This window comes from Lissotriton helveticus, chromosome 3_1 (assembly GCF_964261635.1).
Source record: "Lissotriton helveticus chromosome 3_1, aLisHel1.1, whole genome shotgun sequence".
Classification (NCBI taxonomy): domain Eukaryota; kingdom Metazoa; phylum Chordata; class Amphibia; order Caudata; family Salamandridae; genus Lissotriton; species Lissotriton helveticus.
The window spans coordinates 800,373,038-800,907,710 of NC_136061.1; the positions used below are offsets into that span (position 1 = coordinate 800,373,038).

The window sequence follows — 534,673 nt, forward strand, 5'->3', positions numbered from 1 at the left end:
ATATGCCTTCCAGTCAAGGGTATTCTGTAATTTGGGTGGTAGTGGATCAATACACAAAAATGAGTCATTTTGTTCCTTTAAAGAATCTTCCCGCCGCTTCTCAATTGGCCACTTTGTTCATTCAGCATGTGGTTAAATTGCATGGTATTCCACGGGTGGTGATTTCAGACCGAGGCCCTCAATTTGTGTCTCGTTTTTGGAGATCCTTTTTGGAAGGTCTAGGTATAGATTCTCGTTTGTCCTCAAGTTTTCATCCTGAAACTGACGGTCAAACTGAGAGGGTCAATCAGGATTTGGAACAATATCTGCGGTTGTACTTAATGGATCAGGAGGGAGAATGGCCCTCTTTGCTCAGTACTGCAGAGTTTGCGTATAATAATTCCATTCACTCAGCTACAGGCTTCACTCCCTTCTATTTGAATAATGGTAGACATCCAAATATGATCTTTGGGAAGGTAGATGTAGAGGCTCCTGCAGCAGAGGGTCTAGTAAAAGACTTGCAAAAGGCCTATCAGTTAGCCAATGAAAATCTCGTTAAGGCCAGGAATCAGTATAAAAGTCAGGCAGACAAGAAACGGAGAGAAAGTCCCATCTTTGAACCTGGGGATCAAGTTTGGATTTCAACTCGTCACATGAGATTGAGAGGAAATCGTAAATTTCAGCCGAGATTTGTAGGACCTTATTCAGTCTTAAAAATGGTGAATCCAGTAGCGGTTAAGGTTGATCTTCCTAAAAGAATGAGAATCCATTCCACTTTTCATGTGTCTTTAGTGAAGTGCAGTCCCCCAGATTTAAGACTTAGTTCACCTACAAAACCAGTTCAAGTACAGTCAGAGGAGGAATTTGAAATCAAAAGAATTTTGGATTCCAAGGTCAAACAAGAAATTTTGTTCTACTTGATTGATTGGAAGGGTTTTGGTCCGGACGAAAGATCCTGGGAGCCTAGTTCCAATGTTCATGCTCCCAGATTAGTTAAAGAATTTCACAAGACATTCCCACAGAAACCTAGAGAGGGGGCTTTGGTGGGGGTACTGTCAGGACTGAGCGAGTTTCCCCACACTTCACACACCGGTTTCCCATCTTTAGAGTCAAAAAGGGCTATTCGGTTTTACATTCTCCATGGAGATGGACACAGAGGGTTGCCAGGTCCTTCTGTTGATTCTCACCATCGGATTTGAACACTCTACCCTTCTTCTCTGTTGCCACGCTTTGACTTCAGTTAGCGCTCTAGTCTTTTTTAGCTCTCCAGCTGTCAGCGGTTAGGTGGTGCGCGAGCTAATTGAAGATTTCGCACTTCAACCGTCGCGCTGACTGAGAAGCAGCCTTTTCTTCAGTCTGCGTATTTCCAGTATTTTGAACCCTAGAACTTCATAGTTTGCAGTCTATTTCATTATTCCTTCGCTCGCTGCCTATTCCGCGAGGAAGGTTCTGTTCAGTTTTCCTGTATCCAAGTTACGACTTCCAGTCCGAAGTTCCGACTTTCCTTCATCAGTCCTTGTCCTTGGTGAGGAAGCCGTCGACACTGTAAGGTAGCTGTTTCCCTTTACTCTCTCTTCCCAGCCAGTGAGAGAGTCAGGGTAAGCTCAGAATTTTGTTATCTTTTATCATTCAAAGACAATTCATCCAAGAGTGAGATCCATAGTCTTCACGTTCACCTTTTTTCTTGGAGTTCTGGTTACGTACTTCATTGCTACAGACTTCTTGACGAACTTAAGCAAACACCAGAACCTGTACTTTCTATTTGAATATTGAACTAACTGAGAGCAGAACATTTCTCCTGAAGCCTACTGGGAATTAGAACTATTCATCTGTCATCTAGTAAATATAAATATATATATATATTTGTGCTTACCACCTTTAGCTCAGTCATTCTTCAGTAGGCTATTACCAGGAGTAAGAAGATTCCAGAACCAATATTCTCTCAGCAAACTGCCTACACTTAGAGAGTGGCTAACCCCCGCACACATTCAGGTAGGAGTAAGCCTAGGGGAATTTTGGGTAGAAACAGTTGTAGAAACAGTTGTAGGATAGTCTGTTTATTGTTCCCTTGCTTTTACAGGAATCCTACTACCAGAAGTATTCCGAAGACTTCAGTGTGTGTTGGGCAGTCTCTCTTGTTTGTCGTCCCATTCCCCTTTCCCCCGTATCTCAGTGCCCAGTCTTGACTGGGCCCTGGGGTGTAGGGGAATTGGGAGCAAGCATCTTTTCTCCTTCGCCTTGAACGTTCCTGCGGAGCAACAATTCAGGTACTGCTTCTGACAGTACACTTTCCAAATATGATCTGAACACAGTTGGGGATTTGTACACTGGAGGGCACATATGTTCTGTCTCGGAAGGGGATAGGTTTAATGACACTTCCTTCATGGACAAATTTGTTCTTAAGCGCCTGCGGTCAGCAGTGAGGGTAACTGTTCCTGGGTTCCCTTTAGAACGTGAGCCATTCACTTCCCTCTCCGCTGTTTTAGATAACACTGGGGGGGAACACTTAGTTTCCAAGATGTCCAAGGCATGTGCAGACATAATTCCAATAAACACCGCTAAAATAAGGGCTGCTTGGGAGGCTGATCTGGGGCACCCCATCACGGATGATCAATGGGCGGCATGTTGCAGTCAAACCAAGGAAGTATCTCTGAACAGTCGTCACAAACTGATTCATTTCAAATTCCTACTTAAAGCAAATATTACCCCCGAGATGACACACAGATTTGACCCTGACAGATCCCATTGCTGTTTAAAGTGTAAGGCCCCACACGCGGATTTTGCTAATCTCTCCTGGAATTGTGGCAAAACCAAAACTTTCTGGGCCGCAATTTTCCATACACTTGGGGAAATGATAGACCTAGCCATTGAGCCCACCCCTGAGGTTGCATAGCTGGGATATGTGACAAATATTCCAAAGTCTGTCCGGAAATTTACCGCCTTAGGGTTACTTCTGGCCAAGAGAGAAATTGCAATTAAATGGGCGCGAAAAACTGCTGCAACACAAAAAGACTGGCTAAATAGTCTTGCATATTGCAACGTCCCACCCTAGGGATATTAGGGGCCCGTTTAAACATTATACGGCAGCAGCGCAGTCACAATCTGCTACACAGCTTGAACGCGGACTTGTACCTACTGGTGTGGGCTGATCAGATAGCAAATTGTATACATGGCACAGAAATGTTATCATTAATCATTTCGAAAACTACTTTATTTTGTGAAAACTCACACAGGTTGTTCGAAATATGGACAGAGGGAGTGTCCCTCACAGAATTGCTGATTTGAAAGATCATTTTGAGTTGATTATTGTAGTAATTAGAACTTATGTGGAGCCGGCGAGTTAACTATTTTCTGCTATATACTATATTTATCACATTGCTGTATTAGAGATTGAAGATGCATTGTTATACTTTTGAAACTGGTAAATAAAGTTTAAAAAACCCCACAGCAAACCAGAACCCAGTTTGTTGGCATGCTATGGAAACATAAGCATTCTCTCAGATGGCGCCCGACAGGGAGCTAAATTGACCCCAGTGCCAGAAAGGCATTTGATGTCAGAAATGCAAAGGGTGCACTGCCAAATGTGGACGCACCGGTATGTTGCGCGCTGTGTGGAGGTGGTGCAACTGGGTGAGTGGAAAACCCGTGGAACCACTCAACAGTTAGTAGAAAGAACTACCAACCTAGGGAAATTGCGGGAGTACCCTTTGCACTCACAGAAAATCAATCAAACGTTATGTACTCAATTAGTTAGACACCAAAATGCCGAAAATCTGGCGAGTGCGAGTGCAGAGAAGCCGCGTACTCCCGGGTCGCCGTGTTCCTGTATGGTCCATACAGGAACACGGCGACCCGGGAGTACGCGGCTTCTCTGCACTCGCACTCGCCAGATTTTCGGCATTTTGGTGTCTAACTAATTGAGTTCGTACCCGACTCCTGGCTTTTGATTCTGCCTGACGTCATCTTTAGAACTGAACTAATTTGCCTAAGAATGCGCAACTCGTCACCTACATTCTGAGGATTGCTCCACTCGTCACCTACAATTTTTACCTTCCGCTACAGAATATAGGGTGTGGAAATCACTTCCCTGTTAAGTTTCTACCAAGGTTACGGGCCCGGCTGGGTCGGAAGTATCACCAGCTGAGCGACCTCCTGGTTCTGATACAGCCACATATAGCCCTGAGGATTCGCATAGGCGATGAAACACGTGTCGGCTGGCTGTCTAACACAATAAAGGATTCCATCGGACTACTCTCCCACTGGAGATCCCCACAATTTTCTGTTGCTTTGTTTCTATGTACTTTGTGTCATGATTGTTACATAATGTTTAATTGATTTTCTGTGAGTGCATAGGGTACTCCCGCAATTGATCCCAGTACCAGTTCCCCCTTTGGTGTCCGAAGGTGCATGTAAGGCATAGTATTGTGACCCATGAGATTGACCATCGAGCCTCTTAGGATAGAGATATATCCCCACCCCTTGATTTAGGACTCCTTCCGTCTGTGTTTTAGCCTCCCCTATGGTTCAGTGTGTCTCCAGGCCACCTGTTTGATAGCTGTCCCCACCTGTGGTAAGAATAGCTGTAGGCCCCGATAATAGGAAAGAGAAAGGAGAGAAAAAGATAAGATATAAGGAGAGCAGATACACTGACAAAAACATAGAAGGCGCTGTCAATTGGGCGTGAATCACACTATCTTGCATGGGTCCATGTGTCCGGTGGTCGCACATCCTGTCAATGGGAGTGTGCCCCCTCCAACAAGACCGAATTTCTTCTTCCCAGGATACCTTCATCAGTTGCTACGGCCCTTGGGTAGAGAAAAACTGCAGCATGTGCGATCATGCATTCAGAGTTTCTTCGATCTGTCTCGGTTCTGTATTTGTCGGAGAAGCGCCTCCCTCTCTTTCTGGTTCTCTGTCGCGGAAGGTTTGGAAGGTTTCTCGTCTGGTCCCTCGTCATCGGCCCGGCTTTGACAACCCACAGGTTGATGTATCGTCTGTTGGCGACCCGGAAGGACCCCCGCATCTAAATCAAGACCTAACACCTCCTGCACTTCCTTTAGGGGCCAAACTGTCTGTAGCTCCTTATTCCAAACCAAGGAAAGCTGAAATTGTTGCCCCCAGCGATATCAGATTCCTTTATCGCGTAGGTAAGCTGTGGCTGGCTTCAGGGCCTTGCATCTTTGGAGGGTGAGCGGCAACAAGTCCTGATAGATTCCAACCTGGATACCCTCAAAGGCAATTGTTGCTTTATCCCTGGTTGCAAACATGATGATCTCTTTCTGCTGGTATGAATAGAGGCAAGTAAGGATATCTTGTTGCTGACCAGGGTCTTTGGCCGGTCGTCCGGCGCGATTTATGCAGCCCAAAATGATATCTTTGTCTCCAAGCTCCGGTGCAGCATGGCGGAAGAAGCAAATCACCCAGTCCTCCAGTTTCCCCCATCTGCCAGCAGAGGAATACCGTTGATGCGGATGTTGGACCTCCTGGAACGGTTTCTGAGGTCCTAAAGGCGGAAGTAAAGCTCCTCGTTTCAGTCTCTAAGCTCCAGCAACTCCTGGGCCTGTTCAGTGATCTCTTATTCTCTGCTGTCACCATTCCTTTCTAGAGAGTCGACTCAGTCTCCAGTTTCCTGGATCTCCTCTCTGATTTGCTTGAGATCGGAGGTGACAGTCTGTCTCAGGCCTGCAAAGACTTCCCTGAGTGTTTGAAACAACTGCTCCAGGAATCCGCGAGTAATTGGTTTCTCTGAATGTTCTCAGGTGGGTTCCAGGTCTCTCTCTTGGGATTGGGCCAACTGTTGCTCAGGGCCGCGTACCTCAGCCTTTTTGGTGCCTGGTTTCTGAAGGAGATCTTTAATTGTCGGCTCTTTCCTTGCCCGGTGTGTGTGGTCATCTCCAATGGCGCCTCCACTAGATTCCAAGGAGCGCACGTGCTCCGTCCGGCCTAGTCTAGGCTCTTCGGCAGCAGGGGAGTCCGCAGGTTTCTCTGTTACTTCTCTCTGTGCTAGAACATCACTGAGGTTGATCTTCATGTCTGGGTCAAGCAGGCGTATATCAGGGGGTGTATCGTCTCCATAGCCGCAGATCAGTACCCTCTCTGTGTCGGAATCCTTCCTGCAGCTCACTTATAGGCCTAGCATATGGTTTTCCGCCTCAGCCACTGATAGCTTTCCATTTGGCCACAACTTCTGTTAGGCCTGTCTCAGCCCCCCAGCACTGCTCTGGGTTTCCGCATGTCGAGCAGTGCAGTTTATTGCACTTTGAGGCAGACAGGACTATTTCTGAGCCCCTTGCAGAACAGCTCACCACCAGCAGCCGAGGAGTATCATGGGGGGGCTGGGGAGAATTCACTGCCCACTCTTTTTGGATGGGCTGAACAGTTCACCTGCATGTAGACCAATCTCTACCAATGGGGCCCGATCAGGTCCTGGGCAAATCCGGTCGTCTCTGTTGTAGCCGATCACCAGGGGGGCGCCTCAGTTTGTCTCTGGCCCTACCTTCACTTTCCCTCAGTGCTTGGGCTGCGGCCTTCCCGTACACGCCCAGTCCGCGTTTGGTAGCCCAACAGTCCCGGCAGCTCTCACCTTGGCAGAGCTGCTCATGGGCCAATTCTTTGTCTGCGGCGTCGGCTCCCAGCCGGGGCGTCTTCGCTAATCTCTTCTCGGGTCTTCAACCACTCAAGCGGGACAGAGTGCACCACAGCAATGCAGTGCTGCGTCACAGCCCGTGACCTAGGCCGCACGCCTCGCCCCCTTCCTGGCCCGGCCTCGGCAACACAAGCTGTTCGCTCCGCAACTTGGCCTGGGAGACGCTGAGCTCCTCTGCCAGCCACAGGCAGCATCCCTGTCCCTCTGTGCGATGCTTCGCCTTACCTACAGCAGCCTCATCCACTGCCGTGGACAGAGATCCAAAGCGCGGCCTCCACCTTCTCACCGGCTCTTCTAACGGGCTGGCACCGTCCGCAGGGCGTCACAGTCGCGGATCATGCCCCGCCGATATCTGCAGTTCCTTGTCCACAGTTCGTCCTCCAGGACACGGGACTCTTTCCACTGGGTTTGGGGTCCCAGGTTAGCTGTTGGATTTTATTTGTTTGCCTTGGCGAGCGGAGCACCGGAGAAACGCTCCCACTATATGTACTCTTTATATGGTCTGGCTTGACAGCGCAGTTGGCGTCAGACAATTATGTGATCATCACTCCAGGGGTTTTGGCTCTGCCCATATTTTGGGGGCCATGAGTACATATTTTGATTAGGTGGAAGTGGTGTACATCCATAAAAAAGTGCTGTGATAATTTTGTTTAATTAACGAGCTGCCTTAGTTTCAGGGGTACACGCATGGCTTTGTAATACTATTAAAAAGTCTTGGGTAACTAGATAATTAATTTTTTTCTCAGCCAGCAGCAGAACTGGGCCGAGGGCATTTATTAACTTACATAGATGTTTAGGTGTGGCTTTACTGTGCAACTGTGACTTGACCTTTTAATCTACACCAATATTATTCTACAGTTTGTTGCTTTTACACAAATATCTATCCATTCCCATGGTATTTACGTATAGTGCTTCACATTACCATACAACATTTCTTTAAACTCAGACCTATGGGCATTGAAAATGCTTGTCAAATAGGTTGTCGGTGTGGCAGTGTAGTCCTTCTTCTGTCTTAGTGGGTGAAGTATTGTGCACCTTCATAGTCACATCAGGGCCACAGGAACCCCCCGCCCCAACATATCCAACATCCCGCAAATAACACACAGACACAAGTGTTAAGATTGGGAAAAGTTGCTGCAGGTTTATTATTACATCCAACATTATGTAATCACGGTGGGTTATCTTACGGGCAATCCAAGGGCAGGCCACATTCTCGCCACCTGCCCGCCTGATGAGCCAATCAGCACAGTGGCGAACCACCCAACTGCTGCACCATTATGGTAATCACACTACTCACGCCCCTTGCGGGGCGTATCTAGGCAAACCCCCGGTTGCACAGGCCCACAACCGCCCGAAGGACTACTGGGGCGCCGACACGGGTTCCTGGACCTCCCATGAGGTTCTAGGTTAGGCTCTGGCACCCTTATGTGCCCGCTGAAGTACAGTGTTGCACCTCTCTGCTTCCGGATTGCCCTGTAACTCCGCCTGCAACGAAAAAAGAACACATTAAAGCTCCCTCAGGAGCCCCCCCACCCCTAGCTGACACTCTGGGTTAGAGGTAGGGAGGGAAAAGAGTGTCCCGAAGTAGCACGCGCGACGTCCGGAGCGCAAAGAGGCCACAATAATGGCGAGGGGGTAGATATACCCTCTCCCTGCCTGCCGCCCCGGACGCGCGTCACCGATCCGCCCACCTCCACCGGGCAACGCCTGCCCTGGGGAGGGGAGCTGACCACACAAGGGGCGGGGGCAGCCCTCTGTGACTAAAGGCCCGCCCTCCTGATGGCCACCGGAATAATCACATCTGCATTACTGTCTAACAACGCATCATGCCTGCTGGGAGGCATAGCCCTATACCCCAGTCGATGCAGCAGGGTAGAAAGACCCCGTGAACGCTGCCCGTTCACAGGCAGAGAAGCGACGCTGGACAATTTAGAGGACAAAATGAAAAGAAGCCTAAAACGGCCTCTATGTCCAACGGCAGCCAACAGCAGGGTGTAGGAAGCCCCGATGACCTCGCTCCTGTCTTGACTTGTATTGCACCCGTTGTAGTATAAATACTGACCCGCACTAACTATCGGGGGACGCCCTATTGTAAATGACCGAAGCTACCGGGAAACAGTAGGGCAAATGGGCATGCTAACACTACGCTTTTGAAACCTGTACACGTCTCAAAGATACCTTCTGTAATGTACGTTTACAGTCGGCGCATACAAATAGCATGGAACTCCAAGGTAGGACAGCCTGTATTGCAGCGTGGGCGGTGGCCTCTCGATGGGATAACACGGGAAACGTGTGGCCTAAAACCGAGCCGACAAGGGGGGGGTCCACGGGCAATGTCTCGCTTCCCGCACCCACCCCAACAACTGCAATTAGTTGAACCAACGCCAGGCAACGCCTGTACAAGAAGGCCTTGTGTCCCGCCTGTAAGGAGGAGCAGCCGCCAAGGACCCACATCGCCCACGAAGTGCCACGTTGTGAAAATGCCAGAGGATATGGAACGCCACAACTGCGAAGTACTCGTGTCAAAGAACCTGAAAATGCGCGGTGGAACCTCGCCTACAGACACCTGTCCATGCGACATGTGACTGCGCAGAAGAACCCTGCATTACGGTAACCGAGGCAACCTCAAATATGAAGAGCAAAGACTCATTCTACAAAAACTTCACCCTTGTGAAACCGGACAAGTGATACCTTTTCACAAATGTCAACATCTGTTAGTCCTTACAGATCACCGTAAGCAATCCTCCCCTAACAATACACCCCTCCCTACACGCAAACACATCATCCTAGTTGTTGCTACAAGGTTTGCTCATGTCTCGCTGCCTAGTGCATCACCTACAGCAGACCTGCTGGGATAGCCAGGATCAGTCTTCGACGCAGAACGCACCTCAAAGCAGATCTGCCCGAGGACCTGCACGTGATTGCGTGGTTGCCCAAAGAAACCACGCCACGGGCCTCGAGATACTATGGCATAATGATACTCTTCACCATATCTAATTAAGGACACTGGTCACCAAATTATGCGCGTGATCGTCTTACGTCTCGCGCTGAAATATGCAGAGCCACGTGTATATGAATAGATCATTCGATTGGGCCTTGAGATACTATGGCCCCATGATACCATACACCATTTGAAAATACGGACACCATAAACAAGTTTGCGCACGTGATAGGCTTAACCATCGCGCTGAAATATGCGGTGCCACGTGTTGGAAGAAATAGTCACTCGATTGGGCCTCGAGATACTGTGGCCCAAAGATACTATACACCATTCGTAAATATGGACACCATCAACAAGATTGCGCACGGAATAGGCTTACCCATCACGCAGAAAATGCAATGCCACATGTAAACCTGAATAAGTCACCCGATTGTGCCTCGAGGTACTATGGCCCAATGATATTATACACCATTTGTGAATACAGACACCGTCGACACATATGCGCACGTAATAAGATTACCCATCATGCTGAAATAAGCGATGCCACTTGTTAAAATGAACAAGACACTCGATTGGGCCTAGAGATACTATGGCCCACTGATACTATACACCCTTTGTAAATATGGGCACCATCAACCAAATTGCGCACAAATATGCAAAGCCACGTGTTAAAATTAATAAGTGTCACAAATGGGCTGAGGTACTAAGGCCCAATGATACTATACACCATTTGTAAAACGGACACCCTCCACAATTTTGCGCACAGAATAGGCTTATGCATCCTGCAGCAATGCAATGCCGCATGTTGAAATTAAAAAAGACACCCATTTTATGGCAAATGAGCATTTGCTTCGATGCACTCCTAATCCCATGCACAATTATTCACATTCAAAGCCTGTGACAAGAGGCACACGTGCTAAGTCCACACACCGTGCTCGATATTGGGACACAAGCATAAATAAAAACACTTGCGGTAATGTGGAAAAGTGCCAATGCTTCCCACCTATCATTATAAATGCGGGGATCTGTTTCGCGGCACTGGCTGAAGCGCCCGGAAGTTCACTGCTCTAGGACATGAAACGGCCTCTACCGGTACCCTAAAACCCATGCTCCGGCACTCTAGCGCGGCCCGAGGTCGAACCACCGGAAGCCCGCCGAACATATTGCGAAACCAAAACGGATCCCTGAGCTGCGCCGAGACCCGGGAAGAGCCCCTCGAGGCCCCCATTCTGACACTGTGCCACGTACCTCAGTAAGTCCTAACCTACGCACTTCCGACGACTCACAAAACCATTGTTTGCACATAAAAACCCCCGTGAGCGCCGCAGGCAGTCTGAACCTTATTCTAGTGCAGGCCGCATCACAACATTGTACAAGTAATCGAAAATATGCGCCGCTGGTCAGCCTGAACTTAATCTAGTACATGGCAGCCTCACAACATTGTAACTGTAAGCAAACACAAAAGGCAGGGCGACAGCGGAGCACAATCATATTGCCGGATAAAAACTCTAGCCCCTACAACATCATGTGCTCGGCGACACACCGCAGCGTAAAGGATATCCTGACTAATAGCAAGGCATTGCGACTTTCGTTTGAAGGAATTTTAGTAGCGGCGGTACAGGGAGGGCAGGGCCGCAGGCCCGGGGAGAAAAGCGGACACTAAAATTACATGCATCGGAAATCCGCTCATGTCCCGCGATCGTGAAATGGGGCATGGTGACATACAGCCCGTATGGAACAACCTTAAGGACCCACCCGCCTCGGCTATCCACCCACGGGAGCAACCCCCGGGGAAGGGGGGGGCGAAGAACCATGCGACACATCCAGTCAGTCCCCGCCTGGCCTGAGTAGACGGAGAGCGCATACACACGTCTAACTCAGGGCCCAGACCGAGACATCCCGAGGCGCCCCGGCAGTCTTAGGTACATGTTCATTGTAACATCCCACGCGCTCGCACTAGGACCTAGTGCTACTTCGAGCAACCTGGCATCCGCCTATCTAGGGAACAAGAGCGAGCCGCAGCCGCCTAATAGAGCCGCTCGAAACCGCCCAGACATCGGTGTTAGAAACCGTGAATGGGAGGGGGGTCCGGGGGCTGATAACACCCTCCTCCAAAGCATCCCAGCTTAAAGTGGGCCGCCTAGCCTTGCCCGCACCCCAAGGGAAGGGAGTAGGCGGAGGGGGCTGGGGAGGTACCGCCTGTAGGCCTCGGCCCGCAGCTGGGAAAACTCCCGATATCGAACCCGTAAACCCCCGCCTCCACAGCGGCCCGTCGCTAAGCAGGCCGCCTAGCCATAGCTCAGACCTCCGCAGGGAGGGAGTAGGCGGAGGGGGGGTATAGCCCGTAGGCCTCAGCCCGTAGGCCACACTCTCAGAAAAAAGAGTGTCCCGAAGTAGCACGCGCGACGTCCGGAGCGGCAAAAAGGCCACAACAATGGCGAGGGGGGGAGATATACCCTCTCCCTGCCTGCCGCCCCGGACGTGCGTCATCGATCCGCCCACCTCTACCGGGCAACGCCTGCCCTGCGGAGGGGAGCTGACCACACAAGGGGCGGGGGCAGCCCTCTGTGACTAAAGGCCCGCCCTCCTGATGGCCACCGGGTGGCCTCGGGCAGTCACATTGTCCGTGGTGGGTGTAATCTATCCCGGTTTTTGGTTCAGAACATATTGTCTCTTTATCGATGAGCCATTTGCAACGGACATTGTTTTTACCCTAAATAGGGGTAACCATGCATGCCTAATTTCAACTGACGGCCCATAAATTAACTCTAATAACCCTTTTCCGTGATGGAGGTTTCAAAAGACGTAAGTGTAGCCTTTGTTCTAAAAGACAAATGTTAATTCCGACAGTTGATATGGCTCAGCTAAAGAAGAAAGGAGGAGACTCCTGTGCTGTTATCCCAAGCTAGGTTTAGACAGCTCAACAAGAAACAAGCCGCCCTGCCACTGTGCCTGCTACCTTCAAAGAAATGTAAATTTGGTTAACCTGCAAATGTAAAGGGAGCTTTGAAGGTTGTATAGGCCTTAATGAATGGAGTCACTTTAAGCTTCTTGAAGACAAAAGTTTATTCTTTTTGACAGGCATTGTAAGAGTGTTCCAAACTGAGCTGTGGAGTGCGGGATTTTAATGGACAGTTATAAATCTGTTTGCACTAGGTACAATCTGCATACTACTAAAATCTATACCTTGAAAACACTTTTTTATCTTTAACCTAAATTCTTTTCCACATTTTGTGATAGCCTGGTCTTATACTCTGTTTAATGCACATTTTTAAATAATAACTTACTCATTCACAGTGCTTTTTGTGATGAGCAGGGACTTCCTAGCACTAAAATATACAAGTCACTATTCTCTGCTGCACCAACCAGCAATTAATTGTATGTGACTCTGCTTGCACACACATACATCTGCAGTGATCAAATTAACCAACATAGGTTTATATACAGTTACTTGATGTTGAAAGATCAAAAAAATAGTCAAAGAATATTTTGTTATTTTTAACCATGCCTTTGATTCTGCCTCCACATTCACTAACCCCATCCCCATTGCACTCCAGATCACATTAGCCATACTTTTGTAATGCCCTTTCACCGCTGCATTGAATAGCTATGTCAAGTCTGAGAAAGCCAGTGATGTTAGGATATGGTGCCACCTTCACAATGAATCTTTTTTTTTATAGATATTGTGTCAAATTAACCTGGGATCTGTATCTACAGATCACAGTGTTATATTCATCTGACAGAATTGTACAAAAATATTGTCCTCTCATTTTAAAAACGATTGAGAAAACAAAGCTAGTTCCGTCAGTGGCTTAATTGCACTATGTGTTACCAGGAAACCTGAGTTCAAATCCGGACTTACCCGCATGACAAAATTGTGTGGTCTAAGTTAAATCAAGTTGCTTCATGTATCTAATTTACTTGATAGTGATATTTGAGAACACTAACATTAAGTAATTTGAAAAGCTCTAAGCGATTGAGCATTACACTGCTCTCCATAAAACCGAATACCTCCTATGAAATCCCAAAATTGAGAAGCACTAAGACTCCTCACAAAAAACTGAGCACAACAAGGATCTTCATAGCAATGAGCACTACAGCGTCTCTCTGTACAACTGAACATCTTTATCAATTAACCTGAAAGTATGTAGCGCCTCAAAAATGAGCACTGATGTGGCTCCGCCACAATGAACACCTCAAAAACAATTTGAGCACAAATGTGGTTCAATACAATAAGAGAAAATGCATGACTCCTCACAGTAAGAATGTGAACCCCTCCAATGGAATAGAGCACCAAGTAACGTGGTTCATCAATAGTACACTTCAATAAAATTGAACACTCAATAGAAATTGAGCACCTAAGTGGTGGTTCAGCACAAGAAAGCACCACGGCTCATCATCAGTAAGTATAAATAGAACTGAGCAATACACTATAGTAAGTATAACCCAAACTGAGCACCTCAACCAAGTTGAGCAAATAATTGGCTCAGTATTTACAAGCATAAATAGGATAGAGTACTTCTACAATTCATCACAAGCAAGATAAACAGGATTGAGCACCTCAATCGATATTGAGCATGTGAATGGCTCGCCAATAATAAATTAGGATGCCTAGCAATGAGCGATCCCTTTAAAGAAATTCTGAAAACTGACTTATATGCAATAACCTGTATAGAGCATTACATTGAAGATAATTAAAGATGGAAGAAATGTGTCATCATGTAAATAATAAGCATGTATAACAAAGCAAAGAAAATAATAAAACAGGAAAACAGTAAATGTTTTTCCACCACACATACATCTGGAGAGAAATTTCGCCAGTACTCGAACATAGTACTCGAGAAATCCGTAGCACACATTGGAGATTTTATAATGTAAGGACAAAATCCCACGTGTTCTGGATGAGAACACTAATCTAATCTTCCTTCGGAGATAATCAGGTCCACATTATCCAGGTTTGTCCCACGATGTAGCTTTTGAGCTCTTTAGCCGTGCAGAGTCCTTCAGGAAATATGACAACATGAGGAATTTATGTATTCCGCAAAAATGGTGGCACGTTGATGACGCAGGGCCGGATGGCTCACGGAGTGTCAGTGCAGCTGAGTGTAATACAACAATGCAGATCATAAATCCAACACGTCACACAAGACGGAGAAGCGCGAGAGGAGGTAAGGTGCACAAGCTCAATGTGTGATTTAAATGTAGTTCAACGGCTTCATAATTGTACTGTAAATTCGTAGGCAAGCCAAATAACAAAGTAAAATAGCGCTTGCATTGCGTAAACACCTCAGAGTACACAGAAATCAACTGAACCGGGCTGAAGTTCTCAAATCCAAAAGGTTTGAAATAGTGCACTGTAGTGGTTGCATGTTTCTTTAATGAGCAATGGAATTGTACTATGTAATAGAACTTTGTTGAAAGGTGTTCTGGGATTGTAGAATGTCATGATTCATTTTTACTGTTACCTGTATGATCTGCTGCATGCACTTTTATCTCCTGAACTACGAATCAAATAAATACTTTATACCAATTCCTGGATGTCGTATTATTGATGAAGAGGTCACAACAGATTTGGCAACGAGATGGGCACAACGTGTAATGTCAAATACCACGACGATTTCTCCTTCTGTTTCGAAATTCAACTTTAAACCTTCGTTTTAGCCTCAACTCTAATCGTGAGTAACTCAGGGGAATTGTATCTTGAAAGCACCCCTTTCTTCATAGTCGTTTGTGGATAATTACAACGTTGTGGCTCCAACGTTCATCGTGTATGAACTTTGCAACCTCAAGACTGCATTTAAAACGGTTACCTTCGCGTGTACATTCACCATGGACTATTTTCAAAAAAAAGAAAAGTCCGACCATATGTTAATGAAAGTCTGACTGCGTTGAGTAAATATTTGCTGACTCTAACATCTTCACCCTGCGATTCAGTTTATTAGCGTTGTGTATCTTTTACATAAGAATTAACGCTTACCGAATGCACGAGTGTCTCGCTCTCAGCAGTTTTGAATCACGCAGCAGCGACGCTTTGGAGAACTGAATTCTACGCGCGCTTACGTGATTACATCTACAATTCATCGACGTTTGTAAGCGTCATCACGCTCTCCATCGCCATCTTGTGGTTGCTAGGACAACGCAATCACGGAAACGAAGAGCGTTTTCTCCGGTCTACATGTGGGTATTTATGACTTTCTTTATATGAAATTGCGAACGCTTTCAGCGGAAATAAAATCGGATAGCGCATCTTACATAAGGTCAACAATTTTTTCTTCTCTTTTCGAGCGCTTTTGACAAAAAGCATATTTTGTGGCGCATTTTACATGAGGTGTGACATTTTCAAGTGCATGCAGCGTGAGATCTATTCCAGAAGCTCATTCTTTTATTTTCTTTTTGTGTTCTTGAGGACAGTTATGGTTATTTTCAGCTTTTCAGCATATAATTCTTGACATTCTTTATACACTTTTATTAATATTGATCTATTGACAATCTTCAAGTTACTCAACAACCTGTTTAATGAACACAACGCTAACACCTATTTACAAAGATATTCATACAGATTTATTTGTGTTATTTTGTGCACGCTGATGCACACAGCGTTTACTTCATAAGTTGACATTTCTCATAGTTATTCCAGTTGGCTACTTATTTCAATTGGTGGTAGAATCGAGTTCACCGTTCACTGTGGTGCCACAAGAGATGTGGAAAAGTCACTTTGTGGACAAAATAGGAGGGTGGTTAGAAACCGATGATGTTATTGCCGAAAGTTTTACAGGGGGAAGAGTTGATATTCTAGGGTTTAGAACCCTTGTGTTTCGTTTTAAGGGAAAGCATGCTATGGGAAAATTGTATGTTGCAAGAAATGGTCCACCGGTATTAGGGTGGAAGGACCTAAAGTTATTGAACATCAGCCGTTGAAAGTTCTCAGAGGTTAGGGTCAATCCTTTGTGGCCACCTTTCTCTTTATCTTCAAATATTCTGGTTATGGGTATTCTGGTTATGGGTATGGATACATTCAGCAATATATCCCTTTATGGGAAGTTTTGTCCATTTCTCGTTGTTTTGATTGCTGGAAGCACATCACCTAATTATAATACTAAATAAGGGAAATTTATCCTGATCTTCAACTAGAATAAACAAGATGTCTACAAGTCTACAAGATTTCGTTTATAATATACAGTGTGTTCCTGGCTTAATAGTAGGCATTCTTTGCCGCTTTAGGGAATTATCCAGGACCCAAAGCATATTTAGTGTATTGATGCAGTATTTTAAGATCCTATGCTTGTCTAAACTTATATGCAGATGTTATATGTTGTGTACAGTTTCTAGCAAATTTCTGGGGTAGTATTAAAAGAAGATGAAGAAGAGATATATTTTCTGGGGTTAAAAATGTTGAACTTAGTCCCAAAATTAAAGTGTTCCAGGAATCTTTTGGACCGATAGAGGTATTAAAACATATTGATATGAGCATAGTTTGACAAGTAAGTGTGTTTAAAAAAAAAAAAAAAAAAATGGAATCCACTATCACTTTCGTATTAGGTTGCCATAACAATGGTGTCCCAATTTGAAGCAGATTTGTTGTAGAATTTTGTAACTAGTTCAGGTAGTGAACTAGAATTCATTGCTTTGCACTAACCCTGGAGGAATTCTTAAAAGACTACACTACTACACTACTACTACAATATTTGTATTTAGAAAGAAATTAGGTTTCTACACATAATTCCATTTCTTGGGGTCACACGGTGAGCAGGGTTGTGAAGTTTTTTTTTTTTTCAGCGAAGTTAGGCGGAGAATAAGGAGTTTTAAAAAAAAATGTATTTATATATATACATAGCAAACATGGTACTAAAGCCTAAGCATCGCAAAGGTTATGAAGAACACTCTTCTTAGCTTAGTTGTATAACCAGAGGCTAATTTTGATTCAGAAGACGTGGTAGATAGTGGTAGAGAGTTATAATAATTAATTGTTTTTGTTTTCAAATTTTAAGGGAGGGGATGTGCAGGGCGTAGCAATTAGTCTGGTCCATCTATCTCTTCTTTTAGTTCCACGCATGTTTTAGAAATTCCTGCAGATCAAATTACCCAGGTTCCTTCTGCAGATGAGATACGCTATGCTGGAGTGACAAACTCAAGCAGTTCAGCGTTTGTAAATATTTATTTATTTGTTTATGTTTAGTTTTATAAAGAAGGGGGATGTGTAGTGGTTGCATGTTTCTTTAATGAGCAATGGAATTGTACTATGTAATAGAACTTTGTTGAAAGGTGTTCTGGGATTGTAGAATGTCATGATTCATTTTTACTGTTACCTGTATGATCTGCTGCATGCACTTTTATCTCCTGAACTACGAGTCAAATAAATACTTTATACCAATTCCTGGATGTCGTACTATTGATGAAGAGGTCACAACATGCACCTTCATAAATGTGAAAGCTGTCTCATCACTCAAACTGCCAGTGCACAACCTCCAAGGTACCGAAACACGGAGTCCACGCAGATTGATGCAGGCACACTTTAATTTTAATTGCAGGTTGTAAAGGTCCAAGTAGCGCTTTTGTAAAAAGGAGACCTTTAAACAGCAGGTTGGCACAAGCAGCGCAGGCACACCAAGAATAGTCAGCAGTAGAAAAATAACTCATGTGTAAGCTGACTCACCGGCAAAAGGCAAGGTTGTCCTTAAGATATGTTCCAGAGGTTATTGCAGATAATTAGAATTAAAGGCTTAGTAAAGTTTACATAATGCTCTGGGCTGAGGCTGTCAGTTGGATGCAGACACCGGTGGGGTACCCAGAGGCAAGCTGGAATATTTAAACGTGTTTCTTCTTCTCTCAAGTTGCAATGATAATTCTTTGAATGGGTCCTTTTCGGAATCGTCGCCAGTGTAGTGTAGTAATAACAGTAGTGAACTCAGTTGGTGCTGTATCCAAGTTGTAGTTTTATTTCCATTCCAATTTCATAGGATAAGCAGTAAGCTAATCCAAAGGTTACAAGTTACAAAGTATGAAGCCCGACCGGGAGCAGCAGACCTGCTGCTCAGCCTCCAGAGATGAACTGACAACAGAATCAAACATACACGAAAGGAACTCTAGGTGACATCACAGATACAGGCTGAGCAGCTTAGAACAAACACTAAAGAAGGACAGAGAGGGAGGAAAAGCAGGATTTAACAACTTTCAAATAATAGAGTTCAAGATGGATCCTGTACTAAAACCTCACTTGGATACACTTAATGGCCTGTAATTTTACACCATCCATAAACAAATTATTGCCCATGATGTAAGGGACGCCAGACAGTTGATTCACTTTGTTTACTCATGGCTTTGTCAGGAGAGAGTGTTAATAAAGATTTTTAAAGTTCATGTTTGGAAACTTTCACTTCAAATACATGTCATTGCAATGTTGTGATCAAATGTACTAAATTGAAATACACATGTTAACGAAACACTTTCTAAATGTTAAAGTCTTTATTATGTTCTTATATTTTGTTTGTTCTGTTATTTGCATCCTAAATATTCCGAAGGTTCTGCGCGTTCTTTGCTACTTAGGGAGGAACCTGACCACTGGTTCAAATGTGACTCGACTGCAGAACCATTTCAAGACCTTGATAGAGTGGGCAATTGTCGAGGGCCAAATCTTCCAAGGGGCCTGGCCCCCGCACCCTCCACAAGCACTATCATTGAACCATTACACCGGTAGAGTTTGCCAATGATGACTATTCAACCACTTGACAGTGCCTCTTCTGTTTCTGTCTTCTCTGCTAAAACTACTCTCATGGAAAACATTACTTTCCATCATTCATGGAGGGTCAGGTCTAAGAAATTGTCCTGTGTAATTCTTTTCATCATTATTTGTCTGGTTCTTAACAATGACCCTTTCAGTCAGCTGTTGTGGATCTCCCATCTGATCTCTACTTCATCCTGCTCATTGATTCTCTCTCTGGTGCCCAGGCACTCAGTTCTGAGATAAATGTAGAGTCTGTGATGCATATTCTAATGCATCAGTCGGGCCTTCTTGGTGCTGTGAGACTACAGACAAGTTGTGGGTACCTCATATCTTGACATGGGTGTGAGACTGTCGCCCACATTATCTGCTCTGCCTCTTCAATTTTTTTAGGTTTGACGTCTAGTGGAGGGTGAGGTGAGGCAGATATTTTTTTCAACTTATCTAAGCTAGTAGAAGGTGAAAAAAATCACTTACCTTAATGTATCCCAAATTGTTAGCCAAGGGTTTTAAAATATTTATAACCATAATAAAAATGCTTCTGTTACATTCTCACAAGAAAGATTGGGTAGGGGTTATGCCCTTGACACCGTGCACAAGGCCTTAAATTTACTATTGAACAAGGACATAATGCCACGTGGTCACCCTACTCTAAATTATGAGGTGTTCACTCTAGTGCCTGTCCAATAATATGGTTTGCTGGTGTGTCTCTATTAATGTTATGATTACTTAGGGTAATCCTCATTACTCTCAGTCCTACTCATCCTCAACCCAGTCATAACATATGAGGTATATTCCAAGGACAAGAAACAAAACAGGAAACGCTTTTAGGCATCACCCACCCTCCTTCCAGAGGTTATAACACAATAGCCGGGAGAAAGCGCTTGCTGACATACCAAGCACAACAAAGGCCTGACCCAATAAACATGAATGGGTTGAGGATGAGTAGGACTAAGAGTAATGAGGAATACCTGTAAGTAATCATTACATTACCTCTACGTCCCTCGTCCTCGACCCAGTCATAATATCTGAGGTATACCAAAGCAACCAAACACTCAAAGGCCTTTTGAACACTGCCAGAAACAAACCAGACAACAAACAGGAATGAAGCGCACCACAGTGAAATGTTTCATTGCATAACAGAATCAAGGGGAAGCAATAGGTTCCACACCAGAACCAAAATTCAAACAGTCAACCAGAGCACAATTCAACCTGTAATACTTAATAAATGTTAATTCAGAAGCCCAAGCCCCAGCACGACAATTCTCATCCAAAGACACCCCATGAAAGACATCCCAGGTAGCCGAGACACCCCTTGTGGAACGGGCCTGTACTACCAAAGGACAAGGCAAACCAGAGCCCTGATAAGCCAAAGAAATAACGGACTTGATCCAACGACCCAGGGTAAGTCGAGTAGCAGCCGTCCCACGACCAGCCTGCCAAACATCACAAACAGACTGTCTGAGGATCGAAAAGCTGCAGACCGGACCACATTCACGGTCAAAGCATGGTTCACATCAAGAGTGTGTAAACATTGATCAGCAGGAGAAGAAGGAGAAGGGCAGAAAGAAGGCAAAACCAGCTCCTGAGAAGTATGAAACCTAGAACGCACTTTAGGCAGAAATCCAGGATCTAAAAGTACGATCACATCATCGTCCACAAACCTCAAAGGGGGGGGACATCGTAAAGCAGTAAGCTCATCCAACCTCTGAGCCAAGGTAATGGCCACCAGAAAAGCCACCTTAAAAGACAAGAACTTGAGATCAACAGACAACAAAGGCTCAAATGGAGAGGACTGAAGAGCAGGTAGGACCAGAGAAAGATCCCACGGAGGCATCAAAGGGCGAACAACAGGAGGGGAGAGGGAGGAACTCCTGAACAATTGAGACACCAATAGCCTGTCCGAAGAGGCAAAGGAATCCAGATCTCCGAAAGCCCAAATAGTAGCCCATTGGCCCTTCGTTGTAGACAAAACATAACCCTTGCTGAGCACGTCCCAAACAAAACTGCAGAATATCAGAGACAGTACGAGAAGTAGAAGACAGACCAAAATCAGAACACCAGGAGTCGAAAGAAGACCAATGTTTAGAATAAGAAGACAACATAGACCTCCTACTGGAGGCCTGCAGCACAGAAATATTGTGGTCAGACAAATCCCGGCCTCCTAGACACTGACTTTCAACCTGCAGACCGCTAAGGTGGGCCAGTGAGGTAACACAGCCACCAGCTGAGCCCCCATCAACTGAACCTTCAACAGAAACACAAGGATGAGAGGAAAAGGAGGGAAGGCATACAGCAATCAATGAGGCCACATGAGTGACAAGGCCTCCATCCCCCCCCACGCTCCCAGTTCCGGAATCCGGGAACAAAAGAGGGGAAAAAGAGAATTGGTCCTGGAAACAAACAAATCCATCATGGGAGTCCCGAACCTCCAGCAATTCAACTGGGACAACCTGGGAGAGAGGTACAAAGCCAGAGAGGACAGGAACCAGTGGCTTAGCACATCCGCTACCACATTGTCCAAGCCCCTTGGATATGCTGAGCCGAAATGGCCTGGAGATGAAGCTCTGCCCAACCTGCAATCACACAGGCTACCAGATATATGGACTGACTGCGAGTACTGCCCTGATGATTTACGTAAGCCATAGTCATGGTGTTGTCGGACCGCACCAGAACATTGCAACCTTGCAGACGATCCTGGAAGAACCAAAGGGCCCGCTCCACAGCAGACAGCTCCTTCCAGCTGGAGGACCGGCAGGACTCTGAGCCCCGCCAACAAGCCTGCACGGTCTACTGACCCTGAGTCACACCCCAACACGAAGCACTGGCATCCTTTGTCAACACCACAGGCGGAGTGGGATGTAACCACATACCCAGTGAGAGATTGGAAGAGACCATCCACCACTGGAGAGTGGGCACCACCTCTGGACACACCTGAACTGCCACAGAGAAATCCTGAACAAGGAAAAGAACAAAGCGTTGAAGATGACACAGCAAAGGGTGAAGATGCAACCTAGCCCATGAACCTGCCATGTGACCCTGCGCCTCCAACCACTGAAGCTGAGACGCCAAAGTCTGAGACAACAGCCTCCACAACAACGACTGCAGACGCAGCATGCTGGAAGCAGGCGGGAACACCTTGCCCAGACCAGAATCAAAGTCTGCCGCTATAAAGGACCTCTGGGTGGCAGGGTGAACATGGCACTTTGGAAAATTCAGGAGAAAGCCGTGGCTCTCTAGCGTATGAATGGTCCAATCCAGATGCTGAGACATGACCCTGGCAGAAGGGGCTTGCAGAAGACAGTCGTCCAGGTAGGAAAACACAGACGCCTCCAGGAGGTGAAGATGAGCCACTTTGGTGAAGACCCTGGGAGATGAATGCAGGCCGAAAGGGAGGACACAAAACTGCCAATGACAACCCCTCAGGTAGAACCTCAGAGACCGCTGGAACCCCAAGGCTACAGGAACATGTAGTTACGCATCCTGAAGATCCAAGGTAGACATCACCCAGCCAGCATGGTTCAATAGTATCACATGCTACAGGGTCTCCATTTTGAAGGGAACCTTCCCAACAAACATGTTCAGAGGCCTGAGATTTATCACGATCCAAAAGCCCACCGTGACCTTAGGCGCCAGGAAGATGACAGAATAAGTCCCCTGACCCCACTCCGACCGGGGTACAAGCCCAATCGCCTTCTTCCGAAACAGGAGTTGAACCCTGTCCAACAGAGCTTGACGACGCAACACTTCCTTTGGAAGCGGGTGCCCACCCAACCCGATACAGGGGGAGGGTATATGAACTTTATCCGGTAACCCTGCTCCAGGACCCACTGGTTCATCAACAAGAGACACCAAGCTGCCAGGAAATGGTGCAACCTCCCACCAAACTCTGGCAGCACCCCAGCAAGAATGATACAGGCGGCATACTCAGGAACACTGATTACCAGGACCCGCATTGGGAGAAGACTCTTTTTGAAACCTTTACTGGAAACAAAGCCTACCCAGGGCCCTTCTGGTTCCTGATTGAACTCCTCTGCAGATGAGAATGATTCCTAACGATGCTGCTGATGCCAGAAGGACAAGGAATGTTTCCGTTCTTTGAACACCCTGTGCAACATCTCTTCAAGGTCTTTTCCAAAAAGACAAGGCTAGATTAATCCCAGATCAGTTGACTGGGGGTGAGTGCTTTCAATATTCAACACTCCGTCCATCATCCCCTTTGGTTTTGCTTTGTTTGCCCTAAGTTGGCAGGGTATGCCCAGATGTGGGTCCCTTGCTCACTTTGCCATTGTATTCAAGATAGCCTGGCTGGTGAGTGTTATGAACCAGAAATCGGTCCCAGGATGCTTGTTTGCGTCCAGGGAAGACATGTCTTGACAGATCGGGCTGGACTGTTCCCATGAGGCACAGGGTCAGACTGATTTGCATATGGCCATGTCTGAACTGGGGTGGCGGAGTGAGCTAAAGCATAATGATGGATTAAACCCAGATCAGTTGACTGGGGGTGAGTGCTTGCAATGTTCAACACTCAGTCCATCATCCCCTTTGGGTTTGCTTAGTAAATGTGAAAGCCATGAAGCGTTGATCTGTTGAGTGTTCCAACCTTTCAGTTACAAATTCAGTCTGGCAGCAATGGACGCACCACATGCGCGGGCCCAAGCATGAACAGAGTCAATGGAAATATCAGAGAGGAACTCAGCCTGACGCTCCATGGACTCCAACAAATCAGGGCACTGACCACCTTCCTGCATGGTGGCAAACAAGGTCTTAAAGTTAGACAATAAGGATTGTGCGACATAAGCACCATACACGCCAGAATTGATGATGAGATGCGACCCGCATAGGCCTTCTTCAAAAAAGAATCAATCTTCTTATCTGCACCATCCTTCAGGACATTATCCTCAGCCATGGACGGACGCCCCACCAAATTGGCTATAATAGAGTCAACATGAACCGACTCAGGAATAGTATCCTCCATGTCCCACAAAGGGTACAGCTTACACATGAAGCGCAGCATCATATTGTGGTCAGGATCTTTCCATTCCTTCAAAAGCACGTCCATCACAAAAGGAGGAATGTGCAATGCATACATGGCCTGCTTCCAAAACTGTGGCAACACAATAATCCTGGATGTGCTGGCAACCTCCTCATCTGGGAAACCCATGTTATCACTGACATGGGAAAAAATGTCTAGCAACATATACATAAGATATATTTCCCCTTAAGGCCCACAGCACCCAAGGAGGAACCATCAGAAGACTCAGAGCTGGAAATATCGGAGTTGAGGTCAGGGCCCCCACCAGAGCGCACACCAGAAGTCTTTCTGGAGGATTTCATATAAGACAAAGTTTCCAAAATCAGTTTCTTAATACGAGCATCATCTTCCACTCTGCTTTAAACGAGGGGTGACATCTACACTGCTCCCTGATGAAGATGGAGAAGAAACAGGAGAAACATGCCTGCGCTTCCGACAATGTTTCCCCATATTGAAAAAAAACGTAAATGACCTAGGAAAACAACCAGCAGTCACTTTAAGTAAGAATCCCTCTTCAGAACAACCTGCCCTAAACCAGCCCCAGTGCATGCAATGACAGTCAGCCCAAAACCAGCTGACAGCCAACGCTCGGAACGAAAGGAAGTAGGCAGGCGTGGTTCATGACCTCACACCGTAGCAGAAAAGAAGCGGCCGACGAAGGCCACACTGCAAGAGAAGGAGGTGCTCCCGCTTCACTTTACGGAAGCGGGCCCAAACCTGATTACAGAACAGCCTCCTTAACCACATGGAGGCCAAACATGTTAGTCAGAGACCTACCAACAAAGCCCCACCCACCCCCATCTCCGAAATCAGAGCAGAGAAGGCGGATGAATGCTCAAAGAGCAACTATCGCTAGAAACTTCGGGATTAGCCAAGGAGGACACCGGTACCCCACTGAGCCAGTGACCATTGTGGGAGGTGTGGGCCGACACAACTGCAACAGCCGGATCCACAGGAGGGCGTCCAGCAGAAATTTGGCTCCAACCCAGCCTGCTATCACCCAGGGACATTAACAAAAAGATGGTGGAAATGTCCAGCCTATCTGTGAGGCAAGAAGGAGAAGGCAACCGAGTCATGACCAAGCCCAGCAACCCAGGCACACGGAGCCACTCACCGAGTCCAGGAAGCCACACATCCTGACTCCAGCAGCTCCCACAAAGGTCCAAAGGCACCCCTTGAGCTCAGCAAAGGAGGTAACCAGAGATCATTCAAAACAAGGTAAGAGCCCAGCAATTACCCCAGCGTCCCCCATCATGTCCACCGACAGGAAACAAAACAGGAAGTGCTTTCTACTGGCTATGGTGTTATAGCCCCTGGCAGGAACGTTGGTGGAGCCTAAAAGCGTTTCCTTATTTGTTTCCTGTCAGTGGAATGTACCTCATATGTTATGACTTGGTTGAGGTCGAGGGGCGTAGAGGTAATACATCTCTTTACGCTGAAGGCTAGACACCTGAAGCATGTGGAGAGATCAGAGACTGTGGAGCGAGAGTCTCAACATATACTACACAGCAAGCTGAGCAAGTCATGGCAAAAACAGGAGGCATTGCGGAGCAAAGCAGCTTTAACAAAGCGTATCTCACACAGCCACCCAAGGATATATGACGTATAATATAAGTATCGTTGGCCAAAGCCAAAATGTTTGGCCCGTTTCAAGCACACTCCAATCCCCAGTAGTAAACAAGCAGAAATGTAGTGCACATGGCAAAGCTTTAACTCGATTTACATTTCTGTGATACTTTTGAATTTTTTTGCTTCGGTCGTCTGCCTAGAGTGGACGCTTGTGAAAAATCTTTACAGTCACCGTCCACAATACTTACTCAAGTCCCATCTCTCTTCAACCTCCCCTTCCTCATCCTTTGATTCACAACCCTTTTTTTTCTTCTCTGTTTTTAATATATGAAAAGTTTTAAATGCATCTTTTATGAAACCTTGTTTTGAAATAAAGATTACGAATCGATTCACAATCATGTCCCCCCTCAGTAATTCCTTCCTCTTCCCTCCCTCTAACCTCACAGTCCCTTACCCCTCCCTTAATTACCATCTAGCCCAATCCCCCCACTCCGCCTGTTGCCTGTCTCCCTACATTCACCTTTCATAGCCTACAGTACCTATCCAGCACCTTCTTCTCTCTTCTCCCCTTTCCTCTGGCGTTCCTTTGACCCATCTCCCCCCTTCCCTTTACAGCCCCCTCTCCTCTCTTCTCCCCATAACTTTAACCTTCATTTGACCCCCCTCCCTCCGTTCCCTGTACAGCCCCTCCTCTCTTCTCCCAGTACCTTTGGCCTTCATTTGACTCCCCTCCATTCCCCCCCACCTCCCGCCCTCCCTCTCTACTCCTCAACTGTCTCTTCCTATTTATGATCTCTACTCTTCCCCTCTGTTCAACACCAGTAAAAATTTCTCTTGTCACCACTGTATCACCATCCACTCCTAACAACCACCCTCTTTCCCCACCTTCTACCCTTGCTCCCCAAAACCCCCGTTCCCCATCCTTTCCCTGTCCTCCCTCACCCTCTGCACTATCTCCCTTATCCATCGAGCCACCCAACACTCCATGCTCAGCCCTCTTCTCCCTAGAAAATAAAATTGATTCTCTCATCTCTTCCATTTCCCAGCATGTATCCTCTATCTCACTTTCAAGCGCCAAGATATCCGCCTTCCCTAACAACCTCCCGAGGAATTCCTTGCTCCCACGACCCAATAAAGCCAACCACAGTCTGTCCTCTGCAGACATCACCAACTTACTGGCCAGCTACAAGACTACCACTGTCACTCCCCCTCCACCTTCTTCTCCTAATAATTCTACTCCGTTCACTATCCAGACCATTTCTTCTGTCAGAACTAACTAGCCTTCTTCTTCCCGGGCACCCTCATTCAAGAATCTTATCTCTATCTCCCTTAACAGCCCAAACACCCCATCACCAAAACAGTTGTGTCAGAGCTGCACTGTTTGCTCCACAACTGCAGATCTGAAATCTAACAAAAACTGGAAATTTCTGACACTATCATCCACCACCATCTTGACATGTTCTTCCTCACTGAGACCTGGTTTAACAACTCCTCTCATACTTTGTATAATCTTCTAGTACCCACTGACTACTCTATCCTCAGAAAGGACAGAACAGCCAAATTTGGGGGCGGTGCCGCTATCATCTTCAGAAACTCCCTTCAAATTAAAGCCTTTCCTACCACATTCTTCCGTACATTGGAATGCCTCACATCACAACTCACCCTTCAGATCAGGGTTTTAGAACTGATTGGGTGCTTGGACTAGGGTTAAGATTGGCTGCAAGGTCCTGGTCTCCTATTGGTTCTAGATGTTAGGGCTAGTGTTGTGATTGGATAGTGTTAGGGCTAGGGTTCCCATTGGCTGAAGGGGTCACCTGATTACTAGGGCTACAAAAAAGGCCAGGCTTAGGGCGTCTCAGCCCGGGCATTGAGGCTAAGGTGGAGAGGACAAGGGTAGTTGCCTGTTTGGGCCTGTTAAGGGTGGAGAGGACAAGGGTAGTTGCCTGTTTGGGCCTGTTAAGGGTGGAGAGGACAAGGGTAGTTGCCTGTTTTGGCCTGTTCGAGACTGGTCGGGACTAGGGTCAGAAATGCTGCCCTTTTTCTCATTTACAAAATACCCAGCCCACACCATCCACAACCACAAACAGAGCAATACACTCACACCAAATATACACCACGCACAACACTATGCACAGATTAATGTTCCAGCATGCACCACCAACCCAACCAAACCACATCTACACACCCTACTATCCCAACTACCACACATATCCACCATCACCCGCAAACAGTACACAACTCTATCCTATACCACTAACCAATACACTCATTACTAACACAACGCCAATCAACACCATAAATAACTACATCCCACTCAGACACACTCTGCCTGCTGTAATTACACCTAACAGTCCACCTTTTATCACTAACAAATATATAACGATCCTTCCATCAGTTGACTTAAAAAAAATCCTTCACTCTTTTATCCCTCCACTATCCTTTTTCTATCAAAATTAACAGACTAACATGTTCACTTCTCAAATTCCATATTCCATTTTCACCTATACTAATATACTGCCCAAATAACTGAATAACATATCTACTACTCAAATTACTTCATATTTATACTATACTCATTTTCAACACTAATCCTTTATGGGTTCCGGAATGGCGTGCTACTCGACAAAAAAGCGCTTCAACACCCATCAGGGGTAACAAGTGCTATATGAATGCAAATCTTTCTTCCCCTTTTATCCATCCACTATCCTTCTCACTCCAAGTAACAGACTAATATCCACCACTGAAATTACCTCATATTTCACCACATTAATTCACCATTAATCCTTTATAGGCTCCCTGAATAGCATGCGTCAACAAGCAAGCGATAAATAAATACAAACCTTTGTCCCCCTCTATCCTTCTGCTATCATTCCAAATCCAAATAACTGACTAACCTATCCACCACTTAAAATGTACTTGCATGTTTCACTATACTAATTCAACACTAATTCTCTGTGGGTCCCGGAGTAGCGTGCTACCCGCCGAAAAAGCGCTTCGACGCCTCGTCAGGGGTAGTAAGCGCTATATAAATGCAATTACAATACAATACAATACAATACAATACAATACCCTTCAGATTCATTGCCATCTACCACCCGCCAGGTAACTGCTCTTCCTTTTCGAAGGAACTCACTGACTTCATCAGTGACCAATATTCTCAAGGTGACAGACAGATCTGCCTGGGTGACTGCAATCTCCACTGGGGCTCTTTGGAAGACTCGGCTGCCAAAAAGCTTGTCCCCTTTCTCTCAGTCAATGATCTTTTCCAACATTGCTCGGAAATTACACACTCTAAGGACTCAATTCTGGACCCTGTCATATCCAAAGCAGAAAAAACAAAAAGGGGGAGTGAAGAGGTACTGCTCACATGAGCAGTGGATGTGGATACATCCTCCTCAAGTCAATAGATACAAAACATAAAGATCCACCCTCAGATAGATGTAAAAGGAATGTATGACGGTACGACGCATACCGTCACAACGCGTGCTGTTACAACGCGTCTTTTACAACGCAAGTCGTGACAACGACTTGCGTTGGAGGCGCGGATCGTGAATAGTATAATTTACTATTCTAACACCAGTCCCCGTGGACACTAGGGAAGGTGTTGGAATAGTAAATATACTATTCTTAATCCTGTAGCGCCCTCCAGCGCAAGTCGTGGTTACGACTTGCGTTGTAAAGGACGCGTCGTATCAGCACTGCGTTGAAACATCCGCGGTGTAAAGGATGTTAACCTGTAAAAGCCTTGTCCTCCAAGATTACTTGTGTTTCCTACAATGGTGGAGAAACACACAGTTTATTTAAATACTCCTCACACACCATAAGGGCCCTTGGTGTTGTGCTTCATCATAGGGATCTTCCCGCCCTCTGCAGGACGGGCGTGCTGCGACCGACGACTGCGTGGGAGCACTGTTATTGTCGAATGACTATGTGTCTTGTAGGAGTGTGAGTGGAAGGGTCCGGAGTAAATGAGAGAGTACAATTTAAAAATACCTGGCTCGTTTGGATTAAAAGACTCTAATATTCCTTTGAGCTGGTATTGTTAAAAGTGGGGAAGGAGGTCTGTTGCCTCAATGAGCTGTGTCTCCTATGTCTGTCAACATGTTTCGAAGCCCTCCTCTGGCTTCTTCGTCAGGACCAAAAGAATCCCTTCTACACTCACTTTCTAATGTGGAGTGCTATTCATAAGGTATCTAAGATTAGCGTATGTACATGTAGTAACTATGTGAAGTGCATGCCAAATAACCATGCACAGTATACAACACCTAAATAGGTATATTACTTTGTGATCTGGAAGAAAAAAGACATAGTATTAAAATGCAAGATTTATTTATTTATTTATTTTGTGGTGACCTGCAAAGAAAGTGATACGTGATAATGTATTCCTTATCCATAATTAGTGTGACAAAATGATGTTGATGTGTCCTGCTGTTAAAATGAAAATGAAATTTACAGAGACAAACACACATTGAACACAAGCACATACTCTATATCAAGGGACTTGTTCAAGTGAGTCCAAAACACGGTAAGTGCATCCTTAAAACTGGTGAACACCCCCACCCACTACGCCGGCCACACGCTTGACCCAGTCTTCTCCTCCAGCAAGTACATCTCCTTCAGCCACTCCACCGGACTCCACTGGACAGACCACAGCTGCGTCCACTTCAGCTTCAGAAGGACCACGACTCACCACCACCCGCAACAGGTTCCCCGCAGGAACTGGAACAAGATCACCACCGACCAGCTCACCACATCACTGAACCAGAACCCTCCCGCCAGCTCAACGGACCTCAACCAAGCAGCCAACAACCTCACACAGTGGATCACCAATTGCGCTGACGACCTCGCACCGCTGAAAAACCATCCCAGCAGGCCTGGCAGCAAGAAAGCCTCCTGGTTCAACGATGACCTCAAGAAATCCAAGAAGAACTGCCGTAACCTCGAGAAAGCCTGGCGTAAAAACCCGACTACAGACAACATGACCGCCCTCAAGCACACCACCCGCAAACACCACCAGCTGATCCACCCCACCAAGAAGACAGCATTCAAGGAACGACTAGACAACAACGCACACAACAGCAAAGAACTCTTCAGCATCGTCAAAGAGCTCTCCAACCCCAGAGCCGGAAACAACGACATCACTCCCTCCCAAGACCTCTGCGACTCACTCGCCTCCTTCTTCCACAGCAAGATCGCAGACATACACAACAGCTTGGGCACACAGACCACGCACCCAACCACCGAACTGATGCCCCCCACCACCACCCTCCGCGTCTGGACCCTGGTCAGCACCGAATACACCATCCACACGATGAACACCATCAACTCCGGATCACCAACCGACCCATGCACCCACCACGTCTTCAACAAGGCTGACTCCGTCATCGCACCCAAACTCCGGGACATCATCAACTGCTCCTTCAACACCGCCACCTTCCCAGAGAGCTGGAAGCATGCCGAACTCAGCGCCCTCCTGAAGAAACCTTCAGCGGACCCCACCGACCTCAAGAACTACCGCCCCATCTCACTCCTCCCGTTTCCTGCCAAAGTCATCGAGAAGACCGTCAACAGACAGCTTACCGCCTTCCTCGAGACGAACGGATCCCTCGACAACTCGCAGTCCGGCTTCCGAGCCAACCACAGCACCGAGACCGCCCTCATCGCAGCCACTGACGACATCCGAGCCCTGCTCGACAACGGGGAAACAGCGGCCCTCATCCTCCTGGACCTCTCCGCAGCGTTCGATACTGTCTGCCACCGCACCCTAGTGCAGCGCCTTAGCAACATCGGAATCCAAGAGAAGGCACTAGAGTGGATCATCTCATTCCTCGCCGGAAGAACCCAGAGAGTCCGCCTCCCCCCGTTCAGATCCGAGGCCACAAGTCATCTGCGGCATACCACAAGGATCATCTCTCAGCCCAACCTCTTCAACGTCTACATGAGCCCCCTCGCAGCCATTGCACGCCAACACAACCTCAACATCATCTCCTACGCCGATGACACCCAGCTGATCCTATCCCTCACCAACGACCCAGCCACCGCCAGAACTAACCTACACGAAGGGATGAAAGACGTAGCCGAGTGGATGATGAACAGCCGCCTGAAACTGAACTCAGACAAGATGGAAGTCCTCATCCTGGGATCATCGCCCTCTGCCTGGGACGACTCCTGGTGGCCCCCTGCCCTGGGCACCGCCCCCAAGCCAACGGACCACGCACGCAACCTGGGCATCATCCTGGACTCCTCCCTCTCGATGACCAGACAAGTCAACGCCGTCTCATCATCATGTTTCAACATCCTATTCATGCTCCGAAAGATCTTCCGATGGATCACCGCCGAAACCAGGAAGACGGTCACCCAGGCTCTCGTCACCAGCCGACTGGACTACGGGAACACCCTCTACACCGGAACCACAGCCAAACTGCAGAAAAGACTCCAACGCATCCAAAACGCCTCCGCACGACTCATCCTGGACATCCCCCGACACAGCCACATCTCCGGATACCTGAGAGACCTGCACTGGCTCCCCATCAGTAAGAGAATCATGTTCCGACTCCTCACCCACGCACACAAGGCCCTCCACGACCTGGGCCCCAGGCACCTCAACAACCGCCTGACCTTCTACACTCCCACCCGCCAGCTACAATCGACCAGCCACACCCTTGCCACCGTTCCACGCATTCGAAGAGCCACCATGGGAGGAAGATCCTTCTCCTACCTGGCGGCCAAGACTTGGAACTCCCTCCCCATCCACCTCCGTCTGACCCAAGACCACCTCTCCTTCAGGAAGCAACTCAAGAACTGGCTGTTCGAGCAGTAGCGGACCCCTCTCCCCCAAGCGCTTTGAGACCCACCGGATGAGTAGCGCGCTATACAAATTGATTGATTGATTGATTGATTAAAAACACTAGGTATCGTAATATATCAAGTTTTTTTAATTGGTGCCAAGAGAGAGGTATGCTTGGCATCAGGGTTGGCAACCTACGGGTGGGAGGGGTGCCTACAGTCGCACTCTGGAAATACAAGCAACAGTTTGCTTAGCGTAATCCTGTCGACCAGAGATCAAGTCATTATGTACCCTGCTGGTGTTTGTGGGCTATGCCGTACTTACTACTCCTTGGACACTGCCCCCCCATATCCAGCCACCCCACGGCTCCGCTGATCAATGGAACTGCATGGGGTAGTGTAGGGTCTGGTGCGCCAACCTCAGGAGCGTTTATGAAAGAAAAAGCCTCCCTTCCTCACAGTGACATCCACCACAAAGGTATCATAGCGTCTCTACCCTTAAGTGGTTACAATGCAGAGTTGTACTAGCGTATGGTTTGCGCGATGTCTCACAAAGCTAGACCGCCAACCTTTGTTTTGCATCGAGAGTAGCGGCCGTTCTCAATTAAGGTCACGTTAGTTCTCTCTGGGAACCAAAGCTCATAACTCAATCTCCCAAAACCTATGTTCGCACATAAGAGAGGAAGAAATTTGAAGGACATGCTCGTCCACACCAGACCACGAACAGGCCTACCATTAAGACCGGAGAGTCTACTGCTACCACCAGTGCATGGTCACCACCCCTGTGGAAATTGTAGTACGTGCCACTTAACCTGCAGAAGTTGGCACATAAAATTCAGAAATGGTAGCGAGTGGGAACAAAGGGGTTTTAGAAATTGCAACAGCAAGAATGTTGTGTATATGATCACCAGCCCATGCGGCCTGGAGTACATAGGCATGACGACTAGACCTGTCAAGGTTCGCATTGGAGAACACAGGAGCAACATTCGCTGCAAAAAAAGCACAACTAAGATGTCAACTCACTACTTGACCACTCAACACAGTGTGCATGATTTGAAGTGGACCTCAATTGAACAACTGAATGGAGAGAATGGCCTATTCGAAAAGGAACTGCGGTGGGTGTTCCGTTTAGGGACACAGACTGAGGGCCTCAATGAAGTACCCTGGAATTAGTTTTCCTAATAACCTCCTCGAATGACCTGCAGATCGACTGGTACTGTCATATTAGCTGGATAACACCCAGATGTTCACTGGGACGATTCATGGACTTACATGTCACCTATTTTTTCTTCCCTAGGGGAGACCTACCGTAATCATGCCCTAAACAAATAGACCCCGAGGTCCAGCAATCACTGTGTCTCATGTACACCCAAGAAAAATTTAACTTTTTCCTCCCCCTCCCTACCGCGACAGATTTCGATGATAGTATCGTTCACTGTATATTTTTCTTACAGGGCATGGGAACCAAGCAGGGATCTTAATCTAATTTATTTTTTGTTCCAGAGAGTGCTCAGAACCCTTTAAAACAACGGCCCAAGAGAGCACCCTCTGGTCTATTTCCCATCATGTATGAGGAGTATCGGCTCAAAAAGGAGGAAATACTCGTTCACACATATGATATGTATTTCTCCATTCAAATACCTAGGTCCTCTAAATAATTTGGGAACATCTCTATATTTGGCCACCTGGAGCACATTCAGACCGTCTTTAGCCCATTTGTGAAGTAATGATTGGTACCTTTCGTGTTGATCATCACAAACAACACTCATTTACTTGTCTTTGAAACATCAATTGACAATGTGATAACACTTCTACTCAGGATTGAGGGAGCTTTGGTTCCCGGTGAGAACTAACATGACCTTAACTGAGAACGGCCGCTACTCACCGATGCAAAACAAAGGTTGGCGGTCTAGCTTTGTGAGACATCGCGCAAACCATATGTCAGTAAAACTCTGCCTTGTAACCACTAACAGGTAGAGATGCTATGATACCATTGTGACGGATGTCACTGTAGGGAAGGGAGGCTTTTTCTTTCTTAAACGTGCCTGAGGTTGGCGCACCAGCCCCTACACTCTGCCACCGGCAGGGGGTTTCTCGATCCACTTCCGGGGCGTCTTGCAAACAGGTGTAACAAATTGAGCCTGCATTTGACGGTGGCAACACCAATTAGAACGACTACTTAAGGGCACACCCCATGCAGTTCCATTGTTCAGCGGAGCCGCTGGGAGGCTGGATAGGGCGGGACAGTGTCCCAGGAGTTGTAAGTATGGCATAGCTGACCAACACCAGCAGGTTACATAATGACTAGATCTCTGGTCGACATAATTATGCTTACCAAACTGTTTCTTCGTGTTTCTTGTATTTCCAGAGTGTGACTGTAGGCACCCCACCCACCCGTTATAAGGCCCTTGGGGCATTTTCTCATTCGCAATCAAGTAGGTTGAGAACCCTGATACCGATGCCTCTCTCTTGGCACCATTTAAAAAAAACTTGATTTATGGCGATACCTAGTGTTTCTAAAGATGCACTTACCGTTTTTTAGACTCACTTGAACTAGTCCCTTGATATAGAGTGTGTGCTTTTTGTTCAATGTGTGTTTGTCTCTGTAAATGTCATTTTCTTTTTAACAACAGGACACATCACCATCATTTTGTCACACTGATTACGGATAAGGAATACATTATCAGGTATCACTTTCTTTACAGGTCACCACCTATCACTATGGATGTTGATAATGTCTTAAATTTAAATACTATGTCATTTTGCTTCCAGATCACAAAGTAATATACCTATTTAGGTATTATATGATGTGCATGGTTATTTGGCATGCACTTCACATAGTTACTACATGTACATACACAAATCTTAGATACCTTATGAATAGTGCTCCATATTAGAAAGTGAGTGTAGAAGGGATCCTTTTGGTCCTGAAGAAGAAGCCAGGGGAGGGCTTTGAAACATGTTGACAGACATAGGAGGCACTGCTCATTAAGGCAACAGACCTTCTTCCCCACTTTTAACAATACCAGCTCAAAGGATTATTAAAGTCTTTTAGTCAAAACGAGCCAGTTATTTTTTTTTTTACTCATTCACTCCTGACCCTTCCAATCACACTCATACACGACACATAGTCTTTCTACAATAACAGTGCTCCCATGCAGCTGTCCGTTGCAGCAGGCCCCGTCCCGCAGCGGGCGGGAAGACCCCTACGATGAAGCATGACACCAAGGGTCCTTTTGGTGTGTGCGGGGTATTTACACAAACTGTGTGTTTCTCCACCATTGTAGGAAACACAAGTAGTCTGGGAGGACATGGCTTTTACATCTATCCGAGGGTGGATCTTTAGGTTTTGTATATATTTCCGAAGCAGACCTGCTTACTATTGCTCGCCCCGTCCATGTAGACGGGTCAGACCACTTCTCATTCCCTTTTGTTTTCACCTATCGCACGTTTTAACTCTTGGCCTACCTAAAAGATCTTCTACCTGGTTCTGCAACACTAAAAACATTGATCTTTACACTCTGTCATTCTGCTATGTGTTCACTTCCTAGACTAGACCCTAACGTGGATGTAAACAATCTCACTTCCCATTGCCTCTCAGTCCTTGCAGTCGAAATCGATAATGTCACTCCACTCCAAAGCAAATGGAAAAGACCAACTCCTTCAGCACCTTGGTTCAATAAAGCTCTCTCTGATGAAAGGAAGAACCTTAGAATCTTGGAGAAAAATTGGAGACAATCTCCATCGACCTCCAATCTCTCTCTTTTACGTTCAGCAAGATCCAAATACCACAATCACATCTTCCATGAAAAAGCATCACATTTCAGATCTCTCCTTGACTCAGCCAAAAACAGACCCCAAAAACTTTTTTACCTCATCAAAAACCCAAACTGCTCTCTCCTAACCATCAAGCCTGAGGATTCTACAAAGAAAGCAGCCAAATGTGCTATATTCTGTGATGAAAAGGTCAAATCACTGGTGGATCCGGTCACCCACCCCACCTGCATTGAGAAGCGAAAATCCTTAGTGACTAGGCAGAAATGTGACGTCATCTCGGAAGATAACCTCCTCAAATGCATCCTCAAAACCAAACCCTCCAACCATTCTTCTGACCCCATCCCTAGTGACATCGCAATTGATTTCTACACCCATACTCTCTCTTACTGGACTAGGCTAGTTAATCTCTTCCTCAGTCAAGGCTCCCTCCCTGTTGCCCTTAAAACAGGACAGGTTACCCCTCTTCTAAAAAAAACCTCTGCTAACGTGAACGACCTCAACAACTTCTGCCCCATCACCAACCTCGCTTTTCTTTCAAAAATCACAGAAAAATGTGTTGCGAAACAACTTTCCCTATATATTATGGACAATAATCTCCTCTACGTTTTCCAATCTGGCTTCATTCAAAATTGCAGCATTGAAACAGCCCTGCTGCAAGTGATTGATGATGCGCCGCATATACTCGACTATGGGGAATCATGTCTTCTGATTCTTCTAGACCTCTCTGCAGCCTTTGACACTGTAAATCATAACACCCTCCTTAACACTCTTCAACAGAGAATAGGCCTGGAAGGCACAGTGCTTAAATGGTTTGCCTCATTTCTCACGGACAGGTCCCAAATGATCAAGATAGCGAACAGTCTTTTGTCTCCATTGGCTGTAGGTCAAGGCGTCCCTCAAGGCTCTATCCTTGCACCCACTTTGTTTAATCTCTAAATAGAACCATTAGGGAACATCCGAAGTAAATCTGGGATCCACTACCATCTCTATACGGATGACACTCAAATCTACCTCAAGGTGTCTTCCGCACACGATCTCTCACTACTCAACTCTACTCTCAACTCTATTCACAACTGGATGTTAGCTCACCAACTCATTCTAAATCCCTCCAAAACTGAATTCCTCCTCATAATCTACCTCTCACTCCCCTCCTCCTGTTCAATCTTGGATGGATCAGCTGAATTTCCTCAACAATAAACCCATCATTGGGAATGTCCTCAACAATAAACCCATCATTGTCGAGAGCGCTAAATCCCTTGGTGTCATACTTGACAAAAGACTCAACCTAATCTCCCACATCAACTCTATTGCGCCTTCAGTGGGGGATTCGTCGGTTCTTCTTGAAGAAAGACCGTAAAACCTTAGTACAATCACTGGTTCTCTCTAGACTCGATTATTGCAATTCTCTTCTACCCAAATCCCACCTTTCCCTCTCAAGTCCATCCTCCATTCAGCAGCTCGCTTTATTTCAGGGTCTAAACGAAGTGACCACATCGCTCCTATCCTGTCTTCTCTTCGATGGCTTCCCATCGAGGCAAGATCTATTTTCAAAACTGCCTGCATCACCCAAAAATCCTTGCACACTTCCTCCCCTCGTTACCTGCCGAATACATTGAAATTGTCTGGAGGCTCTAGACCTTCTCGCAATGTGGAAAAGTTTCTGCTTGAGTCCCCCTCCTTCAAAAGGGAAAGATCGATGGCGCAATCCTTCTCAGGTAATGTGGTGAGAATCTGGAACTCGCTCCCTCCATTGCTCCGTGCCACCTCCTCTACCTGGATCTTCAAAGCTGACCTCAAATCTCCTCTCTTCCAAAGACATTTTCAGAACTAATACTTTCATTCTCAGGCCCTTCTTAGGATGTTCGCTCATCATTGTAAATTTTTAATTTTTTCCTGTACATTCCTCACCCTTGCTTGCTCTGTTGGATATTGTGTTTGCCCTACTTATTTTAGTCTCCTGTTTATTTTTGTAAAGTTCTCTTGTGTAACACTTTTCTCATGTAACGTAACGAGTCCTATTGTACAGCCCTCTGACACGTTTGGGTAATGTCAGCGCTATATAAAAATGCACTAAATAAAGTGAAGTCACATATATCTTCTGCTCCCTCCCCCCCCCCCCACCCCCCCCCCCCGCCCCTCGGGCCTGAAAGGGGTATCCGAACCAGCTGTTTTAAAAGCCAGTGATATTTGTTGTTGCCAACAGTAAACACATATTTCAATGTAAAATCAGTACTTTGGCAAGTTAAATATAAAACGAATCCACCTATTGTCACTGGCACCTCTTACTGGTTGCATTCTAGTCTATCATGTAGACGTCTGGGCCGAGAACACTCGAAATTCGACTAATAAGTGATGTCTAAATTTTATTTAATGTACGCGCGCCCCTTGCTGGCTATTCTCTGTAATGCAAAAATCCGGATATCCCATTTTCAAGCGAAAGATAAAGAAAGCGAAAGTAGAAGTCTGGAAGTACCTTGAGAAGGGAGTTCTCGCCAGTGGCTGAAAAGCCTTATTTATTTTGTATATATTCCTCACCTCGACTACAAGCTGCTTTCGATGGGACGCCTGATTTGTCTCGCCCTTCTTTTCCACAATGCAGGTAACGCGCAGGGTACTACTTGATGTCTTTGCCGTAGCTCGTGACCACATTTGTGCACCCGGATATGGTGTGTGAAAAGAATGCGCATTTTAGGAAGGGCTCGCTCCGTCAGACGCCTTCCAGCTTCTGCTCAGTGCCGGCTTTTGGCATGGGCGAGCGGGGCGCAGACCTAGGGCGCCAACCTTCACAGGGCGAAAAGAACTGTTTGCATAATGTTCCTGCAAACAGCAATGCCCGGCTTCCTGGGTTCCAGTGATTTCCATTAAAGAGCTTCCAGTAGTCTTTAACATGCTGCGGTCTAGCACCCTATTAGACTCCTACCTTGCCGTTCCACCATGTATCCCTAGCCTCTTGTGGACACATCAACGCCCCCAGTCCGCTCCAAACATCTTTGCACCAGCCGGACAGAGGTGAGGTGATTTAACTGAGCTCGGGGCAGGGTAGACATGTGGTTTCAGAGGCAAGTCGCTGCTTTGATGAAGTCAACTAGGAAATGGCCTGTGAAAAGGGGCTTGTTACATCCTGTTTCTTTAAGTATATGTATGTATCCCAGTTTACCTATCTCCCTGCTGCTCAGCCAGTGTGAGTGTTAAGAGTGGAATGTTGGTGTGACTGTGATGCTTGGAATGTTTGGGTGCCTGGGTGGATGATTGGTGACAGTTTGAAGATGTGCTGAGCAGCAGGCAGGCTACTCCTGGTGGGGCTGTAGTATAAGGATTACTAGGCTAAAGGGTAGGTGTACATGGAAACCAACTTATTGTACTTAATGCCATCCTGCAACTTGATCTTCATAAAGAAACACTTAAAATACAACTCAGCTATGTCTGGTAAGATACAACAGGGCTACTGCCTCTTATTTATTTTAGGTCTAGCGTACCAGACAGCACACTCAGCGAAAAACGTATTGTGACTTTACAGTGGGTAATAGCCTGCCTATTGCTTGCAATTAATTTGGCTTTATTGACACACTCATTTGCTTGCTTCTTATTCAATAGCTTACCTTCCTCTGCTTGTGTTTGCCCCTCCCCTGGAGCATAGTTGCTTTACCATCATCTTGATTTGACTAATTTGTGTCCTTCAACTGGTCCCTTTTAGGGAACTAAGGTTATCTTTTTGTTTAAGCCCTCTACGAGAGTGCATGTTTTATGCTCTCTCCTTTGTGGGCAGCTTCCCCTCTTTAGGTCTACCCCAACTTGTTTGTTGCCTCCCCAATAAATCCCTGTCATCTTTTTTATTATTGCTTATATCTTCTTGATTTTCAACCCCTATTCATCCCCGCCACTCCCTCCCACACTTCTTCAGCCCACATGACCCTGTTTTGTTTGGGCCCGGAGGAAAAAAAACTGATTCAATGTCCGATTCTCGCTGCTACTGTTGCAAATATTTAAATTGTCAGCAAGCTTTATCATCTTTGTTGACAACCCTATTTTTCTTTTTTGATGTGAAGCAACTCACCCATTTAGCTCCCCTTGTAACATTACGTGTAGCCATGCACACATACTTGTTAAGCCATGTCAATGTCCTCACCTCCAGCACATGCTCCTTTACAGCTGCTTGACTGTTTTGTTTATTGTCTCGTTTACAGCAGAGACAATTGGGTTTGCGCGAATTATAATGGAGACCCCTCTTGTTGTACCAGACTGCCTGGAGCAGATTATTTCCTGAACCCACCTATATTTCTTAAAACGAGAACTACAGATATCTGCCTCCAGATGAGTCTCTTGGAGCATTATAAGAGGCGCATCTGAGTTTTTTAAGAATTCACAAATCCTATTCTGTTCCCTTTTTTCGCCCAAGCCATTGATATTCCATGAAAGGGCTTTAAGCTTATATGTGTTACTCATAACCCAGCTGTCATCTCATTCCCATCCATAGCTATATACAAGAAATTATTTCCTATACATGAGGATTTTTTATTTTTTATCTTTTCTCCCTCTGCTCCCTCCACCCAGTGAACACCCTCCCCTCTGAGGAACCCCCCCCAACATACCAGACAATGACTTCGCCTTTGGAGCACCTAGAAGGATCCCCTGACTGAATCAAATATGTTATAGCGAGTGAAAGGTGTAATGCTAATAAGTCATGTTCCCTATACCGTGATTTAGCGTTTCAGTGCATTATTTTTATTATATATTTATTCCCTTGTTCCCTTGTCCCTTTACCCCTTACCCTATTTCCTCGCTTCTCAAGTCTCTTTTTTTTTTTTTGTGCATTTATGTAGAGACCAATCTTTAACAGTTATCTCAATTGTCTACTCATCATTACTTTTCCTGATCATCTCTCATACGGCCTAAAAGATTGTCTACCTCTTCAGGCTGTGAGAAACTATAGGTCTTATTTTTCCACATAATTCTGAGCAAGGCAGGGAACCTCATCTGCACGTGGGCTCCCAATGCTCTCAAATCTGGCATTCTGGTGCCAAGCTCCCATTGTCTCTGTGCAGTTCTGGCTCCTAAGTCAGACCTGATAAGGTATGGACTGGACCGGTAACGGAGATCTATTTTCGACAGGCATCTTCCCAAGATAAGCTCCTTAACACTGAAAGTTTGAAAGTTAACCAATATTTTCCTTGGGGCTTTCCTGTCTGTATGTCTCTTATAAGGGTCTCTATGTACTCTTTGGATTTCCGCTTCCAAGTCTATGTCTGGGCGGTCTTTTAATACTCCTTCTCTCAGAAGCCTGCAAACAAATCCCTTTATGTCTTCCAGTTCTTCCCCCTCTGGTATCTTCAGAATTCTTAAGTAATTTCTGCGTGCCTGAGTTTCCAATCTCTCAACATCCGCGGCCAATGATCTGTTTTGCGCTTTCAGGGTATCTATATCTTTTGAATTTCCATGTACAGTTTTGCTCAATGTTGTTAATTCCGTTTCCAATTTCCCCGTGCGAAGAATAACGTCATCTAACTTGGTTTCCAAAAGGTCAAATCTATCGTGTATTGTTTTTTGATTACTCTCAGATATCTCAAATTTTGACATCATATCGCCCCTTAAAGAACGGAAGAGATCACCCAGGCGATCATTCTCTTGCTCGCATAGTTCTTCTACTTCTCTTCTTGATCTAGGAGGGGCTGGGTCTGAGTCTAAGTTTTGTCTTTATTGAGATCCTGATTCATATTTCCTTCTTGGTCCCCCGTAGAGCGATTTTGTACAGTTTTAGCTGTTACCAGCAGACTCTTAGGTCTGGTGTCCTGCATTCCTTGCGTTTTATCGCCAGATAGCGCCGCGGTTAAATTTACAGGGGGGGGGGGGAAGGTTGGAAAGAAGGAATAGGTGGTGTGGGGGATATATCAGGAATTTTAGACTCAGGAGGATTCGACTGAACCTGTTGATGCTCTAAACCAGCAAATACCAGGGTCTCTGTGTCCCCAACTTCTTCTCTTATCGCTCCCCCGTTCAAGGGATCCAAGAGCCCAGCGTCTTCCATATTGCCCAAGTTCTCCAGAGGCCCGTAACGATTTTTTAAAAGTACAGAGTGGGTACTTCCCTCTATTTGCGTAGTGGAACTCATAGCCTGATCTCGGACTTTAAAGAAAGATTTAAGCGAGGGAGTACTTTTCACCACCTGTTTATCAGAGATAACTCCTTTAGATTTTTTTACTGAAGTTGCCTTTTTATTTTTCCTTTTACAGGGAGTTAATGGCATAGGTCTCTCCCTCTCCTCAAATTCCAACGCACCCCCCTCCTTCAGTTCTGCCCTTGATCTCAGCTGATACCTATTCCTTCTTGGGGGGGGGGTGTTCCTTTTTCTCACTGCACTCAGGTTTATGTTCACGGCATCAGGCGTGGCTACTGCAGTTACAATTGCTACTGTTGGCCCCTTGGCTAAATCTACAGGTTTTGCTACCACCTGTGCCTGCACTGGTGACACGTTTAAATCTACAGAATTTTCTGGGCTCTCAGAAGTTACTTTCAGGAGACTGTTATTGTTGTTAGCTAGAGCCTTTATCAGTATCTGCTCCATAAAACCCTGCCCCCTTGACACAATCAGGGGATTTACTACTGACTCCCCCTTTTCCCCCCACCTTACCGCGACTTGGTAGAATAGCTCTCCTGTAACTCCATTACAGGGTTCTTTGCGTGCTTTATACGCTGGTCCTCTCAAACGGAGCTGGAGTATGGCAAAGCGCGATCTGCTCCACAAACACCACAAGCACCGCCGGCGTTCTTCCAGTGTGAACGGTGTCTCCCACGTCATGTAGGTCCGGGTAGGTGCGGGTAGGCGCGGGTAGGCGCGGGTCCTACCGCCGACTGCTTCCTCGCGTACCCGAGCTGGCCGTAACCCTCGTAAAAGAAAACGGAGCCAACTTAGCCAAATTGATAGTATCTTTTCAGGACGTAGGTCATCTACATCTCACCTTAACGTAGGGAACTTAAAGCCTCCAATCCTCTCGCAAAAGCCCAGTCTCACTCCCAGTCATCGGGAACTCCTAGGTGCTGCCGCGACCGGCTCTCAGCACGCCGCCATGTTCCTCGTAGGCGTGGCCCTTCGCGCAAATTGTGGGATACGTCTGAAAAAATATGAGACAAACCAGTCAGGAAGATGGTTGGTAGCAGCAATACATATTCAAAATATCCCATATACACTTGCTGTATATTATGGTCCAAACGATGATAACCCCGGACCACTTTCCAAGCTAGCGACAGTATTAATAGGGTCAACTGGCCCGGTAATCCTGGGAGGTGATTTCAACTTGGTCTTTGACCAGAAGCTAGATAGAACTTCTAAAGCTAAGTATCACACCCCCACAAAATCACTCGCTACCTTACACGGTATAATGAAAGACTTTAGCCTTTTAGACGTATGGAGGAAAAAATACAGATCTTCACGGGGATTTACTTTCTACAGCAAGAAATATAAGAATTACTCCAGGATTGACCATTTTATAGTTGATCAGCATCTCCTCACAGACGTTAAATACCTTTCCTTCATACCTGTAGGGATGTCAGATCATGCGGTATTGGAAATGGTAATTGTATTGAACTTAAGTACCTTAAAAACAAGATGGACCTTGGAAAGGTCACTTCTATTAGATGACCAGGTAAAAAGAGATGTTAAGGAAAAACCCGCAGAATTTCTTATAATAAATTCAGGTACTTCTACCCCCCAGGTAGTGTGGGAAGCCTATAAGGCTTTTTTGAGAGGGGTCTTAAGTTCCTTAATGGTTTATAAAAGAAAGACTATAAAAGTCAAGAGAAGGGAAGACCTGGCGGCAATAACCAGAAAAGATCTTGAGCTACAAAATGCAATCTTAGCCAATTCCGAAAGGGTTCATCTGTTAGAGAAGGAACTTATTGAGCTACAACTTCAGCTTAAAGTCTGTGACGAGAAGATCCTTAAAGAAAAATGGGATACAAGCAGATTAAAGAACTTCGAATATGGCGAAAAATGCGGAGCCCTCCTAGCCTGGAAATCTAGAGAAGAAAGAATTAGGAACTGCATTAAAGCCTTACTACAAAGAGAGACAGGAGACCTGATAGAAGCAGACGCCGAGATCAGGGATGAAGCAAGGAGCTTCATGAGAAGCCTCTATACGGAAGACAAAGACCCTAAGCTGGATGAGATAGAAACCTGGTTGCTCTTGAAAAATCTACCTCAAATTTCAGAACTGGATAAAACATATCTGGAAAGTGAGATAACAGAAGGTGAAATATTAAACCAACTAAAGAAAATGAAGCGGGGGAAAGCTGCAGGCTCAGATGGGTTGCCGGTCGAGATTTATATGGACTACATAGATCAGCTATTACCCACACTTAGCATACTCTTTAATCTCTTACTAACTCACGGCCACTCTATCCACCCTTCATGGGCTGAAGCCACAATAACGCTCATAGTAAAACCTAATAAAGACCCCAAGAAAATAGAGTCGTACAGACCAATTTCCCTTTTAAATACGGATATGAAACTATATTCCGGGATCCTAGCAACTAGACTTGCGAAGACAATAAAATCTATAATTCATACTGATCAAAGAGGTTTTTATCCCAGGGAGACAGCTAAACGAATTAACGTTCCAAGTGATAGGGGCCATAGATTATGCTAACGATAAAAATCTCCCGCTTGCCTTGGTTGCGATAGACGCGGCCAAGGCCTTCGATCAGGTCAACTGGAAGTATCTATGGGCTACAATGACGGCATTCGGGTTCCCCCTAACAGTCATTAAGGGTGTCAAATCTTTGTATCATAATCCAATGGCAAAAGTCTCGGTAAATGGAGTATTATCCGATTGGTTCGACATATCTCGGGGTACCAGACAGGGTTGTCCCTTATCCCCTCTTTTGTTTGATGTTTATATGGAGCCTTTTGTTTGTGGTATTAGAGATGACAATATAATTCAACCTTTTAAGCTGGGTAATATGATGTTAAAAACTGCCCTGTATGCGGATGACCTCCTCCTATATACTTCTAACCATTCTGTAGCTATACCCAGGCTATTTTACTTATCAGAAGAATTTGGAAAATTATCAGGCTATCAGATTAATAAGAAGAAAACAGAGATAATGGGGTGGAATAATAACATCCCTATACAGGGTGCGAAACAAAAAATGCGATACTTGGGAATTTACTTAACTCAAGAATTAAAGAACATACCACTAATTAGTTGTCAGACAGTAGTTAAAGACATTAATAAAACCTTAACAAGATGGGGGAATCTGCCACTAAACATCTATGGTCGGGTTAATCTCATCAAAATGACTATTCTTCCCAAATTGACTTTTTTTATATAACTCCATCCCTTTATCATTTTCTTTGAAAGACATTAATAATCTCCAGGGTAAGATTGGATCATTTATATGGGCCTGTAAATCTTCTAGGATAGCCTGGAAAAAACTGAGGAGGGGTCTAAAAATCGGAGGTTTAGCCCTCCCAGATCTATTATCATATTGTCATGCCTTTCATTTTAAAAACTTTAGGCTACTTGCAAACGCGTTAGATGCATCTTCACAGGGCCGTTTGTTCCAGGCTTTACTTTATGATTTACCCTATGGAAAAAAATTCGCCTTAAGATACTTCAGACCGCACTTAAAAACTGGGTTTTTTTTCGGAAGGTTTTTAATATTCCTTATTATCAAACGCACACTCCAATATGGGATTCCCCGGGAACACCTCTATGTCTCCAAGATCAGCTTTCACAACCTTTGAGAATAGCTGGAATACAGAAGTGGGGAGACTTATGGGTAGACTCGGGCCTAATGGACTGGAACTCCTTAACACAACTTACAAATGGACAGCTGACCAGGTTTACATTTTATCAATTATCTGCCTGGTGGTCAAGTCAGAATTTACAGCGGGAAAAAGATCCAGGACTCCTGGACGCAATTCGCAGGGGAGGGAGATGGATTAGAGAAGTATCTTTTTGGTACAAGCTGTTAATTAAGGATGAAGAGAATAAACTACATTTGGAATTGACAAACTTATGGGAAAATAGAATAGCGGAACTCCCCGAAGAATGTAGTAAAATATGGTCAGACTCTTTCACTCTATCTCAGAGGCTAATCAAGCCAGCTAATTTAAGGCGTAATCACTTATTTACAGCTTATAGAGTCTACTGGACCCCGGCCAAATTACATAAGATAACGCAAAATAATTATTATTGCCCCCGCTGTAATCATGACGCAGCAGATGATGTTCATATTTTTTTGGAGTGCCCGGTAATTCAGGATTACTGGAGAGCGATAGTTGGTTTCCTAGGCGAGGTGTTAATAACAACTATTTTATGCTCACCTAGAATTGTATTCTTTGGTTTACCTAAAGATTATAATATTAACAACTTGGATACACAGTTTATCTTTTATGTAATAGTTATCGCTAGGAGACAAATCTGCAAAGAGTGGAAATCGTCTGCTCCTCCCAGATTTGCAGAATGATTAAAACATATAATGGAAGTATGTAAGATGGACATGGTTGGTCGTAATGGGAATACTGAGAATGTCTGGTCTAAACTGGAGGTCTGGTCCAATAAGTAAATGTTCTGATGATTATGCCAGAGGTTGTGTCGGTCCTGTCCTCCCCTGGCTTAAAGTACTCTATCATAGGCTAAGGGGAGTTGGATAAGGAAAACAACCTACCTCTGGGACATCGCTGTCTGCCATGATACTGTCTCCAGGGCGGACTCGGAAATGTCAGTATAACAGGCGACAGCGAGACCCATCTAGAGCATATAAAATCTGGTGGCATATATGAGGAAATAAAAAAAAAAAAAAAAGAGACAATTGGGTTGCTGAGAGCGCCAAATGTTTCAGGATTTTCCTGGTGTTGCTGCTAAATGCTTTTCCTTCCCTATACTTACCTTCCTGAAGCGATGACTGCAAGGCTTTTACTGCCTAGAGTGAAGTTTAATAGCATAGTGCTTTGTTGTATAGATTCATATATATTGTTGTCAGGCTTCTTACATTGTGAAACGCAAAAGTACCTTCAAGAGATTCTTTTACTTCCTTTGCACATACACGTTGTGGTCCCTTTTGTATTCAGGCTTGCCTGCATGCTTTTGTGTTATTGTTCAATTGCTCTGACCAGAAACCGATTCTCATGTTTACAAGTTATTTCGTGTTATTGTTGAGTCCTATCAAATGAAATTGGCAACTAATCCTCCAACTTAGAGCTGGTAAAACATTAGTACCATTATAAAAGCTTAACCTCTACGGCCCACGTCCTCGACCTAGTCATTATACATGAGGTACTATTCACTGACGGGAAACAAAACAGGAAACGCTTGCTAACTCCTCCCACTCTCCTGCCAGGAGCTATAATACAATAGCCACCACAGCGAATGCCAGTACTGATAATCATTCATTCATCCTTTCGTACCAAGATCAAAAGACCTAATCAGTCTGATGTGAAAAAACTTTTTTTTTTGGATCACTTTTAGTTAATTTTGTTTTTTTAAATTGTTTTTTTGGAAAAAATATTTTTTTACATTTTCTGACATCAATCTTTTTACAAATTAGACATACACTGAACACACACATAAATCATTAAATAACACAAAATTGTCAATGTACACACATTTAACATTACATTACAAACACTTTTTAAGCTCTGGTTCTGTATAACTTTTTTCTATCCACAGTTTCATAAACCACCAATACCTCTGTTTTTCCAGTTTATTTCAGAGGAAATGGCCAAATGGTGACCCTAGTCTGCTCACTTCATTTGTATAGGAATTAAAAAGCAAAGATGTTTGGTGAGCACGAGTGGTAATTCATCCAAATGAACACCTATTTGGTCAACACAAAAACAGTTGACCCGTTTCAAACCCACTTAGATTTCTTGATGGGTTCTCACAGGACACTGAACAAATAAAGAGCTATGTCTCTTCAAACCAGGCTTCCATCTCCTTGTGTTTATTCACTGTTCACCATCCAGTGATAATTTCTACTGAGGGCACCATTGTGTACTGAAAAATGCAACCCTTGACTCGCCTTTTATTTTTTCGATTTATGTTGCCACTTTCTCTTTGTATCCACTATTTCCGTGCTCAGTGGTCTTAGTCCGAGGTGATCCAGATCGCATTTTTCATTACACAATGGTGCACTCGGTGTCAATTGTCACTGGATGATTTAAAGAGACAGAGCTCTTTATTTGTTCTGTGTCCTGAGGAGAACCTGTCAAGAAATCTAAGTGGGTTTGAAACGCGTCAACTGTTTCTGTGTTGACCAAATATGTGTTCATTTGGATGAAAGACCACTCGTGCTCACCAAACATCTTTGCTTTTTTGGCATTCTATGTGGTGTTTTCTAGTTTATCTGCCCGGCCTTACTGATTAAAGGCCAAACCCTTTTGTGAGGTACAAAGCACTTTCTGAATGGTTAATGTTTCCTGTCAGTGAACATGACGCGGGATGCTGAGGTAACTGCCGGGCTTTTACCTCCACCATGTTGTCTCCTGGATTCTCTTTTTGCTTGGCTATGGGAGGCCCTTGGTAGGACCTTGGTCACCTTCTTTATTATCATGACCGACCACAGAGACTTGACTGTGGCTGCTTCCCGGGAGTCCTGCTTTACAGAAGTCCAGCACTGCAGAGGTAAATTTCTGTTGTAGTGTTTCCTGCCGGCCCACCTCCAGCAGTTCAATACCTTTGAGGGACTTGAAGCTAGCTGCGATGATTAGTAAGCACGCGAGGGGCTGTGTAGCTTCAAATGATATTGGCCCTGCTAAGCATTGGCTTGAAGGCTACTTTTACACATCACGGCCTCCCGTTTGGCGAGGGGGCTCCATTGCTGGGTTGAGATGGGGACATGGTCCGTCACAGTATTTTGAGCAGCTGGAGCCCCTCCGCGCCTTCCCGTGATGCGTGGCCTATGGTGGCCTGCTGGGTCGGCACTTCATGCCGGCGGGCTCCTTTGGGCTGGAGCATGACGTGTATTGCCTTGCCTCTGCGTTCTTTCCATGCTGTGTGACATTTGACAGCGGGCTTTGTGTCTTCCCTGTCCAAATGCACGCTGGGGCTGGTTGGATGTGTATTTTTCTGCCTTTTGGTATGCTGTATTTGAGAGTGCACTGCATTGTTCATGTTGTGTCATTTTTGCTGTGGGTTAGTATGGGGAATCAGAGTCATAATCGCAGGCATTGCTCTCCTCTTTCTTCACCCTCCTCTTCCAGGGGCAGTGGGGATTCCCTTGAAGAAATGTAAAGGGGGTGATGACTCCAGGCTGAAGAAGTTAATTTTGGATACATTTTCTGCTATGAAGCCCATAAGAAGGCAGCTGGTGTTTGCTCTGGAGGGGGGCATAACCTCTACTCGGATATTTCCAGTTTGGATTCTTCTGATGAGTCCTCCTTGGGTTCTGTGACCCTTAAGGGGAAATATGTCTCTAAGGATATGTTTCTGGATATTCTTTCCCATGTGAGTGACAATATGGGTTTCCCTGATGAGGAGGTCGCCCGCACATCCAGGGACTTGGTTTTACCCCAGTTTCGGAAGCAGTCTGCCAAGGCCTTGCCCATTCATCCTTTCATGATGGACGTTCTTTTGAAGGAGCGGAAGGAACCTGACTGTATCATGATGCCTTACTTCATGCATAGCTGTACCCCTTGAGGGACATGGAGGATACTATTCCGGAGTCGGTTCATGTTGACTCTATTGTGGCCAGTCCGGTAGGGCGTCCGTCCATGGCTGAGGATAATGTCCTGTAGGATTGTGCTGATAAGAAGATTGACTCCTCTTTAAAGAAGGCTTATGCTGCGTCCCATCTTGCCACACATTCAGGGGTGTATTGGCAGTTTGTGCCCTCCCTTTCGGCCTTAGGGTCTTTGCCAAGGCGGTGACTCCCCTGTTCGCTCACCTTCACCTCCAAGGGATGTTTGTGCTTCTGCAGGCCCCCTCAGCCCTGGTGATGTCTCAACATCTGGCTTTGACCATTCGTACGCTAGAGAGCTGCAGCTTTCTCCTGAATTTTCCAAAATGCCATCTTCAACCTGCCACCAGGCGGTCTTTTATAGGGGAGGACTTGGACTCTGTTCTGGGCAAAGTGTTTCTGCCTCCCTCCCAGATCCTACGTCGGCAGTCGTTGTTGGGGGCTCTGTTGTCTCGGACCTTAGCTTCCCTGCTTCATTGGATGGAGGTGTAGGGGCACATGGCGGCCTCAGTGTTCACTGTTCCGCGGCCAGGTTGCATCTTCGCCCCTTGCTTTGGCATCTTCACCACTTTGTTCATTTCCCGGTTCAGGATTTATATTTGGTGGTTCCAGTGTCTCCGGATGTGGTGCGCAGCCTGCAGTGGTGAATGGACGCTTCCAATCTCTCCCAGGGCATGTGGTTGCATCCCATGCCGCCGGTGGTTCTGGCGACGCATGGGTTGGGGTGCAAATCTGGGTCAGTGGACCGTGCTGGCTTGTTGGCAGGGGTCAGAGACCTGGCACTCTTTCATCTGGAAGGAGCTGTTAGCTGTGGAGAGGGCCCTTCAGTATTTCCAGGGTCCACTGTTGGGTTGCAGTGTTCTGGTGCGGTCCAACAACACTGTAACTGTGGCTTAAGTGAATCATCAGGGTAGTACTCACAGTCAGTCGTTGAATCGTGTGGCCTGTGCTACAGCGGGTGGTCGGAGCTACATCTCCAGGCCATTTCGGCTCAGCAAATCTGGGGCTCGAAAAATGTGTTAGCGGATGCCCTGAGTCGCAGGTTTCCTTCCTCTCTAATGTTATGTCTGTCTTCCAGGGCGTTACGCTTGATTTTCCTGAGGTTTGGGACTCCTAAGATGGACTTGCTTGCTTCCAGGACCAGTGCTCTCCTGACCCTCTTTTTACCTGGTTTCCAGAGAGGGTGGAATGGGGTGTGGAAGCCTTGTCCCTCATGTGGCCTGTTTGGGTGCTGTATGCCTTCCCTCCCTTCCCTGCGTTCTTGTTGAAAGCCCAGAGGTTGGGGGCCCCGGGCAGTGGCTGTGTTACCTCACTGGCCCCGGAGGTCTTGGTTCCAGTTGGTGTTGAGTCTGACGGTGGTTCCTCCTTAGATCTTGCTGCGGTGTCCATCTCCTCTGAGGTCTTCCACTCCTGGTCCCTTTCACCTTAGGGGTCTGGAGGTTGAGTGGCAGTCGCTAGGTGGGCGGGGTTTGCCTGACCACATTATTTCTGTGGTCCAGGGTTCTAGTAGGTTGTTCACTTATTCCAAGCATTGGTCTGCTTTGTAATGACTAGATCAGGGACGAGGGATGTAGAGGTAATGTCCTGGTTAGTTACCGGTAATCCTCATTACTCTTAGTCTACCTCGTCCTCGACGGAGTCATGTTTCTCACTCACCCTCCCCGTGTCAGTCCTTTGTTGTGCTTGGAAAGTCAGGAAGTGCTTTGTGCTGGCTATTGTATTATAGCCCCTGGCAGGAGGGTGGAATGAGTTAGCAAGCGTTTCTTGTCTTGTTTCCTGTCAGTGAATATTACCTCATGTGTAATGACTGGGTTGAGGATGAGTAGGACTAAGAGTAATGAGGATTACTGGTAAGTAATCAGGACATTTTCGAGCAACTTAATTTTGTGTCCAAATGGAGTACAAATGGAGTACATAAATATATTCGTACTATCCTTTGCTTATGTTTTCTATGGTTCCTTAGTTAGATGCATTCTTTGAAGTGAAAAACTGAGTCCATTGATTACATTAATCTCCTTGTCTGATTTCATGTGTTGGTACTTCCATGTTGCCATTGTTGTGAAGTAGTCCCTGCCTTAAAGTGCGGGCGATTGCTGTACTCTCTTATAATTTTCGTTTGGCTAAAACAATCTTTGGATCTCTTTAAAGAAATCCACTCACTTCTGCTTCACACATTATTTCTTTATCACGATTTGGTGACTTATCTGTGTATATTGTGAGGAAAATGGGAACTTTATTTTCACTTAAATCTTTATATACACATGGTGTAGGTTTTTATGCCTCTGTAGAGTTATTTTGCTACTTTGTATGGAGATTGTTACATTGGCTTTTTGCTACATATTCTAGCCCTGAGGAAGTCTGTGGCGTACTTCACTTAAAGACGAAACACGTGTTGGCTAGTATCCAATTGAAAGCTGTTTGAGAAATAAAAGAGGAAAACGAACACTAGTAGACTCATTTATTTTGTATTATACCTAATACTCTAGACTTTTATTACTCGGGATACAACAAATTTGTCTTCATATTTATTTAATTTTCCCTTTTGGTCGTCTCTCTAAATCCCCCCCCCAGCCAGCCCCACCGCCTCACCGCTCTTACCTGCAGCGGCTGTACTTGAGGTACCTCTTACTAGGGACCTACAGGGATTCAAAAAGGGTGTCCATTGGGCAATAATTGAACAGTTTAAGAAAAGGACTCTGGTACTGGGGACCTGGTTAGCAGAAACCCAGTACACTGTCAGTCATAGTTGCCCCAGATACTATGCAAAAAATAGGGGGTCACCATATCAAAAGGGGACTTTCCTACACAAACCATAAGTCAACACTCTTCCCCCCTCAGTGGAGAAATGAATTTAGCAGCTAGATTAGCTGCTAAATTACAAACCTTTTGTTTTTGAGCAGCGTCTGTTCTGAGGGGAAGTAATGTCCACAGTGATTTTATGTCTAGGTTACCTCAAAGAGATTCTAAGGAGGCAGGAAATGTAGAACCTGAGTGGAAAGTGGCTTTTACCATAGAGAATGTGAGATAATAGTATTACGTCCACTGTGGCTGTATCTGTACAAGAGTGGGAGGGCAGCATGGAAGTGGACCTTGCATTAAAAAAGTTATCGAGCAGATGAGTCTGTGGTGGCCAGAAAAAATTGATTTGAAGGACAAGTAGTGTCCTTTTTTCAAACTCATTGGTAAGTTGAGTTCTGGCGATTGTATTGTGATACATGGAGATAAGATTGTATCCATTTTTGGTGTAAGGACGATCATCTTTGTCACGTAAGTCATTTAGGCATGGCAGCCAACGAGAGACATGTTAAAGAACCATTTTTATGGCCAGGTATGAATGGTCATATTGATAGATTCGTCCAAAATTGTGAAATCTTTATGAACAGTGATGAATCAGCAGAACTTTGTAGTTTTTACTTGAAAACAGTGGATATTCCAAAACACGAAACAGACATTATAGGACTATTTTCTGTGCTTTCGCAAAAGTAAGCATTCTGGACAGTGTTAATAGATTACATTTTTAAATGGCCAACAGTCAGAATGGTTGAGAAGGTGGACATGAAGGCAATATTTGACTTTCTTGATTTTTTTGTTTGAATATGTTTATTTGCATTTTGTTTTAGTACATCAGTACCCATATACATACAGAAGTAATAAATGTCACTGTAACATGAGGCATTGTGCACCGGCCGTTGCGGGCATCCACTCTCTTGCGAAAACATGGCAACAAGGGATAAGAGTGAAAAAGGGGAGTGCACAGTTAAACAGCATGGCAAGTTCTTGTTACACCATTCAGTAATGTTAGTGCTCCGCTACGGGAAAACGAAAAAACAACATCTGCAGTGGGACTGCATATCTTAGATTTGTTCAGTTCGGTGCAAAGGCTATGCCATGGCTGCAAAACCAAAGGAGTTAGACTCAATAACAGTATATTACATATCCAAAGCTGTTTTTTTGAAAACAATCAAATTGAAAGAACAATCCAAAACAGACAGTAAACAAGGGATTCGGTGATGGTTGACAGTAATCGTGTGTGTGTGTGAAGACATCAATGTGGACAAAGAGCGGGTCCATAGTGTTCCATGACCGTGGTATTGTGCGCGCCGTGGGGTCCATCTCGCATGCGGCAGAGCGTGGGGGGGTGTGGGGGGGGGTGAAGGGGGTCCCAAGAAGAAGAAAGGAAAAATGGGGGGGGCCACACAGAGAGGGAGGAAAAAGAGGGAGTGGGGGAGAGAGCGGCAGCAGAGGTGGGGTGGACAGAGAAGCGAGAATAATCATACGATGTTATGCTGCAGGCGGTGTGTATCACTTACAACGCAACTTTTACGTCGTAATGCTGTTACAACGCAGCTATTACAACGCAGGATCCATTACAACGCATGGCATTACAACGCATGGCATTACATCGCAGATGCTATTACAACGCATACCATTACATCGTAAGTATTGGTAAGTATATAATTTATTTTAATTTTATTTAATATTATATAAATGATTTAATTAATATTAATTATAAATAAAAATAAATAAAAATATTTATTTATGTTTTTAAATATTATAAATTAAATTTATTAATTTAAGTAATTTTGTACAGGGGTGTTTTTAGGTTTCAGGGTAGGGTTTAGGTTTTGGGGTACAGGGGTGTTTTTAGGTTTCAGGGTAGGGTTTGGGTTTTGGGGTACAGGGGTGTTTTTAGGTTTCAGGGTAGGGTTTGGGTTTTGGGATACAGGGGTGTTTTTAGGTTTCAGGGCAGGGTTTGGGTTTTGGGGTACAGGGGTGTTTTTAGGTTTCAGGGCAGGGTTTGGGTTTTGGGGTACAGGGGTGTTTTTAGGTTTCAGGGCAGGGTTTGGGTTTTGGGGTACAGGGGTGTTTTTAGGTTTCAGGGTAGGGTTTGGGTTTTGGGGTACAGGGGTGTTTTTAGGTTTCAGGGCAGGGTTTGGGTTTTGGGGTACAGGGGTGTTTTTAGGTTTCAGGGCAGGGTTTGGGTTTTGGGGTACAGGGGTGTTTTTAGGTTTCAGGGCAAGGTTTGGGTTTTGGGGTACAGGGGTGTTTTTAGGTTTCAGGGCAGGGTTTGGGTTTTGGGGTACAGGGGTGTTTTTAAGTTAAATAAAATTAATTATATTATATTAATTACATTTCTTAATTAAAATAATTAAATTAAATACATTATTTTAAATAATTTATTTTAATTACAATCAAAAAAATATTTAAATTAAACTAATTTAATTATATTAATTAAATAAAATTAATTACATTTTTTATTAAAATTAATTTAAATAAATAATTACTATTATTTTGATTAAAATAATTTAATTAAATTAAAATAATTACATTTTTTTTAAAAAGGTATACTTACATATACTTACGATGTAATGCCATGCGTTGTAATAGCATCTGCGATGTAATGCCATGCGTTGTAATGCCATGCGTTGTAATGGATCCTGCGTTGTAAAAATTGCGATGTAACGGTCTGCGTTGTAAAATAACGCGTTGTAACATCATAGATCCGCTGCAGGCACACTTGATGATAGGTCGTCAGGGTGGTATCCCAATCCAGCGCTATGGGGTACTTCCTGAGCCCCGCCGTCTCCTCCCTATGCAGCGCCACACTCTCCGCTCTTGCCCAATTATCCAGCTAATTGCGCCACTGCAGCGCCCGGGGGGGACACTATGTTTCCAGCGCTTCGTAATGAGCCGTTTCGCTGTGATAAGTCCCAGGTCCCAGAATCTCTCCTGGACCTTCGTCTGCTTAGTTCTTTTAAATAATCCTAACAGGCAGGCTTCCCAAGTGTTCGGTAAGGTGCCCCCTGTCGTGTTCGCCAAAACAGTTGATACAGCAGTCCAGTAGGGCTGCAGCGAGGAGCATGCCCAAAGGGCATGTAGGAACTGCGCGTCTACTAGTCCGCATCTGGGACACGCCGTGGTAGTGAGCCCAAAATATTGGTTGATTTTGTCTGGAGACAGATACGCGCGATGTGTAATATAATACTGTATTATCCTAAAGCGTGCATTGCGCGGCACATTCAGAGCCCCAGCCAGTATCAGTGTCCACTCTCTGTTCGTCCAGTCCGACCTCTGTCAGCCGTCCATTTGTCTCGCAGGCGCTGAGGGGAGAACTGTGTATGTATGTGTAGCGCTTGAGCAAGCCAATGTATTAGGTGACTACCATCCCCCATCACATGTAGATATTGAATGAGTAGGTGTGTGGGCGGTTCCTCTGTCAACGGACCCCAGGCCCTCGTCAGTGTATGCAAAAGCTGTGCGTGAGTCAGGAACTGTCCGGGCGGTAGTCCCGAAGTATCCGCTAGTGTTGGAAAAGGAAGCAATGTACCCTCCGCAAATAAGTCGCCTAGACTGTCCAAGTCGGCTGCCCCCCAGCAGTCTAGTACAGGTGTTGTGAGCGTTCCGGTGCCCCAGGGCGTGCCCAGTAGTGGGAGATTAGGCACATACGGTTTAGTCGCTACGGTGAGTTTCAAGCTTCTCAGGTAGCACTTCTTCGCTACCGCGAGGTGTAACTGGCTCGGGATACGGGTCTTAGCTAAAGGGTGAAACAATGCATGTATCTGGGGAACCGACATGACCATCTCCGCTGTGGCGGTATCTCCCAAGTGTCTCCCACTCAGCCAGTAGGCGACCCATTGCAACTGGGCAAATATTTGACTTTCTTCTTTTTTTTTTTTTTTTTTTAAAGAACCTTTATTGTCTCAGAACAGAGATACACACATGGGCCTACAACCAGTCCGGCCGGCCGCTATTCAAGTCGATGAAAAATACTGAGTACGAAGGTTACAGCGGTCTGGAGGTCAAAGGCAGAGGAGCATCCAGGATACGATACATTAGTAGGATACCATGCGACAAGAAAGACCTGAAACGGTTCATTTTGCAATAACAATTTTTTTTTTTAGAAATCAATGTTGCACAATCGCGCATGCCCCCAACGCATTAGCTAATAACAAAGTTTACGCCCGCGATATACATCATCCGAAAGGGACAGGAGAAGGGGCACACGAGTCAGGATAGATGCAATAAACACGTAACAATCATGGCGAACCAGCCCCCCCCTCAAAGGGAAAACACACTATGGGAGACATGAAAGACGACGACATCGAAAAAGGAAAAGGGCAAAGGGCCACAGAAACAAAGAGAGAACAAAATAACAAACCCATCCCCCAACCCCCAACCCTGCACCCCTGCAGAAGGCTATGGCCTACCTCCCCAGCAGCGTGCCTGTCGCCCTAAATGAGAGACCCGAAATACAGAGAAGAAAGAGAAAGGGAAGAAAAAAATATAGGAGAAGGGCCGTCTGTGTAATTATCCGGTCCCTCCCACCTCCGCATACCAAGATTCATCTAAACATGAACAGTAATAGAAGCACAAATATCAGCAATCACATAGAGCGCAACCAAGTACAACTCCACTAAACACCCCTTAAATCGCCATTAACCAACTATAGGGCCCACCAAGTCCCAAGCAAGCTCACCCCTGGCCTCTCCTGTCAATAGTAGCGACTGCGAACCTTCCTGCAGACGGGGTACAGATTGGCACATAGAATCCGAACGTCCCGGGTGGATCAGTCAGCGTCTTCGCCCCACAGGGTCCCAGCCACAAAGAGATCTCCGATGGTGCATGGGGGAAGTCCGAGTGCGACAATATCCACATCGCCAATAGTCTCAAGTTCGAATACAGGCCCGCCAAGCACGGAAAAGGAATCACATAGAGTGGGAAGCGCCGAAACCCAGCCTGGGCCCCCGGTTCCATAAATCGATACCGTTCCTCCACACGCCGATCCGAAAAAGGCCCCGATGAGACAAGCATTTGTGTAACAGGTGTAGCAACAATAAGTTCAGGAACCAAATCTATGCGCGTCTCCAAGAATAGAAACTCTCCCGGGGAACACCTCGATGTAGCAGAGGGAGACACTTCGGCGCCTCCTGGAGAGCAATCCGTACCGTTACAAGATGGCTGGACAGCAATGGCGGCCATCCGTTCTCCCAGTTCCTGGGTCTCCTGGAGCAAGGCAGTCCGCAAGGATGTCAGGGCAGCTAGTATATGTCCATTCGTGGGCACTTCCCCACATAGCCAAACCCCGGGATTCTCATGTGCATCGGTTTCTCTACCCAGGAGAGAAGTGCGCACTAAGGCATCATCCGCCATTTCAGCCATTTAGTTCTCTTTCTCCTCCCCCTCACGTCGGTGACTTGTCCGACCTCGGGAATCAGCAGGATTCACAGCAGGGATCTCGATAGTCGGTGCAGGCAGCAAAAAGGAGAATCACCAAAAGGCTAAACAAGCTCCCCACCGCTCACCGGGAGCCCCCCACCGGTTCCCGGACGGGACTGTTAAAATGGCCGGGCAGCTCGCCAAAGGGGAACTGGGCAGCATGGACTCTCTCCGGCCCAGCTATATCACCGCTCTCACAGGGCAACCCACTATTGGGAGTGGGTTGGTACCATCACTTTCGGCTCGCAAACCTCGGGTTCTCACTGACCGGCTTCTCATCTCACCCAGCGGCCGCCGGCACTGCAATCACGGCCGGGGACCCCTCGTACTCGAGGCCCCGGTCTCAGCTCCACGAAGGCCGACAAGCAGACGGGGACATATCTTCGGGTCCACTGCATGGTGGAGCCTCAGAGACAGACGGTAAGTGAATGGTTCCCTTCATCTACGTAGATCAGCAAAGACTGCTCAGGATTATCGCCAGGATATACGTGCGGGCGGGAGGGCTCGCGGAGCAAAGCGTTCAAGCAACCATCCCGATCGCCGTCTTGGCTCCTCCAGATATTTGACTTTCTTGATAATTCATTTTGTAGAAAAGTATTACCAGAAACTTTGGTTTCAGATAATGGCCCCCTGAATGCAAGTAGTAATATGGATGAGTAGATTAGTTATTTTGGCATTATCCCCAAAAAGATGTCTTGTTTTCCCGCTGAAAAGATTTAATAAAGTGATTAAAGAAACCATACAGTTGGCGAAGAGTAATGGGTTGAGTTGAAGGAAGGGACGTCAGACCTTGTTATTGTCATTTTGTAGAACTCTTCACCCTGCAACTGGTTTCATGCCCTTTCAGGAGCTGTGTCCCTGGTTACAAACATTGTCCTTGGTGGTTGAGACAGTGTGTGGAATTGGAACTTATGTATTGCCCAATGATGTTCGTCTTAACATTAACATTAAGAATACAATAACACAGGCAAGGAGGAATGCTAGGAGAAGTGAATTAAAGAAAATCTATGTTGCCCAATTAAGAGACCGATGAACAAAGGGAAAGGGGCTCCAACTTCTTCTCATCCCAGATGGTCACCCTAATCTTTTAAAATGACAGCGAGAGTTCATTCTTTCACCTGATACCCTCACGTGTGACAAGCAGCACAGTACACATCCACCTTGCATTACATTATATTTTAGATTACATTACATTACAGAGTGAAAGGTGGCAAGCTTTGAAATTTCGGAAGGGTTTCCATTTTGAAGTTAATGCTGATAGTGTAAGGTCATATGATAAAGAAGGAAGGGAGGAGAGCAATGTGTTATTAGGATTTTTAGGAAGCCAAGCCCATTAACTCACAAAAACTCTTAACAGATCCTCCTGGTTTTCTCCTACGCTGGTTGCACACAAACAAAACCTGTAAAAGACTAAAATGAGACTGGAGGAAGTCTTATCACCCGATTCAAAAATAATTTATAAAATAGCTATACAGCTTTATCATAATAGCATTAGGAAAGCGCGAGGGGGGCGTGGCCAGCTAGCAGTCATGGCGGACGCAAACTGCTAGCGCTCCTACATAAGACCCCTAATTCTCCTATAGTTTATCCTCTCAAGGTGTCTCCCGTGATTACACCGAGCGGGAACGGTGAGAGGACGCAGCAGGGAGCCTGTGAGGCCCTGTGGTTCCCGATTGGAAGGCGCAGGAGAGGAAGCTGAGGACTGGCTGCAGCGGAGCGACTCCGGTGGCATAGGCGCAAAAAGTGCTTCGGGACCCAACGGTCACTGGTGGGGCCTGTGGTGGCGCTAAGGCACTACTGAGGACGCTAGGAGCTGCCCTGGTACCGTCCCGGTGGTGCCTGGCATCACTCTGAGGTTGACCGGGCGGTGTGTCTCAAGGGAATGGCAGACCCCGCTGTCCTGTGCTGCTCACGGCCGCTATCGGGCACTGTGAGGAGGAGAGTGGCCCGGGGTAGGAGGCGGGCGCGCGAAGACAGCGAGACGTCAACGGAGAGGCCCTGATCTGCGGCCTGTGCAGACTGCCACGAAAGCTGCAACGGGATCCGGGAATCAGCGAGCGACAGAACGTCTGCTCGTGGTGCAGCGGGGCCTGAACAGAGAAAGTGTGCTGAAGTGGGGGAAGGTGCTGGTGGAGGAACCGGCTGCCCCCCGGGATTCACGACGAGGCACTGAGGACTGGGCCCTGTGTCACTCGAGCGCCGAGGCCTGCTAAGAACCGCAGGCCCACCTTACCTGCCACAGCGTCTGCAACCCAAGGTGAGGAGTGAGGCCCCGGGGCAGAAGGAGGGCTCGTAAAGATACCGAGGGGCTGAGGGAGGCGTCCCAGCCTGCGGCCTGCGAAGCCTGTCACAGAAGTTGCGAATTGAGGCGGCCATCCGCAACCCGGGGAGCCGGCTGTCGCCTGCATGCTGACGAGGTGTTGTGACCTGGGGCAGCGAGAGACACAGGCCGAGGAAGTGAGCCTGGGGCCCAAGAGGTAGCTGCTAATCCTGCGGTCTGAGGCCACAGCGCCAGCAAGCTCAGAGAAGGCCCGGGTCCAGGCCCTGAACTGGCCTGATGTGGAGGTGCGGCCCCAGAGAGACTGTGTGAGGGGGTGATTCCCCAAAGTTGGTACTACTCCGGAGTCTGTGAGAGCTGCCATGGCTCGTGGACGGTGCGGCGACGACCGCGGTGAGAGGCCAGGCTGGTGATCGGGGACGATTGCGGCGGACATTCCCGCAGGGTGAAATCGATGGGGCCCCCTCCGGCTGGCAAGTAAGTGAGGCACCGCACTGTGGAGCGGATCGGTACCACCCTGGAGCAAACGAAAGAGTCATTAGAGACACGGATCAACAAAGTCACGTCGGATTTCACCCTTCTCCATGCCGATCATCGTAAGTTAGCGGAGTCGGTTGCTTTGCAAAGCCAGACACTTCAAGAGATTCAACCTGTAGTGCAAAACCACACTATAGCGCTCCATGATGTGATCGACCGAGTCCATGCGCTCGAAGACCGCATAGAGGATGCAGAAGGGCGCTCTCCGCGCAACAATGTCCACGTGGTAGGCCTTCCGGAGGGCGAGGAGGGCAAAAACCCAGAACAGTACGTTGAGAACTGGTTGCGTGATCTCATGCCCTGGGGGGTGCTATCGCCACAGTTTATGATGGAGAGGGCACACAGAGTGCCAGCGCAGAAGCCCAAGCCGGGAGCTAGACCTCGTCCGTTCCTCTTCAAACTCTTAATTATCGGGACAGTGACGTGGTGCTCTGCAAAACGAGGAAACTGGGCAACATCATTGTGGGAAATGGTCGGGTGATGTTCTTCCCAGACCATACAGCAGCGGTTCAGAGACGAAGGAGCACCTACATGCGGGAGCTGGAGTTGCCTTACTCTCTGTTATTCCCATCTCGCCTCAGAGTGGTCTCGAAGGATGGTACCCGCTTTTTTGATGCCCCATTGGACGTTTGGGACTGGCTGGAGGAGACGGGGCAGTGGAAAGGAACAAGACCCCCAGGCCTGGAGGACGGTGGCTGGCAGGCGAGGAGATCGAGGCGGCGCAGACTACGGAGGTCTCGCAGAGACATGGGGCTGGGCCCAGTTGCGCCCAGTCCAGAGAAGATAAGAATGGAACGACAGGAAGCTATTGAGGCGGTGGCGACCCTTGGGACAGTGAACAACAATAGCCGCATAGAGAACAATGCACGTAGTGACCCGGGAACCAGTGGTTCGTCATTCCCATCCACCATGTTCTCTGAAGACTTGAACATGCCAGTAGTGACTCCTCAGACGGCTGACCAGATCATGTGATCGAGTGGTGCTATGCTGCATCCCTTCACGGCCCACACATGTGTGCACTGTACAATGTATCTCTTTAGTATGTCCGCGCACATGCTGCTGAAATGTGATATAAACTAGAAACGCTCTGTCACTTAATGTAATGCATGTGGATGTCCGTGAGATGCCTTACTAGTCAGAGGGTGGGATGCGCTCCGCAGATGTTACATTCTCAGGCTCCGACTGTTGTGGTCCACACCGAACCTGCAAGATTGACTAGTCTATGACTCACTGCACACCTCTTGCGAGCACGGGAGGCTTGAGACAGGGGCGTAGTGCAGACTAGATGCTGACATTACACACCCCTCACTAGCTACTACACTCGACTAGCACTTCACCAAAAGTGGTTTAACTTGAGGTTTGGACGCATGCCCTTTTGGGGCTTCGCCCCATTAGTTGCATTATTTGCGGTTGTTGTTATGTTTAAGTTGCGGCACATCGATATGCTCCCCTTGGATTGCACCTCCGCCCCCCCCCCCGAAGAAACCCCTTTGCCCCGCGCTGTGTTGACTTAGCCAGACACATGACACACACTAACATCGTGACTTGGAACATACGTGGTATGCACACACCGTCGAAACGCTACTCTGTCTTTTCCTACCTACAGCAGCATGCGGTAGGGATCACCCTCCTGCAGGAGACCCACATCACCCAGACAGAACTTGACAAACTCCGCAGGCGTTGGAGGGGGCAAATCTATGGTACAGTTTTCTTGGCGCATGCGCGCGGCACCCTGATATGGATAAGAGCGGGCATTCCCTTTATATGTGAAGATGGCAAGATGGCCGCCTGGTAGGAGCTCCCGTTAAGAGCTCCCAGTGCTCGGGATCCCACTTAGGGCTTTATCCCTGTCAGCACCCATCAGCCCTCACGAAAAGTAACTGGAAAAAACAATAAAAGTAACTGGAATAATACAAAAGTAACTGGATTGCCCCGGACTGCCTGTTTACCTGATCGATGGAGGCTTGAACCTGCAAAGCCCAGAGATCGGCTGCTGAACACTCGCCTTCAGGTACCCACATCGCGCTGCTGGACTGTGCGGCTGAAAATCCGGGAGCCTGTTGAGCCTACACTTCCCCACGGATCATCGCTGCAGCAGAGGAACATCTGTGGAATCGGAGGGTTTAGAGAGACACCCCCTCCTGGCCGTTCCCATGGCAGAAGACGCCGGTAGAAGACGCCGGTAGCTAAGCCGGGACTGCAAAAAGGACGAGACCACGAGAACGGACCCGCCCGCCCGTCCATTCCACGAAACCGGAGCACAAGCGGTCTGATACTGGACTGAGCCTGCCTGCACTGGCTCCTACCCTGTGGATCACCACTGCGACTGGACACGACAGACCCCCAACGCGCTGCCGGGACTGAGCGGCTGAGGCTCCGGGAGCCTGCATGCACTGGTGCGCGGAGCCTCGCAGGAGAAGAGCAGACGAGCCATCTCCACCTGCCTAGTCGGTGGCCACGCTGATATCCATAGTGGAGCTGGATCCGGACTGGGACCATCGCTGGCGCCGAACATATAGCGGGAATACCACTGCGGAATGCTCCTGCCTACAAGCACAGCCGAGACCCCTGGTGTCCCGTACACGGCGGGAGCCTGCTGCCCTGCGGGCTGGTCGCCTGACTTCTGCTCCTGCCTGCCTGCAGCTACCGCTTGTTCAATCACGCTCACCGCCGCAAGCAGCGCTGGTGCCCCGTTCAAGCAGGGTGCCGGGCTGTCCTGTGCGGCGCCTGAATCTTGCCCCGGGCTGAATCTGCACAACGCGGCGACATTTGGAGGAAGGTGAGCTGTGTATTTTATAGAGGGGAGGCAAAGCGAGGGGAGGCAAAGCGAGGAGAAGGGAGAGCGACCCAATTCCCGTGGGTACTCTAGGGGTCAGCGCGGAATTTAGTTCGCGAACCCCTCAGCCGGATGCACCCCGTCACCCCCTCCCCCCCTCCAATGTAGGCAGTGAGAAATGAGAGAGACCTGCGACAAGGGCGTCCTCGGCGAGGCACTTGCTGTGTGCAAAAGTGGTGTAGCCTATGTACATGACGAACTCGAGACTCGTGAAGGTTTTTGCACGCAAACAATTATATTGAATGTGCAAAACCGACTACTACAGGGGTCCTTTACATGCAAGTTTTTATGCCTGCAAGATCTTATCTCTCCGGACAAAGCGTTCCTGCTCTCTTCACCAACTAAAATGGCGGGGGCCATAAAGAAGAGCTATTAATCGCCTCCTCTGCCCACCAGACGTCCATGAGGCTACATTCCAAAGGGGCAAGGGTTACCAAAAAAAGAGATAAGACGCTCTCCTCTCCTCCCTGCAACACTGGAGATGTTCTCTCTCCTCCCCACCAACGAACATAGATGAGGGTCTAACCAGATCGGCCCCAGAGAAGAAAGGGAAACAAAACTCTCAAAAAGACATCCACAACAGACAAAGGACTACTACAAAGGACGCTTGTCTCCATATAGGATACTCGGGCGGCCATCTTTGACTAGTCATCCATTGAGGTGGCCTGCTTAGTCTAATGGCTATTTGTAGCTAATGCACCGATTGGTACTTCCTATTTTCCTGGCCGCTCTCTAGTCACAATTTTTTGACTCATTTGGCTCTGTGTCTATTTTGTTATTCGAATATATTGCTCCGATATTTCACTAATACTATATTTCTACGTGTATACTTTACACTCCTATAAGACTGCTATCGCTTAGGCTAGTGGCCTTCCAACCGACTCTCACTAGCGAATGTCTGCCTTTTACAGCAGTATTATTTTTCTATTTGTATGACCTAAAGACCTAAGACACAGTTTGGTGTTTTTCACATCAGTCTTTGATAGTCTGCCTTTTTACAGTGGTACTTATTAATATATTCCTAATTGTATCCAGCACATTCCTCTTTTTCTGCACCTATTGCTACCCATATATTATTGTCTTATACAGTGGTATTATATTTTATACTCCTAATTGTATCTTGCACGTCCCACTTTATACTCACCAGTAATACACCGTATGCTACCTCATATATATTTCTTCTTGATGCTCACCAATGCCACCTGCTGTTTCATATAATTTTTGTATGCAACTGTATCCTACTACTGACTCCTGTTCCTTACGTATTTTTGACTACGCACTATTGTCACCTTCGATTGAGGTATTTTTATGGTCTGCATAGTTATTTGATGCCAGTATTATACTTCTACTTTATTCTGCACCTGTTTATAACCTACATCGAACTCACTTCTATTCCCTTAATGTACTTGTGATTATTGTATTTAGATTTTGATTCTGACCATGGTTACAACGACTGCTGAATCCGATAGTGATTATTGTATTTAGACACAGTGATTTAGATTTACATACTACCTCATATCTTTTCTTGGACGCTACCTCATATCCCTTTTGGATGCTCACTAGTGTCACTTATAGCTCCTACACCCAACATTACAGCCTCTAAAATGGAGCGCAGCGGCAAGCACACTTTTAGAATTAACTACCCCACCACCCTCGCCAAAAAAGCCACTAAACGTTTTAAACATAACTTCATGAGGTCGCACCCTGAAACACCCTTTGCCGACACCTACTTCTCACCGGGCAATGGTGCCCTGAATACCGATATCATCTTCCACACCTCACGCAGAGCCCAATGGAGAAAGGCGTTCCTAACCCTACTCACCGTCTCCTCCACCAGGAAAACAACACATGGCCTAACTCTCTCTATCACACCTTCCCACCTCTTCCCGGGCAGGACTACCATTACTATCTATAACAATGGGATTGTACTAATTCAATCCACGGACACGAACCTGGAACTACTAGACAGCCTGTTCCCCAAGTTCAAAGAGCACCTCTCCAATCTGCAGACCCCCACCCTGATCTCCACCAGCACCAGCACCCCTGACTTCGCAGCCCCCACCTACAATACCTCTACCCCCAGCACCTCAGTAAATAGCCCACCTGCTGTGACAGACACAAATGTCGCCACCTATTATACTAACCGCCCCTCTAACGTGATCCCTTTTATCCCCAATCACATCCCCCCTATCCCTCTCCTCCCTGACATAACAACCCCCACCCGCAACACGCCACCTGAACACACCACCACTCGGAGTTTTTCCACCCCCCCTCCCATCTCCCCCACGACAGACGCCTCCCCCTCCCCAGCTCCCTCCCCACTCTCACCCGCGACACTCTCACACCTGACAGAACTACTCCCACCCACAACACGCCACCATCTGATAACTTCACCACTCGAAGCCTATCCACCCCCCCTCCCATACGCCCCACGGCGGACACCTTTCCCCCCCCAGCCCCCTCCCCACTCCCACCCACGACACTCACACCCTCCCAACAAAACACACAGAACATACCACCTCACCTACCTTAGCATCCCCCTCTCTCCCACCTCCTATTCTTAGCCCTCACTACCCTCCGGTCTCCCCCAATGTCTTCAGCCCTCACTCACTCTTCCACTCACCGGCACCCTCTCCCACTGGCGGCACTACCTATGCCTCCCACTCACCGCCATCACCGCCTACTTCACTCACACCCCCCGCCCACAAAGACGCCCACTCTTTGAATGCCATCCCACCCATTCGCACCGCAGAACACTCCAACAACGCCAGTATATCCCCCCCTGCGATTCCCTGCCCGCTTTCCAGCTCACTACACAACCACTCACCAATGGCTCCCACCACCTACGCCATCCCCTATGCTCCCCCTGACCAGACTCTACCCACCCTCCAACAAGTCAAAGAGGATATTCTACAAATCAAAAAAGATGTCCGCGCAATCAAAGACATGCTCTCATCACAGCCCAGTCCACCTCCCATCATCCCTCTACCCTACAAAGGACGCACCCGCCCTACATACCCTCGCCTCCAACGACATCCGCGCTGGCCGACTATACCCGTTCGCAACAACTCCCACCGCCCCTGTCGTGTCCTCAACCCACTGTCGGACCGCGACCTACGCTCACTCCTACGCTCTTATGGCTCAGGTCCGGTAAAACACACTCCCAGCACACGCATCCCCATACCCACAATTCATACAAACCCTCTGAGGCTCCCAACACTCAACAACAGAGGTTCCATCCCCAACAACCTCAGAAAAGTTCCCCTCACTCTAGAAAGCTCGACCACCCCTCTCTCTCCCAAACTCAAATGCATCCTACTCAACTGCAGATCAGCCCAGAGACACTCCTCCGACATCGCAGATCTCGTCTCAGCTAGGGATCTGGACCTAGCCTTTCTAACAGAAACTTGGCTCACTGAAGCCTCTACCCCGATTTTGGACATACTAGTCCCCCCCAACTATCACATCATTAGGTTAGACAGGTCTTCAGACAAGACGGGCGGGGGAATTGCATGCATTTTTAAAAACAACCTCTCCGTTACCAAAGTCACCTACCCCACCCTCTCCTCCTGTGAACTCCTCGGCCTCGACATCACCAGCGAGGGCAAACAAGTTTGTGCTCTACATCTCATCTATCACCCGCCTGGTGACAATCTCATATTCACCCAACAACTCATGGACATGATCACTTCTAATGCCGGTCGGCAGACCACCCAAGTCTACCTGGTTGACTTCAATCTCCACTGGAATGATCAGAAAGACACAGTGGTGAATAGTCTCAAAACTTTCCTTAATGCACTTGACCTCACCCAAATATGCGATAGACCAACACACGACAAAGGCGCGATACTTGATCTCATCATTGCCAAAGAGAATTCTACACAACTGGAGACGATTCTACCCTGCGACTGGTCAGATCACCACATTATCACCTTCTTTATCAATGAAAAAGTTAAACCTAACCCGGCTCAACCAATCAAATCCAAAACATGGAAAAGGGACATGAAGAATCTCAACCCCTCTACTCTGCCTCCCCACATCGGCAATCTCCTCCTTCCCCCTTCAGGTGCCTCGGATGTTCAATCTCTGACTGACCACTACCTTGAATCTATGAATACATTAGTCAATGAAGTCGCCCCACTACAACTGAAGAGAGTCTCCACCAAAACTTCTAACCCCTGGTATAACGACAGACTCAATAACGACAGGCGTTCGATGCGAATGGCAGAGCGCACCTGGAGAGCGGACCCCTCAGCACTGCACCTCAAAAGGCTTAAAAACAAGAGAAATGCCTACTTCAGGAAAATAAAGCGGACAAAGTTGGACTTCTTCAGCCGCCAACTGGACCAAGCAAAAAACAGGCCAAGAAAACTCTTCGAACTAATCAAAACCCAAACAAAGGCACAACCCCTACAATCAAATAGCACAACAAGCGACACCCCACACTGTGAAGACTTCTCTGCTTTCTTTAAGCTAAAGACTGACAACATAAGAAATGACCTCATCATGGATGTAAGCCGATTCCCCAACCACACAAGAATGGCTAACACTCAACCTAAAAACATGGCTTCCTGGCAGTACTTCGATACCTACTCGGAAGAAACAATACACAAATTGCTCTGCACCTTGAAGCCACCTAACCACCTCACAGACCCTCTACCTGCTAGTGCTGTAAAAGACTTCATCCCCTTGCTCCTCCCTCTCTGGACCAAAATCATCAACTGCTCCCTGCAACAAGGCCTCATTCCAGACTCCCTCAAGGTGGGGCAAGTCACGCCTATACTCAAGAAACCTACAGCTGATCCGTCTGACCTAAACAACTACCGGCCCATCACCAATATCCCCACCCTGGCCAAACTGCTGGAGAAATGTGTCCAACTCCAACTAACAAGACACATTGACCAATTTGACCTCCTCAACTCTCATCAATCAGGCTTCCGAGCGAAACACAGCACGGAAACAGCTATGACACACATAATTGATGACGCCCTCCAAATTCTTGATCGCAATGATTCCTGTCTCCTCATCCTTCTTGACCTCTCGTCAGCATTTGACACGGTCAAACATGAGAACCTGCTGGAGCTGCTAAGCACTAGAATGGGTCTATCGGGAACGGTTCTCAAATGGTTTTCGTCCTTCCTACACAACCGGTCTCAGAAGTTCAAGATCGATAATGTACTATCGTCACCTGTGCCTGCAGATCTAGGTGTTCCACAAGGATCCTCCCTCTCCCCCACGCTGTTCAACCTCGTCATGGAACCGCTCGCCACCTTGCTCCAAGCTTCTAATGTCCAATTCCATATGTACGCCGACGACACACAACTGTACCTAAAGCTTCAATCTCCAGAAGATATCAAACATCTGAATTCCACGCTTATTAAAACTCAATCCTGGCTAGCCGATAATCACCTCAAACTAGATGCTCTGAAAACTGAGTTCCTTCTCATCTCACCCCCGGCGAAAATTTCCACCACTCAAACATGGCTCAACAACCTAACAGCACTCAATGTCCAACCCATCATCGTGGACTCAGCGTAATCCCTAGGCATCACACTGGACGCCAAGCTCAACATGCAGCAGCACGTCAGCAAAGCCACAAAAGCAGCTAATTTCCAAATCAACACACTGAGGAAAATCAAACCCTTCCTCCCTAATGAAGACTTCCAAACTGCTGTACAAGCGTTAGTCATCCCTCGAATCGATTACGGAATTGTGACCCTCAGCGGACTCCCGCTAACCACAACAGCACCCTTAAGAGCCTCCCTGAACGCTGCCGCAAGACTTATTACTGGCTCAAGAAAACATTCGCATATTTCCCCAGATTTTCCTAAAATGGCTGCCTTTTGAAGCCAGAATACAACTAAAAATTGCAGTTATGACACACGCGGCCGTGCACCACAATGCACCCAACTACCTCGCTCAAAAGTTGTCCATATCAGGAGGTTCGAGATCCAATAGAAGCTCAAAAAATCTACTCCTGAAACCCCGTAGATTCAGGAAAGAGAAAACTTACAAGCGCTCCTTCTCAGGAATGGCACCTAGGATCTGGAATGCGCTCCCGCCTGAAACTAGGCGTATCTCCTCCGCTGCACTCTTCAAGAAAGAGGTGAAAACCATCCGTCTGGCCAAGATCTCCTGAACCTTATAGGTGCTGGATCAGAGACTCTGCATCGCCTTGTATCAATGCTCACCTTGTCACTACAGTCACACTGTCACTCTGGCACTATACCTCTACTTGATGGTGACACTACTACGCTACCCTCTCCTACCGACCAATATATGAGACACATTGGGTCACTGATTCACCCTCCCGATGCCCCCATTCAGTGCGCTCTCTATACTAAACACTGGTGTAAGCCTTCCACACACTCAAGGTGTACCTGAACACCTCTGTTATGGGATCATTGATTTGTTCCGTTATACTACCTGTTTACCTGACTGTATATTGATATATGTTATGTATTTTATTATTATCCGTGCATGTTAGTGATTACTACATTGCTCCCATTACCTCTGTTCATTCCTACTGCCCCTACCCTGTCATTGTGAAGCGCTCTGATATCCGTAAGGATCTTGTTCGCGCTATATAAAACTTTGAATAAATAAATAAATAAATAAATAAACATAGGTAGACCAAGAGGGCAGGTATTCCCTAGTGCGGGGGAAGCTGAAGGGTCAGGAGGTATTATTAGGATCACTTTATGCTCCGAACGTAGACAAGCCCTCCTTCCTAGCACAGCTGACCCAGGCCCTCCACCCTTATACTGGGCTCCGTTGGCTACTTGGCGGGGACTTCAACATGGTGCTGGATGTACATCTGGACAGGTCCTTCCCCCCCTCCGAGCTGCAGAGGTAGCGTCCAATGCGCAGGTGTTCCAGCACTGGCTTACACACTGGGCGATACAGGCCCTGTGGCGCGCACAGCATCCAGTAGAAAGAATCTATTCTTACTACTCAGCAGTCCACAACTTGCATGTCCGGTTGGACAGGATAGTGGGTTCCCAGTCCCTGCTCCCACTTATTACACAGAGTACCTCGGTAGAACGCACTCCGATCATAACCCCCTATTGTTTCAGATTAGTTGGGAGGCGGACCGCCCGCCTATCTCTACTTGGAGGCTACAGCCTACTGCACTGGAGGATTCAGAGTTTCGCTCATCGCTGGGCACGGCCATCCTCGAGTATTTTGATGCCAACGAAGGGACAGCGAGCAACGCCATGATAGAATGGGATGCACACAAAGTGGCCGTCCGAAGGGCACTGTATGGGGGTCACATGGAACATACGCAGAGTGCTCTCTGCCTCCCTGGCGCGCCTTGAGGCTGAGCTCCTACAATATGAGCGGAAGGGGAAGGAGGGGGCGGGCACTCACGCAGACTGGGGGTCCTTCGCACTAGGCACGCGGAGCTTTCGGAGAGGTTAAGGTGTCACAACTATGCAGCACACACGGCCAGAGAGCATGCCAAGGCAGACAGAGCAGGCCTACTGCTGGCCTGGTTTATAAAGCAAGAGGGGCGCGGTGCCCCAATAGGGGCTCTCCGCACAGCAGGGGGAGGGATGGTGTATACGCAACATGGAATCCACCGTGCCCTGACGGATCACTATGCGCAGCTGTATAGAGCCCAGGCCGTCGGCCCCGGGCACATCTTGGAGGGATTCTTGGACTCTGTCCAATTGCCCACGGCCTCCGAGGAACAGAAGGAGACACTCTCATTGGAGGAAGTTGGGGAGGCGATCCAGTCCATGGCATCCGGAAGAACCCCGGGGCCAGACAGCTTGCCCGCCGAATACTATAAAGCGTATCGGGAAACCCTGACACCATTACTCCACAAGTTATACACTACAGCGGTGAAGGAGAGATCACTTCCCCCCTCTATGCGGGAGGCGTTTCTGGTTTCTCTGCCTAAACCGGACAGAGACCCCGCGGCCCTGGGCTCATATAGGCCTCTGGCGATGCTCAACGTGTACTATAAGGTCTTTGCTAAGGTGCTAGCGGAACGGCTGGCGCTGGTGGTCCCCCACTTAATACACACTGACCAGAACGTGTTTGTCCCAGCGAGATCTACGTCATTGAACCTCAGGAGATACTTCAGGGTGGCAGCAGAGGCCACGCAGGAGTGGCCTAGGGCAGGGTGCCTGATATTAGATCAGGAGAAGGTGTTTGACTGCCTAGAATGGGGCTATCTTTCGGCGGTGCTGCTGCACTACGAGTTGGATGTGGAATTCCTCCAAATGGTTGACCTATTATACAGGAACCCCGTAGTCCGAGTGCGATTGGGCCCTTACATCTCAGAGGCGGTGGTGGTGGGCCGAGGCACCCGGCAGGGGTGCCCTCTGTCCCCACTACTGTTCGCGCTAGCAATCGAGCCCCTAGCCGTAGCTATACGACAGACTCTTGGTGATGGTATCCGATGGGAGACGCAGTTCATCAGGTATCGCTTCATGCTGACGACCTGCTGGTGTTTGTTAGAGATGTGGGACGCATACCGGAACAGCTGCCCCAGCTGCTGCACATGTTTGCTGACATCTCGGGGCTACGAGTGAATGCAGGTAAATCTTGCCTTTACGCTTTCAGTGAAGGTACCGGAGACCCGGGATACCACCTCGAGGGCACACAAATCCAATTGAAAGAAGACACCTTTAGGTACCTGGGGATACAGATATACCGTCGCCCAGCTGACTTGTTTGATGGGAATCTTGGGAGGGCGGTTGCAGCGCTTAGGTCTCAGATACGCTTTTGGAACACGCTCCCGCTGACAACTACGGGCAGAGTGGCACTTGCTAAAATGGTCATGCTTCCCCGCCTTCTGTACTACTTTGCCAACTTACCGCTATTTATCCCAGCTTCCTTTTTCACTATGCTCAATAAGATACTGCAGGACTTTATCTGGGGCACCTCTAGGCATAGGCTGGCGCTGGCGAAGCTATTCCTGCCAACAGATCTGGGGAGCCTGGCTGCTCCTTTCTTTGAACACTACTACCTAGCCGCGCAGCTACAATGGGTTGCTCGCTGGTTGACGGACAGAGGTAGAGATGATACAGCCACGGTAATGCCGCCATACTCCCTAGAGCGTATAACTGCACTTTTCCACCCCATAGCAACGACCGAGCGCCCAACTTCGCTCCTCCTTGCGGTGGCATACAAGTGCTACGGGAGAGCCTTATACCTTACCCGAAATACGGTACCTAATGTGCCTGCTATACCATTGGAGGGCTCGCCTAGTGGTGAAGGGTTGCTCACATCCTCCATGCTCGCGGAGTGGCGGGAGGCCAACATACACACACTCGGTGATCTGTATAGGGATGGGGAGCTCACAGCATACGAGACGTTGGTAGCAGAGGAGGGGCTTCCCCCCGGGGGGTTCTTAATGCACCGCTCACTGATAGCGAAGCTGACTGACAGATGGGGAGACGTAGCAACAGAGCCCGGGCAGCATTTAACCATGCAGTATCTCCACGTCATGGGGAGGGGCAGATACTTGGTCCGCTGGTTTGCGGCATCATTAATGGAACACGTGGCGATTAGTTTGGATCCCCTTAGAGGCAAATGGGAGCTAGACCTGGGGCGGCCACTAACAGTCAAGGAGTGGGAAAGGGTCCTTAAAAGCCCGGTGCGCATCCCCAGAAACATGCGATTTCCCCAGATACAGTTTTTTATTGTTCATAGGGCCTACCTCACGCCCGAGTTGATTAACAAATACTTCTGCCGCGACGATGCGCTCTGCCCCAGATGTAATGAGCACCACTTTAGGAGACCCCCCAAAGATAAGGTGACATCCCGCTTTCTGGACCTGGGGCTAGTGGTGGCAAAGCGCCTCCTCACAAGGAGGTGGATAGCCCATGACCCGCCATGTGCACGAGCATGGACTTCCTCATTCCAGGCATGGGCCAGGGCAGAGTGAACCGCCATACACAGGGAGGAAACGACAGGGAGTAAATGCTTGATGCATTACAGCAGATGGACACGGAGGGAGGTACACACGAGGGTAGGTGCATACCACAGCCGTTCGCCTGCCGGGATAGTTTGATATACAATCACGCCAATGCAGCCGTAGATGAGGGGCGCATGCCCAGGGGAGGAGGGGGCGGAGGGTCGGGGCCGGGGAGGAGGAGGGGGGAGAGACAGAATGAGAGTCGGAGTATGAGTGTGTTTTTGCTGCCGCAGTTAATATTTTTTGTTTCATATATGCACCATCTGTTTGCAAGCTCAAGATGGAGGGTCAGCCCTGAACTACACAGACCATTGAGAGGTCAGCGCACCGGTTCTCATGGACAGCCCCGGAGTCCGCATCAGGGCAGGCGTACTACAGTTCCGAAAACTCTGGGCCAGCAGCGCATGTCTTATTCATTACAAAACTTGAATACTTGTAACATATTATGACAACAATGTGCTAATGCATCTATGACTGACGTGCCTTTGCCACTGAGCTTTTATAAGTGTAAGGATCCAAGCGTCGTTTCCACAGGAGTGCCAGGAACCGCTGACAAGACCAGCCCTTCCCCCCTGCACCTATTGCGTCTATCAAGCACTAGAACGCAATGGTGGTATGAAGGAAAGGAGGGAACAAAACAAGGAAAGGCAGGGAAGAAAACAGGACTCTTCGGGCTGGTATCCCTCAGGGTGAAGGCAGACACTAAAAGGAATGGTTTAGGTCAATGCAAATCAACAACAGACAGATAACAATCATGAAACCCTATACTTCTATCTTACCTAAAAGACAGTGAGAACGTTCGTCAGTAACTGGTTGAATTGACATATGTCGCAATACTGAACCAGCAAATGTTTGCAGACGTGATGCCTATCTACAACAGCAAAGGACGCTATACCTTTTGGTTGCTTTAAAGAGTATGCAAGAACTGTAAACAATAATCTCTTACCATGCTGTACCAAAATTAGGGGCTCTGACTGTCAAGATTGAGGCTATGTGAATGATCTATGTCTCATCTGTAAATGCAATAAATCTCATGTAAGAAGTCACAATCTTGCTGCTGGGTAATAGTAATAAATGTGGCGCTAATAGCGCTTTACCCGTTCTTCATGCCCACGCACTGTGATGATTGCCAGCCTCCAATAAGACACCAGTGAGTCCAAAATAAAGAAACAAAAAAGGATAAAAGTCCTGGCGGACCACAACTCCCACAATCCCTCAGTGCGATCCCAGGCCCACACTCGGCAAGTCCGGCCGGCCGGCGGAACAAAGAGTGTCCGGCCAACGGGCGGAACTGCAAAACCCAGGCCTAGGACCCCCTCAGGACCGGAGAGAAGACAGCCGGCTCAGGAGGGAGATTGCTTCAAATATCGGTTCCGTCCAAATTGCAGGAAAGTGAAGGACGAACCGCTATGGGACTCAGTATGACGAGGGGGAAGGGCGGTTACGATACGCAAAAACGTGTATCTGACAAACAGCCTGGTACCGCTCAGAAGGCAGCCGGCTACAAAACAGAATCAGGAAAGAGCTTCAGTGAGCAGAGGATGCCGTAGCACGGACGGCTCAGAAACCACATAAACGGCTTCCATGGAAGTGACGTGTTCGAACGGAAATACTGAGGCACTAGAACACCAAGCCCAGAGATGCGGGGAAGTCAGGCTTTTGGCTTTAGCCCGTTCCCCTCGCGCATGCGCGTTACATGGACAGCGCAATCCGATCGGAGGACTGGCAGGAGTGACAATAAGTGATGCTTGTAATGTAAAGTGTAACTCTAAAATACTAATAAAAACAGATTTGACAAAAAAGGAGCTTTTTTAAATTGTTAAATCACTCAATCAAATAGCCTCCAATACTCCAAAGAAAGGTGCAATAGGTTGGCCACCTTCTTTAAAAGCAAAGTGGAAAATATCTACAATTCTCTCCACCCTAACCCTACGAAGCCCATTTAACAAGTCACAGAGTGAGCACAAGGAACCAGCCCACTTGACCATACCTGCTCTTATGTCAATCCCGCCGGTAAATACAGATCACATATCTTCCCTACTACAGAAAATCAAGTCAGGATCCCCACTGGACCCAGCCCCACCGCACATCCTTGCCCTGGGTGGAAAACCCGTTTTCACCCAATTATGCAATCCAATCAATCTCTCTTTTGAAAAAAGTAAGGCACCCAGAGAGTGGAAACATGCAATCATTAAACCCCTGCTGAAAAGAACACATTTGGACCCTGCTGACCTATTAAATACCACCCAATATCACTTCTGCCTATAGTGGGCAAGATTGCAGAAAAACATGTGAACACCGCCATCTCTACCTTTCTCGAAAACAATAACGTCATTCATCAGATACAGATGGGGTTCAGACCCAAACACAGTCCTGAGTCAGCCCTGTTGGTGGTCACCGAAAAACTCAAATCTGTCCTCGACCAAGGAAGAACTGCGGCTGTGGTACTCTTAGATTTGAGTGCTGCCTCAGAGGTTGGAAAATGTTGGAATTGGTGGAACAGTGAAGCAATGGGTTGCGTCATTCCTGAATGACAGGACCTTTCAATGTATGGAGGCCGGCTTCAAGCCAGACTCTCTTTTAGCACCATGGGGAGTACCTCAGGGATCCTCCCTGAGTCCGACTCTTTTCAATATCTACCTAAGTCTTTTGGCCCATATAACCCAGGAATTTGGTATCTCCATTGTGTCCTATGCGGATGACACGCAACTAGTGTTCTCAATTTCAGACTCACTCAACACAGACCACCGGCATCGTGTCCCTTGCCTTGAACAAATTGGATCATGGATGTCGGACTGTAGACTCAAGTTGAATGGGGATAAGACAGAACTGATGATTCTGGGAAACAACTTTAATCCTCGATTTGAGATTCTCTGGCCAGCAAGTTGGGGGCCATCTCTCCCCCCCACCAAACCAGCCATAAAAAATCTAGGCATGTGGCTGGACCAGAATTTAACAATGGAGGTACAGGCCAAAAAACTGTCTGGTACTTGTTGCGGGATGCTATGCATGATTAGAAAAATTATATCCCTACTCCCAGAGGACGCAAGGAGGATCGTAGTCCAGGCCTTAGTGATATCGAGGCTGGATTACGGCAACTCTCTCTTTCTTGGTTCTCCCAAATATGTAACAAACAGACTACAAATTGTTCAGAATGCAGCCGCCCGACTGCTACTTAACATACCCAGACTACAGTCAGTCAAACCAGGATTGAGGGAACTACATTGGCTCCTAATCCAAGCCAGAATCAAATTCAAGTCCCTAAGTCTGGCTCATCGAAACCATGTACGGGAAGTGCCCTGCCATTATCCAAAAGTTGGTCGCCCACTATTCGCCCCACCGACATGTTAGATCAAGTTCAAAATTCTTGATGAAAGCGACCACAATCAAAAGAGCCAGATGGGGTGGAAGATCCTTCACCCATCTGCTACCAATGCTCTGGAACAGCCTAGATCCTGAGCTTCACCTCATTGAAAATGAAGCATCGTTTAGGAAATGACTTAAGACATGGCTCTTCCCATAAGACTAGGTGCTTACCGCTTTTACCTCTGAATCACTTCAGCGCTGAGGTGCCCAAGGGTAGTCACGTGCTCTACAAATCCCATAAACATAACCATAAACAGGATCAAAGTTCCCAGTTTTGAGTTGCTCGATTATGAGTGGGAGAAATTTTACACAAACCAATAGTCAAGAATTTTGATACATTATATGACCAGGATAATGTAGAAGCTAATAGTGTCAGAAGGCACACAAGTAGTAAATATATGTCAAAACTGGATGGTTTTGTGTTATGGTGTGGGGTCTTATTTGTAGTGATGTCATACATAAATTAGATAATGGATTTGTGTTGAGAAGGAGAAGCTTTTGTGTTTAGGTTGTAATAGTGTTTCTATGGTTTCATATAACGAGAGTTGTGTGGTGATGAGGTGAGAGTTGTGGAATGATGTGTTGATGTGTAGCATGGTTGATGTGATCTGTGAAATTGTGAGGATGTCATTGAGAATGTGTGTGGGAGTTTGAAGGCAGCAGTTGAAGCGGATGGTTGTGAAGCTGCAACAGCATTTTTACTCTGGTTGTACTTCTTGAAAACTGGCAAGATTAAAATTTTAATCATACCAACTGGATGAGAAGCGTGGCCCTTTCAACAAAGTGCTATGGGGGCAAAGCATGCCTATATGCAGAGTACATAGTGGTACCTGTGCAGACTTCAGACTAGATTAGGGGTAGGCTAATAGGTAAAGAGCTGCAGTTTCACTATAGGTTGGCTAAGAAAGAACAGTCATTGGCAAAGTCAATATGACTGGATTTAAAGTGCCAGGGTGTGTAAACAGGTATTCACAAATGCTGTTTGCAGATGTTTGGAACATAAATGCTGTTTATTACAAAAATTACTACCCTAATGGCTCTCAGTGATGGCTGCCACTGATCCCATCTCGTGATGGTGGAAGCCTCGTGTATTAATCAATCGTCCTCACAAAAGCCTGGGCCACCGATCCTCTGGTAAAGGAGCTAAAACATGTGACTAAGAGGTCTCTGTAATACTCTGGATGCTCTTTTAATGATGTAGATGTAGCAGGCTTTCACTTATAGATTAGGTTTATTTGCTCCCATACTGATACCGGTAACTTGCTCTACGGCACGTATAAAGAATTGAGAACAAGGCTGTGACATTCCTGCCTCATGAACGGCATTCCACCGCAGTGTTTTTCCCACCCGTACATAGATTCCGCAACCGGAATTCAGGAGCCTTACCTCGAGCAAAAGAGCATTGGCGCCGCAGAGCGCAAGAAGCACCATGCCATGAGTGGGCCCCTTTCCAAAGCACTCCTTCTCCCCTTGTTGGGGAGGGGTCCAGCATTTATGCCCTGGAGTCTCAGAGACCCCTCTGAGAGAGTCCACAGCGACAAGGAAGTCTCACACAGTGGAGGCCTGACTATGCCCCCCCACAGGCGGAAACTATAACCTCTCTGTATGTACTGCGGTGCACGAGCAACCTTTGGCCGATGACCAGTGGAGTTGTCCCGTGCAACTATAGAGGAATTTGGCTCTGGGTCACCCCTCAGCCGTCACTTTCCCAGCCGGACGTCAGACACTGTTTTTCCTGGTCTCCCCGTTGTGCCTCCTACACCTTCCCCCTCCTCTTCCCTCCATTATTCTCCGTCTACTTCCACTATCCCTCCCCTTCCTCCCATAATTCTTCTCTCCTCTTGCCTATTTTTTTTCCTCATGTCTAAGCTATGCTTTTGTATACATGTAATTCCTGTAATTATGCTCCCGTAACTGATGTCTTGTAACCATGTTCTTAAACAATGTTTCTTCCTCATGTAAAGCGCTCTGATACCTCCGGGTCTAGCCAGCGCTATATAAAACAAATAAATAAATAAAATAAAATAGAGTGCTCATTGGAGGAAAGGATTGTATGTAACACACAGTATGATGTTTGGGTGTACTTCTTAGATGTGAAATAGTCCTGCGTGCATTCCAGTGGATACACTTAATGGTAGCATGTTAAACCAAATATCCAGCTTCAGGTGAAAGTATATTGCACCTCACCTCATCTTGGAGCCAAAGCTAGTTTATGTACATTTTAAAGAATTGTTAACCATACTTCCTTCGGCGCTGTCTAGCCAGTCCTAAAAATTTACATATTGTAGCTGAACTATTTACAAACTCCACCGCTAAAACCAGCCATTTTGCTGGGGTATTTCCAGCTCTTTGCAAATCTCCCGCCCCCTGGCACTAGGCTATTCTTTTCAGACTGATAAACAGACTTCGAATCAGTTCCCAGATATCTTACAACAGCAGAAAATGTCTAATGGGCCATAACGCTCCTTTCTGAGCACCGAGCCAGATTCCATATTTATATGCGTGATATTTCAATTAACGGTGAAAAAATACAATAGATTCATTTGTCAAAGCCTAGCACATACATTTTTATAGCACTTAGGGCCAGATGTCGGTAGCCAAATACCAGTCGGTAACGGCCGAAAATACAGAATTTCGGCCGTTACAGACCGGTATTGGGCAATTGAGATGTAGGACATAAAAAAGACCGATTCGGTAAATACGAATCGGTAATTTACCGAATCGGAATTTACTGAATCTGAATTTCCTGATTCGGAATTTACCGATTCAGAATTTACTGAATCGGTAAATAAGAAATGCTAAAAAATGACAATCGAGATGTAGTTAACTTCTAAAGTACCGAATTTCATGAAATTCGGTATTTAGGAGTCGTAATTCCCATGGATTGAAAGCAGGTGGTAGCCAGGTGCAGGCTATAAAAAAGGCCCCAAAATGCAACAGTGTGACCAGAATGGCGGCATTCTACGTGATAGAAAGGCGGCTACGGCTACAGGCAGCAGGAGAGAGGGTCTGGAGACGGGAGGAGCAAGTCTACAGACAGGAGATAACGCTCTTCCAACTCACTGAGTCAGAGATATTGCAAAGGTACAGGCTACACCCCCAAACCATCCTGGACTTGATCAGGGACCTGCACCCACTCCTGGAGCACCCAACACCAAGGGCGCACGCCATCCCACCCCATGTGCAGGTGCTCTGTAGCCTACACCTGCTTGCATCTGGGAGTTACCAGGAGGTGATAGCTGCGGTAGGTGGGGTGTCCCAGAGCTGCCTGTCCCGTTTCTTCAGGAAGTTACTAGAGGCCATGATTCAGAGAATGCATATTTACATCAGCTTCCCTGACACACATGCGGAACTGCTCAAGACCAAGACTGACTTCTATCAAATGGCACCCTTCCCACACGTCATCGGCTGTTTTGATGGCACCCACATCCCAATCTGCCCACCTTCTGCCACAGAGTACATTTACAGAAACAGAAAGTCCACCCACTCAAATGTGCAGGTGATCTGCGACGCTGGCAACATAATTACTGACATTGTGGCCAAATTTCCAGGGAGCACCCACGACTCCTACATATTCCAGAATAGTGGGATCTACACATGCCTGGCTGCTGGAGAATTTGGGGAAGGATACCTGCTAGGTAAATCACTGTGACACACCCTGATATTTACTGCAGCTGAATGTTTCAAATGGTATGTAACTAATGGCACTCTCTTTCCCACCTAGGCGATAGCGCTTATGCTCTGCGGTCCTTTGTTCTCACTCCCTACATGAACCCATCAACCCAGAGTGAGAGATGTTACAATTTGGCACACAGAGCAACACGCAATGTTGTGAAGCGCACATTTGGACTCCTAAAAAGCAGGTTCCGCTGCCTCCACAAGAGCGGAGGTGCACGTCAGTACACACCTATCATCTGCTGTAAAATCATTGCAACCTGTGCCATGCTGCACAACCTTGCCACCAAGAAAGGTACAGAAGTTGATATGACTTATCATGAGGACATTGATGATGGAACTGAACAGCCAGAGCCTTATGCAGCAGAGTAGCGCCAGCAACAGATAGGAGACTGAGACGGGCAGAGATCACATGCAGCTATTTTTAAGTAAGTAAGGAGACAGGCGTTGAATGTGAATGACGTAGTTTAATGGGCACTACGGCAAATGACAAATGGCACACCATGGTAGTCCAATTTGTGACAACCTAACTAGGCGATCACGGGTTACTTCACCCTAACATGTTCTCTGGAGTGTGGGCAGCATTAATGTCTGCGCCCACGCACAACAGTGCGGGATACCCCAGGCTGGGTTCCAACACTGGCTGTTGAGCCAGGGCCTGCCGATTGGCACCTGCTGCTCCTCCGTATGTCCTGTATGGGTGTGCTACAGCTGCTCCTGCTGGTGGTGTCTTCAGTGTCCCCCACACCTAGATCTCCAGCGTTGGCTGACTGGTTGGTCAGCAGCAGTTCCTTGCAGATGTCACCCTCCTCATCCCCCTGGAGACATCTGTGCAGCAGTGAACAAGCCCCTCTTGCGTCGCCACAGAGCGCCTATATAGCAGGGAAGTGGCAGTTGCCAGACGGTTCACGGCCTTAGTGTGATGCTGCATACACTGCCCCTCCTGCTCCTTTGTGTGCGGTCCTCATCAAGTTTAGCACAGAGTGCCATCATGGACTGGAACATGTCCCGCATTCCCTCTGCCATTTCCCTTGTGCTCTCTGCCATGGAGCTGATGCCCGGTTCATATTGCCCATGTTGTTGTTTAAGTGGCGCATCTGATATTATGGCTTTTACCTGCAGGCGCTGCACTTTTACCATTGTGGCCTCCAGCCCGCAGAAGACCCCGTCACCATGCCCAGTTGTGCTGCTCTCCCGGACCCTATGGCGTCTTGCACCTGTGTGCACACCTTCGGAGGCGGACTGCAGCCCAGCATTGTTTGCCTCTGATGGAGCGCGCAGGTCACCCGACTATCATTTTACCATATGCACTTTTGGGCCCATACATTTTAATTTACCATATTTATTCTAATCGGGTAACCTACACTCTACTACCAGTAACCCAGTTCATTCCTATATATTTCCAATGTACCCGACTTACCAATCCTCGTCACGGGTACCTATGATCACAATGGATCAGGGAGCTAGCTGAAAAAGATAAGCAGTCACCAAAATACAATAATATTTATTATATTTGCACTCTTTATAATAACCACAGACTCATGAAGTTTTGAAACCCTTTATCTAGTTCTCGTCAAAGTCAGAAAGCATAAAATTCACAGCAAGTAAACTATCAATAACCAAAATCATGAAAATCGTGTAACCATGCAGAAAGTAGATTATGCCAACCATTTAGAATTTTAAAGGGAAGGTAAGAACAGGGAACATGCTAGTATGAAATTTTCAGAAATTAGGCTTGGTATGGTGTGTCTACAGGACGGGGGAAAAAAGGAACATACTAGAATGTCACAGTTTGAGTAACCCTAGAAGGTGGGTAAGAAAAAAAGAATTTTAATCTGTACTAAGGAATTTGAAGTTACCATGTAGCTATAGGGAAGGTAAAAAATTGAATCACGCTAATAAAACTGTATGTCACCATTTACATAAAGGATGGGGAAAAATGGAACATGCTAGAATAACAGCCAAAATGTAGAACTTTATTATTGGTCAGCACTGGGAGGGAAAGAAAAGGAACAATATGCAACATAAGACTTGTAGCAGTTTCAAAGAAAGCAGAAAAGGACGTAAGTGTATTTCCCTAACAGATATATATTTACCTAGAACAGTGTGGAGACCAACCCTGGCCACGGGTCAGTTAAGGACAGGTGAAACCCCAAGGAAAAGATTGCCAGTAGGCTAGCAGGTGCAGAATGCAACCCAGGACAGGAAAACCAGATTAGGATCAGGACAGGACCACCAAAGTTGAGACCAGCACCCGCAGTTCAGTTGCAACGCCTGCGCTACACCCTCTCTGCAGCTAACAGTCAGAACCCCGATTAGGTTATCGAATTCCCCAGCAAAGTGCTTCGCCAGCACTTAAGGTTCTCAAAAACCCCGAATGGGTCTGTGAGTCTGTCTGACAGAGTGCTCCGCAGCACCTCTGTTTCTCGATCAGCTATTGAGTGCGTTGGGTCAGTGACAGGTCAGCTATTCGGACAAGTCGGACAAATTCTCTATCTAAACTAGGCTAGTTATACTGTTTTCAGGTCAGTGTACCACCCTCCAAATGTTGCAAGTGTAATAATCCCCAATTTCGATTGGACAAAAGAAAGGACAGGTCATCACATCACCTAGGATTTGACTTTCTCTAGCCCATAATTTACATTTTCTGGGCACGCCTGTCGAACTTCAGGTTCACATGATGTCTTCGATGCGTGAAACAATGGACAGTCTATTGATTTATACATTGTAGTATTTTGCCATCTTCTTAGTGGGGTCAGACGAATGGTTCCCAGGCACATCATGGCTGGTGTTTCCATTTGGCTTGGTTTCAAGAACACTGAGTTCATCCCTTTGCTGAAGACTGTCATGCGCAGAAGGGATTTTCAAAATGGAGTATTCCCGTCCCTCATGCCCAAGTATTTACGATACATGTAAAGTAAATAGAAACAGTTTTAGAACACAGAATAAATGAATGCACTGTATACCATGAATCCCTACATTACTCCCATTATTTCATAATAACTATAGCCTTAATGGTTAATGCGAAACAAACAGCATAGCGGAAGCAGCGATGCAAGCTTCAGGCATGTGAGGACACAAAACAGCCATCGTAGTTCTACTGCGCAAGTGCAAAGGTTTTCCCACCAGAACTGCGAGTACGTCACGTCACATGGGTATGACCGACGCATGCCCAGAAGAAATTCCCGCGTAGCAGCAGCCATCTTAGTAGCAAGCGTATTACTATTAGAAAACACATAGGCAAGCTTCACTGGGACACCCCAATGTCAGAATAAAGGGGAAATTAGTAAGACAAACAGGTTGATTTAGTTCATTAAGGTTATTCGAGGTTCATGATTACAAGCAAGTCGCTTAACGTGCGAATTCTTGCTCCATCAATCCCCTCTTTGATGATATTTTATATCATCACAAATTAAGTGAACCAGATGCCAACTTTTCACATTTTACCCAGTTCAATCTCTTCAAACATTCTATTCAGCTTTTTCTCAGTCTGTTTATTAGGGTGAGAATTTTTCACCCTTTTATAAATCTGACTATTCAATTCTTCTAATTCAAGCTCATCAACATTTCTTTTCACTCCTCTTTTGTTCACAGTATACTTTTTTTTGTGTTTTCGACATTTGCAGCAGATTATTATTATAAACACTACTAACCCTATTCCCGCTATTGGCATCAGTATTTTGCTCACAAGACTTTTACCTAGGTTACAAAACAAACTACCTACAGCGGAGAGACCATCAGTAAGTCTCTTCCAGGCACTGTCAACCTCCAGTGGTTTAAGCTCTCTTTCCAAATTCGTAATGTTTCTCACATACCCTTTAATTTCCACACTTTTGTCAGGTATTTAAGTGCAACAGTGTTGCGCTTTCAACATTCTGCAGACTCCGCCCTCTTTGCCAATAAGGTATCAAGAGCAAGACGATTTTGTAAAACCATTGATCTGATCGCAACCATTTCGGTATTGACCATCAGGAAACCTCCAGCAGTGTCAGTAGATAACCGATCCACTACTGTTGACAATTTGCAAATTCTGTGTGTGTTCAGAGCCACTCCCACTGTAGGTATCAATGCACTAAAAATATCACCTACTATTTCACCAACACTTTCTCTTTTAGTACGTACTAATTCATTAGTCTTTTCAGTGCTTCCAGCGATTTTCCCCACATGGTATATCTTTGGGAAGACAATACCAAAATAACAGCTTCCGTACCAATGGTCGGGCAATTTGAAATAAGCCTTGTTCCCACATATATAATAAATTCCAGGAAACACAGGCTCTGACCCATCTTTGAAACCCCAACCCCCGATTACCTTTTAATTATGTTCGCATTCACTGGAACCAATGAATATATTATTATAATAACTGGTTCTTTGTCTTTGAAGACAAAGTTTCCCTTTCTTTTCGAAATCCAGTAACATAGCAGCATTAGCCCCACCATTTGAGGTGCTCTCTATGCTTTCAGCCCATTTAGGAATTTTCTGATTCTTGTCTTTGGCTTTCTTTTGGAAACTTTTTTTCTTTTCTCTACCATATTCAGAAATATTTTCTCTTTTTCGTGTAATGAACAGGTCAAGTTATCTTTGTGTGCGTCATCTATATTTATTTTACCTACAGTTAAAATGTAGTCACTCATATATTTAGCTACATCTCTAGTTGTGTGTACAGGGTTTAGGTTTCTTCGCACAGGAAGTTCAGAAAATATCACATCAAAATTTGAATAATAATACTGTAAAGGTCCTCTTCTATAAAATAAACTAGTTAGAATACTACAGGAGATTCCATAGGTTAGTGGCAAATGGTTATACGTCACACCTTCAGCTACTGAAGTGGGCAGCTTTATACAGACATAACAGTCGTCTATTTCCATAGCTTCTACATAATGTACTAACAGGTTTGCGAAAACATTTAAATGGGTTTTGTTCTTGATTTTATTGTAATGTAATCCTTCCTCATCTGGTGCTTCTAAATCTAATTTTGTTTGCTTAAGGCTAAGTGTCTTCTCTGGTGCATCTACTCTTTGTGGTGTATTTCTAGTGTGTGATTCTACAGTGTCTTCTGGTAAATGATTATTTGGGTATAGCTTCGGACCTTTACTCATCATAGAAGGGATAGCTATGGTTAGTCCTATCCAAAGTATCAGTACTATTGCTACACTACATAAACATACTTGGCAGCATGTTTTTAAACAACTTCGTCTCGGTCTCCCATTCACAGAAGAATCCGACATTTTGACTCAAAAGAAGCTTCAACCCCTCTTTGTAACTCTGCACAGTTTTGCTTACTCGAGCAACTTTCAGGTTGGTTTCGCTTCTTCTTCAGCCTGGTCAATAATCAATTTTTCATCACTTTCGTCACTTATTTCCAAATTTTCAAATTCTTCCAATACAAAGTAAGTCCACTCAGGACTCTGGTACTTGTTATTCATTTTCTTTATACGGGCACTTCTTTGTTTCTGTTTTATTACAGCTGGGTCAGTTTGACTTGATACTTCATTTATCTGCTCAGGTTCTTCGTTTATTGTCTTTAGTCGTAATATCAGTCTTTTTACAAATCTAGGTACTGAGTCACCCTTTCGGAGTCTTTTAACTGGCACTGTGTCTTGACTTTCCTCAAACACTCTTTTATTTTCGTTCAGTTGTGGCACATTTGTCTCAAGTTCGTCTTCTGTATTTCTCCCTAACTGACTAGGTCCAGGTCTTTCATCAGTTTCTTCTGCCTGGTCCCTAAACTGGCCTTGTTCAGGTGTATGCTGATTTTGGCTTTGGCTTGTACTGTTTTCTTCTTCCTGAACACAATTGTCTAATTCTATCTGGTCCTGTTCAAGCTCTTTGAACTCTTGATTTTCTTCCGCTTGAACTTCCTCCCTAATTTCTATCTGTCCCTCTTCTGGCTCAGGTGTTCTTGGTGGAGTGGCAACTACCTGTTCTTTCCCTATCTGGTCCTCCTCAGAATCAGATTTGATTCGGATTTCGATGATCTGAGTACCTTCTTCTATACCTGTCTCGTCCTCACTTTTTTTTGTAAAAACATTTTTTATTGGCAGTCCAATTCGAAAGCAGTGCAATACAAAGGAGAAAACAATGCGGCAATAGCCGACAATTCAGGATCACAATGCAGTTCCGACAATTCGCCTTTTATATAGAACATTCCCCTAAACCATTCCCTCCCTGTGTCCCTCCCCCCTAGTCAGTGTGCCATTGACTTCTCTCTCAGACAGCAGTGTGCTAACAAAGTCACCTCCCTGATAGGAACAGTGGTAAAAGGTAAGTAGTGCATATCAATGGAAGATCCGATCTCACAGATCCTCTACCGTTACTTGTTGTTAGTGTGTGCCTTGCTGAATGTGGGGCACCCCTCCAATCTATATCCCTACAGTGTCGCCACTCCCTCGTCCTCGCTCAATTCACTCTCAGGCAGCTGGAGCGCCGTCACCAGGGCCTCCCACGCCCTAGCCACCTCCAAAGCCTTGTCATTATCTAGGCGCCTGGCCTGTTGCAGCCGCAACGTGCTCTCCGCCTTCGCCCACTGCACCAAAGCTGTCCTCCAACGCAAGTAGCTGGGTCCCTGGCTAGATTTCCAATGCATGGTGATCTCCCGTTTGGCTAGTATCAGGCCCAAATCGTAAAACTTACTGGTAACACGAGTACGGGGGGTGTGGGGGAACCATAACAATAAGCAAGCGCCCATATCCGCGTCAATCTGCCGGTCCGTGACAGCATTCAAGCAGGTCATCACCGCCTCCCAGTAACCAGCTAGTTCACCACAGGACCAAAACATGTGCGCGAAGTCCGCTTCCGCCGTCCTACATCTAGGGCAGAGCGAAGACGCACTGTTGAAATATTGCGAGATCTTGACTGGCGTTAGGTATGCTCGGTGTAGGGTGAAAAACTGGATCAACTGGAACCTGGCGTTCCTAGTGCCCTTCCACGCCTGCCGCAATAGCTGCGGCCATGTCGACTCAGGGATCGGTCGCCCGATATCCCCTTCCCACTTGGCTCACCTGTCTCGTCCTCACTATCCCACTGTCTATCTAAATAGATTTGTCTTCTTATTCTCACAGGATCTATTGTCAGGTCGACTATTCGGATCCAATCATCTTGACTGGAGCTTGGTTGTTCCTCTTCAGCTACTTCAGGACCCGATATCTTGGGACCCCTCAGCTGCACAACCTTCAGCCTCAGTTTCTTCAGGTTCAGTCACTTTCTTCGTATGGCTGGCATGGATCCAGCGAGGTACTCCTGCACACTTCACAGCTGTGGTGGTTACTAGTATCACCTGTCGTGGCTTTCCCCACCTCGGTGCAAGGCAACTTTTCCGAGTATGTTTCTTTATTACAACCCAGTCACCTGGATTCAGGTCATGTGCTGGAGTCGTTGGCCTGGCGACAGCGTCTCCCCCAACCTGGTGAGAGATAGAACGCACTTGGTCAGCCAGTTCTTTACAGTATTCTAGTACCAAATCATCAGATATGCTTATCAGTTTGTATCCTGGCACCCATGCTTGCCGCATTGCTCTTCCCATCAGTATCTCGTGGGGACTCAAGCCCGTGTTCCGGTCTGGAATACTTCTGAGTCCCATCAACACGGGTGGCAAAGCATCAGGCCACTCCAATTGAGTGTATTCACACATCTTTCCCAATCTTGCTTTAAATGTGCCATTCAGTTGTTCTACCACTCCAGAAGCCTCTGGGCGATATGCACAGTGCAGTTTTTGCGTGATTTTGAATGCTTCACAAATCTGTTTAATTATTTCATTTTGGAAATGACTTCCTCTGTCAGATTCAATCGTGACTGGAAAACCGTAACGAGGTATAAGCTCCCTAAGTAATAATTTGGCTACTATAATGCTGTCATTTCTACATGCAGGGTAAGCTTCCACCCACTTTGAAAATAGACAGACAATGACAAGTAAGTATTTCATTCCTCGACAAGGGGGTAACTGAATAAAGTCTAGTTGTAGTCGAATAAAGGGGCCCTCTGCCTTTCCAATTTTTCCTGGTAACACCACAGTTTTCTTTCCGGGGTTAAATTGCTGACAAACCAGACATCTCTGGCAGAGTGCCTCTGCTATGTTTCTAAATTTCGAATTAAACCATGTCTGGCAGAACATGCGAATCATCGCATCTCTTCCCAAATGTGTGTCTCCATGTATCAACCTAGCCATAGGAGCAAGCAGACAGTCTGGCAACACAGGCATACCATCCAAGTAAACAATGACACCATCTTCCACCCTCCTCTGGCAACCAAAGTTTCTCCACCTTTGTTTTTCCTATGGCTCTGCTGTGTCCTGTAAGTCTCTCACTTCCTCCCATGAATTCACTCCCTCTAGCATCAAAAGTTGGCAGCTGTTTCCGTTTCCCCCAACCTTTATACTGATTGCTATTCGGTATCTTGCACAATGTTGGGCTAACTGGTCAGCATATCGATTACCTGCTGTCACTTTTTTATCGCCCGATTTGTGAGCAGCACACTTGACCACAGCCAATTCTTTTGGTAACTGGATTGCTTCCAGTAAATCCTGCACATAATTTCCATTTCTGATAGGGGTGCCTGAAGAAGTCAGGAACTCCCTTTGCATCCATAATTGGCCAAAGTTATGCACAACCCCATAACCATACTGGCTATCAGTATATATGGTTATCTTCGAGTTCCTCCCAAATTTACAAGCTTTTGTTAATGCAACCAATTCAGCTACTTCTGCAGACTTGACTCCATGTAAATAGGATGCTTCCACTGGACCTCCTAGAGCACATACTGAGTAGGCGGCGCTTAGTCCTCCTTCCTCATGTCTCATGCATGAGCCATCTACAAACCGCTCATAATCTTCATTAATCAAAGGGTCTTCTTTTATGTCTGGGCGTGGTTTTGTACTAAACTCGGTCAAATCAATGCAGTCATGTTCAGTTTCCTCCCTTACTTCTGCTGTGAATGAATTTGGCAGTAAGGTAGCTGGATTAAAAATATTACATCTAGCAATGGTTACGTTTCCTGCACCTACAAGGATTCTCTCATATTTAGTCAGCCGACTAGGTGTGAGATACTGGGTGTTAGTTCTTGTCAGCAAAATTACAACAGAATGTGGAACATACACAGTTACTGGATGTCCCATCACAATGGACTCACTCTGCATCCAGGTAATCCAGCTGCTACTGGATCCAATGTGGAAGAAAAATATGCCACTGGACGTCTGGTCAAACCATGAATTTGGGTAAGGACTGAAAGTGCACAATTGTCTCGTGTATCACAGAAAAGTGCAAAATCTTTTGAATAGTCAGGCATTCCTAATGCAGGAGCTGTACACAGACATTCTCTCAATTTTACAAAAGCAGTCATGCTTTCGTCATCTCATTCCACAGGATCTTTTGCTTCTTTCTTTGTCATTTTTATCAATGGTCTTGCTAGGACTGCAAATCCCACAATCCACTATCTACAGTATCCTACAACTCCTAGAAACATTCTGATTTCTTTCTGGGTATTGGGCAATTCCATGTTTCGAATTATTCTAATTCTTTCTGTGGTAACTTTCCTGATACCTCTCTCTATCTGGTGCCCCAGATATTTTACTGATGAGGTACAGAATTGCAGCTTTTCTGGCGACACTTTATGTCCACCTTCACCTAAATGGTTCAGTAAAACAATGGTGTCGACAACACAGTCTTTCCTGCTCTTAGACGCCACCAAGAGGTCGTCTATATATTGCACCAGGACTGATTTTCCGGGCAATACTAGGGTTTCAAGGCACTTTTTCAAAATTTGATTAAAAATATAAGGGCTTTCTGTGTACCCCGAGGAACACGATTTCAGACGTAGACATGGCTGTCAAATTCAAATGAGAAAAGAAATTTGCTGTCTGGATGTAATGGAATTGAAAAGAATGCATGACATAAGTCAATGACGGTAAACCATCCAGCATTCCACGGTATTTGGTATAGAATCACTGCAGGGTTTGGCACGACAGGACAGCGAGGAACCACGATTTTATTAACCTTGCGCAGGTCCTGTACCACCCTGTACTTACCACTAGGTTTCTTTATGCCAATTATCGGTGAGTTACAAGGACTGCTCAACACTTCTTGCAAAATTCCTGCTTCTAGCAATCGTTTGATTTCAATAGCAACCCCTGCTTTTACTTTTGCACTCATTTTGTACTGTTTGGTATTTGGGTAGACTGCATCTTCTTTTATGGCTATTTTAATCGGGTCAACATTTGCCATTAATCCTAGATCTTTTCCAGTAAAATCCCATACCTCTGGTTTTACTGACTCTTGGAGTTCTTCAGGTAAGTCTTGTATTGTCAGTCTTTTAATTTCTGAGTCAGGTCTTGCAAACATTAATTTGTATATTCCGTCTTCATCTGGGGTCTGGATTTCAACGCCATTTGGAGTGCAAAAGATAGTGCAGTTCATTTTGCACAACAAATCTCGTCCTAGTAAGTTCACAGGACTTGAATCACAAACAACAAATCTATGCATTTCCTTAAAATTCCCAATTTTAATCTCCATAGGTTCTGTAACTGGGATACTAATTAGCTGATTAGAAATGCCCACTACTTGGATCGCTTCTCCCGAGAGGGGTAGGTTTGGAACATCTGCTGTTCTCACAGTAGAACAGGTAGCACCAGTGTCCAACAGAAAGGTGACGTCATTTCCTTCAACCTTTCCTTCAATGTATGGCCCTGACTGGTCCACCGGCAAGGAGGCGCCAAGCACGCACTCCTCGTCCTCCCCCCTCAGGCACCGTCAGTAGGTGTCGTCACAGAGGAATGTGTCATTTAACAGAAATTGTGAAGTTGCTGGATTTCTATCCTCCCTTCCTTCCCAGACTTCAGTGTCTTCACTCTGTTGTGCTTTGCTCCTGTAATTTGGCCTAGGTGCACGAGGCAACTGATTCTGTTTTACCTGCTGCTGGGTCATCCGTGGAGTCTCATTCTGCGTCTGTGGATAGTAAGTTCACGGGACTTGAATCACAAACAACAAATCTATGCATTTCCTTAAAATTCCCAATTTTAATCTCCATAGGTTCTGTAACTGGGATACTAATTAGCTGATTAGAAATGCCCACTACTTGGATCGCTTCTCCCGAGAGGGGTAGGTTTGGAACATCTGCTGTTCTCACAGTAGAACAGGTAGCACCAGTGTCCAACAGAAAGGTGACGTCATTTCCTTCAACCTTTCCTTCAATGTATGGCCCTGACTGGTCCACCGGCAAGGAGGCGCCAAGCACGCACTCCTCGTCCTCCCCCCTCAGGCACCGTCAGTAGGTGTCGTCACAGAGGAATGTGTCATTTAACGGAAATTGTGAAGTTGCTGCATTTCTATCCTCCCTTCCTTCCCAGACTTCAGTGTCTTCACTCTGTTGTGCTTTGCTCCTGTAATTGGGCCTAGGTGTACGAGGCAACTGATTCTGTTTTACCTGCTGCTGGGTCTTCCGTGGAGTCTCATTCTGCGTCTGTGGATTCAAATCATTCATTTGCACATTACCATTCTGTACAGCCTTACACTCGTCTCCAGTGTCCTATCTTTCCGCACTCGTGACAGGGGAATTTCTTCCTTGCCTCTTCTCGGCTCATTTTTACTCTGGGCTTTCCCTCACCCCCGGGGCCTTTACTCTCATTACTAGTCATTTTACTCAACTGCTGCTCCTGGTGCTCTGCTAATTTTACCTGTGCCCACATGACTTTTTCTTTCAATTCTTTTCGTTTGTCTTCTAGCTCATCTTCGCAATATTTAGCATACTTCAGGACTTCATCAATTAGCTTAGCTTGCCAGCAGATTTTATTGTCTTTGATCCACTGAGAGATTTCAGGCCTTATCCCTAACACAAATCGATAAATGAAGTGGGTCATGTCCTTCATCTCAATGTTATTCAGACCGCTGTATGTCTTGAACACCTGTAACAGTTGTTCATAGTATGAATGCACAGTTTCATCTCGATTCTGGGTAGTTCTATCTATTCGGGTCCAATCAGTTTCTTTTGCAGGCACCTTTCCTTTCAGATACAACATTACCCGGTTGTACTTCCTCATCACATCCAAAGAAGGAGCCCCTGTCTTTGGGTCTCTCGGGAATTCCTCACTAGGCCAATCAACAGCAATTTTACATTCTGTCCACAAATCTACTGGAACTACAATGTCAAAGAAACCATCTAGATCTTTCAGGAGGCATTTTTGAACTTTCACAAATTTCTCGACCTGTCTGTACCATTCTACAGGTTTTTCTCGTAATTTTGGGAAGTCATTCGTAAAGGACACAATATCCTGTCGGGACCATGGAGCATGTACATATCCTCCACCTGGCACTACTCGCATAGGATATAATTTTTCCACCTTTTCTGCTTCTTTTAGAACATATTCAGATGTAATTTGCTTTGATCTACTAGCTTCCTTTTTCTTGGCCCCCCTGGCTTTCCATTTTTCAAAATCTCCCCATTTTTTTAACATGTTTAAAAATTCTCTGATCTGTACCTTTTTTCCTGACACATTCATGTTTTCCAAATCTTTGTCTGAGAATTCTGCTCTGTAGGGTTTTTGCAACACTTTAGATCGGCTAATGTCTATTCCCATACTTGCTGCGTTGTCTACTAATTTCTCATGGAACACTCTGGTGTTACAAGTGATACTCTTGCAAATGAATAACAATTCCTCTTCGCTAAGGGTGTTTAGCCTATCCTTTCCCACATTCCCAACCATTAGTTCCTCCAATTCTATTCTCAGTTTGTATATATCTAATGGTTTTGGCTGAGAATTTGGTTTCTCTAATTCTCGAGTCCATCTGTCTATTTCTTCAGGAGTCACCACCGTAGCACTTCTAGTACCGAAAGATGACTCAATTTGAACCTCTCTTGAAGAAAAAGGAGTGTTCTTTCTCTGTGAACTCCCTTCTGGTTCCCTTATTGGTAAATCCATCAAGGAAATTACAGATTCACATTCACTTGCCTGATAATCTACTATCAAGGGCTCTTTTCTCGGCTGTACTACAGATGGGGTTATGATTGGAGTTTTCGGACTACTTTGTTTATCCCCGTACAAAGGAACAACTGGTCCAATAGTTACTGGAATTGTCAGAGCTTCAGGACTTGTATTCAATTGGGAGATTTTCTGAATTAGTTCTGTTCTTTGTTTAATTAAAGCCTCTCGTTCTCTATCCTGGAGTACCTTATCCATGGATGTTTCATGTACTATCTGCGGAATTAAGGTAGGATTATAATTCGGGGCACTTGGATTTGTCATACTCGGTCCCTCACCATAATTAGGTTTCAGGAATGGATTTCTCGTACTTAGGGATCTGGGTTCCTCATTATAAGGTGGTGGATTTTTCATTAATAAATCTTCCAGATAATCATCATCTGAATCACCACTGTCATTAAATGCTTTGTCTTCTCTGTCCTTTTCCCTCCCATGGGCTCCTCTACTGTTATTACAGGGTATAGTCCTTCTACCATCATGTTCTGTCTCCATTCTTTCATTCTTTTTTCTCGGGTCTCTTTCTGTACCTTCTGATAAAATTTGGCTAACCCTTTCTCGCTCAAAAGCCTCTATTTCCCATTCTTCTAAGGCCTCATATTGCGTTAGTCTGGGTCTGGGATGCAAATCATTCATTCGGGTTCTCAGATTGAGCAGAATCCTGCCATTAAATGTACCTTCTAAAGGAAATGCTAAAATTCCATCATCTGTAGTATATTCCACCCAATTTTCCAGCCATACACAAGCATGGTAACCTCTGTCAAACAACATAAATGATGCGGGAGTATTAGGTGGTGGAATAATAACTCCTTCTCTAGTTTTGATAGGCTTGTCTTTCTTGAAATAATTCTTTACCTTATCTACAAATGTCATTTTTCTCTTGCTTCCATACATAATGTTATTTCTAGCTGTTCTCCACTGATCCCTCGCAAAACCTTTATATCTAGGGTCAGGTTGAATTGCTGGATGAGTTGGATACCACATATACCTTTTCCTCAAATTACTTTGTTTACAAAATCACTTTTCTACTACCAAGCAAATGCGCGGTTTCAAACAATTTCAACCAATGGGTGCGCGGCGTTTCTCGTGAAACGAGTTTTCACGCTCCTGTGCTCACCCCTCCTTTACAATTCTATCTCAGCTACACGCCCGCTGTCTTGACCAATACCAGCGCGGCACTGAGTAACGTCAGCGCAGCTCCGCAACTGACTCCCTCCTTCACAAGGTAAGGAAAACTTCGATTTCTACCCTTTAAAGTGCAAGTGCTCTGTTTATTTTACAACCCAAAAACATTTGCCACTGTACTCGAGTGTCTAAAAGTAGAAAAGATTTGCTTCACTGCAAGTAAAACCCTTCCGTTTACTTTTCATATACTGCGAGTAGATCCCTTCTGCCTACTGTTCACACAAGCATTAGAGAACCTGCTACTCCTTCGACTAATCCACTTTGGGATATATACTAAGCCAAAAGTTTCACCAGTGAACCCCTTTGCTATCAATCAAGCTCAGACGAACCTGCTACTCCTTCCGTGTGACCCTTACTAGGTGATATCACAATAGAAGTTTTGCCAGCGAACTCTTTGCTATCATTTTTTCATACATTCATACAGAAAAACCCTAATTAGTGCTTCCAGTTCTGCCCAACCTGCACCAATTTTCCTCGAGCAACTGACCTCACTGCGATGTGGCTTCTATTCTACCACTCGCTATTCTGCCCCCGGGGATTCCAGACAAACATATAACAATCACTAACGAATTTGGTTAGAACATTAAATCAGTATAGCAGCATTTCAAAGGGAAAAATTTAAAACATTTCATAACATTTCAAAACAATAACAATTTTACATTTTCGATCAATACTTTTAGCAGCAATAAAATTTTCACAGTTAGCAGCATTTACCTATTTACCTATCTTAACTAGTCCTACCTACCTTTAACTAGTCCCTAACCATAGCTCTGCTACCAGAAAATTACTGATGGAGCGCGCAGGTCACCCGACTATAATTTTACCATATGCACTTTTGGGCCCATAAATTTCAATTTACCATATTTATTCTAATCGGGTAACCTACACTCTACTACCAGTAACCCAGTTCATTCCTATATATTTCCAATGTACCCGACTCACCAATCCTCGTCACGGGTACCTATGATCACAATGGATCAGGGTGCTAGCTGAAAAAGATAAGCAGTCACCAAAATACAATAACATTTATTATCTTTGCACTCTTTATAATAACCACAGACTCATGAAGTTTTGAAAACCTTTATCTAGTTCTCGTCAAAGTCAGAAAGCATAAAATTCACAGCAAGTAAACTATCAATAACCAAAATCATGAAAATCGTGTAACCATGCAGAAAGTAGATTATGCCAACCATTTAGAATTTTAAAGGGAAGGTAAGAACAGGGAACATGCTAGTATGAAATTTTCAGAAATTAGGCTTGGTATGGTGTGTCTAAAGGACGGGGAAAATAAGGAACATACTAGAATGTCACAGCTTGAGTACCCCTAGAAAGTGGGTAAGAAAAAAAGAATTGTAATCTGTACTAAGGAATTTGAAGTTACCATGTAGCTATAGGGAAGGTAAAAAATTTCATCACGCTAATAAAACTGTATGTCACCATTTACATAAAGGATGGGGAAAAATGGAACATGCTAGGATAACAGCTAAAATGTAGAACTTTATTATTGGTCAGCACAGGGAGGGAAAGAAAAGGAACAATATGCAACATAAGACTTGTAGCAGTTGCAAAGAAAGCAGAAAAGGACGTAAGTGTGTTTCCCTAACAGATATATATTTACCTAGAACGGTGTGGATACCAACCCTGGCCACGGGTCAGTTAAGGATAGGTGAAACCCCAAGGAAAAGATTGCCAGTAGGCCAGCAGGTGCAGATTAGGATCAGGACAGGACCACCAAAGTTGAGACCAGCACCCGCAGTTCAGTTGCAACGCCTGCGCTACACCCTCTCTGCAGCTAACAGTCAGAACCCCGATTGGGTTATCGAATTCCCCAGCAAAGTGCTTCACCAGCATTTAAGGTTCTCAAAAACCCCGAATGGGTCTGTGAGTCTGTCTGACAGAGTGCTCCGCAGCACCTCTGTTTCTCGATCAGCTATTGAGTGCGTTGGGTCAGTGACAGGTCAGCTATTCGGACAAGTCGGACAAATTCTCTATCTAAACTAGGCTAGTTATACTGTTTTCGGGTCAGTGTACCACCCCCAAATGTTGCAAGTGTAAGAATCCCCAATTTCGATTGGACAAAAGAAAGGACAGGTCATCACATCACATAGGATTTGACTTTCTCTAGCCCATAATTTACATTTTCTGGGCGTGCCTATCGAACTTCAGGTTCACATAATATCTTCGATGCGCGAAACAATGGACAGTCTATTGATTTATACATTGTAGTCATTTGCCATCTTCTTAGTGGGGTCAGACGAATGGTTCCGAGGCACATCTTGGCTGGTGTTTCCATCTGGCTTGGTTTCAAGAACACCGAGTTCATCCCTTTGCTGAAGACTGTCATGCGCAGAAGGGATTTTCAAAATGGAGTATTCCCATCCCTCATGCCCAAGGATTTACGATACATGTAAAGTAAATAGAAACAGTTTTAGAACACAGAATAAATGAATGCACTGTATACCATGAAATCCCTACATTACTCCCATTATTTCATAATAACTATAGCCTTGATGGTTAATGCGCAACAAACAGCATAGCGGAAGCAACGATGCAAGCTTCAGGCATGTGAGGACACAAAACAGCTATCGTAGTTCTACTGCGCAAGTGCAAAGGTTTTCCCACCAGAACTGCGAGTACGTCACGTCACATGGGTATGACCGACGCATTCCCGCGTAGCAGCAGCCATCTTAGTAGCAAGCGTATTACTATTAGAAAACACATAGGCAAGCTTCACTCGGACACCCCAATGTCAGAATAAAGCGGAAATCAGTAAGACAAACAGGTTGATTTAGTTCATTAAGGTTATTCGAGGTTCATGATTACAAGCAAGTCGCTTTACGTGCGAATTCTTGCTCCATCACCTCCAGTGGAGCAGTTTGGGTGTCACCTTCCCTTTCTTCCTCAGAGGACGTTGCCATGAGTTGGAGAGGGGGTACATCATGCCTCATGGGCCTTACCACTTCCAATGACTCTGAAGCTGGTGAGGGAGACTGTGCTGGTGGGTCCTGCTGTGGTGAGTCAGACAGCAGAAGCGATGATGGCTGTGCTGTTGTGGCTGCCTCTGGTGTGGAAGCTGCATGTGCTGTGGGTGCCGGTGGTGTTTCAGTGCTTTGCCCTGCACTCCTGCTTGCATCCTCACTCCTTTCCATTTGGGGTACCCTTTTCTCCCTCTCCTGCGCTGCCCTGTGCGATGACTCTCCTGTGGACAGATATGGACATTGGTCAGTGGTGCTGCAACCCTGTATTTCAATATTAAATTACAAGCCTGTCACACAATATCAATGTCCTCAACTGCTTCTGAATGTAGTGTGTGACATGCCTTGCTGTTTTGTGTGATGACTGTACTGATGTATGTTTCAATGACTACCTCTCCCATGATGCATTGCTGGTGTATCCCAAAACCTGTACTGGAGTGTGAAACACACAGCCACATTGGGGAAGGGGGACAGGGAAGAGGGGGGAGGATTGCTGATCATGCTCCTTACCTTGTTTTGTTGCAGTTCGGGCTGAGCTGTCAGCATCCCTGATCCCAAAAACACTCTCGGGCTCCAGGGTGGACTCCACCAGCTGCTCCAGGTCAGTAAGGGCAGGTGCCCTGCTCCTTCCTCCCCCTGTGACACTGGCCTCTTTCTTCTGTGCTGCCAGCTTCTTCTTTGTTATGATCCTGAGATCATACCAGCGTTTGTTTGAGGTCATCTACTTCTCGTGTGGGCAACCCTATGGCGTTCACCTTCGCCTGGATTCCCAGCCAGGTGTTCCTTTTCACAGCCTCTGTTACCTGCAGAGACTGTTTCCCAAAAAGCTGGGTGTGGTGTTTAACCACCTCCTCCACCAGCAGCTGCAGTTCGCCTGTGCTGAACTTTAATTTTATTTGGCGGTCTGCTACTTCCCTCTGTGAGTCCTGGGATTCCATCCTGCACTTCTGCTCAGCTCAGTACAGCCAGCAGCGCAGTGTCTCACAGCTCTCCAGAATGTTCAGTTAGTCTGCACCTGCATGGGTGTGGCCACTTCCTGGTTGTGGGGTAGGTTGGATGCACAGAATTGGTTGGTTCCTCTGTTGCTTGGTTGTGGGGTGGGGTGGATGCACATGATTGGTTGAATCCTCAATTGCTTGTATTTTGTATCTCCGATTCGGTATTTACCGAATCGATAAATACCGATTTGGTAATTCCTATGGGCCTGGGGGCCCATAGGAAAGAATGGGAATTACCAAATCGGTATTTATCGATTTGGTGAATACCGAATCGGTAAATACCGAATCGGAGATTCCGATTTTTACCGATTCAGTAAATTTTACCGAATTATTTGCTACATCCCATTTACCGATTCTAAAATACCGAATCGGTAAAATTCGGTATTTTAGAATCTGTAAAATAGGATTACCTACATCTGGCCCTAAATATCTCACAATTACTAATGGAGGTACATGAAACCGAAAAGATTATGCCTAGTAAAGTTCTAATTTCAACTGAAGTTTGATGTTGTATTACATAGCAGTTTTCACTGTAATATATATCAGAAATGTGTCTAATATAAAATTGTACACGCTTCTTTGCCCCTCTTCGACTTATATGCGTGAAATTTAAAATAAAGAATCGTATCTGAATGGCCCGAGTTGCTGCCAGATGTCGCGTACATTGTACAAATGTAACAAACAAAATAAGTATTTCAAAACATCAGTTTCAATCCTCTCAACTATCCCTTAACTACAGTTACGGATATGCTGTCCCAGCCGCTATAATACAGCGTTTTACAATAAGTAGTGGTTTCAAAGCCCATGTTTCACAGAAGTGATGAAGACTTGGAAAATATTGCCCCTAATTTGTGGAAGTGATATAGTTCCTGAGTATTATGAATGTCATCAAGTGGGTGGGCAGACAGCCTGATTTCATTTCATCATCAGTTTAGTGTCTAAGCAGACCATGTAGACAACGAAACACAGCTCTGCCCAGCTTCAGCCTTTCCTGCTTTATCATCATTCTTTCAGTGAAATAAGCAAAACCTAAACATTCTGTGTGCTATCAGGGCGGCTTTTAGCTGAACACTGAGCATTGTAGAAGGCAGCCTCAGACTCTCAATGTTATGTTAAAGCTGGCTTCCTCAATAACGTAACTGAATATTTTACTAGTTTTCAATAAACATAATCGTATAATCCATTATTTAAATTACGGTTTTCAATAAGCGATAGCCTCTTACAAAATAGTGTTCATGAGGAGTGTAACAAAACAAAGATGTGATAGAAAAGGTACCTGGTGGATTATTTGCGTGCCGCGGTACCTCGAAGCCATTTTGGATTCTAGTGACATTTAACATCTATTGGAAGATGTAGGAAGCCGACATTTAAATGCAGACTAAATAGGAGATTGATTTGAATCTTTGGGTTTAACCGAGCCATACACATAATTGCTTTTAAAAATTGAGTGCTTTAATTAACCTTGTGCTCATGTTTCCTTTTCAGTAACAGAAAAGCTTCAGGTGACTGTGACTGATGTGTCAGCCCAGCTCCACGAAGATGTGCTCATGCCGTGCGGTGTAACGGGCTACAACACTCCAGAATTAGACCTTCCCAACGTGGGCGTCAAATGGGCCTTCAGATCTCAGAATGGAACGGAGGAAGAGGTTTATTCATTCGATGGAGCAGAGCACAAGACCTCTCGGGAGGGAGCCCAAGTCGCAGAAAAGGAGCTGAGAAAAGGAAACGCTTCACTGTTCATACCCCGAATCAAACTTTCAGACGCGGGAAGGTACAAGTGCACAGTCTTTGTATCGTCAAACATGGCGCAAGGAAGTTCATCACTCTCCGTTTTAGGTCAGAATCGAATTCATATCCTTCTCATCTCTTCTCTTCTGTTTCGTCAGTTGTACTACATCAGAAAAAGTATTTATAATTGGATGCAAGTTACATTTTTTTATTTGTTCAAGTGATGAGTTTTATTGCCAGAATTCATGGACAGTATGGCTTACCATTCCTCTGCTGTATTCATATTCTTCCAGGAGCCTCATCATGTAGGCTTCCAAGATAAGCAGCTTCATGCAAATGCTTCGTTAGAAGGGGAAAATGCATTCTTACCATCCAGCTCATTTAGAATCAATTGGGGACTGGGGGTGTGACCGCGCAAAAACGGCCCTGTAACAGAAACGGCCCCCCAGGGGCCCAAAACCGGCCCCCACCCATGCGGCGCACCGGGGGATTGCCCACTGCCCACAACGGCCAGTCCGGGCCTGGGCACTTTAACTCTAAATTCGCCTGCACCCCTTTCTTTAGAAGAGCTGTGTCTAAAGAAAGGGGCGTGGCCACCATTAAAGTGAAAGCGCGGTATGGGACGCTTTTACAAAAAATGCATTTGTTTGTCAAGCTGACAAACAATGCTTTTTTTGTAAAAGCACCCATACCGCACTTTCACCTTATTGGTGGCCACACCCCTTTCTTTAGGCACAGTTCGTCTAACGAAAGGGGCACAGCTGACATTAAAGTGTATTTCCGGCATGGGGCAATTAAAACAAAAGAATTAAATAAATAGTAAAAAAAAACATGCAGACACATTTTGGCGTAGTAAGTAAAGGAAAGGCACGGCCACCACTATCAGCGTGGCATGCTGTGCTATGCAGTGGTAGAAGTGGGCGGGGACGGAAGGGCACGGCGTGCCCCTACTTCTAAAAAATTGTTCAGTCCGTTCCCCTACTTCTTGCTTTCAAAAAAGCGTCCCGGGACGGCAAGAATAGTCCAACTTTAATATGATAACTTCTTTCATTCCGCTTCCAGGGGCTGCTCGCACTTCTCTGTTGAACTCCGTAGGCTGCAGCAGCCCCTCCCTGAGCTCACACAGACCGAGGGCAGGCCCATTGTCATTCCGATTGAGGGTGATTATCCCCTTTCGAATGACAATTCGCCGCCCTCCGTCTTTAGCATATCAAGTGCCCATGAGATCAGAGTTGGTGATTAGAGAGGAGCTTTCCCCAAGTACTGTGGGGAAGTTGACACCTTTGTCAATGTTGTAGTTTGAGTTTGAGTTTAAGGAATTTGTAGAGTGCGCATACACCATGCGGTTTCTTGGCGCTGTGTGAATACTGCTACTCAGGGGGCAGAAAGATTGAAGGATACGGCAAATTTAAGAGGGGAAGGCTTGGGTAAAAAGGAAGGTTTTGAGGCCTTTACGGAACAGGGGGTACTGGGAACAGGATCTCAAATGGGGTGGGAGAGAATTCCAAAAAGCGGGAGCCGTGGTAGAAAATTTGGAACCTCCCCACTTTTTCCTTTTGAAGCGAGGGACCACAAGGAGATGATGGGTAGCAGAGCGCAGTTCTCTAGGAGGAATGTAGTCTTGAATGGCTGTATTAATGAAAGACGGGGCAGAGCCAGTCCGGGCTTTAAAGATGGTACAGCCAAGCTTGAATAAGGCACGCTGCCGGACAGGGAGCCAGTGAAGGGATACGAGAAGGGGTGTGACATGTTGTGATTTAGGTAGATTAAAAACCAGTCGAGCGGCCTGGTTTTGAACCAGTTGGAGGCGCCTCACGAGGTACGCAGGCATGCCATGATAAAGGGCATTGCCATAGTCAAGGCGAGACGTCACCATGGCCAGTAGTATTAATTTGAGGGCGACTGGGGAAAAAAATCGTGAAACTTTACGTATTGTCCTGAGGGAGAGGAAGGCTGAGGATACGACAGCACTGACTTGAGAGTGGAGGGAAAGTTGATTATTGATTTTGAAACCAAGAGTCTTGACGGAGGAAACTGGAGTGGGTGGGGAACCTAAAGAGGGGGGCCAAAAGGAAGAGGACCAGGGACTGGAGCAACCACCCGTCAACACCAATTCCGTTTTGTCGGGATTGAGTTTCAGGTGGTTGAAGTTCATCCAGTCCTGGATAAAAGTCATGATGAACTGAAAATTAGATATTGATCCGGGGGAGGAAGAGAGAGAAAAGATAAGCTGGAGATCATCTGCATAGTTGTACACAGAGGCCTCCAGCTGCTGTAAAGCAAAAATAAGGGGGGCAATGTAAAGGTTGAATAACAGAGGGGACAGAGAGGATCCTTGGGGGACCCCGCACTGGACAGGACGAAAGTCAGCTGAGTACTCACCCAGGCGGACCGCCTGAGTGCGACCACTCAAGAAGGAGGATAGCCATAGCAGAGCAGTCCCTCCGATTCCCGCCGCCTCGACACGTGAAAGTAAGATGGCATGGTCCACCGTGTCGAATGCGGCGGAGAGATCAAGGAGGACCAGGGCCTGGGGCTGACTAGTATCCATACCCTCTCGGAGGTTGTCCAGCACCAATATAATTACTGACTCTGTTGAATGTGTAGGGCGGAATCCAGCCTGCCTGGGAGCCAAGACACTGTTTCTTTCCACAAATTCGCTCAAGGTTCTGACAACATGACGTTCCAATACCTTTGCCAGGAAAGGCAAGAGAGAGATGGGGCGGTAGTTGGCTGGGTCCGAAGGATCCGCCCCAGGTTTTTTTAAAATAGGAACGATCACTGCCGATTTGAGTGATGGAGTGACAATACCCTGGGATAATGAGCTGTTAAGAAACGTGAGGGGCGGTGAGGGGCAATAGGAGTAGATCTGTTTCAAGATGTAGGCAGGGCAGGGATCCAGGGGGGAGCCGGATTTAACCAGCGGAAGGATGGAGGAAAGAGAATCAGTCGTGAGGGGGGGATGGAATTAAGGCATGCTGCAGCTGGGGGACAGCAAGGGTCAGTGAAGGAGGGGGATGGGGGAGGGATCTTAGCTTTGATCGTGCTAATTTTGTCGAGGAAAAATGAATTAAGGGAATCGCAAAGCGGTTGTGATGGAGAAGGTTTAAGTGAGGCTCTATCAGAATAGGCGAGGTCTTGAACGATGGAAAATATTTCTCTGGGCCGGTTCTCCGCGAGCTGAATTTTAGATGAAAATTAAGTCTTTTTAGTTTCCAGAATGGATTTCTTGTATTGTGATAGGAGAGTGGTATAGCGAATTCTAGAAGTAGGGCAGTAATCCCGCCTCCAAAGGTGTTCCGCTTGGTGGAGATTAAGTTTTTGAGTCTTCAGGTCGTTGGAGAACCATCGGTTAGCATCTTTGGGGCGTTTGGACGAGATGCGCTTCAGAGGGGCGATGGAGTCGCAGCCAGCCCGCAGCCAGCTGTTGATAGATTCAGCTTGACCAAAAGATGGCAGCCCTGAAAGGTCAGGGCTGGATAAGGAGAGTGTGGCAGATAGGGCCACTACGTCAACGCGGTTCCATGATCGTGCCCAGACGTTTTTGGCGGGGGTGAGCTTGGGGAATGAGAGGAGGGTTAGAGAAAAGGTGATCAGAGAGTGATCTGACCAAACGCAGGGAGAAATAGAGAGTGAGGTGACCGGACAGTTTCGGTGCCAGATTTGGTCAAGGATATGTCCCAACCTGTGCGTAGGGGCATGGACAGCGGGAGTGAAATTGAGCGACTGGAGGGAGTCTGAAAACTCTTTGGAAGTTACACATTCCGCAGGGTCAGAGGGCCAAAAGTTGAAGTCTCCCAGGACAACGATGGAGGAGTGGTTGACTACCAAGGTAGCCATCAGGTCTTGGAAGCTTGGGAGAAACGCTTGAGGGGAAGACGGGGGTCGGTAGATAAGGACACACGTAAGTGGGGGGGTCAGGGAAAGTGAACGGGCAACTAAACAGTCTGAAGAGCCCAGGGAAGAGAAGGCTGATTTCTTTACGGGCAATCAGGGCAACCCCTCCACCTGACTTTCCGGAAGAACGATCAGCTCGGATAGCGTAATAAGATGGGGGGAGTATTGCCAATAGGGAGGGGAGAGAGCTATCCGAGAACCAAGTCTCGGTAAGGAATAACAGGTCGGGTTTTTGAGATTCCAGTAGCATGAAAAGATCGAGCTGATGTTTGACTGCCGATCTAGTATTGAGATACATTGCAGATACTACTGTAGGGGAAGGGCCAATGGGAGTCGAGATGGAAGGACGACTAGTCCGAGGCAAGGACGAGGAACTGGTGTGGAGTGGGGTTTGAGAAGTCAGGAGGCCAAGACTGGTGATTCGGGTTAAAGTAGTAGCAGGTAATAGCCACTTGCCTTGAAGATCAGTCAATTGCGAGCGGGAATATTGAGTGAGAGAGGCAGAGTGACTAGCCTCTAGCCTCGGTCGGCCGCGGACGGGCGCAGACGGGCTTTCCTTAGGCGCGCCTTCGGCGCGCAAACGGCACGCCCTCTGCGCTTGTCCGCTGCGCTTCCTGGGGAAGCACATTTTTATGGGAGAGTAAGTGGATGGGCGGTGGGCGTGGCCTCCGAAGGGGGCGTGGCCTGTGCTTCGAGCGGGGCGCTGGAAACAGCGTTCCACGCCTTCTACTAACAGCGATAAGCCCGCTTGTCAAGCGAGGTGACTGGGGGTGAGTGAATTTAAAAGAAAAAGCACTGCAACAAACAATTTTAAAATTACAGTCTCCCGGCTTTCCGCCTCAGGAGTAGAGCATTAACAAATGGTGACGCTCGTATTCAGCGTCCCTTTTGAACAGTGGGCGGTGGGCGTGGCCTCCGAAGGGGGCGTGGCCTGTGCTTCGAGCGGGGCGCTGGAAACAGCGTTCCACGCCTTCTACTAACAGCGATAAGCCCGCTTGTCAAGCGAGGTGACTGGGGGTGAGTGAATTTAAAAGAAAAAGCACCGCAACAAACAATTTTAAAATTACAGTCTCCCGGCTTTCCGCCTCAGGAGTAGAGCATTAACAAATGGTGACGCTCGTATTCAGCGTCCCTTTTGAACAGTGGGCGGTGGGCGTGGCCTCCGAAGGGGGCGTGGCCTGTGCTTCGAGCAGGGCGCTGGAAACAGCGTTCCACGCCTTCTACTAACAGCGATAAGCCCGCTTATCAAGCGAGGTGACTGGGGGTGAGTGAATTTAAAAGGAAAAGCACCGCAACAAACAATTTTAAAATTACAGTCTCCCGGCTTTCCGCCTCAGGAGTAGAGCATTAACAAAATGCTACATGGAGTGAAGTGAACTAGGCAGGAGCAGTGACCGCAGTGACCGGACAGAAGAGGCAACAGGAAAGGAGAGGTACTAGGGCAGGAGAGGTGACGGGGCAGGAGAAGTGACGGGGCAGGGGAGGTGACAGGGGAGGTGACGGGGCAGGAGAGGTGACGGGGCAGGGGAGGTGACAGGGCAGGGGAGGTGACGGGGCAGCAGAGGTGACAGGGCAGGAGAGGTGACGGGGCAGGAGAGGTGACGGGGCAGGGGAGGTGACATGGCAGGAGAGGTGACGGGGCAGGAGAGGTGTCGGGGCAGGGGAGGTGACGGGGCAGGGGAGGTGACGGGGCAGGAGAGGTGACGGGGCAGGGGAGGTGACGGGGCAGGGGAGGTGACGGGGCAGGAGAGGTGACGGGGCAGGAGAAGTGACGGGGCAGGAGAAGTGACGGGGCAGGAGAGGTGACGGGGCAGGGGAGGTGACGGGGCAGGGGAGGTGACGGGGCAGGGGAGGTGACGGGCAGGAGAGGTGACGGGGCAGGAGAGGTGACGGGGCAGGGGAGGTGACGGGGCAGGTGAGGTGACGGGGCAGGAGAGGTGACGGGGCAGGAGAGGTGACGGGGCAGGGGAGGTGACATGGCAGGAGAGGTGACGGGGCAGGAGAGGTGACGGGGCAGGGGAGGTGACGGGGCAGGGGAGGTGACGGGGCAGCGGAGGTGACGGGGCAGCGGAGGTGACGGGGCAGGGAAGGTGACGTGCAGGAGAGGTGACGGACAGGAGAGGTGACGGGGCATGAACTAGAGCAGGAGTTTTAAAAACACTGCAAAGTTCTTTGTATATTCAGCAGGTTTTGGGCAACAATACAAGTGCCAAGATAACTTTGGTGATCAATGTACCTGCTGGAGAGAGATAGGAGCATGTTTTGTCTAGTGGCTGTTTTACTCATCTAAGGTAGTGCAGAGGGGTAATATGCCTGCTGCAAAGAACATGTACCATGCATATCAAAGAGCAATATGTTATGTGCATAGTTCAGTGGGTACTGCTTTGTGTTCACTTCCTGAATGAAAGGACACTTGAATACATATGGCCTTGCAGTTCGGGCTGGACTGTTCACATTGGGCACAGGATCAAGACTGATTTGCATATGGCTGGATCCAAACTGGAATGGCATGGTGAGCAAAAAACGATGGATTTAAGCCCAGATCTCTGAACTTTGGTGAATGTATGACATTGTTCTGCATTCTGTCCATCAATTGTTCTTTTTGCATTTGTCACCCCGAGTGGGACAGGTATACTCAGACATGAGTCCCGTGCTCTCCATGCCACTGGAATCAAGCTATCCTGGCTGATGTGGGCTGAAAGCCCGAAACCGGTCCTAGGATGCTTGTTTCCAGTCCAGGGAGGACCTGAGCTGTGCAGCTGCCGAGTTCTGCCGCGCTCTGACCGCCCGCAGGGCAGGAGCTCCCTCAGTGCCTCCAGCAATTATCTACCGGGCTTGCGCAGCTGGCGGTTGATCTTGTCAGCGGCTCCCGGTATTAATGCCCTCTTCGCTTCCGCCATGGCCGGAGGCTCGATGCAGGACCCCCAGCCCTCCCAGACATCGGAGATCAGGTCCGGAGGCCCGATGCAGGACCCCCCAGCTCTCTCAGACATCGGCAGAGGAGGCTCTCAGCTCCGGCTACGAACCGGGCAAACCGGGACAGCAGTGGATGCAAGAGACAACTTCTCTCCTCCACCACCAACAGCTCAGCGCCCGGGTGGGCGCCATTTTCTGCAGAGAAGCTCCAGGGCTCACCGGGTCGGTTCGCGGGCAGACTGCGGGTCTGTCGGAACACCGAGAGACTGCTTTTGGCTGCCGGTGAGCCCCCCACGCACAACGCCACCACCCACAGCGTGTTTAACTGGGCTCTGGTGAGAGGCCCCCTCCTCCTTCCCTCTAAACTTTGTTTTAGACTTTGCTGCCTCCCGCTCTGCGATCAGCTGACTTGGTGCCTGTGGTCTTTCTTCCCTGACCCCGGGTCTCCAGATTGAACTCCTCTGCCCCAGCTCCTCATGGAAGATGAGGCTGTGACTTTGCTGCAGACTGCCTTTCTCGCCCTGGACGTGCTGGCTATGGCAGCCCTCTTCCTGGACTTTCGGACTTGAACCTTTATGCTCTCCGCCATTTTCTTTTTATGACTCGCTTCTTCTTCTACCTTTCTCCTCCGCCATTTTAGCGATCTCTGACCTCCCCCTCTGTCCCAGCGACCTTTCCTTTGTCTCTCCTGTTGCCTCTGAGACACTCCTCACTGTCTTACTCATTACTATCTGCTTCCCTCTCTCGTTTGTCTCACTTTCCTGCCCTTCTCTGTCCCTCCCTTGGTGCTGTGACTGCATCCCCCCTCCGACCCCACTTAATGGAACTCTGCTTTTCTGTATATAGAGATAACTCTAAACACTAGTATATGCAGTAGACCATTGTACTCTCTACCATTCCTATGTGACTCTTGGAGTATATCCATTCATATCCCTTCCCTATGTATATAGAGCTAATTATAATCACCAGTCTCTTCTTTGTGTGACTTTACATCTTGTACATTTGCAATTTTTTTCTGTATGTATCTTTCATGTAACACATGTAATCCTAAGTCCTTATGTTTTGCAACTGGTTCTTATGTACAGCGCTCTGACACCTTCGGGTAAAGTTCGCGCTATATAAAATTGCATTAAATAAATAAATAAATAAATAAGGATCAAGACTGATTTGCATATGGCTGGGTCCAAACTGGACTGGCATGGTGAGCAAAGAAACAATGGATTTAGGCCCAGATCTCTGCACTGGGGTGAATGTATGATATTGTTCTGCATTCTGCCCACCAGTTGTTCTTTTTGCTATATTATGATTGAGCAGCTAGCTGGCTGACATGAATATACAGGAGCCTTTGTGGGTTTCCGTGAGTCTAGATTCTCCTGAAGAGTCCCTGTCTCTTCTGAGCCCTGCTTAGCACATGTGTATAGGAGGAGCCCTGCATTCATGACCTCAATGTTTGAGACAAAAAATAATCATGGATTTCTGAACAATGAGAGTAAAAGCATTAATGTAACATGTTGTTCCTGCTTATATTTCACATGCTTTACATAAACCTGTATTCCCTATGAGTGTTTGCTTTTTCCTGAATTAAACCTCAAATAAACATATCCATTCTTTTAATTAAATAACGTTATAAGCTGTAACTGGTCAGTGAAATGCTAAACGTACTAAAAATTGGTATGTTTTGCTATTTCTAGCCACACCCCTGACTCCGCCCACTGATTCAATCTTCGGTTATTCCCTCCCCCTGATTCTCCACCCACAGTTCCCCTACTTTTATTTTCCCACTTCGACCACTGGTGCTATGTAAAAAAAATAATAAAGGTTGGGAGACAGCGTGTCCTGCCTGCAACCGAATTAGTGCTCGGAGACTGTAATTAAATTGTACCGAGCAACAACACCAAAAGGGGGTGTCCATATGGGAAAACCAAAACACACTGTTCCTGATGCACTAGGAGTGTTCTCTTCACATGCACAGGACTCTGTTTTATTTCTGCCCAGTAGTTCTGTCCAGTACTGCCATGATGGAAGCATACAGCAATAAAAATATACTGACCTAGCGTCTGTTGCAGCACCGGATTTCTCTCTCATCCAACCCTGTGCTACAGGCAGATGGATCTTTGATGTCAACAAAGATGTAAGGAATTGCAGCAGAGAGAAGAAAGCCGTCTTGAACAATGGTTGTTTAATGTGAAAAAGAAGCCTCGGTATGAATATATCTTCTTATTTATTCTTGGCATCATCAATACTGTCAAGTTAAGAACCATACCTCTTTTCTATGTTGCAGGCCTATAGTTTTTTAAGTTTAGTTGCTTCCTGCAAATTTTGCATTTAACACATTTCATTTTTTAACATAAACTCTGCACATTATTTTTAATAAAGCATTTGCAAATTACTAAATGTGTGGCAGCAGTTTCCCTCTACAGATGGTTGAAAAACAATCAGAATTTCTTCACAAATGAATCTTCAGAGCACATTCTCGCTCTCTGTTCAGTTTTCTTTCTCAATTTTATGAGTTCTTTCAATTTCACGTGTTCTCTATTCTATTCCTCTTCCATTTCTATCCCTCTCCTAATTTCTCTGCTTCTTTCTCTATTCCTTCTTCCATTTAGACAGCATCTACATATTTTGTATAAAGCATATCATTATATCAAACAAACACCTTTGATTAGCACAGGATTCAGAATGACTCTAAAAAGCCCTCCTTCTACTGTTAAAAACAAGTTACCAATAGCAGAAGCTCCTTCACCTACATTCCCTATTACACTAATAGTCTCCAATTGTTCTAGTTCAGGTTTCAGTTCAGAAATGTTCTATGCAAATTCTTTTATCTTTCTGCTCTTGTCTGGTATATACGAGCAGCAATGTTGAGCCTTCAGCATCTAGCAGACTGTGCCCTTCCCTGCCAGCAAAATGCCTAAAGCTAATCAATCTTGTAAAACCATTGCTCTATTAGCCACTAATTCTGTGTAAACAGCCAGCAAAGCACCAGATCTATGAGTTGCTATTGTATCTACTACTGTTAACTGCTTTCTAATATTCTCATCATTCAAAAATACTCCTACTGGTGGTATGATTGTTCCAAAAATGTCTCCCACTAATTGTGTTCCATTATAAACACTACGTGTATGTATCTGAGATGGTTTCATGGTCAAGGCACCTATGCTATTTACATGGTATATGCAAAGACTTCTATTCACAAAATCACTGCATTTGTGACCCCAGAATACATTTCTGCTACTTACAAAACCCTTTTTGTGAGTCAGAAAAACGTTTTGGACTCGTAAAATGGTCTCTGCGGCAGTATACGTGTCACAGCTAGAAGGTGGTGTGAAAGAGGAGTCAACTGCCTATAGGTGCTTTTAGACGAATGGGTTACTGTTTTGTGACAAACCGTTGATCCATGAGACTGGAAACTGTTTTACGAAGGGGAAGCTATCCTCTGGAATATGTTTACCTTCGGGAATCTTGGCATAGGCTTCGAGAAACCTAAGCAGTGGTCCAGAGAAAACTATCCAGTCTCCCCTAAGTCTTCTGAAATGGAATAAAAGAAATTTAAAACAACAGCACGTTTCTTTACAGGATGAGGGCTGCTTTAAAAAAATCTTTCCTGTATGGGAATGCAAATACAAGGACAGAAGTCGGTCATCCCTTGCAGGCCTCAATCCTGCATCTGCAGCCAGTCATAGGGCACAAACTACAACCTGCCTAGTTAATATTCATTAGGCGAGTTTTATGCGACTGCCTGCAAATGTACAATTTGCAATTCAACCTATTAGTACATAGGTCACATTGCAAAATGCATTGGCCTTTGCACACCTGTTGATGTGCCAATTGCATCTCTGTTTTGAGAATGGGAATATTACTTTGTTCAGAACTACAACAATGAATCCTTGGGTCTAAAATTACAACATAGCCATGTAGAGTGACAAACAAAATATTACGCAACAAGCTCTGAGAAAATCCCTTTCAGGACGAAAATCCTCACCCACCAAAGGTGGCATGCTTCATCATCTGGGATTCTCCTCCTGGTGGGAATACCTAGTCCCACCAAGGACTACAACTCCCTCTCTGAGGGAAAGGAGCACAGGGTTGTTTTTTGTATTCCTACTCTACTTGGGAGTAGGACTAACAAGAACATAAAATATACTTTAATGACTTGTTCCTGCTGACAGGATTAAAAGACATTGCACCTGCAGTATGGATTTAAACTGCATGTGTCGGAGGAAGGGGTCTACATGTTTCAGCCAAGTCAACCCGAGTGGTGTCAAGGCTTTCATCCAGACCTAGAAGGATGCTGCTGCCAACAAACAGTGAAATAATACGTGCTCAAATATCAAACCAGTAATCCTGCTATTTTCATTTTACAGATTTATTGGTTGTACCTAATTGAGAAGAACAACAAAAAGACAGTATAAAAACAATGAGTCCGTCACTCTAAACATGCTCACAATTTAGTAAATAAAGAGAATGTGGGATGTTATTATCTCCCCATCTCTGCAATGCATTTTGCATATGTTCATGTTGGTTAATTCACTTACCCATAGTGTATGGATAAGTAGCCTCACCTCAACCTGGCAACAGCTCAGGGAAGGGGGTCCGCTCTGTAAAAAAGGGGATGTAACAGTGTCAAACATGACCATCATTATGTTGACATTACTCCTTGACAAGTTAAAACCGATGACTACGAAACCAAGTTAATGAAAGCATTCACTCATTCATAAGTTGAAGGTACTGTCAATTAGTTAGACAGTGTTCATAGAACCCCTTAAGACCCAGAGTAGTAGTGCAAGAAGGTCATGGGGTGTATTAGCCAGCCATGATGTAAAAAATACACTAAGTGTGCAAGTATAAACAGTTATAGGGGGTGTATCCCTTGGAACTGGTTTTCTCGTGTCCCAAGGACTAAACATTTAATTCAACTCAGGTATGCTAAGGTCTTGGTTTAATATCCTGTACACATCAGTATATACTTTAAAATAAAAGAACCTCTTAACTCAGTGACACGTATTATTAAGTCAAAAAACCACTTTCTAAGGAGCCTCGGTTGAGGTCCATTGACATCTTGCTCTTAAAGAGTCCGGTCAATACGAGTTTTACTTCAACACAGTTCCTTCAATCGTAACCGAAAACAGGCTCGCAATGGAGGACACAGCAGGTGGGGAGAGGAAGAGAGGAAATGCATACCCCAAACCCTTGAGTGCCCAGTTCACTATAATCTACCTTAGGAAGAGATGATATGCGTGCCCTAAATTTTAAGTGAAAGTTCTGACCAATTTCACTATAATCTACCTTAGGCAAGTAATCATGAGTGCCCCATGTCCCCGTGTGACAATGGCTGAGTCATCGGGCGTAGGCACACATAAGACACACAGAACAGACTGCTGTGCTGCCATTCACTCACCTATCCGTCGGTACCCCATGGCAGTATGTAATCTTTGACCAAAGGTGCCGGCTGGGGCTCACCAGGTCAGCTTATATATACCAGGAAGCACGCGTGAAGTAGAGTTATCACCGCTGTGAATGCGTGCATCTAGGGCGGATGTTCAAGAAGTTCATCCAGCAGATGTCTGTCTGGTTAGGTAGTTCAAAAAGCATTTATATTCACTGCGGTTGCCAGCTGCACGGAGACTAACTCCTCTTCAAAATTTGATTATGCAGAGCTTTATCGTGCATGTTTTGGTGAACATTCGTGTACTGAAAGGGAATACCAGATAAAAATATACTGAATCGGGTAATATCCCCTGTTTAAGTGATAGTTGAATGAATGCGCATAAGAACACTGCTAATAGACACGTATTTCCAACAAACGTGATGTTCATATGCTGAAAGAAAATGCCAGGTCAAACTCAGTAGAGTAATGTCCGTCATGTTGCTAATGGTTGAGTGAATGGGCATCAATCGTTGTAATAATGATAGGCGACCACCGTGCACTTGCTAATCTCCCTATCATTTAAATATAGAGGAAAGATAGTCTTAGCTCCAATGCCCTGTACAAAAGCCATCAGTAATGGTACTGTCAGGAAACACATAACAATTTCTAAGAGAATTGTGTTCATAGAGTCAATTTTCACTCTGTAATTCTTCAATTCTCAACGTAGTGTGGACAATGACCAGGTATAGTGGAAACACCAGGGATAGTCATCTCTTAATGCTGTCCATGGAATGTCGTAAGCCAAGCCAGTGCTGTCACTTTTTAGTCTGTAAACCCATCGTTGTTCACGTCTGAACAAAAACTTTGATTTGTCCAATACAAGTGTTGGAATCCATGGTTGTTCCAGGACTGTCCAATTCAAGTTCTCTTGCGAATGATTGTTCTCCACGTAGTGATTTGTAAGGTTTGTTGATTGTTTCTTGTACTGGATCGTGTTTTTGTGCTCCATGTTTCTAATTTTTATCTTGCGTATGGTCATGCCCACGTAGCGCAACCCACATGAGCAGATAATCAGTTAGATTAGCTTTTCAGTGTTGTAGTTGGTATGCCAGGACAGAGTCCATGGTTTGCCAGTGCCAATGTCAATCGAGACAGTGTGTTTGGTTTGTGGGCACACAGCACATGAACCACAAGGCTAGTGACCCTTAATGGTAGGTAAACCCCATAGTGTCTCTTGATTAGAGGACTTCTTTGGTCTAGGATGGGTATGTACAAGCTGGTCTTTGATATTAGCACTTTTTTTGAATGAAGATAGTGGTTGGGGGATCGATGTATTCCCAATATTCAGGATCTTCAAATGTTTAAGAATGCTCTTTTTGATTTGGTAGAATAGCTACAGAATGTGTTCACTCATGTAAGTCTGGGCGAGCCTTCTTTGGGTGTTGCAGTTTCAATTAATGCCTCTCTGTTATTGTTGGCCGCCCTTTTCCTGGATCTATGGATCATGCTTGGTGGATAGTTTCATTCTTTGAGTTGAAAGGACTGGCTCTTTGCATGTTCGTTGTATTTCTCTTTCGGGGAGCAATTCCTCCTTATCTGTAGAAATTGCCCGTATGGCAAGTTTTCGTGGAGGGATTTCGGATGATAACTTTGGTATTGGTTTCTCCAATCCACCCTTACAGCCACCCATGCTCCCACACCATCCTCATACTCAGATGTTTCACAAGATGCCTTTTTTAGGGTATGGCCGGGGGAGATCGAGAGGACGAAGAAGAAATGAACAAGCTCACGTGCTTTGGAGCCCGCCACCATCCCCAGGACAGAGCGGAGTATGACGAAGCCCCCCCACACAGTCAGGGAGCAGCCATGAGGCAATCTAGTGATGAATTTGAGTGACCGGCAGCTGACGGAAGCTGAATTGGCAGTCCTAAATAAAGGGTTGGGCTTTGTTCTGTCGAACAAAGGCGATACCTTCCAGGTTAATCAGGGACTTGCTGGATTCTTTCGTAAGATTCGCCTACAATTTTTCTTCCAGGACAAACCAAGTGCTTAACCTGAAGATGGGCCAGTTAATACCGGGCAGAAAGTGCGATCCACCTTCAACCCCCCAACACACTTAATCCCCTCTCAGGTGTCTACCTTTGAGAAAGCGGATTGAGGATTGGAAGATGTGACCAACCCGTTTGATATCAATACTAGTATATTTCGGAACCTCTCCAAATGAGAACAAGCAGCAATACGGACATTGACCAATGACGAGTCAATCGTAATAAAGCCATCGGACAAGGGGGGCGCTACTGTCATTATGATTGATACCACCTACAGAGGCGAGTGCTTGCAACAACTTGAGAACAAACGTTTCTACAGACCTTTGATAATGGACCCCGCTAGGAGACTGTCCTTAGAGATCAAGAAGATGGTTGATGAGGCGAAGGAGGAAGGTTGGATCACTAATCAAGAGGCATCGTTTCTGATTACTTCTCATCCCATCACTCCGTATTTCTATGTATTGCCAAAAATACATAAAGAGCAACGACCGCCACTAGCCAGGACAATTATCTCCGGAATTGGCTCCTTATTGGAGCCCCTATCCACATTTGTGGACTTTTTTCTTTGACCGTTGGTTTTGGAGATGCCAACATACATTCAAGACACCAAAGATCTTCTGAGACTTCGCTCCAAGACTCCATTTGACATAAACTAAGACTATCTTGTCTCTTTTGATGTTGAGTCTCTGTATATGTGTATTCCCCAGGATGAAACGCTGACTGCAATAGAAACTTTGCTCAATGACAGAGTCATGGACAACATCTCCCCAGTACATTTTATAATCGCATGTGCTTGCCTTACCATGAAAGATATTCGCATTTTCCCAGAAGGCGAGGGCTTAGGGACCGAGCTTTACTGTGGAAAAGTCAGCCCATAATACACCTGATGCCCAGGCTGCTGGCGCAGGACGCCTCTTAGTTCCCATCTTGAACGATTACCAAATAAAGAGACGGGCGCTGGAAGCAGGAATACAAGAATAGAGTTTTATTTCTCACGAGGAGAGCCTGTCATTTCGGACACTCGCATAGTGTCTTCAGGAGGTGCTCTAACAAGTTTCTCTGAGGCTTCGTCTTTTATACACAGGTTTACGATTCACAAACATTCCTCATTATAATAAAGACGCTTTATAGTAGGAAAAACATGCTTGGAATCCCCGCTTCAGGCCTATTCCCATACCAATTGCTCAGATGTCATCCTCCCCTCCTGAATGTAACAAGAGATTGTGATCTCTCAGCTGGACATTCCTACAGGACACGAGGGCAGGAGGGGATGATCAGGTCAAAGGTTGGTCAGGTGGTAAGGTCGGACACTTCGGTTGGTGTATCACGGGTTTTGTTATGCTGGGCAGGGAAAAGAGGGATGTATATCCACGAGGCTTGGTCTTAGGACTTGGGACCGGGTCGATAGGTCAAGTGCAGCCGGGGGGGGGGGGGTTTGTCAGCTGAGGGGAAGGGTGTTCTTTGGGAGGAAATGGGGGGTGTGGGTCAAGCAGGAGTGCTACTTTTAGAGAAGGGTCACGCAGAGGGAGAGGGTCTTGTGGTCGATGCATGAGCAGTGCGCGCGGGGAGGGGTGTCGGGGGTTTAGCAAACGGTCAGAGAGGCCACGGTGCCTAAAATAGCTGTCGTGTACATGTGTGCATGGGTCTTATGCTGGCGGGATAACACAGTCAGTGTTTCGTAATTATTTGTTCTGCTTACAACAAGGGGTACAGTGAACACAAATGAACGCCGCTTATGTACACATACATTGCCATTTTCAACAGTCGCCGCTTTTTTTTACATAAGCAAGTTCATTTTCTATATAATCGATGCGATAGGCAGAATGGAATACATGTTAATTTACATTGGTTGGGTTCTTCATACAAGTCTAGAGATCGGCATAATACTTTAGTCGGAGTCAATCAAGAAAAGAGGTTTCGAAACATTATAGAATCAAGTTCAGACTTTCTCTTCGGTGACATCAACATACAGTAAGAGTAATCGGATACCTTCGGGTCTTATCAGTGCTTTGGAAAACTAGATACATGGGTGACCGATGAAACATTTTAGAAAGCAATACAAAATGGCTGAGGGAGGAGTTCAAGTTGATACAAGCAATTTGGTCAAGGGGGTGAGTAGAAAGTTCAGGAAGGGGGGTTTTCGTCACAATGTCTTTTTAACGGAGTCCGTCTTCTTTTGTTGGCGCTGTTGAGCACCGGCGGTGGAGCTATAGGTCCAGCTCGGATTCATCCTTACACGCTGCAGGGTGCGATCAGTCCTCTGCTGTTAGATCACAGTCCTGTTTCTTAACTCATTGTCTTAGGGGTGCCTCATGCTGGGCACCTGCGTGTCTTTCTTTTTCCGTGGCAAAACCTTATTCCATAGTCAAAAGTTTATGCGAAAGGGTGATGTTGTTGAATAATCAAGGGAAGAGAGGGCGGAGTGGGATCAGATCTTTGAGCACATCAAGGGACCAAAAGGAGCAAAGGATAACGAGCAGGCAGGCCCATCGGTCGGGCTAAAAGAGGACGGGGACTTCAGGCACGAGTGGGGCAGCAAATCGAGGGCTTCAAGGCGGCCCTTTATTCCTTAATCTGCCGAGTTTAAGAGTGGTGCCTCGTCCCACGTCTCGTTGCTCGGTGGCTCCACCTTTGGTCGCGGTCACACGTGCTTCATGATCTGTGGCCAGTCTGTGCGTCACGTCCAGCTCCTCTCCTCCGGTGATTGTATCTTTGAATGGGTAAAAAATAAGTTTTAGAAAAACTGGCTGGAGAAGACATTTATACATCTCAATTCCGTCCCCAATCCTATGTAGGTGGGGGATAAGTTCATCGGTCACAGTCAGAAGTCATCACTTATGGAGTATGTAGGAGGGCATTACCATTGAATTCATAAAACCTGTTTGGCGGTCATTCGTGACGTATGTGGAGAGAAATTGGACCTTTATACACAGTGTATTATATCAAAACTCAAAATCAAGTCCTTATGTAGAGACTCGCCCTTCCCTTTAACCCAAGTATCAACAATCTTACATTTCCCTTCGGGGTCGGCTAACTCTTGTAAGCAGGGGCGTTATCGTCATGAAGAAGGGGGAGGGGGCAGATGTTAAACATGCTTTTCTTGGGGAGCGACCGTTAATCAAGGTCATCAATTACGCTTCGAGGGTAGCTGACATGAAGCTGGGGTTGATAGGGGGAAACGGGGACGCTTTGGACAGGGAGCTGGGGTCGATCGGGAGAAGTGGGGTACTCTGGACATCCGCACTTAAGTGCAGAGGAGCGAAGTAATCTGTGCATTGGGAATTGCATTTTTAGCGAACCGAAAAACAGAAGGCCATTGACGTTATAGTCCCCCTATAAAAAGGCCAGATTAGGGGACATCCGTCGTCTTACCTGTCCTTTCCTTCATTACCAACTCGGGTTCTATCGTTTTGCAGAAAGGAGAGGTAGTAATATGGCAAGTCACAATCGTTTTAGTTCCTGTCAATTTTGCCGAACACTTTTGTGTTCGAGGAGACCCAATTAAGTTTTGTGCCGGGGGGGCACAATGTCACCATACAAGGAAAGAGGGAACAGGGGCTTTTGGAGAGAGAGAGAGAGAGAGAAAAAGAGAGTGAGAGAGAGAGAGAAAGAGAGAGAGAGAGAGAGAGAGAGAGAGAGAGAGAGAGAGAGAGAGAGAGAGAGAGAGAGAGAGCGCACTCTTAATGGTCCATTCGGTACACGTATGACATGGAGAGAGAAAGAGAGAGAGAGAGAGACGTGTACAATAATGGGTCATTCAGTGCGCGCACAACACAGAACAACAGGGGTTAAGTAATACGGAAACACAGGCAGAGGGATGACGTAGCTCCATACATTACGTACACACATACTCAGGTCAGGGAGACAGTACATGTATTATATACAAAAATCCAAGACAAGACATATAACCGTTATTGGCCATAATGATCTCTTCCTGTATACTGCGTATCTTAGCATCCTAAGCTCTTTTTACCCTTTTCTTTCCTTTTATTGTCGGCTGTCTTTACTGGTCTTTGTTGTTTTACACACTTACGCCTTTGGCAACCGGTCAAGAACTAACCTGGTCGGGCTAAATGCGTTTCCAGGCGGAGGCAACAGTGGGTGTCAGTTGGGAGAACAATAGGGCAGCTCTGAGTTTCCGGTTCATGAGGGTGTGGAAAGGATGTAGTAATTTCTAAACACTGACAACATTCCTAGTCCTCCAAACGGAGGGTACTAGAGTTTAAACCTCACCTCAGAATATTTTTTAAACCTTTCCCTATTTAGTTAAGTGTAGAGTGCTTAATCATGAGTGCACATTATTTTTGGTTGTATTATTCGGGGTGCGTAGGCACCATAATCAAACGCCTTTTTCCCGTCTCTTCGTCCGTTAGATCACCTTTTTCTTTTTCGTATTTTTAATCGATGTTCCAAAGTGACCTGCAGAAAGAGGGGGAAAAAGAAGGGGGGCGGGGGCAGCATTTTAAAAATACATCAGCGCGCATAAACCCGAAAAGGCTTTTACTTACTACATACTCGGTCTATCTCCACGGAACGCAGTTCTTGCCAACTCGGCATTTAAGCCCAGATGAACCTTTTAGTGTGGGAGAGATGATTATCGGAAGCCGGTGGATAGCATAGGTCACCCAAGTGTGGTATTACGGACCGTATGTAGGGAGGCCAGGTGGCACTCCTTCGGGGCGACTTAGGGGCATTTTTAGCACACTTTTCCTGATATAGGTAGCATATACAGTATAGACTGGATTCCAGGGTCTTTTAGCGATTGCTTTAGGCCGTACAAAAATGTGCAAAGTACATACAACAAAAACCTGGACCATTCATATTTGCAATATTTCTGCGTATTATACTTTTTAACCCTTAACTAATCGAGCTGAGCCATTTCACCTGTAATTCGGTTATATCGGAAACAGTGGTCATTTATTCGAAACGTACCAATTTACACGTGACAACTACGTACTTTTTTTCCAAAAATCTTTAATAAGAATGTCGGTGCACAAATACGGGTCTATAACCCCGTGGGCCGGCCACGGAGCAGGCTGGAACTGTAGATGTGGGGATACTTTATTAGCGAAAAACCTAATGGAGTCGGGGGTTGTTTATTTTATAATAAAAAGTACGACTAGTGCAATAAAAACATGTCGAGAATTCAGTGTGGGCGAGTATCATAAGTGTTAAAATTCGAACTTGCAATAATCATGAGGCGCCAAAACTTAACAACAATTCATTGTCCGAATGTTCAATCGGTACCCATCTCATGCCAATTCATTGTTCTTCATTGTTCGAACACATAATCAGTACCCATCCTATATCAATTCATTGTCCAAACTGACAGTATACATCCTATATCAATCCATTGTCCGAACATATAATCAGTACACATCCTATATCAATCCATAGGTTTAAAAACTACATACATATCCCATGACACCAAGGCTGAGCAATCGGAGTACAACAAGGAGTTGAAAGTTTCATTTGTACCGGCGCCATTTTGGGTGCGACCAGGCAGATCCAGGCATAGTCTAAATTTCCACGGCCCAGAGCCTCTTTCGGCAGTCCAAAAGGTTCCGTTAAAGGGCAACAGAAAGGATCGGCAGTATGAACCATCAGTCAAAAGGGGGAGGGAAGCAACATTTTTCTACCGGGTCATACTGCGTTTTCACCGGAACTGATCCGAACTGTATTCTGCAGGATTTTAGTCATTCAAATTGAGGCTGGCGTCAGCATGGGAGCGCCGACGTCCCGCGGCTACATTTTCATCGTTTCGCGGGCAGTTATGGCAGTCATTCCCCATCGGGGGTATCTGCGGGAGTCGGGGACTCCCGCGGCTCCTATAGAATCTTCAAGGTCGAGGAGAACTTTTATGATGGTGGAATCAACAAGCAACCGGGCCATTCCTTCATGCTGGGCCCGCTCTTACAAGGTCGACCGCCATTTTGAGAGTTCGGCAGCTACCGGCAATCGCGGGGTCAAATGAGCAGACGGGCTCCAACCTGCCGGGCGAGGTGTCGCAGCATCGCCACAGTGGACGAACCCTTTGCCGGGTGCGAGGAGCGTTGGGGGTGCAGCTGGGGAGCCTTCACCTGGGGAGGTGGGAGAGGCTCGTTCGCGCCGCCTCTCCCTCCCGGTGCACCCCACGGCATCTCGCTTGACATTTGTTATGGCCAGACCAGGTGATGAGGACGAGGGGGGGGGTCGGAGGCATGTGCAAGACATCCCCCCCCCCAGTGTTGTCGCAGCCATTATTGAAGAAGTGGCGCCTAGTACGTTTCGGGCCGGGCCTCCGGTTGATGGCGGCCGGACGCTCTTCGCCACGGCCCCAGGAACGGGTCCCTTGGTTCATCCGGGGGACAGGCCTTGGCATGTGGCGCCGCCTTCGGGCTATTCGCGTAGTGGTCCTTCCACCCCACCGCCCTCAACGGTTTTTGTAGACTTTAAAACGCCCAAAAACTACTAGAAAGTAGCCCAAAGTAGCCCAACATTGCTACTTTGGGGAAGGAAGGGCTGGAACGGCGTCAGGCAGACGGCGAAATGCATTGTGGGTTTCGTTTGTCGTTGCAGCAGTTCGTCATGTAAATAGTTGCTTAAATGTTTTTTTTTTTGTTTGTTAAAAAAAATAAAACGTGTTCACCTGTTACTTCGCTAGAGTGTTATATATTTTTCTATTATTCGCCTAAGTTTTGTCGTTAATTGGGCGGGGTGGGTGGTGGAGCCAAGCTGTCTCGAAGTCATAGCGTAAAGTTCGGCTTTCCTCACCAGTTTCATATTTCCTGAGGGGTTGTTCCCTATGTTTCCATTTCAGCGAGGTTGAAAAGAGATCTCATCAGCGGCCTACTGATTTCACTCTATTCCTTTTCTTTTCCCTAACAATTTTTATATATATATTTTTCTCTTTTATTTGCTAGCATGATACAGCGGCTAATCCGCATTTTTATATTTGTCCTTTTGTATTAGGGGTACCCTCCTGGCCGAGCCAGATGACCTACCTCCAATAAATGGTCCGGGTGGAACTGGTTTACCAATCAGTGGGGAGTAGATAGGCATGACAGATTACAACGGGGGACAAAGGTCCGCATTACCTACCCTTCCTTACTTGCAAAGACTAGACAGAACATTTCTATTCCACGTTATTTGCAAACAGAGAATGCCTCAAAAGAACTATTCCTTGAACAATAAATGTTCAGACAATCAATCAATCAGTGGGGAGAAAAAAACAGGCATGACGGATTACAACGGGGACAAAAGTCTGCATTACCTATCCTTCACTATCTGCAAAGGGAGGCAGAATATTCCTATTCTTCCCTGTTTGTAGACAGGGAATATCTCAAAGAGCAATAATCGATAAAAACCGATAACAAACAATCAATGGGGAGAAAGATAGGCATGACGGATTACAACGGGGACAAAAGTCTGCATTACCTACCCTTCACTATCTGCAAAGGGAGACAGAATATTCCTATTCTTCCCCGTTTGCAGACAGCGAATGTCTCAAAGAGCAACAGAGCAACCAATCAATCAGTAGGGAGAAAAATAGGCATGACGGATTACAACGGGGGACAAAAGTCCGCATTACCTATCCTTCACTATTTGCAAAGAGAGAGGAACGTTCCTATTCGTCGCTGTTTGCAAACAGAGAATGTCTCCAAGAGAACCAATACTTCAAGTAGCAACCGAGGCTAAATGAACCAATCAATGAACAATACCAGTATTTTAAATACTGATTTCAAAACAATCAATCAATCAATCAGATGGATAAGCCATCCTACCAATCAGACGTTAAGACGTCCTACTTAACCTTACCCGGACCGGACCATGTGGGCAATTCTTCGCCTTCCTTCCTCCAGCGCCTCATTTCTCCATGTTTTTATCGCAGCATTCCTGTGGGGTTCCAGTCAGGACAGTAGGTCACTTGAGAGAGGTCCATTCAGAATCAGTGAAGTTCGTTCAATCGGCAGCCGGACGAGGGCCCTCTCAAGGCAGGTATACTCCAATCGTTTAGATGTTCACCCCATCGTCTGGACCTCTCTTACCGGACCTTATGTCGCTGATGGACCCCGCGTTGGGACGCCAATTGTGGAAAAGTCAGCCCATAATACAACTGATGCCCAGGCTGCTGGCGCAGGACGCCTCTTAGTTCCCATCTTGAACGATTACCAAATAAAGAGACGGGCGCTGGAAGCAGGTATACAAGAATAGAGTTTTATTTCTCATGAGGAGAGCCTGTCATTTCGGACACTCGCATAGTGTCTCCAGGAGGTGCTCTAACAAGTTTCTCTGAGGCTTCGTCTTTTATACACAGGTTTACGATTCACAAACATTCCTTATTATAATAAAGACACTTTGAAGTAGGAAAAACATGCTTGGAATCCCCGCTTCAGGCCTATTCCCATACCAATCGCTCAGATGTCATCCTCCCCTCCTGAATGTAACAAGAGATTGAGATCTCTCAGCTGGACATTCCTACAGGACACGAGGGCAGGAGGGGATGATCAGGTCAAAGGTTGGTCAGGTGGTAAGGTCGGACACTTCGGTTGGTGTATCACGGGTTTTGTTATGCTGGGCAGGGAAAAGAGGGATGTATATCCACGAGGCTTGGTCTTAGGACTTGGGACCTGGTCGATAGGTCAAGTGCAGCCGGGGGGGGGGGGGTTTGTCAGCTGAGGGGAAGGGTGTTCTTTGGGAGGAAATGGGGGGTGTGGGTCAAGCAGGAGTGCTACTTTTAGAGAAGGGTCACGCAGAGGGAGAGGGTCTTGTGGTCGATGCATGAGCAGTGCGCGCGGGGAGGGGTGTCGGGGGTTTAGCAAACGGTCAGAGAGGCCACGGTGCCTAAAATAGCTGTCGTGTACATGTGTGCATGGGTCTTATGCTGGCGGGATAACACAGTCAGTGTTTCGTAATTATTTGTTCTGCTTACAACAAGGGGTACAGTGAACACAAATGAACGCCGCTTATGTACACATACATTGCCATTTTCAACATTACAGGAAACCCATGACCAGGAATTCCCTGCTATTATACCAAACTTATCATCCAAAATCCCTCTGTGAAATCTTGCCATTCCGGCAATTTCTACGGATAAGGAGGAATTGCTCCACAAAAGAGAAATACAACAAACATGCAAAGAGCCTGTCCTCTCAACTCAAAGAAAGAAACTATCCACCAAGCGTGATCCGTAGATCCAGGAAAAGGGCAGCCAACAATACCAGAGAGGCATTAATTGAAATTGCAACACCGAAAGAGGACTCGCCCAGACTTACCAGTGTGAACACATTCTATAGTTATTCTAACCAAATCAAAAAGAGCATTCTTAAACATTGGAATCCAATGGACAGCATTATGAGATGACTATCCCTGGTGTTTGCACTGCACCTAGTCATTGTCCACACTACTTTGGGCATTGAAGAATTACAGAGTGAGAATGAATCAATGAACATTAAGCTCTTAGAAATTGTTATGTGTTTCCTGACAGTACCATTACTGATGGCTTTTGTACAGGGCACTGAAGCTAAGACTATCTTTCCTGTATATCTAAATTATAGGGAGATTAGCAAGTGCACAGTGGTCTCCTATCATTATTACAACAATTGATGCCCATTAACTCAGCCATTAGCAACATGATGGACATTACTCTACTGAGTTTTGACCTGGCATTTTCTTTCAGCATATGAACATCAAGTTTGTTTGAAATACGTGTCAATTAGCAGTGTTCCCCTTCATTACATGATTGTTCACAAAACATGCACAATAAAGCTCGGCATGATCATTTTAAAAAACGTTTTATTGTTTTCCAACAAACAACTTGGTATCAGCACATGACATATAGAGATCGCATTGAGTAGTACCCCACCCCATTCAACAGTTCCACTTGACATCCACATTGAAAATCTACCAATAGCTTTTACGCATCCCAGGAAAAATGTCAAGCCCCAATAAGCATTAAACATGGCATAATAATGCGAGATAGAATGCCTGATACAGAAAAACTTAGGGGCCGGGGGCCATTACAATAATGATCACATTTTTAAGAAGAGTTAGTGTCCGTGCAGCGGGCATGCACAGTGAATATAAACGCTCTTTGAACTACCTAACCCGTCAGCCATCTGCTGGATGAACTTCTTGAACATCCGCCCTAGATGCACGCGTGCGCAGTGATGATAACTCAACTTCAAACGTGTTTCCTGGTGATATATAAGCAGACCTGGTGAGCCCCAGCTGACACCTTCGGTCACAGCTTACGTACCGCCACGGGGTACCGACGAATAGGTGAGTGAATCGCAGTGCGGCGCTGTGTTCTGTGTGTCTTATGTGTGCCTATGCCTGACGACTCAGCCATTGTCACACGGGGACATGGGCAGGGCCGGACTGGGAACGAATACCGGCCCTGGCAAAGTGCTTGGCCAACCCCCCCCCCCGCCTAACCCCCCCCCCCTCCGTGGGTGTGGGGGGGGGGTGGGAGGGGGTGTTGCGGGGTGACCGAGCTCTGTGCCAGGGTCGCTTCTCGGCCGATTTTGTTAGAGGGCCGATTTTGCAGCTATGCTGCAAAAACGGCCCTGTAACAAAATCGGCCCCCAGGGGCCCCAAACTGGCCCCCACCCTTGCGGCGCACTGGGGGATTGCCCGGTGCCCGCAACATGGGGCACTCATGATTATTTGCCTTAGGTAGATTATAGTGAAATGGTTCAGAACTGGCACTTATAAGTTTGGGGCACGCTTTTCCTCTCGGGAAACAACCTTTACAACGCAACTTTTACAACGCACTACCATTACAACGAAACGTTTACAACGCAAAAACCATTACAACGCATGTATTTACAACGCATGTTTTTACAACGTAGGTACCTTTACAACGCATACCATTACAACGTAAGTATTGGTAAGTATATAATTATATTTAAAATGTTATATGTTTGGGTTTTTTTAAGGGGTATTTTTAGGGTTCAGGGTCAGTTTTGGGTTTTTGGGTAAAGGGGTATTTTTAGGGTTCAGGGTCAGTTTTGGGTTTTTGGGTAAAGGGGTATTTTTAGGGTTCAGGGTCAGTTTTGGGTTTTTGGGTAAAGGGGTATTTTTAGGGTTCAGGGTCAGTTTGGGGTTTTTGGGTAAAGGGGTATTTTTAGGGTTCAGGGTCAGTTTTGGCTTTTTGGGTAAAAGGGTATTTTTAGGGTTCAGGGTCAGTTTTGGGTATTTGGGTAAAGGGGTATTTTAAGGGTTCAGGGTCAGTTTTGGTTTTTTGGGTAAAGGGGTATTTTTAGGGTTCAGGGTCAGTTTTGGGTTTTTGGGTAAAAGGGTATTTTTAGGATTCAGGGTCAGTTTTGGGTTTTTGGGGTACAGGGGTACAGGGTAAAAATAAAGTAAAATTAAATTTAAATTAAATTAATGAAATGAAATAAAATGAAATGAAATTAAATTAAATTATATTAATTTCAATTCATTTACATTAAAAAAATTAATATATACTTACCAATACTTACGTTGTAATGGTATGCGTTGTAAAGGTACCTGCGTTGTAAAAACATGCGTTGTAAATACATGCGTTGTAATGGTTTTTGCGTTGTAAATTTTTTGTTGTAAAGGTATGCGTTGTAAAAGTATGCGTTGTAACGTCATACATCCTTTCCTCTCTTCCTAAGGTGGATTATAGTGAACTGGGTACTTAAGGGTTTGGGGTATGCATTTCCTCTCACCTCTATCCATCTGCTGCGTCCTCCATTGCGAGCCTGTTTTCAGTTACGAGTGAAGACACGGTGTTTAAGTAAAAATCGTGTTGACTAGACTCATTAGGAGCAAGATGTCAATATACCTCACCCGAGGCTTATTAGGTGTTTTTTTTACTTAATAATACGTGTCACTGAGTACAGAGGTGCTTTTATTTTATTGTATGTACTGATGTGTACACAATATTATTTTTTGGAAAACCTTTTTATTATTAGCAGGATAGGTAAGTACAATTGCAGGTATCACATCATAGTCATATGTTCTACAGTCTGATATGTACACATATCCTCAGTATCAAGTTCGACAATTAGACATTTTCATTTTTTATCCAAATAATTCCATGTTAAACCCCCCCCACCCCTTCCCACCCATTCCCGGATGTATGTGTACATGATATTAAACCAAGACCTTAGCATACCCGAGTTGGGTGATATATTTATTCCTTGGGACACTAGAGAACCAATTCCATAGGATACACCTTATATAAATGTTTATACTTGCACACAGTGTATTTTTTACATCATGGTTGGCTAATACACCCCATGACCTTCTTGCACTATTACTCTGGGTCTTGGGTGGTTTCTATGATCACTGTCTAACTAATTGATGCTAACAAATGTATTTTTTAGACAGTACCTTCAACTTATGAATGAGTGAATGCTTTCATTAACTCAGTTTCGTAGTGATCTGTTTTTACCTTGTCAAAATTTTATGTAAGGAGTAATGTTCTGTTTGACACCGTTACATCTCCTTTTTTTACTGAGCGGGCCCCCTTCCCTGAGCTGTTGCCAGGTTGAGGTGAGGCTACTTAGCCCTACACTATGGGTAAGTGAATTAATCAACATTAATATATGCACAATGCAGTGCAGAGATGGGGTGATAAGAATATCCCACATTCTCTCTATTTAGTAAATTGTGAGCATGTTTAGAGTGACGGACTCATTGTTTCTCCACTCTATTTTTGTTTTTCTTCTCTACTAGGTACAACCAGTAAATCTGGAAAATGAATATAGCAGGATGACTGGTTTGATATTTGAGCACTTAGTATTTCACTGTTTGTTGGCAGCAGCATCCTTTTAGGTCCTGACGAAAGCCTTGACACCACTCGGGTCGACTTGGCTGAAACATGTAGACCCCTTTGTCCGACACATGTAGCTTAAATCCATATTGCAGGTGCACTGTCTTTTAATCCTGTCAGCAGGAACAAGTCATTTTTAAAGTATATATTTTTGTTCTTGTTTGACATTTCTGTTGCGCTGCACCCTCACCACTACTTTTAAGTACCTCTCATCTGGTGGATTTAGTATACCCTGAGTAGATTTGGAATACAAAAAACATCCCTGAGCTCCGTCCTCTCAGAAAGGGAGTTGTAGCCCTTGGTGGGACTAGGTATTCCCACCAGGAGGAGAATCCCAGATGATGAAGCATGCCACCTTTGGTGGGTGAGGGATTTCATCCTGAAAGGGATTTCCCTACAGCTTGTTGTGTTATATTTGGTTTGTCAATCTACATGCCTACGTTGTAATTTTAAACCCAAGAATTTTTTGTGGTAGTTCTAAATTATTGGGCATATTATCCTTGCAGGTCTTTAAAAATTTCCCTTGGACCCCCCTTCAAATGTATTTGTGTTAAATATTACATTGTTCCCAGAATGCCTTGCAGATGGCACAGAATGTCCTATTTTGCCTAGGTAGAGTAATAGAGAAACAGTCTATGAAATTTCAGCATCATTAAAGTAATGTTAGGCTGTACTTCGGTTTGTGACCCTTTATTCTTGGCTTCGTTGGTAAATAATTCTCAGCTGTGAATCAGTTATTCGTTACAAGTCTTAGCAAGGGTATCACAGTGACCACAATCTTTCTTTTTTAACTGATTGAAGTACACATTTGCCACGATTGTTCAGGGAGTACATGTTGCTTTGCAGTTTGTTAGCAGGGAGCTATAAAAGTAGAGCATTCCACACCATAGAGGAAGACCCATTGTTAATCTTCATTGTTGCATTACAGCCACCATTGCTGGTACTGCCCTGTAGCTTCAATTGAATTAGAAATGCCTGTGTCTGGCACAATGGCACCGTGGTACCGTCGCACCAAATATAGCAGTGTACAGAATGCTGCTTGGATTTGCTAGTATATTTTAGTAAACACCCCTGAGACCCAGAACACCTGCCAAATTTTTATCCACAATGCACAGTCATCATTGCAACTCTTACTCTTATGCTTTTAGGAATGGCATTTTACTAAGTTCACCACTGAGCGATCCCTTCAGACTGCAAGAACACTGCCGCTATTCTGATACATTTACATCTTCCAAATAGAAAAATAGAGACTGCGCACACTGCTCAAGGGCAAACTTCATAAATTTGAGAAAATTATGAAATGCGTTGACCATGTATGTTTTTGCCAAAGACAAATTTTCCACAAAGTATGAAATCTAAAAGGTGGCTATTTATTTGCTTGGGTTTCACAGCTACTCCCAAAGTGACATTGTCATCATCAGCAATTTCAGTTGAGGTTGGAGATGAGAGGTCCATATCGTGTGCGATCAGCCAATTTTATCCTGAACACATAGAGGTGCAATGGTTTGAGCTCTCAAATGACAAAGTAAGCAGTTTTGCTGGAGACATCTGTACTGGGTCCCTTATTGACAATCCCGATGGAACATTTAATGTTACCAGTCGATTACGCCTTCGGCCAACTCTGGAAGATAATGAGAAAAGGTATCAGTGCACCGTGGAATACAAGACTCTTCCTCGGAATTTCTCACTCACTGCTGCCCTCAGTGTTACAGGTAAAAATTACTAACACATAAACATTAAGTAATTAATCCGTTTTTAGATAAATATGTTTGTATCAACTTAAAATTGCCATTTGCATTTTTTCTGTCGGATTTAGAGGTCATCAGAATACCAAAAATAGGTGCAGTTATTGTTTCATTCTCGAGCGCTAAAAACAGCTCATTTAATGTTGTGCTCTGTATTAATATCATTATTAGGACCTGATTTAGATATCGGCAGACATGTTACTCTGTCACAACGGAGACAGTTATCCTGTCTGATGAAATAGAAATCCCGTAAGGATTTAGATTTTGACGGACAAGATATCCTTCACTGTTGCGACGAAGGAACCCGCCCACCAATGTCTAGATCAGGCCCTTAGTTTGCTCTTACCACTGAGCATAAAACATTTGTGTGTTATGCAGTATTTTCCCCTTAAAAGTGAACATTTGGGCGCAAAGCCTGGCAGAATCTCCACATAAATGTAATTTGCGCTAACAGGTTTTGCTCCCACAGTTTAACACCTGGAGCTGAATTAGCCCCTTTTTTAGGTGAAGGGTTGAGGCAAGTGCCAAAAACAGCTCAGTGTGTTTTGTTGATCTCAGTGGAACATACATTGAAGAAATGAAGTTCGCTTCCACAGTGTGGTGCATCCACTCGCACTACTCAGTAATGTGCATGAAAGATGATCATGATACAACCTATCGGGCTATTAGCAAACATAGCTTACCCTAGTGAGTAAGCTCCGTGTGAAAGGACTCACCCGACACGTCTTAGCCCCTCACACAGGCACTTTTTGGACCCTGTTTTTACCTCATGTGACAGCATCACAATATGGGCTACCGAACACCATGTATGGGGGAATCACCAGGTAACTCACAAAAATACTTCAGACTCTCCAGAATGCAGCAGCCAGTCTGATCCTCAACCTCCATGCCGGTCTTGAGTAACACCCCACCTAAGGGAACTAAATTGTCTCCCTTTACAAAAGTGCACTCACCAATACATACAAAGCACTGCACGACACAAGTCCTAACTGAATAGCTGCAGTCTGTTCCACCAACCCACCAGGCACGTCCACTCAGCCGGACTCACCCTAGCACACATGTCAACCATACGCAAAGGCAGATCAGGGGGTTGTGCCTTCCAATACATCACTAGAGCCTCCTCATTGATATACAAAGTCAGAGCTGGAGAATGGCAGATAATGAGCTAGACTCATTCACGTAGCTACGAGTTGAGTCTGCATTCTGCAAGAACACATAGGTCTACGTCTGTGTGGGATGGAACCCCATACATGCTGTGTCTGCAAATTACTAAGTTCAGTGTTCTACAGGGATGAGAAGATAATTGGCGGATTACTTTCCAGGAGCCTTCATTACGCAGAGATGAGCTCCTCCTCATTACAGTTATTCTTTTCTCTCCTTCTCAGAACTTTGCATTGTTTTCAACCTGGAATGGTAATACTTAGGTACCTAACAGTCTATAGTTGAGTAAGATTAAAGTATGTTAGCTGAGTTGATGGGAACATGGAAGAGGAGTCATGATGTGCTGGAAAGTCTCTCATTACAACTAAGAAAGTAAGTAAGCAAACATATATACTATGTTCCCTGGGTGCTGAGTGTAACAAAGAAGAGCGGGGCCAGATTTAGGGGAGATTACTGGTGCTTAATCCGCCCTGTAAAGAGCATGAAGAGCTGACCTGCATTTTCCGGAATGCAGTGCATGTTTCTTTTGCAGATTTCATGTGGTGCTGTGCCACGACCAGAACTGAATCTGCACTTAATGCACTAGATCGTGTATCACTATCACCCCAGAATTATTGTCATTGTGTGTCATTAATAACGGAATGCCCCAGCTTGCCAGACGTGACAGTTTCAGCACGTGTGGCCCTTCTTTTAAAAAAGCAAGCATTGTATCAGCGGGTTCTACAAGGCTTGAACCAGTTAAATGTATGACGCAGCAGTGCTTTAAAAACCAGAAGAGTTTAAAACAAGCGGTTTATCCTACTCAGTATTACTCTCATGTCATACTTTAGTTTAGCAGCGCTTCAGTTTGTAATATTTACCATGTCTGTTCTCTGTCATGTAGTTTAAAGCTTTCTTTTACAGAACCACAATCACAGATGGGAGTTATAGCTGGATGTATAGTTGGCATTGCAGCAACAGGTGTATTGCTGATTGGTTTTGCGATATACACAAAGTGTTTTAAAACAGGTAAGCAATGTTATTTTTTGTTTTTAAATGTGTTTTTAAGAATTATTTCTGAATTATTCAAATGCTTCAGTTAGCGGGATTGTTTATGGACATACCTCTAAATGATGCAGAACGAGAGCCTTTGCATAATGTTCTAAGTGGGTTTGTGGTCAAGAGTTTTAAGACACCCATATTATGTCACAGGCATCCCAACTACTAGGCGAAGGGGTTCATTTATAACTTCGCGAGCGAGCGAATGACTTGGCAGTGAGCGTTTCTCAGAACTTGACGTGTTTAATTCCAGAGTTACATGATGCTTTTTTACAGCCACAGGGTGGTGTTCCCTGTTTCAGTGGTTGCCTCCCTTCTGCTTTTTGTTCTGGTGCAAATCTCTCTCTGGACCTCTCCCCACAGAGCCCGCCTGGGCAACAGAGACCTTACCGCCACTCACAATGTTACAACCTGCCTGCCATATTTTGAGTTAACCGCCATATTGGCAATCTCATGGCAACTGAGCATTCCTTTCTGTTTTTCAGAAAGAAAGCATTTTTTTTTACTGTTCATGGGGTCTATGTGTTATTTTCTCTGCCCAGTGAAGATCTGTGTCCTCCTGATGCAGCAGTCCTGTGGTGCCTTGGCCATTGTCACCTTACACAGTATGGTGGGATCACAGGTCTGGTGGCATGGTAGCTTCTACTGTGCCAAGCTCTAAATGAAGGCCAATGTATGTAGATATGTTTTATTTCCCATCAAATCATCCACTAGAACCAGGTTACTTTTTTATTTGTAAAAGGCGATCATTGCTAAAAGTAAAATGTTGTGCCGCCTTTAAATGTTTTCTAAAGCTGCTTAGTATAGCTTGTTCCCAAATTAATAAAGTCATGGAGGAGGTGTGGGCTGCAGCTGACCAAGATGGCTGCCTGAAACAGAAGCCACATCATCTGTATACATCCATCCTCTTATTGGCCTGATTGTCGGATTGCTCTATGTGCAGCCCCTGAGGGATCAGTTGGCAGCCTCACGCTGCCCCACTTGTGGATGTGTGGCCGCTGCAGCCCCTGAGGCAGACATAGCTGGGTCTGGAGTCGGGCCTTCATGGGCTGCAGCCTACTTGACTGCCACCTATCCTGTGTTGAGGGGCTGTGGCCAGGTGGCCTGTGTGTTGGGGGGCACTGCGGGCTTTATGTGGCCTTGCCCTCCTGACTACCCCCTTACTCCTAAAGGAGACAATCCTGTGGTGGCTGGCGATGCCAGTGGCCGCAAAATGGAGCTGGGAAAACAAAAAGGGGGGTTGCTGTACTGTTCCTATGGAGAGCTAGGGAAGATTTAACTGGCGTGACCAAAGGTGTTAGAGTAACACCCTGGGGCATCCATTTTGTTGGATGTAGTTGCCTCACACACCCAGAAGGGTGTCATGCTTCATCATAGGCGGTTGCTCCTCGTCGGGTAGGCGGTGCAATCCCCGACGGGCTCCCCTCAACGAGGGGCTCTTTGGCATGAAATGTGAGGCCGCGCAACTGGGCCAACCCCAGCAGGAGATATATGAGTGAGCAGTCCGGCTGGGGATGCCCCCGGGGTCTCTCCCTGCGCTGTGCTGAGGGACTCCTCTCCTTGCCTGGGACCTCGAGGAAGTGTGGTGGACATCCAGTGGTGTGGTGACCAGATTGGTCTGGGGCCTGATGCAGCCCAGGCTGATGCTTGGGGGAGAGGGGGGCTGGGGCCTTTCAGCCAGTCTACACTGCATTGGGCGGGCCGCTGCTGCCCCCTGATTACTTACAGGAACTGATGTGCAACCTTGGCTTGTGTCTTCATGTCCCGGGACATGCAGCCCCTGGGTGTGCGCTGTAATTGAAGAGCCTCTCCTTATCGGCACTAGGACTGTGAGCCTGCGTGGCGATTGGAGCAGAGGCCCTGGACCTTGCCATGCGGCCACTTCTGGATGGTCTTCCCTCAGCTGCCCCCCTTCTGGCATTTTACCAACCTTGCTTCGTGATTGCGGGGCCCAGCTCCGATTGTCCCCTGTATGGTTAATGAATCGTGAACTGCAGTGAGCGGCCCTCGCAAATCCAATACTCAATTATTCTGGTATTTCCTCATCTGTGGAACCTGGGCATCACTTAGCTGCACGCTACGTTGTCTGGCAGTCCTGGTCCCAGTGCAGAACATGTCTTTCTACTTCCTGGACTCTTGGTGTGAGGACTTATCGTACCTTGGGTCTCCTTTAGCTGGAGGAGCCTGAGGAGTGTGGGCAACCCGGTGGTAACCCTCGCCTACTGTCCCACCGCCTACAGCACCCTACTGGGATTCTGCTGCTGTGATGTTCTCTGCCCTGCTTTTCCTTGGCGAATATACTCGTCCCGGCGACAGTATGTACCTTTGTACCTATTGAATGAATGGCATTAGGGACTACGGTTGAGGGCGGTCCTTGACATGGCACAACTCTTTGCCCCTCTGCCCTGCGGTATGAACGCTTCTACTGCCCTTTTGTGACTCCTGATTCCTAAATAGTCTGGCTCTGCCTTGCTTGAGTAGGGGGACTCTGCCTCAGCAGATGAGGGCGAGATGAGATGAGAAGCAACCCAAGTTGGGTTTCGAACCTCACCAAGGTGCAGCCCGCAAAAATGAGGCTGGCACTGTAACTCCTCATGTAGGAAATCTCTCTACTGACTCAGACACTCATGCCCTATTGCTCCAGATGAGCACTAGCCTCCAATGCATAGATTCTAAAAGTGATCAGCTGACTGGCCATCTCGATAGGCTGGAGGCTCACCTTACAGGGCAGGAGATGTGAACAACCGATGCAGAGCAGCGCCTTTCCTCATTGGAGGTGGGTAAGGCAACTTTAACATCTGACTCTCAAAACATTGTGCTGAGTTACTAAGTGTATCTGTAGAGTGCGAGGACTTGGAGGCCCGCTCTGGAAGTAACAACTCGTGCCCAAATTCACCAATACCAGGAAGATGGAACTGTTCATTGAAAATTTGCTATGTGTCCTGTTTGATGCTGACTCCTTCAAATGCTTCATTGTGGAGCTAGCTCACTGCTCTCTGAGCCCACTTCCTACACCTGGTGCACCTCTGTGCCTTATCATTGCCAGACTATTAAACTACCTTGACCAGTACACTGTGCTTTAGCTGGCTCGAAAGAAGAGTGCACTCTTATACCAGGGCCCCAAGCTCTCTATCTTCCTGGACTTTACCTTTGGGGTGCAGGAGGCTTGGTGGGCTTTCCGGGAAGCGAAGGCTCTTCTCCATGACCACAATGAACCTTATGTCATGTTATATTCAGCTTGCCTCTGATGTAAACTGAATGGGAAAATGACTGTGTTCATGTCGCTAGCTGAGGCCCTCCGAAATGGGATGAAATGCGTTGGCAAACAATTGTGTGTGGCTTTTTAAAGAATAAAGTGTTTTTCAATAAAAGAAATTGACTACAATCAAGTAACACAACCATCTGTCTCACTTTCATCTGGGAAGCTAATTATTTAATATATTGTTTTATTTCTCCTAATATGATGTATTAGGACATTTATACTAGAGAATACATGTTTTTCTGGGGTGCAGGGTCACCTTTGTTTGCCTTGGACTGCTCTGTTTTGCCTAAATATGATGTATTAGACATTTATACTAGAGAGTACCGGCCTATCTCGGGTGCAGGGTCATTTTTGTTTGTTTTGGATAGTGGTGGTGTGTAACCACTCTTTAGGATGTAATTATAAAAGTTGGACAGCACCCTTCAAAAGTTACACATTTGTTGCAAAAACAGTTTTTAAGAACATACAGATGAACAGAATTATTAGTTTTCCCAAATATTCAGAAAGACACACAAAAGTAGTGACTTGAATTTTCTTTCTTTTATTCAATTTTTATTCTTTATTTTCTTTTTTTGATAGTTGCGGATAGCCGACGCGTTTCGTCCGATGCCGGACTTCTTCAGGGCTTATAAAAAATTCTCAGGAATCATGTTTCACATCCGTCTTAGTAAGATTTTCATGAATTTTCTTTCATTATTGATTTATAAGTAAGGTCACAGATTCACGTCACAGTCGCTGTCGACAAGGAAGAAAAAGGTTGGCCCACAGAGCAATCAAGGGGCTAGTGCATACAGGAACGTCAGGTTGTGGTCTTCTGGCTCTTTAGGATGTATGTGGGTCACATCCTAGACTAGATGCACCGAGACATAGTGTAGATTCAACAGGCTCCCACAAGTAGTGACGTTTGGTGCTGGACTGCTAAAATCTCTGACCCCTTTCTAGGTTTTAACTACTCCTCAACAACATAATTTTTTTTTAAACATAGTTGTAAAGAAGCATTTATAATATTCATACCTACAGCTTTATCAACACGATTGCCTCAATGACTACTGTTTCATAGCTCCCAAGAATTCAGATTGCTATATGTGACATTTTCATAATTTTAGTGCAATTAAGAGTGACATTTCAACGACTATGAGTGACACTTTCCCGCGGTCAAAATCAAGCAATGAAGACAAGGGAAACATATAAATATCAGAATTTACACCCATTTGAGCAACAAGAAACTCTAAGAAGATATTAAAACTGCTGTAGAGCACCAGAAATGGAAAGGCACTTAGGTGTGAATGTGCGAGGCCCTCTGCTTCTAAACACACTAGTGCCTCTGAGGACCTCCAACCCTCCCTGGATTTGAGCTGCACCCTCCGTCCTATTATGACTCTCTCAAACTCCCGGAGGACACCCATGCTGCAGACACATTTATAGAACAAATGTAGGGCCATGCTACATGTGTGAATGTGCGAGGCCCTCTGCTTCTAAACACACAAGTGCCTCAGAGGACCTTTTGCCCTCCCTGTGTTCTGAGGTGCTCCCTCCACCCTACCATGCCTCTCACACTCCTAAGAGGAGACCGAGGCTGCAGGCACAGAGAGCACGTACAGCCTCATATTACAGGTGTGAATTTACGAGGCGCACTCCTTCTAAGCACCCCCTAAGACCTCCAGCCACCCACCACCGAGTTGTGGGGCACTCCGTCCGCCCTACCATGCCTGTTACACTCCTAAGGGGACACCCAGGCTGCAGGCACAGAGAGTATGTGCAGCCTCGTGATACAGGCCATCCAGCTGACGTAACGGTATATTGCTTTTGAAAATCTGCCATAGTAAGAAGAAGTTACAGATGAAAACATAGACACAAATGTGTGTTTTTTTCAACTTCATTTCAATAGTTTTTGTTATATCAACTGTTGCTTTTTATAGGAAAACTTTGAAGGATCTACATAAATGACCCCTTGCTGCATTCAGAATGTTGTGTAGTCGTTAGAAATGTTTCCGGGCTCTACCATGGGTTTCACACCAGTTTCCACCACAAACTTGAAGGAGGTTGAATGCACAAAAAAAATTAACAATTGAATACCTCCCAGTAACATGCCAAACTGTGTTAAAAAAAAATGTATTAAATTTTTCCTGTTTCTGAAAGCTAGGAAGATAGTGATTTTACCACCTCAAAACCTTCATTGATGCCATTTGTAGGAAGAAAACTAGACGCTTTTCATCTGCAGCACTTTTTTCCCCTATTTCCCCTAAACCCCCTTCAAAATGTAGCTAGATTTTGCTAATTTCTTGGTCCCCTCGAGGGATTACACAAACCATGGGTACCTTTAGACTCCCAAGGATGTTGGGGAAAAAAGGACGCACATTTGGCATGGATAAATTATATGTTCAAAAGGTTATGTAGGCTTAAACGCAACCTACCCCGAATAGCCAAAAAAAGGCTTCGCACAGGGTGGGGTGGGGGAGGGTCTAGCAGTAAATGGGTTAAGTAAAGAGTGTAACACACTTAAGAAAAGAAAGTATCTTTATGCTCTTTGCTTAAGTAGCCACAGAATTCCTATTTTTGTTTGCTCTTTGCTACTCAGTTTATTAATTGTGGCGCAGCCCTTCCGCCCATTATTAATTAGCCGGCACTGAGCATGCCTAAACTAGGAACTGCTACTCTGGGCTTTTGAAGATATTTTTGCTCATGGACTGATTGCAATAGGCAGTTGATACTATGCCTGCAGGAGGATGTGATAGGCACTTAAGGCTATGCCTAACCAGGGTATAACTTTGAGGAAAACAGCCAAGAGTCATACATTTTTTTTTTTAGTAAATTCACAAGGATGTCATGCAGTGTAACGTGTTGAAGTGTTATCCTTGAATTAAAGGGTGGATGATATCACTTCCACTATCCCCAGCCATTAGAGCGAATTGCCATCAGTCTAATAATATAGTGTCCCGTTAACTCAGATTTTGGGTAGTTATTTTATAAACTAACCTAAAGGCACTACAGGTGCACTATAGATATCACAGCCCATGAAATAATGTCAACAGCTATATGAGTAAATGAATTGAAACTTCTGAGGAAGTCAAACCTGTCCCTGTTGTACCTTTAATGATACAGATAGAGGGATCGGTTTTGTTCCCTGTCCCCTACTTACACCATTCCATTACAAGCTTTGTGGTTGATTTTACACAAACGAATGGGATCCTCGGGCATCGACTATGCAACAAAGTAGATAAGAATGCGCCATGATTAAGAAAGATACAAAGGGTTTTCCTGGTTCATGAAAGAAAGAGAGATATCACGTTTGAGCAAATAATACGGGTTCCCTTATTCTGGTGGTCCAGGCATTTCACTGTTGTTCGTGCTTAAGAGTTGTAAAGTATCTATTTGGGCAACCAGTGTGAATAATTTAGTTGGCGGAGGCTGCACATTTACAGTACTCTATTAGACTCTACCCATCCTCTAAGCTGTTGCAGATTTGTGCAAGATACTTGGATGGATACATCACATGTGGCTTCCCGAAGAAGGCGCTGTGCCGAAACATGCATAGAGAGAAACTGTCATAATTAATAGCCACTGTAAGAGTAACGCTAGAGTAACAAACTACGACAACGTATTTTTCAAGAAAAGCAGCTTAAAGATTTCTCGTCCGTACATATAATACATCATATCTACTAATTTTGGTTGATTGAAAATGCATTGAAATTCATCGTGTCATCATTGCTGTACAGATGTACCTTGTGGATGGATGTGAGGGTATGATAGATCGTGTGAATGACAAAACTAAGATATGTAGTATTGTGATGTATTTTAGATGCTAAATGAGTTATTTATATATTCTTAAGATATATATATATATATATATATATATATTGAATATTGATTTATGCATTTATTGACATGCCCTCGTTGTTAATGCATTGTATGCCCACAAGGGTGTAGTGATATGTATGTGTTTAATGATTAATTGCCTAAGATTCTTTTACATTTACAAGTGTAATCTTTATACAGACTTGATTTGTCTTATATTCGTATTGTTTTGCAGAACCACCAAAGCTCACAGATATCTCTTTGCCAGAGAAGCTTGTACACATGGAAAAGGCAAGCATATCTTTCCAGGTCACTGGATTTAGGCCACGAATCCTTGGAATACATGCCTATTTGACATGTGAAGGCTGTACCCGTAAAAGAATTTTCCACTGGACCCACAGAAAAACTCGTGCTAATGGCCTTCTAAAAACCCCAAATGGAATAGATGAATGCAAGCTTCTAATCAACGGAGAGGAGGAATCATCTTTTAATTTTAATTTCTCAGAATTTGAGAAGCACAAAGACAACACGTTCAGTATCTCCTGTAACATTACTGCTTTCCCGGATCTATACCAACATAATGGCGCCTTCTTCTCAATTCAGGTGTTTCATCAATCTCCCACAAGCCCTGCTGCTGAAAAAGAAGTTAAACTGGTCGTGGTTGGAGGTAAGGTCTTTCTGATGTAAAAATATTGCTACACTGGAAAGATATGAGTCATTTCAGTTGGTTGAATAATAGTCTAAAATAAATTAATCTACTGCCTATATATAGGGTACGGTCATCTGAACGGTTTGATGACCTGTCCCGCCACGAAGCTATGTAACTTCCAGATCACCTTTATCAAATCAAGCACAGGAGCAGATCTGAGTGCTTTATACAGGCACAAAACAAGATATGTATTGCACAAACACTCTACATTTGAAGCACTCACTAGTATGCTAGATAGGCATTTCCACTGTAGATTAGTGAATTCGTCTTTTTAAGGTAAAGTTATTATGTCACAACTTTCATTAATGTCCTCCTAACATATCACCCATGCCAGTACAATAAATATTTTAACTCCTGCCATCGCACATTCAACTTGGCTGGGTGGGAACTGTATGTGAGGCGATGTGCATCTGGGCTTCTGTGCCTCAAAGAGAAAATTTGACTTTTTTTTCAAGTCCGTCATACTTGTGCCTCTAAATGGTCACTAAACTCCAAGGTGGCTCTAAATATCATTTTGAAGCACACTTTCTGGTGTATGTAACAACCAAATTGCTAGTGCTCCAAATATAATGAAATGTAATTGAGTTGTGATATTACTGGCATGGAACAAGGTCACAGATCAACCGGCTTCATAAGGTTGTGAACTGCAGGGTCAATTAGATATCATTTTAACACACTTCTGGGAGTATTTTGTTCCTCAAAAAAACACGAGGCCTGGTCCATGCCTCACGTGACGTGTAACCTATTCTTATTTATTTCATGGCACACACTGTGAAATGAATTCCATAAAATGCTCCCAGTATTATTGTCAGGTAAAGGTACAAAGCCAAAGGAAGACAAAGTGATTGCCTGTGATCCCACTGCTTGGTTAAGATGAAAAGGAGGGGTTCTCATGTGGGTTGTTTCGGTTCTAAGTGTTTAGCTTAGCAAATATAGCATATCTGATATTCAAACCTGATTTCGTAGCCTGCTGTTCGTAGGCTCCATACGGAGCTCCTCTGGGTTAAAGGATAGTATTATCCATTAGGGTCTTCAATCCCTTTTTACTTTTGACGTAAATTAGTGTGTTTAACTAGTTGTTAATCTTTTTCTACTACTTTAACCAATTCTTTTTTGACATTTATTTTAAAAGCAGCTGTCCGCTTTGGTACGGGGTAGGGCATTTTTGCTAAAAATTCTTTCACATTGAGACGTGTGCAGCCGCCTTCTGGGAGAGGTCAGCAGAAAGGGATCATGTGAACTTGATGTCTTACATGTCCTTTTTAGGTCGAGCCTAGAGCAGCGCATGCGCTGCTTGCTCGACTTTTAGTAAGGAGGTTTTGAAAGTGCTACCCACAAGCTTTTCCTGGCCTCAAGCTTGCGTGCACCCTCACGTGGATGCACGCTAATGCTTTTCGCGCGCGCTTGTTAATTGTTTATTTTCATTTGGTGCATTTTTTGTGTGTATTATTTCTTTAATTGTCTCTGTGTTTTCTTTCCTCTTATTTATTTATTTAAATATGTTTTTCCAGTGATATCCTTTGTTCAATTCAATATTTTACTTGTCTATGCTTTTTTTTCACTTTTAAATGTAACTTTTACTTATTGTTGTCCTTTCTGTCGTTCATTCATGTTGGATGTTGATTTGCATTTCAGTCCATGAACAAAGCATTTGTTGCAGGTTTCTGTAAGGCAAAGGAACAGGTCAGGACCAATTGAAAGCTCTCCCTTTCCCCCAGAGCATTGCAGATCACTTTCTGCAAAGTAACTCTTCCACTCGTTTGTTTTCTGCATCTTGATGCCCGTGTTTATATTACAACAGCTGGCATTCTGTGTGATCTTGACAGGTAGCCTTTATTGTCGTACATTTTCAGCGATCTCAGGTTGTCGCATATTGATCTTAAAAAATTGCCTGCTTTTACAGCATGCTTTACAAACTGCCTGATTATAGGTGTACATTAATACCCGACTCTTAAAGTTTGCATTTTGTCATCCTCTGAAAAAAGAGCGGCTGAGTCTAGGACTATAAGCATATCTCCAGAGCGGGCGGATTCACCCACTCTGCACTCTTTTGTACCTATTTAGTCATTTAGCCATTCTTGTTTTTGCTTTGCGTTCTGGGGCTTGTAGTTCGAATCGAGCCAAAAGACAGAAAATCCAAGACGTTCCAGATACAAAGAACATCATCACGTCAGCTTTCTGCACTAGAGTTCTTTTCCCTTTGTGTTTTAGGGGAGTTCTGAGACAGCATGTTTTCCTGTGCGACGTTTCGGCCTCTCATCGGTTTCTCTCTGAAACTAAACCGAACCCCCCTCCCTTCTGGAACTTTGTATATATAGCTTTAACAGTTTTCTTTTTGGTAGGATTTCTGGCTGAAACTCACATACTTTCTAATGCGGTCATGAAAAAAGTAAAAAAAAAAAAATAAAGACTGGAAAATTCCTTTGCAGATGTTTTTAGAATTGGCGCACCTATTCTTGGCAAAATCTGACTCCGTAGTGTAGGCGATCAGCAGCGGCGCTGTGATTTTGCTCTGTTTAAATTTGTTTCTTTTTCGCGTTTTAAAACCTCGCTAGCTTTGATTCCTTCTTGCTGATTGGTCAACAATCACCCTCGTGCGGCCTTTGGCTTTGGCACTTCCTGAAATGGACATGGTGGCATCCGAACGCCATGAGCAGTCAGTATCGAAACCTGTATTCGGACAGGAGAGATCCCTTCAAAGCAACCCAAGATAGGAAGGCCCTGGACACCAACTACCCTTGGCCCATCTTGTGCCAGCTTCTTAGGAGGGCTCCAGCTCTACCCTGACAGGTTTGCAAAAAATAAATAAGCGGCTTGCACCACCCACTGCTCCTGCCAGAGCCGCCTATGATAGTACCAACACAACTACAAACCATCACACTCCTACAAGTGTGACAATGCAGACTTTTCAAGGCCCCCAAAACTATAAGAATGGCTTGGGCGGCAAGTAATAGTCATTTTTAAAGTATATTGAATTAATAATTGACTTTTGCTGTGGTCATCTTTAAAATATTGGCATAGCCAATAGGTCTCGCTTTTGGGGCTTTATAAGTGTTTAGCAATGCAACAGTGGGTGTTGTTGCACCAAGGATATTCTGCTGCATAACTAAATACTTACAAGGTCCCAAAAGTGAGACCTATTGGCTATGCCAATGCTTGTTGCTCACTGGCATTGAGAGCTTAAGTTGTTAAAAGTTAGGCTGAAAACCGTCAACATTATCGGCGCCCTCTTGCTCTCCTTAAACCTTTTGTGCGCGTAAAACAGCCGCCATTTTGGACACCATGGCTTCCCTGCTCTCGCCGAGAGCCAGCGCGTCTCTCTCTCTCTCTCCTAACTTCGCTGGCAACCCCCCCTGCTTGCACCTGCCTTGAGTCATAAACCCCTCTTCGGCGCTGCTCTGCCCCAGGCCCTCATCCTGTTCCCAGCGCGACACCTCCCTGCTTCCCCGTCATGACCTCCGGCCCTTTTGATGCAAACCCCTTTTCCCCGTGTGCCCGTTTGTCTTCCCCGTTCCCAGGCCGACACCTAGCTCTGCCGATACCAATCTCTTGCCCCTCCCCATACAATAGGAAGCTTCCCTCCTCAAAGGACCCCCGAGATGATCAAAGCCCCCCCCCCCATCCCACGAGATCCGATCGAAACCCGCACACTCCGTGAATCGGCGGAATACCCAGCTGCGCGATGATCATCACCTGTTGTGAACGGGGCGGGGACTTCCACTGTAGCCTTGCATGGGAACGGGCTGGGAAGGGGGGATTCTGAGGATGTCTTTCCGTACATCAAAGTATCAACGAGAATGTGTTACATGTAATAAAGAGATAAACTTGTGTATAAGAGGCCAGGCCTCAGGGATGCAGTTAGAGCACCTCAGAACGATACCTTCTGTCCGTTTTCGTTGTGTTCTCCTCCGGAGCGAATAAAAACCTTGTTTCCTGCCTTCCAGTCTCCAGCGCCTGCCTCTTCAATAGTTTAACTTCTTTGTGGGTTCAAGAGGCGACATCGCCGGGCAATAATTAAGGATCTTATATTCTGGTTGGTAGTGCCCCCCAGTTTGTATTTTTCCACAATTCGCGTCCCAAGCGTGGGGCCCATCAGCGACCCATGGATCCGGTGGGAGAGGTCCTGACGACAAAGTGAACGACTGCAACGATCGGGAACGCGTCTGTCCGATAGACCCTCGTCTGACAGCCGATCATCCGAACTTCACTGGTTCCGAACAGACCTCTCTCGAGTGATCTACGGTCCTGACTGGGAACCATCAGGAGTGCCGCGAGGATAACGAAGAAGAGAGGACGATCGGGCGCTGGACTCGGAAGTCAGGAAACTGTCCATGCGGTCCGGGTAAGGTCGTGTTACCACGACAAATTGCGAAAAAATTGCTTGATTGCTTGTTTGTTAAATACTAGTATTGCTCTTTTTGTTTATTTGGAGATTCACTGTCTGCAAACGGAGAAACAACAGGCTCTCTCTTTGCAAGCAGTGGAGGATAGGTAGGGCAGACAACCGTGCTTATTTTTCTCCCCCACTCAATAATCACCTGAAACTGAGCTGTTGTTCACAAACTATTGTTTCCTGGAGATTCCCTGTCTGCAAACAGGGAAGAGACCACCCTTTTTGCAGATAGTGAAAAGGGTAGGTAACGCAGATCTTTGCGGACCTACTCATTCTCCCCATTGTTATTTATCGGTCTTTTGTTATCTTGATCTATGAGGGATTCACTGTCTGCAAACGGAGAAACAAAGGTCTCTCTCTTTGCAAGCAGTGGAGGATAGGTAGGGTAGCAGCCGTGCTTATTTTTTCTCCCCCACCCTATAATTGCTTGAAACTGAACTATTGTTCGCAAAATTATTGTTTCCTGGAGATTCCCTGTCTGCAAACAGGGAAGAGACCACCCTTTTTGCAGATAGTGAAAAAGGTAGGTAACGCAGATCTTTGCGGACCTACTCATTCTCCCCATTGTTATTTATTGGTCTTTGGTTATTGTGATCCATGAGGTATTCACTGCCTGCAAACAACGTAGAATAGAAATATTCTGTCTAGTCTTTGCACCTAGTGATAAGATAGGCAGTGCTGACTTTTTAGTCCCTCGTTACGAGCCGTCATGTCTGTCTTCTCCCCACTGATTAGTAGCCTGTTTAGCCCGGACCGCTTATTAGAGATGGACCATCCAGCCCCACTGGAAGGCACCCCTAATAAGGACATGTTCATGAAGCATGGATTGACCGCTATTGCCTATAGTAAACTATGGCATAAATATACAAAACAGGGTCAAGAAAGTCAATGGCCCCTGATAGGATCCTTCGATGATGATAAAATAAAAATGCTAGAAACTGCCCTAGGTAAAAACAAGACAACACCTACTATGCTTGATAGCTTCGGCATGTGGCGAAAAGAAACTGAACAGCGTAAAAAGAAAACTGAGAGTAGGTTGGAAAAAGAGCTGCAAAAAGCAGCCCACCTAGCTGCTCAGAAACTAAAAAAGGAGATAGAGGAAAGAGAGAAAGCTAAACAGAAACTAGAAAGGGAAACGCCAAGCCAGTGTCCGGTTAGAACCCCCTCCATGCTCTACCCTGATTTACCCTCGAAACGACAAGCCAATGAGGACCTGCTGTTAGGTCCTCCTATCATCTACATGCCCCCTCCATACGCCCCTTCTCGACCCTTGGCGCAGCACGCGCCACCCCCAGGTACAAACGAAGGTACCGCCGCAGCGTCGGCCCCAATGGCCTCTGTGCCAGCCGAACCCCTTGTATTAAAACCCGCATCAACGACAACGTTAGACGAGCATGAGACTCGAGGGGCTGGCCTTGCAAGAACAAACAGGCTAGACAAAGATGAGCGAGCGGGGATCGACAAAATAGCAAGGACACTGGTAGAAAGGAAGGATGATGAAGAGTACATCACAGATATGTTCAGCTCGTATACAGGGAGTCACAGACGACATTTTACCGTACGACTGTGTTATCATGTCTTGAATGCATACGAGGACCGATATCGAGACAAAGGTCCCGAGAGCCTAAGGACTCTGTACCGGAAGGTCGATATCGGGGATGAGGGCGAGTGTGATGTGTCGGACCTCCTTACGCGTACGCTTGAGGTTTTCCGCCACCTCACTGAACGAAAGCCGGGAGCTAAATCCGCGGCCCCCGTAGTGACCGAACCACCAACCGAGCAATCTAACACCATGATGCCGATACGTGAGGCTGCCCCTTACTGGGTTCCTCCTCGGGGTACAGGGACTCACGATGATGCAAACAACCAAGATGCGAAGGGAAGGGTAGTATACAACTGGGTCTACCAGCCATGGGACCGGCAAGAGATACTGACATTCCGGAAATCTCTACCCGACCTACGTAAAAACCCCACTGCCTTCTATACTGAATTGGGTACAGCCCTGGGTTCAACTATCATGACCCTGGCTGACATCGACTTGTTCTTCGGGTTATGTCTACCAGCTGATGTGTGGAAGCAAATCCGGAAAGTCGACCACCTTGAGCTGTTCGGACATACCTGGTCACAACTCGATGACTTGGACAAACAACGGGGACCAGGACAAAAGCCGTTGAAATCCATTCTAGACCTCCCAGATCAAATTGTAGAGAAATTAAAAACCCTAATCCCAGAAAAGAAAGTGGACTGGTCGATAGTAACAGCCTGTCGCCAAAAACCCCAGGAGGATGTATCGGAATACTTCTCCCGGTTTGAAACGGTGTTCTCCGATTACAGCGGCCAGGACATGACCACTGCAACCGGACACCATCTGTTTGTCCAGAATTATGTTAAGGGCCTATCTTTGGACATCTCCCAGAAACTACAGGCCAGCGAGAGTAGTTGGGCAGCCTCCAAACCTACAGCGATTCTCCAAATGGCCCAATATTATGAGCATCAGAAAAATGAAAACGATAGGGCGACAGAGAAAAAGAAGAAAGACTTAAAAGAGAGGGTGATGATTGCCAAACTGCAAGGGGTGACTATAGGACGAGACCAATACCGGGGAAACTACCAGACAAACGTCCCTAAGACTGCATTTCCCCAGGACCGCACTCTGACTCCCTACAGTGGACGCACAGACCTTAGAGATGACCAGTGCGCTTTCTGCAAAGGGACTGGCCATTGGAAATCCCAGTGCCCAGTTCTCCTGGAAATGATCAGGAACAGAGACCCCAGGGATGTAGCAAACGGACCGAGACCTAAGGGACCACAACGAGGGCCCCCAAATGACGCGACTAATGACAGATCAAGCAGACCGAATACGTTCGATCGACCCAGACAGAACCAATATCAACAATCTGACTATGACGACACTCACACCTTTGCATAGGACAGCCAAGGGCGAGGGAGGGATCCAGTCGAGCTCTATGTTGACCAGCAGGGCCCTTATGTCACTGCTAAGGTCCTGGGTACCAAGTCTCCATTTCTGGTAGACACTGGCGCAACACGTAGTGCGTTATCTAAACGACTGATTCCAAGGGCACCCTTGTCTGGCTCACTCATAACATCGACAGGTTTCGATGGAACGCCCTCCACCAACCCTTTGTCTGCCCCGATTCTCTTTGACGTAGAAAACAACACCACCGACACCACGTTCTTGCTTTCCTCCAATAGCCCTGACGCCATTATGGGACTTGACTTACTGAAACACTTCCGAGCGACGATTAGGTGTTCTCAAGATGGAGTTCGAGTGTTTCTTTACGACAACCCCGTTCTGCTTAAACATTGTTCCCCCCGACACATGTTTTCCATCACCGACGTCGACGCGTCCCTGCTTGACACCCTACCTCCGTATCTGTGGGCCAAAGCGGATTCGGACGTAGGGCGTATGTTAATTGACCCAGTGCACATTACTGTCCGACCAGACGCAACACTCCCAAAACTCCCACAATATCGGATATCGCCAGAGGGCGAGAAGGCATTGGTAATGATTATCCAGTCACTGATAGACGCAGGAGTGGTAGAGGAAGTGGTTAGCAACGTTTGCAACAGCCCTATCTTGCCCATTATCAAGAAGCAGGGAGAGGGAGATGAGAAAGCATACCGTTTCATCATCGACCTCCGAGAGATCAACAAAGTGGTGGTACCCCAGTACCCTGTGGTCTCAGACATCACCACCATCCTGACCTTGATTCCATCCACTGCCACCACCTTTTCCGTCATCGACCTCAAGAACGCATTCTTCTCCATCCCCATCCACCCAGACAGCCGATATCTCTTCGGCTTTACCCTAAAATCCCGCTCATATAGGTTTTGCCGAGCCCCTCAAGGCTACACGGAGAGCCCTAGCATCTACAGCCAGGCCCTCAAAAGGCAACTAGACCAAGTCCGGTTACCCGACGGGGTGGTGTTGGTACAATATGTCGATGACATCCTTTTGGCAGCCGACACCACCCCTCTAGCGGTTACCGCCACCATTCAACTCTTGCACTTCCTTGCGGAAAATGGCCACAAGGTCTCCAAGAAGAAGTTGCAATTCTGCCTACCCCAGGTCACTTACCTAGGTCACCTTCTGTCCAAAGATGGACGGAAACTCACCCCTGATCGAATCCAGACCATTCTAGACACCCCTGTCCCTAAAACCCAGAAGCAGGTTCGCTCCCTATTAGGCCTCACCTCCTTCTGCCGACAATGGTTGCCAAACTTCAGCCTCGTTGTAAAACCACTGCTCTCTCTCCTAAACAAAGACGTCCCTTTCCCACTCCCTTGGACTCCTGAGTGTCAAACCTCCTTCACAGAACTACGAGATGCCCTTTGCTCAGCCCCTGTCCTGGGTACCCCCGATTACAGAAAGCCCTTCTCCCTTTACACTCACGAAAGGGAGGGGTGCGCTTTATCTGCCCTAACCCAGGCCCTCGGCCCTAAGCAACAACCGTGCGCTTACTTCTCTGCCACTCTTGACCCTGTCGCCAGAGCCTTGCCTGCCTGCCTTCGAGCTGTAGCTGCTGCTGCAGTCTCTATCCGACAGAGTGAGGGGATTGTACTCTCGAATTCCCTCACGGTACTGGTACCCCATGCAGTCGACACCCTCCTGAACCAAACCAAGACGCAACATCTGACGAGTGCACGACTGACTGGATACGAACTAACCTTGCTTGCCCCCCATATCACTCTGAAAAGATGCACCACACTGAACCCAGCAACTCTGTTACCCTTGCCAGAGAACGATCCCAATGTGCACCCCGTACATGACTGCGTGACTCTTACGGACGAACAGACCAGGAGTAGGGTCGATCTCAGAGACACAGCTTTCCCTGACCCCGACGGGGAGTTGTGGGTGGACGGTTCTTGCATCAAACTCTCCGATGGTACCACTTCCGCTGCCTATGCAGTCACCACGGCTCGAACTGTAGTAGAAACAGCCCGCATCACCCAGCGATCTGCCCAGGCAGCGGAACTGATTGCTTTGACGAGAGCCTGCATCCTGGCAACAGGAACCACGACGAACATTTACACCGACAGCCAGTATGCCTTCGGGGTGGTTCACCATTTTGGGCTCCTCTGGAGGGAGAGAGGATACTTGACCTCACACGGCACACCCATTTTGCACGGGGATTTAGTCTCCGCCTTAATCGAAGCTGTCCTCCTCCCCAACAAACTTGCCGTTATCAAATGCCAGGCACACAAGAAGGTGACAGACATTATTGGACAGGGAAATGCACTAGCCGACATCACCGCCCGAACGACAGCTGAAAATAGAACGACAACACGTATGTACGTGACCAGGTCACAAGCAGAAAACTGGACTGACGCCAAGGACACAATTAGAGACATACAAACGGCTAGCACACAACACGAATTGACTGAATGGGCACGGGTGGGATTGAAAGACGATGAAGGCTGCTGGCGGACAAAAGACACGAACAGATGGTTGCTACCTGATTCATACTTGATTCCCATATTAACCATGGCACACTCCCCTGCCCACATAGGATCAGCCCCCATGATCGAACTTGTCTCCAGGGTTTGGCACAATGACAAGATCCCAGATTCCGCCAAACGCCTGGTCCAACAATGCTTAATATGCCTGCAACACAACCCCGGGAAGGGAACTGTAGTACCCCGGGGGGGGATTTGGGGTCCCAAACCACCCATTTGAAGTCCTGCAGATGGACTACATCCAGCTAGACAGATGCCAAGGCCTGAAATATGTACTTGTCGTGGTGTGCGCATTTAGCAAATGGGTGGAAGCATATCCAACCCGTGACAACACCGCTATGGCCACTGCAAAGGTCCTGTTAAAGGAGTTTTTCCCCCGTTATGGCCTCTGTCGTGTTTTATGGAGTGATAATGGCCCCCACTTTGTAGCCAACGTTATCCAGCTCATCCTAAATGGGCTGGGTATCAAACAGAAATTCCACGCAGTCTTCCACCCTCAATCTGCTGGGCTTGTCGAACGACACAACGCCACACTAAAGCTTAAACTGGCCAAAATAGTGGCTACGACGGGCCTGAAATGGCCAGACGCCCTCCCATTGGCATTGCTATCGATGCGCTCTACCCCCACCCGACATCACTTAACCCCTTATGAAGTTGTCTTCGGTCGACCCATGAGCGTCTGGTCTGCCCCGAAACCAACGTCCATTCATGACGTTCCGGATGTCCTAATGTCTGATTATCTGTACAAATTGACTGAAACTTTGTCTGTCCTTCATCAGCAGGTGCAGCAGGCCATCCCCGATGCTTCCAGGGGTCCGGGTCACGCCATCCAGCCGGGGGACTTCGTGCTGATCCGAAACTTTCAGCGATCAAAGAGTTTGGAACCCCGGTGGACGGGCCCCTGGCAAGTGCTGATCACCACTCGGACCGCACTTCGAGTGGAGGGGAAGAAACACTGGCTGCACGCTCATCACTGCAAAAAGGTCTCTCCAGCCCTGGCCACGACAGACACCGTCAACACCCAAGAAGAGCTCCTGAACCAGGACCGACCATCGTTGAACTGCTACCCTGATACAGAGACACTTGAACTTTCAAAACATCCTGACCCCACTGTGCCATCTCGAGAAGGGTATTTCCTGCGTCGAAAGGAGGGAGCTTCGGCTAAGTAGGCCACGGACTAGGTTAAAGGATCTCAGAACGGTGACCCAAACTACCAAGGGTTACCTGGAGAGAGGCTGAAACTAAGTCTGTGGTCCTGCCCACTACCGAGCACCTTGAAGACGAAGATGATGGAAGCGCCAGACAAGAAGATGATGGAAGCGCCAAACAAGAAGCCGACTGAGACAACAGGAAATACCCACTACAGAAATCCGAGAACAGACAGACTCCATAGCTCAAAGACAATTGCACTCTTCATCGTAATCCTCCTCTGTTTTCTCCTCATGACTACGCTCTGGATTATGGAAGAACACGCACCTGCTCACGAAACATTCCTAACCACTGCTCAGCCTACCACCATGAAGGAACATTATCTAATTTCGCTCTCTCCTCAACTAAGAGAGAGGCGAAAGGAGTTTTGGAACAACTCTTTCGTGCAGCTACTTCACCAGCACAATCTTGCCACCAACGCCACCAACTGCTGGATCTGTGGGTTGCTACCCCATGCCACTGGACATTCAATACCATTCATCCCTTCACCCTTCTCCGTCCACGGCTCCTGCCTTGCCTGGCTGATCCTCCTGCAAGAGAGCTATACGGGAAATGCCACCTCCAGCAGAGCTGCAGCACATTCTTCTCATGGGGCCGGGCGAAACAAGACAAAGACACACTTCTGCCCGCTGACCCCCAGCGACTCAATCCAAATGGACATTCCGGCCAAAGAACGAATCGAAATGCAGGTGTTCAACAATCCAACCAGACCCACCTTCTCCTATCTGCGGAAACGAACGGCTGCCACTCTGACTGTGGCCCTGACGGTCATCAACGTCACAGGCCACATGTGTGTAGAAGGACTTGGGACACAGCTGGTGGGTCACAGCGCTTGCCGCTTTACCAGAACTTTGGACTCCACGGATCCACCTTCCTTTGTGTCATCCCCAAACATGTATTTCATCTGTGGCACGAAGGCCTACACCTGGCTCCCCAAAGGCTGGGGGGGCACTTGCTACATCTCCTTCGTCCTTCCTCCAACTTATGTGGCCCCAGCGAATCACCACAGACAAAAACGAGCCAAAGACGTTGAGCAAGCCGACTCAACAGGGGCACAGTTCCTCGATGCTATGAAAGGACTCGTCCCCCTCTGGGGCCCGATGGCAAACAGCCGTGCCATCCGACATTTGACTCAGGCAGTCGAGACAACCATGAACATCACAGCGGGCATCTTTGCCAACAACACTGCCGAGCTCCAAGCGGTCCGTTTGGTGGCTCTTCAGAACCGCCTCGTTCTAGATGTGGTTCTGGCGGACCGTGGAGGAGCATGCCGCATTATTGGGGCCAGCTGTTGTACATACATACCGGACAACTCACCCTCAGTGTACAAAGCCATCGAGCATCTTCACAGACTCTCTTCGGAAGTTCACCAAGAGCAAGAAGAATGGTCGCTTGGTGGTTGGTTCTGGGACACCGTCAAAAGCTGGGGCTGGAGACTGCTCACCATTATCCTGATTCCCGTAGTTGTAATATGTGGCCTATGCTTAGGAATTCAATGTTTGCCACCTATGTGTTCTTTATGTGCGAGTCGTATTTTTCCCAAAACTGTGGACATTGGAAGCGAACATATGAGGGCATTATATGATACCGAAGTTAGGAATTTGATGAAAATTGACATTGAGTAAGCAAGTTGGCTAGATATGTTGAAAAGGGAGGACTGTTAAAAGTTAGGCTGAAAACCGTCAACATTATCGGCGCCCTCTTGCTCTCCTTAAACCTTTTGTGCGCGTAAAACAGCCGCCATTTTGGACACCATGGCTTCCCTGCTCTCGCCGAGAGCCAGCGCGTCTCTCTCTCTCTCTCCTAACTTCGCTGGCAACCCCCCCTGCTTGCACCTGCCTTGAGTCATAAACCCCTCTTCGGCGCTGCTCTGCCCCAGGCCCTCATCCTGTTCCCAGCGCGACACCTCCCTGCTTCCCAGTCATGACCTCCGGCCCTTTTGATGCAAACCCCTTTTCCCCGTGTGCCCGTTTGTCTTCCCCGTTCCCAGGCCGACACCTAGCTCTGCCGATACCAATCTCTTGCCCCTCCCCATACAATAGGAAGCTTCCCTCCTCAAAGGACCCCCGAGATGATCAAAGCCCCCCCCCCCATCCCACGAGATCCGATCGAAACCCGCACACTCCGTGAATCGGCGGAATACCCAGCTGCGCGATGATCATCACCTGTTGTGAACGGGGCGGGGACTTCCACTGTAGCCTTGCATGGGAACGGGCTGGGAAGGGGGGATTCTGAGGATGTCTTTCCGTACATCAAAGTATCAACGAGAATGTGTTACATGTAATAAAGAGATAAACTTGTGTATAAGAGGCCAGGCCTCAGGGATGCAGTTAGAGCACCTCAGAACGATACCTTCTGTCCGTTTTCGTTGTGTTCTCCTCCGGAGCGAATAAAAACCTTGTTTCCTGCCTTCCAGTCTCCAGCGCCTGCCTCTTCAATAGTTTAACTTCTTTGTGGGTTCAAGAGGCGACATCGCCGGGCAATAATTAAGGATCTTATATTCTGGTTGGTAGTGCCCCCCAGTTTGTATTTTTCCACAAAGTCCTCTAGCAATGAAAGCCAGAATCCAAATAGAGTGATCTCGCAGGGAAGACCAGCAGCACACAATCTAACACACACTCGTTTCAGAGATATCTGACCCTGAGCATACAGCTTTATGGCAGCTGCGCTCAGAATAGTCAAGATGGACTCTGTCCTCAAAATAAAGTACACATCTCAATTCACCCCTCCTCGTGGACTGGGTCCAGACCATTTTATGATCTAGCTCTTTCTAAAAGGAGCACCAGACTGGCCAATATATGGTTTGGGTTTTTGTGACGTCTCTTCTTATCTGTAATGGGTGACAGGTAATGTAATTTCTTTTTTAATATATAAAAAAGTGCCGATATCAGGAGTTGTTATGATAAGAAAACGTGGAGGAGTTTAAAAGGAGATTACTGACTACATGTAGAATAATGATATTGATATGATATTGGTTCCAAGTCATTATAATGTTATTTTGTTTATATTACTATTTTAAAAGTATATTTTAAGCATTCCTCCTATAGCACTGGCTCTTCCATAGATCGCAATGCGTGATTTCAGTGGGAGAAACTTTTTTATTTAGGATCTTTGTATTCTCTCAACAGAATTTAAAGACAGGCTGTTGAAAGCCAGACTCCATAGCTTTCTCACATTTTAGGTCCACTTTTCTGTCATAACAGAAGGATTTCTTGACGCTTGTGTTTGTCATAGGCGAGCAGATCCTTTTAACCCCTTCACAGCGGGGGTAAATCTATGAGAGCACTTCAAACACCTACCAATAGAGGCTCCTTTTGTCGCTCCTCCTATAGAGGAGGTCCCAAAACCACTTCCACAGATGCCTCTACATCTTCATACAGGCCACAAAATCAATCCTCTCCATCAGAGGTTATATCAGGGGCAATTACAGGGGTAACAACTCCAAAGGATGGGGTAGAGGTACACCAGCTCGTACGTCCCCATCCACCAACAAGCAGTGACTCGCTCATTATTGCCCCCGATCATCCTACACCTGTCAGGGTGAAATACAGCTGTTTCTTCCCACCTGGCAGTCAATAACATCAGACAGGTGGGCTTTGGACATTATCCAACATGATTATTGCCTGGAGCTCATCAGCAATCCTTCCAATATTACACTTCTCACACACAGAATCTCCCTGGAACATCAACAGCTGCTCAAACAGGAAGTGGAAGCTCTATTACGCAAAGGAGCTATAGAGCCAGTCCCAATACATCATCAAGGATCAGGGGTTTTACGCCATGTACTTTCTAATTCTCAAAAAGGACATCCCTCTATGGCCTTTTTTTTTTAGATATCAGGCCTTTAAACCACTACATACTATCAGAACATTTCCATATGGTCACATTTCAACAAGTTCTTCCACTTCTACTTTCACTTTCACATCCCTATTCACCCAGCACATCGCAAATATCTCAGATTTGTCATAGCAAGAAAATATTATCAATTCAAAGTTCTTCCATTCTGAGTCACCACTGCACCCAGGGTGCTCACTAAATGCTTAGCGGTGAGCTGTAGTAGCAGTGCATTTAAGAAGACAAAACATTCATGTCTATCCATATCTGGACGATTGGCTTATCAAAGCCAATAAACACCTACTGTGTCATTCACAAATTACCATAAATATTCTACAACACCTGGAATTTACTATCAATGCTCAAATACCCCATCTTCAACCTTCAGTGCTCAACTATCGCATAGGTCTAGCCTATCCAAATCCAGCCAGGATTCGAAATTTCCAAATACTGCTACCACAATTCCAAGACAGTCACTTTTTTAATAATTTCTTTTTATTGATAATTTGCTCAGTACGTCTTCTTTCACATACGATACAGTAAACATAAGGACACCTCTTTGGCATGGTAAATACAAACATATTAACTGCTTTGACACAGCCCTTCATTGACTGTTGCTGTATGCACCCTAAAGATAATCACTTTTTAACAGCCAAAACTTTCATGCATCTTCTAGGGAAGATGGCGTCATGCATTGCCATAGTGCCCATGCAAGAGTAAACATGCATTCTCTACAGAAATGTTTAGCACAACAGTGAACTCCATCACAGGGTCAACTCATTAATCTAGTGTTGGTATACAGGCACACTCATCGCTTTCTGTAGTGGTGGAACCCCCAAATTCTGATTAAAGGGCATCTGTTCATCGTCCCCTGTGCCACAGATCGTGATGACAGCAGATGCATCCCTCACAGGGTGGGGTGCCCATTTACTAGATCTGACAGTTCAGGGTCTCTAGGATGTGACACACCAGAATCTCCATATCAGCTACTTAGAGCTTCAAGCTGTTCACCTGGCGTTGAAAGCATTTCTACCTCACCTTACTTGGCACTACATGGCAAGAACAGATGCTTACAAGGTAAGTAACATAAGCCATCTTCTACAGCAAGTAAAAACATTTTAAATGTTTTTATGTGTGTGAATGTGAGTTTTTGTTAGTGTGTATGCATGTCAATATGCATGCGTGAGTGTTTGCACAAGTGTGGGCATCTGCCTTCGTAAACGTGTTGTTGCATGAGTGTGTGTGCACGATTGTGCATTTGTGCTTGTGCATGTTGGCCTGTGTATGCACATGAGCGTTTGGGTGCATATATGAGTATGCACACATGAATATTGTGTGTGTGCTGGTGAGAGTGCAGAGTCAGACTGGCCTATAGGGCAGTCAAGCAGTGCAAGATGGGCTTGTCTGACTGGTCAGTATGTGGGTCAGTTTCTTGGCTGTTTACGGACAGTTTGTATGGTCTGCTGGTGCATTTTTTACTGTTGTTTTTCCTGATATTATAAGAAACATTGCCTGCAGCAAGCTCAAATTCACACAATGTTCTATACCATCCAGAATGCTTAAATAGGGAGTTTTTATAAGTTCAAAACTGCCTCAATTTGCAAACATGGTTCCCTTTCTAGCTATTTATTTCACTAATGAGGGCCTCTTTTATTTTGGAGACCAGACTATTTTCTATCCTAGTTCGACAATGAGTGTGTACTTGAGTTTGTGTGCATTACAGCGAGCTCATGAGTGTGTATGCACAAGTGTGTATGGACATGATATTGTGTATGTGTGGACATGACTGTGTGCATAGAAATATGTGTTTGAATCTCAGAAGATTCACTAAGCCTTTCGAGGTCGATAAAATGAGTATCACTGGGCTGGGGTAAATGTGTGCCGTTGCAGATACATGTTATATGTGTTCATATGAATGTCGGTGCAGAAGTGTGTGCTCATGTGCATGTGTGAACATGATTGTGTTTATACAAGTGTGAGTATGTGCACCTGTGTGTGAGTAGAAATCTGTGTTCGAATCTCAGCAGCTTCAATCAGCCTCTCATCCTTCTGAGGTCGATAAAATGGGTTCTGTTAAGTTGGGTAACAATCTTTTTTTCAGTGCCAAGATACCCCTAGTGATCAAGGTGTGATTTTGCAAATACATATTATGTGTGTATGCTCAGAGCGTCTGCATGTGAGTGCCGGTGCACATGAGTGTGTGTGTGCGCACGTGTGTGCTAGTGATTAGATCATTCACTGTGGCTGGTGCAGCACCCAGAAGTTCAAAATGTAGTGTATTAGCAAAACTGTTATTTTGTGTCATGAAGGGCTAAATGAATGGCTTATCTAAGTAGGCATCTACGTGCATTAGCATCTGTATGTCTGTGTTTATGTCATTCATAATATGAAGCAATAGTATGTGGCAGTGCATAACAAAATATGTTTTTGCAAGGCTCCTTGTGAGCTACTGAGGCATGGAATGGAATGTTTCCCAAGAGGGCTACTTGTCTGACTGCAGTGATTGCAGCATCTGCATTTTGAGGCACCAAGTGAAGATTCCAGGGACACCTGCTCATTGTATCTTACACCGTGGGGACTGCAGATGCTGCCTGAGTAAAGAAAGAACTGGTCGTGGAGCTGATACAGTGGACAAACTGATGAACTCCAGAGTAGTTACTCTGGTTGGAGAGTTTCCCCTCCTGTATCAAAACAAGAAACTTTGATTATTATTTCAAGTTTAGCAGATGAAAAATGTTCACCAAAAATTGTGGGATGCCCCATCTGCCCTATTTAGGTGTATGCAAATGTACATTTATAGTGTTTACATTTGCATATACCGTAAATTGGGAGGATGGTACATCAGCCACATCTTGGTGGTTGTCCCTCATCCCCAAACTACAAATAGTCCCCTTTGTTCTTCCCATTTTCCCAAATAGATTCCTATACTGCTAAACCACAGTCTCCCTACCTACCTCCAGCGTGACGGACATCATGCCTAGTTAATGAGATCTTCCCCATGATGGGCTTTGAAGTTGTGCGATTACACAAAGGTTTTTTCTAAAGACTTTGGAAGTGTGGAGTATCCAACACTGATGACTGTGACTTTCCCTGCAAGTCCTGAACACAAGATGTATGATTCCTTTGTAGTCCGCCCATGTTCTCCTTCTTTGACAGCCAGTAAACCTATTTAGCAAGGTGCCACAAACTCTTACTTTTTATTATCTTATTTTATAGTTTTATATAGCGCTAGCGAGACCCGAAGGTATCAGAGCGCTTTACATTTTATGCACAGAAGTTTACTCGAGATACATTTGAGAATTCGTGTGGGTTGTAACTGTCCACCAAAGAGGGTAAAACAAGACAGCATTAAGGTAGTTAACAGTGTGAAAACATAAATAGTAATACAGCATTGAGGTAATGGCATTACTGACAGATTATGAGCAGTTACATTCATGTCTACTTTGTGCTGAATAATGGCTTAAACTTGAAAATGCTCTGGAGATATTATCAGAAGGTGGGTCTTTATGAAATGATGAGTTGTAGCACTGTGCATGCAAATGTTTACATGACTCTATTGTGCACAATTTAGCAATAAAAACAAGATTTTGATTAATTTCTTTACAATCGGGACAATTACTGACCTAGACCATGAGTGGGGTATTCTACTTATAAGAGCTGCCCTATTAAATGTATTTAAAATAGGTGCCCACAAAATAATGTTGATTTGTAAATATCCATAGGGACTTAATCCAGTCCATCGGCTTTTCCATTGGGGCATCCAATACCTCATTCACCTTGATAGGCATGCTAAAATGACGGGGCCACCTCTTGATGAAATCTCCTCTCCCCCTCCCCCAAATGGGTGAGTCAGACTGACGATAGGAATGCACTTTTGGAAAGTGGTTCTCCCATGTGTTGGCTTATTGCGTTTTCATGTGAAGCGGATGGAGCATCATTAAAGTAAGGCAGATTAACAATTCTCCAGAAGGCCACACTATCTTGAGGCTTGCTTGCTGCAACTAACTAGTCTGAGGTAGTGTCCATTATATTCTTCTAGGACATATTTATATTCTTTCCTTCATGACTGTACATCTTTCTGTATTCAAGGGATTTTTTTCAGTGCGGTCAAGAGTTTTTTATGTGCTGCTGTGTCAAACCACCAGTGGCAGCCGCCACATACAAAAGGTAGTGGGATGGGGGATGTAAGTGTGCGCTGGAGGGGGAACGAGGGTGGGGAGTATAATAAAAAAGAAAAAACATACCTTTGTTGCCGGCTATGTCGCGCCGGGTGTTTCCTCTTTCGTAGCCCAGCAGGCATTGGGGCTGCATCAGACTCCCTGTCCAATCCATTTGGTCTGAGTGGGCCGAAAAGACACTCAGCTCCGCTCAGGTCAGGAAGTCTGTGGGGTTTCTCCAGCCAGGCTGCATTGAGCAAACCTAAGTGCTCGTTTGTTTTGGTCGGTCTGAGAAGGCCAGGCAAACACATATTTGACATATCACTACTCCTACCCGCTCTCTTGGCCCGGCCCGTCCCCTCCCTGCACACGCTGGCTGAGCCAGCTGCTTAAAAATAAAAACAATAACCGAATATCGTTTTATTTTTTCGCTGCTGAGGAGCCGCCCTTGCAAACCACCCATAGGGTCTTGCCTTCTTCAGAATCAGTGTACATAACAGACCTCAGGATGACATAAGGGGAATGAAAAGAGCTCAAGATATCTAGTGGACAGAGTTTTCATTACCATGTTTTAATCAGATTCTCACTGGAGTGAGCGGTAAAGGGTAAAAAGAGTCTACTTTTTTTAATAAGACTACAAAAGCTTTGTACGCAATGAAATATGTGAAATCCAATCTACCTCCAACACTGCAAGAGGCTTAATTGCATGTATTACATGTTCTACATTTTACATTGGGCATGGCCTTCCGCTCCACATTAACTATCTGGCAAATCCAGTGGGCTACTGGTCGGTTAGGTCAGAGTTTGCACTCAGTGACTGGTCTGGTGAACTAATAGTCCTTGAAGGTTCGAGTCAGAGAAGAACGCGGCTTAAAAAATGTTAAAGAAAGATACCTCTATGCCTGCTTGTTACCTACCACATTCCTTCACTCGGAAAGGTTTCTCAGCGGGAGTAAAAAATCCACCCTCAATTTTAATTTATTTCAAACGCAGAATGTCTCCGAAGGTCAGTAAGAAAAGTACAGCTCAAGGTCCAGGCACCTGGGGCGATAAGATAAGTATATTTACAGGAATGCAAAACTACCAAAACAAAGTAAGCGTCAATTACCCATTAGAAACGTATGCTATATAAAGGATAACTAGCTGGGTTTTTTTTTTGACTGGCTCAAAATAGAGTTATTATAGGCCATCCTTTTTCTAACCCCAAAACATATTTTCAGCAGTTTGCAAATGCTTACAATATCTTAATTTAAATCCTGCACTAAATAATTGTTCAGTATAAATGATGAGTATTATGATATGCATGCTTCTTAGAGCAGCTACCATGTCCATAGTGGCTCACAGATTCAGGATTTGGATAAATCACAATCAACATATCAACTTAAAAAAAATAAAAAAATCCCCATCATGTTTTTTAGGATGTAAAACAGTTCGGCAAAAAAAAAAAACAATGATATGAACAAACTAAAGATACGCCATTAAAAACATCTCTATAATAATACACAGCATGTGAATCTAGACTAGGTTCACTGTGAAAAACGTTTCTTAAAAAATTGTAAGCATACTGAGATAGGGGGATTTCTGACACTTAAAAGAAAACGTTTTAGGAAAAAAGAGGAAACGGTTCTCTTTATAATCCAATAAATGACCCTGTAAAATACTGATTAAAAATACTCTTAAGGTATTACAAACTAAATACATACACAATCAATAGACTGCATTTTTTCACTGCTAGCACTACAGCAATTTCAGAGAAACTGTCTAACTTGGACCTTCAAATGATTTATGGTCTCGGCCTAACGTTACACCGCACAGTGTGTGTGTGGCTCTGTGTGTGTGGCTCTGTGTGTGTGGCTCTGGGTGTGTGGCTCTGTCTGTCTGTATGTGTGTGGCTCTGTCTGTGTGTGTGTGGCTCGGTCTGTCTGTGTGTGTGTGGCTCTCTGTGTGTGGGTGGCTCTATGTGTGGGTGGCTCTGTGTGTGTGTAGGTGGCTCTGTGTGGGGCTCTGTCTGTGTGTGTGTGGGGCTCTGTGTGTGTGGGGCTCTGTGTGTGTGTGTGGGGGGCTCTGTGTGTGTGGGGCTCTCTGTGTGTGTGTGGGGCTCAGTGTGTGTGTGGGGCTCCCTCTGTGTGTGTGTGGGGGGCTCTCTGTGTGTGTGAATCTCTGTGGGGCTCTCTGTGTGTGTGTGTGGCTCTGTGTGTGTGTGTGGGGCTCTCTGTCTGTGTGTGTGTGGCTCTCTGTGTGTGTGTGGGGCTCTCTGTGTGTGTGTGGGGCTCTCTGTGTGTGTGGCTCTCTGTGTGTGTGGCTCTCTGTGGGTGAATGCAAATGCAATAGGTCTCGCGTTTGCGAGAGATTAAGCTATTGACATTGTAAATGACAATGCCATTTATTTATCTGTTTTCAAAACCAACACATAAATAAAAATGTTGTCATTTACAATGCCAATAGCTCTAACTTTGGCAAAGGCGAGACCGTTGCATTGTAAATGCTTGTTAATAAATTCGCTAGTGCAGCCCACGTCTCCATAAAAAACAAGCATTGGCAACAGACCTGGCTTTAATGTGTCAATAGATGTAAACATAGACGTTCACAAATGGTGTTTAGATGCTTTGCATCACTGTCCCAAAACAAAATAATTGTTTATCTATGGTCATTGGTTCCCAAAATATCAGACTCTGAAGCTTGACGGGCACGCCCACCAGCAGCAACTGGCTAATTGGGACTGCTAGTCTCCACGGGAAAAAAAATATTTTGACCTACACCAGACAGTTTCAAAATATGAATTGGCGAATATCCCAGTGATGCTACTATCCACTTTCAAGCAACTGACCTTGATTTCCAACTGGTATAAAATGCAGGATGAAAGTCAAGATACCTTGCATACAGCTTACCAAAGAAAATGGGTCTCGTTAACTGCAAAAGTTACCCTGTTTTGTTTTCAACAACCGTGAACCTCTGTAAGTGTAGCTTAGTCAATAATACTAGGGGGGTATGAGACTGAGACTTCCCAACAGGTGATATATTGAGTATATACAACATGTATCTGCAAAAGCGCACATTTACCCAACTCAGTGGTACTCATTTTATTGAACTCGGAAGCTTGCAAGGCTGAGTGAGGCTTCTCAGATCCAAACACATATTTCTAAGCATGCAGTCATTTCCACATACACTCACAAGCACATACACACTCATGTACACACGTCCACCATATCATGTCCATACACACTTGTGCATACACGCTCATGAGCACACTGTAATGCACACAAACTCAAGTGCACACTCCGTGTCGAATTGGGACAGCCTGGGCTCCAAAATAAATGAGGACCCCATTAATGAATTGGATAGCTTGAAAGGGGACCATGTTTGCAAATTGGGGCAGTTTTGAACTTGAAAAAACAAACTGTTTACGTGTTATTTATGGTATAGAAGACTGAGTAAATTTGAGCTTGCTGCAAGCAGTTTTTGTTTTAATGTCAGGGAAAACAACAGAAACAACTGCCCCAGCATACCATGAAATCAGCCCGCAAACACCAAATACCTGGACCATATACTGACCTCCCAGACCAGCCCTTCGGGCACTGCCTGATAGCGCTATAAGGCAGTCCGAACATGCACACTCATCTGCACACACACGATTTTATGTGTGCACTCATATAAACTCACGCGCTCATTTGCATGCATCTCTTTCTTCGGTCTGTGTGAAAATATGGATCAAGCAATTGAGGAAAACTAGCTTCAGAAATTGGGGCAGTGTTCTTTATGTGAATTTGAAAGACTCTGAATGACCCACCTTCCAAAATGAGTAATTAAAGTACTTAGAATATCTGAATGTGCCTCTTGTTACCTCTGGTAACACTATCAATGGGACATTCTCACACATCTCTACTTTATCTCTGATCATCTCTTTAATGGTAGATCAGGGGTCTTCTCCTTGCTATAGACATGAGACTGTAGCCATTTTGTAACTCCCCTTTGCTGTCCTTTCGATTTGACATTCTTTGTAGCGATGTGAAGCGCCAACAACTTGACTTCTCACTTTGTTTGAAAATCTTGAAACAATGCGGTGTCATGATTGGGACACAGTTTTATCTTGGGCGACAATTTCAGTTTCCCATTCTTTGACAGTTCCTTAGCTTCATGCATCCTCCTCCTTTTCATATGCAATAGCCTGGGGTGGAGAGCTACCATTCTATACCTAAAGATTCATGCCAGACCTGTCAAACATGTTTTCCCTTTCCCATTCCCCTGCCACCTACCTGGAATGAGTTAGCAAGTGTGCTTTGTAGGGTCCATATTCCCTCAGAAAAAGATGTAATGTAATCAGCTTGACCTGAAGGTATTGGGTTTTGAGAGGGTGCAGTACAAGTGCCCACCAATGGGGCATTTTTCTTCTGTATTATAGGACTATGGGAACATAGGGCCTGATTTAGATTTTGGCAGATAGGCTACTCCGTCGCAAACGTGATAGCTATCCCTTGCTGTGTATTACAAGTATGCCTTTCAGGGCATTAAAGCGAGTGCTGGCGAGTTTGAGTCCTTCCGGTGAAGGAAGGAGGTAAATGGCTCCCAGATATATTTGGGACGGTAGCGGAACAGCATAAGAACCCGGGAGTTGGTCAACTGCTATTTTCAATATGTTACATCACAAAGCCATGCTTTGACGGTGGGAGTGAGTTTCCTATCCCAGTGTATGGCCACCCTCCGCTTAGCCAACAGGAGAAGCATGGCAGTGAGATGACTGTGCTTGTTGGGTGTATCCTTAAAATAATTCAGCAGACCCACCAGGGGGTAATAAGAGAGCAGGTGTCTGGTGATTCTTTTGTATATGCTCGTACATCTCCCTCTAGCAGGACCCCTCCGTTGGGCACTGCCATGCGAGATGGATAAAGGAAGCTTGGGGTGAGCTTCAGCATAGACAGTGAGGGTCTGGAACTAGCCCCCTATTGAATAGTTGTAAAGGGGTGTGATAGAGATGATGCAGAAATTTAAAGTCAACGACACATTCTCTGTATTGGTGGAGAACAGCTTCAATTACCCGCAACAAGAAGACCACTGCGCATAAGTTATGGCTGGGTCAGTGTCCTCCTCCCATGTAACTTGTGCTTTCGGGAGCGCAACCAGTGAGAAATTCTGCATAGTGCTGTAGAGACATGTTATCAGTTTACGTGGGGATGGGGAGGTGAGGATATGTTCCAGCGCTGGGAGGTCTGGCGGCAAGGATGGAAATGTGGCAGGTAGTGTGCGGCATGTAGCCCTCAATTGATAGTATACTAGGGTATTCAGTAGCGTGGGGGACGGATATGCTGTGGCCTCAAATGGGGATGGCAGAAGGAACTGACCATCAGGGTACAGGTCTGATAACAGTCTGCGATTGTGCTTATATGCTGGTTTGATGGCACCCTTAAGTAGTAGCAGTGGTTGTTGGATGGTGGGATGGAGGGGGCATATAGGAGTGACAGCCCTGCCCTTTTCCCCAACCCTCCCATGTCCAGCATATGCACTCAACCGTGTCGATTTCATCCTTTGGTGCTCTACGAGGTAGATATAACACTGTTGATATCAGACAAGGGGCAGCGTCTGTCTGTTTCAATGGCAGTATGTAGTTGGAATGGAGCTGGGTATAGCAATAAGGTGAAGGAATTGAGCCTGGGTTCAATAAGTATCTAATGTCATGTCTGGTGCGCCCTACCCTCCCTATGCGAGTGGTAGAGCGGGGAGCTTCCAGGAGACCCATGGCTGTTTACCCGCCCATATAAGCATCACTATGTTATATTTGAAACGTTTGAGGAAGTGTGCCATAAGTGGTAGGGGGATGTTAAGGAAGAGGAATTTGGAAGGATGATCATCTGTGCTATCGCAATACGGGCAGCAAGGAATAGGGGCAATTTGGACAAAGTAGGGACTCTGTCCTCTAATCAGGCCATGGCCCGGCTGCAATTTGTTCGACTTAGTTCTTACGTATCATGCCTGAGCCATATGCCCAGGTATCTGACCAGGTCCGTTGCCCATTTCAAAGGGTACTCAGTTGTGAATGGCTGTGAACTATTGGTAAGAGGGAATAATATAGATTTAGGTCAATAAACCTATATACCTGCATAGCCGCCGAACCGCACAACCTCCTGCCTCAGAGGAGCCAGGGTCGCCCGTGGGTGGCATGCGTATAAAGTGATGTCATCCGGGTACTTCGATACCATCAATCCCCTGGTGGTAAAACCAATGACTCTGTTCGTGTGATGCTGCCAGAGCCTTGCTGACAGCGGCTCTATCTTGATGGCGAAAAGTAGCAGTGTTACAGTGATAGGGGGCACCCCTGCTTTGTGGCCTGGGTGACTGGGAAGGGATAAGAGATTAGCCCATTTAAGCACACTTGAGCCGTGGGAAGAGTGTAAAGGAGTTGTACTTGCTTGGTGAAACGTGGACTAAAGCCAAGCCGTGCCAGGAGGTGAAAGAGGTGTGCCCACTCTAGGAGACAAACGCCTTAGTGGCATCGAGTAAGGCAGCGGATGCAGAGACTTGATGGTCGCAGTGGTGCTTCACTGCGAAAGTTGTCTGAAGATTGTGCGAAGTAGAACGTCCAGGGATGAAGCCTGACTGATCGGGTCTTACAATCAGGTGCATGAGTGCTGCAAACGATTTGCGAGGAACTTAGCGTGCAATTTATTGTCAGCATTTATTAGTGAAAAGGTTTGGTAGGCGTCACAGCAGTTGGCCGGTTTATCCAGTTTAAGGAGTGCAGTAATAACTGCCTCCCTCAGCAAGGGCGGCAGGATGCCTGCTTTTAGGGAGTCCTAGTACATAGCTAGAAGGTGTGGGACCAGCAGTCAGGCATACTCTTTATAAAAAGCAGTGGTGAGCCCATCAAGTCTAGATGCTTTTTCCCTGAGCAGGTCCTAATGACTTGCTCAATTTCTTCAAGGGTGATGGTCAAGTCTAAATAAGCGCCCTGAGCACGATCTAACCCGAGCAGTTGCATAGTGTCAAAGTAATCACGAACCGAGTTTCAGGGTAGCTGATTATAACTGAGCATAAAAAGAAGATGTAACTTTTAGTAGCCCCGGCGTGGAGTACACAAGGTCGGACTGGGAGACAAGAAGCTCAGCAACATAGCTGGAGGCACGCGGAATGCGCAGTACACCTAATACCACTTGAATGGCAGCAGCTTGCCTCACACATGCGGCACTCTGCACAGAAGAAGAAACACACTTGGAGAAGGTACATGTGAATTAGGACTTTACTAGACCACATTCTCTGCACTCATAATACACAGTTTACGTATTTTTATACACTTGTATGTGCAAATAACACAAATCGCCACGAATTACGTTAAAGCATATATTATGTTTGTGGTCACGTGTTCTTTATTCTGCATTTCTTTCAGCTGCCCCGAGAATGTCCAAAATCTTTATGCCACGCCCCCTTGTACAACATGAGGAGTGCGCTTTGACCTGCCTGATAAGTTGCTTCAAGCCAAAGGATATATCCATCACCTGGTGCAGGAGTCACGATGGGGGCCTACAAGAGATAGCTGAGGCCAGATTTCAAAACGAAGCCATCAATCCGGAGCAATTAAGAGAAAAGCCCGGATACACGCATAGCATTAGCCACGTTCCATTTCCGGACAGGACGCACTGCGTCACAAGTATGCTGAAGTTCACGCCAACTGTTTCAGATCATCACGGCTCAGACTTCATATGTAAAACTGTGCACAAGTCAACGAGACATGAAGCGGAAAGCAAGGCGACCCTGGAGGTTACAGGTACAATAAATAATTCTCAGTTTAGAATGTGTGCACAATGAGATATGTACATTGGGAGGGAGGGGTGGGGGGTGAGCAGACCAACAGACAGATGTTGTGTGAAAAAGGCCGCATTATTGAAACAGGTGCACATTTACACATTAACCTCGGCCAACGCCTTACAAAACTATAAACAAACTTAGTTCCCGAGCAATATAGGGACAATATTTGATAAGAAGTATCAGTCCAAAGAAAGTTCTCCAGATCGTATCTTTCAAAGAGAAGTTTTATTTCCAAGACACAGATTTCAATCGGTGATCCAGCGTAGTTGGGATCATCCAAAGTAGCCAGACAAAAAACAGCCAACACGTGTTTCGTCTTGGGAAGATACCCAAACACTTCCTCAGGGCCGGAGCAAATTTTATCAAGGTCCAATCAAGATTGTTTCACCATATTATAGTCTCATCTAATGGTATTCTCAAATAGACGGTGTAGTTCCAACATGTGTAATATATTCCATATAGCTTCCAGTTGAGGTTCAAAATAGAAGGATTTCATTTGATGGACTGGAAGGGTAGATCCGAAATAAGTAGTAGTTAAGAGTCATAAATCAGGTCCCAGAGAGTACTCCCGCCATATTTGCGCACCTAATCCATGGTGCGCAAATATGGCGGGAGTACTCTCCGGATATATCCGGGTTGAGAGAGGCAGAGACAGCACAAGCTGCCCTGTAGGAGAAGAGTCCCAGTGAGGCATTCCCTTCATTGCCGCCAACCCGACGAAGTGTCACCAGTCACTTCAAGAGGTACAATGCGCCTCCCACCAACTGAAGAAACAGGTCAAAAACCTATTCTTTTTTCACTTTATTCACTACCCCGCACTGGTCCTGAAGAAAGCCCACTGACCTACATAGGCGAACAGGGCTGAAACATGTCGACCGCATTTTAATCTCACTATATTAGTGCGCTTGAATTCCAAATCATTCCATAGCTGCACACTAGTAACTTTTTCATTGAGTTTACTCAAACCCAGACCAATTAAAGTTTCAGTCTGATTGTTTGTGTATTTTAAAGAACCTTTCCTGAGCACCTATCACTCACCATTCACGATCACTACTGTTTTAACCAAGGGTAAATACCTCCTGTCGGAGGGTGCATAAAATACTGACCCAAGGATTATGCACCCACGTGTCAATGAGAGCGGGGAGACAACATATACCGCTACGAGAACCTAAATTACACGTGCATGAGGGTCTTTTACTTGGGAGACACCCCACACCAACCTGCATACCCTGGTTATGCAGGACAAGTGATCCTTCCTATAATCCATATAGTCATAGCCGCTGAACGGGGGCCAGCCACGGAACCTGAAAAAGAAAAGCAGTATCAGATTTAAGATAAAGAGGATGACGCAAGCGCCTCCCCCGCTTCATCTCTCACATAGCGTTGAAAACAATTGGACGACCAACGCCCTAAGCGCATAATGTCCTGCCCCGACCAGCCCATGTTATGAGCTTCTGTCGCTGCCCCAATCCTAAAAGAATGAGTACCATATTTTTTATCATCCAGACAATACTCCGCAAAGCTTTTCGCAGCACCATACTCAATTGATATTCTGTGACCGTAGTTCCATCTGCATGTTGAAATACACAAGCTTCCAGGTCCCCCCCCCAGAAACCACCCACCAACGCCGAGCCCACTGTAAAGGACATGTCCCCGAAGGAGAAGACGCTTCCAACCAAATACCTTTCCCTTTGCATCTTTGGTCAGTTTTTGAGCGAGATATTCATAAATGCACACCTCTTTCGGACAAATGAACATCCCCCCACCCCACCCCCCATACATCTTGGAACCCAACAATTCCGAAACTCTAAAGGCACCAAAAAACATCCAAACCATGAGTGTTGCAAAAAGACACGCTTCAAAATCATCCCTACAAATAAATGGCAATGCCTCTAACACCCGGGCCAAAGTCTGCCATGACAAGGGGCTCCTAACCAACCGCTCCTGAGACCACCCTTCCAACATCCTCCTCCCTACTTCCCCAGCAGAGGGAGAGTAACCTCAAATCAGCTTGCCCATGAACGAAATGCCAGCTAACTTTCCTGCTATGGTGACTCTGGATAAGCCTTTATCCATTAAATCAAGGATAAACTGAACCACATCCTCCGACCGACTCCAGCCAGGATCCCGTTTGCAGACCCCAGACGACAAGAATTCTTTCCAAGCCAGTTCATATGCTGCCCGAGTAGACGCAGCCAGCGAACCTACCACCAACTGTATGACCCTGTGTCGCCTACATTCCACAGGTGCTCCGGCATGGGGGTCGGCGTCCTGTCTGCCTCCGAAGCAAGCTCATGGAATCTCTCCCACTGCGAACGAGACAAAGCATCAGCAATGTCATTGTCCTCACCAGGAATGTGTAAGGCCCTAAGGCTGATGTCATACCTAAGGCAGCCCAACACAAAGACTCGTAACAGTTTCAAGATCTGCATATCCCTGGCTGACTGTCTATTGATGATTTCTACGACAGCCAAGTTGTCAATCCGAAAAAGCACTTTCTTGTGAGCCAACTCGTGCCCCCACAACGTCAATGCTACCATCACTGGAAACAATTCTAAAAAGGCAATGCTCCTGCCCCTATTTTTTCAATGATCAGTCCACTTCTGCGCACACCACTTGCCTTGCCAATACAAACCAAAACCATCACTTCCTGCTGCATCAGAAAAAAATTGTACGTCCCACACCCAGTCCTCCTCCCTGTACAAAGGAACGCCATTGAAAGAATGCAGAAAAGCTACCCACATACGCAGATCTTCCTTTACCCTTGCTGATAGACGTACATGGTGGTGAGGCAAGTGCGGACCGGATAGAGCCCTACCCAGGCGCCTGCAGAAAGTTCTGCCAGCTCTGACCACCCTACATGCAAAAGTAAGATGGCCCAACAGAACCTGCACTTCTTTGACTGTGACCTTTGTTTTTGCCAACATTGACTCCAAGAGCTCCAGCATGTGTTCCTTTTTCTCCACTGGCAAACGAGCTTGCATTGCCCGTGAATCAATCTCAATACCCAAAAAGGACATGGTCGTGCAAGGACCCATTGTCTTTTCTGGTGCCAATGGTACTCCCAAAAAATCCATAAGCTTCTGGAATGTAACCAAAGCCGTCTGACATTCAGAGGAATCTGGGGACCCAACGAAAAAGAAATCGTCTAAATAGTGTGTCACTAACTGATGACCAGAGTGGTGTGTGAAGAACCATTGTAGGAAAGTACTAAAGGTTTCAAAAAGGGCGCAGGACATCGAACAACCCATTGACAATGCCTTGTCCACGTACCACTTCCCATGGAAATGGATCCCCAGAAGATTCCAATCTTCAGGATGGACTGGAAGCAATCGAAATGCAGATTTGATATTGCATTTTGCCATTTCTGTAAAAGGGCCCGCAGCCACCACCAGTGACATAGCCACATCCACTGAAGAATAAGACACAGAAGCTGCCTCCTCATCGATGAAATCATTAACTGAGGACCCCTCCGGCCATGACAAATGTTGTATTAATCTGTGTTGCCCAGCTTCTTTCTTGGGAACCACACCAATGGGTGAAATGATTAAATCATCCAAAGGCCAATCGTCAAAAGGACCTGCCATTCTTCCCTCCCCCACTTCCTTATTCAACTTGTCCTGTACCACTGCCCTATGTTCATCAGCCGATTTCAAATTCTTGGACCAGCGCCGCAGCCGCGGCCCAGAATAACCAAGACGGAATCCTTCTTGAAAACCTGTCAACAACAACTGTCGTGCAGTAGCATCCCTGTACCCCTTCAAACCCTCCGCCAGCTGTTCCAATCTAACCGGAGTACGAGCCTTTGGGCCCAACCCTTGTATTAGTTTTCCCTCCCTTATTAGACTGAGGTTGTTGGAAGGTACCTGAAGTGCTAGTACTCTGTTATGACCACTGCTGGCTGCCTGACGTCCGAGGCCCCCAACACTTAACCAAGGGATGCCTTCTGCCACACTGAGAACATTCATGGCGAAATCTGCAGTATTCTCTGGTACACAAACCTTTGTTGAAGTCCCAACGCGCTCCCATCCCAGACTGTGTCGTTGCTGAACTTCCCACCCCGCCCCGGGTGGGTTTTCCCGGAAAGGGCCGGTAAACTAATGGTAAGCCACTAGCAGTAAAAAATTGTCTTACCCCCGGCCGATGCTGCCATAGTATGCTTCCATAAATCCGTATCCAATTCCCCCCACTTTGCCTCAGGATCCCAGGCCATTCTTGCTCTAAACTACTCGTCGTATTGGGCCCAGGCAAAACCACTACCTGTTATCTGTGCTTTCCTGATAACATCCATATATTTAAATATAGCTACGCAGCGCTCAGGAAACTTTTCACAATACACGCTAGCGTAAATCAGAAATGCAGCCGTCCAGTTTTCAATTGTTAGGGGAACTTTTGGGCGCTTGGCCAACTCATATTCCTCCTCTTTTGAACCCTCTTTAGAATGAACTTCTCTATGTAGTAATTTCAATATTTCAACATACTCACCCTTCCTCTCCTTTGTAGCTAACATCAAATGAGCCCCAAGAGGCTTGGTGACACCCATATAGGGTAACTTTTTGATTTTGAGCTCCTTACTATGTAGAGTGTCTTTAACTATCAACAGCCTCAATGTTCATGCCACTCCCAACCTTGGCACCCAGAACTCCTTCCCCGTCACCTGTACCTACCCCTTGATCCTTAACGTAACGCCCTTTATACAATTTCCCGTCAACACCTTCAGCCACTGCCCCCCCTCCTGTCCCCACAGACACCATTTTTGGTTTGGCCCGTGGTTCAGAAAACTCACCTGGGTGTAACAAAGTGGCTTGACCCGGCCCCGATCTCCATTCCATCTGTTCCACATTGTCCACCATCCGAGGAACCCTCACCGAGGGGCCGGGCTCTCGACCTGGTTCAGACACTGCTTGCTTTGGTCGCACCACCACCGGTGCCTGTAAAAGACTATGAGAAGCATGAATTTGCCCCCCCTGTCACATCATCACGTAATTCTCCTTCCTCCGGGCTTTGATCATCATAAGCCAAAACCAAAGACTCCTCCATCTGGGGAGGGCCGGACATCATCAATTCCTTATGCATCACAGAACTTTGCGGACCAGCATGGGCTTTACCAACCCTTTTCTGTACACCAGGCGGGGGAGCCGACTGTACCCGCCGGTACTCCTTCAAACTTTGACCACTCTTAGGTAGAGTAACAGCCGTGAAGTCCAACCGTTGTTGCTGAAGTGACGTTGGGGCCAGCGAGGTCGCGCCAGACCTCCATTTGTTGACCGCGCCGGGATCCCCCGATGGTACGGAATGTGCCGCGCTAGGCTCCACCCTCCCTTCTCCTCGGCGCCATTGGGCCGCCTTTCGCCCTAATGAGTCCGCCGGTCCATGTCGCTCCCTAACCTGTAAAGAAAAAGGCTGGACTGATGTGCCGGGTCCCTTACTCCTAGCCACTCCAAAATCCTCGATGCCACATGCCACACCTCCAATAAACTGTTGACCCTTAGCCTGTCCGCCACGCTGAGAAACTGAACCCCTCGCTTGAACAGAAACACTACGAGGAGGGGGGAGATGCTCCCACCTCCTCCCCACTGCTCCAATCCAACATGGCCAGCACCATTGTAGACGCTGGACCCAATACCTGACCACTCCTCTCTCCGGACTCCAGCCGGGCAAATGCAACATCCCCCTTTTTCCTGCCCTGACCCCCTGTCTGCTAACCTGGAAAATCCAACTTACCGCCAAAACTGCCCACTACACCAAAACCCATGCCACTCTCGCCAACACCAGCCTCTCGAACCCCTTCCGCCAATGAGGGAAAAACGCCAAGCCCCTCCCATGACCGAGCCATCACACCATGCTTCCTAGCCCCTACCTGAGAAGGTAAACCAGTAACAACCTGTAAAGAATTCCTCGAAATGGGCCTGCCAGATGAAGAAATGACAGGGGGGGTGGGCAAAAAGCCAACATTCCGACCTTGAGACTCTAAGGAGTGACCCCCCCACCTGTGCCCACTCCCCTTCACCCACTGAGCCACTAAGTACAGAAACAACCTCACCTCTATTAGAAACTGGAGGGGAAAACAAAAATGGGCTGACAGGAACAAAATCAACACCAACTACACCTTCCCCCATATCCTGTATAATGTCATCCCCAATGCCTGCCTCTTGCTCCAAACTAGAACTGCGAACCGGCGTCTGAAAGACAGCCCCCTCCTCTTCACCCACGAACACACTACCAGACTGCGCCTCGCGAAGGGAAGGGCAATGTGCACATCCTGACCTTTCCCAGTAAGTAATGCTGCCCATGATGGCAGATTCTCATTTGCCCTCGCGCTGTGCGCCGACACCGCCCCCCCCTCCCAAATCCGGCTCTTAAATAACGGGCGCGAAGGCAGAAGCAGAGCGATTCTTACCTCCGCGCTTCACCCTTTGCCTCCCTCTTCGCGCGGGGGTTGACACGGCTCTGACAGGAGCCGCCAGCTGAAGAGAAGACGCCGGCGGCAACTCCCCCTCCATAGCAGCGTGAGAAGAATGCTGCACTGACTCCTCCTCTCGGCCCATACCACCCCGCTGCGCGCAAACAACAGCACACTGTATTTTACCCCCCAGGACCACCTTCCTAGTACGGGAGCGGCCCCGGTCACTTACCGCCTCATGCCTCGGACGTTTAGGCGTCACGCAGGCCGCTACCACCACCACCGCCACACCAGTTGAGGCCTGTCGCTGAGGACGCGACGGCCCAGCTACATCGCCCAGCACCAAATCAAGACGCCCTGCCTCACTCAGAAGCCTGATGGCTTCAAGCACTCTGTAGTCCTCAGACGCCATTAGAAACTGCGCAGATACGATTCAGAAATTTTTTCTACACAAAGACCTCCCAGCCACCAGGTCACCAAGCCTAAAATGGTGGCCGGGAGGCAGAGCCGCAAGCCTTTATGCTTGGGCTTCATTTAGTAGGTTAAAAGAAGCCCAAAATATAAAAAAACCCGCAGGTAGGGCTGCTAATCAACCCCACCAGCCCCTCCCAAACCGCCCGGGGGGGGACCTCCCTACGGTCGGCTGCCCCCCCAAACCCCCCTTCTTTGATGGAGGCCCTCATTTCGAAGAGTCTCTTAATGTATCACATCTATATTTATTACAGCTTCGTCGCAAATACTAGATCTATGTGAAGGTAGTGGACCTCTTTACTTTCACACAGAAATTGTGGCTCCTGAAAGCAGCCGAAATGTCAGTGAGAACGTGTTGGGGGAAAAGGAAATAATTACTTGGGGAATTCCCAGTAATTCCTCATTTATTAGAGGACTCTTAAGGTCCAAGTCATAAAGATATGTATTTTTTCCACCCGCTGGAGTTACTGGTAACCTCAGTATAAAGAACTCCAGGGTGGGGGGATACCAGCCGATGTTAGAGGCCGCTTGAAATGAAGCCCTCAGCCTTTTATTTCTTTAATCCTAATCCTTCTGTGATGTACTTTTTAAATCTGTTAATGTAATAAACTGGTACGCAACCCTGTTTACTAAGATAGGGAATAAATCGAAGTTTATTCTTGGTAATCGTACATTAATCAAGCGTGATCTTTTGCCAAACACAGTACAGAGTTTACATGTTAAATTAATTGGTATTGTATACAGGTCCAGCGTGGTCATTAACACATGTATTACATTAGAAGTATTTGCAACTATTCCCATATTATATTTAGCATTTGATGTATAATCGTATTTAGTAAGGAATATGTTGATCTAGGTTTCTGTTTGTTTTGTATTGGTACTCAAACTGCACCTCTGTAACTGATCCCACAGAGGTAGATCTGCATTTGTTGTTCTCTGCGGAGGGGATGTGGTCTCGATGTAATCACTTCCACTCCAGCAATCAGTGTGACTAGGGTCATGTGACCTAAAGTGGTCCTTCCATTGAGGTTGGTGCCAGAGCTTGCTGATAGAGCAGCACAGATGATAAAAGTCAGCCCAGACTCAACAGCACCAGTCATGCCCAGTAAACATTGGAGACATGGGGGGAGGAGCCTAGCTCGCGACCGAGATGGCCGCGCTTTAGCTCGGCTCCGTTCGCCCGCCTGGGTTTTCACATTTATCCTGCTGTAATCCTGCCCCGGGAAGCCCTGTTTGCTGAGTGGTGGTGCTACGACGCCTTGCAGGCACTTACCTCTTGTTCCGGTTATCCTGGCTGCTGTGGATCCGGTGCAGTGCCCCCGATTGTGTTGGGGTATCGGAGGCGGACTGGCCTGGATCTTCTTGCCGGCTCCCGGGCCAGACGGAGCCTGCGGATCTGCCCTCCGGGGCGCGGAGGAGGTGGTCGGAGGGCCGTTGTTCGTGTGGGCCGGAGGTCCTTCCTGGCCGATTCCTGTGGGGAGGAGGCCTATGGTGGAGGCGCTGCCTTCCGTGGTCGAAGCTCCTCGTGTGTCCGGCTTGCTCTCCCTTTGTTCTCCGGTCCGGCCATTTTGATTTTGCCGCCCGGACTCGGAGAGCGGGACCGGCGGCGTTGGGTGGCCGGCGAATCCCTTTCTTCTGGTGGCCTCCCTTCCTGCCCGGGGTGCTCTGTTGCCGGTCAGCGGGACTTTGTTTGCCTTACTGCCGCCCCGGCGGAGATTTACAGCCGCGCTGCCTGGTCGGACTCTCAAAATGGCGACCGACCCCGAGTGTCTTGACCGGGCCTGGGCGAGCGCTGGGGGCCCGCCGCGTGGCCCGGGTGCCGGATACTGTGAAGGTTTTCCTACTCTTAAGGAGTTACTGGACACCCTGCTCTCCTGGCGGCTCTGTGTGACCGCGCCTATCCTAGCTTCGGAGATGGTTCCTCGCGGCGGGCCTCCTGGGCCCCCACGGCCAGATGTGATTGTGCTGCCGCGGGGTGCGGCTGGAATTATCCTGGCGGAATTGGCCCCGGCTCCGACCGCGTCTGCTGCTGTACGGAACTTGATGGCGCCTCCTCCTCCTGCGCTACCTTCTTTTTCTCGGGCCCGGGAGCTGGATTTTACTTGGCCTGGCCTTCATGACTCTCCCGCTTCCTTTCGGTCGCTGCTGCCCGGCGATGTCTCCTGTGCTGGCCCAGATGGGTCGGTTCTTCTGGACATATCCTTGGACTTGTGCCTGCATCGTTTGCTACACTTCGTGACTTTCCTGGATCGTCCGTGTTCCACTTTACGTGCCTTTTCCGGACTGCCGTTGGATCTTCCTGCTGTCTGTCTCCTGTTCTTCGTAACCTGGTCCTCGCTGGATCGGACCGTTTCCACTTTGGACAAACAAGGACAGGGCTGATGTATATTGGCATCTGTGTGCGGTAGTCTTGCACTGGTTTGGATGGTCAACCTGTCCCGGTATGGTTCTGTGTTATTGACTGGTGCCCCTGGACTTCAACCCGATGTTCTTTGGCTTCCCGGGGACTTGGCTCCTCGACTCAGGCGGGTGGCTGGGTGCGTTTACTCCTGTCTCCCGGCCCTCCCCCGTGTATGTCTGTGTGTGTTTCCCATCCCTCGTTTCCTTCTCTTCCCTTCCCAATTTTTTGTCTTTGATTCCGACTTAACTTTGCTCCGCTATATTTCGGGTTCTAATTAGGGCGACAGGCACGCTGCGGGGGGGTAGGCCGTAGCCTTCTGCAGGGGTGCAGGGTGGGCTTTAGGGGTGGGTTGGGGGGGTCTGTCCGTATTGGGGGGTCTTTTTCCTCCCTTATTTCCTCTTTTTCTGTTCTATGGCTCTTGTGTGTTCACTTTTTCCGGGACTCCGTCTCCTCCTGTATCCCCCTGGGGTGTTTCTGTGACTTTCGTATTCCGGTATGTATCTGATTGTAGCTCGCTGGGTAATTTGGTATCGATTTTTGCTATGTCGCTTGCCGGACTCTATTATCCTGCTTTCACTCCTGGGGGTGCGTGGTTTGGTGGGAGTCCCTTCTTTCGTTCCCTTTTTCCCTCTCCCCTTTTTCCTCCTTTATGGGGGTCCTTTTATTTTGTTGGGATGCGTATCGTATTGTCTTTTATTATGTGGGCCTTTTTGATCATGTCTCCTCAATTTGGGTGGGGGCGGCGACGGGTAGGTGCGGTTTGATTGATGCCATTGTCGTTTCTTTATATTCCGATTACGTTTATACTCTTTGATAGCTATGTTGGTATGGCCTCTTTTGTCATTCTGTGATCGTAAGATGGCGGCTTGCCGCGGCTCCTCCCTGATTGTTTTTTGCACGGCCCATGATTCTTCTGTTTCCCCACCCCGCATTAGAAAATTAACCTTTTCTTGTCCTGTTCTTGCTGATTGCTCGATGCTCTTATTGTTTCTCCTGTGCTCCTGGTGATATATCCTGTTGAAAATTTGTTTTTCATTTATTACGTTATCTACCATGTGGTGGCCGGCCCTCGTGGGTTGTAGGCCCGTATTTGTGAGCTTTCTTTGTACAATAAAGGTTTTCAAAAAAAATAAAAAAAAATAAAAAAAAAAAAACATTGGAGACATGGTCACATTGATAGAGATCGCAGGTCACCCGACCAATAAATTTCGCCACTCTGGCTTCGGGCCCATATACTCCAATTCACCATATATACATTGATCAGATGACCTTACAATCTACTACCAATAATCATTGGGTCCCTTTCGATTATTTCCAGTGTACCCGACTTACCATCCACCGTTACGGGTACCTATGACCACGATGGGTCAGGGAGCTAGCTGTAAAAGGAAAGGCAGCAAAATACAAAACCCAACTTATTGTACTTTATTTTCATGAAATGACCACGGACAACTGAAAATTTTAAAAGTTGTATCTAAAGTTCATTCTCAGAAATCAGTAGATTTACAAGAAGAAGACAATCAATAATCAAGATAACGAAAAGTACATAGCTATAGAGAAATAATGTCAGGATAACCATTGAAATTCTGATATGAGATGCAACGGGGATATGCTATGCAGATTCAGAAGAAAGTTTAAGAATGGACATTCATTAAGGAACAATCTTATGCACGTACTAGAGATTCCCTATTGGAAAAGTTTTATACTATGGTAATTTCAAAGATCCTATATATCTATAGGAGAGTCAAAACACGCTATGCATTAAGGGAATTTCTTTAGTCAGTTTTATACGAGAAAATTATAGACCACATAAGCCAATGGCAAACTGCAATGGAGAAAATGATTTCTAAAAAGGTAAGGTAACATAGGAACACGCTATGAAATTAAATGCAAAATGACTTTAGGATATGCAATGGTTGCGGAAAGCATGGAAAATTATCATATGCAAAGGTATGTCTTTATTGAAGCAAAGACAGAAAATAGAAAGGTGCAGTTTAGAGTTTTCAACAAGATATTTACCTAGACTGGCGTGAAAACCAACCCTGGCCACGGGTCAGTTAAGGGCAGGAAATACCCCCAGGAAGGACAGACATCAACGGGACAGCAGGTGCAGAATGGACACCCCAGGACAGGACAGGAAACCCAGATTAGGATCAGGACAGGACCACCAGGACACGACCAGCACCCGCAGTTTGGAAGCAACGCCTGCGCTCCACCCTCTCTGCAGCTATCAGTCAGGACCCCGATTGGGTCAGCGAACTCCCAGCAAAAGTGCTCCGCCAGCACTTAAGGTTTAGTAAAACCTTAGTCTATGGTCAATTTCGGACAGAGTGCTCCGCAGCGCTCTGTATCTTCAGTCACCTATTGAGTGCGTTGGGTCAGTGACAGGTCAGCTATTCAGACAAGTCGGACAAATTCCCTAGGTGAACCTAGGGTAGATATACTGTTTTGGGACAGTGTACCACCCCCCAAATGTTGCAAAGTGTCAGAATCCCCATTTTCGATTGGTCCTAAGGTAGGAGTTGGTTAACACACCAATCAGAACAGACTTCTGCAAGTCCTAATTTGCATTCTAAGGTACCGCCTAGCAAGATTGGGGTTCCCATGAGAGAATATGCAGAATACAATAGAAATAATGTCATTGTATCAAATCAGGAACATGATTTCTCTATCCTCCTGGGTCAGAGGTGGCGTTCTCAGGAGCATTTTGTCTGTGACTGCCAGCTGGCTGAGTTCCACCGCTCAAGGCTACGGCTGCCTGGGCTGCGCGGTCATGCGCAGAAAGGACCCTCAAGATGGCTCTCGACCCAGTTGGACCCCCCGTTTACCATGGTACATGAAAAGTAAGCGAAAACAAATTAAAACATAGAAATAAATGAATGAACTACATAACATGATTGTGTACTTATGAATCATCACTATAAAAATATACTATGCAATTATTTATTAGTGCAACAGACAAAATCACAAAGCAGTGGTGTAAGCTTCACCTCGTTACAAGAAATCGCGGCCATTTTATGGCTATTACGCATGCGCACCCTTTCCCTCCAAATGTGACTGCGTCGTGTCACGTGATTATACCTAACGCATGCGCAGAATCAAATTTCAAGCAGCGTCCATTTTTAAAGACAAGGGTTATTCGTATTAGTGAAACACATAGGCAAGCATCTCTATGATACCCACGCACATTCAAAATACATAAAATTAGTAAAACGAACAATTGGAGTTACGAGATTATAATAGATTTTCGAGGTTCTTGACTCGAGCAAGTCGCGATGCGAAGTCTTGCTCTATCAATCCCCTCTTTGATGATATTTACTATCATCACAAAATAACGGAACCAGATGCCAACTTTCTTTCACACCTTGTACATTTCTATCTCTTCTAACAGGCGATTCAGTTTCTCTTTCTCATTTTTGGTAGGGTGAGAATTTTTCACCCTTTTGTAAATCTGATTATTCATTTCTTCCAATTCAAGCTCATCCGCACTCCTTTTCACTCCTCTCGCATTCACTTGGTACTTCTTTGTGTGTTTGCGACATTTGCAACAGACGAATATGAGAAATAGGATAAGACCTATCACTCCAATTGGCATCAGTACCTTAAACAATAAGCTTCTACCTAAGCTAGCAAACCAATGACCTACATTGGAGAGACCATCAACTAGTCTCTTCCAGGCACTGTCAACCTCGAGTGGTTTGAGTTCCCTTTCCAAATTAGTAATGTTTTTCACATATCTTTTGAGCTGCACACTTTTGTCCGGAATATAAGTGCAACAATGTTGCGCCTTCAACATCCGGCAGACTCCGCCCTCCTTTGCTAATAAAGTGTCAAGAGCAAGTCTGTTCTGCAAAACCATTGATCTGATCGCAACCATTTCGGTATTGACCAGCAGAAATCCATGAGCCGTGTCAGTAGACAACACATCCACTATTGTGGATAATTTGCAAATTCTGTGAGTGTTCAGAACCACTCCCACTCCAGGTATCAGTGCACTAAAAATACTACCCATTATTTCGCCTACGCTTTCTCTTTTGCTACGCACTAAGCCATTAGTGTTTTCACTGCTTCCAGCAATTTCATTCACATGGTATATTTTCGGGAAAACAATGCCAAAGTAGCAGCTTCCATACCAGTGATCCGGCAATTTGAAATAAGCCTTGTTTCCACATATATAATAAATTCCTGGAAACACAGGTTCTGACCCATTTTTGAAACCCCAACCTCCAATAACCTTGTAATTGTGCTCACATTGACTGGAACCAATGAAAATGTTATTATAATAACTAGTCTTCTCGCGGTGAAGACAGAGTTTCCATTTCTTCTCGAAATCCAGCAACAAAGCAGGCCCTGCTCCGCCATTTGAGGTGCTTTCCATGTTTTCAGCCCATTTAGGAGTTTTCTGTCTTTTGTCATTTGCCTTTCTTTGGAAACTCTCCCTTCTTTTCTCTGCCATGTTTAAAAATATTTTCTCTTGTTCATGTAATGAACAGGTCAAGTTGTCCCTGTGTGCGTCATTTAGGTCTATGGTACCTATAGTCAGAAAGTATTCTCCCATATAACGTGTAACGTCACTTTTAGTATGTACAGGGTTCAGGTTTCCACGTATTGGAAGTTCAGAAAAGATCACGTCAGTGTTAGAGTAATAGTACTGTAACGGTCCTCTTTTGTAAAACAAACTTGCTAAAATACTACAGGAAATTCCATATGTCAGGGGCAAGTGATGGTAAGTCATGCCTTCAGCTACAGAAGTAGGTAGCTTCATGCAGACATAGCAATCCTCTATCTCCATAGTCTCTACATAGTGTACTAACAGGTTTGCGAAAACATTTAAATGAGTCTGATTTTTAACTCCATGGTAATGTAGTCCTTCCTCATCTGATGCTTCTAAGTCTCGTTTTGTTTGTCTGAGTGCCTTCTCATGTCTTTCTACACTTCGTGTTGTCAGTTCGTCAGTGTCAGTAGTCTGTGTAGGGTCGATATTAGTATTTTTGCTTACCATAAAGGGAATGAAAACTGTTAGTCCTATCCAAACTAATATAACTATAACTATACTACATATACATACTTTGCAGCATGTTTTGCAACAACTACGACTAGGCCTTCCATTCATTCTTGAATCAGACATTTTGGCTCAGAAGAAGTTTTCCAACCCCTCTTTGTAACTTTACACAGGTAGCTTACTCTGTGCAATTTCAGGTGAGCTCTTCTTCTTCGGCAGACAATCCTGATCTTCGTCGCTTTCGTCAGATATATCAAGGTCCTCAAAATTTTCCAAAATTAAATATGTCCATTCAGGATCCTGATATTTCTCATTCAGTCTTTTTATTCGATCACTTCTTCTTTTGGAGCTATCCCCAGGCTGTTCTGCAATCCGTGGACTTCTCCTTTTGTCTGCAAGTTTCTCTTGTACTGTTTTTATTCTCAGTCTCAGTCTCTTAATATATCTTGGCTCAATGTGTTTCTTTTTCTTTAGTCTTTTAGCTGGCACTGTGATCTGGCTTTCTTCTAATGCTCTTTTGTTTTCACTTGTTTGTGGCACTTCGGTTTCTGCTTCTTCCCTTCCTGCCGGACTAGTCCCAGGTCTTGTATCTATTTCTTCTGCCTGGTTACTAAGCTGGCCTTGTTCAGGTAACTTTTTGTTTTGGCTTTCAAATGTCTCTGTTTCTGTTTCCTGAACACGTTCTTCTAACCCTATCTGATCCTGTTCAAGCACTTCGTTCCCTTGATTTTCTTCTGCTCGAACTTTTACACTAGTTCTAGTCTGTCCCTTTTCAACTTCAGGAGTCAGTGGGGGAGTGTCGATCACTTGTTCTGTCCCTATCTGACCTTCCTCTTCGTCCTCAGATTTGATGTGTATCTCAATGATCTGAGGGTCTTCGCCTGTGCCTGACTCAACCTCTCTATTCCACTCTCTATCTTCGTAGATTCGCTCTCTTGTTCTGATTGGGTCTTCAATGAGATCAATTAGGGGTATCCAATCATCTTGGCTGGTGCTCGGCTGCTTGTCATCAGCTACTTCCGGACCAACGTCTACAGGACCCTCAACTGGACTGGTGCTCGGCTGTTCGTCATCAGCTATTTCAGGGCCAACGTCTGCAGACCCCTCAGCTGGACAACCTTCAGCTCCAGGCTCCTCGTCTGTTATCACCTTCTGGGTATGGCTGGCATGGATCCACTTGGGAACGCCTGCACACTTCACCGCTGTCGTGGTTACCAGGATTACTTGGCGCTTTTTTCCCCACCTTGGTTCAAGGCAACTCGAACGAGTGTGTTTCTTTATTTTAACCCAGTCACCCGGAACCAATTTGTGAACTGGGGTTGTCGGGTTGGCGACGGCGTCTGCCCAAATCTGGCGAGAGATAGAACGCACTTGGTCACCAAGTTGCTTGCAGTATTCAAGTACCAAATCATCAGAAATGCTTAGCAGTTTGTATCCTGGTACCCATGCTTGTCTCATCACTCTTCCCATCAATATCTCATGGGGGCTCAGGCCTGTTTTCCGATCTGGAATGCTCCTGAGTCCCATCAGAACAAGAGGTAAGGCATTTACCCAGTTTATGCCAGTAGAGTCACACATCTTTGCCAATCTATTCTTTATGGTGCCATTGATTTGCTCTACCACTCCAGAAGCCTCTGGTCGATGTGCACAGTGCAGCTTTTGTGTGATCCCAAATGCTTTGCAGATTTGAGCCAATATTTCATTCTGAAAATGTCCGCCTCTATCTGATTCAATAAAGACTGGAACCCCGAACCTAGGTATCAACTCTTTTAGTAACAATTTGGCTACTGTTATGGCATCATTCTGTGTGGCAGGGTAAGCTTCCACCCATTTTGAAAATAGGCAGACAACTACAAGGACATATCTTTTTCCCTCACAACGAGGCATGGTGATGAAGTCAATCTGTATTCTCACGAAGGGACCCCCTGACTTCCCAATTTTCCCTAGTTCGACTACTGTCTTCTTGCCAGCGTTGAACTGCTGACATGTCAAGCACCTCTGACAAAGGGACTCTGCTACCTTCCTGAATTTCTTGTTGTACCAAGTCTGTTGAAACACCAGAACCATGGCATCCCTACCAATGTGTGATCCTTCATGTATCAATCGGGCCATAGGGGCAAGCAGGTGTCTGGGTAACACAGGCATACCATTTGGGCCCACAATGACACCATCCTCACGTCTCGGTCGACAACCTTGCTCCTTCCATTTCTCCTTCTCTTCCCATGGTGCAGCATGCTGCCATTCTCTCACTTCATCCCATGTAGGCACTTCTTCAAACATCATAAGTTGGCAGCTGTTTCCAGTCCCACCCAGTCTGCTATTCATTGACATGCGATCCATAGCACATTGTTTTGCTACCCGATCAGCAAAATCATTTCCCAACGACACAGGGTCAAGGCCCTTTTTATGAGCAACACATTTGACCACTGCCAATTCCTTTGGTAATTGAATTGCCTCTAGAAGGTCTTGGATAATTTTTCCATTTCGAATGGGAGTACCTGATGAAGTCAGGAATTCTCTTTGTAGCCACAATTGGCCAAAGTCATGAACCACCCCATAACAGTACTGGCTGTCAGTATACACTGTTATTCTTTTGTCTTTTCCCAATTTACAGGCTCTTATCAGGGCAATCAATTTGGCTACTTGTGCAGACTTTACTCCGAATAAACAGGATGCTTCTTTAATTCTGTCTAAAGCAACCACAGCGTAGGCAGCACTTAGACCCACCAGTTCGTGTCTCATACATGAACCATCCACAAACCATTCCTCATCATGTACAGGCAAGGGTGTTTCTTTAATGTCTGGACGGGGCTTGGTACTGAACTCTGTCAAGTCAATGCAGTCATGCTCGTGGTCTCCCCCATCTTCCAGAATCATTGAATCAGGGAGTAGAGTGGCTGGGTTCAAGACATTACACCGAGTAATGGCTATATTTGCAGCACCCACGAGAATTCTCTCATATTTAGTCAGCCGACTAGGGGTTAGATACTGAGTCTTAGTTCGGGTCAGTAGGATCACAACTGCATGGGGAACATACACAGTTACAGGATGTCCCATGACAATGGATTCACTCTGCTCTAAACTTGTGCAAGTTGCAGCTACTGCCTTCAAGCACCCAGGCAATCCAGCAGCCACTGGATCCAAAGTGGCAGAGAAATATGCCACGGGTCGTCTGGTTAAGCCATGCTCCTGAGTTAGGACTGACAATGCACAATTGTCACGAGTGTCACAGAATAGGGCAAACTCCTTAGAATAGTCAGGCATCCCTAGAGCAGGTGCTGTACACAGGCAGTCTCGTAATTTGGTAAATGCTGTTAAGCTTTCATCATCCCATTCCACTGGGTCCTGAGCCTCTTTCTTTGTCATTTTTATCAAAGGCTTTGCCAGGACTGCGAATCCCACAATCCATTGCCTGCAGTATCCTACAACTCCAAGGAACATTCTGATTTCTTTCTGAGTACGGGGTAACTGCATATTTTGAATTATTCTGACTCTCTCTGAGGTGACTTTTCTGACGCCTTTTTCTATCTGGTGTCCCAGATATTTCACTGATTTTGAACAGAACTGCAATTTCTCAGGGGCCACTTTATGTCCCTTTTCACTCAGGTGATTCAGTAGGGCAATGGTGTCAATCACACAGTCCCTATGACTTTTGGACGCCACCAATAGGTCGTCAATGTACTGCACCAAAACAGATTTTCCAGGTAAGACTAAAGATTCAAGGCATTTTTTCAAGATCTGATTAAAGATAGAGGGGCTTTCTGTGTACCCCTGGGGGACCCTATTCCAGACATACACGTGACTGTTGAAAGAAAATGAGAAAAGAAATTTGCTGTATGTATGCAATGGAATCGAAAAGAATGCGTGACATAGGTCTATCACTGTGAACCACTCAGCATCCCAGGGAATCTGATACAGAATCACTGCTGGGTTCGAAACAATAGGGCAACAAGGAACCACTATCTTGTTCACTTTTCTCAGGTCCTGCACTACTCTGTACTTGCCATTAGACTTTTTGATGCCCATAATGGGTGAGTTACAGGGGCTGCTCATTCCTTCCTGTATGATGTTTGCTTCTAGTAATTTCTGTATTTCGACGGCAACTCCTGCTCTTACTTCGGCACTCATTCTGTAGGGCTTGGTATTGGGGTACACTGCGTTTTCTTTCATTGCTATTTGTATGGGGTCTACGTTTTTCATTAGTCCTACATCCTTTCCTGTAAAGTCCCATACTTCTGGTTTCACTGTCTTTTGGAGTTCTTCAGGTAAGTCCTGTATAGTCATTCGTTTGATTTCTGAGTCAGGTCTGATTAACATTAACTTGTAAATACCATCCTCGTCTGGGGTTTGAATTTCGGCGCCTTTTGGTGTGCAAAAGATGGTACAGTTCATTTTGCACAGCAAATCACGTCCCAGTAAGTTCACTGGGCTGGTGTCACAGACGACAAATCTGCATTTCTTTAAAGTTCCCTATTGAAATCTCCATGGGTTCTGTAACGGGGGTACTAATCAATTGATTAGATACCCCTACTACTTGGATTACTTCTCCCGAGAGGGGTAGGTTTGGAACGTCCACTGTTCTCACAGTAGAACGGGTAGCACCAGTGTCCAATAGAAAGGTGACATCATTTCCGTCGACCTTTCCTTCAATGTATGGCCCTGACTGGTCTACCGGCAAGTAGGCGCCAAGTACACACTCCTCGTCCTCCCCTCTCAGGCCCCGTCAGTACTGGTCGTCACAGAAGAAAGTGTCATTCAGTAGATACTGCGAAGTTGCTGTATTTCTATTCTCATTGCCTCCCCAGATCTCTATGTCGTCACCTTGCGGTGATTTACCCTTAAAAGTTGGCTTTGGCGCTCGGGGTACTTGAATTGTTTTTACCTGCTGCTGGGTCTTTCTTGGCTTTTCATTCTGCGTCTGTGGAGTTAAATCAGGGGTTTCGGCATTATCAGACTGTAAATATGGACACTCGTCTCTCCAGTGTCCAATTTCTCCGCACTGGTGGCAGGGAAATTTCTTTTTCGCTTCCTCTCTGCTCATTTTAGGACGATGCTTTCCTCCACCCCCACCTCCAAGGCCTTGGTTCTGAGTAGTTTTATTTAGCTTACTTAATTGCTTTTCTTGTTGTTATGCGAGCTTTACTTGTGCCCACATCACTTTCTCCTTTAAAGCCTTTTTCTTTTCTGCCATCTCGTCCTCACAGTATTTTGCATACCGTAGGACCTCATCCATCTTTTTGGTATGCCAACAGATTTTATTATCTTTTATCCACTGACAAATTTCGGGTCTTAAACCGTTTACAAACCTGTAAATGAAGTGGGTCATGTCCTTCATCTCGATGTTATCTATACCACTGTAGGTCTTAAATACCTGCAACAACCTTTCATAAAAGGAGTGCACAGTCTCGTCCCTTTCCTGCGTTGTTCTATCTATCTTGGTCCAATCAGTTTCCTTTGCGGGCACTTTTAGCTTCAGATGCTGAATTACCTGATCATATTTTCTCATCACTTCTTTAGAGGGTTCTCCTGTTTTAGAATCTCTCGGGTATTCCTCACTAGGCCAAGCTATGGCGATTTTACACTCGGTCCACAGATCTACAGGGACCACTATGTCGAAGAACCCATCCAGGTCCTTCCACAGGCATTTCTGTACCTTTACAAACCTTTCTACCTGTCTGTACCAATCCACGGGCTTTTCTCGTAATTTTGGGAAATCATTAGTAAAGGACACAATATCCTGTCTGGACCATGGAACGTGTACATATTTTCCGCCTGGCACTTCGCGCATAGGGCATAACTGTTCTGGTTTGTCGGCTTCCTTTAGAACGAATTCGGGAGTTGCCTGCTTAGACCTGGCCTCATCTTTTTTCCTAGCCCATCTGGCTTTCCATCTCTCTACATCTCCCCATTTCTGCAATACTGTCAATAGTTCTTTGACCTGTACTTTCTTACCTGACACATTCAGGTTTTCTAAATCTTTGTCTGAAAAGTCTGCTCGGTAGGGTTTCTGTAAAGGTTTCGATTTTGAAATATCTATTCCCATGCTAGCAGCCGTGTCTGTCAATTTTTCATGGAGTACTCTGGCATTTCGGGTAAGACTTTTGCAAATAAACAGCAGCTCTTCTTCAGAGTAGGTATTTAATCTGTCTAATCCTACATTTCCTGCCATTAGCTCTTCTATTTCTACTCTCAATTTGTAGAGATCTAAAGGTTTCGTCTGTGGAGTTTGTTTCTCTAATTCTTGACTCCATCTTTCGATTTCCTCAGGAGTCACCAACGTGACACTTTTAGTACCCGAAGTTGATTCCATTTGTATCTCCCTCGTGTTGAAAGGATTATGTCTTTTCTGCATCCTTCTCCCTGTATTTCTAATGGGCAGATCCAATAGTGAGACTTCAGATTCGCCCTCACTTGTCTGTTCATCTACAATTAAGGGCTCTGGTCTTGGCTGTGCTATGACGGGAGTAATGACTGGAGTTTTCGGACTCCCTTGACGGTCCCCATACAACGGAACCACCGGTCCGATAGTTACTGGGATTGTCAAGGCTTCAGGACTGGTATTTAACTGAGAGATTTTCTGAATGATCTCAGCTCTCTGTTTTGCTAGAACCTCCCGCTCCTTTTCTTCCAATATTCTCTCTAAGGTTTTGTCATGTAACACCTGCGGGGTCAGAGTGGGAGCATAACTCGGGCTGTGGGATGTGTTTCGCTTGGTCCTTCGCCATAATTAGGTCTTGGGAACAAACTTCCTGTGCCTAGGGATCTTGGTTCCTCCTCATAATGAGGGTGTAGGAACGGCATCCCTGAACCTGACGGTCTTGCTTCACCTCCGTAGGGAGGTCGACAGCAAAAATCTTTTTCACGGGAGTATCTTGCCTCCCCACTAACGGGTATCTTTGGATAAATATCCCTCTTCTCTACAGGACGTAGACTTTCGGGGTAGGGAGGTATGAAGCATCCCCCTCCTGCACTGGCAGATCTGGCCTCCTCCGGGGGAGGAGGTCTTCGGAAAATTTCCCCTTCACTAGAAGGTCTACGTTCTTCATTATAAGGAGGTGGGCTTCTTGTAAATATGGCATCTAACAATTCATCATCCGATTCCCCAATGGGCACCCAATGTTTACATTTTTCTGTTTTCTTCTCCCCTGTAGGAGGGCCACATGCTGGCATCATTGGAAACAGCCCTTCTACAATCATATTCTGTCTCCACTGTTTCATCTTTTTGGCTCGGGCTTCCTGCTTCAACTTTGGATAAAATTTAGTTAACCCTTTATCCATCCGTTGCTTATCCCTTTCAAAAGCCTCGATTTCCCATTCCTCTAATGCTTCGTACTGCGTTAATCTAGGTCTGGGATGTAAATCATTCATTCGGGTTCTCAGATTATATAGAATCCTGCTGTTAAATGTTCCGTCTAACGGAAAAGCCAATACTCCGTCATCTTTTGTGTATTCCGCCCAATTTTCCAACCATACACATGTGTTGTACCCTTTATCGAACATCATGAAAGATGCGGGAGTATTTGGTGGCGGAATTACAACACCTTCTCTAGTTTTAATCGGCTTGTCTTTTTTGAAAAAATTCTTTACTTTGTTTACAAGGGACAATTTTCTCTTATTTCCGTACATAATGTCGGTTTTAACACCTTTCCACTGATCGTTTTCAAATCTCATATGCCGTGGATCGGGTCGAGTATGCGGTCTATACGAATGCCACATACGATTCCTACGAGTGACTTTGTTTACAAAATCACTTCCAGTCAAAATGCGTCTTTTATTTTCGTGCGGCCAATGAAATGCACGAGTTCAAATATTTTCGACCAATGGGTGCGCGGCCCTTTTCGCGAGACAGTTCTCACGCTTCGGCGCTCACCCCTCCTTTACAATTCCAGCCCCGCTACCCGCCCGCTGCGTCTACCAATCCCAGCGCGGCACAGAGTGACGTCAGAGAAGCTTCGCGACTGACTCCCTCCTTTACAAGGTAACGGAAACTTTCTTACTTTCTAAAGTGCTTAGTGCTTGATTATTTCACAACGAATACACATTCGCCACTGTGCTCAAGTGTCTAGACAGGAAAGAATTTTTTCACTGCAAGTAAACTACTTCCATTTACTTTTCACACACTACGGGTAGATCTCCTCTGCCTACCCTTCACTCAAGCATTAGAGAACCTGTTACTTCCCTAGACTCATCCACCTTTCCGGGATATATCCGAGCCTAAAGTTTCCCCAGCGAACCCCTTTGCCTTCACCCAAGCTTCGATGAACTTGCTACTCTTCCGGTGTGACCCTCACTAGGTTATGCCACAATAGGAATTTTACCAATGAACCTTGTTGCTAACATTTATTCAAACGTACATTCAGAAAAAACCCTAGTTAGTGCTTCCAGTTCTGCCTAACCTGCACCAACTTTCCTTGTAACAAGTGACCTCACAGCAAGTGGATTCTATTCACCACTCGCTATTCAATTCCCCGGGGATTCCTAACAACATAAAAAACGTTTTACGTACGAATGGATTAATACATATAACAGTATAATAACAAGAATAACGATTTTAAAACATTTCATAATTTTTCAAGGTAAACACTTCAAGTGAGTGATCAGTCCACCTGAACGGCCTACTTTTGCTAGCAGCATCCGACTTAGCTAGACTAACTAGTCCTACCTAACCTTTAACTATTCCCTAACCATCCTTGATGCTACCAGAAAATTACTGATAGAGATCGCAGGTCACCCGACCAATAAATTTTGCCACTCTGGCTTCGGGCCCATATACTCCAATTCACCATATATACATTGATCAGATGACCTTACAATCTACTACCAATAATCATTGAGTCCCTTTCGATTATTTCCAGTGTACCCGACTTACTATCCACCGTTACGGGTACCTATGACCACGATGGGTCAGGGAGCTAGCTGTAAAAGGAAAGGCAGCAAAATACAAAAGCCAACTTATTGTACTTTATTTTCATGAAATGACCACGGACAACTGAAAATTTTAAAAGTTTTATCTAAAGTTCATTCTCAGAAATCAGTAGATTTACAAGAAGAAGACAATCAATAATCAAGATAACGAAAAGTACATAGCTATAGAGAAATAATGTCAGGATAACCATTGAAATTCTGATATGAGATGCAACGGGGATATGCTATGCAGATTCAGAAGAAAGTTTAAGAATGGACATTCATTAAGGAACAATCTTATGCACGTACTAGAGATTCCCTATTGGAAAAGTTTTATACTATGGTAATTTCAAAGATCCTATATATCTATAGGAGAGTCCAAACACGCTATGCATTAAGGGAATTTCTTTAGTCAGTTTTATACGAGAAAATTATAGACCACATAAGCCAATGGCAAACTGCAATGGAGAAAATGATTTCTAAAAAGGTAAGGTAACATAGGAACACGCTATGAAATTAAATGCAAAATGACTTTAGGATATGCAATGGGTGCGGAAAGCATGGAAAATTATCATATGCAAAGGTATGTCTTTATTGAAGCAAAGACAGAAAATAGAAAGGTGCAGTTTAGAGTTTTCAACAAGATATTTACCTAGACTGGTGTGAAAACCAACCCTGGCCACGGGTCAGTTAAGGGCAGGAAATACCCCCAGGAAGGACAGACATCAACGGGACAGCAGGTGCAGAATGGACACCCCAGGACAGGACAGGAAACCCAGATTAGGATCAGGACAGGACCACCAGGACACGACCAGCACCCGCAGTTTGGAAGTAACGCCTGCGCTCCACCCTCTCTGCAGCTATCAGTCAGGACCCCGATTGGGTCAGCGAACTCCCAGCAAAAGTGCTCCGCCAGCACTTAAGGTTTAGTAAAACCTTAGTCTATGGTCAATTTCGGACAGAGTGCTCCGCAGCGCTCTGTATCTTCAGTCACCTATTGAGTGCGTTGGGTCAGTGACAGGTCAGCTATTCAGACAAGTCGGACAAATTCCCTAGGTGAACCTAGGGTAGATATACTGTTTTGGGACAGTGTACCACCCCCCAAATGTTGCAAAGTGTCAGAATCCCCATTTTCGATTGGTCCTAAGGTAGGAGTTGGTTAACACACCAATCAGAACAGACTTCTGCAAGTCCTAATTTGCATTCTAAGGTACCGCCTAGCAAGATTGGGGTTCCCATGAGAGAATATGCAGAATACAATAGAAATAATGTCATTGTATCAAATCAGGAACATGATTTCTCTATCCTCCTGGGTCAGAGGTGGCGTTCTCAGGAGCATTTTGTCTGTGACTGCCAGCTGGCTGAGTTCCACCGCTCAAGGCTACGGCTGCCTGGGCTGCGCGGTCATGCGCAGAAAGGACCCTCAAGATGGCTCTCGACCCAGTTGGACCCCCCGTTTACCATGGTACATGAAAAGTAAGCGAAAACAAATTAAAACATAGAAATAAATGAATGAACTACATAACATGATTGTGTACTTATGAATCATCACTATAAAAATATACTATGCAATTATTTATTAGTGCAACAGACAAAATCACAAAGCAGTGGTGTAAGCTTCACCTCGTTACAAGAAATCGCGGCCATTTTATGGCTATTACGCATGCGCACCCTTTCCCTCCAAATGTGACTGCGTCGTGTCACGTGATTATACCTAACGCATGCGCAGAATCAAATTTCAAGCAGCGTCCATTTTTAAAGACAAGGGTTATTCGTATTAGTGAAACACATAGGCAAGCATCTCTATGATACCCACGCACATTCAAAATACATAAAATTAGTAAAAACGAACAATTGGAGTTACGAGATTATAATAGATTTTCAAGGTTCTTGACTCGAGCAAGTCGCAATGCGAAGTCTTGCTCTATCAACATAACCTCCCATGGGGCATCCACCAATCAGGTTCTTGCACTGTTGACTATGCTACTGACACCGTAAATATTAGAAACCTGCAGCATTCACACGTCATTGTAAAAGTCAAAATACAATTTAATCGGAATCATTTAAATAAACACAATCGAGAATGTGAATCTAGTCTCGGGGCATGCACCCTCATTCACCTAGCACCTAATAGCATATTACAGGTGTTATAGCAGCTAGTGCATTATTTGACAGATGAGCACTGCCCTCTGTTTAAGGTAGCTGTTCAATGTCATATTTTTAGGGATTCTCCAGCTGTTTCCACTGGTTGGAAACCTCCATCTAGGAGGGACCTTAATCTGATACTGCCACATTTAACAAAATCGTCTGTCAGCCCATGGACTCAACCATGCAAAACCTGCTTTCTGGGAAACGTGCATCACTTGTAGGCATTTCCTCTGCCAGAAAGATAAGCAAACTTTAATCTCTCAGCTTGTTGGAGCTTTAGATTATTTTTCTCAGGTAGATGCTCAAAATTCATCTATCGCTCTCATACTATGAGCATACTTGCCTCTACGTTTCATTCCAAGGAAACCTGCATCCTTGAAGAGGCCCTGCACTCTCTAAGACTCTATCTCATACCGTAAAAAAATAGACTGGATAGCACCAGCGGGAGGACCTCTGTTGGGTGAACCTCCATTTTAGTGAATTCCTAACATGGGGAAAACACTTTTTATCAAAGAATGTGAGGACATTCAACAAAAACACAAGAAAAAGGGACTGCATTGTGCAGTTACTCTTGCCTCTTTTTCTCCTGCCATGTATTTGTGCAGAGATGCTAGGATAGCGATAGTGTTAGACATATTAGGGTATAGATAGCGTTACTGGAAAATAATTCGCCTTAGAGGTTCTAGAGTTTAGGTAGGTGTGTAGGTACTAAGAGATAGGTGGATGTAGTGATGCTAGCATATAGGTCGAGGAACTAGGATAACTGTTGGTGAGGTACTAAATGTAGATGTACTAGTACATTGATGTGGCACTATGTTATAGGCAACAGCAGTGGTACTAGAGTATATATGGGGTGGAGGTACTACTGAGAAGGTAGGGATGAGGTACTAAGCTATGAGCAAAGGTGGAGATACTAAGGTATAAGCAGGTATATAGTTTCCATGGCATAGACATATGTAGACATACTACAGTATAATCAACGGTACACATATTTAGGTATCGGTAGGAGTAAAGGTACATGGCTTTATGTAGGGTTAAAGGTACAGTAGTGTATGTAGGAAGATAGGTGATAGAATATAGATGAGGTAGAAAAACTGGTGTAGAAACCGAGGTAAAAATATAACACATTGTTGAGGAGGGAGATGAGGAAGAATATTGAGTATAGGAAGAGGCATGAAGAGATGAGATGACAAACAAATAATACAGTGTGGGCATTTCCCTCCCATCAACCAAGATAAAAAAAGAGGTAGACAGAGACGATAAAGAAAGTGGCCATAGTGGAGTACTTGACATAAATGAAAATCAATGGATCTATTTAAGCTTGCATAAACATGGCAGACACCTTAAAGATGTTTACTATAAGGAATGGGCCATCCTAGGAATGGTATCTGCAGGAAATGGGTCTCTTTAGAGTGCTTTCCCTTGCCTTTTTGCTTTTCTCCTTTCCAATTTTCCGCTAATCTGGATGCAAGCCGTAGGACTTTTTGTGCGTTTGATACTGTTGTGCAGTGCCAAAGCAGTGTGTCATCATATACATACTGGCGATTGGTGTACGTATTATTGGCTGGTTCAAGTTAGCTGTAAGTCCCTTGTCAAGGAGTAAGACATATAGCTGGGGCATGTATCTCGAGTGCTCCTCCATGGGTCTGCCACACTGGTTGTGCCATCCACTGAGGAAGCTCATTGATTGTGCCACAGGTTTGCCCTTGTGGGGTCTGTGCACACAGGTTACTGTTACTCTACTTGGCATTTAAAAAGCTGAGTGCCAAGGTTCTGCATGTCTCTTGCTGTATTGGAGTTCTCCCTGGTGACTGGGTGTGGTGTTGGGAAGAGGTTGGGTATGTGCATGTATGGTAATGAATGGCATTGGTGGTGTGTTCAGAACAGCGGGGCTTGCTTCTCACATTGGGTTAGCATGAGGGGGTGAAGGGAAAGGCTATCGAGCTGTATTTCTTGAGGGAAGAATAGTAGCAGTATAGTGTTTGGTATTGATGAGTCGTAATGGTGAATCCTCTCTGGTAGTGCGAATGGTTTGACATTATGATGATGGAAATCTCAATTTGGGAAAGTGGGTATTTCGATGTTCGTGGCTCTGCATGCTTGTTGGCCTGTTTCCTATTTCACATGTGGGTGCTCGGGGGACAGCTACATCTGTGCGCTCCCGATAGAAGACCATAAACTTTGGGCTCAAGGGAAACTTTGGATCTCTGACTCTGAGGGACCTTTATGGGACGGTTACTTGGGGTGGAATTGGCACCTGCTTTCCAAGGAGCATGATGTTGGCCCCATTAAAGATAGTGATCAAACCTCCTGGGGTAGTATGGCAGACAGGACAACATTTAGAGAGGGCCTGTGCATTTTAAAAGAGGCCTTTTGAACTGATCGTATCTTGAAAGGCCAATGTGGGTATAACTACTGGGCCTCTGGCCTCCGTAAGTAGAGACGCTGTTGGATTTGGAACCATACTATGTTGGTTCGGTACTGGGACATCAACATGAGGAATCTTTAGGGCAGGAGGGACGCACCTGGACCATCCGCAGACTTGTGGTTGTTTTGAGCTTCTTGTGCTCCAGGAAGAGGACTATCACTTGGTTGGATTGGTCTGGATGTTGCTGGCCTGCAGCAAAGTGCCAACTGTCGTGGCCTGGGTCCTGAGATACTCTCCAAGGGCAGGTGAGCTGGCCTCCTGTCCACAAGATCCCAGGGACACAAGGATCTCACTGTCTCCACAAGATCATAAAGACCGCACTGGGTGCAGCGGAGACAGGTGGAATTGATCATTGGTTGGGACAACAACCGTCCTGACGTAACCATCATTACACTATGGCAGAGGAGTGTGCTCGGAAAGATCAGCAGCCATTTGAGGTGCTGGGACGGGAGGAGTTTGAGGAGTGCGGGGAAAGCTTGCAGAGTCTGAGGCACCCAACACAAGCGAGCAAAATAACAGCTCTTGATGGTAACCGATTAAACTGTCCGTCCATTGAAGTCTTAAGAAATGAAAATAGGAAACTGCCTTTCCAGGTTTTACTGGACTTGTGTATCCCCACATTTGTGCCAGATTTATGGGAGAAAATTGCTTTGGTACTTAATCCCACAAAACAAGAGCCAATGCACACTCATCATAAGATGACTGCTAGAAGTCCAATAAATTCGTATTGACTACTACAGGTTTATACTTTGTACCTATCGTTGTGGAAATCCCATGAGATAGTCTAAACAAAATCACCTGAGTACAGCAGCAGGATGAGACTCACAAGAGGGTTGTCATCAAGCCAGTACCTAAACACCTCCTATTTAAACTGTTTATTTAAAGTGATAAACAATCAAGAAAAGCAACGAAAACAGCTAGTAAGACACTAAAAGCTCCTGTTTTATCATTCTTCTCAGTGACATTATTTTAGTCTTGGACCCAAAGTACTCTGCATTTGCTATAACCTCTGAACCCTCACTTTTTTAAGCAGCTTTTGAGCTCCACATTTATGCGCTTGCAGGTGGCAGCAGTATTACCACATTGAGACAGATGGAAATCCTACATGTGACAATTTTACGGGGAAAAAGTGTTTTATGGCTGTAAAATTAGGGAGGTCACTTTAATGGATTTTTGACGGAAGCTTCTCTCATGCCACGTTTTTTGGAACTATATGCAACTTTATGGTAATTATGTGCCATCAGTTTCCTTTGTTGCCAGCAATTTGTGGCATGCATTTTTTACACCGCCATAACTATATTTTATAAAAACCTCCACTAGTGCAGAGGACCAATGCAACGTTTGCCCACATTCAAAACGACCAAATGGAATCTTCCCTCCTTAAACCATTGTTTTATTCATTTGAAGTCTTAATTGCAATCATTACTATGACTCACACTCCGCTGCGATAAATGACTCCAAAGTTATGGCATATTCTTAATCTATCACTTTTCACAACCACACAGTGACAGTTGTTCGGACGAAAATATAGTAACTTTGAAATTTCCACTTTCTGAATATTGACCTCGAATGTTCAGCGTCCGAAAATCACAGTTGATCTCAATTTTTTTTTTTATTTTTTTTTATTTTTTATTTTATTTATCATTTTGCAAAATCAACATACATAAAAACTCTTAGGTGCAGCAATGGTGCTTCTGTTACAATCCTTTCACAATCAATACAAAAATCAGAGAATGCATCACAGTTACGAAGAATTAATTAGGCAAATCATCAGCAAACCAATGTCTCCTGCCACGCAGAGGCAGTACCGCAGCGGCTATGCAGGGTTAGGGTTCACCAGTATCAAGTACCGAATATATCATCGTACATAAGGCGTTGGGGTCGCACAAAATCAAATATCACAATGATTCTAAGCAGAGTCATTAAGGTTCCTCCCTAGATAGCATATACACCGTATAGGGACCCCAAATGTCCCGTGGCCGCGATGCCGCTGGCAATCCCTCTTGATAACAAATTAATTGGTCCCGGCAGTAGGCCATATCCTGCAACCAGACTTTAACCTCCGGTACCCGTCTCCCCCCCCCAGCACTTGGCCACCCTACGCTTTGACAGCTGCAGGGATAACACCACCAATTTACGTGCACTCACCGGTATCTTGGATACTATTCCCAGCAAACATACTTTGATATAACAGTCGATCTGAACCTCTGTTATGGCAGACAAGGACTCACTCACACCTCTCCAGAATGTAAAGATACGGTGATAGGCCCACGCCAGATGCAAAAAGTCAGCACCTTCCGCCCCACATCGCATGCAGCAATCCGTATCTCTCAATCCATACTTATGTAGTTGTACAGGGGTATAGTACCACTGGTAGAGATACTTATAATGTATTAATTTGAAATTACCGTTGACCACAAATCCACCTGTCATGGCACAACTTTCAGCCCATTCTTCATCTGTTAATGGTTGTGGAAGACAAGCATCCCATCGGCCCCTAGAACGTGTATCCACCTCACCTTCATCCAACTGCGAGGTATGATAGAGGCGGGACACCAGCTTCGCGCGAGTGTTAGTCGTGTACAGCAGTTGCAAGGCACCTAGAGTCTCCTGCTCTTCAGGAAATTTCGGATAGTGTGTGCGCACAGTAGCCCGGAGTCTCGCATATATAAAAGTAGCCATAGTCACATTCCCTCCTCGTGCCAGAAAGATGTGCAGTGTAATAAAGGTACCCGATCTGAAAACATCACCCACTACCTGAACCCCAGCCGCTTGTAAAGTCTGAAGAGCCCCTTTTTCACACTACACAGATATACCAGCATGATGCAATAAGGGCATTGCCGCGGCATACAATGGCAATCTACCCGCACTTTTTCCCAGCTCGAACCATGCTCGTGCAGTCCATTGTACCGTATCCACCTCGTATTTCTCGTACACAGAGTGTGGGTTCACTATCATGGACTGTAGGGGAAGTGGATGGACCGCACCAGCCTCAACCGCCACATGCTGCGTGTACGGTGGAGCCGTAAGCCAATAAAAAACAAAGTGGGCCTGAGCGCACAAATAGTATAAGCGCATGTCCGGGACAGAGAACCCTCCTAGTTCATAAGGCTTTGTTAATATGTCCCACCCTATTCGCGGCTTTTTACTTCCCCAAGCAAGTGTGATCAGTAGGGAGCGAAGCGTCTTAAAAATGTGAGATTTCAGGGTAATCGGCACATTAACAAATAAATATAAAAACTTAGGCAGCACCACCATTTTTATCAGGGCAACCCTTTCAGCAAATGACAATGGCAGCTTAGTCCATCTGGCCACCTGGTCTTCAAGTTTGGATATGGCCACCCCGTAGTTAGCCCAAACAATTTCTTGTGGGTCCCCATGCACCCAGACACCCAGGTAGCGCACGGGGTCTGCTGCCCACTTCAACGGGAAATCCAGTTCAAACAAGGTGGTGCTGTTCGTCAGCAGTAGTATAATGGATTTATCCCAATTTATAGCTAAGCCTGAAAACCACTCAAAACAAATGTACTCTCTTATCACCCCTTCCAAATAACGTTCCGGCTCCCGAACATACAGGACCATATCGTCCGCGTACATTGAGACCGCCAGTGGCCGTTGATGAAACCGAAGCGCCGACACAGCGTGCCTCTGTTTCAAAATGCATGCCAACGGTTCCAATATAAGAGCAAATAAAGGCGAGAGCGGGCACCCCTGCCGAGTGCCCCTTTGGATCGGAAAGGCCCCTGACACCCACCCGTTAACCCGCACACGGGCCATGGGGTCCGTATATAGCAATTTAATCCAAGCAGTAAACAGATAGGGGACACCCATCCGATGCAACACTGACAACATGTAACGCCATGCAATTGAATCAAATGCTTTGGCAGCATCCAATAGGACTGCCGCCGCCGCCAGTTCAGGCTTGAGTAGATGCAGTACCGCAAACAGCGCCCTCAGATTGTGTGTCGTGGAACGCGCGGGGACAAACCCCGATTGATCTGGTTGAACCATTACAGGAAGCAGGAAGCTCAATCGCGTCGCCAAAACCTTTGCCAATATTTTAACGTCAGTATTCATCAGCGATAACGGTCTGTAGGACTCACATTTATCTAGCGATTTGCCCGGTTTCGGCAAGGCAACAATCAGCGCCTCACGCAACGTATCCGGCAGTCGTCCCGCCTCCAACGCCTCTGCAAACATTGCCGTTAAGTGTGGTAAAACCAAATCAATATATTCTTTATAATATTCAGGGGGAAGGCCATCTGTTCCTGCTGCCTTCCCGTTCGGTAGCGCCGCAAATCGCATCTTTAAGCTCTCCCTCCGTTAAATGATGCATTAAAAAATCCTGCTGCCCCTTCGATAACCAGACCAAAGCCACGTCGTCTAAATACTGTGCTATTTCTTCCTCAAGAGCTGACTCCCGATGCTCATACATATTCTGATAAAAACCTGCAAACTGCTCCAGTATGCCATCGTTATCCATCACGGACATGTCACCTACCCTGATTTCCTGCACCCCACAATATTTAGCCCATGGTTCTTTAATTCTATCAGCCAGTGCGCGACCTGATCGTCCACCCTCCCCATAATATCGTGCACTACTCCGTTTAGACATATGTTTCACCTCTTGCTCAGCCAGCTCATTATATTCATTTACTTTCGACCTTATACTAGCCAGCAGAATTGAATGTGGCGTTTCTTCATATTTCCGCTCCAATTCCACTAGTTCGCCCTCTAGCCGGCCCATAGCACCCCTCAACGAGTGAAGTACCCCCGACCGTAGACCTATGCATGCCCCGCGTATTGTAACCTTAAACGCCTCCCAGATGGTACCCGCTCCCTCCACAGAGCCTAGATTTGTTGCAAAGTAACTCTCTATAGCTTCGCGCACAGCTTCATGGTACACAGGGTCTAATAGCGCTGTGGGTTGTAGTTTCCACGTAAACGGCGGAGGCGCATACGTAGGTAGAGCCATTTCAAGTAGCACTGGCGCGTGATCTGATAACGTGCGAGGCAGATGGACAGCCCTCGTCACCCAACCACTGACATCCCTGGTTGATAACCAGTAGTCCAGACGAGACCAGGTATCATGCACATAGGTATAACAAGTTCCCTCTTTCACACCCTGGTGCCGCAAGCGCCATACATCAACCAAACCCAATACAGTCATGCCATCTTTCACCGCCTGCACTGCCTTCTTATCAGAAGTCGGTCGACCCATCTTCCTGTCCACTTCACGATCCAGTACCACATTCAGATCTCCCCCACATATGATAGCAGACGCTGGCAATGTATAAACCGTATTCCACAGAATTGTGTCAAATTCCGGGTCATCCACATTTGGGCCGTACACGTTGACCATTGTAATCAAAGTACCACACAGCACCCCATGCAATATGATGTATCTACCCTCCTTATCAATTTCCTCGTAGTTACTAACAAATGGTACATTCTTCTTAATCAAAATCATGACCCCACGAGCATAAGATGAATAATTGGAGGCCACCCTAACCCCTGCCCACTGCCTAGCCACAGAGTTGGCATTATGCCCTGTAAGATGTGTTTCCTGCAGGAATGCCACTTGAACATTGTGTCTATTTAAATATCCTACTACCTGTCTTGTTTTTTGCCGCCTGTTCAGCCCCCGCACATTCCACGTTAGCCAATTGATTTTGCCTACTTTATCCATTTAGGACAGATAGAAATCGTAACTTGTGCTAGAAGTCGAGTACCTCTCCGTCAGTAACCAGTAGTAGCATTCGTAAGCATACGCTGCACCTTATGCACACACACGGACACCCCCCCAACCAACATGCAATAAACTAACCCCATATCCAGATCCCATCCCCACCAACCCTCCGCCCACTTCAGAACACCCAATCTGGCAAATCCTTCCCCTGCCCCCTTCACCCACAACTCAACAACATTGAATCTTTGGGGTACACCCATGCGGGGGCGTAGATGCGCTATCCTCCCAGTGTACATGAGGTGACCAAGCATCAATATTAAACACCCAACACTTTATCACACTACATGCTCTTTGTAGCACAAAGATCAGTCCTTGCCTGCACATATAAAACCAAAGCACCGACCCTCCTACCCGTTCCAGAAAATCAGAGGAGCTTACAAACTAAATTGAGATCATCCCAACCATCATGGTTGCCCCTAGCATTCAAAAACTGAGGTTCTTTTAGATTAACCATATTGTAGCACTAGCTGCCTAGAGCAGCATATGTTCTACTCACATTCCTAAGCGATATAGTGCAACAAATGTACAGTGCATACCCAGACATAGTGACATCAAAACACTCCATAATGCCCACATCAGCACAGATGCAAGTCTCTATGTTATTCCTCCCCCGAGTGATCCTCTGCCTGTGCACTGGCCGAATCGCGCTTTCACCGCTTCAGCTTTTTTGGAAATTTCATTGCAGCCTTCCGGGAGGTGAAAATCTTATTGTCTGCAGCTGCACCTATACGTAGCCGGGCCGGATATTGCATAGCCTACTGGACTTCTTCTTTTCGCAAGAATTGCTTCACATTGTTGAATTCCCTCCGTGCTGCCTGAACCGCAACTGTACAGTACGGGAAAAAGGGCAGTTTATTCCCGTTATATTCAATGGATCCTTTCTCTTGTGCCAACCTCAATATTACATCCTTATCTCTGTAATTCAGAATGCGCGCTATGACAGGGCGCGGTGGGGCCCCTGGCACTGGTCTCGCAGTCAGCGAACGATGAGCGCGCTCAACAATGAACATGCGCGATAATTGGTCAGCGCCAAAAATGTCCACTATCAAACGCTCCATAAACTCCTCCATTTTGCCCACATTTGCGGACTCCGGCAGCCCCGTGACGCGGATATTATTGCGCTGGGACCGCGCTTCTAAATCTTCGTTTTTCGCTTGAATAAGCGAGAGGACCTTCTCCATGTTAAGCGCCTTGTCTGAAACCGTCGTGAGACCATCCTCCACCTCCCCCATTCGCGCATTCTGTCTCTCCAATTGCGTGGACATATGGTCGAGCCTATGATTAACTGCTGCCATACTGCCCTCAATGGCTTGCAGCGTCTTCTGCATTGCAATCAATGTGGCCTCCATATTCTGGGAACACTCCGCCATGTCCGCAGTAGCAGAGTCCGTTTCAGACTGTTGTGTGGACACCGTCTGCCGCCTCCCTTCAAACGTTCGCTTAGGCTGATTGCAGTCCGTCCGGCCCATAATGAAAGATACAGCCCAGTTCTGAAAACCGATGCGTCACTAGAGCGAGAATTACCTGCCCTGCACTCGGCCCTTTACAGTCTACACGCACTTCATCAAAATGGAGGCCAGAGCAGCACACTCAACGTGGCAGGTTGATACCTTTCCGTCCAAGTGGCCCGCACTCACAGCAAATTTATAACGTCTGAGACCCACTTGTACTGTCTTGTACCTTCTGCCTATTATGTCCCAGGAGCTGTCACACTGTGCCTCTAAGGTATCCAACAAGGACCAAAGCTCTCTGTCCCATGCCTTATACCCCTGAAGCTGTTGCCAGGCAGCCGACCAGTATCCCGTCCTTCATCCGCCCGCCTCCAATGGAGGTCGGTGATTTGCGGCCCACCTCACAGAGCCTCCGTCGGCGCTCTCCCAGTCAGCACACCACTTGCAGCCACCCAGGCCTCGTAGCTGCTCCGCACCTCTCTCACGTCCTTCCCCAGTGGTGCCGTCTCAACCCACGCCCCCCCGGCCGCCCACAGCTCGCAGAGGCGGAACCCAGAACCCGGCCTCGCGCCGCCTCCGCAGCCCCAGCCACAGCCAGGCCCCGACCCCACTCACCGCAGGCAACCCAGGGAGAGCGCGGGTCCCGCAGCCGTCCGGCAAGACAACACCGCTTCCGCAGCAGCAGCCCCTGGCAGGCGCACACCAGGCAGCGTCACGCCAACTCGATCGCGGTCGTCCGGCCACTTCTTCCGCCGCTTTTCGTTGACAGGTAGGCAGACTATGTTATCCTTCAACGCCGCTCCTTCACAGCCGCTCCAGCGTTATTACCAGAGGTCAGCACTCCAGGGACCGTCTCCACAGTACGCTAGCAGGGTCGATGTAAGCAGTCTCCGGCCCGAATCAGTCCGCCATGTTGTAAGGGCCTCACCGCTCGCAAAGCAGGACCACAGCTTTCGTCCCACAAGGTTCTCAGCCCTCGCAGTAGCTCGACTCCGCTCACCGATCTTCAGGACAAAGTCTGCCCGCAATTAATAAGGCAAAAGCGCTTGGATGTGGCGGATTAATGACGGATGTTGGCTCGGTCTGGCAGAGCCTCACAGAAGTGCGGCCATCTTGCCGTGCGCCCTCTAGCGCCCCCCCCCCCCGATCTCAATTTAGTTTATTCTTGATAATTGCTCCTAAGAGGGTAATACAGTGTGGCTGAAGAGGTTGTTGCCCTCATTAAAATGTTAGGAAGACCATACGAGGATAAGCAGATATCTTTCAGCAGAATTGTCAATTTCTTCATAAAGTCCTTATAAATTAGCCATGATCAACATACATCCATGTTCATGTTGAGGGGCGGTGGTGGAGGACTGTCCATACACAGGAACTTTAGTTTATCCATAGCTTATGTGACATGACATGTACTCATAGGGCGACCGTACCTTGCTGTAATTTGAAAAAAAAACCTCAACAAGAGATTATGCAGATATACCGCTGAAGATTTACTGGGGTTTTAGCCTCACAATTCAACAGACCTGGGGTCAGAGCAGGAATACCCTGCACACTTTGAGAAATTCATGGTGATTCTGAGTTTAGGTAACATAGGGCTTTGCTTTTACCCAAACTGAAGGGATTACACCTTCTGCTGTGGGAGATACAAGATCTTTGGATTTTCTTCTTGCCCCAGAAACAAACCTTGACAAAGCTTTAGGAGCCCAATTATTGCCTGAGGACTCTCAGACCATTTGCAAATAAAAGTCATACTGGGCGCCACACAGGGAAGGATCAGAACTAAGTATTTGGCACCTTGGCACCTGGTGGATGCTAGATGGAGAATTCAAAACATGCATAACGAAGGAAGCAGAGGTAAACTGGGCATTGAACCAAGGTTCTGCATGTTCACATGTAATGCTTTGGGGGCACATTATAGGCAGGCTAATTAGTTACACTGTTGCCCAGAACAAAAACCAAGGAGAAGAAATGACTGTTAGATTTGGCATCAACCTGTTCACTATCCCTAGATCCCCAACTCCTCCAGAACATTGAACCACTAGTACACTAAGCTAATACAGACACTGATGGGGAAACAAGGCCAGGTTCACCAGCATCATAATGCAGGGTATACCTGTGTCGCAATAAAGCCAGTACGTTTTGCCAGTGCAGAGATGCCATCCAAAACATTTACAAAAAGAACTAATGATGGACAGAATGCAGAACAATGTCATACATTCACCCCAGTACAGAGATCTGGGCCTAAATCCGTAGTTTTTTTGCTTACCATGCCAATCCAGTTAGGACCCAGCCATATGCAAATCAGTCTTGACTCTCTTCAGCCAGGATAGCTTGATTCCAGTGGCATGGAGAGCACGGGACTCACGTCTGAGCATACCTGTCCCATGAGGGGTGACAAATGCAAAAAGCATTATTGATGGACAGAATGCAGAACAATGTCGTACATTCACCCCAATACAGAGATCTGGGCCTAAATCCATTGTTGTTTTGCTCCCCATGCCATTCCAGGTTGGACATAGCTATATGTAAATCAGTCTTGACCTTGCACCCAATGGGAACAGTCCAGCCCGAACTGCCAGGCCAGGTCCTCCCTGGACTGGAAACAAGCATCCTAGGACCGGTTTCGGGGTTTCACCCCTCTTCAGCCAGGATAGCTTGATTCAAGTGGCATGGAGAGCACAGGACTCCCGTCTGAGCATAACCGTCCCACTCGGGGTGACAAATGCAAAAAGAACTATTGATGGACAGAATGCAGAACAATGTCATACATTCACCACAATACAGAGAACTGGGCCTAAATCCATTGTTTTTTTGCTCACCATGCCAGTCCAGTTTGGACCCAGCCATATGCAAATCAGTCTTGATTCTGCGCCCAATGGGAACAGTCCACCCAGTTCAAAACATTTACAGCATTTGGCAAATGGACAGAGGTCACAGAGGTCTTTGAAGCTCAATTTCAGCAGCTAACTGTTAAGGCCTGTACCAGATGACTTACTGGAATTTGTCCGGAACCATCCAATGACACGGTTCACAAACAGCTCACAAGAATTACTAGAAGAATAAATCATTGCAGTAGGATTGTTAGAAGCTTTCAAACAGATCCATGGTGGAAAAAATGCCGGGATCCAATGGCTTTTGACAGAATTCTTTAAACAAGTAGCAAGATTTGCTAATGCTATGCTGACGATGATGATTGAAGCTCTGATGTGGGGTCATCTCCCTGTAGATTTAGGAACCACCAATGTTGGTAATGACCCTTAAACCAAACACACCACCGGACATTTGCACTTCCCAACAAGGATATTCAGTCTGTACTGGAGTGGGCGGATTGTTTTGGATTGGCGTGGGGCAGATTGGAATGGGGCAGATTGGAGTAGGCAGATTGTTTTGGATTGGAGTGCGGTGGTTTGGACTGGAGCAGATGGATTGGGGCAAACTAATTTAGGGCAGATTGGAGTGGGGCAGATTATTTTGGATCGGACTGGGGCAGATTGAAACTGGGATGGATTGGAGTGTGACAGATGGTTTGACATTGGAGTGGGGCATATTACTTTGGATTGGAGTGGGGCAGATTGTTTTGGATTGGATTGGAGTGGGGCAGATTGAAGTAGGGCAAATTGTTTTGGATTGGAGTGAAGCAGATTGGAGTGGGGCAGACTTTTAGATTAGAGTGTGGCAGACTTTTGGATTGTAGTGGGGCAGACTTTTGGATTGGACTGGGGCAGCCTTGTTTGGATTGAAGTGGGGCAAATATATTTGGATTGGAGGGGGGTAAATATTTTTGGATAGGAGTGGGGCAAACTGTTTTAGATTGGAGAGGGGCAGATGTGTTTGAATTGGAGTAGAGTAGATTGTTTTGGATTGGAGTGGGGCAGATTGTTTTGAATTGGAGTGGGCAGATTGGAGTGGGGTAAATTGGAGTGTGGTGGGTTGGGAGTATTTGAGTGTGCTATATGGGAATGGGTTGGGTTGGGCTGAGTGGTTTGGATTGTAGTGGGGTGGATTGAATTGGTATGAGTGGATTGGATTGAGTGGGAAGGATTGGTGTGGGGTGATGTGAGGTTGGGTGGATTGGGGTGTCCGGCAAGATTATGTGCTAAAGCATAATTTTAGAAATTATACATAGGAAAGAAACAATGTCGCTTTGCAATAAAATAAGCCTCATCTTTTAAGACCAGCGCCCACGTGCAAGAACAAAAGAAAACATGAGAGCAAAGTCAGAAAAGAAAATTTGGCAAAATAAAAGCAAGTTAACTATAGAAAATAAATCTTTGTAATTTTGTTTGTCCTGCTGGGCATGTTTTTGCCAGTCATTCGCCTTCTATTTGCATGGCACTAACGGTAAAGTAAAAAAAAAAAGTTCCTCAGTCACGTTGAGCGCAGCGGACAGGCACTGATTAAGTTGAATCAATCAGTGCTTGGTCCTGCTCCACAGAGAGGGACCGAAATGATGTAAGGTCTGCAGTGACAAATTACGAGTCTGTAAAGAAGAGTGCCACGCAAGGCAAGAAACGGAAAGCAATGGGCGGACTCCTCGCCTTTTTTGGTCTTAACAGTGTCCCTCAAGCGAGACGCATGCACTAGCCCACACTCTTACAGGCTCAACCCTAAAAATGACAAAAGAATGAACTAATACTATAACAAAATGTGCTGCATCATGCATCATAATTTGCCATTTCTTGCCTCATAATTTACTCAATCCTGCTACACAATCTGGCCCTCCACTACCACATAGTGGCCCTGATAAATACATATTTTTTAAATGTCATTATTAATATGTTATGTACAATGCATTGTAATGACTCACTGTACAGCCATGCATGAAAAAGCTGTGTGTGGTAGTTCATGATATTTCCTACCAACTCACAGCTAGGTGTCTTGCAACACAGTTGGTGAAAGTTATAGGGCAACTGGTGCTCCCCGATCAGAATGGCTTAACCACTTCCGTGCTCATGACGGCTTCACGCCGTCATGAGTCACAGGCGGCGTGTGCTCATGACGGCGTGGAGCCGTTATGCAACTGCCGCTCTGCCCACGCAGTACTAATTCCCCGCCTGTGCGGGTAAATTAGTGAGTGGGCGGGGTCATGACGGATCCACGCCGTCATGAGCACACGCCGCACGTGACTCTTGATGGCGTGGTGCCGTCATAAGTAATGGAGCGCTCGCCCACCCCCTAGCCCTGCCCGTGCGGTGGCGGAATTCACGCGGCGGCGAAAAGGTTAATGCTTTGATGCTCAAGCAAAAACAACAATTGATGGACAGAAGGCAGAACAATGTCATACATTCACCCCAATAAAGAGATCGGGGCCTAAATCCATCGCTTTTTTGCTCACCATGCCATTCCAGTTTGGACCCAGCCATATGCAAATCAGTCTTGACCCTGCGCCCAATGGGAGCATTCCAGTCGGACCTGCTAGGCTTGGTCCACCTTGGACTGGAAACAAGCATCCTAGGACCAGTTTCGGGCTTTCAGCCCTTATCAGCCATGATAGCTTGACTCCAGTGACATGGAGAGCACAGGAATCACGTCTGGCCATACCCATCCCACTCGGGTGACAAATGCAAAAACAACAATTGATGGACAGAATGCAGAACAATGTCATACATTCACCCCAGTACAGAGATCTGGGCCTAAATCCATCGTTTTTTTGCTCACCATGCCATTCCACTTTAAAAGACTGCTAAATCTTTTTGGCACTCTCGGGCTGGTTACGGGGTCCACTGTCCTTGATACTAATAGGCTTTTAGAGGGGTTTCAATTTTGTGGAATGGGGCCACTTTCCTACATAAAATCAATCTAGGGCACACATTCTGCCAGTATACACGCCTGTTATATTCTAACCATGCTGGCAGGAGTAAAAGTTCATGGGCACCACACAGACATTTCCATATGTAAAGGCACACATCAAGGTTGTCCACTCTTGCCTCTAGTATTTGCAGTAGCAATTGAACTGCTGCAAAGGGGATCAGGAGAGACACCCTGATGGGATCCATCGAGGGGGCTACAGGGGTGATGGGCTGTGTAGAGACAACTTCCTAAATTATCTCCACCACCCACAGGACGGAATGTGGTACCACAGCCCTCTAGATTGTTTGTGGGTTTGGTGCATTCTCTGGATTGATGGCAAACCCCTCCAAGTCAGTGGTCTACCCTGTACGCCCCTATAGTAACAGACCATGGAGACCCGAAGTGGGCTGTGGGTATGTAGATGGCAACAGAAGTCTTTAGATATCTGTTGGTGTACATTTTAAGAATGTATGGAAGCACAATCTTCTTTATCAGTTGGATAATCCATAAAGCGACTTGACCTTCTGGGCCATGCTACCTTTGTCCCTGCACGGTTGAGCGGCACATTTAAAATGGCCTCATTGCTGCATACGCTTTATCAATTACAAAATTACGCATATCTCATCAATAAGGAATGCTTCACCATTATGAATTCCGCGATTCGTAACTTTCTGTGGGGACGATGCTCCCACTGGATAGCTATGGCCAAATGTCAAAAATCTGAATATAATGGCCGAATTGGGGCCGCAAACATCCAGTCATCCTACAGGGCAGTCTGCCTGATAATCGGTAATGAATAGCTCAAAGCACATCAAAACAAGCTAGCATATGCGTTACAAGGCTGGGCAATGGGAAGCATAAGCCCCCATCTCTATGAGGGTAAGGTAAACCCCCAATTACCTCCTGCATCGAGATGCACTAAACCTCTGGCAGAAGATTGTGTTGCATAGGCTGACCCGATAAACTAACCAAAGAATCCCCACTTTGCTATGGCAATGGACTTCAAGGGGCCAGTGCTTTACAGGGCTTTTGGGCCTGGGACAATATACGTATTTCTAGGCTGGGAGATATCATGACAGGGAAACATATATGCTCATTTGCAGAACTCTGGAAACATATGACCTAGTAGTCACAGATATTTTTCCAGACCTATATATTTAGTGAAAGGGATTGGTGCAATTTTCGATGTGCAGCAAATCGATGAGAATTTACGTGGCTGATGGTGACTGGTGCTGTGTAACTAAAGTAATGTTGTGCTCTATAACAAAACTAATACTGTTCTATTTTATGCTTTTTCCTTTTAGCTACACCTGTACTGAATCCCATACAGTATTTTAAAAGCCCAGAGGGGCATATAACATTAGAATGCAAGATACACTCTTTTTTCCCCAGGGATATTGAAATACATTGGTTGAAGGATGGAGTGAGAAGGGAACAAGAAAATATTGATATCAAAACCGATCGGGGCCTTTTTTGCTGTGTTGGCAAATTCACATTTCTTCCGAGTCAGAATGACCAAGGCAAGACCGTTACGTGCAGCATTAAACATGCCAGTTTAATGGAGCCCAAAGAAGTCGCCTGGAGCATTATTCCTATCGGTAAGCTGGCACACAAATGTAGATTTTTCATGTTTTTCTACTGTCACATCAGCTTTTTCAGTAAAAGGAGATATATGTGTTGTAATGTATTTTAAATGTGATTTGGAACGTGTAGCATGTATCACACTCCCCGGGCCAGTATGTAATAGTAATTTGATGATAAAGTATGCATATGTGCAAAAGTTTCATTGGTAATATCGTAAGCGAACATTGGCGGTTGCCCTGCTTTCCCTCCCCGGGTCTTAATTGGTTGTTTACTGTTCAAAAGTTATATGTATGCTCGTTTGATCGAACACTCGGTTGAAACGATATGGTCGAGAGGAGCCAGTTGTGATGTATATATGGATTTAATATGTACAGGTACAGTTCGGTTGTACTGAGTATCAATAAAAAAAGTGTAACATATTTGGCTATATTTCCTTGCTAGACCAATGGTAGGGTAATTTATGTTATGGATAGAGATCGATATTTTTATACGTTCAAATTATCGCTATAATGTTTTGAATAATTTGTTTTGGAGATTGCCTACTGGTTCTATTGACAATGAATATATCTGCTGAATGGATTACATATGGGGAGAGCAACAAATGCAAAACATGGTGAACAGTTCACAAGAGACAGTTTGACTGAATAAATGCAAGTACTGAGGAACATTTTTTTTACCTGTTCATATTCTTTTATTGTTGGCACTATTTAGTATTCTGGTGTTAATGACAGACACTCGATTATGCACCAGTAAGATTTTGTCCTATCCATAAACTTCAAAATGCAGTAAAGGGTGTGCATGTGATGAAAAAATACTGAAGGGGAACATTACGTTGATCGCATATGCAGCAGTATGGCGGTTCAGGCTGAATAAGATTAGGGGCAGGTTAAAGGTTTAGATTTCCAGAGTGTATGTGGAAAATTAGGCTTTATTATTTTTTTTTTTACATTGGAAGGTAAAGTAGATCTTGCACTTGTAAACACAAGGCGTATTTTCCCAATACTAGATGGGCTAGTTGGAAGTGACCGTTTTTTTAAGGAAAATGATGTGTTTAGGTGTCAAATATGCTATTCGAGTATTGTTCCGTACACATATGCTGCCTGTGAAGAGCAAGGTAGGTTTGATCGGGAAACATGTCGCCTGAAGTGAGGGGTGAAGTAAAAGAGAACACTCTTTATAATGACCTGTTAAAGGCATGTGTGCTGTAGATACACGTTTTGCATAAGTCAGCCATCTAGTGTTGGGCTCAGATGATCACAAGTTGTTTTTGATCCAAGAAGTGTTCTTCGAGTCACAAGGCTGTGTGACTCCTTCTCTTGGTAATACTCTGGATGGTCATTGACACCGCCGATGGGTTTAAATGTAGTATCTTGCGCTCTAGTTCGAGATTCCTTTGGGCTCCCTTCGGTCCTTTTATATCTTTCAACGGTATTGCCTTGATTGGTATACTGTTGCGTCCCATGCACCCTTTCCGTAGGCGGTCTTCGGTTTGCTTCCTCGTCCCACGTTCCGTGCCTGGACGGGCAGAACTTCTTCATTTACAATGCTCTCAGGAAATGACGTGCTAAAGGAAGACACTTTGTTTCGTTTCTGTCCGAAGTTTCACTCCAAATACCCTCACACCGACCAACATCCCATTTGTAAATTATGCCTCTAGCCCGAGCATAGGGAACGGCACCTGTGAGGCCTGCAAATCCTTTCGGATCGAAAAGACTCTTCAGGACCGATGTGCAAGAAGACAGGAAATGCAACGCAAACAAGTGAACGATGTCCCGGACATCTTCGGTCGACAAGAGGAGGAGGAAGAAGCTTCAGCGGCACTGGAGGAATATCTTTCCATCCACGATTCCGAGTCTTAATCCGAGGAGGACTCAACCATTCTTCAGCCAGCGCAGAAGCAATGGACAGTGAGTACTTATACCCCTGATCTTAAACCCAAACTATCGGCTTTCACAGAAAAACCTCCTCACGGGCCGCCACTGCAGACGTCATGGTATGTACCTCCAGCTCGGCTCCGAAATTCAGCCTATAGCAGGGGCCTCCACCTCAATTGCATCCGATTCTACGACACCTCGATCTTCAGTCTCAGCACTGAAACAGAGACTCTGTATTTCGGAAGCAATTATTCCTTCTTTGAAAACACATCTTCCACCACCGAAATGCTTAGTTTTCAGTCCGAAATCTCATCCAGAGCCAATTCTTGAGCAATTTCATCAAAAGCTCGATCAAAAAGAAAAAAAGACTGCAAATTCAGCCTGGAACTAAGGAAATAATGATACAACCACCAAAGTAACAGACTTCTAAAAAAGCAGTTGAGTTTTGAGGAGGCATTGGACATCACTGTTCAACTTGTAAAGAAGAAAATAAAGGATGCTGCTATTTGTCCGTTGCACATTCCCATTCCTATTTCACCTATACCGCAAACATCTCCTCCACCACCTCACCCACCACATTTGTCTGAGGCAGGTAACATATCCCCTCAATCAATAGTAGAGGAAGATCAGGATATCCCAGATGATACACAACCAGGAGATCCCTGGGATGATTACGATATTGAACCTCAAGCTAACACTGACCCTGACTTATATCCCACTCTCCCATCACCGCCTGATGATGCCTCAGATTATCAGGACCTAATAGCTCGTGCAGCCACATTCCATCAGGTTCCTCTATAAAATGTCTCAATAAAGGAGTATATTCTATTTGAGACTTTGTCTAATGCACAGAGAGGCGCACAGTACTTATCATTACTCAAAGGTATGACACATCATTCGGACAACATTTTTAAACTTCCAGTCAAAGCAAGGGTAATTACTCTATATATTGCCAAAAAGTTCAAAGCTGCACCATCAGGCCTCACTTTTATTAAAGGTCAACTAACCCCAGACTCTCTGGTACTGTCAAACGCGAGGAAAATAGCTAACTCTCAAACAACTGGAGATGCATCCCCTCCAGAAAAAGAGTCCAAGCTCATAGATGCCCCTGGTAAAGGAGTTGCGACACAAGCAGCTAATCATTCGTGTATAGCCAATAGCCAGACTTTGTTAGCAAGTTATGACTGGGCCCACTGGGACAAAATGGAGGGGCTCTTCCAACACCTCTCAGAAGAGCATAGGAAAAGGGTTCAAGAAATAGCAAGTGAAGGTAAACGTATTACCAACAAAACACCAGTTTCCTATGATGTGGGCATGCATGGTTGACGGTGTCAGGATTTAAGCCTGAAGTACAGCAGGCCATACTAAATCTCCTGTTCGATAAAGAACATCTTTTTGGACCTCAAGTGGGCACAACCCTTGTAAAAATGAAGACGGACACTGATGTAGCAATGGGAGCTCTACAGTCTAACACAGACAGTGGTTCTTTTTGTAGACCCAATTACAAACAAGGTGTAAAAACAGCTACCACAGATACCTCCGGGTCACAACACAAAAATCAGGGACAAACCTCTAAATCTAGAACCTTCTACAGAGGCTGTAATAGAGGAAGACATTTTAGAGGCAGAGGCAGAGGAAAAAATACCCGTTCCTCAAATGCAATAACAAGCAATGACTTCCTTATCATTCCCCCATAACACTTAACACCTGTTGGGGGTCGTCTTCAACAGTTTCTCAACAATTGGAAACCAATCACAAAAAAGCCAATGGGTCTTGGACATTATCCAACATGGGTATTGTCTGGAGCTCATAACAACTCCTCCAAATATCCCACCTCGCAAACACAAACTATCTACTGAACATCATATCGTTCTGCAACAAGAGATAACGGCTCTGTTACAAAAGGGAGCAATAGAACCAGTTTCACGGAACAGGAGTATATTAATTATATTTCCTTATCCCCAAAAAAGATGGATCCCTATGGCCCATTGTGGATCTCAGACCATTAAATCATTATATCATATCAGAACAACTCCATGTGGTCACTCTCCAAGAGATCATTCCATTGTTACTTAAAGGGACTTCATGGCGGCTTTAGATCTAAAAGACGTCTATTTCCATGTAGCAATTGATACTACACACAGGAAATACCTTGAATTTCTATTTCAAGGGAAACATGAACAGTTCAATGTTCTACACTTTGGGATTAACACTGCACTATGAGTATTCAAAAACTGTCTAGCAGTGGTAGAAGCACATCTGCTCAGACAAAATGTTCATGTCTTCCCATATCTAGATGACTGTCTAAACAAAGCAAACAACTTCAATCTTTGCAAAATAAGCACTCAAAAACCTTTACGTTTGCTTCATCAACTAGTGTTCCCCATCATCCTACAAAAGTCTCATTAACAACCAGCCTCTACTCAGTTGTACCTAGAGGCCATGATCAACACACACTTAGGGCCCGTTTCCGATGCAATTGGGAACGGCTCTGACAATCGGTCGGAGTCGTTCTGACAGCATCGGATTTGCCCGTTCAGATTCCTTTCCAACCGACCCATTTTAAATGGGAATTCAAATCGGTTTTCCGAATGGCCTCAGATGGGCTCAGAGACCCTGTTCGCCATTGGAAAAGCCTGCGGTAATCCCTCGGCCACTCTTTCCGGTCGAGGGATTACGATGGCAGCTTCCCACTGCCTTTCTTTGATGAGGGGAGAACGGAATACCTCTAGGGTGTGGTCACAAGTCACAAACCACCCTGCTGTGGTTTTGAGTCGTGGTCACAGGTCATCGACGCAACACTTCACTGAGGAACAAGGAACAATGATATGAGATGACAAAGATCACATTTGAAGTGGCATTTTATTCGTTAAGTCTTAAGTACATCAGAAAATGCTTTTATTACCCATGCAAGTTTAACATTCCAAAGAGATCCAAGGTGCAAAAGGACTGGGATCTTTTAAAAAGGCACAATTGAAATTAGTTAGGGAAAGCAGAACACTCTATAAAGTCTAGTGCCTAGAAGCACCTTAGCTATGGAGACTATCCCAGCATAGCCTAATAGTTTAAGGGAACCTAAAATGCAAGGAATTGGGTGTGAATGGAAAATACAGAGCTTGGACAGACATTTAAAAAGACAAAAGTATTATCTGGCTTAGGAAGTCCACCACCTGAGAGAGAGGAATTGACGTCCCAAGTCAGACAATCGGCTAGCCGGAAAGCCTGCATGCAAAAGTCGCATCAGCAGAACTCTGGCTTCAGATTTGATGGTTGGGTCTGATATACCTGAAAATGCGGAACCAGGTTCTATGGTGACACACTGGCCTACGCCCATTCAGTGCAGGCGGTCTAACCACATGTGTTCTAGGACACCGGAAGGACATCTTTAAAGAACATTTTGTTACGTACATTTTAAAAGAGAACATTTTGTACATTTCTGACAAAAGAACATTTTGTTACGTACATTTCTAAAAATATATGTGAGAGCGGAACTTGCGACAGGTGCTGAGGTGCTGTGACATTTATTTCATGCAAGCTATCTTTCAAAACAATATTTCTGCAAGAGTCCAAGATGTGCCAACTTTGTACTGGCTGGGTCTGTGTACGTGTGTGTGTGGGGTGTCTTGCAATGGGGCTTGTGAAAGGCTACTGTACTTTCCAGGTTTGCTCAATTGCCTCGCTGTGTTCAGCACATCAGAAATGCACGTTTAAAACTATTTAGGCCCAGTGGATTTTGTTAACATAAGGGGGTGGCCTTTGGCCTTTGGCTTGGGCCTACAAACCCGGGATTCAGGGGATCCGTAGGATTTCATTTGCTGATTTTATATAGTGAAAATGGGTCATTTTAGCCTATTTTCAGATTTTGTCAAGTAGGGCTCACATCAGACCTTCATCCTACCAAGGTCGATAAAAAAGGCCCCTCTATCATCTTTGACGGCCTTTCCAACACAGAAAGGCATTGGGAATCTGTCTTTGGGGGCCCCCAGCAAGGCCCCATGGGTACAAGGCCACTGAATGGCAGCCTAGGGGCCACCTAAGGACCCCCCTGTTGACCCCTGCACCCGGTGGCAGGCACCCCAAGGTGTCTGCCACCGGGTGCAGGGATGAACTGCACCTTGGCTCTTTGCAATGAGAGCCTGCATTCCGTTCAGAATGCATGCTCCCATTGTAAAGAATAGGATGTTCGGTTGCATCCTACTTCCTGGACTGGAACCGATGACAGGAGGTCGTTCGGTTCCAGTTCGACATCGGAATCAGGCCCTTAGTGTTAGCATACCCAAACACAGACAGAATACACAACATAGTAACCTTATTTCATTAGTTTCAAACAGAAATTTCATTCCTGCAAAAACTTTTCCAAGACGTCTAGGCATTATGGCGTCTTGTATTTACATAGTCCTACATGCCAGACTAAATATGAAACCTCTAAAACAATGTTTCTTTCAACAATGGACTCAATCACTGGGTCAGCTTCCCAATATTCTAACAACAAATGCATCCCTAGCAGGTTGGGGAGCACATCTGAACAGCCTCACTTATTCAGGGAGTATGGGATTCCGAACACAAGAATCTCCAGAACAGTCACCTAGAGCTGCAAGCTGTTCATCTAGCGATCAAAGCATTCCTACCTCACCTTCAACCCAAGGTTGTCTTAATTCGAACAGACTTATGACAACTATGTTTTATTTACAAAGAGGGGGGACACACACTCTCCAATTATCTCACTTGGCACAGAAAAATATGGAGGTTAGCAATACATCACCACATTCACTTGTTAGCAGAACATGTCCCAGGGACAAGCAATCAAATTGTGGACTTTCTTAGCAGAACGCAACAACAAGTTCACGAATGGGAAATTCACCCCAACACTCTTCAAGCATACTTTCACAAGTGGGGGTTTCCAGAAGTAGACCTATTTGCAACAAAAGAAAAAGTTAAATGCCCACACATAGCAGGCAGGTATCCACACCATCAATCCAGGGGCAATGCTCTATGAATGAACTGGTCAGGGATATTTGTATATGCTTTTCCACCTCTCCCATTAGTTCCATTAGTAGTCAGGAAAGTCAGACAAACCTCTCTATTTATGATACTAATAGCTCCAGCATGGGCTTGACAACCATGGTCCTCAACACTCCTAAAACTGTCTCTAGTCCCACACAAGAAGCTTCCCCTCAACCTGGACCTTCTCACTCAGAACCACGGAACACTAAGACATCCCAATCCCAAGGAAATTAATCTTGCAGTTTGGTTCCTGAAGTCTTAAAATTTGGATGCCTCAATTTACCTCAAGAATGTATGAACATTAGAGGGGCTTGTAAACCTACCAATTTTATGTAGCAAAATGGAAGCGTTTTGTTATGTTCTGCCACAAACAATATGTCAATACTGTTCATGCAAAAGTGCAAACAATTCTTTTTTACCTATTGCATTTACAAAGTTCAGGATTGGCATACACCTCTATACGAATACATCTTGCAGCTATTGCAGCAGATCTACAAAATAGACAACATATGGAGGGACTTAAAAGGATAATTCCTCCTAGACTTCCACCAAATCCAGCATGGAACTTAAACATTGTCCTAACAAGACTAATGGGTCCACCTTTCAACCACTAAACTCTTGTCATTTGCAGTACCTTTCATAGAAACTTTCCTTTTTAATTGCTATGACATCTCTTGGAAGGGTCCGGGAAATACAGACATTAACTCTTGAGGGGCCTTTCATTCAAATACATTGTGACAGATTAGTGCTTCAAACTAACCCAAAATTGCTACCAAAGATAATTTCAAATTTTCATATCAATCAATCCATTGACTTGCCTGTTTTTTCCGGCAACCAGACAAGGTTGTAGAAAGGGCATTACACATGTTAGATGTCAAAAGGGCACTAATGTACTACATTGACAGAACAAAATCATTCAGAAAGAGAAAACAATTGTTTGTTGCCTTTGCTCCTCCCCGTATGGGAAAGGCAATATCTAAATCTGCCATTTCAAGATAGATAGTTAAATGCATCCAAACGTGTTATATAAAAGCTAAATGACTTCTACCTCTTCCTTCAAAAGCTCACTGCCCTAGAACGATTGGAGCTTCAATGGTTTTATTGGGGAACATTCCTATTGCTGATATTTGTAAAGCAGCAACATGGTCTACTCCACACAATTTCACAAAACATTATTGTGTGGACGTATTTGCATGCCAACACGTTAATTTTGGTCAAGTAGTACTTCAAACTCTTTTTCAAACAACTGCAACCCCCACAAGTTAAGCACTACCTAGGTAGGAGGTCTGCTTTACAGTCTATGCAAAGCATGCGTATCTACAGCACACAGGCCTTGAACGGGTTATGTTACTTACCCTGTAAACATCGGTTCTTGGCATGTAGTGCTGTGGATTCACATGCGCCAACCCTCGCCCCAATAATACTTGTAAAGGTTGCAGTTCATTTACTTTTATTCATATTTACGCATGGCCATCTTTAGATTACATATACAGTATTCTTATATTCTCACCTACCCTCAGCATAACAATCTGAAGATGGCGTAGATGACAATTCGCAGCATTACCAAGAGGAGGAGTCACACAGCCTCGTGACTCGAAGAAAACGTCTTGAAACAAAGACCACTTGTAATCATTCGAGCCCAACACTAGAAGGGGGACTTATGCAAAACATGTGAATCTACAGCACTACAAGCCAAGAACAGATGCTTACAGGGTAAGTAACATTTCTTCTTCAAGAAAGACATAACTAAATGGAAATATTAATGTTGTGTACCTCTTCCACACTGCAATCCTAAACAAGCATTGACAAAGCCAGGAGATCTGGCCTGGGCCAGTTGGTGCAAGGGCTATTTTTGTATTTTATATTGCAAGTATAAGCCATACAAATATAAATGTAAAAAGAAAACATGCTGCCTAAACTTGTGGGCTTTATTCTTTCAATAGCAATTTAACATGTGCTGGTGCCTCCTTGCAGGCATTCGTACTTAAAACTAATAAATGTGTATACACCTGTTTTAATACACTTAACTAGAAAATATGGGGTTGAAGGGTGTGTGGCTGCAGAAACACATACTCTGCATACTCCTGCCATCTGGTGTTAGAACAAAAAGAAGTTGCCAACGTCCGTGTCCAAGTTGTTTTCAAGTCACAAGACCTGTTGGGACTCGACCTTGAATTGTTTTGTTCTGCCATCTGGATCAGGTATTTGAGTGCCAGCTCTGGTATTAACAACACTTCTTCGTTTGGGACTGTGGTGCTAGCTGTCAGGACTTCAACCGTAGGGAGAAGAAAACTATAGTGAAACTCTTCAGTGTCAGTCAGAGAGTTCCTTTTCAAGAAGCTTTGACGCAACACAACCGAAGACTGCTTGCTGGGCTACAACTGGGAACCCTCACCAGTGATAGTCATCAACAATACCATTGAGAATTCAGGCTGTACTTAGAAGTAACTGGTGGGATGTTATGGAGAGAATACCCTTCTACTACTGCTTTTGAGTAGCACGAAATTCCCATGGATTTATCAACACGTGGCCTGGCACTTGTGCTTGTCTCCAAAGCTCTTCAGAAAACTCTTCAGTTGCACGAGGGATCATCTGAGACTCCCAACATCTTAGGTCAAGAAGATATCTTTGGCACTGATGGAGAGACATGGGAGACCTGGTGGGTCTTTCAGCGACACAAGGGCAGGAGAGTCTAGTGGTGTTGTTCTAGGAGTCAGATTATGAGGAGAAGCGCCATGCCTCAAGGCCCACTGGTACAAAGACTGGGACCTCAATCAGGTCACCGGTTGCTCCACAAACCCTGAAGGGTCAACCCCAGATGGTTCAACCTCAAAAGTCTTCACAGACCGTGGCAGAGCACCGCTTCTGAGGACGCTGGGCATCAAGCCCCAAGCTAAACCTCAAGAGACACCGACCTCGAGGTCAAAGAGCTGAAATGCTCCATCCTGAGAGCCGTCTATGATACCAAGAAAGCCATGTGTGAATAGCGCCAAACCATGCCAATCACCCCCTCCACCTCGAGGCTCCAGCATCTGAACTGAAGCCATGTGAAGCCCAGCAATCAAATATGCACACGTCAGCACTGAAGGAAATTTCTACTCTGAGGTGGGACTCAAGTGAGTGTTATGCTCAAGATCCCAGAATTCTTGGATGCAAGACCAAGTTAAATATTTATACACCTTTCAACAGGATACATCCTTACCAGGCCCTCTTCCTTGCAACCCCCAGACATACCATTCAAGATCCTGAAAGATAGTAGGCTTCATTTTAAGAACTCCTGTTTGAGACTCCACCTCCTCCTATTCCAAAGAGGGTTAGGCAAAGGGACAGAAGTTCACCACTACGACCCCGTACACTTAGGGTTCCCACACCTCTCCCTCCACAACATGTCCTCACACTCTTCCACATCCACAGTCTTCACAATCCCCTCCTGGTAGCCCTGGAATGCTTGGTGTGATTTACCCCTAACTTTTTGCCTTCAACCCTCCTGTTTGTTGACTTAATTTATGCTGATTTGAGTACTATGACCACTTTACCACTGCTAAAACCTGGTACTGTTGGCACTTTTAATTTAATTGTAATTACCTATTAAATAGGCTCTGCCTGTGCCCATGGCCTGTAAACTAAATGATATTGTGGGCCTGGAGCACTGATTATGCCACCCACCTAAGTAGCACATTAAACATATCTCAGGCCTGCCATTGCAGCCTCTGTGTACAGTTTTAAACTGCCATTTCAACCTGACAAAATAAACCTTTTGCCAGGACCCAAACGTTCCTTTTAGGTAGGCCCTGGACTGCCCTGAGGGCAGGGTACAATGTATTTTAAAAGTAGGACATGTACTTGTAAGTTTTACATGTCCTGGTATGTGAATATCTTTCAAATTCGTTTTTCTCTACTGTAGGGCCTACCTCTCCCATATAATATAATTGGAATAACTATACTACATTTAATAAGCAGTAATTTCCAAATGGGAAAAGGTAATTATTCATGTTTGGTGTCTTTGGAATTGTAATGAAAAATCCTAGTTTGTGTCAGATTTTTTAAATAACAATATTAAAAATGCCACTTTTAGAAAGTTGTAATTTTCCTTCTTTGGTCATTTGGGACCTGCAGCCTGTCTTAAGGTCACATGACTTGGCGTAGTTGACAGTTGGGCTTTGTGTATTCCTCCTAGAGTGCCACATCTAATAGGGAGTTTAAGTGTGACTGGAAGGGCTATCCCTGGAAGGATGGGAAGGAGGAGCTGGAAACAGCCCCCACTTGGACTTGAATACGCTGTGCCCTGTCTTCACTCAAAGGGCTGCATACCCCATGTAGTTAGTCTGTAGCCAGAACCAGGAATGCAAGGCACCTGTGCATTTCAAAGGCATGCCTCTAGAAGCTTCTGCCTACTTTAGAGGAACAACTGGGTATACATATTGGACCTCAGACACCAATACTTCCGTACACTTCTGGACCTGTGGATACTCTGCCAGAAAGAGAGACAGCAGTGCTGCTAAAAGGACTGCCACTCTGCTGGACTGTTGCTCTGAAGCACTGCTGCTCAGCTGTGATGACCTGTTGCCTGCTGCTCTCTTGCCTGATTGAGGAAGACTGTACCTTCATCACTTGAACCCAGAACCCATAGTGACTCCAAGGGCTAGTTGGTTGGCCTCCTGATCTGTAGCTTCAGGGACTCAACAGGCTCCTGGCACCCCTGGACGTTGCCATCTGTGAGTCTACCACCTCAGCCCTGGACCCTTGGAAATGGGCTTAAGGTGCTCTGCCAGCCACTGTAATGCAGTAGAATGGACGCATCTCCTCTGCTGCCCTGCACAAACCTAAGCAGAACTGACACATTGTTGCTGCTTTGGAGATTGGACCTGTGGCAAAATCACCGTTGCAACACAGCCCATCGAAACGGCCGATGCATGATGCATCCTCTGTGCAGGCCCTCACATCCCTTGTCGACTGCAGCCGTGATGACGACACCAGATTCCACATTGAAGCCTTGCCGCTCCTCGAAACAGACGCATCGATTTGACTGGGTGACGCATCCCCGATGCTGGACATAGCATCGCAAGCTCTCGTCGACTGGATCCTCAACGACGTTGCAGGACCTCCCACCGTAGTCTTGCTGCTTCTCAGAACCAATGCATCACTTTGACTGCCTGATGCATCTACGACGCTGATCATTGCAACGCTCCGCAAACCAGGATTTAAAATACTTTGTTCAGTGGGACTGGCTGGGTCCCTGTAGCCAGCCCACGCTCCACCGTAGTCGGCCTGAACTTGTGACTTTATCCCAGCCTGGCATGAGCAGATATCAAGAGCTGGCAGTTTGTGCTTTTTGGTGCAATTTTCACTAAAATCCTTAAGATTGCATATCTCCTGTTCTACTGATTGGATTTTTGTCATTTTAGCCCTGTATATTTACTAAAGAAAGTTCTATTTTTATAACTTGGTGTGGGATCCTTTTTGTGTTTTTGTTTTTACTTTATTACTGTTAGAAGTGTTGCACAAATACCTTAAACATTACCTCTAAGTTAAGCCTAACTGCTGTTTGTCAAGCTACCAGAGAGTTGAACACAGATTCATTTAGGGATGGCTTGTGCCTCACCCTGACCAGGATTTTGGTTGATGCATGACCAGGGATCACATACCAGTCAGTCAACAACCCAGTTTCTTACACCTCCACAGCCAGTCTACAAAGCTTCGGATAAGGAAGGCTGATATCACCTTGGACACCCATATTATGAGGCCTTGGCACCTAGAGAGGGAGACAACTTCTGGGAAGACTTCAACACCGATCCATCAGGTGACCCAGACCTGTACCTATACTCCATTAAGGCTTCCCTAACAAATAATACTATTGCATACCACGTGGTAATACAGAGCGCTGCACACCAACCTAATGTAAAAATGCTGAAGAATGAGAGGTCCATGCAGTACGTCCCATTGCTTCGTGGCATGCTCAAAGCGTTCTCAGAGCACTTGAAGGACCGGGTAAAGGGCAGGGTTGTCAACCCCCAACCTCCTAGAAAAAAAACCCTATTTATATAAGGTGGCCTTTATAGCCTGGCTTGGTGATGGTCAACAAAGCAAGAATGCAAGCTTCAGCACATGCAACTGGAGTCACATTTCCTCTGGAGATCAAGATATATGCAGCAGGGCACCGTACATCAGTGGGGGTTACCACACAATGGAGAATCTCAAACTCTTTCAGATTCCTCTCACTACAAATAATACCATTGGGAGGAAATAGGAGTTGATCAAGCACCTCCCTGAGGTCCTTTGGAAAAGGGGCCAAGAACTGGTGGTTGGAGGAAATGTAATCTCCTAGCAAACATAACGCCTTTTTAGTGCCCATTACTTCTCTCAAATGGATCATTGAGTTTCAACCCTTAACTATAGAAGAACTTTTCATTCCTTTCATGACCATAAATTCCTACCAAAGTTGATTTCCCCCTTCCATATCAACCAAATTGTTACATTATCCACTTCTTCGCCCATCCAGACTCAACAGCAGAAATGGCATTACGTAATCAAATTAACTCTTAAATTAAAGCAACTGTTTATAACTTCTGCTCAGCCTCACATATGCAGGTATTGCCAGATGGCCTGCAAAGTATATCCAAACCTGCTATGTGAAGGCCAAGCATACACTGCTTGTACCCCACCTAAAGCATATTTCACAAGTAAGAAAGGAGCCACTATGGCTTTCTTCGAAAATATTCCTTTAGCAGACATCTGTAAAACCGCTACATGGTCAATTCTGCACATGTTCACTAAACACTATTTTGTGGACACCCATGCCCACCAGAAGGCTTTGGTTGACTAGACTATAATTACATGCTTTGTTTCAAGCATCACCTGCTTGCTAGGGACTGCTTAAGCTGAGTTTGGTATCAACAGCCGAACGGAAAATGTTACCTACCCTGTAATCATCTCTTCATAGTGTGTAGTGATGTAGATTCACTTGCACCCATCCACCTCCTCAGAAGCCAACAGTGATCACAGATACTCGCAACACTTTCTCTCTTCACTTACATGACTCACCTCCAAAGCAGCGGTCTTTACCCTGTAGTACATTGAGGATTAACGGTGGAGTCACAACAGGTGTTGTGACTCAAAAACCACTATAAATAGGCTTTCCTGTTTTCAGTTTCTATTCTTGGTAAATTCTGGTGGTGTTTTTTCAGTGTTTTCCAGTGATTTCAATACCTCAAAAAAACAGTGCTTTTCAGTGGTTACTCATTTTCGCGCCATAAAAAACAACTGAAACAGTGTTTTACCGGTGTTTATGGAACTCTTTGCTTTTATTATTGCTTGCTTTCTTCATTGATGCATGGTATATAGACAGTCTATGTACAGTGTATATGAGGTCCAAGTACATTTTGACAAGTCGAAGGTTAAGTCAGCACTTTCAGAAATTTGCCTGAAAAGGGAGGCTTTGTGCAAGGCACACCTCTTGAACTGCGGAGTACAGAGAGAACTTTTTGGAAATGAGAGATTTCTGGGGGTGTTGGGCGTTGTAGGCAAGGCAGGCAGTTCTCATAGTTAGTTTAGAATCAATGTGTTGTCATTTGAAGAAAGTGAGAGCTTGACATGTGTTTGGTTTTGGGCACTCCTCACAAATCATGTAGCATGATGGCACAGCTCTGAGTAAAGCTAGGCTGGATTTCACTGCTATTTTTTCCCCCTCAGATTTATATAGTGCTAACTTGACCTGAAGGTATTGAAGCGCTTCACATGAGCACCTGTTGCGTTACACAAGGGCACATTCATTCTTGTTAGGGATGGGTAGATTACGTGATTTGCCCAGAATCACAGGATGTTGACCGTCATTGCCGAGACTCTAACCCTGTTCGCCAGATTTGAGGTCCACGGCCCTAACCATTAGACTACATCCTCTCCTGCAGTTATTTTCAAGGTTTATGGAAGAGTCTATGCTTTAAGTGTTTGAGTTTGTGAAGTAGAAATCTTGCCATTGCAGCATCACCCTGATTACAAAAACATGTTTTGTAAAAGAATGATAACTGGTTTGATATTTCAGCCGGAGGTGCCTATCAACATGATCAGTTAAATACAACCGAAGAGTACCAGCAAAGTGCGAGCAGAAAGAAGCACTACTATAAATCAAACTCCTGCTCCCCTCATCTACCCCAACCCCCTCCTGCTGGACATCAGCACCACTCTCGGCGTGAAGGATGGCCGGGTGGTCTGCAATAAGCCCAGAGAAAGACAATTTCATCTTTATTAGTGTGCGATTTCTCCTTAGTAATAAGCACACTTCAAATAATTAGCGTGCTGTACGTAATAAGGAAATTATGGAAATGCCAGACACTTATTCAAACAAGTCACCATTACCGAATTTTAAACTAGATAGACCTGTGGTTTTGGAGCCGTGAGAGAATGCCTTCCTGAACTAACAACATACTTTGAATGGTTACAAGTGAATTAGCTCAAGTAGTAAATAAAGATGGAAGCGTACCCCTGTACTTGTTATGTAGACACAAGGCTAAAAAAAAAGATGCTCTCAAAGAGAGAGTAGGCGGTCAGCTATTTGAAGGGGAGGGTGTCTTGACGAATTCTACCAAGTAACAAGACCTGGTTTACAGTTTTATTGAATCTAGATGTCCTGCGTCTGTCGATTTTTTGTATTTGTATTTTTCTTATAAAGCGCTAACAATCATCCTGAGTAGGATATCGCAGCGCTGCAATAACTATGATGAGCGATGGGTTGACCTGAGTCCTACAAATTTAGTCTGGTTTGGGAAAAAGGAAGGTTTTCAATTGCTGCCTAAATGACAGGTGGCAGTCCGTAAGTCTGAGAGCCACGGGCAACTCATTCCATTTGGTTGCGGCTATGTGGGAGAAGGCTCGCTCTCCCATCCTGGCTCTCTTCACTCGAGTTGTTCTAGCTCTTGCTGTGAATTGAGAGCGGAGATTTCTAGTTGGTGCATAAAACTTAATCCTATTTCTTAGGATAAGTGGGCCTGAGTTATGCAGTGCTCTGTGTGTTATACACAGCATTTTGAAGGTTGCTCTCTGCCTCATTGGCAGCCAATGGAGCTCTCTTAAGCAGCTCTTGGCTGGGTCAAATTTTCTTTTCTTACAGATTGCCTTAGCCGCAGCGTTTTGCACTATTTGTAGTTTGTTGAAGAGGTACTCTGCCATGCCTACAAACAGTGAGTTTCCATAGTCCAGCCGGCTCATCAATAGTGACTGAACCAGGATCCTTCTACACTCGATAGGAATCCAGGGGAAGACTCTTCTGAGCATCTTCAACAAAGCGAAGCCTTTGCCGCAGATTGTTGACACATGGGATTTCATAGACAGAGTGTTGTCGATCATCAGTCCCAAGTTCCTTGCTGTCAGTGTCGGAATTGGGGGGGTGAGTGTGTCCACCGAACAGCAATATCTCTGATTTATCTGCATTCAGTTTTAAACAGTGGCTATACATCCAGTCGGACAGTTCGGTGAGACAGTTTAGTAGCCTATTCTTGGGGTCATCATCCTCATCCAGGATTACAGTTAGTTGGGTGTCGTCTGCGTACGAACAGATTTCGACACCCCACTTTCTTCCTATCGCTGCCAGGGAAGACACGAACACGTTAAACAACGTTGGGCTCAATGAGGCCCCCTGTGGGACCCCATATTTGATGTTCCGGTGAGGGGATGAGAAGTTACCCATGCGCACTGATTGCGTTCTGTCCGACAGAAATGATTGCAACCACCCCAGTGCTCTGTCCCAGATACCTTTTGCTGCAAGGATTCTTAGTAGCAGATTGTGTGGTACGGTATCAAACGCCGCCGAGAGATCTAATAATATTAGGGCAACTGTTTTCCCCCGGTCTACCTGTGTTCTGATGTTATCCAGCACGGACAAGAGTGTTGTCTCTGTGCTGTTGTTGACCCTGAAACCCGTTTGTGAGACATCTAATAGATTGTTTGTTTCCAGAAAAGTGGATAATTGCCTGTTAACCAGTTTTTCTAAAACGTTCGATAGATAGGGCAGTTGAGATATGGGTCGATAGTTAGCAGGATTATTGATGTCTGAGCCTGCTTTTTTTAGTAGTGGGGTAGCTATAGCGTTCTTCCAGTTAGTTGGGAATTCAGCAGGTTCTAGCGAATGGTTCTGTACTTGTGTTACTGCTGGGCATATTATTGGGGCTAGTTGCGAAAAAATATGATGTGGACATGGGTCCAGCGGGGAGCCTGATTTTATCTCTAGCATGACTTTACCCACTTCTTCTTCCGAAAACGGACCAAAGCTGGAGCAACTAATCTGAGGAGTAGATGACTCGTGGGCCTCTAAGCATTCCGGTTTGATGTTGGAAAATGAGGAGTAAATTTTATCTATTTTCTCACAGAAATAGTCATTAATTTTATCGCAGCCTACTTGGGAGGGAGTCAGATTCGATGAGAGACTTGTAGGACTGCATAGTTCTTTGACTATTTTAAATAGTTCTTTGGATGAGTTTTTATTTTCTGTTATTCTGCAAGAGAAATATTCCTTTTTCACTTTCCTAATGGCTTTGTTATATAGTATAAGTTCTTTCTTATATGACAATCTGGCGTCTTGAGTTTTTGTAAGTCTCCATTTATGTTCAAGTGATGTACATTTCCTTTTTAGTGACTTTAGTTCTGGCCCATACCAATTTTCTGACCTGGTACGTCTGGGTTTGTTATTGGAGCGTAGCGCTGCACCAGTTACAGACACCGAACTGGTCTTGGGCGGTCAAAATATTGTCTTTTTTGTTTGCTTTTAGCAAAACAATCATTTTCATAATAAAGTTGGTGATGAATATACTGTAGCTTTTGGATTTGACTGAGTGTGTTATTGACAGTTACGCGGACGTTTTTGTGTAGGGACTTTTAATTGACTAATATTGGCTCTGTGTTCTTTACATGGAGAGGCGCCTATGGGCAAAAGAAAATGACGGGAGAGGGAGAAAATATGTCGTCTTATTTCTTAATTAAATGTCAGTCATTTTAGTTTAGTATGTGTATCGCAGACAGTCTTGTCGTTTCAAAGAGGAATTATTTTCTTTTTATGGGCCTGTGTATTAAATGCAACTCTTTTCAACTAGGTGAAGTTTTAAGGGTTTCATTTTTTTGTGTGCATTTTCCACCATTTACTCTTATTATCAAAAATAGTAGATTATTTTTGCAAAAACGGACAGAGGGTGTGGGTAAAGTACAGACTCAACATATACATCACATTGTTATATTTCCTATGGCTTTAACCCTCCCTCCCACCAGAAACCAAATAAAACTACCAGAACACATTCACAGAAATGACACCAGGGTATACTACAAAACAGAAGTTGGTGCCATCCCATCTGTATCCTAATATTTCACCTGCAGTTTATAGAGGACACTAGTAACCATCCATGTACATGCTTTGTGCTAAATCAAAACACTGTTAAGTTTTCAGTGTTCCTGAGCACAGGGAAACAAGTCATTTTCAAAGAGAAAGGGTGGTGGTGCACAGACTCACAAATTTTGGGTTCTTAGGTCTGGCGCACTAGAGATCCCAAAAAGACTGTCAACTGCACTTCGAATGATTGAGGCATAGGAACTTACCTTTGGGCATTTGAGAAACTGACTGCTTCCAAATGCATGCATCAAGCATTGAAACTACTGCTGCATGGGGCGTCGCTGCCGGGGCTGCCCTCAGGGCCCGGTGCTCTCCGCCTGACTGCATTTCTTCTGCCCCTGGATCCCCTCGGTGCAGCAGCGTCTGCAATGAACCCGGTTAATGCCACTGCTCTCTACATTTCCGCAAGCCAGCTGGTGCTTCATTATCAGCCCCGGGACCCGAGGCACTTTTCTGACATCAACAAACTACTGCCCTTCTTCCGACTGTCTTTAGCCTGCTGTTTATAGTAGTGCTGGAGATGATATCAAAACCGAAGAGCTTTTTGGCATGCAAAGTGTCTGTAATGCAGTCTCAGCCAGTGACCTTTGCACAGGGGATATGGACATTTGTGCTTTTAATGATGCTTTAAAGTCTGGCGACTCTTTGTTGATTAGTGTGGAGGAAGTGCTCCGCAGTTTGGAAAACGTTTAAAGGGTTTCTTTTAACATTCTAAAGAAACAAAGTTTGCTTCTCTTTGGGGTTTACTGGCAGCCAGGTCACGGGGTTTCTGTTGCCCTGCCACTTATTTTGGCACACACGCTGAGTTTTCTGCCTCCAGCCACCTCTTGTGGAAAGTCACTGCAGGCAGGCAGAGCGTTCCCCGTATCAAAACGGTTATGAAAAAACAAATACATTAGGTAAGCACCCAGCCGTCCATTGCTAATCACCGAGCAGCTGTGTGGAATATTCAAGGAGGGATGATGTGATTCCGGGCACAGGCTATTTAACCCCACCTGCCCGCTGTGTCTCATAATGGGAATACTACACGCGCCTTCGAAGTATATTTATTTTAATGTCAAACCACGTGATTGATTACGCAATGGCTGTATCAACATGAGAGCATGCCTCTCTCCTGTGATATGATTGTGCGTGTTCGACATTTAAATAAAGTGTGGACTTTTGCTAATTTTGCATCCAATCTAGTGGCACACATTGAAAAATAGATCCCCTACCATCTGGTTTTTGCTCGAGATTGTTGTTGCACACCCCTATCCTTTTTATTTTTTCCTAAATCGTTCAACAACACTGGTTAAATAAAAGTAACGCATCAGGAAAGCTAAACGGGTCAAGGGTTTCTTTCTGTCTGAAGATTCGCGCCGTGTTTTCAAAATGCAATCTTGCTCACTTTGAATGTATTACAGCACATAAAACTACACACAAAATAAAGTGCTTAATCAAAAAGAAGGAATTCAAGTAAAAAGTAACTATTAGACATTGGCTTTGGCATGCCTCCAGCCACCTCTTGTGGAAAGTCAATGGAGGCTGCGGACAAAGCCTCATTAACAAGTAAATGGTCTTAAAGAGCTGTGAAGTACTCGGGTGAGGCTGGCAGATCAAAAACATGTCTTTGTGTGTGCCCTGGAGGCTGCTCAGCCCGGGCTGACACACTACGGAGGGGAGGAGGTGGGAGGGGGGACGGGACTGAAGCCTGTTTGAGCCCAATAGGTGTCTGCTTCCCAGCTCCCTGGTGCAGGGCCGGCTACCAGACATGTGACAACACCGCAAGCAATGAAGATGTTTCTGCGCTCAGCCCCGCCCCCAGGGACTCTGAGAAGGGGGCACAGAACAACAAAGCCTCATTAAATGAATGGTCTTTTTAAAGACCTGATAAGTACTCGGGTGCGGCCGCAGTAAAACAGACGGCAGAGCACAACAGCTGATCTCCGCCCACGCCAGCGATGAAAATCAGTGACACTCAGTTTAAACCGGGTCACCTGAACTTTATCCGGAGGTGTACTGTCGGGGAGACTCGGTTTTAACAGAATTCCGGACAGGCTAACTATAAACCAAGACAACTTGCAAAATGTCCACGCCAAACCCTAAATGGCAGGAGTATGCAGAGCCATACAAGCTACAGACAGATAGTTTCAGGGGGCCGATTCACAGAACTAATCTGAAACAAAATCCTAAATTTACTACTTTTGGTATTCACAGAAGACATTTAGTAGTAGTAAAGTTAGGATTTTGCCGTAAGTTAGGATTTTGTCTTAAGTTCAACTTAAGTTAAACCTAAGCTAGTTTTAAGTTTTGGTTTTAAGACAAAATCCTAATTTAGACAGAATCCTAACTTTACCACTACTAAATGCCTTCTGTGAATACCAAAAGTAGTAAGTTTAGGATTTTGTCTCAGATTAGTTCTATGAATCAGGCACCAGGGTAAGTAAAACAGTCCTTTACTTTAACCTGAAGACATAGCTTAAGCACACAATGTTGTATGACACAAAGGCTAAATAATGGAAAGAAGAAAGAAATGCCAAATTAAATTACTACCCCACCAGCCCTGACTTTGAAGTGACCTTTTTAGCCTGATGCACATGTGAACAGGCGAAATACTGACACTCACAGTACAGGGGAGCTAGCCATTGTGTAACGTGGGCTGACCCAGTTACCCCATGTTGTATGCTGTGGTGAGCAGAAGCCAATTGGAATGACAGTTGAACAGACCAATGGATGAAGAGGGGTGACTCAAAGACTCTCTTTAAATGTATGTTTGGATGGATTTAGCCGTGCTATTGGCCTTGGGCTTGCTAGCTCCAACCCACCAGTTCCACCAACAATACTGTAAGTTAAAGGGTTACTTTCATATCAGGCTTATTGCCAGAGGCAGCTGTCTCATTCCATGCAGCAGCCTGCCCACCCTTTTGGAGACTCCAGTGAGTGCATAGATGTGTCACAGAAGACGGGCACAACAACAGCATGGTCAGGCTGGTCTTCATCTTCCCTTGCTTTCATCGCCAAACTGGTCTGATTACCTCTTGTGGAGTCACTTGTAGACAGTAAGGGACAGAATACACATTTATCTGTCCAGGTGGCAGGCAATTACCTCTGGCCAGTTGTTCCTGCAGGTTGTCCATCAAGGTTTTTCCCTTCTCTTTTTGTTAGCTTTCTATATGGTGTTCTAACCGGCATCCTGCAAGTCTTATTCATCATGGGAAGGAAAACGTTTGGTTCACAGTTTTACCCTTTGGCTCACTTCGACCCCTTCTCCCCCCAATATCTCCACGAAGGTGTTGCTGGTTGTCGCCCATTTTCTCATTTCGGGAGTGCAAGTCTTCCCACACCTTGACGACTGGCTGCTGGAGGCAGACTCATCACATTTTGTAACGTAACAGCTGCACACGACCATCACACTACTTTCCTCCTTGGGGTTTTCTATCAACGAGCTGAAATCCCACCACTGACTGGTGCAGAGAATTCCCTTCATTGGGGCAATTCTCGACATGGTGATGTTTAAAGACTTTGGGCACCTAGAGTGAGTCCTAGACCATCAGGATGTGGTCCTGATGTTTCTGGCCCAGTCCTGGGTTCCAGCCCTGAGGCTTTTTAGAATCCTTGGCTCATGCAGACTTTTCAGTAGAATATCCTCTTTCAGTAGGCCTAATACTGGGTGTGACACACAGACAACATTTGTGAAAAGGCAGCGCAGGACCTTCAATGCTCAATGAAGCACGCCAGTCTGACAAGTGACGGGCCATTCTAGCTACCCCCCCAGAGCTTATGGTGGTGGCGGATGCATTGGCTCAGGGCTAGGGAAGTCATCTGGGTGTCTGGGTGATGTGTGGTTCAGAGGCCTCCAGTTTCTGTTGGAATAGAGGCACCACATCAACTTTCTGCAACTTTGTGTGCCATCCAGCTGGTCTTCAAGACCTTTCTGTCTTCCATCAAGGGCAACACTGTGCAAGGTCTGACATTTAGCATGACTGCCATGGGGAACTGTAACAAGCAGGGTGATGTGGGGTTTGCAGGTGCTGTGTCAGGAACTGCTGAAACTATGGCACAGGTGGACCTTCAGTTATTCTAATTGAATGTCAATCATCTGGCAAGATCCCTGATTCCAAAGTAGACAAGCTCAGCAGATGCCCTCTAGCTGTCTGCAAGTTGCATGTATGTGCACCAAGAGGTAGATGAAGGTATCCTCACTCAGTGGGCCATGCCTTGGGTAGATCTTTAGTCTGGGAATTCTCACTGTCAAGTGTTTTGTGCTCCAGAGTTTCCACCACAAGACTTCCTGGGAGACGTGGTCCATTGTGGAAGTCTCTTCCCAAATCGTTTGGGGACAGTACCTCCCTACTTGTGTTCTGCAAAGATTTGAGGACATGGCTATGCTAAGTAGATAGTTCTCTTGTTTCATTATGCAAAGCTCTGGGAAATTCTTGGGGGTAGCTGTGCGCTTTTCAAAACTGTGAGATAAAATAATAATCTTCTGTGGGACTCCTGTGTCCTCTAAGGATTCCCATCTCTGCTGTTTCTTCCCCAAGTTCTGAAGGAGGTCAGGCAAAACTGAGCTCCGATTGTATTGATAGTCTGCCAAGCAACTACATCTGTGTCCGTCCACACCTTTCGCCAGTCTTCCTGTGCAGGTTTGCAGAGAAATCTAGTTTGCCTGCCCTGTTCTACAGGATTTTCACACAGTGGTTCCTATTAATACATTATATGGTTACCGCACTGCTCCATCAACATGGCTGAGCCGTACAGCAAACTTACAATGCTTTTTTTTATTTTCAAAAAGTAAAACCCAAAGATTTTCTTTTTCAAAATAAAAATAAATAAAGCCTCCTTCACCATGGAGGATACTCCCATGGCGACGGGGGCATTAAGCACTTTTAAATGCCCTTTACTGCTAAGTTTTTCCTGGTGGTGATGGGCATTGAAAATGGCTGTATGTCCCTCCATCTAAATTAGGTGGGTGGGCATCCTGCCAAACCTCCGATGGCCCTAACTTCTTCAGGTCGTCGGAGGGGTTTGACCACAGGAAAGACCGAGTAGCCTCAACTGTTGTCATACTTAGGTGCGCTTGAATCTAAATTGAACCGACGGACCATAATGCTCTCGAGGTGGAAACTTTGTCACTGTTGCGATAGAGTTCTATCACTGCCAACATATAAATCCGGCCTTAGTCTTCTCAGCAGAGTCTTAGTGGGGAACTCCTCTCGATCACCTCTTAGTGCAGGAATTAATGTTCTTTCCTGTTGAACGTTATGATCACACATCTGACTACAGTAGCATTTGAGTGAAAACAGGCTCTGGAAAGCTTGTTGTCAAAACAGGTGTTGCAGTAGTGCTCAGCAACAATAGGTCATTTATCTTAGAGGCTTTTGTAGATCCTCCACTTCACTGTGGGATAAAGATGTATAGATGGCTCTCGGGCCAGAGAATCTCTATCACATCTCATAGAAACTAGATGCAACTAAGTAAAAAAATACCAAGAGTCTTAAGTACACCCCACTGGGAAACGAATGGCAAGTTAATTATTGTCAGAAACTACCTATCAAATATTCAAGTGGCATAAAACATTGTAGTACAGTGGGCTGCTTAATAGAATAGTAGGGCTGGCCCATATGGACAGAATTGATATGTCTAACTAGGAAAAATACTTTGCAGGTCCATTATTGGAGCAGTGTTTCATAAGAACCCCATAGTATTACACTCTTTGTGCGTAAATGTGGGTCACGGATACTTTTTACATTGTGTCGAGGTCATCATTGTTTGAGTTGGCAAAAATCAAAGAACATGAGTGTGAGCTTTAGCTTAAGTGCCTCAGCCTGATCCTTTTTTTGCGTGATTTAGTTGTTAGTTGCCCGTGGGATGAACTTAGCAAACACAAGGAGATGATGGACGGAGTGCTGAAAGTTCTCAGACACTCACCCCCAGTCACAGATCTGGGTTGACTCCTTCATCATTCTTTAACCCACTTCGCCACCTCAGTTCATACCCGGCTATATGCTAATGAGTCTTGACCCTGTGTCTCATGCAAAGAGTCCAGCCTGAACTGCCACTCCATATCTTCCCTGAACCAGAAACAAGCATCCTGGGACTGGTTTCTGGGTAACACCCTATATCAGCCAGACTAGCTTGAATCCAGTGGCATAGTGAGCAAGGGAACCACATCTCGGCATACCCTGCCAACTTAGGGCTAACAAAGCAAACACAAGGAGATGATGGACAGAACTCTGAAACTTCTCAGACACTCACTCCCAGTCACAGACCTGGGTTGAATCCATCATCATTCTTTAGCCCACTTTGCCACCTCAGTTCAGACCCAGCAATATGCAAATCAGTCTTGGTCTTGTGCCTCATCGGAACAGTCCAGCCTGAACTGCCAATAGAGGTCTTCCCTGAACCGGAAACAAACATTCTGAGAACGGTTTCTGAGTAACACCCTTCATCAGCCAGGCTAGCTTGAATCCAGTGGCAAAGTGAGCAAGTGACCCATGTCTGGGCAGACCCTACCAACTTAGGGCTAACAAAGCAGACACAAAGAGATGATGGACGGAACTCTGAAACTTCTCAGACACTCACTCAATATGGATTTAGGCCCAGATCTCTGTACTGGGTTGAATTTATGACATTCTTCTGCATTCTGTCCATCAATTGTTATTGTTCAATGAACTTGACATTAGAACTTCTATGCTTTATACTGACCTGGCCTTAGAGAGCACAGGGCTACGCAGAGCAAAAACTCGATTCCTGAGGAAGGGCGTTGCAGGAAACGGGTGTCATGTGGAGCAAGGTGCGACACTACAGGGTCCCTAAGTTTTTGGCGGCCGGTCCCTCCCACCCAGAAAGCTGCTTCGGAAGTGTTGATGCGAGCCGTGCAGAACAAGGCCCTGGCATATTGCAGTTCCCCGCAACAAGAAAACAACAGCAGCGAGTTGTGAGAGGCTGAGGCAGAAGCGAGAGATGGGACAGAAAGCCACAAGTTGAGTCAGTTTGCCTCCGCTGCACAACGTGAGCACAGTGATTGGTATTGTCTACCTTTCCCATTCCAGCTACTCCTTGCCAGTCCTCCGCCCGGGCTATGAAAGAAGAAAAGGAACAAGACAGCAAAACATCCTGCGATTTAAAGTCCTGTAGGGCAGAGTGGGCTCCCTGATAAGCGATGTTGATATTGATCCACATGTAGGGTGAGAGGAGAGCTGCGTTTAGTCCCGTCGCATTAGGTAGAGCCCCGTGTACTGCGGAAGCACCCCGACTAAGTTTGGGTGCAGCTTGTGGCATCAAGAGTGCTCCCGCCCCCTCTTCCATCACTCCACCTTCACCGCCTCCTCCCCTTCACCGGTTGGTGGTTTCTAGGTGTCAGCTAGGTGTTGGTAGTTGCAGTGACAGTTGGCACTCACCCTTCCCCGTCTTCCTGTGTACACACCCAGAAAATATCATCGTTCCAATAGGCACACAAGGAAGGGAACATAAAGACATTCTTCATAAACTAGGAGGCCAGGGAGCAATTCCTCCATCTTTAACCCTCTCATACTTAAAACCCCTGTTCCACCAAAAGCCTTTGTGTAGCGTGCAGTTGTCTCACCCCTGTAAAACTGCTGGACCCTACAACATGGGGCAGTGAGGAGGCACTGAAACTACAAAAAATTAATAGGGAATCTGAGAAGCAGTGAAGCTAAGAGCCTGCATCATCGAACTAGTGCCATAGTTACTCCCGGGAAGCCACAGAGTGAGAGGATAGATACTCCCAGCGAAACGGCAGAGTGAGAGGGGATTGTTGATGGCTGACGTGTAGGTTTATACACAAGGAGGGGGAGACCCGCAGGCTGTACATCAGCAACCAGTGCTGCAACTAGTGCTGCAAATGCGTTGTAGTGTCACTATTCTTTAGTGCCCAGATTAAGTCCAAGATGCCTCTGTATTATAAGACATCAACACAGTGAAGCAATAAACTGGCAGGAGGAGGAGAGCATTACCAATGGCCTTGAAGCATAGGAAGAACAAGACTGCCTGCCAGGCGGACTTAGATTCGACAAGGGAGCCTCTGTCACTCGAGTTTGAATCCGGTCTCCAGGCTTTGGCCCCATCCTCCACATTTAACCACACCACAGCAAGCCCCAGGAAAAGGTCAGGTTTACACACCCCCGCCCTTTTGACGTTTTCAAGAAACCTTTGACTATCATTCATATACATACCCCGCAAGAGGGGCAGCCCCACGCTCATGAATGCCTGACACTGGCTGAGACGTAGCCATTAAGTTCCATTGTTCAAGCCATAGTCCACGCAGCCCCACTGAGACCAAATGAGAGCGGCATCGGCAGTAATGACGCTGATGGCGTGATGCTAGCTCTCATTGACCCATCTCCCCCATCGGCTTCACCTGTTTCTAGCCCTTCACTGTGCTTATCGGCTCCCTCTCTAGTTATTAATTCCACAAGGCGGCCACTCCAGGTTTTCTCCACTGGCCACCTTTCTCATGAGACAGTTTCTGCTATTAGCACTCAGGTATGGTAAAACATATACCTCATTCATCTCGCACACTGAGATAACTTGCTCAGCCACCAAAGGTCTTCAAACAGGTATCCATGCACATTCAGGAGTGCAATCTCAACTGGAATCAATCTTAGAACTATGCAATGAATGCCCCTTTAGTCCACTAATCAGCAGGATATATTGCCTTAGTTTCTCTGATTAAATTACTGAGACCCAATGCTTCGGGTGACTCACAGCCTAGGGCTGTCTGTATGGAGCTGAACGATCAGTCTCTCTTGGAGAACCCTCACAGTTCTAGCTCATCTGGTAATGCCAGCTTAGGCCCCCCCCCTAAGCCACCTCATATTCTATCTGGCCACAACTCTTGCAGACTCTTCAGTCTACTGTTTCTGCTCTTAATTACCATTCCAATATCCTGGATCTCCAAGTCGATCTCTTGAACTCACTTGCTGTCTTCATGGCAGGGATTGATAACAAGCTCTACAACCTAAAAAACTTATTCACAGGGCACAGTCTTCTACCAATCTTGCCCAGGCTGTTTGCAATTGTTCCCCCATCATCCACAACTTGTCATCACTCCAAGCCTTCCATAACACCATCTTAACTAAGATAAAAAGGGTTTAAAGCCGACTCTGCGCAATGGCCAATCCCGGCTGAGACTATACACCCCCAAGCCTCTGAAGCCCCTAAAAATCAATGTTCAGAAGCCCTCTTTCTGACAACTAGCCCCGAGCATGTAGGAACACCATCTTCGAACAACTTGGTTGCTTTTTCAACAACGCCGCCTCAGTCTTACCCTAGAACCTCAGTTTCAGACTCAACTCTGCTTCTTCTCCTCGTAGGCAAGAGAGAAAGGAAATGTTGCTAGAATCAAGGGACTACTAAACACAGAACTTCTTCAGCTGTTACCTTTGTTTATTAAAAAGAGCACAAGGAGCTTAGTTTCCACTAAGAAATGAAGTGGCACTAATCAATCTATAAATGCACAACCAAAATGTCGGCCTAGAGAATACCAGTGCAAATTATCCCCTAAACCCCAGTGCCAGAGAGTCAAGACTAACTGAAAGCTCTGTGAGCCAAGCTACCTTGAGCACTGAGGAGGGCAACCCAAGGGAGAGCCAACTGGAAAGGACGGCAGTACAGGACTTGTGGGAACCAGGATCTGTGCTGAACCCAGGTTGCCCTGTTGACCCCTCCGGGCTCTGTACTTAGGTTAACAGAGAAAATATCCGGGTGACAGTCATAAGAGAACAATAGTACTTGAACTGGCCTAAACATGGAATACTCGCTGTGTAACCGCCTGGTGAAAGAAAATCAGGGAGGCCATAAGGTTCTAAACCTCACTCTGGACTCTCCTGCTCCTACCAGAATCCAAAGACTCACCAAGCATGCAGCCCTGTACAAGCCAGGCGTCAAATTGTTGTTAATCCTGGAATTCCACACACAGGTACTCCATGATATCCTGAACAGGGGAAACATCCTAAGGCTAACAAAGGTTATCCCGGAGCTTAACTTTCTGGACTCTCAAGACATAATCTCCATTAAGTTACTGACGCTAGGGACACCCACATTTCTGAACCTACACTGGTGACCTTTGCCTGTGCAGCACACATGCAGTGGATCTTATCTAGAGAAGAGTCCTACAACTCCTTAGGCTTAGTACCTTTAAGGAAACTGGCTATCCTGCGTTCCTCACAAAACATCAAACAGCCCCAGGCACTCTGTCTAAAAAACACTTTGGCTGTACCATTATTGCCTTCAGAGAACGAGATAGCATGACACAATATTTACCTGGTTATCCGTGGACCTGGCTGTCTTCAACACTAACCACGGGTGCTGTGAATGAATCAAGAAAATCGCACTCCTAAGCACCATCAAGTCTTCATCTCTGTGCTTATGCTGCTGGAATACCAGTGTTCTTGCCCAGAAGCAGCAGTTCAGAGACCTTCCAGCTTTTTGGAGCAATTTTAAGATACATGGTCTATGACCCGTTATCCCATTACCAACTTCATTGAGTATAGTAAACCAGCTTTCAAAGAATATAAAAATTGGAGACCAAAAGGTGGCCTGTCGTATATTTCCATAAAGCTTTGGGCAAAAATTAAACCTCTAACCACACAGGAAATTGGTTATAAGTAATCAAACTCCACAATTGGAGACCACATCACTCGCTTCTGCTAGTCAACATTTATATTAACCCAAGTTCAAGGGAACAATGGTCCAAACTAATCCAGCTTCTATCAGCCCTATATGACCTGGCCAGGGACCGTCCTTCATCTGACTGTATATTAACGGGGACTTTAATGTGAACCTCTTTCAAGATCACAACGAGAAAACACCAGAGACCTTGGCTGGGGGCACTTGGAACATCACAGATCAAATTAGAGCCAAAAGATGTCCACAAAGTTTGTTGGGTGAACATGTGGTCTTGCAGCATAGTAATCTGGATTTTAAAGTTCTAAATGGAATGCTTCCAGGACGTTTCACCTAACTGGACAAGATCAGATGGAAAATCACAGTCTTACATCGATTATTCCATATTCAATTTGGAAATGTTTGCTGTAGTGGAAAGCTAATGTATCGCCCCTCGCCTAGAGAGTGACCATCGTCCACAGTTCTTGAGAATTAACACCAACTTGGCCCAACATACCCTGTCCTGTCCCACCAGTAACGGAATTTACATTGACAACCTCAGGCGACTCAAATGGAGAGATGATACCTGTGACAAAATCAAGACCGAATGCATAACAAGTACCAAAGGGGCCACTATCGGAAACATCTTCCCGATAGTTGAGTGGTCTAACCTCCTCACCTTGTTCCTCTCGAAATTCTGACAGACAACTGCTGCTGTAGCTGCACATCGTAGCTACACCAAGTCTTTCCCCCCCTACAGCTACAATTCTAAGCTAAAAAAGAAAGCCCGGAACTTCGCCTTGAGAGCAGCTTGTAAAAACGTTGGCAATAACGAGTTAGAAGTGGCATTCAAGCAGGTGCAAAACAGATATAAGCAAGCTGTCTGGGCAGAGAAGACCAGACGAGCAGACCACGTCGGACTGATACTTATATATGAAAGTAAAAAGACTTATTTGAGAAAATACTTGGCCCTGGTAAATAGACAAGTGAACGGGTCGGGCAGATCTTGTTGTACAAACATCTCTGAATTAGAATGGTCATCTTTCTTCTCTAGGCATTTCATGTCTAGTCATTCCGACTCCCAGAACTTCTATGTCTCCCAGCAAATGGGTGAGTCTTGCCACACTAGCCCAAATGAGGTTACTATCTCCTCCACTTTTCGAGATCACAAATGCTCAGTCTCCTTTATTGCAGACTTAACATATCTGACTAGCTTGCTGCAGTGGGTTCAGGTTAAGACCTGATCAGACGGGCCCCTTGACCTAATGGACTCCCCCCAGCCCTTTGTAAGCAGGATATTCCTTTTTGGGCTGGTAAGCTCTCACTGTTCGTCAATTACAACCTGGTATGGGGCTATTATTCAACTTACTTACAAAGGAGGGTCCAAATCCAATCACAGCAATTCTATATTGACAGCACTTCTGGATATTGAAGCGATATTCTTGGCCAGTATTTCGCTGAAAGATCTGCAGCAGTGGGTGGAGTCATTGGGTTTCATTCCGAAGAACCAAATTGGGTTTATTGAAACACCCGGCACCCTGAAAAAATTGTTATCCATGCTATCTGGGCAGCCCTCCAAAGCTCCTGGAGGCTATCATTCAGTTGAACACATGGGTCCACATCAAACTGGGTGACGGATCTTGTGTATCCATAAAAATTGCAACCTATTGCACGGGGGTAGGGTGGTAAAGCAGGGGTGTGTGTTAGCCCTCCTTAACTTGTTCATCTCCAACTTGTCCAGTGCCCTCGATATTATAAACAGTCATAACTCTAAGATAGGAGGCCAACACGTTAGCAATGTGCTTTATGCAGATGACCTAGCTCTGTTTACCTGTGTAAGAGCTGGGCTGCAGCTTTTGCTAATCACAATGCACTGCTATACAGTTGCCAACTCCCTGGAGGTCAATTTAAGAAAAACTAAAGATAGGGCAGGAATTCTAGCAAGGGTAGGGGGTGCTGCTAGTACGTTAATGACAACAAGACCACAATTGAACAGTCACACAAATACTTGGGATCATCAAAGAAGGACTTTGCTTTGGCCCTCCAGATGTCCCTTTCAAAACCATCAAGTTTACTGTGGCGGCAAGTCTTTTCCCTCTCCTGAACAAAATGAGGGCAAAAATGATTCCATCTTTTGACCTACGGTAGTGAAATTTTACTAGGTAGGGTGGGGCAAACTCCTGAATAAACTGGTCACTGAGATATAAAAGTTTGCCCTACCCCTGCCGAGATCTTCCTCAGCTGCTCTGATCCAGCTGGAATTAGGCCTCCTAGATCAGCGGGTGCTTAGAGCAGGAACTTTCTTAAATCAGTGCCACAAACTCAGAATCGCCAATAGAGGATGTCTAGAAGGCCAATTGTTGCATGTGATTCAAAGCAGTGGCTCTAGACAATCCCACAATCTGTCCTTATAGGATTGTCTTAGTACCTTGAATGTTAAGCTTTGGGCCTCCCACATAAGCCAATGCCTTTAAGAAATGTATCTGAAAGTGCTTGCACTTCCTTTCACGTCAGGCTGACATGTATGCCTTAGCAAAGCATAAGCATGTGTGGGCAGTCATCAGTTCCCGCCATCTGGTGCTTCCCTCACCCTATCTGCATTCAGAACATAAAAAAGTAAGATTTATGGCCCTCAGATTTGGGAAATGGCTGTTCCTAACACATTTAGCTGGGTGGTGCAGGCCTTCTGAATCAACAACGTTCAGGGGGTGTGGTCTGTATGATGAATCTTTTGAACACTTTGCCTGCAGCTGCCCAGCTTAACTTGAGGAACGAAGACCTCCCCTGAAGCGGCTATGGAACAAACTGGGCATTCGCTCATGCCAGTGGGCCATTATTGATGCCCTCAACCCTAATAACATTGTTCTGATAATATTGTTGATTAAGTTTGTTGATTTAGCAACTAAGAAACTCTGCTACCGGGGAACCCCACTTAGTGGTATCAGCTTGAGCCCCTTATTTGATTGCACGCCGGAACCACCCTACAAAGGTGCTTATACTCCTTGAATCATGGGTGGATTAAGAAACCGCTGTGAATGCCCTGGATCGCAGTGATGTTTGTTTTTGGTATCTATGAAATTTTAGTCACTGACTGGTGTGATGTGTAACTTTTTACTGGTTCACTTCCGTGCCCATTTATAAATTAATAAGGTAATTCTTTTGTTATTTTAATTGTTGCACTTCTCCCGCACCAGCTGCTGGTACACACCTTTTGTGGTGTAAATTTGTTTTTGTTTTAATGTCGCCCCTGTGCTGCATTATACGTGCCACTGATTAGCACTTTGCAGGCTCCGCCACTGCTACCTTTTACCTGGAATGTTGCACTTTATTGCAGATTTCCTTCCCTCTGACTTATTGTAGCTTAAGTGCTAGCGTTGGGTGAGAATAACAGGTTGTTCTTTGACGGCACAGCGGCGGCAGTCCCGACCTATGAAATCACGCGGATACCATCTTGATATTGCAAGCTGCACCTTGTTTGAATTACCAAGGGGCCGGTTTTAACCTGCCCGCAACCCCTAGCAATGCTTTTGTTTTAGGTGTGCACAATATTCTCTTTGCGCACCTTACTGGTCAGAAAAATCTGATACCTTCACTGCATGTTGCACTTTGTATTTATTAGATAGAGGCGGATCTTCAGCTTTGTCTAGAGCCACAAGTTCGAAAGTTAAAAAGTCTTAGGGGGAGGAGGAGCCACGCGGGCGTCCTAGATGGTTGTGTGAGCAGAGGGCTCCCAAGACCCGCGCCGCCCTCTCGCAAATATCCTTATAATATCCTGTTTTATTGATGGGCTATTGAAGATCTACTCTCCCTGATCCTGATATCCTTTCAGAAATTCAAATTGGACGTCGGGAGCCGATTCTATGTCGACTTCAACTACTTGGACCCATCCCGAGCGAGACCGGGGACTTGGCTGCTCCATTGGGCCGGGGAGTAATTCAACAACAGCGGCCGGAGGGACCTCTCCCTAGTCGGCCTGATAGTCACTTTCGGTTTCGGTTTCTCCCCGGACCCTCGAGTGCTTGTGCTACGAGCTGATTGTCACCCACGGCGGTGCAACTTCGCCCACTGTGGTGTCCGGCCACATCCCTACTTCCTCGGCCTGTTGCTCGAGCTGCATTTTTCCTGTTTTGGCCCTACAATTTGGACTTTGTATCCCACAGGCGTCGGCCATTTTCACCAGGTCCAGAAGGCCCCTTTGGGGCAGTGATCCCAATATGGCCACCAAGCCTGAGTCCGAGAAGCGCAAGACCAAGACGCCGGTCCGCGGGGGACTCACTCAGACTAATGTCATGTATCGGTATACGCAACCGAAGGGTTCCCCCGGCCGCATTCTGACTGATCCCAAGACGGACTCTGCTGAGCCTCCTGAGGTTACTCTCCAGGACCTGATGAGTGCCATTACGGGGATGAAAGCGGATACGGACAACAGTATGAGGCCCTGGCCTCCAAGATTGATACTGTAGCGGTCGACGTTACTCTCATTAGAGCGGACCTTGCCAAAACTAACGAGAGGGTCAAGGCCTTGGATTTGAAGACCGCTAGTCTTATCACGGATGTGGCTGACGCGCAGTCGGAGATCGGCAACCTGAGAGCGTCGCACGACTCGATGGCTCGTAGACTGGCCGAGCATGAAAATAGGGTCCGGCGTAACAACATACGCTTGGTGGGAGTACCGGAAAAAAACGATAGCACCACAGTCGACCTACTTGTCGAAGATCTGATCCTCAACCATCTGGCCCCCGCTGGACTCAGCAAATTCTTCGCGGTTGAACGTGCTTACCGCTTCCCGGGTGGGAAGATTCAGCAGGGGGCCCCCCCGAGGCCCATCATCGCTCGGCTCTTTCACTTTCGTGTTAGAGACGCTATCCTGCAAGCCTCCCGAGGTCGGGGCCCCTTGAATATTGACAATAGCACGGTCAACATCTACCCAGACTTTACCCCGCAGGTCCAGCGACAAAGGATGGGGTTTCAGGGAGTGAAGAGGCGCCTACGAGATCTTGGACTTAAGTATGCTATGTTATTTCCGGCTCGACTACGTATCGAGCGCGAGGAGCGGACCTTTTTCTTTGATCGACCAGACTGCGCCAGTGACTGGCTTGATTCATTGCCTAAACGAGACGATCTGAATGTGCGCCCCGGTGGAGCAGAGGGGGGCACTTCGGATCAGGAGTGACATTGTGGTTCCTGACGACCGGTTTCTTTACTTGCTTATCAGCTGAGTTTTGCCATTTGTCACACTATTGTTTGTGTTGAGCCCGAGGGTGGTTCGGGTGTAAGGGTACTCTTCTTCCTCCTCATGGGTTCTTTGTGTAGTGTAGTTACGAAGGGGCGACAGGCACACTGCATGTTGGGGTGGCTTTCGAGGGTGGGGGGTGTTGAAACCGGGGGTGGTTGGAGGGTGGGGGGGGGGAACTGTTATTGTTTTCGTTCTTGTGTTTGTAAGTTTCACATGGCACTGTGCACGTTGCTTTTATCCTGTTGTTGCTGGGTGTCGAGGGGGGAGGGCAATGGTCCATTTCCGGGAAGGGGGGTGGTGAGTTGAGGTTACTGTCCTGGAACGTCAACGGGTTGGGGGATAAGATAAAACGTGGTGTTGTCTCTCAGTTCCTCAGACGCCATTCCCTGATGTTGTATTGTTGCAAGAGACCCATTTGATAGGAAATGCTTGCCAGGCAATGAATAGGCGTGGCTACAAACTGGTGGCTCATGCGGATTTCACTTCGGGCTCTAGAGGGGTGGGCATCCTGATCCTGTCCTCCCTGGCCCTTGAGATTGACGATGTGGCGCTCGATGACAGGGGTCGCTATGTTGCAGTTTCTGGGAGTTGGGAGGGCAGAAGGCTCTCTATAGTTAACTTATATGTCCCCCCGGGTTTACAAGCCACCACCTATGCTGACCTCGGGCGGCTTTTGCTCGAGCTTCCTGATGGTCTCCTTCTTCGGATGTACGACATTACAACGCATGCTTTTACATCGCATGCTTTTACAACGCGGTTTTTACATCGCATACCATTACAACGCATAGCGCTTTTGGGTGTTGGATAGTGAATAGTTTAATTTACTATTCCAACTCCAGTCCCCGTGGATAGTAGGGAAGGTTATTGGATAGTAAATTAACCTATTCCCTATCCTAGAGCGCCCCCCAGCGCAATGCGTTGTAATGGTTTGCGTTGTAATGGTTGCGATGTAAAGGCACTGCGTGGTAAAAGTTGCGTTGTAAGTGATGTTTCCCCCTTCTTCTTGGGGGGGATTTTAATTCCGTGGTCTCGGGCGATTCTGATCGCTACCCGCCAAGGGTTTTGCCGAACTCCCAGAGGTGGCTCTCAAAGCTCCTTGACACTTTTGGGTTGGTGGACAGTTGGAGGATGCTCCATCCTGTGCAATTACAATACACTTTCCACTCTGGGGCCCATGGTAGTCTTTCCAGAATCGACTACTTCTTATTGCCGTCGGCCCAATCTTCGTCAGTACGAGAAGTTCGTCACCTCCCGAGGGGTATTTCTGATCACTCACCATTGTGGCTAAGTGTTGCTGTTGGGGTGGGTAGTGCAGGGAGAGTTGCTCCTATTAATCCCTGGCATTTGAGGAATCCCAAGACACGTTCCGAGCTGGTCAAGGCTATTGATTGCTACTTCGATGAGAATGTGGGGTCTGTCTCCTCTTCTGTCTCCTTGTGGGAAGCTTTCAAGACTGTAATTCGGGGCTGTTCACTGTTATTGATTGTCGCTGCTAAAAAGGCTAGGAATGTAGAGCTGACGCGCCTTGAGGAGAAGATAGCGGCTCTCGAAGGCGCCCTGGGTGGGAGAGACACCCCTGCTACTCTTCACTCCCTTGCTTTGAAACAGGCCGATTATCGGGCCCTGGTTACCGATGCTGCTAAAGTTATGTGCAGGGAGCAGCAGGGTAGACTCTATGATGTGGGTGATAAGGCGGGTAAACTCATTGCGTGGCTGGACAAGACAGAGAGAGCGAGTCGAGTGGTGCCGGTGATTGAGAAGTCGTCTGGGGATTGTGTGTCTGATCCTATTGGAATTGTTGATTGTTTCATGGACCACTTCCAAACGGTCTATGCCTCAGTGAGCGACAGGGACGAGTGTGATTCCCGCCTGCTGTTACGTGATATTGTGTTGCCCTGCCTCTCTGACGAGGATCGATCCTTGATGGACGCTCCCATTTCAGTGGATGAGATCGCCGATGCCATCCGCGCGCTCCGGTCGGGCAAGGCCATGGGGCCCAATGGATTACCCATTGAGCTGTACAAACTACGGCCTGACAAAATGGTGCCTTATTTGAGGGATATGTATCTCGAGGCCCTCGATAATGGTGTCCTTCCTACTGATCAGCGTTTGGCCACCATCGTTGTCATTCACAAGGAAGGTAAGCCGCGCGATCGGTGTGCTTCGTACCGGCTCATTTCCCTGCTAAACGCTGAACCCAAGATTCTGGCGAAATTACTTGCTAACCGACTGGTTAAGGTGGTTGGAGACCTGATCCATCCGGATCAATCCGGTTTCATCCCGCACCGGAACACCGCACTTAATCTTCGGAGACTCCACGGAGTTCTCGCGAGAGCCGGGACTCTTTCAGAGTCTGCCATTTTGGCTTCCCTTGATGCCACTATGGCCTTCGATACGATAGAATGGCCGTATCTCTGGGCGGCTCTCGCTAAGTTTGGGTTTGGTTCTCACTTCATCGCCTGGGTGCAGCTCCTTTATGAACGACCACTAGCCCAGGTGTTAGTGAATGGGAGGGTTTCTGGTACTTTCGCGCTCGGACGTGGCACCCGCCAGGGCTGTCCACTGTCGCCGTTGCTATTTGCCCTCGCTTTGGAACCATTGGCTGCCTGGCTCCGCTGGGAGCCCTCCATAAAGGGCATCCGGTGGTCCCCTGATTTTGAAGATCGTGTTTCGTTGTACGCTGACGATATTCTTCTTTACCTCACCTCCCCCCGTAAGTCTCTGAATGTGCTTTTCAATGTTTTCACCTCTTTTGGTAAGAACTCGGGACTCGTCATTAACTGGTCCAAGTCATGCGTCTACGTTTTGGCTGGGGAACTCCCCCCGCTGCCCTGTAGATTTCCAATTCTTGTGGCTGAGTCCGGTTTTCGATACTTGGGGATTTATGTCTCGCTAGACTCCGATGCCCGTTATGAACGTAACCTGCAGGCCCCTCTCCAGAGGCTTAAACTTGATGTTTTACGGTGGCGACGGCTTCCCCTTTCCCCGTTGGGACGTGCGGCTCTGTTTAAGATGATGTCGCTTCCCAGATTCCTTTATGCACTTCAGAATTTTTTTGACCCAATACCTTCGTCGTATTTCCGTGAAGTTGAAGGCCTTCAGAGGCGGCTGATTTGGGATGGGCGTGCTCGTATCTCCTTGCCCAAACTTACCTTGCCGTGGTATGACGGTGGCATCGCCCTCCCTGATATTAGACGCTATTACTGGGCCTCGCAGCTTAGCGCTGTCAACCATGTGACTTACGCCCCTGGCCATACTCCTGCCTTCGCAATGGATAAGCATCTCTTGCCGGGTGGGAATTTTAGTAGGGCGCTGTATTCCCAGAAGCCACTAGGTACCCTGACTGGCCCTACGAAAATCGCTGTGCGAGTGTGGCGTGCTGCTGATGCGGCGACGGGATGGAGTGGTAGGTTGACTCGTGTGACCCCGCTGTATGATTCTGATCGATTGGGCGATTTGTGGAGAACTAAAGGATTCGATAAATGGGATACGATCGGTATCAGTAGAGTGGGGGATCTCTGGTCCAAAGGAAACGTTAAGACTTTTGAGGCGCTCAAGCTGGAATATGAGCTTGATGATAGGGAATACTTCAGATATATCCAAGTACAACACGCATTGCTCTCAGTTTTCCCCCTGGGGACTGACATTCCCGACTCCTTTCCTCTTGAGGACCGTATCCTTGATGGCTATGTGCCTGACAGTACCATCTCGCTGCTCTATAAGAAGCTCATTAATAACAGGACTGACTTGCTTGGGCGCCTCAGAGCCTCGTGGACCGCAGATGGCCTTGAACTGGATGACGAGGACTGGCAAATGGCCGTCTCCTCCCCTAAGGAGGTGGCCATACCCGCTCGTCTCCGATTTGTTCAGCTGAAGATCCTCCACCGTGTATATGTAACGGGTCCGGGTCTGGTACGAATGGGTTACTCTCTTGATGGGCTATGTAAGCGCGGCTGTGGAATGAGTTGAACTTTTTTGCATATTATTTGGGAGTGTCCGGCTGTGGCTGTTTTCTGGTCCAGAGTGCATGCGATTATGGAAAGAGTCACCGGGGTCTCCCTCCTGCCCGAGGTCAGAAGATGTCTCCTTAATGTTTGGGAACCCACGGACTATAACACAGCCCAGACTCTCTGGGCAACGCTTGGTAACATGGTGGCCAAGAGGGACATTGCACAACTCTGGGGCTCCAATACACCACCTACCGTAGCGGCTTGGAGGGAGAACATGGACTGGTGTATGATCAGAGAGAAGACGGTCTATGTGTCTAGGGGCCGGCCTAAGAAATGGGGTAGAATATGGTCCCAATGGAATTTGTATTGTGGCAACCTGCGCACCCCCCCACAGGACTACACTATCGACAACCTACTGTCCCCTTAGTTGGCGTTTTGGGTTAAGGCTAGCAATTGTGTGTAATACTGCTCTCCTCGCTACCCCCCCCCCCCTCTTGAATCGTTTGCTCATCATTTTTGCGCTACCCAGAACCTGCCACCCTTCCCTTGCCTCTCGGTACTCGACTATTGCCATGTGATGATGTTTTATGTTGTTCGTTTTGTTTCATCAAAATTTAAAAACTAAACCTTCAATGCTAATCTTCTTTATCCTCAACCACGTACAAGCCATAATGTTTATGTTTATAACGGAAAGACTACCGTGAGGACTACTATGGTGTGATACATGTACCGTTGGATGTCATAGTGGCCGGCCCTCAGGGTTGTAGGCTGACAGCTGTGTATCGTACGTTCATTGAATAAAGGTTTTAAAAAAAAAAGTCTTAGGGGCTGATTACGATGCAGTTTGAACGCCTCCTAACGGTATTTGCTCTGTCCGAATCGGATCGGATTGGGAACCTGTCTGAACCTGAACCTGCCTGTAGCACTGAAACCCCTGAAGAAGTTGCTTCCGGCCCTAACTCTTGACCCTTTTCTAAAAGTCCTCCGAGCCAAACTGAAACCTACAATCACGTACGGAAGTGATTCTATGACCAGTAGAGATGCTGCAACTCTTGACAGCATAATGGTATCCTCCTACAGATCAATTTTCCACCTTTCCAAATATGTTTCACCAGCTCAAATTAGGCTGGAATTTGGCCTTCAAAAACAGGCAGTAGAAAGGAAGGGAGCCTTTATAAAAAAAGCTGGCACAAAATTAGAGCTGCTCAAACAGGGTCCTTAAATAATCATCTTTGGGTAGAGCTGCACCGCAAAATTGCCAGCCTACATGTACCTCCAAGAATCCATTAAAACCCTAGGCTTGATGCCTGGAACATCTCAATCAGCCACTTGGAGTTTAAAAAACTAGTAACAAAGACAACAAGATTAATATCATCAATAGAGGACAAGAATACATTGTCCAAACATGCTCACGGTTGGGCCGTGCTCAATAAATATGATGTCCTTAAACTCCAGCCCTACCTTACGGCACATACAAAGATTGCCACCAAGGAAAAGTTCTTAAGACTTCGGCTGGGAGCTGGCCTGATTAATCCATTTCTACCGCCTTGGGAAAGAAAAGGAGGCGATCAGTCTTGCCGTCTGTGCACCAGTGGCACGGAGAGTCTTATTCACATTATATGTATCTGTAAGAACTTAAACGGATCTCGTTGCTGAAACCATTCTTTAATCTGCATGGCGTTAGGTCTTGTAGACAGGCGGTGATGCTGTTCTTTAATCCAACTTTAGTACAGCTTAATTGCATCTTGCAAAATTCTTCGAACTAACAGGAAAAAGGCTGAAAAATCTATCCTCAGTTTTCATGGACTAGATCCGCTTAACGGCCCTGGCTCTTCAAGATCTTGCCCAGTAAAGCTACCTTATGGCTTCCCAAATTGGTATTGCGAAACTACAAGCAGGGACACCAGGCAGTTGTCTCATGTTGCGCTGGAGTATCCCATCAGTTTAAAGTGATAAACTTTATTAAACTGACTTTTTACAGACTGAGTATTAATTGCACCATTGATTTTAGCATGTATGATTCAATAGGAAGCAATTTTTTCCCTTTTTTATGGATAACACAATGTAGTTATTTTAGCCTTGTAAACTCCTCATTTATCGTAATTTCGATTTTATTGTTCATGTGCTATATGCATGGTTTTAATTAATCAAGCATAATAAAATGTACTTACTTACTGTCTTTCCGACCGAATCGGAAAGGTTTCCGACCGTCCAATTATGATGCGAGTTAGGCATTAGGAATATCCTAATCTGAACCCGACGGCATTCGGAATGACCGAGCTGTATGGAGCAGACTTGTACGTTTCTTCAGTCTGTGTTCCCGAACCACCGATTACGATGCTGTATTCGGACAGCCTTTCTGAATCGTGCTGTCAGACTCGAATCGGCAGTCGGAATCAGACTTTGGGGGCCTGTGGCAGGCCCCTTGCACCCAGAGCTTTCCCAATCGCGCCCCTTGGGGTTACCCATGGGTCCTCGCTTACCAGCCATGCACAGTGTGGCAGGCACCAGGGGGTGCTTGCCACAGGGTGCCTGATTTTACCCAGCCACTCCTTTCTTCACTGGAAGCCTATGCATTCGGTCAGAACATAGGCTCCCATTGAAGTCAATCGGAGTCCGACCGAATCGTATCTGTAAGCATCCGGATGCATCGCAATCGGTCGGTCGGACTTTCCCGATCCGAGTTGGTCGGCAACCATTCCCAAACCGATTCGGACGGAACCACATCTTAATCGGGCCCTTAATGTTTTGGCCAACTTGTGTGTCTACCATATGCACTGGCATTTTATAAATTGTAAAAAATGTGTATACCTTCTTTTAAACTACAGCATAAAATAAATTATTACAGTTGAGAATATCTTCTCACAAAAATATCATGTCCTAAATATTGTTTACAAAAGTGGGCTCCTTTCGGTTGTAGACTTTTGATTATTAACTACAATGGGGCGATATGTATGTGGACGGTATTTAGGACAATATTTTTGTCAGACGATCTTCAGTGCTCGGCCACAGATGAACGAAGATACGCGATGGAAGTCGACTTTTAACCACAAATGCATAACTACAGGCATAATTTATTATCAAACCTTGAAAATGTGTTTTGTTGTATTTGCATATGCTACTGTTTTACAATCCAACCCTTTGGTTTAATGAACATGTCATAATTAGATTTGTTTTATTTATTATTTTTTAGATTTTTACGTGACTTTAGTCCTCAATGTGAAGTTCGCAGTAGCATTTTCCATATTCATTGCAGTGGCAACTCAAGCCTAGCGTAATAATGTCTTAAACAAAATGTTGTACGCAAAGGACAATGTAAGTAGTTTGTTTGTATTTTGTGCAGTGGAACCTCCCAGAATTTCAGAAATCAGCAGTGATCCACTGTACCCTGAGCTTGGAAAACCAGTGACTTTATCCTGTGTAATAGAAGAGTTCTTTCCGGAGAAATACACGGTTATGTGGCAAATCGGAGACGCCGTCCGTCATTCAAAATATGAAATAAATGAAGGAAATCCTGTAATAAACTCCGCAACTGGCCTCTTCAATAGTAAGACATCAGTCACTTTCATGACCAGAAAAGAAGACCACGACAAGCAAATATCTGTCAGTGTGCTTCATTATGCAACCATGGGCATACCATCAAGAAAGCAGCTTCACTTCTTTCTGAAAGGTAAAGTCATAAAGCTTTGCCGTGTATGTCATGTGTTTTCGTGCATTTTTGCTTTGACTGCAGAGTATAAACCGACTTGCCTGCAGCCTGACATTAGGTGTGGCCCACCTGATGCTTATTTTAAAATGTCAATTTGTTGTCTTCGTTTCATGGCTTTGGTTCCCTTCCGGTTTTATTGGTATAGTAATATACTTTATTGACATTAATACATGTATATAGACTAAAACAACAATTATAGTGAAATAAGCATGCAACAGTATTGTTGCCTGTAACTCAACAATAAGAGAATGCATAATAATAGCAGGCTGTGAAACAACCATATTTGGAATCGTAAACAAGGAAAATAAGATTACATGGGCGGCGGGTGTTAATGGGCATGACGGGCATTGCCCTACCACCCTGGCGGAGAAAAAAAGAACCATCGAGCAGCTAGCAATAAATTGTGCTCTCTGCTGCATGACAAAGCTGTGTGGAGGAGGGTGATGGCCCCTTGCCCCTGCTCATGTGTTGGTTGGACAAGGAAAACATCGCCCTGAAGGCATAAGCCAGGGCAGTGACGACACACGGGGGAGCGTGGTGTGTTTTACTGCGAGGAACAGATTTTCATTTTGGGGATTATTTACATGATCCGGGCGCATTAATCACAGTGGCCAGGAGCGGGGCAGCTTAGAACAATGTACGAATGGGTTTGTCAGTGACCTCTGCTTCCTTCACTTCCACCCAGCAACTCCGGTTGATTATCTTTGATGGGTGGGCTGGGGCCTGTGGGAATAGTCCAGCAGCTTTCTTTGATGTTGACTTACATGTGGGTTCGTAATGTGTGCCAGTGCAATCCTGTCACCAGGCTCCAGGGAGAATAATTTTCTGAGTCTAATGTTTGCAGTTTTCCTCCATCCCATCATTTGGAAAACGAGTGTGTTTCTTTTATGTATGTTTGATGTTTCTTAGTTTACTTTGTACTTATATATAGCCTGTTGGAAGTGGGGGTCCTTATCCCTTACCGCCGCCACCAAATGCTGGAGGCAGGAGTCCCTGTCTTGTACCGCTGTCGCCAGGTGCGCGACCTGGACCCCTTGTTTCAACATTAGGCTAAGTAAGGACACCATCTGAGATAACCTTGCTCACCCCCTTAGTAGTTGGCATGAGCAGCCAGGCTTATCTCCAAGGCACGAGTGTACAGTATGTGCAACCACACTCACAGCAACCCTATGATGTCACCACAAATAGACGCCACACAAGTTTTTATAAAACGAATATAATCTTTACATAAGCAGATATACAATATGGCCACACCATACAAAACCAACATATAAAAAATGGGTAGTATTTCTTCCAGTGGATTGATAGGTTCTAATCCCAACCACCGCTTCTAACCAACAGTTAAGCTTACGTCTGACTATTTCCCAAAAGGTTAGGCAAGTCATATTGCTAGAATCACACACGTTGCAAATGAAAAGAATTACTGCAATGCGTAACGATATACCCCTGTACTGTGCAATAGAGAAACAATGTCATACGTAGCTCCCCAGTCATGTACGTTGCAATACAAGGAATGATGCAATGCGTATCACTACCCGCATGCCTTGTGCAAGGAAGTGTAGTGAAGACACGATTCTCCTTGCACACATTGCTATGTTAGCATAAGTGAAATAGATGCTTAAACGCCATTTTGCCGCTTTTGCACACAACACCAAATGCCTCTGTTCTTGTAAGTCAAACTGCATGCTTTTCTTCGCATGAGAACGGTCTGTTTTTCACATCTCTAGACTTACACCGCAACCATAGTCTGTACACAGTGTTTAAGGTCAAATAACAATGTATGCTGTTGATTCAGGTTGATCGGCCCACCTCTAGACACAACATGCACACAGCTTCAAATAACTGAAACTCGGGTGCCTTTAATATTGCATTTCATGCATGACAGGGACACTTGGAGAAAACCTTTCCATCTACAGAGAACTGTGCTGATCTTGGTATGGGATTTACTTCATCTGATCTTGCAGGAATGGGGTTCCCCGTTTTAACCTAGAGATCTTCTATTATTATAAAAGCTAGCTCCTAGCAAGGGGAGGGTGGTATGTGGAAAAGTAAATTTTGCCATGTTCTGTGTCCCTACGTGTCATCCATCATATGTTATGTGTGCATGATTAAATATGCATATGCATTCCCTATGTTCGATTAATGACGCAATTACAGTTGTGTCCACCTCTAGTATGCCAGTTTCCAGTTCTCGTGAATACTACGAATATCAGGCTTATGTAAAGCTACGTTGCCACGTTTCTCAGTGTGCACGTTATTCCATTATAAAGTCCCCGTTTCTAGGCCTCAATAGGGCCTGGACTCCAGATTCAGCTCCTGTCTCCTGAAGCCTCGCTGAGGAGCGATACAGCCCCCACCTGTATCCTCGACCCTTCACTTACTTCCTGCCTCGCAGTGCCCGGCTCACCCTGGCTCTGCCTCTGAGTCTGCCAAGAATATGTTATGATTCCAGTTATCAGTTCAGTCCTCCTTCTCTGCATTCCTAAAGCTACTGAATCGCATTAATAGTTTCCGTCATTGTCTAGCCTTCACGTCTCCACGTTAGAGAAATACTGCATTTAATGGTCATTTAATATTCTTCATCACGCACTACATGTAGAATAATGCATGGTCCAGTCTTAGAATCAAGTTAGCCTTTCCCCTCCTGACTTCTAGTTTATATCAACATGTTCTCTAAACATCAGATACTAGATACTGTTTAGGTACATGTCGCCCTGACTCCCCAGACTTCAGTCTCTGCTCCTAACACAGAGTTCATAGCCCCCAGCTTCTCCTAGTAATACGTCATTGCTAGTTTGCGCGCACCATCAGGTTAGAGGTCCCGGCTCCTCAGGTAGCCCCCTCCATGGTTTCCGCCCCATTCATGACATATTCTGTTACGTTTGCATCACATGTCTATGTATACGCCCTGTTACACCTCTTTTTACCCTTATCTTTCGCGACTGCTCCGCATCACGCCTATTGCTCCACCCACTGCTACGCCTATTGCAATGTAATGCTATGTGTTTGCGTTATGTATATATGCTCATGCACTGTTATTAAAAGTTTTTACTTCCCTTGTCCCGATCCTGACACCAGCAGCGCTGCTGGGCCTTGCCATCCTATTCCCTGTATTTGCTGTATTAAACCTGCGAAACTCCTACTACCTCGAATCTTGACTCTTATTTATTGAGCTATCTGTTATTCATTTATTCATTCAAAAATAGGGTATTATTTATTTATTTACCACAGGTACACAAGGCGCTATAGACCTTCTACATTATAATTTGATTCCTCCCTTTGTATTTTATGGAAATGTAACCATGCAGATTGTTTTTTTTCTATGCATTTGTTTGCTAATGTTGGCGAAAATACTGCATCTTAGAGCAAGCAGTTAAAATAAACATTTTAAACTATACTGTGTCTCTGATTACTCATGTTGTGGACTTGTATGAGAATAAAAATGAAAGAGTGTTCTTGATTCCCACTATTCCTGAGAGTTCACTAAGTCGCTTGTTCTGGGTTGTCTAATGATTGGTAGCTTCGCTGTAGCATGGATAACGAATGAGACATCTGACGGTAGTCGGATTGTGGTTCTGGGCACCGAGGTGGATTTTTGGTACACCACAATACGCCAAGGTCATGGTTTCCTGCGCATTGTTCTGTGCATGAGCAGAATCCCTGCAACATGGCGCACCCAACGTTTGGTCTTATAATCGAGACACTTTAGTAGTGCTTATACTTGTCCACTGTACCCTCACTCCTGTTTCCGGTTAACAGTGGTGACGGATAACCTACCTATATAGATGTGTTATAGGTTCATTCAAGCTTGAGTTTTAAAAAGGTACACATATTGAATTACTACCCTTTTTGTGCTACAGTTTATATAAATTGTTTTTCTCTTCTCTGTCCTTATGGGTTAGATTGACATTGCTCCGCATAGTCGTGCAGCGCTCCGGCGTCAGTTGACGCAGTTTAGAGTGCCTGACGATGGCATGTCAGTAATCTTTGTTGTGAGTGCAGATGCAGCGTTCCCCTTTGAACTTTTCTACTCTTGGGTTACGTCTTTGCTCTGCGCCTTGTCGCCGACGCTGAGAAACCCTGAGCGTTACCGAAAATTATTGCGGAGGCTTATAAGACAATTGGCCGCAATAGTTTGGGTGTTAAGCCTTTTGCTAAAACAGCAGCTCAAACGCAAACTCAGACGGCGCAGTCTAATAAAGATGACCGTCCAGTTTTTCCTAAACAGAGTTGGAAGAATAAAAAACAGGGGAAGCAGCAACAGAAACAAGGGTTGCATCCTGCGTCACCGATACCATTGTCTACTGAGCGCACATATGATTCGCGAAACAGCGCGGGAATTAGGTCTATTGATAGATTTGAGGTTCCTGACCAACATTCTCCTCGTTCTTCACAGGAAACATCAAGCACACAAGCCGGTGGAGGAGAACATGGCAGAGGTTGAGGTGCCCCGCAAGGACGCGAGCAGCCTCGTCCGACTGATGGTAAAGGCAAGCAGGTCAACTTTGCACGTCAACGCCCTCAGTTTCAGAAAAAGAAAGTTGCTGCGTTAACCGCAAGGTATGCCACAGATAATGAGAACGCAACTTCGGAACCTGACATGGGCATTAACGCTGCTAGACAGCGCAGCGGACGTTACAATAGTGCTGCAAGCACTGCATCCATATCTGAAGGCGACAGCAACTGACACTTACATCACGGTGGAAACTGCTGACACTAGAGTGGCTCCCCCCCCCCCCCGACAGTCTATATGATATAGTACTTTTAATAGAAGATGACATACAACGTGTAATAAAAAAGATTTTTGGGGAAAATCTGACCACTACATATGATATTTTGTTAGTGGAGGCAGATTGGCCACCACCTTTCGTTTTGGCCGCTCCGAGCGGGGTGGAGGTAATCCTTTCTTGTTTTTCACACACTGTGCCCAAGGAGCAGGCACAGAAATTTGCAGTAGAGTTGGCGCTGGAGCTTGCACCGGCTCTGTACCATACTTAGGTCGGATGGGATAAACTTTTGACCAGGCATGACATAACATTACGGTCTATGCCACAGCCACAAACCCAATAACCCATGCGGCGGGAAGCGAAGGCTCCCATTGCGGAAATCCTTGAACAATTGGAATATCAAGGTGTGATTGAGACATGTGTGTCACCCATGAATAATCCTCTTTTCACTGTAACCAAACCTGATGGGTCGTACTGCCTAGTTTTGGCGCAGTCCGTCCTTAGTGTTCACAGCAAGGATACACTCCTCGCTCCGTGACGCCTAGAATTATCGACATGGCATGAGTTGCCAAGAGTGAGAAAGGGATCTCGTGCGAACAAGAATTAATTTAGAGACCCACTCTGCCGGAGTCCGTTTCAGTGTCCCCCGGCCCGGTGTGCCTGATTCACCAAACTATTCGGGGACTTGTTGTATCCCCCAGCTCTGTGATACCAGCCTAATTGAGACCTGATTTCACTAGACGAATTCTGAGACATATTTGTTTGGCAAGGTTTCCTTTGGCCTACAGTCCTGATGAGGCCCAAATTAACTGGGCTGAAACGCGTCGACCATATATGAAAAAGAAGCCCTTTGTTATTTGAATTTATTGCACAAAAAGAAATTGTGGCAACACCATTGTATAGTTGAATAGGGTAGAATGGTATATGCCCTAAAGGTGTCCACGTAAGGGTTATCTTTAATGTGAACTGCGAATTGTATATTGTTTTGTTTTCTAAAAATGTATTTCGCAGCACCATTAGTATTTTGGCTTCAAGGATTCTGTGTTGCCTTTTGACATATAATCGTACAGTTGTGTAATGTGTATATGTGTTTATAGATTTGTGTATGTTATTGTATATAAATGTGTAGTGTGTATACGTTGAAAAAATAAGAGAAAAAATCTATATAAAGAATTAGATGTACAATGATTTACATCGGATCCACAATTCAGTGTGAGTGTGTTCTTTAAATAGGATAATTGGTCGCTTCGAGAATGATTTCTCACCAGTGGATTAACTAAAGTTTCCACTGAGTTTATTGAAAAAGCTTGCTTTATCTATTCCACTGCATTACCTTTGTTTGTACTAGTTTTGGATTATCGACATTTGAACTCTCATTGTCGTACATGCACGGTACAGAATACCGACAGTTCTACCCTCGTAGACAGTCTTGTGAGAAAAAGGTTTAAAATGTGAGAAAAAGGTTTAAAACTACACTCAACATTTTCAATGGCTTTTTTAGTCATAACCTGTCTGCTCTTAGTAGTCAATGGACAGCTTTTACTTCTGGCGGCAAACAGAAACAATTCAAAAGATTAGCCATGGGCTACAGAAACAGCCCAGGCGTTTTTGCCGCAAGTGTCGTCTCTTTGTTAGACGGCATAGATGCGGATGCGTACTCGTACGTTGATGATATTTGTCTCACGGACGATAAATTATAGCCGCATCATAGTCATGTTTGTGGACTACGGATACAAATTTAACTCAGCAAAATCACACATTGCAGAGTACACAGTGTTGTTTCTGGGCTATGAGCTCAATAATGAAGGTCGAGGTCTGGCACCTCACTTTCTGGAGAAATGTGCATGTTTGCGATCTCCTACAACTCTGAAAAAACTACAATCTTTGCTAGGTTTTTTGAATTTCGGGTTAACATACATACCTGATTATGTCCAGTTTATCAAGCCGCTGTATGCCTTGATACAACCTACTTTTACCAAATCATGCTGGCTCCCAGAACATTCTGCTATTTTGCAATCTTTGCAGTCTGATCTTCTTGAATCTAAATACTTACTGACTCGTGACAACCACACAAACCTGGTAATAAGAATTGTGCCAGGCGCAGTGGGTTTCACGTACTTAACATTTAATGATGGAGACACAGTACCTATTGCTTACAATTCACACTTGTACACTTCGGCTGAAATTCGTTTTTCTTCTGTTGAAAAGGTTTTTACAGCTGTACAGATGGCAATTCTAAAAGAGAGCACTGTCATAGGGAACACGCTTGTTGGTTGTTACATGGTATCCTGCCCTTGAAAATGTAACGAAAGCCAGTGTACCGAATTCTAAAGCTTTACATCCATGTTGGATACAATGGCCACTTAACTAACGTCTCCTGATGTCACATTTATCTTTGATTCCTCATTGCAAATACAGGGTTTTTTACAGTATGAATTTGTTCATCCTGCTCCTTTGTCAATGCGCCTGCTTGAGGATTACGATTGAATCATTTACACAGACGATTCGGCGCAACCGGCAACGGATTCTTAACATTCTTATTCATAAGGAGGACATTATAACTTTAAAAAGCATACATAGTAAACTAGAACAATTGCGCTTAAGTTTCGGGCTAAAAAGGCAAGGTGGGGAGGAAAGGAGGAGTGTATGGTGGTAGGTAAATAACCTTAAGGAAAGAGGTATAGAACCAGACTGTCCCCAATTTCTCACAATTATTCAGACCTGGTAAACAGCTAAAAAGTCAGGTAATTTGCAAAGAATGTTTATGAAGATTGCAGAAAAGACTGGAATATGTTTTGTTAGTATCTCAAAAGCATAAAATCACTCAGGTATACTACCCAGGTTGGATAGATATCCAGCTTGCTTCCTTTAGCCGTAGTGTGTCAGAGACAGGTTCCTTTCCTTGACAAGGAATGAATGGTCCACAAACTAGTTCAAAAACCAAAAGCTTGTCCTGCAACATGTACATTTCTTTTTCCTAGTGTGCCATGAGCATTATTATTTCAGGAATCCTCATTTTCAGGGATTCTACTATTTTACATCACCTAAGGATGAAGATCATCACCATGGCCAAGGAAGTGGCTTTCCATTGTTTGCAGTATTTTGTCTCATTGCTGATGTTGGTTGGACTCATCATGACGAAAATCTGGTGAGACCAAGAGTTGGAGATTCTAGCCTTTAGTTTCACTCATGGTGGTTCTCATTGCAGAGCAGCAGCATGTGTCTGGTTTGCATTCTGAAAGGTGATATCCTGACTCAGTGTTCTCAGTATACTGCCTTTCGGAATATAAGCTAGATGCATGATGATTTGCAATCTGGACCACAGTGAGTGAAACTATAGGCCAACTCTTTGTCTCACCGACTTTTGTACATGTGGGCAAAATGTTAAAGTTGCTGGAAGAAGGTAGACTATGATTTTGTGATCTTCATGGGTGCATCTGACACTGTGCATAGTAGATATCTGGGTTCACAAACATAGCCTACATTTTGCGTAATATGGCAGCACTGTCTTCTGACTATTTCGCTGTGCTCATTGTGTCTCCATAGACGTCTTTGTAGAACATATTCAGCTTGAGATGTAATTAATGCATGAAGTTAAACGTTTGCTGCCCCTGTTTTACAGTACGTTACTAGATGGTGGTTTATAGTATTGTCTGGTCAAGTTCAGGATGGAACTTTCCAGGAGTTATTGTTTTTTCTTGTCTATTTTCCAGGATTGGGCTCAGTAACTCGTTATCACACTTGTCACTCAGGTCTTTGCCTCAACCTATAGTGTTTGATTTCAGGACACAAAACCTTCATTTCTATCCAGATATGCTTTACTGCTCACATACAGTTTATTTTCTAATGTGTCTTCACTGGGGGTGAGACATGACCCACTGCAGCACTGGTGAGTGATCTGATATTGAAGCCTAAAGAGAACTGGGGTTTTTTGGAGTACAGGGAAATACTGGGCGCACAGCACACGTTAGTACAGGGTATCAATGGGTAAGGGTGCAAGTAGGTGAGGGGGCAAAGGCCCTAAACCCCTCTAAGAGTGTGCAGAGGCACACAACATACAAAGAGAAACGAAAACCAATTGCACACCAAAAAACAGTATAAAGAGAGATGTCCCAATGGACATTAAAATGTACAAATAACAGCAGTGGAAGTAAAGGGAAAACGACGGTAGCACGATTCCTCTTTTATTGCATGGATGGCCAGCCGACACGTGTTTCGTCGTCAAGCAGTAACAGTGCTTGTACGACTCATCAGGGCTGTAGCGCGAAGGCAATGAACCACAGGTCGCTTAGCCGGTGATAATTCCGACCCGGCCTCAGCTCGAGACCAGGTTACTAGTTGTGTGTAGGCTCCTGGTATGGTTCCTGATTCAATAAGGGTTCAAGCACTAGAATGCTTGTTGTTACGTGAAAAGTGCTCCAAACGCCTGAGGTTCATAGATGTCACCAAATGGTCAAAAACATCCACTTTCGAAACACTTGGGTGAATGAGACTACGAGTCATATAGTCGGTTCTTTGAGAGTGATCGGTTGTAGTTGCGGAGACGGCAGGACGGATAATCCCACACAGTGATTCCGGGTTCCGTAAAAGATGGCCCTTTTTCTTTCTCCCTGGATCACCATGATGAGTTATAACTCCATAAATAGTGGGATCATTCCGGCCTTTTGTAAAATGTCACTAGTTACACCACTATTGAAAAAGGGAACACTTAATCAAAATGTTCCTTCAAGTTATCTGATTATTTCTTTACTTTCACGTTTCGCCAAAATCTTGTAAAGTTGGGTCAATATGCAGCTAGCCTTTTATTGTGAGGAAAACGGGATGTACAATAAATATCAAACAGGCTTCCGTTCTTGTTTTAGACTGGAAACCGTGCTTAAGGCGGTCACTAATGATATACAGATGATTTTGAATGCTGGAAATTCTGCAGCACTTATACTCTTGACCTGTTTGCTGTGGTCGGCAGAGTCTCTCATTCTATTTTACTGGAAAGGCTTACCACTATCAGTCTTGAGAGATCAGCCACTCGCATGGGTCATATCCTTCTCGATGAATAGAAAGCAGACGGTACAGATGGCAACTTTCTTTCAGTCTTTAAAGATATATTTAGTTCTGGGATTTGGGTAATGACCTCCAACACAATCATATACAGGTTTAAGATTTTTCACATTTGTAGAGTATAGCAGGCAAAACTTGTTACTAAGGTGAATGGCAAGAAGAAAAATACTACAGCTGACTCAGAATGCTTTGAATGAGCAGATGATTGCTTTAACAGAGGCATAGCACATTCACAATCTTTTGAGTATCTGTTGCCTCTTGCACAGTTTTCTTTAACATCCACAGACCTCTGTAGAAAAACTACCAATATATATACCATGGCTTTATAGACAAATCGGGCAAGTTCTGTGATATGCAGCATGAGAAAATGTACCACAATAGCATACTGCCTCTTACGCACATCAGTCTTTCTTTTGTTCTAACAGAATATATCTATCTATCTATCTATCTATCTATATATATATATATATCTATTTATATATATATCTATATAGATATATATATATATAGATATATATATATATATATATATATATATATATATATATATATATATATATATATATATATATATACAGACTTTACAGATCCTTCTTAATTCCTCTTAAAGGTAGAACTAGTGTGGCAAGTTAAACAAGAGCAACAATCTCACATACAGTGTTACTGGAAAACTGGAAGATGCAATTTTGATTTAGTTAATTACACGTCTGTCTTGTCCAAAGCACTGTACAAATTTAGCTGGTGTTACAGAAATAACAGAATGCAAAAAGTAGTTGAAAGTGTATAGTGTACTTTGAAGAAGAAGAAAAATGCTAAGGCTAGGCAACAAGTGGAAGAAATAGTTTTCATGTCTAAGAACTTGTATTGATAGGGGGCAGGGAAAAGGTTTTCAACCACTGTATTCTAAAAGGTAGGGCCAAAGAATTGAGAAATGTGTGCAAAGGGTAATCAGAGACGTGATATGAAGAGGAATGCATTTTTTATTAATGCACAATACCATATCCAGCAACAGACCAGGAATAAGCAGCATTTATTCGACTATGCAAGTTAAGGAGGAGTTTTGGTTGCTTTACACTAATCGAAACGGGTTGGATATCCGGGATGAGAAAAGTTTGTTGGTCTAACGTTGAATCCATCTGTTCATTACAATCAGGTTTGAATACGTCATTTTGTAGATAAAAATATACGAGTGAGTGCATTTTGTAATCGTGAAGACAATTTTAAGTTGTTTGTGATCTGGAAGTAACTCGAAATAGAAATAGAAAGAGTTTGGACAGACTAGGTACGATGATTGCACTTAAAGTAAAAAGGAAAAATAATAGGTGGTGATGAGAGTGGAAATGTTATAAAAGAATTGATCGTGTTAAGTCTGCCTGGAAGAATAACTGGATAGAAAAATGTGACTTCTACAAGCAATAGCATAATGAGTTGTTACATGAAGCCAGAGAAGCAGTTTATGTAGGAAAGGGTAGGAGTTCAATTACAGAACATAGAGAAAAAATATAGTTCAAAGTGTAGTAGATAGGATTTTCAATGTAACAATGTCGAACTAGTTATTCAAATAGATGTGAATTCATTTGATCACAATACTTGAATAAGGAACGGTAAAACATTTTTTTTTAAATTGTGCCAAAACAATAAAAAGCTCAAGAAAATGAAATCATAATAGATGGAAAAGCATAGAATGATGCATAGTAATAACATTGTTAATGGCTCTGAATTAGGAGGAAAAGATGTCGAAATGAAAGGAAAAGATAAATAAATTCAGGATAGGCAGAACATAAGGAGAACATTATTTAACCGTGAGGCAGGAACTCAAGCGGTGCTGGGCCTCTTTTTTAAAGATAAGGAGATCAACTCAATGCTTTGCTTTTTTTGCACTGAGATCATCCGTGCAAAACTATAGTAAATAACTCCCAATTACCTTCCATCAGGACATTGAAATAATTTAAATAAAAAGGGTGAAATACTGTCAGTGCTCTGGCACAGAAAAGATGCTAGCCCACCACAGCAAGCTTGTGGAACGCCTCCCATTATACCTAAAGAAGCTGGCTCAGTGATCTCTTCCCAAAATAGCTGAGCCCTAGATTCTTGGAGAGGCCTTAGTGAAAGAAAGAAAAACAGCTGTGACTGTCTGCACTGTTAGGACTTTATAAAACATTACACAAATTAGAGGTTACTCTCAAATGACACAATTGTCTGTGTTCCTAGTCCTGGCGTAAAGTAAGATACCTGAAAGCTCTCAAAATAAATGTTTTTAAAGTTTTGTTTGTCCATCCACAAAGTGGTATTGAGAAGTAAAATAATGTCCTCTATGTTAGGGAGAGAGATGGAAGCATAAGAATAGATGGCTTCCTGAGGAATAACATCATATACCTCACAACTATCTCAGAGGAACAGCATCTCTGTTTCCATGTATGCCCAAATATCTGATTTCAACCGTTTGGCCCCGGTATTCTGTTTTTTCGCCCTGATATTCTGTTTCTTTCTTCTTAAGTGCACAAACGTTTCCCTACCAACATAAATTTGATACAAGTTGTGCAGGTGCATCTTGGGGATGCCAGAATAGTGGCCATAAAGCGACGCTCCTCTGATGAGATGATTGTCATAGCTTGAACACAAGGAAACATCAAAAAAACTGCTGTGACACCGTTTGGATAGCACTCGCCAGCTAGAAGCTCTCCTGGTTTTGGAACTCATATCTTCTCAGACGCCCCTCTGAAAACATAAATGAATACAGTTGAAACAAATAGTTCGAGGCATGTGGGCTGCTGAATTCATATCTTAGCATAGATCGCAGCCTGGTGCAGCCGCGGTGCGTCCATTGGGGCGTAGGGGCGTAGCCCCACCAGCCACATGGACCCACCGTCGGCGTCGTGTCGTCACTGTGCATCGCAAGCAAAGCAATACGCGCAACGCAATCCTAATTAAATTACAATCCGCTGCCGGGAATCCGGGACACACCCGGCGATTTCGGAGTGCGCAGGGGGGGGTGGCCTGCTGCAGCTTGAGTGACAGACAGTCCACACACTCAGGCTGCAGCGGACCGTATTGCGCAAGTGCAATTTGGGTTGAAACTAGCCCGAGCATGCGCACTGTAGAGAGAGAGACCAGGGGGTGCTGGTTTAGCCGGCCACAGCCCCCGGGGTTTACAAAGGGCGACTGGGCGAGCAGCAAATGTGCACCCCTAGCCAATCCTGGCGCTGCATGCAGCGCCAGGATTGGCTGGTCCACCGCGCAGCATCCATCATTGGATGCCGCGCGTGGGATGACACACTGCCTCAGCCTTCCTGTTAATGGCCAATCACTGTGTGACTTCATGTGAAGCCATGCAGTGATTGCCCATTTCGCCAGGATGCGTGCGCCGCTGTGACGTCGGTTCTTGTAGCGTGGTTGGTCCCTGGAGCTCTCCACACCTCGTGCGCAGGCAGCAGAGACCGTGTCCGTGACAGTGACTGACCGAGGCGCCTCACCGACGTCACGACTTTCTGTGCAAAGATTATCGGAATATCACTAAGTAATGGTGGGCTCATTACCAAGGATGTTTTTCCCCATTTAAAGCACTGGTAAAAATACATCTCTGATGTTAGACTTGGCATCATTGGCATGAGTCTCTCCTCCATTTTTTCTGTTTGCCTCCTCTGTTTACGATGTTTTTGCTGGTAAATGCTTTGGGCACTGTGCCACTGCTGATCAGTGCCGCAGTGCAAGTGCTCCCTATGTGAAATTGCTGTATTGATTGAATTCCATGTTTGGCTTATTTGGTTTACTGTCAGTACCTAGTAGAGTGCACCAGGAGTGCCAGGGCTTGTAAATACAAATGCTGCTAGTGGGCCTGCAGCACGTGTTGTGCCACCCACAGAAGCGGCCTAGTAAAAGTATGTCTACAGGTCTGCCATTGCTAGACCTACGTGCAGTCTGGTACTGTCACGCAGACTGCGCAAGTACACCTACTTGCCAGTCCCTAAACCTTCCCTTAACTTCATGTTAGGCCCAAGGGCAGGGTGCATTGTAAGCATAAGGTAGGACAAGCCTGACAAGGTTGGCATGTCCTAATAGTGAATTACAGCCATATTCGTTTTTCACTATTGTAAGGTTACCTGCTCTCCATCAGTTAGAATGGGCTGCCAGGATTATTAATGCTATAATCCTAGCGGGCTCGGGGAGCATGGTGCAATGTCGAGTTTGGTATCCCTGAACTCAGGGTTTAATAACGCATCCGTTTGTGTGGATGGTTTTTGGACTCTGTGTTTGAAAATAGCACTTTTAGAAAGTAGCTATTTTCTTGTCTAATTGTCTACCGGTCTCTGCTGGTTCTGGTGTGCGTGTGACAGGAGCTGGGTGGCTCCAGAGGTCTGAATGAGTCAGTGTGGGGTGAGTGGGGCATTTGCTTTGAGAGTAGGGGAAGAGTAGCTCCTGATAGCCTGCCCTGCCTGATACAATGCTGGCTCCGCCCCCCTGCCAGGCGACTGATGACTCTGTGCCTGCCTGGGACTTTCCTGGCCCACCTCCTGCCGGGCAACTGATGGCCCTGCCCCTGCCAGTGACAATGCTGGCTCCGCTCCTGCTGGGCGGCTGAAGACTCTGCCCTGCACAGTGAATAGGCCAGGTGCTTCGGCCTGGCAACACCCACAACAAACCCAAGATGGGGGGAAATTCCCCTGCATGGACAAAGGGATCAAAGCCAAAAAGGGGTATAAGAGAAGGACCCCTGAACCAAGAATTTAGATCACTTCTGACAAGGAAACCTGAACCAAGGACAAGAAGCCTGCTGATCTAAGGACTGCCTACCCCTTCTGCCAGAGTGCTGTTTGTTGGGGGAATCCTGCATTGCTTCTTTATTTTTGCCAAGGAACCAGGAGAGAGGAACTGTGTGTGTACTCTCAATCTTTGCTAAGAAAATCTCCAAGGGCTGGAAGAGTGCCAGTCTCCTGTTGAAGTCACAGGGCTAAAGGACTTCACCTGCTTAAAGTGCTATTTGCTGGAACTTGTGAATCCAGCACCTCTGAAAGAATCCAGCAATCTCGACGCCGACGGACGCCGCCGAATCCAGCTCGACATCGTGAGTAACGGCTCCAGTGTTCCGCTTCCTCGACGCCGGCCGCCGGGCCCGATCGACGCCAGCAACAACGCCAGTGAGTAGTGAGTTCGGCTCCAGCTCCAAGTGACCTCGTGTCGGCACCGCTGCTGATCGCATCGACTTCGAGCCCTCTCGACGCCGTGAGCGCTGCTCACTCTTGCAACATCGACATCGACGATGCCGTATCCTGCTTCATCTCGTGAGCGCTGCTCCTGCCTGACTTCGGTCGACGCCGCTGCAGATCGCCCCGACTCCGAGGCCCGATCGACGCCGAAGACGCGACGCCGGACATCTCGACGCCGCTGATCATCGAGTGCTTCACTTTTCCAAGGTACTGTGTTGTGGGGGTCTGTGCGACTCCGGGCTCGACGTAGCGCTCCTCGCGGTCGACGCCGAACCTTTGGATTATCTTTGCCTCGACGTCGTGTGACTCCCGTGTGGGTTACATTGTTGCCAAGAACTGTGTTTTAAAGAGGAAGAGTTGCTTTTGATACTAAAGACTTTGTGCTAAGAAGAAACCGTGCTTGAATTATTATTTTTTCCTTCCAAGAGTATTTATTAAGACTGTGGTATATTTTTGTCGTTATTTGGTCTTGTGCTAAGCCTTATATAAAAATCCTTATTTTTATAATACTACTGTGTCGTGTCCATTTGTAGTGTATTCACTTTTTTACTGTATGTGGTCATAAATGCTTAACGCACTGCCTCTGAGATAAGCCTGTCTGCTTTGCCAAGCTACCAAGGGGGTGAGCAGGGGTTATCTGAGTGTGTGATCCCCTTACCCTGACTAGAAAAGGTGTGTCCCTATTTGTCAGAAGTGTATACCTCTGCCAACTAGAGACAGCCGCTTCTAACATCTGAAATATCTATATCTATATGAAGGCAGATGCCGAAATGCGATTGCTGTTGTTGAAAATAAAATAAAAACTTTACGCAAACTGCCCCGTGAGTGCTGGCTGTGTTCCGAGGGAAGGAACGAGGAACTATGAGCTTTGGTGAACTGGGAGCAACTTGAAATTCACGTTAGTATTTTGTTGTGGTCAACATAGACTTTCGTTGATCTAAGGCAAATAATACAAACACCACTGGGCCCTTATTACAAGTGGGCTCCAATCCTGAGTAAGAACGTTACACTTCCTAAATGCAGATACTGTGCAACATGGAATGAGCCGAGTAAGAAATTCGGACATCATTTTGAGTTTCGGACGTCACGGTACAGGATACTAGTTGCATGTGTTTCTTCCAAGGGTCTTTCTCCTGAAGAAAGAGAAGAAAGGGAGAAAGAGCGAGCTTACAACATGGAAATGGCAAAACTTAAGATAAATGGGCAGTTGGAAATAGAGAATGCAAGAGGCAGGAGAGAAGCTGATATGGAGATCAAAAGGTTAGAGTTTGAAAGAGAGAAGTTAGCTTTGGAGCGTGATACCAGGTTGAGGGAGTTGGAGCTCAAAGCTAAAGAGTTAGAATTGAATCCCTCTGGTGGCAGCATCCCATCTGTGCCTGCAGAAAGTAGGTTTTATTTTCCTAAAGATGTGATCAAAGATTTTCAGAAGAATGAAGATATTGGTCAATGGTTTAAAGCATATGAGTTAGCATTGTTGGCCCACCGGGTCCCTGAGAAGGATTGGGGAGCGGGGTTGTGGGGTCGCTTTGTGAACGAGGGAAGAGATACCCTGTTAGACATGCCTGTTGAGGATAGGATGTCTTATGCTCATATGAAAGATGCTTTAATGTTAAGGTATGGCCTAACCCCAGAAAAGTACAGACAGGCCTTTAGAGAATGTAAGAAGTTGCCTGCTACGACGTGGGTGGAATATGTGTCATATTTTTGCAGAGCCATGGATGGTTGGGTAAAGGGCAGCAAAGTGGAAAGTTATGATGCTCTTTATGATTTGTTTGCTTGGGAGCACTTGTCTAATAACTGTTTTCCAGAGCTGCGCCAGCACCTTATTGATTGCAAGATATCTAACCCTAGAAAACTTGCTGAAGAGGCGGACCGCTGGGTCAGTACCAGGGTCCACAAGGGTCCAGTGGAAGACTCAGCCAAAGGTGGGCAGGGTCCCCAGCAGAAGAGTGGGGGGGACAAGGGTAAACAGAGGGAGTTCCAGAAAGGGCCCCAAAGTAATCCCCAAGGGAACCAAGGGAAGGGTTCCCAGCCTCCCCCCGATAAGAAATCAGAGGCCCCGACATGTAAACCTGTTCGTAGGGGCCCAATGACCTGCTTCGCTTGTAAGCAGGTGGGACACCGTTTTTATGATCCTCAGTGTCCCTTGAAGAACTCTACTGCACCACCACGTGCAGCTCCCCGTCAGTTGGCGAGTGTAGCCCTGGGAGGGGAGGAGATGGTTGCCCATGGTGGGGAGGGTCCCGCAGAGGTGTCCCTGGTCTCTCTAGGAGACATGGAATTGGTCCCTCCACCCCCTCTGCCTAGTAACACTAAGAAATATAGGCAGTGGGTGACCATTAATGGCCATAGAGTGGAAGCTCTCAGAGACACCGGAGCGAGTGTGACAGCTTTTAAGTGTCACTTGGTGTCCAGAGAGCAGGTTGTTCCCCACGCATTCTACCCTGTAATAGCTGCTGACAACTCCCAGAGAGAGTGTGAGGTAGCTCAAGTTTCCTTTGAATGGGGGGGAGTTTCAGGTACTCTTCAAGTTGCTGTAAGGCCCGCCATGCCTGTTGATTGTCTCCTGGGCAATGATTTGGAAGACTCCCCTTGGGCTAAGGTGGAGAGGGAGACACATTTGAAAATGTTGGGTGTGCCAGAGTGGGTGTGTGCAACCACTCGATCCATGACAGCAAGTAAGGGTGTTGATGGGGTTCTGGAGCCTGAAAGTATGGCCCAGGACCCAGCTGTGAAGAGAAGAGGCAGGGGGCGCGGGAAACCGTCCCCCGTAGTTCCCGTGGTCCAGGAGGAGGCAGACCTTGAGGGGTATGCCCTGGAACCCACAGGTGAACAAGTTGCTGAACTGGGAGACCTGCCCGAGCTGACCCATTGGCAGCAGGATGGTGGTCCCTCCAGGGAGGAATTCTGTGCAGAACAGAAAGTGTGCCCTTCTCTTGTGGGTATGAGGCAGCAGGCCTCAGCCCAAACCTCAGGTGATCAGTCAGGGTCACATTTTGTTTACTGGGAGAACGACCTCCTGTATAGCGAGCCTAAGGCTGCTGAGCCTGGGTCAGCCCATGTGCTGGTGGTACCCCAGCGCTTCAGAGCCTTCCTACTGGGTTTGGCTCATGACGTTCCTTTAGCTGGACATCTGGGGCAGGACAAGACCTATGACAGGCTTGTCACCCATTTTTATTGCCTCAGATGAGAAGGGATACAGATATCCATTGCAAGACCTGTCAAACTTGCCAGGCAAGTGGGAAAAGCAGGCGGAAGCAGAAGGCTCCCCTCCAACCTTTTCCCGTGGTCAGTACCCCCTTTGACCGGGTGGGGATTGACATTGTTGGGCCCCTGGACCCCAAGACAGCCCTGGGCAACAGGTTCATCCTGGTCTTGGTGGACCATGCCACACGGTACCCGGAAGCCATCCCTCTCAGAACGGTGACGGCCCCCGTGGTGGGACGGGCACTGATGGGTGTTTTCTCCAGAATGGGGTTCCCCAGAGAGGTGGTGTCAGACCGGGGCACCAACTTCATTTCCAACTATATGAAGTCTTTGTGGAAGGAGTGTGGGGTAACTTACAAGTTCACCACTCCTTACCACCCTCAAGGTAATGGGTTGGTTGAAAGATTCAACCGTACCCTTAAAGGCATGATTATGGGTCTTGAAGAACCAATGAGGCGTAAATGGGACGTCCTCTTGCCATGCCTGTTGTTTGCTTACCGTGAGGTGCCACAGAAGTCTCTAGGGTTCAGCCCCTTTGAGCTTTTGTATGGTCACCCGGTAAGAGGACCTTTGAGTCTGGTCAAAGAAGGCTGGGAGCAATCTCCCAGGAAACCTCCCCAGGATGTATACAGTTACATGCTGGCCTTTAGGAACCAGACTAGGCGCTTCAGAGATCTTGCTCAGGCAAATCTGGAGGCCAGCCAGGAGGAGATGAAGCGGTGGTACGACCAGAAGGCCACTCTGGTAGAGCTTCAGCCTGGACAAAAAGTTTGGGTCATGTCCCCTGTGGAACCTTGTGCGCTCAAGGACAGATGGACTCGACCATTTAAGGTTGTGGAGAAAAAGAGCGATGTCACCTACATGGTGGACTTGGAATCTCCCAGGAACCCCTTGCGGGTCCTGCATGTCAACCGTTTAAAGCCCCACTTAGAAAGGTCCGAAGTGGGCATGCTCCTAGCTACAGATGCTGGAATGGAGGAGGAGAGTGAGCCTCTTCCTGACCTCCTGTCTGCAAAAGAGCAAGATGGGCCAGTGGATGGTGTTGTCCTCTCTGACACACTGACCCCTGAACAGCAGCAGGATTGTCGCCAATTGTTGGGACAATTCCCTGATCTGTTTTCCTTGATTCCTGGTGTCACTCAGTGGTGTGTCCATGATGTGGACACCGGGGACAGCACTCCTGTGAAGCACAAGGCTTACAGAGTGACTGACAAGGTCAGAGCATACATCAAGGAGGAGGTCTCCAAAATGTTTGCCTTAGGGGTGGTTGAGTCCTCTAGCAGTCCTTGGGCCAGCCCAGTGGTCTTGGTCCCAAAGGCTGCAGCGCCTGGTGCTTCACCGGAACTTCGGTTCTGTGTAGATTACCGAGGACTCAATTCAGTCACCAAGACTGATGCGCACCCCATCCCCAGAGCTGATGAGCTCATAGATCGGTTGGGGGCTGCCCGGTACCTTAGTACGTTTGATCTAACGTCTGGGTACTGGCAGATCGCCTTGACTGATGGGGCAAAAGAGAGGTCAGCATTCTCCACACCAGATGGGCACTACCAGTTCCGGGTTATGCCCTTTGGGATGAAGAATGCCCCTGCCACCTTCCAGAGGTTGGTCAACCAGGTCTTGGCTGGACTGGAGGATTTCAGTGCCGCCTACCTGGACGACATCGCAGTGTTCAGCGCCAGCTGGGAGGAACACTTGCGCCACCTCCAGGAAGTGTTGTTGGCCCTGCGCAGAGCAGGCCTCACAATCAAAGCCAGTAAGTGCCAGATTGGGCAGGGTTCAGTGGTGTACTTGGGGCACCAAGTAGGGAGCGGCAAGGTGGCCCCCCTGCAACCCAAGATTGATACCATCCTGGCATGGGCACCGCCCAAAACCCAGACTCAGGTGAGAGCCTTCTTGGGTCTCACGGGTTATTACAGGAGGTTCGTCAAGGATTATGGTAACATTGTGCACCCCTTGACTTCGCTGACTTCCAGGAAGCAGCCACGACTTGTGATCTGGACTGACGCCTGTCAGACGGCCTTTGACACCCTGAAAACTGCAATGTGCACAGCACCCATACTCCAGGCACCCGACTTTTCTAAAGAATTTGTTGTCCAGACGGACGCTTCAGAGCATGGCGTGGGGGCTGTTCTAGCTCAGGTGAATGAAGAGGGCCGAGACTTACCTGTAGCCTTCATCAGTAGGAGGTTACTTCCCAGGGAACAGAGGTGGAGTGCGATAGAGAGAGAAGCATTTGCTGTGGTCTGGGCGCTGAAGAAGCTAAGACCCTACCTGTTTGGGACTCACTTCCGGGTTCAGACAGACCACAGGCCCCTCAGATGGTTGATGCAGATGAGGGGTGAGAATCCAAAGCTGTTGAGGTGGTCCATTTCCCTACAGGGGATGGACTTCACGGTGGAACACCGCCCTGGCACAGATCACGCCAATGCTGATGGTCTGTCCAGATTTTTCCGCCTTAGTGATGAGGACTCCCTAGGGTAAGGGTAGTTCTCCCCACATTTCAGCTGGAGGGGACACGTGTTAGACCTGGCATCATTGGCATGAGTCTCTCCTCCATTTTTTCTGTTTGCCTCCTCTGTTTACGATGTTTTTGCTGGTAAATGCTTTGGGCACTGTGCCACTGCTGATCAGTGCCGCAGTGCAAGTGCTCCCTATGTGAAATTGCTGTATTGATTGAATTCCATGTTTGGCTTATTTGGTTTACTGTCAGTCCCTAGTAGAGTGCACCAGGAGTGCCAGGGCTTGTAAATACAAATGCTGCTAGTGGGCCTGCAGCACGTGTTGTGCCACCCACAGAAGCGGCCTAGTAAAAGTATGTCTACAGGTCTGCCATTGCTAGACCTACGTGCAGTCTGGTACTGTCACGCAGACTGCGCAAGTACACCTACTTGCCAGTCCCTAAACCTTCCCTTAACTTCATGTTAGTCACCCCTATGGTAGGCCCAAGGGCAGGGTGCATTGTAAGCATAAGGTAGGACAAGCCTGACAAGGTTGGCATGTCCTAACAGTGAATTACAGCCATATTCGTTTTTCACTATTGTAAGGTTACCTGCTCTCCATCAGTTAGAATGGGCTGCCAGGATTATTAATGCTATAATCCTAGCGGGCTCGGGGAGCATGGTGCAATGTCGAGTTTGGTATCCCTGAACTCAGGGTTTAATAACGCATCCGTTTGTGTGGATGGTTTTTGGACTCTGTGTTTGAAAATAGCACTTTTAGAAAGTAGCTATTTTCTTGTCTAATTGTCTACCGGTCTCTGCTGGTTCTGGTGTGCGTGTGACAGGAGCTGGGTGGCTCCAGAGGTCTGAATGAGTCAGTGTGGGGTGAGTGGGGCATTTGCTTTGAGAGTAGGGGAAGAGTAGCTCCTGATAGCCTGCCCTGCCTGATACAATGCTGGCTCCGCCCCCCTGCCAGGCGACTGATGACTCTGTGCCTGCCTGGGACTTTCCTGGCCCACCTCCTGCCGGGCAACTGATGGCCCTGCCCCTGCCAGTGACAATGCTGGCTCCGCTCCTGCTGGGCGGCTGAAGACTCTGCCCTGCACAGTGAATAGGCCAGGTGCTTCGGCCTGGCAACACCCACAACAAACCCAAGATGGGGGGAAATTCCCCTGCATGGACAAAGGGATCAAAGCCAAAAAGGGGTATAAGAGAAGGACCCCTGAACCAAGAATTTAGATCACTTCTGACAAGGAAACCTGAACCAAGGACAAGAAGCCTGCTGATCTAAGGACTGCCTACCCCTTCTGCCAGAGTGCTGTTTGTTGGGGGAATCCTGCATTGCTTCTTTATTTTTGCCAAGGAACCAGGAGAGAGGAGAACTGTGTGTGTACTCTCAATCTTTGCTAAGAAAATCTCCAAGGGCTGGAAGAGTGCCAGTCTCCTGTTGAAGTCACAGGGCTAAAGGACTTCACCTGCTTAAAGTGCTATTTGCTGGAACTTGTGAATCCAGCACCTCTGAAAGAATCCAGCAATCTCGACGCCGACGGACGCCGCCGAATCCAGCTCGACATCGTGAGTAAGGCTCCAGTGTTCCGCTTCCTCGACGCCGGACGCCGGGCCCGATCGACGCCAGCAACAACGCCAGTGAGTAGTGAGTTCGGCTCCAGCTCCAAGTGACCTCGTGTCGGCACCGCTGCTGATCGCATCGACTTCGAGCCCTCTCGACGCCGTGAGCGCTGCTCACTCTTGCAACATCGACATCGACGACGCCGTATCCTGCTTCATCTCGTGAGCGCTGCTCCTGCCTGACTTCGGTCGACGCCGCTGCAGATCGCCCCGACTCCGAGGCCCGATCGACGCCGAAGACGCGACGCCGGACATCTCGACGCCGCTGATCATCGAGTGCTTTACTTTTCCAAGGTACTGTGTTGTGGGGGTCTGTGCGACTCCGGGCTCGACGTAGCGCTCCTCGCGGTCGACGCCGAACCTTTGGATTATCTTTGCCTCGACGTCGTGTGACTCCCGTGTGGGTTACATTGTTGCCAAGAACTGTGTTTTAAAGAAGAAGAGTTGCTTTTGATACTAAAGACTTTGTGCTAAGAAGAAACCGTGCTTGAATTATTATTTTTTCCTTCCAAGAGTATTTATTAAGACTGTGGTATATTTTTGTCGTTATTTGGTCTTGTGCTAAGCCTTATATAAAAATCCTTATTTTTATAATACTACTGTGTCGTGTCCATTTGTAGTGTATTCACTATTTTACTGTATGTGGTCATAAATGCTTAACGCACTGCCTCTGAGATAAGCCTGTCTGCTTTGCCAAGCTACCAAGGGGGTGAGCAGGGGTTATCTGAGTGTGTGATCCCCTTACCCTGACTAGAAAAGGTGTGTCCCTATTTGTCAGAAGTGTATACCTCTGCCAACTAGAGACAGCCGCTTCTAACATCTGAAATATCTATATCTATATGAAGGCAGATGCCGAAATGCGATTGCTGTTGTTGAAAATAAAATAAAAACTTTACGCAAACTGCCCCGTGAGTGCTGGCTGTGTTCCGAGGGAAGGAACGAGGAACTATGAGCTTTGCTGAACTGGGAGCAACTTGAAATTCACGTTAGTATTTTGTTGTGGTCAACATAGACTTTCGTTGATCTAAGGCAAATAATACAAACACCACTGGGCCCTTATTACAAGTGGGCTCCAATCCTGAGTAAGAACGTTACACTTCCTAAATGCAGATACTGTGCAACATGGAATGAGCCGAGTAAGAAATTCGGACATCATTTTGAGTTTCGGACGTCACGGTACAGGATACTAGTTGCATGTGTTTCTTCCAAGGGTCTTTCTCCTGAAGAAAGGGAGAAAGAGCGAGCTTACAACATGGAAATGGCAAAACTTAAGATAAATGGGCAGTTGGAAATAGAGAATGCAAGAGGCAGGAGAGAAGCTGATATGGAGATCAAAAGGTTAGAGTTTGAAAGAGAGAAGTTAGCTTTGGAGCGTGATACCAGGTTGAGGGAGTTGGAGCTCAAAGCTAAAGAGTTAGAATTGAATCCCTCTGGTGGCAGCATCCCATCTGTGCCTGCAGAAAGTAGGTTTTATTTTCCTAAAGATGTGATCAAAGATTTTCAGAAGAATGAAGATATTGGTCAATGGTTTAAAGCATATGAGTTAGCATTGTTGGCCCACCGGGTCCCTGAGAAGGATTGGGGAGCGGGGTTGTGGGGTCGCTTTGTGAATGAGGGAAGAGATACCCTGTTAGACATGCCTGTTGAGGATAGGATGTCTTATGCTCATATGAAAGATGCTTTAATGTTAAGGTATGGCCTAGCCCCAGAAAAGTGCAGACAGGCCTTTAGAGAATGTAAGAAGATGCCTGGTACGACGTGGGTGGAATATGTGTCATATTTTTGCAGAGCCATGGATGGTTGGGTAAAGGGCAGCAAAGTGGAAAGTTATGATGCTCTTTATGATTTGTTTGCTTGGGAGCACTTGTCTAATAACTGTTTTCCAGAGCTGCGCCAGCACCTTATTGATAGCAAGATATCTAACCCTAGAAAACTTGCTGAAGAGGCAGACCGCTGGGTCAGTACAAGGGTCCAGTGGGAGACTCAGCCAAAGGTGGGCAGGGTCCCCAGCAGAAGAGTGGGGGGGACAAGGGTAAACAGAGGGAGTTCCAGAAAGGGCCCCAAAGTAATCCCCAAGGGAACCAAGGGAAGGGTTCCCAGCCTCCCCCCGATAAGAAATCAGAGGCCCCGACAGGTAAACCTGTTCGTAGGGGCCCAATGACCTGCTTCGCTTGTAAGCAGGTGGGACACCGTTTTTATGATCCTCAGTGTCCCTTGAAGAACTCTACTGCACCACCACGTGCAGCTCCCCGTCAGTTGGCGAGTGTAGCCCTGGGAGGGGAGGAGATGGTTGCCCATGGTGGGAAGGGTCCCGCAGAGGTGTCCCTGGTCTCTCTAGGAGACATGGAATTGGTCCCTCCACCCCCTCTGCCTAGTACCACTAAGAAATATAGGCAGTGGGTGACCATTAATGGCCATAGAGTGGAAGCTCTCAGAGACACCGGAGCGAGTGTGACAGCTTTTAAGTGTCACTTGGTGTCCAGAGATCAGGTTGTTCCCCACGCATTCTACCCTGTGATAGCTGCTGACAACTCCCAGAGAGAGTGTGAGGTAGCTCAAGTTTCCTTTGAATGGGGGGGAGTTTCAGGTACTCCTCAAGTTGCTGTAAGGCCCGCCATGCCTGTTGATTGTCTCCTGGGCAATGATTTGGAAGACTCCCCTTGGGCTAAGGTGGAGAGGGAGACACATTTGAAAATATTGGGTGTGCCAGAGTGGGTGTGTGCAACCACTCGATCCATGACAGCAAGTAAGGGTGTTGATGGGGTTCTGGAGCCTGAAAGTATGGCCCAGGACCCAGCTGTGAAGAGAAGAGGCAGGGGGCGCGGGAAACCGTCCCCCGTAGTTCCCGTGGTCCAGGAGGAGGCAGACCTTGAGGGGTATGCCCTGGAACCCACAGGTGAACAAGTTGCTGAACTGGGAGACCTGCCCGAGCTGACCCATTGGCAGCAGGATGGTGGTCCCTCCAGGGAGGAATTCTGTGCAGAACAGAAAGTGTGCCCTTCTCTTGTGGGTATGAGGCAGCAGGCCTCAGCCCAAACCTCAGGTGATCAGTCAGGGTCACATTTTGTTTACTGGGAGAACGACCTCCTGTATAGCGAGCCTAAGGCTGCTGAGCCTGGGTCAGCCCGTGTGCTGGTAGTACCCCAGCGCTTCAGAGCCTTCCTACTGGGTTTGGCTCATGACGTTCCTTTAGCTGGACATCTGGGGCAGGACAAGACCTATGACAGGCTTGTCACCCATTTTTATTGGCCTCAGATGAGAAGGGATACAGATATCCATTGCAAGACCTGTCAAACTTGCCAGGCAAGTGGGAAAAGCGGGCGGAAGCAGAAGGCTCCCCTCCAACCTTTTCCCGTGGTCAGTACCCCCTTTGACCGGGTGGGGATTGACATTGTTGGGCCCCTGGACCCCAAGACAGCCCTGGGCAACAGGTTCATCCTGGTCTTGGTGGACCATGCCACACGGTACCCGGAAGCCATCCCTCTCAGAACGGTGACGGCCCCCGTGGTGGGACGGGCACTGATGGGTGTTTTCTCCAGAATGGGGTTCCCCAGAGAGGTGGTGTCAGACCGGGGCACCAACTTCATTTCCAACTATATGAAGTCTTTGTGGAAGGAGTGTGGGGTAACTTACAAGTTCACCACTCCTTACCACCCTCAAGGTAATGGGTTGGTTGAAAGATTCAACCGTACCCTTAAAGGCATGATTATGGGTCTTGAAGAACCAATGAGGCGTAAATGGGACGTCCTCTTGCCATGCCTGTTGTTTGCTTACCGTGAGGTGCCACAGAAGTCTCTAGGGTTCAGCCCCTTTGAGCTTTTGTATGGTCACCCGGTAAGAGGACCTTTGAGTCTGGTCAAAGAAGGCTGGGAGCAATCTCCCAGGAAACCTCCCCAGGATGTATACAGTTACATGCTGGCCTTTAGGAACCAGACTAGGCGCTTCAGAGATCTTGCTCAGGCAAATCTGGAGGCCAGCCAGGAGGAGATGAAGCGGTGGTACGACCAGAAGGCCACTCTGGTAGAGCTTCAGCCTGGACAAAAAGTTTGGGTCATGTCCCCTGTGGAACCTTGTGCGCTCAAGGACAGATGGACTGGACCATTTAAGGTTGTGGAGAAAAAGAGCGATGTCACCTACATGGTGGACTTGGAATCTCCCAGGAACCCCTTGCGGGTCCTGCATGTCAACCGTTTAAAGCCCCACTTAGAAAGGTCCGAAGTGGGCATGCTCCTAGCTACAGATGCTGGAATGGAGGAGGAGAGTGAGCCTCTTCCTGACCTCCTGTCTGCAAAAGAGCAAGATGGGCCAGTGGATGGTGTTGTCCTCTCTGACACACTGACCCCTGAACAGCAGCAGGATTGTCGCCAATTGTTGGGACAATTCCCTGATCTGTTTTCCTTGATTCCTGGTGTCACTCAGTGGTGTGTCCATGATGTGGACACCGGGGACAGCACTCCTGTGAAGCACAAGGCTTACAGAGTGACTGACAAGGTCAGAGCATACATCAAGGAGGAGGTCTCCAAAATGTTTGCCTTAGGGGTGGTTGAGTCCTCTAGCAGTCCTTGGGCCAGCCCAGTGGTCTTGGTCCCAAAGGCTGCAGCGCCTGGTGCTTCACCGGAACTTCGGTTCTGTGTAGATTACCGAGGACTCAATTCAGTCACCAAGACTGACGCGCACCCCATCCCCAGAGCTGATGAGCTCATAGATCGGTTGGGGGCTGCCCGGTACCTTAGTACGTTTGATCTAACGTCTGGGTACTGGCAGATCGCCTTGACTGATGGGGCAAAAGAGAGGTCAGCATTCTCCACACCAGATGGGCACTACCAGTTCCGGGTTATGCCCTTTGGGATGAAGAATGCCCCTGCCACCTTCCAGAGGTTGGTCAACCAGGTCTTGGCTGGACTGGAGGATTTCAGTGCCGCCTACCTGGACGACATCGCAGTGTTCAGCGCCAGCTGGGAGGAACACTTGCGCCACCTCCAGGAAGTGTTGTTGGCCCTGCGCAGAGCAGGCCTCACAATCAAAGCCAGTAAGTGCCAGATTGGGCAGGGTTCAGTGGTGTACTTGGGGCACCAAGTAGGGAGCGGCAAGGTGGCCCCCCTGCAACCCAAGATTGATACCATCCTGGCATGGGCACCGCCCAAAACCCAGACTCAGGTGAGAGCCTTCTTGGGTCTCACGGGTTATTACAGGAGGTTCGTCAAGGATTATGGTAACATTGTGCACCCCTTGACTTCGCTGACTTCCAGGAAGCAGCCACGACTTGTGATCTGGACTGACGCCTGTCAGACGGCCTTTGACACCCTGAAAACTGCAATGTGCACAGCACCCATACTCCAGGCACCCGACTTTTCTAAAGAATTTGTTATCCAGACGGACGCTTCAGAGCATGGCGTGGGGGCTGTTCTAGCTCAGGTGAATGAAGAGGGCCGAGACTTACCTGTAGCCTTCATCAGTAGGAGGTTACTTCCCAGGGAACAGAGGTGGAGTGCGATAGAGAGAGAAGCATTTGCTGTGGTCTGGGCACTGAAGAAGCTAAGACCCTACCTGTTTGGGACTCACTTCCGGGTTCAGACAGACCACAGGCCCCTCAGATGGTTGATGCAGATGAGGGGTGAGAATCCAAAGCTGTTGAGGTGGTCCATTTCCCTACAGGGGATGGACTTCACGGTGGAACACCGCCCTGGCACAGATCACGCCAATGCTGATGGTCTGTCCAGATTTTTCCGCCTTAGTGAAGAGGACTCCCTAGGGTAAGGGTAGTTCTCCCCACATTTCAGCTGGAGGGGACACGTGTTAGACCTGGCATCATTTGCATGAGTCTCTCCTCCATTTATTCTGTTTGCCTCCTCTGTTTACGATGTTTTTGCTGGTAAATGCTTTGGGCACTGTGCCACTGCTGATCAGTGCCGCAGTGCAAGTGCTCCCTATGTGAAATTGCTGTATTGATTGAATTCCATGTTTGGCTTATTTGGTTTACTGTCAGTCCCTAGTAGAGTACACCAGGAGTGCCAGGGCTTGTAAATACAAATGCTGCTAGTGGGCCTGCAGCACGTGTTGTGCCACCCACAGAAGCGGCCTAGTAAAAGTATGTCTACAGGTCTGCCATTGCTAGACCTACGTGCAGTCTGGTACTGTCACGCAGACTGCGCAAGTACACCTACTTGCCAGTCCCTAAACCTTCCCTTAACTTCATGTTAGTCACCCCTATGGTAGGCCCAAGGGCAGGGTGCATTGTAAGCATAAGGTAGGACAAGCCTGACAAGGTTGGCATGTCCTAACAGTGAATTACAGCCATATTCGTTTTTCACTATTGTAAGGTTACCTGCTCTCCATCAGTTAGAATGGGCTGCCAGGATTATTAATGCTATAATCCTAGCGGGCTCGGGGAGCATGGTGCAATGTCGAGTTTGGTATCCCTGAACTCAGGGTTTAATAACGCATCCGTTTGTGTGGATGGTTTTTGGACTCTGTGTTTGAAAATAGCACTTTTAGAAAGTAGCTATTTTCTTGTCTAATTGTCTACCGGTCTCTGCTGGTTCTGGTGTGCGTGTGACAGGAGCTGGGTGGCTCCAGAGGTCTGAATGAGTCAGTGTGGGGTGAGTGGGGCATTTGCTTTGAGAGTAGGGGAAGAGTAGCTCCTGATAGCCTGCCCTGCCTGATACAATGCTGGCTCCGCCCCCCTGCCAGGCGACTGATGACTCTGTGCCTGCCTGGGACTTTCCTGGCCCACCTCCTGCCGGGCAACTGATGGCCCTGCCCCTGCCAGTGACAATGCTGGCTCCGCTCCTGCTGGGCGGCTGAAGACTCTGCCCTGCACAGTGAATAGGCCAGGTGCTTCGGCCTGGCAACACCCACAACAAACCCAAGATGGGGGGAAATTCCCCTGCATGGACAAAGGGATCAAAGCCAAAAAGGGGTATAAGAGAAGGACCCCTGAACCAAGAATTTAGATCACTTCTGACAAGGAAACCTGAACCAAGGACAAGAAGCCTGCTGATCTAAGGACTGCCTACCCCTTCTGCCAGAGTGCTGTTTGTTGGGGGAATCCTGCATTGCTTCTTTATTTTTGCCAAGGAACCAGGAGAGAGGAACTGTGTGTGTACTCTCAATCTTTGCTAAGAAAATCTCCAAGGGCTGGAAGAGTGCCAGTCTCCTGTTGAAGTCACAGAGCTAAAGGACTTCACCTGCTTAAAGTGCTATTTGCTGGAACTTGTGAATCCAGCACCTCTGAAAGAATCCAGCAATCTCGACGCCGACGGACGCCGCCGAATCCAGCTCGACATCGTGAGTAACGGCTCCAGTGTTCCGCTTCTTCGACGCCGGCCGCCGGGCCCGATCGACGCCAGCAACAACGCCAGTGAGTAGTGAGTTCGGCTCCAGCTCCAAGTGACCTCGTGTCGGCACCGCTGCTGATCGCATCGACTTTAGCCCTCTCGACGCCGTGAGCGCTGCTCACTCTTGCAACATCGACATCGACGACGCCGTATCCTGCTTCATCTCGTGAGCGCTGCTCCTGCCTGACTTCGGTTGGCGCCGCTGCAGATCGCCCCGACTCCGAGGCCCGATCGACACCGAAGACGCGACGCCGGACATCTCGACGCCGCTGATCATCGAGTGCTTCACTTTTCCAAGGTACTGTGTTGTGGGGGTCTGTGCGACTCCGGGCTCGACGTAGCGCTCCTCGCGGTCGACGCCGAACCTTTGGATTATCTTTGCCTCGACGTCGTGTGACTCCCGTGTGGGTTACATTGTTGCCAAGAACTGTGTTTTAAAGAAGAAGAGTTGCTTTTGATACTAAAGACTTTGTGCTAAGAAGAAACCGTGCTTGAATTATTATTTTTTCCTTCCAAGAGTATTTATTAAGACTGTGGTATATTTTTGTCGTTATTTGGTCTTGTGCTAAGCCTTATATAAAAATCCTTATTTTTATAATACTACTGTGTCGTGTCCATTTGTAGTGTATTCACTTTTTTACTGTATGTGGTCATAAATGCTTAACGCACTGCCTCTGAGATAAGCCTGTCTGCTTTGCCAAGCTACCAAGGGGGTGAGCAGGGGTTATCTGAGTGTGTGATCCCCTTACCCTGACTAGAAAAGGTGTGTCCCTATTTGTCAGAAGTGTATACCTCTGCCAACTAGAGACAGCCGCTTCTAACATCTGAAATATCTATATCTATATGAAGGCAGATGCCGAAATGCGATTGCTGTTGTTGAAAATAAAATAAAAACTTTACGCAAACTGCCCCGTGAGTGCTGGCTGTGTTCCGAGGGAAGGAACGAGGAACTATGAGCTTTGGTGAACTGGGAGCAACTTGAAATTCACGTTAGTATTTTGTTGTGGTCAACATAGACTTTCGTTGATCTAAGGCAAATAATACAAACACCACTGGGCCCTTATTACAAGTGGGCTCCAATCCTGAGTAAGAACGTTACACTTCCTAAATGCAGATACTGTGCAACATGGAATGAGCCGAGTAAGAAATTCGGACATCATTTTGAGTTTCGGACGTCACGGTACAGGATACTAGTTGCATGTGTTTCTTCCAAGGGTCTTTCTCCTGAAGAAAGAGAAGAAAGGGAGAAAGAGCGAGCTTACAACATGGAAATGGCAAAACTTAAGATAAATGGGCAGTTGGAAATAGAGAATGCAAGAGGCAGGAGAGAAGCTGATATGGAGATCAAAAGGTTAGAGTTTGAAAGAGAGAAGTTAGCTTTGGAGCGTGATACCAGGTTGAGGGAGTTGGAGCTCAAAGCTAAAGAGTTAGAATTGAATCCCTCTGGTGGCAGCATCCCATCTGTGCCTGCAGAAAGTAGGTTTTATTTTCCTAAAGATGTGATCAAAGATTTTCAGAAGAATGAAGATATTGGTAATGGTTTAAAGCATATGAGTTAGCATTGTTGGCCCACCGGGTCCCTGAGAAGGATTGGGGAGCGGGGTTGTGGGGTCGCTTTGTGAATGAGGGAAGAGATACCCTGTTAGACATGCCTGTTGAGGATAGGATGTCTTATGCTCATATGAAAGATGCTTTAATGTTAAGGTATGGCCTAGCCCCAGAAAAGTACAGACAGGCCTTTAGAGAATGTAAGAAGTTGCCTGGTACGACGTGGGTGGAATATGTGTCATATTTTTGCAGAGCCATGGATGGTTGGGTAAAGGGCAGCAAAGTGGAAAGTTATGATGCTCTTTATGATTTGTTTGCTTGGGAGCACTTGTCTAATAACTGTTTTCCAGAGCTGCGCCAGCACCTTATTGATAGCAAGATATCTAACCCTAGAAAACTTGCTGAAGAGGCAGACCGCTGGGTCAGTACCAGGGTCCACAAGGGTCCAGTGGGAGACTCAGCCAAAGGTGGGCAGGGTCCCCAGCAGAAGAGTGGGGGGGACAAGGGTAAACAGAGAGAGTTCCAGAAAGGGCCCCAAAGTAATCCCCAAGGGAACCAAGGGAAGGGTTCCCAGCCTCCCCCGATAAGAAATCAGAGGCCCCGACAGGTAAACCTGTTCGTAGGGGCCCAATGACCTGCTTCGCTTGTAAGCAGGTGGGACACCGTTTTTATGATCCTCAGTGTCCCTTGAAGAACTCTACTGCACCACCACGTGCAGCTCCCCGTCAGTTGGCGAGTGTAGCCCTGGGAGGGGAGGAGATGGTTGCCCATGGTGGGGAGGGTCCCGCAGAGGTGTCCCTGGTCTCTCTAGGAGACATGGAATTGGTCCCTCCACCCCCTCTGCCTAGTAACACTAAGAAATATAGGCAGTGGGTGACCATTAATGGCCATAGAGTGGAAGCTCTCAGAGACACCGGAGCGAGTGTGACAGCTTTTAAGTGTCACTTGGTGTCCAGAGATCAGGTTGTTCCCCACGCATTCTACCCTGTGATAGCTGCTGACAACTCCCAGAGAGAGTGTGAGGTAGCTCAAGTTTCCTTTGAATGGGGGGGAGTTTCAGGTACTCTTCAAGTTGCTGTAAGGCCCGCCATGCCTGTTGATTGTCTCCTGGGCAATGATTTGGAAGACTCCCCTTGGGCTAAGGTGGAGAGGGAGACACATTTGAAAATGTTGGGTGTGCCAGAGTGGGTGTGTGCAACCATTCGATCCATGACAGCAAGTAAGGGTGTTGATGGGGTTCTGGAGCCTGAAAGTATGGCCCAGGACCCAGCTGTGAAGAGAAGAGGCAGGGGGCGCGGGAAACCGTCCCCCGTAGTTCCCGTGGTCCAGGAGGAGGCAGACCTTGAGGGGTATGCCCTGGAACCCACAGGTGAACAAGTTGCTGAACTGGGAGACCTGCCCGAGCTGACCCATTGGCAGCAGGATGGTGGTCCCTCCAGGGAGGAATTCTGTGCAGAACAGAAAGTGTGCCCTTCTCTTGTGGGTATGAGGCAGCAGGCCTCAGCCCAAACCTCAGGTGATCAGTCAGGGTCACATTTTGTTTACTGGGAGAACGACCTCCTGTATAGCGAGCCTAAGGCTGCTGAGCCTGGGTCAGCCCGTGTGCTGGTGGTACCCCAGCGCTTCAGAGCCTTCCTACTGGGTTTGGCTCATGACGTTCCTTTAGCTGGACATCTGGGGCAGGACAAGACCTATGACAGGCTTGTCACCCATTTTTATTGGCCTCAGATGAGAAGGGATACAGATATCCATTGCAAGACCTGTCAAACTTGCCAGGCAAGTGGGAAAAGCGGGCGGAAGCAGAAGGCTCCCCTCCAACCTTTTCCCGTGGTCAGTACCCCCTTTGACCGGTTAGGGATTGACATTGTTGGGCCCCTGGACCCCAAGACAGCCCTGGGCAACAGGTTCATCCTGGTCTTGGTGGACCATGCCACACGGTACCCGGAAGCCATCCCTCTCAGAACGGTGACGGCCCCCGTGGTGGGACGGGCACTGATGGGTGTTTTCTCCAGAATGGGGTTCCCCAGAGAGGTGGTGTCAGACCGGGGCACCAACTTCATTTCCAACTATATGAAGTCTTTGTGGAAGGAGTGTGGGGTAACTTACAAGTTCACCACTCCTTACCACCCTCAAGGTAATGGGTTGGTTGAAAGATTCAACCGTACCCTTAAAGGCATGATTATGGGTCTTGAAGAACCAATGAGGCGTAAATGGGACGTCCTCTTGCCATGCCTGTTGTTTGCTTACCGTGAGGTGCCACAGAAGTCTCTAGGGTTCAGCCCCTTTGAGCTTTTGTATGGTCACCCGGTAAGAGGACCTTTGAGTCTGGTCAAAGAAGGCTGGGAGCAATCTCCCAGGAAACCTCCCCAGGATGTATAAAGTTACATGCTGGCCTTTAGGAACCAGACTAGGCGCTTCAGAGATCTTGCTCAGGCAAATCTGGAGGCCAGCCAGGAGGAGATGAAGCGGTGGTACGACCAGAAGGCCACTCTGGTAGAGCTTCAGCCTGGACAAAAAGTTTGGGTCATGTCCCCTGTGGAACCTTGTGCGCTCAAGGACAGATGGACTGGACCATTTAAGGTTGTGGAGAAAAAGAGCGATGTCACCTACATGGTGGAATTGGAATCTCCCAGGAACCCCTTGCGGGTCCTGCATGTCAACCGTTTAAAGCCCCACTTAGAAAGGTCCGAAGTGGGCATGCTCCTAGCTACAGATGCTGGAATGGAGGAGGAGAGTGAGCCTCTTCCTGACCTCCTGTCTGCAAAAGAGCAAGATGGGCCAGTGGATGGTGTTGTCCTCTCTGACACACTGACCCCTGAACAGCAGCAGGATTGTCGCCAATTGTTGGGACAATTCCCTGATCTGTTTTCCTTGATTCCTGGTGTCACTCAGTGGTGTGTCCATGATGTGGACACCGGGGACAGCACTCCTGTGAAGCACAAGGCTTACAGAGTGACTGACAAGGTCAGAGCATACATCAAGGAGGAGGTCTCCAAAATGTTTGCCTTAGGGGTGGTTGAGTCCTCTAGCAGTCCTTGGGCCAGCCCAGTGGTCTTGGTCCCAAAGGCTGCAGCGCCTGGTGCTTCACCGGAACTTCGGTTCTGTGTAGATTACCGAGGACTCAATTCAGTCACCAAGACTGACGCGCACCCCATCCCCAGAGCTGATGAGCTCATAGATCGGTTGGGGGCTGCCCGGTACCTTAGTACGTTTGATCTAACGTCTGGGTACTGGCAGATCGCCTTGACTGATGGGGCAAAAGAGAGGTCAGCATTCTCCACACCAGATGGGCACTACCAGTTCCGGGTTATGCCCTTTGGGATGAAGAATGCCCCTGCCACCTTCCAGAGGTTGGTCAACCAGGTCTTGGCTGGACTGGAGGATTTCAGTGCCGCCTACCTGGACGACATCGCAGAGTTCAGCGCCAGCTGGGAGGAACACTTGCGCCACCTCCAGGAAGTGTTGTTGGCCCTGCGCAGAGCAGGCCTCACAATCAAAGCCAGTAAGTGCCAGATTGGGCAGGGTTCAGTGGTGTACTTGGGGCACCAAGTAGGGAGCGGCAAGGTGGCCCCCCTGCAACCCAAGATTGATACCATCCTGGCATGGGCACCGCCCAAAACCCAGACTCAGGTGAGAGCCTTCTTGGGTCTCACGGGTTATTATAGGAGGTTCGTCAAGGATTATGGTAACATTGTGCACCCCTTGACTTCGCTGACTTCCAGGAAGCAGCCACGACTTGTGATCTGGACTGACGCCTGTCAGACGGCCTTTGACACCCTGAAAACTGCAATGTGCACAGCACCCATACTCCAGGCACCCGACTTTTCTAAAGAATTTTTTGTCCAGACGGACGCTTCAGAGCATGGCGTGGGGGCTGTTCTAGCTCAGGTGAATGAAGAGGGCCGAGACTTACCTGTAGCCTTCATCAGTAGGAGGTTACTTCCCAGGGAACAGAGGTGGAGTGCGATAGAGAGAGAAGCATTTGCTGTGGTCTGGGCGCTGAAGAAGCTAAGACCCTACCTGTTTGGGACTCACTTCCGGGTTCAGACAGACCACAGGCCCCTCAGATGGTTGATGCAGATGAGGGGTGAGAATCCAAAGCTGTTGAGGTGGTCCATTTCCCTACAGGGGATGGACTTCACGGTGGAACACCGCCCTGGCACAGATCACGCCAATGCTGATGGTCTGTCCAGATTTTTCCGCCTTAGTGATGAGGACTCCCTAGGGTAAGGGTAGTTCTCCCCACATTTCAGCTGGAGGGGACATGTGTTAGACCTGGCATCATTGGCATGAGTCTCTCCTCCATTTTTTCTGTTTGACGCCTCTGTTTACGATGTTTTTGCTGGTAAATGCTTTGGGCACTGTGCCACTGCTGATCAGTGCCGCAGTGCAAGTGCTCCCTATGTGAAATTGCTGTATTGATTGAATTCCATGTTTGGCTTATTTGGTTTACTGTCAGTCCCTAGTAGAGTGCACCAGGAGTGCCAGGGCTTGTAAATACAAATGCTGCTAGTGGGCCTGCAGCACGTGTTGTGCCACCCACAGAAGCGGCCTAGTAAAAGTATGTCTACAGGTCTGCCATTGCTAGACCTACGTGCAGTCTGGTACTGTCACGCAGACTGCGCAAGTACACCTACTTGCCAGTCCCTAAACCTTCCCTTAACTTCATGTTAGTCACCCCTATGGTAGGCCCAAGGGCAGGGTGCATTGTAAGCATAAGGTAGGACAAGCCTGACAAGGTTGGCATGTCCTAAAAGTGAATTACAGCCATATTCGATTTTCACTATTGTAAGGTTACCTGCTCTCCATCAGTTAGAATGGGCTGCCAGGATTATTAATGCTATAATCCTAGCGGGCTCGGGGAGCATGGTGCAATGTCGAGTTTGGTATCCCTGAACTCAGGGTTTAATAACGCATCCGTTTGTGTGGATGGTTTTTGGACTCTGTGTTTGAAAATAGCACTTTTAGAAAGTAGCTATTTTCTTGTCTAATTGTCTACCGGTCTCTGCTGGTTCTGGTGTGCGTGTGACAGGAGCTGGGTGGCTCCAGAGGTCTGAATGAGTCAGTGTGGGGTGAGTGGGGCATTTGCTTTGAGAGTAGGGGAAGAGTAGCTCCTGATAGCCTGCCCTGCCTGATACAATGCTGGCTCCGCCCCCCTGCCAGGCGACTGATGACTCTGTGCCTGCCTGGGACTTTCCTGGCCCACCTCCTGCCGGGCAACTGATGGCCCTGCCCCTGCCAGTGACAATGCTGGCTCCGCTCCTGCTGGGCGGCTGAAGACTCTGCCCTGCACAGTGAATAGGCCAGGTGCTTCGGCCTGGCAACACCCACAACAAACCCAAGATGGGGGGAAATTCCCCTGCATGGACAAAGGGATCAAAGCCAAAAAGGGGTATAAGAGAAGGACCCCTGAACCAAGAATTTAGATCACTTCTGACAAGGAAACCTGAACCAAGGACAAGAAGCCTGCTGATCTAAGGACTGCCTACCCCTTCTGCCAGAGTGCTGTTTGTTGGGGGAATCCTGCATTGCTTCTTTATTTTTGCCAAGGAACCAGGAGAGAGGAGAACTGTGTGTGTACTCTCAATCTTTGCTAAGAAAATCTCCAAGGGCTGGAAGAGTGCCAGTCTCCTGTTGAAGTCACAGGGCTAAAGGACTTCACCTGCTTAAAGTGCTATTTGCTGGAACTTGTGAGTCCAGCACCTCTGAAAGAATCCAGCAATCTCGACGCCGACGGACGCCCCCGAATCCAGCTCGACATCGTGAGTAACGGCTCCAGTGTTCCGCTTCCTCGACGCCGGCAGCCGGGCCCGATCGACGCCAGCAACAACGCCAGTGAGTAGTGAGTTCGGCTCCAGCTCCAAGTGACCTCGTGTCGGCACCGCTGCTGATCGCATCGACTTCGAGCCCTCTCGACGCCGTGAGCGCTGCTCACTCTTGCAACATCGACATCGACGACGCCGTATCCTGCTTCATCTCGTGAGCGCTGCTCCTGCCTGACTTCGGTCGACGCCGCTGCAGATCGCCCCGACTCCGAGGCCCGATCGACGCCGAAGACGCGACGCCGGACATCTCGACGCCGCTGATCATCGAGTGCTTCACTTTTCCAAGGTACTGTGTTGTGGGGGTCTGTGCGACTCCGGGCTCGACGTAGCGCTCCTCGCGGTCGATGCCGAACCTTTGGATTATCTTTGCCTCGACGTCGTGTGACTCCCGTGTGGGTTACATTGTTGCCAAGAACTGTGTTTTAAAGAAGAAGAGTTGCTTTTGATACTAAAGACTTTGTGCTAAGAAGAAACCGTGCTTGAATTATTATTTTTTCCTTCCAAGAGTATTTATTAAGACTGTGGTATATTTTTGTCGTTATTTGGTCTTGTGCTAAGCCTTATATAAAAATCCTTATTTTTATAATACTACTGTGTCGTGTCCATTTGTAGTGTATTCACTTTTTTACTGTATGTGGTCATAAATGCTTAACGCACTGCCTCTGAGATAAGCCTGTCTGCTTTGCCAAGCTACCAAGGGGGTGAGCAAGGGTTATCTGAGTGTGTGATCCCCTTACCCTGACTAGAAAAGGTGTGTCCCTATTTGTCAGAAGTGTATACCTCTGCCAACTAGAGACAGCCACTTCTAACATCTGAAATATCTATATCTATATGAAGGCAGATGCCGAAATGCGATTGTTGTTGTTGAAAATAAAATAAAAACTTTACGCAAACTGCCCCGTGAGTGCTGGCTGTGTTCCGAGGGAAGGAACGAGGAACTATGAGCTTTGGTGAACTGGGAGCAACTTGAAATTCACGTTAGTATTTTGTTGTGGTCAACATGGACTTTCGTTGATCTAAGGCAAATAATACAAACACCACTGGGCCCTTATTACAAGTGGGCTCCAATCCTGAGTAAGAACGTTACACTTCCTAAATGCAGATACTGTGCAACATGGAATGAGCCGAGTAAGAAATTCGGACATCATTTTGAGTTTCGGACGTCACGGTACAGGATACTAGTTGCATGTGTTTCTTCCAAGGGTCTTTCTCCTGAAGAAAGAGAAGAAAGGGAGAAAGAGCGAGCTTACAACATGGAAATGGCAAAACTTAAGATAAATGGGCAGTTGGAAATAGAGAATGCAAGAGGCAGGAGAGAAGCTGATATGGAGATCAAAAGGTTAGAGTTTGAAAGAGAGAAGTTAGCTTTGGAGCGTGATACCAGGTTGAGGGAGTTGGAGCTCAAAGCTAAAGAGTTAGAATTGAATCCCTCTGGTGGCAGCATCCCATCTGTGCCTGCAGAAAGTAGGTTTTATTTTCCTAAAGATGTGATCAAAGATTTTCAGAAGAATGAAGATATTGGTCAATGGTTTAAAGCATATGAGTTAGCATTGTTGGCCCACCGGGTCCCTGAGAAGGATTGGGGAGCGGGGTTGTGGGGTCGCTTTGTGAATGAGGGAAGAGATACCCTGTTAGACATGCCTGTTGAGGATAGGATGTCTTATGCTCATATGAAAGATGCTTTAATGTTAAGGTATGGCCTAACCCCAGAAAAGTACAGACAGGCCTTTAGAGAATGTAAGAAGTTGCCTGGTACGACGTGGGTGGAATATGTGTCATATTTTTGCAGAGCCATGGATGGTTGGGTAAAGGGCAGCAAAGTGGAAAGTTATGATGCTCTTTATGATTTGTTTGCTTGGGAGCACTTGTTTAATAACTGTTTTCCAGAGCTGCGCCAGCACCTTATTGATAGCAAGATATCTAACCCTAGAAAACTTGCTGAAGAGGCGGACCGCTGGGTCAGTACCAGGGTCCACAAGGGTCCAGTGGGAGACTCAGCCAAAGGTGGGCAGGGTCCCCAGCAGAAGAGTGGGGGGGACAAGGGTAAACAGAGGGAGTTCCAGAAAGGGCCCCAAAGTAATCCCCAAGGGAACCAAGGGAAGGGTTCCCAGCCTCCCCCCGATAAGAAATCAGAGGCCCCGACAGGTAAACCTGTTCGTAGGGGCCCAATGACCTGCTTCGCTTGTAAGCAGGTGGGACACCGTTTTTATGATCCTCAGTGTCCCTTGAAGAACTCTACTGCACCACCACGTGCAGCTCCCCGTCAGTTGGCGAGTGTAGCCCTGGGAGGGGAGGAGATGGTTGCCCATGGTGGGGAGGGTCCCGCAGAGATGTCCCTGGTCTCTCTAGGAGACATTGAATTGGTCCCTCCACCCCCTCTGCCTAGTAACACTAAGAAATATAGGCAGTGGGTGACCATTAATGGCCATAGAGTGGAAGCTCTCAGAGACACCGGAGCGAGTGTGACAGCTTTTAAGTGTCACTTGGTGTCCAGAGAGCAGGTTGTTCCCCACGCATTCTACCCTGTGATAGCTGCTGACAACTCCCAGAGAGAGTGTGAGGTAGCTCAAGTTTCCTTTGAATGGGGGGGAGTTTCAGGTACTCTTCAAGTTGCTGTAAGGCCCGCCATGCCTGTTGATTGTCTCCTGGGCAATGATTTGGAAGACTCCCCTTGGGCTAAGGTGGAGAGGGAGACACATTTGAAAATGTTGGGTGTGCCAGAGTGGGTGTGTGCAACCACTCGATCCATGACAGCAAGTAAGGGTGTTGATGGGGTTCTGGAGCCTGAAAGTATGGCCCAGGACCCAGCTGTGAAGAGAAGAGGCAGGGGGCGCGGGAAACCGTCCCCCGTAGTTCCCGTGGTCCAGGAGGAGGCAGACCTTGAGGGGTATGCCCTGGAACCCACAGGTGAACAAGTTGCTGAACTGGGAGACCTGCCCGAGCTGACCCATTGGCAGCAGGATGATGGTCCCTCCAGGGAGGAATTCTGTGCAGAACAGAAAGTGTGCCCTTCTCTTGTGGGTATGAGGCAGCAGGCCTCAGCCCAAACCTCAGGTGATCAGTCAGGGTCACATTTTGTTTACTGGGAGAACGACCTCCTGTATAGCGAGCCTAAGGCTGCTGAGCCTGGGTCAGCCCGTGTGCTGGTGGTACCCCAGCGCTTCAGAGCCTTCCTACTGGGTTTGGCTCATGACGTTCCTTTAGCTGGACATCTGGGGCAGGACAAGACCTATGACAGGCTTGTCACCCATTTTTATTGGCCTCAGATGAGAAGGGATACAGATATCCATTGCAAGACCTGTCAAACTTGCCAGGCAAGTGGGAAAAGCGGGCGGAAGCAGAAGGCTCCCCTCCAACCTTTTCCCGTGGTCGTACCCCCTTTCACCGGGTGGGGATTGACATTGTTGGGCCCCTGGACCCCAAGACAGCCCTGGGCAACAGGTTCATCCTGGTCTTGGTGGACCATGCCACACGGTACCCGGAAGCCATCCCTCTCAGAACGGTGACGGCCCCCGTGGTGGGACGGGCACTGATGGGGGTTTTCTCCAGAATGGGGTTCCCCAGAGAGGTGGTGTCAGACCGGGGCACCAACTTCATTTCCAACTATATGAAGTCTTTGTGGAAGGAGTGTGGGGTAACTTACAAGTTCACCACTCCTTACCACCCTCAAGGTAATGGGTTGGTTGAAAGATTCAACCGTACCCTTAAAGGCATGATTATGGGTCTTGAAGAACCAATGAGGCGTAAATGGGACGTCCTCTTGCCATGCCTGTTGTTTGCTTACCGTGAGGTGCCACAGAAGTCTCTAGGGTTCAGCCCCTTTGAGCTTTTGTATGGTCACCCGGTAAGAGGACCTTTGAGTCTGGTCAAAGAAGGCTGGGAGCAATCTCCCAGGAAACCTCCCCAGGATGTATACAGTTACATGCTGGCCTTTAGGAACCAGACTAGGCGCTTCAGAGATCTTGCTCAGGCAAATCTGGAGGCCAGCCAGGAGGAGATGAAGCGGTGGTACGACCAGAAGGCCACTCTGGTAGAGCTTCAGCCTGGACAAAAAGTTTGGGTCATGTCCCCTGTGGAACCTTGTGCGCTCAAGGACAGATGGACTGGACCATTTAAGGTTGTGGAGAAAAAGAGCGATGTCACCTACATGGTGGACTTGGAATCTCCCAGGAACCCCTTGCGGGTCCTGCATGTCAACCGTTTAAAGCCCCACTTAGAAAGGTCAGAAGTGGGCATGCTCCTAGCTACAGATGCTGGAATGGAGGAGGAGAGTGAGCCTCTTCCTGACCTCCTGTCTGCAAAAGAGCAAGATGGGTCAGTGGATGGTGTTGTCCTCTCTGACACACTGACCCCTGAACAGCAGCAGGATTGTCGCCAATTGTTGGGACAATTCCCTGATCTGTTTTCCATGATTCCTGGTGTCACTCAGTGGTGTGTCCATGATGTGGACACCGGGGACAGCACTCCTGTGAAGCACAAGGCTTACAGAGTGACTGACAAGGTCAGAGCATACATCAAGGAGGAGGTCTCCAAAATGTTTGCCTTAGGGGTGGTTGAGTCCTCTAGCAGTCCTTGGGCCAGCCGAGTGGTCTTGGTCCCAAAGGCTGCAGCGCCTGGTGCTTCACCGGAACTTCGGTTCTGTGTAGATTACCGAGGAGTCAATTCAGTCACCAAGACTGACGCGCACCCCATCCCCAGAGCTGATGAGCTCATAGATCGGTTGGGGGCTGCCCGGTACCTTAGTACGTTTGATCTAACGTCTGGGTACTGGCAGATCGCCTTGACTGATGGGGCAAAAGAGAGGTCAGCATTCTCCACACCAGCTGGGCACTACCAGTTCCTGGTTATGCCCTTTGGGATGAAGAATGCCCCTGCCACCTTCCAGAGGTTGGTCAACCAGGTCTTGGCTGGACTGGAGGATTTCAGTGCCGCCTACCTGGACGACATCGCAGTGTTCAGCGCCAGCTGGGAGGAACACTTGCGCCACCTCCAGGAAGTGTTGTTGGCCCTGCGCAGAGCAGGCCTCACAATCAAAGCCAGTAAGTTCCAGATTGGGCAGGGTTCAGTGGTGTACTTGGGGCACCAAGTAGGGAGCGGCAAGGTGGCCCCCCTGCAACCCAAGATTGATACCATCCTGGCATGGGCACCGCCCAAAACCCAGCCTCAGGTGAGAGCCTTCTTGGGTCTCACGGGTTATTACAGGAGGTTCGTCAAGGATTATGGTAACATTGTGCACCCCTTGACTTCGCTGACTTCCAGGAAGCAGCCACGACTTGTGATCTGGACTGACGCCTGTCATACGGCCTTTGACACCCTGAAAACTGCAATGTGCACAGCACCCATACTCCAGGCACCCGACTTTTCTAAAGAATTTGTTGTCCAGACGGACGCTTCAGAGCATGGCGTGGGGGCTGTTCTAGCTCAGGTGAATAAATAGGGCCGAGACTTACCTGTAGCCTTCATCAGTAGGAGGTTACTTCCCAGGGAACAGAGGTGGAGTGCGATAGAGAGAGAAGCATTTGCTGTGGTCTGGGCGCTGAAGAAGCTAAGACCCTACCTGTTTGGGACTCACTTCCGGGTTCAGACAGACCACAGGCCGCTCAGATGGTTGATGCAGATGAGGGGTGAGAATCCAAAGCTGTTGAGGTGGTCCATTTCCCTACAGGGGATGGACTTCACGGTGGAACACCGCCCTGGCACAGATCACGCCAATGCTGATGGTCTGTCCAGATTTTTCCGCCTTAGTGATGAGGACTCCCTAGGGTAAGGGTAGTTCTCCCCACATTTCAGCTGGAGGGGACACGTGTTAGACCTGGCATCATTGGCATGAGTCTCTCCTCCATTTTTTCTGTTTGCCTCCTCTGTTTACGATGTTTTTGCTGGTAAATGCTTTGGGCACTGTGCCACTGCTGATCAGTGCCGCAGTGCAAGTGCTCCCTATGTGAAATTGCTGTATTGATTGAATTCCATGTTTGGCTTATTTGGTTTACTGTCAGTCCCTAGTAGAGTGCACCAGGAGTGCCAGGGCTTGTAAATACAAATGCTGCTAGTGGGCCTGCAGCACGTGTTGTGCCACCCACAGAAGCGGCCTAGTAAAAGTATGTCTACAGGTCTGCCATTGCTAGACCTACGTGCAGTCTGGTACTGTCACGCAGACTGCGCAAGTACACCTACTTGCCAGTCCCTAAACCTTCCCTTAACTTCATGTTAGTCACCCCTATGGTAGGCCCAAGGGCAGGGTGCATTGTAAGCATAAGGTAGGACAAGCCTGACAAGGTTGGCATGTCCTAATAGTGAATTACAGCCATATTCGTTTTTCACTATTGTAAGGTTACCTGCTCTCCATCAGTTAGAATGGGCTGCCAGGATTATTAATGCTATAATCCTAGCGGGCTCGGGGAGCATGGTGCAATGTCGAGTTTGGTATCCCTGAACTCAGGGTTTAATAACGCATCCGTTTGTGTGGATGGTTTTTGGACTCTGTGTTTGAAAATAGCACTTTTAGAAAGTAGCTATTTTCTTGTCTAATTGTCTACCGGTCTCTGCTGGTTCTGGTGTGCGTGTGACAGGAGCTGGGTGGCTCCAGAGGTCTGAATGAGTCAGTGTGGGGTGAGTGGGGCATTTGCTTTGAGAGTAGGGGAAGAGTAGCTCCTGATAGCCTGCCCTGCCTGATACAATGCTGGCTCCGCCCCCCTGCCAGGCGACTGATGACTCTGTGCCTGCCTGGGACTTTCCTGGCCCACCTCCTGCCGGGCAACTGATGGCCCTGCCCCTGCCAGTGACAATGCTGGCTCCGCTCCTGCTGGGCGGCTGAAGACTCTGCCCTGCACAGTGAATAGGCCAGGTGCTTCGGCCTGGCAACGCCCACAACAAACCCAAGATGGGGGGAAATTCCCCTGCATGGACAAAGGGATCAAAGCCAAAAAGGGGTATAAGAGAAGGACCCCTGGACCAAGAATTTAGATCACTTCTGACAAGGAAACCTGAACCAAGGACAAGAAGCTGCTGATCTAAGGACTGCCTACCCCTTCTGCCAGAGTGCTGTTTGTTGGGGGAATCCTGCATTGCTTCTTTATTTTTGCCAAGGAACCAGGAGAGAGGAACTGTGTGTGTACTCTCAATCTTTGCTAAGAAAATCTCCAAGGGCTGGAAGAGTGCCAGTCTCCTGTTGAAGTCACAGGGCTAAAGGACTTCACCTGCTTAAAGTGCTATTTGCTGGAACTTGTGAATCCAGCACCTCTGAAAGAATCCAGCAATCTCGACGCCGACGGACGCCGCCGAATCCAGCTCGACATCGTGAGTAACGGCTCCAGTGTTCCGCTTCCTCGACGCCGGCCGCCGGGCCCGATCGACGCCAGCAACAACGCCAGTGAGTAGTGAGTTCGGCTCCAGCTCCAAGTGACCTCGTGTCGGCACCGCTGCTGATCGCATCGACTTCGAGCCCTCTCGATGCCGTGAGCGCTGCTCACTCTTGCAACATCGACATCGACGACGCCGTATCCTGCTTCATCTCGTGAGCGCTGCTCCTGCCTGACTTCGGTCGACGCCGCTGCAGATCGCCCCGACTCCGAGGCCCGATCGACGCCGAAGACGCGACGCCGGACATCTCGACGCCGCTGATCATCGAGTGCTTCACTTTTCCAAGGTACTGTGTTGTGGGGGTCTGTGCGACTCCGGGCTCGACGTAGCGCTCCTCGCGGTCGACGCCGAACCTTTGGATTATCTTTGCCTCGACGTCGTGTGACTCCCGTGTGGGTTACATTGTTGCCAAGAACTGTGTTTTAAAGAAGAAGAGTTGCTTTTGATACTAAAGACTTTGTGCTAAGAAGAAACCATGCTTGAATTATTATTTTTTCCTTCCAAGAGTATTTATTAAGACTGTGGTATATTTTTGTCGTTATTTGGTCTTGTGCTAAGCCTTATATAAAAATCCTTATTTTTATAATACTACTGTGTCGTGTCCATTTGTAGTGTATTCACTTTTTTACTGTATGTGGTCATAAATGCTTAACGCACTGCCTCTGAGATAAGCCTGTCTGCTTTGCCAAGCTACCAAGGGGGTGAGCAGGGGTTATCTGAGTGTGTGATCCCCTTACCCTGACTAGAAAAGGTGTGTCCCTATTTGTCAGAAGTGTATACCTCTGCCAACTAGAGACAGCCGCTTCTAACATCTGAAATATCTATATCTATATGAAGGCAGATGCCGAAATGCGATTGTTGTTGTTGAAAATAAAATAAAAACTTTTACGCAAACTGCCCCGTGAGTGCTGGCTGTGTTCCGAGGGAAGGAACGAGGAACTATGAGCTTTGGTGAACTGGGAGCAACTTGAAATTCACGTTAGTATTTTGTTGTGGTCAACATAGACTTTCGTTGATCTAAGGCAAATAATACAAACACCACTGGGCCCTTATTACAAGTGGGCTCCAATCCTGAGTAAGAACGTTACACTTCCTAAATGCAGATACTGTGCAACATGGAATGAGCCGAGTAAGAAATTCGGACATCATTTTGAGTTTCGGACGTCACGGTACAGGATACTAGTTGCATGTTTTCACCTGTTCGAAGGAGGGCAAACTGAAAATGTGCACTCTTTGCTCACACGATTTGCAGCAGGTTTTACCATGCAGAAATCATGCAGGTAGCAGAACCTCGGGATCCGCAGTTAGGCCCTTAATTGGAATCCCAATACAGCTGCAATCGGTATTTGCACCCAAACCAGTGGCGACCCACTTGAAATCAGGCGTGCAACTCCCATTGGGCTGCAAGGGCTGTAACAGCTACCCCCCCCCACCCCTCCTCTCCCGGCGTGCTGCGTGCTGGGCTCAGAACGATTCAAAAAGGGGGTGGTGATGGACAGAGTATCTGAGTTAATCAGAACACTCCTGCCCAGTCAACAGATCAGGGCTTGATCCATCACCGTTTTTTAGCTCACTGCACCATCCCAGTTTAGAACCTGGCTACATGCAAATTAGTCTGTCCCTGGCCCAGTGCATCATGGGAACAGGGCAGACCAAACTACCAAGCCAATTCTTTACTGGAAAGGAAACAAGCTTCCGGGCACCGGTTTCTGGCATTACAGCCGTTCTCGGCCCGGCTTGCTTGAATCCTGATGGTGCAGTGAGCAAGGGACTCACATCTGAGCATACCCTTCCACACTTGTGGTGGCCAAAACGATTCAAAAAGGGGGTGGTGATGGACAGAGTATCTGAGTTAATCAGAACACTCCTACCCAGTCAACAGATCAGGGCTTGATCCATCACCGTTTTTTAGCTCACTGCACCATCCCAGTTCAGAACCTTGCTACATGCAAATTAGTCTGTCCCTGGCCCAGTGCATCATGGGAACAGGGCAGACCAAACTACCAAGCCAATTCTTTACTGGAAAGGAAACAAGCTTCGGGGACCGGTTTCTGGCATTACAGCCGTCTTCGGCCCGGTTTGCTTGAATCCTGATGGTGCAGTGAGCAAGGGACTCACATCTGAGCATACCCTTCCACACTTGTGGTGGCCAAAACGATTCAAAAAGGGGGTGGTGATAGACCGAGTATCTGAGTTAATCAGAACACTCCTACCCAGTCAACAGATCAGGGCTTGATCCATCACCGTTTTTTAGCTCACTGCACCATCCCAGTTCAGAACCTGGCTACATGCAAATTAGTCTGTCCCTGGCCCAGTGCATCATGGGAACAGGGCAGACCAAACTACCAAGCCAATTCTTTACTGGAAAGGAAGCAAGCTTCCGGGGACCGGTTTCTGGCATTACAGCCGTCTTCGGCCCGGCTTGCTTGAATCCTGATGGTGCAGTGAGCAAGGGACTCACATCTGAGCATACCCTTCCACACTTGTGGTGGCCAAAACGATTCAAAAAGGGGGTGGTGATGGACAGAGTATCTGAGTTAATCAGAACACTCCTACCCAGTCAACAGATCAGGGCTTGATCCATCACCGTTTTTTAGCTCACTTCACCATCCCAGTTCAGAACCTGGCTACATGCAAATTAGTCTGTCCCTGGCCCAGTGCATCATGGGAACAGGGCAGACCAAACTACCAAGCCAATTCTTTACTGGAAAGGAAACAAGCTTTCGGGGACCGGTTTCTGGCATTACAGCCGTCTTCGGCCCGGCTTGCTTGAATCCTGATGGTGCAGTGAGCAAGGGACTCACATCTGAGCATACCCTTCCACACTTGTGGTGGCCAAAACGATTCAAAAAGGGGGTGGTGATGGACAGAGTATCTGAGTTAATCCGAACACTCCTACCCAGTCAACAGATCAGGGCTTGATCCATCCCCGTTTTTTAGCTCACTGCACCATCCCAGTTCAGAACCTGGCTACATGCAAATTAGTCTGTCCCTGGCCCAGTGCATCATGGGAACAGGGCAGACCAAACTACTAAGCCAATTCTTTACTGGAAAGGAAACAAGCTTCCGGGGACCGGTTTCTGGCATTACAGCCGTCTTCGGCCCGGCTTGCTTGAATCCTGATGGTGCAGTGAGCAAGGGACTCACATCTGAGCATACCCTTCCACACTTGTGGTGGCCAAAACGATTCAAAAAGGGGGTGGTGATGGACAGAGTATCTGAGTTAATCAGAACACTCCTACCCAGTCAACAGATCAGGGCTTGATCCATCACCGTTTTTTAGCTCACTACACAATCCCAGTTCAGAACCTGGCTACATGCAAATTAGTCTGTCCCTGGCCCAGTGCATCATGGGAACAGGGCAGACCAAACTACCAAGCCAATTCTTTACTGGAAAGGAAACAAGCGTCCGGGGACCAGTTTCTGGCATTACAGCCGTCTTCGGCCCGGCTTGCTTGAATCCTGATGGTGCAGTGAGCAAGGGACTCACATCTGAGCATACCCTTCCACACTTGTGGTGGCCAAAACGATTCAAAAAGGGGGTGGTGATGGACAGAGTATCTGAGTTAATCAGAACACTCCTACCCAGTCAACAGATCAGGGCTTGATCCATCACCGTTTTTTAGCTCACTGCACCATCCCAGTTCAGAACCTGGCTACATGCAAATTAGTCTGTCCCTGGCCCAGTGCATCATGGGAACAGGGCAGACCAAACTACCAAGCCAATTCTTTACTGGAAAGGAAACAAGCTTCCGGGGACCGGTTTCTGGCATTACAGCCGTCTTCGGCCCGGCTTGCTTGAATCCTGATGGTGCAGTGAGCAAGGGACTCACATCTGAGCATACCCTTCCACACTTGTGGTGGCCAAAACGATTCAAAAAGGGGGTGGTGATGGACAGAGTATCTGAGTTAATCAGAACACTCCTACCCAGTCAACAGATCAGGGCTTGATCCATCACCGTTTTTTAGCTCACTGCACCATCCCAGTTCAGAGCCTGGCTACATGCAAATTAGTCTGTCCCTGGCCCAGTGCATTATGGGAACAGGGCAGACCAAACTACCAAGCCAATTCTTTACTGGAAAGGAAACAAGCTTCCGGGGACCGGTTTCTGGCATTACAGCCGTCTTTGGCCCGGCTTGCTTGAATCCTGATGGTGCAGTGAGCAAGGGACTCACATCTGAGCATACCCTTCCACACTTGTGGTGGCCAAAATGATTAAAAAAGTGGGTGGTGATGGACAGAGTATCTGAGTTAATCAGAACACTCCTACCCAGTCAACAGATCAGGGCTTGATCCATCACCGTTTTTTAGCTCACTGCACCATCCCAGTTCAGAACCTGGCTACATGCAAATTAGTCTGTCCCTGGCCCAGTGCATCATGGGAACAGGGCAGACCAAACTACCAAGCCAATTCTTTACTGGAAAGGAAGCAAGCTTCCGGGGACCGGTTTCTGGCATTACAGCCGTCTTCGGCCCGGCTTGCTTGAATCCTGATGGTGCAGTGAGCAAGGGACTCACATCTGAGCATACCCTTCCACACTTGTGGTGGCCAAAACGATTCAAAAAGGGGGTGGTGATGGACAGAGTATCTGAGTTAATCAGAACACTCCTACCCAGTCAACAGATCAGGGCTTGATCCATCACCGTTTTTTAGCTCACTGCACCATCCCAGTTCAGAACCTGGCTACATGCAAATTAGTCTGTCCCTGGCCCAGTGCATCATGGGAACAGGGCAGACCAAACTACCAAGCCAATTCTTTACTGGAAAGGAAACAAGCTTCCGGGGACCGGTTTCTGGCATTACAGCCGTCTTCGGCCCGGCTTGCTTGAATCCTGATGGTGCAGTGAGCAAGGGACTCACATCTGAGCATACCCTTCCACACTTGTGGTGGCCAAAACGATTCAAAAAGGGGGTGGTGATGGACAGAGTATCTGAGTTAATCAGAACACTCCTACCCAGTCAACAGATCAGGGCTTGATCCATCACCGTTTTTTAGCTCACTGCACCATCCCAGTTCAGAACTTGGCTACATGCAAATTAGTCTGTCCCTGGCCCAGTGCATCATGGGAACAGGGCAGACCAAACTACCAAGCCAATTCTTTACTGGAAAGGAAACAAGCTTCCGGCGACCGGTTTCTGGCATTACAGCCGTCTTCGGCCCGGCTTGCTTGAATCCTGATGCTGGGCTCAGGGCTGATGCTGCTGGCCAGACTGGTGAATAAAGCACCTTGCTGGGTCTTTGTTATTATTATGGCTGTATACAGTCATACCTGCCCTCATTCAGAGAGCACTGTTTACTTTTCTTTTAAATGCCGCAGCTTTGTTTCCTTTCAAATCGTTCCCCCTTTGCCAAAGTTGAGTGTCTGGGGTGAGGTGTGAAAGCTAATGATTTCACAGCCCATCACAGTCACACACCCCCAAAAAAACTGCAGGAGAATCACAGACACACCATCATGAAAAAATATTAAATGCTCTCTTCACATATGTAAGCAAGAGACCCTATTTCTATTCAGAGTTTCACACTCCACTTATGCTGCTATTAAGCGCGGAAACCTTCATGTTTTACTACTGCACAGTGTAGTAGTTCTCCATTTACTCGAGCCAGACTGAGGGAAGGCTGCTTTGCCAGGATTCAAACTTCTGACCTATGGCTCCCAGCAATGTTCAGCAGCAAGCATTTAATTACCAGTTACATTGATCATTGCACATATTGAACAGGATAGGCATGTGCTCTATATGTGAGTATATGTACTCATGCACCAATTCTGCACCTTTTGCAGGGACCTATGCGCAAACTGCAGGGCACAGTTTAAATCCCTGCAGGGCATTTCAGTATTTCATCCTTCTGGCATGGAAAAGATGAGTACCACTGGGATGACAATAGTGTAACTGGTAAATAATAGTGTTAAGTAAATGTCTTAATTTATCCTGAACAATGCATATATGGTGTGTTTCTGGTCGTGCAGAATTAGTTAACAGTTTAACCATAATGCATTTTATTGAAACACACCTTGTCTGATATGCAGCTGCATCCATACATCATCAGCAATAGGTACGAAAGATCCCAATAATGCACACGGGAGTGACACATTTGGCCCTGTCTGGGTAGCGGGGTAAAGGACGAAGCATCACAGACAAAAATGCATGTTTTGTGTGTTGCGTTGATAATCTTTGTACCATTTCTTTGTGTACCCGTTGTACCATTAGGTCCCAATGGAAACTTCAAATGATGTCAGTAATGGTGTCCGAGTTGAGTTATGTGGTACACTACAAGATGTTATCCTGTTTCAACGTGTGTCCTTTCTAAGTTTTTAGCAGAGTGAATATGCATGCAATATTGCATTTTTTTCCTGTATGAATGTGGCTTTTTATGATATGGTCACTTTGAGCATGTTTAGTTGACTCCTGCAGATTTAATGTAGTGTAGGCACAATACGAATATACATTTAGGTGTCTGAATGTACATTATTTGGTCAAAATCACATTCATTGCTGCTGTTGTACATTTATGGCTTGAAATGTGCGTTGCTGGGACAAAAGTACATTGGTTGGACTGAATCTCAATAGTATGTCAGGGTGGTGGGGCTAGCTCCGAAGCCAGATTGCTGTGTTCCAGAGTCACCTTTGATACTCCCACTTTGGAACCAAATCGGGCAGAAGCTGGCCTTCGATTACTCGCCAGAGGCTAAATCTGAGTGCAGGAGCAAAGGATAAGATGCACAAATAATTTTTTTCGAAAGGATTCCATCAACCAGTGCCTGAACTAGGGAGGAGCTGGGCTCCGGTCCACCGAAGAGCAATCAATATGGTGCAGAGGAAGTGCACACAGTAATCAGCAGCACCTTAGTAGGATGCCCAACTGCAGCACCAATCCAGAGGAGGCTGGGCTGCTTCTCGACCCAAATACAGACCTGAGCTGGTGTAGCTGGTGCCAGGTCCGTGCACCTGAGTCCCTTCAGTGTACCAGCCTGACTAGGATCCTGCATTCCATCGTACGGGATGGCAACAGAATTAGCTACATGCAGCACCCAGGAGGAGACTATAGCGATACCGTGGTTTGAGACAAGCTAAGAGGTGGAGAGCCCAAGACTTTTTGACAGCTTAAATAAATTGAGAAGGGGGCCGTTTGAGCCCCATGTAGCAAACTAGGTGTCTGCTTGGCTCAGAGCTGTCATTTGGGGCCACTTCTAAAATCCCCCCCCCGCCTCCCCAGCCCTCATGGACGGCACCTGATGCTTCCCACATAGGTCACACTATAAAACAAAGTGCCCGCTCCCTCCCAAACTCACCATAGGAAGACTTTTCACTGATTACCACAGGTTAAAGAGCATATCCTGTTAAACATTACGTGGACAATTTGTACGTGTTTTCGGATGCCGAAAGCTTAAGCAAATTTCTTGTTCCTTCCATGTCAATAAGCTCGATGCCTTCCCCTCTCAGAAAATAGCAAATAGGAATTTGATATTTGTGACTTCCGACCAAATGTAGGTAGCATTTCCTAATTACAAAATGGGCAATTAGGAAATGATATCACCATCGATTTGTAACTGATGGTAACCAGGTGGAAAAATCAAAAAGGCACCCAAAATGCACCAGGATCATTCCCAATGGTGGTTATGTACATCCTGGCAAGGAGGATAACGATAAGTACTTCACAGGTGACTGCAAGATATATATGTATTTATGTTGGTTGCCAGTAGGTATAGTTAGGATGTAGTTTCCATAGGAAAAGCGTTTTTTTAACTTGCCTATAACTTTGGTGTCGTTTGACGAATCTTCCCGAATTTTCCTAAAAAAGTTGCCCATTGATTCTCTGGTCTAGTGCGCGCTATATAGTACAAAAAATAGAAAAATCAGTTGTTGGCCTATATATGGATGTGCGTTGGAAGTCTGGCAGAGCTAGCCTATATTTGTGGTCCCAGTAGTGAAATAGCAGCAGGCGGCAGCGCAGAAGGTTTATGTGCCTGCTGCAAAGAACATGTACCTGATGCAGATCACAAAATGCATATGATGTAAATAGGTCACTGCTTTTGTCAGAGAGATCCTTTTGTTACTTGCAGTTTGTAAGTTAAAATCCTAACATACAACAGCGAGCTATTAACTGTCATCTAAGATCTGCATGCAAACTGCAAGGAAAGAATTGGAGCGTTATATATAGTTTATATAGTCTGAATTCAGCAGCGTAATAGGTCAGAATGTATGAATCTCTGTGGTTATACTGAATAAGCAGCTACCTATGTTATGACATCTTTTAATGTAATAACTGCACTTTCACAATTGCTTTATTAACTTTCCTGCTTTCTCAAATTTGCTTTAAAATGCACCATTTGTCAACGCTTTTTTCAATATTTTCTCGGGGGGAAATCCCCCCGAACCCTCCTTAGGGTGTTCGGGCTAGCTCGCTGCGCTCGCTCCCTTCGGTGCAGTATGATTATCATTTTACGCCCACCACTTTCAAATGTCACCAGCCGCCCCTGGCCTAGTGATGGGTCCGGATGTTTGCACCTTGTTGTCCTGGAAGAGTCTTCGAAGTATCACGAGATAGGTGACTCCTCCCCTGGACTACAGTGCGCATGGGCATCCTCTCCATCTTCAGTTTTTTTTTTTCCGCCATTGGGTTCGGATGCTATTCCTCAACTCCAACTTCGGAACCAAAACTTTTCAACTTTCTAAGGCCAAAAGGCCTTCCACCTCGACGGTATTGTTCTCGTTCGGTACCCCTTGACTCGATAATACTTTCCATCTCGATCCTGTCGGCGACGCGGGCCATTGGGCCTTTTCGACGCCACGTGGGCCTGCTGCCGATGGAACGGACCCCGTTTAAAAAGTGCCCACAATGTCACTCCAAATTCCCACATACTGATAAACATACAGTATGCAACAAGTGCCTATCACCCGAGCACAACGAGGAAAACTGCCCAGCTTGTGCTCAGTTCCGGTCGAAGAAAACTATCCGGAACCGAAGAGCCGCTAGACAAGAGATGCAGCGGCAGGCACCGGAACCGGAGAACATTTTCGATGACAAACATGACCTCCCAGAACGGCGGACTCCGATCTAGAAATTGTCACCGTAGAGGACCAGTCGTACTCCGATGACCAGATCACACCGGGGCAAACCGCGAGTACCAAGCCCCGACCCCGCTTCCATCTCAAGATAAGGTTCCGGTCGAAGCATCGCCTAAAGGCCTTAGCCGAGATCGACAGACTCCTTCAGAGGCCCCGCCTTCAGGCTCGGCTCCGAAGATCAAGCCCAAGCCTTCTGAGACCCCAGGAACGAGCAACACTCTTCCCAAAAAGGCCGTCAAACTAAAAAGGGTTGTCGAGCCGAAGAAGCTAGTCCATACAAAAAAGGGTGTCGATCCCAAAAAGACAGTCGACCCGAAAAAGGCAGTCAAGCCGAAAAAGAGTGTCGATCCACAAAAACCAGATCACACTAAAAAAGCCTGTCGATCCGAAGAAGGCTGTCGAGCCTACAAAAAACCTCAAGCCAAAAGGGGTCATCGAGCCCAGAAAACACGGTGAACTGAAAAAAGTTATCAAACCGAAAAAACCCTTCGATCCGAAGAAGGTCGGCGTACCAAAGAAGGTCGCAGAACCAAGAAAGGCAGTACAGCCAACAAAAGACGTTGAACAAAAAAGAGTTGTCGAACCAAAAAAGGTCACTGACCCGAAAACAGCAGTCGAGCCGAAAAAAGCTCCACAGCCAAAGGCCCTCGAGCCAAAGACTCACCACAAACAAGTGACTAAGCCAAAAACATCGGCGCCAAAACCACAGACAGTTGAGGAAGAACTTTTCCATCCTGATCCAGTGAGCGCAGACCAACCTTAACTGTATATAGACCCTGAAACAGGACACGAACAGTTTACCAGAGGAAGAAAAGACCATTGGACACTGACACTTCTTCCCCTGTTCCTCCAAAGAAAAAAGACTTTGGAAAATCTCCTTCAAGGCCTTTTACTCCTCCTCCTTTTTTTCCTGACATGCCTTTTGTGCCTTACTCTCCTACACCTTCAGGTTATGATGACACAGAAAACATGGGGGAAGATCCTCAGGATGATTTTGTAGAACCCGAGGATCAGGATGTACAGGATAACACATGGAATGACCAGAATGATCCTTATGATACATACGAGCCACAACCCATCCCTGACACCTCTACATTGCTACAAAGCCGTCGCCTACTGACGACACCATTGTCTTTAACCAACTAGTGGATAGGGCAGCTAAATATCATGGTGTAGACATGCACACTGACCCAATAGAAGAGGATTTCCTATTTGACACTTTCCAACATCAGAAAAAAGTGTGCGTACACTTCCTATGTTAAAAAGGGTACTAAAACGTATAAATCAGCCCCTACAGCCCCTACTTATATTAAGTCACAGTTGCCATTAGACTAACTAGTTGTATCAAACGCTCGAAAGCGAGCTAATTCACAAACGACAGGGGATGCTCCCCCTCCTGACAAGGAGTCAAAGATATTAGAAGCCTCAGGCAAAAGAGTGGCCTCCCAGGCAGCAAATACATGGAGAATTGCAAACACACAAGCTCTATTAGCACGCTACGATAGAGCACATTATGACCAACTTGAGGGTTTATTACAACACCTGCCAGAACCTTTTAAAGCTAAAGCTAATGACCTAATACAGGAAGGCAAATTTATCACAAATGCTTCCATTAAATGTGCACTTGACGCAGCTGACACAGCAGCCAGGTCCATCAACACTAGCGTATTACTACGCCGGCATGCTTGGCTACGCATTTCCGGCTTCAAGAATGAAGTGCAATCAACCATCCTCAACCAGCCACTTAACCAAAATTTCTTGTTTGGCCCTGCAGTAGATACCATCTTAGAAAAGATGAAAAGAAATACTGATACTGCTAAGTCTATGGGTGCACTTCAGTTTCAACAACCCAGAAGTTCCTTTCGTCGCTCCTCCTTCAGAGGCTCAGGGAGAGGCAACATATCCCAAACTTCCTCTACATTCAAAAGTAATACCCAGAGCACTTTTAATAAAGGTACCAACAGAGGAGGTTATAGAGGCAATAATAACAAGGGCAGAGGATGGGGCGGTAACAACACCAGAGCCTGCACCGCCACCAAACAGTAACTTGTTCACACTCCCTCCAGACCATTTAACACCAGTCGGAGGCAGACTAACACAATTCCTACCAGTCTGGAACACCATTACCACAGACAGGTGGGTGAGACAAATTATCCAGTATGGTTACTGCCTGGAACTCACTTCTACTCCACCCAACATGCCACCCAAACACTGTCCAATGTCCAAAGAACACATCACGCTGTTACAACAAGAGGTCACATCCATGCTAGAAAAGGGAGCCATAGAGCCAGTCCCTTTTCAACACCAGGGAACAGGAGTATACTCTCTATACTTCTTAATTCCCAAAAAAGACGGATCCCTCAGACCGATACTGGACCTCAGACCTCTGAACCAATACATACTCTCAGAGCATTTCCTTATGATCACTCTACAACAAGTACTCCCGTTACTCCAGCACTGCGACTTCCTTGCTACATTAGACCTCAAAGATGCATATTTTCACATACCTATACATCCAGCTCACAAGAAATATCTCAGGTTCACAATAGAAGGTCACCATTACCAATTCAAAGTTCTCCCCTTCGGGGTAACTACAGCACCAAGGGTTTTTACAAAGTGCCTAGCAGTATTAGCAGCACACCTCAGAAGGCAACACATCCACGTGTTTCCATACCTGGACGATTGCCTCATAAAAGCCAAATCATACGCACAGTGTGCAAACCATACGTCTGAGACAATCCAGCTGCTGCACAGTCTGGGATTTTCCATAAATTACCAAAAATCACATCTGCAACCATCCCACATACAACAATATCTGGGAGCAACAATAAATACCTTAGTGGCAAAGGCATATCCAAATCCAGCCAGGATAGCCAACATACAGACTCTCATTCAAAGATTTCAGCCACACCACTCCTTGCCAACTCGAGTGTTCATGCAGCTTATAGGCATGATGGCCTCCTGCATATTCATTGACCCTCATACCCGACTTCAAATGCGTCCATTGCAAGAATGCCTAGCACGGCAGTGGAACCAAGCTCAAGGACAACTAAAAGACCTAGTGTTGGTAGACAGTCGCACTTACAATTCTCTGCAGTGGTGGAACCCACAAAACCTTTCCAAGGGGCGACTGTTCCAAGAGCCAGTTCCACAAGTAGTATTAACAGCGGACGCATCATTGACAGGTTGGGGAGCCCACCTACTTCAATACACAGTCCAAGGGATCTGGACAGTCAAGCAAAAGACACTGCATATAAACCACCTAGACTTGCTAGCAGTATTTCTAGCAATGAAAGCCTTCCAGAAATACTTGTACAACAAGGCTGTGTTAATCCGGACGGACAACATGACAGCCATGTACTACATCCAGAAACAAGGGGGACACACTCTCCGCAGCTGTGTCACCTAGCACAGAGCATATGGAGGTGGACAATTCCAAAAAACATCTTTATCCTCGCAGAACACCTACCAGGGAAAGACAATCAAATAGCAGATCTACTAAGCAGACACAGCCAACAGATACATGAATGGGAGATTCATCCTCAAGTTCTCCAACCATTCTTCCAAAAATGGGTACATCCAGACATAGATCTGTTTGCCACAAAAGAACACTCAAAATGCCAGTCCTTTGCCGCCAGGTTCCCACACCCGTTGTCACAAGGCAATGCGTTATGGATGAACTGGTCAGGCAGATTTGCGTACGCTTTTCCACCAACTCCACTGATTCCATTAGTGGCACGCAAACTAAGGCAACAGTCACTCACAATGATCCTGGTTGCTTCCACATGGGCAAGACAGCCATGGTACAAGACGCTCCTAGAACTCTCAGTAGTTCCCCATCAAAGACTGCGCCTGTCGCCACAGCTAATAACACAGAACCATGGAGAAATCAGGCACCCAGATCCCAATCAGATGAACCTAGCGATCTGGCTCCTGAGGTCTTAGAGTTTGGATATCTTAACTTGCCTCCAGACTGTATGAACATTATCAAGGAAGCAAGGCGCCCAACTACTAGAGCATGCTACGCAGCTAAATGGAAAAGATGTGTAATTTATTGCAATAATAACCAAATCAATCCATTAGATGCCTCCATCCAAAACATAATCTGTTACTTATTACCTCTTCAAAGATTCAATCTGGCATACTCTTCCATAAGGCTACACCTTGCTGCTATAGCAGCATATCTCCAAAACAGACAACACGTGTCCCTGTTCAGAATACCACCTATCAAAGCTTTTATGGAAGGACTTAAAAGAATTATCCCTCCAAAGCATCCACCTTCGCCAGTCTGGAACTTAAACTTAGTACTTACCAGACTTATGGGGCCAACTTTCGAACCACTCCATTCATGTGAATTACAATTCTTAACATGGAAGGTGGCATTTTTGATTGCCATTACCTCCCTCAGGCGAGTAAGTGAGCTACAGGCACTACCCATTCAGGAACCTTTCTTGCAAATACACAACAATAAGGTAGTGCTTCGTACTAATCCTAAGTGTATAGCAAGGTGGTGGGACCCCTCAGAAATTAATAACGGCCAGGGAACAGAGGGGAAATAAAGACAACACTAGAAAGACGGTGTTCCCACAATGGCCACAATATTTCAATACTGGTATAAATCCTATTCTTAATATAATATAGGTGACAGATACACAACAGTCATTTTAATTTTCTTCGAAAGTATGTAAAGCTTTTTATTTTCAATTTCTCAGTGCTTTAATATTTTTGTATTTTTTTCATTATACTTCATAAAAAACATGTTACCACATATACATTTCATAAATATTTCCATGGTTCATACAATAGAAAATATATAATATAACAATAGCTATGTACATAAAAAACAATTTATCCAAACAATTATACCCCTAGTAACATACAATCAATCACAACATACACCACACAATCATGCTCTCACTTCATTCAAAACCACAATCTCTGAAAAAAGAGAGAACTGAATTATAATCGGCAGGAACAACCCGCCAATTAAGGTCTCAAAGCTCAGTATGAGACCCCGCACTTGGTCGACTCGCGTTTCGGTAGCTCAAGGCCACCTTCCTCAGGACCTCTTTCAGACAATCAAGCTCAAATATCCAGGGGACCTAGAATATACACAAAAAATATATACTGTCACCATATATACTCTCAAGGGAAGAGAGAGAACAACACAATATACATCATTAAGTGACAATGCCCAAAGTAACACAGTAACTCATCACATGATCAAGCACGAACGAGTCCTCAGTAAGTGTACATTAACCTCAACTGTGCTGAAGACCGCAAGAAATTACCAAAATACTAAAAGAATGATTGATGCTATATGACTCTGGTAAACATCAATAATTATCTATAGAGTTTTATCAAAATCACAGTACATTTCCACAGGATTCTTACAGGAAAACGCATTAGAGGGCAATGTTAAATGCACATCTACTTACGATTAAAACAGTTTTCTACTCTCTGTCAATAGAGGACGATATCACAAGGATGAACCATGTAAGATGGAAGACCAAGGAGAGAATACTGCAAATGCCTAAAGAATAAGAGAGGGGGCTCAACTATAGATGATCAGATAATCACATTTTTTGTTGCAATGAGGGTGCGCTCCTGATTCATAAGACCATCTTACCACAATATTAAAAGTGAAGACGAAGTTTCTTTGGCGTCAAATTGATTTATGAAGGACCATGCCGGGTTTACAGCGATTCAGTATGCAGTATAGTTGTCAACTGAAACGAAAATATATCACCGTTTAATATGATGAAAGCTATACATATTTGTTGGGGTCTCTCACGTCTATGTTATACCATCCTAAAATAAGAGACTCACCTATTTATTAACGCTGTATAACCCGCTCTTCCATGTATGCTTCTTACTGTTTTTCTTTTTAACGTTTTTATTCCGAAAATAACAACATACCATGCTCGTGGATTACCTAAGATGTGAGAAAAACCAGCATCTCAATTTCTGTATATTCCGAATACAATCATGTCACTCGAGTGCCCAAGAAATGTGTACCTATCTAATGGAGATCATACGGACTCCCGATAGTACCGCAATCTAAATATGTATTCAAGGAGGTGATGTACTCCATTCCGTCCGAGGTTATAACATTCATATTAATCCATGTACGTTAGGTAAAAAAATATATATACATATAATGAGAAGTCCCAAGCTAAGTTATAATCCTTTAAACGGAAGGTGTATATATATATATATATATATATATATATATATATACACAGTCAGGGGACATCACTAACGGCTGAATTATATACCTTAATACAAGAAAGAACGATTACATACATATCTATCCGATGGTACGTTGCTCTGAACGAGCTCTACTTACTCCAATGTTGCACAATTTGTGGGCCGACACGCTCTCCGACTCAAAGCTGCAATTACAAACGGTTGGCAAGGCTCCCGGCTATGTTTTTAAATCCTCCGTGGATGATGTAATTCTCGCGATGTTTGGTAGGATGCCGGAAATAACTCACAAGCGGCGGAGAAAAGCTAAAAATAAAGAGCGGACTAAGATTGTTTTTACGAGAGTGGCAATATAAGTATAATGCAACTCCCAACGACAGAAATATCATTTCCCAGTAAGATACATCCTTTGAAGACGACCAAAAAAGATTTTTGTGGGATGTCCACCTATTGGGTTCTACCACATATTAAAAACCCGAACGATGAAGTTACGGGCTATGTAGGTAGAACACGATGTAACCAGGATTACATGAATATAGTGAGGTAGAGGTACTTGTGGAAGCGCCTATTATCGGACACCAAAGTCACAATATAATAGAAGAACAAATATATTAATGTTCTTCGATAAATCCTCATAAGCTCATATGGTGCGCACAGACATTCATATCAACAGTAAAATCTAAAGGATAACAATGGTTTACTTGTGGGATGCGTTGAAGAATAAACTATCTCAAATATAGCTGGTCGGTGCTAGAAAAAACAAAGGTCACCAGAGAAACTAAATTGTATAACCATCATTAAACACATAGCTCAGAAGCTCGAATAACAGATAACAGCTACGTGTAATAAGATGGCATCTATTTCGTGACATACCAAGCTATCTCTTCATTCAGACCACGTTTTACACAATCAAGGTGATAAATCCGCAGCCACAGAACAGAATATAGATGATGTTACTACTACGACAGTTTGTTAAGTGACGTAGTCTAATCTCTTTGTCATTATACTCAATAACCTCAGATATGATCGCTGAGTCACAGGCATGGCATGAGCCACATCTGTGGTTACCCAGGATGGCAGGTAAACCTGTGATAGAACGTTGGCCATCAAAAGGAGATCTCTTCACCTGACGAGTATGCACCAGCATATCATTAAGGTTCTTATTTCTTCTGTAGGCTAGCAGGGGTAATGGCATAGAAGGAACATTATCATCTGAATTCAAGATTCTCCAGTTTTTATTTATGATGTTCCTAATTTTGAAATTCAAAGTTGAATGGTTTATCACACATGTAATCCGATTTTGAGTTGGACGCTTTGACCCTTGTAGTAGTGCAGCTCTGTCATAATATTTCGCTCTTTTATTGTGGGAAAAAACGTGAAACTTTTTGGATTTATCACCTTGATTGTGTAAAACATGGTCTGAATGAAGAGATAGCTTGGTATGTCACGAAATAGATGCCATCTTATTACACGTAGCTGTTATCTGTTATTCGAGCTTCTGAGCTATGTGTTTAATGATGGTTATACAATTTAGTTTCTCTGGTGACCTTTGTTTTTTCTGGACACGACCAGCTATGTTTGAGATAGTTTATTCTTCAACGCATCCCACAAGTAAACCATTGTTATTCTTTAGATTTTACTGTTGATATGAATGTCTGTGCGCACCATATGAGCTTATGAGGATTTATCGAAGAACATTAATATATTTGTTCTTCTATTATATTGTGACTTTGGTGTCAGATAATCGGCGCTTCCACAAGAACCTCTACCTCACTATATTCATGTAATCCTGGTTACATCGTGTTCTACCTACATAGCCCGTAACTTCATCGTTTGGGTTTTTAATATGTGGTAGAACCCAATAGGTGGACATCCCACAAAAATCTTTTTTGATCGTCTTCAAAGGATGTATCTTACTGGGAAATTATATTTCTGTCGTTGGGAGTTGCATTATACTTATATTGCCACTCTCGTAAATACAATCTTAGTCCGCTCTTTATTTTTAGCTTTTCTACGCCGCTTGTGAGTTATTTCCGGCATCCTACCAAACATCGCGAGAATTACGTCATCCACGTAGGATTTAAAAACATAGCCGGGAGCCTTGCCAACCGTTTGTAATTGCAGCTTTGAGTCGGAGAGCGTGTCGGCCTACAAATTGTGCAACATTGGAGTAAGTAGAGCTCGTTAAGAGCGACGTACCATCGGATAGATATGTATGAAATCGTTCTTTCTTGTATTAAGGTATATAATTCAGCCGTTAGTGATGTCCCCTGACTGTGTATATATTTATATATACACCTTCCGTTTAAAGGATTATAACTTAGCTTGGGACTTCTCATTATATGTATATATATTTTTTTACCTAACGCACATGGATTAGTATGAATGTAATAACCTCGGACGGAATGGAGTACATCACCTCCTTGAATACATATTCAGATTGCGGTACTATCGGGAGTCAGTATGATCTCCATTAGATAGGTACAAATTTCTTGGGCACTCGAGTGACTCGATTGTATTCGGAATATACAGAAATTGAGATGCTGGTTTTTCTCACATCTTAGGTAATCCACGAGCAGGGTATGTTGTTATTTTCGGAATAAAAACGTTAAAAGAAAAACAGTAAGAAGCATACATGGAAGAGTGGGTTATACAGCGTTAATAAATAGGTGAGTCTCTTATTTTAGGATGGTATAACATAGACGTGAGAGACCCCAACAAATATGTATAGTTTCCATCATATTAAACGGTGATATATTTTCGTTTCAGTTGACAACTATACTGCATACTGAATCGCTGTAAACTCGGCATGCTCCTTCATAAATCAATTTGGCGCCAAAGAAACTTCGTCTTCACTTTTAATATTGTGGTAAGATGGTCTTATGAATCAGGAGCGCACCCTCATTGCAACAAAAAATTTGATTATCTGATCATCTATAGTTGAGCCCCCTCTCTTATTCTTTAGGCATTTGCAGTATTCTCTCCTTGGTCTTCCATCTTACATGGTTCATCCTTGTGATATCGTCCTCTATTGACAGAGAGTAGAAAACTGTTTTAATCGTAAGTAGATGTGCATTTAACATTGCCCTCTAATGCGTTTTCCTGTAAGAATCCTGTGGAAATGTACTGTGATTTTGATAAAACTCTATAGATAATTATTGATGTTTACCAGAGTCATATAGCATCAATCATTCTTTTAGTATTTTGGTAATTTCTTTCGGTCTTCAGCACAGTTGAGGTTAATGTACACTTACTGAGGACTCGTTCGTGCTTGATCATGTGATGAGTTACTGTGTTACTTTGGGCATTGTCACTTAATGATGTATATTGTGTTGTTCTCTCTCTTCCCTTGAGAGTATATATGGTGACAGTATATATTTTTTTGTGTATATTCTAGGTCCCCTGGATATTTGACCTTGATTGTCTGAAAGAGGTCCTGAGGAAGGTGGCCTTGAGCTACCGAAACGCGCGTCGACCAAGTGAGGGGTCTCCTACTGAGCTTTGAGACCTATTAATTGGCGGGTTGTTCCTGCCGATTATAATTCAGTTCTCTCTTTTTTCAGAGATTGTGGTTTTGAATGAAGTGAGAGTATGACTGTGTGGTGTATGTTGTGATTGATTGTATGTTACTAGGGGTATAATTGTTTGGATACATTGTTTTTTATGTACATAGCTATTGTTATATTATATATTTTCTATTGTATGAACCATGGAAATATTTATGAAATGTATATGTGGTAACATGTTTTTTATGAAGTATAATGAAAAAAATACAAAAATATTAAAGCACTGAGAAATTGAAAATAAAAAGCTTTACATAGTTTCGAAGAAAATTAAAATGACTGTTGTGTATCTGTCACCTATATTATATTAAGAATAGGATTTATACCAGTATTGAAATATTGTGGCCATTGTGGGAACACCGTCTTTCTAGTGCTAACCCTAAGTTTATGCCAAAAGTTATATCCACTTTCCTTATCAATCAGTCAATAGAATTGCCAGTTTTCTTCCAAAACTCCCAGTCAGTGGTTGAAAGAGCCCTACACACACTAGATGTAAGAAGAGCTCTGCTATATTACGTTGACAGAACTAAATCATTCAGGAAGACAAAGCAACTATTTGTTGCTTTTTCTCCACAACATAAGGGTAATCCCATTTCAAAAACAGGAATAGCCAGATGGATAGTTAAATGCATTCAAATATGCTATCAAAAGGCTAAGCGCACTCTAACAGTCCCCCCAAAAGCCCACTCAACGAGCAAAATGGGGGCATCTATGGCTTTCCTAGGAAATATTCCCCTAGAAGACATATGTAGGGCGGCTACATGGTCTACCATACACACTTTCACTAAACACTACTGTGTGGACGTGCAAGCAAAGCAGCAAGCTGCTGTAGGCCAGGCTGTCCTTAGAACTCTTTTACAAACTGCTGCAGCTGGTACAGGTGACCACCTCTAGAGGAGATACTGCTATACAGTCTATGCTAAGATATGAATTCAGCAGCCCACATGCCTTTAACGGAAAATGCTACTTACCAGTATGCATCTGTTCTTGGCATGTAGGGCTGCTGACATTCATATCGCCCACCCTCCTCCCCGGTGCCTGTCATAGCTGCAGTAATCTGTTATACATACATTTACATGGCCATCTCTTACTTTTCTATACTCCATCTTTGCCACAATGGCGAAAAACAATCTGAAGATGGAGAGGATGCCCATGCGCACTGTGGTCCAGGGGAGGAGTCCCCTATCTCGTGATACTTCGAAGACTCTTCCAGGACAACAAGGTGCCAACATCCGGACCCAACACTAGGCGGTGGTCTATGCTAAGATATCAATGTCAGCAGCCCTACATGCCAAGAACAGATGCATACTGATAAGTAGCATTTTCCTTCTCGGAGAAGTCCAGAGACTTGGCGTGTCAGTAGGTGGGTGTTCAGCAAGCGTGTTGATAAATCGGTCTGGTTGGATATAGCTTGTGGATCAACAGCAACGAGCCCTGCTGATTTTAGTGAGCCAGCTGGCTAAACAGTAAGGAGCAGTGTACCTGACAAGGAGGAGGCTGCTGAGAATATTTAGGGGCATCATTGTGTGTAAACACCTTCTAGGTGATTGACAGAGAAAATGTGTGGTGGCTCATGAAAGTAATTAAGGAGACTGGTAAACCAAATGCTTCTGGCATTACTGGGACTCTGTGGCCTGTGGAAATGAGGTGTTCCAATCCGAGTTGTGGCCACCTTCCTAACAACATACCCTTTTATGTTGCAAAATACCTGCTTACTGTGCTTAAGGAATGACCAGTAAGTACATGTGGTATTCATTCATTGTGCATGCACTCGAATTTTGTCATGGACACTAGAATGTAACAAGGACCTCGGGCACATAAAAAGCTTCCTATGTGTTGTAAAATGTTGGTGCTGTGATACGGTATACTCTAGTGATAGTTTGATATAGTGTTTATCTAGTCTGTGTTTCAAGAAAACTTCATTAACATACCAGTGTAGGTATAGTTGAAATGTTGTAATTTTCCATTTTATGTTTTTCTCTAGGTGTACCCAAGGTTTCAGACATCATTTTTGAGCCTAAGATTTTTGGGTACGGCCAACCCATATCTCTGACTTGTGACGTTACTGGCTTCCACCCTAATGATATTACTGCGGAGTGGTATAACAATGGGATGAAATTGGAGGACGTTACTAATATAGGAAATGGTGAGGACGAAAATGGCTTGTTCAACCTAAGATCAAGCTTTCACTTCAGGCCCACAGCTTTGGATTACAACAAAGATATTTCATTTCTTGTCAGCCATCCTAGTTTGCGGGAGCCTATCAAAAAGCAAGCAAAGATATTGCTTCCAGGTAAGCAGCTAGTGTCAAAAATTACTACAGAACTTTGATTATATTTATTTATTTTTAGTATATTGTAACCCACCAGCGTGCAACTGGGAGGTAACTTTGGGGTGTAGCAATTGTGAACAATATACATGTATGTAGAAGCATATGAACACAAACAGATTCATGCTACAGAAACATTAACATTGATCAAGTATAACACACAGAAAATAATCTTTCCCTGTGAGTATGTTGACAAGTTTGAAACAGAGGAAGATATACACCTAAGCACATAAAGATTTCAACATCTCAAGCGGGCTACAACAGCCCTGGATGCTTTACTAAGGGCAGAGCAGGGAGCACATAAATCATTGAGTGGACGATGAATGTTTGAAGCTCCTTCCTAAAAGTTGGGCAAGAACCTTCTGGAATTAACTCCTAAATAATTCTTGACTGAGCACTGAAAATATTGTTGTACATCTGCACTAAAACATATGATGTCACAGTGGAGTGATCAGGTACGATCGATAAATAGACTTAATATGATACCAAACATGTACTTTAGTTCTTGTTGTTGTAATTGTGGTTCCGTTAAAGTGACTCAAACCAGTGGAGTGCAAGCTGCAGGTCAATGGATCATCCCAAGATTGACAAGTAAAAGAGACATACACTCTTTCTTAACACCATGCAAGTCTTCATGAAGATTTACACCTTTTCAGTGCAGCTGAGGTGGTGATCATTGTGTGTGAATTGACTTTTAGTGTTTGTTACAAGGTATTTATGATTATGATGCCTTCAGTCATCTGTCTACTTTGATTTGCTGCCTCTGACAGTGGGGAGTGTTGTGCTGAGTAAACTGAAAAATGACAACTTGTCACCTAGATATTGGAAAGGGAAAGGTAATATTGGCTATGTAAATCAATGTGATAGGGAATCTTGTTACTTTCTTACAAAGGCTCATTACTTTGAATTCAGTTTTGGTAGCTCATAAAAATTCACCCATTCATCCATATGCAAACCAGAATGAACTAGTCTTTCAGGATTGAAGAATATTTATTACATATGTGCACTTTTCCCTCTCACTCTGACAATGAGTGTTAATAACGCCAGGGAAATCTCAGTCCACTCTCACAACCGGAACTGTACGCATCGAGCTGTTTGCCCTGCACAAGTACCTCTCCCCAAAGTGTGCATCTCTCTCTAATCCACAGAAGCATTGAACCAGCATTTTTAGCATGTAGGACTGTTAATGACATTTATTTTCTTTCTCAACACAGCAGTAACCTGTTATCAAAGTTAGAAATGTTTTTCACAGGAGAGGGGATATAGAGGCCCCTTCTCTGGGGCCAAGAACAGCTTCAAAGCTAATACTTATACAAAGCGGGACTCACTATAATATACACATGGTGAATTGCCAGTAGCAGCTCGTCAAACATTGTCTGGTATACCTGAGAAAGTAAACTATCTTTCTCATGGCAAGGGTCTTATCAGAAAGTTACTTGTAGTGCTAGAGGCACTCTTGTGGTCTCGCACCCTGTGATGACCTTTGACTACCATTATTTTAATTGACTTTGGTGTGTTATTTCATTATTCTATTTTTTCCATTTCAATGATACAAATAAAAACAAAGTTATAAAAATAGGACAAAACTACATACTAAGAAAAAGGGGATGACAAAAGGAACAAAATCATCCTGAATATTCATTCTGAAAAATATAACCCACATAGGAAATGATTAGCAATAATCAAACTAATATTACATAAATTGACATCACATTACAATAATCCTTTAAGACAACAGTGTGCTTGTTAATCCAATGACAATAAAAGTGTCAAGATAATGCCAGTGATTAATGTAGCTGCTGGAGCATGAGGAGAGTTTTGTTCAGTGGCAGCTTTGACTTAACTAACGTAGCACAGAGGGTTAATGTGCCTACTGCAAAGAACGTGTAACATGCATTTTAAAAAGCAGTATTTTATGTGCATTGGTTCATGGTTACTGCTGTCACAGAAATTATTTTCTTACTGTGCACTTCATAAGTGACAATCGTAATGTAGCAGAGGGACCTATAAACTGTCATCAAAGAGCTGCTTGCAAGCTGCATGGTACCAGTTAGTAACTTATGTCTTTTCCCAGTTATTCATTATCCTGATGCTGCTAAAAAGATTTATTTGGGTGGAAATACATTTTTAGTGTTAAAGTCAGTGCTAGCCACTGTGTTATGTTCTGAATCCTGAGTTTGCGCTTTTCCAGACCAAGCACTCTTTAAACATTTTATATACACACTGATTTACATGTATGATTCATTGTCTCTATATGTGTATGATGTAAAGTGCTCTAACATACTACAATGGTATGAGAGATGCTATAAAACAAATGAAATACATGTGACAGAGGTGCTATTTCTTCAATATAAAATACTAAGGGCCAGATGTACGATCCCTTTTTATATGCACGAACGGGTTTGTGAACCCGTTTGCGCATGCAAAAACCTATTGGGCCATGTACATTGCCTAATTTGCGAGTCGCAATTTGTTGGTGACTCGCTAAATAGGTTTTGCAACTTGCTATTTGGAAGGGGCATTCCCTTCCAAATAGTGAAACCCATGTACAAATGTTTTGCAGTCGCAAAACACTCGCAATTACCACCTACTTCAAGTAGATGGTAATGCATTCGCAAATGCATGCAAAAATATTTTTTAAGGGCAGGCCCTTAAAAAATGAAACAAAAATGTTTCATTTTCTTTTTTTTCAAATGCATGGTAAACGGGCTGCATTTTTTAAAAACTGATTTATTTAAAAGCAGTCCCAGACATGGTGGCCCGCAGAGCCCAGCAGGCCATCATATCTGGGGGGGCTGGCATTCGGAATGGGCACGTAAATTGCGAGAGGCTCATTAATATTAACCCCTCCCATGCTCATGACGAGCTCAGCTCGTCATGAGCCACGGTTCTCGTGTGCTCATGACGAGCTCAGCTCGTCATGACCTTTAGAACGCTCGCACGCTGGGCAAATTCCCCTGCTGTGCGAACGTTCTAAAGAAACGGGTGTGGTCATGACGAGCTCAGCTCGTCATGAGCACACGAGCACTGTGCTGCATGACGAGCTGAGCTCGTCATGAGCACGGGGGCGCTGTGCGCGCCCCCCCCCATCCCCCGAACACAGCGGGGGAATGTGCCCAGCAGGGAAGGGGTTAATGAACCTCGCACTTGGCGACCCCATTGGGAATCCCAAACAGTGTTAAACACACTGTTGTACATTTCATTTAGCGACTCACAATTTGCCACTCGCAATGTGTCGCCAATTGCGAGGCGCTAAATGAAATGGTCGTACATCTGGCCCCATCCTTAGTACTTTGAGTATTTATTTTGTGTGCACACGTGTATTTTCTTCGAATTACTGTTTTAATATTTTAAATTTAACTCATACAAATTGCTTGGGGGTTCCCGGCTTCCAGTGGTAACTCAATGGGGGTCCTCAGGAGTCAAAAGTTTGGGAACCACTGTCCTAGACCATTGAGACAGTGTGGGAGGAGAGCCTCGAGACCAGTGTAGTGCCAATACTCGTTTAGCAACCAACAAGGCCATGTCCACTAATCATATGATAGGTTTCTGCAATCTTTTAGGGTATCCAAAGAGGGCTAGCAGCGGATCAGGGCTAAGGTCTACCTGAGTGACTGATTGGAGTTCTGCAAATACTTGTATCCAAAAGTTCGCTATAGGTGGGCAAAGCCATGCTAAATGTAAAGAATCGGCCTTGCCGGCGCCACATCGCTCGCAGTCGGGTGTGTCATGTAGTCCAAATGTGTGGAGTCGCACAGGCGTATGGTAGATGCGGTTTATAATATTAAACTGTATAAGGCGATGTCTGCCGTTAAGTGAGATACATTTGGTTGCCTCACAGCAATACCTCCACATATTGTTATCTATATCCAGTCCCAAATCAGTCTGCCATTCCAGTCTGGCCTTGACATACCGGTCCTGGCTCAGTTCCTGCGTCTGAGAGTATATACGTGAAACTAGTCGCTTTGGGGATGCAGCACGAATCAGTGTGGAGACGGAAAGTACTTCCGGAGGTTCAAGCAGCTCATCCCCTAGTAGCTTTCGTAACGCGCTTCTAGACCTAAAATAATGGAATGTGGCTAGGGGAGGTGGTAGTGGGTCTGTCTCTAGCAGGTCAGTCCAGTCCAGTCCCTACCTGTTCCGTCTCTAAAAATATCACCAATCGGGTCGATTCCCAAGGTGTGTAGTGCTGGTTCCATTTCTGGGGATGTGAGAGTCTGTAACCACTCGCACCAGGCTATTGGGGTGATAGGGGAGTATATGAGCGCTTGCCTTTTGAGGAGATTAGCCAGGCATGAGTTGTAGCATTAATCGAGTCGAGGATAGTAGTATTTCTGCTTGGCGCGTGAAATAAGGCAGTCGCCAAGTGAGCTGGAGCTCGCGTAAGACACTATATGTAGGTCGGGGTGGGTGTCTGCAGATGCAACCAGAAGTTGGCATGTGAGGCCTGGGCGGCCCGGTAGTACAGATCGAGGTCCGGGGCACCCAATCCTCCCATAGAGTATGGCAGGACAAAGAGGTTCCAGCTCGCCCAAGGCTGTTTGTTGGCCCAGGCCAGCTTAATTTGTAGCGACCTAAGGTGTTTGAAGAACTGTGCCAGCAGGAACATCGGAATGTTAAGGAACAGGAAAAGAAATCGGGGAAGGGCTACCATTTTCATTTGTGATGTTCAGCCACCAGAGCATACAGGAGAGGAGATAGAGGGCAGCTGTGCCTGGTGCCTCTAGATATTGTCAGGGGGCAGTGATCACGCCTCCCACCCTCACCAGAGCAGTGGGATTCGTATATAGCGTACTAATCAGACTTGGAAAGACACTCCCTAGCCCCATGCGCTCCAAGGTCAGCAGCATACATTTCCATTTCACCAAATCAAATGCTTTTTCAGCATCGAAAAAAATAGCCGCGGCTTTGGTGTCTGGTGCAGTGTGCTGTATCGCTCCAAAAACTGTACGCAAGTTGTATGTGAGTGTGCGTTCCGGTATAAAGCCCGCTTGTTCCAGTCCTACAACAGTTGGCTTTAAAGGGGGCTAGTTTATTTGCTAGTACTTTGGTAAATATCTTCGTGTCCTCATTTAATAATGAAAGTGGGCAATATGAGGAGCAGCTGTATGAGGGTTTCCAGGGTTTCAAAATGACGACCAGGAGCGCTTCTCTCACTGTGGGGGGCATAGTGCCTTCTTCAGCCATTTCCTCGAAGAGCGTTAGTGGATACGAAACAAGTTGCTCTTAGAACTCTTTGTAGAACCCTACCATAAGCCCATCTTGACCCAGCTCACTATCAGAGCGCACCGTGAACCGGGCCATCTGTACCTCCCACGCCTCCAGTGGGCGCATCAGGTACTCCCCGTGGGTGTCTAGTAACCAAGGAATTTAATATGCTCCAGGTATTCCAATATGTCTGATTGTGCAGTATGGGTTTTAGCTTGGTAGAGATCAGCATAATAGGATCGAAAGCACTTAGCCACTTTGTCTGCATTGGCGACAGTATTGCCGTCTTCGGTAGTCAATTCTATGGGGTGGGATGTTGCTCGGCGTCCCTTCATGAGATTTTCTAGCGCGGGGCCAGTGCCATCTCCCTCTTCATACACCCTTGCCACTGCTTATTTACCCAGTAGCTTGACCTCTCTATCAGCCTCAGAATGGTATTCATCTAGTGTAGTCTTAAGTGCAGTTAATAATGTGGGATCATTTTTGTCCAGCGAGTCCCTTTCCAGTCCTGCCAGGGTTTGTTCTAGTAGAGTCAGCCTTCCCCTAATTGATTTCAGCACCCAAGTGTTTGGAGATTGCAATGCCCCGCACATACACCTTAAAGGTCTCCCAAATCATAATAAAGTGAGGGACAGAACCCAAATTTGTTGTAAAGAAGGTTTCCATTGCCTCCAACATTTCTGCTTTAAAAACCTCATCTAATAGTGCATAGGGGGGAAATTGCCAGGTGAATGGGGGGGGGAGGCGTTTATCAGGAGTGATCCAGGTTAAAACCCCTCAGGCATGGGTAGTGAAGCCCGCAGCATGGAATGTGCCACGAATCTTGCCCCTAATCTGCAGGAGACTTGTCACAGGTACATGTGTTTCCTGCAGTAGTGCTATGTCAATATTGTACCTAGGGAGGTATGGTATGACCTTCCTGGTCTTACGTTGGTCATTAAGGCCTTCAGGTCAGGAACCTCAGTCTAGTCCCCATGTCCTATAGTAATGTGATCAGTGAGATGTAGCAAGTGCGTCCCCGGCAGCCACTCAGGAACAAGATCACTATGTAATGGTGTCTTCGTAAATCCTCTGGTGTCTGTGTCTCATACCAGTGCGTCAAATTAAACCAAAAAGACAAAAGGAAAATAAGAGTACATATACACACATGATTCCCTTCCACCCACGCAAATCTGTCCCCAACTGAGCATAGTCAAAATTCCCCTCCCATTCCCCAGTTAGATATGACAACCAACCATGCAGTGAGTAACACACAGGGGCGGATGTTACCTAAGCACTGTGAGTAACCATCAATGGTAATCCACATGTTTATCAAAATAGTGTGGCAATCAACTTTCTAGAAACATTTAACTGGTTTTCATACTTGGCATAGCATAGCACAACTACCTGCAACCATAGAGTCATAAACTTCATCCCAGGGCTGTCACCATAATGTTATAATAATTATAACAACAAGGAAGAAGGTATAACTGTCCCGCCAGGAGCATCTGAGACACTATTACTTGCGGTTAGTACGGGCGATTGCTCCCTGTTGCAATCCATCCGCTGGCCGTTGGGTGTTACTCTGAAGGGTCGGCACGGCAGTGCCCGGAACGCCGGGCCCCACCCTTGTTTGGAAGGCAGCTGTTCAAGTAGTATGCAAAAAATTAGGAGCATAACAATGTCAGTGTTCTAGTCATTGTCTTCAAGGAAGCTCCCCTGCACTTCAGCCACTGCCGCGGTCTCCCCCTCCTGTATCGATTCCTGTTTCGTCTTCCTGAGCTGGTATTTCATAGCTTTTTGCAGCGTCTTCGGGTCTGTAAAAAAGCGGGAGGAACCATTCAGATTTACCCTCAATGTGGCCTTATACAGCATGGCATATGTGATGTTATGCTCCCGGAGTTGCCGTTTGAGTGGATTGAATTGGCGTTTCGCTTCTAGTACCCGTGCTGTAAAGTCTGGGTAAAGTGATATTGCAGAGCCCTCATATCGGAATTCTCCCAACACTCTGGCGTGCCTTAAAGCGGAGTCACGATCTCGATAATTTAACAGTTTAGCTATTACAGGTCGTGGTTGGGCAACCAGGATGGGTCTCGGCCCCAATGTACGGTTGGGCTCTTTTGATCACAAACATATCTGAGAATGTTTCGCGGCCCAGTAAAGTGATAAGCAGCTTTTCTGTGAATTGTTCCACATTGCCTATTGGGGTGGTTACCGGAAGACCCGTTGTACGTAGATTGCTGCGGCGAGAGCGAGCTTCTAAGTCTTCTGTTTTATCTTGTAGATCCGTGATAGTTTTGGCCATTTGTCTCTATACCATATCTGTTTCGGTATGGGCCTCCTCAACTTTCGCGACCCTTCGCTCCTCCATATCAACACATTCCGCTTGTTTGTCGATGCTCCGACATCCTGTCAATGCAATATACCAGTGAGTCGATCTTTCCATCCATCATCGTCAGGCTTTTCTGTCTTGTGGCGAAGATTTGCATCACCTCACTGGTCTCCTTCTCCGAGGTGTCCGCTCTGGTGTCCGCGGAGTGTGACCTGTCTGTGTCTTTATTTCTGGTCGTTTTAGCGTTGAACAGGAGTTTGGTCTGGGTTTTGCCTATGTAATGGTATATTTATATAGCGCGACTGTCAATCCGAGGAGATTCTTGGCGCTGAGACGGATACCAAAGATGGAAACCAAAGCTGGTTTACTGCTAACGGTAAAAATAGGAGATCTGATCAGAGTTTTGCAAAAAGTATCCAGTGCACCAAATATCCAGGTTTTTAGTGCATTACTAAACAGGGACTCTGATGTAATCTGGTGAAGTTGTGGGGGAAGTTTATTCCATGCCTTTGAACCTATAACTGTGATCGATTTTCCTCCCTTCGACACCAATCTGAGGCTGGTATTTTCAACAGATTTGCATTTGCTGATCTTAAACTTGAGGAGGGAACATAGCGCTTAAAAGCAGTTCGAAGATATTGAGGGCCCGAGGAGTGCAAGGCCCTAAAAGTGATGATAAGGACCTTAAACAGGACGCGTTTGTGAATTGGCAGCTCATGTAGTATATCTAGCACCGCTGATGCGGACGACCTCCTGGGCCACTTCAGTACCAGCTGTGCAGCCGCATGCTGGACCATCTGAAGTTTGTGCAGGACTGATCTATTAGTTCCTGCATAGAGGCTGTTACAATAATATAGCCTGGAAGTAATAAGGGCAACAGCAACAGTTTGCCTTGCTGAGATGAGAATCAGATCGAAGAATTTCTTTAGGCTTTTTATGATGTGGAAGCAGGTACCGGCAACTGCCAGAGATTGCGGTTTAAACAATAGAGTGGTATCAATTTTTGTTCCTAGATTCCTAACCATGTTTACTGTGTTTAGGGGAGGGCTTGTATTCGCTGGCCACCAGAGTTTAGGCGAGAAAAAGGTTAGTTGGCCTAAAGGTAGAATTACGTTTTTTATCAGAATTACACCTCAGGTGGTTATTATTCATCCAACTGAAAGTGGCTATGAGACTTTTGCGGAGATTTTCTTCTGCCTGGGTAGTGTCATTGTCCAAGACCAAAATTAGCTGCGTATCGCCCGCATATGAGATGGTGTTTATGTTAAAGGACGATATTAGCTTAATCAATGGAGCCAAATAGGCATTAAAGAGGGTCGTGCTAAGACTCGAACCTTGGGGTACCCCTGAAAGAAGTGCCTTTTCTTGAGAGTTATATTGGCCCAGCGTGATCACTTGACAGCGATCTTGCAGGAAGTTCTTTATCCACTCTAGGACACTGCCAGATATACCAGATGATGCGAGACGGTCTAAAAGAATGACGTGTGAGACCGTATCATAAGCAGCCGACAGGTCTAATAACACCAAGACTACTCTCTTTCCCTGATCCAGGGCTGCTCTCAGGGTTTCAGTCGTATACAATAGGGCAGATTCTGTAGAGTGTTGAGCTCTCAAACCGGATTGATTAGACTGCAGCGAATTGGTTTTCTCCAAAAATGTTGTAAGTTGACTATTAACAAATTTTTCAGTCAACTTACACAGACTAGGTAGGAGCGAGATGGGTCGTAGGTTGGAAAGAGTAGTAGGATCCGCCAGTTGTTTCTTTTGAAGTGGTTTTACCGCAGCAAGTTTCCACTCCACTGGAATCTTGGCTGTTAAGACCGAGGAGTTTATTATGTTATTTATATTAAGGTTCACAATGTCGATGAGAGCGTGTAATAGAGTAGGGGGGCAGGGATCAAAGGGAGAGCCCGATTTAATGGACATGATCACCTGTTGCAATTCTTCCATCGTAACTGGCTTAAAAGTTTGCATACATGCTCTGTCTATGTCTACAGAAACTTCCTTGTTTGTAAAAGAGAGAGTAGGAGGGTAGGGGAAGTCTTTTAATATTATCCGAATTTTCTCTGCTATATTATTTCAGAGACTCTGAGAGCGGGGAATCTCTTGTTGTAGACTTTTAGGATTCGTAAATAGATTAATTATTTTTGTAAATAAAGATCTCTTTCTGATTGTTATTAGTGGTTTTAATAGCCTCCGTATAATATACTTTTTTAGTGGTTTTGATCAGGACATGATATTTTCTGACGACTGTTTTGAAATTATTTAGCACTTTTTCATCGTAGTTTCGACGCATTCTGCGTTCTACTGACCTGACGTAACCTTGCAGTTCTTTCAGGGATTGTGAATATCATGGGGCAGAGGGCTTCTTTTTTGATGGGCTGTAAAGTGAGATCGGGGGTACGAACCCATTATGTTGTCTTTGGGATAGGCAAGCCTGTGTGCGTCAGCTCAGTTCGTAAAGGGCGAACAAGGCTATGTGGCGTAGTCATGGCTATGCTCCAACAAGTATGTGGTGTGGACCTGGGCAATAGGCCTCCCGCAGACCAATAGAAGGGGGAGTCTGTTTTCGTCAGTCTCACTGGCCCTCAGATTAACGACTCCGTAAATACCCAGTAACAATACTGTCCCTACCAGGTACTTTTTATAACGATATGTACCCATTTTGTATGTTTTATCATTATCTTGCTAACACTCTGGGTAATGGATCGTTCTTGACTCCCCAGATCTACAACTGGCTGGTGGTGTCGTTTGACTTTGTCTGTGAAAACCACGCGCCCCATCCGTGAGTTTCCCCTTTTCTACGTGGCCTCTCCTTTACATCTAACAAAAAATTTTCCTATCACATCTCATGGGGTTGCGTTTGTTATACCTCTCCTATACAGGATTGATCAGCTTCCGTCATACAGACGCCTCATACCCCGGTCATCTATTGGTTTTATAAATGTGAGTTATTTTCCTTTATTGAATGCACTAATTCAATGGATACCCAGGCTATTCTGGATAACTGTCAGACTTGGCCTCTCTTTTCCCTCCACTGCAGTTACCTTCCCTTCCTCCGATGTCCCACGCCTTCTGAGCAACTCTGTCTTTACCACAGTCGGACCTCACACGACCTACTGTTAACTACCCTTTCGACATATCACGAAATAAAAAAATCTTTTACAAGATACATATGGATCGTTATGACCATAATTGATTAATTTATTATTTTTTGTCCAGATTGTTTGCCCCACTTGGTCCTCTGCCGTCCTGATGAAGACCCTCTAGCAAGGTCGTAGTTAGCACCTGCAACGATTTTGGGTCAAAACGTCGACATACCTCCCCTTTCCTCAGCTTCTGCCATTATTTGCCATTTTTTGCTTTGTCCATTGAAGCATGAGATTGCCTTGATTTGTCTGTGAACCGTTGGTCATATGCCATTTTTATGTATTAAGGCCAAATTGACTATTAATTTGTCACTTGTCCAGTTCTCCCACACTTTTCCATCACCACCCTGACCCTTCCCTTCCTTTAGGGGCACTAATTGTGTTTACATATTTATGTATTTTATGAATTACGTACAATTAATTGCCTCTGCTTGTTGTGATTAAAAACAATGCTGCTAATTTCTATTGAATTTTGTTGATAATCAATTGTTATTGTTCTATATTGTTCTTCTCTGTTCTGGGACCACTTTGTTTGTATCATTGATTCACCCAGGTCCCAGTGACTTATTTGGGTCAACCCCCGTGTTCATAACACCCTCAGATTAACAGGCAGCAGTTGAGGGCGCGTAGTCGGTGCACTCCCAAGTTGTTCCACGGGATCCTCCGATTTGGTTCTCCACCTCAAAGCCTTCTACGGTCAGTAAGTACTGACCTCGCAGGAGTCGGGAGGCGCTTCGCCGCCAGGGAGCGCGCAATGCGTACAGGGCACAAGGTGTTGCGGTGTCCCTTGGTACAAGGCAAGCAGTGCGTGTGCGCAGACAGGGTGTCCCTACCTTTGCAAATCGCCCGCAGTTTTCTGAGAGGAATAGCAAGCATGCTCACTGGGCGTGGAAATGTCGCACTCTGCCCGAGGGTCCAATAGCTCAAGTAATTAGGTCGCAGCGTCGCAGTTCACTCAGCGGTCCTCCACACCAGCACCAAGCCGGTTCCCCGTGGCAGGCCTCTGCCAAGATGAGTGCCACTCGATGCACAGCGGGCCAAGAGCGCCATGCGGTGGGCCCGCTCCAGCAGTCAGCACCCAGGGGATTCTCCTACTGTCTGCGATTTCTGGCTATTCAAGGCCTGCCACTCCGGCAGCGGAAGGTAGAGTCTGTGCATTGCTCCAGAGACAGGAACAGCGCGTCATGCGGGGTGCATTTCTCTGCAGCTCCACCGCCCTGGTGAACAAAGATCTGGATCAAGAGGCATCCCAGCTGCGCAGGCCTCCGGGCGGCGAGGCTCCACCGCAGAGGGGTAGCAGCGTCTGGCGGAGGTGAGCACCTTCCGGCATGTATCGGCTCAAACATGGGTCCAGTAACTTTGGGAGGTGGGAGCGTGCGGTCCGGTCTCTGGGACGCCGACAAAGCTGTCAGTGAAAGGCCGTCTCGGGCAGCGGTCCTCCACACCAGCACCAAGCCGGTTCCCCGTGGCAGGCCTCTGCCAAGATGAGTGCCACTCGATGCACAGCGGGCCAAGAGCGCCATGCGGTGGGCCCGCTCCAGCAGTCAGCACCCAGGGGATCCTCCTACTGTCTGCGATTTCTGGCTATTCAAGGGCTGCCACTCCGGCAGCGGAAGGTAGAGTCTGTGCATTGCTCCAGAGACAGGAATAGCGCGTCATGCGGCGTGCATTTCTCTGCAGCGCCACCGCCCTGGTGAACAAAGATCTGGATCAAGAGGCGAGGCTCCACCGCAGATGGGTAGCAGCGTCTGGCGGAGGTGAGCACCTTCCGGCATGTTTCGGCTCAAACAGGGGTCCAGTAACTTTGGGAGGTGGGAGCGTGCGGTCCGGTCTCTGGGACGCCGACAAAGCTGTCCGTGAAAGGCCGTCTCGGGCAGCGGTCGTTGCAGGTCGTTCTGCCAGGTCCGGAGGACATCGATCGATAGCTCTGCCTTTGGTGAGTCAGCTTCCGTCATTAGTTTACAGTTATATGTGACGATTGCCAGGATATTTTTAGTGTGGCGTCGACGGCTCGTGGAGCTCTTTCTCTACGCGGCCATCTTGCTTCGGGCAAGCTACGCCTCCGACTTTGGTGTGTTATTTTATCCCAGCCTGAATGTAGGACGTCCTAGATATGCCTTGTTTCTCATAAAGGTTTCTTTCTTGTAATCTTGCAGTCTTTAAGTGGCAGCTGTCATGGAGTTGAGTGAACGATCTGGTGAGGTGATTTATTTCTGACTAGTACCATTCTCGTGCGTGGTACCAGTGGCTGTGGTCATTTGAGGTGTTTAAGTTTTGATTATTGCCATTGTGATGTTTGGCCTGTAGCTTTGATCATTTGAGGTGTTTTCTTTGTGATGTGCAAATGAGTCAACGTTCACATCCAAAGTAATCATTTGAAGAATTCAGTGTATATATCTTTCTTATCTTTTGCGGGACGTACAGTATATTTCCTTGATTCGTATCTCCTATTATTTGCTGCTTGTTTATTCATTAGTATTATTCATGCATTTAACAGTGCCATTTATTAAGTGTGTTATTATTACATCACATTCTCACAAAATATATGTTTGCCAGGAATAAAACTGTCCTCTGTCTGGGTACTGCAGTCATAGAGGGGAATGGAAAGTGTATTTGCCCTGTAGGAGATCCTATTTTATATACTAATAAGTGGCCCTTGAAAAATGCCTTATTAGCATCCGGGATAGACTTGCTGTATCAAGTTTTGTATCATGTTTTTGTATATTATTGTCATGGTGCTCACCTGTCATTCTGTTGAGTGTTGTTGTATCTGTGTGTCTTTTTGCTCGATGCTCTGTACCGCTCATTTTTTTGTTTGAATATGTTTATTGCATTTTTGTTTTGTCAGATCATACATCCCATCACAGTGTTACAAGACAAAGCAATGATAAATAATTAGTAATGCTCGATTATAAACCACAAAGCTGTAGCCACCATAGTCAATCACGTACAGTATTCAGTAGGGCCGTGCAGGCCTGCATATACTCAAGGTAGCAAAGCAGCATTTCAATTCCACAAATTATCGGCATAGTAACAGTAGGCATGAAGTAACATGGGCGGTAGTGGAGCAAGCGTCACTTCTCGGCATCCTCTCAGATCGTTATTCAGTCCGGATCAGAGGATGTACAGTGAAAATAGCCCAAGGTGGGACAAGACCGCCTGGTATGCAATAGACATTCAAATCTTTAGTACTAAACAGGTAAACATAAGGAACAACCTGAAAAGGGGGGAGGTTGAACCAGAAATCGGGTGGTTTCATGTCATTGCGTGTGTGCTTCGATGTGAAGTGTGTGGGTTAGGCGAACGGGTGCGGGCACCCTCCCCGCACCAATGGCAGTGGGGTGTGGAATATAATGTTCGGCATATGTACAGCTGGGCGGTAGGTGGGAAGGGGGGGAGGAGGGGGGAGAAGGGGGGGAGGCAAGGAGGGCAGGGGGCCATCGAGTCGGGCGGGAGAGGGGGAGAGGGGAGAAGGTAGCAACAGGGACTCGCAGCGACAGGTAATCGGATTCGGGACTAAACAATGCCGCTACGCTAGCACTCTCGGTGAAAGGCCACTAATAGGTCATCCCAGTCTTGCGCTATGGGGTACTTGCGGAGCCCCGCCGTTTCTTCGCTGTGTAGCGCTGTACTTTCCGCTCGTGCCCAGTTGTCAAAGGACGTACGCTAGTGCAGCGCCCGCGGGGGGGTGTCACTTTTCCATCATCTGGTAATGAGGCGCTTCGCTGTTATCAGTCCCAGATCCCAAAAACGTTCTCTGACCTTCGTCTGTTTCGTCCGCCTGAACAAACCCAATAAGCCCGCCTCCCATGTATATGGCAATCGTCCTCCCGTCGCCCATGACAGGGTATCTATCACCACCCGCCAGTAGGCGTGCAGGGAGGGGCACGTCCAGAGGGCGTGCAGGAATGGGGCATCGACTAATTTGAATCTGGGGCATGCTGACGTGGTCAGCCCAAAGTATCTATTTATTTTGTCAGGCGATAAATAGGCGCAATGGATAATATAGTATTGTATAATTCTAAAATGGGCATTGCGAGGCACGTGTAACATCCCAGCCAGTATCCTTGTCCATTCCCTATCCGTCCAGTCCCGGCCTCGATCAGCCGTCCACTAGTCACGCAGCCGTTGCGACGGGAACTGTGTATGGAAGTGTAGTGCTTGAGCAAGCCAGTGTACCACGTGGGAGCCGTTCCCCATCACATGCAGATATTGAATCAACAGATGGGTCGGGGGCTCCTCCGCCAGCGGTCCCCAAGCCTGCGTCATGAAGTGCTTAATTTGTAAAATATGAAGTGCAGGTGCTCAAATGTTTGTCGGAGGCCACATCTACTTTTCTCCAGCTCCACCTACTTCCTCCACTGGCTCCACCCACTAACTATATTAACTCCACCCACATCTTCAACTGGCACTGCTTAAAGTCAGATGTAATACCTGATCTGAATTTCAGCAAGGGAGCCTTCCTCATAGTAAGATTTTGATAGGAGGTTCCCCTGCCCTGTGAACATTTTGTAAAAGATTAGATCAAAAGCGCTTTAAAGCACAATTTTGTAAATAAATTAGCTAAAATCAATAATGTATTGAATGTCAGTGCTCTATGTGCTGATTTGAGGAAAAGACAATACTGGGGTATGCCATTTGTAACAGTCTATGAGTTCAAAGACACAGCTTTTAAATAGATTGTGTGACAGAATAAACCAAAATGTTGTGAAAACACTCAACAGATAAATGGAATAAAATCATGCAATACACTTAAATGAGTCAGTAACTGTCACTTCCAGTGGCCTAAGGGGTATTGTTGGGTTAATAAATAGTCATGACTGTAGGAACCAAATCTTTCCACAATCCTAAACTCACCAACCCAAAGTGCCTCAGCTTCCTGCTCTATCCAGTGCTATGGTAGAGTTCCTGCATATCGGCTGATGTGCTTTGGATAGTTGAGTAGCTATCAGACATCTCTAGTTGTTATTTGTTAATAATATGTATGTAGGCATAGGCTAGCTCTACGAAACAGTGGTAACTATTTAAGATGGCTTGCCACGGGACTCTGAACACAGCTATCCTTCCTGCTGTACCCCTCCTAAGCATCCCAGCATTGCCCTAGCTCTCCCTTCAACCTCCTCATAATTTTAGTTAGTTGAAGTCTTCAAAAGGTCTCCCACCTCAGAGCCCTCCATCCTGGAGTGCTGAACCATCATCTCTTTCACAAAATCACAAGAGTCACTGAAGTGACATCATATGCAATTTAACATTATAAGAAGTGACATCACACAACCTTTGGCCTTGAGTAGATAATATGAGGTGACACTGTACAGACAGTGATCCTGCACTAAGATTAAAGCCAGTAGTCTTAAAATGGATAAAGTGCAGCATGGAAGTTGAATGCGGAAGTGTTGTGCTCGCAGATGACTTGTCACCCCTAAATAACCCTTCCTATCAATTTGGTGATGGCTCATGTGAGTCTTAGAAGCACTTGTATGGCTGAAAGAACTGGTCAAAATGGAAAACTTGTCCACGCTCGGGGATGCCACTTATGAACAGTCATGCTTCAAAGAGCAGAGGACTGAGAACCAGTTTCTGCTTCACTCCACGTTACCCTTTTTCTCTCTTACACTGTCTCTCCTGTAATGGAGCATATGACACAATCAAGAGGTTTGAGAAGTACTCGGATGTGCCCCGTTTCCCTTCCGTAGGACCAGTTGTAATTAGTGGCTACCCACATCAACTTCCACCTTGACTGCGCTAACATTAGCCCTGGAAACATTGACTCTCCTATCACACCACTGAGTTGTAGAAAGATAGCAGGTGCAGCAAAGGTGCTAAGGGCCCCAATGCAAGCAAAGAAAATGGACCTGAATCCCCAGGTTTGGTGGTTAAAACCAGTTATTTTGGGGATGCAGCGAGTCCCTCGCACCTGGCGCCGCTGCTTCTGCCGCATCAATGATAGCTACATTGACCATTCTCGACAGAGTCCTTCTGCAGGGCACAGACTGGAGCTGGATTCTAGATTCAGGCTTACCTTCCAACCTGCCCCTTTTCTGAAAATTCAAACATTCCCCACCTCAAAGTGGTCCAAGTGCTACAGTGAGATCCAGCAATTCTCATTGAGCCAACCAACGTTGCTTAAACATAGGGATCAATTCTGATTGGCCAAGAAGAGTTCCAACAGATATTCTAATTTGCTGTCATTTGGCAAATCAGAATTGATCTTTGTGTTTAAAGGAAGTCTGTTTAGTCAGCGGGAATGACTGAAACACCCCACAGTGCCAGACACCATCTTTGTGGTCAATGAACACAGGGGTTAGCTAGGGGTATAGTGGAAACGCACATTAATGGCAAAAGGAGAATTCCAGCAGTATGCATTAAGGTACAGAAAGCAATAACGCCTTGTGCTACTGGAAGAAAGCTGATTAATGGCGGTCTGCTCTTTCTGCATTCAAAAGAAAAACGTCGGGGGCGTAGCCAAGATGGTGACTGGGACGGAGGCATAACTGCGGAGCTCCTCGCCCTCGGTCCCCGAATCCCCCACGATCGCCCCTAGTTGAGCTTCTGCTGGCTCCCCCTGCTCGACCCACAGCGTGGAGAGATCCATAGCCCCGCAGGGTGACCTGAACACAGTGCGGCTGTCCGCTTTCACCGCAACGGACGCAGCCCCGGCCGCGGCGGGAGTCGGCCCGCGCCTGGACTGCGCGGGGGACGAAGGCGCCTTACCTTCCGACCCTGCCTCCCCTACCGCCGGGGTGCCCCACAGTGACTGCGGGCCCCCCCCCCGGGACGTGGGCGGCCTGCCGGGTGGCGGCGGAGTCCGGGCCCCAACCACAACTCCCGGGCCGGGCGACCCTCTACTCGAGCCCCCGGCTCCGGCCTATTCAGCTACCGGGACTTCCCGCGGCGACGCGGCGCTCACTGACGGCGCTGCCGTCCGACACAGGACTTCTACAGACCGGAGTGCCCCCAAGTGGCTGCAGGCCTCTCCTGGGCCGTGAGCTGCCTGCCGGGTGGAGGCGGAGCCCGGGACCCAACCGCAACTCTCGGACCGAGCGACCCTCCCCTTGAGTCCCCGGCTCCGGCCTACTCAGCTGCCGGGACCTCCTGCGGTGGCGCGGCTCTCACCGGCGGCGCTGCCGTCCAACACAGACATCTGCTGGTGCACGTGAGTGGCTGCCCACCCCCTCCATGTCGTAACACTGCTGCGGGGGCACGAGGGCGGAATGGGCGGGCTGACTGCGCTGCTCTCCGATTGGGGCCGGGGCTGGGTGGCGACCTGGACCGGACTCTCCGGCGGCCTGCATCTGACACTGCAATAGGACCCTCATGCGGCCAATCTACCTCCACGGGACCATGCTATAGTGTGATGCCAAGGCCTGGGACCCCCTGGACGACGTTTGCGGCGCCACGTGTGCCACGAGGGTGACGCTGCGGCCTACAACGCGGCGCTTCGTCCCAGGTGAGCGCTTGAGGCTCACTCTCTTCTAGGGTGTCGGACCCTCCCCCGGCTGTGAGCGGACTCTCTGGCGACATCTGAGCAGCGCCCGGCGGCCCAAACCTACAGGCTCCCGAGGTGAGGAGGGGGAACTACTCGGGGGGCCTAGTGGTCGTGCCCCCGGCGGAGGGATCGCTGGTGCATACCGATTCACCCACCTTTATCCTCCCCTGGGCTCACACTGCAGACTGAGGCGGACGTAACCTGCGCTCCACCAGCACCTTACATTGAGACCGTGCCCTAGTGTCCGATTCCAGCTACGGCGTCTAACCCTCACCTCTCCGCGCCAAGAATCATCGCGCCGGTGCGGGCCGCGCCTGGTGGCGGTCCCTGGGGGCCCCGAACTTACCTTTGCTTCAAATCACGATGTCTTCCACCAGCCGCAGAGGGGGTCGACCGATCAACGAACTGCTCATGAAAGCGTCTTCTAAACCCGAGAAACCTCGTGCACCTACGTCGCCTTCGAAGTCGGCGGTCACCCCGACCAAGGAAGATGAAGACGCCCCTATAACGAAATCGTTCCTTGAAAGCCTCTTCAACACCCTGCGCACCGACTTCCAGACCTTGAAACAAGAACTGGTCAGTGAACAAAGAGAACTGCGCAGGGATCTGGATGGGCTGGGGGAGAGAGTGGTGGCAATAGAAGAATCCAGTCAGACCCGTGGCGAAGACCTGGTGCTCCTCCAGCAAGAAATTCTCCGCCTTCAAGAACAACAGGTGGGCCTCCAGGCACATGCGGAGGACCTCGAAAATCGTTCCAGACGGAACAAAATACGGGTCAGAGGTGTGCCATCGAAAGCGGAAGGGAATAATGTAACGGCATATCTCCAGGACCTTTTTCGAGAGATCCTCAACGAACCCGCCGATTTCCCCATCCGTATTGATAGGGCGCACCGAGTGGGATTGCCCCGCCGTGCCCCTGCACCCCCTCCAGACATCCTGGCATTCCTCCCGGACTTTCCCTTGAAGGAGAGAATACTGAAAGAAGCGCGCCAGGCGCAGCCTATCCGCTTCCGGGACAACTCCATTCAGCTCTTCCAAGACCTCTCCGCCATCACTCTCCAGAAGCGCAAGGACTTCAAGTCAGTCACCGTGTTCCTAAGGGACAAGGGCGTGCCTTACTCCTGGGGACATCCGTTCCGCCTGATCTTTAAATGGGAAGGAAAACTGCACCAGCTGCGCTCACTGCAGGACACGTGCGCCCTGCTGGGCCTGGAGATGCCAGCTGATGCCTCTGACAGTGACTCTACTATGGGATCCTCCCCAGCTACCCGCCCGCGTCCTTCGAGCAGCGACTGGCAACAGGTACGGAGGCGCCGCGCGCCCAAGCATCGCCTCCGCCCGGACCCGGGGACCATTGCCAAAGACAAAGCTGCAGCCATAGAGGAAGTCGTCAAAGACACGGCCTCTCCCCCCTGAGCAAGCCTACACGGGGGAGCCATAACCATCTGATTTCTGTTAAGTGGGGGGTGGGGGAGGGTGCGGGGGACCACATGGGTCGCCACAGCCACAGCCTCTTCTACTTTTTCAACCTACGGGCCTGAACTGACTCTGGATAGGCCCGGGACTATGACTACTGATTGGGAGTTGGAAGTTGGGGTTAGGGTGGGCCTACGGGTTTCGGGGATGTTGGGAGCGGGACTGGGTGTGGGGGAGTTTTGTTACAGGGCCACAGCCCACTATTCTTCTTATCCATGTGTACTGCCTTGCACGCTTCGGTGGCTGTGGGTTGTTTTGGGGGGGGATGTTGGGTTAGGGAGGGAACCAGGGAGGGGACCAGTGTGCCAGTCTTGCTCTGTCCTTACACCGAGAGGCTTTCTATGGAAGTGCCAATGCCAACATGGGGCATGCGCCCACACACAATGCTCACGACCAGCTACGCTGAGAGGCTGCGCCTTACATTACTTGCCATATACCACCACATGCTCCCTTAGCGCGACTACAGTCCACTCTGTGCTGCGTCACACACCCCCTGCGCGATGACAGACTGTACACTTAAGGTTATAACGCTCAATGTGAAAGGGCTAAACAACCCGATCAAGAGACGCGCTGTCCTCTCCTATTTGGAAAATTCTGGAGCGGATGTTTGCCTATTACAAGAGACGCATCTCCTACAGAAGGACTGGCATAGGATGCGCTCGCGCGCCTTCCCACAGCAATTCTTTTCTTCCCTCCCGACGAAAAACGCTGGGGTTGCAATTTTCATTTCCAAGACCTTCCGCGGGAGGGTGGGTACCAAGATGGGGGAGATCAAGGGCCGCCTCCTGGTATACACTTTTCACATAGGCGACACAACACTCACCATTGGCTCCCTCTACACCCCCAACACAGGTCAGGAGACTTTCCTGAAAAGCGCCATTTCCGAGGATCTTCAAACCCCACATGCATCCCTACTACTGGGTGGGGACCTCAATATCGTTATGGACACCCATACTGATCGATCTGGGCAACGCTACGGGAATACTGGGGCCTTGTCATCTACCGGTCGTGATTGGATGTCAGATAGGGACTTAATCGACCTCTGGAGAGCCCGACACCCGACCGCCTCACAATTCACATTCTACTCCCACGTACACCGCACCTATGCCAGGCTTGACTATTTCCTGGGCACCTCGGACCTCCTTCCGATCCTTGAGGAGGTTGCTATAGTGCCTGCAGCCATCTCTGACCATGACGCAGTGGAAATCTCCCTCACTCTCAAGACACCCCGCCGTCCCCGGGGCCCATGGCGCCTCCGCGAAACCTTGCTACAGCGACCTGACGTCACTAAACGTGTTGGCGAATGCATCGCTGCTTACCTGTCCACCAACGACACACCAGATGTCTCGGTGACAGGTCTTTGGGGGGCCTTGAAATCAGTGGTACAGGGCGAACTTATAGCGATCGCTGCAGCGGAGGCCAGGGACCGCAAGAACAAAAGGGAGGAACTTGCGGCACAAGTAGCGGAATTGGAGCGGATACACAGCCGCACGTGTGCCCCTCGCGTGTGGAAACAGCTAAAAGCAGCTCGGGCCCAACTAGCCAGCCTCGATATAGATAGGACGGAATTCGCGGCTCTCCGCCTGCGACATACCTATTATGTCGGAGGAAATAAAACGGGTCGCTTATTGGCTAGTGCCCTGAAAGCCAAGACCCAACGGGCCCGCATCAGTACCTTGGTAGGCACCGACGGTGCGGTGCTCACTGATGATACCCAGGTGGCCGACGCCTTTCGTTCCTACTATGCTTCCCTATATGGGGAGGAAAAGACCTCGCCCAGGGATATCGAAAATTACCTAGCCACGACGGCAGTGCTCACTGATGATACCCAGGTGGCCGACGCCTTTCGTTCCTACTATGCTTCCCTATATGGGGAGGAAAAGACCTCGCCCAGGGATATCGAAAATTACCTAGCCACGACGGCAGTTACCGCAATCTCCGAGTCCACTGCAGAGGCTCTGGACGCCCCTATCCGCCAGGACGAAGTTCTGGCCGCTATATCTAGACTGCGCCCACTCAAGTCTCCAGGGCCGGATGGCTTTTCAGCTAGCTTTTACAAGCTTTTTAACCATCAACTGGCTCCGGTGCTTACCCGCCTTTTCAACTCCTTCGAGGGGGTGGGAGCTATTCCTCCGGACATGTTGGCCGCTGATGTGGTGGTTTTGCCGAAACCCGGGAAGCAACCCACACACTGCTCAGCATTTCGCCCTATCTCACTATTAAACCTAGACCTGAAACTCTTTACAGGTATCCTTGCCGCACGCCTTGGCCCGTGCCTCCCCGGTGTCTTGGAACCAGATCAGTCTGGCTTTGTCCCTGGCCGCCAATGTAGCGACAACACTAAACGGGTGCTCCACCTTATCGATAAATCCCACTTTCAAAACTCGGACTCTGCACTGCTCGCTATCGATGCAGAAAAGGCGTTTGACCGCGTGGACTGGACCTATCTACAATGTGTACTTCGCCGGTTTGGCCTTGGCGACAAGTTCTGCTCCCGCATAGCGAGTTGCTATCATCGCCCTCAAGCCAAGGTCCGCTTAGGTACCTTGCACTCACTCCCGTTCGACATCCAGCGTGGCACCAGGCAGGGGTGCCCCCTCTCCCCCCTCCTATTCGCGATGTATATTGAACCGCTAGCCCAGAAAATCCGGGATAATCCGAGGATCGAGGGCATAGATTTCGGATGCGAACCCCATCCTATCAGCTTATACGCAGACGACGTCAGAGCCACCCTGAATCGTCCTGATTCCTCCATACCCGCCTCTATGGAGGAACTTGCCTCTTTTGGGGCGGTCTCTGGCTTCCGCATCAACGTCGACAAATCCCTAATCCTACCGCTGGGCAAGCATGCACGTCCACGGGCCCCGGCAATAGGACATGGTAGCGGTCTCCAGCTGACCACCCAAATACCGTATTTGGGAATTACCTTAACCCCCTCAACAGATCTCACAGTTTCCACCAATTACGCCACCCTCACTAGTCAGATCCGATCGGACCTGGCAAGGTGGTCTAAACAACCTCTTTCTCTACTGGGAAGAGTGGCAGCGGTAAAAATGTCCATCTTGCCGCGGATCTTGTACCTGTTCCAAACGATCCCAATTACACCACCAACAGGCACTTTGGCAACCCTACAGGACTAGCTCTCTGGCTTTATTTGGGGAGGGAAGAGGGCACGACTTCATAAATTATTGACATATAAGAGCATGGATGAAGGCGGTCTCGGCGTCCCGAACCTTTTGCGATATTTTCAGGCATCCCAGCTTCGGTACCTAGTGGAATGGTATCGGCCCGAATCGGAGAAGAGATGGCTCTTCCAGGACAGGGCCATGGCACGGACGTCGCTGTGGAAGATCCCATTCTTAGCTAAACGCCACAGACCGAGATACATGTCCCGATCCCCTGTCACCCGCACGACTCTACAGGTGTGGGACCGGGTAGCGACTAGACTTGAATTGACTACTTTTCCCTCCCCTTTCACGCCCATACTGGACAACCCTGACTTCCCCCAGGCGAAGGCGCGGGCGCGTTCCCTCAATGGCGAGGCACGGCCTGTCGGGCCGCGGGCAACCTCTTTGACTTACAGGGCTTTCTCACCCTCGCGGACATCAAACAAGGGTACGGCATAGAACATCCTCACCTTTTTCAATACCTTCAACTCCGACACTGGCTCACTAACCCTGACATCCTTCCCTTAGTGAGCCGCCCCATGACGACCTTCGAGAAATGGCTGCTTACCAAAACTACTGACAAACACCGGATCTCCGACCTCTATCAAATGCTTACACCTCCACCCGCCCTAGCTAAATTGCCAAGCCAAAGGCACTGGGAGGCAGAACTGGGGAGGGCCTTGTCCCCCAAAGAATGGGGGTACATATACTACAGGGCTTCCCACACCACGCGCAACACTCAGGCAAGAGAGACAGCAGTAAAGCTGGCCATATACTGGCACCTTACCCCAGTCCGACTACATAAAGGGAATCCTACGCGCAGCGACTTGTGCTGGAGGGGGTGCGGGGGAAAGGGTACCCTGACTCATATCCTCTGGGAATGTCCGGGACTGGGGGATTTCTGGAAACTAGTCCTGGATGAGATCGACTCCACCTTCGAGACTGAGATCCCACGGTTCCCTGCATACACTGTGCTAGGCCTGCCCAACGCACTAACATTCCCCTTAAAATCAATGCGTGGTCGACAAATGGGCATTGCTATGCAAGCAGCCACGCAACACATATTATCGCTTTGGGGGTCCACGACTATGCCTACGCACACAGGATGGCTCCACAAACTTTAGTTCACCCTTGGCATGGAGCGCATCCACGCCACTCTCACTAATTCGAGCGACACCTTCCGTAAAGCGTGGCTCCCTCTGCTGACTCTCCTGTCCAAGGAGTTCAATGAAATAACCTGTCCTAAATACCTTAGAGTCTTACGTCTCACCAGCGCCACCGATGACTCTCGGTGACCATACACTTGGTCTCGCCGCACCTCTGTGGCGCGCTGCTGGTCACACTGACACTCAAGAGCACACTGGTCGGGGTGGGGGGTGGGGGGTTCGAGGGGGGAGGGGGAGGGTGTTCTTAGTTATTGTTATTTTCTTTGTACCGCTCTTTTGCCTCTACACGCATGACGTCACACAGCTTCTCGGGCATCTGTATTTTGCTTCTTCTAGAATATTAGGGAAGACATGCTTGCCTGTCCCGCTCGCTGTATGCACCTTAAGCTTGCCTTTCTCTGCTGAGATGTCTTATTATACGCCTGTTGTACTTTTCAATAAAAACACTTTTGAAACTAAAAGAAAAACGTCACCCATAACTAAGAACCTCTGACTGAGACACAAATTCTCCCATCCATCAAAATACCACAGCAACAAAGTACAATGTTACGCCTCAGGAAGATCCTTGCCCTTACCTGATAAAATCCTACTCCAGATACTGGACTGTGGGCAGACCCTTCACAGTCCAAGCATCTCATTTATGGAATGACTGCTTTCTAGCCATTCTCACTGAGTTTATCGTCTAGCATTCAGAAACAATTCTAAATTCAACTTTTATGTCTCTATGCAGCCAAAGGCAGCTGCATTCAATGAGGGTCAGGTTGAGACCACTCTGAGAGGACCACTCTGAATGGTGCAAGTCAGCTTGCACCATTTCTTGGGAGGGCAAACCCACCCCTAGGAGGAAAGGTGCCTGGCCTGCTCCTGTCCAAGAAGCACCCGTGTAAACCACTTTTCATAACCCTAGAGCTACAGGGAACAGAGATGTGGTCTATAAACAATATTGAATTCATTATTTCATTCATTCGTTCATTCCTGCGGACCCCAATGAGCCATACAAGTAAGTGGTTGGTAACCATGGACCAGAAAAGCAAATCTCAAAGTATGGCTTACTGGGGAAGGGAATTAAACTTCCCTCATAATTCCAAATTGGTTTGTCCGAAAACACATGCCTGAACTCAAAACATTTCAGAGACAGCCAATAGGCTCTATAATGCAAACAGCAGCTGGACAAACCATCAGAAACCACCCCATATCTGATGCTCGGTGCCTGCCTTATAGACTAGCTTGCATGAATCAAGGGGTGACAGAAAGACAACTGGAGTGGTGCTCAGTCCAAGGTATTTAGGGTATAATTTAAAGTTTAGCAATTGAAAACCTTGGGATGTGTGAATACGATATTCCATGGGATTGTAGCCAGAGGTAGAATCAGAGAAGCCTCCCATTCTACCAAAGGATGAGGGTTGAAAGAGAAAGGCTGGCAGCACGTTTACTCACACAGACACGCACGCACACACACACACACACTCTCACATGTGTGCAATACCTGGTACAGTCTGCCTCGTAATGCAAAATAAATTGCATTTGTGTTTTAGTCTGTCTCTCAGACTGCGCCCCCAAGCCATGAGATCTAGTGCATAGCTGGAGGCCGCAACCAGCCCCTGCAGCCCTGGGATAACCGGCCAGAAGGCAGGGAGGACAGTAATCCACTAGAACTCCTTTCAGCTTCTGTGACTGACAAACAAGGCCGCTTTTTCACGGGCTGAGCCGTCACCGCTGGGTTTTAATATGTTTTTCTCCTCCGGCTCCAGTTATGACCGAGGACCAGCCCCCTCACTTCCAGACTTGGTACAGGCCTGTGTGCGAGGCTCTGACCTCTCGCTGCCACTGCTTCGCGCAGATATGGGCTATGATTCCACTTGTCACTGTACACCTGTAGGCATGTGCTCATCGCAACTTGTTCACATTACTAAATGTTCGGTGCGCTATAAAACACGGACGGACCTAAACTGATTAGGCCTGCCTGCCTCACCTGGTGCTGCAGCTGTTGCCTGCTGCCAGTACCGCCTGCACTGCTGCTTGCCAGTCCTCAACGTCGTCGCCGGGTGAAGGATTGCGCTGGCACTCACTGAGTTGAACCCAGTGCTTGAACAGTGAGTGACTCGGTGGTGGGGAGCAGCCGTGTGCATGGCTATGCAGGGGCGTGGCGATGCTGTCTGGACAAATCTGCGCCTGCTGCCTGCTGCCCCAGCCCCCACAAAACCAAAATCCAGCCCAAATCAGTGTCCCGCTCACCGGCCCGGCAACACTGAACACTGGGCCGGAACTTCAAAATATCAGATTGAGAATGTTGAGATTCATATAGAATCTCCATTCTTCTCTTGGCTCAGCCAGGGTCAGGCTCACTCGTACAGCTGCAACGGCGCTGCCCAGGCCGCAACACACTTTGCTGGAACAGACTCACTCTGACTGGGGAGACAGACGTGCATTACTGCGGACGACAAGTCGAGTAGTGGGGTAAATACCATAAATTAAACATGTCAAAAATCAATGACTTGTAGACCCGGCCCTGATTATTAAGTGCCGGTGCTAAGCACCGGAAAGCACCGGCACAAATTAAGCACTGTGTAGGAGTGTCGCGTGTGTCAAGAACTGACCAGCCGGTAGGCTCGCGTCTCTCACTAAATTCGCGAAAGGAAGGAGGGCACCATCTTCAAACAGATCGCCTAGGCTCTCCAGATTAGATGTCGTCCAAGTAGTCAACGCAGCTCCCGTGAGAGTCCCTCCGTTCCAAGGCGTCCCCAGTAATGGCAGATTAGGCGCATAAGGCCTGGTGGGAGTTTCAGGGACCTAACGTAGCATTTTCTGGCCACCGCGAGGTGGAGCTGTGCAGGACAGCGGGACTTAGACAGGGGGTGAAATAGAGCGTGGATTTGTGGGGCCGTCATGATCTCATCCAGTGTGGCAGTGTCTCCCAAATTCTTGCCGGCCAGCCAATACGTGACCCACTGGAGCTGCGCCGCGAGGTAATAGAGCTTGTGATTAGGAACCGACAACCCCCCACTCTCCGTTGCAGCATACATGGTTTTCAAGGCCACTCTAGGGCGTCCCTTGTTCCAGATCAGACGCCTGATCAGAACTTCCAGGTCTCGGAATATACGAGTAGGGACGTATATAGGTAAGTTCGCATAGAAATACAGCAGCCTGGGCAGGGCAATCATCTTTGCTAGTGTAATGCGGCTAGGGACGCTCAGTGGCAGGGAGTTCCAAAAGGACACCTGGGCCGAGAGTGACGAGATCGTCCTTGTGATGTTTCCGTCCAATAGATCTGCGGGATCGCGATAGACCCGAATGCGCAAATATCTGAAGACAGTCGGGTACCAGAGCAGTCGCTCCCCTGCCACAGTGATGTCACACTCCGGCATGCCCGCAGCGAAAGAATACACCCCCGATTTCGCCCAGTTGACTCGCAGCCCCGAGACGTCGCAGAATGTGTTAAAGATGGTAGTGAGTGCCCGAGGAAAACAGGACAGGTCTCTGACATAAATCAGCAGATCGTCTGCATATAAGGACACGGAGTGTAACCCGTCAGCCAGGGGGATGCCCCAATCCACTCCAGAGGCGCGTAACTGCGCAGCTAAGGGTTCCATGAGGAGCGTAAAAATCAGAGGGGAGAGGGGGCATCCCGGTCTGGTACCTCTACGTACTCGGATCGAATCCGAAAAGAGCCTACCAGTGCGCACTCGCGCCACTGGGCAAGAGTAGAGAAGCTCTACCATCCGGGTGTACTCGGCTCCGAGGTCATATTTTTCCAGGACCTGCATAAGGAAGGGCCACTCCACCGAATCGAAAGCTTTTTCAAGATCCAGCACGACACAACCTGAACGCGGCCAGCGGGACACAGCCAGACTCTGTACACGGAACAGTCGCCTGATATTATAGGACGTGCTGCGAGTAGGCACAAAGCCGTTTTGGTCCGCGTGTACCAGTGTGGGGACCAGAGGGGCCAATCTCTGTGCTAGGGCGGACGCCAAGATCTTATAATCCGTGTTGAGGAGGGCCAGTGGCCTGTAGGAGCCCAAATTAAGCCCGTCTCTACCTGGTTTTAGAAGGGAGATCACATTCGCCTCATTAAGGGTGGGTGGGAGTATGGCATCAGTCACCGCCGCTCGGTACATCCGTAGGAGCTCGGGAATGAGGATCGCTGAGTTGGCCTTGTAAAACTCCGCAGGCAAACCGTCTGGGCCTGGGGTCTTACCGTTCGATAGGGAGAATATAACTGTTCGGATCTCTTCCTCCGAGAGAGGCGCGCCCAGCTCGTCGCGTTGGCCGCAGTGGCCGTCGGCAATGGTAGGTCTGAGAGGTACTCCGCAATGTCTTCCCCCGTGGCCCGGATGCGGGAACGATACAGGTCTGAATAATGAGTAGTAAAAGCGTCATGTATGGCCCCCTGTGTGTACACCACTGTCCCCTGCGGATCGCGGATCGCGGATCGACATTATCGGCAGTGATTGGGTGTCTTGTCTAATTAGCCAGGTCAAGAGTTTGCCTGGTTTGTCGCCAGCATGGTGAGTGCGCGCCGAGTGTGCAGCATAATTCAGATGTTTGAGCCTCTCCATGAGCTGGGTGTGATGTGCGCGCGCGGTTATAAGTCTTGTGTCGTCGCCCTGCGCAGCTTCCTGTTCGCATTCCAACAGGGTAGTCTCCACCCTCGTTAGTTCCCCGTCTACCTGACGCCTCTGCCCCGCCTGCGTGCCCAAACAACAATCCCGTGCAACTAGTTTGAATGCGTCCCACTCGACCTGCGGGGAGGACGCTGTGCCTGTATTATCATCAAAATATTGAAGCATGCGAGACGAAAGTGTTTCACGGAATGGGGCATCCAGCAATACGTCTGGCTGCAGTCTCCAAGTGGGAATCGGTGGGTGTGGGCGTTCCCAGGCAAAGTCAAGCGTGTGAGGATTGTGGTCAGAGTGAATGCGGCCTAAATAGCTGGTGTCAGTGACATGGGGCAACAGATCTCTGGTCAGCATATATCTGTCTAGCCTGACGTGTAGCATGTGTGCACCTGAATAATAGGAGTACATTCGTACGGTAATGCTCTGTACCACTCATGGGAGTTGTTTGCTCAAAATCTATTAAAAAAAAAAAAAAAAAAAAAACATGCCTGTTTAGCCCACAATGCTGGGTGCGTAATGTATTAAAAAACAAATAGCACACTGCATATATGGATTTATGTGCCCTCAGAGTGACAAGATGTCAAAAACCTTTTTTCACTGTGTAGGTTTATATACATTATCCGTGAATAGGCCAAGTTAAATTTGAAACCCTTCATTTCTATCTCTTTTGGGAAAATGCCTGCAAAACTATAAATGCACTTTGTTTTGCCTGCGCTACAATTGTTTTAGAACAGTTTTTGTACTCCTCTCCCTTCCAGAGGCCAGTATTCATTCCTGACAAGATTTAACTACTCTGCTCTTTAAAGGACAGTAGCATTGGCTCTCTGCCTAGGAAGGCGTTTGTTGTCAACAGCTAGCTACTCTATAATGATTAGCCATCTGGGAGAAATGCAGTAACGGATGGCAGAACAAAGGACAGCCTTTACACTGCCTCTTTTTATTTCGAGATGCCATTCAGGGGGTGACTAGATAAGCTCCAATTTATTCCCAGGGTCCCTCTAGACTTGCTGTATCCGGGCCCAGGAGGGGTAATACTACTTCTTGGCCCCCTGATAGAAGGAGACAACTTGATCTAAATTGGGGAATGGATTAGGGGATCCAGATACCCTAATTATGAAAGAATGGGTTAGCCATCTTGGATTTATTTTATTTTCTGAGTTTTATACAGTGCTGGTTATACTCAAGGGTACCCTAACGCTTTACATGTGCTGAGAATAAGTTTACAAAAAGTACATGACGAAAGTCAAGTGAGAGTAACAAACAGTCCTATAGAAAATATAGGACAACAGAGCAGTAAAATAGACCACAGTAATGATACAGTAATATATATCAATCAAGCAATTGGGTATGGGGCAGGGAGGTAGAATTCGAGTCTGTGTACTCAGATTGTCAGGTGACTTCCCCGACGGGAATTATCGAAGAGGGTTTAGTCTTTGGGAGAGTTAAGTCATCAAGTGGTCTTGTTGAAGTAGTTGTTGAGTGATGGAGATTTGAGGTCCAGTTTGAAGTAAGAAAGAGAGGGGTCATTTTTACAGTAAAGTAAAGAAGAATTTCTGCAAAAGGAGGTGAGCATAAGGGGAGAAATTAGACAGGATTTGGTGTGTAATGTTCTCCAGTCACTGGATAGATCTCACAGTAGGGCCCTGGATTGGTGAAAGGCTACCCATAGACTTTAGCAGGGTGGCAGGACAACTAAAAGCAGTAGAGACGGAGGCTTCATCAGATACTGAGATGAAGCCTCCAAGGTGGCCTTCGCAGTTGGATTTTATGGGGTATTTAATAGGAGGAAGCTGGTGGAGCAATCTCCCATGGTCGCCTGAGGCCACTGTAACAGTCAGGAAATCCAAGATTCACATGAGGGCAGAGAATAGAAAGCCTGTAAAAAAGGGGAGCATCTTGGTGAAAGATTCGCTAGCAAGGGTAATATTTATTCTCTTGGTGCTGAAATTCAATAAATCTACTATTAAAAATGCTTTTTCTGAATATTATAAGACCCTCCTTTCTGCTGCCAACAATGAGGCAGCCAAAGTTTTCAAATTGTACACAGCTTTTCCAAACCAAACTGTTCTTTTGTTCCTGCACTCAGTCCACTGGAGTTAATATTCTACTTATATCTTTGAGATGACTGAAACTCTCCGGTAGACGTTTTCCCTGGCCCAGCTTGTCCTTTCTGTGCTTCCCCTTTTTTGACTACCTCTTCTACGCTGGAGGCATTCTCTCCTGTTTAAGAAACAATTGTTGACTTTAAAGTACTTTCTGTTTCGTATGATCTCCTTGCAACACTTGCACTGTCAAGTTCTTAAAATGAACTTTTCCTATTGTTATATCAGAATTTATTCAAATTATTATGCAGCTGTCCCTTTACTCAGTGTGTAGTTTCTGTTCAATGGAAACAAGCCATTCACTCCACTCGACTTGACTCCACTCCATTCCACTTCTTAACCAAATGCAGATCTGACCACCTTACCTAGATAACATCCACTTTCTCCACCTTCTAATATTCTGACAAGCATTATCAGTTCTGTAGATTACTCCTGTCTTTAATCTCATGCTCTTCTTGATCTGTCATAGTTGGCTTTTCAATCCATCCATGGCACCAAATCTGTCCTAGTTACCTTGGTGGACAATCTTTGGAATGCACTAGATAGTGGTGGAATGACACCCTTATCCTGATAGATGTCTCTCTGTGGCTTTCGACACTGTCTCCACCACGTTTTCCCCATCGGCCTCCTGATAGTTGGGGTGGGAGTAACTACCTTTGTTGACTGACCCCTTTCTTTGTTAGACTGTTCTCAAGCAATATCGACCCCTCCCATTTGTTTTACTTTTAAAGCTCTTCGATATGAAGTCCCTCAAGGCAGTGAGCCTTACTTTCTGACAAATCTAGGCTTTTCCTGTAGCCTCCTTCATATGCCTTATCAATATTCAGTTTTACTGTGACGTTGATGACACACAGTTCTTCATTAGGCTCAACGATTACATCGCTATTATGCAGGATCCCCTCAAATGTAGTTTGAGGGGGTCCAAACAGCAATAAACAGCAATAAAACTGAGGCTTTGGTCTGTCTGATAATGTTTTTTTCCCTACAGTCCCCTGTGACTCTTGCTCCTCAAGCCACCGAGGTTTGTTAGCTTTTGAGGAATGTTTAGAAATGTGTGCATTATAGAAATTCTGTTACCCAGGAAATATTATTGTAATTATTGTTATACTCACTTGCAGACAATATTATTGTAAATATGGTAATTACCTTTATGAAGTGCTCCCAAAATACTAGGTAGCCCGGGTCCAGGATATACAATATCAGGCAGCTAGGCTAATTTTGCATCTTTCTCATGTGTTTTTGTTTATGGACATGTCTCCACCATTCACAAAAATATTTTTTTAAGTTTTTCTGTCACAGGGCTAATCATGGGAAAAATCTGTTTCCCCAGTCTTGCTTTTCCAGACACCAACCAATTCTGGAGCTTAGATCTTTCTCTTTGTCCCAGCTATCACTTTCACGTTTATGGTGTATGAGGCAAGGTGGCTGTGCAAACTTTGGAACAGGATTCCCGTTCATCTTTAAATTCAGTCTGATCATCTTAAATTCAGAAAGGATCTTGAAACCTCACTTTTTCCACCTGTTACACTCTGACAACATTTGCATGACTCCTCTGTTGCTCCACAGCCTGAAGAACCCTATGGGTTTACTGTTGCATTGTATAAATTCACATTACATCAAATAACCTCTGCGAATGTAACAAAAAGAGGATAAGTCAAGTTGTAAAAATGTTGGATGTCCATCAGGAAAAAAAATAACGTCATGCTGTATCAGTGAGCATTGTAGTGACTTTTCCTTCACTATCATCTTTCACTTTCTTTTGATGTTGGGATTAATGCTTGTAGGTACTTTATCAACAAACCTGTAATGGGGCATAGCAGGTTGAATAATCAGCTCAGTGATTGGGTCATTGTTTGACAGCTGATGGGGGGCCATTAGCTGCTGATAAAGCTTGGCAAGATTGGCTGCTCTTAAGCTAGTGGGCGGCGGTGGACAAAGGGTTTGATTCTTACCCATTTGTAATGAAGACCGTAGATGTGTGCAATGGCACAATCATTATTTTTACAACTTAAAATTGGGTATAACACATTTTTTCCATTCAGTGAAGCTCAGAGGACAGGCCCTTTAGAGTGACATGCCATGAGCTTGACATTTCTAGCCTGTGGAAAGATTCTATCATCATAGTCTGGGTACCAATGAATTTGGAGCAATTGGAGCAGACCAGAAGTGCTTATGTGCTTCGATCATCCAAATATTTGAAAATGTGCAAATTTCCTTTGTGAAAAGGGGTTCCCACATATATTGGACCATTAGGGCCCTATTCTGATGTAGTTCGGAAGTGCTCCGAATCGGGTCAGGGTTTTGCAAATCCGAATCAGATTCCTTGTTTCTGACCGAATCGGTCACAGTTCCGAACTACCAAGTATGATGCCTGGAAACCGTTAGCGCTGACCGAATCGGTTTCAGAAGGCATTCAGGCAGGACGAACCTTTTGGAATGAGCGAGTACGATGAACGATTCGGACAGCCTTTTCGATTCGGTTTGACTGGAACGAATCAGATGCCCGAGGCGGTCCTTGGGGACCTGTAGCAGGCCCCCCTTCACCCGGGGCCCTCGGAATCGGGACCTTGGGATACCCGTGGGTCCTCTCTTCCCACCCATACACAGTGTGGCAGGCACCATGGGGTGCCCCCAACAGGGTACACGCTTTTCCCCAACTACCGCTTTTTTCAATGGGAGCCTGTGTTTGCGTTCGGAACACAGGCTCCCATTGAAGTAAATGGGGAGCCCGACTGAATTGTATCTGGAACATCCGATGCATCATGCTTGCTCGGTCAGATTCCTCCGATTCGAGTCGTCTGGAAAGAATTTTGGAACCGATTCGGTCACAGTGATTTCCAAACGAGATCAAATTGGGCCCTGAGTGTATAAAGTAGGTTGTTGCCTGAAAGGAACCAGTGTGTAATCCTCCTCACAACAGCATGTCTGAGCAGCCTCCATTTTGATCGCTTACCAGTAGACTAGAAAGTCACTAGAGAAGCCTTTTCAGAAATAGTGTTTGAAAATATTCAGACCTCAAGTTATTTGCCAAGTTATACATTGAATATCAAATGTAAAGTGCTGGTAACCCCTTGATCTCTTTCTCATCTTATTCCTAATTCCTAGATGACTTGTAGTCTTGTGTAACGCCCCTTGTCACTGTTTTCCAAGCATTGTTTCCTTTCCATTCTACCCAGGTATACAACCCTCCACTAAACAACACTCCACCTTACTCCCTTCCTGTTTTGTGCCCATTTTCTGTTTGCCCTTTTCCGGCACTTCTGTTTTCTTCCTCTTTTCCTAAGGATAATTTATTTTTAAAAATATCTTGTTTTTAGAGTGCTGGGTTTCTGTAAACATGGAAATGCTTGATGCAGGGGCTTGCTTTTTACTAAAGCACAAGTCTGATATCCGCATTTTCAGCATACAGAGCAGTGCAGTGGGGACCATGCTAAAGATTTAGGGCCAGATGTAGGTGGCCGTTTCAGGCCATTTACCGACCGGTAACGGCCGATTTCGGCCGTTACCTGTTACGGTTGTAACTTCACCCCCCTTATTGTCCCTTCCTTGTTCCCGTCCCTTTCACTCGTCCCTCATTTGCATACATTACGTCTGATGGCATTGTACCTCGCCATCTGACAGTTGGTTAACAGTTGACATGGCCAGTTGCAGCTGTCCATAATTGAGCTGGTGACCGGAGCGCTCTACCCGGTGTGTCGTATTGCTTAAAATAAAGAGACACTTTCAAAAGTACCTTGTGTCTACTTTACAAATTTGGCGACGAGGACGGCACGCCGGGGAACCCATCGCTGAAGAATTTTTAAGGTTGACATCGTGAAGCGTATTTTCACACACGAAGAATATATGAGTTGAGGAAAAGAGGAGCCTCCGTGAATTCCGGCAAATTTTTATATTTGAGTGAGTTAAAAAAAACAAATTCCCTTGAACTTTAAGCTGATTAAATGTGACCAGTAAAATTCAGAATAAACCTTGGGCGTTCTCGTGATTAGAAGTATTGAAGAAAAGTAAGACCCAAGTGGAAGAAGACTGGTATCTACGTGAGTTCAAGAGGTGAGCGCTTTAAGTTAATTTGAGGAGAAGTGAGCGAGGCAAAGGACAAAGCGTTCTCTGTAACCGCAATTATGAAATTAATGTGAATCGGCGCGCAAACAGTTTTCGAAGAGTGATTCTCCTCAGATCTCCGTTGTTCAGCCGAATAAAACATCAACCACAGCACATACTTATAAGCTAGCGTTATAACGCACTGCCACCTTGTGGCCCCATTTACCACTAACCCTCACGAAAATACTCTGGAAAGGTGGGGTTACGACTCTTTAACAATTTAAAAGCAAGCGGTAGAACAAAACGTGACAGCTAACAAATAATTATATACATTTTAAGCTTAGAGGGAAATTAAGCAAAAGTAACCGATAAGATTTGAGCCGCATACAGGAATTGGCGTGATTGTATGTGGCGATATCAACTGTAATTGGAAGCAACTTTCTCTCAGTTGTGTTAATTTGGGACATTAGCAAGCATTGTGAACTCTCCACAGCGTCGAAGCTTGAATTTAAATAACTCCTAGTACAGAGCAGCGCACGACAAATTATATGTATTAAAGTGAAAGTGTGGCGCATTTTAGAGGCGGTATTCCTCGGATGTGTGGGCTGCCTGTATGATAGAAGCACGACTCTCCTCAGCGTTAGCGAAGAAACTTGACTACTCCTCACTAGTAAATCAGCATCAGCGAATTTTTATTGTCCGTGTAACAATTCCTATTAACGTTTCTAAAGGAACATTCTTACCTTAAATTAAAGCAGCTTTTTCAGTAACGTGAGGTAGACAAGCTAACAATTCCTGGCGGCGCACAACGAGCGCATCACTTTCCTCAGCTTTTGGCGCGCAAGGGAGATCTACGTCCGTCACGTGTGGCACCACCTTTCTGCTGAATGCTGAAATTGCATCCTCACACGAGAATTCCTGGCTACAATTAAAACGTGCATCCAAGGAGCAATTTACAGCACGAAAGAAGCTGGAGTAACTCAAAGACTGTATCCTTAGAATTTGAACACGAAAGAAGTTCACATTTTTTTTTATGTATAAGAACACTCATAACAAGAAGAAGCAAATATACAGTGGAATATAGGGTTCAATTTATAGCGTAAGTAATATGGAGTTAGGCCAAAGGTATAATTTACCGCTGCCTGAGCTGTTTATGGAAGAGGATGGTACAAATATTGCAGAATGGGGAGAGTGGAAAGAATATTTCGAGAATTATATATCAATTTTTGATGAAGAGGAAGAACCATTAAAACCTGAGGAAAAGGCTGAAATATTATTTCACAGTTTAGGAACCGGTGGACGGAAAGTGTACTATAAAATGGAAAAGGTAATCAATAAAGGAACTGACAGGAATATGTTTGAGAACGTCATGAATGTGTTGGATGAACATTATAAGCAGGTGACGGTTGTTAAAGCACAAAGGTTTGAAGTTTTCAAGGAAATAAAGGATAACAAAGAGGAGGTTTATACAAGTAAAATAAATCAGTCTGGCCCTGTGCCTCATGGGAACTGTCCAGCCCGAACTGCCAAGCCCTGTCTTCCTTGAACCGGAAACAAGCATTTGGAGACAAACACAAACATGGGATTCCCACCTGCGTCACATAGGATTATCACTCAAGAGTACTCCCCCACTGACGCGACTGCAGACTAACACTGACACCCAGATCCCCACTGCTCCTCTGCCACAGAACCCCGCTGCCACTGAGTCTTAGAGGTGTTTGAGGTCCTCAGGCAAATCTGGCTATGGCGGCAGGTCTTGCTCGACTCTAACCGACCCTTCCTTCACTTTCGTGGTCCTCATTTTGTTGTACCCTGTGTCCTAGGTTACGTTTGAACTGCACTGCTTTCACATTTCTCGCATACTATTTGATGCATGATTTGTCAGCATCACTCTGTCTTTCTTGGGATATTGCCAAAGCTTTGATGTAATTCATGCACTCTGAATTGTCATTGCCATGTTGTTATTAGTCCAAGAGTGCCTTGTCGCTGACAATCGATTTTCTCTCCTTCTCCATCTTTCTTGGGATATTGTCACTAGCCTTGATGTAACTAATGCAATCTGAATTTTGATTGCCATGTTATTACTAGTCAAAATGTACCTTGCTACTGGCAATTACTCTTCTCCCCCTCCTGTTTCCATCTATTACATGAGTGATGAGTGAGATGACTGTATGTTTTATTGATAAATGTGCAAAAACAAATAAAAAAGGTTCATAAAAACGATTTAAACAAAAAAAAGGATGGTGACATTATAATGAGCCCAAATTTACCAATTCTTTTTGATGTGGAAATAGCCACTATGAAATACCCTTTGAAGGTCAGGTATTTCTTTGACACTTCTTCTAAAGGTACAAGTAGGGACTCCTGAAAAATATAATAAAATTACAGGCAGGTTACACTGAATGCTGTTTTCCTTCAATATGAATCGCTCCCACAAAAGGAAGATTCTCTTCTGTCAAGAAAAAATAAGGTAAGTTAAATGATTTAGAGCCAGCTCCTCAGTTAGCCCCGCGCAGTCACTTTGTCAGAAGGAGCACATCGCTGAGGAGTAAGTTCCGGATGCGACGGTTGGTGAATCACCGGATCCTGTTTCCCCCCAGGCCACCGCTGGCAAAGTGTCTCACCGCAGGAGCACGCCACATCAAGAGGCCAAGTCCCGGAAGGGGCCACCACCGACCCAGCAGACAACAACCGCCTCAGAGGGGAGGGTGACACTGTGCGCCAACTTTTAATACCAGGGGCAGCAGGGTACAAGTGCGATCACCTCTCAAAGGCCACAGCAGGCGTTGCTACTCAGATTTACCCCCGTGGACGCCCTACTCACACGGGCTTCACAGTTCCAGGAAAACTGCAGGGGCCACCGTATGCACCCAGGCAATGGGATCCCCCCCGCACAAGTCACCACCTCTGGAGCCGTAGGCCTGAACCGCCCCTGTGACTCGCACCGTCCGTCAAAAACACAGGAGCAATGGCGCTGGTATCAGGCAGGGGGCCGCTAGGCCCAATCAACCCCTGTGGTCCCCCACTGCCACCAGCAGGCACCCCAAGTGTCCCCTGCAGGCCTTCCACTGTGGCGAAGGCCTCACCAGGCAGCTTCAGCGTTGCGCTGGCAACCCCCGCAGGTGCAGCCCGCATCGACAGGTCCGGGTACCTCCCACGAGCCGCCGCTGGTCCGCAGAGAGCACAGGCCGCCCTCTGTCGCTCACGGCACCACCAGCAGGCGGCATCCAGCGGCCTCAGGATTGCCGCAGGGCCTCCACTCTCGCTCAGACAGCAAAGTCTACCAGGGGCGGCTGGTGACATTTGAAAGTGGTGGGGCGTAAACTAATTTGCATATTGCACCGCAGCGAGCGAGCGAGCCCGAACCACCTTGCATCCATCCATACATCATTCATGCATCCACCCATCCATCCATCCACCCACCCACCCATCCATCCACCAATTCTGCATCCATCCTGCATCCATCATTCATTCATGCATCCACCCATCCATCCAGCATCCATCATTCATTCATGCATTCACCCATCCATCCTGCATCCATCATTCATTCATGCATCCACCCATCCATCCTGCATCCATCCATCATTCATTCATGCATCCACCCATCCATCCACCCATCCATCCTGCATCCATCCATCATTCATGCATCCATCCATCCACCCACCCATCCACCCACCCATCCATCATCCATCCTGCATCCATTCCTGCATCCATTCATGTGTCCACACATCCATCCACCCATCCTGCATTCATCATTCATTCATGCACCCATCCATCCTGCATCCATCATTCATTCATCCACCCATCCACCCATCCATCCATCATTCATTCATGCATGCATCCATCCATCCACCCACCCATCCATCCATCCACCCATCCATCATCCATTCCTGCATCCATTCATCCACCCATCCATCCATCCTGCATCCATCATTCATTCATGCACCCATCCATCCACCCTGCATCCATCCTGCATCCATCATTCATTCATCCACCCATCCTGCATCCATCATTCATTCATGCATCCACCCATCCATTCATCCACCCATCATTCATCCTGCATCCATTCATGTGTCCACCCATCCACCCATCCATCCACCCATCCTGCATCCATCATTCATTCATGCACCCATCATTCATTCATGCACCCATCCATCCAGCATCCATCATTCATTCATGCACCCATCCATCCATCCATCCACCCATCCATCCTGCATCCATCATTCATTCATCCATCCACCCATCCATCCAGCATCCATCATTCATTCATGCATGCATCCATCCATCCACCCACCCATCCATCATCCATCCTGCATCCATTCCTGCATCCACCCATCCATCCATCATTCATTCATGCACCCATCCATCCACCCTGCATCCATCATTCATCCACCCATCCTGCATCCATCCTGCATCCATCATTCATTCATGCATCCACCCATCCATTCATCCACCCATCATTCATCCATCATCCATCCATCCACCCATCCTGCATCCATCATTCATTCATGCACCCATCCATCCACCCTGCATCCATCCTGCATCCATCATTCATTCATCTACCCATCCACCCATCCTGCATCCATCCTGCATCCATCATTCATTCATGCATCCACCCATCCATTCATCCACCCATCATTCATCCTGCATCCATTCATGCATCCACCCGTCCTGCATCCATCATTCATGTATTTTTATGACCATATAACTTGCACACAGCTTGTCAGTGTTTAATACCAGTCTCGAACCTTGTACTCCAGCACCAATGATACATGATTAATATTAATTGTTTTTAAAAACATGTATTTATTCGACACCAATTTCACACCTTAGTCGGAACATCATTTTTATTTGTTTTTTAAAATATCTATTTATTTAACACCAAAGTAAGTCATGTATACATTTTTATGGTTCGATAAGAGGCTCGAACCTGGTTTCCCAGCACCAAAGTCGGCCGTGCTATCCGTCAGGGGTTATGTAACCGGGCTATGTAGTGACCAGCCAATCCTGCACCAGGATTGGCTGGGGGGGCACCATGACTCCTCGCCCAGTCGCCCTGTGTAACCCCGGGGGCTGCGGCCCGCCCCCTGGTCCTCTCTCTAAGGGGGAATTCACAAGAAAACGATCTGCGCATGCGCGGGCATGTTTGTGCCCAAAAATACACTTGCGCAGCTGCAGCAGCCCGATCCTTCTCCCCCCCCCCCCCACGCGCACTCCGGGAAGGTCGGGTGTCTCCCGGTTTCCCGGCCGGCAGATAGCGCGATTTTTAAAAATAATTGTGTTTGGCTTCTAGTGAGGACGTGGTGGGTTCATGGGGCTTAGTGGGGCTTCGCCCCTACGCCCCAATGGACGCACCGCGCCTGAGTTAGTCTACGTGCATGGGCAGCCATGCGGCCACGTGACCAGCCTCCGGTCTCTCCAGCACAGCAGGCCGCAACGTTCAGGGCCGCCGCAGTGCGGTTTCAGGGCCCGGAGAATTCTCTGCCAGCAGCACAGTCCCAGCTAGACATAGAAGACCAGCACTGGGGCCAAGTAGAGCCCTGTAGAAGCAGGATGCCCAGGATAATCAGGGGATGAGGCACGGAGCGTTAGCAAGATGCGTCCGTCATCTTCAGCGCCTGGTCACGCCCCCCACAATGTCACCATCCTTATTTCAAGATTTTTGAGGATTGTATTGTATTTACTTTGGGTCCAAACTTACTCCACAAGGTGAATTCATCCTTTCATGTGGTTCAGAAAATAATACGTCCATCTTTATCTGCCAACTTTTCTGCAGCTGAGTCTGTTCTGCTCCTAGATGCAGAAAGAGCACTGAGCTTTATTTGCTGAGGACAGCTGAGTGTAGACAATCAGACATCTTATTTGTCAGTTTTGGTACAAAAAATGGTTTCAAGTCCAATAAAGCTGTTACCTTTACTGAGTGTCTAGTTCGAAGCTAGAGAGAGAGCATTGTGGGGTCTGCAGTGAAGAAAAGAGAAAAAGAGTTTGTGTAAGTGTGTATATCTTAAATTCAAATCGAATTGATTTAGAAAGTGGAATTAATACTGATTGTGAGATAAGTATCTATTAATGTTAACTTTAGAAAATAAACACTATTTGCAAGGAAGAAAATAAGTTGAATTGTCGCATACCTACAAAGTGATGACTTTTTTTATGCTCTTTCCCCAGTTGTACCACCCATTGTTTCTGAGTTTTCAATGATACCATCTGAGCCTGAGGTCAATAAAGCTTTAACTTTAAGAGTTTTTATGGATGACTATGCACCAGGATACATCCAATTGAGATGGTTTAAATCAAGCCGCTGCTTTGAGGAAGAAGTATCCAGTACAGAACCACAAATTGCAAATAATGGCCTGTGTTTCTCTGAAAGCCAAGTTCAGTTCATACCACGGATGAATGATCACAATTGTCAACTCAGGTGTGAGGTTGTACATCCTTCGAGTGGTAAAGTCACAGAGAAGACCTGTACGCTCATGCTCAAAGGTAAGAATGGTTTTTACTATTCTTTATTAGTTATCCAGTTATGGTTGCAAATAGCCACCACATAACACAGCAGAAGAAAAACCCAATTCTCCTCCCTTCCGATGTCCTTCCCGTTCCCTGGTGCCACCTGTTACCTGGCACACAGATACAAGTCCCTGGATACGTCCTATTAACCAAAGCAAGAGGAATAAGATAAAAAGCCAAAAGAGTTGGTGGAACGAAAGTAATGGGAGAAGCCAACGATAACCAGAGTAATGAAGAAAATTGCTAAGTACCTCCTCAACCATTATCTTGTCCCTCCACTTACTATTTTGAGTATTCGTGAAAGCAGAACTGGTGACCTGATTCCCATACCAGTGGCAGAACTCCCAACAGGTTTAACACTTTGGTAAGTCTAATACTTTAAGCATGCAAAACAGTGATGGATGGAATGCTTGAATTAATCTCCGCCACTGTTAATCACAATGGCCACATCCCAATCGATGGTTATTTTACACACCATTCTACCTCAGTTTGGATCCAGCTATATGTAAATCAGTCTTGACCCTTCTCCAATAGGAACAGTCCAGCCCAAACTACGAAGCCAGGTCCTTACTGAAACGGCACACCAGCACCCCAGGACCAGTTCTCCCTAGCTATGGGCTGATCAGCCGGGTACAGCTTGGATCCAGTGATAGTGTGCATGAGACCCACTTCTGGGCGTACCCTTCCGAGGTTATGAGACAGAATATCGAGGCCCAAAAAATTGTTCTACATGAATATCGAGTTGGAAATATCGTGGGGTGGAAATATCAATTGAAAGAATCGATTTAAAGGAAAGTAATATTTAATAAAAATATTTAGAAGTCATAAATATCGTTTGCAAACATATCGTTGTTTGAAATATAGATTTTTTTAGTTAGTGGTATGTATTTTAGTATATATTTTAAATGTACGTGATGTATTTGTTATGTATGAGAATTGTTTTTGTTTTTTAATATGTTACAAGTAATTTAAGTATAACAAATGAATTATTATTTTTTATTTATTCATATTTATTTAATTGAGATTTTAAAGCGTTAATGTGGGAAGTAATTTATTATTAATTAATTATTACTTGGTTGTTAATTAATATCAATTAAATAATTGGTAATTCTTTATGGTAATTGTGTAATTCTTTTAGGTGCAGATTGTAGGGTGATAGGTTTAAAGATTGGGAAGTAATTTATTTTTAATTAATTAAAAATAAGTTGTTCATTTATATTAATTAATTGAAAATTAAATATTGGAACTGTCATTAATTTTAGGTGCAGGTTGTGAGGTTTATAGGGGTAACGGGTGGGAAGTAATTTATTTTTGATTATTATTTTTTTTTTTTTAAAACATCTTTTTATTATAGCGAAGTCACAGAAAGTAGGACACAGAGCATAACGGTATTGTCACCAGCAATAGACGATCAATAATAGTATGCAATACTAACAGCACTACACGGCCATAGATGGCCCACATCCCGGAGGCTGGGCGGCGTCAGATCAAAACGTGGTCTTAAGCAGAGGATATTGCGGTCACGCTCCTATGATATGAAACCCAGCAGTGGCTTCGCAATTATTACCATTACACTCAATTACAATACCAAACAATTCAAGAACAACTAGCAACCCCCGAATGGCATCGACAGTACTGACTCAATAGTGTAGGACATTTGAGTAAGGGCCAGGGTTGGTCCATGCAATTGACGACAGCATCTACCCATGGGAATCAGATCGACAAATATACATACATATCAAGGGTACGTAGCATGGCAACGTAGGACATCTACACCGTCACATAGCCCTCCCCGCCAGCCCCCTCCTCTCCACACTTAGACTCCGAGGCATCAGAGGGAAACAACTCAGCACTGGTAGCATCCGAGTCATCCTCCGCCAACCCCACCATGCACAGTGTTCTCCAGGCAAGTAAATCCTCTTGCAATTTGTCGTCCTTGCGGGTGCGCTGCATGTGAGTCTCCTCCGCCAAGGCCCACTCCCTTGCATCCCTCAACCACATAAGAACATCAGGGGCCCTTTGACCCATCCAAGTAATAGCCACTCGTCTCCTCGCCAAGACCAATAGGAGTTGCAGTAACTTATACGATAGTTTCTTTTTTTTAGGTCTGGCCACCAGTGCCAGGAGGCATTGGAGTGGGTCCAGCAGAAGCCTGAGGTGCGTGGCCCGAACGACGTATCGCACCACCTGTCGCCAAAAGTCCTGAACAAGAGGACACTCCCATGCCAAATGCAGGAAGCCCGCCCTCCCCATTCCACATCTAGGGCAGTTGTGACTTCTATCCGCCGAGATGCGGTGGAGGGAGACTGGTGTCATGTATGTGCGATGAACGAAATTAAAGTGAATAAGTTTAAATCGAGCATTACAGGAGACCTTATGGGTCAAGAGACCAATCCTCGTCCTTTGTGCGGGCTCTAACTCCACCCCCAGGTCTGCCTCCCACGCCCCCCACGCTGGGGTTAACGGGGGAACCGAGTCCCGACGCATAGCAGAGTAAAGGAGGGAAATCAGGCGTTTACCTCTCCCACAGGACATGATGACGTCAAGGGTATCGGTGAGCGGAGGCGCCTCCGGGAATTGGGGCCACGTGATCCTGGCCACGTCCTGTAGGCTACCGTAATGAAGATATTGTCCCTCAGTTAGTCCAAACGACTCCCTGGCACCCTCAAAGGTTACGAAAGAGTCGTTCGGGTAGAGGTCTGCAAGAGTCATACAACCACCAGACCGCCACTCCCGAAAGGACATGGTTTCCTCCAAACGGCGTATCGGGGCCAGGGACCAAACTGAGAGCTCTCTGTGGAATGGCGCTCGCAGCAGCACCCTTTCAACAAAGCGCTGCCAAATATTAGCCGTGTGACGCACCACAAAAGGTAAAGTGGTGTCGGCTCCGCGCCCCTGCATCAGTGCCACCTGCAGGGTCGTATCAGTCGCGGCACCGGCCAGCAATGCCAGCTCCCAGTTCTCACCCGCAGCAAACCATCTGGCGGCAGGGAGAAGCTGCGCCGCGTAATAGTATAGGTCAAAGCGTGGGGCTTCGAGACCACCCTCTTCCCAACATCTTGTCACTGTGCGCAGGGTGACCCTACTGCGTCCACCTGCCCAAAGGAGCGAGGTGAGGAGAGAATTCAACGTGCGGAACACTCGGGGAGGTAGCGGACATAGAGAGTTCTGCAGGACATATAAGACCCTAGGAAGCATCACCATTTTGGCAATTGCCAATCGCCCCATGAGAGAAAGGGGGAGCGTGTTCCAAAACACAATGGATTTGCGGAGGGCCGTGAGTATCCTGTCGATGTTGCAAGCCAGCAAGGCTTCCGTAGATGTGGCCACTTGGATGCCCAAGTATTGGAACGCCGTGCTCTCGTACCGGAGACCCAAGTGCTGAAGCTCCACACCCAAATCTGGGACAGAATCTGTCAGCGGGAAGACTAGGGATTTGGTAATGTTTATACGCAACCCAGAGGCCGCGCCAAATCGATCCAAGAGTCGCAGTAGTTCGGGGAGGGCCTCAACAGGGGAGGACAAATAAAAAAGCGCATCATCCGCATAGAGGGAGACTACATTGGTAGTATCATGCACCACTATACCCCAAGCCCGCAGGTCAGCGCGAGCAGAAACGGCAAGTGGCTCAATTGCAAGCGCAAATAGGAGGGGGGAGAGAGGGCAACCCTGCCGGGTGCCTCTCCCCAGTGACCACTCCGCTGAGCGGGCCGATCCCAGCCGCACTCTGGCGCGCGGCGCCTGGTAGAGCACCCGGATCCAGTCCCGAAAGCGAGGTCCGAACCCCATTTTCTGGAGAACCTGTAACAGAAATCCCCAGTGCACCGTATCAAATGCCTTAGCCAAGTCAATGGCGACCAACACGTGAGGACCCTCCCGTCCCTGCACCTCATGCAGTATATAATTGAGACAACGCAGATTCATCGCCGTGTTACGACCCGGGATGAATCCACACTGGTCAGGGTGGACTAGGCTCCTCATGAGTGGAGCAAGGCGCGTGGCAAGTAACTTGGTGAGGATTTTCGCATCCGTATTTAGCAACGTGATAGGGCGATACGCCGCGGGATCAGTGTTGTCCCCGCCAGGCTTCAGGATCATGCACACTTCTCCTTGATTCATGGTAGGTGGAAGGGTGCCAACGTGCAGAGCCTCATTATAAACCTGCAAGAGGAGGGGGGCCAGGACGTTCCCAAAGGACTGATAGAACTCAGCCGGGTAGCCATCACTCCCAGGGGTCTTGGCGCAGGGGAGGGCCGCGATCGCCGCCGTAATTTCTCCGAGCGTCAGATTCGCGTTGAGTTCCTTCGCCGCAGCCTCCGGCAAGGTCTGGAGATGAAGGCCCTCAAGATACGACTGACCGGCCGCCTTAGATATCAATGGGTCAGCCTCATAAACCGTCCGTAAATGGTCACGGAGAACTTCAAGAATCTCCGCCTCCGAGTGGACCACAGCACCCGCGGAGTTCCGTAAGGCCACGATCCTCTCAGGTGCAAACTCTTGCCGCAGAATCCAAGCCAACAAGCGGCCTGACTTATCGCCCTCCCGATGGAGGCGTTGCCTGTACTGGCCCAACGTAAATTTATCGAGCCGTGTAAGTATGTCATGGATCGATACCAAGGCCTCCCCTTCCACCTGGCGCCCCAGGTCATCAGGATTAGCACCGGACTAGGCGTGTTGAAGCGCCAGTTCCGCGTCTCGCAAATCGGACAACAATTGTTTCCGGACCCCATACGTGAGGCCCATACATGCGCCACGTACCACCGCCTTTAACGCTTCCCATTTGGTGGAGTAGGATAAACCATCCCCCCCCCCCCAATTGAGGTCCAAGTAACCCGACAGCGAATCCGCCACATGTTCCTTAGCCACTGGGTCCAGTAACAAGTCAACTGGTAACCTCCACGTACGCGGACGCACAGCACGATCAGGCCACTCCGCCACACACGTCACCGGAGCGTGATCCGACAAGTATCGAGCCTGATGAGTAACCGACAGGGTAAGGGAGGCGGTTAAGTTCGCTGCGAGTATGCGGTCCAGTCTACTATGCGTACCGTGAGTCGGTGTGTAGCACGTATAGAGCTTCTGGGTGGGGTGGCAAGTCCGCCACACGTCACTCGCCCCCAGATTGTGCATCACGTCCCGCAGACTCGCCGTCATACGGGGCTTAGTGCCCGCCCTAGGCGGATGACGGTCTAGCTCGTGGTTCAGGATGCAATTGAAATCCCCAAACCAGAGGAGGGGCGCATCTAAACTTGGAACCAAAAGATCCTGAATCTGAGAGAAAAAGGTCGGGTCATCGGTATTCGGGGCATATGTGTTAAGTAGCAGGAATTCCTTATCATCCAGTCTAAGCCTCACCAATAAATACCTGCCTTCGATATCCGCCTCTATGTATTGTACGGCGCACGGATTCCCGGGGCCACCCAAATAAGGACCCCCCTAGCATACATAGAGTAAGAGGAATTAAAGAACTGGCCTCTCCATTTCCTAGACAACCGCTGTGCGCCTTCATCATCTAGATGGGTCTCCTGCAAGCATGCCACTGATACCCCATGGCGTTTAAGAAAGGTGAGGAAACTGTGTTTTTTACTGCAGGTGCCCAGGCCACGCACATTCCACGTCAAAAACTTGAAACCCATGGCAGAGGAGTACGCCCAACCGGGCTATATCGTGGATGCAACGCAAACCTGACCCCCCCCGACCCCCACTACGTGTACATCCGGGGGTGTAGCCCAGAAAGCAAGCCCCCATAAGTTTGAATCAGTGTGTACATGATGCCATTACAACTTCTGCCACAAACCCCACCCCACCCCCCAACATCCCCAAAACACAAAACTTTTGCACCTACCCCACATCCACCCCCACCCACGAGCAAAAGGATAGCAACACAGAACAACGCCACCCCGCCCTTCCCCCGCCAGTGCCAGGACGTGCACAGCCACCCCATACAACCCAATCAACCCACACTCACACACACCAATTCAACCCCCCCCACCACCCTCCCACCCAGCTCCCCGAAAGACCCAACAAACCCAAGAAAGAAATACCCGGGCATGTCTACTCAATTCTGCCAGCAGCGGGGGCACAGTAATCCACAGACCAATAGTGCGGTCCCCACACCCCATCCCCCCTCCCCACAACAGCAGGGCTTCAGGTACATGACATGATCCAGCGACCAGGAAAGTTCCAGGAGCCAGCACGGTGAGCGGGAACCCCGTACAGATGGCACCCAGCCCGAGGACAGTCTTACCCCCAGTCACTTTAAGGGCAAAACGAATGAACATAGGAGACCAAACCAAGAGAAGGGAAAAGTTATTCCAACCTCGATGCAGTTAGGGCCGTCTCCGGGACCACCGGAGCCTCAGGGTCCGCTTCCAGGGACCGTTCCTGCAATGTGTCCGGTACCAAAACATCACCAGGAGTGGGAGCCTCGGGCAACCCCGATTCCGCTCCTCCCTGCGAAGATTCCATGTGTATAGCTCCATCCGCTCCCACCGTGGGTCGAGATTCAGGAGAACCCCGGGACCTAGAACGGCGCCCTCTCCTACCACGACGTCTCCTCTGTGGCCTGGTCCCCCAAGTCTCACCGGGGCCCCCTCGTTCACCTGGGGGCAAATCGTATCCTCTGATCTCTAACCACTCCCAGACCTCCGCTGGCGTCTCTAAGAAGTGCGCACGGCCTTGAGAGAGCACTTTAAGCTTGGCAGGGTATAATAGCATATACTGAAGCTGCATGTCACGTAGCTTTTGTTTCACCCCCAAGTAGGATTTTCTCTGTTCCTGCACTTGTTGGGTATAGTCAGGATAGATCGATATTCGACTGTTCTCAATCATGAGGGACTCCGATTCTCTAGCAGCCTTCAGGATGCAGTCGCGGTCTTTATAATTGAGGATCTTGGCAATAAGGGCCCTGGGAGACTCACCCGGTCGTGGAGGGGGGACCAAGGCCCGATGCGCTCGCTCCACCACGAAAACACTGGACAGGCCATGCGGACACAGATGTTCACGGATCCACGTTTCCAAGAAGCGCTCAGGGTTCCCAGCCTCGAGTCGCTCCGGGACCCCAAGGACTCTGATATTACTCCGGCGCGCCCTCCCTTCCGCGTCTTCAGCTCGTCGTTCCAACGCGCGGGTAGTAGAGGTAAGTTGAGCAAGCGACTTCTGTAAAGATGCAACCTCTCCTTGCAACTGAGTGATGTTGCCCTCCGCATCCGACACCTTATCCGCCACTTTGTGGAGGTCCGTCCGTAGCAAATTGACATCGATAGAGACTGTCTCTATCTGGCGCTCCAGAGCAGAGTGGGATCCCTGAATGGCCTTGAGGATTTCAGCCCTGGAGGGCTCCGCGGCCCCCTCTCCGCCATCCTCTGCCCCCGACTGCCGTGTGATTCTCTGTGGCGGGAGGCGCGGGGTGGTATACTGGACGATCGTGTTGGGCTGGGAGGCCTTTGAAGAACGGCCTGAACGGGCCGCCATGCCGGAGGCTGGAGCACCTAGCAGTAACTTCCAATGCAGCTAAGCCTGCCCCAGGGGCACAGGAGGAACCGCCGAAGCAAATCCGGGACAAACTCCCGAGGAGGTATGAAGCCCCCGCCGGCAACACAGCGCGGGCGGCACCTACGAGGAGGGAGCCAACCCCTCACGACCCCAGCAGTGCAGAAGAGTCCAGGGCCCCGGCACACCCAAGGCAGCAAGGAGCAAGATCGGCAGCAGGGCGGTCCCGCTCACTCCCACGTACTACAATCACACTCAGCTCCAGGTAGCAGCCGGGTGGAAGAAGCCTCAGGGCTCGCCCTCCCCCCGAAGGGGTCCACAAACGCAGGCCAGGCCGGGGGACAGGCGCAACCCAGCACCCCACCGCACCTCTTCCCCGAGGAACAGTCAAGATGGCGGCCGCGTGGGGGAGGGGAAGGGGCGAGAGGCCACCGTAGAAAGAGGAACACCAGCGTCCGTTTTCCCCCGGGGATAGTGTGTTAGCGAGAGTTGGACCTAAAGCGGGGGGGGGCCGACAGAAGCCGGTACTCAGTTGTCGCAGGGTGCCGTGGGAAGGTCAGGCACTAGACATTCAGGATCCCCTCTCCAACCGGGGGCACTGGCAAAACTGGGGGCAGCAGTACTCACGCCCTCCGCCACTGACATCCGGCTCCCCAGCGATGCACCGGGCAACCCTGGTCCACAGCAGCCTCAGGGGTAAAAGCCCCGCCTCGGGATCCCACCCAAAAATGGACGGCGGCTCCACTACGTCGTCCCCTGCACTCCGGCCCGAAGGTGCAGAGTCGCCACTCCCCTCCAGTCCAGGGCACCTCCGGAGAACCCAGACAGGGCGGCGGGACCCTCCAGGGGCACGGCCGGCCCGGCAGGATCAAGCGGGGCGCCCGCAGTCTGGCACCGCCGCACAGGCCCAGTCCTCGGCGTCACGTAGGACAGGACGCCGGCGCCTCCCCCGGCAGAGTTCTCGTCCCCAATTACGAGGGGCTCCGGGGCCTCTTCTCCGTCTCAACGGCCTCAGTCGGGTCAGGGCGGATTCCGACACAGCTCGCAGAGAGCAGGACAGCCCGGGCAGGATTTAAAAGAGGATTTCGTCGGTCTTCGGGACGGAGCTGGAGGAGCTCACGTCCTGTCGGCCATGCTGCTTGGCCACCTATTTTTTGATTATTTAATAATTATTTGTTAGTTGACATTAATTTATTGAAAATTAATTATGGGAATTGTATAATTAATTTTAGGTGCGGGTTGTGGGGTTTATAGGGGTAAAGGGTGGGAAGTAATTTTTGTTTAATTAATAATTGGTTGTTCATTAATATTAATTAATTGATTCATATTTAATTACGGTAATTGTTTATTTTTTGTGTGTGAGTTTTACTTTTATAGGGGTAAAGGATGGGGAGTAAATTAATTTTACCTACTTTATAATTAGTTGTTAAATACTATCAGTTTTTTAATTGAAAATAAGTTTCATTTGTGTAATTATTTTTTTCACAGTTTAATTTCAGCTGTGGGCTGTGGGGATTATAGGGGTAACGTGTTAACAATAATTAATTCTTATGAGTTTTAATTAGTTTTTTAATTAATAATATTTTTTTAACTGGTAATTAATTATGTTAATCTTGGGGCGTGGCTTGGAGCGTCAATATGGTGGGAGCACTCTAAGAGTTCTCCGGACCACTCCATCATACGCTCTAATCTACATAGCCCATCGGCAGATTATCGTCACTCCCGGTGCCAGATGCTCACTCACCTCACCACCATAGCGGCGAGCCCCTCCGTTGAGCAGATCTTCCAAGGCGACCGCCCGTGGCCGTCTCAACTCTGCAGTCTGCTGGGCAGTCTCCTGCAAAATGCCTGACCGGATTTGGCGTCCGGTGAGCAAAAGGGATGTCGACGGGACTTCCATTCGCTGCCTCCGGGGCTGAACCACATGCAGGCCTTGCACCCCGGCGGAGGACCCCCGAGGTGATCTACATTGCGAGGTGGGGCTGCGGAGGGACTGGACCGGAGGTAAGGCCTCTGGGCTTGACGAGGCGGACCCCGTACCGCGCCGTACTGTCTGAGCAGCAGCCGGCATTCTCATCTCCCATTCACCACAGCTGGGACGGCATTGAAGTGGCCCCCTCACTTACCGGATCAGCGGAGATCCTGAGCCTCAGTGGGCTGCTGGCAGCGGCTGAGTTTGTTTAGGGTGCAACAAAGGTTCGAGGAGTGCGGCAGCTGTTCACAGGAAGTGCTCCTTCACTAAACTCCCATAAACTGGCATGGCGGGCAACAGCCCCCCGCACCGCAACCAACAAACCAAAGCTAAAGCACAGATCACACATGCTCCAACTTACCTCGACCATAGAGGGAAAGAAGCCTCCTGCACAGCCCGACACCCCCACCTAAAAAGTACAAGAATATCTCGCTTGGCAGGAACTCTGGATATTTCCCCCACTGCACCACTTGGACGACAAGACAGGGCCTATCTTCCAGCCCCGGGTGGTGACTGCCCTAGAGAACAAGAGACAATGCAAGTAAAAGCTTCCCTCCTCCCTAAACATCATGGGGAAGGACCTTAAGCCAAAGGCAAGAGCAACGGTCAATTCACCACAAACGAATCCAGACCCCCAGAGGCCTCAATGGCTAAGCCGGCTCTCCTCAGAAAAGACCTCGCCGCTATCCTGCAAGCTATCAGTACATCACAGGCTTCAGTGGAGAACAAAATAGGAGAGGTCCGAGTAGACATGGCCCTAATCCGACAAGACCTCTGCAACACTACAGCCCGAATTTCTAAGGCAGAATCCCATATCTCCATGGTCAAAGACGACATTTGCCAATTGAAAGAGCAGGTAACCCACCTACTTACCCACACCAAAGAGTGCCACAGAAGGGGCGAAGACGCAGAGAACTGTACAAGGCGCAATATTCTCCACCTGATGGGATTTCCTGAGGGGACGGAACAAGGTCAAATGCAACCTTCATAGAAAAATGGCTGGAGTTATGGATGCCCAAAGACGCCTTGTCAGCATGGTTTGCAGTGGAACGGGCTCACCGATCCCTTGCACTGAGGTCGCCGCCCGGTGATCCGCACCGGCCTATCATTGCCAGGATCCTTAACTATAAAGATAGAGATACCAAAACCACATCATAATGTTTTTTTCCTGATTACACAAGAGAGGTCCGGGGTCAACGGCGCTCATATACCGAGGTCAAACAAAAACTGCACGCCCTCGGTCTCCAATACAAGTTACTCTTCCCAGCCTCCGGGTTGTATTCCAAGACAAAGTGCAATTTTTCGAATCCCCAGAGTCGACCAGGACCTGGTTGACCGAAGAGCGCCCTCTCAGGTCTGGAACAACATCTCCGCCCTCGAGACCCAGGACTGAAGTGGCCCGGCAGACATCTCCTAAAGCTCATAGGAGGCGCACACAGTCACGTAGGGGTCGAGGCTCCCGCAGTGCTACATCAAGATCGCCCACCTTGGCCATCCCAGGTACTAAGAATCAAACTGATCCAGCTGGTTCTTACTCCCATCATGGGAGCGAGCCCCTGGGGGGCCCGGCCGACGAGGAAGTCCCCCCAGGGCCTTGAACATTGAGTCCACCGACACAGACCTTTCCCGAAGCCCAGCAATCTAAAAGAAAATTATCCAATCCGGGGACTATGATAAGGTGCCTAAGCTCCATCGGCTGCAAAAACAACAGTTGATAGACAGAATGAAGAACAATGTCATACATTCACCCCAGTACAGAGATCTAGACCTTAATCCATCGTTTTTTTGCACTCCACACCACCCCAGTTCAGACATGGCCATATGCAATTCAGCCTTGACCCTGTGCCTCATGGGAACAGTCCAGCCCGAACTGTCAAGCCATGTCTTCCCTGGACCGGAATCAAGCATCCTAGGACCGGTTTCTGGCTATCAGCCGTCATCAGCCAGGATAGCTTGACTCCAGTGGTGTGGAGAGCACGGGACTCACGTCTGAGCATACCCGTCCCACTCGGGGTGACAAATGCAAAAACAACAGTTGATGGACAGAATGCAGAACAATGTTATACATTCACCCCAGTACAGAGATCTGGGCCTAAATACGTCGTTTTTTTGCACTCCGCACCACCCCAGTTCATACATGGCCATATGCAAATCAGCCTTGACCCTGTGCCTCATGGGAACAGTCCAGCCCGAACTGCCAAGCCATGTCTTCCCTGGACCGGAATCAAGCATCCTAAGACCAGTTTCTGGCTATCAGCCGTCATCAACCAGGATAGCTTGACTCCAGTGGTGTGGAGAGCACGGGACTCACGTCTGAGCATACCCGTCCCACTCGGGGCGACAAATGCAAAAACAACAGCTGGAAATGGCAATACATGGACGATGTGTTGGCCGCAGCGGGAATGGAACAACCCTTCTGTCGCTTCGTCTGTGTTTTATTCTCCCAACTGAGAGCAAGAGTACTCATTAATGAAGCTCTCTCAGAGGAATTCCCGATTAGAAGGGGCACAAGACAGGGTTGTCTTCTCTTGCCCCTCCTCTTTGCCCTGGTGATGGATGAGGCATGCCAAAGGCTCCAAGATGATGACCATATCCAGGGCTGGAGATGGAAGGACTCCCACGTTGAAAAAATCGCCCTATACACAGATGACGTGCTGCTCTTTCTTGCGGACCCGGCCCAGTCCGGACCCAGGTGTCATCAGGCCCTCCACACCAAGAACGAGTCTCAGGCCTACGCCAAGTTGACACTGGTACCCCTTCACTTCTCAAGGGAATGTTTCGACTTACAATCAACCATCACCATCAGGCGGCAGTCGTTCAAATATCTTGGGATATGGATTGCCCTACCCCCGCCTTGGAATGGGTGCTCAACATCACCCAACTGATTAAGAAATCTAAAGAGGATCTCCGAGGTTGGCAAACCTTACCACTTAACCCACTGGGTAGAGAGGCCCTCTTTAAAATGATGATTCTCGCTTGTTTCCTACATATTATTCAAAATACCCCATTTCACTTCCCACGGACCTGGTTTAAGGAAATAGACAGCATAGCCGCAAAGTTCCTCTAGGGGAGACCCCGTATAGCTCTCACCCACTTCCGGATCTTACCTTTTAACGGGGGCATGGGCATGACTGACCTCTATCCATGTTATCTAGCCACCCGACTGCTTGTCCTGCACAACTGGGTTAATGGTGGTTGGCTGACCCAGCATACAGAATTGAATTAAGAGACATAGGACTAGAGTGGTCCTGCTGGCCTTGCGCTCGGCCTTATGTCACACTTGGTGGGACAACAAAGTGACCCAACAAACACCTCTTTGGCAGGGCTTGTGGCTTGGGTAAGTGGGAGCCTTGGATGTATTTAGGGGATGGGACCTTATCTGCATATCACAATTGGGTGAGGTGTGGACAGGAGACCACATACGACACCGCTACACTCTCCACCCCTCACAATTTAACAGATATCTACAATTACGGCACACCCTCAATACACACCTATCGACTGGCACTACACTTCCAGAGTTCAGTCCAATGGAAGAACAGATCAAGATGGGGGACTGGCGTGATGCTTTAATGTCCCCCAAAACCATTACCACCTCAGCTTTGCCTCATTCAGCTATACTATCTACACAATGCATACCTAACCCCCAGACTGCCTCTACAAGGCAGGTCCGCGACCCTCACCAGCCTGCACGCGCTGTAGACAAGTACCGGCTGAGTTTTATGACATGGTCTGGTCCTGCCTCCACCTCACCCCATATTGGGAGGCACTGGAATCTGAACTCACAGGTGTCCTGGGTTGGGAGGTGCCACACAGCCCACAACCCACTGAACCTCCTCCAGGGATTCATGGACGGCCTAGACGGGTCTAGGGCAGACAAGCTCTTCCTAGGTACCCCCACCATGGTGGCCAAATGAGATATTGCTGCGACATGGAAACAACCTGTCTCTCCAAGTATATCTAAATGGTGCAGGGGTGTAGACTGGTGTGCAGCGCACAGAAGCCTTTGTTCGAGACTAGGGGATGTCCAGCTAAACACTTAAAAGTCTGGGGCAAGTGGTTGAACCAACTGTGATAAAGGGGTTGTCTGTCTCTTCTCAGACTCTGATTGAATACAATCATGCGTTAAGAATGGAGCGTCATGTATGTTTGCGCATAACAATATCAATAATTTGCCAATGTGCCAATTTGTTAATGCTTACTTGTGCTGTAATATCGTTTCTTTGTTTTTATGTTCACTCAAAAATCAATAAAATTGATTATCAAAAGAAAAATTTGGTTAATTATGAAAGTACTTTTTTTTTAATGTTGATGTGGGTTGTGAATTGTGTGGTGTTATAGGGTAGGAAATAAAAATACTACGGGTAATATGTATCAAGCAAAATTGCATTTGCAAACGCCGAAATTCGCAGAATTTCGGCGTTTGTGAATGCAATTTTGCCAAATGGTATGTTTTAAGGCAAAATAAGAAATGGCAAAATTTGCGATTCCTTATTTTGCAATTGCATTTAAGGAATCGCAAATTTTGCGATTCCTTAAATGCAATGTAAGAAGCACCCAAGTTGTGCGATTTCTCATTAAGAAATCGCAAATTACCACCAACTTGAAGTTGGTGGTAAATTGCGATTTCTTTCACAAATGCACTTTTTGGCCTTTGTAAAGGTGCCATGTGGCACACATATATGCCCTTAGAGCATGTATGTGCACCATATGCGCACACATGTAAATTTCAGGGGTGCATCAGGGTGTCCTTATGACACCCTTGCACCCTTGAAATTATTCTCAATTTGCGATTCTCAAATTGCGAATCGCAAATTGAGAATAACTTCCCATTCATTCCTATGGGCCTCCTGGCCCATAAAAATTAATTGGAAAGTATTCCTTAATTGCGATTCGTAATTTGCTAATCGCAATTAAAGAATATTAAGAAATCGCAAAAAAATAGCGATTTTTTTACATACACCCCTATTTGCAATTCTCAAATAGCGATTTCAAAAAAATCGCTATTTAAGAATCGCAAATCATGATGTTGATACATATGGCCCCACATGTATGTAATAATTAATGTTTTTGTTTCAAAATATTTTTATTTAGTTTGAAAGTAATTTTTTAGTTTATTTAATATATTATTTGCAGGCATGTGTCATATGTATTTAACATTATAATATGTTACTTAAAAAAAAATATTACATATATTTGTATTTAACTTTTTGACATATATTTTGATGTATTTTGTTTTTTAAATATTTTGTTATCAATATTTTGTTTGTTTTTGATTTAGAACTGTGAGTGGGAATATTAATTGTTAACCCTCTGCAATCCAACACTTTCCCTACTGTTGCACTGATTGGAGTGTGAATAGTAAGTTTTACCCCTCTGCTATCCAACACTTTCTTCCCCTACTGTTGCACTGGCTGGAGTGGGAATAGTCATTTTTATCCCTCCTCTATCCAACACTTTCCCTACTGTTGCACTCACTGGAGTGGGAATAGTAATTTTTACCCCTCCGCTGTCCAACACTTTCCCTACTGTTGCACTCATTGGAGTGGGAATAGTAATTTGTACCCCTCCGCTATCCAACACTCTCCCTACTGTTGCACTGACTGGAGTGGGAAAAGTAAATTTGAACTCTCCACTATCCAACCCTTTCCCTTCTGTTGCACTCGTTGGAGTGGAAAATTTAAGTTTAAAGATTTTTTAATAATTTAATGTTTTAATTTATAATAGAATGTTTTTTTTATTAGATTTTATGTTATTGGTGTATATATATATATATATATATATATATATATATATATATATATATATCCAATCGCAAAGTTTGCCTGGAAATGAGGAAGCCCAACGCAGGTGAGTGAAGGTAGCCACACTTTTAATGGAAAAAACAGCAGCAGAAACAGCACGCAGGTACCACGCTTAGAAGTAAGTCCTGCGATAACGCCCGACGCGTTTCATGTTAATGAACATTTCTTCAGGGGCTCACAGTTGCAACAGAGTTACCGGGCACAGCAGTTTAAAAAGGCACATAAATTACTTCGTCCCGCCCCAATGGGCGTGTCCACGAGCGTGGCCTCCTGGGTCATGTAGTACCTGGTCTAGTTAACTCCAGTGAGCTGCCGTGCACAGGCTCCAAATGTCAGCAAATCAAAACCCAAGTGGGCAGCGAAGGATCTCCCACGCCGCTTCTGCTGCTCAAATGTATAAATCCTTTGGGACTCTCCTGTCCTTACGCTGTAGCATCCATAGAAGCCACAACAGGACTATGTAAACACAGTGAGGCCTCACTCGCGGCTCAGGCTGTGCCGCTATATATCCAATCGCAAAGTTTGCCTGGAAATGAGGAAGCCCAACGCATGTGAGTGAAGGTAGCCACACTTTTATTGGAAAAAACAGCAGCAGAAACAGCACGCAGTTTACACTGTCCTGTTGTGACTTCTATGGATGCTACAGCGAAAAGACAGGAGAGTCCCAATGGATTTATACATTTCATGTACCGTCCTAAGTGGCATGGGTATGCCCAGACGGCGGTCCCATTCACACTGTCACTGAAACCAAGCTGTAACCAGCTGATGACCCCATGACTAGGAACCAGTGTTAGGTTGCTTGCGTTCTGGTTCAGGGAGGACCTTGCCTGGCAGTTCAGGCTGAACTGTTCCCATGAGGAGCAGCATCGAGATGGATTTGCATATGATTGGGTCCAAACTGAGGTGGCAAAGTAAGCAAAGAACAATGGGTTGGGAGGCTCCCCAGAACGATTGCCAGTGATTAGACAACTTGCAAGCATTCCTCCCATCACCTTTTGTGTGTTTCTAATACTTTAAGCAAACTCTAACGTCTGTTGATATCCAACATTAAGTCTGCTGTTGGTGGATGCAAACCTAAATGAAGTAGAACATGTTGCAGCCTGCAAGTGACTTCGATAGAAGCACCACAGTTTTCATCAAATATTGTTAACATTCCTCTAGTAGATTTTCCTTGAGCTGCAAAATGATGGAAATGTTCAGGGGAACAATTTTCAGTGGAAATGACACTCATAATCCATCAGCTTAACAGTGGCGGTATCTCATCAAGGGCATCGGGGCTCCGCCCCCGTTACTTTCAACAATGAGCAATGGCAATGCTCATTTTTGTTTTAAATAAAAAATATCCCCTTTAAGTAGTGTAAGTATTGAGAGAACACAGGCACTGTCTGACCCACTTACCAACACTGCTGCCGTTCTCCAGTGACGATTGTGAACAGACAGAGTCACGTGACTCTGCTTGCTTGTGCCCTGGCGGGCCCAAAGAAGCCTAAGTGTTTGCCTGCTGAGAACCTCACAGCCATGAAGGCTGTGATGTCATCAGCTCAGCAAAGATCTAGCTGCAAGGCGCAGTCTCGACCACCTGATGGCGTGGAGGTAAAGTTAGCCCCGGGCGTTTTTAATCCAAGCCCGGTATCGCTAACGCTCCACGTCAATCAGAGTGTGGAGAACTTGTCACCAGGCCCTTTCCCAACTCATTAGAGGGTGTGGTGAGATCCAACCTGTGACATGTTGGGAAAGGGGTGTGGCAGGCGGGAAGTAGAGGAATCGAGTCTGCGCAGACTCGACCTGAGACTGCATCCCGAGAGAGAGTCTTTGTCAATCAGAGTCAGACTGCATGTTTTTTGGATCCGAGGGTCCGAGGCAGTCTGAATAAGGACTACTAAGTTGTGAACTCTGGACTTCTGGAGTCGGGCAGTTTATAAGGTAAGGCCCAGGAGGGCATTTTTTAACTTATATAGGCCCATTTAGGGCCTCGTATAATGGATGGATGTCGGAGTAGGGAGGGGGGCAGACACAGTGCATTCTAGGCGAGAAGCACTTTTATTAAGGTGTAATGACAGATCGTGCCTTGGGCGGTGTTACTTTTAATGTGGACGCAAGGGAGAACTGGCACACCTGGGATGGAGTTAAGTTGAGAACACATGGCCGATCTGAATGTGCCGGTTCATATCTCACTGGTATGTTGAACATTAGTTATTTGTTAGTTAGGCAGCTTCAGCACCATGTAAAACTGTTTTTTTTTGTACAACAGATAAAAGAGATGGATTGAAAATATGAAAGGAAGCGGTATTGGTAATACCTTTCTATTGTAATTATAACGTGGTTTTACATGGCACTTCAATCGCCTTAAAACCGCTGTGACACTACTTTAGTGGGACAGACAGTAGACTTTAACATGCCAAATGAATGAATGGTGTTGTCAGTGGCTAGTAGGGAAGGAGGCACTGAGTCTGGACATCTAGTTTAAACTGCAGAGTCTCTGCACAAGCTCCTGTATCACCCGATGTTACAGGGCTCTATCTACTTTGACATTTGCTTGAATCTTTCTTCTTAAATGGAAACTTTTCCCATGAAGACACCGATGATTTTAAGCAAGGCTTTTAGGGTGATAGGAGTGTCGGTGCTTAGAGATGAGTCCTTCTTGCACAGTTTTGAAAAAGTCCCTAGTTTGTTTTGGGAAACTTTATCATACTAGAAGGTTGTTGTGTGCATATTTTTATGTTGTTCTATCTTTCTTCCATTTAAGTATAACACAAGCATCATCTTGATCTAGGACATTTCAGAGCAGTCACCAACATGTGCTAGGCACCAAGGACTGTCCCCGCATTCGGTTACCCACCAGTTATCTATGGCAAGCCCTTCACATACAGAACCCCACATAGCTTATTTTAGGAGGCGCGGCCTGTCCCTTGCTTGTAACATGGATGTGTACCGGCTTCCGCAGCCCGCCACCTCCTTTATTTTTTGTACCAGTGGTTCCCTTTGGGCTGCAGTTTGTTTTTATTCTTCAAAAGGGTGACCTACTGTACTCTCGATTACCAGGGTGCCCCCCACAACCCATGATCTTCTCCCCTTTTTTTATTTCCCTTTCTGCACTACCTGTTGGTGGTTATCCCAACATGCGAGGAAAGGTCTGCTGGCCACAAACCATTTCAACTAGACCACTTACCTTATCAGCAGCAGGACTGCCTTCCTTCAGGTAGAGCACAAAGGTAGTATGGCTTCACTTAGGAGGGTGGAAACATATACCCTACCAAAAGGCAATAGTAACATAATTTCCTCCTGAAGTGCCATTCCCTCTGGAGGAGTCACCACCACATTAATCACCTCTCCCATGCGTTGGCATGGTGCAGCCTCTATCAGAAAGTACTGTTATGGTTGAAATGTCATTCCTTGAAGATTGAGTTACCAGCCTTCACTAAATCAGAAACAAATGCTCACAAGCACAGAGATCACGTGTAACGCAGTCATCAGCAGCAGAAGTATGTATTTTCCACACACATGTATCAGACAAAGCACAATCAGCAGCAGCTGTACAAGTTTTGTTTGCACACAGGACAGTTACAACATGGACAGGATATAAGCTACACAGACCAAACCAGCACTCATTTTTGTTTACTTTTATATGGCAATTTAGGGCCTTGTATGATGTTGGGGTGGGGAGGGGGTCAGACACAGTGCTTTCTAGGCATGAAGCGCTTTTATTCAATGTGTGATGAGAGAGCATGTCTTGGGCAGTGTTACTTTTAATGTCGACGCAAGGGGGGACAGACACACCTGGGTTGGGGTTTAGTTCAGAACAAATGGCCGACCTGAACGTGCCAGCTCAGATCTCACTGTGAAGGTATGTTGCACATTAGTTATTTGTTAGTAAGGCAGCTTCGGCACCATGTAAAACTGAGGTCGTCATAGAGATTATTTGCAGTAACATTAGTAAGCATTATTGATGTCAAAACAAGATTAAAACAGTTGCTTTATTAAGCTTCTTGCTTTCTCAAAAATGCTTGAAAACGCAACATTTGCCCGCTCTTTTTTCAAAATTTACTCTGGGGGTGACCCCCCCAATCCCTCTTTTATGTCAGGCAACTCATCAGAAATTGTACGCCTCACCACTTTCAAGTCTGACTGCAGCTTAGTGTGGAAGAGGACACATTTGAACTTGTGTAAAGATTCTAAAGGTCAAATAGAGGTTGCCTGTAATCAAGGGAGCTAGCAACATAAATCTGAATTGACCACTTCCAGACTGTGCCAGGGTTTTTTCTCAGGAGAAGAGGGTGACGGGGGAAAAAAGGAAAAATTATTTCCTGTACCTAACGAAAATAGGGCATTACTTTAGGACAAAACCCAGACGTAAAACTAATCTGTTTGTAAAAATGTCTTTAGGATAATGATTACAATTTTTCTAACGTCTGGGCACAAGTAATGACCACCTAGAAAATATTTTTAAGTGTTAGGTATTTGAGGTCAATATCTGTAAAAGGCTTAAAAGAAAAAGATTGCAGATCCCTAAAAACCAAATGTAGATCTCAAGAAGGAATTGCTGTGTTAGTTAGACGATGGCAAAAAGAAAATCCCCTTGGGAGTCTGATATCCCAACAACTTCTTTACAGCAAGGCCACCACAGGGAGATCTAAAGATCCGATTGCCTTGATTGTTGGCCACTGAACACTCAGTATTGTTACTGCCAACTGTTGGTCAAAGTCATCCTAGAGAAATTAGGGGATCCACTGGTTCAAACTAGAGGGATTTAGGTACCTATTATAGGAATGGAGAACAGATAAGATTCCTAGACAGAAGCTGCAACAGGATAAGACAAACTTAATTCCTTTAAACCCTTCCTTTTATTAGAAGAGCTTATACCCTTGTCAACTCTTATGAAGACACTGAGAGAAGGGTACTCTGCAGAGGGCACAATACATTCTGGACCTTGAGCAATGAGACTCAAAAGGGGAAAACACTGTATTCTTAGCCAAACACGAACTACAAGAATGAGCTCTACCTTTTCTCATTGATGACTGGCTAGTAATCTGGCTGTGAGGAAAGGGTGAAATGGAGTATAGAAAGAGAGGTTGCCAAGGAGATGATAAAGCATCGAACCCCGCCTCCCTGACTCCATCATCACTGAATCTGGGCATAAAGCAAGAAAAGAGAGCATCACTGATGCTGATAAATAGATTTACCTGTTAAATACCAAATATTTTGCCTATTCCGGTAATGATATGATGAGCTAAACAAGATTTGTGTCAAGGAGAAAAGAGGCTGCTTAATCTGTTGGGTACTGTGATATCCTTCCCATGAATGTTGGCAGCTGCCAGAGCCATATAATGTTTTCTTCTAAATTCAGTATGTGATAGGCTATGGAAGTTCAAGTCAGAGACACTGTTCCTGAATGCTTGTTGAGAATGATAAGCATTGGTAACTATATTGTCTGTCCAAACTAGAACCATTTTACCTTTCAAGAGAGAAGCAAAGTAGAGACATGCACAGAATACTGCCACCATCTCTTTCAATACAATGAATGAAGATTCTCTCCTGGAAGCTACCATTCCTGAAAAATTTCAGTGCCCCCATCCTATCTTGCATGTGTATGTAGCAAGAATGTAAAGAAGGGAGGGAAAGAGTGACTCATCTGTTGAGATTCGAGGGGAGAAGCTACAATGAAGATCCTCTCAAGTTCTATCAGTTATGGCAACAGGATAAGTGAGATCCTGAGATGGCAGAGACTAATGCAGAAGTCGATATTTAAATAGTGGTCCCAATTGAAGATGAGCTCATGGCACCAGGACTCCTGCATAGGAAACATAAAAGACAAAATAGCTGGCTACCTCACTGAGAGACTTTGAAAGAGTTCCCTCGACTCCCTGGACCAAGAATCGCCATGTGATCATATGAAGTCAGTTTGTGGCTGGGACCATTTCTTGGTCTAGGAGGCTGTTCAAATGTCCTTGTGGTCTGGTTGCCCTCGGTTGGGAAAGAGGAACAAATTTCAGATGAGTCTGAAATTGGGCTACAGTGAACTCTAGGGGCCAGATGTAGGAAGGCTATTACCGGTCGGTAACGGCCGAAATTAAAGAATTTCGGCCGTTACCGACCGGTAATAAGCTTTTCTGATGTTGGGGCCGAAATTAAGGATTCGGTAATTTACTGAATCGGTAATTTAAGAATCGATTTCTTAAATACCGATAGTTGGTGGTTATTTACCACCAACTACAAGTTGGTGGTAAATAATGAAAACCCCCCAAAAAGCTATTTTATGCAAATTGCTTCAGTGCCATTAGGGCGTGTATGTCTGCAACATGTGCACCCATACACAATTGAGGGGTGCAACAGGGTGTCAAAGTGACACCATGCCACCCTTCAATGTTTTCCCCTTTTTACCGAATCGGTATTTACCGATTCGGTAAATACCGAATCTTAACGATTCGGTATTTTTTACCGAATAATTTGCTACATAGCATTTACCGATCCGATTAGAAAATACCGAATCAGTAAAATTCGGTATTTTCAAATCGGTAAATGCTATTTATTTATCTGGCCCCTAGATCTTGAGAAGGAGTGAGGCGGGATTTCTTGTAGGTGACCTAAAAGTTGTGTCTTGTCAGAAACTATCAGACTGACTCCTGGTGTTTGAGAATTGAAGAGGAATGAATCAACCAGCCATTGTGATTACGGTGCACAGAATTCTTTTGTTATAGAGAAGGGCTTCCAGAGGTGCCATACGTTTTGTGAAACCCTTGGAGCAGATGTGAGGCCAAAAGGCAGAACTTGGAATTGCCAAAGATGGTTCACCACAGAAAATCTGAGAGACTTTGAGGTAGAAACTTTGGATTATGGAGGTAGGTGATTTCTTTGGAGAGATCAGAGGAATTATGCACTGAAGTGTGTCCATTTTGAAATGGATCCTTTTTTGAAAAAGTTTTTGCGGTTTCAGATTTATAATTAGTCTGAAATCACATTGGGCCTTCATTACCGAAAACACATGACAGTAGCTCCTCTTTCAAGTTTTGTTGCAGGAGCTGGAATAATTGCCCTCCTTAGTGCCAATCCTCTAATTTCTCGGTATAAGGTTTCTAGCTTGATAGGGTCCTGAGGTGAACAATTAGGTAATGCACATAGATCTGGAAGGGTTTCTTTTATTTCCAGGGAATAATCCTGAAGCACCGCTTCCAGAGTCCATGTTTCAATCATAGGTTCTTGCCAGAAAGGGTGAGAGCAAGAGACAAGCCCTCCATTTTGGATCTCAATTGCAGGAGCGTCATAGTCTGGATTACCTCTTAGATGTGGCAGGAGGGGTAGGAACCCATGTATCTTAATTCTAGGGGGAAACAGATAAAATCCACCTCATCTTGTTGTCATTCGAAAAAAAAACCTGGGGAAATTTCTTAGGACCTCAAGGAGAATTTCAGGCTGTACGTGTTTCTGATTTTTAAAAGCACAGCAAACAATAAATTCTTCTGACTCATCCCTGAAAAGGTTATTACCTGAAAAAAAGTATAGGAAACAACCCTGCCTTTTGAACACAGTTGGAAATTGGGTTACTGGTTGAGGGGTGGTGAAACCCTACTCAGGCAACATCCACAATTCGTGTCAGAGTGACACACAAGCAACCCCAAATTAACATGTGCTAAACCCTCTGGTAAATTTGGCACAAAAGAAGTCTGTCTTAACTTAGAGGCAATATGTAAAGTATTTATGCAACACTTCATACAGTAATAAAGTGAAAACACAGCACAAGCAAAATTCCACACCAATGTAGAAAAATAGAGTAAAATATAATAAATTATATGAGAGAAAAAAGGCAACATACCAATCAGTGGACCCAGAGATATGCAATTTTAAAGATGTAAGTGAAAATAGTGCCTAAAAGCACAAAGCGCCAGCTGTGGTTACCTGATCGAGTGGGACTGGGACCAAGTCACAAGTACAGGCTGACCACGATGGAGAGCAGGCTGGATAGCAGGACAAAGTTAGGCACGCTGAACAAAGTACCTTAAATACTAGTTTGTGGAGCATTGCAAGATGGTGCGTTGAGGATGTGTCGCTCAACGGCTGTTAAGAGGAGCTGCGGGATGTTGATGCAGAGTCATGCATCATTGTCAACTAAGGACTTGGAATGTGAAGCTCTGCGTCTGGGATGAATCACGAAGTGGCAGTTCAGAAAAAGCTGTGGGGATGCCATGCCAAGTCCTGTGTTGTCGTCAGCGATGCTGCAGACTAGGGACTTGTGATGCAAAGGCCTGCTTTGACAATGGGTGACAGCGTCTTTTTCGAAGCAGGGCTGCGAGGAGATGTCACACTCAAAGGGCAACAGCTGGACCGGCAGAGAACCGTGAGCCTACTTTCAAGGGTCCAGAACAGGGATGGCACCTCTTGGGGGGTAGAACTCTTGGAAGACTGAGTCATGGTGCTGGGTTCAAGGTGGTTGGAGCCTTTTCTGTCCCTGCAGATCTGATCAGGAAGCCAGCCAACTAGCCATTGGAGTCACTCTGGTGGTCCTGGATTCAAGATGCAGGTCCAGTCCTTTTCACTTAAGCAGCACGGCATCAGAGTGGCAGTCCTTCTTGCAAGGCAGCACAGCAGTCGTTCTGAGTCGTCCACAGGTCCAGAGGTGTACTAAAGAGTTGGGTTTGAGAGTCCATTATTTATGCCTGGTGCCTACTTTGAAGTAGGAGAAGGTTCTGGAAGTTTTCCCCCTCAGAGGTGTTTGGCGTTTCCTTCCTCCCTGCCCGGGCCCCAGCTTGTCTGGGGTCACCTAAGAATAGTGTCAAACCCCTTTGTGAGTGTGCTGGGCATAGCATGTGTGATGTGCAAATGACAGCTCCTCCCACTCATCCAGTCAGGGATGGCCCATCCTGCCAGGTACTATTCCCCTTTGTCTCACTGTCTGGGAGTAATACAGAACGACCAGCTACACCTAGTCATATGACCCATTACAGAGACTTCAGGAACCAAATGGTTGGGACCCAAAAATTCCAAACTTTCTAAAAGTGGAATTTTTGGGAATAGTGACTTAAAATTCGACTTTAGAGGCTTTTAAATTACAATTCTTTAGACACCAAACCTGATATTGCTACCTGCTCCCAATTAAAGGTTATCACTTATTAAATGTAATAAGCTAATCCAATGTTATCCTATGGGGAGGAGGATTTGCAGTAGTTAATCAATCAATCAATCAATACATTTATAGAGCACATTAAATACCCGCAAGGGTCTGAAGGCGCTGGAGGCGGGAGGGTAGGTGCTGCTATTGCTCAAAATGCCAGGTCTTAAGAAGTTTTCTGAAGGCTAGAAGGTCCGGAGTCTGTTGCAGGTGGATGAGGAGGGTGTTTTCCCAGTCTTGGCGCGCGGGTGGGAGAACTATCTGCCCCTAGTGGTTGTTCTTCGGATGCGGGAGATGGCGGCCAGGGTGAGGTCGGCAGAGTGAAGCTGGTGGTTCAGGGTCTAGAAGGTGAGACGTCTGTTGAGGTATGTTAGTACGGTGTTGTGGAGGGACTTGTGAGCATGGGTGAGGAGCTTGAAGGTGATCCTCTTGTTGACGGGGAGCCAGTGCAGGTCTCTCAGGTGGGGTGTGATGTGGCTGTGGTGGGGTGTGCCGAGGATGAGGCGAGCAGAGGAGTTCTGTATCTGTTGTAGTTGTTTCAGGAGTTTGGTCGATGCTCCTGTGTAGAGGGCGTTGCCTTAGTCCTGTCTGCTGCTGACAAGGGCCTGGGTGACCGTTCTTCTGGTCTCGTGGGGATCCATCTGTAGACCTTGCGGAGCATGTGGAGGGTGTTGAAGCAGGAGGATGAGACGGCGTTGTCCTGCTTGGACATGGAGAGCGATGCCTCGAGGATGAAACCCAGGTTGCGTGCGTGGTCGGTAGATGTTGGTGCAGTTCCTAGTGTTGTCAGCCATCAGGAGTCGTCCCAGGCGGATGGGGTGGAGCCAAGAATGAGGACCTCTGTCTTGTCCGAGTTCAGTTTCAGTCGGCTGTTTTTCATCTATTCGGCAACGGTTTTCATTCCTTCATGGAGGTTGGTTCTAGTGGTTGAGGGGTCCTTGGTGAGGAAGAGGATCAGCTGGATGTCATGTAGACGTTGAAGAGGGTCGGTCTGAGGGATGATCCTTGGGGTACGTCACAGATGATCTCGGAGGCTTGGGATCGGAATGGTGGGAGGCGGACACTCTGGGTTCTGCCGGAGAGGAAGGATTGGCCCATTCCAGGGCCTTGTAGTGGATCCCTGCATCGTGGAGGCGTGTGCGTAGTGTGTGGGGGCAGACGGTGTTGAAGGCGGCTGAGAGGTCCAGGAGGATGAGGGCTTCTGTTTCTCCATTGTCCAGGATGGCTCTGATGCCGTCGGTGGCGGCGATGAGGGCAGTTTCGTTGCTGTGGTTTTTGCGGAATCCAGACTGGGATGGGTCCAGGATGTTGTTGTCCTCGAGGTAGTGGGTTAGTTGATTGTTGACGATCTTCTCAATGACCTTTGCCAGGAACGGGAGCAGGGAGATGGGCCGGAAGTTCTTGAAGTCTCTCAGGTCCGCCTTGTTTTTTTTTTTTAGTAGGGCGTTGATCTCTGCGTGCTTCCAGCTCTCTGGGAAGGTTGCGGTCTCGAAGGAGATATTTATGATCTTGCAGAGATGGGGTGCGATGGTGGAGCTGGCCTTGTTGAAGATGTGGTGCGGGCATGGGTCTGACGGAGAACCGGAGTGGATGGTGTTCATGGTTTTGATGGTGTTGTCGTCGTTCACGTGGATCCAGGTGAGCAGGGTGATGGTGCGGATGGTGGGTGGTGATTCTTAGTTGTTGCTGGCTGTCTGGGGGACTGGTTGTCGAAGCTGTTGTGGATGTCGGTGATCTTTCGATGGAAGAAGGCGGCTAGCGAGTCGCATAGGTCTTGTGATGGCTGAATGTTGTTGGTGTTTGAGCTGGGGTTGGAGAGTTCCTTCACGATGTTGAAGAGCTCTTTGCTGTTGTGTGCATTGCGGTCGAGGCGGTCCTTGAAGGAGGTCCTTTTGGCGGTTTGGATGAGGTGATGGTGTCTGCGGATGGCGGTCTTGTCGGCTGCATTGTTGGCTAGGGTCTGGTCGTGGCGCCACTTGTTTTCGAGCTTTCGGCAGGTCTGCTTGGAGGCCTGGAGTTCGGCAGTGAACCAGTTGGCCTTTCTGTCGGAGCGTCTGTTGGAGGGTTTCCTAATCGGGGCGAGCGTGTTGGCGCAGTCGTAGATCCATTGTCTAAGGTTGCGGGCGGCAGTGTCGGTGTCGGTGGGGTACGTTGCGGGCTTCGGGCGAGGGTGGTGATTAGCTGGTGATAAGTGACTTTTCTCCAGCGGCGGCGGGGGGTCTGGTGAGTGTGGTGGTGCCTGGTGGGTTTCTGGAAGGTGAAGTGGATGCAGTGGTGGTCGGTCCAGTGGAGTTCGGTGGTGTCGTAATGTGGTTGCTTGCAGAGAAGATGGGGTCCAGCGTGTGTCCAGCGGAGTGGGTGGGCGTCGTGACAAGCTGTCTGAGGTTAGCGAGGATGTCAATCAGGGTGGAAGAGTTGCTGTCATTGTTGTTCTCGAGATGGAAGTTGAGGTCTCCGAGGAGGATGTAGTCTGTGGAGGCGAGGGCGTGCGTGCTGATGAGGTCGGCGTTGGAGTCGCTTAACTGAGGCCAGGGTCTGGGAGGTCTGTAGACGAGTGTTCCTCTGAGGGTGGTGTTGGCATTGATGTGTATCTGGGAGTGCAGGTGTTCGGCGGTGCTGAGGCTACCGTCGGTGCTGTTCGAGATCCTGAGTGTGTTCTTGTGAACGATGGCTATTCCTCCTCCAGCTGAGTTGGTACAGTCTCTGCGGGTGATCTTGTAGCCGTCCAGAATGGCTATGGCGATATCGGGCTGAGGAGGCGTTCAACCAGGTCTCTGTTAGCAAGGCGATGTCCGGGGAGGATGTGTCGAGCAGGTCCCAGAGTTCGACGGCGTGTTTGCTTACAGAGCAGGTGTTAAGTACTATGCTTATGAGGTGGTTGCGTCATGACTCGGTGGGTTGTTTGGCAGCTTGGAGGCTGGTGTAGCTGCTGTTCCTGCAGGAGAAGGGTCCTTGGGTGCACTTCACGACGGCCAGGAAGCAGGTGTTTGATCGTCCGGAGTTGAGTATGTGGAGGGTGCTGGCGTCGTAGTGGCGCCGGTAGTCGTGGTGGTCAGGGGGACCAGGGTGTCTGGCGCTGGGCACAGTCCAGGCGCGGGCGGGCGCAGACAGGCTTGCCTTTGGCGTGCCATTGGCGCGCCAGCCGCGCAGCCGTCATAATAAAGGGAGTTGTGAGGGAGGAGTATCTGGAAGGCGGGAGCAGGACGAATGGGCGAGCAGGGGGGCGGGCCGCAGGGGACGCAGCGGCGGGAAAACGGGCAAAGTGCAGGGGCACAGAAGGCAAAAGGGCACAAGAGGCAAAAGGCAAAGGGGCTCAAAAGGCAAAGTCAAAAAAGGGCACAGAGGAAAAAAAGGACACAGAGGGCAAAACAGTGTAAAACAAATTTGAGGTTTTCACTACCAGGACATATAAAAGTAAAAAGTATACGTCCATCTTTTCAAATACACTGCACCCTGCACTATGGGTTGTGTAGGGGCTACCCTAGGGTTGTCATACATGTATTAAAAGGGAAAGGTTAAGGGCTCCCCCTCAAGGGAGTTTCTGATCTAGAGGGGGAATAGATGGATGTCCCCGCTCATCTTTGCCTTAGTAATCGAGCCCCTGTTGGCCTGGGTCTGCTATGATGCACACCTCCGGGAGTTCCAATGGAAGATGGGAGTCGAGGACCACCGCATCGGATGTTATGCTGTTGAGGTCTATCTATCAAAAATTACCGACCTATTGCCAATCTGCCTATTTTGGCAAAAGTTGTCGAGAAGGCCCTGAATGTCCAACTGTCAGCCTTTATAGAAACCTACCATCTACTGGATGATTCCCAGTTTGGCTTTCGCCAACATCATGGGACGGAGACGGCCCTGATCAAGGCAACAGAGGATATTAGAACCATTCGCGATGCGGGTGGCACAGCAGTCTTGATACTGCTGGACCTGTCGGCGGCGTTCGACACGGTCGATCATGCCATCCTGATCGACCGTGTCGAAGACCTGGGGATTAGGCACAAGGCTAGGACTCTCCTGGCTTCCTTTCTTGCTGAAAGAACTCAGGTGGTCACCATAGGGCCTTTTCAGTCCACCTCCCTGTCTCTGCCGTGCGGAGTACCCCAAGGCTCATCCCTGAGTCCGACACTTTTCAATATATACGTGTCGGACCTTGCCAATACCATTCGAGCTCACGGGATGAGCCTTACATCCTACGCTGATGACACCCAGTTGGTCCTAAATATCAGAAATGATGGCCAAAAAATCGCCGATAATTTCAATCTGGGCATGCAGGCCATAGGGAATTGGATGGCCTCCAATTGCCTTAAATTGAACTCGGATAAGTCCGAGGTGGTTATCTTTGGAAACTTAACCCCAGAATGGTCTTCCCGCTGGTGGCCACAGTCCATGGGTCCCCCCCCCACTCCCGTCAGCAAAGTGAGGAACTTGGGAGTCATGTTTGACGACCGCCTCACTTTCCTCCCTCACGAAATCAGATTGCCTCTTCCGCCTTCTATAAATTACGAATTATTAAAAAAATTCTCCCTTTTCTCCCTGCCTCAGCTGGTAAAACCCTGATCACGTCCCTGGTTTTGTCCACCTTGGACTATTGCAATGCCCTCTTCCTGAACTCTCAAGAAAGAGTCCTTAATAAGCTGCAAACCATTCAAAATGCTGCTGCCAGACTGCTGGGTGATGTCCCTAAATATCAATCAGTCTCAGGAACCATCAGAGAATTTCACTGGCTTTCCATCAGGAATAGAACTAAGTTTAAGGCCCTTTGCATTGTCTATAAGGCGTTGCATAACCAGGGACCAGCCTTTCTCACTCAACAACTTGTTCCCTACCGGCCCACCAGGTCCTTGCGGTCCTCCGATCGTTTCCAGCTGGAAGTACCCCGTACCAAACTGGTTTCATGGGGTGATAGAAGATTTCTTGTTTCAGCACCCAAGCTGTGGAACACTCTGCCATTGTCCATAAAAAGTAGCCCCTCTCTATGGTCCTTTCGAAAGCACCTCAAAACGTGGCTATTTGACCAATAATCATATCCTCCTGTAAGGCTGAATTGAGCAGATACTTAGCGCCGAGATGCCCATGGGCCTTCGTTGCGCTTTATAAGTGTTTAAATAAATAAATAAATATCTGGCCTCATTAGCAACCACTCAAAGTCCCTGTTGTTTCTGCTGATGGGCCCCTTGCACAACCATGATTGGTGGACCCCCATCCTCCTCAGACGGCTAAGCTTTCTTTATCTTGGCATGTATATTTTGCCTCTCTCGCTGGTCTGGTATGGTCGTTTATTCTAAATTCCCTATTAACATGCGTGGTGATCTAGAGCAGTCGTTTTCTCTCCCCTTCAATATTAAGGACAGGATTTCACTGTTTAAAATGATGGTGTTTCCTCTCTTCCTTTACGTTTTGCAGAACTTTCCCCATGCCATTCCCGGGGCTTGGTTTCGCTTCGTCAAGGCCATGGTGGACCCCTTTCTGTGGGTGCACAGGTTTCCCCACATAGCGTTCGGTAAGTGTGCAATCCATCTTTGATGGTGGCCTAGCGGCAGCCGACCTCCATCTCTATTACTGGTCCTCATAATTGGTGGTTCTGAATGACTGATTGTTTAAAGGTGGTAAGGATCCAGCATACTGGGTAGAGATGTCCCTTATGTCCTGGTATGTGATGGTGGACCACTTGTACAGATCACCGGTACCCCTCTCCCTCCCGGACTTGACCAAAGTGATTTTTTACTGTATGGCACGTGGACAGGAAGTGGACTGGCTGGAGGGTAGGGCTATGCTCCAAATACCTCTCTAGAGGGGTACCTTCCTCTGCCAAGTGGCTGGTTTGAAGGGTTATAGAGTTGGGATCTGTTCAGTATTTCATGTCTGGGTGATGTATGGCAGTGTTCACATGTGCTATCCTACTCAGACTTGTAAGCAGACTTCCATTTACACCACTCTCAGGTCTTCAGATTCTTATGGCTCCACCACTCTCTGTCGGTACATAGGCCCATCTTCGAAGGGGTCCTTGAATTGGCAGGCAAGATTCTTATGACTCCCTCAAACATACCGCTCACTGGTCACTAATGATCTGGACCTGCTCACTGGTCTCAGCTCCTGGTGGGAGGCACGGTTTGATGCCCTGGAAGATGCGGAATGGGAGGGGGGGGGGGCATCCATGGCCTGTGAAAATTGGCCATTTCCTCCTGTCTCCGGATGATCCAGGTAAAAGTCGTGCACACTACATATTTGAATCCACTTAGGTTGTTGAGTGCAAACAATCTGCCTTCATGTCTTAGATGTGGGGCAGAAAAAGCAGACTTTTACCATACGATCTGGTAATGCCCCATTATACACAAGTACTGGTCCTGACTCCTCTGGGTCTTGTCAGGGGTGCTGGAATGGCCCATTGACTGTTTGCTGAGCATCGACTCCAAGGCCTGCTGGAGGACTTGGAGGGGGCACTCTGAGAGATATCTTTTGGGGATGGATTCATTACTTGGTAAAAGAGAACTAGAGCTTGCATGCTGCCCAAGGCAGCAGGCGATAAACTGCTGTTCCAAAATAGAGAAACCGGTGTATGCAGCCTGGGGCTGCCCACACAACCACTATACGATATGGGGTCCTTGGTGGGAGTACTTTGGGCACCAAAGATTGTAATCTTCATCTTCATTTGGTCCTTGGTTAGGATGTCACAGCTGAGTATTTTGTTTTTGCCTATTCTACTATGTCCATTTGTTGACTGTTTGTGAAAACCCAATAAAAAGGCTTTATTAAATAAAGAAAGGATTAGGCCTTGCAGAAAAGCTGATTTGGCCTGGTCGAAATGTCAGAATAAAACTGCATCACAGGCTGCAATGACAGGCTCGAGTCTTGTCTAAAGGCAACTTAAGTGGGTGGCATAATAAGTGCTGCACACCACTAGTAGCATTTAATTTACAGGCCCTGGGTACATGTAGTACCACTTACCTAGGGGCATACAATTGAATTAAATGTGCCAGTTGGGTGTAAGTCAATTTCACTATGTTTGAAGGAGAGAGCACCAGCACTTTAGCAAGTGTGCAGAGTCCTAAGGCCAACAAAAACAATATCAGCAAAAATGGAGGAGTAAGGCAAAACGTTTGGGGAAAGACCACCCTAAGGCTGACATGTCTACCAAACACCTTCTGTTTTCCAGTCTGTTAGATAACCTTAATGGCAGCTAAAGCAGTGGCTTTCAAGATATTGCAAGTCACATCAGATAGGAACTGTGCCCGCATTTCCACGCCAAACAACAGATAAACACAATCTATACCCCTTTGACGTGCAGAAGCTATACCATGAAAGTTTTTGAGAGACTATGATGTATAGATAACATAGACGGTCACTCTGTTGATATGGTTCAGATGAGGAAAATCATTCTTTGATGCTGCTTCTGCTTTGTGATCTACTGCATCAGATAAGAAAAAGTTTTCATAAATTACAGAATTATGTCCCATCTAGCTAGCTAACTTAAGATGAACTTTCAGAAAGGAGTTAAATTCAGCTCACCCTTTGCCAAATAATATAAATGAGTCAAACATTTCAGAAGACATAATTTTCAGGATTTTTCCATTCTTTGTAATAATTCACTGATCTCCACGTCCAGGGCAGACGATGATACAGATATATGAACTCGTGATTGGATGATGAAATGAAATGAAATGATGAATGATGATGAAATGATTACGCTCTTGTATAGCGCACGACTACCCGTAGGCATCTCGGCGCTTGCTTAGGGAACCCGTCCTGGTATTCCCCTGTGAGATACCCCAGCAGGGTGTCCACAAGGTGAAAGCCAGGCATCCCGCCGCGAGGGGCCGTAGTGGAGATTAAGCAAGCTATTGCCCAGAGTCGCAGAGTGTGACCCCGTGAGTTGAGTAGGCACCGGAACGAGAATTATCGAGTCCGTGGAATTTTTTGAGCCCGAGACCCGCCGAGGCGGGGAATCGAACCCTGGTCCACGGCTGATCTCAGCTTCCGGGTCTGCCGCCTCTAACCACTGAGCCACGCTTCTCCTGATCCTGTTTCTTTGAGGACAGACTGAAATCGAAATTGTTGAGAGGGTGCTGCCCTGCACAAAAGAGTTAAATACAGCTTAAAGCTAAAACTTGATCTGGTTCACGCCAGCAAGCCCAGCCCACTGCCCTACCTACCTGGGGACTGGATACAGTCCAGCCCTGCATGAGCGCCTCACAACAAAAACATAACTTTTGAAGAAACAGGACGCTACAAGAACGCTGGATCCACAAACCTGTTCCTTCAAGGTTCACATGACATCTTTCTGCAGGATGCAGGTAAGAGGTGGAGTCACAGAACAGGGCACTGTCACGACCCCATCTTCTAGCATCTCTCTTTATTTAGACTGTTAAGTGCCATTTATGGTAGTGCATGGCAGAACTTCAAGAGCTCCTCATCTTTTCCTATACCAGCCTACACAGAGGGATCCAATTGGCTACAGATCTGCCTCTGGGGTTTCTCCGGTTCTTCCTGTACTAGACAGAGTGCAGTTTTGCTTTAAGTAATGGATCCTAAAGAAAAAAACCTTTATTTATGGCTTTTGTCCAGTGTTTCTTCAAAGAACATCTCTATTTTGTGATATTACAGAATGATGTATGCAAGGCCTTTTTTTACAAAAAGAAAGAAAGCAAAGGGTGACACACTATAGGCTGTTTCCTTAATTTTTCTGATTTTGTCTCAGATTTACAGAGGTATTCAAAACTGTTCCATTTTTTAAATGCGAGATCCCAAGCACCACCTGGGGAGACATGATGAGATTTCTCGGCAGGAGGGAGCCCTTTAGCTGTGACTGTCCTCAGAAATCACCTATTACTCATTCAAAGTACTTGTCCAGTTTTGAGGAGTAGTCTCTCACTTTGTTCAAAGTTATGCAGCCCTCAATGTTGGCCTTCGTGTCATGGGTCTCGAAGCCATTGAACTGGATGAGTAGCGTGGCTTTGGCTTCACAAGAGCTGAAATACTCACTGCTGATAGTGTCTTTGATATATCTAACATTTGGACTGGTGCGTTTGTCACTACTGAATGCAGCATCAAAGACATCTATGTTTTCAATGGCGTTCCCCTCAAAGTCAGCCTCAGCAGCATCATACCCGGATTTGATCTCAACATTGACATTGATAGCTGAAATTGTGCCAAATGCAGGGGACATTTTTTAAATGTAATGACCTGAAATACTTTATCACTTGCAGTTCCAAAATGTTGAAGTGCACTTTCTTTTGTGTTCAGAAAACATTAGCACAGCAAATGTTGTTATGTGCTTTCCAACATTTGATGAAGGCATCTGTGATCTACATGGCCATTGGTTGTGGAGGACGGAAGTGCATGCAAGCCATCAAATGCAGATGACAAGTTCACCAGCTCAGGGCTGAAAGTCGTTTGAATCTAATTCTGCCACTCCATGGTCTCTTGCATGCAGTGTAGGAGGAGCTCCTCTTGCAGGACCTTTATCCTGAGCCTGCACATTGGTACCATGATGGCGCAGAACAGGAGGCCCAGACAGATCCATGAAATGTGTGGCTGCCACTACAGTAGACACTTTTAATCAAGCAGGCCTCTAAATTAAAGCCTGAACCCTATGTTATGCTGGCTATATTCTTCAGCACCTGCAGTACAGATGAACACCGAGGAAAATGTATCTCCTTTGAGGGGGTCAGTAGAAACTAAAGCTACAAATTAATGTGCGCACTTTCACTTTGCCTCCTGGAGATGTGCCAGCGATGCCGCATTTATGAGCCAGTCATTTAGGTAGGAAAAGATGTGGATGTGAAGATGAGCCTAAGGTTGCCAGGCACTTTGTGAAGACTTCAGGAGCAGACCTCAGTCCTATAGGTTAGAACAATAACTGACAGTGCCCTTCGTATACTCTGTAGTTGAGGAACCTCAAGAGTTTGTTTTCAGTGAACAGAGACCTCTACTCACCACATTGGAAGTATCGAATCCCCTCTGACACAACTACCATCTTTAAGTACTGCTTTCAGATTAACCTGTTCTCGAATTTCAGGTCTTTGAGGTGACATTGCCTTCTTCCGTCTTCTGTAAAAGGACATACCTGGAGCAGTTGCCCTGGTTTCATTTGTGTGCCATACTGGTATAATCTAACCTTCACTAAGCAATCATTAAGTGTGGCTCTTGTTGATCAAGCAGTTCCCCTGATTCCTTGAGGTTCTGATGGGACCAAGGTGGCAGTCTCTCATGGAACTGCAGATTGTGAAAGAATTCAAATTATAATTGTATTTTACTTCAGGGTTTGTGAGAAATAGCTGCTTCATTGTATCATCAGTCTTAACGTTGTATCCACCCTTCATCACTGTTTCCCCTTCCTTATAGCCGTAACACTGCATTTCATAGTCTCCTCTCTTTAAACTTTGTTAACTTTTGTTTAACACTGTTCACCTGTTTTCTGCATTTTCTGTTAATACTGCTATTTATTTTTGACATGTAATACCCCAATTTGCAGCCGCTCCTCCGCTGCTGTGCATTCTTTCCCCGCCGTTTTCCACGATCCTTCCCTCCAGCTTCCCGCCTCCCTGCGCCCACCCTTCTCCCAGGACCTACTTAATGGAGGCCACAGCACGACCCCATTAAGCTTGTCCTCGTGCCATCTCCCCCTCTGTTGTGTATCGCTCCTGTTGCCTGTTTTCCTCATTGTACTGTGTACAGTGATATGGCTAATAGTTGTTTTCCGCTTAGCCCCTCTCGGCTTCTACTTTGTATCTTTAGCCTGCCTTAACATTGTATCCAGCCTTCTTCACTGTTTCCCCTTCTGTATAGCCGTAACATTTAATTTCATAGGCTCCTCTTTTTAAACTTTATCTTTTGCTTAACGCTGTTTACCTGTTGTTTTCTTCATTTTCTGCCAATACAGCAGTTTTTTTCCCACAGTTTCATCCGATCCTTCCCTCCTGCCTCCCATCGTCTCTCCCTCCCTCCTGCCAGGACCTACTTAAGAGAGGCCGCAGCACAGCCACATGCAACTGGCATGTCAAGGACAAGCTTTTTTGCCCCCATCTGTGCCTGTTCTGCGCCAGGAACCCTGGCTCTCCCGCCACCCAAAGCTACACCGCGACCAAGCCCCAAGCCCTTGACCCTAGACCCTGTGACAATCACTGCTGTCACACCTCACCTCGATCTATGTTAGGACCTTTCACTGTTTCTTCACCTGCAACACTGGAGCACCGGATCGTACGGCTACCACTAGCATCCCAGAACATCTCCACTGCCTCCTGCTTAATGCGCAATCTCTCTGCAAACACACCACCAAGATCTGGGACACCATCTCATCGCTCACCCCAACATCATCTTCCTCACCAAGACCTGGCTCACCCCGCATTCACCCCACATCAGCGCCCAACATCGCCCAGCTACACCCAATGGCTACAAGATAACACATCAGTCAATCAATAAATCATTTGTAGAGCACACTAATCACCCGTGAGGGTCTCAAGGCGCTATGGGGGGTGGGGGGGGGGGGCGCCACTGCTCAAATAGCCAGGTCTTGAGGCACCCCTGAAGGTCAACAGGTTCTGGGTCTGTCGCGAGTGGGTGGGGAGGGTGTTCCGGGTCTTGGCAGCGAGGTGGGAGAATGAACTGCTGCCGGTGGTCGTCCTGTGGATGCGTGGAACGGTGGCGAGGGCGAGGTCAGTGGAGCGAAGCTGGCGGTTCGGGGTGTATAAGGTGAGTCGTTTGTTGAGGTATGCTGGTCCGGCGTTGTGGAGTTCTTTGTGAGCGTGGGTGATGAGCTTGAAGGTGATCCTTGTTGACTGGGAGCCAGTGCAGGTCTCTCAAGTGGGCTGTGATGTGGGTGTGGTGGGGTATGTCGAGGATGAGGCGTGCAGAGGCGTTCTGTATTCGTTGTAGTCTTTTCTGTAGTTTGGCCATGGTTCCTGCGTAGAGGGTGTTGCCGTAGTCCAGCCTGCTGCTGACGAGGGCCTGGGGGACCCTCCTTCTGGTTCTGGTGGGGATCCATCTATAGATCTTGCGAAGCATGCGGAGGGTATTATAGCAGGAGGAGGAGACGGTGTTGAATTGCTGGGTCATTGAGAGCGATGAGTCCAGGATGAACCCCAGGTTGCGTGCGTGGTCGGGGGGTGTCGATGCGGCTCCCAGTGCGGCCGGCCACCAAAAGTCGTCCCAGGCAGAGGGGGTGGAGCCGAGGATGAGGACCTCTGTCTTTTCTGAGTTTAGTTTCAGGCGACTGTTCTTCATCCATTCGGCGACGGCCTTCATTCCTTCGAGGCGGTTGATTTTGGCAGTGGCGGGTTCCTTGGTGAGTAAGAGGATCAGTTGGGTGTTGTTGGCATAAGAGATGATGTTGAGGTTGTGTGATCGGATGATGTTGGTGAGTAGTGCCGTGTAGACATTGAAAAGGGTTGGGCTGAGGGATAATTCTTGGAGTATGCCGCAGGTGATCATGGTGGCTTGAGATCGGAAAGGAGGGAGGCGGACCCTCTGGTTCTGTCAGTGAGGAAGGAGGTGATCCAGTCCGGGGCTTTGTCGCGGATCCCTGCTTCGTGTAGGCGTGTACGTAGGGTGTGGTGGCAGACGGTGTCGAAGGCAGCCGAGATGTCCAGGAGGATGAGGGCTGCGGTTTCGCCGTTGTCCAGCATGGTCCTGATTTCGTCGGTGGCAACGATGAAGCCGGTTTCTGTGCTATGGTTGCTGCAGAATCAAAATTGGGATGGGTTCAGGATGTTGTTGTCCTGGAGGAAGTGGGTCAGTTGCCTGTTGACAATCTTTACAATGACTTACACCGGGAACGGGAGCAGGAAGATGGGCCGAAAGTTCTTAGGTGTCATTTGGGCCCACTGTTAGTTTCTTAAGTAGGGTGTTGGTCTCGGCGTGCTTCCAGCTTTCCGGGACGGTGGCGGTCTCGAAGGGGCTGTTGATGATCTTCCGGAGTTGGGGTGCGATGATGCAGTTTACTTTGTTGAAGATGTGGTGACGGCAGGGGTCGGATGGTGAGCCGGAGTGGGTAGTGTTTTTGGTTTTGATGGTGTCGTTGTCGTTGATGTGGGTCCAGTAGAACAGGAGGTTGTTGTGGCTGAGTGGTGGTGAGTCTGTGGTGTTGGTGGCTGTTGGGAGGACTGGGTGTTGAAGTTGTTGTGGATGTCTGCAATCTTGCGGTGAAAGAAGGCGGCTAGGGAGTCGCATAGGTCTTGCGACGGCGGGATGTCGATGGAGCTGGAGTTGGGGTTGGAGAATTCCTTCATGATGTTGAAGAGCTCTTTGCTGTTGTGCGCGTTGTTGTCGATGCGTTCCTTGAAGGAGATCCATTTGGTGGCTTGAATGAGTTGGTGGTGCTTGCGGCTGGCGTTCTTGAGGGCTGCGTGGTTGTTCTGTCTGTTTGTGGTGCCATTTTTCTAGAGTCTTCGGCTAGTCCGCTTGGATTCCTGGAGGTCTGTGGTGTACCAGCTGGCCTTTCTGTTGGTGCATCTGTTTGAGGGTTTCTTGATCGGGTTGCGACTGTTGGCACAGTCATCGATCCATTGCCTGAAGTTGCAGGTGGCGGTGCCGGTTTGTGGGTCTCGGGTGAGGGTGGTGATGAGCTGGTCTTCGGTGGCCGTGTTCCAGCTGTGGTGCCGGGTCCATTGCGGGTGGTGGTGCGTGGTGGGTTTCTTGAAGGTGAAGTGGATGCAATGGTGGTCGGTCCACTGGAGTTCGGTGGTGTGGCTGAAGGTGACGTGGTTGCTGGCGGAAAAGATGAGGTCGAGCGTGTGTCCGGTGGAATGGGTGGGAGTCGTGACGAGTTGTTGAGTCCGAAGTTGGCAAGGTTTTTGAGCATGGCGATGGAGTTGCTGTCGTTGGCATTCTCAAGGTGGAAGTTCAGGTCTCCAAGGAGGATGTAGTCTGTGAAAGCAAGAGCGTGCTTGCTGACGATGTCTGTGATGGAGTCGCTGAAATGGGACCGGGGTCCGGGGGGGTCTGTAAACGAGGGTTCAGTGTTGTGCTTGTGGACGGAGCGGGTGTTGAGTAGTATGCATCTGAGATGGTTGCATCCGGGGTCAGACATGGGGGTGTTCGGCGGCTGGTGAAGCTGCAGATTTGGAAGGAGAAGGGTCCGTGGGTGAGCTTCGGGGTGGCCTGGAAGCAGGTGGATGATCGGCCTGCGTTCATGGAGGAAGTTGGCGTTGTAGCGGCGTCGGGTGTTGTTGCGCTTGTGCGGGCAGGACATCTGGCGCTGGTGCTTCAACATACTCGGATGAGGGATCGCCATCATCCACAAGGAAACCATCTACTGCACCACTACCACAGACGACTCCATCTGGATCATGGAGCATCTTAACTTTTTGTTACTTAGGGACCTGTGTTTCTTTAAAGCCGTCTACCCTGTCCCTTATTGGTTCAGAGGGTACCTCCTTTTTTGTTTGAAAAAGCATCTTAACTGCCAACTGCTCACCAACTACAGTCAAAGGCACACTCGTCTACAGACCCCAGGACCTTGCCCCAGCTTCTGCAACACTATCCTTGACTTCATTGCCACGCACACTATCGGCTCCAAGCACTATATCTTCTTCAGAGACCTCAATTTGCACCTCTACGACCCTGAAGACACCAACACCGACAACCTTGTTAAAAGCATTAAAGCCCTTAGCCTCACTCAACTAGTCACCGACCCCACATCGCTGGACACACCCATAACCCCATCATTATGGCCAGCTTACCTTGACAGACCATTCTATCATCCAATGTACCATCACAGGTCCACCTGTCACTACCACCAAACCATCCAGCACCTCTTTTAGCTGGAAAAAAGTAACAGAATGCCAGTGAACTGACGCCCTGAGCTCTTCCCACCCGGACACCTCAACTAACCTAGAACAGGTTGTCAAGAGCTTCTCCGTCTGGATCACCGATTGTGCCAACAGTCATCTCCATCAAGCCCACAAAACCAAAGAGACCTTCCAAACCGGCCAGCTGGTACACTACTCAACTAAGAACTTCAAAGCCCATCTGCAAAGAACTTGAGAGAAGGTGGCTTATCAGCAAGGGCACCTCAGACCGAACATCCTACAAAAGTACGCTCAACGAATACCACCAACTCCTGAAAAAGACAAAAAGGAATGTGCTCGCCAACTGCATCAAGGCCAGTGCCACCTACAGTAAAGAACCATTCAACATTGTCAGAGAATTCTCCAAACCATCAGCCTCCGAAAACATCATCACACCTTCCCAGGAACACTGCGACACCGTGGTGGACTTCTTGCACAACGAGATCTCTTACATCTTCAAAAATTTCGAGCCCCAACTTATCACCATCGACATCCACAACCTCATCGCTCCCATAAAGGTAAACCCTGGCCATCTACTAATCACCTGGAACCAGCTCACCACTCAAAGCACCACCGACATCATGAACTCCGTCCACTCAGGAGCACCAACAGACCCCTGTCCCCGCCACATCTTTAGCCTATGGATTCAAGTTGGATCAGCAACAAACTCACCTCCATCCTCAACGCATTCATGGCCACAGCTACCTTTCATGATGAACTTAAACATGCTGAAGTCTAACCCTTTCTCAAGGAACCGTCTGCCAACCTCAGCAAACTCGAGAACTTCCGTCCTTTGCTCCCTTTCCCTGCCAAGGTTCTTGAAAAACCCATCAGCTGCCAACTCATGGAACACCTGGAGAACACCCTCCTTCTGGACATCCCCCAGTCTGGATTCTGCTCCAACGACAGCACCGAAACCACACTTATCTTCGCCACGGATGATTTCACAGCCCTCCTTGACTGAGGGGAAACAGCGGCCCTGATCCTCCTTCATCTCTCAGCAGTATTCGACATTATGTGCAACCACACCCTTATCAAGGGACTCCACCACATTGTAATTCAGAGGGATCGCCTCCTTCCTTCCCGAATGAACCTTGAAAATCTGCCTTCCTCCACACACCTCCAGACACCAGAGCATCATCTGCTGTGTCCCACAAAGCTCATCCCTCAGCCCGGCCCTGTTCAACACCTACTTGACCCCCCTAGCTGATATCATCAAAAACCATGGATTCAATGTCATTCCCTATGCTGACAATACCCAGCACATGCTCTCGCAATCAGAAGAGTCCTCCGCCACGAGAGCCAGCTTCCATAGAGGTATGACAAACATCATAGGTTTGATGAAAGGCAAATTCCTGAAAATTAACACAGATAAAACGGAAGTACTGATCTTCAGGAACAACAACTCCCTGTAGAATGACTCCTGGTGGCCTGTAGAACTAGGACCCTCACCGACACCAACAGACTGTGCCCGCAACCTCTGCATCATCCTAGACAGCAAGCTCACCATGAAAAACCAGCTCAACGCAGTCTTCTCTGCATGTTTTCTCACTCTTCGCATGCTCCACAAGATCTTCAAATGGCTCCTGATCAACACCAGAAGTACCATCACCCAAGCCCTAGTCACCAGCCAGCTGGACTACGGCACCGCACTCTACAAATGAATCACCTTGCTCCTCTTGAAGAGACTACAGACCATAAAGAACTCAGTGACCAGACTCATCCTCAACCTCCCCAAACGGACCCACTTCAACATCCACCTCAGGAAGCTCCACTGGCTCCCCATTCAGAAGACATGCCACTTCTAGATGCTGATCCACACATATAAAGCCCTGCACAACCTAGGACCCGCATACATCAACCACTTCCTGAACTTCCACCAGATCTCCAGACACCTGCAATCCACCTCCCTTCACCTCGCTCACTCCTCCTGCATACAGCGAAGCTACAGTGCAAGCTGCTCCTTCTCCTACCTCATGACCAGGACCTACCTCTCCACCGCCAGACCTCACGCCCACTGCTGGAATTCAGGAAAGGACTCAAGAACTGGCTGTTTAGTAAAACTAGGGCTGTACACAATTAAAACTGTGGATGGGCATTGGTGAACATTTGAAAATTCCAATCTTGCATAGTAACTGGAATGTTTTGATTTTCATCCACTACACCTACCCTGCCACCTTTGACTATTTTCTGGACCTGGAAATGGGATGGAAAAAGCTGCACCTCTGGATGTGAGGGTGGACAGTGGTAGTGGGTCTCGGAAACGATGGGCACAGTTGAGGAAGGCAGCCATGTTGTCACCGTGCCAGGGAAACACTTTAGTGGGTTGTTGCTCTGTTTGTTGGCTGGTAACTCTTCGTGGCCTCTATTTTTCATCTTAAAGGGATCAACATCAGGTTCTATTAATGTAACATATCACATTGCTCGTGGATTACAAAAAGACCCATTTTGACAGTTTTTTGCAGTTTGTTTGACGCATGCCCTGCAAAACTCTTCCACCTGAGTGAGGACTCACTTTAGGTGTTTTATTCCATATTTGCAATCCTTATAAAAAGAATATAAATTGTGTTGCTACCAAGGAATGCAAAATGTTCTGAAATAGAGACTGCATTGGAAGCTGAGTGATTACAGGTAAGGTTTTGGTGACAATAATATATGTGTTCTTTTGCATATGGAAATACATATGGAATCTGAAGAAGATACTTAAAACCCCAAAAATATTTTTTAGTATTATATTTTTCTTTTACATATATTCTTGCATTCGTGGTGGTAGATGTCAATATGTCAGATCAGAATTCATTTCATAGAGAAAATAAAGATCTGCTGTCTTGTTAAATGTGACTTACAATTATATTGGAGTCCCTACCATAGGAATCGTCAGACACTGTTGTAGATATTTGACATAAGGCAAATAAAAAGAACAGTTTAAAGTGTTTACTAAAAATGACTTCATTATATTGGAAGGCTGCTCTATACTTTCAGGGAACACGATCAATTGTGACTCTTCGTTGTATGAAACAGATGGGCCATTCAGACCAAATAAAGAACAACTTTTCTCTCCAGTCGAAGGTAAATGTTTCTTTTCATTAAATAATGTCATTAGCAGATTTTTCTCCATTTTGTCAGGAAAAAAACTGTAGCAAAGAGTTTTGAAATAGGCCATTGTAAAATAAGAATATCAAGGCGAACTATAAGTATCGTGTTCATGCTGGCGCTAGCCTGGGCACTAAAATACTTCGTCAAAAAACGATCATGTAAACACCACATTGCGACATACGTGTAAATGTAGTGAACACGCCTAACTGTACCCAGTGGATTTGGTGGGGTTCTCCACCGATCTTTCTGACACACAGGCGTGAAACATGTCGACCTTTTGACCTGTCACATAGGCACATAGAAACCTCACGTGACACACTAACCTGTTGATTTTTTTATTATACCAAGGACACCACATAAATAAAAGTATCTCAGACTGGATGCCCTTAGGTATTTTTAACTCACTAGCACGCACTTCTTCACTTAAAAGAAACCCTCCCATTTTCAATCCCTGCCCTCACACCTGCATGCATCATACGGCGTTTTCTCTTTAAAAGATCTCCGCCAAAGAGACCCTTCGGGGGCCCGTCAGACATTGCAGCGCCGGTCTGACGAGGAGCACAAAAAAGCCCGATGATGAAGCATGACATCCTTCGGGGTGTGTGAGGGCGAAAGAGAGGCAAGATTTGATCTTCCCCTTCGGGAGTGTATCCTTGAGACCGGGGAATAATATCTACCTCTTTTCACCCCCTTTCCCTCTGACTTTTCTCTACCTCTTACCTACCCTCTCTCTTATTATTATTATTAAAGGGGCTTATAAAGCACATGGTGACGCCTCCGGGCGTATCCCCGCGCTGTGGAGAAGAATCAGGGTGTCTGAGGAAGAGAACTACAGGGTCAATAAATGGGTTTTTAGTAGTTTTCTAAAAGTGAGCTAATTATTTGCTAGCCTAATGTTGGTGGGGAGGGAGTTCCATTTGTTGGCTGCCAACGAGCGGAACGATCGACCTCCCATTCTCGCTTTTTTTATACGAGGGATCTTGAGCAAACCCATTCCCATGGAACGAAGGGATCTGTTAGGCTCATAGGGAACGGCGAGGTCAGCCAAGTAGGATGGTGCTTTATCAGAGATAATCCTATAGCACCAGAGAAGTGCTTTAAATAGGATTCTCTTCCTAATAGGCAACCAATGAAGGGTAGCTAAGGTAGGTTTAGAGGGCACTCTTCTAGGAAATCTCAGCACTAGTCGTGCTGCTGAGTTTTGTAGCACCTGCAGCCTCCTGATGTTTTTTTCCGAGGTACCTAGAAGGAGCACGTTACCATAGTCCATTCGGGAGGTTACTAGGGCCTGAATCATGGTGCGCCTAGACTCCAGGGGAAGGAGGTCCAGGGTACGGTTGAGGGTTTTCATGACCCCAAAACATTTCCCTACCATTTTATGTACATGGCTGTCAAACGAAAGCTTCGTATCCACCCAGACACCTAAGTTCTTTGCTTCCCTACCAGGAGTGGGAAGGGGTCCCAGGCAGGGTGGCCACCAGTCTTTGGTCCAGCTAGTGTCCTTACCTCCTATTACTAAAACCTCCGTTTTAGAGCCATTGAGTTTGAGGCAGTGTTTGGACATCCAATCTGCGAGATCACTCATGCAGGTTTTAAAGTTTTCAGCAGCCACAGAGGGAGCCTGGGACAGGGAGATCAGCAGTTGAGTATCGTCTGCGTAAGAGACTAGCTCCACGCCATACGATTGGACCACATCTGCCAGTGGAGCCACATACACTGTATCTATACAGTGGGTGACATTCATGCACCCTCTCGTCACGGAACTGTGTCCTTTTTTGATATAACGACTCATCCAGGAGCACGGACACTGGACCTTAACAAGCTCCCGGTCCCCCCCTCTTCTCTCCTATTGTTGACCCAGGGGTTCTCCACCTCCCAAGAGAATTTCTGAAAGGTGAAGGATAATGTTATATTTTGTGTCATTAAATATTTTGGCAAAAGAGTCTCAAGTGTAATTGGAACAAGGAAAACTGCTGAAAATTTCCAGGGCTTTCAGATTTTGATTTTGATGAGAGGTCATACCCGAAAACCGGTCCTAGGATGCTTGTTGCCGGTCTGGGGAGGAACTGTCCTGGCAGTTCAGGCTGGACTGTTCCCATGGGGAGGAGGGTCAAGACTGATTTGCATATGACTGGGTCCAAACTTGAATGGTGTGGTGAGTAAAAAAGACAATGGATTTAGGCCCGGAGTTCTGTACTGGGGAGTGTTTGACATTGTTCAGCGTTCTTTCCATCATTTGTTCTTTTTGCAAGAAATCATAGCACATACAATTACTGTGCTAGACTTGATATGTAATGTTATGTTGATTTGTTCATTGTGTTATCACCCAGGAGGGTATGCTGGCACTGAGTAGGTGTGATTCTAGCCTTGCCAAGGGCAGATGGGGGGGGGGTGACTATTCGAATCGCCAGGTCTTTAACTTCTTGTGAAACTCAAGGAGAGAGGAGTTTCTGAAGTCTTGTGGTTAGATATTCCATTCTTTGGGATCGAGGTAGGAGAAGGTCCGACCTCTGTTTCTGCTTCAGCATATGCTTTGGGTGTGTGCGAATAGTACATTTCTAGAAGGTTTTATAGGAGATGCAACAGGTAAAATGGGAAGGCCAATGTTGTGTAGTGCTCTGAAGGTGTCTGTAAGGAATTTGAACTGTACATGATTGTGTATAAGTAGGCAGTCTTACTCCATGAGGTGCAGCATGATTAGAGTGCAGCATGGAGAGGCTGAGGGTGAGTCTGGCTGCCATGATGTGAATGGTATGTAGTTTTCTGGTGAGTTGCTTGCTGATTCTGGCATAGAGGATGTTTCCAAGTTCCAACTTGCTAGTCACAAGTGTTGCTTGGGAACCATTGGAAGATTTTTGTCAGCCTCTTCACAGTGCAGAAACATAAAACTGTGACTCCTTTTGCTTGGGAGGCCATGTGTAGCTTGCTGTCGATGAAGATCCTGAGGTTCTTGGTGTGGGTATGGGTCCTAGTTTGGCCAGCCACCACATGGAGTCACATGACAAGGTGTTCTTGCTGAAGATCACAACTTCTGCTAAGTCAGTGTTGAGTTTCAGACAGCTGGATTCCAATCTTGTGTAGGCGCCGAATGGGGTGGGATACTGAGCTAAAAGCCTCATAGTAGTCCAGTAGAGTGAGGGTCGATGTGTCTCCACTGTCTAGAATCATGTGGATGTCATCTGTGGATGGTGCTTAAGATGGGCTCTGTGATGTCGAGGAGTTGGTGGTGTCTGAGATTGTTAGTGAGGCGTCGGTTGATGAGTTTCTCGGGAACTTTGACTGGGTACACAGCTGAGAGAACAGTCTGTACTTGGCAAGTGCAGATGTGTCTGTGAAAGGTTTCTTGAGAAGTGATAGGACTGTGTCATGTTTTGATGTGTCTAGGATGGTAGCCGCCGATATAGATGCATTGAGGTTCGGAGCGAGGGCTTCACTGATGCGTTGGAGTCCTTTGATGAAGGTATGGTGGGGGCAGTGCTTAATTTGAGCCAGGTGTTTCCGGTGCTCAGCACCGCCACTTAATTGTCTACACCGGCACCTGTTGGTCTTGGAGGCTTCCCAGCAAAGCAGTAGAAGCATCTCATGAATACTACACATAATTTGTAAGTTACGAAGTCCTTCATTGCTGCTAACAGCGAACAGTTCCCACCAACACCATATGAGCTCTAAATGTTGCTTTGTGCCGAGGTGTGCACACAGGTGTACAAAAGCTGCAGGGATCTAAAGAGAATGGTAGTAGGACTGCTGAAGTCACAGAATCCCAAAGCTCAAAGGATTTCTGTCTCTTCCCACCAATGCCACTAGAAAACAGCAGCTTAAGATAGGAGGAAAGAAGTACGAATAAATTCCAATAGCTCATATCAAAGCATCATAAAACAACACGCACATTCATGTCATGTCCCCTGAAAATTAGCCACTTCCCCGTCCCTTCTGTGACACAGGGCTTCAAGAATGCAGAGAACACAGCCATTGCAGCACAAACCACTGGTATCTCTGCAGCGTCAAAAGCCCCTGGTAAGGCTGCGTGTCATGTTCAAGTCATCGTGAAGGGTCTGGGGCATGGTCGGATTGCTGCTATCAAGGGCTTGACTATGGGAGCACTGGAAGCAATGTCCATCACTGACCACACTCCAAGTCCACACAACGGATGCCGGCTATGGAAAGCTTGAAGGATTAAGAAAGAAACAAAATCCAGCAAAATCTAAATCCAAGTATTGCCTCAACATCAGTCTTTAGTTTCTTAATAAAAAAAAACTAAAAGCATATGGTTGACTTTTTCACTTAGCAAAGCATGTGATTAAACACTATCTGTCTTTAATAAATTGCACTAGAAAAGGAAAAGGTAGAAGCAAATGAAAGTTACCTTCTCCTCTATATTAGAAAATATGTTTGCTTTCATGTCTTATTCATTCAGAAAACAGTACGGGATCCTGTTTACAGTGTATTCATTTATGATATGCTGCATAGATATTTTTATTTTTGTTGTTATTAAGTAATTTCTCACATTACAAATAGTAATCCAAAATTGTTTAATAATAACAAAACATAAAACACCAGTGCTTGTGATAGTCTGCTACAAAGTGGTGCTGTTAATAATAACAGTTAATAATTAATTCAGTATACATTAAAAATGATTATTACCAAGGCGCATGACTTGCCAATGAGCAAAGATGGCCGCTGCCTGAAGCGGCTCCGCGACTCAACCCTCCGGGTCCGCTAGAAATCTGAATAAAACTCACTGCAGAAGGCGAAAAGGGGTCACAGAAAAGTGAGAGCAGCTGCAGGGACATTAACAGGCAGTTTTTGGACCGCCCGGGTGAACTACGGTAGTGCGGCCGGTCTTCCCATTGATGCCCTGGCATAAATTTTCAGAGTAACAACGGTCTCCTAAGACAGCACCAGATGAAAGGAGGCGTGAACGGAAAGAGGCAGCGAGGACAGCTGGGCAGGAACCTCAGAGTGAGCTCAGTGATCCTCTGCCGAACTGACTGCCGAACCAGCACTCGGGTGACCATCACACCCTGTGCACGACTGGACAGCAAGAGACTGTCTACAGGAAAAGACGCCAGTCGGGGGAAATGTAGGCCGGGGAGGACATAAAGTGCTCAATGGTGACCCAAAGCAGGCCTGGGCTGAAGTTAACTTGGGACACAGGGTTTGTCCCCGGGAGACATAGAGCTGACTCATTGAGGCGGGCCAGAGACTGAGATGTTGCAGCATTAATAGACCAAGAAGCTACCAACCGGGGGAGGAAAGCAGGAAACAAAGAGTGATCATAATACCCTGTGGGAAGTGGAGGACAGAACTAGAGCGCCGAGGCACCACCTGGCAGGCCGCAGGGATTACCTAGGTGAATCCTGGCTGGCAGCAGAGGTTTCCTCAGTGTTCACACAGACTCAAATCCCACACTGATCGGAGGCGGCACTCCCAAAATGACAGAGGGGGGGGTAATATGAAGGCTAGTCACCAGACCTACCTGGACAGATGTGCTCCCCCGGCAGGCACGGAGGCTCAGGAAAACCTTCAGGAGTTTCCGCCCCCTGACTCCATGTCAGCCTCCAATGGCGATCCTCTCTCCCTCTGGGACATCATGGCTGAAATCCAAGGGGTGCAAACAGCCTTGGAGCACTAGCTAGATTCTGTCTCAACGGAAGTGTCGCTGATTCGAGTAGACTTGCGCAATATGGTTGCGAGAGTGCAAGAAGTCAAAAACACCACTAATACCTTACTACAGGATACTTCAGTGCGCAAGGCCAAAATGAAGGATATTAAAGCAAATAACTCCAGCCTAGAGGCCAAACTGGAAGATCAAGAAGGACGGTCGCGGCGCAACAACGTCAGAATTCTTGGGATCCCAGAATTCGCAGAGGGTTAGGCGACCAGTCTATTTGTTGAAAATCTTATTCAGCAGCATCTTCAATAAAAGGGACTATCAAAATTAATTTCCGTGGAGAGGGCCTTCAGGTACTGGGTGGGCGGCCCAAGCCAGGAGCACCACAGAGGCCCATCATAGTGTGTCTCTTTAACTATAGAGACTGGGATGTGATACTTCAAAATGCCGGCACTGCCCCCACCAGTTCTATTCGAAAAGACACAGGTCACTTTCTTTCTGGACTTTACCCTTAAGACTCAGGGAATGAGATGTAGTTTCATAGCAGTAAAGAAAGCACTCAGAGACAAAGGGGGGAAGTATTCTATGCTCTTCCCCGCTAAGGGTGAAAGCAGAAGGTAAGAATGGTTCTTTACAACACCAGAGGTAGAGTGGGAACAGCTTGACGGATGGAGGACAGTGGAGAGCTCTGGGGCGAAGGCCCAATGTGGGAGGTTTAGTGGAACAGCAAAGGTACCAGGAGCCCACCCAACAGAGGGCACACAACTGGGTTGAGAGTCATGAACTGGCTGGAATGCGATCTTCTGGCTAAACGCTGGGAGAATGGGGTGGGAAGTCCCGCGCCCATTGCATGACCGAACAGTTCACAAATACAGTGGCCCAACATTCTCCGCTCTTAAAATAGTGGCACAAAGACGAGAAGACTTAAAGGCCTATGGGCCCGAAACTAGGGACAAGTACTACTCTCTGATTGCATACAATCCACCTTCTGTACAGAGGGACATAGCTCAGGGACAAAAGGGGGGGAGTTGGAAGGCAGGCACACGTTCCCTATGTTTTTTAAGTTGGGTTGGGTCGACAGGCACTCTCCTGAGTTGGGGGGCGGTCAATTGGGGCTTCGTCAGGGATGCCGGGTGAGGGATGGATCTGGGGAGGGTAGGGAGGGGGAGTTTTCAATATGTTTTAGCATGTTTGCTATGGATCTTTTCAGGTATAACAAGAAGAGCAGGGAATATCTATAAACAGGACCCAAATATAGCAGTTCACACTAACACTTTGGGAAGGACTCATGAGGGTACATATCCGGTAAAGTTACAAAGCAGGACTCAAATAGCACAAAAACTAGCGGCTGCATGACAGGGTAATTTCGGATGGACCTTAAGTTAATGACCTGGAATGTAAATGGGATAGGTAATAAGATCAAATGGGGTATAGTACTGCAACATATCAAAAGACCATCCCCAGATGTGGTATTGCTGCAAGAAACCCACCTTATGGAAAACAGCTGTATCACTCTCAACCAATGTGGGTATGAAATGAAAATGCATGTAGGGTACACATCAGGATCCAGGGGCATGGGGATTCTTCTAAAGAATAATTTCCTCCTGATAATTGAAAAGACTTGGTCTGATATACTGGGGAGGTATGCAGCACTATTGGGGACCTGAGCAGGAGAGGTGATAAATATATTTTTGATATAATTTCCTCCGACTGTGAAAAACTCAACTTTGACAGACTTGGGGGCCTTGATGCTGGAACTCCTAATGGGACGCCTCTTTATGGGAGGCGATTTTAATATGACGGGATGCAAGTGTCTGGACCGCTTACCATCCAAGGCCCCAAACCCCATCCAAACACGGCTGACCTCGAACTTAAGATAGTAGAAAGGGAGGATGATAGCCTGCAACGTACATTAAAAATCAAACAACAAGACTATAAAAATTGGGTGACGGAGGAGGCCAGAAATAAAATTAAGGCAACACAACACCAAGTGTATGATATTGGCGATAAAACAGGAAAACTGCTTGCATGGCTCGACCAGTGGGAGAGATCAAACCGGTGGGTGGCATCTATCACTCTAGATACCGGGCGGTCCTCCGAGACCCCGTAGAGATTGCCGAGGCCTTCGCAGATTATTACTCAGCAATTTACTCCTTGGGAATGAGGGCTACGGAACAGAACTCCTTCGAGTGCCTGGCAAATATTTCCCTCCCTTTCTTGACGGTGGAAGAAAAGCAGCTTCTAGATGCTGGAATTACTGAGGAAGAGGTAATGCAGGCTGTCAGAGCCCTAAACTCAGGCAAGGTGTTGGGCCCAGACGGTATCCCCATAGAACTGTATAAGCTCACAGCACCCTCAATGGTTCCACATCTCCTGACGATGTTTGCGGAAAGCAGAACACAGGCAAGCTACCGACAGATCAAAGACTAGGGACCAAAGTAGTGATCCACAAAGATGGTAAGTTTAGAGACCAATTTGCCTCATAACGACCCATTTCACTAATCAAAAGTGGAGACAGAAATCCTAGCAAAATTATTAGCCTTAGGTTGCTTCCAGTGCTCACTTCCTTAGTCTATCCGGATCAATCAGGCTTTATGCCAGGACGTTGCACCGCTTTGAACCTCAGGCGCTTACATGGGGTGTTGGGACATGCCCATAGGGTCCAGGAGGACGTACGGTTCTCTCCCTGGACACACGCATGGCTTTTGACACCATTGAATGGCCCTATATGTTTGCAGTGCTTAGACGAATGGGTTTTGGACCGCGCTTCCTGTCCTCAATAGGTCTCAAAGTACAAAAGGCCCCTAGCGCAAGTGGGGGTCAATGGGAAGACATCAAGAATGTTCCCTCTGTGGCGGTGCACAAGGCAGGGTTGCCCTCTATCCGCCTTAATATTTGCACCAATGCTAAAGCCAGTGGCAACCTGTATCCGCAGGTACCAAATAATAAGAGGTCTTCGTTGGACAGAGGAGTGGTAAGACAAAATATCGCTATATGTAGATGATGTCCTCCTGTATGTCGCATCTCCTCATTCCTCTATCATGAGAATATTAAACATTTTCGACACTTTTAGTAGATACTCAGGGTACACAATTAACTGGTCGAAATTGATGGTATTTGTTCTCCGTGGCCAAAGGCCCTCCCTTCCCCTGGAATATGAAGCACAGATACTGACGGAGGGATTTTAATAATTAGGCGTCTATGTAACTACTGACCCAGCCTGGATTCAAACCTGAAATATACAAGGCCCTTTGACTCGACTCCAAAATGAAGCCCAACACTGGCAGGCCCTGCCCCTGTCCCTTTTGGGTAAGGCAGCCTTATTTAACACACCATTCCCAGTTCCTGAGGCATATTTTAATTCAATAGATAGTGCGATCCGAACGCTCCTATGGGACGGGGTATCCCAAAGAATTGCACTCATCAAGTTGACCCGTAGCTGGTATGAGGGGGAATGGCATTGCCCCACATACAGACCTACTATATGGTGGCCCAATAAGTAACAATAAATCGATGGGTCCACCAACCGCTCTCGGAACCTGCCTTTAAGATTGACCGATTAAATCTCCAGCCGAGAGGGTATCTGCAGGTGCTCTATAAAGATCCAAGTTATACACAGGTAGGGTTTGTCCTCAGAGCCAGGCTGGACATATATATACTAGGAAAACACGATTGCCTGGTCTCAGTTTTATGCTGTATTTTTTACTTGTCAGCAAGAAATGAGCTTGTATTTACTTGCAAAGCTCATACATGATTTCAATATGTTAGAGCCATATAAGTCATTACTTCATACCTTACATGAGGTTCCAAACACGATCAATATTTGATTATACATTTGTGACATTAAATCATTTTGTGCAAACAACAAATACACCATTCAAAATACAAAAAATTATTCAAATGCAACAAATTAAATTGTACAAAACATATTGTAAAGGTACACCAGAGTCAATTAGACTTCAGTCCTGTCTCAATATTATTTCTGAGTCTTTTTGAGGACTGCTTGTCACCGTGGGACAGTTTTGAACTGATGTGTCCGACACGGACACCCTGTCTCTATTTTCAACCCTTGGTGACGGAGCACTGAATATGCTCTGGAAAAGCCGACGCGTTTCCAAACCTGGTCCAATCTTTCGGGTTTTTCCTCAGGGCGAACCTGGGTACCTAACAAGTTAAAAATACACTATTAGTGCCTTCACCTTTTTCTTTCAAAATTGTTATACTCTAACTTTTGAGCGCCTGGATTTTACCTTCTTAGTCCAGCGCCGCTCCTAACATGTATTCCAAAGTTATCTTCTTTTTTCACTACCTATGAGGTGTGAACGAAAGGGGATTAATTTTGGTCCGTAAACATTTAAACGAGGGCATCCCTACGAAAGTAATGTGCCTTCTCAGGACTTACTTGTGATTGATGAGTGCGATGAGCTCATGCATTGGCCACTCCTACGTTTGTGACAGTATGGCGACTTCACCCCTCTGTTTTTGAAATAAATCACAAGTTGACAAGATGACTATGTCATTCATTTTAAGTTCGTGCTCTTTTAGGCTAAGTTGCAAAGTGACAGGTTCTTACTTGTGTGAGCAGTAATGGTTTATGGAGCCTAACGACGTTTCTTCATTTTGGGCATTGGCGGCCCGCCTTCATTCTTGTTTTACTGAAAAACAATTGAGGGTTGACATTAATCTTATGCGTCTGAGGTTACGAGGTCAGAATGGGGCACTGCATTTTTATCAATTGCTCACCTTGCTTTCTTCGGTATACTGATCGATTTAACGCTCCTTCTAGTGAGCGTTCGGCAGTGGCGTTGCTGTATGTAAACGATCACCACGCCTTTGGAGTCACGTGATTATTCTCGTGGGCGTTTGTGGGACTTGTGGTCCTGTCTGTTTCGTACCTTATAATCAAAATTGAGGTGGGGGAGGAAGGGGGGAGTTTTTTATTTTGGGAGCTGGGGGCGATCGCATTATTTTGGGGATGTGGATTAATTAGTTTCATGTCTGCTGTACCTGCGCGTGCGCGCATTCTTTTCTGTGCCGGTGTTGCTATCAGAGGACTCAGTAAATATTTCTTTGAAATTCTGAAAGTTCGTTCATCCCATCGGTCACGCAGTTGAACTTCAGTATCAAGTATGCTTCCTTTTGCATTAACAAACCCTCTACATCTCCTCCTCGTGGGGGAATCTTTATCCCGGACAATACAGTCCATTTAAAATCCTTTTCACTGTGTCCACATTGATGAAAATGTTGTACCATCGGGGCTGTTACTATGTTTTGCTTTATTCTAGAACGATGCTGTGTTACCCTTTGGTTTATTTGTTGGGTCGTCTTGCCTATGTACAATTTTGGACAAGGGCAGATTATGGCATACACTAAGTTGCGGCTTTTGCAATTAGTGAATTCTTTGTGTGTCCATTTGATGTTGTTATGTTGGAATACTGTTCCTTCTATCGTGTTGGGACAGGACACACACGTGCCACATTTATGGTGGCCTTCTACAGGTTTCAGTCTCCATAGCGTGCGTAGGTCAGTTTTAACTTGACTTTTTCCTAAATCTGCTCGCACAATCTGTTGTTCTATGCTCTTATTCTTCTTAAGAGCAAACAGTGGTTTTTCTAAAGGTATTTCAGACCCGGCAATCAAATGCCAGTTTTTTAGAATGATAGACTTAAATTTGTTTGTATGTGGACCATATGTTGACACACATACTAACCTGTCAGTGGGCTCTTTTTGTTTTTTGATCAGTAATTCCTCTCTAGGTGTATACCAAGCACGTTTAATCGAATGTTTTAACAGTTTGCCCGGATAACCTCTTGTTTTTAATTGGTTACTCATTATTTCAGCATTTGCTACAAAGTCATCTTTTCTTGCACAGTTCCTCCTGATCCTAAGCATTTGGCTATAGGGGAGATTGGCTCGTAGGTTTTTGGGATGATAGCTGGAATAATGGAGAGTTGTGTTTTTGTCTGTCTCTTTGCGGTGTAGTGTTGTGAATAGTTTGTGGTCCTCTGGGAAAACTTCCACGTCCAAAAATGTGAGGCAAGTTTTACTAGATGTGACAGTGAACTTGATGTCTGGATGTCTCAAGTTTAACCATTCGTGGAAATGACTCAATGTTTCTTCTGAGCCCCTCTATTGGCACCAGATATCGTCGATGTACCGATACCACGTTACTATGTTGTCAATGAATGGATTGTTATGGAACACGAAACGCTCCTCGTACAGGGCCATGAAGAGGACCGCCATCTCCGGGGCATAAGGACACCCCATGGCGGTCCCCTTCATAAAGATCCAAAGCATCTCTCGCTGGAGGGGCCCACGGCACTTACGGTTGGTTTGTGGCACTCGACCCTCACCAAGCTGGGATGAAAGAATAAAATTACCAAAGCAACCCCCCTATGGGATTCGTAACAACTGGGCACAATGAGGATGAGAGCAGGATTTGATAAATGGTACCTGATAGGGATCTCGAGGGTGGGAGACCTGCATACGGGGCTGGAAATGATACCATTTGAACAATTACAAAAATCTAATGAATTGGCCCAAAACTGAGTTTTTCCGCTATCTACAGATCCGACATGCCACTAAGAGCAGTGGTGCCTGGGGGAGTCCATACCTGAATCATCACCACTGTAATGCAGACTCCTGGAAGAACATTTAACTTGCAAAGCGATATCCCTCGCGTATCAAAAACTCATTAGTAACTTCTCTGATAACTTTTAGAGACCGATGGGGACATGACATTAGTGACCTACAGGAGGAAGACTGGCTGGAAGCCTTGGCATCCCAAGAGAAGTGGCCATTCGGGCCCACTACAGACTGATCCAGCTCAAAATCCTCGACAGAGCATACATTTCCTGAAATACACTGCTTAAAAAGGGTAGGAAAACTGACGCACTCTGTCACAGAGGTTGTTGGGAGGAAGGGTCATTCTCCATATCCTGTGGGCATGCCATAGATTCCAGGACTACTGGAAAGCCACAATATCCTGCATCTCCGAGAAACTGGGAGAAATATTAATACCCTCTGCCAAAGGGCTGCATATGGACTGTGTGGAAGGACTCAGATCTGGGACGAGCAGATCAGACCTGGGTCACCCTGGGTTTGATGGTAGCGAAACATAGCCAGCCAATGGGGATCAGAAGCCCTGCCGACCATACGAGACTGGAAAAGGGACATGGACTGGTGTATGGAGGCTGAGAAATCCGTTTATGTGAGTGGGGGTGCCCAAGGAAATGGGGAAAATATGGGACAAATGGAATGCATATAGAGGGTATCCCTGCATGGCCGCCTTGAGAGAGACGGTCCAGTCCCTGGCTACCACAAGTGCTACTGAGTGAGGTGAAAGGAACAATGAAGGTGAATTAGTTCTGCGATAACTAATGGGGAAGAGGAGTTGTATCTACCAGATTCTGTAAGGAATAATTGTGATGTATTAATGTAACTGTAATGCTATTTTCTCTTTTGCTGGAACCTTATAAAAAGATATTTCAAAAATTCTATTACCTGCCGCCCAAGCCCTTCTTAAAGCTTTAGGGGCCTGGAATAGTCCCAATGGTCACACTTGTAGGAGTGTGATTGTTAGGAGCTGTGTTGTTACTATCATTTGCAACATGGTAGGGGCAATGTGTGGTGCAAGCTGACAAGAGCCTGGGCATGTATTTATTATTTTTGTTTTACAAATTAAGCTCCGGATGGGGGCAAGTGTCAGAAGACAGTCTGGAGTTGATTGACTTTATGGTTACGGCCATCTCGTCTGTGATGATGGTGGGCCATCAGGTCAAGGTTGCGTCTTTGGTCGAGTCAGGGAGATAAAGTGCAAGATCTCTGGGGTTCAGTTGAGGGTTGAAGTTGCTGTATATGGAGGTCATCTTGTTGCAGAAATCCTGTGAGTTGGTGATGCTGTTGGAGGTGACCCCAGGTGAGGTCCAGTCTTTCACGGTGGTGAAGATCTCTTTGCTGATGTCAGTGCTGGCGTTGATGAGGTCAGCTTGGTGTTCCGGATCTGTTAGTGGTAGCACCTCAGGGCGCCTCAAAGGTGTTTTTGTCCATTATGTCTTGGCTCATTCTCCATCTGCGCTCCAATTGTTTGCAGTGGCATTTCGTCATCCTGAGATCTTCCTTGTACAAGCTGGCCTGAGTTCTGGATCTTGTGGCTTTGCTTCGATTGAGGGGGCCAGGGTGTCGGCACAGGTGGCAATCCAGCTGTTGAATTTGCTGCAAGGTACACTGAACATGTACAATCAACTTGCTTCCTGTCGTGTTTTGGCACTTCAGTCCTGCACCTACATATGCATGGGCGTAGGAAGTGTGGGGAACGAGGGGGATATATCCCCCCAGATTTTAAAGTGGGGGGGACACAGGGATAAAAGAATTTCCCCTCTCCCTTCTGTTATTGACAGAGCCATTAGCGCCCGAAAGCGCTACCTAATGGCCCTGTACTTGACCTGCCCGGAGTCAAAGAGGACCCCTGCCCTCTGCCCTTTGTTATGCTGCAGGAAGGCTCGGCGTCCTGGGAAGGTTAGAGAAGGAAGACAACTCTGTCTCTTTTCTTTCATGCCCAGAGAAGGCAAGCACAGTGTCAACTTCTCCTGAGTCCTGATCTGCCTCTGGCAGCGGCCCTCCTCCCCCTCTCTCTTTCTTTTTCCTCTATCTCTTTCTGTCTCTGTCTTCCTCCTCGTTAAGTTCTGATTTCGAGACAGCTCTTACGTTCTCTCTCTTGCCTCTCTGTGAAATGGATCCAAAATAAGAAGAACACTTTGGCTGGAAATGTCCCCATTAGCTGATGGTTTTATAATTCCAAAGAAAAACCTTAGGACGGAGAGAAAAAAATATTAAATACCTAAATAAAGCGATACAGAGTTGTCAGCAGACAGGCCAGATTGTTATTCACACCCACACACATTAGCACCACTTTACAGAGTTTGCCAGTGAAAGCGCTACTTTCTTTTTTTCTTCTTTCTTTGAAGAACATTGTTTTCCCAGGGTGGGGAAGTGCACCATCCCTATAGGGACTGCAATACCTGGTTGAGGAGTGGAGTAGAAACGTTTAGTATGATCGTTTTCAACTGTTTTAATTATTTTAGTTTGTGTACTGCAGCTCTGTGTTCGGGGATGTGGTCTTTTTTAAACCAAACTGCTTACATTTTAAAAGGATATAAGCAATGGATATTGAAACGGGTCCCTTCCTGACTGGTCCTGTAGCCATGTCCTGAAATTTACAGGCAAAATCACTTACTGATTTCTGAATAATGAGTTTAAAACTGTTAAGGTAACCATGTTGTTCCTGATTACATTTCACATGCTTTGCCTATTCTTGCATTCCTTATGAGTGTTTGCTTTTTCCAGGGTGTTATTTGTTTTTTTCAGGCAGCATTTTACTGTTGTCTAGTGCATACTTTAAATTTAGTTGCAGCACAATTGAGTTGTAGCTTAAGGCAGTGCAAGTTTCTCTCAGTGGGGCAGTATGGTGTTCAATGTGGGAGAGGATATGGCACTCTGGCCAGAGCTGCTGAATTTGGAACTTGAGCACCATTTCAGCCTTCATGACCAGTCCACCAGACCACACTTCTGACAAGGCTCATTCCGATGCTACACCTTAGAATGCCCGATAGACCTTAGAAGCCCTGGTGTCTTAGCACCCGTAGGTGGACCCTAATGGCGGCAAGTGTGAGTTAACCTTGAAGGCCTGTCCACCACAATCCATACTGCAGTTCACCTCCAGTCTTGCGAGCAGGCATACAAAGATGCACACCCTAGACACACCATCAACAGTGACTGTCACTGAGGTCACAAGATCCTTGAGGCCAGTACACCGCACCCATTTGTACCTCCATTGGCCTTTTTTAGCAGTAGTGGTGCAACTCACCAGCGATCAGTAATGAAGGATTTGCATGCACACCAAACTTATGGGGTGATTAAAATGGAGGTGGGACTGCCCCGTCTCCCCGTCAGTGGTAGTTCCACCGCCATCGTTAACTGCATTACCGCCAGCAATATTACAATGGCGGGTGGTTCCCTGGTGGTCGGAAAGACCACCGCCACACACCCATCTGGCGCCTTGAGCCCGCCCGTGCGGCGGAGGAGCTTGTGGTTCCTACAATGCTGGTGGTGCCTACCAGCCACCACAGTAGGGATTACGATACCCCTTACCCGCCAGCCTATCCATGGCCGTTCACCCGACCATGGAAAAGTTGGTGGAAAGGGACATTGGGGGCCCGTAGCAGGCCCCTGTCCCCTCAGCCCCCAGACATGGGACCCAGGGGATATCTAGGATGCCCCCCTACATATCACTGCACCATGTGGCAGGCACCTGATTGTGCCTGCCACGTAGTGCAGTGATATATGTAACATGTCCTTTTTCACATTGCGGCGGATGATGCAGCCAGCAGCACCTGCTACACTGTAAAAGATAGGCACTGGGAACGCCATAGTGACGGTCACATTGTAATGTCTATCGTGGGGCCACCACCTTGAAGGCCAGTGGTCCCATTCCCCGATTCGATGGCGGATGGACTGAAGTCCTCCTGCCATCGTAATCAGCTTCTAAGTTTGCAAACTTCATGGTCTCTGCTTCATGCACAAACACTTTTAACATGTGCAGCCTTCTTTCGGGCCACTGGAGTTATGCAGCAATGGAGGCCAAAAAGATGTTGCAGTGTTGACTAAATTATGCAACAATAAAAAGGCTGCAGTGTAATGCAGTGCATTTTATGATACTTTATTATTTTGACATATTTATACATACTAACAGCCTCTGCAAAGCTTTTGCTCATTAGTACCTGTGTAACATAAAAATGCAGCAGTGGGAAAGGTGACCAGTCAACCTTTGCAAAGGGCCCTACACTTCACAGCAACATAAGTCACATTTCTCTTAGTAATTTTTGATCCGTTTGAGCAACAAAATTGTTTTTGGTCAAATCGTTAGATTATGCAGCAGATGATATATTATGTGGCAAATATGACGCAGCCATAGTTAAGTGGAAAACATTTTTCCACGTAACTTATTTTTGCCCCAGCATTGTAGTTGATCAATTTGCAAGTTCCCCAAACCGAAAAGTCGAGTTTGGGCACAATTTTCATTTTAAAAGCAGTCCTACAACACAGGGCTACTTGTAAACTGACCCCAGGCTTCAGCAGTGCACACATGCAAATGCAGAAAGGGCTACTGGCCTCAAAACTGCCATGCCCTATTATATTCTAGGGACTTAAAGGTAGTTCTTATCCCCCTGCCCTATTATGTACTAGGGCCTTTTAGGGGTGGCCATGCCAATCATAGGGGTACCCTAACCCATAGTGCACCCTAGTGTATGTAGGTGTTTTCACAGTATCTTTAGGTGTCTCTTTCAGAATAACACTGTTCAGGCAGAGGCCAGGGTCAGTCAGGTACCACCAGTACCAGTCAGCAAAACGTTGGAGAAGGCCCAGGGCAGAGGATGGCTTTGCAACACTAAAGAAACACAAACTCAGAATTTAAAACATAACACCATGGTTGTGGGATTCTCTTTAATAATCAGAATTGATTTCTATCCTAATGAACCCATTTTCTAACATTAGGATAAGGAAAGACTGGGGAAAAATCATAACGTTCTAATCTATACCTTGAAGTTTTCATGCAGCTCTTTGATGACGGTTAATAGCTCACTGTTCTATGTTAGGATTTTAACGTATAAACTGCAAATACCAAAAGAATCTCTCAGACAAAGGCAGTAACTCACTGACCTATTTACATGATATGCATTTTGTGATCTGGGTGGTACACGTTCTTTGCGCAGACATATTACCCCACTGTGGCTACCTTACCAAGAGTCAAAACTTCCACTAGACAAACCTCCGATCTCTCTCAATAAAGGACATTAATCACCAAAGTTATCTTCACATTTTTATTGTTGCCTGAAAATTGCTGGAGACCAGGAATGCAGCAGCAGGTATTTTTCAAACCATAATGCACTTGCAAACACGACGCCCCCACCCTAAGTCCGTGACCTTTGTTTGCTTGGTGCATGAAGATGCAAGATTCATATACATGTTTTTTTAACATTTGGTCTGATTACTATATGAAATAACAAACAAGCATACATGCAAACTGTGACAACATGCCTGCTTTTCTTGATATTTCACTTCGAAAGTATGCGATTGTATTTGTTTAACGGGCGGTGATTTGTATAGTGTCACTGGGAAGTCCACAAGGTTGTCCCTGTCCCCCCCAGAATTTTAGTGTCTCCTACGCCCCTGTACATATCAGATATCAATAAAAGTTTTATTGATGCTATCCCATAGTGACAGCCAAGCAGATATAAATGTAATTTACACAACAGGAGTTGGGATGCAAATTGGCAGTGTCCCCGACCTCACAAAACAAACATCGTTTAAGCAAAGGGTCTCCCTCGAGTAATTTTATAATGGAGGGGAAGAAACAAAGAAAGTCCTTAAAAAATACAGGAACTAAACCGTCCCTATTATTACCTTCACCCATGTATTACAAATCAGGTTTCCTTTCTTGTCTTATTTAGTTCTGAATTGTACTTTATCATAGCACGATAGTCTACCTGGTGTGGTGGCATTACTATGGCACTGGTAAAGAAATACCATTTAGATGAGTAGCTTTAGGACCCAGGAATCCTCCGTTTGAATCCTCGCTCTCTCATTCACCAATTTTGTGTGGACTTAGATAAAGGGACCAAGGTACAGGAATGCCTGACAAAACTGGGAGTGCTTAATGGTGTTTCATTTTGCCTTTGAAACACATTTCCCTTGCTGTGATCCATGTTGTGCACACTGTGGCAGAGGGCTGCATTTTAATGGCTTACAGCCAAACATGCAATAGACGTACAAAGGTTAGTAAATAAACATTCCACTCCCATCCAGTTTATATTCGTACTTGAGTCTTGAGTTCAAGCTTTCCTCACACAGAAAACATGCAGCGTGAGCAGCTTCTGTGAAGAAACACACTCACATGCAAACAGGTATAGCACTGTGAGCAGCAGTCCAAGCCTTCCTAATACAACTGAAACAGCATGTGCAGGATCTGTGGAAGTTCCTTAAAACTAGTGTATGTCACTGCAGATGCCTACCCCACAATAGAGATACAGCAAGGGAAGCATAGAGCATTGCAAGTGTCCCACTCTAAACAAGAATAGCATAAGCAACGTATGCACAAGCCTCTCATGAAAAGAGATATAGCACTGGAAGCAAAGAGCAGTGCAAGCCACGCTTACAGAAAAGATGCATCACAGGATGGAAGCAGCAATGTAAGCCTCTGTCAGAAAACACATATTCCATTATGAACAGCTGTCCAAGTGCATCTTATTCAAACCGACGCAGAGTCATAAGCAAGGAGCAATGCACGCTTCTGTTCCAAAAAATAACCCACATCTCCTGTCCTAAGGACCCTTCACTGGCTACCAGTCGCTAGAAGATCTACATTCGAAATACTACACATTACTCACAATGCAATACACAGAAAGGGGACAGTTTTCAAGTGACACTTCCAGAAAGCAAGTTTTTGTGATCATACCACATTACAAAAAGAAAACGAAGGGTGGTGGTACCTCTTTCTCAGACTATATTGCCAAACCATGGAACACATTTCTGGCAAGCATATAAGCCATAGATAACCACCTGGAATTAAGGAAAATAGGGAAGACCTGGCTTTTTCTGACCAGAACCAAATGGAAATGTACAGACCAGGTCTAGCCTAACACCTGAGTTGATGGGCATGGAGCCGCAGGGTCCAACTAGCAAAAAGTACTAACACCCAAACTCTTGATGAGAGCCAATGTTGCCCATTACCTTCCAAAGCAAATGAGGAAGAGGCTACAATGTGATGGGGTTGAGTCCATGATTGATTACATACTTTTAACCCCTCCTCTTAGCGCAAGGGTCATCAAGATAGGGAACTCCTTCACAACTTTTTGTGACCACGCTATAGTTTCAATAGAGTTGAAAATATCAACACGGGAGAAGCAAAGGCGCACCCCTGTTGAAACACCAATTGTGGTAAGGAAAAACAGGGTTCCGTTAAAATGGGCACATATAGACAAAATCAAGATGATTCCAGAAATCATATCAAATACACAAGATAACATACAATTGTGTTTGGATCCAGAAGCGGATGCAGGGGAGGTTGTCAGAGCTTTCTGCGACATCCTAGGATATATAAAATCGGCCCTTACCAGAACAAAAGCACAAAATAAAGAAAAAGGCAGAGGCTGGTTTGACTCACTGTGCACAAAAGCACTAAAGGCCCTGTTATATGCCCTAAAGGCCAGAACTGGAAGTCAGGATCAGACAAGAACATTGCGGGCCTCATATGAATTATCGCGCAAAGAAAGAGAAAAGAAAATCAGAGAGGATTTATCGGGCAACTTAAACAAGGCAGTCATCTCAGGCAATAGCCGTGAATACTGAAAGCTAGTTAATGCACCTTTTTACAAAGCCCCTAGTGACCCAACTACAGATACAAATGTCGAAGAGGAGCTTGGGTCTCCTATTTGAGAATATTTGTTCCTCTAATTCTGATATCCCATCCTAACAGGTGGCAGCGCAGGAAAAACGCCCAGACTCTTTATTGTTCTCTTTTTTAGAAGTTAAAGCAGGGCTAGATTCATGTAGTCCGGGAAAGGCCCCAAGACCGGACCGTGTCCCAATTTACTTTTTTCATGAAAACCCAGACCTGTGGATACCACTCCTGATGAACGTCCTGAATAGTATAGCCCTGGTGGGCCCTCCTCCCTCATGGTCATCAGGGGTCATTGTACCCATTCACAAAAAAGGTGAGAGGACCAACCTAAAGAACTATAGACCAATATCCTTGCTGGATAGCACGTCAAAGCTTATTGGCCGCCTTCTCCTATCTAGATTAGTGGGATGGGCACAGGAGAATAACATCTTAATCCATGCCCAATATGGATTCCAGCAGGGAAGGGGCACTGTGGATCAATGCCTGAATTTAGCATTGACCATAGAAAAGTATACCTGAATGAAGGATGGGATAATCTACATGGCATTCATGGACCTGAGCGCTGTGTTTGATTGCGTGGTCCATGATAAGCTTTAGAACATAATCGAGATGATGGGGGTAGAACTAGCCATATTACAATTTATCAGGCATTCGTGTGTAACTGCGACTGCATCAGAGCGCTACACCAAAAATGGAGACTGTACTGGTTCTTTTAAAATCTCCAAAGGAGTAAGCCAGGGATGCGTATTGGCCCCATTTCTTTTCTCCATATACACAAATGGAGTTGAGGAAGCACAACCATATGCTACCAATACTGGCTTATACGGATGACGCCTTGCTAATTGCCAGAACAGGCCTCGGGCTACAAAGGCTGATAACCGCGAATGTCAGATTTATGGACTCACTCTGTTTGAATGTGAATCTAACAAGTCGTTCATAATAGCAGCTGGGACAACAAAAAGAGAAAAAATCCCGCAATTTTATGCAAAAGCGGAAAAAATAGAGGTAGTGGACTCTTTCCCAAATTTGGGGTTTCTTTTCGATAAAGATCTGACATTGGCAAAACTGATGGAAGGGAGAAAGATGGTGATGGAGAGGGGTATAAATGCTGTAAAATCCTTTGCTAGAAAACTGGGTGCTAAACTTCTATTACCGATAAAAAAAATATACCAGGCAAGAGTAAAGTCAGCAGCGACCTGTGGAGCTGGAGTTTGGGTGTGGTGGCATCAACACCACTACAAACGATTGAAAATACATTTTTTAAATCCATAGTGGGTCTCCCTTCGTCTATTGCAAATAGTATTATCCACACGGAACTAGGTTTGCCCTATATTTCAGATTACATACAACTAACCCCACTCCTCTTTTGCACTCAATATAGAGAAGAGATTCAGTGCCACTAACTCAATCAGTAATAAAATGTTGTTCAACTATGGATAAGTGGAAAAGGTCTAGGTGGCTTAGTTGTGTAGAGACAGTGCTAAGGGAGATTGGCCTCCAATAATTATTTACAGGTCCATTGACCAGAAAGAAGGTCTCTAAGCAGAAGGTTGCCAACAGGTTCCTGCTAACATCTGAGTCCGAGCGCAGAGAACAGCAAAAAGAGAAATACACCGCCCGTATATACAGCCTTAATCCACCATTAATAGAAGCGGGATTCTCCTATCTAGCGAATGTAAACAGGACCCAACATAGATTCATATTACTCAGGTTCCGCACTAACTTGATCCCTCTTACGCTAGAGTATCCGGAAAAAACATATAATAATTCCGAGCTTAGTGCATGCCCTTGTGATAACCTGTCGTCCCAAACCAAATTGCATTTAGTTTTATTCTGCAGGCTATATAAGAAAGAAAGAAATGAATACTTACAACGAATTTTAGATAAAGGTAATTTTAAACAGTGTCGGGTGGCACTCTACTTTTTAAAATCATTACCTGACCCTTTGGTATGCCACTCAATAGCATCATCGTTAAGGAAAAGGAAGAGGATTGCGTGTAAATGAAATTGTTTCTGTTGTTTTGAAAGATTTTAATGCATTTATGTTTGTATTCTAGAACTATGTTGAAGTGTCCGTAATTTTTTAAAAACAAAAATCTGTACAATTTTATGATAAAATATTTATTTGTACTTTTATGATCATTTTAACTTGATTAAAAAAAAAAAAGAATTTGATTTGATGTTTTACATAAGCAGAACCAATCACAAGAGAAGAAGTATATCAGAATACAGATAAATAATAGGAACTACGAGATGAAAAATATTCCCCCTTCAAGAGGCAAAGCGTTATGGTGTTTAGTCAAAGTCAGAAGCCGACTGTTTAATTGTGATTCTTTACCAGATTAAATGACGCCTTGCACGTCGCTGCAAGTCTGATGCACAAAAGACAATTTTTTCATGAGCATGATTTAGCACAATCAATCAATAAAATCATTGACTCAAACTCTCACCATACTGCTCTAACCTTCCTGACCTGCTCATTAACTCCCATGACAAATGATAATGTAAAACATAACTAACCCACACAGCATGATGGCTCCAGTAGATAGCGTGCTATGTATCTGAAAACGTGCTTCAGTATCTTCTAAAGGGTGGTAAACATATAAATACTTATACCATAATATACCATGCAGCAATAAAAGTAATGTGCATTGGAAGCTTCCATCACTAAACAGATGCAGAATGAGAAGTAATTAGCAGTACAATCCTCCCTCAGAAAACACAAACAACATGGACAACAACTGTGTGCACCTCTTGTTTGCACCATGTATGGACATCAATTGGACACTAAACCCCGAACGTTATAATAACATACCCTGGCTGCATGAGGCTTCTCATTCCCCTCCATGGCTGTGCGAGCCTTTATAACGAAAACAGTTTAAGTACTATAGTAAGCCTACTTAACATAAAAAACTGAAAATGGGCAGCAGTGAACGATAGGTTTGCACGGGTGCAAAGTAGCGATACGTCATGAGTGGCATCTTCTGCCAGTTAGGTTTGTTATTCATGTTATATGGCACTTGTGTAGCCCATAATCAATACAAAAGCACTGTGCACAAAGGGATTTCTAATCCCCAAAACTACAATTCCCTGTATGCAAAGCAATGCTGGCTTGAAGTGTCCCATATAACAACTTAATAACTAAACTATAAGTTCAACAATGCACAGCATTACTGGCTAAAAAGCAAAAACTGATTTAAAGTGGGATCACTTGACAACTATGTCTATGTATGTGTATATGCACAGTACTGTGCAAACATGGATTTCTAACCACCAAAACCACAAGTCACAGAATGCACAGTACTGCTGGCTTTAATCGTCCCATATACAAGGTAAAAACGAAACTGCAAGCCCAAGAATGCACAGCATTGCTGGCTAACATGCTAAGATAGCTGTCAAATCACTCCCAATGTCATATGAGACACCTTGTCAATGTATGTACACACGCAAAGCACTGTGCAGACAGGGCAGAATGCACTGCAATGATGGCTTAAATATCCCATATGACAAGTTAAAAACAAACCTACAAGTCTCAGAATGCACAGAAATGCAGGCGTAAAGTGTCCCACATACGTTAAAAACTAGACTACACATCCAAGAATACATAGCATTACTGGCTAAAAAGCTAGGACTGACCATATAGTGCCCTATATGACATGGAGGTCACTTGTCAGTTAAATGTGAACACACACACAGCACTGTACAGACAAGGCAGAGCAATTGCACAGCAAATCTGACTTACATGTCTCATATTACAAGTTAAAAACAAACCTACCAGTCTCAAAATGCACAGCAGTGCTAGCTAAAAATCTGAGACTAGCTTTAGGTGTCCCATTTAACTTAGTTTACTTGACAGTAGATTGTGTGTATACATAACACATATCTGTAAAAGACTCCAAAGGCCCAATTACGAATATGGTGGTGTGGTAGCGGGACTGCCACGCTGCTGCCCCACACTACCAAACCCGGGTGCACACCGTCTGCCAGATTATGACTTTTACAGTCATTGGCGGGCAATTCTTTGGTGGTCCCACAGCAATGCCTGTGAAATAGGCACTGCAGTAGGAACGTAAAAGGCAGTACCTGCACAGAAACATGTGCCCCCCTGCATGCACCCCATGGCCCTGAGGCAACAGGGAGCCCTTGTTATGTTATGTTATGTTAATTTATTTCTTCTATAGCGCTCGGCTACTCCGAGGAGCATCCCGGCGCTTTGTCGAAGAGTATCAGCAAATAAGACAGCAACATAACAACTAAAAAGCAGACAAAAGAGAGAGGAACAAGTTTATTTAGTAAAAAGCCACGTTTTAAGCTCTTTTCTAAAAGCAAGGAGACTGGGAGCCTGTCTGAGAGAAAGTGGTAGTTCATTCCACTCCTTCGGGGCTAAGTAGCGGAAAGATCGACCTCCCATCCTTGCACGCCTGATAGCGGGGACTGTCATTTTGGATAAACAATATGATCTCAAAGGCCTACTGGGTACATATCAGGAGAGGCGTTTCCTTATGTACTTGGGGCCAGAGCCTTGTAGAGCTTTAAAGGCAAAAGTCAAGCACTTGAAAAGAATTCTTTTAGCGATCGGTAGCCAGTGTAAGGTGTTCAGTAGGACCGTGGCACCTGCTCTTCTCGGGAGCCCGTAAATAGCACGGGCTGCCGAGTTCTGGACTATTTGCAAACGGGTCAGAAGATATTTTGGTAGACCCAAAAAAAGAGCGTTTGCATAGTCCAGTCGAGATCCGATCAAGGCCTGAACAATAATCTTCCTATGCTGGAAAGACACTAGAGGAAGAAACTTCCTCAGCATCCGTAAAATGCCGAAGCATTTACCTGAAAGGCACGAAATATGTGGCCCAAAGGACAGTTCACTGTCCACAATCACTCCCAAGTTTTTAGCCTTGAGAGACACATTGTCAGGAGGAAACAAGTCTTGTGGCCACCAAGCTTTCCAATCTGGTTCACAGGTGCATCCAAAAAAGAGCAGCTCCGACTTATCGGAATTGCACTTTAAACCATTACACCTGAACCACTCAAAGACCGCACCAAGGCAATCCCTGATCTGTACGCCGTCGAATGACCTGCCCCTATCACAAGTGAATAGGAGCTGGGTGTCATCGGCGTAAGATACGATCTGGGCGCCAAAAGACTCCGCGACTGCTGCCAGAGGGGCCATAAAGATGTTGAATAGCAAGGGGCTAAGAATGGAACCTTGCGGAACCCCTACCTCTAGTGGAGCCATATCAGCGGAGAAAGGGGGCGCCCAGATCGTTTGCCCGCGGTCGGCCAGAAAAGATTTAAGCCAATTCCACACCGTTCCCCAGATGCCGCTCTCCCAGAGTCTCACAAGGAGGCGATCGTGAGGAACGGTGTCGAAAGCCGCCGACAAATCTAGCATTACCAACATGGCTCTTCCCCCAGAGTCGAGTACTTCCCTGATGGCATCCGTGACCTCAAGAAGAGCCGACTCCGTGCTAAAATTTGCACGGAACCCAGATTGCGTGTCATGCAACAGATCGCTTCCTTCGATGAAATTGGAAATCGTCCGATGTGCAAATCTCTCGGCCACTTTCGCCAGGGCAGGGAGAAGGGAAATAGGCCTATAGTTGGCATGGATGAGGGGGTTCAAGGTAGGCTTCTTGATCAATGGCAGGATCAAAGCATGTTTCCATGCCTGCGGGACCACTCCAGTTGACAGTGAAGAATTCAGAAGGGGGTTCAGCAAGGCATTTAAGGCAGGTGCCACCTTCCCCAGATGTTTAGCCGAGCACGGATCCAGTGGAGAGCCTGATTTCAGACTTGACAGAAGCTCGAGAGAAGTGTCAAGGCACAGATGTGGGAATTGTGAAAGAGAAGGGTCAAGACCCTCCCTAAATGAAGGGGGGGATGGGGGACCCACAGCCGACTGAGAGCTGGAGTGGAAAAGAGAGGCTTGAATGGTTGTAATTTTACTAACGAAGAAAGTTGCAAGCTGTTTTATCCATACTTCAGAATGAGTATGAGATGGAGTACAGATGGCTGGAGAAGTGAAATCCAGGACAACTTTAAAAATTTCTTTACAGCCATTTTCAGCCTCATCAATTCGATGCTCGAAATAAGCCTTTTTCTCATTCCAGATCGACTGGTGGTAGGCTTTAGTTATCACTCGAAATTTCAATTTCTCAGTCGGATCATAAGCCCGTCTCCAAGCTCTCTCAGCCCTTTTACAACCCTGCCGCTGCTCCCTTAACTGGGGAGTGAACCATGGGGCCGACGCTCTGCGTTCACCTGATTTAAGCTTTTTTTCGGGGATTAAGGTCTCAAATCTGGCTGTCAGCCATTTGTGAAAGAGACCAAGATTCTCTTCCAAATTGCCCAAAAGAGGACATGGAAAGGTGGTAAGGGCCTCAGATAACATATCCACCGAAAGCAGATGGAAAGGGCGCGAAGTTTGCGTGGTCTCTATTGATTCTCTCACCCGAATAAGAGCAGCGGCAGGCACGGAGAAGGAGATCAAAAAATGATCAGACCACAGTACTGGTTGTATAGACGTTATAGTAATAGATTTTGTTGAAAAAATCTGGTCCAAGGTATGGCCTTTATTGTGCGTCGGTTTCTGCAGAAACGGAGACAATCCTAATGGAGCTGTGATGTCACTAAGTTTCATTGCATCGGGGTCCAATGTATTATCCATGTGGACATTGAGATCCCCAAGAAGAATACAATGCTCAGATCTAAGACAGGGGACTGAGAGAGCTACTTGTAGTTCATCGAAGAACGGCCCTGCAGGTCCCGGGGTTCTATACAAAAGAATCCCGGTGCAAGCCTGGAGGGGAGAGAACTGAAGGGTGAAACCCAGGGCTTCACATCCCTGAATATTCTCTACCGGGAAGGTTGAGCAGGGAATGTTTTTATTTACCACAAGAGCTACACCTCCTCCTCTGCCCGATGTTCTATCTCTCCTAAAGATGTTGTATTCCGGAGGGATGGCGTTGGCTAAATCAGGTGCGGAGCAGTCACACAGCCAGGTCTCTGTGAGAAATAGGCATGATATATTGGAATTCTGTAATAAATTCCAGATATCAAGGGAGTGACAGTTCAGGGATCTAGTATTAAGAAGAAAGCATTGATAAGGAGCCGGAGTATTGTCCGGCGCAGTTCCGATAGACATTGGAAGACGCCAACCGCAAGTCGGACAACCTTTCCTTGATGCCCGACTGCCAGGGAAGATAGAATGACATTGGCCACGAGGGGGGCGTAAAGCAAGTAAATCTGCCGAGATATAGCAAAACATATCTGTAAGACAACACAGAAGTTCTGCCAAAAATAAAAGATTAAACACCCCACCGTCCAGCTCCGTCCGCTACCGAGACGCTGACGGGCGCAGACGGGCAGGACTCTGGCAAGACTCCGGCAAAGCGGAGGCCGGCCCGCTGCGCGATCCCGCTGCGCTCGGATGACTGGTTTAAATAGTCCCTCCAGGTGGGGAGCAAAACGACCCTCCAGTACACCCAAGATGGCGCTGGAAGAGCGTCAAAGCCCTTCTCAAGATGGCGCCCGCTAGGAAGCAAGAGAAACCCTCAGCAACCCCGAAACCGGGCCCGCACAAGCGGCGGTGTTCTTAACTATTATAGTGCAGGTAAGGGGTGAGCCCCACGAATGCTGCCTATTAAAATCAGGGAAAAAATAAAAGAAAACGAACAAAGATACAAAACGGGCTTTTAAAAACAGAACGCACTCACCACGCTGCGCAAGAGCTGCTACTAGCTGCCAATACCTGGCTAATAGTTTCTATCAAGGTGCTCAGTACCCAAGGACCGCCTTAAATAGTCCCTCCAGGTGGGGAGCAAAACGACCCTCCAGTACACCCAAGATGGCGCTGGAAGAGCGTCAAAGCCCTTCTCAAGATGGCGCCCGCTAGGAAGCAAGAGAAACCCTCAGCAACCCCGAAACCGGGCCCGCACAAGCGGCGGTGTTCTTAACTATTATAGTGCAGGTAAGGGGTGAGCCCCACGAATGCTGCCTATTAAAATCAGGGAAAAAATAAAAGAAAACGAACAAAGATACAAAACGGGCTTTTAAAAACAGAACGCGCTCACCACGCTGCGCAAGAGCTGCTACTAGCTGCCAATACCTGGCTAATAGTTTCTATCCCTGTAGGGTCCATTTGTTTCGTCTTCGTCACGTTTTCATGGAGTAGGAACCGCCACAAAAACCGTGGCAGATAGGAAACTCGTATTAGCTTGGCTGGACCAATAGCATTTATTTAAAAAAAAATGATGTAATTAAAGATGCATATCCTTCGAATATGACAATGAAGTAGTTTATTTCATCATAACTCCATATGCAGTTAGGACAGGCACAGCTAACAGTTAAACTTATATTTTAAAATTTACGGAGTACATTAATGTCATCATAAAATGTTGCTATTTCATAAGAACTGTCACAGCCTCAGCATAGCTAACGCTGCTTAAGCACAATAAAGCACGTCTCCCTTATTTGGCAAAGAAATGTTACACTGCCGAACATTGCATTCACAGCGAAAAAGACAAAACACACAACAACCAAACTTGCCATAATACACTTCCAGGCTTAGTGGAAAAACAAAAGCAAATCAAAACACTGGGTACCGACAAAACAATTTAAAGTACCATAGTTCAATACAACTACCACACACAGCTAACTGACCAGCACTACATATCTAATCACAGTGACCAAATATGCAAAACACACAGAGACGAAACATATGCCCTACCACAGTACAACATAGATCTAAACACCTAAACCACAAAAACCCTAGGAGCAAAACTACACTACAACAGCCCAACCGAACCTAATCCAACATATATTCCCCAAAATAACCTGGTGGTCTGCTTGTCCTCACCTCCCTTCCAATCCCTGCACTGCACTCACATCACTCCCACCACAGCTATCTCCCATATAACCTGGGAGTATCCTAGTGCTCACCTCTCTTTCACCCCCAAAAGTCACAGCACTCCCATCAAAGATGCTACTGCTACTTTCTTGGTGATTTGTAAACTGATTGTCTTTCATTTGAATCCAAGCTGAACATGATTCACTCTACTCAGACTTCTCAACTGCCTCTCCTTACCTTTGGTACAAAGCAACTCTCCTCAGATTCCATGTTTACCCATTTTCCAACTTGACCAAATTTCCACCTACACTCTTGGCATTACAAGGCCCCGTAAACTTTGACAAATCTCTACCAACTCCACCCGACTTTTCTTTGACCCAATCACCCACATCAATGAAGCGCTTCTGCTCATTTACTTCCTGAGGTAAACTTTTCTTTTTTTGACCATCATGCATCCATCATGGTACCAATTTAGTTCCAGGCTGCCTACCTTGCATCATCTCAAATGGGGACTTTCCAGTACTGGCATGGTATGATATCCCCAAAATTAATCCTTGACAGCTTCCTTTACAGATAATCCTGCACTACATGCTAATTGCATCATTCCCTTGACCATTTTTTTTTATTCTCTCAACCAAACCATTTATTTGGGATGTGTACAACGAGGTACAAGCATGTCTTATGCCCAGCGTGTTTAAAAAAACATTTCATTTCATAGGATGTAAGTTGTGTGCCGTTGTCTGTCATTAACACTGAAATTCCTTCCCTCTTGAATACTTCCCCCAACACCGCTATTGTCGAACTTGTGCTAAGGCACTTCATAACCCCCACTTCCAACCGCTTAGATTTTGCATCAACTAAGATAGCAGCAAATCTTTCTTTCTCAGGAAAGAACCGTAATGGCCCAATAAAATCCAAACCTTCTCCCACACTAGTTTAGCTTCTGAGACATGCCTAACTTCCTAGAACAACTCTAAACCTTTTTTCAGACTCTTTGCATATGTCACCGTTTTTCACCCAATCCTTCACTTGATTGTCCATGAGTGGCCACCAAAATCTCTCCCTAACACTCTTGATTGTTAACATCTGATCATGATGCTTTTCATGTGCTGAAACTCACCAGCCTTGGTCTAATAGCACTAGGAGGCACACAGCTCTCTCTCCTCTAATTACCAAACATCCTTCTTGAACAGATAGTTCATCCACAAATTTGACAAATGGTTTTACCGCATCAGGCAAAGTACTCTCTCTCCTTATCATTCCCATGACCAAATTCACAACAGCCTTAAGGGTATCATCCTGTTCCTAAGCTCTGACCCAATCTTCTATGGAAACCAAGCCTCACAACCCTTCCGTGGTATCATCCACATTTGCCACCACCTCCTGCATTCTCAGCTCACACTGCTCAGCTGTTTTTTCTGGAAGTCTCGACAGACAGTCAGCTACCTTGTTCTTCCAACCTAGAACATACTCCACCTTACAATTATAATCCTGTAACTTGACTGCCAACCTGCCTGAACAATATTTTGTGCCTACAGGTCCCAAAACCTTAAGTAAAGGTTTGTGATCCATCCTCAGTATTATCAAACTTCCCCAAATGAAAACCCTGAAATAAGTGGTTACCCAAGCTGCCGCCGATGCTTCTTCGATGACAGAATCATTTCTCCCAGCGTCCATCAGGGAACGAGCAGCAAAAGCGACTGTCATTGGCACTTTGCTATTCTTTTGTGGAAACACTGCTGCAATACCCACATCACTGGCATCTGCATGATTAAGGTTCTCAATCCTATCTGGAAAGGCACCAAGAATCCTGCCTTAGCAATGTTATCCTTGACAAGGGAAAATGCCACATTCTGCTCTGCTCTTCACACCTAACAAACTTCTTACCCTTTCTCAGTAAAGCCCTCAACAGCTCTGTCTTATAAGCAAAACGTTGCACAAATCTAGTATAGAATTCCACCAACCCCATGATCTAAGTTAGTCCCTGTCATTTGGCAACTCTACATTCACAGTTGCACTCATCACGTTTACTTTTGCTGTTACACCTTTCCTAATGCCACAAAATCACACACTTCTCTTTACACAGTGGTAGTCCAACCTCTTCAGTTCTCGTCAACAGTTCACACAATGTTTTTTTGTGTTCTGCAACATTGTTCGCACACACCAGAATATCATGCTGAAAGAAAATAGCTTTGTTGAGACCTTACAGGACTTTGGATATCAACCTCTGAAAGACACTAGCCGCTGAGAACAAACGAAACAGAAGTATGCAGAACTGAAAAGTGCCCTCAGAAGTGATAAACGATGTAAGGTATTTGGAGTCTGGATGGAGCTTAACTTGATGATACGTGCTCCTCAAATCAAGTTTTGATAAATGAATACCCCCAGATAACATAATAGTCACTTCATTGATATTGGGCAAGGCAAACAACCCATAACCACATTCCCGTTGAGACTGTGTAAGTCAATGCAAAACCTGAGCGAGCTGTCAGATATTGATGTGATAACCACAGGAGACAGCCACTTTGTGGCCTCCTCAGTCTATATCATTTAATCCTTCACCATTTGCTGTAGAATCTCCTTCACATTTGCTCTTGCTGCTACTGGAACCTTCCTAGGTGAATGTTTAACCGGAATGGTATCCTTCTTGAGGTCTTTCTCATGTATGTAGTCTTCAACCTCTCCCAGCCCATTTTCAAAGACTTTCTCTTGATGGAATCAAATGTCTCTCAAGCCATCATCAACCACCTTGACTTTATTCTCTGCTCTGGGGTTCACCACTATATGCAGATTATATTGATGTGACCATCCCAAAATAGGCGGACAATCAGGGGCAACAAATACCTTCTCTGTGGTCGGCCGACCTTCAAACTCAATCTGCGCAGCGATGTAGCCCATCACTGCTATGTCAGCACCTTGGTATCCCTTCTAAATGACATCCGTGGACACCAACTGACGAATTGGCCATGTGGTGTTGAACAAGTGTTTTGGTATTAATAGTGTATAGAGAGTCCATGGCCACCATCAGAGATAGCATTTTGCCATTCACTTCAAAATGTGCCCTGTGCTGCACTCTCCTCCTACCCAGGTCATAACTCCACTCTCTAGACTCGCCATCCATCATTCATACTCTTGGATCCTGTTCGTCTTCATCTACCACAGTAGTATTCTTGTTTGTTGCCTTACACATATGTGCAAAATGTCCTTTTTTGCCACACTAGAGTCAGCAAAATGACAACTACTTCCACACCTGTGCCACACAAGGTGAATACTTGCCCAAAGATGTTAAAGGTGCGGCAAGCTTCAAAAAATTGATTTAACTAGTACTTCCAGAATCAGTCTGCAACTTGCTTCAAGTTCAAGTATCGCTACTTCCAATGCTTGGATGTCCACTCCAGACTTTTGCATCTCATGCATGCATCTCTCTGACTCTTCAACCTCCTTTGCAATAGCAATGGCATTCTAAGAGGGGGATTACTGTCCACCCACAACCGTTCTTGTATGTTTTTACTGCTGTACTGCACCATTAATTAATCCCTAATAATTTCTTCTGTTATTTGCTCAGATTGACATTTGGCAGCCAATTATCTCAATCTTGCTACAAACTTATCTAGAGACTCGGTTGGTCTTTGTGGCAGTGTATTCAATTTAAGTTGTCACATCACAACATTGACCTGTTTTGCAAGTCTCATTTGTAGATATAGAGCCACCACAGACATTGATGGGAGAACACTACTTCAGAGATGATGGTATTGGTTTGTTGAAAGCATTTTACCAGCTGCAGTCCAAGCTGCTTTAATCTGGGCCTTGGCACCATAGAGACTTTGTGTATATTTGACTACTGAGCATAAAGGTGCTACCTTATATCCTAAGCGGGAAGCTGGGTGAGTTATGTCAAATAACAAACGTGTCCCAGGATATATTTCTACATAACCTAAACCCGTATTTAAGTGTGTCAGGATCACTTATATGTCTCTTGATAATAGATTAAAAAAATGCATAAAGGGCCTGAGTGAGATGTGTATATATGTAATCTGATTATTTTTAACATAAGTGGTGACTGAATAAAACTGGGGAACTATGCAGTGCCAAGTGCAAGAGGGGAGATAAAGTACTATATGTACTAAAAGTCAAAAACCTTTTCAAATTGACAAGTTATTTTAGGTGTACAATGGTTAATGATCTTTTAAGAAATACTAATAATCCTTAATTATCAGTCATAAACAATATTCTATAATTGGATAAACACAGCCTACTAGAGAAACATTTTTACAAAGGTGTAATACAGGTAGAACTTTGCAACTGGTCATGCCACATAGTGACATTACATTGCCATAAGCGTGTACGGGCCAAGGTGAACATGCAGTAGTCAGAGTGAAGGAATCCATGCATTCTAACGGAAGTTTTATGAATCAAAAACTGTATTTAGGATAAGATAGGTAAGAAGAGCCCGGTCTGGGGGCAGGCGTTTTTCTGTGCAGGTGGCCTCTCTTTGGAACTCTCTGCCCCTCAAGATTCGCTCAGAATCCCAGATCCTACCATTTAGGAAGCTGCTTAAGACCCATTTGTTTCCCCGGTAGTGATTAGCTGAGTCTCTCCTTATCTGGTCTGTTGCGCCGGGATGCCCCTGGGTAAGCCGAGCGCATTACAAGTTTCATATTATTATTATTATTATTTAGGATACCATTAGAAATCGTTATTTGGAAGGGGCATGCAAGGATGAACCTTCCAAATACCGATTCCTTATTGTACCTATTATTGCTTTGTAACCAACCCTTTCCGAATAGTTAAATGGGTTATATTACATTAAAAAAGAGGGTTTAGCATTCATAAACCCTCTAAGTTACAGAATCAGAGTGTTTGCAAAAGCTAAAACAGTTTGTACATGAGGCCCAAAGTCACTTAAGTGTTAAGGCATCCTGCAAAGACCCAGGACTGCTTGTAATTTATAATCATAGTTTACCTTAACTAAACAGGTACACTGAATTACCTCTCACAGAACTGTGAAGAATTCTGTCCTGGGTGCTGAAAACCGCCTGATTGAGAGCATGAAGTGAGCAATGAAAGACACAATGACATCATAAAGGTAACCCCGTCTGTTGAACTGGTGCTGAAAACAAACGAACAGCGTGCCGTCACCAGAAGAAGTAAATTAAGAATACCAGTGATATATTGCTGGCGGTCTAAGGACCAAAGGCAAAGTATAGGAGTTTCCTTTTTGGGGATCAAATCTGAGGAGTGTTCCCTTAGGCGGATGAAAATATTTTTGGGGACTGTCAGTCAGGCATGGTTTGCTGGTTGAAGTGTTCTTATCAGTTGGTAAGAGGGACAGAACGCCAAGAAGACAGCTGAAATAAAGCCCTCTATGGCAGGTACAAAGATTATTTTTTTTAAACCACATTTTATTAGTTTTCTGCACTTTCCAAAAACAATTATGCAAAACTACATCAATATGTGTTGGGTATATAGACACTAAAGGGATAGCGTCATCATCATCATCATCACACAATCAACCCATGGTGTGTTCACCATCTGCTCCAGATCTTTAGTTTTTTTGGGGGCAGCCCACACCTCTTAAATTGGAATCTCCTGGTGGGCACACCATTCCACCCCCTTTCTCCACCTCACCATTGAGGCAGGCTCCGTCGACATCTAGTTATGGGCGATATCTCGGTTTCCCACCAAGGTGGCCACCCCAATAAAGGTCCTCTCCATTCTCGGTTCCCCAACCTCCTCCAATAAATCCAGTAAGTATGGCTGTCCTAGGACCAAGGTCAACCTGGTGGCTGGGGACCGTGGAGTGCTTCCGTCCTGTTTCAACCCAAAAGAAGGAAAGTGCTGGACAAGGCCAAACCATATGGAAGAACTGCTTCAATTAGGGACTATCTCGCACAACTGGCCTGTGGGGCTTTACCCGCAAGTTGTAGTCTATGGAGTGTCATATATGTCATGTGGAGATAATTAAGCTGAACCATACGGAGGCATGAGGAAATTGCCAATTCTCTAGGGGCCAAGCAAGCTTCCTGCCAGTAATTATCATCCAGATTTCCCACCCATGTCTCCCAGTTCTAAAGGAGGATCAAGAAACAATCTGTTGGGTTAACCATCAAGGAGCAGTAGATCCTAGAGATGGCCCCTTTGCCCAGTTTCCCCAAAAGTAGCTTAGCTTTGAGGGAATTGTATTCCTGGATCTAGGAATCAACAGGGATATGGACTAGTAGGACAAGACACAATTGGAAATAGCGGTAGAATTGTGTGCAGGAGCGCTGGTAATGATCCTGCATGTCTTGGAATAACATCAATACCCCACCCGTCTAACACCCTCGAATTAGGTGTTTCTTATCAGGTCCAAATGCTTAAAGTTTTAGAGGCCAGATAGGTGATGCAGCCATGTCCCATTCCACAGCAGCATCATCCCGGTGAGCTTACGATCCCAGTTGATAAAACATACGTAAAGCTGCACTCCAGCAAAGCAAAGTCACCCGAGTGCAGTCGGAGAGAGATTGATGGATCAGCGTGCCATAGAGTATGCTTAAGAGATTTTCGAGACCCAGGAGGGTTCCACCAAAAATAACTGGCCCGCAATCGGATTGCAGGCGGAGAAGTTAGATCCAACTATGGCCTCTCCACGATCCTGAGTGGCTGAGATATGTGCTGCTTTGTTCCCGTGGGCTTGTGAGCCAAGATGGCGCCCCAAAAACTACGGGAATTCACTTGGAAGATGAGTGACGAGCCACGTTATTGCCGCTCTCCAATCTTCCAGCTGATTGCGTCCGCGTCCCCCCTCTGCCCATTTTCCCGAATCACTGACTTTCTGGCAGACTCCCTGGGGGAGAAAAACTCCACTTTGCAGACCTTGCCTGCCTGCGCCATTTGAGAGGTACGGGTGCGGCTAGGGAGGGGGAAGGACCCGCGAATTTGCTTTGCGGTTTCCCTCGCGGCCGGACCCATTGGGGGGACCGTGCCAGCGGCCTGCAAGTACACGGACACTGACTGTGCGCTGCTCCACTGCACGGTGAACACCCCCTGAAATGCCGCTAGACACGTTGATGCTCCCCATGCTATCTCCTGCGGCCCAGTGCATGGCTGCTGATGCACCCACTCCAAGGTGACTCAGAGCTGGGTTTCCAGAGCTGATGTTTCTTACTGGCAGAACAAAGAACCGCACACACCCAGCGCCTCACAGAAGCGTCTTGTAATCCCAGATCATCGCTGCTGCCCGAGAATGCTACTCTGGCTCCCCTCCAGCCGCCTCTCTGAGACCGGGGTCCTGATGTTTCTTCCAGTATTTTTGGCACTGTGCTTTTTAACCAACTTTAGAACTGGTGGCAACTAGAACTAGCCACTGAGCCATGGAGACTAATAGACTCAACGTGCCTGACTCTAAGATGGCTGCCAAAACCACACTCCTCCTACGTTTCCATCCCCACCAGCGCCTACCACCCGTCTTTGGTTTCTAGCCTTCTGATCCCCTCCTGATCCTCACTCTTCTCTGGCGGAGCCCTAAACACATACATGGCCTCTTCCCGGTGGAGCTGCACCGACAGCTAAAGGGGAGGTTGGTCCTGGCACACCGCTATGACTGTCACCTACCCAGCTGGATCACAGACATGTCTCGTTTTCTTCCCTGCTGCTGTCTCCTCCTTGTGGATTACCTGCTGTCCCTGGTCTTTCCTATCCTGACTTTCGTGTTCGCTAATTTACTCCTGTATTGTTTATTTATTCATTATGTAACTACTGTGAAACTTTTGTAACTTGTAACTCGCTGTGTCCTTATGTAAAGCCCTCTCATACTTCCGGGTCTAGCCAGCGCTGTATAAAACTCAAGTCAATAAATAAATAAAGGAGATGGAGTTCTGCACAGTAGGCGGGAGTCGTCCCCACTGCCAGTAAGCAAGTCATATATTGTTGTGGTTTGTGTGGTGTTGTCGTAACCATAGAGATCAATCATACCCAGGCTCTGGGTGTACGTGGATTTCCAAGCGGAAACGAAGGCCACTGGGTGATAAGCACGAGAGGCCCAACACCTTAAACAAGGTTACTCGCCCCATAGGGTTTAGAGGCAAGCAGCCCCACTTCCACAGGTCCCTAGTCATTCTTTTCAAAAGGGGCGGAAAATTAAGATTCCATGCCAGTTCTGGGAGGCGAGAGTTATAGATACCTAAATATTTAAAGGAGAGACACTGTATTGGGATCGCTGTGTACCAGAAATGTCCTCCTGTGTCCCCCTCAACCAGCAGCAACAACAACTTGGTCACGTTGATCCATAGGCCTGAGGCTTCACCATAAAGGCAAAGGATATGAAGTCATCTTGAGCCTGAAAATTGCGGGTCTGTTTAAAATATTTTGTTGTCTGTGTAGAGAGCTATACACTCTTCAGGACCTCCATCCCAAAGCCATCTCCATATCCGGGTGTCACATCTGATAAGGCGCTGCGGGTCCCTTAAAAATAATATGTTGTCTGTGTAGAGAGCTATGCGCTCTTCAGGACCTCCCTCCCATAGCCATCCCCGTATCCGGGTGTCACATCTGATAAGGCGTGCCAAGAGTTCAATTTATAGGGCAGACCTTGCCTGCCTGCGCCATTTGAGAGGTACGGGTGCGGCTAGGGAGGGGGAGGGACCCGCGAATTTGCTTTGCGGTTTCCCTTGCGGCCGGACCCATTGGGGGGACCGTGCCAGCGGCATGCAAGTACACGGACACTGACTGTGCGCTGCTCCACTGCACGGTGAACACCCCCTGAAATGCCGCTAGACACGTTGATGCTCCCCATGCTATCTCCTGCGGCCCAGTGCATGGCTGCTGATGCACCCACTCCAAGGTGACTCAGAGCTGGGTTTCCAGAGCTGATGTTTCTTACTGGCAGAACAAAGAACCGCACACACCCAGCGCCTCACAGAAGCGTCTTGTAATCCCAGATCATCCCAGGGCAAATAATAATGGAGGAGAGGGACCAGAGCTATAGGGGCATTGTATAGTAGGCTGATGAGTCTGCCATAGTAGGGCCCAAAACCAACGCACCTCAGCACTGCTTCTAAGAAGGTCCACATGACTGTCAATTAGGCGTAAAGCCAGGGAGCCTCCCAGCCGGTGTGTCTGAGACAGGGTGAGTTATACTCTTTGTATGCAATGGCAGGTGCAACTGTTTGGCATGAACCAACATTACTCCGGGTAGATTAGGTGCCTCATTTAAACTAGCCGTTAGAATCTTCGAAAATACTTTGATGTTGGCGTTTATGAGAGAGGTAGGCCTATCTGAGGAGCATTGGTCTACTGTTTGATCCGCCTTAGGTATCACCACGATAGTGGCTGTGTCTAGAACAGGGAGGAACAATCCGCTTTCCGCCGCCTCAGTGTAGAGTGCCAGTAGGTGGTGGAGCACATGGTTCCAAAAGCGTTAAAGGAATTCGATTGGGAATCCGTCCGGGACGAGGGTCCTACCTGGGTTGAGATCTGATGTGGTCTCGCTTATCAACTCTCTCAAGGTTGGTTGGCTAAGTTCTCGGGTGAAATACGGGAGGATCGAGGGCAGGGGATCTCCTGTAGTAGTGGGGATGCAAGCTCTTGTGGGGGCACAGGGGTCGCCGTATATAATTCTTGGTAGTAAGCTGCAAAGATGTGGGCAACCTCAGGTGTGCATTGAAGGAGATCTCCGTGAAAATCTCAGTGAAAATCACAAATAAACGGCACAATCTGTGTTGAGGCATCATTGGTTACCAGCCAATATAAGAGCTTGCTAGATTTATCCCCGTGTTTGTAGACTTGCTGGGTCTATGCTCTCCAGCACTGCCTCGCTTTCTCTAGGGAGATTTATTTCTGCTTGGACCTCTCCAGTGCCAGTTGGCGCTCAACATCACCGGAGGGTTGGTTGTGTGCTTGCCACTTGAGAGAAGAATCTGGGATTCTAAATCTGTCACGTGTCTTTGGGTGAGCCTCCATCCCCCTAATGTATCCCTTGGTCAGACCCCTTGGGGTGGGTTTAGTGGACACTCTCAGGGTTCCAGCAGAGGACAAAGTGTTGCAATTATGTTTAAAGAAGATAGTGAATTCGTCTTCTATGAAGACAGCACAGTCTTGGTCCACAAGGTGCCTGGTGTTTATGTGCCACATAGCTTGTAGAGTGCCCTGAAGATGTACAAAGATCCTGTTTGTGCATGGGTAGCCAGTAGAGCGCCTTTAAATATAGACAGGTGGAAGTTGCCTGTGTGCTCCAATATAAGCTTGTCATCAGCGTTTTGGATGATATGCACGTTAAACGGGGACATTGAGGCATTCCCAAATAAAAAACCTTGCGATAATGAAGTTTGGCTGTTATGGTGGGCTGCTCTACCCCTTTACCTTGAGGGAAGAAGTGTAATGATCATATTTGAGTTGTATGTAATCTAAAGCAGTAGGCGGTGTCTTTGTTAGCCTAAGGGACCAAAGCCAGAGATAAATAAATGGTGCAGCCAAAATTGTGGATCTGGGTGACTGGAACAGTGATTGGATTGAGCGTGGATGACCATGTGTCAGAACTAATCGAGCTGCAGGTCAATTTGAGAGGCATTTGCTTGGGCAATGTAATTAATGGCAAATGAAATAATGAGTCTGGGAAAGCCATGTAAATGTTGAAATGGGTAGGCTTGAGACATAAACCCGGAGGGAACTCACGCTTGATGGGCTGAAAGTCAGGTTTGTAGGGCAAGAAAGATGGCCTGATACAATAACAGAGTATTTTCTGAGTTGCAGTCTTGTTCAAAACTTATTGGAACCCACACTGGTGCCGACATGGAAAAATTTGCCCAGAACACGTTCAGAAACACGGAGTAAGATTAGCGCTGAGGTTTCTGGAGGCCGTATAAGCCGTCTTGCCCGAGGTTTGCCACTGAAGCGTCGTTCAAGCATAGAAATACTAACCGCAAACCAGCATTGTCTAAACCTAGTAGATAACACCATCTGTCTTCTGAAACTGCACCAGAAGATACATGGTGTTATCTACTAGGTTCAGACTGTGCTGGGTTGTTGTTAGTATTTCTAGGCTTGAACAACACTTAAGTGCGAAACCTGGGGCAAGACAGCTGATGTAGGGGTATAAATAGCTTTTATGGTGATAGTGCAAGATCCCAATTTCATTATCTGTGAGGGTGTTGTCCATTTTGCCTCATTGCCCAATACTATCTTAGGGCTGAACTGTTCCTTGACAGTATGTTTTGCTATTCAGATGTCTCCTGGTGAAAGCACCTTGCTGGGCTTAGGACACTGATCCATATATGGTTGGTAGCCTCGCCATGTAGGTTCAGACCTGACTCCTCTTCTGGAGACCATGAGATCTTTCTGTATGTGTGTCTGCATATTATTGTGGGCCTCACCTATACTCACACATCCTCAGTATCCAGTTATGTGTATGTGATTTGTGATGCAGATGCATGTTCTCTGGGATCTTAGGCATCATTTTCCCTAGTAGCAATTCCAGGCTCCAATCTTTTTTGTCAGAGGCTTAGGTCCTGGATGGGTACCTGTATCAGGTTATCATTCCTAAGTCATGAGAGTTTACTTCTAGACCTTTTTAAATAAGGTGCTGGCCGTGCTGATATTGTTGATTCAGCCTATAGCCTTAGTTACACTGATACCTGATGGGTAGCCTTACAAAAGCTAATGTCCTGATGACCCAATTTTTTAGACATAATTAGACTTAGATTGATATCTGTATTCACCAGTTCACAAAAGTTTAAGCCCTGATGGTTCTATGACCCAATCATTTAAGAATTGAAGATGACTGGGTAGACAATTACAACTTGAAAACTATTTGCCCCATCTCTCCACACAACTGCCAGCAAAGTTGGGCCTCAGTCTCGGTTTAAGAATATATCTTTTTGTCTGTCTTGTTCTTCATGTTCTCCATGCCTTTTTTAAACAACTCTATTTAATTTTTCTTCACTTTATAAAGTTCATTTAAGGTGATGAAAATCAATACATAATTTTAAATTCAAGCGTTAATAAGGAAGAATCTACTACATTCATTGTATCTTTATATGGACACAAAAGCTAATGTCCTGATGACCCAATTTTTTAGACATAATTAGACTTAGATTGATATCTGTATTCACCAGTTCACAAAAGTTTAAGCCCTGATGGTTCTATGACCCAATCATTTAAGAATTGAAGATGACTGGGTAGACAATTACAACTTGAAAACTATTTGCCCCATCTCTCCACACAACTGCCAGCAAAGTTGGGCCTTAGTCTCGGTTTAAGAATATATCTTTTTGTCTGTCTTGTTCTTCATGTTCTCCATGCCTTTTTTAAACAACTCTATTTAATTTTTCTTCACTTTATAAAGTTCATTTAAGGTGATGAAAATCAATACATAATTTTAAATTCAAGCTTTAATAACGAAGAATCTACTACATTCATTGTATCTTTATTTCGACAAGTTTTGTCATAAAAGAATTCACAAAATTGAGCATTTAAAAGAAGTTGTACAGTGTAGACAAATAATCAATGTATTAAATGCGAAAAAAATACAACTACCCATTAGACCTGTTTATACTTATCAAACCACAGTTGATAAAAAGTGTCCATAAGTTCATCCATTACATACCTAAAATTTCAATACATCCATCTATACATCTATACAACTATAGCAAACGGATATAAAAAGCTTGCAAAGAAAAGATCTATGTTCAGGCAATGTTTGTTAACATCCTTCTCTTGTTCCACATGGCTGCCAAGAATGTTGCTACAGCAAATACAGTCACAGTGGATAGATCTGTTTTAAAAATTCTGTAGACTTGCATACAATGTGTAAAGCCTAGGTTTTTACATAGGGGAATAATCCAATACCTTCTAGACTTTTGGTAGGCTAGACAAAAAAACAATATATGCAATTCATTTTCCTGCTCGCAATTACAACCGGGACAATTTTTTGGAGAAGACGAACACCATTTACTCGTAAAGGCTCTGATTGGCAGAGTGCCGTATCTCCATTGTAAGTACAGTTTTCTGATTAAAATGGGATAAATGTCATCTAAAACATGCTCAAAGTAATAAGAGTCTTTAATCATTAAAAATTTTCCAGATAGGGTGCCGATTTGTGCAATCTGTGTAGAGTCAATTAGTTTGCTTTCATAGTACAACTTTGCCAAACGCTTACGTGGGACCCTATTGCAGGCTGTCACCGGGTCAGACCACTGTAGGGGAAGTCCTATCCTCCCAGATTCATCTCTCAAATACTTGAACCATGGGAGTTTCCCCACATTCGGGAGTCTTAGGATTTCCACAAGCTCCTGCCTGTAGTTCAGGAGCTCTGGGGTGGTCCAAAGCCTCTGCCAGAATGTTAGCGGTTTGAGACCCAGTTCCTCATCTATAGGTCGGAGGCCCAGATCAAGCCTCAGCGGCAAGAGAGGCGTGCTGGGGGGCAAAGCCAAAAGCTGTCTTAGAAATTTATTTTCAGTGACGACAATCTCGGGTCTACACATTACTGCCCACCTTGCCTGCAATTTATATATTTCTAGGGGTGGGCCAATCGGTTTGACAGAAAATTTGTTTGATAGCTTAAGGAGGATGTATGACATTACAACGCATGCTTTTACCACGCATGCCTTTACAACGCGGTATTTACAACGAATACCTTTACAACGCATAGTGTTTTGGGGCGCTGGATAGTGAATAGTTTAATTTACTATTCCAACTCCAGTCCCCGTGGATAGTAGGGAAGGTGTTGGATAGTAAATTAAATCTATTCCCTATCCTAGAGCGCCCCCCAGTGCAATGCGTTGTAATGGTTTGCGTTGTAAAAGTTGCGTCGTAAAGGCACTGCGTGGTAAAAGTTGCGTTGTAAAGGATGTTTCCCCTTAAGGATGCCCCCCGCTAGTTGGGCCAATTTAAGTTGAGATTTAATTTGATGTGGGACCCAAGTCATGGTTTCATTTAAGGTCACCCCCAGGTACTCAAAGGTCTGGACCCTTTCCAACCTAGCTGTGTCTATCTTCGGGTTTGAACGGGTGGTTGCTGGAGTATTAAAAATCATGAATTTAGTTTTGAGGGTATTTATCTCTAGTCTCCGTTCGAGGCAAAATGCTTCAAATTCATTCAGCATGCGTTGAATACCGATAGGGGATTTGGACAATAGCAAGGTATCTGTGAACATAATCGCAGGCACCCGACAACCAGCGAGCTTGGGAGCATCGCTGTTTGGGACCGCGTTCAGGTGGGCGATAATCCCGTAGACATAGAGGCAAAACAGGGTCGGTGGCAGAACACAACTCTGTCTCACCCCCCTGTCAACGGGGAATCTAGATGACAACACGCCATTTGTTCCACACCTGACCTGTGCAAAATTCTCCTTGTGGAGCCGCATTATCATGTTCAAAAGTTGGCAAGGGATGCCCAGCTCTAGGAGCACAGACCATAGTTTTCCCCGTGGAACCAGATCGAAGGCCGCACGCAGGTCCACAAAAACGGTGTAAAGTGTACCACCCTCAATCCTGACAGTTTTCCAGAATAATAGGGTCAGACGGAAAATTTGGTCCGTAGTGGATGTATTTTTCCTGAACCCTGCCTGGTAGGGACTCAAAATTGAACACTCCTCCATCCAGTCCAGGAGGCGGTCTAGAATCAGCCTCGCAAAGATCTTTTGCGGCACATCAATGAGACTGATAGGCCTGTAGTTGGCTGGGAGAAGAGGAGAGCCCTTCTTGAAGATAGGGACAATCTCTGCTCCCAGCCAAGTAATAGGGACCGCAATTCCCCTCTGGACTGCATTGTATATAGCCGTTAAGTGGGGGCCCAGGCCATGGGTTCATGCTTGAAGAGGTCGCCTGGGAGTTTATCCAACCCTGGCTCTTTACCGGCTGCAAGTTTGGATATTGCAACCCCATCAGTTTGGGCAATATGATTAAGCAACAACCCCCCTTGGTCCCCATCACATTTGGCATTGCCCCCTCCGTACAGGGTGCGGAAATGAGCCTCCCACACATTCGCGGCAATGTTTGGTGCAACTGTCGGTAGTGGGTCGCCCGACCCCGTATTCACAATTAACAAGAATTTCCGAGCGTCTCTTATTTGAAGAGCAGACGTTAAGTTGGCCCAGTTATCATTATCCCATTCGATCTTGGCATAGTGGATTAGCCGCTTGTATTCTAGTCTCCTAGCTTTTATTAGTACCTTATTGGTATTTTGCTTCACGGCCCGAATCAGTTCTGCCTTCGCCTTTCTGCAGGCAGTGTTGTACCATGTGGCTCTACTGCCCCTGCTTGTCCGTTTTGGCACCAGGGGATTAAGAACCTCTGCTAAAGTACTAGTTAGCTCCTAATGGAGGTCCCCAGGTTTTTGGTAAATGTCAGTAGTGAAATGCTGCGAAATTAAGGCACCAACAGCTTCCAATACCGGGACAGTCCGAACATCAAGCTCAGCCACTTACTCGGGATGTGTTACCAGTTTGTCCCATCTAACTCTGCGCCTATTGTTAGATAGAATCGCCCTCGAATCGAGAGCGTCATTGGGCGTGCAGATGTCTTTAGGGATGCCCGGGGGGGGAAACTGCAAGATCAGCGCATTGTGATCACACTCACCTCTTGTAATAACCCTGAAGTCGATGACCTTAGCCCAGGCAGAACTTTCAACAAATATATAATCCAAGCGTGACTCCTGGCCAGGCTTGTTGAAGGTACATTTTGGGGTGATATCAGATTTAACGCGTCCATTACAGGCCCTAATTGAATGGTTAAGTGTTAGAGCCGTGATTTGGATGGCTAACGGCGTCCTTTACCTGGGTGGGAGGCCCAATATTGGTGGTATTTTCCAGTGCTCGCCCTCCTCCAGGTTTGCGCCATCCATCAGGCCCAGGAGGGGCTCGAAGTGGCAGTTCAGGTCGCCCCCTACCACAAGCGAGGTACCGTGAGGAAGGGTGTTCAAGAATAAAGAAAGCTCCTCGATGGTTCTGGACTCGCTTCTAATATTCACAGGTCTGGAATAGACATTAACCAATGTGAGCCTTGAGGCGTTCGGCCACTCTAAGACCACGCATTGGACATCCTCAGATGAAGTGTTCATGGCCCTGGCTTTACAGCCCAGGTGGGAGGCCACCCAAATAGTTAGGCCCCCAGACGGGCGGCCCTTCCCTCCCCACCTAGCCGGAACTGAAAACGAAGCAAAACCACTCCGTAGTTGGTCCTCACTAGCCCAAGTTTCCTGGAAGAGGCACACGTCGTTCTTGTCTATAAAGGAGCCCCACTCAGGACAGGCCATTTTGTTACACAGACCAGCCAAGTTCCAGGACAATATTGATAGTGAGTCGGCCTTAATTCTCGTTCCCCAAATTGGGGAACTAGGTCCTATTTTAGTTGTGTTAGCTAATGCCATATGTAAATTATTTGGGCCTATTATCTGGTTATCACAATTGTTGGGTCTAGAGGATGTGCATGCCAATGGCCTTAAGTAGTTGCTCTCCACGTGGTCAACTCCTTGAGACCTGCCTTCACTCATACGTGTGACAGTCCCCGTATGATACATTATACTACATTATTCTTCTATATCCAAGCATACATTCCTTTCAGTATTACAAATAGAGATAATGCCCCATAGTTTATCTCCTGTAATAATGGCTTAGACTTGGTTACAGGATGGGCTGGGTGTGGAGCATGTGGCCCTATCAGCTCAGGAACAGCACCTAGAGAGGCTCCAGGAACTTCATTAACTTGAAAGGGACAAAGGTGAAGCCTGCAAATGTGTAGTTTAGTGTTAGGAAAGACCTGGTGGGGGAAAGCCTTTGTTCCACAGCCCCACACTAGCCAGGCTGCCACCGAACCCAATGGACTGGAAGCTAACCATGGAACCAGTTTGGAGTTGACACAGGAACCCTCCTCAGAACAGGGTGACTGTACCCTGCCTGCAGTACCCTGATAAGGTACCCTGAAGGAACAGACCTGTTCTGTCTTATACCCAGGACAAAACAGTGAACTCCAAGGGCCAGTTAGCCTGTTTTGGCCAAAGAGATGCAACAAACTGGAAGAGGCACTTTTTATTCAAGTGAACAGTTGACCTGCACCAACTGGATTTGGACTGGTCCTTGCTTGTTGCTTCAGCTGGAGTGAGATCCCACCTCTAAGTGCGGTCTCTGAGGTCCTGGGAGCTGTAGAAGTGGCCGGGAGGAGCTACTTGTAAAGATTGGCTTCCAATACATCCAGCGTGTCAATGATCCATTGGCTAAAGTTATCTGGATTCATGCAGCTTCATCAGATGCAGTTTCAGGCAAGGCCCATGGAGGATTTTAAGTTCAGTAAAAAAGACTAGGTCAGAAGGTAAAATGTCCGACCTTGACAAGCCCAATTGGTGTTTCAAACCGGTGCTCCATCGTAGTCTGCCTGATATCACACCTAGGTTCCAGGCTACTGCTTCCATCATTGGCGCTTAGTCCATTCTGCCCCAATTTTCATATCCGTCATATCTCCGGTACACTTTACTGGATTTTGTTATGTTGATATTTTACTTCCGTTGAAGTGAACAGGACATGTAGCATAAGGTGAATCGTAGTAATATCTCTGACGTTGCAAGATCTTCCCAGTTGTCGAAGTGACTTTTCAGGTGGGTTTTGAATCAAAGCCAAACTTTCTCAGATTTCTTAACTCCGTCGTTTAAAAGTGCTGATAGTCCCTCCATTGCATAGTTATTCCATATGTTCCACCACCTTAGTTGTATTTGGGGGACAGGTGCTTCTTGATTTTTAGGAACTTGATTAGCATTCACACTTTTGAAATTACAAAAGATCTAATAAGCTTTACTATGGCAGTTGTAAGAGGGTGTGTGCAATCAATGCTTGTATCACCAAATAGCAGAATTTTGACGTCAAGTGATAGAATTATTCCTTTTACAATCTCACTGTGTAATAATATGTTCATGGCATGTGTTGCTGTAGATACACATCCTGTGCATACTCCGGCCATCTAGTATTGGGCTTGATCGTGCCTAACTTGTTTTTGCTCAAAGAAGTCTTTTTGCGTCTCAAGCTGTGGTGGCTCCACCCATTGTAGGCAATGTACTTAGGCATCAACTCCATCGATGGTTTTTCTCCACTGTCTGGGGCAAACGTGTATACTGGAGCTCTGGTTAAACACCACTTGGTGTTTTCACAGGGCCTTCAGCGCTGTCCCTCATCAGTCCAGACAATCCCACTTTTCCTTGGATTTAACATCTGGTGTAACTTCCATTCCATTTTTTCGTAGTCACCGAATTTTCAGCAACGGGGCTATGCCCCTTCAACTCCAGTCACCTTTGACAGTTGTGACTGTCCATAGGATGGAAAGGCCTTCTTTACGGTTCCGCCCATCTTGCCACGCTAAGTGGGAAACAACCTTTACAACGCAGTCATTACATTGCACTACCTTTACATAGCAGTCATTACATCGCAACATCCTTTACATCGCATGTCATTACAACGCAGCCATTACATAGCACGTCACTACAATGCATGTCATTACAATGCATGTCACTACAAAGCAGGCATTACATCGCAAGTCATTACAAAGCATACCATTACAACGCATAGTACCCTTACACTATCCAACACTTACCATACTGTTGCACTCACTGGAGTTAGAATAGTAATTTTTACCCCTACACTATCCAACACTTATCCTACTGTTGCACTAACTGGAGTTACAATAGTAATTATTACCCCTATACTATCCAACACTTAACTTAAATGCAATGTAATGGTATGCATTGTAATGGTATGCGTTGTAAAGGTATAATGTGATGTAGTGGAATGCGTTGTAAAGGTAGTTTCTGAAAATGCGATGTAATACCTCTGTGTGTAGCTGGGCGCCGCTGCCGGCTGCGGGTGCTCTGTCCCTGTTTGGAGCTTCTGTCCCCCGGCGAGGTCCACATGCCTTCCCTGTGAGCCGAGGCAATGTGGTGCGGAAGCCCCGGGCTCCTAGTGCTGTGTTCCGGCCTGCGGGTCAGCGTCCGACGGGAGACTCCGTGGCCAGGACAGCGGCTGTGAGTGGGGATCCCCGCCGATGGAGGCTGGGGCGGCTCGAGCGCCGGGTGGCCCGGCAAGCAGCACTGGAAAAGAGCACGGAGAGGAGGCAGGCTGGTGCCCACCTACCTCTCTGCAGGAGCCGCCGCCGCCGCTTACAGAGGAGCCGCCGCAGTACCAGATGGAAGACCTGGACACGCTGGCCACAGTGGAAATCAATCCAAGTTTATGCCTGTAAAGTTATACCCCTGACCCTCCTGGTAGGTCGCTCCCCCTTCACGCAGCTCCACCTGTGTACTCCTGCTGCCGCTGCCGAGTACCCGCTGGTAAGTGTGCTCTACCCCCGTTTCTGTGCCCCGCTTGTGCCCTCTGTGCCCCGTTTTTGCTTCTGTGCCACTTGTTTTTCTCCTCTGTTGTGCCCCGTTTTGCCCTCTGTGCCACTGTTTTTCCCCCTCTGTGTGCCCCGCTTTTGCTCTCTGTGCCACTCATTTTCCCCCTCTGTTGTGCCCCGTTTTGCCCTTTGTGCCACTGTTTTCCCCCCTCTGTGTGCCCCGTTTTTGCTTCTGTGCCACTCGTTTTTCCCCTCTGTTGTGCCCCGTTTTGCCCTCTGTGCCACTGTTTTCCCCCCTTTGTGTGCCCCGTTTTTGCTTCTGTGCCACTCGTTTTCCCCTCTGTTGTGCCCCGTTTTGCCCTCTGTGCCACTGTCTTCCCCCTCCTTTGTGCTCCGTTTTTGCTTTCTGTGCCACTCGTTTTTCCCATCTGTTGTGCCCCGTTTTGCCCTCTGTGCCACTGTTTTCCCCCTCTTTGCGACCCATTCTCCTTTCTGTCCCACTCTTTCACTGCCCCCCTGCCCACTCGCTGCTCCCGCTTCCCAGCTGCTCCTACCTCCCACCTCCCCATATATGGCGGGCACTGCACGGTCACACCTAAGGCAAGCCCGTCTGCGCCCATCCGTGCCTGGACGGCGCCCAGCGCCAGAACCCCTGGACCCCGCGAACGCCACAACACCAGACTCCGCTACGACGCCAGCACCCTCCATGCACTCAACGCTGGCCGAAACCACACCTGCTTCCAGGCTGCCCCTAAACGGACCCACGGACCCTTCTCCTGCCGCACCTGCAGCTTCACCTGCGACAGAGCCACCAAACCTCCAAGGACTGGACACAACCACCTCCGCTGCATACTCCTTAACACCCGCTCTGCACGCAGACATGCCGTCGAGCTCTGGGATCAGCTCGACACCTCCGCCCCAGACGTGGCCTTCCTAACCGAGACCTGGTGGAATGACTCCACGGCGCCCGACATCGCCATAGCCATCCCGGACGGCTACTACATCACCCGCAGGGATCGCGCCACCGGAATGGGAGGAGGAATAGCCATCGTCCACAAGTTCACCCTCAAGGTCGCCACCCATGCAGACGACACCCTCAACACCGCCGAACACCTGCACTTCCGGATCCACACCGACCCCAACACCACCCTCAGAGAGAACACTCGTCTACAGACCCCCGTGACCCCGGGCTCAGTTCAGCGACTCCATCTCCGACCTCGCCAGCACCCACGCACTCGCCTCCACGGACTACATCCTCCTCGGGGACCTGAACTTCCACCTCGAGAACAACAACGACGCCAACTCCGCCACGCTGATTGACAACCTCGCCAACCACGGCCTCAGACAACTCGTCACCGCACCCACTCACGCCGCCGGCCACACGCTGGACCCCATCTTCTCCACAAGCACCCACGTCGCCTTCGACCACACCACCGAACTCCACTGGACCGACCACCGCTGCATCCATTTCACCTTCAAGATACCAACCACGCAACAATGCACCCAACAGCTGCTTCGCCGCTGCTGGAGCAAAGTCACCAAAGACCAGCTGATCACCACCCTCGCCCAGAACCCACCTACCGACCCCACCAACCCAGACGCCGCAGCCCGCAACCTCAGACAGTGGATCGACGACTGCGCCAACACCCTCGCCCCACTCAAGAAACCCTCCAACAGCCACGCCAGCAAGAGAGCCGAGCCACCTGGTTCACCGACGAGCTCCAGACCTCCAAACGTGCATGCCGGAAACTGGAGAAGGAATGGCTCCACCGAAAGCACACCGGACAACCACGCAGCCCACAAGGGCGCCACCCGCAGACATCACCACCTCATCAGAACAGCCAAGAGATCCTCCTTCAAAGACCGCCTGGATAACAACGCACACGACAGCAAAGAGCTCTTCAGCATCGTAAAAGAACTCTCCAACCCCAGCGCCAATGCCAACGACATCCCGCCCTTACAAGAACTGTGTGACTCACTGGCCATCTTCTCCCACCGCAAGTTCGCTGACATCCACGACAGCTTCAACACCACGACCGCCCCGACTACGCTAGACTCCACCTCCCCTGCGAACACCACCAGCACCAACCGCCTGACCTCCTGGTCCAACGTCAATGACGACGAGACACGCAAGGTCCTGTACTCCATCCACTCAGGATCTCCGTCCGACCCGTGCCCACACCACGTATTCAACAAAGCAAACGCAACTATGGAAGGTCATCAACATCTCCTTCGAAACAGCGACATTCCTGGAAAGCTGGAAGCACGCAGAAATCAACGCCATCCTCAAGAAGCCCAAAGCGGACCCCAAGGACCTCAAGAACTTCCGGCCCATCTCCCTGCTCCCGTTCCCGGCGAAGGTCATCGAGAAAAACGTCAACATGCAATTGGCCCACCACCTCGAAGACAACAACATCTTGGACTCGTCCCAGTCCGGATTCAGATGAAACCACAGCACCGAGACAGCCCTCATCGCCGCCACAGACGACATCAGGCGCCAACTCGACAACGGCGAAACATCAGCCCTCATCCTCCTGGACCTGTCAGCCACCTTCGACATGGTCTGCCATCGCACTCTAAAGACACGCCTCCAAGAAGGCGGAATCCAAGAGAAGGCCCTTGTCTGGACCACGTCCTTCCTCTCCTGCAGAACCCAGAGCGTCCGCCTCCCACCCTTCCGATCCGAAGCCACTGACATCATCTGCGGCGTCCCCCAGGGCTCATCCCTCAGCCCAACGCTGTTCAACGTCTACCTGGCCCCCCTCGCACAGGTGGCCCGCCATCACGACCTCAACATCATCTCCTACGCCGACGACAACCAGCTCATCCTCACCCTCACCAAGGACCCACACACTGCCAAAACAAACCTCAACGAGGGAATGAAGGCCGTCGTCGACTGGATGAGGAGCAGCCATCTGAAACTGACCTCTGACAAGACGGAGGTCCTCATCCTCGGACCCACCCCCTCAGCCTGGGACGACTCCTGGTGGCCGACCACACTGGGAACAGCACCGACACCCACCGACCATGCACGCAACCTAGGATTCATCCTCGACTCTTCCCTCTCCATGTCTAAGCAGGTCAACGCCATCACCTCCTCCTTCTACAACACCCTCCGCACGCTCCACAGGAACTACAAGTCGATCCTGACCGAAACAAGAAGAACGGTGACACAGGCCCTCGTCAGCAGCAGACTGGACTACGGCAACGCACTCTACGCAGGAATCCCAGCCAAACACCTACGACGACTACGATGTATCCAAAGCGCCTCTGCCCGACTGATCGTCAACGTCCCTAGCCGTAGCCACATCACCCCCCACCTGAGAGACCTATACTGGCTCCCCGTCGACAAGAGGATCACCTTCAAGCTCCTCACCCATGCACACAAAGCACTCCACAACGCCGGACCAGCCTACCTGAACAGCAGACTCAGCTTCTACACCCCCACCCGCCAGCTCCGCTCATCCAGCCTCACCCTCGCCGATGTCCCCCGCATCCAACGAACAACCTCCGGTGGCAGATCCTTCTCCTACCTCGCCGCCAAGACCTGGAACACCCTCCCTACCCACCTACGGCAGACCCAAGACCTACTCGCCTTCAGTAGACTCCTCAAGACCTGGCTCTTCAAGCAGTAGCGGTACCCCCCTCCCCTCAGCGCCTTGAGACCCTCACGGGTAAGTAGAGCGCTTTACAAGTACTCTGATTGATTGATTGATTGCTATGTAAAATAATGCGTTGTGAAGGTGTTGCGATGTAAAAACTGCGTTGTAAAGACATGCATTGTAAAAGTATTCGTTGTAATGTCATACATTCAAGCTAAGCATCCCAGCACAGACATACATGAAGTTTGTACCCTGACCACCAAGAGGAATCCTGTGTGGCATGTCCTGCTCTCCGTAACAAGAAGACCCTTCGGAACCGTACGGTGCGTCATATTGCCTCGGAATTAATGGTACAGCCCCGGGGAGAGGTGGACACTCCGAACATCCGCATAGGTGAGAAGGAAGCTCTGCAGCAGCTGGGCATGTCTGGTTGTGAGATCAAGGAGGTGTTTTGTCAGATGAGTCTGATGTCGAAAGGCCCCAGCAGGCCCAACACCTGTTGCAGAGGACTGCAGTGAGTACCACTACTGCCTGTCCTTCTGAGGCACCAGCATTGAACTCTCATTCTTCTTTAGATGCCTCCTGGCCACCACAACCTCATAGCAAAGGTCGGCACTAAACTACCTAGCCGGACTCAAAACCTTCGCAACCCTCAGCGCTGAAGTCCACTTTCTGGATGCCGACCCCCATCCAAACCAACTAAGCCATATTCTGAAGAGTTCCTGCAGAGGCTAAATGAGCATCTAGGCGCTGGCCAGCAGAGGATCCACCACCAGCCTGGCAGGATCCTGGCTAAGCCTGCTCTACCACCCAAGGATCCCCACAAGAGGAGTCTGAATTTCGAGAAGGCTCTCCACCCTCCATCGGAGCCGACCCTCACAAAGCTTCACACCAGGACAGAGGCACCTCTCCATTGCTGCCTGGCCCATCCAAGCCTCCCCCACCTCCTCCACCAATTCCTACCTCACTCTTGCTGCGTACGGACCCTCACCTGCACTCATCACTGGGATCACCATTTCAGGAGATGTGGGCTGGTCAGGGTCTCCCTATGATCCCCCTTATGATACCAAGGCTCCTGACCGATCAGGTTGATCCCCGAGCAGACATCAACCTGGATTTGTACCCCGTCAAACTCTCTCCCACTGACATTTCCACCTTCTACCACAAGGATTTACACAGTGTGGCTGCTTTCCATAAGGTTGAACTGTATTACAGCCTGATGATGATGATTTCCTACTGGAAACCGGCTCCTCCACACAGAGGTCCTTCCAGTAGTTGCCCATGTTGAAGGGCATGCTCAAGCCTGCTGAGGACATCTTCAAAGAGCCTGTGAAAGCCAGAGTGGTCACACCCTGAGTTGACAAAAAGTGTAAGGCTTCTCTATCACCCCTCCACTTACCTCAAAGGAGAGTTACCACTCTCCACCCCACCCCCGCCCCCCTTCCCCGATTCCCTAGTGGTCCATACACCCTGGAAGATAGCAAATTCCCAGGGCACAGGGGATGTGCTTCTCCACACCTGGAGAGCAGGGAAATAGATGCTGCTGGCATGTGTGTTTCAATAGTAAGCAACACGAAGTGCCCAAACCACAGTGACTCAATACGATTTTTTGATATAGGGTAAGAAACAATTTATTATCGCTACCCTAGACACCATTATTTTGTGTCAATCATTTTCTGTTTTTTAAATTTTGAAAAAATTGCTGACAGAAAAAAGACATTGATTACAAATATTTACAAGGCTAAACAAACTTTAGCAAACATTAAAGGCAAAGACTATTTACACATTTAGAAACCATTATGACATACATTGGAAAGTATTCTCAGATCAGACATTATTGAAAAAATAATACAAACATTTTTATCACAAACAACAAAAAACTTGCAAACACTGAATGAGAGAAACTAGGGGTTGGGAGGATAAAATATAAGTAATTAAATGACTTATATATGTTTTAATGCTGGACCAGCCGGTCCTAGCTTTTATACAACAATGATACTTTGTATCTCCCAACCAACACTGCCGACGCGTTTCTAGACCAGACTGGAGTCACTGGTCTGTCATCAGGGCTGTGTGTATCTTGTATCTGTAGGATACAAAAGCAATGTTTTGCTTAGTCTAATGTGTGGGCTCCTTATTACCATGAAGTAGCTATAATGACGGTGTGGGCTACATACCAGGGCTGCTCAGCGTAGAATTTCAGAGGGGGTCTTTTGGAGGTCCGTTTAAATGAATAACGTGGCCAAGCAGAGAAGCCTAGAAAGATTTCAAGGATGTTTTTTAAGTAAGTGATTCATTGAATGTATCGATAGCTAAAACAGTTTGGGGAAGTGAAAGCGTATCTTTTACTTTAGGTAGTGCCGAGTGCTGGCAGGATCCATTAGCAGCGGCGTAACCATCAATTTGGATTCTGGGATATGAGAAAGATTGACATTCAGGGGCTTAGCGGCGTGCAAATTGTATTTAACACTCGCTTGGAGAATTCGAAGAGAGATTGCCTACCTTGGTTTGATCTCTCATTTGCACATGAATGGGGCTGTTGATTTCAGCGTTCTAAAGGGAAAAACAAAGCGCAACCTTAGTGGGATGTTTTCACTAGTTCAGCGCTAAACAAGCGCGTGTTAGTGCAAGTTGGGCAAATACCTGTGGCTGGAGCTGCTGCTCTGTACTGCAAGATTCGAATTTCTCTCAATAAAGATGGCCGCCGCTGTTTCCTGTTTGTTATATGCCAAAATTGTACCGATGCATTGTGGGGCATGTAGTCCCATAAATCGCATTTGCTTAAAATTGGTCGCTGGGCATATCGTTGGCAACCCCGTATCGTAGTTTAAAGGTCGTGGGTACTTCCCTTCCAAATATTTAATGTATTATGTGTTTAAGACAAACGAATAACTGGGCTAAGATGTGCTAGCGTTTTAGGTGGCTTCTCTGGGCCGGTGACCTGTTCTCATGAGATAGAGGACCAAGACCAGCGGGCAAACCAGGGATGTCTAACCGGTGCAAATCAGGACAGATGTAATTAAATATGCGCTATCTCAGACAGGTTATTCAAACCAGTCTGTGCACTGTTAAATTTTAAAATCAGATACGCTTCTTTTTGTAACAGAACGCGCTCAACGTCGTGGCATTTTGACCTAGAATTTATGGTGTACAGAACAGACCATTTAAATTCTTGTTCATTGTGCGACTTCTCGCAAAAATGCTCCACCATTGGAGCAGATATCACCTTTTTCTTAATTCGCAATCGGTGCTGTCTTATTCTTTGGTTGACTTGCTGACTGGTTTTTCCGATGTAAATTAATTGGCACAGACATACAATCATGCACACAACGTTCTTTGTTCTGCAATTAGAAAATTCTTTGTGCTTCCACTTGGTCGCATGGTGTACGAACTCATCGCCTTCTATTGTGCTAGAGCAGGCGACGCAGTTACCACACTTGTGGTGGCCCTCAATAGGCTTGAGATTCCATTGCGCCAATAAGTCGCTCTTGGGAATAACCACGTCAGCTCGGATGAGTTCCTGGCCAATGCTGCGTTTTTTCCTGTAGGCAAAAATGGGTTTGGGGAACGGGCAGCTCAACCCCTCCAACAAATGCCAATTCTTTAATTCAGCCTGTCTTAGTTTGTGTGTGTCCGGGCAGAAGGTGGTGACACACACGAGTTTCTCCAAAGGTGCTCGCTGTTTAGTTTGTAATAAACATTCTCTAGGCGTGTATTTAGCACGCTTAAGAGAATGTTTGAGGAGCTTCAGTGGATAACCACGCTCTTGCATATCACAGCAAAATGCTTGGGCATGCAGCTCATAGTCCTGTATTTCTGAGCAATTCCGTCTTATTCTTAATAATTGCCCATAGGGTAAATTAGCTTTTAAACTGCGGGGATGTGCACTCCTATGGTGCAAAATCGTGTTTCTGTCGGTGTCCTTCCTGAACAAAGATGAAACCAACCTTCCGTCCACACACCTCATTTCAATATCCAAAAAAGTAATCCGACTAGGACTATTCTCTATCGAGAATTTTATATCTCCATGCCTAGTGTTAAGCCATCCGTGGAAAGCCAATAACTCGGTCGGGCTCCCCTGCCACAGGAGCCAGACGTCGTCTATGTACCTGTACCACTGTAGTATTTGATGTTTAAAGGGATTATTCATGTCCACGAACCTTTCTTCATACTGCGCCATGAAGAGCACCGCCATTTCTGGGGCATAAGGACATCCCATGGCGGTGCCCTTCACTTGCATGTAGAACTGACCGTTGAAGGTGAAGTAATTTCTCTTCAGTGCTATTGCTGCCAATTCTTTTTTTTTTTTTTTTTTTTTTGGGGATTATAAACTTTTATTGACAGTCAAGCGGAAATACACAGCAGTGTGCCTACAACCGTATACGGCCGGCAGCGATACACATTCATTGACTTATTTAGAATAACAGGTGATGTGAACATAGAGAGGGCGTTCAAGATCAACTAATAGTGATGCAATATAGCAGCAATCCTATTGCAGCAGATCAAAGCAGTAAGGGATCTGTATTGGAGTGAATGTCGATGGTAAGAAAGTTCATGGCATAGCGCAATTAGAAACCAGAGCAGCATAGTAGTAAGTGACGGAATAGAGTCCCAATCCACCACATGACCCAGGGAGGTCTCCCGGAGGGGAAAAAATCACAGTCATATGTTACAGTGGAGTAACTAAGGATCAAGGCTAAACATCATTACACTGGATAGGACCTATTAGGCATGGACCCAAGTATTCGGCACATCTGCATGGGCGTATGGTCATTTAGACAGAACACAGTCAACAGGCATCCATCCTCGCATCTGACAAGCCAATATTAGCTTGGACATCCATCAGTCCCCTTCCTCCATCCCGAGTTAACAAATGGCAGAAAAATTTAGACCAAGTCCACTGCCTGTGTATCCTCGCCTGTGCCAGTGTCCCCCTCCCCTTGCGGTGCCGTGACGAGAAGGTAAGTCTGCAGAGGGCCCCAGATATCTGCCGGTCTCGAGTTAAGAGGCAACAGTTCCGAGAAGATTCCGTACTGCTCTTGACAGTGTAACATGTCATGCAACCAATCTTTAAATTTAGGAGCTCGGCCCCGACCCCACCTACATGCCAGGTGTCTCCTTGCCAGTAACAACGCCACATTAGTATATTTCCTAACCGTCCGTGCTGTCTGCGCAGTATAGCCTAGTAGGAATACCAGTGGATCTAAGGCCAATGTAGCATTTATCATGAGGGAGAGTCCCCTGCAGACCTGCGACCAGTACTCCTGAACTCGCGGACAGGTCCATGCTAAATGGAAGAAGTCCGCCCCTTCCTGTCCACATCGCTCACACCTGTCTGAGTCAGCCAGTCCAAAACGAAACTTCCTGGCAGGCGTGTAGTACAACCTATGGAGGAACTTGTAATGTATAATTTTGAAGCGACAGCTAGACATCACCGCTCCCGACAGGTCACAACAATACTCCCATTGTTCCTCCGTGACGTCCCTGCCGAAATCTGATGACCAATGCGCCCTAGCCGCACTCTCCACAACAGGCAGTTCTTCCCGTAGGCACTTATATATCCTGGATACCAGGTGCGCTCCATCAGCGCTGTTCAGCACAAGTGTAAGCGGGGCTACACTAGGGGGCTCACAAGGATAATCGGGTAATAAGGCTTTTAGGCCTTCTCGTAGCCGTATGTAGTAGAATAATTCCAGAGGGTTAAGTGCGCTTTCCCCAAAGAAATCGTCTCGAGACCGAAACTTCCCATCGCGGAATAGATCACCCCACACCCAAACCTTCAACCGTCTACACATTCGTTGAAATCCTACCTCTTGGAGGAGCGCCATCCGTGGATGATAAGATAGTGGCATACGAGCTGTATACAATAATGGGGTTTGTAACCGCCTCCCTATTTTATGCCATGCTTCCATCGTACAGGACACTGTATTAGAGTGCATCCCAGTTCCGATGCGGGGGCATGAACCACTCCAACCAGTGGCAGCGGGTGAGCTATCCAGTCCTCCGCTGCCACCTGCGGCATGAAAGCAGTCGGTTTCATCCAATGATACAGGTAATGTGCCTGAGCACTCAAATAATATATCTCGAAGTCGGGGACGTCGAAACCTCCCGCCTGATAAGGTTGTGTCATTACCGCCCAGCGGAGTCGTGCCTGTCTTCCCCCCCACACCAGCCGGATCAGTTCGGAGCGTAAGGTTTTGAAGAAGAAGGCGCCTGGGTGAAAAGGAATATTGAGGAACAGATATAGGAAACGCGGCAAATTCTCGCCGCCATTGATAAGGGCAGTTTAATCCAGCGAGTCACTGAATCCGCCAATTTGGTGATTGCCACACCGTAGTTCATTCGCAACGTATCTCCCTTGTCTCTTGATATTTGTATCCCTAGGTAGCGCAGGTCAGAGGTACACCACTCAAGAGGGTAGTCTAATGGGAACTCTGATACAGCAGGTGTCAGAGGGAAGAGTTGGGATTTACCCCAGTTAATAGAGACGCCGGAGAGGCCTCCAAAAGCGACGAATTCTCGCAATAGTGCATTTAAGTTAGATCGTGGGTCTTTAACGTATAGGGTGACATCGTCGGCATACAATGAGATTGAGAGTTGGCGTTGCATGTAATTAAAGGCACTGGCCTTGTGAAGTTGTCGAATTCGACAGGCCAGCAGCTCTATCGCCACAGCGAATAGCAAGGGGGAAAGGGGACATCCCTGACGGGTACCCCTCGTTATTGCGAAAGCCTCAATCAGCAGGCCATTCGCAAGCACTCTCGCCGTTGGAGCCGTGTAGAGCAACCGTATCCAGTTTACAAAGATGGGGGGAAACCCCATCCTCTGCAAAACCGTAAAGAGGAACCCCCCACTCTACAGAATCGAAAGCTTTTGATGCATCTAAGAAAACTGCGGCGAGGGGGACCTCAGGGTGAACCGTTTGAATCAGGAAAAAGACAGTGCGGAGGTTGTGTGAGGTTGATCTCGTAGGAACAAAACCGGACTGATCCGGCAAGATGAGAGTGGTCATTAATAAGGAGAGTCTGGTGGCGAGCACCTTCGCCAGAATTTTGGCGTCGCAATTCAATAGCGACAGTGGGCGATACGAGTCGCAGTGTGCAGCATTCTTCCCAGGCTTAAGTAAAGATGTAATGATAACCTCTCGCATAAATCTCGGAAGTACACCCACTTCCAAGGCGTCAGCAAATATCTCTCGCAGCACCGGTGCCATGATCTCCACATAGCACTTATAAAACTCTGCAGGGAGGCCATCATGACCCGGCGCTTTCCCGGTGCTCAAAGACAGAATGGCATCTCGCACCTCATCCAACTCGAGTGGTGCTCCTAGGAATTGTCTGTGAACATCGCTTATCCAGCAGAGTGCGATATCCCCCAAATAACTATCCAGGTCAATGTCCCCAGTGGCCCGTGATGTGTAAAGTTGTTCATAGTGTGCCTGGAGTGTGTTCAGAATTCCAGCAGTATCTCTGTGTACCTCCCCATCCGCTGTGGTTAACGCCAGGATAGTATTCGAGCCTCGTGCCGCCCGCACTGCCATGGAGAGTGCTCTACCTGGTCTCCCTCCCTCATTGTAAGCGCGAGCCCGCCAGTATTTCCCTTTGAAATGCACCTCTCTCTGCGCCTCCGCCTCGTACTCTGATAACTTAGCTCTGAACTCGCGCTGTGCCTCCCCAGCAGTCCCCTGTAACATGCAGTTCTCTAGGGACCTCAGTTCCTCCTCCAGCCTGCGGAGTGTTCGCTGTATATCTCTTAGCACCCCGGAGCTCTTAGCGATGCACCAACCCCGTACCGTAACCTTGAAAGTCTCCCAAACTGTTTCTACGCTATCCACTGTATCCTTGTTTCGGGGGAAGAAGTCTTCTATGTCGGTCCTGAGTTCTTCACGGAAGACAGTATCTATCAGAATGCTGGGAATTAATCGCCAGGGCGGGCGAGGTTTATTAAATCCGGGCATATCTAAAGTCATTAGAACGGGGCAATGGTCGGAGTGTGTTTTGGGCAAATGTTGAGAAAGCAATATATTCGGTGCTAAATTCTGGGACACAAAGATGTAATCGATTCTGGCCCATGTTTCTGTGTAGGACGTGAAGTGTGTGCCTTCCAGTAGCTCAGGATGTAAATATCTCCAACCATCAATCAACCCTCCCTCTTCAACTACCCCCTGAAGGGAATCTCTCGCCCTGATATGATACGCTGAGCAACTATCTGCTCTATCCAATCTCGGGTTCAGGGCTACATTAAAGTCTCCACCCCAAATCAGATACCTGGAACCCACATCCATTATGATTCCCCATAGCCGTGTGAAAAAGTGGGGATCATCAACATTAGGAGCATAACAATTGGCAACGGTAATCGTTGCCCCACCTAACCTCCCCCACACAATCACATATCTCCCCTCTTTATCCACATGCTGACCCTGCAGTGTGAACGGAAGAGCCCGATGGATAAGAATGGCAGTACCCCTGGCGTAGGAGGAATAGTTAGAAAAAACCCTCACGCCTGCCCATCTCGTGCCGAATGCAGAATCAGTTGACGGGGGATTGTGAGTTTCCTGCAGCATAACCACCTGCACATTATGTCTATCCCAATACGCCAACAATTGTCTACGTTTTCGTGCATCTTTCAGTCCACGCACATTCCAGGATATGAAATTACATTGGTTTACAATCCCCGCACCCGTAGTTGTATGTTTGACCCTGCTCTAAGAGAGTACAATGCATCTTCCACAACATCAATGTAGCACAATCAATAGTCCCTCTCACATCACTCCAGCATATTGCTGCGTCGGTTTGCTTATGTATCTCACACTCACCAATTCACGTAACATCCATGCATACCCCCATTCCCCCCCCACCTCCCACAGAGGCATCCCAAACTCGCCAGTGCCATCACCCACCCTCCCCCACCCCGATTCTCTCAACAACCAAGGGTGAAAACATACCCTACTACAACAGTAACCATATGGGTAATACCCGCTAGGTAACATTCCAGGTGGCGACACAACACCCCCTCTTCTCCTGCAGCTCCCAATGGCGGAGCTCACCCAGTTGGAGGGAGAGAGGGGGGTACCTGGCGACGAGGATAAGAATCAGTGTTCTCGGGTCTTAGCCCCCGCCCATCACATAGTCGAGAAGAAACAGAGGCTACGCTCGCAGCCATTGCCACAATGCAAGCCTCAAACCAGTACTCACATACAGGAACCAGAATGATATCAAGCCGTTCAAAATCCGTGGAGTCACTGTTCCTTGTCCTCCAGCTGGTCGTTTCTGCGATCAAGCTCAGCCATCCCTTCTCTATTCTGGTGCGCTGTACGTTTAAATTGTTTGATGAAATCCTCAACTTGCTGTGGTTTCGTAAAAAACTTTTAGCGCCCTTGATAGGTGACACGCAATCTAGCCGGATAGAGTAATGCGTAGTCGAGTTGCAGCGTACGAAGCTTGGCTTTAACATCCAAAAACTTGCGCCGCTCTTCCTGGACAATGGGCGTAAAGTCAGGAAAGATTGTGAAATCATTACCATCACAGGTGAGCTTGTTGGAGGATCGAGCCGCCCACAATGCAGTGTCTCTGTCCCTATAGTTTAGCAGGCGGGCTATGATAGGCCTCGGCTTCATGCCCGGTTTGGGTACCGGACCCAAGGATCTATGCGCCCTTTCGACTATAAACTGAGGGGAGAACGCTTCCGAGCCCACTGCGGTCAACAGAAGTCTTTCCACATAGTCCTGCATTTTTCCCACGTTGGTGGATTCCGGAATTCCTACTATGCGTATGTTGTTACGCCGGCTTCTCGCCTCCAAATCCTCGTTCTTCGCCGCTATAGTGCGCAATAAGTCATCCATCCGTGTAAGTCGCGTTGTGTGCTGTCCTGAGGTATCCTCGACATCCGAGACTCCCTGTTCCACCTCCTTCAACCTCCCCTCATGGACATCAAGCTTGTGGACTACAGCATCCATACGGGACGACATTCTGTCCACCTTGTCCGCAATGGTCGCGAATCCTTGACGCATCTCACAAAGGATTTCCTGGACATCCGTGGAGGTGGTCGCCTGGTTATCAGCAGGATTGCCAGTCTCTATCTGTTTCTGAGGTTCCGGGCTATTGCGAGTCGTCTTCTTTGCGGCATCAAACGTGAGCTTCGGTTGGCGCCCATCAGGTCGACCCATCTTCACCACTGAGTGAGGTCAAGTGTATCAGTTCACAATATGGCAGGCAGCAGGTGCGTTACGTATGTACAATCACGTTGTTCAGAACCGTCGTAGAACCCCCACCACCCAGTCGAGCGTCGTTAGGGAACAGCGCTTGCGTGGGGGTGCAGCCGGCAGGTAAAGGTGGGTGTCCGTCGCCTCCCCTGGTCACAGCACACCCCTCTGAGTTCAACACGAGAGCCGGCAAGGAGTATCACTGGATATCCGTCCCAACGTGCAACACTTATTAGTAGGACACTGAGGTCGCAGCCACCACAGGACTATTGCTCGCAGTATAGGAGCGCAGATCAAACAGGAGCAGTAAGCTGTACTCTTAGTCGGATAGTATATATGCAAATGTAAGATCTCCAGGACGTAGGGAGCAGGCAACAGTCACCACAGCTCTGTAATGCGCTTGAGCTCACCTCTGGTACATGTGCCTAGTGTAGCGCCGCAGTCATGTCTCCGAGGGCCATGTAGCGCTGCATCCCCCAAGTGGCAGCGCAGCATGCGTGTGTTATTCACTTTAATCGCCGCCGAAGGTCCGTACCCCAGAGCATAAGCAGTGTCAGTAGGTGGTGGGTGACCGGGGAGCGTCTCTTGCAGTCTCAGGTGAGGAAGGTTATACCACCAGCAGCGCCCACTGCCACAGACTCCCGCCAGTACCGCCCGCCTCCCGCACCTCGCAATCGGATGCAGGGAGAGATATGACAGAGGAAATGGCGGGCTCCCCAGCCAGCTGTAATGTCTCCTGCAATCCCGAGTGGCACACAGCAGTAGCGCCCAGCGAGGCACTCCAATCACTGGGGGCAGGCAAAGCAGTGACTTTTGAAGGTTAGCAAGTAATGAAGTCCCTCTTCCGAGATGGCCGCCACTTTCGAAGGGGTCCCGGCAGGACAACGGTCGCACCCGGCAGAAGCAGACAGGGGCAGGCTATCTGAAGGGCAGACAGAGCGCTGAGAGTACCTCGGTGTGCAAGAGGGTCCGGACCGCGTCGTCTCAGCATGCAATGCGCCGCCTCTAGGAACGAATTGCCAACGTAGTCCTCCGCCGCCGCTATTCCGCGGCACTCCGAGAGTTTTGCGCCTTTCAGGGCCCAGCTGGCGTTATTGAAGCCCCGACCTCGCGTCCGCAGGCAAGCCGTCCGGCCGCGCCGAGATCTCCAGCAGATGAGGTCGCGGAAGACGGGAAAGCCTCCAACAGCTGCAGGCAGTGAGTAATCAGCGCCAAACTCACACCAGAGCCTTCGTGCAATACCCTCAACAGATGGGGGCGATTTCAGCCCGATCCGACACCGAAAAAAGGATAAATTACAGGATTGGTGTCGCCAGGATGTGAGAGCCTCACGAGAAGGCGTCCATGCACAAGTGCGCCACCTAGCGCCCCTCTATTGCTGCCAATTCTAGAATGAAGGCAGTCGGAACCCTATGTGGTCTTTCTCTCATGTCCAGATATAACTGCATTACTTCTAGGGCTTCTTCCTGGGGGATTTGGGTATACAAGGACGTAACGTCCATTGTAACCATGATTTGCAGTTGCGGATCAAAGATGGTACCTTCGACTTTGTTCAAAAAATCGGTTGTATCCCGCAAATAAGATTTAACCTGGCAAACAAATGGCTTTAGAAAAAAATCCACATATTGCGCTATTGGCTCTAAACAAGAGTCACAACCCGACACGATAGGACGTCCGGGGGGCTCTGTCAGATTCTTGTGTATCTTCGGAAGAAGATAAAGGACAGGAGTCCTGGGGCACTTCTTTAAGAGGTAATCATACTCGTTATTGCCCAGGAAACCACTTTCTTTGCCGGAGTCCAAGACTCTCGCAATTTGTCCCTGAATGTCCTTTGTGGGGTCCTCTGTTAATGCGCGATACCAGATGGTGTTGTTGACCTGCTTGCCACCCGCTGACAGGTACATAGGGTGGGGCCAGATGACTATCGCCCCGCCCTTGTCCGCCGGTTTAATCACTATGGAAGGGTCGTTTTTGAGCGAACCTATTATGTCTCTCTGTTTTTTACTCATATTTTGCCTAGTGAAGGTCTTGGCTTTCTCCATCTTGGTGATGGAAGACAGTAATATCTGTTCGAAGGCTTGAACCTGTTTAGGGATATTAGTATAAGGAACAAAAGTAGATTTGTTCCTTAAACCAGTTGTTTCTACACTAGAGGTTAATGGGGCATTGGCGAAAAACGCCTTCAGTCTGATTTTATGGCAAAATTCTATTGCTTCCATTTTCAATTTAGTAAAATCGGTATTCCTACTAGGTACGAATTTTAGCCAAGATTGAGTACTGTTTCCTCCTCCATAGACAAAACTCTAGATGACAAATTAACTACAGTTGAGGAGCTGCCTATGACTTGTAATTGCTGCTCCGGGTTCGCATTTCCCATGGTATCTTGTACCTGGGTTTTGTTTGTTTGCCTTTGTCTAAAAAAGACACTCCCTTCTTTTGGTTTCTATTGTCGGACCCCGATGAATCTGAAGAAGATGTGCTTGAGAAAGTACTAAATCGGTTTCTGGATCTGCCCTGGTATGTTGATAAGGCCTGACGCGAATCTGATTGTGAGAAGTAGTCCTCGCGTAAGAATGGGTAAACTTGTTCTATTTTAAACCCCTTGACGTCGCGCTCGTATCTGTTGTTTTTGTCAATTATAGTATTGTCCTTAAAGATTTGGATGTCTTTGTCTATTTTGTCCAGAAGGGACTTTGCATCGGTGACCACCTGGCTGGTCTCAATGGACTTGGCCAATTCCTCTATTTCCTGTGCTTCCGTGTTACATAAACGTTGTGCCGTTTCGATGGTATGGACCATAAGGTCCCGGCTGCATTTGGTATTAATGTAGCTAAAACCTTTTTTGTACTCAGCGTCTTCTGTAAAGATGACGGGTACGTTTTTCACCTGAAGGCCCCAAGGGATAGTTCCACCCTTGAGGTGCTTCAAGAGAAAGTAACCGTGTAGCTCTGTTCTCGCGTGTTTTTTGCGGAGTCGAATCAACTTATCTGATTCGTTTTGCTCTTTTGCGCTAGTGCTCAAAGCTACCGAGGAGAAAGGAGATGAAGCTATCAATTTTTGTATATGTGTCTCAGTGAAAGACAGAGTGTCTTTTTCTGCCATATTGTGGAGAGACTAAAAGTCCTTCCAATCAGATGAATGTATTTTAATCAAAGGACTATATTCAGTCCAAAGACCCTCGCGGGTATGCACCCGCTCTATCAATTGGGAACAAAAGGGGTTAGGTCCTTTATGTGGTGAGGGCTAGACCTAATGACAATAGTAAGCAACACGAAGTGCCCAAACCACAGTGACTCAATACGATTTTTTGATATAGGGTAAGAAACAATTTATTATCGCTACCCTAGACACCATTATTTTGTGTCAATCATTTTCTATTTTTTATATTTTGAAAAAATTGCTGACAGAAAAAAGACATTGATTACAAATATTTACAAGGCTAAACAAACTTTAGCAAACATTAAAGGCAAAGACTATTTACACATTTAGAAACCATTATGACATACATTGGAAAGTATTCCCACATCAGACATTATTGAAAAAATAATACAAACATTTTTATCACAAACAACAAAAAACTTGCAAACACTGAATGAGAGAAACTAGGGGTTGGGAGGATAAAATATAAGTAATTAAATGACTTATATATGTTTTAATGCTGGACCAGCCGGTCCTAGCTTTTATACAACAATGATACTTTGTATCTCCCAACCAACACTGCCGACGCGTTTCTAGACCAGACTGGAGTCACTGGTCTGTCATCAGGGCTGTGTGTATCTTGTATCTGTAGGATACAAAAGCAATGTTTTGCTTAGTCTAATGTGTGGGCTCCTTATTACCATGAAGTAGCTATAATGACGGTGTGGGCTACATACCAAGGCTGCTCAGTGTAGAATTTCAGAGGGGGTCTTTTGGAGGTCCGTTTAAATGAATAACGTGGCCAAGCAGAGAAGCCTAGAAAGATTTCAAGGATGTTTTTTAAGTAAGTGATTCATTGACTGTATCGATAGCTAAAACAGTTTGGGGAAGTGAAAGCGTACCTTTTACTTTAGGTAGTGCCGAGTGCTGGCAGGATCCATTAGCAGCGGCGTAACCATCAATTTGGATTCTGGGATATGAGAAAGATTGACATTCAGGGGCTTTGCGGCGTGCAAATTGTATTTAACACTCGCTTGGAGAATTCGAAGAGAGATTGCCTACCTTGGTTTGATCTCTCATTTGCACATGAATGGGGCTGTTGATTTCAGCATTCTAAAGGGAAAAACAAAGCGCAACCTTAGTGGGATGTTTTCACTAGTTCAGCGCTAAACAAGCGCGCGTTAGTGCAAGTTGGGCAAATACCTGTGGCTGGAGCTGCTGCTCTGTACTGCAAGATTCGAATTTCTCTCAATAAAGATGGCCGCCGCTGTTTCCTGTTTGTTATATGCCAAAACGGTACCGATGCATTGTGGGGCATGTAGTCCCATAAATCGCATTTGCTTAAATTTGGTCGCTGGGCATATCGTTGGCAACCCCGTATCATAGTTTAAAGGTCGTGGGTACTTCCCTTCCAAATATTTAATGTATTATGTGTTTGAGACAAACTAATAACTGGGCTAAGATGTGCTAGCGCTTTAGGTGGCTTCTCTGGGCCGGTGACCTGTTCTCATGAGATAGAGGACCAAGGCCAGCGGGCAAACCAGGGATGTCTAACCGGTGCAAATCAGGACAGATGTAATTAAATATGCACTATCTCAGACAGGTTATTCAAACCAGTCTGTGCACTGTTACATTTTAAAATCAGATACGCTTCTTTTTGTAACAGAACGCGCTCAACGTCGTGGCATTTTGACCTAGAATTTATGGTGTACAGAACAGACCATTTAAATTCTTGTTCATTGTGCGACTTCTCCCAAAAATGCTCCACCATTGGAGCAGACATCACCTTTTTCTTAATTCGCGATCGGTGCTGGCTTATTCTTTGGTTGACTTGCTGACTGGTTTTTCCGATGTAAATTAATTGGCACGGACATAGAATCATGTACACAACGTTCTTTGTTCTGCAATTAGAAAATTCTTTGTGCTTCCACTTGGTCGCATGGTGTACGAACTCATCGCCTTCTATTGTGCTAGAGCAGGCGACGCAGTTACCACACTTGTGGTGGCCCTCAATAGTCTTGAGATACCATTGCGCCAATAAGTCGCTCTTGGGCTTGGGAATAACCACGTCAGCTCGGATGAGTTCCTGGCCAATGCTGCGGTTTTTTCATGTGTGTTTCAGCGCAGTCTACCATGCAATGGTGCATCACCAACTCTGTGGGCTTACTCTCCCGGTTTGATCGTGCCCACTGGGATCGGATTGAGGATCTTATCTAACTTCTCCCAGTGCAATACGGCAAGTTTGGGCATGAGTTGGTAACAGAGGGAAAGATTATCTGCAATACCAACATCCGGTGTGCTATGGATGCAGTGGACACAGCTGCTTGCAGCATTAATAATGCTAGTCTTTTTCTCTGCCATCATGAATAACTAGGTATCTCTGGTTTTAAACAGGAGGTACAGTAATTCCTTCTGAATGTGCCCTTTGATGCAAATATGTTTTCGGCCCTCAGGTTGATGAGATGCTAGAAAAGATCAAGAAGGACAGCTAAAGCCATGGTGCCCCTATAGACCACCACTGTCCGAGGTTCCTTGCGCTGCCCACAGGGCAGCAACACAGCCAAGACAGTTGCCATACCCAAGGTTTCCAACACCTACAGCAGGCTCCTTCACTGGGTTACTACAGGGGAGGGCATGGGGCCAATAGTAAGGGTAGAGGCAAAGGGGCAGTTCTTAAAGAAGCCACCACCCCAAATTACCTCTGACTGATCAGTTCTAGACATCATATGTGAGGGGTATTGCTTAGAACTCACTCAAACACCACCCTATTTCTCCCCTTATGCGCACAGAAGTTGTCCACAGAACACCAGAATCTGCTCCAAGAGGAGATGCACTCCGTACTTGCCAAAGGCCCCATTGAGCCAGTGCCGTCACTACATTGCTGTAAAGGGGTGTACTCCCTGTACCTTCTCATTCCCAAGGAAGATTGCTCCCTCGGACCTATACTTGATCTTCGGCTCATCAACAAGTATGTCTCGCCAGAACATTTCCACAAGGTCACACTTCAGGATGTCTTCCCTCTGCTGCAGTAAGGCGACTTCATGACTGCACTTGATTCCATATTCCCATCCACCCAACCACCGAAGATTCCTGCGGTTAGTGGTGAGTGGACAACTCAAGGCCATAAGGAAACTGATATTTTTCCCAAATTCCTCTACCTTTTCATTAATCTAACTCCACCTTTGCACCTTCACCTCTGTCAACAAATCAGATATCATCTTATCTCCTTGGCCTGGGTAGGTCGTCAGCCGCGCATAGCTTGGGAGATCATGACACTCCTCTTGGAACAGGTGCCCCTGACATGGACTATTTCAACACACAAGCCCAGTTCGCCCATGATTGGCTGTTTTCCTTTCAATTCCTGGCCCACCTGCCCTGAATGTGATCGCCTGGCCCCTTGCCATTTGCAGATTGCATTGTTCCTCCCTCTTGAGCATACACAGGAGAGAATTGACACTGTGTTGTGTACGGTGTGGGCATGGGGTGAGCTGTGGCGCAGGGCCCATGTCGAGAGTCTCTTTGGCCAATCGGGGCCAATTATTGGACACCCCTTATTACACATTCTGAGTTACCTGAGATATGTGCTAGATTGCGTAAGTTAAGCCTCACAATTATGGGTGGAATCTACCCTGACGGCACCTTTGTTACACTACAGAAGGCCTTGCAGGGTGGTTATGCTACCTTACTAGATACACTCACATACTACTGTGATCGTGGGGTGTAGGCGGACCAAAATAACAGGCGTGGAGGCCGTATATAGTGGGCTATGTCTTAGCCGATTTTTATTGTCAATACAGTTCGAAGGGGGGGGGGGGGGGAGAACAGGGTCTTGAAGCGGTGCTTGGCCCGATGTCGAGACGATGGCTCTTCACGGAGGGAAGGTGCTTGGCCAGAAGTGGTGTTGAAGGCTGCTTCCCGAGGGATTAGACGGTTGGTCACCGGGATGGCGGCTCTTTGGAGGTATGGGAAGGAGAGAGAGAAAAAGGGCCGTTAATCTGACTAGCAATAACAGGCTTATGCCGTAAACCTTCACCAAGGGGGTGTGGGACTTCGAGCGAACGTGAGGAAGGTAGGGGACGGGTCAAGAGGGGAAAAGAGGAAGAATGGGAGGGTAGAAGGGTGACGGAGTGCCGGGGAAGTGCGGGGGGATTTATATACAACTGTGCCTGTGACTTCAAACGGGTAATATACAGAGTTCTACAGTGCTGGGTGCAAGGTGTGGGTTTAACTATTTTACACGCTTATATTTACACTCTCTGTACAAGGGGAGTCGGTACTCACGTGCCCCGCTGCATCTCTCCCGCAGGTTGAGGCCGCTCTCCAACCTCCTCCACCGGACTCCACCAGTCCTCGGTCCAGACCTCGTCTTCTTCTTCCGCTTCACCGCTCGTCTCCATAGGTTCTACGCACGCTGTCTCCTGCCACGAGTCCTCCTGCTTGAACACCCTGCTCTCTTCGGTTCTGGCTTTTCCGCACTCCGCCTCCGGATTGCGGGAGGGACTTCCGGGGTTACTGGTGAGTTCTTACGTTTTTCCGCTTATTGCTATTGGCTCCTGAAAAGAAGGAGAGATTGGTGGAGTCCGGGTTGCTACGGACGCCACAGGGTTGAATGGCGAGGTCCGGGGCTTCGAGGGACGAGGTCGTCCGGACGAGGTAGGGGACGCGGATCCGTCACAACTACCAATTGCGCACCACCACCTGAGCACTTCATACCATGAGGCCCCTCCTACATTCCTGGTGCTGGAGATGTTTCTGACCTCCCCATCTCCTCGGAGACTTGTTACTAAATTATATACTGCCATGCAGAATTCAGCGCCTATATGCACTCTCACGAGCAAAATCGCTTGGGATGTTGACATTAACCCTCACTGATGGATGCACAGTAACACTACTGTGGCGCCCAGTTGCAAGCACCATCCCCTATCCCCTCTGTCTTCTTCTTCATTTTAAATTTATATACCAGTTGTTTGTTATGTTATGTTACAGCATTTTGTAACATGCACATATAACCCTGAGGTATCTCGACGCTGACTACTACTGAGCAGGAGGGGCACCTAGTTGTTAAAGAGACACGTTTTCAACACTTTTCTGAAGGAGATGTGTGTGGGCAAAGCTCTGGTGTGAGAGGTAAGATTGTTCCAGAGCTTTGTAGTTCTGACAACAAAGCTCCAGCCTCCCTAACTCGCTTTGTTGATTCTGGAGTGGTCATGAGATTCGCCCCGAGCAATCTCAGCTGTCTGCCAGGAGTATATATCTGAAAGGAGTTCTTCAGAAACTCAGGACCATTATTATGCAAAGCCTTGTAGGCTATGCACAGTGCCTTAAATTGAATATGTCTTCTTATTGGAAGCCATTACAACTGCTGATTTTCTTTGGCCATCGAGTTGAATTTAGAGGTCCCCGATAGAAGCCTGACAGTCACATTCTGCACCATCTGAAGCTTTGTGAGGGTTTTATCCTGCATGTTAACATAAAAACCTTTGCAGTAATCCAGTTTTGAAAGGACTAATGCCTTGGTTCTGTCTTTCTAGGCTCCGCTGGGATGCTTTTTAATCATTCTGAGCAGGTCTAAGCAGGAGGACAGAACAGAACCACCTCAGTTTTATTTCAGTTAAGTTTAAGGCAGTGTCTGGATATCCAGAAGCTAATTGCTAGCATGTCATCATGAAAAGTGGACCTCAGTACCATTTTTGAATACGGGCATGACAATTTTGATGTCATCGGCATAGGAGGTTAACGCAAGGCCAAAGGATTTGACCAAAAGAGCCAACTCTGTAACATAAATGTTAAACAGAGTTGGACTGATAGATGAACCCTGCAGAACCCCGCAGGGCAGAGAGAAGGAAACCGATTTGAAGTTACCCATCTCTAATGATTGTAAGAAAGGATGTCAATAGAGATTTAGCCCTATTCTCAATGCCCAGAGTAGTGATACTGTTGATCAGCACCCCATGGTCAACCGTATCAAATACTGCTGACAGGTCAAGGAGAATATGTGCTGCAGCTCCACGATGTCAAAGTGCAACTGACCAGAAGACTCCAGACCATAGAGAACTCAGCTTCCAGAATCACACTCAGGCTCCGCCCCACCCCACACCCACATCATCCCACTTTTCAAAGACCTCCACTGGCTCACCATTCAAAAACGTAGTCTTAAAACTCCTCTCGCACACATACAAAGCTTTGCAAACGGCCACACTTACCTCAACAATCACATTAACTTCCTTATTCTTACCCGACACCTCTGCTCAGCCGCACTCCTAATTGCACACATCCTCCACATATGCAAAATCAGATCCAGTGACTGAGTCACACTGCTTCTGCTTTTGAGCGACAGGCTACCTTCCATGGTGATTTGTACTCTCCACAAATGCCCATAACATAACAATTGATTCATGTGCACATAATCCTTGGGGATGCAAGGGTTGTCGTATTATTATTGGTTACGTAGACTAATGTCATGGACGTCTACTTTATGCTCCCATTCATCTGGACACTTGCACACCAAGCAGGAGTGAGACATAGTTGTGGCATTCAGGTCATACTACGACCTTTCCATGTCCGACAGAGTACTTCCCTCTCTGGAAATGCTCCAAGTAATCCCTAGGTGAGGCCATCCGTTTTTGCCCGTCCAGTGACCTGCCACAGCCTATTTTTCAGATCTAGACTCTTTACATGTAGGAAGATTGTTTGAAGACATTGGGTTTTTATTGGATTTGCTTAACGTCGGTCCACATAGATTAAGGGCTGCAGTGTCATGTTTCAAACATGAATAAGCATAAATGAAGAAAGCATCTTTGGCACTTTCTGTTAGATGCGTTGTAGTTCCATACCTTTATCAATTGCTCATATTGCAAAGTCCTTTCTTGGTCAAGGCAGAAATGTCCAAACCCTACTTATTCCTAATCTAACAATCGCCATCTTTACAGGGCAGGATTGAACTCTGCATACCAACTAAATAATACATTTCTTTCAGTCTTCTAGAAATTACACATGAAGTTCAAAGTGCTTTGTTCAGGATTTTAATGGAATTGTTGGTTTTCTTAAACGCTAGTCAGTATTTACGGTTCCTGTATTCTACAGTATTTCATCAAAAACAGTCTTGCATAACACCAGAACTAAGATAGTAATGCACTTGTTTCAAACCTATTGAACCTAAAAATGTGTTGGAATTAATTGCAACAAAACAAGGCCTTTGTTTTTGTGATTGAATTTTAAATTATTATCTGCATAACAGTTGATTAGATCCAAAAGAGATAATTGAAGACCTTTAGAGTTACACTTAGGGGGGACTGTCAAACACTGCTATATAAAAACAGTGATACCCTAATCCAGAAATGGTTATGGGCAAAGAAGCATAATGATTCTTTTTTTATAGCATGCATGTTTGAAGTGGTGTTTGCAAGGTGGGCAGTGAAACATAACAGTGGTGGATTGCTGCCTCACTCTGCATTTGGCCATTTACTGGAATACGTGCCTTATCTGTTTTATCCATTGGTGCAAATTGGTGACAGATAGAATAACGTCTTTAGAAAATCCCTGGTTAAGCACAGAAGTTACCCAGAAGTGATATCAGCCATGGTAGAATATAGAAGGGAAAACAGGAACAACTTGGTTTCTTTGCCGTTTGATGTCTTTTTTCTCGTTCTAGTTATGTACAGTCTCTATTCAAGTGTGGTTGTCAGGTTTGAGCAATTCAAGATTAACGTCATGATAATCCAGTGTGTCTTCGGAAAAGGGTTATCTCCTTACAAACAACACGTCTTGAATTTTAGCAAAGAATGTTCTTGTCAGCAGTTCAACTAACATGCTTCCAACCCCTAGCTGAATCTGTTCTGCCGGCTAAATTACACCCCTCACCAGTTAGGATGAACATCTCTGTAGCCCTGTTATATTCCAATTGTGCGGTCATCCAAGAATTGATCAGTTTGCTTCCAGGCGTTACACAAAGTGTAGTAATTTGACTTTATGACTATGTAAAGCTTTCTTTCCCCCTTGAAACACCAAACTTGTGGATTTCGGGAGATATTTCTCCATGTCTTTCCTTAAGTTCAAAGCTGATTTTAATTAAATTATTGTTGCGACTCACTGTCTGAGTGGCCAAATTAGTTGTCATTTTCAGACATTCTTTAGTTAGATGTGAGTCCACCTCCTACACTGGTGGAACCTTCTATCTCAACAATAGGGCATTGTTGTGCACCCGTTATAGCAATCACTGAGCTTGACTGCCTGGTTCTTATTGCCATGTTTGTCTATACCACTAATTTAATATCAATCATGCAATCATAATGTTTACCACCAGCCTTCAAACTGTTTCAAGAGCTACTGGTTCTTAGCAAAGGAAAGCAATCTTTTTTTTAAATGTTTCTTTTTTTTTTTAGAAGCTTTCCAAAGGGAAGTTAAAAACAAGCATTGAAAATGCAATAGGTCTCGCAATAGAAGAGTTTGACCTTTTGGTTTTGCAAATGGATGAGTGGCGTTGCGTGGATGAGTGGCGTTGCGTGGATGAGTGGCGTTGCGTGGATGCGTTGCGTGTGTGAGTGGCGTTGCGTGTGTGAGTGGCGTTGCGTGTGTGAGTGGCGTTGCGTGTGTGAGTGGTGTTGCGTGTGTGGGTGGCGTTGCGTGTGTGGGTGGCGTTGCGTGGGTGAGTGGCGTTGCGTGTGTGGGTGGCATTGCGTGTGTGAGTGGCGTTGCGTGTGTGGGTGGCGTTGCGTGTGTGGGTGGCGTTGCGTGTGTGAGTGGCGTTGCGTGTGTGAGTGGCGTTGCGTGTGTGAGTGGGGTTGCGTGTGTGAGTGGCGTTGCGTGTGTGAGTGGTGTTGCGTGGGTGAGTGGCGTTGCGTGTGTGAGTGGCGTTGCGTCGATGAGTGGGGTTGCGTGGATGAGTGGGGTTGCGTGGATGAGTTGCGTGTGTGAGTGGCGTTGCGTGTGAAATCAGCAGTGAAAAACGTGTTTATTTGTGAGCAGCTTAAAAGAAGTAAACTTAAAACCTGTCAAACACCATACATCATAAATTAGGCAAAATAGCTATAACAAGCTGAACTTCTTGCATCCATTATCGTTGCTTGAGTGATGCGCCCAAGATCACACAGAGGCTAGGAGAAAGGGTCGGGTTTGTGGTTACGATGGACTAAGACTGCTGGAGAAGGGCACAGTGGGGAAGGATGATGTGAACTTCCAAAGCTTTCCCTAGACCTTTCCGAATGTTGTGAAAAGTAAATTTATTCGAAGCTTTAGAAAAGGAGCTGAGCTCGAGATGCGCCTAGAAGCACCCAAAGTTACTGAGGAAGCCAAGGCGCTGAGGAGGGTTGGAGGGATGGAGAGAGGCCGAGCTCGAGAAGCGCCTAGAAGGACATTAAGTCACTGAGGAAGCCAAGGCGCTGTGAAGGGAAGGAGAGAGGCTGAGCTCGAGAAGCGCCTAGAAGACGTAAAGTTACTAAGGAAACCAAGGAACTGTGGAGGGGTGCTGGAGCGAAAGGAGAGAGGTTGAGCTCGAGAAGCGCCTAGAAGGACATTAAGTCACTGAGGAAGCCAAAGCGCTGTGAAGGGAAGGAGAGAGGCTGAGCTTGAGAAGCGCTTAGAAGGACGTAAAGTCACTGAGGAAACCAAGGCGCTGCGGAGGAGTGGAAGAAAAGGGGAGAACCTGAACTCGAGAAGCGCCTAGTATTAGAGGAATGGAACACAGTGAGAGAGAATGGATGAGAGTAAAAAACAAGAAAGGAAACAAGACGGAGGGCATTGCTGTGGGGAGGGGGGGGAGGAGAAATGCACACGGCGGGCAGGGGATGGGGCGGAGCGGGGAGAGCGGCATGAGGGTGTGAAGCAGCCGGGGCCTTTGAAGTGAAGCTAAGCTTCACTTCAAAGGTGTGGGAGGATTGCGGCTGAGGGAACAGATGGCGATTTGGTGATGTGCACGCGCATTTTAGGTCAATGCGCTTGCGCATTGACCTAAAAGCCACGGGCACAGCACCAAATCGCCACAGTTAGTTAAACTTTGTTTAAAGCCCTATAGTCTCGCTTCTCTCAATGCGCATGCGCATTGATAGGTCACGAGACCTAAAAACCTACAAACATGCTTCAGAGCGATTATGAGCTTGCGGGCACCGAGTATTTTCGTTATGCACAGGTCTCACACTTACACCAATCTTTGTTGCCTAAGGGTTCCGATCCCCTGGAGGCCTCTCCCCTTCAAGACAGAGTTTTAGACAGTCACCTTCCCGACAAAACAATCTCATTAATGTATAAAAAGTTAATCAATCACATGGCAGACCTTCTAAGGATACTGCGGGACAAGTGGACACAGGATGGGATAAAACTTTACGTTGAGGATTGGCAAGCTGCAGTATCCTCCCCTAAAGAAGTGGCTATTCCGGCACGCGTGCGACTGGTTCAGCTAAAAATCCTTCATAGGATCTACATAACAGGGCCCCGGTTAGTGCACATGGGGTGGTCTGACACAGGCGAATGCAAAAGGGGTTGCGGCCTCACCAGAACATTCATGCACACCATCTGAGAATGCACACATATTAGATCTTACTGGCTCCAAATCCACGATACAATCAATGAGGTGTTACGTGTCTCTCTCCGCCCGGAGGCGAGACAATGTATTTTAAATATTTGGGAGCCCACAGACTTGAACACTTCTCAGACGCAATGGGTCACACTGGGGTTCATGTTTGCTATACGAAATATCGCACAATGGTGGGGGGCAGCTCAACCGCCCACTCTGGAGTCCTGGGGAAAGAACTTTGATTGGTGTATGTTCAGAGAAAAAAACTGTATATTTGGCAAGGGGTGTCCTAGGAAATGGTCCCGTATCTGGAATCCGTGGAATGTTAATAGAGGGGAGATCTGTGTACCGCCTGGAAGTATTGAGCATGATGACCCTATATCCACATGATGTTCCTCTCTATGATGAAGTCAATGTATCCATACACCCATGCGTACTGTAATGTATGACCTGCACGACCCTCTGCACTGTACTGTTTTGCCGATGTGTATTTCAATAAAAAGATTTATAAACAAAAAAAAACCTACATAACATAAATGTATGGTCCGATCTATTACAATGACAGTACAAGTAGCTGTGCAACAGAGTCTCACATTTACAAACTTCTTAGCCAGAAAACATGGAAGCAAGATCTGTTCCCTCTTGACATCCCCGCATCAGAGGTAAACGTGGCATACATATTTTAAACCGGTGTGGAACAGGGAGGTATGAGTCGGGTAGAAAGGCCCCTGCAGACATCTTCCTCCTTTTTAGGAGGCCCATGTGTGTATCCTGGCTTCTGTGAGTGCATAGTAAGCAGGCTAGCCCTGTGAGTCTGTGTGTACAGTGGTGCTCAGCAAATAGGACCGAGGAGATCAATCTTTTAACCATTTCGCAGCTTGATGTGTTGTCTTGTGTTTCTCACTTGACCATGTTTGGTATACTAGTCAGCTAGTGTAGATCATATTTATTGCCTTTCGTCAAGTATTAGAATTCTGAAACTGAATATATTTTTCTCAGAACACACTTTTAGAAATCATTTTGAAGGTCCTCCGAATCTGCTCAATATGCCTTCGCTCAGTTTAGCGCAAGAATGTGGAATGTTTTGTTATGTCTAGTAGTGTTTTTTTTCTAATTGCTATTATCGCTGGCTATTTGTGAAACAAAGTGTGTTCTTGTGAGGTTCATACCAATAGATTTTATTAGATTATACTGTAACATTTTAACCAAAGTTCTGTCAGGTTTCCATGATCCAGTAACTTTTTTTCTTCCCTCCTTCTTGGCATTCCTTCTTTTGACGTAGAGAGAGGTGCTCCAAAATGATGATGTTGGTGGTAGTGGTCAGAGGGATGGAGAGATTCATCACACCGTCCATATCAAAAGTTAGTGCAGCATAGAAATTTAGCAGAGAAGATCTCTCAGCAGGAAGGTGTTAAGTTGACCTTCCCTTGCTTGGTCTTTGTAGGGTGCCATACCCTATCAGAAATGTACGCGTTCTTTAAAATATTCCTATGAGCCTCATGGAAAAGAGAGTAGAGGTATATGAAAGTAATCAGTGTAATGAATCCGGTCTGTTCATACCTCTCTGCACCGTACTCCTTAAATATGACAGACCAAAATGAACTGAGGGACTGAGAGCCAGTGGGTTCTTAGGAAGGACAGTGTTGATGCTAGACGTGCAGACCCTGGTACTATTTGCTTTTTAATTTTACTTGTGCAAAAATATTTTGGTCATCTGGGCTGCTGGTAGGACTTTACATTAGAAAAGGCGGAATTAAAACTACTGTTATATGAGTCATTAATTTTAGTAGCGTGCCCTGTTCATATCAAGGAAGAAAAGACTGGGTCTATCACATCTGGAGGCGTAATGGTATAAAGGGAGCCCTGAAGGCATCAATAATGCCTAGCTTTCATTAAGAATTATCTTTTAAACCATAAATTATATTTGGAAGGCAGCTTAGGTTAAATTGTGTTGTTTAAGTTCTTATGATATGTAACAGCATTGTGTGATGATATCACGTTCCTTCAAGGTCTTGGTGACATGTAGTACAGTGAAATTAAACAAAGTTTCGAAGTTCTGGCACATCTAGTTTGCGATAACCTACAACTTGATTTTTAAACTGAATGAACTACTTGACATTTTAATAATACTTTCTGATATCCACATACATCAAGCTGTATCCCTCCCCCTTTATCGTACCTTCAGTTTAGATGACATACTGCACAATTTTACGTAGCTATACTATTTAAATTTAGTCAACAGATATTCACAGCTGTGGAGCAAGAATCTGGACAAACAAACTTTATGAATTTGCATCCACTGAACAATAAAACCTTGATTATTATTGGTTGGACCCAACCTATATGACATTCTTCCCCCTTAATATTAACCAAGGTAGCTTTCAGGCCTTTCTGGTGATGTTTACCTATTTATGTAAGATGCCGCACACCAAAATTCTTTGGAAAACCTTTGCTTTGTTCATTCTGTTGTTCATATACTCATTCGAAATCTTCAAACGCATTGTGAATCGAGGAAGCAGCTAGAATAAGAGTTATGTTAGAGCAATATATATTCATTCTGGTACCCTTGCAGTGCAGGTAATGTACCTTTAGTCCGGCAGCTGCTGTACAGTTTGTGCGGTAGCATCTTTGCTGCCTCAGCCACTGCCGGCTGTCCTAATTGAAAGTTGCCCCACCTCCCTTTGTGCGCTCCTGCCAGAATATGTTTTGGTGGATGAATGTGACATCAGGTCCACCTTCTAAGCTATGAGGGCATGACAGGATTGTTGCACCTTATGTTATTTCCGAAGATAAACCTCCAAAGTGAACGGTCTGGTTTGGAAAAAAGCATAACTCTATCGGGGCTTTTTTCTGCTTAGCATGCTATGGATGGACACCATCTGAATGGTGTAGGAGGGGTTGTCCTAAATTAGGCAACCCCTCTGACACCATTTGTGTGAAGTTGGGTCTGGCCAATTGTTTTCTGAATAACAGGCATGGCTGCAGCTCTGCTTTCAGGAAAAGAGTATTCCCTGCTTTAGATAAGGCGGAGGAACCCAGAGGAGGTTGGATGGGCCATCCCATGGTTGTATATAGATCTCCAAATTCAGTGAGGTCCTTTGCACTTGCTACTGCTATTTACCTTCGCTCCACAACAGAAGTTCCGACCCTTTGAAAATTACAAGGGTAAAATATAATTTTAAAAGTACTAAAAGTACGAAAAAAAAGCAGGGAATGAAGAAGTTGTCTTGGTCTTACAACATGCAGCACATTTGGCACCATTGCTCCCACATGTTCCTTGGAAAGCAAGAAAGTGTTACCCTGCAGAAGTTGTAATACAGTTGAGTAATACCTTCCTTATTTTCCATAGAAAAAGCCATACTGAAGAGCAAACTATTTATTAATACAGGTTGATATTAGCTCCTAAGATAATTATTTACCTGAATGTGTGTGCATCCCTCTTTCTCTCTTGTAGAGGCTGAAGTCTTAAAAATACAGTGTGTCACCAAGAACCCAAAGGCTGGTGAAGACGTTATCCTTTGCTGCATAGTGTCCGGTTGCCATTCTAATGACACCGATATCTACTGGTACAAGGGCATGTATCCCGTTAACAGCAGAAACATACGAAAGGAAGACATTGAAGGAGGATGCATATCTTATGTCACTATAGAAACGAATGAAGCGGAGGATCAATGTAACATTAGATGTGAAGTGATCAACGAAGAACCAAGACAAGATGCATGTTACACTCTGAGGTTCATTTAAATCTTTGTACAAGGATCACAGTATCGTAAAGAGCATTTGTGGCTGCAGTAGTGTGTTAAAGTGGGACTTTATCAAAGGTGCTTCCTCTTAAAGAGAGCATGTACCTGTATTGTTACTCAGGCACTTTACAACAAGGTTGGCATTGACTGGCAGTCTGTGCAGGATACTTCTAGAGAAGGGGTGCTGACTTAATAAGATGGACTGATGTTCTTGCAATGCAAAAACAGAGACCGGAGGCAATTGGGCCTGAAAGTCATGTATCACCTCTCATGGAGAATGTCTTAACAGCCAAGTTGTAGCTGAGGCTAGGAGTCTGTGGTGGCACATTCTTCACCATCAGACTCCATTCTTTCAACACCAGGATAGCCCCAAAACAAGAACAATTAAAGAAGGAGTGGCTATCATGTCTTTCAGTTTTGGCTGGAATTCTCACCACACTATGATTTCTGTCACCACCAAGCATGATTATTTGCTTCTACCACACTCCAAGGTCTGCCGCCATTGTGGTCACTTTTTCTTGCACACTTTTGTTTATTAACCCAAATATCTTAATACTTGAAATGTTTTTTCAGCTTTTGTATGTAAAGGTCCATTGATGACTGAATACTGTAAACAGTGAAATGAAGTGAACTTTTCCAGTTACCTTCAACTCTGTGACTCAACATTTCTTTTCTCTAATTTGATCTATTTTACCTACCCCATGGTATAAACAAGCTGCTTCAGGCAGTACCGCACTGATTGTTTTACTGCACGTGTATTCATTTTTTTAAAAAAAGTATTTCGTTTTTTTAAAAATAATTTGTGCTCATATGTTAAAGTAAAAAAATAGTGTGTATCAAAGACTGAATGGCAAAATACCCAAGCACATAAAAATGTGATGAGAGCATCAATTGGGGAAATGAAAAAATCACCTCGCAAAATTAAGACTATATGCTGTGACGTGTATGTTCAGCTAGAGGTGTAGAATCTTTTGGATAATGGTGGGCAGGGGAGTACGGGAAGCCAATGTTGTGGACCAGACCCATTACCCCAGCCTTCGATGGGACTGGCTCCACACCAGTATCAACTGCCTAATATTATATTTATTTTAATGTATTAATTTACAAATTGTTTCCATATTACTCTCCCTAAAATAATCCTATTGCTTTTTCTTATGATTACTCAGTGCACTTTTATATTAATTCAATTATTTAAAACAATCATGTTATTACAATTGTTTTGAAAGTGAATTATGTGTAATAAAATTGTTTTATTACTGTTGTGGAAAATGACCCTTCTTAGCATCACTCATTTTTGTATTTGAAAGTGAATTATGTGTAATAAAATTGTTTTATTTCTGTTGTGGAAAATGACCCTTCTCAGTATCACTAATTTTTGTATGCATTTTGTAATTAACCTTTTGAATTGTATTTTTTCAAGGTGTAATTGTTTAATTTAAATTAGATTCATGATGTTGTAATTACATGTAGTTACTTTATTATTATTCATAGATGATATTTTGAAATGTTTGTATTACAGTTCAGTTCCAGAGTCGATTCGTCAAACTCCTATCAAACCCACAGCCTCTTGAGCCTTGTCTCGATCTGTTATGCTATTTGGGGGGATGCTTTTATTGTATTTCAGCTAGTTTTGATAGTGTCAGAGCAGCCTGATTTTTTTAACTGCTGCAGAGCTTCATCTCGGAGCTCTTATTCTGAAGCCATCTTGGCTCCACCCCCACCTCCATACTTTTTAACACTTGGGGGAACATTGCAGACACTCTACTCTTCTGGAGTGGTTTGCATAAGTTACACTGCATTTGTCAGATAGTTTTCAAGATACTAAACTCTCCTATAGCTTCTGCCAGCCGGTTGGGTAACAGTTTGTTTTCCCAAGAAGAATTTCTTTAGTGTCAGCAGCCATATTGAGTGTAGATGTGGACGCTCATGCGCCCCGTTTAGTGCTCTAGCTCCAAATATGCAAGTTATCGGTGACTATTTAGTCACGACCACAGCATGTATATATCAGCAAAAGGCAAGCCATTTTTGTCTCCCTGCACCCGAACAATGCCCGCCATATTCAATGCTGTACATCTGAATACAGACCTAACTGAGACTACGCTCATCCTTACCCTTCAACAGTTTAAAATCTCCTATAGTCCTGAGATTTACTTGCAATATTTTCACCTTCACCCAAATGCTACTAAACATACACAAGAAGCAGAAAATCTTTATTCCATTGTCCTGTTGTATGAAGTCTCATTGTTCAGTTATTAAAATCCTTCATCCCTAAATGCATCATATTATCTGCAGGTCTTTTTATGCAACATAAGATCAACAGTAAAAATGTCGTACAGGTTGTTGATCTTTGCAAATCTGTAAATGTAGACTCTGTTACTTAATAGAAACGCTGCAAAAATACTCAGGGGCAGATTTACAAGCCCCTTGTGCCACTTTTGCGTCACTTTTCCCATGTTAAAAGTGACGCAAAAGTGGCGCAATGGACTTGTAAATCTGCCCCTCAGATTCTATATTAGATGAACCCGCCAACTACTGTGTTCTAATATGTGATGGTGTAAACAAATGCAGAAGCTATGCAGCCATTATTTACAAACCTAAACTCACCATTAAAATTACTCTCTAACAAAAAAAAGTCTATGGGTAAAGATCTTTCCTGATTTGTTAATTGGGCTATTTGTCAGTAAACATCATAGACGATATAGATAATTTTCCTTTGCATAATGATCGAACAGTGGTCCTGCGTGACTTTAATCTCTACTTGGAAAACTCAGTGGGTCCAGCCTGTAGATTTCTGAAAGGAGTTGAGGTCTTGAATTTAATAATATTAATTAATCAACCTACTCCTCAGGAAGGCCATCCCCTGGATGCTGTCTTCGCGTCTTATGACTTAGATCATCAGACTATGTAAGGAGACACTGTGTAGCGGACTACTGTGTGAGTGTGCAGCTCACTGTCACTGTTTCGACAAACCCTAAAAGCAAGGTAAAACTGATCGGAACTGCATTCCAGAGTCCTGTAGGTCATGCAGAGTGATGGCATTTGTCCTGGGGTTCCTGAAGCAGTTTTTATGAGTATAAATAGGAAAAGGCATTGCATGCAGGGAGTAGTTTAGTTGTTTAGTTACTGAGATTTTGGGGGGTTGAATCTCAAATTTCCCAACTAAAAAATAAGTGTGCTGGAGTGTGAAGGAGTGAAAAGACCAAGGTTTGGGATGGACTGTTTACATGAGGAACAGTGTCAGTACAGATTTGCATTATGTGGGCCTCTGTGGAATGATACTCGAGCGACTGCCACTGGTTAGACTATTTGCACGCATTCATCCCATCACCTTTTGGGAGATAGCCAGTAGTATGCCTGGAAACTTGCGACTGGTTCGGCAGATTGTCAAACCCACTACTGGGAATGTTTGTGATATATTTCCATTTGGCCCCAGATCCAGCTACCAAACCAACAATTCATTTGAGGGATGTCACACTCCAAATACCCCCTCTGAAGTTACGCCCCTGCCCATCCCACCTGGGCCTTGTAGTTCTCCCTGGGAACTCATAACTATGGTCACGTACAACAAACAGCATTGAGTCCCTGCCCTGGGATCACTTACCTTAAATGTATGTTCACAGCATGCACTGTTCTTCTCTGCTACAAGAAGCCTTGATGGTAGATTTGTCAAATCTGTACTTGTGGGCAGGGCTCCGTGTTTTTAGTCCTCGCCTTTGACGGGTCACATGCACTAAGCCTTAATTGTAAATAGAGGAGTGTGCACAAGCAAATTAATACTGTGAGCTAGAGCAGAACCATAGGTTTGGCTTGGTACTCAGAATCGGTGTGCAAGCCGAGCCATGAAAACATTTGGCAAGTATATCATGGAACACAAAATATGTAAAAACATGAAATCATCTGATGTACTAAGGTGAAATGCTTCTGCATGTTAAAGAAATACACTTTTTTAAATTTGGAAGATTGCATCACTGCATACACGATAGTGTTGCTACATTCATAACAGGAATGTAGGCCACGTTTAGGATGACATGTTTACTAAACTGCCTCTTAGTTCACTAATTTCTAAAAACGATCATTTGTATTAAAATGTCTGCTTATGAAATCAAACATAAGAGGTGCTTGTACAGCACACATCCTAAACTTAAAAGTGTGCTTCTATGTAATAATGAGGAAAGAGGAGGCACTGTCAAATAAAATATTTCCCTAAAATCATACAATTTGGACGAGCAGGGAAGTTGGTTTTGGTACCAGGTTCCAGGTTAAGTGGTTTCACATTTTGAAATTCCACCACAAGATGTTTTTTCTCAACTTGAGCCAAGAATGAAATGCAAAACGGTGACATTTGATGTAATTGGAGAGAGAGAGCGACAGCTATGGATAGCAGACCCGACTCCAGACTTAAGCCAAGAATGCATTCATTTAAGGGGCGTCACACCCTAAACTCTCCCCCAAAGCTATGTCCCAGATTGTACATGTGTAAGGGTAATAGAGAACGTGAATCAAAGTGCTGCGTGTTAAGACTGGTAGTTCAGGAGAGTGTGTTATCATGATTTGGCTTGAATTCAAATCTCTGTATTTTGTTGCTTTATTTGTGGAATTTTAGGGACCATAGTTATTGTGATTTTGATGTTTTTCCTTTTTCTTTTTCAGCACCAGTTAATATTTGACAAAGAGGGCTTGTGCTGTATGATCTCACGTATGCTTGCTGCACTTTTTGCAATTGTGATCTAAAGCTGTGGCTTAAATTGTTGGACTCGCTGAACTCCATGGTATCAAGATCTAGTTGAAATTTTTGCTAAAATGTGAGGTGTACACTGTGAAGTGCTATCAGTCAATCAGGGTAGGGGCGTAGTACAAACTGTTGCGTATATGTTCTGACCTTTGTTTATTTTTTGTTGCACAGGAGTACATTTACCAGTTCGTAGGAAGCTCCTGTAGGTCAGGAGTTTGCCGCTATGTGATTGTGGATGCCACAAAATGCACAATCTGCTTCTTTATTCCGTGATTTCTTTCCATTTAGGTGAAGCAAACAGTGGTCAATTTAAATTTGATTATTGAAAATTACGCTGCACATTGTGCTGCTGTGCCATCAGGTGTCGCGCAATTTGTGGAGAATTGCGCTGTGATTGGGTGACTGGTTGTGATGGGATTGTCTGAAAGGTTGTTGAGGCCACGTTGCAATTGGTTCATCATTAGGGAAGCTTGTGGGTGGATTAGTTGACCGTGGTGTTTATGTAATGACCTGGAAGACATGGTAACATTTCTATGAAACTTGTCAGGATTATTTGCAAGAAAGAGAATTTGCTCCCACATGTTCGCCCGTTATAGAGATAGCTACAAAGAAAGGGTTATATTTGTGTATGTGTCTCAAACAATGGCATACATACACTGTGAAAGACTGGGCTATGCAATTCCCTTTATATGGCATTTTTCTTTAGATTCTCAAGCCTGTTTATATCTAAAAGAATGTATGACATGAAACCCTAACCCACACCATTTGAATGTTGTACTTCTCACACACCTTTACAGTAGCTACATGGTCCAAAATATTTAAAACTTCTGACACAAAATACAATTATCAATTAGTTGGAGGTGCAGTATGATGAGAGAGAGAGAATCTGGCGTAAAGATGTGATGAATGCAGTAGGTGCTTTCCCCGAGATTGTGAGTGAAACTTCAGGACAGGAGAAATCCCCTACCAAGCAAGAACAGGAGAATGAGACCTGGTTTATAAGTGATGAGTTTCTGGATGATTTGCTGAAGACAAGACCACCCACTTACAGCCTAATCCACCCCACAGGGCTACCCCGAGAGAGATCCCTGGAAATGCAAGTGCACCCTGATATATGCAGATGCCAGAGTTTCTCAGACAGCAAGTAGTTCAAAGCGGTAGCCATACATCAGCTCACCAACAACTCCAGGCTTGACCCAGATATTGGCAAGCACAATCATTCCCCCGATGCAAATAAATAGGAGTTCTCCCTAGATATGCTGGGGTGATTGGGCACTTGCAATCACTTGTAAGTGTTACTCCACTCTAGGGACCCCAGAGAGAGAGTCCACTGATCCAATTGGCACAGAAGGAGCCCCTGTGGCTGCAGCCGCCAAATCATCACCTCAGCCTCAAGGAAATTTATCCCAAAAGATCAATGTTGTTCAGTTAAAAACAGAGCTTGAGGAGATCGTGGAGGGAAATTTGGGCACAGATTTTCTGAAACACTGTAGCGAGAGCAAATTCACATATATGAGCAAACAAGTTGCTACAATTGCACACAAAGTTTATGATAAAATGGAGGCCTTGGCTGACATATTTAGATGTAATTTGTCACAAAGGAAGAAGTTACTGAAGGATTTCAGAATGACTGTAAGTGACAAGTATTTAAAGGCAATGAAATTGAAGGTCTTGAAAAAGCATGTCAAATAATTGGCGGATTGTATCAGAGAGTGGGTAGATTTCGAAAAGTAATTAAAACTATGTTGGAAGAAAGGTTGGATGTGAGGAAAAAGGGCAGCATCAGAGGATGAGAAAGTTGAGAGTACTGATGGGGCAGAAGCAAAGGAGTGCCCTTTGCGATAGGAACAGTGTGGAGCCTGCATGTTCCATGGACTTGAGCAAACCTTTTCCTTTTACAAACAGTCTTCCAAAGCTTAGAAATAATCCAAATAAAAGGTACACTCAGGTAGATAGAATTGTGAACATTTCAAAAGCATTGTGGGAGGGTCTAGGCATGTTCTTTAATGTGATGGTTCCCAGAAATTTGTGACTGGAGTGTTAGAGAGCCATTGATTGTCCTACTCAAGAGCCTGAGAGAGATGCGAATATGAATGCCCCCTTCTCCTTTGGTTAAGGCTAAATATATTGCTGTGTTTGCACACTGGAAAACAAAAGTACTACAAAAGGGAGTACATTTTTTAGGATGACACAGGAACAGAAATAGTCGGTATATGCTTTCTTTGAGAGATTGATGCAATTTTACAGGGAACATAGTGGAGTTGAAGACCCAATTGTGGAGAATTTGAGGGGTTTTATTTTTACTTTTGTTCTTTGTTGCTCTTGGAGATTAGCGCTCTGATATAACAGAATGTCATTTGTTAGCAGGCAGTCTCTGAATGAGATTCATCAGTATGCAAAATACTGCAGTGACACACAAGATGCAAAGCTGATTAAATGGAAGAAGTTCATGATAGCACAGGCAAAGTTGGCACAAAATGGTGGTCCAAGAGATTCAATGATAGTGGATTCAGTCTTGATCCTTCCCTTGTTGTTAATGAGGGCATGCAAGGAGTCCCTATGCAGTACGCCCAAGGAGGGAATGTGATCTCACAAGGGAGAGGGGAAAGGTACAGGAAATATTGTGGTACGAATATTAGTGCTTTGAAGGTTACTCCTTGCCTCATCTGTAATAAGGTCGGCCACTGAAAACAGAATGCAGATTTAATCCCAACAGAATGCAATTTGATGCTCAAATGTAGAATGTCATGCCACAGGATGGGTCAATGTAAGTTGATGTCCCAACACCGAATGCCCCTATGTAAATCATACAGAACCAGAAGTACCTTAGGTCAAACAGGCCCTAGGCCCCTATGGAACAGCTTTAAATTCAGAGTAAAAAATGTAACTTCCAGCCTTACTTACAGCAGAAGATGGATGGGATCGCGGACCGTCTATCCAATTACTTAATCTACTAACTAAGATTGTTATTCCTGTTGACACGCACAGAATAACCTCACGCCCCAGTGTTCCAGGCTGAGACTCCTCCGGCCCTTAAGAGGACTGCCAGCCAAACTCCCCTCCTCTACCTGTCTTGAGGAAGACCCGCTGTGACCACCAACTGGGGCACCATCGGGTCAAAACTCCAACGCTTACGCTAGGTCCAGTACTACCGGGATTCTATACTATGTAAGCTAAGAATCTCTGGCTTGAAATCAGCTTCTGGCCTACATTACACTTGTATATATAAACAACCATGATTGCACTGTATATATTGTACACCACTTGAGCACCGTGCACAATTCTCACCCCTACTCACTTTATGTTCTTGTAAATAATTGATCTTGACAGTCTACCATTGTATTGTATATCTCATTGAATGAAGTAATTCTGATATAAATAACATCACCAAACCATTCATCTCAGTTCTTATTCATTAAGTGCCAAGTAAGTTAGCTCAGTGCTTATTCAAAGTGTTGTTTTTGTTCATATGATGCGTGTTCCAAGGCTTACTTTCCAGATTGCATTTAGAGCATCCCCAACTAACGTTTGTTCTACCCGACAGAACCATTTCTTGTTCAAATGTAAACTTCCAGCCCAGCCACAGGATTTAGCAGAGCCAAATCAGGACAAACGATCATCCTTTCCAAGTTCACATGATGGTTAAGAGTTTCATTGGCTCCATCAGCTGCAGTGATGGTGTCGAAGGAGGGAGGAGGATTCTATGCTTGGAGCAATTCTAGAGATAAACCAAAGTGGACTGTTTGTAGAAAGTGAGGTAAATGGCCTTCCCCATATCAGTCTTGATCGATACTGGAGCTACCCGCTTGACCGTTAGGACGGTTGAGCTCCCAAACCTACCTCTCAAGAAAAGAGATCCAAGTTGTAGACATCACAATCAGCAGCAAACAAACAAAATGTTAGCACCAGTTCTGGTGAAAATAAGTTTAATTAAAGACAATCACCAATGTATAATATGTGATTCAAGTCCTTTGAACCTACAAATGTATATGTGATTCAAGTCCTTTGAACCTACTGGAAGGGACACACTGTAAATTAATGTGCACGATTTACTGCAGGCTGGAAGGTGTGAAAATGGAGACTCGGGCAGCTGAAGTAGCATTCATAAAGTTTCAAGGATCAGTAGTCCGGCTGTACCCAGTCTTCATGAAGGAAGATTTACCCACCAATTTCAAACAGATAGTAAAGGAAATGTGGGATTTTACAGGAAAAGAAACTCACTTCATCACAAGTGCAAAACCCCTAAAAATCACATTAAGGCAAGACCGTCTTTATACCGATGCCCCAATGCAAGTTCTCACAAGAAGCAATGGCTGGTATGATGCCTATCATTTAGGGCATGTTAAAACAGGACATTTTGAAGGACGTCAATGAGACTCCATGTAACTCTCCAATATTGGCCTTCAGAAACCCCCAAAAATGGAGGAAAGTTCTGGATTTGAGAAAAATGAATAAATTGATTAATTCTGTCCTGTGGTGGCGAATCCTGCTGTAATCATTTCACTTTTCCCGGATGCTGAGTGGTTTACGCTCGTTGATTTGGGCCAAGTATTCTTTTCCATTCCTCTACATGAGTAGAGCCAATACCTTTTAGTGTTTATTTCCAAGACAAAACTCTTGTATGTTGTCAAGCTCCTCAAGGGTATACAGAAAGCCCCTCATTCTTTACCAGATTCCGAATAACAAAATCTAGAGACCTTACAGTTACGTTGCTGTTTGACATTGGTACAGTACATTGATGGTCTGCTGTGGCATCTGTGATTAAAGAGGCTTGTAGATAGGACACGATTGCACTGTTCAGCGATCTTGCTGAGAATTAATACAGGATTTCCCCTGACAAATTGCAATACTGCTAGAAAGAAGCCTATAGGGCACCATATTGAGAAAGGAGAGTGTCATATGGCCAAATCTCCATGACCTTGAAGATAAATTACCCTTTCACACACAGAGAGATAAGGATGTTTTCGGCAATTGTGGCCTACTGTCGCCAGTGGATTCCCAATTTTTCCATAATGGCGAAACCCCTATACAGGCTCATGCACATTGACATCAGTGACCCCGTACCATTCGATGAGGACTGCATTGAAGCCTTCAGTGAGCTCAGAAACCCCGTCAACATGAGGACTCTCCTTAAGGACCACATTTTCTAAGGATATAGTTTTCGTTACATCTATGGAACTTGGTTTTATCAAACATGATGATATGAGCTAATTTTACTTTTGCCATACCATTTGACGTAGTTGCCCTGAGGAAGGAGGTGGATACTTCCACAAGGATGAAACAGTTGTTGGCTAAAGTTGTTTTGATGATGGCTGAAGTGGCTGTAACATAACAGAACTTGGAATAAACAAGACCAAAGAAGAGTTCTATGATAATATCGTGTGGCCTCATAAATTCATTTCAGACTTTTGCTCAGGATATGGAGTCTTACGGGGTGATTAGGATTGCGGGCGGATCCCCACCACCGGCGGTGGCGATAGGCCCGCCGTCCCAACCTGATTTATCCCCATCATATTACAATGGCGGGGATTGACGTGGTGGACACAAAGTGCGCCTGCCGCCTTTCCGCCGGTCGGCAATCGTTCCGATTGCCAGCCGGGCGGACTGGGTCTTTAATATGGTGGCAGTGCCTAGCAGGCATCGCCATCCCTAGTAGGATGCTGGGTTCCCCAGGCCTTTCTGGAAAGGCCGGCGGGGAATTGCTTTGGGGGCCTGTTGCGGACCCCCAGGGTGGTGGGGGGTCGGGGGCTGCACCCTCTTCTTTGCCATGCACAAGGTGGCAGGCACCGTGTGGTGTGTGCCACATTGTGCATGGCAATGCACAACATGGCTCCTTGGCATTGCGGCGGGTGCTGCTTACAGCAGCACCCGCCACAATGTCAACAAATCGGAATGTGACCGCCAGGTTGGCAGTGGCATCCTAAAATGAGGTGCGGGACCGCCGCACGTCTGGCGGCCGGTCCCAGCACCTCTAGGGTGGCTGGCAGACTAAAGTCCACCCAGCATCCTAATAACCCCTTAATGTGATGTATATGTGTAGACTACTGTCTACATATCTAATAACATTGGGTGGTCATTACTCTTTATCCATTGAGCATTTCTTCTGAAGATATATAGGGGCCGATTCCGATTCGGTAAAATCCCCTACAAATAGTTGTACGGAGCGTATTTCCCATACAAATCGTACACCTTCAACGTCCCCGTACGTACGAGCAAGTACGATCCAAACCCAAAGCAGAACTCCGTACGAATTGTACCAAACACCGTACGACAAAAAAATACATATGATTTGTATCCGGTTCACGCAGTACGCTACATCCGTACGTAAACCACCAGCAGTTTCCGGCCCAGCAAGTACGATTCGTGTCGACGTCACTCCGTACGACCCTTTTTCTACGGGAGCTGAAAACGTCCATTAAAGCAGAGTCCGGCCCAAACCGCACCCCGGTACGTGACATACACGCCATGAACCCCATCATCCGTGTCATCCCAGTCCTGTACGCCTACGACCTGGTGCACAGAAACCGACGATGGCGCAGACGTACCGCAACAACGGAAGTGTACTTGTACGGTGCGTCTTACAAGCTCGCCTATACCACCATTGCAATGGTGATACGAGCCGCACACAAGCCATGAATGTTGGGGTACGGTGCGTTTCATGCGCTCGCGGATGCCACCATTGCAATAGTGATACGAGCTGCACACACGCCATGAATGTTGGGGTACGGTGCGTCACAGGCTCGTGTATGGCACCAGTGCAATAGTGATACGAGCCGCACACACGCCATGAATGTTGGGGTACGGTGCATGACATCTGAGGGGTGGGTGGAAATGACTCCCAGCAGAGGCCACACATATGAGGGGTGGGTGAAGAGGACTTCCAGCACAGGCCAACAGTATGAGGGTGGGTGCAGAGGACTCCAAGCAGTGTCCAGACATATGAGGTATGGGTGCAGAGGACTCCCAGCATAGGCCAACAGTATGGGGGTGGGTGCAGAGGACTCCCAGCAGTGCTCAGATATAGGGGGGTACATCAGCATCAGCATACCACAACTACATGGGGGTATGTGCACATCACTAACTTGTGACTTTCATGATAGTGCCATAGCAACACATCACTTACAGCAGTGTCCCACTCCATGGAGGATGGATTTCTGTCACACACTGTGTGACACACCACATGTGGGCGTGATGTCAAATTCCACATGCATACCCACCCATGGAGGTTGCTGGCTAAATACACACCCTACCATCATGACACAATAGTGTATAGTGATGTAACAGCCCACCAAACAAAGACAGCGAAAGGGAACACACACTGTCACGTACATCCCTGGGCTGATATGAATGTCCAGGTGGTGGTCAGACCACCAAGTGTCAAGTCATGTGCCCAAATACCCTGCAGAACAATTCCCAACATTGGGGTAGGCTGTGATAACACACATACATAGTGGCAAAAAGTGTGAATGTTTCCATGAAGGCATTTGTACATACTCAAAACACAAGTACAGTGAGTAGCATGGATGGCACAGACAAATGAGCAGTAGACATCTGTGAGCAGGCATGGCCATTGCTGAAGGGAACCGTCACCAAAATAGGAAATGTGCACACATGTCAGCACAATAATTGTGCAACTGTCTGCAGTGAAGTTCTTAGGTGTCACAGAGGAAGGAACACTTTTTGGGACAATGTCTGTAGCCAAACTGAACCCACACAACCAATGATTAATTACAGAGACATTGTGATGGCACACAGATACCATGGTCCACCTCATGACCATCAACAAAAAACATCTTTCAGAATCCCAAAACATTACCATGACACCAACTCCAGGGCCCTTATCACCAACATCAAGTACCTGAAATGCAATAGTTTAGAATGCAAAATAAAAGGCTTTATTCAGCTTCAAATGAAAACAAGTGAACAAATTAGTCCCAGCTCTAATAAGGGCAATTGCCAGTCCATAACAATGTCCTGTAGGGGACATTGGGGAGGTTGTCTACCCCAAACTTGCTTGCACAGGAATAAACTAATGGGCTGTTGACCCTTGGGGGCATCATCGGTATCAGGACCAGGCACCGCAGGGACAGTAGTGGGAAGGGTAGGTGTGGTGGGTGGGACGTATCGTCCTCAGTGGCTTGTGCAGCACCAAAGGTGGAAAGATACTCAGCGCTGCACACTGCTGCCAGTTCGTCAAGACCACCCCCCTGCACCCGAGGACATTATGGGAGTGGAGGTAGAGGGCTGTGCGGGTTGCGGACTGACTTTGGCTGTGTGTCTGTGGTCTGACTCCAGTGCCTGTGGGTGTGCCTGCAGCCCTCAGAGTTTGCTTGCCAGGAGGTGTGCACTTCGACTTTTGTTGGGGTGTGCTACTTGTGTCCGTTGGCGTGATCGTGCCTTCCTGCGTGTGCTTTGGACAGGTATGGGAGAGGGGAGTGTGGATGGGTCCGAAGGAGGGGGGATGGACCGCTGCAGAAGGGAAACTGCTGCCGTCAGTGAGGAGTCCATGGACGTGAGAATCCGACGTTGGTCAGACATCGTAGCTGACATGCCCTCCATGAACGACAACAACTGGGTCAGTATTTGAGTGTGGCCATGGAGGACTGTCAGCATTGATGTCTGACTAACCTGAATCTGGCGGAGTAGGTCCACAGACTCCGCACTGAAGGCATCAGGGGAGACAGGGGCAGGGGCTGCGGTGCCTGGGCCGAAGGAGACATGGGGTGCTGCACGGACAGAAGGGACCGGAGCAACTGGGAGGGTGGAGATGGTTCTGGAGGAGGCGGGGACAGACACAGTTTTGCTGTCAGGTGTTGTGGCGTATTCGCCCTCCTCCAGGGAGTCAGAAGCGGACCCATCTGCGTGGAAGGAAGTGTCGCATTCCAAAAGGTCCGCAGGCCGAGTCCCCTCACCCTCCGTGCCACTGGCTCCCTCCGACTCCTCAGCGATGGTGGCACTATGGCTGGGTCCCTCCTCTTGGTCTGTGCATGTGTCTCCTTCTGTCTCTGTTGATGATGCTGTGGGCAAGTAGAAGAAACAGAAATGCATCAGTCACCTGTACACATCTGACACATGAGCACAAAATCAGTAGGTCACACTCCAAATCATGGCATGCATCATGAGTAACAGCCAGATAGCCCTGCACATATTTGAGACTTGTACTGCCCAGTTGGTATAGACACAATGCTACTTGGACACAAGGATCCAAAGAACACACCAGGCCACAACTTGAATGAGAATTACATAGAGAGGCTACTGTTTGTTTACAGGAGAGCAGATCAATACAATGAAGTGATGCCACCTCAAATACACAAAAACAGTAGTGGTGCCCCTCAGGGAAAACTAACCCACCTCACTCCCCAACGTGATACAACACTCAGAGCCCTGTAAGTACATTGTTGAAAAAATCACTGTAAAAAAATGTTTGCATCTTGAGACTCACCACACTTTACACAATCAACATGTATTCAATGTGGTAATTTGCAATCTTGTGAAGACAACACATATGTGCCTGCATGACAGATGTCTCACAATGAAATGCACACAAAAAAAGATGTACACATTCTTTGAAACAGCTGGCACCCTTTAAGATAAAACACTGTTAGAAACAAATGGTATTGCAGATTCGCCATATACATGGTCCAACAGAGGTCTTGATGTCTTGACACTCAATAGTTTGTACAATTGACAACAAAGGAGTTTCAAGACATCAAGACCACTGTGGGGACATGTATATGGAGATCAAGGCACACCATTAATCACTAACACTAGCCTCTTTGAAAAGCTGCCTGCTTCTTTAAAAAAATTGGAAATGTCATTTTGTGTGCACTACCTTGTGAGACAACTATCATGCAGGCACATAAGTGTCCTTTACACAATTCATCATATTAACACATTTAAAACATGTACAACTTTTAACAAGTCTTGTGAGTGCAGAGGCACAATCATTTATGTGACACTACTTGAAATATGACAGTCCTCACATGGGCGTACATTCCCTGATGACACAGTTGCTTGCACATAAGACCTACTGGCTGTCATGTGAGTGGCACTCATGTCCCAACTCAGGACAATGCTTCTGTTAATGGGCCTGCAATTGGGATGAACAAAATCATTGTTGCATTGTGGACACACTGTTATCCCCAGGCAAAATGTCAACACAGAAGCGTGCACACTAAGACAAAACAGCGTTGCATCTGAACTACATACATGTGGCAAAAATGTGTGAGGCAGAATCATGTCTGGAACCAAATGACATCAGCTGCCAAGCCCCAAATGAAATCACTGGCCAACATCACAGAGGCAGTGCATGGTGAAACATTGATCAGCCAATTCACACCCACTGGTCAGACCTGGCAAGGCTAAATCAGGCAGGCCCATGTAGACCTCTTCTGCACAACACCCCCATACCTCAGTCAATGTGACTGATACAGCTCAAGAAGTATGACCTCAGAATCAGGGTAACAAAAACTGTGCAGCAACAATTCCAAAAGTAACCCAAGCTCACCTTGTGGGGCTGGGAATACATATTACTCACAAACAACCAACAACAGATTGTTGTGAATAGGCGCACAGGCACTGCCCAGTGTGAGTATGTACAAGCCAAACCTTGTATCCATGTCCAGTGGACACATGTAGCAGACACAGGAAAAATACAAACTATGCCAGGGAACAATACCATAGAGGCAGACCCATGCTGAACCCACATAGAATGGGCACAGTGTTGGATGACACACATGATTAGGAGGCCAGGGTGTCTCAGGGGACTTTAGTAGGCACACTGATCCGTGGGTCTGGAATGAGCTGAATGTACATCATGTCTGAGGACACAACATGGGTCATGCATGCTGCAAGGGTGTGCATTTGAAACCTCACACTCCTATGTTGAGACTCATCATCAGTGCAAACAAATATGAAGCCCAAACAGTGCACAGGTCATGGCACAGGCAAGTTCCCAACCCATGTCACAGACCACCCTCCCACATGATGCGGAAATCAATGTGCAGTCTGATTTTCTTGCACTCTAGATGAGCATGTGCAAATGTGATTATGAGCACCAGGTGACTATGGGGAATCTAAAAGACACTGCACTTATAACCTGTCTGACCAGACACCCCAACTGTCGGAGTGTAGCCAGGCTTCAGAGCACTTCAAAAAGCAGGTGACACACAACACAACAAACAGCCATGTACCTACCCCCACCTTGCTGCTGTCCCTCCTTTAACTGCCTATCGAGGTCTGGAAACATGACTACCAGGACCCGGAGCATGTGGGGGGTGAGGTGACGGCTTCCACCATGCTAGCATGGTGGCTCCATCTTCAGCTGGACCCGGGCGATACGCCGGGTCCAGCACCGGATGTCTTGCCACCTCTTCCGGATTTTACGCAGCCGCTGGCAATGGCCCCCCGCAGACCTGACGGCCCTGACAATCTCCAACCATATTTCCCCCTTCTCGTAGGCAGTTACCTGTCAGGAAGACAAAGTGAAACAACATCACTTCACTTGCTCCATGTCCCAGACACACACACTTGCACACCTTTGACAATGTGAACAGGACTTGCATCATTGTCCATGTGAATTAGGCCTGTGGGCAAGCCCCAATGCACTACATGGCATTGAAAGGCAACAGATGGCGTAACGGGTGCAACAGACTCACAGACCATGGCAAACACTGGGCAACACATGCAACTGCAGGGTTTGGGACAGCACGTGCTAAGCAGTCACATATACCACTCCACCTAAGAACCCTCAGCAGACCAGACAGACACACCATGGCACAGATCACTCGCCTGTCACTGACAACAGCGGATACAACCCTCACTTAGCACATGTGCCACTTGACAATGGGGTGTCACAGGTGTCGTGCTAGCTTTACAAGTCAGGCACACAGCACTGCTTACTTGTCACATCAGATGGCTAGAGCTGCTGCATACACCGTGCAGCAGTGGTGCAACACATCACGTACACACTCACCCAGAAGACAAGGAACATTCACACACTTCAATGTCCATGAGGTTATACACATCATTTGGACAATCTCACCTCAGGTCCCATCAAGTCATAAACATCTGTGAGTACAGTCACCTGTCATTCCTGGGGGAACAGTGTTCCACCTTAGGACATTTGATAATAAAGCCACCAAGGTCTGGCATGGCTGAATGTGTCATTCACTATACAGTGAATGTCACAGTAAGCACAATGCAAGTGAGGAGTGAACACACATTAACTACATCATGCTCTGCATGAGGGACACCACCATGTACATCCCTGGTGCTCACTCACAACCACATTGCATGTCTGTCCCACCCATACACAATCCCTGTTGTGACCCTCACACAACAGGTGCACACTCAAAGCTAGTACAGACAGCACTCACCTGTTCCTCTGGTCTCCCATACAGCTTGCTGTACTGTGGTAGAAGGGCATCCAGCAGGGCCTAGTTTTCCTCCTCAGTGAAGGCTGGGGCCCTATCCACAGTACAAGCCATGATATGCCAGAGGATGCAGAGACAGCAGCAGTGTGGTCCACTCCAATGTTGTGCAGGCAAGTGCTCTCTCAGGGCTTCATGCAGCCTTAAATCAGTGCTGCTGAGGGGCTTTCAGTTCGAGGAGTACAGAGTGATAGGTCAGATTTGTTTGCCTCGTACGCTTCCTCCAACCCCTTTAAACATAGGACTCAGACAGCATTTGCATCATTCAAAATTTGAGCTTCAGCTCCACAATCATTTTGCAACATTGTATATTTTTGCCCAACTGAATTTTGCAAGGCACCTGTAGCACACACTCAAATCTTAGTATCCATGATAACCAGGATGCATTCAGGGCCTACTACTCTTCCCCTAGGTGTCCCCTAAGTTTTGTAGAGATCCACACACGTGTACGGTGCGTTTCACGCGCTCGTGTATGCCACCATTACAATAGTGAGATGATGCGCACACATGCACGGAAAGGAGGGGTACGGTGCGCTCGCGTATGGCATGATTACAATAGTGTGACGATGAGCACACACCCACGGAAAGTAGGGGTTCGATGCGCTTGCGTATGGTACGATTACAATAGTGAGACGATGCGCACACACGCATGGAATGTAGGGGTACGGTTCGCTCGCGTATGGCACGATTACAATAGTGAGACGATGCGCACAGATGCATGGAAAACGGGGGTACGGTGCGCTCGCGTATGGCACGATTACAAAAGTGAGATGATGCGCACATACGCACGCAATGTAGGGGTATGGTGCGCTCACGTATGGCACGATTACAATAGTGTGACGATGCGCACACACACACGGAAAGTAGGGGTACTGTGCGCTCGGGTATGGCAGGATTACAATAGTGAGACAATGAGCATACACGGACAGAATGTAGGGGTATGGTTCGCTCTCGTATGGCACTATTACAATAGTGAGATGATGCGCACACACGCACGGAAAGTAGGGGTACGCTGCGCTTGCGTATGGCAGGATTACAATAGTGAGACAATGCGCATACACGGACAGAATGTAGGGGTATGGTTCGCTCTCGTATGGCACGATTACAATAGTGAGATGATGCGCACACACGCACGGAAAGTAGGGGTACGCTGCGCTTGCGTATGGCACAATTACAATAGTGAGCCGATGCGCACATACGCAAGGAAAGTAGGGGTATGGTGCGCTCACGTATGGCACGATTACAATAGTGAGACAATGCGCACACACGCACGGAAAGTAGGGGTACGGGGCGCTCGCGTATTGCACGATTACAATAGTGAGATGATGCGCACACACGCACAGAATGTATGTGTACGGTGCATTTCCCATGCAGATGCCAATGCAGGGGTACGGTGCGCTTCACACGCAGATGCCAATGCAGGGGTATGGTGCGTTTCACACACAGATACCAATGCAGGGGTAAGGTGCGTTTCACTTGCAGATGCCAATGTAGGGGTACGGTGCGTTTCACATGCTGTAGTGAATGCAGGGGTACGGTGTGTTTTACACGCCGATGCCAGTGCAGGGGTACGGTGCGTTTCACACGCTGATGCCAATGCAGCGGTACGGTGCGTTTCACACGCTGATGCCAATGCAGCCGTACGGTGCGTTTCACACGCTGTATTGAATGCAGGGGTACGGTGCGTTTCACACGCAGATGCCAATGCAGGGGTACGGTGCGTTTCACACGCAGATGCCAATGCAGGGGTACGGTGCGTTTCACACGCTTATGCCAATGCAGGGAAAAGATATGTTTCCCACGCTCACGTATGGCACCATTACAATATAGTGATACGAGGCGCACACATGTAGGGGTACGGTTCAAACAAGGATGTCTATCAAGTTCTTGTCATTGAATATTTACATGAGCAGACCCTAGGTGTGACAGGCAGTGATATAGCACAGGGCATCTGATCTTGTTGCACAATCGATGTGTGATAACCTGTTTACACACGTCATGTGTGATGGGGCACTATGTGGTATACATCACCATCACACTTGTCACATATGTATCATTATACACATGTTGTCATGCACATCAACACTAGGATGGCATAGTCATCACTACGGGCACCTGTCTCATGATGTCAGGGACCAGGGCACTTTGTCACTTGACATTTCACGCTCAGCATGACCCTATGTGACTATGTCCGGTGTGCGTCATGTTAAAGATTGAGCTTGCTGTTTGTGTTCCGGAAACTGCATCTGCTGTTGGTGCATCTAACATGGGTCTGTGTTGAGATGGGAATGGTTTCACATGTATGCACACCATGCCACATGTGCATTCCCACGGCTTTTGGGTCTGATGGCATCATACATCATTTATCCCCAGGCATACATGTCTGCATCGTGACAATGGCTGTGTTGTTTTGTTGTCACATGCACACCTTAATTGCAATGTGTTTGATATGTACATTTGACATTCCATGTGACCTGTGCGTGTGTGCCTTGCAGTCAGCTGTCTGGATGGGATGACAACCTCCCACTGCAGGTTTGGTGACGTGTGTCACTCCAGTGATACCTTGGGTTGTTCACTCAGACCAGCCCAGCAGCTCATTTGAGGGCATGTCATGTTTATTTGTCAATCAACAGGTGTATCTGGGTTTTCGTAGGAGTGCCAGCAAGCTGGCATATGTGTCCTGGATGTATTGCACACACCAGACTCCATAGTGACCTGATGTGTAGTAGCAGTTTTGCATGTGCTATGTACATTGATATCGATGTTGGCTGACAGTTATTCTCCATTCTTCCCAAAAATGTCCTGCAGGGCACCGCCTCTACCAAGGCCATTTCCAGACTTAGGTTACCATGAGGGAACGTGCCTGCATCCGAAGTTACAGATTCACTCGACAGGTGATTCAGGACTTGACCAACAGGCTGGAACCACATCTCCAACCGCGACACAGGATCCTACTGCGCTAACCCCCAAGCTAAAGGTGATGGCAGCCCTCCATTTTTTTGCTACAAGTACGTTTCAATTAACCATAGCTGATGTTGGGGAAATGTCTCAAACAATGTTCAGCCGTGTGCTGCGTGATGTTTTAGCAGCCATGTTGGAGCACATTGATGAATTCATCAAATGTCCTACTCCTGAAGGGTTGAGAGATGTGAAGGGTGAATTCTATGCCCTGGGAGGGATGCCACATGTCATTGGGTCCATTGATGGGACACATGTGGCTTTGGTGCCACCACAGGCTCAGGAGCAGGCTTATAGCAACAGGAAACATTACCATTCAATAAATGCCCTGGTGGTGTGTCTTGCTAACATGCTGATTTCCCATGTTTGTGCACGTTTTCCAGGATCAGCACACGATGCATTCATCATGAGGCGTAGCAGAGTGCCATGAATGATGCTGCAACTGCGCAACGATCGGGCATGTCTTGTTGGTGGGTAAGCTCTGTTTGTCCTGTGTGTCTCAGTATCTTTCGCTCTGACAGCATCTCCTGAACCACTTATTTACATGATGTATATTTGTAGGTGACTCTGGATATCCCAACATGCCATGGCTAATGACACCTCTCCGCAACCCAAGAACAGCTGCAGATCAGCGGTACAATAATGCACACGGGCAGACCAGGCGAGTGATTGAGCGGACGTTTGGCCTCCTGAAGAGCCAATTTCGGTGCCACGATAAGACCGGCGGATCCCTCCCATATGCCCCGGCCAAGGTCTGTAATATCTTCATCGTGTGCTGCATGCTGCACAACATGGCAGTTGAGAAGGCAGTGCCACTCATCCTGGATCCTGAGGAGCAGGAACATCCACCCGTTGAGGATGAAGGGCTTGGTCACGATGCAAGTGATGAGGAGGAGGAGGATGATATCCAGAGTCAGCTCATACGCAACTTCTTCTCTTAATGGTGAGTCACTGGAAATGAGTGTGCAAGCCTGTAGCATTGAGTAGCATGTGTTGCAATGTGTGTGTCCTGCTGACTGTATGCAAAGTAACTTTGATGTGTGTTGTGATGTGTCACGCAAGTGCTGATGTCTTGCCACATAGAAATGCGAATGACTGAGCTTGAAATTTACATGTGTACTGCATTGTTCCTGTTTTTTACATGCCCATGTCTTTAACAGAGAATTTTAACGGTGAGCCCTTGTGTGTCTGTCATTTCCAGGTTGCTGTGCCTGTTGTCTGTCCGTGTCATCTTAGTCCTCCTGCTATTCCTCATGATGATTGCAACGTGGGCAGAATCAGTGTTCCATGCACGGACATGTGTAAATTTCAGTTCGGGTAAGAGATCCAAACAGGCTGTTTGGGGTTGGTATGATTTATAAATGTGTGGGAACTGTTTCTGTGCATGTTGTAGAACCATCCATACATGACTCATCACCATGGATCAAATTTCATGTTGCACCACTCCCATGACAGGACAGTCACCCTTCTTGACAGTCATCTGTTGTGGAATTTTGACTCTGGTGAATGCATCAATGTGTGTAAACCTTGACCCTGACACATTGCGGATACCACCGGTTGACATTGTGTGGGACATCACAAGCACAGGCTCTATGGGGAATTGCAGCCTCACTCTGTGCAGCAGGATGTGTTTGGCTCATCCCCTTAATCTTGTGTGCCAGTACAGTTTGATTTCCAAACAACAATGTTGTGAAGGTGTGGGCTAGCATATGTCCCACATGTTCTGTCAAATGTCCTGTGAGTCTGTTCATATGGATGCATTGCCCCTTGTGCCGGTATGTCATGTCACTCTCACGTCGCTACCTCAGGGCCGGTGGAGAACACTGCTTTGCAAGCCTTCTCTGTAAGTTGATGTTAACTTTCTATTCCCATGATGCCAGGAATGTTGCGCTGATGACCTCACAACGTTGTGCTGTAGCAAATGTAAACGCTTCCGGGCCACCAGTCGGGTGGCGGTAATCCCAGGATTCTCTTGTGGCGTGCTGCATATCCTGGTCACGGTAGGGGTGGTTTTGTGCCTTTGTTCCTCATTACTCTCTGTTGAGTTCCGGCCCAGCAGCTTGTTATGTTAGGCATTGTAAAGCACAGTTGGAATAGCCAATGACTGGCTCTTGCAGGGCTTCCTTGTGTTTACATAATTCCCTCCCTCATTGGAAGAGCTTCTTAAGGCTCTTGCGGGTGATGCGTAATTTCCCTTCTTGACCCTCACTGATTCCCACGGGTAACTACGGATTGTTGCCTTTGTGTGGGTAGCACTGCAGCGCATTAGAATTTCTGTATATTGGAGCCTTATTCATACACTGTAATTTCCTTGATGACCGCATGGCTCTAACTGCATTGAAGCAGCCTGGAGAGCGTTATACCCCCTTCATTTAGCTGCCAAACTCTGCTACCTTTTATGTGTCCGTGTTCAATCCTCAGATCTAGTATCATTTCCATTACTGTGATCCCAACTAGAATGCAGTGGTTGTTGTTTCCCTTTACAGGTGTAACTGTTACATTATAGGTCCTGAGGAATTCTGTGATTCAGTGACAAGAAGTGTTGAATCCTTATGCTTGTTTACCTTTGTTTCAGATCTACCTCCCTGCTGTTCCCATGCTTTCCTTCCCTCGTCTGATCACCCTTTTGAGTCAGTCATTTATACTCAGACCAAGGGGCTATTGGGAGATGGACCACTTTGAACATCGCATGTTTCTGAGGATTCAAGGAACCGACAGTCCCAGGCAGTCGTATGCAGATTGTTTCACCAGCATTACAGGTAACATCATTGCATGACTGTTATTTTCTTCAGCGCAATGGCACTGGCCATGGACATTGGCTAAAGCAGCAGGGCCTCAACACTAACTTGATCTATTTGTGCAGAAAATGTGTTCCCCACAGTACATTGTGCCTCATTACTGTCACCGCAGATCTCTTGCCAGTTTGCATGCGTCATCTATGGCATAATTTATAATGATTGTGCATATGGGAGTATGTGTACTGTGGCAACATGCATTCAGTTTATCATGGCTAATGATCCATATTGTGCATGAAGTTCATGGTTGTGCATGTATTGTTGCAGCTTGCTACCCACAACGAGCAGACAACACCTTCTGATGCTGTGTGTCCTGTGTGCAGCTCGGCCTTTTGGTGTCTGATCCTGTGCCCGTCATATTTGGTGATTGTTCATCCATTTTCTTTCAGTGACCCATGAGTAACCAGGCACTCCTTCCTTTTTATACACCAGTTACATTGTGCCTTTCAAACCTCCTTGTCGTTGTGTGCTAGTTTTTGCAAGGTGTCTCACCCCTTCCGCCGCCATGTGTTCACTCATTCCTGCTGCTGCCTCCGCTGTGGCACCGCACTACAGAGTGGCCTGATTCTGCAACACACACGCCTCCCAGATGCTTCTCCCTCCCTCCATCCATTCTTAATGCAGGCAGCAGCTTGTCAGTGCCACTGTTGCGCCACCTCTGTGCCAAAGGCAGGACCGTCAGCACCTGCAACGTGCACAGTGCAAGACCCTCTGGTCCTTCCATGACGCAGGTAACACAACAGACTCATGCTCCAGCCACCCTCCAAACAGTGAACACCAGACAATCATCCACATGCTATCAGGCAACCCCTAAACGCAACCATGACAGCTTCGCAGGCTGTGTGTGCAACTCCTACTGCCAACACCGCGCTGCCCCGCCTAACAGACCATGTCCGTACAACCAGGTCATGTGGCTCCTACTGCACACCCGCTACATCCACCAGCACGCCATTGGACTCTATTACCTCCTCAACACAACAGCCCCACACATCGCCTTCATTACAGTAACCTGGTTGAACGCATCCTCAGCACACTACTTCAACATTGCCATCACAGACGGATACTAGATCACCCACAAGGACCGCACCAACAATCCAGGACTATGATTTGCAATTCTTTCTGAAGTACACCCTCAGAGTTACATACAACACCAAGGACACATTCAGCATTGTCAAACATCTGCACTTCAGGTTTCACACCAACCCCCTGACCACCCTCAGTCTAATTATCATCTACAGATCTCCAAGCCTACACCCACAATTCTGCTCAGCCATCTACAATTATATTAACCCCTTGAACGCTCATGACGAGCTCAGCTCGTCATGAGCCATGGTGCTCGTGCGCTCATGACGAGCTGAGCTCATCATGACCGCTGGAACGCTTGCACACTAGGCTAAGTCCCCTGCTGTGCGAACGTTCTACATAAACGGGTGTGGTCATGACGAGCTCAGCTCGTCATGAGCACACGAGCACCGTAGCTCATGATGAGCCCAGCATGCAAGGGGTAATAGTCATTTATTGTGCGCACATCTAACCAAACGGGGTGTCCCAGGGCTGTAGTATGCCGAAAATGAGGCTGCATGCGGAGGAGCAACTAATCAAGCAGGCAAAATAGCCAGGTTTCAAGGGCTTTGCGAGACTCACATTCAGACAAAATCATACGCAGCGGAAGAGGTGGCTTAGTCCAACATTGGGTGGTTCCTACCTGAAAGGTTTCACCTTCTGATCTAGGTTTTGTAAACCAAGGACAATGAGCAAGTGCTTGTCATTGGAACGTAGAGATCGTGATTGACAATAGGGACGGAGGCTCCTCCTAAGGTAGACCAGACCACGGCCTTGTCCTTCCCTGAAAGCGAGTGTCAGCGCATTGAATTCTATTTGTCAGCCATGGCCAGCCAATGGAGTAGTCTAAGATATGGGGAGATATGTTGTCAAAGTGAGACTCCACATACCAGGCGGGCAGCAGCTTTTTTGACCGTCTGCAGTATACAGGACAAGCCTAATGTGAGACCCACGAATGAGCCTTTCGCGTTGTCTAAATGGGAGGTGATCAGTGCGTGAACCACCCTTTTCTGGGTTACATTGTGCAGATAGTTAATAAATCTCTTGATGATTTTAATCTTGCCAAAACTAGCGGCACACGCCTCTTGTACCTGTGTGGCGAGGGATAGCTGATTATCCTATCTAACTCCCAGATTCCTGACCAAGTCCTTGTGTGCCGGAGCAATGGACAGTTACTCTGGCCACCAAAGATTGGAAAAGAGGGGAGAAGGTTGGTTAAAAAAATAGGACCTAGGTGTTATCTGGATTAAGTTTCAAGAAATTGTGGTCCATCCAGGCCGCAAAAATCTTGAGACCATTTTTGAGTGGGTCAAAATTTGCGACACACATAGCATTTAAGGTGAATAGAAGCTGAAGATCATCAGCTTATGATATGATTTTGACTTCAGACATGGCAAGCGATTCAGCCAGCTGGGTTAAGTAAATATTAAAAGTCAGAGGGCTCAGAGCAGAGCCCTGCGGCACACCCCACTTCAGTGGTCTGACTGGGGAGATGAATGGATAGGTCCGGACCTGCTGTGTGCGGTCAGATAGTAAGGACGATATCCAGTTCAGCACTGAGCCCCCCACGCCTATGGTCTTAAGGCAGTTCTGAAGAATGGGATGGTCGACTGTGTCAAATGCTGTAGACAAGTCTAACACCACCAACACCGCCTTGGAACCTCCGTCGACCTCCCAGCGTATAGAGTCTGCCATTTCAATGAGGGCCGACTGCGTACTATAGCCAGGATGGAAGCTGGATTGAGAGTCGTGAAGGAGGCTATTATCTTCAACAAAGGGCAACAGTTTCTGCCAGAAAAATTTCACTGAAATCTTGGCTGGAGCTGGTAAAAGAGAGTTGGGTCTATGATTGCAAGGATATTCAGGATCTGCGTTGGCTTTCGTTAAGATGGGCAGGAGGAACGCGTGTTTCCACGCATCCGGATTAGAGCCCAATCTGAGGGAAAGGTTCCAGATGGCGTTTAAATGTTGATTGTGAATCTTAGCGAGGATCTTGTATTGCTTGGCGGGCAAGGGGCCAGTAGGGGAACCGGATTTACACATCTGCAATTCGAGCAGAGAGGCTTCATATGAAATTGTGGCAAAATCTGAGACCACAGAGCTGGGAAATAGCTTTACTGATTGATCCTCAGACATTGGACAACTACATCAGCACGCAGGCCCTCACCTACACAGACTACATGGGTCAGGGGGACAGCAACTACTGGCTGGAGGACAACCACACCACCATCCTGCATTGGTACATCTACATTTGCATCCAGTTGTCCAAGAAACAACACACTGCACCACACTCCGCTACAGATCCACCAAAAAAGCTTTACCTGAGTCAACACAAACACGCTATATGGCACCCTCACACAGGACACTCCAACTAACGACACCGCCACACCCGGCAACCGCACACACTGGATCAGCGACTGATCCAACACTCTTGCCACATTGGGGGACTTTCCTGTGAAGCACAACAACAGTTAAGCCACCAGGGACAAGGCAGACCTACTGGACTCATACAGGTCTAGTTGGAGTAATGTGCAAATCTTGTAAAACAAACAACCATCAGTTACCTTTCAGCCCTGAAATCCACAACACACAGACATCACCATATCATCAGCACGGACAAGAGGACAACCTTCAGGTATGGCATAGGCACCAACACACACACAACATGAATTACCTCATCGTCATTGTGAGTGAACTATGTAACCCCAGCTCTCCATCTTAAAGACATCCCACCCTTGCAAGGCCAAGGGGATCCCTTGCAACTTACTACCACTCCAAGCTCATGGACGTACACGACAGCCTCGCCACACAGAGGCAGATAGCGCTATTTTCCACAGGACATACCCCCCCTTCAGGTCCTGGACTCCCGTCAGCTGGAAAGACACCACCGAGGCTCATGTACACCATCCACTCCAGCTCTCCATCAGGACCCGTCCCACACAACATTGCAATCACAGCATACACCATCCTTGACGCCCACCTCCGGCATGTCATGAATGGCTCCTTTGAGTATGCCACTTTCCATGGGAGGTGGAGGCATGCAGAAACCCAGGCCCTTCCTTGACAACGGACGGCAGTACCGCGGGATGTCCTGGAACATCACCCTGCTTGCCTACCCGGCAAATGTCATCAAGAAGCCAGTCAACAAGCAACTGACCATCTCCGTCCAAGCAAACATCTCCAGGCAACCCGCCCAAGACCAATTTCCACAGTAATCACCCCACTGCAACAGCCCTCATTGCCACCACCAATGACATCTTCGACCCTGCTCAACAATGGTGAAACCACCACCCTCGCCCCATCGACCTCTCAACGGCATTCAACACTATGTGCTACCACACTGTCCGATCACACATCTCCAACACTGGGATCCACAGGAAGGCCCAGGATGAAATTGCCAAGTACCTCCACAGCAAGGCCCAGGGAGTCCGCATCCCCCCTTCGGCACGTAGTACACTGGGGTCATCGGGCCCATGCCCAGGCCTCATCTCTCAGTGTGACGATCTACAAAGTCTCCATGACCCCCCTCTCCAAAATCACATGCACACAGAACCTCATCATCATGTCCTCTGCCATTGACACCCAGCTACTCCTCACCCTCACCAAAAGACCCAGCCACTCCCAGATCCAACATTCAAGAAGGTGTGAGGTACGTTGAGAAATGGATGTACATCAGCCACATGGGGCTGGACGCGGCCAAGACTGAGCTCATCATCTGAGGAATGTCCCCTTACGGGTGGGACAACTCCTTGTATCCCACCGGCCTGGGCAGCGCACAAGCACACATTGGCCACACACGCAAGCAGGTGCTCATTGTACACTCCTTGCTCACAATAACCATGCAACTCAACACCATGTCTACCTCATGCTGCAAGACCCTGTGCATGCTGCAAATGATCTTCAGATAAATCCACTCCTACTCACTGTTTCGCAGTTCAGACATACCGGGCCCTGCAGCTGGCTGCTCAGGTTCTCGTCTCCGCCTTGTGCCACTCCCACCACCCCTGCCCACACGAGCCTGGCCTGCCGTTGTGGACACATCGGGTCAACGGGACCCCTGAGGGATGGCAGTGGTCGTGTTGTCTGCCACCTCCTGGGTGCCCGGCGAACCTTGTCCCTCATTGTCAGACTGGCTCAGTTGTTGAGTGTGGGCAGGGCTCCGAGCTGTCTGCTGGGATGTGGCAGGAATGGGTGTGGTGGTTGGTGCAGATGTCACTGATCCAGCTGCTGCACGGGTTTGGGCACCAGAGGAGCCAGGTTGGTTGGGGTCATCCATGGAGTAGTGAGAGGCGTCGCTGTCAGTGGGATCAGGGTCCTGCGGAGCCTGGGACTATGATTCATCTCCCCCATTGTTGGGGGTAGATTCCGGACGTTGCCCTGTGGGTGTGAGAGACAGACAATGTTAATGTCATTTAATGCAACATCCATTTTTCATATACATTGTCGTTGGCACTGTTCCACCTGGTAGTTGTCTATGCTTTGAATTGTTCTCAATGTTCACTTGTGGATGGGTATGTTGTGGGGTCAGTTTGATCTGTGCTCAGGAGTCATTGACATGTGAGGAACTATTTACAATGACTTTCACAGCGATGTATATTAGCAGGGATTTGCCAGTCATTGTGCACCACAACTATGCCAGGATGGATGCAATACATTTACAATGCAGATCACCCTGGTGGAAAAACGGCACAGCTGCGTCAAGCATCTGTGCCGTAGGAGTGGCACATTGCTGGAGTTGAGACGCCGGCGTAACGCAGCACCACAAATGCTCTGTGGGGCCCTATCTACACAATGCTGCGTCAATCCTTACGCCTGCTTCAAGCATGCACAGGGTTTTGAGGCAGCATGTGCATAAAAGTGGCTGAGTGAAATCTTTAAGATTTCACTCAGCCACTTTTGGGAGGTGTTGCTGCGCCGTGACAGTCACCCACCGCTCCCCCCTCCCCCGGACCAGAACACCTACTTCTGGTGCAGGGCTTTGGAACGTGGCACATCTCCCAGATGCAACACCTTGTAAATACCCAGCACCATGGCGCAACTTTTGTGCATCCGCTGTGTCACAAAGGTGAAGCAACGGCGTCGTGAAGGAAGCACAAGGGACTTGTGAATCAGCACCGTGCATTTTTTGCTTGGATGCTTCATCAGATTAGTATTTGTTTCGTTATGTTACATGACGATTGGGACATTGGGGCATTCCATTGCCTGTCCCAGGAGGCTATGTTTATGTAAGGGGTGTGTGTGACAGGCCGTGCTGGTAGTTGGAGTCTGATTTGGAACTGGGCCTCCCTCGTGATGTGGCTGTCCCACCATGGAGCATGCTGCCATGACAGTGGTTGTGAGTTTCTGTCCAAGATATCTGACCTTGTTGTCCTGGTGTTTGTGTTTGCACTGGTCACAGGAAGACCTTGTGCTGGCTACACCAGGGCCCAGTGTCAGCTATCTTGTCAGTACATTCCCTCTCCATGTGCATTGAGCATTGTGCATGAGTGTGTACCAGGGCCATATGGGATGAGTGCAATTGGGCAATGGGTGTCCACAGAAATGTTTATAGGGTTGGCCAATTTTTTAGCTTCATCACCACCCCCCTTGCACCCTTCTCCCCTCTGCCTTGCACACTTCTGGCACTCTGCCTTGCACCCTTCTCACCCTCTGCCTTGTACCATTCTCACCCTCCCCCTTGCACCCTTCTCGACCTCCCCCTTGCACCCTTCTCACCCTACCCTTTGCACCCTTCCCGACCTCCCTCTTGCACCCTTCTCCCCCTCCCCCTTGCACCGTTCCCGACCTCCCCTTTGCACCCTTCTCCCCTCCGCTTTGCACCCTTCTCTACTTTGCACCATTCTCCCCTCTGCCTTTCACCTTTCTCCCCTGCACCTTGCATCCTTCTCCTCTCTGCCTTGCACCCTTCTCCCCTCTGCCTTGCACTCTACTCCCCTCCGCCTTGCACCCTTCTCCTCTCCGCCTTGCACCCTTCTCCCCTCCCCCTTGCACCCTTCTCGACCTCCCCTTTGCACCCTTCTCCCCTCCACCTTGCATCCTTCTCCTCTCTGCCTTGCATCTTTCTCCCCTGTGCCTTTCACCCTTCTCCCCTCCGCCTTGAACCTTTCTCCCCATCCGCCTTGCACCCTGCTCTATCTTGTACCCTTCTCCCCTCTGCCTTTCACCCTTCTCCCCTCCACCTTGCATCCTTCTCCTCTCTGCCTTGCACCCTTCTCCCCTCTGCGTGCACCCCACTCCCCCCTGGCTTGCACCCTTCTCCCCTCCGCCTTGCACCCTTCTCTACCATGCACCCTTCTCCCCTCCCCCTTGCACCCTTCTCGACCTCCCCCTTGCACCCTTCTCGCCCTCCCCCTTGCACCCTTCTCACCCTCCCCCTTGCACCCTTCTCACCCTCTCCCTTGCACCCTTCCCGACCTCCCCCTTGCACCCTTCTCACCCTCCCCCTTGCACCCTTCTCTACCTTGCATCCTTCTACCCTCTGCCTTTCAACCTTCTCCCCTCCACCTTGCATCCTTCTCCTCTCTGCCTTGTACCCTTCTCCCCTCTGCCTTGTACCCTTCTCCCCTCTGGCTTTCACCCTTCTCCTCTCCACCTTGCATCCTTCTCTCTGCCTTGCACCCTTCTCCCTTCTGCCTTGCACCCTACTCCCCTCCGCCTTGCACTCTTCTCCCCTCCGCCTTGCACCCTTCTCTACCTTGTACCCTGTTCCCCCTTCCCTTGCACCCTTCCCGACCTCCCCCTTGCACCCTTCTCCCCTCCGCCTTGCACCCTTCTCCCCTCCGCCCTGAACCCTTCTCTACGTTGTAGCCTTCTTGCCCTCCCCCTTGCACCCTTCTTGCCCTCCCCTTGCACCCTTCTCGCCCTCCCCCTTGCACCCTCCTCCCCTCTGCCTTGCACCCTTCTCGCCCTCCCCCTTGTACCCTCCTCCCCTCTGCTTTGCACACTTCTCTGCAACCCCCTTGCACCCTTCCCACCCAATGGAGGGTGCTGCCACCTGGGACAATGGCACCATTTCAAAAGCATGATGGAGTAGGGCCGGCCCTGACTGTTCCCACACCAGACACAATGACGATCCAGGGGGGGGCCAAGAGCCACCCTCACCCTCCTGCGGGCGCCCATGCAATTGGGTCTTATTTGGAGTCCCACAATGCATTTTGTGACAAACACCCTCCCAGCATACCGGACGTCCATTCTTGAGTCTGTGCTTCCTGTAGCATGGGACATAGCATGGCCTTGGTTTGTCACTGGGGCATAAACATGTTAGTGGCATTAGCGTTGTTTTTGCCTGTAGTTGTGGGCGGCGGGAGCTTGGGGGTTGTTACGGGCATTTTTTGTACTTGTAGAGTGGATGCAATTACCCCCATGTTACATGAGTTGTTTGTGTACTCAACAGGCTCTACGACTCCTTCAATGCCATGTACTCCCACCGGTGGTAGCAGGGGCATGACCTTCTCCTCCCAGGGATGGTACTGTACTGGTCTGCGGGGACCACCATCTCCAGTAAGCTGGCTCTGGGCGTAGTCCTCGTCCATCTTCCGCTTCACCATCCTCCGAAGATCGTACCACCTGGCCTGGCAATCCCTCCTGGTGCATCTGATGGGTGCAGCAGCATTTACCCTATTGACGATCCTCTCCCACAGGCGTTTTGTCAGCTATGCAGGTCCGTTTGACCAATGCGCCAACCAGCTGTGGCTTGACTCTGATTACTTCATCTACAAGGATCTCCATCTCCTCTTTTGTGAACTTTGGATTCTTTTGTGCGGACATGGTGTGGGGTGAATGTGATTGGGGTGACGGTGTGTATGGATGTGAGTGTGTGGGTCTGATTGTGAATGGGGGTGTGTGGGTCTGAATGTGATTGGGGGTATATGTGAAGGTGGATGTGTGTAGTTGTTGGTATGTTGTCAGTCTCTGTAGCTAAATGGGTATGTTGCAAAGGATCATGGTTTGTGTGTGTGGGCCCTTTTTATTGGTCCATTTGTGGGTGGGCTTAGTTTGAAATGTTTGTGGGTGTGTTATAGGGGGTGGGTCTGAGTTAGGCCCTCTGTTTGCCTGTTTGGATTTGGCCAGGACATTCATTTCCAATGGTTTGTACACAGGAGACATGTTTTGTGGTATTGTGCGAGTCGTTTGCACCCTCCTTGTGCTGTTTTTAGGGGTTCGCGTGCCCTTCCTTCAGGGGGGGGTAGTTTCGTATTTGATTGTGTGGCTCGCTCATATGCGATGTTTTTACGGGGTTCGCGTGCGCTTCGTTCAGGGGGGGTTAGTTTTGTATTTGATTGTGTGGCTCGCTCATACGCGACGTTTTTACGGGGTTCGCATGCGCTTCGTTCAGGGGGCTATGTTTCGTAGTTGATTGTGTGGCTCGCTCATACGCAACGTTTTTACGGGGTTTGCGTGCGCTTCGTTCAGGGGGGTTTGTTTCGTATTTGATTGTGTGGCTCGCTGATACGTGACGTTTTTACGGGGTTCGCGTGCACTTCGTTCAGGGGGGTTCATTTCGTATTTAATTTTGTGGCTCAGTCATATGCAATGTTTTCCGTACAAAGCGCAGTTCATATGCGATGACTTTTTCCCGTACGAATCGCGTTCTCGGTCCCCGGTCTGGATCGTACTTGTCGGGTCGTACAGCACGTTTACGAATCGTACGGTTCACTTTCCGAGTCAGTATCGTACGGATTTTTGCTTGTTTTTCATACGGTTCGCAAACTTTCGGACGTATTTTTTACAAACGGATCATACTACGCGATTCGGATGGATTTGTACGATTCGTACGGAAACGGCTACGAATACGAATCGTCGTACGGATTCCTTTCCTGAATCAGAATCGACCCCTTAATGTTCAGTGTGTGACTCTCTCATGACTTAGCGCATACCATACCCATCCACCCACCTTTTGTTTAGCTCAGAAACCTACTTTACACCGCAGTCACTCGCATATTTTCAGATTTTACAAAATAATGTATTTTATACTTCCATGCACGTGATGGATACACACTGTCCATAATAACACAGGTCATGGGGAGCAAAGTGACCAGTGGCATACTTCACAGCTGCGCTCAAGCCAGTGGCAGCCACATGTTCTGGTTGTTTGAAAGTGTTTGCTGCTGTTAATCTAAGCATAAGGCAGAGAGAGAGTTTTGTGATGGGTTGTCCATTCATTATATTCTGACCTGCACTCAAACTCAACATGTGACAAGGAATCACCTTACTAAATATGAACAAGTGATTTTGACAGTGTTGAATGCCTCATGGAGGTTTTGCAATGTGTTTAATCCTGTAGTCTTTTGTCAACAGTGATTCTGAAAACAATGATTTTGACCATAGTTGTGTTGATGCGGAAGAGTTGTGCACTAAGCCGAGACCAAACACTCTAGATGTACCACTTGAAGAATCGGATAACACACTATTTATGAATGGCTCCTGTTTGAGAGACAGGCACTGTATATTGTGAGCAGTATATGCTCTTTGCATACAAATGGTGTTGTGGAAGCATTTTACTTGTGTCATGTAACCTCTGCACAAGTAGCTGAGTTGTTCACATTGACAAGGGCATGCTGTGTATCTGACAGGTTGTGAGTTACCATCCATACCAGTGGTAAATTGGGTTGTTGGACGTGTGGCCTGCGCAAGTAATAGGTCCACAATTCTCCTTAATGGAAAATAAGCTGACGATTGTAGCGCTCAACTCTCTCAGGGTAGTGAAGCGGAGCAGTTCAAGGCCAACTCAGAGGAAGTGGAGTGGGCTAGTAATCACCATTCACTGGCACGCAGTAACAACACTTAATAAATGATTGTCCAGTCAGTGTTTTTACTTTAGAGAAAGGAAAAGTATATTTCTTAAAAAAACACTACCAAATACTATGCAGTAATTTACAAATATGTACAGAGGCATATGGAAACTACCATAGATGGCATTATATACTCAGCTTTGACCCCTCCCCATAAAGGTGTTGTGCAAGCATATGAAGTAAGTCTACTGGCTTCGTCAATGGTTCAAAATCAACAAACCACATGTTAAAGTCTTCATTTTGTAGGTAAATCGAGTCATCAATAATAATCAGGTGTAAACACACTTCACTTATTAATATTAATAAAGCATATATAATCCAATCAATAATCATTGTCAAATCTATTAAATCAATAAAGCGTAGGAAATGAGCAAACCATGTGTATGTGCATTTTTTATAAACTTTCTAACCACAAAAAATGCAATCATAAAAGCAGCCCTTAGAGGGCATCACATTTTGAATACATTAACATGCAACCATAGACTTTGCCCAGGGATGGCCAACCTTTTCTATGACAGCTGGTTCTGATCAGTGAAAATTGTGAGCTACTAAACGCCATGTAACTCGCTCATTGTTACCAGACACCCCCTCGCCCAGCTTTTTTGACTTTAAACCTAATTTCCATGGAGCCCGATATTATTGTTTGAACAAAATACTGTGACTAGAGGTACTATGACAGGGCTGCCATGTGCATCAATGAGTGCATGGTCTGTGGGGATGTAAGAAAATGTGTGTGAATGAATGGGATATATGCGTATTGGTGACTGAGAGCCTGTGTCGTATATACTTGTGGCACAGAACATACATTTCGGCACATGTGGCACCATGGCCACTTCTCGGCACGTCATTTTGGGGAAAAAAGTGTGTTTGCAAATAAAAACATTAACCATAAAAAGTAACATCCAACTCCTTTTTATTTGAATGTAGATATAAAGTCTCTAAAAACTATATAATAAACAATAAAAATGTAACATTCCTAACCCTAAAACCAACTCAACTCCATAATAAATGACTAATCCAACTCCAAAACCAACTAAACTAAGGGAAAGTGCTTGATAATAAACCATAATGAATTACTATTCCAACTCCCAAAAACCAACAGAACTTAGGGAAAGTGCATGATAATAAACCCAAATAAATTACTATCCCAACTCCAAAATAAACTAAACTCAGGGAAAATGTTGCATAATAAACCATAATAAATTACTATTCTAACACCAACACCAACTAAACTCAGGGACAATGTTGCATAATAAACCATAATAAATACCTATTCCAACTCCAAAACAAAATAAACTCAGGGAAAGTGCTGGATAATAAATCATAAGAAATTACTATTCCAACTCCAAAATCAACAAAACTCAGGGAAAGTGCTGGATAATAAACCATAATAAATTACTATTCCAACTCCAAAACCAACAAAGCTCAGGGAAAGTGCTGGATAATACACCATAATAAATTACTATTCCAACTCCAAAACAAACTAAACTCAGGGAAAGTGCTGGATAATAAACCATAATACATTAGTATTCCAACTCAAAAACCAACCAAACTCTGGGAAAGTGGTGGATAATAAACCATAATAAATTGCTATTCCAACTCAAAAACCATATAAACTCAGGGAAAGTGCTGGACAATGAACCATAATAAATTACTATTCCAAATCCAAAAAAAACTAAACTCAACGAAAGCGCTGAATAATAAACCATAACAAATTACTATCCAACTCCAGAACAAACTAAACTCAGGGAAAGTGCTGATTAATAAACCATAATGAATTACTATTCCAACTCCAAAACAAAATTGAACTCCGGGAAAGAACTGGATAATAAACCATACTAAATTACTATTGCAACTCCAAAACAAAAATAATCTCAGGGAAAGTGCTGGATAATAAACCACAATAAATTAGTATTCCAACTCCAAAACCATATAAACTCAAGGAAACTGCTGGACAATAAACCATAATAAATTACTATTCCAACCCCAAAACTAAACTCAAAGAAAGTACTGGATAATAAACCATAATAAATAACTATTCCAACTCCAAGACAAACTAAACTAAATAAAAAATGCTAGATAATAAACCCCAAAATAATTACTATTTCCAACTTCAAAACAAATGAAGTAAAGGAAAATACTACATATTGTAAAAATTACAAATATGTAAACATATAAAATATTTCAAAACTATAACAAAAATGTTAAATTAAATTTTTTTATAAAAATAAAAAATGTAACACCATTTTTCTTACATTTGTGACCAAAAATGTAAATGTTTAAAAAAAATACAATTATTAAATAATGTATTAATAAGGGATTGAGACACCCCTTCTCACAAAAAGTAAAAAATATAAATATTAGATTCTAATTCAAACTTTATTGAAAATAAAAACCAAAAACAATAAAATAATATATATATTTTTTAAATAATAAATCAATAATGCATTTATTTAAATGTTATTATTGAAAGCAATATTTATAAAACATTTTACACAATAACCCTCCCAAAAAATTCTGCATGTTTGAATATTTTAGTTTTATATATATATATTTATATATATATATATAAATATATATATATATATATTGAATTGTTTCGTCCGACGCCCACACGTATACAATCCCTGTACTTGGACTGCTTCAAAGACGAACAAGCAAAACCCGATTCTGGTGCAAAAATTCAGTGCTTTATTCCATTGAAAGAATCAACACCCAGTAAGCCCGCATGACGCGTTTCACCTCTAGCCAGAGGCTTGATCACATGATGTGCTGCTGAAACTGTTGAGGGTACTTATAGAGCATGTAACACGAGGTCGAGTTCAATCCTAACATCCTACCATTGTAACCCTTTAAGAAACTGTAAACTTGTTCATACATTGTGTTATTGTAATTAACATTATTAAAGACATAGGAGCTCATTAGGATGGCGGGCACCCTTGCGGTAAACGGGACCGCCCGCCTAAAGGGCGGGGGTCCCGATATGTGCATTAGGATGCACCCGCCACTGTGGCAGGCGCAATCCTCATATTTAACATTGTGGCGGGCGGTGCGCACTGCACCGCCCGCCACAATCTTAAAAAATAATGCACGCATTTGCATACACGAAGTGGCAGGCACCGCGCGGTGCCTGCTGCTTGGTGTATACAAATGCTGGGGGGTACCTCAAGTACCCCCTCTTTGCACCCACCACCTCGGACTTCACCAGGAGGACCCGCAGGGGGCCCCCAAAGCAAAGACCGCCTGCCTTTCCGTGGTGGCATTGCCGCCGCGGAAAGGCACATCTAGCCACACATCATAATATGGCTGGCGGTGTCCATTGGACACCACCACCATATTATTCCTTTTCCGCCCCGGTCGCCTTGCGACCGGGGCGGAAAAGCGGCGGACGGTCTTTCCATCCACCGAGGTCCCCCCGCCATACTAATATGGCGGGGGGAAAATGGGAGATGATGGTGGGTGGATTGCCCCCGCCAGGCTAGCGGTGGCCACCGCCAGGCTGGCGGGGGCAATCCACCCGCCATCATAATGGGCCCCATAGTGTCTAACTCATGTTGCAAAATAACAACTTTGTAAAATGCCACAAGGAGCTGTGCAAATCAAGCAATATGAAATGTAAACATATTGCATAAAAAAACCACAATTGATCCTTTTATAAAAGTAAAAAAATACAATAAAAGACTTAGGGGCCCATTATGATGGCGGGCGGATTGCAATCCGCCCACCATCATCTCCCGTTTCCCCCCCCGCCATATTAGTATGGCGGGGGGGACCTCGGCGGACGGAATAACATGGTGGTGGTGTCCAATGGACAATTTTAAAACTCAATTAAATTAAGTAAAAATCATTCATATATAGAACAGTTTACATGTTTAAAAAGATTTCATATAGGGTACCAAAATAAAACCAATTGGTTTTATCTTTCACTATGCATGCTCATTTTTCTAAAAGTCCCTGTCAGTAAACACTAACCCCATAGTGCAAATAATGTGCAAAATATCATTATATAGTTATCCTATATGCAATTTAAAAATCACGGGGAACAGGGGGGAGGAGGTCATTGTTTCATCGTTTCTTATTCAAACTACGGGTATCTTATCCAACTAAATCCTTATATGAGATTAATGAGATTAATGTTCTATATGCTACTATGGTAGAAACATCTACTATAGAGGGTAATATATAGGGAGCCTGGAGATGTTTTGAGGAACCTAGATACATAACTGATGGTATTTTTACAGTATAAGACCTATAAACATGTGTGTAGGTCTTCACTCGCGTTAAGGCCTCCTGGGCTCTTGCTGTCTAGTTCTATTATGTTTCTGGTTTCCAGAAGGCAAAGCATCCTGTCTCTATTGCCTCCTCTCTTTAAAGGCATGATGCAATCTATAACATAGTACTGTAAATGCACCGGGTCACTGTTATGAGCACTTTCAAAGTGAGGGGCCACCGGATAAGTTTGATCTTTTCCCACGATGGCCCTTAGGTGTTGCAAAATCAGCTTGTGTGCCGGTAGTCGAGTACTACCCACATATCTCAGCCCACAAGGGCATTGCAACACATAGACTGCATAATCAGTCTTGCAGGTCAAGCGTTTCTTAATTGGAACTGCAGTCTCTTTGAACGGTACTGAGTAGTGAGTATTATTGCACCCATGCTTGCAGGCTTTACAAACCATACACTTCTTGAAACCACCACTAAGAGCCATCCAAGTGTTCGATACAGGTTTCTCAAGGATGTTGCTTACTAATCTGTCAGCCATAGAGGTTGATTTTCCAAAGGTGATAGCTGTTTTTTCGTTATGTATCTACCTATGACAGGATCCCCTGTCACCAAGTTCCAATTTTTGTAGAAAATCTTCCTAATTTCCTTATGTTGTTGGTTGAAGGTAGTAATCACTCTAGGGGAAATCTTGGGATTGCTTTCTGTCACAATAGTGGGTTTAATTTTGACAGTTAAAGCCTTCTCCCTAGTTATTGCTATTGATCGGTTAATTGCCCTCTGGATCATCCTTTCAGAATATCCGCGGGACAAGAACCGTTTCTTGCTTTCCTCCTGAGCCTTATGACACTCCTGGTCTGTGCTACTGATCCTTCTAATACGTAGCATCTCTCCGAAAGGAATGCTACTTATCAGATGGTAAGGATGTTGGCTGGACGCATGTAAAACTGTATTCCCAGCTGGTGGCTTTCTATGTAGCCTGGTAGCCAGACCTGTGTTAGTTACAAATACCTCCGTATCTAAAAACACCACTGCTTTTTCATCTATTGTGGTGTAGTGTAGGTCCTATATTCCCAATAGGCTCTATGCATTGGAATAATATAAACAGCAGTGTAGACGTAGGACTGAGGTCATCTAGGTCTCTACTGACTATATTAGACTTAATTAGTTTTGCCAGCTAGCTCAGAGGTCACTAGAAACTTTCTCGAATGTTCAGGAAAGAGTTAACTCTCTTGATTTAGACAAGAAGGGATTAGTTTCTGACAACCGCATAAACATGACAACTTTGCTCCCTCAGAATAAAGAGTATATCTCTAGAGTCGTGTGAAAACAATAGACAACTATTTCACTCAGTCAATCGTGCATGCTTAGTCTCACCAGAGTGCAGAGAAATAGAGAGACGGGCGTTTTCAATAAAAGGTGTTATTTATTGAGCAGTCTTCTTTCTCATGCAAAAGAAATGAATTGCCACAGTTGCAATTCTTATCATGAAGTAAAGTGCGTACAGTAAAAGGAATATTATGAAATAATACTGTAAAAGCATTGATATGGTTTCTTAGCCATATGATACTGTAATATGGATAAAATATATACATACATAAAAACATTGACTAACGTACTCAACTGGTGCTTCTAAGATACGCCTACCCCGGTGTACCTGACCTAGGAATAATACTTGGGAAGGAGTAAGTAAGTTGCAGTTTAAGTTAAGTTGGTTTTTTGCCAAGGAATCTGAATCAAGAATTTTCTTAAGGGTTTAGTCAGCTCCGTACCTTGGTTCTAGAATGTAGGAGGTCTTGTATCTCTCTCTCAGGACTCGATCTCCCAGCAACCCACAAGGGTGACTGGAAACACCAGAGCTGGATTTCTTGGCTGGAGAAAAGACAGCGTCTCTCTCAGTGCGTCAAGTGGGAGGGTCGGCTTCCTTCGGCTATCGAAATCAGCTGGGCTTCGGGCAAGTAGATAGCCGCTCTACTCTAAACCACCGTGTGTTTGCTTAAGGCAACATTGGTATATTTATACCTGAAAGGTGCCGTGTTTGACGTAAGGTTGGACATAAGACGTCACTAAGAACTAGCAGTTCTTTCTGGACTCCAGGAGTTCTTGTGCAAATCAAAACAAAAGCAGGGGAAAATCCCGGGCTGCTGGAGGCCTGGTTTGTTTAAAGAGCACATTGTGCTTTCTAGGAGTCTATGGGAGTAGCCTTGCCGTATTTGGACTGCATGGGCTATGACTAGATATGGACATGATTCCTATGCCTTTATAAGGGTATGCTTTGTTATAACCACATAAGGGCATGAATCGGGAATATCGAATTAGGGTCCTAGATAGATTCACAACAGTGGATGTGAATTTTAGGTTCAGGTTGTTGTTATTTAGTTCTTCCACAAAATTTTGGGCCTCTTTCATTGATCCTCGCCATATCAAAAACAAGTCATCTATATATCTAAGATAGATCGGTACATGTTCCTGCATGGTGGCCAGAAGGTGTCCCCTGAGGACCTGCTCCTCCCAAAGTCCCATGTGCAAACATGCTAGACTTGGAGAAAAGCAGGACCCCATCGCAACCCCTCTAATCTGCTGATATATCTGATTATTGAACAAAAAATAATTTTGTTCCAAGCAGATTTGAATCATGGACAGTAACATCTTGTTATGTGATGAAAAATTCATTGCTCTCTTATTTAGATAGTACTGTACTGCTTTGGTCCCGTCACTGTGTTTAATCAACGTATACAAAGAGGATACATCCAATGTCATAAGCAAACAATCTGAACTCCAAACAACATTATCCAGCTTTCTGATAAAATCTGAGGTATCCTGTACGTATGACCACAAGCTTTTAACCCAGTCTTGAAGATAAAAATCTATATATTTTGAAATGTTCTCTGTGGAGCTCTGAATGGCCGATATAATAGGGCGTCCAGGTGGATTGTTCACGTGTTTATGTATTTTGGGTATCAGGTAAAAAGTCGGTATTACAGGGTGGTCATTTTTTAAGAAGCCATATTCTTCATTTGAAATTAATTTAGCACTCCTCCATGCCATTAGTCTTAAGTTTTGTTCCTGCCAAGCTGTCCTAATGGCAGACACATTGCTTTTCCTATAGCAAAGACGGTCCATCAATTGTTTCTCGGCTTCTGCAACATACATTTCACGAGGCCATAGTACTATGTTACCGCCTTTATCGGCTTGTCTAACAATTACATTCTTATTTGATTCCAATTTCTTAATCAGACTGTTGTAACATTGATTTCTTTTGTTTATGGCAATGTGCTTTTTATTTATGGCCGTGTAAAGTTGTTTCAAATCCTTCGTGACTAATTCCTGATACACATCAAGGTTGTCATGGGTTAAAATCGGTTGAAATATGGATTTATATATATATATATAATTTATATATTTCAATAAGTTTTATAATTAAAATGTGTTTTTAACCAACATTCTTAAATCACTCCCCACCCTTATCCGCTATAAACCCAACATCCCGCTCCTAAATTTTTATATAAAAATGTAAAAAAACATTTTAAATAAATATTTTTTAATTACTCCCCACCCTTATCGCCTATAAACTCAAGCTCCTAGAATTTTACAAAAATGGAAAAACTATTTAAAATTTTAAACAAATATTTTTAATTACTCCCCACCCTAATCTTCTATAACCCCAATATCCTAAAAATAAATTAAAATCATGCTCCTAGAATTTTACAAAAATGGAAAAACTATTTAAAATTTTAAACAAATATTTTTAATTACTCCCCACCCTAATCTTCTATAACCCCAACATCCTAAAAATAAATTAAAATACAATAAAACAAACATTTTCACACAAAAAGGAATTTAAAAATATCAAAACTACTACTACCAAATTAATAAAAAAGCAAACATTAAACAAAAACAAAAAATACTAAGTTGATATTATTCACAACAATATATTTGCAATCGATAGTTACAAATTCAATATTTCTACATTACACAAAAATCGATATTTTAAACATTGAAAAAACGTACCTCGATATTTTCCACCATCGATATCCTTGACTCGATTTGATATTACGACGTCGATATTCTGTCTCTGCACTGACTTATTATCTGTGACAGAGGCTTGGTAACAGGATCAAGACCTTTAGAACCATTCATAGAGAAGATCCCCTCCTACAGGAAGCATGGGATAAGGCTAAGGAGAAAAAATAAACGGTTTGTTATATAGAATAGGGGGAAAAGCTCTTCCCACAAAATGATTTGTACTGCATCCTTTCTGGGAAATGATTTTATTCTTGTCACATAGCCACTTGTTAGCAGGTCATTTTGGAAAAGAGAAAACTAAGAAAACGATTGTCAGGAACTTTTATTGGCCTGTGATATTTTCTAAGCGTACAAAGTATTGCCAAGAGTGCGAGATGTGCTAGATGTTGAGTGCTTTACGCCCAGTAGGGCTCCACTTTGCCCTTTAAAATGGTGGGGATGGAATTATCTGTACTCTTTTTCCTTCTAAAAAAGGTTATTGACTTGTACTAGTACTAAACCCATACCACTAAAGCAACCTAACATTATACAAATATCAAATGTGATAATTGATGTTTTTCCCAGGTTAGGCTTCCCTTAAGAAACAGTAACAGACCAGGGAGCCTCCTTTGTATCACACGTGATGTCCCAGATTTTTGCAAACTTAGGGATAAAGCAGATCTACACCTCAGCATACCATCCACAGGTGGATGGGCCGGTGGAAAGGTATATTTATACTGTAAAAATTATCTTAAATAAATTACTTGTATTAGAGACTCAGGACTGGAATCAAATGTTTCCATTAGCATAATTTGCCATAACATGTCAGGAACAAAAGTCGACAAGGCATTCTCCTTTTTCAATTACTTTTCGGAAGAGAGACACTATTTTTGCTGGATATGCAAGCGCATCATCGAAAGCAGAAAAGAATACCACCAAACCCTTTTAGACTATGGGGCTCACTACGATGGCGGACGGACTTTAGTCAGTCCGCCATCGTCCCGGGGCTTTTGACCGTCCGCCTATATAATGAAAGGGTGAGCCAGTGGCAAGATCCCTTTAGAGTGATTAAAGAAATAACCTTGTAACATACAGTATAGAATTAAATAAAGATGGTAAGGAATCCCAGATTTACCATATGCCGCTATTAAAGAAATGGGAAGAGCCTGCCCCAGAGTTATATAATGAACCTATATAATGCCAGCCCGAAATTGAGAGAGGATGCATTGATGACCAGTTAGAAAGGAAGAAAGTAGAGTGCCTTCAGACAGATTCCTCCACTGCCTTTTCTGTTACACCAGCGGAATTAATATAATACAACACAATATATCAACTGAGACTGGGAAAACAGAAAACAGATTAAAATCCCACCAAATCCTTGAGGCACGACGAACAGCTATAAGTGAGGAAGTAGGGAAAATGTTAAATCTTGGACATATTTAACTTTTCCATAGCAAATGGAATTCACCAATAGTGTTAGTCCAAAAGACTGATAGCACAGCCTGGTTTTGTATCAATTCTGGGAAGTTAATAAGATAAACAAACTCAGTACATATCCAAACCCAAGAATAGATGTGATGATTGGGAAGTTAGGGGAGGCTCAATATATCAGCACTCTGGACCGTTGTAAGGCCTATTGACAAGTGCCCCTTATCCCCTAGATAAACAAAAAACAGCCTTCTCCACTCCACGTGGGATATTTCAGTTCACCATTTTACCTTTTAAGCGGCATAGGACCCACAACCTTTCAAATGATGATGAATACTCTGTTGCGCTCCCATCAGGACTATGTGACTGCCTATATCAATGATATTATCTGTAGCTCTAGTTGGACACTTAATCCATCTGTTGGCAATCCTAGAAACATTAGAACAAGCCGTCTTAAAAGTAAATCGAAAAAGAGCAAACAAACCTCTAGACAAGTGAAACGCCTGGGATATTTTCTGCGATGCGATTTATTAGATCTCAAGAAGAAAAAGTTGCTGCTATAAATAAGGTAACTTGCACTATAACCAAAGAGATCTCGGAACCTTCTTAGGGCTGATAGGTTATCACTGGAGATTTAGATCTAGCGGGGATATTCTCAAGAACGTGTGATAATCTTTGCAAAATTAGCTTAAGGAAACGCTTCACATCGCAGTCTATCGCGGGAAAATAACTCTGTGTTAACGTGGTATTCTCAACACGGCAGGACCATGCAATAAACCCACGATAATGCGTCAAATGACTGCGTTAAAATCAACGCAATGCCGCAAAAACGCAAAAAACAAATGCGAAAATAGTAGCGATGACGCCAATCACAATACAAAAATCAGCGAAAACCGTCGCGCCATGCGGGAAAATGCACCATAAAAGCAGAGTAAAAAAACGATGAGATGACAATGTACGAGCACAACCCCACATTCGTGACGTAGAACAAATGACCATTGTCCTGCATCAAATAGACATCTCCTCACAGTCACAATGTACATCGACATGCAGTCTGCATGTAAATAGCGCCAATGCTGAAACATGCATGGAACACACCAGGAAAACACATCCCCCTTCACATTACAGAGGGACACGCAACCCCTCCTGCACACAGACGCGTCATGACCATGATCAATTAATAATGAAAGCATGGACGAATGAAGGGGCAGTGACTCCCACTTACATACCTGTCGCCCATGTTGTAGGACTTGAGTCACAGGGGGCATCCCTGCATCATGGTGGCACATATCTAACCCCAAAAGGAGCCCTGTTGTCACCTGTAGGTCACAAATGGAAGCCCCGATGGAATGAATTTTGACCCATGTTAAACGCCGAAGAGTGGGATTCCCTAATAGCTGTGACACACAGAACTGGCATTTCGAATACGTGACACCCTAAACAGCCTCTCTTCACAGAGGTGACACACCCACCATCCATGAACAAATCTTAAAATTGTTAGCATTACATGTCGCACTCACACTTGTCTGAGTGATGTGCCCATTACAGATGAGTGACATGCACTCAGAGAATGTGTTTCTGGAATGCATTTATTTGCACATGCTGAGCCTGTGCTCATTTTATACTGTTCCATAATTGCTAAGGACGGTCACAATGTGACGTGCTCATGAGAAGAAACTGTCTATGATGGTGTTCCTACGGGCTATTCCTGCTGCGGCTGCAGTGGGGTGTGGTCCAACTGCCTCATCTTCATCATCATCGTCCAGTGCATCTGGCACCCGTACCCATGGGGTATTGCTGCGCACACATATGTTGTGCAACACACAACATGCAACGATCATCTTGCACATGATGTCTGGGCGGTACAGGAGCCTTCCACCTGTGACGTCCAGGCACCTGAAACGTGACTTCAACATGCCGAATGTGCTGTCCACGATGCCCCTGGTGCGTTTGTGGCCGCATTGTTCTGCCTCTGGGCCTGTGTGTTCGGGGCTCGGAGTGGTGTCGTCATCCAAGCGCAGAGTGGATATCCTTGGTCACCTGTTACGGTGCAGAGAGACATGAGTCAATAGTTGGTTCTGCATCATGTGTTGGCAGGCTCACTGGTTCATTGGTGTGTGATCTGTGTGACTTTGTGATTCCTGTATGACATGTACTGCTTGTTTCAAATGAGCGGCATCAATTTGTATTACCTGGCCTCACAGCTGCTCCTCCCTCCCCCTGAGCCTATTCACTAGTGTGCGCAGCGCGGTTGCATCACTTGCTCCCCTACGACACACCATTGTCATGCCTGCCTGCCCATGTCCACAAGCCTGACAATGACACAGTGATGTCCTGTAGGTGTGCGGCCATGTGTGTGTAGACCTATGATAAGGACAGTGCAGACACAGACGCCGAACTGCCCTACAACGGTTCACTCCCTCATGCTCAAAGGGGGGGCCGACACAGCTAGATGTCCCAGGTCTACCCCACTGCCTGAGGTGACAAGGTTGTGCCTGCTGTAAATAGCACAATGTAATGTGGTAAAGCCCGGGACCCTTATGCATACATAATGACCACACGGACACACATAAATAATTTGTGGAACTGGCTACGGGTACGAGCGCCTGGCACCTTTTATTGCCAGGGCCCCACGTTCAGTGACACCTGAGCTGGATGGGTGTTGGATAGTGTAAGCCACCCCTCAGGGTTTGTTTGGTGCTGGCAACTGCAACAGTGATCAGACAATCAGAAGTTCAAAGTACAAACCGCAAGGGTCCATGACTTGAGCTGCACAGAGTTAGTGGCCCCCGATACACTGTGGCCGGCACAGGCACACCCCCATGGGACGGTGACTTGCGATGCACTGAGGTAGGGCCACGAGAGCTGAGCGGGCACTCGTTGATGTCCAAGGAGAATATCATGTAGTGTTACGGGGGACAGTCGAAGGTGTCCATCCAGGGCATGATGCAGAGGTCAGAAGCATGCAGAAACAGGCAAAATGGAGGAGTTGAATGCTACATTCTCCTTTTTCCCCACCATGTCAATATCAGATACCTGATGATGGAGACAACCCCCAGGCCATAGTCTCAGATGCCACCGAAGGTCAACCAGAGAGTGTTCATGACTCCCACGGCACAGAGTCAGTGGCAACAGAGCTGGAAGAGGATGCAGTCTGGGACGAGGCCTGTACAATGATATGAAGTCTGCAATGAAGAAATCAAGACTCAGTTCCAATTGTGTGTCCTACTCGAATGCAGTGTGTGCCAGACACAGTGGACAGCCACGTGCCGTCGGCTTGCGAGGCACAGAGTCAGTGGAACCAGTGCAGTTGTAGGTGGTGTCCGGTCATCTCCATAACGGTGATCCTTTTGTCCTCTGGACTGAACCGCTTATTCCGCTTACTACTCTTCTTGCATACTGGGATGTGAACTCTGCCATGACACAATCAAGACTCAGTTACAAATGTGTGACCGCAGTGTAGGTTGGAGGTAGCGGTCTGCGCGGGTCAACCGTCGTGCAGCCAGATCCTCCTGGATCTCTAACAAACGGCATTGAAATGGCATGTGGAGAAGATTCCTGGTTGACGGAGGTACAGGCACCAGAGCTGAGCGGGTGGGCACCCTGTGATGATGCTTTGTCCTGCCTGGTACGGACTGGATTGGATTGGTGTGAAGCCAGCTGGACCACAGTGAAGGCCGAAGTCATCAAGGGTCCACAGACACGTGTGGTCGGAATGCTATGCACAGAGTTGGTGGCACCACATCGAAGAGAGTACAGTGACATAAACTCAGCCATAAAATATGTACTCTGCCATTGTGTAATCAAGACTTAGTTCCAAATGTGTGACCTACTTGTCCGCTGTGTATGCTGGTGGAGTACATCAATGAGAAAGCAGTACTGCGGGCCTTGCTCGTGGAGGTCGTGATAGTCTGAGGAGGATGCCAAGGTCGTGGGCCTCGGGCTCGGAGCTTGCACCGGCACGTGGTGGTCCCTCTTGGAGACATGCCGGTGTCGGCAGGTGAGCGGTGAGGCCTGGATGCGCAGGGGCGAACATGACTGGTTTGCGGGCTGCAGGAGGCGTACAGGATTGCAGTTCCCGCCACACACGGCATCGGCAGACACGTTGGCCATTCCGGAAGAGAACCATGCACAGGACATACAGCTAGATGCATCAAACAAAAATCCGCTCGCAAAGGGGCAGATTCTCAGAATCTGCCCCTTTGCGACCGGTATTTTTGCATTTGGGATGCATCATCCCAAATGCAAAAATCGCAAATTGAGAAATCGCTAAATTGCGATTATTTGCATTTAAGGAATCTTAAATTGAGATTCCTTAAATGCAATGCATGAAAGTTTTAAAAATAGTGAATTCGCTAATAGGGCTCGCAAATTACCATGAAGTACAACTTCATGGTAATTTGCAAAAACTTTGAAAAATGTACTAAAGTGCAGTTTTAAAAGTTTCATGTTGTGCACACACATGCCCTGAGGGCATGTGTGTGCGCAACATATGTGCACAGATCAATTTCAGGGGTGCAACAGGGTGTTCTTTGGACACCCCTGCACCCTTGAAATTGCAATCTCAATTTGCGATTCGCTAATTGCGATTCGCAAATTGAGATTGTCTTCCCATTCATTCCTATGGGCCTCTAGGCCCATAGGAATTAATGGGGAGGTATTCCTTAATTAAGACTCGCAATTTGCGAGTCGCAATTAAGGAATTCTAAGAAATCGCTATTTTTTTTTGTGATTTCTTCCATTCCATTTTGCTATTCCTTAATAGCGAATCGGTATTTTTCGCTATTAAGGAATCGCAAAATGGGTTGTTGATGCATCTGGGGGTATATGCTTTTTATTCACACCCCTACGCTAGCCTGGCGCACGCCGGGCCAGCCAACTCCTCACATGCTTACAGGGGGGATGTAACAAGCTACATTTCCGAGATCTTCCCCACTGCCTGGGGTGGCATGGTTGCGTCCACTGTCCACAACACTACCACCACCAGCAGTATATGTCGACATGGATATGTCTATGGTCTGCATACTGCAGTCTGTCCAGCACTTCCACACCACACCTGGCATTGTGTGCATTCTCATTCATAGTATTGAGAAACTCCACTAGATGTAACTAACCACTGTGGTGGGTCTCACTGTGGGTATACTGGAAATAGGTTTTAAGGACTGCTCTTCGAGGTATAAGCGACCCCACTGATGCTATAGATCTGGATACAGAAGACAAAAGAAAAGAAACAGAGAGAGTAAAGAATAACGCCAATGGTGTATGGGAATATGCTAAGAGATATCAGGGAGTTCTAGTTTTCTCATGACTTACCTGGCTATACATGTCTTTTTCCGAGGGTATGTCGGCAGGGTCCTGTAGAAAGGCACCTGAAAAAGATGAGGAAAAGGAGGTTATCAAGGTAAACGGAAGCCCCCATGTTTTTTTGGATGGGAACTATGGAACTAAGGAGATTGTGTTCAATCATGACAATAGAAGAAATGCACTTTAACCAAAGAAATCACCATCCTGCACATCTAACCTGGGCTTCTATTGGAATTCTATAGCGCATATTATCAAGCCCGTTATCGCCGTTTTAGCGGTAGTTTAATGCCACTAAAACGGCGATAATTTCAACGAGGTTCTTGCTAATATGCCGCTCTGTGTGTATTGACTTACGCATCTGTACCCTACTCCTCTCTGCTTCACTCCACACTCTAGTACATTTGCAATTTCCCTGTGACACAATAGTGATACTCTCAAAATGGCTCTGCAACTCTAAACACAGTCTTCTAACCAAGCAAAACAAACACTGTAGCAGTCACAATTTCAAAACCTGCGAAGACTGACTTAGCCTTCTATCCTTCCAACATCATTAAGTGGATTACTATTAAATTGGGTAATAGAAACACCTGTCATTTACAGTGCTTCAATAAAAGAAATGTAGTATGAGCCACTAAATAAACTAGTTCTAATTAAAAGTACTAGCAATTGTTTGTCTGCCAAAAGATTAAACAAACATTGCTCAGTAACAAATATTGCAAGCCCGTCTGTGCCCGGACTACGCCCAGTGCCGGTCTCCCTGGTCGAACAACCCGAGAGCAGACATGGAGCTGAATGTACTCACCGAGGCACTATTCGCTCTTAGACCTCATGGTAAGTGCACTCCGAATACAACAGTAAGCGTCTCTTCTCTTACTGGCTCCTACCATATAAAATGCAACAACCTGCGTCTTAAACGACTGAGGCTCAGACCGTCGGCAGGCAGAGAAGAAACTGCTACGTTGGATCAGCAACACAGCAATGTGGGCCCTTCTACCCATACAGTTATTGGGTGCAAGCTTCTGAACACAAGGTCATTAGTGAATCACCACGTACAATTTAATGAATTAGTCCTGGCGCACCATGTAGACATTGTTTGTCACTGAAACGTGGGTGAATTCGAACTCGTGCCCAGAAATCATTGCTGCTACTCCCCCAAGATACGATGTTTATTGTCTGGACAGACCTAGAAAGAAGAAAGGGGTGTTGGCGGTTCTATATAAAAATCATTTCAAGGCCACCTTGACGATACTCAGAGGCATTGATTTTGCGGTCCAAGGGCCATATGTAGGTAATTACTATTCACCGATTTTTCAATACCGAATTTTACCGATTCGATATTTGAAAATCGGAAAATAGTATGTAGGTAAATATTCGGTAAATTTTACCGAATCGGTAATATTCAGTATTACCGATTCGGTTTTTACCGATTCGGTAATTCCCATTAATTCCAATGGGCCTGGAGGCCCATAGGAATGAATGGGAAGCCATTCACTATTAACGATTCGGTAAATACCGAATCGGTAATAGGAGGAACATATATTAAAGGGTTGCACCCCTGAATCATGCATGTGTGCACATGTGGCACACGTACATGCCCTAAGGGCATGTATGTCTGCCACATGGCACTGACAAAAAAGCAAAAAATTGCTTTTTCTAAGGAATTCGGTATTTACCACCAACTTATAGTTGGTGGTAAATAACGAATCCTGAATGCTAAAATGCACTCATTTGAGTGCCTCCTACATAGGAATTAAGGATTCAGTAATTTACCAAATCGGTATTTTAAGAATTCGGTAATTTACTGATTCCATAAAAATTACCGATTCGGTAAATTATCGAATCCTTGAAACCTGCCTCCTACATCTCTAATCCCTAAATACCGGTCGGTAACAGTGAAATTTACTGAATTTCACCGTTACAGAATCCACTCATCAACATCTTCCCTTTCCATCCCCTAACATGTTTAGACCTCTGGGCAGTCTAAATGTGAGTTTTAATATAATGCACTTTGATGACATTTTAACATTACTTTTACTCACTTATTTACCATGGAATTTTATTATTATGTGTATGGAACGGTTTTAATTAATCGTGCATAATAAACTTACTTACTTACTCACTCACTGGACAGTGAAGTGGCAGCTCTGTGAGGCTGGTGCGTTTCCTGAAGGTCTGCTGTCTTTGTCTGCACTGCCTCTGTAGTAGTCTGGGGGAGGTGGGGGTCCAACGGGGGTGGCAGGCCTGGGAGAGGTTGCGGTGGGTGTTGTGGCCCTGTTGGGACTCCGGGCTGCATGATTAGTAGCTCCATGGCATCTATTGTTCTTCTGGCGTGGCTCTGGGCTGGGCTCCTTATTCGGATGCAGGTTGTTGTCCGACTTTGCACCAGGTCAGAGCAGGTGTTAATTTCCTGCTGCTAATGCGCCTCATCACCTGTTTTGAGGTCTTATCGCCGATCCGGCTGGTCGTTGAGTATGTTGCAGTGTGGTGTTGTTGCAGCTTTTTGCTCTGGAATGCCTGCTCTCCATCTCATTAGCGATAGTTGCCGGAGTCATCTGTGGTGATGTTTTTTGCGGCTGCTATTGCAGGTAATCTGGTGATATGGGCTGTTAGCACCAGCTTGTGAATGGGGTGATAAATTTATCGCGACTTTGGCTGAGATAAAGTGCCAATAACTCGGGATAGATCCTTGAGAATATGCCCCCAGGTTTTCTGAGTATGCAGTGCCCCTTACTGATCTCATAATTTTTTTAATGCTAATCAGCCTTTAAAACAATCCTGTAACTTTGTTACTGCAGTTTCAGGTTTCGTTATTGGGATTTAAAGATAGTGGACAAAGTTTAATGATTGACATAACAAGATCAAGAGCCATGATAACTTCATTACTACCAAAGAATCCCTGATAAAATCCATTTTTGGATGAAACACGTTGGTCTGGGCTGAGAATATTTTATATAAAGGATAAAAATTGTTATGAAAAAGGAACATTGGCTCAAGTATTTTGAATGGACTGAATGAGGAATTGAATTAAATCATGAATATATGACAGACCTTCATTGTTGTCCACTTCTTGTATTGAGAAACTGCACTAGATGTAACTAACCACTGTGGTGGGTCTCACTGTGGGTATACTGGAAATAGGTTTTAAGGACTGCTCTTCGAGGTATAAGCGACCCCACTGATGCTATAGATCTGGATACAGAAGACAAAAGAAAAGAAACCGAGAGAGTAAAGAATAACGCCAATGGTGTATGGGAATCTGCTAAGAGATATCAGGGAGTTCTAGTTTTCTCATGACTTACCTGGCTATACATGTCTTTTTCCGAGGGTATGTCGGCAGGGTCCTGTAGAAAGGCACCTGAAAAAGATGAGGAAAAGGAGATTATCAAGGTAAACGGAAGCCCCCATGTTTTTTTGGATGGGGACTATGGAACTAAGGAGATTGTGTTTAATCATGACAATAAAATAAATGCACTTTAACCAAAGAAATCACCATCCTACACATCTAACCTGGGCTTCTATTGGAATTCTATAGCGCATATTATCAAGCCCGTTATCGCCGTTTTAGCGGTAGTTTAATGCCACTAAAACGGCGATAATTTCAACGAAGTTCTTGCTAATATGCCGCTCTGTGTGTATTGACTTACGCATCTGTACCCTACTCCTCTCTGCTTCACTCCACACTCTAGTACATTTGCAATTTCACTGTGACGCAATAGTGATACTCTCAAAATAGCTCTGCAACTCTAAACACAGTCTTCTAACCAAGCAAAACAAACACTGTAGCAGTCACAATTTCAAAACCTGCGAAGACTGACTTAGCCTTCTATCCTTCCAACATCATTAAGTGGATTACTATTAAATTGGGTAATAGAAACACTTGTCATTTACAGTGCTTCAATAACAGAAATGTAGTATGAGCCACTAAATAAACTAGTTCTAATTAAAAGTACTAGCAATTGTTTGTCTGCCAAAAGATTAAACAAACATTGCTCAGTAACAAATAGTGCAAGCCCGTCTGTGCCCGGACTACGCCCAGTGCCGGTCACCCTGGTCGTACAACCCGAGAGCAGACATGGAGCTGAATGTACTCACCGAGGCACTATTCGCTCTTAGACCTCATGGTAAGTGCACTCCGATTACAACAGTAAGCGTCTCTTCCCTTACTGGCTCCTACCATATAAAATGCAACAACATGCGTCTTAGACGACTGAGGCTCAGACCGTCAGCAGGCAGAGAAGAAACTGCTACATTGGATCAGCAGCACAGCAACGAGGGCCCTTCTACCCATACAGTTATTGGGTGCATGCTTCTGAACACAAGGTCTTTGGTGAAACACCACCTACAATTTAATGAATTAGTCCTGGCGCACCATGTAGACATTGTTTGTCACTGAAACGTGGGTGAATTCAATCTCGTGCCCAGAAATCATTGCTGCTACTCCCCCAAGATACGATGTTTATTGTCTGGACAGACCTAGAAAGGGGTGTTGGCGGTCCTATATAAAAATAATTTCAAGGCCACCTTGAAGATACTCAGAGGCATTGATTTTGCGGTCCAAGGGCCATATGTAGGTAATTACTATTTACCGATTTTTAAATACCGAATTTTACCGATTCGATATTTGAAAATCGGAAAATAGTATGTAGGTAAATATTCGGTCAATTTTACCGAATTGGTAATATTCAGTATTACCGATTCGGTTTTTACCGATTCGGTAATTCCCATTAATTCCAATGGGCCTGGAGGCCCATAGGAATGAAAGGGAAGCCATTCACTATTAACGATTCGGTAAATACCGAATCGGTAATAGGAGGAACATATATTAAAGGGTGGCAGGGTGTCACATTGACACCCTGTGTCACCCCTGAATCATGCATGTGTGCACATGTGGCACACGTACATGCCCTAAGGGCATGTATGTCTGCCACATGGCACTGACAAAAAAGCAAAAAATTGCTTTTTCTAAGGAATTCGGTATTTACCACCAACTTATAGTTGGTGGTAAATAACGAATCCTGAATGCTAAAATGCACTAATTTGAGGGCCTCCTACATAGGAATTAAGGATTCAGTAATTTACCGAATCGGTATTTTAAGAATTCGGTAATTTACTGATTCCATAAAAATTACCGATTCGGTAAATTATCGAATCCTTGAAACCTGCCTCCTACATCTCTAATCCGTAAATACCGGTCGGTAACAGTGAAATTTACTGAATTTCACCGTTACAGACCGGTATTGCCTCACCTACATATGACCCCTAGTGCGCTCTGAGGAACTGTCCACTCACAGTCTATTAAGGGTATGTTCACTTACCGCTCTCCCCCATCCCTTGGAAGGAGATGTGGCTTTGCTGATCAGGTCAACGCGCTCCTTGAATCATCCATTCTCACTTCCAATTTGTCAGTTCTGGGTGATTTCAATTTTCATCTGGAAAAGGAATCAGACTCGGACTCCATAAAATTGTTCGATATAATGAATGGCCTCGCATTGTCTCTAATAAGCAGAGGACCTACTCACTAAGCAGATTATCTGCTAGATGGAATCTTTTGGAAAAATCCACTCATCAACATCTTCCCTTCCCTTCCCCTAACATGTTCAGACCCCTGGGCAGTCTAAATGTGAGTTTTAATATAATGCACTTTGATGACATTTTAACATTACTTTTACTCACTTATTTACCATGGAATTTTATTATTATGTGTATGGAACGGTTTTAATTAATCGTGCATAATAAACTTACTTACTTACTCACTCACTGGACAGTGAAGTGGCAGCTCAGAGTCCAGGATAAAGTATGACGCACACTTGCAATGCAGTTGACTCCAGGAAGAGCCTGGCATAGAATCCAGCCGGCAGACTTAAAATCCCTACTTATGTCGTCCCCCTGGCAACCGGCCCGCAATTTAGAGCAGAGAGTAGTAAACTTTTCCAGTTAGATAGGTTTGGCTATAGATATCCTGGCCCCAGTTAAACAAAAATCTGTATTAAAAAAGGCTTTGCAGCCCTGGTATAATGAGACCCTTAAAGCTCCCAAACAAGAATGTCGCAGGCAAGAACAGAAATGGAGGAAAAGATGCGAGAACGAGGAAAACATGAACTACAAACAAATTAGCCAAACATAAAAAGTGTGTAATAGCGGCAAAAACGCACTACTACCCAGAGCAGATAAAATCAGTATGTGATGCTAACAAAACTCTATCCAAAGTCAGTGAAAAACGTGCCGTCCTTGTTAATCACATTTTGGCAGTTACTAGCCAGGACTTTTGTGATGCCCTTGTCTGTTTCTTTCAGGAGAAGGTTGAAAACATCTTTAACAAATTATCCACGGGCTGGACAATTGCAGAATCAGAGACTCAATTTAGAAACATGTCAGGCAAAGTTCTCAGTGAACTGAAGAGCACCTTAGGAGGCTCATCTCCTGGTGAAATCTAGTACCCACCCATGACATATGTCCACCTAAAATAATGCATATGGCTCAAGTGCAGTTTGCACAACACCTTTGCTATAATGTGCAAAGTGGGAGTTTCCCCCTCCACCTGAAATCCGCCTCTGTCCGGCCCCTTCTATAAATGGCTAACCTCAATGCCCTAGACCTGAACAACTACCGGCCCAGTTCCAGGCTCCAGGCTCACATTCACCTCCAAGTTGGTAGAGAAAGGAATGAATGAACAGCTAGCCGCATTCATAGAAAATCACTTGTTGGACGACAACCAATTTGGCTTCAGAAAAATACGGAATACGCGCTGGTGGTAGCCATGGAGTAAATCCAAGAAACCCAGGTTAGAGGAGGGAATGCAGCTCTGGTACTGCTGGATCTCTCCGCAGCTTTTGATACGGGCAACCACGATATTTTGGTTGATCATTTGCGGAGGTTGTGGATAGACGACCCTGCACTTCATTTCCTATAATCTTTCCTTGTGAACAGGCAAGAGAGAGTAGCGCTTAGTAAATTAATTTCCAAATCCTTCTCCTTGCTGAGCCTGACGCTGTTCAACCTATATGTCACACCGTTAACAAAGCTCATTAAATCGTTTGACTTTTCTCTTGCTTGTTACGCAGATGGTACACACATTGTGATGTCACTGTCTAAAGATAAGACC

The 534,673-nt window shown here is 46.4% G+C and overlaps 1 protein-coding gene, 1 long non-coding RNA gene and 1 pseudogene across 6 annotated transcripts; 2 read left to right on the forward strand and 1 right to left on the reverse strand.

Moving 5' to 3' along the window:
* Nucleotides 1-38,876: 38,876 nt before the first annotated feature.
* Nucleotides 38,877-480,194, forward strand: LOC144822965 (uncharacterized). Of its 5 annotated transcripts, none has more exons than XM_078681048.1 (12): nucleotides 38,894-39,050; nucleotides 100,570-100,920; nucleotides 129,220-129,540; nucleotides 131,638-131,742; nucleotides 139,065-139,496; nucleotides 165,985-166,362; nucleotides 208,452-208,745; nucleotides 250,112-250,438; nucleotides 315,631-315,939; nucleotides 356,869-357,183; nucleotides 399,340-399,426; nucleotides 478,556-480,194. In XM_078681048.1, the coding sequence occupies exons 1-12, from the start codon at nucleotides 39,008-39,010 to the stop codon at nucleotides 478,843-478,845; spliced, it is 3,252 nt and encodes a 1,083-aa protein (XP_078537174.1). In that variant the 5' UTR covers nucleotides 38,894-39,007; the 3' UTR covers nucleotides 478,846-480,194. The 5 variants fall into 5 exon arrangements, with proteins under 5 accessions (XP_078537178.1, XP_078537174.1, XP_078537176.1 ...); XM_078681049.1 differs by lacking the exon at nucleotides 38,894-39,050 and adding an exon at nucleotides 39,107-39,460; XM_078681052.1 differs by lacking the exon at nucleotides 165,985-166,362 and having other exon boundaries at nucleotides 38,877-39,050.
* Nucleotides 129,321-227,409, reverse strand: LOC144822967 (uncharacterized). Its single transcript, XR_013608718.1, has 3 exons — nucleotides 227,184-227,409; nucleotides 203,624-203,734; nucleotides 129,321-129,449 (listed from the first exon to the last, which is right to left on the reverse strand). It is a non-coding gene; the product is annotated as an uncharacterized LOC144822967 (long non-coding RNA).
* On the forward strand, nucleotides 402,163-403,658 carry LOC144825303 (small ribosomal subunit protein uS11m pseudogene; annotated as a pseudogene).
* Nucleotides 480,195-534,673: the final 54,479 nt, after the last annotated feature.

Excerpts from the sequence above, each read along its gene's own strand:
- LOC144822965 (XM_078681048.1), top strand. The coding sequence starts at position 39,008 with ATGGGACGCCTGATTTGTCTCGCCCTTCTTTTCCACAATGCAG. Across the intron at positions 166,363-208,451 it reads GGCGACCCTGGAGGTTACAG|CTACACCTGTACTGAATCCC; the intron begins GTACAATAAATA and ends TTTTCCTTTTAG. Across the intron at positions 250,439-315,630 it reads GCTTCACTTCTTTCTGAAAG|GTGTACCCAAGGTTTCAGAC; the intron begins GTAAAGTCATAA and ends GTTTTTCTCTAG.